Source organism: Coccomyxa subellipsoidea (genome assembly GCF_000258705.1).
Source record: "Coccomyxa subellipsoidea C-169, whole genome shotgun sequence".
Lineage (NCBI taxonomy): Eukaryota > Viridiplantae > Chlorophyta > Trebouxiophyceae > Coccomyxaceae > Coccomyxa > Coccomyxa subellipsoidea.
In genome coordinates this window covers 1,349,297-1,887,223 of record NW_005178034.1, presented here as the reverse complement: position 1 = coordinate 1,887,223, position 537,927 = coordinate 1,349,297, and the positions used below count along the sequence as shown (strand labels likewise).

General features: G+C 52.7%; 101 protein-coding genes across 101 annotated transcripts in view; 50 read left to right on the top strand and 51 right to left on the bottom strand.

Annotated features, from left to right (window-relative positions):
- Positions 1-555, bottom strand: part of COCSUDRAFT_8481 (hypothetical protein) — a gene marked incomplete at both ends in the record, with an annotated part of 1,474 nt that extends 919 nt beyond the window's left edge. The window contains 2 exons of the mRNA XM_005647398.1: positions 1-96; positions 422-555. The exon at positions 1-96 is cut by the window's left edge and continues 25 nt beyond it. Of these exons, the coding sequence (XP_005647455.1) occupies positions 1-96; positions 422-555 (230 nt within the window). The remainder of the gene's footprint in view (positions 97-421) is intronic.
- Positions 556-7,124: 6,569 nt separating this feature from the next.
- Positions 7,125-11,861, top strand: COCSUDRAFT_16265 (ATP-dependent metallopeptidase Hfl; the record flags this gene model as incomplete). Its single annotated transcript, XM_005647397.1, has 9 exons — positions 7,125-7,292; positions 7,592-7,818; positions 8,178-8,361; positions 8,740-8,904; positions 9,283-9,506; positions 9,848-9,983; positions 10,450-10,557; positions 11,122-11,316; positions 11,664-11,861. The coding sequence occupies 9 exons, from the start codon at positions 7,125-7,127 to the stop codon at positions 11,859-11,861; spliced, it is 1,605 nt and encodes a 534-aa protein (XP_005647454.1).
- Positions 11,862-12,832: 971 nt separating this feature from the next.
- Positions 12,833-18,366, bottom strand: COCSUDRAFT_42482 (putative glutamate dehydrogenase; the record flags this gene model as incomplete). Its single annotated transcript, XM_005647396.1, has 12 exons — positions 12,833-12,928; positions 13,305-13,487; positions 13,820-13,983; positions 14,453-14,654; positions 15,133-15,232; positions 15,488-15,605; positions 15,834-15,900; positions 16,240-16,370; positions 16,902-17,025; positions 17,621-17,677; positions 17,843-17,908; positions 18,328-18,366. The coding sequence occupies 12 exons, from the start codon at positions 18,364-18,366 to the stop codon at positions 12,833-12,835; spliced, it is 1,347 nt and encodes a 448-aa protein (XP_005647453.1).
- Positions 18,367-18,769: 403 nt separating this feature from the next.
- COCSUDRAFT_64028 (hypothetical protein) lies at positions 18,770-21,719 on the top strand (the record flags this gene model as incomplete). The annotated part of the gene is made up of 9 exons (XM_005647395.1): positions 18,770-18,907; positions 19,263-19,450; positions 19,583-19,690; positions 19,883-19,934; positions 20,190-20,242; positions 20,376-20,406; positions 20,621-20,761; positions 21,182-21,304; positions 21,516-21,719. The coding sequence occupies 9 exons, from the start codon at positions 18,770-18,772 to the stop codon at positions 21,717-21,719; spliced, it is 1,038 nt and encodes a 345-aa protein (XP_005647452.1).
- A 964-nt stretch (positions 21,720-22,683) lies between these two features.
- On the top strand, positions 22,684-25,263 carry COCSUDRAFT_64027 (hypothetical protein; the record flags this gene model as incomplete). The annotated part of the gene is made up of 8 exons (XM_005647394.1): positions 22,684-22,765; positions 22,902-22,952; positions 23,177-23,245; positions 23,524-23,568; positions 23,828-23,989; positions 24,298-24,420; positions 24,637-24,729; positions 25,118-25,263. The coding sequence occupies 8 exons, from the start codon at positions 22,684-22,686 to the stop codon at positions 25,261-25,263; spliced, it is 771 nt and encodes a 256-aa protein (XP_005647451.1).
- Positions 25,264-27,134: 1,871 nt separating this feature from the next.
- COCSUDRAFT_66447 (hypothetical protein) lies at positions 27,135-32,922 on the top strand (the record flags this gene model as incomplete). Its single annotated transcript, XM_005647393.1, has 13 exons — positions 27,135-27,176; positions 27,416-27,487; positions 27,669-27,751; positions 27,901-28,060; positions 28,190-28,312; positions 28,623-28,796; positions 29,345-29,465; positions 29,719-29,930; positions 30,308-30,481; positions 30,907-30,999; positions 31,332-31,448; positions 31,757-31,882; positions 32,374-32,922. 13 exons carry the CDS (start codon positions 27,135-27,137, stop codon positions 32,536-32,538), a joined length of 1,662 nt encoding a protein of 553 aa, XP_005647450.1. The 3' UTR covers positions 32,539-32,922.
- Positions 32,923-34,992: 2,070 nt separating this feature from the next.
- On the bottom strand, positions 34,993-37,326 carry COCSUDRAFT_64025 (hypothetical protein; the record flags this gene model as incomplete). Its single annotated transcript, XM_005647392.1, has 5 exons — positions 34,993-35,087; positions 35,290-35,445; positions 35,533-35,697; positions 36,099-36,245; positions 37,245-37,326. 5 exons carry the CDS (start codon positions 37,324-37,326, stop codon positions 34,993-34,995), a joined length of 645 nt encoding a protein of 214 aa, XP_005647449.1.
- Positions 37,327-41,581: 4,255 nt separating this feature from the next.
- On the bottom strand, positions 41,582-42,742 carry COCSUDRAFT_64024 (hypothetical protein; the record flags this gene model as incomplete). Its single annotated transcript, XM_005647391.1, has 3 exons — positions 41,582-41,694; positions 42,018-42,197; positions 42,676-42,742. The coding sequence occupies 3 exons, from the start codon at positions 42,740-42,742 to the stop codon at positions 41,582-41,584; spliced, it is 360 nt and encodes a 119-aa protein (XP_005647448.1).
- A 768-nt stretch (positions 42,743-43,510) lies between these two features.
- Positions 43,511-53,452, bottom strand: COCSUDRAFT_16391 (hypothetical protein; the record flags this gene model as incomplete). Its single annotated transcript, XM_005647390.1, has 20 exons — positions 43,511-43,684; positions 43,982-44,071; positions 44,438-44,563; positions 44,994-45,136; positions 45,392-45,541; positions 46,750-47,008; positions 47,263-47,490; positions 47,724-47,843; positions 48,093-48,183; positions 48,560-48,792; positions 49,178-49,330; positions 49,692-49,748; positions 49,806-49,988; positions 50,354-50,488; positions 50,802-50,974; positions 51,396-51,608; positions 51,893-52,085; positions 52,471-52,641; positions 53,160-53,249; positions 53,345-53,452. 20 exons carry the CDS (start codon positions 53,450-53,452, stop codon positions 43,511-43,513), a joined length of 3,090 nt encoding a protein of 1,029 aa, XP_005647447.1.
- A 1,098-nt stretch (positions 53,453-54,550) lies between these two features.
- COCSUDRAFT_16364 (hypothetical protein) lies at positions 54,551-55,600 on the top strand (the record flags this gene model as incomplete). Its single annotated transcript, XM_005647389.1, has 4 exons — positions 54,551-54,629; positions 54,736-54,785; positions 54,924-54,991; positions 55,372-55,600. Coding segments are annotated over 4 exons (426 nt in total), but the record flags the coding sequence as incomplete, so codon positions are not given.
- Positions 55,601-56,876: 1,276 nt separating this feature from the next.
- Positions 56,877-63,441, bottom strand: COCSUDRAFT_36901 (chaperonin 60B2; the record flags this gene model as incomplete). The annotated part of the gene is made up of 12 exons (XM_005647388.1): positions 56,877-57,014; positions 57,542-57,727; positions 58,203-58,307; positions 58,623-58,694; positions 58,998-59,204; positions 59,595-59,711; positions 60,448-60,630; positions 61,683-61,844; positions 62,141-62,263; positions 62,526-62,642; positions 62,907-63,032; positions 63,337-63,441. 12 exons carry the CDS (start codon positions 63,439-63,441, stop codon positions 56,877-56,879), a joined length of 1,641 nt encoding a protein of 546 aa, XP_005647445.1.
- Positions 63,442-65,632: 2,191 nt separating this feature from the next.
- Positions 65,633-66,617, top strand: COCSUDRAFT_33422 (hypothetical protein). Its single transcript, XM_005647387.1, has one exon. It carries the CDS (start codon positions 65,655-65,657, stop codon positions 66,468-66,470), a length of 816 nt encoding a protein of 271 aa, XP_005647444.1. The 5' UTR covers positions 65,633-65,654; the 3' UTR covers positions 66,471-66,617.
- A 112-nt stretch (positions 66,618-66,729) lies between these two features.
- Positions 66,730-71,787, bottom strand: COCSUDRAFT_66445 (hypothetical protein; the record flags this gene model as incomplete). The annotated part of the gene is made up of 9 exons (XM_005647386.1): positions 66,730-66,850; positions 67,234-67,495; positions 67,809-68,016; positions 68,316-68,978; positions 69,242-69,558; positions 69,857-70,774; positions 71,030-71,219; positions 71,384-71,469; positions 71,733-71,787. The coding sequence occupies 9 exons, from the start codon at positions 71,785-71,787 to the stop codon at positions 66,730-66,732; spliced, it is 2,820 nt and encodes a 939-aa protein (XP_005647443.1).
- Positions 71,788-73,144: 1,357 nt separating this feature from the next.
- COCSUDRAFT_66444 (spermidine synthase) lies at positions 73,145-77,059 on the top strand. Its single transcript, XM_005647385.1, has 9 exons — positions 73,145-73,581; positions 73,744-73,872; positions 74,263-74,369; positions 74,686-74,771; positions 75,194-75,291; positions 75,632-75,688; positions 75,916-76,031; positions 76,326-76,442; positions 76,750-77,059. Exons 1-9 carry the CDS (start codon positions 73,420-73,422, stop codon positions 76,832-76,834), a joined length of 957 nt encoding a protein of 318 aa, XP_005647442.1. The 5' UTR covers positions 73,145-73,419; the 3' UTR covers positions 76,835-77,059.
- COCSUDRAFT_47731 (Pkinase-domain-containing protein) lies at positions 77,055-82,940 on the bottom strand. Its single transcript, XM_005647384.1, has 12 exons — positions 82,695-82,940; positions 82,512-82,571; positions 82,233-82,360; positions 81,789-81,906; positions 81,547-81,608; positions 81,298-81,375; positions 80,691-80,835; positions 80,209-80,418; positions 79,478-79,687; positions 78,889-79,095; positions 78,279-78,368; positions 77,055-77,822 (listed from the first exon to the last, which is right to left on the bottom strand). Exons 1-12 carry the CDS (start codon positions 82,758-82,760, stop codon positions 77,655-77,657), a joined length of 1,542 nt encoding a protein of 513 aa, XP_005647441.1. The 5' UTR covers positions 82,761-82,940; the 3' UTR covers positions 77,055-77,654.
- A 332-nt stretch (positions 82,941-83,272) lies between these two features.
- Positions 83,273-84,655, top strand: COCSUDRAFT_8671 (single-stranded RNA 5; the record flags this gene model as incomplete). Its single annotated transcript, XM_005647383.1, has 4 exons — positions 83,273-83,396; positions 83,606-83,726; positions 84,050-84,173; positions 84,524-84,655. Coding segments are annotated over 4 exons (501 nt in total), but the record flags the coding sequence as incomplete, so codon positions are not given.
- A 9,853-nt stretch (positions 84,656-94,508) lies between these two features.
- On the top strand, positions 94,509-99,619 carry COCSUDRAFT_29458 (citrate synthase; the record flags this gene model as incomplete). Its single annotated transcript, XM_005647382.1, has 11 exons — positions 94,509-94,707; positions 94,794-94,909; positions 95,073-95,158; positions 95,274-95,394; positions 95,732-95,996; positions 96,392-96,499; positions 96,856-97,011; positions 97,741-97,891; positions 98,294-98,469; positions 98,894-99,039; positions 99,491-99,619. The coding sequence occupies exons 1-11, from the start codon at positions 94,629-94,631 to the stop codon at positions 99,617-99,619; spliced, it is 1,533 nt and encodes a 510-aa protein (XP_005647439.1). The 5' UTR covers positions 94,509-94,628.
- Positions 99,620-100,214: 595 nt separating this feature from the next.
- COCSUDRAFT_53690 (hypothetical protein) lies at positions 100,215-103,164 on the bottom strand. The gene is made up of 8 exons (XM_005647381.1): positions 102,903-103,164; positions 102,689-102,789; positions 102,470-102,552; positions 102,211-102,310; positions 101,363-101,512; positions 101,000-101,086; positions 100,753-100,821; positions 100,215-100,540 (listed from the first exon to the last, which is right to left on the bottom strand). The coding sequence occupies exons 1-8, from the start codon at positions 102,958-102,960 to the stop codon at positions 100,454-100,456; spliced, it is 735 nt and encodes a 244-aa protein (XP_005647438.1). The 5' UTR covers positions 102,961-103,164; the 3' UTR covers positions 100,215-100,453.
- Positions 103,165-103,961: 797 nt separating this feature from the next.
- Positions 103,962-104,704, top strand: COCSUDRAFT_33418 (hypothetical protein). Its single transcript, XM_005647380.1, has one exon. It carries the CDS (start codon positions 104,253-104,255, stop codon positions 104,415-104,417), a length of 165 nt encoding a protein of 54 aa, XP_005647437.1. The 5' UTR covers positions 103,962-104,252; the 3' UTR covers positions 104,418-104,704.
- Positions 104,705-110,780: 6,076 nt separating this feature from the next.
- Positions 110,781-113,809, bottom strand: COCSUDRAFT_66439 (L domain-like protein; the record flags this gene model as incomplete). Its single annotated transcript, XM_005647379.1, has 9 exons — positions 110,781-110,800; positions 111,024-111,284; positions 111,434-111,577; positions 111,850-111,965; positions 112,239-112,335; positions 112,462-112,530; positions 112,807-113,050; positions 113,357-113,508; positions 113,761-113,809. Coding segments are annotated over 9 exons (1,152 nt in total), but the record flags the coding sequence as incomplete, so codon positions are not given.
- Positions 113,810-115,876: 2,067 nt separating this feature from the next.
- COCSUDRAFT_64014 (kinase-like protein) lies at positions 115,877-125,380 on the bottom strand (the record flags this gene model as incomplete). The annotated part of the gene is made up of 14 exons (XM_005647378.1): positions 115,877-116,105; positions 116,985-117,087; positions 117,736-117,899; positions 118,471-118,631; positions 119,327-119,542; positions 120,324-120,473; positions 120,773-120,853; positions 121,427-121,537; positions 121,937-122,013; positions 122,343-122,535; positions 123,575-123,712; positions 124,184-124,314; positions 124,582-124,842; positions 125,257-125,380. The coding sequence occupies 14 exons, from the start codon at positions 125,378-125,380 to the stop codon at positions 115,877-115,879; spliced, it is 2,139 nt and encodes a 712-aa protein (XP_005647435.1).
- Positions 125,381-126,132: 752 nt separating this feature from the next.
- COCSUDRAFT_64013 (hypothetical protein) lies at positions 126,133-126,896 on the bottom strand (the record flags this gene model as incomplete). The annotated part of the gene is made up of 3 exons (XM_005647377.1): positions 126,133-126,233; positions 126,499-126,567; positions 126,776-126,896. 3 exons carry the CDS (start codon positions 126,894-126,896, stop codon positions 126,133-126,135), a joined length of 291 nt encoding a protein of 96 aa, XP_005647434.1.
- A 3,671-nt stretch (positions 126,897-130,567) lies between these two features.
- Positions 130,568-143,150, bottom strand: COCSUDRAFT_64012 (hypothetical protein; the record flags this gene model as incomplete). Its single annotated transcript, XM_005647376.1, has 21 exons — positions 130,568-130,835; positions 131,147-131,249; positions 131,589-131,752; positions 132,507-132,667; positions 133,256-133,471; positions 134,155-134,433; positions 134,843-135,109; positions 135,429-135,508; positions 135,713-135,833; positions 136,130-136,244; positions 136,493-136,580; positions 136,793-136,884; positions 137,160-137,311; positions 137,716-137,864; positions 138,332-138,583; positions 139,009-139,155; positions 139,460-139,575; positions 139,856-139,952; positions 140,090-140,158; positions 141,999-142,202; positions 143,060-143,150. 21 exons carry the CDS (start codon positions 143,148-143,150, stop codon positions 130,568-130,570), a joined length of 3,231 nt encoding a protein of 1,076 aa, XP_005647433.1.
- A 1,999-nt stretch (positions 143,151-145,149) lies between these two features.
- COCSUDRAFT_42471 (RmlC-like cupin) lies at positions 145,150-148,178 on the top strand (the record flags this gene model as incomplete). The annotated part of the gene is made up of 5 exons (XM_005647375.1): positions 145,150-145,198; positions 145,836-146,101; positions 146,701-146,865; positions 147,337-147,534; positions 148,044-148,178. The coding sequence occupies 5 exons, from the start codon at positions 145,150-145,152 to the stop codon at positions 148,176-148,178; spliced, it is 813 nt and encodes a 270-aa protein (XP_005647432.1).
- Positions 148,179-149,247: 1,069 nt separating this feature from the next.
- COCSUDRAFT_16012 (WD40 repeat-like protein) lies at positions 149,248-151,564 on the bottom strand (the record flags this gene model as incomplete). Its single annotated transcript, XM_005647374.1, has 6 exons — positions 149,248-149,600; positions 149,839-149,989; positions 150,325-150,393; positions 150,719-150,932; positions 151,152-151,354; positions 151,520-151,564. The coding sequence occupies 6 exons, from the start codon at positions 151,562-151,564 to the stop codon at positions 149,248-149,250; spliced, it is 1,035 nt and encodes a 344-aa protein (XP_005647431.1).
- A 1,959-nt stretch (positions 151,565-153,523) lies between these two features.
- COCSUDRAFT_66438 (hypothetical protein) lies at positions 153,524-155,478 on the bottom strand. Its single transcript, XM_005647373.1, has 6 exons — positions 155,278-155,478; positions 155,048-155,174; positions 154,665-154,834; positions 154,347-154,432; positions 153,919-153,998; positions 153,524-153,670 (listed from the first exon to the last, which is right to left on the bottom strand). The coding sequence occupies exons 1-6, from the start codon at positions 155,399-155,401 to the stop codon at positions 153,589-153,591; spliced, it is 669 nt and encodes a 222-aa protein (XP_005647430.1). The 5' UTR covers positions 155,402-155,478; the 3' UTR covers positions 153,524-153,588.
- Positions 155,479-155,612: 134 nt separating this feature from the next.
- COCSUDRAFT_66437 (hypothetical protein) lies at positions 155,613-168,719 on the bottom strand (the record flags this gene model as incomplete). Its single annotated transcript, XM_005647372.1, has 24 exons — positions 155,613-157,057; positions 157,410-157,512; positions 157,815-157,978; positions 158,325-158,485; positions 158,915-159,130; positions 159,534-159,724; positions 160,048-160,216; positions 160,518-160,699; positions 161,039-161,215; positions 161,553-161,715; positions 162,041-162,070; positions 162,365-162,584; positions 162,941-163,092; positions 163,465-163,613; positions 163,944-164,049; positions 164,350-164,489; positions 165,006-165,149; positions 165,526-165,644; positions 166,149-166,245; positions 166,553-166,621; positions 167,051-167,294; positions 167,710-167,858; positions 168,201-168,398; positions 168,692-168,719. The coding sequence occupies 24 exons, from the start codon at positions 168,717-168,719 to the stop codon at positions 156,412-156,414; spliced, it is 4,017 nt and encodes a 1,338-aa protein (XP_005647429.1). The 3' UTR covers positions 155,613-156,411.
- Positions 168,720-169,710: 991 nt separating this feature from the next.
- On the top strand, positions 169,711-170,420 carry COCSUDRAFT_64007 (hypothetical protein; the record flags this gene model as incomplete). Its single annotated transcript, XM_005647371.1, has 2 exons — positions 169,711-170,317; positions 170,407-170,420. The coding sequence occupies 2 exons, from the start codon at positions 169,711-169,713 to the stop codon at positions 170,418-170,420; spliced, it is 621 nt and encodes a 206-aa protein (XP_005647428.1).
- A 1,385-nt stretch (positions 170,421-171,805) lies between these two features.
- On the bottom strand, positions 171,806-175,903 carry COCSUDRAFT_64006 (heme peroxidase; the record flags this gene model as incomplete). Its single annotated transcript, XM_005647370.1, has 9 exons — positions 171,806-171,981; positions 172,594-172,714; positions 173,130-173,204; positions 173,365-173,454; positions 173,752-173,825; positions 174,179-174,301; positions 174,711-174,855; positions 175,081-175,231; positions 175,785-175,903. The coding sequence occupies 9 exons, from the start codon at positions 175,901-175,903 to the stop codon at positions 171,806-171,808; spliced, it is 1,074 nt and encodes a 357-aa protein (XP_005647427.1).
- Positions 175,904-179,010: 3,107 nt separating this feature from the next.
- On the top strand, positions 179,011-184,048 carry COCSUDRAFT_16178 (protein disulfide isomerase; the record flags this gene model as incomplete). Its single annotated transcript, XM_005647369.1, has 11 exons — positions 179,011-179,256; positions 179,628-179,699; positions 179,917-180,042; positions 180,383-180,535; positions 180,862-180,992; positions 181,349-181,418; positions 181,790-181,894; positions 182,245-182,376; positions 182,858-183,037; positions 183,371-183,457; positions 183,860-184,048. 11 exons carry the CDS (start codon positions 179,011-179,013, stop codon positions 184,046-184,048), a joined length of 1,491 nt encoding a protein of 496 aa, XP_005647426.1.
- A 1,744-nt stretch (positions 184,049-185,792) lies between these two features.
- Positions 185,793-189,430, top strand: COCSUDRAFT_42466 (Clavaminate synthase-like protein; the record flags this gene model as incomplete). The annotated part of the gene is made up of 8 exons (XM_005647368.1): positions 185,793-185,829; positions 186,028-186,125; positions 186,342-186,438; positions 187,011-187,137; positions 187,510-187,652; positions 188,060-188,201; positions 188,541-188,664; positions 189,266-189,430. 8 exons carry the CDS (start codon positions 185,793-185,795, stop codon positions 189,428-189,430), a joined length of 933 nt encoding a protein of 310 aa, XP_005647425.1.
- Positions 189,431-190,934: 1,504 nt separating this feature from the next.
- On the bottom strand, positions 190,935-197,843 carry COCSUDRAFT_1634 (hypothetical protein; the record flags this gene model as incomplete). Its single annotated transcript, XM_005647367.1, has 8 exons — positions 190,935-191,123; positions 191,313-191,390; positions 192,264-192,431; positions 192,748-192,888; positions 193,309-193,425; positions 194,106-194,318; positions 197,088-197,279; positions 197,652-197,843. Coding segments are annotated over 8 exons (1,290 nt in total), but the record flags the coding sequence as incomplete, so codon positions are not given.
- A 1,656-nt stretch (positions 197,844-199,499) lies between these two features.
- On the top strand, positions 199,500-201,863 carry COCSUDRAFT_42464 (hypothetical protein; the record flags this gene model as incomplete). Its single annotated transcript, XM_005647366.1, has 6 exons — positions 199,500-199,628; positions 199,944-200,098; positions 200,379-200,479; positions 200,714-200,830; positions 201,315-201,472; positions 201,780-201,863. 6 exons carry the CDS (start codon positions 199,500-199,502, stop codon positions 201,861-201,863), a joined length of 744 nt encoding a protein of 247 aa, XP_005647423.1.
- Positions 201,864-203,017: 1,154 nt separating this feature from the next.
- COCSUDRAFT_64001 (hypothetical protein) lies at positions 203,018-212,632 on the top strand (the record flags this gene model as incomplete). The annotated part of the gene is made up of 18 exons (XM_005647365.1): positions 203,018-203,477; positions 203,770-203,895; positions 204,210-204,372; positions 204,654-204,858; positions 205,103-205,152; positions 205,279-205,386; positions 205,792-205,974; positions 206,386-206,623; positions 206,957-207,136; positions 207,742-207,936; positions 208,299-208,475; positions 209,053-209,214; positions 209,558-209,755; positions 210,203-210,289; positions 210,758-210,832; positions 211,028-211,212; positions 211,658-211,867; positions 212,161-212,632. 18 exons carry the CDS (start codon positions 203,018-203,020, stop codon positions 212,630-212,632), a joined length of 3,474 nt encoding a protein of 1,157 aa, XP_005647422.1.
- A 1,597-nt stretch (positions 212,633-214,229) lies between these two features.
- COCSUDRAFT_64000 (RmlC-like cupin) lies at positions 214,230-217,202 on the top strand (the record flags this gene model as incomplete). Its single annotated transcript, XM_005647364.1, has 7 exons — positions 214,230-214,301; positions 214,434-214,648; positions 214,998-215,143; positions 215,503-215,768; positions 215,927-216,178; positions 216,537-216,734; positions 217,107-217,202. The coding sequence occupies 7 exons, from the start codon at positions 214,230-214,232 to the stop codon at positions 217,200-217,202; spliced, it is 1,245 nt and encodes a 414-aa protein (XP_005647421.1).
- Positions 217,203-218,451: 1,249 nt separating this feature from the next.
- Positions 218,452-222,085, top strand: COCSUDRAFT_63999 (putative hydrolase; the record flags this gene model as incomplete). Its single annotated transcript, XM_005647363.1, has 8 exons — positions 218,452-218,592; positions 218,750-218,966; positions 219,226-219,390; positions 219,682-219,806; positions 220,198-220,303; positions 220,628-220,693; positions 221,267-221,460; positions 221,906-222,085. 8 exons carry the CDS (start codon positions 218,452-218,454, stop codon positions 222,083-222,085), a joined length of 1,194 nt encoding a protein of 397 aa, XP_005647420.1.
- A 1,213-nt stretch (positions 222,086-223,298) lies between these two features.
- On the top strand, positions 223,299-227,071 carry COCSUDRAFT_66435 (epocide hydrolase domain-containing protein). Its single transcript, XM_005647362.1, has 7 exons — positions 223,299-223,615; positions 223,773-223,989; positions 224,259-224,423; positions 224,672-224,902; positions 225,227-225,292; positions 225,523-225,719; positions 226,297-227,071. The coding sequence occupies exons 1-7, from the start codon at positions 223,475-223,477 to the stop codon at positions 226,474-226,476; spliced, it is 1,197 nt and encodes a 398-aa protein (XP_005647419.1). The 5' UTR covers positions 223,299-223,474; the 3' UTR covers positions 226,477-227,071.
- A 626-nt stretch (positions 227,072-227,697) lies between these two features.
- Positions 227,698-230,638, bottom strand: COCSUDRAFT_66434 (hypothetical protein; the record flags this gene model as incomplete). The annotated part of the gene is made up of 6 exons (XM_005647361.1): positions 230,577-230,638; positions 230,076-230,449; positions 229,713-229,874; positions 229,224-229,306; positions 228,632-228,794; positions 227,698-227,931 (listed from the first exon to the last, which is right to left on the bottom strand). Exons 3-6 carry the CDS (start codon positions 229,830-229,832, stop codon positions 227,698-227,700), a joined length of 600 nt encoding a protein of 199 aa, XP_005647418.1. The 5' UTR covers positions 229,833-229,874; positions 230,076-230,449; positions 230,577-230,638.
- Positions 230,639-232,665: 2,027 nt separating this feature from the next.
- COCSUDRAFT_66433 (hypothetical protein) lies at positions 232,666-235,926 on the bottom strand. The gene is made up of 9 exons (XM_005647360.1): positions 235,573-235,926; positions 235,317-235,407; positions 235,092-235,199; positions 234,939-235,004; positions 234,704-234,814; positions 234,218-234,430; positions 233,848-233,977; positions 233,466-233,693; positions 232,666-233,256 (listed from the first exon to the last, which is right to left on the bottom strand). Exons 1-8 carry the CDS (start codon positions 235,896-235,898, stop codon positions 233,467-233,469), a joined length of 1,272 nt encoding a protein of 423 aa, XP_005647417.1. The 5' UTR covers positions 235,899-235,926; the 3' UTR covers positions 232,666-233,256; position 233,466.
- Positions 235,927-236,675: 749 nt separating this feature from the next.
- Positions 236,676-238,215, bottom strand: COCSUDRAFT_66432 (Rhodanese-like protein). Its single transcript, XM_005647359.1, has 4 exons — positions 237,876-238,215; positions 237,506-237,715; positions 237,139-237,223; positions 236,676-236,969 (listed from the first exon to the last, which is right to left on the bottom strand). The coding sequence occupies exons 1-4, from the start codon at positions 237,926-237,928 to the stop codon at positions 236,925-236,927; spliced, it is 393 nt and encodes a 130-aa protein (XP_005647416.1). The 5' UTR covers positions 237,929-238,215; the 3' UTR covers positions 236,676-236,924.
- Positions 238,216-239,021: 806 nt separating this feature from the next.
- COCSUDRAFT_47722 (hypothetical protein) lies at positions 239,022-241,931 on the top strand (the record flags this gene model as incomplete). The annotated part of the gene is made up of 6 exons (XM_005647358.1): positions 239,022-239,166; positions 239,654-239,706; positions 239,886-240,261; positions 240,554-240,794; positions 241,085-241,291; positions 241,666-241,931. The coding sequence occupies exons 2-6, from the start codon at positions 239,684-239,686 to the stop codon at positions 241,929-241,931; spliced, it is 1,113 nt and encodes a 370-aa protein (XP_005647415.1). The 5' UTR covers positions 239,022-239,166; positions 239,654-239,683.
- A 370-nt stretch (positions 241,932-242,301) lies between these two features.
- COCSUDRAFT_33412 (hypothetical protein) lies at positions 242,302-243,414 on the bottom strand. The gene has a single exon (XM_005647357.1). It carries the CDS (start codon positions 242,791-242,793, stop codon positions 242,620-242,622), a length of 174 nt encoding a protein of 57 aa, XP_005647414.1. The 5' UTR covers positions 242,794-243,414; the 3' UTR covers positions 242,302-242,619.
- A 544-nt stretch (positions 243,415-243,958) lies between these two features.
- COCSUDRAFT_42456 (argininosuccinate lyase) lies at positions 243,959-248,861 on the top strand (the record flags this gene model as incomplete). The annotated part of the gene is made up of 11 exons (XM_005647356.1): positions 243,959-243,961; positions 244,210-244,359; positions 244,540-244,626; positions 244,882-245,022; positions 245,312-245,449; positions 245,771-245,888; positions 246,313-246,549; positions 246,988-247,130; positions 247,544-247,703; positions 248,173-248,309; positions 248,745-248,861. 11 exons carry the CDS (start codon positions 243,959-243,961, stop codon positions 248,859-248,861), a joined length of 1,431 nt encoding a protein of 476 aa, XP_005647413.1.
- A 1,347-nt stretch (positions 248,862-250,208) lies between these two features.
- COCSUDRAFT_63991 (hypothetical protein) lies at positions 250,209-254,923 on the bottom strand (the record flags this gene model as incomplete). The annotated part of the gene is made up of 11 exons (XM_005647355.1): positions 250,209-250,231; positions 250,555-250,761; positions 251,113-251,401; positions 251,694-252,004; positions 252,445-252,693; positions 253,106-253,201; positions 253,899-253,934; positions 254,202-254,253; positions 254,410-254,594; positions 254,711-254,802; positions 254,913-254,923. The coding sequence occupies 11 exons, from the start codon at positions 254,921-254,923 to the stop codon at positions 250,209-250,211; spliced, it is 1,551 nt and encodes a 516-aa protein (XP_005647412.1).
- A 1,946-nt stretch (positions 254,924-256,869) lies between these two features.
- COCSUDRAFT_63990 (pre-mRNA-splicing factor) lies at positions 256,870-261,058 on the top strand (the record flags this gene model as incomplete). The annotated part of the gene is made up of 10 exons (XM_005647354.1): positions 256,870-256,974; positions 257,180-257,278; positions 257,497-257,669; positions 257,817-257,937; positions 258,184-258,450; positions 258,887-259,099; positions 259,579-259,734; positions 260,058-260,168; positions 260,571-260,690; positions 260,942-261,058. The coding sequence occupies 10 exons, from the start codon at positions 256,870-256,872 to the stop codon at positions 261,056-261,058; spliced, it is 1,482 nt and encodes a 493-aa protein (XP_005647411.1).
- An 806-nt stretch (positions 261,059-261,864) lies between these two features.
- On the bottom strand, positions 261,865-267,408 carry COCSUDRAFT_16047 (flagellar outer dynein arm intermediate chain 2; the record flags this gene model as incomplete). Its single annotated transcript, XM_005647353.1, has 12 exons — positions 261,865-262,095; positions 262,693-262,839; positions 263,043-263,136; positions 263,592-263,760; positions 264,097-264,185; positions 264,534-264,740; positions 265,151-265,314; positions 265,753-265,905; positions 266,333-266,560; positions 266,866-266,979; positions 267,093-267,197; positions 267,331-267,408. Coding segments are annotated over 12 exons (1,779 nt in total), but the record flags the coding sequence as incomplete, so codon positions are not given.
- Positions 267,409-267,890: 482 nt separating this feature from the next.
- On the top strand, positions 267,891-276,830 carry COCSUDRAFT_63988 (hypothetical protein; the record flags this gene model as incomplete). Its single annotated transcript, XM_005647352.1, has 19 exons — positions 267,891-267,938; positions 268,203-268,257; positions 268,652-268,770; positions 269,016-269,183; positions 269,379-269,554; positions 269,880-270,038; positions 270,519-270,732; positions 270,994-271,138; positions 271,313-271,981; positions 272,113-272,265; positions 272,482-272,565; positions 272,746-272,944; positions 273,274-273,376; positions 274,208-274,363; positions 274,674-274,802; positions 275,233-275,438; positions 275,850-276,005; positions 276,284-276,481; positions 276,707-276,830. The coding sequence occupies 19 exons, from the start codon at positions 267,891-267,893 to the stop codon at positions 276,828-276,830; spliced, it is 3,261 nt and encodes a 1,086-aa protein (XP_005647409.1).
- Positions 276,831-277,559: 729 nt separating this feature from the next.
- COCSUDRAFT_47721 (elongation factor EF-3) lies at positions 277,560-285,586 on the bottom strand. The gene is made up of 16 exons (XM_005647351.1): positions 285,358-285,586; positions 284,697-284,833; positions 284,376-284,546; positions 283,911-284,165; positions 283,390-283,653; positions 282,978-283,160; positions 282,587-282,745; positions 282,109-282,360; positions 281,653-281,920; positions 281,195-281,400; positions 280,849-281,009; positions 280,390-280,603; positions 279,851-280,107; positions 279,359-279,528; positions 278,937-279,101; positions 277,560-278,730 (listed from the first exon to the last, which is right to left on the bottom strand). Exons 1-16 carry the CDS (start codon positions 285,392-285,394, stop codon positions 278,471-278,473), a joined length of 3,159 nt encoding a protein of 1,052 aa, XP_005647408.1. The 5' UTR covers positions 285,395-285,586; the 3' UTR covers positions 277,560-278,470.
- Positions 285,587-285,939: 353 nt separating this feature from the next.
- Positions 285,940-293,904, top strand: COCSUDRAFT_16360 (prokaryotic type I DNA topoisomerase; the record flags this gene model as incomplete). Its single annotated transcript, XM_005647350.1, has 18 exons — positions 285,940-286,026; positions 286,129-286,326; positions 286,478-286,576; positions 286,989-287,090; positions 287,573-287,683; positions 288,191-288,325; positions 288,682-288,838; positions 289,334-289,575; positions 289,970-290,212; positions 290,541-290,615; positions 290,725-290,829; positions 291,054-291,167; positions 291,514-291,688; positions 291,981-292,090; positions 292,371-292,514; positions 292,840-292,990; positions 293,210-293,325; positions 293,668-293,904. 18 exons carry the CDS (start codon positions 285,940-285,942, stop codon positions 293,902-293,904), a joined length of 2,601 nt encoding a protein of 866 aa, XP_005647407.1.
- A 2,300-nt stretch (positions 293,905-296,204) lies between these two features.
- COCSUDRAFT_16096 (ABC1-domain-containing protein) lies at positions 296,205-300,876 on the top strand (the record flags this gene model as incomplete). The annotated part of the gene is made up of 11 exons (XM_005647349.1): positions 296,205-296,475; positions 296,611-296,759; positions 297,075-297,251; positions 297,553-297,597; positions 297,988-298,125; positions 298,388-298,477; positions 298,862-299,032; positions 299,429-299,461; positions 299,729-299,809; positions 300,212-300,348; positions 300,681-300,876. 11 exons carry the CDS (start codon positions 296,205-296,207, stop codon positions 300,874-300,876), a joined length of 1,488 nt encoding a protein of 495 aa, XP_005647406.1.
- Positions 300,877-302,703: 1,827 nt separating this feature from the next.
- On the bottom strand, positions 302,704-310,936 carry COCSUDRAFT_42448 (hypothetical protein; the record flags this gene model as incomplete). Its single annotated transcript, XM_005647348.1, has 19 exons — positions 302,704-302,870; positions 303,366-303,525; positions 303,909-304,046; positions 304,342-304,447; positions 304,684-304,798; positions 305,018-305,058; positions 305,373-305,490; positions 306,059-306,278; positions 306,669-306,815; positions 307,296-307,380; positions 307,617-307,701; positions 308,203-308,365; positions 308,789-308,842; positions 309,272-309,373; positions 309,616-309,731; positions 310,013-310,091; positions 310,292-310,342; positions 310,566-310,639; positions 310,879-310,936. 19 exons carry the CDS (start codon positions 310,934-310,936, stop codon positions 302,704-302,706), a joined length of 2,079 nt encoding a protein of 692 aa, XP_005647405.1.
- A 2,112-nt stretch (positions 310,937-313,048) lies between these two features.
- Positions 313,049-314,678, bottom strand: COCSUDRAFT_53682 (hypothetical protein). Its single transcript, XM_005647347.1, has 5 exons — positions 314,574-314,678; positions 314,403-314,463; positions 314,129-314,287; positions 313,620-313,904; positions 313,049-313,213 (listed from the first exon to the last, which is right to left on the bottom strand). The coding sequence occupies exons 1-5, from the start codon at positions 314,625-314,627 to the stop codon at positions 313,155-313,157; spliced, it is 618 nt and encodes a 205-aa protein (XP_005647404.1). The 5' UTR covers positions 314,628-314,678; the 3' UTR covers positions 313,049-313,154.
- COCSUDRAFT_42447 (hypothetical protein) lies at positions 314,647-318,771 on the top strand (the record flags this gene model as incomplete). The annotated part of the gene is made up of 7 exons (XM_005647346.1): positions 314,647-314,730; positions 314,920-314,964; positions 316,223-316,288; positions 316,545-316,688; positions 317,239-317,493; positions 317,935-318,168; positions 318,733-318,771. The coding sequence occupies 7 exons, from the start codon at positions 314,647-314,649 to the stop codon at positions 318,769-318,771; spliced, it is 867 nt and encodes a 288-aa protein (XP_005647403.1).
- A 1,756-nt stretch (positions 318,772-320,527) lies between these two features.
- COCSUDRAFT_16037 (hypothetical protein) lies at positions 320,528-323,134 on the bottom strand (the record flags this gene model as incomplete). Its single annotated transcript, XM_005647345.1, has 5 exons — positions 320,528-320,821; positions 321,136-321,376; positions 322,403-322,538; positions 322,564-322,690; positions 322,997-323,134. 5 exons carry the CDS (start codon positions 323,132-323,134, stop codon positions 320,528-320,530), a joined length of 936 nt encoding a protein of 311 aa, XP_005647402.1.
- A 12,064-nt stretch (positions 323,135-335,198) lies between these two features.
- Positions 335,199-341,074, top strand: COCSUDRAFT_24081 (MFS general substrate transporter). Its single transcript, XM_005647344.1, has 13 exons — positions 335,199-335,823; positions 335,967-336,048; positions 336,208-336,318; positions 336,596-336,727; positions 336,957-337,098; positions 337,309-337,492; positions 337,830-337,852; positions 338,107-338,329; positions 339,007-339,153; positions 339,429-339,521; positions 339,974-340,094; positions 340,394-340,467; positions 340,788-341,074. The coding sequence occupies exons 1-13, from the start codon at positions 335,524-335,526 to the stop codon at positions 340,920-340,922; spliced, it is 1,767 nt and encodes a 588-aa protein (XP_005647401.1). The 5' UTR covers positions 335,199-335,523; the 3' UTR covers positions 340,923-341,074.
- Positions 341,075-341,906: 832 nt separating this feature from the next.
- Positions 341,907-343,518, top strand: COCSUDRAFT_29443 (hypothetical protein; the record flags this gene model as incomplete). Its single annotated transcript, XM_005647343.1, has 4 exons — positions 341,907-342,231; positions 342,353-342,589; positions 342,762-342,895; positions 343,053-343,518. The coding sequence occupies 4 exons, from the start codon at positions 341,907-341,909 to the stop codon at positions 343,191-343,193; spliced, it is 837 nt and encodes a 278-aa protein (XP_005647400.1). The 3' UTR covers positions 343,194-343,518.
- Positions 343,519-345,640: 2,122 nt separating this feature from the next.
- On the top strand, positions 345,641-353,152 carry COCSUDRAFT_36882 (protease IV with duplicated peptidase family U7 domain-containing protein; the record flags this gene model as incomplete). The annotated part of the gene is made up of 14 exons (XM_005647342.1): positions 345,641-345,679; positions 348,653-348,799; positions 348,988-349,154; positions 349,308-349,459; positions 349,665-349,742; positions 349,937-350,061; positions 350,263-350,403; positions 350,691-350,803; positions 351,178-351,278; positions 351,527-351,625; positions 351,776-351,835; positions 351,944-352,031; positions 352,234-352,384; positions 352,943-353,152. The coding sequence occupies 14 exons, from the start codon at positions 345,641-345,643 to the stop codon at positions 353,150-353,152; spliced, it is 1,671 nt and encodes a 556-aa protein (XP_005647399.1).
- A 3,921-nt stretch (positions 353,153-357,073) lies between these two features.
- On the top strand, positions 357,074-358,395 carry COCSUDRAFT_53679 (hypothetical protein). Its single transcript, XM_005647341.1, has 3 exons — positions 357,074-357,151; positions 357,596-357,709; positions 357,930-358,395. The coding sequence occupies exons 2-3, from the start codon at positions 357,623-357,625 to the stop codon at positions 358,047-358,049; spliced, it is 207 nt and encodes a 68-aa protein (XP_005647398.1). The 5' UTR covers positions 357,074-357,151; positions 357,596-357,622; the 3' UTR covers positions 358,050-358,395.
- Positions 358,396-359,244: 849 nt separating this feature from the next.
- On the bottom strand, positions 359,245-360,384 carry COCSUDRAFT_42441 (hypothetical protein; the record flags this gene model as incomplete). Its single annotated transcript, XM_005647340.1, has 4 exons — positions 359,245-359,427; positions 359,681-359,833; positions 360,080-360,163; positions 360,319-360,384. 4 exons carry the CDS (start codon positions 360,382-360,384, stop codon positions 359,245-359,247), a joined length of 486 nt encoding a protein of 161 aa, XP_005647397.1.
- Positions 360,385-361,135: 751 nt separating this feature from the next.
- Positions 361,136-363,520, top strand: COCSUDRAFT_66423 (hypothetical protein; the record flags this gene model as incomplete). Its single annotated transcript, XM_005647339.1, has 6 exons — positions 361,136-361,364; positions 361,465-361,586; positions 361,815-362,013; positions 362,310-362,508; positions 362,805-362,988; positions 363,359-363,520. Exons 1-6 carry the CDS (start codon positions 361,172-361,174, stop codon positions 363,518-363,520), a joined length of 1,059 nt encoding a protein of 352 aa, XP_005647396.1. The 5' UTR covers positions 361,136-361,171.
- A 116-nt stretch (positions 363,521-363,636) lies between these two features.
- COCSUDRAFT_63974 (hypothetical protein) lies at positions 363,637-364,714 on the top strand (the record flags this gene model as incomplete). Its single annotated transcript, XM_005647338.1, has 3 exons — positions 363,637-363,645; positions 363,709-363,850; positions 364,245-364,714. 3 exons carry the CDS (start codon positions 363,637-363,639, stop codon positions 364,712-364,714), a joined length of 621 nt encoding a protein of 206 aa, XP_005647395.1.
- Positions 364,715-365,648: 934 nt separating this feature from the next.
- COCSUDRAFT_33407 (hypothetical protein) lies at positions 365,649-366,496 on the bottom strand. Its single transcript, XM_005647337.1, has one exon. The coding sequence runs from the start codon at positions 366,277-366,279 to the stop codon at positions 366,091-366,093; it is 189 nt and encodes a 62-aa protein (XP_005647394.1). The 5' UTR covers positions 366,280-366,496; the 3' UTR covers positions 365,649-366,090.
- A 573-nt stretch (positions 366,497-367,069) lies between these two features.
- Positions 367,070-373,247, bottom strand: COCSUDRAFT_29437 (cytochrome P450, C-22 desaturase; the record flags this gene model as incomplete). The annotated part of the gene is made up of 11 exons (XM_005647336.1): positions 372,944-373,247; positions 372,581-372,738; positions 372,071-372,195; positions 371,339-371,660; positions 370,951-371,053; positions 370,564-370,683; positions 369,873-370,094; positions 369,418-369,555; positions 368,787-368,876; positions 367,977-368,146; positions 367,070-367,196 (listed from the first exon to the last, which is right to left on the bottom strand). The coding sequence occupies exons 1-11, from the start codon at positions 372,983-372,985 to the stop codon at positions 367,070-367,072; spliced, it is 1,617 nt and encodes a 538-aa protein (XP_005647393.1). The 5' UTR covers positions 372,986-373,247.
- Positions 373,248-373,467: 220 nt separating this feature from the next.
- Positions 373,468-373,990, top strand: COCSUDRAFT_16114 (hypothetical protein; the record flags this gene model as incomplete). Its single annotated transcript, XM_005647335.1, has 2 exons — positions 373,468-373,695; positions 373,823-373,990. The coding sequence occupies 2 exons, from the start codon at positions 373,468-373,470 to the stop codon at positions 373,988-373,990; spliced, it is 396 nt and encodes a 131-aa protein (XP_005647392.1).
- Positions 373,991-374,003: 13 nt separating this feature from the next.
- COCSUDRAFT_33406 (DUF143-domain-containing protein) lies at positions 374,004-375,606 on the bottom strand. Its single transcript, XM_005647334.1, has 6 exons — positions 375,464-375,606; positions 375,308-375,361; positions 375,057-375,209; positions 374,873-374,929; positions 374,660-374,766; positions 374,004-374,365 (listed from the first exon to the last, which is right to left on the bottom strand). The coding sequence occupies exons 1-6, from the start codon at positions 375,473-375,475 to the stop codon at positions 374,197-374,199; spliced, it is 552 nt and encodes a 183-aa protein (XP_005647391.1). The 5' UTR covers positions 375,476-375,606; the 3' UTR covers positions 374,004-374,196.
- Positions 375,607-375,753: 147 nt separating this feature from the next.
- Positions 375,754-377,684, top strand: COCSUDRAFT_24068 (hypothetical protein; the record flags this gene model as incomplete). Its single annotated transcript, XM_005647333.1, has 5 exons — positions 375,754-376,113; positions 376,206-376,408; positions 376,635-376,784; positions 377,084-377,191; positions 377,458-377,684. Coding segments are annotated over exons 1-5 (810 nt in total), but the record flags the coding sequence as incomplete, so codon positions are not given.
- Positions 377,685-380,525: 2,841 nt separating this feature from the next.
- Positions 380,526-383,077, top strand: COCSUDRAFT_33405 (hypothetical protein). The gene is made up of 8 exons (XM_005647332.1): positions 380,526-380,902; positions 380,985-381,026; positions 381,135-381,201; positions 381,322-381,418; positions 381,574-381,671; positions 381,882-381,959; positions 382,212-382,325; positions 382,610-383,077. Exons 3-8 carry the CDS (start codon positions 381,193-381,195, stop codon positions 382,784-382,786), a joined length of 573 nt encoding a protein of 190 aa, XP_005647389.1. The 5' UTR covers positions 380,526-380,902; positions 380,985-381,026; positions 381,135-381,192; the 3' UTR covers positions 382,787-383,077.
- Positions 383,078-383,249: 172 nt separating this feature from the next.
- Positions 383,250-388,537, bottom strand: COCSUDRAFT_63969 (ARM repeat-containing protein; the record flags this gene model as incomplete). The annotated part of the gene is made up of 10 exons (XM_005647331.1): positions 383,250-383,357; positions 383,806-383,996; positions 384,432-384,630; positions 385,029-385,229; positions 385,630-385,815; positions 386,251-386,370; positions 386,732-386,923; positions 387,625-387,906; positions 388,174-388,311; positions 388,472-388,537. 10 exons carry the CDS (start codon positions 388,535-388,537, stop codon positions 383,250-383,252), a joined length of 1,683 nt encoding a protein of 560 aa, XP_005647388.1.
- Positions 388,538-390,262: 1,725 nt separating this feature from the next.
- On the top strand, positions 390,263-391,788 carry COCSUDRAFT_36877 (hypothetical protein; the record flags this gene model as incomplete). The annotated part of the gene is made up of 4 exons (XM_005647330.1): positions 390,263-390,439; positions 390,947-391,073; positions 391,290-391,477; positions 391,669-391,788. 4 exons carry the CDS (start codon positions 390,263-390,265, stop codon positions 391,786-391,788), a joined length of 612 nt encoding a protein of 203 aa, XP_005647387.1.
- A 623-nt stretch (positions 391,789-392,411) lies between these two features.
- On the bottom strand, positions 392,412-397,034 carry COCSUDRAFT_63967 (hypothetical protein; the record flags this gene model as incomplete). Its single annotated transcript, XM_005647329.1, has 9 exons — positions 392,412-392,598; positions 392,913-393,055; positions 393,562-393,686; positions 394,351-394,558; positions 394,800-394,859; positions 395,099-395,262; positions 395,639-395,783; positions 396,725-396,841; positions 396,975-397,034. 9 exons carry the CDS (start codon positions 397,032-397,034, stop codon positions 392,412-392,414), a joined length of 1,209 nt encoding a protein of 402 aa, XP_005647386.1.
- Positions 397,035-399,785: 2,751 nt separating this feature from the next.
- On the top strand, positions 399,786-400,136 carry COCSUDRAFT_63966 (hypothetical protein; the record flags this gene model as incomplete). Its single annotated transcript, XM_005647328.1, has 2 exons — positions 399,786-399,938; positions 400,125-400,136. 2 exons carry the CDS (start codon positions 399,786-399,788, stop codon positions 400,134-400,136), a joined length of 165 nt encoding a protein of 54 aa, XP_005647385.1.
- Positions 400,137-405,547: 5,411 nt separating this feature from the next.
- Positions 405,548-405,805, bottom strand: COCSUDRAFT_9750 (hypothetical protein; the record flags this gene model as incomplete). The annotated part of the gene is made up of 1 exon (XM_005647327.1): positions 405,548-405,805. A coding segment is annotated over one exon (258 nt), but the record flags the coding sequence as incomplete, so codon positions are not given.
- Positions 405,806-407,901: 2,096 nt separating this feature from the next.
- On the bottom strand, positions 407,902-410,773 carry COCSUDRAFT_83710 (hypothetical protein; the record flags this gene model as incomplete). The annotated part of the gene is made up of 6 exons (XM_005647425.1): positions 407,902-407,916; positions 408,205-408,403; positions 408,650-408,753; positions 409,696-409,891; positions 410,356-410,484; positions 410,760-410,773. 6 exons carry the CDS (start codon positions 410,771-410,773, stop codon positions 407,902-407,904), a joined length of 657 nt encoding a protein of 218 aa, XP_005647482.1.
- Positions 410,774-411,295: 522 nt separating this feature from the next.
- On the bottom strand, positions 411,296-414,756 carry COCSUDRAFT_83709 (hypothetical protein; the record flags this gene model as incomplete). The annotated part of the gene is made up of 9 exons (XM_005647424.1): positions 411,296-411,307; positions 411,504-411,693; positions 411,994-412,100; positions 412,505-412,595; positions 412,873-413,083; positions 413,441-413,644; positions 414,066-414,184; positions 414,447-414,513; positions 414,750-414,756. 9 exons carry the CDS (start codon positions 414,754-414,756, stop codon positions 411,296-411,298), a joined length of 1,008 nt encoding a protein of 335 aa, XP_005647481.1.
- An 814-nt stretch (positions 414,757-415,570) lies between these two features.
- On the bottom strand, positions 415,571-416,222 carry COCSUDRAFT_9280 (TPR-like protein; the record flags this gene model as incomplete). The annotated part of the gene is made up of 3 exons (XM_005647326.1): positions 415,571-415,673; positions 415,890-416,055; positions 416,156-416,222. Coding segments are annotated over 3 exons (336 nt in total), but the record flags the coding sequence as incomplete, so codon positions are not given.
- A 2,762-nt stretch (positions 416,223-418,984) lies between these two features.
- COCSUDRAFT_63964 (hypothetical protein) lies at positions 418,985-426,450 on the top strand (the record flags this gene model as incomplete). Its single annotated transcript, XM_005647325.1, has 10 exons — positions 418,985-419,028; positions 419,198-419,438; positions 419,774-419,986; positions 420,258-420,676; positions 422,951-423,057; positions 423,292-423,527; positions 424,021-424,106; positions 424,242-424,476; positions 425,193-425,408; positions 425,983-426,450. 10 exons carry the CDS (start codon positions 418,985-418,987, stop codon positions 426,448-426,450), a joined length of 2,265 nt encoding a protein of 754 aa, XP_005647382.1.
- Positions 426,451-429,950: 3,500 nt separating this feature from the next.
- COCSUDRAFT_53676 (hypothetical protein) lies at positions 429,951-431,443 on the bottom strand. Its single transcript, XM_005647324.1, has 3 exons — positions 431,127-431,443; positions 430,806-430,993; positions 429,951-430,642 (listed from the first exon to the last, which is right to left on the bottom strand). The coding sequence occupies exons 1-3, from the start codon at positions 431,238-431,240 to the stop codon at positions 430,132-430,134; spliced, it is 813 nt and encodes a 270-aa protein (XP_005647381.1). The 5' UTR covers positions 431,241-431,443; the 3' UTR covers positions 429,951-430,131.
- A 6,225-nt stretch (positions 431,444-437,668) lies between these two features.
- COCSUDRAFT_47713 (galactose oxidase) lies at positions 437,669-442,888 on the bottom strand (the record flags this gene model as incomplete). Its single annotated transcript, XM_005647323.1, has 11 exons — positions 437,669-438,030; positions 438,126-438,237; positions 438,317-438,408; positions 439,672-439,750; positions 439,980-440,092; positions 440,238-440,375; positions 440,937-441,152; positions 441,668-441,793; positions 442,032-442,144; positions 442,260-442,426; positions 442,598-442,888. 11 exons carry the CDS (start codon positions 442,886-442,888, stop codon positions 437,888-437,890), a joined length of 1,590 nt encoding a protein of 529 aa, XP_005647380.1. The 3' UTR covers positions 437,669-437,887.
- A 2,884-nt stretch (positions 442,889-445,772) lies between these two features.
- On the top strand, positions 445,773-448,524 carry COCSUDRAFT_16078 (MFS general substrate transporter; the record flags this gene model as incomplete). The annotated part of the gene is made up of 11 exons (XM_005647322.1): positions 445,773-445,937; positions 446,028-446,151; positions 446,260-446,385; positions 446,487-446,627; positions 446,732-446,795; positions 446,884-447,037; positions 447,194-447,311; positions 447,542-447,669; positions 447,795-447,875; positions 447,978-448,057; positions 448,302-448,524. 11 exons carry the CDS (start codon positions 445,773-445,775, stop codon positions 448,522-448,524), a joined length of 1,404 nt encoding a protein of 467 aa, XP_005647379.1.
- A 1,397-nt stretch (positions 448,525-449,921) lies between these two features.
- COCSUDRAFT_63960 (hypothetical protein) lies at positions 449,922-453,826 on the bottom strand (the record flags this gene model as incomplete). Its single annotated transcript, XM_005647321.1, has 9 exons — positions 449,922-450,004; positions 450,596-450,776; positions 451,196-451,351; positions 451,595-451,779; positions 452,153-452,371; positions 452,721-452,922; positions 453,244-453,347; positions 453,435-453,597; positions 453,710-453,826. The coding sequence occupies 9 exons, from the start codon at positions 453,824-453,826 to the stop codon at positions 449,922-449,924; spliced, it is 1,410 nt and encodes a 469-aa protein (XP_005647378.1).
- Positions 453,827-454,533: 707 nt separating this feature from the next.
- On the top strand, positions 454,534-455,906 carry COCSUDRAFT_24064 (histone-fold-containing protein). The gene is made up of 6 exons (XM_005647320.1): positions 454,534-454,586; positions 454,675-454,783; positions 454,905-455,005; positions 455,103-455,177; positions 455,290-455,365; positions 455,503-455,906. Exons 1-6 carry the CDS (start codon positions 454,560-454,562, stop codon positions 455,565-455,567), a joined length of 453 nt encoding a protein of 150 aa, XP_005647377.1. The 5' UTR covers positions 454,534-454,559; the 3' UTR covers positions 455,568-455,906.
- A 291-nt stretch (positions 455,907-456,197) lies between these two features.
- Positions 456,198-457,350, top strand: COCSUDRAFT_33402 (hypothetical protein). Its single transcript, XM_005647319.1, has one exon. It carries the CDS (start codon positions 456,535-456,537, stop codon positions 456,691-456,693), a length of 159 nt encoding a protein of 52 aa, XP_005647376.1. The 5' UTR covers positions 456,198-456,534; the 3' UTR covers positions 456,694-457,350.
- Positions 457,351-458,476: 1,126 nt separating this feature from the next.
- On the bottom strand, positions 458,477-460,393 carry COCSUDRAFT_47712 (hypothetical protein; the record flags this gene model as incomplete). The annotated part of the gene is made up of 4 exons (XM_005647318.1): positions 460,122-460,393; positions 459,955-460,019; positions 459,559-459,743; positions 458,477-459,429 (listed from the first exon to the last, which is right to left on the bottom strand). Coding segments are annotated over exons 3-4 (1,092 nt in total), but the record flags the coding sequence as incomplete, so codon positions are not given.
- A 683-nt stretch (positions 460,394-461,076) lies between these two features.
- Positions 461,077-462,616, top strand: COCSUDRAFT_42427 (hypothetical protein; the record flags this gene model as incomplete). The annotated part of the gene is made up of 5 exons (XM_005647317.1): positions 461,077-461,252; positions 461,386-461,557; positions 461,687-461,830; positions 461,942-462,139; positions 462,428-462,616. 5 exons carry the CDS (start codon positions 461,077-461,079, stop codon positions 462,614-462,616), a joined length of 879 nt encoding a protein of 292 aa, XP_005647374.1.
- Positions 462,617-464,458: 1,842 nt separating this feature from the next.
- COCSUDRAFT_47711 (hypothetical protein) lies at positions 464,459-468,030 on the bottom strand (the record flags this gene model as incomplete). Its single annotated transcript, XM_005647316.1, has 10 exons — positions 464,459-464,752; positions 465,017-465,211; positions 465,461-465,613; positions 465,931-466,059; positions 466,243-466,360; positions 466,547-466,715; positions 467,089-467,204; positions 467,377-467,542; positions 467,680-467,842; positions 467,953-468,030. The coding sequence occupies 10 exons, from the start codon at positions 468,028-468,030 to the stop codon at positions 464,585-464,587; spliced, it is 1,455 nt and encodes a 484-aa protein (XP_005647373.1). The 3' UTR covers positions 464,459-464,584.
- A 552-nt stretch (positions 468,031-468,582) lies between these two features.
- On the top strand, positions 468,583-469,419 carry COCSUDRAFT_42425 (hypothetical protein; the record flags this gene model as incomplete). The annotated part of the gene is made up of 1 exon (XM_005647315.1): positions 468,583-469,419. The coding sequence occupies one exon, from the start codon at positions 468,583-468,585 to the stop codon at positions 469,417-469,419; it is 837 nt and encodes a 278-aa protein (XP_005647372.1).
- Positions 469,420-469,716: 297 nt separating this feature from the next.
- On the bottom strand, positions 469,717-470,468 carry COCSUDRAFT_33401 (hypothetical protein). Its single transcript, XM_005647314.1, has one exon. It carries the CDS (start codon positions 470,428-470,430, stop codon positions 470,239-470,241), a length of 192 nt encoding a protein of 63 aa, XP_005647371.1. The 5' UTR covers positions 470,431-470,468; the 3' UTR covers positions 469,717-470,238.
- A 2,937-nt stretch (positions 470,469-473,405) lies between these two features.
- COCSUDRAFT_36872 (Mur ligase) lies at positions 473,406-477,568 on the bottom strand (the record flags this gene model as incomplete). The annotated part of the gene is made up of 9 exons (XM_005647313.1): positions 473,406-473,552; positions 473,685-473,826; positions 473,992-474,185; positions 474,487-474,720; positions 474,963-475,219; positions 475,401-475,555; positions 475,711-475,875; positions 476,116-476,281; positions 477,394-477,568. 9 exons carry the CDS (start codon positions 477,566-477,568, stop codon positions 473,406-473,408), a joined length of 1,635 nt encoding a protein of 544 aa, XP_005647370.1.
- Positions 477,569-482,420: 4,852 nt separating this feature from the next.
- Positions 482,421-484,148, bottom strand: COCSUDRAFT_36871 (TPR protein; the record flags this gene model as incomplete). The annotated part of the gene is made up of 5 exons (XM_005647312.1): positions 482,421-482,536; positions 482,629-482,731; positions 482,822-483,055; positions 483,212-483,286; positions 484,071-484,148. 5 exons carry the CDS (start codon positions 484,146-484,148, stop codon positions 482,421-482,423), a joined length of 606 nt encoding a protein of 201 aa, XP_005647369.1.
- Positions 484,149-484,288: 140 nt separating this feature from the next.
- Positions 484,289-484,787, top strand: COCSUDRAFT_16088 (hypothetical protein; the record flags this gene model as incomplete). Its single annotated transcript, XM_005647311.1, has 2 exons — positions 484,289-484,347; positions 484,454-484,787. Coding segments are annotated over 2 exons (393 nt in total), but the record flags the coding sequence as incomplete, so codon positions are not given.
- A 5,008-nt stretch (positions 484,788-489,795) lies between these two features.
- COCSUDRAFT_63953 (hypothetical protein) lies at positions 489,796-491,825 on the top strand (the record flags this gene model as incomplete). The annotated part of the gene is made up of 5 exons (XM_005647310.1): positions 489,796-489,945; positions 490,079-490,328; positions 490,533-490,735; positions 491,343-491,454; positions 491,554-491,825. 5 exons carry the CDS (start codon positions 489,796-489,798, stop codon positions 491,823-491,825), a joined length of 987 nt encoding a protein of 328 aa, XP_005647367.1.
- Positions 491,826-492,148: 323 nt separating this feature from the next.
- COCSUDRAFT_53673 (Flavokinase-domain-containing protein) lies at positions 492,149-494,427 on the bottom strand (the record flags this gene model as incomplete). The annotated part of the gene is made up of 8 exons (XM_005647309.1): positions 492,149-492,531; positions 492,690-492,858; positions 492,998-493,197; positions 493,359-493,402; positions 493,511-493,686; positions 493,775-493,931; positions 494,043-494,232; positions 494,373-494,427. 8 exons carry the CDS (start codon positions 494,425-494,427, stop codon positions 492,359-492,361), a joined length of 1,164 nt encoding a protein of 387 aa, XP_005647366.1. The 3' UTR covers positions 492,149-492,358.
- A 2,018-nt stretch (positions 494,428-496,445) lies between these two features.
- Positions 496,446-499,484, bottom strand: COCSUDRAFT_16368 (hypothetical protein; the record flags this gene model as incomplete). The annotated part of the gene is made up of 7 exons (XM_005647308.1): positions 496,446-496,629; positions 496,822-497,045; positions 497,167-497,199; positions 498,572-498,691; positions 498,802-498,886; positions 499,128-499,213; positions 499,368-499,484. Coding segments are annotated over 7 exons (849 nt in total), but the record flags the coding sequence as incomplete, so codon positions are not given.
- A 3,660-nt stretch (positions 499,485-503,144) lies between these two features.
- COCSUDRAFT_53671 (ATP-dependent hsl protease ATP-binding subunit hslU) lies at positions 503,145-506,346 on the top strand (the record flags this gene model as incomplete). Its single annotated transcript, XM_005647307.1, has 12 exons — positions 503,145-503,315; positions 503,557-503,691; positions 503,781-503,852; positions 503,943-504,017; positions 504,145-504,249; positions 504,351-504,554; positions 504,672-504,791; positions 504,886-505,017; positions 505,221-505,314; positions 505,462-505,663; positions 505,800-506,031; positions 506,230-506,346. The coding sequence occupies exons 1-12, from the start codon at positions 503,268-503,270 to the stop codon at positions 506,344-506,346; spliced, it is 1,536 nt and encodes a 511-aa protein (XP_005647364.1). The 5' UTR covers positions 503,145-503,267.
- A 135-nt stretch (positions 506,347-506,481) lies between these two features.
- On the bottom strand, positions 506,482-508,000 carry COCSUDRAFT_53670 (enhancer of zeste 2). Its single transcript, XM_005647306.1, has 4 exons — positions 507,797-508,000; positions 507,514-507,650; positions 507,213-507,394; positions 506,482-507,070 (listed from the first exon to the last, which is right to left on the bottom strand). Exons 1-4 carry the CDS (start codon positions 507,984-507,986, stop codon positions 506,911-506,913), a joined length of 669 nt encoding a protein of 222 aa, XP_005647363.1. The 5' UTR covers positions 507,987-508,000; the 3' UTR covers positions 506,482-506,910.
- A 3,139-nt stretch (positions 508,001-511,139) lies between these two features.
- Positions 511,140-512,317, top strand: COCSUDRAFT_24052 (60S ribosomal protein L39). Its single transcript, XM_005647305.1, has 3 exons — positions 511,140-511,162; positions 511,689-511,792; positions 511,946-512,317. Exons 1-3 carry the CDS (start codon positions 511,160-511,162, stop codon positions 511,992-511,994), a joined length of 156 nt encoding a protein of 51 aa, XP_005647362.1. The 5' UTR covers positions 511,140-511,159; the 3' UTR covers positions 511,995-512,317.
- A 2,261-nt stretch (positions 512,318-514,578) lies between these two features.
- Positions 514,579-515,983, top strand: COCSUDRAFT_29418 (ribosomal protein S16). Its single transcript, XM_005647304.1, has 4 exons — positions 514,579-514,704; positions 514,934-515,034; positions 515,154-515,202; positions 515,322-515,983. Exons 1-4 carry the CDS (start codon positions 514,624-514,626, stop codon positions 515,454-515,456), a joined length of 366 nt encoding a protein of 121 aa, XP_005647361.1. The 5' UTR covers positions 514,579-514,623; the 3' UTR covers positions 515,457-515,983.
- Positions 515,984-516,499: 516 nt separating this feature from the next.
- On the top strand, positions 516,500-523,554 carry COCSUDRAFT_66409 (WLM-domain-containing protein; the record flags this gene model as incomplete). The annotated part of the gene is made up of 14 exons (XM_005647303.1): positions 516,500-516,742; positions 516,890-517,000; positions 517,155-517,340; positions 517,464-517,601; positions 517,721-517,810; positions 519,001-519,398; positions 520,285-520,420; positions 520,762-520,936; positions 521,314-521,438; positions 521,609-521,671; positions 521,776-522,010; positions 522,269-522,406; positions 522,663-522,787; positions 522,919-523,554. Exons 1-14 carry the CDS (start codon positions 516,662-516,664, stop codon positions 523,552-523,554), a joined length of 2,637 nt encoding a protein of 878 aa, XP_005647360.1. The 5' UTR covers positions 516,500-516,661.
- Positions 523,555-523,866: 312 nt separating this feature from the next.
- Positions 523,867-524,863, bottom strand: COCSUDRAFT_63947 (hypothetical protein; the record flags this gene model as incomplete). The annotated part of the gene is made up of 2 exons (XM_005647302.1): positions 523,867-524,035; positions 524,784-524,863. The coding sequence occupies 2 exons, from the start codon at positions 524,861-524,863 to the stop codon at positions 523,867-523,869; spliced, it is 249 nt and encodes an 82-aa protein (XP_005647359.1).
- A 536-nt stretch (positions 524,864-525,399) lies between these two features.
- Positions 525,400-526,230, top strand: COCSUDRAFT_63946 (hypothetical protein; the record flags this gene model as incomplete). Its single annotated transcript, XM_005647301.1, has 1 exon — positions 525,400-526,230. One exon carries the CDS (start codon positions 525,400-525,402, stop codon positions 526,228-526,230), a length of 831 nt encoding a protein of 276 aa, XP_005647358.1.
- A 5,158-nt stretch (positions 526,231-531,388) lies between these two features.
- On the bottom strand, positions 531,389-533,505 carry COCSUDRAFT_63944 (hypothetical protein; the record flags this gene model as incomplete). The annotated part of the gene is made up of 2 exons (XM_005647300.1): positions 531,389-531,604; positions 533,275-533,505. 2 exons carry the CDS (start codon positions 533,503-533,505, stop codon positions 531,389-531,391), a joined length of 447 nt encoding a protein of 148 aa, XP_005647357.1.
- Between the last annotated feature and the right edge of the window lie 4,422 nt (positions 533,506-537,927).

Sequence of the window (537,927 nt, the reverse complement as noted above, 5' to 3'; positions counted from 1 at the left end):
GCATACTCGCGGTACAGCTTTGCATAATAGCGCTTTGCCAAACGCAGCGCCCAGCGATCCTCTGCAGCCGCGTCCTCCTCCGCACTCCTGATGAACCTGTGCATATTAATCTAAGCAGTGAGCGACACTGTCTGAGACAAGTAACACATACTTGACATGCAGGGCTGGCGCATGCATGACCAATCCCATGGCCCCCACTTTAACAATGGAGAGAGATGTCATAAAAAAGGAATCATGCACGGGGGTTTGATTCAAAGAAAATCTCTTTGATGCCCAAGAGTGCAAATGATGCTACACATTAAGGACGGGCACCAACATCAAGTTGGCAGCAAACATTAAGAGCATCAAGCACCAAATATAAAAACGTGCCTGCAGCAAATTCAGTTGATTCAGCCTGATCTCATGAAGGACTGCCACGCACCTGTATTGTTCACGAAGGATGTCGTAGTCGGTTTTCAGGGTGGGCTGCTGAGCGGGGGCCGGCAGCTTCCCGCCATAGAAGTTGACATACTCGGCCATAAGCCGCTTGTGCCTGTCATATGCCGTCAGCCCCAGGAACTGCCGCCTGTGCTGCGCAGTAGCCCCTGCTGCGGCTGCTGCATCACTGCCCTGCTGCATGGCTGTGAATTGTCACCCTGCAGACTTCTGCTGATTCCCAGTTTACACTCAAGTGGGCTTCCAAGAACACATTTGCTGTCTGACAGCAGCACCCTCTAGTTGTGGGATCCTCCTCAATATCGTGCCAAAGTCACCAGCTGCTGGCTGACGGGCTGATCTAGCCACTGCCTGGATGGTGTCAAAAATATCCTAGCATCCAAATATGGGAAGCAGTGCTGAGAAGGGCATCCCCTCACTCCTGATCAAGATACCTGCACAAGGAGGGGATTGTGAGCGTGCTTGCAGGTGAAAGTACGTGGATATCTGTAATCTGTAATGGAGGAGAATTATGGACGTCGTTCAGATGAGAATGGTCGTACTTTGCTAGGTCTTCTCTCAATCGTGGTGCTGTGACAAACTTCTTGAGAGGCGGTTCCTCAAACTCCTTCACTTGTAGATTTTCGACAGAATAAGTCTTTTTGCAATCCTGACCTGCGAGACAGCAGGAAGACTGCACAAAAAGCAACATGTGTCGTGCTTGCCTTGTACCAACGATGGAGACAATGGAATGCTTTACTTTCGTCCCTTTACGTACCTGCGAAGTGCTTAGCGAGCAACAAATGATGGAGATCTCTCCACTGCTTCGAATACTTTTCTTGCAATTTATCTTCGTCCACCTCAACCATGTGGACAGCCCTGCCAGATTTTCAGATGTGGCTGGAGGTTGCAAGTGAAAGTACTCGCGCTACAGGAGATCAGGATTGCCTTAAATTGTAGACAAACATTTGTTTTACTAACGCCTGATTTTGATCTGAGCTGCACGACACAGCACGACATGCATGCTTGATGGCCTGTCTTGGCACCCTTGAAACAACAATAAATTTGACTGCAGAAGGGCTTATTTGCCCAAAGTTTTCGTCTTATATTATTCTAGTACATGTCAAAGAAATTTTACTTATGATCGCACTGGAACACTACCGGCTGGGTGCAGCAAGCAGATCACTTGTCAGATCTTTTCGATCCACTGGTCTGTGTTCGTCTCCAGCATCAAATATAGACAAGGGGATCGAATCCATCGACATTGGTGTGTCTCCAATATCCAAAGGTATACTTTGGATGCAAATTTACACGCTCTTGTTTCCGCTCTTCGAGGAAATCAATGCCATCTTAGACACAATCTAAAATACATTGAGGAGCTTCATCGAGAGATTCACAGTCCTAAAAATTATTGATGATAATTGGGCACGTCACGCCACATATCACGTTCAAAATCATGCTTCCTTCGCAGGGGAAAGTGTGACATCTCATTCCACTGTTGCAAAAAGGGAGTATGGGTTCATGGAGAGCGCAGAAATGTTATTCTCCCAGCGAGACAAACCTCGCCTGGTTGGCAGGTGCATTGATCTGAAGATCTGCCTGCTCCCTTTCTGAAATACCATTTTCAGGCCTCTTGCTATAGGTGGCATTCGTTCTGCACTGCAGGTGGGACTGGCATGCCTGGCAACTGTTCGTGTCTTTGCTACCGCCCTTTGGTGAGTCAGCATACCGCTTAACCAAAGAGTACTGCCATCCCGTCACATTTATTGCGGATAAGGAACCCACCTGTTCATGCCGAGTACTGCAGTTGCTGCTGTATCGCCTCAGAATGCAAAATCGACAGCCGTCATCTTTGGAAGATGTGTTGTGCAGCTGTGTACTGCTTGGCGATGTACGCAAGGAGAGAAATGCGACAAATGGAGAGTGAGAAACAGGCTGAGGTGAGTGCAGATCTCAACCCACCAGGGGGACAATCGGGCCTGCAGTTGGTGCAAGGGCTTGTCTGCAACACTCTTTCTATTTGAAACCAATGTGAGGAACCCATGCAAGGATTGCCCCTGCAGAAAGAAGCAGTGTGGGAGGCAGAAATGGCAGAGGAAGAGCAAAGACATGCACCAGTGCAGCAGGAACAAGAACAGGTGCACTGGCATTTCCGGCTTGTTGATGCAGAACAAGCGCATTTTTTCTGTGCACGCGCTCACAGCAAGTACATACCCCGTGGTATGGCAATCACGCATTTCCTGTGTTGTGTTTGTGTTTGTATTCCTGTTCTTTGCATTTTCCATGTGCCAGAATACTGAAGTTTGATCGCTTGCAGATGCGATCTCGGCTAGAAGCGCTCGAGGAGCTTGTGAGGAATCTGCAGTCACAAATGGAACGCCCCACGACAGTCAGCCAGCCAGCCCCCTCTGACTTGGCGCCAGGTACTGTGCTGACCATATTAAGTGCTGCTTGAGTGACCATTGCTTGAGCGATTGTGCAAACCTTCAGAAATCTGGCTGGGTACCTGTTGCATAATGGCAACAGAGGGCACCTTGCAGTATCAGCCAAGGTGACAGCAAGGTCAATGGGTGCTTATGCATGGTGCAGATCCCGGAAAAGGACCTGGCAATGCGGCTGCCTTGGCTTCTTGTACGAGACCGCCTTCTCCAAGCCAGCCCACCTGGATTAGATGGCTCAGCCCGCAACGGTGCCAGCCACAGCAGCTGGACAAGGAATCTAGCAGCGCAGAGACATCTCACGAGAAGATCCCAACCACCAGCAGATCTGACGCCCCAAATGTGCACGGCGGCAGGGGAAGCTACCAGTTCAATGGTGTAAATACCGCATCGAGTGATCAAAGCACTCAGGCAGGGCCGGCTGCAGTCAGGGCTAGTGCAGCGTCAGCTGCTGCTGATGCAGATACAGCAATGCGTGCAAGGCAGCAGGAAGCAGCTGCCTTGCAGTCGTCAGAGGTAGAGAATGGGGCGCCGGCGGCTGACAGCCAGGGCGGGCGTGGCTGGTGGCTGCCCAATCTGGCGGCATGGCTGTGGCCGGGTGGTCCCGCACAGACAGACCCTGCCCAGAGCAGAGGCTCTGATGACAAACCTGCTGGCAGGCAGGGGGGTCCTGCTGGCGAGGTTGGAAGAGCAGGGAGTGCAGAGGGAAAAGGCATCAATGGAGCGCTCTCAAAGGGGTTTGAGAGAGCTCCAGAGGCTCGCAGGGAGCAGTCACAGACACCAACAGATCGGCGCCTATCTGAGAGTGAGATCCGAATCTTCTTGCTTGTTGATGTGCTGTGGTGATGCAGGCATAGGTGGCAGAGCTTGACTGACTTCTTCCTTGCTCATGCACATGGGGAATGAAGTGGACCACATGCGTGCATGGCTACTGTTTATCAGCTGTGGTGTGCATGTCTGGTGCAGATCAAACACGTGATGCAGCAGCGTACAAGGAGTGGAAGGAGCGCAGGAATAATGCAAAACAGACTTCATCAGCTTCTGTGGATCCTTGAGTGCTTTGTTTCGGCGCTTTCGACAGCGCTGCATTGCCCTATCTGTCCGACAGTACTCAGTAGCTGCAAGAAAATTCATTTATGCCCTGCCAAATAATGGCATTTTTTTTTGTTTGGATTCGTCTGTCCTCTGTAAGCGCTGGCTGGCCTGAGGACACTATGGATGGAAAGTTGGCAGGCATGCATGCACGCATGCATTCAGGCACACACATCAATGTCTTCCTGGCACTGCATTGTGCGGTCTTGGTGGAGATACGGCTTTTAAAGCCCATTGGCACCGAAAGATTTGCGGTGGCCAGTCAGTGCATGACATGCATTTGTAACCGGTTACAATCGGCCAATTGTGGCGAAAAGCGAATAAGCAGAAATGTGAGGGTGCACTGGAGGACAGACAGCTGATACCTGACTATCGATTCTCTTGCGTTTAGTTGTCGACTCATGAAGGATGACGTCGTGGGCTCGATTTATGTTTTGTTCGTGAGCTGTCTGGCCGCACAATTAAATACCTAGAGGCAGGGCAAAATATTACATTACATCACCGCCTTATCTTGGGGCAAGAAGCTTCCCTTGGAACATTCTTGCAGAGGGTCATCAGGGCAGCCACAAACAGGAAGTTGAGGTCTGGATCTCCGCCATATTTCCATGCACATTAAAGTGTTACATTTTATATACCGCCCTCCATGCACACACGCCCGTCAACCGCATCAACGGCTATTCGCATGCACGGCAAATTCATCTCTATGCTTCCCACCGCTTCTGTTGGTACTACCAATTCTTGCAAATACAACCAATTCTTGCATGCATGCTTAAGCTCTGCAGATGCAAACCCGCGGACGCCGAAACGTTTGACCTTAGAATGCGTCTGCATGCTGATTAGGTGCAATCATAACGCTGCCACATTATTTTCCTTGCAATGTCCAAGTCAGTCACAATCAATGGCTTGCATAATGCTGAGCATTGCCAGTCCAGGGCAGTGCTGCAGGGAAGCGGCTACCCGGCCTGGCCCGGCGGGTAGCACGCGCCCAGCTGCAGCTGTAGCCAGAATGTCGAGGATCAATATGCCGTTCATATGTGGCTACATGGTGTTGGTATCAAAATAATACCTCTGTTTGTCCTTGGTAGTATTACTGATGCCCTTAGTATGAAGTTACTAACCAACTGCTGGAACGCCTGTCCCAGAAACGAGACCACCATCCAGATTTGCACACACTCGTAAAGTCCTGTCGCGTCTATGCTTGATCGAAAGGTTCGGAGCTGAACAATGAACAACTCAGTCCGTTGTCAAGCACGTCCAGGACTATGTCATACTCTTCACCAGCACCCATCTGCTTTGACCCGTCGATTATTTAGCACTACAGTAAATTGTCAGCTAAACTGGCCGATAAGAATCGTTTCACAAAGGACAGCTTCGCCTTTTGCGAGTTGTTCATGCCGCCTGGATACTGCATCTGCCTCACAGCTGCAAAGCAGAAGCCTTCGTGGACAATCAGCGGCTGTGAGGTTGTCGTACTCTCTGCAGAGCAATGGTCACAGAAGGACGGTGCAGGTGCAGCCTGCCAGTCACAGCGAGGAATCTAGTACTGAGGAGCAACCTGGGGATCTTGCTGAACAGTCCAGCACAACGGCCTCCTCAGTCAGATCAGAAGCAGTGATAGATGAGGAATCGACAGAACTGGCAATCGAAGCCGACAGGTCCCCCTCACAGATCACAGACACAGAGACAGCTGGGGAGCCCTCTAGCAGCACGTCAGAGCAGAGCACAGGGACCGAGTATGCGATGCATCGGCAGCCTGTGGTGTCGCCTGTCGTCGATGAATACTGCCAGATCATGGTCAACACGGTGTCTTGGACCGGCGAGCTGCTGATGGAGTTCTTGCGGATGCCCATGCTGCCACGAAGCAACCGCCTCATGGACCTGCGGCTGGCTGCACACATGGACCCCAGCAATGCTGAGAAGTGAGCCATTCCACCACCGAACTGTCCTGCTTCCTCCTTGCAAACATCAAACTGTTCCCAGGATGCACAGGATCAGGTCTTGAAGGCGGTTTTTGGCGGATTTGCCATTGGTGACCAGCAAGATACTTGCTGCCTCAGACATCGCGCTCATGATGTGACAGACATGCGCAGTGCTTCACGTTGCTCTCCATGGCGCTTTCATGCCGCATGCACGGCGAGCAGTTGTCTCAGAGAAACGATATAAGCTCAGGGAGTGATGGATCTGTCATGTTGGCGCAGGTTCACAGGGCTGGTGACAGCGCTGAACAGGGCGGGCATGCATGGAGAGGTTGTGCAGCTGGTGGACGAGAAGCGTTTCTCTCTGAACAGCGGGGCTGCTGCCGAGTACCTGCGCGCTCTCGTGGAGACCAAACGCCTCTCCAAGCTGGCCGAGGGCGGCGCCATCGAGTGCGGATCTGTACTTTCTCATTTCTCACGTGTCTTTGCCCGGCATGTCTCATATATTGAGTCAGCAGGCGCTGCGGCACACAGGACGGCCACCTTTAGAAGATGAGCCTTCTCAGGTGTAGGCCAAGCATTTTTTTGGGTGCAGGTCAAGCAGCGCGCGATGGAATCATCAGTATCCAAATGAGAGCCTTTAGTCTCCGTTACTGGCATTTTTTGCATCGTGATAGCTTGGTGCATGTTAAGGTTTTCATGCATGCACCAAGCTGAGATGGGTCTATTTTGTGTGCAGGTCCGGGGAGGACCATCGCAGCCTGCCGGACGTGCTGAGGGACCTGCAGTCGCAGCTGGCAGGGCAGGAGCCGGCGCAGGTGCCCGGCCAGTCGCTGGCGCGACCTCTACACGTCGTGCTGCAGGTGCAACTCTTCACATCCTTCCCCATTTCTCTCACCTTCTGCCTGTCTTGGGAGGCCATGTTTTGGGTGGCCAGAGGTGGCTCACAATTCATGGAGGTGGGTGTGAATCTAAATTAGTATCAAATTTGTCTTCTCCTGTGTCAGTCTCCAGCCGCTGTCATTGTCATGTCTCGGAGCGCTTGCTGTCAGCTCTGCGCGCTTTCTGTCAAGGGCGCAGCGAGCATGAGGGCTCATATCCAGGTCTGGAGGGTGGAAGGGTTCTTAAGCATTTGAAATGGCAGGAAGAAGGACAAGTTAATAAAGGACTTTGTGCCAGCTTCATGATTGGAGCTTTGTTGCTCATGCAGGCGGAGAGGCGGCCTGGCGCGCTAGTGGGAAATGTGTTGGGAGGCGTGCTGCGCATGGTGACTTACGGCGTCTTCTTCTCGGTGCTCGTGCTGCTTGGATCAGCGGTGCTGCGCCGCGCAGCCGCAACTGGCGCGGGGGGTAACGGCCTCGGGATTGCCGCTACTCCTTCGCTGCCTGGCAGCAACGGCGCGTCAAACTATGCTCCCAAAGAGTACAACAAGGTGATCCCCACTGCAAAAAATTTCTCTCTTTGTTTTCTTATCATATCTGAGTGCGTGCTTGCTGAGGTGCAGCAATGTCAGCAGGGTTGCTGCAATCCTGCAGTCCTGCAGGTTTTGCCCCTCTCATGCTCACGCAGGAAGCGCCTTGACAGTGCTGATTGCTGCTGTGTCATGCCACACCATGCCTGGTCGTAGCAAGCCGGAGCTCCTGCCCCGCATGCATATATATATGAATACAAAGTGCATACCTGCACTTGTACATATCAGTCACATCATGAAGTGCGCTGTGCTGGCTGCAGGATTCGGTGCCGGAGAAGAGCCAGAAGACGTTTGCAGACGTGAAGGGCTGCGCAGAGGCCAAGGCGGAGCTGGAGGAGATTGTGGCTTTTCTCAAGGACCCCTCCAAGTTCACGCGCCTGGGCGGAAAGCTGCCCAAGGGCGTCCTGCTGACTGGACCCCCCGGCACCGGCAAGACGCTGCTCGCCAAGGCCGTCGCCGGGGAGGCAGGCGTTCCCTTCTTCTTCAGGTGCTTACCAGCCGTTGATTTTGATGTTGAAATGAAACACCAATGCTGTGCCAGAAGTAGTGGCTTGTGCCACTCCTGCTGTTGGTTAGAGGCAATGCATATCCTCTTGCTGCCACCTTGCACCCGTGCCGGGGCGCTGTTCCGGTACTGCAAAAGTAGACTTGCAATCTGTTATTTTCGACCCCGCTTGTTGAAGTGGAGCACTAATACGATGATCATGTGTCTGAGAGAGATTGAGGGGATAATTTTCTAGCCTCCGTGGCGGCATGAGGATCCAGCATGATATAGAAAACGCGGTCGATCATGGGTATTGCTTTTTTTAATGTGCAGCTCTGAATGCACAAGTTTCTCATGCGCAGGGCGGGGAGCGAGTTTGAGGAGATGTTTGTGGGAGTGGGGTCGCGGCGAGTGCGAGCGCTGTTTGCGGCTGCTAAGAAGAAAGCGCCGTGCATCGTGTTCATCGACGAGATCGATGCCGTGGGCGCCTCCCGCAAGCTGTGGGAGAACCACACGCGCAAGACCCTCAACCAGCTCCTGGTCGAGGTGAATTGCCCTGGCCATTTCAACAATGTTTGGCATTCTGCATGAGTTGGGGCAGCGCATTTATGGCATTCAGAGCCAAGCATGCAGAGCATGGAGGGTCACAGTTGTGGCGGTCAGTATATAAGATGCAGTGCTGTGCAGAGAATAGATAGCGCGAGGTGCACAGCAATCAACTTTGGGTGGAAATGAAAGCTCTGGTGGATGTAAATCATCGGACGCGCATGTGATGCCGGCTGAGGCGGTAAAATGCATAACGCATTTAAATTCTCTTGCAGGAGGAGATGTTGTTCATATGTGTGGCCTTACAGCTATCCTTTCATTCTGTTTTGCCGCGGAATGAAATCCTCTTTGACGGAAGGGTGCTGTGCTGGTGCGCAGATGGACGGGTTTGAGGCGAACGAGGGCATCATAGTGATGGCGGCCACCAACATGCAGGAGAGCCTGGACGCGGCGCTCACTCGGCCCGGCCGCTTCGACCGCCACGTCGCCGTTCCGCTGCCCGACGTGCGCGGCCGCCTCGAGATCCTCGACTACTACCTCCAGGTGAGCAGCGGTTTGAGGAAGTGACTCCACTAACCAATGTGACCATCTGTGGGAGCCGTACAACGAGAGAAGGCAAGAAGCTGACTTTTTGCCTGCATGCAAGAAGGTTGCGGACACTGCTCTGCAAAAGTTGTGCTTTCAGTGAGTGCCGCTGCCACCGCCAAAAAAGCCAGAAGACAATCCACATTTAATTGATCCAGACAGCAGGATCCAATGTAGGACAGCTAGGAGAAAGAGAATTTGTGAAATCAAATTCTTTAGTAGCTGGGAGAGAAGTAAGCGAATGCAACCTTTTTATGACAAGAGCCTTGCACTTTTTTGAGCAACAGTGAGTCAGGGTGTCATTGCCATCAATATTTTCATGTTCACTCTGCGCAGGACAAACCGCTGTCGGAGGACGTGGATTCAGCGTCACTGGCGCGCAGGACGGCCGGCTTCAGCGGAGCTGAGCTGGCAAACCTAGTTAACGAGGCGGCGCTGGCGGCCGGCAAGGGCGGCCATGCACGCATCACGTCATCCATGCTTGACGAGGCGCAGGACAAGATCCTCATGGGCTCCGAGCGCAGGCAAGCCGCTGGCTACATTGCCAGTCACCCTTCACAGTCCTTTGCCAGGGGTCCGGCATATGCGAGAGTACCTGCACTTTTGTGCGGTATATCTCCTTGTGATATCGCAGGGCAGGGGGCAGAGCTGCCGGTCACAGATCAGAAATGGTGAAAAACAATTCCTTTGCTTAGTGCGCAGGTAATGCATGTATGAGAATTTAATGCAGCCACATTGCTGTTGGGGATCCTCCAAGTACATTCAGGGGCCTGGATGTTCAGGAAGGGCCGAGGACATTGAATTTGATTCCCAAAACTGAGGTTGTCTGATGGTGGAGGAGGTAAGGCACTCATCCAAAAGGCTGGACTTTAGTATACACTGCATGCAGGTCAATGGTGAGGACGGCGGAGTCACTGCGGCGGACGGCGTACCACGAGAGCGGCCATGCACTGGTGGCCATCCACACGGCGGGCGCTCACCCCATCCACAAGGCCACAATCGTGCCACGCGGCCACGCCCTTGGCATGGTTTCCCAGGTGGGTGGCCGCACCTTATTCTGCAGCTGTCGTGGCCTCACATTGGCGCTGATGATGTGATTGCACCACCACAGATGTGTTGCAAAGAGGTCTTGCTTTGCTTTCTTGTGTGACCTTGCAAAGGCGGCATGCCATGAGCAGGACAGCAGGCAGCAAGGGTACGGACGTCCCTGTTTTGATTATTTCGGCAATAAGATTGGGGTTATTATAGGATAAAGCGTCCAAAAGGACTTTTTAGCTCTACATAGAGTCATGACGATCCTCGCACCCCCATGTGATGCAATCTTTTTGTGGGGTCGAATATCACATGGTTGTGACAGAGAGCAAAATTATAACCTGCTTGAACGCAAAGCGAGTTGGTAGTGCATGTCTTTAGATTGCCGGACTCTCCTCTAACACCCCGACACAGGTATTATCCTGCAGTCTACTACATTTTGCAATTAATTGGGTTGTCGGTGCGCGGCAGACGCCGGAGAAGGATGAGTACAGCCGGACGCGGCAGCAGATGAGCGCGCACATCGATGTCTGCATGGGCGGCCGCGTCGCAGAGGAAATCATCTTTGGCGCTGACCAGGTGCGGCCACCGACTCTTGGCTGTCACGCAGATTTCTCCTCTCTGCTGACTGTTGGATGGTAGCACTCTTCTCTCTGCTGCCTGATTGATGGCGGCGTGCTTTCTAGTCGCTCTGAAGGCTCAACTGGTGGGCTTGTCCAAATCTGTCTGGGTGGCATTGCTTGAGGCACGGTGTTAAAGCCCAGAAGGCCTGGGAGGACTGTCACTGGGGCGTCCCTTTGCACCAGATAGGGTTCCTAGTCAGGCCTGGGCTGTGCGCTGCGAGAGCTTCGAGTCACAGCCCTTTCTTGCCAGCATCACCTCTGTGTTTTCCGGCTGTGTCTCAGTGCCGAGCCCTTTAGACGGGCAGGTCTGACAGGATTGTGTGGGCAAGCCTGCCAGCGGGCCAGCACGTGACCCCCTTAGGATTTGAATTCGAATTTCTACTTGAGGCTGGGTCTAGGGGCAGAGCCCTCGAGTTGTGACAAGTGCAGGACTGACAAGACTGCGTGGGCAAAGCCCGCCAACAGGCCAGCGCCTGATCCCCTTCAAGTTTGAAATTGCATTTGAATTTTGCGAGCGCAGGTTACGTCGGGGGCGCGCAGCGATTTCCAGCAGGCGACGCGAGAGGCGAGGCACATGGTGACGGAGTGCGGCATGAGCGACGAGATCGGCCCCGTCTTCGTGGAGAATACCGAGTCCCCCGACATGCGCCGCCGCATCGACGGGGAGGTCTCGCGCATCCTCCGCGAAGCCTACAACCGCGTCACCGCCCTCCTGGTAAACCCCTTCGCCTTGCTTCATTCACCTCTTGAGCCATCTAACAAGGGCGTGCTGAATTTGGCACATTCTCCAGCACTTCTTCCTATCTGGTTGCTCCTATTGGTGCCTCCTGCTCTTTTGACCACCCCCCGCTCTCTTGTACAGATTATCTTTCCTGAAAAAAACTTGTCATTGTTCTCCTGATAGAAAGAAAGATGTGGACTCACTGGCCATTCCAACATGAACGTGTCTTCCTAGAATTCTACCTGCATATAAAGATATTGCCTTTAATGTATGCGGCCTTTCATGGAAGGGAAGGAAGGTTGTAGTGTATCTGCTCACCTGCTTGTAGTGCCTGTGTGCAGACAGAGAAGGAGGAGCTGCTGCACCGTTTGGCAAAGGTGCTGCTAGAGCATGAGACGCTGACGCAGGCAGACATCCACGAGGTCATAGCCGGCACATTCAAGCGCGAACCTCTCCTGCGGCCCGTGGACCCAGAAGCAGAGGCTCTGCTGGGGGAGCAGGCGGCGCAGCCTCTTGCAGAGCATAGCAGCAAGAATTGAATGCATGCCTTGATACCACCGGCCTGCAATTGCCTTGGGGCCGTCAATTGTCATCATTCTTTTGCGGGGCATCTGAGCATAACCCCAGCATGGTGCTAGCTTCCTTTTTGTTACATCATACAATTTTGGTCGCCCCTGTCCAACATTATTAAAAAATCCAAGTTTATTTGTCGCTGTGCGTGGTGAATTTGGGCCCAATGTTGTCTGTGATTCCAGTATTATGTTTGCAAGTGTGGGTGGTAGTTGTCAGCCTTGACAATTATGGTGCATTCGTTAGAGGTGTGCTTGGGAACAGTTTCATCAACATGCTAGTCTGCCTCAATGAGGACCTAAGGGAAGGGTAAGCATGTGATATATGGAAAAATCTTAGCATCATTCCTATTCTGTACTTACATAAGAATATCCGGCATGGGAGGGGGTTCATGGCTCTTGTAACATGGAGTACTTAGCAAATCTCCGGCCCAATGTCTTTCAATGGCATGTCGTTCATTCAATGTGCTTTTAGCTCGCATGCTGTTACAATGCTCGCCAGTGGCAAAATCATGTTGTAAAGCAAAATTATCCAAGCATCAATCTCAGGCCTCATTGCGTGCACCAAGAGCTTGAAAATAGAACCTTCCTGCTGTGGTCTTTCATATCAACTCTCTCCAAAAGAATGTCTCTCATGTATAATCTCATCTTGACTTCATATTTGCGAAAAGAAATGCTCAATAAAAAAGGGCGGCAGGAGATTTCAGGCGACCCAAATGCTCCAACAACATGGCACACACGGTCCCCTGCATGGGGTGATCGGACCGCTGACTAGGAATCTGCCATCAGCATGTGATGCTACCAATCAATCTCTCTTTGTTCAACTCCAATTTGCAGTGTTTGTGTGTGTGTGTCAGGGACGGCTGTGCAGCCAGTCGGCTGGGTGCATGCGCTGTGAATTCTTGCGCTGCGGCTGACTGGACGTCCGGTCATCTGCGCGCTCAGAAAACGCCGTGCGCCAGCATGGCGTCTGCCACCTTGAGGAAGCCGGCAATATTTGCGCCTGCCTGCAGGTGGGTGCTGTACTCCTTGGCAGCCTGCAACCAGAAGCACACTCCATTCTCAAACTCTGGACTGACATGCGTGATCTTTAAAAATTTGGGTTAAGATATGTCTTGAGTTATTGTGATCTTCACAACACGAAAGTAGCAGATGCAACAGCCGCCATAGCGCGCCTGACAGCCACTAGGAAGGCAGTACCGCAATCAGTTGAAGTACAGCCGTCTGCAGAGATTATCCCAAATCAGCGACACCAGCGAAGGCCACACACGCACGGGCAGAAAAGCACAGAGCAGCAAGGAGCGCCCAAAAGCCGCTTTCTTGCCACCAAAAAAGCCAGATTGCCAGGGTACTTCAGCCCTCTATTTACACGAGGCCGTATATTGAGTCTTGTAGTTGGGAGGCCCGGAGCACCGATTTGGAGGCGTCGAAGATGGCCTTCATGATGCCCTTGAGCTTGTCGTCGACCTCTTCGCGGCTCCAGGACAGACGCGCGCTGTTCTGCGCCATCTCCAGCCCCGACACTGCCACGCCGCCCGCGTTGGCCGCCTTGGCCGGGCCAAACTCGATCCCGTTCTTGTGGTAGAGCGCAATGGCCTGGATATTTGCACACAATGGAAGCTCAGCAGGCACAACCTTGATTTTTCCTAACAAATGTAGTATGTGTGCATATATTGTTTATCCACAGCTGCAGGGTTGCTCCCACGCAGGTAATGGCAAAGAGCCACGTCATCGGGCAAACACTTATTCAATCTCAACTTTGCTCATCATATGTCTTCTTCCCATTAAGTGTCCTTCGGGGAATCGTGTCCTCTTCAGTCTTGCCAGGAACAGCGGTCCTTTGCGAGGAAGACAGCGCTGACAAGGACCCTACACCTGCAATCCCATGCTACCACACCCAAAATAACCCACAAAGAAAGGGGCTGCACCTCTGAGGTGGAGGGCATGTTGGCGCCCTCAGCCACCAGCTTGACGCCTGCCTTGACCAGCAGATCAGCATCCGCCTTCTCAACCTCGTTCTGAGTCGCGCACGGCAGCGCGATGTCAAACTTGGTCGGGACCTCCCACGGCCTCTTGCCCGCCACAAACTTACCTGCGAACACGGGATGCGCGGCTGTTGAGAGGCCACGCTCATGACAGCGAACCATGTTGCAGCGGCTTTGTAAGTGCATAATTGCTGTGACTACGACTGCATATGCATGTGGGAAGCCACCAATGAACAGCGGGAGGAAATAATGGAGTCAAAAAGCCACAAAATCTGGATTCACAGGGCAGGAAGATTTGTTTCTGTCCAGGTCTTGGCCAGACCACCAAGACCTTGACGATACATGTCTCGCTGCTGTGTGAAGCATAGCACAGATACACAATCCATTCTGTCCGCTCATTGATCAGCCTGACCACACATTTTCAATAGCACAATCCTACAGAGTCATGAGCACAGCACATAAAATGCAACGAGCCTGAATAGTAAATCCTTGATTCCGTGAATCCTTGATTTTCCCTTTTCTTAAGGGTTTTGGTGATTAGGATTAAGATCTCTAAACCTTGGGAAGTATGCGCACCGGACTTGAAGTCGGAGAGGCGGCCGCGCTTGATGACTTTGTGGTCATTGACAGCTTCTAGCAGCTCCTTGGTGAGCCCATCCTCAAAGTAAACATAGCCGGTTGAGTCGGACACCGTCAGCACAGTTGCGCCCAGCTCCAGAAGCTTCTCTACTGTATAAATCGCCACGTTTCCGGAACCTGACACCGCCACACGCTTGCCCTGCGCGTGCGCACGCATGCATGCATGCATGCATGTCAGAGTGCTGCAGACGTACGGATGATTACACAAGCAAAGTACCAGATGTGTGCTGTTGGCATGCAGACAAGTAGCTTAAACTGCGCACATAGGGATGCATGCCAATGCTGCAGAAACATGGACGACAAAGGAAGCCTGCTGTAGGATGAAAGGGCCAACTCCCCATTAAGGTGCAATAAATAAGAGGAGGTTGGAATTGAATGATATTCATATTTTGATCACTTGTCAATTTGACGGAGATCATGAGCATGGAGCCCCATCTGCCAGCGAAGCATTCTCCCTGCGTCCACGGACTGCTTGGCAGGGAGAACGCTATGCGTGCACAGGTGCCTCCATCTCCAGGCTGGTTGCCGCTCGGGCCTATTTGCCACTGGATGCAAGACAAGCAAACATGCTTGCTTGACAGTCATGGTGATGTGTCTGCTTGATGATAGGTGCTTACCTGGAGGCTGTCGCTCTTGTCCTCCAGCATATTCTGCACAAAGTACACCAGGCCGTAGCCGGTGGCCTCTGGCCTGATCAGGCTGCCTCCAAATGACAGCCTGCACAGACAGAGACACCCTACCCATCAACACAAGGACGATACAGTTGGAACCGCATGAACAGCACACAGAAGAGCCAAGTTCAGCATCCTCCATTGAACAACCTTCACAAAACTTGCACACGTGCAGGTCTCTGCTGTCTCAACGATGTTCGATGGTCTGTAACTCGCACTGCTCTGTCCCTCAGGCTGTTGCGGCCCCACAAACTTACATTCCTTGAAGAGAAAAAGCACACAAAAAAACGTAGTGACCCACCCCTTGCCGGTGAGGATGCCGACAAACTCGTTGCGGATGCGTTTGTACTGCCCAAACATAAAGCCCACCTCGCGGCCGCCCACGCCGATGTCACCCGCCGGCACATCGGTGTCAGCACCTGCCAAAACAGGCACAATCCACATCAGCTTCTCTTCGTATTCCCTCTTCAGATGCCTCTCACGCAACATGCAATCGAGGCAGGTTTGGAAAACGCACAGATTTGTATGTGCTGAAATGGACAGCAGGGGAGTTTCAGATTGCAGCGCATGGCAGCATGGTGGGCGGTGGTAAGCACCACTCAGATTCCCAGTGGTGGGTTAAATCCCTCAAGGCAAGGGACGCGTACCTATGTGGCGCTGCAGCTCGGTCATGAAGGCCTGGCAGAAGCGCATCACCTCCCCGTCTGACTTGCCCTGCACGTGGATGACTCACATCAGCCCCTGCTGTGATGTCAGATTGGAAAACCACATCGCTGCTGTCCGTGCCAGGCGGTGGCTGTAGCTGTGGCTCTCTTGGCTGAAACAGGGTGTCGCTTTCCCTCTGTCCAAGCACCCAGCTGGTCACCCCTTGTGTCAGCCTTCTGCCAAGCTTTTAGGGTTAAAAGGAAACAGTACGATTCACTCCTCTGTTCGTTACTTGTCTCGGTTTCCAACGCAGCGATTCTGTGACGCTGTTGCTACACAGCCCCAGATGATGGTCAGGCTCAATTTAACGTGCCATGACCACCGATACTGGAAGCTGTACAGGTGCACCTTGGGGTCGAAGTCGCAGCCGCCCTTGCCGCCGCCCATGGGGAGTGTGGTGAGGGAGTTCTTGAAGATCTGCTCAAAGCCCAGGAACTTGATCACCGACAGCGTCACGGTCGGGTGGAAGCGCAGGCCGCCTGCATGCGCACATAGGCAACCTCAACACTCCGAAGAGCAGAGGCATCTCCAAGCCCTCATCCGTGGAGGCCACAGTATCAAGCAGCAAGCACACCAGTGCAACAGGCTTCCGCTGTCATGTGCTGCTCCTATGGACTACTCATCAAATCAATCATTCGGCAGAAGCTGCAAGAATCCGCCTTTCACTTAGCGAAGCAGGGTAAGTCTTGCAGTGCTCTGGCCATCAGCTCTCCTGGGACTCTGATCTGGAGACACATGATTTATCAAAGTGGGTCCTTGACTGGGCCCTTGATGACTCAGGAATGAAACCAAGCCAGCCTTAGAGGGAGGTTTCAAAGCATGGACCTTGACAATGTGCAAAGCAACAGAAGAAAAGACACAGGAGGAGGACTGGGGTCAGAGCGGCGCGCGCACCCTTGTAGCCAGCCACTGTTCACGGATTTTGAAAAAGCAAGAAGATGTAGAGGGTGAAGCCATAGAGCAAAGGAGGAGCGCAGAAGCGGGGGCTGGGGGTCGAGCGGTGCGCTTACCCTTGTAGGGCCCGATGGCGGTGGAGAACTGGATGCGGTAGCCGCGGTTGACGTGCTGCTTACCAGCGTCATCCACCCAGGCCACGCGGAACTGGATCATGCGCTCCGGCTCCACCAGACGCGCCTGATCAGGCCGCACACAGAGGGTTAACAACACATCTACAAGCCTGAGTCTTGCAGCCTGCTCTCTGCGCTCTGTACCCTCACAGCGGCATGCTTCTGACTGCGCATGCGCACCTCGCCTCGCCACCTCTGCACAGGGATGACTAATCTGTGGTGTGCTTGTGTGATTGTGTCGTGCAGCAGTGATGAAGCTTAAATTTGCGTGACATCCTTGACACTGGTATTTTTGCCTGTCCTGTCACATTGCTACGCTGCAGGGAGTGAGGGGACGCCGCTCTCCTATCATATCCTTCCTCGTCATATGCATGACATTGAATACTGGAGCACAGTGAAATTGTGGTCCCGGGCATGCGGACTAAGGGCGGCACGCCAAAAGACATGTCTCAGATGATGGAGATAGCTGGAGGCTGTCTTTGCCAGGTTTACAAGCTCCGTTGGCGGGCCTTGGGTGGCTGAATTTCACAGCAGCACCTCTGCACGAGGCTAGCCACAGGCAAATTCAACCTCTGTGGCAATCCAAGGTTGGCCTTGGACGACAAGCTCCTGTAAACCAAAGTAATGTTGTGGAGTAGGGGTGTCAGAGACTTGTCGCGCACCATGACGGGAATCAGCTCCGGCCTCTTGTCGAAGACGGGCTCGAGGGTCTCGAACACCTGAAACAGACCAGGACAAGGACTGAGTCCAAGAGTCCTGACAAGTGTTGACAGATTTGAGGTCAAAGTCGCTCTCGGATGCCTTGGTGCTACATATATGTCACTACAAGACAAAACGCAGGTCCAGGTATAGAGCAGCATTAGAACAAGAAAGTGCTGACGCACCTCCTCAACAGCCTGCAGGAACTCGGGCTGAGCAGGATCGCGAGCCTTCACGCATTCGAACAGCTCCTGCACAGACGTAGGAGATGATGGTTTTAGCTTCTGCTCAAGATGTGACAGGATAACATCTAAAAAAGCTTGTGAATCTTTGACGAAGGCAAGTCGGCTGCCTGCATCTGCACACGGTGCGCCTGAAAGGCCCTTATTTCCCGTAACAAGAGGAAATCGATCCAGTACCGTTACGAAGCTCTCTAAAGAACGCAAAAGGTTAATTACTTTCCTGCTGTGTCCAACAGAACACCATCGTTATTGGACCAACAACTTGTTGACCTAGTTTTCACATCCCCAATAATACAAAACGGTCTAGATCCCTAGAAGTTGTACTGAATTTGGCGCTCCTATGATCTTTCTCCCTGACAACTCTCATTGGTACAGAGAAGAAAGGCCAGCTTTCTTATGCGGCTGATCTGCTCTGTTCTAGGGCATACCCCGACAGCCGGGTTCTGGAAGCTGGCCGTGACCGTCATCTTTATCGAGGGTCGTATGCGGCTGTGGATGTCCTCCTTTGCGATTTGCAGCGGTGTTCTGTCTCGGAAAGGTGACCGAAAGTTGATATTTGCATCCCATGTGAACCCATGTGCGGGACACAATCGAAAGGTACGGGAAAATTTACGGAAATATTGACCAAGTGCAAGATCCGTAAAATGCTTTCGGTGTTTCCGACATCGAGCTGATTGTTGACTTCTCTTCTTCTTGACCACTTAATCTTAGTGCAGTAACTCGCTGTATGTTTAAATGGATTAACTGGTGAAACACTGCATTCATCGCAACCGCACAGTGGCCTGGTCTGCACTGACCTACTGAGAGTGCCGAACTTTCCTTTCAAGCTGTCAAGACGTTTACCTGAATATAAGTCGTATCGTGGATTAAATGGATAGTGGAACAGCAGAGGACCCGGGTCCGAACAAGGCTGCAGACTCCCACCATGCAGATGATCCGTTGAAAGGGCTGTCGCATCTCGCTGACGGATTGGAACCCGGGTCCTTCCAAGTAGATGACTATGAAGAGGTATGTTTTCCGTTTAATATGTACTGTACAATTGCAGAACAGAAGTGACAATGATGATCACGCATTTGCAGATCGACAAAGATTTAAATTCTCACAAGCCTGACTTTGGTCCATCCAAATGTGATGCAATATGTATGAACCTTCTGTCGAGACTTTGATGTATGAGAACTGGCTTTGAGGAAGTTGCATGTTTCTTCTTTCTTATTAGAAAGAGGTGACTGCTGGGGAAGCTGCTTGGAAGCTCCTGTAACCTGTTACTTTCTACGGGGAGCAAAGCTGGAAAGTGCCTGTTTGAAGCTTGCCAGTATATTGTGGTTGAATTGCATGTCCCTAAGATGTGCTGCTGCATGCGCAGCTGGAGTTTGGAGATGGCATGGACTTCCTGGACACTGGGGAGCTGCGGACGCAGCTGTCACAGAAGCTGACTGCCAACACGGCAGCAGCGCGCAAACGCTACGCCAAGATGCGCGCGCGAATGAACACGCCGCACCAGATCCTCGCTCGCGACAAGGCTGCTTTTGTCCTCGGCACCCTTGGAGCCATGTGCGCGCACCTGCTGTCCTGCCTGCCTCATTTGCTTGCACATGGCGACTGCACGGTCTAACTGCAACCTCACGTTTGCAGTTATGGAGGACCAGTCTGTAACATTTTGCATGGGAAGATTGTGTGCTGCAGGCTATCAGCCTTCTGGCTGGGAAAAAGCCCGGGCACCTTCAAGCAGCTTTACACCATTGCTGCCTTTGTTCTCTTTGCAGTCCGCTTTCTCATCTACCGGTCCAAGGGGTGCGCCATCTCCTCAATACCTCTTCTTTGCACGTTTAGACGTCATTGTTGCATGTGCAAAGGACTTTGGTCTTCTTTGCCACAAGGGGTGACTGGGCAATTTTTTTGGCAAAATTGCTGACAGCTGTTCATTTGCTGGAGATGTCTGTCGGCAAAATATGGCTTATCAGAAGCCTGGCCTGCTGCCTGCAGGTGGCATTACTACTTGCTGGACTACTGCTATGTCGTGCATGCGACACTCTTGGTGAGTCGTCGATATTGCTCTGCTGCACTACTGTCTGTGTGAAAATCCGTTGTGACACCGGATTAATATCCAGGGGACTTAGGAGGCACTCGGTTGTTTGCAGGTGCACCTCTGGGTGTTTCCACACAGTGCCTTCCTCCACAAGGTGAGATTGGCACGCCCGTGACCTGACACATTCACACACAATGCAGGCCATGTAGTTGTGTACTGAAGAAGAGAAGAAGACAATGTCTGAGCAGTTTGGCGTCGTTGCAGATCACCTTTGCCTATGCATCTGGCCCACTCGCCTGGTCAATCCTGGCATTCAAGTGAGGCATCAAAGGCCCCATTGAATGTTATGCAGCCTCATGGTTCAGTGCCTGCGTACTTCATTGTGCGAATTCCCCAACTACATGAGAGAGGGCTGACAGTGTTGCATGCTGACAATGTCCCAATGTGCAGGAACTCCTTGGTGTTCCACTCGCTTGACAAGGTGTGGCTTCCTTAATGCTTCCTCAGTGCAAGTGGACCCTGTCTTTATAGCTTGAGCACTCTTTACCTCGAGATTCTTAGCTTTGAGACATGCATGTGTGGGACTTGGGAGCGCTGGCTCCTATCTGCTTTGCTGCATATATGATGCAAGAATGATGCAAATTAAGTGAGCATTTTGCAACATTATTAACAGGCATGCGCGTGCATGTGCGCAGATCACGTCGCTGTTCCTGCACTGGTTCCCGGCGTGCGTGGCCTGGACGGAACGGTGGCACCCGGACTCGGAAATGCGCGTGGCCGAACGCAAGTCGCCGGAGGCCGCGCGCGACTGGAACACTGCCACGCTGACGCAACTGGTGCTTCTGCCCTGCGTCCCTTACCTCCTCTGGGCCGTGCTGTACTACACCAAGGCACGCAGCACATGTCTAATTTGTCATGCATGATGCTGACCTGCTACCTTTGTGTACTAATGTCGTCTAGAGCAACGCATGCCTGCAAGTTCTTATACCTGCTCTGCATTTGCAATTTTTCAGATGGCTGAAAGGGATGGCTGGGGTTGACTGAGTGACAAGGGGGTGGCTGCCCGGGCTTCTGTATCTTTTGTGGGGTCAAGAACAGGCTTTGCTGCTGGTGTGACAGCAGGCTCTGGGCCATGCTGCTGTAGAAAAAACCTCATGAGGGGTCTTGGGGGGTGATGAGGATCCATGATGAGGTTGACTTATGCAGATAAGGGTGGATCCACCAGGCCGAGGGGCACAGAGTGGTGCTGCGCGCAGGTGTTCATCGTGTCGTCGAACAAGATCCAGGAGCGTAACTACGAGACGCTGTACAAGTGGATCACACGCCAGAAGGGCAACATCATTACTCGCATCGTGCTCAGCGTGCCGGCACCCTGGCAGGTGCGCCCCAGCATTCCATACGTTGCAATTTGGATTAAGATCTTGATAATCTGCACCTTGTAGAGGGACATATACTGAATTGTTTCTGTGTCGACTGCTCTGCAGCAGCTTCTGCTGAATTGCAAGGATGCGCTGGTCTCCATATCTGCAAGCTCAGAGTGCTCGATCTGCTGCTGCTTGTTTGACATCTTTTCTGTGTTCTCTTATGCAGCCGCTGGCGTACATGTGCGTGCACATCACCCTGACCACGATGACATTCGCGCTGTGCAAGCTGTGGTGGAGCAGCTACGAGGCGCACACAGCCTTCCTGCTTTTCATCCTGGCGGTGTCAGCCTGGAACGGGGCCTCCTACTACTTTGACTACTTCTCCAAGCACTACTTTGCTGGCCTGGGGGCACGCAGCAAATCAGAATGACAGCTGCGATTGGACACCAGCATGATCAGCCAGCCGCCTTGCTGAGACTAAGGACTTAGTGTAACATATCAGCAGCTGGCCCTTAGTGTGTGAGGACTGGCCAAGAGCTACCTTCATGTTGCATGGTGAGGCGCCGCTTTGTATGCTGGCTTGCAGAGACTTTGACGGTGCAGTGTATTAGCAGCTGTCCTTCAACGTGGGAGCCACAGCTGGCTGAAAGATGCTTGGATGAGGGCTGATTTGGGCCTGCATGCAGCGGCATGACTGCAAATCCAAGGGCATGCATGTCTCTAGAGAACCCGGGCATGCATGTCTGCATGCATGCTTGTTTCGAACATGCAGACGTCCAGGACAAGTAAGAAAGCTGAATGCTTCTTTCATTGCTTTGATTAGGAAATTGATTTCGAGGCTGGCGTGAGGGGTTGCGGCAGCAAGTATAAACTGTCTATCAGCTGTTGCTGTGCATGCATGCTCCGGAGTGTAGTTACTTGCAGACTCTGCAGTCTAGCAGACACGTGTCTGGCCATAGAGCACAGCCATCGAGCATGGTGGCAGGTCCTGCAGTAGAGTTCACAGAATGATTGCTGTAAAAGCAGGTCTTGCCAGTTCCAAGCTCAATCCAAGTGTAAAACGGTGCGCAGTACCGACAACAGGCTGCATGCATGCATGCAGAACCCTTCTTGAGCAGGAGCAAAGGCCCGCGCCTCACTATGCACCTTTAGAAACCTCTGTTGATGAGATTAATGCGAAGTCATGCATTTCAGAGTGACCCAGACTCATGCATGTCAATTAGTCAATGCATTTGGGCCAGGCCTGACTCAGCTGCCAGGTGGTTCCCAGCACCATGCGCTGTCGGCTGGGACACAACGAGAGGGAGGACACTTCTGAGCGCATATTCTCTTGTCTGTCTCAAAACCAGCACCACCACATCCTTGTACTGCTTTCCTGACGGCAGAGCGGTGGGATGTGCGAGAACGGTTTCTGCATATACAGCTTCATTGTGCTGTTTGCAGCCGCGGCGCTGTACCAAAACCAGAAAGACAGCTGTATTGTCCCTCTCTTGACCTCCTTTACTCAGTGCTGCTCTGTTTGGGCATCTGGCAATCAGGATTGGGGCCTATTCACTCTTGCAGGTCCACGACCCGACACACCCACTGACAAGGCGCCTTCTGTCCTGTGCAGGGAGTCTTTTCAGCTTCGAAGTGCCCAAGATCCTGCCAACCACCACAAACGGTGAGCCTGATCGTGTAGATCTCGAACTTCCAGGTCTCTGGCCACGACCTGACGTTTTGCCGACCACCGACCTGCTGGACGAGCACTGCTTCTAGGAATTCGGCACCAACGGACCTGCAGCAGCTGTGCATGCATATGCATACTGTGCTGATCAAGTGAAGGATGGCTCTGTCAGCCGCTATTTGCAGCATTCTGAGCTCTGCCTGGTTTTCCAACTTATGCAGGCACCCAGCAGCAGACTGATATCTTCCTCTATGATGGCCAGAATCTGGCACTGGCTGTGGAAACTCTGGGTGAGTGCTGTGCTGCATCAGTGCTTATCCCATATGTGATGGAAGTGAGGCAAGAAGGCTTTAGCATCCTCACTGTCATTTCTATGCTGCTTGGTCCACTAACAAGTATCTTGCTATGTGGCAGAGCTGAGTCTCTACACCAGACTGAAGGTCACTGAGAGTAAGTGCCTTATGGTCCTTCTGGCAAAGCAGACACACATTGCTTCCATTCCCTCTCATGTTACTGATGTAGCTGCTGAGCTGTGCTGACAGTTTGCATGCCTCATGCACATGCACAGATGGTACGGAGCTACCGGGCCTCTTCAAGCTGGCCAATGTTCCCGGTGAGTTGCACTTCCTCTCTGCTTTTTATGAATTAGCCCTTTGTAGTTGGCATGGATTGTGCATGGGAAGGAAGACCCGTTCCTGCAGATTCGATGCCTGGCCCTGCATGTCTGTTGTTGCTTTGGAGAGCAAGGCAAAGTGATCTGCATCATCAAGCAGACATTGTTCCCCTGAGCCCAAGCATTTTGCCTGCTCTGTTGGAGATTACTGATGTCGCTCTGGTGCACAAGGCTGAGGTCATTCTGCTCTGGTGGATAGGGCAGCCAGGGCAGAGGCACCTGGTGCCTATGGACGAGGATGCTTCCAACACAAACATCACTTCCCCAAACCTGCAGGCCTCAAACTTGAGCGGACCGCTCCAGCCAACAGAGGGCAATACCCAGTCGGTGCCTGATACCCTGGGCCTGCTCGGCGCTCGAGGTGCCTCCTCATGCCCTCCTCCACAACTTGCGCAGAGAGTGTCTCTTGCTTGCAGCGCTTCCTGCCAGTCATTCTCACCAGGTGGCTGTTGGCTGCGGTGCAATCTGCAATCCTGTCATGCATCCTGACATGCATGTCCGCACAGTATAACCTCTGGGAGCTTAAGCCTCTATCATGCATGCCCTCAAGCTGTCCTGAGGAGCCATGGAATATTGAAGATATCTTCAAACTTGTCATTGTGCCCCTTTGGAGGTATCCAGTTGAGACACAGCGGCAAGGATTGTAGAAGGGTATATTGTGCAATGCAGGCAAAGCCGAACACATCTGGGAAGTGTCTATGGGCCACTACAGCAGCCAGAACGTGTCAGAGGCTGCAGTGACTCAATTGGCCACCCGGGTCTACAAAGAGCACGCTGATGAGTTTTCTGATGGTGCGCATCTCCCTTGTATACATGAGCAAGCACTGCAATGCACTTAAGCGCGTAGGATGCCTCTTGATACATTTGTGGCGGCAGGAATGAGGTTGGTACGCACTGCAGAAAAGTGATGATGCTTTGGCATGCCCAAAGAATCAGCCATATTCCCCTCTGACGACCATGCACAGGCTTGCCAGGCATTCAGGCTGACTCGTTGTCTCTTGCTTGCAGGGATCTCAAACTTCGCTGAGGAGTGCGCCAAAACATTGTCTCACAATGTGACCAAAGCTGCTGAGCTCTTCTGGGGGTGGAAGGTCGCAATAGGTACTGAAGTTGACATGCTGGTCCACCGCTGCTGCCGGTCCCGCTGGACCCTTTTCAGTGCGCTCCTTGCTAGCTGTGAATCTCGCAAACCATGCCCAGCGTCTGACTTTTGAATGCCTGCAACATTATGCCCGGTGTAGGGCATAAAACAAACACAGCACAAGTTGTCTGGTTCAGCAATAAATGTTGCAAGGCGTCTGCTGTGCCAGCAATCTGCAGATTGAGTGGAATGGAATGAAGGCAAACAGCATCAAGTCATTGCATGCATTGTTGCTCTGCCAGCAGTCTGCAGGTTGAGCAGATTGGAATGAGATGCCAACAGCATCATGTGATTGCATGCATTGCTGCTCTGACGCTCTCTGATTATGGAATCTGTGTGCATGCACAGGAATTGGCGAGCTAGCTCTGAAACTCCCTGTGAACCAGCAGCAGCAGCACCTGTCCCTCTTGCTGACATCCATCTGCAGCGGCGCGGTGGGGAATTGCGTTATCTTGCCCACCCGGCCGCCAGGCGTCTCCCTCACACCCACCTAGCTTTGTTGAACTTCCTCAAGTCTTACCTCAATCAGCTGGGGAAAAACAGTATCTTGAGATCAGTCAATATCCAAGCCAGTGCCATGGAGTCAATTTCAGAGAGTTTTTTGCCGGCTGAGACTTATGTCGTAGACATCAGGCTTTTATTGCAGTAGGGTAAGAACTTGTGTAGCGGCTCACAAATGACACTGCAACTTAGGACAGGACAGGTTGATGGGTCCTGCTGATGTGCAATAGTTCCAAATCTTTACAAGTTAGGATTTGTGGCTTCAGGAGCGTGTGGCGTGATCCTGCCAGATCCCGTGACACGGGCAGGTGGCTATGTAAGAGCTTTTCCAAGCATATTTTGCTACATCATAGTCTGCCACATCCAGGTTGGATCACCGAGCTCCCGGTTGCACATTTTATGGTCGGAGACTTTTTGCGGAGTTATGTCCAGGTGCCAACCTCGAACGGTAGGGAGCTCGATGCCCAAAATCACGAAGGCCTGCACGAGAGCAAACCCACATAGCACAACAAGAGCATCCAGGTATCGCTGCAAACTGCTGCCATCACTGTCTAGCACATGATCCATGCAGTCATCAGCCGGGCCTGTAGCTACTTTCTATAAAAAAAACAGCGTACCTTGGGGTTGCAAACGCTGCCAAAAGGAGCGTAGCACCTGGGCGCATCCAAGAGACTGAGCCTGATGTCAGTGGTGTAGTCATCAGTACTGATATCATCGATTGCGCAGTAAGTTGCTATGGGGCGGCCAACATCTGTATCCTGCGCCAGCATGACATCTTGGCAAATGGACTGGTCCTTTTCCCTGTTGAAAAGTGCATATGAAGGGATCAGGTCCTTACAAAACCACCATTCCAGCAATTACCTCAACTGGCCAATCATATGTCATTGAAGCATCATATGCCGATGGCCATACGCAACAGCCATAGATCAAGTGACCGAGCCCGTTTCTTCTTTCTACAGCCAGGCAAGTCCCATTTTGTGCGTAATCATCATAGGCTTGTGGTCCCCAAGGATGCACGATTTTCCTCCTTCTTTCCTCAGAAGTCATTGTGCGGACAGTCACAATTCCCAGGTCAACAAACGAGGAGCCCAAATCTTTTAGGTTTCTCCCTTGATTAAATGACTGCAGTTGTTGGACACACATAGTGATTCACTGCTTCTTTTTTTTGATGGGCTAGACGGCACGAATTGTGACCTCTTAGAACGCACCCCAAGGTCAGCTGCACTTGATCAATATGGCAGGCCGCACACAGGCTGGATATCGCACCTGTCCCTCAAGATCCATGGCATAGCTTGTAATCATGGTCAAGAATGTAATGAAGATCTCCTTCTTCATACCGTCTCAGAATTCTGAACCCAATAAATTGCAATTTATCGCACGTACCGTGCTTCTTGACCAAAAGCCAGCTAAGCGATTTTCACCAGCGTTGTTCCACCATCGTAAGAGCAGACCATAATTCGCTATGAGAGCGAAGTGATCGGCCTCATATTGTCCGGGTTCTCTTGGTCTCGTTCGTTGCTTTGGGGCTGCGAGATTGGGGTTAGCTTATGGTGAGTCACCCAAATGGAGCCCTCAGCTTCCCACAGTGCCTGCTCTGCTTCTTGCGCTTCACATAGCTGGAACTCCATTTAACACAGATTGATTGAACTCTACATTCTGTCCGAGAGTGTGAAGACGTTTGGGCTCCAAGGAGCTGAACTTATTCAGGCTCTCTTGAGCTCGATGGATTGTTGACAAGCGTATGCGGTGCACTATGCTTTGTTTGGCCGCAGAAGCATGCTACTAGTGAAGTGATTTTTGCAAGTACAGTCACACATTTCACCAAACAGGACATAGCTTACTGTGGCCAGACATGGCCAAACCTATGCAGGATCCACTCAGTTCTCTGGCATTCGCTGACGAAGAGGTGATATGGCCTACAGCCTTTTTATTTACGTTGTGGACCTCGTTTCTGCTCTTTGATGGCCGAATACTGCGTATTTACGATGTTGCAATTTTGAGCATCATCTTCTGTCGTTGCTGGGACGCATGATTAATGAAAATGTCTTCACTGCAATGCAACAATGAGTATGGTATCACTGATAACCAATGATCACGGATGTGCAACATAGATCTTTGCACGAATTGTGAGTTGCCGGTTTGCAGGATGACCTCGAAGAGGAGGTGCCCATTCACGATGAGCCTTCCCTCCCAGAAGAGGCTTTGTTGGCCGGCTCGGTAAGTACTGTGGGATATTCTCACTTGCGAGCTCCTTGAAATCATCGGACGTGTTCTAACCCTAAATAAAATTTTAGCAGGGGCATCCAGACTGGACCTGTCTTGGATCCTTGGAAGCTTCATGTCGATTCCTTGCTGGAAGAAGTCAGACTGCTGTAAATGTGTCTCTGGTATGCTACAGGCACCCTTGAGGGATGAAGAGCAGGGAAACAGCTCATACACAGACACCTATGCCACAAGAGCGCAGCAGGATGATACAACAAGGTGCACATGACCTGCACACTGCTCAACCCTTATCATCTCCTGGTTCTTGCACCTTATACCGATCTCTTTCCTATTCCACCGCTGCGGAGTGCATGACTTGCAATTTGCTTCAAGAAGTTTTCACTGATCCTTCTTTCTTGGTTTTGCAGGGTCGATACTCTTGCGAGCTATGGGCAGCTGGTGGGTCCGCCCTCATATGATGACTCGGTCCTCTTTGAACGCAACGACCCCAATGAGGAGCCAGGCGGTGCAAGCAGCGCCAGCAGCCGCCCGCCCCTGAAGATATCCGTCACTGACCCTGTGAAGAAGGTGTGGCGCTCGCCATGTCTTGTCCTACCTTTTTGAGTCACTGCAGCTCGTGTTTCTCACACGCAGGCCTGCCACACCAAGCGTGCAGGCCATATGAGAAGATCTTTGGGGAATCACACTGCATTGCAGGTGGAGCAGGGCTTTCTGGGCGTGCAGGGAGGCCATGTGACATACCGTGTCAGCACATCCACCTCTCTGCCCACCTTCTCCCGCCCCGAAGTCACCGTCAGGCGGCGCTTCAGAGACTTTGTGGTGAGTCCACCTCTGTGCCTTGCGTGCAAGATGCGATATACCCCCGTACATCACATGTGCATCCTGAACAGACTTCCTACCTCTGTGCGTTAGAAGAGGCCTTAGATGCATGCGTGTGCCGTTATGCACTTGCATTTCAGTATTTTATGCAGGTCATTCGCGTCGTACGTGGGATGTTCACTGAAATGTCTCTACTTCTGCATGCGCTGCTTGATGCAAGGAAGGATACATGCCAGCATCAGTGAATGATGCAGACAGCAAACGCCCTATAGCAAGGTGGCTGACACATTTGCCTGCTGCGCCAAACCAGGCGCTGGCGGATCTGCTGAAGGTGACTCATCGCGGATATTTCATCCCCCCGCGGCCGGAGAAGAACCCGGTGGAGGGTCAGCGCGCGCAGCAGGACTTTGTGGAGCAGCGCCGCGCAGCGCTGCAGCACTACCTGGAGCAGCTGGCCGCACACCCCGCCCTCTCCCGCTCTGAGGTGCGCCAATTAGAGGCCAAAAGCTTGCTGCAAGGCCGAGTGTGTCTGGCTGATGACGTATCATCCCATCATTTCCTGCTCAAGATTTGCGCAGGAAAGGGCACATAGCAGATTACAGGGTGTGTTTATTAGCCACTTCGACTGGGTTGACATAAATACCCTAGGCACAGCCATTTGTTGCACGATAGAAGTGTTGGCTTTGCTCAATGCCTATCAAGTTGACTATTGGAGCGGTGACTCGCTTGCGGTATGGAGTAGTCGTTTTTAGCGACTGCATGTTGTCTGGGTGCTTCTTGCTGTTTCCATTTTTAGCTGACATGCCTTACAGCTGTGCACGAGTGGTGATTTATAACTAATCTGACTCGCCATGTTGCTCTTCTTGGTGAGATGCGGTGCAGTAATTTGTGCTGACTGTGATGCATGTCAGAGTGAGCAGCAACATGGCATCACAGAGGACGCTGTGCATTGCCGGTCTGCACTTTTATTGGCATCCATTGCATCAGAAATCTAAGAATGCTGGCGTAGAGACCGTATGTATTGCATCACAGGAGCTGAAGGCCTTTCTGGAGATTGAGGGGGCACTGGCGGACAGCTATCAGTGGCGCCAGTTGCACCCCATGCAGGGGTCAGTCCTGGAGGGCATCGCCCGCCTGCCTAAGCAGCTCCTGGGTGCGCCCCTCTTCATATTCCCCTTGCCTTTTCTTCATAATCTTTCCTGGCAGCCTCATTTGCTGCAGCAGTCCCTCATACTCGTCATGTCGCTGCCACACCCGTCATACATTCCTGCGTGGGGGCCCATTGTTGCATTTTGTTTCTAGTTTGTATCTACCTTTCTGGTAGATGCAAGTCCTCGCTGGCTACCATCGAACTCTTTTGCATGGGGATGTACTTTTTGCTTTGAAATTCAGTCAATATGCCACAGGCCAGGAGGGCACGATAGCGGCCCCCGCGGAGGCAGCGCAGTCGACGAAGAACACGAGCGATCTGCTGCGCCGGTGGAAGGAGTACGCAACAAGCTTCAAGGACAATCTCAAGAGCGAGCCGGCCCCCATGAGCGAGGCAGAGGTCAGCCTGCGCAACGAGAAGATCAAGATTGACGACTTCCAAGACAAGGTCATGGCCGCCAGTCGCAAGGTGCGGCCGCTCTTTACTTCACATGCTCTTACATGCACAATTTTGATTGCCCATGCAGTGCTATGTGTTGTGTTTCTCTTCTGCTGGCGGTGTCCGACTCAACAGCGTTCCCAGGGGTCCAGGCATACTCCTGCAATACGTGAACCTTTCGCTTTCTAGCAACCTCAATTATGCATCATAGATATCCATGATTAGGAGGTACTGAAGACACGTTATGACCTGCACAGCTGCTAGAGACTGGCCCGCAACGCCTGTGTTCCGTTCTCAGACTGGTCTGCAAACCACCGAGCTGCTTCCATGCACCACACCCTTTTGTTAGAATCAATGCGAGCCTTGAGAACAAACTGTTGAGCTGATGTGTTGTGCCCGGGGACCAGGCTGAAAAGATGGTGAAGGAATTTGAGGAGATGGGCAATGCGCTGGGCGACCTGGGCCTGGCCTTCATAAAAATTGCAAAGTATGAGGATGAGGAGGGCGCGCGCACCGGCCCCTACACCGACTCCTCATCCGCTTCCAAGGCCATCTCAGCAGACACCCGCCGCATCGGCATGGTGCGCCACGCCTGCTTGCAATGACCATCTATCAAGACAAACACAGCGGGCTTCACAATTGTTTGTGCACTTGCTTGCAAAGTGCTGCTCTGTTTTCGTATTTGCAAGTTCCTGTTTCCTCAAGAGTCCTTCCAAAGCCTAAACAGTAAATGAAGGCTTTCATCTCAGCCGACGCCCGCTCCATTGGAGCACTGTGCGCGCCACCCCTGCTCGGACTTGATTGCTGATAAAGTTAGAAGCAATCTGAGGCTGATCTTTCTGGCATGTGCCAGCATGTGCACCCACATGCATGCACTTGCACATGGTACACGAAAAATTTGGCTTGCCGCATGGATGCAAGGCTGCGTGTATGCAAGCGAGTTTCTCTGCTGTATGGTTTCACTGACACATCTAGTATGGCTTATTTTCTGCATGGTGTTGTGCAGTCGTCGGTGCGGCTGAGCCGGCTGACTCGGCAGGCGACGGCCAGCTTTGCAACAGAGCTCAGCCCGATCCACGACCACCTTGCACTCACCCCGGTGCGCGCTGAATGCTGGCCTCTCCTTGTAACCCAATAAAAAGACATGCAGACATCTGCATGTGGCTATAAGTTTATCAGCGGTTCTTGAACCTGACACTGCCGTTTTGCACAATGGCTTCGTTGCATTGCGTTGCAAAGGGCAGCATTGGTTCTCTAATGGCCAGGCAATCTGGCGCTTGTGGGAAGGTGAAAGAGCTGCTTCTTTCAGGAGTTTCTGTCGTGTTTTGAAAAGGAAATATGCAATATATCGGTCAGGGGAATAGAGGAGACCTTGTGCTGACAGCGCAAGTTTTTTTCTGCCACCTGAATCACGGTGCTGTGCTGTCACAGGCAGTGGGGAAGGCGCTGCGTGAGCGCGAGCAGGCGCTACTGACACTGCATGCGCTGGAGGCAGAGCTGCGCCGCAAGCGCCGCGGCATCGGCTCCCTCGAGCAGGAAGGCTCCCAGGTGCGCTGACGCTCCCGGCACATGCCAGCAGCATGCCGCCAGAGCTTGCTGTATTTTGCATCTTTTCCGCCCTTTAGCTATTTGATCCTCAGGTGTCTGATGGGAGGGCGTAAGAAGCAGTGGCACACAGCAAGTACTTGATCTGCAGTATATGTCCTTCTGCATCCCCATTCCTTAGGTTATGCCAAGGTCCCAATGAGGGGACTTGGGAAGATCTTGTCACCAGCTCACTGTTCAGGCCCTGAGTCATGCGACCGAGAGTCGGGCAGTGGGTGATCTATTACACCAGTGGTGACTCACCCGCGCAGGTATTTGGCGGCGACAAGGGGAAGACACGGCGTGTGGCGAATCTGCAGAGTGACGTGGCCGCGCTGGAGGCGGCGATAGAGGCAGCGGGCGCCGAGTACAACCGCGTCCTCGAACGCAACCTCAAGGTGCGCAGTGCTTACCCACTTTCTTCTCAAACATCATCTTCGACACAATTGAGTTGAAGCATTGAGGGAAGAAGTAAGAGTAGGTCCTGTGCCTGTGGCGTGGGATAAGTGCAAACTGCAGTCCAAGCAGGGATGCAGGGGAGGATTGTATTAGAGGAGGATTCCTGAAGAGGGGGCTGCAGCTGGTGTGACGGGTTTGAACCTAGCTGATACTCAGCATACAGTGCAGGAAATGGAATATCAGATAGTGTGCGTTGCTGCGCATGTGTTTTCGAGGGTCTCTTTTGCAGATTTGCACTTCAGCAGCCCTTTAGCAAGCTGCTGCCGTGCAGCTGATGTGGGAACCTGGGACCGAACGCAGAATCCTGCGGGAAGGAAATGCCAGGCAGTCTGATCGCTGCCCACACAACGCAGACTCAGGATTGAGGGAATCCTTTTGCATGACACATGCAGCACTGCTTCAAACTGGATTTGTTGTGCTGTGTGCGCAGGAGATGCAGCGGTGGGCAGCCGACCGGGGCCGCGACTTCACGACGATGCTGAATCAGTTTGCCGGCATGGAAGTGGCCTTCCACGAGCGCTGCAGAGACGTCTGGCTCGAGGTGGCCGAGCAGTTTGAAGAGGGGGCCGGTTCCCCCGGTACAGCGCAGCACTGAGCCGCACTGGTTCTCTGAAAATGGTCTCATCGTGTGTCTTGGCCTTGGATCATACCTCAGTCGCAGCTGACCCCAAGGGCTGGTGAGGGTGATTGAGGAGAACAGCAAAGTCTGCTGTCCTGTGCTCTGCATTGTCACGATTTGATATGAGAAAGTGTGGTCTGCATATTATTGCTCCTGGCAGAGGAGGCCTTGATGCTGACAAGGTGTGAGGATGCTTCAGATGTTCAGGGCTCATATGTAGGAGCAAAACAAGACCAACTTGAGAAATGGCCTGTTTGGCTGAGGCGCTCTGTTGGGAATGAACCATAGCTGCTGAAAGAGGTGGTAAGAAAACCGGCGTGTATGCTTGCTTGAAAGGAACCCGGTTAATCAAATCAAGACAGGCATCTGGCTTGAAAGGTGGTGTCAATTCATCTACTTCTTAATCGTCCTGTTCTTGTGCGTTGACATTGTTGATATCAGCTGTGACGTCGGTAAACTTGTAAATGTAGCTGATCATTCCTGACGGGAAGTCCCCAATTTTTTGGAGAATGCGCCGAATTGCCTAGCGCTGGGGTGTGCATTGTGGATTGGCTTGAAATCTGGATTAGAAGAATTTGTTCAACGCATCTGCTGCATAGCTATCCGTCTCTCAAAGAGCACTAACATTTCTCACATTCAAAGCACAGCGTGCGACCAATCTGTGCTCTCTTTGGGACTGCTTTTGCACTGAGTATCAAGGCGCGGTGCTCACATTGGCGGCATCAGATCACGATCCGATACAATTCCTCAAGCTGGCGGGCGTACTCAACCTCAAATGAATCCTTTGCATGCTGCGATTTTATTGCTCTGCTCACTTCATGTGCCGAATTGATTGTCACTTCAACTATGTGATCTCCTGCACTTATGGGATTGTCCTGTTTGTTGAGACTGGTCTTCCACCGCGTAGACACAGTGCCATCCTGCAGCAATGAATGCGCTCTTGATATTGATCAGAATTTAGCAATGCCATGAGCGCAGATGATACTCTCAGGTCAACTAGAAGAGTGGCCAAATGGGACCAAAGAGACATATTAAATCATTTACACTGAAAGGTGATCGGGGTAACTTACCGGCGGGTTGCATGGACTACCGAGCTTGGCCTCAGTAAGCAGTGCGACCTTCACTAGAGTCATGCTGATTGGTGTGTTGTTCTTCCAGATGTAGCGGCACAGTGTGTCAAAGACAACTGGTCTTATTTTATGCTTTTCCTGGGAACGTACAGGCTCAAATCAGAAACATACAACAGTTAGGCGGCACACTTTGAGAGCTTCCATATGGCCAGAATCGGGGCATCAGGATGCAGAGGTTACCTCATAATCAGCAAACCTTGATCCAGCAAGGATTTTTTTTGGACGGTAACAGCAGAGCATGATTTGGCTTGTCACGTTTGTGCCCGTCAAGTCACTCCCAGAAGATATGTTCATTGGCTGGTATGCTGGAATAGCCGTGTGGTTCCAACCGGACTGCTGGACGGCCTGCAGGCAATTATTTAGAAGGCATTGGCTTGCTTTTGGCCATCTCCTTTAGATATTCGCAAGCTGATCGTTTGCAGGTCTTCACAGAACATTCTGGCGGCAAATAGAGATGTTCAAAGTTCGGAGGACACTCATGCCTTTTATCTCGCACCTCAGAGGCTACTCCGTTTAGGTAAATGACCAAAATACAATACTGGAAGCTCAGCAGAGTTCTGTAAGGCGGACAACGATTCTCTCTCGTTCGTGGGGTGCACCACTTGTTGGCTGTGCACATGGGCTTACCCATCTCTGCTTTATCAATCAGGAACTTGAACAATCAAACCCAAATTATTAGCCTTGATCTCAAAACGGAAGTGCCACTCCTGGTATCAGCACGAAGGAGCCATTCCTGGTATAAACACGAAGGAGGCAGGGGGGGTAACCTAGGAGAACTCCCCCTGATGGAGGTATATTTCCCCTGAAGGCTTGGTCCGTGACGTCATGTCACGTGGGTCACATGCACTAGTCCTGGCCCGGTGACTCACTGATTGAGACCAACATCATTTTAAACCATTTTGTCAATGTTCTTGACATCAACATGCACCGCTTTGACAGCTTTGTTGAGGTGCAAGTGCGTGTGAATACATTGATGCACGTGCAACTGAAGTAATCAGAGACTTTACATTGAAGATTGCTATCTGCAGACATTCATTAATGGCTTACGTGCCCACTGGTATCGAGCACACATATGAATGCATCTTTTGACTGGAGAAACCCCTGCACAACATATCTCCTGCACTCAGAGATGCTTACTTCCTGACCCAAAAAATTTCCCAGTCCCATTCTCTGTACAAGCATTGCCGCATGCGAACAATATACACGGTGCTCTGCGCATAAGGCAAGCTCAGATAGAACAGAGCTGCAGCCACCATCTGCTGCTAAGAGGTGCTTTGAAGAGTAATAAAGTGCCTGACACTCAGTACGCTGACCCACGCTGGCAGCTTCCAGGACAGAAACTCAGAGCAATGCGGTACATCGGCTTGGCCTGGCTGCCCCCCAGTTTCCGCAGCTCTGCGACGAAAGACACCGCACCGTTCAGCCATGCAAGACACGTCTGCGCTCATGCAGGTGTGTGCTGCCTGGCTTACTTATTTAGACTCTCACGTAGCTCACGGAAAGGACTTCTTAGGCGGCACCAAAAGCAAATATCATGGCCATAAGGGCAGTGCAGGGGATTCACAAAAAAATTTGCTGGTCGGATTGTGAGGCTTACCGCTGCACAGGATGCGGCCAGGGGAATTCTTGATCCACAGAACGAATCCGAGCACTTTAACAGCCCCTGCTGCCGGATCGCTGCTTTCGTGGATCTCATTGTACAAAGAGAAAGCCCAGCTCTCAGCAGCGCGCTGAGATGTCAAGCACCAGATCCCTGTACACATAGCAGCTCAGAGATTAACTGCAAGGAAGCAACAATAAATGTGGTACAACAAACAGGAACACAAAGTTAGGTTCTCACCATCTGTTGCTGAAGTGATCTGTGCACGCAGTGCCAGCGCGACCTGGGCGAACTCAGACTTCATGAAATTATCCTCCAAGTCTTCTGTCCCGCCATACTTGCGCAGGGGAAAGATGAAAGGCAGGTACTCCGAGATGCCGTCCCCGGCATTATCAGTGGGGGATTCTGCACACATCAGAGGCTTCCCTTGGAATTTATATTGCCACATGGCGCGTCATGTCTGGGAAAAGAAAGCTGCAGCATTGTGAAGGGCCTTCACTGAAGGCCAAGCGACCCTGCTGCTTATATAAAGACAGGAGACTCGCTTCCAGCACGGAGGGTTTCTTGCTCGAGGGAAGCAGCACCTTTCTTCGGCTTCAGGTCCCGGCCAGGTCTTGTGGATGGTCCTGCAGAATACCAGGGAAATAGTCAGTGGCTGCCAGGCGGTTTGTGCGTTGTAGTGGTTCATACAACATGAACCATTCTTCAGCCCTGCAGCATTCCTTGCTGGCTTCAAATCAGATGCACACAGTTGTTTGATGGTGAAGATGCTGCAGACAAGGTTGGTGGGGGTTGCTCACGACTACCTGCATCAATGGAGCAGCCGCAGCCGTTGCTGGGCACATACCGCCAGAAGCCGCTGCTGCCCCCACATCCATCCACCAAAAACGCGGGGCTGAGAATATCTGAGCCCTCATCAGAGTCTGCGTTCTCTTTGTTCTCCTCAAGAGTACCTGCAATGGCATCAGAAGCTAGGACATCCGCATTAAAAGGTATTTGCCAGCACGTCAGCAACAGGATGGCCTCTTAATCGCCTCTGAGTGCCTCAAGGTACACAGGAAGGTATTGATAAATGTGTTTCTTTTCAAGAGTTGCATATGATGCATGTCATCCCGCACCTTTCAGAGCAGGACCTTCATTAATTGCACAGGTAGGGTCGTTCTGCAGAAAGCTGTATGCCTGGCGCAAGTCTATAGGGTGGAAGGTGTTCTCGCACATGCCTGCATTGCATGCCACAGAAACTGCATTCATCATGCATGGTCTCAATGCAGCAGCTTTGGTCCATGCATGAGTTGCCAGCTGGTCTCTCCCAAGACAGCAGAAATATTGAACTGAGGTGCTGGCCTGCTGGACACAGCAATAAAATTCCCCCTGCATAAGGAGACACTGCACAGCAGCTGTGCCTGCTGATCAAGCTTCAGCTTACACTGGCCATATCCTGTGCATCAATTGAGTGCTGCAAAGCACTTTTGCCACATCAACAGTAGCTCAGCATCTGAGAATCTGGCAAGCCATTCCTGGGAATCACCTGGTGCAGAGCTGTCCTTCAGGTGCAATCCTTCAGGATCTGTCAGAGTTCCCACCTGCAAACCGCAGATGCACAGCTTCAAAACAGGCATATCGTTCGGCTCAACGATCCTTGCTCGAAAGATCTGAGGAAGCTATTGCACTGCACAGTGCACTTGATTGCAGGTGTTGATTTGAGTCAACAGGTGGGAAGGGAGCTCGACGAAGGTGGCGTCCGTCCACTCGTAAGCTTTACGCCTACATAGATCCTTCTTGATCCCAGCATCACCTGAGTGTGTGGAGCTGTGCCTGTCGGTGCGGTTTCTAAAGCGCCTGCATGTGATGAATACGAAGTCGGCTTTGACTTCTAAAGAAAATGAGCGACTCTTGCCATCAGCACTGAAACCAAGCGCCTGCAGTTGATCCCGTTCCATCCTTTGCCTTACCTGCAGCGAGTCCATTCTGTGAGAAGACAAGCACGGCCAGCACGACGGCGCCGGCGCAGGTGGAGCGCTTGAACTCGCCCATCGGCCCGGACGCTCTGCTATCACCTTTGCAGAAAGGGACGAGAAGATTCAATAAAGAGCAGCTTTGCCGTTCATTGGAGAGGTGCTTAGATCTTTTCTGCAGAAGCAGTGTGTCTTGCCGCTCGAAGATCTTCCAGATGGCATGCAGGACAGGTGTCGATCCTGAATCACCCTTGCCCGAGTGAACCTACCCTGCGATTTGCCCTGACCTTTTCGAATGGCATTCACATTGCAAGAAAAGCCAGGAGAGCTTGAGGATGGTGCATGGCTTGATTATTTGACTGCCCATGTGACAACATAAACACCAGTATACTGTCTGACATCTGCACAGGAATGGCGCTCAAATCCACGCAACACAGTGCAGATGTTTGGCGCGCCGCAATTACTGGCAGATAGATCTTGCAGCAACTGTGGGGTGAGCACTCTCACTTTGCAACCCCAAGAGATTTCTGATCAGTTGGATCTATATCTGTTTATTATAGAGCCTCCTGCTCTAATGAAAGGGCTTACAGTGGATACTAATAACCCCTCCCTGTCTGCTAGTGCCATTGCAGCATCCGCCCGTCTCGACAAATGCGATGCAAAGGAATCAGAAGAGGATGCTCCCTGCAACAAACACGCAGCACAGATGTGCAGGAACCTGAGTGCGCAGCACTGCGGACTGACTTGGTCTAAAATTTTATTGATTTCAAATGGGGATGCGAATCTAAATGGGCATTGCATGCATGTGCACGCACTGCTCGGTGGATAATAAAATGCCAGGATGCAATGTGCTATCAAGCTGCAAGTGGCAGGTGTGCACAGATACCATGCATGCAATTGCCTCTATGCTGTGCTGCCGCCATATCGATTAGCTGCACAGGGCAGCATAAAACCGCAACCCTCACCATGAGTATATCAGGAACACAATCCCTATTAAGGAATCCCTGCATGGCCCTTTCAAGGCACTTTGCACTTGAATTCAATTCATAGGAATTTCCTAGTAGGAACACAGTTTCTGCAAGGTGCTCTGGGGCGGTAGATAATCTTTTTCTGAAGGCACATATTGAGCAAGGCAGGGCTGGAATGTCCAGCAGGCCTATGTGCACCTTCTCATACTGCTCTTACTCACCCTGCTGGATATTGTGTTTATGGTCTGCAGCCCTGATGATACTGCTAGAAATGTCTGTCATTGTACTTATGGCCAGTCAAAACTCCTCACAGCCATGCCGCAAACAAGGCTCTTTGCCCTGTCCTATGTGACACTCCTGCTGGAACTTCCAACAGAGACCGTACTACAAAGAATCCCCTACATTCAAGATATTTTGAAGCGTTGCCCAAAGGTTAAGGAATGCATGCTTTGATAGTCATGGCAAGGGTTGACTTGCATGGGTTCTTATGCTTCAAAGACCACTGCGCCACTGGCATGCAATTGTTCCTGCTTGTGCAGAATCAATCCTCTCTTGTTCGAATCAGATGGTAAGAAACGTCCCCGTTGAATTCTTTCACCCTCGTGAACCAACCAGGAAAATATCCTTGATCCTGCAACAGGCAGGAAAATGTCACACGTGTCTTACTCAACTCAGGCCAGGAAGTACAGTCTGCAATAGCCCACAAACGGTAAGTGACAGGAAAATGTCGCAATTGTGTCATGGCAAATATCAAGGTAGTGAGCTGCTTGCCTTTGGGTAACACAGACTTCCGTTTCCCGCCTCGAAAAAGGGTGCACCCTTGAGGACAGCGATGCTGATTGGTCTGTTACCTTGCCACGCGTACTCGCATGTTGTCACAAAGGTGACTGGACCGGCAGCCAGCTGTTCCTGGCAGGAGATACAAATCTACTTAGCCTGATTCCAGCCCAGGCTGGCGGGGGGCTATTATATTGTTGAGCATCATGCCCACAGTTGACTGGGTCTTGCCCGGATATGGCAAGTCCATCAAGGGGTAGGATTATGGCAGCCTTGCTGGCGCAAGACGAGCCTTGCCTCTTGGCAGGAAAGGCGTGTAAACAAATACCCGTAGTGACATCATGCCAAGACAGGAGAGGCTGGTTGGGACTTATTGAGAGATTCTGCAACGCAAATAGGCTGGAGAAAGCATGTAGGAAGAATACCCAAGACATGCGACAAAGTGCAGGTTTGGCTTGCAAGGGAATGTCTGCTTGGTGGCAAGCATGAGAGTAGTGCGATTGCTTACCGCAAAACCAGGAATTATTGTTCCAGCAGGGATGAGGTGGAGGAAGTCTCTTGGGATCCAGCAACAGCTGTGGAATGTTGTATATCTCCTTTCACTGGGGATATCCAGTGGCAGATGCTGTATATCTGCGATATTGCCCAGGGACGTCTGGACAACCTTCAGCGCACAAGCTCAAATCATAGCACTTTTGACGATCAATACGGAAGTCCCTGAATGGAATTCGATCAGATGATCTATTCGCTACAGTCCGTGGAAATAGGAATACTGCCAGAATCGCACCGCACAAAGACAGGCGGTCAAGGTGATAATAGTTCTTGAAGGGCTGTATCGACCAGGCCTTCCCATGGCAAGTAGTTGTACGGAAACCGCAAATGCGAAGTGGCACCTTCTGAGGTGAACTTGCCGAATAAGCTAAAAGAGATTTTGGAGTAGTGCACGGTGATGTTACGCTCGTCCGCCTTTTTTAACAATTTGAACGCATGCTCCACATGGCAGTGCGCAGTGCAAAAGATGCACAGTGAGACTTTGCTCAAGCTTGCGCAGTATTAGAGGCATCATCTCAGATATTACCAACTTAAGATCACCAAGCGAAGGTCGTGTCATGCTCTGCACGTGTCCGTGAGTACATGATAGCATCGTTCGTCACACGTGTGCAACCTACAAAATTGCTCGATTGGCCGCATCACCGTTTTTGTATGAGGAGTCGCACCAGCAGCCTTCTTCCTTTCGCACCTTTTGATCAGGGGGCTCCCACGATCGTTGGTCTTATTGCTGAAGTGTTTCTTCCAGAAAAACTTGCACTTCCTGACACGGCGTCGTCAACACTGGCAGTGATCTCTTGACATTTTCATACTTTCGAGTCTCTTTTGCAAGCCTCAAGGATTGTGTTATTGGTGTCAGAGCACGGCTCAGGATGAGCATTCCTTCTGTTCTGCTCGCCATCATTAAATTCAACCGCCAGGCTCAGGTAAGGAAATTTGGGAAGCGAGATGACAGGCACCGCTCCTTCCTTTTGTTGGAAGGATCACTAAAATAGCCACCCTTTTGGTGCAGGCCGCATCTTGGATCTCCACAACCGGTCTGCCAGCATGTGACAAGAGCATCGCTGTTTGCCCCAAGCAATGCTGGCGGCCTCATGCACTCGTGCAAGCACTTGAATACCGGGAAGGGCTCTACGCAAGATTGGCCCCCGCTGGCGGGGGGCAGTACAAATACTGAGCACCGTGCCCATGGTTGTTTGGGTCTTGCTTGGATCTGGCGAGTCCATCAAGTGGTAGGTGATGTGGCATCCTTTACATGCAGCTTGTCTGCAGACGCACCTTGCCTCTGACAAGCAAAGCGTGTGACAACAATAATAATACTCAGATGTTGATGTATGTGCGCTTGCATGCCGGCAAGCTCTGGCAGCGGCATTGTACAGCTGTGCGGAGGACATTACTTTAGCAATTTGGGAGACTCTTTGTTCCTGGTGATTGGCAGGGCACACTGTCAAAATGAATCAAGACTTGCAATTACATCCAGCAAGTGACCCCTTGACCAAGGCCTGGCCCTAGGTGGTCTTCTGTTTGTGAGTCCCCCAGGGCCAGAGTGTCATTTGTACAGGTAAGACCCAAAGCTACCATCAAAGTATATCAAATATGCACACAGCAAGCAGCTATTTTGTTCACAATAAATTGGAACCAGACACTTTGTCCTATTCGCCAAAAAATCAGCACTGTTGCTCTTCTCGCGTATTCTACACTTCACAATTCGTTCATGTGCTGAGTTTCTGCTGTGTTCATGCGGAAGCCAAACAAAGCATGCGTCCGTCAGCACAGTAGGCTACTTTCTCCTAAATCTTCTCTGCAGATCATCTGCCGAATCAAAAGACTCTAAGATTGCGACGGGAGGGCACAGTGAGGATTTTTACGCAACAAATATGCTACCGTTGTGAAGTCAACTCAAGGCCTATTGCCAGATTTCTGGCACCGGCGCTGTCAGTGAAGCCGGGATGACTCCAAGAGCTGCCCCAAAGGAATGTGATGAAATTGTCGCCTCCTGTCAGCAGATTAGGTGCAGCTGCATGCAGCCGCCTAAGCCGTTTACTGGCGCCTGTACACCTGAATGCAGGTCTCTTTCTGGCCATTGGCCTCTGTGATAGACTCAACTTTAAGGACACCCTCCTGTGGGCAGCTGTAAGTCTCCATAATACTCCCTGCATGCAGCATTGCCAAAACGTGAGATGCTGTAAACCATAGCACAGACTGGCCCCTAAGGAGGCCACCCTATCCCCCCCGACAGCATACACCCCTTTTGTGACTGCCATGATCGACTGCATGGATCCATCAGCTGTGTGACGAGCAAATGCAGGAGAGCGCTGAGTTGCAAGCCCCATACGAAGAAGACGCATATCTATTGTCGCAGATGCGTGAAAAAAGACGTCACTGGCTTGCCGGAGTACTGGGACTCGGCTCTGCCTTCTGAAATTGTTGATGTGGGCTCAAAGCCAAGGGAGATGCCAGGCAGGTGATTGGGCACCTGAGAAAGGGGGGTCCAGCTTGATCTGCACTTGGACACCCTCCGGCACGGTGCGCAGCACTGCATGCTGCTTCCCAGACTTCTTGTCCCGCCGGCTCATGGAAACGGTCTTGTCCAGTCGGAACTCCTCTGTGTGCTTGTAGAAGGGCACCTTGTCCACGGAGAACTGGACTCGCATCCCTGCAGAGCAGCAGAAGGGCAACCACCGTGAAAAAAACAACAACAATATGAGATACAGAGCAGGGGCCTATCGCACAGCACTGCGCAAGTGGATGGGGGATCAAGTCAACTTCTTTTTCGAGCTTGCAGGCAGACCCCGCCATGCAACATTGATCCATGTCTTTGGAATCCTAAACCAACCCTAAGGTAAGAACATGAAGCTGCGCGGGCGTGCGTGCAGTCAAAATGTACAGATCAGCTAGGCTCAACTGGATCGATCTGACTGGCACAGGAAGACTGGCTGTGACATAAAAACATTATGAGGCCGTCGTAAATATGGTGAAGTCATATTTTACTTCTGCAGAGAGGAGGCTTGTCATACCTTCATCGTTTTGTTGTATTTGTAGACCATTTATGAGCTTCTGAGCAAGATTCTTCTGCACGCCTTGCAGCTGGAGCAGATCCAGCTGTCTTGCGTAGCAATCCATCTGACTCGCACCCTTGTCTTTTCGCCAGTTGCCCGAGAAGTCGCTTCGGACGCCAGCGGCACACTGTGCCGCACCCATCTGCGCTACGAACGGAATATTTGGACCCGATGCTAGACCTGGCAGAAGCAGATAAGCAGTATTTGCTTGCGAGCAGAATAACGATCAATTAAATGCTCGGTCACTTGTCTCGGTGCACCGAATTGCATTCTCATATATTTCATCTCGACAGTCCTAGGTAAGGGCACGTAGCCGGTGATGTAGGGGTTACGAAGGAGGAAGCTGCTCGAAGCTGTGATCTCATGCCCCGCTCCTCAAACACAAACAAAAACTATCCGGGCGTAGTATTGGGATTGAATTTTCACCAGAGGTAGGTTCTGAGCGCTCGCAACTTCGTGGATGTCCAAAGAAACTTCAGCGGGTTGTCTGCCACGTTTCAAATTGGGCGCTAAGCACACCTTCATGCCAACTTGTCTTCTGTTATACTAGCTTTGGCAGTCAAATACAGCATACATATGCAATTCAAGACCCTTTTCTTCAATTGGACAGGCCCGTTTAGTTTCCTAAGAGGTCACTAAGTGGGGCTTGTCCAAGACCACGAGAGGGCCTTCATTGACATGCTCCCACCTGGAGAGCTTTCAAAGCCAATCTGCAGGGTGGCAATTTGCAGCCTAATTGTTCAATGCAGGCAATTTCACTTCACATTTATATATGCTCATGTGGGGGCCCTGCAACTTTGTGGCTTTCCAACTTCAGCTGCACAACTTTTTCCCCCAACTCTCAAGCCAGAAGCAGTGTGCAAGCGCCCAGAGCCCACTGCACCAAGACTCTCAAGCAGGCGAGAGAGGCTCATCCCCCCTTCTTCTTGCTCTTGCGCGCCTCTGTCTTGATCTTCGATAGGCCGGGCATGGCCAGCTTCACATTGCCCACCATTGCATTGATCACCTCCATCTCGGGGATGGCTTTCAAAAGCTCCCTCTCCCGCCCGCTGATGTCAGCAGCCCGACTCAGCAGCTCAATTGCCTGCGCACATGTTACACTAAGTCCCCATCCCAAGCACACGTATTGGATCAGTTCTGAAGCCCAGTCTCAAACGTACTGTGCAACATGAGCAGTGCTATGCGCTGCCCTCCCAGCCGCCTAGCAACATTGCCTCTCGGCAAAGGTAAAATACAGGACTGCAAGACAGATGGCCCCCAGCGGGCGCTCCATGAAAGCCCATCCCTCGTGGATCACAGTCACGCCACAAGACTGAAACACAGCAGCCAGACATACCCACGAGAGGACTGCAGCTTTGAGTGTGCAAAGGACACGTCTCACCTGGCGTCCAGCGCGCCCCTTGCGCTGTGTCCCAGGAGTCAGCTTCACCTTGAGCTTGTAGCTCTGGATCGCGCTGTAGGGGGCGCACATCTGCGCAGCAGCAAGTCAACACAATCCATTCAAACTGGACCTAGCGCCGACAGCCTGCCAGCAGTGACACCAGGCAGATGCTTTCGCCGCTCAGTGCTTTTTACCTTTGCTGCATGTGCTGGCACAGCTGACTGTGTATTTGAAAAGCATTGGTCTTGAGGTAGGATGTGATGGCCCCTCCCAAAGTCTCTCACACAAGCATCTGTCTTGGGATGCCGGGGGAAACAGGATGCATTAATGCCTATGGTTGCTTTCCAAGAATGGGATATAAATCAAGGATGATTTTCACTGGTTGGTGCTTGCTGCATCGCCCTCCACAAAATTGAGAGGAGATCTTGTGCAATCTGCACACAATTCACTGCGCACCGGGATTGCATAGAGGAGGACGTCGTCTGGGCGCGGCTGTCCTGTGAGGCTGTCCAGCTCCTGCAGCTTGTCCTTGTCCTCCTCAGGCACAAGCTCCACATTCTCCTCTGCCAAGATCGCCGCTATCTCCTTTGCCTCCGCGCTGTCGTGGCCCTGTGAGACCACATTACTGGTTCACTGCTTGCAGGAACAATCAAGGAAAGGATTAGCTGAGTGCAATAATAAAAGACATGCCACTTGGCTGACATGGGTGACCCTGGCTTTTCTATCAGTCCAGGCAGGCCAGTGCAGGTTCAATATTATGAATAAGAAGTGTGCCCTTTATGTGTACCGTAATCCAGTGCAGACAGGAAGCCTGCACATGCTAGGTATTCAATGACATTGTGATCCTCTTTCGATCGCACGGAGACTGTACCTTCAGCTGTTCCTGCAGCTCCTCTTCGCCGTCCACCTCGTCCTCAGAGCTGCTGCCGGTATCGCTGCCGGCGGCAGCTTCCGCGGCAGCTGCCGCGGCAGCTTCCTCCTGGCTTCTGCGATGCGCCTCCTCAGCCGCCACGCGCGGACCGAGGCGCGCGCCGGCCGCGGCCAGCTCACCGGCTGTGGGCAGCCGGTCTGCAACTGCGTTCCCGTCGCCTGTTGCACCCGCCTTCTTTCGAGCCTTCCTCGCTTCCCTCTTCTCCTTCTTGTCCTTTTTCTCCCCTGCGTTGTGCAGCAAAAGGTCATGGAAGTCTGTATTCCTTCTATTGCCCTCAGCTGCTAAGACATGCCATACCACTTCGCTGTAAGCTGCATGTACGCCTCCTTGACACAGTGTCGCGCGAGCTCTCATACGTCGCTCGAGCAATTTCTTCAATTACATGGTGTTCAAGCCAGTTCTGATGCAGCCAAACTCAATGCTCCTGTGAAATCGTGCTCTGCACCCATCTCCACATTCCGCAAAAGAAACCTGTTCACAAGCAGGAAAGCGCCCACCTGCAGGTGCCAGAAATTGCAGCGCAAGCTGCCGGTCTTCATCATCCTGGTGTGCGTACTTCTCCTTTGCCTTCTTCGCCTTCCCTCGCTTTCCCCGCGCCAGTGCCGCTGCCGCTGTGGCCGCCGCAGCCTCTGCCGCAGCCTGCAACAGGCAACATGCACAATGATTCAATCACTGAGGAGCAACGTCGCACTAAATTGCGTAGTCATCAACTTACTGGGAGGAAGCACATTAGCTGTCCTGACCACGCTCAGTACAGAGCAGCAAACATGCCAGGAGCCATGTCCAGCACAGCTCAACTCGTATGTCATCAGAACAATCTTCTTTCTTGCTCGCATGTCATCTAGTGGCTACGACGGTAGGTTCAAAGCAGATCAACCTTTGCTGCATGTGCTTAGTTAGGCTCCGTTCATTTCAAACACCAAATTGAAAGAATCCCACCTGTGCCTTCGCTGCGCGGCGTTCCCTTTCGGCTGCCAGCGCACTCGCAAGCGGGTCTGCTTCTGGCTCTGTCCCGAGTGCCTCCTTTGGCTCTGCAGTCTCCCCAGACACCGCCCCGCCCTGTCACACACAAACTTTGCATCATGAGCAGAAGAGCGGGACAGTAGCAGAGCAGAGTCCGGTCTGATCAGTGACAGAGCCGGACATGAAGAGCCAAACATCTCAACCCCTAGGTGATTCCAGCGCCATGCATCACATTGCCCTGATTTCCCAGCCGCTCATAAAAAACGCCATGGAGCATGTTGCCCCAATGTGTAACAATACACATTTGCCCACCGTCCCAGCTATAAACAGGGTGCATACCACTGATGGACAACTTACCCATTCTGCCTGCCATATCAGCATAGTCGGATCTAAAACGGTAGAAGCAGGGGATTGTCCAGCCATTCATTGTGCCAGAGCGGCAAGGCAAGTGTGGCTGGTGTGGCTACCTTCTTCAGCAGCTTCCGTTCCTTTGCAGATAGGTGCCGCCTTCCAGCAGCAGTCGCTCCGCCTGCCGTGGCATCTGCACTGCCCACGTCTCCATCCTCGTCGCCACCATCCTCTGCAGATGCACAAAGCTACCATCATATACAAGTCCAGTCATCCCAGCAAGAAACTTCACCCTCTTTCAACAAAATTGCATGCGTTGAAAAGACAATCTGTCAGCATACACCGGCAGCACATTTCATGAGATGCAGAATGGATGGAATATGCAGTCTCTGTGTGCGGACAGATAATTCGTATGAAGAGTCATGCAGAGTGCCCTGACATGATCAAGAAGTGAGTGCTGCAACAAGCATTATTTCGAGAAAACAAGCCTCACCTGCATGCCCTGGGGCACTGGAGAGCCCGTAACGGTCCAGCGGCCCCGCTGCGCTGCCCTGGCTGCCCCGGCCCGTCAGCACGGACCCCACCTGGCTGCCTCGGCCCGTAAGAGCTGTACTGCCGGTCTGACTGCCGGAGGTACGCCGCGCCCGTAGGGGGTCGGCCGCAGAGTCAAGGAACGCCTCCAACTGACTGGTGCTCTCCCGGTTGCCGGCCGCCGCCTCATCCTCGGCCGCATCGTCCCTGGAGCCAGTCATGTCCAGATAAGTCCAGATGCCTTCACATGCTGACTCAAACACGAGGACTCTAGAACTGTGGACTGTACTGAACTCTTGTTAAAAGAGCAGCTGCGAGGCTGACACAGTTGAAGCACTGCACTTTCTTATTTTACTGCTGCATTGAACATGATAGAGATGCATGAACTGTTGAAACATGACAGACATGGGGCATTGGGTTGAAATGCACAGCTGAGATTGCTTCATGTCGCCTGTCAAGCGCACACATCTCTTCCATCGACACTGTGTGTTTGTCAAGGGCACCGGACATGCCTGGCCTGCTCAGAGGGTGTGCCCTCGCTGTCATCCCCCTGAGCGTCGTCCCCAATGTCCTCCACTCCATTCTCAACATCCTCAGCGTTTCCTGAAGCACTTCCTTCGCCATTCGCGGCAGCGGATACTGCTGCAGAAGCGGCCTGATCTGGCGACAGGCTGTCATCGTCCTCTGCTGACTTGGGCGCCCGCTCGCCAAGATGGCCAGCGATGCATGACTCATCCTGCCACAGCAGTCAATCCACAAGCTCAGCTTTCATTGGTGCTGATGATGAGAGCGCATATTGTCTCCTCAGCACACAGCACATCAACGCGCCAGAGCTCTGTCCTCTTGCAGACCTGGCTTCGGTATAATCTACGCAGGCAAAAGCAAAAGCAAGCATACACAGAGTGCTGACCGGCTTGCAGATTGATCAAGAGGAAAGAGATGCAAAGACAGCAGCAAGGGCATGCGTACCAGCTTGAAGAGGAAGGTGAGGCCCATGATGAGCGGGTGGGGCGGAAGGAAATTCTTGCGGCCGCGGATCATGAACGACCCTGTCGGCAGGTACTCCCCGCTAGGCGCCGACTTTGAAACCTGGCCACACAATCATCAATTTCTCAGCACCCTCCATTGGCATCCATTTTGTCATTTCTGTCATCAAGGCAGCGGCAGGACCGTAATTTCGGACATGAGAGAAATGGGGGGCATGAGCATCTGCAGAGAATATGAAGCAAGGGTAAATCTGGGTGAAGGTGATTCTCATCAGTGACAAGAAAGGGATAAAAGACACGAGGCAAATGTAGCTTCGCAAGATTAGTAATGGTGAAGGGGAGAAGGGAGTACCTGGTGCGCATGCACCCACCAGGCGCTGGTGACAATCTTGGCATCCCATGCCTGGCTTCGGCACACACAGGCAGTGCCGGCCTGGGAGACGCTGTTTGGCGGCACTGCGCGCACATGACACCGGCCTCAGCCGTCAAGAAACTACATCTGTCATGACTGATGCGTTCTACCTTGATTGGAGTGACTGGAATGAGTCCTCAGCAACCAAGAATGCATCTGCTGCCAGAAGGGTGAGACGCTCACTCGATCAGTGAAGACACACTCAAGTCACACCGATCAATTCATGTGGAGCACACAAATTTGCATGCAGGCTGATGACTTGCAATGGTAGATCCCAAAGAACTTGACGAGTCGCCAGTGGAGATTTGGACTAGCAATGCTCAAAGAGCAACAGACTCCTGAGGAAACCTGAAATGTATGTCAGCATGCTAGGCACAGTGGCTGCAGTAATAAATTGATATGGTGACAGGGCCATGCCTGGGCGGCTGGGGTTGTGGTTGCGAACGACGGTGGTGGAAGCTCCGTGAAGCTCCGCATGCACGTACAAGTCATCCTTGCGCAGATAGCGCTTCACCAGCAGCTCGTTCTGCTGCGCGTCGCGGCCGCTCACCACCAAGTAGTTTTCACTGGTCACGAACCAATTGAATTTTTCAAACCATGCCGGCTTCCGCAGCTGCTGCACGGCCGCCACCGCCTTCACCTGCGCATGCATGCGCCACTTTCTGGGTCAACCACTCGGTTAATCGCGCGTCTGCGTGGCCAGACTGCACTCTCATCCCCTATAACCTCTATGCAGGACATGAAGGAGTGCATTTGAGCACAAAATTTACTGTATGTCTGCATGGCCGAGCCACCCACTGTCAGCTGCATGGAGGCCCTAAATTAGTGCACTCGAGCACAAAATACACTGCACATCCGCATGGCCACACTCCATCTCAGATATTTCTCTGCTGCATGGAGGCCCCAATTTTAAACTATATCTTAATGAGAAGATGCCATGAAAAACCACAGCAGCCTTTCCTGTATCATCGTGGAGTGTGCCGCAGAGGCATTCGAGGGGGGAAATAGTACGATGGCCAGCTCACCTTGCTGAGCTGGACCTGGACCTTCTTGTCAGCTTCAACGAGCGCTCTCTTGTTGGCATCCAGCGTCTTGGCCTGCTTGGCGGAGCGCGCCTTGCGGTCCGAGTGCCAAGCGCGCGCATTTTGCTGTGCGTTCAGGTCCAGGTCGACCTCGACCTGTGTACCACAAATATATGGTATTATCATGACTGAAGCCTCTCCTAAAACAAGCAAGATGGGAAAGACGCATAGACAGTCTGCATCCCTGCCACAGAAGAATGTTATTCTGACAAGACCTCGATTAACTCAAACCTAAAGGTGGCCCACATATCACCAAGTCCCCTGTATGGGGACAGGGGCATGAGGAAAATCGCATCTACCTCTCTATCTCTAATTGGCCACTGATGATTACTCGCGCTGACAAAGTGTCAGAACCTTATGGTAAAAGCAGCATCATATCTGCGCAGGCATTTGTCAAAACGCTGCAGGCCTGCTCGCACAAAGAACACATGCACTGGTTCAGTGACCAAAAACTCACCAAGGCAGTGGGGACATCAGTGCCAGTCTCGTCATTGCTCTCGGCGTTGCTGTCCAGCTCAGCGTCGTCCAGGTGAGCGTTGCGGTCTGCGGCGGCGATCCAGTCCGGGAGCACAAGTGTGACGGCGTTCCTGTCAAGGTGCAGCGCATGCACCAGGCCTGCCACCTGATTCCCTGCGGCCGCCTCGTCCCTGATCAGCCGCTCCAGCTCTGCCCAGCTCAGGCCTTGGGCCAGTGCCACGCGCACTGCATTGATGGCCTGATCGACCGCCTCCGCATTGGCCTCTATCAGTTGAGCCTGCAGACAGGCAGCGCTCCACTCAACATCAAGGAAGATGTATCTTTATGCATTTTTGCACGCTTCTGCATACAAGCATGCACCTTCTGCTTTCTGCAGGGTAGTGCATGAGCATCACAGCATTGGAGGGATGCCATGTATGCATTTGGACTTCTTTGCCTTTCATGCAATGCTCTGCAATTGTAATGGAGAAAATACGTCTGCATGCACTGGCAGCCGCGCCATGCATGCATGCTCCTTCGAATTTTGTACCATTGTGGACTAGAAAGCATGTCAGCATTCAAGGATCATGTTCCAGCTTCACATCCTGGTAAAAGAGACAGGAATGTTGGAATGCAGCTCTGCAATCGACGCATCTTCCCCACCTTGGCTTCAGCCTCCTTGGCCTCTCGGTCCAGCGCCTCTGCTCGGCCTGTCTGGTCGATGCGGATCCGGTCCAATTTGGACAGCGCTGCCTGCTCCGCCTGAAGCCTCGCCTGCTCCGCCTTCTGCCCCTCCACCTGATCAGGACATTACTGAGAGTCATTGAAAAAATCTCCATTGAAATTATTGCCGTTGAGACTTTATTACTTGTGCAGGAGCTTCTGCAGGCTTCAAGTCCCATGAAATACTATGCAACACATGCCTGGACATCACCAAGACACGGCAAAGCACATGTGGCTAAGCACCAGCAACTGAACAGCCTGAGGAGAGCCTGATACTTTTGTATCATGCAATTCATATCATGATGTCATGTCATACGACATGCATGATGAACGACATGATATGAGCAGACATCGAGCGTAAAAATGAATCTGACGTGTTGTGGTACACTGACATTGTCAAGCAGAGGGGTGCAGGCCTTGCCTTGGCATAAAACTCGTCGAGCGCAGCATTGTAGGTGGGAAACCTGAGAACCTCCTGCCCGGAGTTCTGCTGCAGGATGAGGGGGTCAAAGGAGTCATAGACCAGGCAGTCTCCTGAAGCGGATGCCGCCTCGCTGCCATCTGTGGCCAGCGATGCATTTGCATCCCTGACATGTTTGGCCGGTGCCTGTTTCCCTCCTGCAGAGCAGGCCAGGCAAGTAATGCCAAGTATCACTTAACTGCAAGTCATGTGCGCATGCATGCATCACTTAACACCTCCATACAAACCAGAAGGCTTTGCCCGTCCATGGAGTGAAGATGGCAAACGTGACAGAATCATGCAGATGCCTGAGTGGTGCTGAAGAGCATGTGTCTGAAAATGAACGAAGCATGTCTTGGGAAGAGATGGATGCTGCCACTTCACGCTGATGCAACCCCTGCCAGGGCTTTAGATAAGGTTATGTCCAGCCGCAATGCAGCTTGCCAGAGGCCCAGGAATTGCCATACAACGACCAGAAGATTTCCTAACATGCGCCAGCTGTCCCCTGCATGCAATGCGCACCTGCCGGCCGCTTGAGGGAGATGAAGCCCTCCGGCGCTGCAGTCTCGCATGCGTCCAGCCAGGCCTCCCAATGGCGCACTCCCCCGAGCAGCGCCGTGCGCTCTTCCTCGCACAGCGGATCTGCCTTGGGCTTGCGCGTGGGCCGTAGCCCTGCCAGCAGTGTGCAGTGCTCGGAGAGCGCAGGTCCGTAGGGCACCACTGATGCCAGAGCCCCTGCAGGGTATTAAGAACAGGGTTCTGAGGGCGTGGACTGGCCAGCAGAGAGCTGAGGAGTGTTAGGCATTTTCACCAGCACCGACCAATCTGATCATGGCAAAGCTGGGTAGTTCTAAGCAGGAAGAAACATGGTTTTGCGCAAGAACGCTACCATGTCAACAGAAATTCCTGAGCACCACAGCAGTCTCTAACAACTTGCACGTTAAGCACATGTCAAGCCGGTCATAAAGTGGGAACAAGGAGCAAGCTTGTGATGCAGCCATGCAAGGTCAGTTGTGTACCTCGCAGCGTCTGCTTGTCATCCGCTGATGCCAGTGCGGCGTCCAGCTGGGCCTGAGTCAGCGCCGAGCGCAGGCGGATGGCATGCACCGGGTATGCATGCCGCGCCATTATCGCAAGTCCCTTGTCGTCATCCCGATGGGATCGCAGCAGCGTCAGGATGGAATAGTTCGCATCCGCCAAAATGACATTGCCCTGCAGCCATTGCCACGTCCTTTGCCTCTACGTCAATTTTTTAATGCCATGCCATGTAGAATAGTGAGGGGATGTCCCAAGTAGTGCTTGCATGCATGCTACATTCCACCTCTCACTTCTCTGGTATGGAAGCTGACGCAAGACTCCAAAAGGAGACTTGAATGGCAAGCTCGCCTATACAGATGAATGCAGCACACCCCATGTTCTTTCCACCTGTCTTGCTGTGGTTGAATCCCTCCCAGCAGCTCGAATCCTAGCAGCGATCATACCAAGGCATCTCTGGGACCTCTGCTTTGTGTAACGTCGGTTGAGCCTCTTCCCAGGTATCCTTAGCAGCAGAATGTTACCCTCTTCTGCAGAGTGCGGGGGAGTTGAGAGGCCAAACCTGTGCATAGAGCTCGAGGATGAGGTGGTAGCAGGCCTCGCCAGTGCCAAAGGAGAAATCCACGACTCGGTCCACGCCGAGCTGGCGAACATCGTCCAGTCGCCGAGTGCGCAGGTGCTTGCGCAGTTTCAGCGTGAAATTGGACGGCGTGTCCGCCTTGTCCTTCAAGTACTTGCAGACAGCAGCCAAACTATTTTTACACGTTGTTCCTGCCAACACACAAGGTACGACCTGCAGACAAGCTGCAATCAAAGGCTGCCACAAATATACCCCTCGTTGGTCTCGCAAGATCCAAGCAAGACCCAATCAAGCGTGGGCACAGTGCTCAGTATTCTTACCGCCCCTGCCGGCCGGGGCCAGCAGTGAAACCACTGTCAGGAATTGCACAGAGGAGACATGCACATGTATCACAATGGAACAGAGACAGTGCAGAGTCTGCCATGACTGTTGGATTTCAAGGATTCAGGCTCAATCCAAGAATTGCTATGTAGCGTGGATCAGGCAGCGCTGCTGCTCTTTTATGCATGCACTTGTTGCAGTGCGGGCTTAATTAAGACATTGTCGCCGATGATCCGACAGGTGGGTAATCTGGATGCAGTCATTGTTGCAATCTCAGCAGATGCATTGACTTAGTTTTGTAAATCTCAAGCGTGCGGGTTGCAGTCAGACAGCTTTAAAGGGGAGAACACCCGCGTTGTGTGGAAACGGACGCCGCTTTCGAGCACGAGCAAGGCTTTCTCTCCTTCTTCGCCGCTTTTGGAGAGTTTGATAATGTACGTCTGAATTGCAGGCACAGAGGCTTTAGTCACAACTGCGAGGAGAAGAGTGGAAGACGTTACAGCACGACATGCATGCAGCAGGGGCAATGTCCTACCTTGGCGTTGGCATCATAGACATTAGCCACGCGCATTCCAAGGACACTATGCCGTAGACAGGCCACTTCCCCAACGACATCAGCTGTGCTCATTCGCTGCTTCACCATCTTTCAGAGGAATACCTGCATTTCCAATTCAGAATACGTTGTCGCCGGATTCGTTGATTGTGATCAGAAACATAGAAAAGTATTCGGTGACACTCATCAGAAGATACAGCCAGACTCTCTCTAGAGAAGACGGCATGCACCTGCACTGCCAGACTTTTCGATGACCTGCAGGGAAAGTTCATGCATCACCTGTGAATATCCTCCAACGATGTCAAAGTACTGATGCGTGTATTGTCGATCGCCTTCGTCGATGAGTCCAATATTCTCTGCGATGGTTTGGTGATCTGAGACCACCAAAAATCTCGGATATTCAGGGACTGCAATGATGCCAATGTAATTAAGCATGAATCATCTGAAGAATGTCCCAACAATGAACATTTGGGCTGTTCTGGAGCAGGCGTCCTCAATTTGTGCGTCTCTTGAGCTCAGTCATCGGTTGGTGATCGTCCACCGTGGACTCTTGATCGCGCGTCCCAGATAAGGCAAGGCCACAATGATGCAAAAGTAAATTGGATAGCTCATAAAGAAGGACAAGTTCTTCGACATAAGATTTTCCATCTTGCGAAACATGAGGACTTTGCTGCCACGCAGCGGTTCGTGCTTGCACAATTGTAAAATAGCGCCACTTAAAGTCTCAACACACGTCTCATCCTTACTGACACCAAAAGTGCATAATATTTGCCTGAGAAATAGGAGACGACACACATTATTCCAGCCCTGCAGATCGGCTGCAGAAAGTGATACAGATGTGCAATCTGAAGGTGGAAACACGAGCACCCACCCTTGACATTTGTGATCCTACGTCTGCCATTTTGTGCTTTCTGAGGTCCTATTGCACTGCACTTCAGACTTCAGGACCAGGAAGTTTGGCATCTGGGTAGAGGCTCGCTAGTTTTGCTGATCTGCTTCCTGTTGTGACTGCAGGGAATATCCAAGAGGTAGCTGTGAGCCAGGAAGAGGTGAAGGAGGCCAACAAAAAGGTGGACAAGGAGGTAATTGCGAGAGGCATATCAATCACACTGATTACTGCCTGGCTTTGGGTCTCACTACATGAAGGAACTGCTGGACGTTTTACTGACCACTTCGTGTGCTGTTTAGATTTCGAAATTCGCTACAAAAGCAGCAACAACGTTTGCCCCAAGGGCGTCAGGTGCATCGAAGAATCCGGCATTTAAAGGTGCGGCATTCCTCACTTGTCCTGAATGGATGCTATACAGATCAGCATGGGCTAGCACGCACTTGTGAGGGTCAGCCCACAGGCTAATTTGCGATGCACTGCGCAGGGAGCCTTTTGTACACTGTTTTTGAAGTCCAAGCGTGGCTCTTCCTGGTGGTGAGAATCTCCTTCCTGCTTCTGCAAAAGGGAAAAGATGCCTCTGTGGAGTGCATTGCTTGCCAATTTGTTCTTCTTTTTGGTCAGATGGCGGTGAACATATGATTTCTGCAGCTAACAGCTTTGTGATCATGTCAGATCGGTGGCCTGCTGTCTTTCAACATCATTTTTCCGTCAGATGAACCGAATATCGCGCGACTGTTGGGGTAAGATCCATCCAGAAGTGTCCATGCTGATCAGTCACGTGCCGTGAGCCAGACACAAACCAGCCCAGTTGAATTTCCAGCCACTTGAACTCTGCTGGTCGTTCTTGTGCTTGATGGGAATTGCGCTGGGTATATCGTTGGCCCCGGCTGGCAGGGGGCGGTATAAATACTGAGGACCGTGCCCATGGTCGATTGGATCTTGCTTGGATCTGGCTAGTCCATCAAGGGGTATTTGGTGGCAGCATTTACCTGCAGCTTGTCTTACCACGTTGCCTTACGGCAAGAAATGCGCATAGTAATAACAATAAAATTGTTGGTGGTATGTGCCAATGCAGTGAGGTCTTGCAGTGCTGAAATTATCTGGCGTGCTGGGTCCACAGGATGTGGAGCATCTGGATGTTTACCATACCTGCCTTGCGAGCGCGGGATTGTTCAGCTGCCGAGAAAGAGGCGCTAAACTACTTGTTTCTGCTCGTGCCAATTCTGAATGTATCGCTGCCCTTCTTGTGGAAGTCCTTTCCTTTTATATACTCTGCAGATGTTGTTGCCCTTGCTGCCCTTTACACGTGGAAAGTGGGCTTACCCTTTGGGGACAAAGAGACATCCTGACTACAAGAGTTGCTTCTTCTTGACGCCTGGGCGCTCTTGTAAGATATTTGTGCCAGGAATATTTCAGTGTCCGAATCATTGCCACAGGCGCATGTCGTGCTCAGCTTTTGAACTCTTCAACAAGTTTGTAATGCATGCATATACCTTGTCTCCAGTAGCGGTTTTTCACATCACTAGCCTTCTGATCACTTCTGCAGTCTGGATACCTCAACCATCCTACAAACCTCAAGGCTCCATCCGGATATTAGTGTACTCGCGCTCTTATGGCGATATATTCTGCAGTGCATCCTTTTTGGGTTTTCCCTCAATTGATCTGGCCACGGCGACTTGCGTAAGTTCAAAAGGCATGCACTTCGCGTACAGATACCAGAAAGGCACAGAAAGAACAAAGGCACAGGATATTCCTTGGTGGGTCTCATAATTCTCCCTCTCTAGACAACTGAATGAGATAGGTCTGAATCTTTGCGATCTTTATTGTGCTTTGGTTTGCATCTCGGCGGCGCATAGGACTCGTTCGTGGCTTCGATAAGGGTGATTACATCAGTCTCGATCACGTTTTGACAATGGGCTAATTTTGTTCTAACTGGACAGGATAGGACTCACAAGCGCCATGGCAAATTGTGGCTGTAGATGTTCCATTGGATGGGGTCGGGTGAACGATTATAAAGCAGTGTACATGCCCTGATGTCAGGGCAGATGTTTTCAGCGCTGAAGTGCGTGTGCACCCATGGACTGTGAGTCATGAAGCCTGCACCAGCGAGTCTTTTGAAGGTGTTCAACAAGGGAATTGACATCAATGTTTGTCCATTGAATATTACATCAAGATTGCGATTTTTTTTCTTGCCATTTATGATCAATATCTATTATCAGCATTGCAAAGCACCGGTACCACAGATCCTAGAAAACCCCAAAGCTCATGATGAGGCTACAGACACCCACCAAATCACAAAAAATCTGATCGATTAGCATATGTTCAAAGACATGCATTTTCAGGTTCCCCGTCGACCGGCCATGAGCCAGCACTCCTTGCAGGAGCAAAACAAACCCACATGCTCATGCCAAGCCAAATACCTTCCTTTCTGGCCCAGCTGAGAGGTTTCCCTGTTGCATAGCTCCGCAGCAGTACTGCATGAAGGCCTTTCCAACAAGATGGCCGGTCCCAAGTCCCTGCCAGACTAACAGCAACAGGGCCCTTGAGCGCGGCCTGACTCCTAGGCCGGCTCAGCAGCGGTGAGTCGCCGCGAAGTCACTGCTTAGCATGGATTGAGTCAGCTGTTTAGTAACCGCCCATGGCGTCCATGCCGGCACCGGCCTGTGCGGCCCCCTCCGGCTGGGGGATCTCTGTGATGATGACATCTGATGTCAGGAACACCTTGGCAACTGAGGCAGCGTTGAGCATGGCCACACGCAGCACCTGCAGCATAGACCACCTCGTCAGAAGACCACCCCAGGACGTTTGTCTGCCAGGAAAAGAAGTCAGTGACAGCTGAAGAGTCAGGAGCTGATGCAGACTGCTCAGAACAGCGGAGGCCTTTTGAGCAGCACAATAATATTGCAACCATTTGGGGTGGAAAGTCAGCACCCGGCACAGCTCAGGACTCTCCGTATGACACTGCAAGATTGCTGCTAGAGTTATTCTTCTACACACCGCACAAGCAAGGAATCTACAGGTGGGCACATCTTGCAGAAGAGCCTATCATGCACTGAAGTCAGATTCCCAGGAATATCACTGCCAGCAACTCTCAGGCTCTTGTCTGCAGCAGGCAAAGCCTTGTGCCATGTCTCACAGTCAACAAAACACCAGCCTTGTCAGTGTCCTGCCCACCAAAAGATCTCCAGCAACTAGTCTTCTGATTCAAGCGTAGAGACACTGTACATCAGCAGGGTCCCGCCCCTTTGGCAAGCTACAAATCAGGGAACAACTGCAGGAAGGCAGCTGACCTTGGTGGGGTCGATGATGCCGGCGGCCATGAGGTCCTCGTAGACGTCTGTGGCTGCGTTGTAGCCCACGTTGGCGTCCAGGTTCTCCAGCACCTTCTGCTGCACCACGCTTCCGTTGACTCCCGCGTTGTTCGCGATCAGCCGCAGCGGGTAGCTCAGCGCCCGCCGCACGATCTCCGCACCCACCTGCGCGCGTCATGTGCTACATATCAGCATCAGGGCCTCTAAGAATGCTACGGTTTGTTAATTAACTCATAGCAGCTGCCGGGCACGTAGCAGTGCCGGCCTCACAGGACTGAGCACCATGCAATGTCTAGGTGACATGCCGGCACAAGTCAGCAGCTGCCGGGCATATGCGTCAGCTGGCTTTCCTAATTTTGCACCCTGAGATGTCTGGGCGTGATGCTAGGCCCTTGCTGAAGCTCCATGACGCAGTGTCAGTAAGGTTAACAATTGCATGATGAAGATCCTATCCCAGAGAAGAGACGCTCTGCCCAATCTCCGCTGTGCACAAAAGCACTGCTTTCTGCAATCGCTTATAGCAAAAACGGAGCGAGCTACTCCTCCTCTGAGCACAGGATCAGGTTTTCAGGAGCACCCTTCCCGTGCTCAACACCAGAGCTGGCATGCCAGAAATTGTAGGAGGGGCGTTGCGCCGCACCTTCTGCTCGTCGTTTTCTAGGGTCTCCTTGACCTCGTCCACCTTCCGCGCCAGCTTCAGGAACGTGCAGCCGCCGCCAATCACGATGCCCTCCTCCACTGCAGCCTGCGGATACACCGCAACAAAATTTCAAGCCTCAAACCCCCTTCCAGCACTACTTATGCACTCGGCCCACCTAAACCCCGATGATTGCACCGCTAAGGGTCTGATGTGCTGTTAATACCCAAGGTCGAACTTGAACCGATAATCACAGAGCAGTATACAATACCCGCTCAAAGCAGTGCATCAAGGTACATTTCTCAGGAAAAGTCACTCTTAGGGTTTAGGGTTCAGGTTTACTACTGCACTTCAGGGAAAGAAATGCATGCGTTCCTCATGGTGGGTAAAGTCATACTGTGAATCAGAAGAAAATGTGGGCACCTTGGTTGCGTTGAGGGCGTCCTCCACGCGCAGCTTCTTCTCCTTCAGCTCTGTCTCCGTCTGGGCTCCAACCTGTTAGCAGCACACATTCAGCCTCAGCGACTGTTTTACAAGGAGATACCAGCTTGGAAAGTCCATATATTTGATACCCGACATGTGCCCATATTGAGTGAGCTGGCCGTCAATCCACTGCAATACACATGCCGTGGCACGGACTTAGCTCGCACAAAACCCGACCCATCAGGCAAAGCAAGCAGCAAATTGAAGAATTGCCAATATGCACGGGGCTCAAGACTGGCTCTGTAACTTCAAGCTCTCAATCAGGCCTGGTGAATAATCAGCGCACAGCGTATGCATAGTAAGGCGGCGGCTTGCCTGGATGACGGCAACGCCCCCGGAGAGGCGCGCGACGCGCTCATTCAGCTTCTCCCGCTCGTAGTCCTGCTCGGTCTCGGCAATCATGTTCTTGATCTGCCTCACACGCGCTGCCACCGACGCCTCCGCGCGGCCGTCGCCCACGATCGTCGTGGATTCCTTGCTCACCGTCACCTTGGCGGCAATTCCCAACACCTCCTCGCCCACCTGACACATATCTCACACGACTAATCATCAGCCAACCGGTCCTAATTCGCGTATGCAACATACCTAGGAATGTCTTGAGAGCCTTATGGACGTGCTGCATGGAGACCACTGCAGTGCTTTTAAGGTAACCAGGAATTTATGTGAACCCAGTGAAGCTTCAAAGAACTTGCCAGTCATGAAAACCCCTCACAGATGCAGGGAGCCTCACACAACTTCTAGCAGACCTCTTAAATACCCAGCAACTCTGCTGATGTTTTGAATTCCCATATCTGCTATCCCTGCTCCCATTTGAGGCAGAGTTCAGGAATGAAAAATTTGAGACAATGCAAGCTTAGAGAACCCTGAAACCTATACAAGGCGCCCCCCAATTACAATGACCACTTGTCGCACCTTGTCAAGAGAGAGGCCCAGCTCCTCCTTGACCACCTGTGCGCCTGTCATAATGGCGATATCTTCCAGGTAGCTGCTCTTGCGCTCACCGAAGCCCGGTGCCTTCACAGCGATAACCTGCAAGGAGCACAAATCTTGCCTCAAACACCTTCAATCGAAGCGGCTGTGATGTGCTTTGCAGCTGCCACAGAGCCATGCATGCTTTTTGCAGCACAGCGTGACGAAAAATACACCACCAAAATTGGGCTCCATTGAACTTTTCGCCTTTGTACAGAAACCAGAAAACTAGCTTCTGTGCCTGATATCTTGCTTCTATAGTCACTGGTGCAGTCTTCAAGATGCTCAGCTTCGATACCAGAATCGCCTCATGTCGCACAAAGACTCTGCTGCATTCTGAACATGTAAGAGTACACTTTACAGTGTGGCTGCAAAATTTTTCACAGCCCCGCAATGTTTCCAGCATGCGCACAAGGAATAATCCAACCATCCTCAGCACCAAACAACTGCTGCCGCGCCTGCTGAGTGACTTTTCAGCTCTCTTTGCACAGCTCAAAGCTCCCAGTCGCTTCTTTTGGAGGGCGTGAGAGTACACCCTGAGGCATCCTAACAGAAGCTACAGTCCAGTAGCTACAAGGGTCCGTACTCAACGCCCCAACAACAGCGTCCCCGCATCTCAATTATTTTAAACTTGGGCACGTGTAGCCACTCCTTCTGGTGTTTTGATTGCAGCTATAGTGAGCGGAAGCATTCCAGCTTTACTGCCACAACGCAGGTTTTGCGCCATTTTTAAGATTGCCCACACTAGTGTGTATGCCAGGTTCAATCCTGTAGGGAACATTGAATCAGGCCGCACCTTCAGGGTACCCCGGAGCTTGTTGACGACCATGGTGGCGAGCGCCTCCTGCTCGATGTCCTCGGCCATGATGAGGAGAGAGAAGCCGCCGCGCACGGCCGCCTCAAGGATGCCCACGATGTCGCGCGCCGTGCTGATCTTCTTGTCAACCAGCAGCAGCCGGCAGTTCTCGAACTCACCCACCTGTGTGCGTGCAAAAAGACTCTGTCAAACCCCTGATAATGGGAACGGTCCTAGCCTGATGGCAGGAATGTGATGCCATTGTGTGTCGAACCCCTGAAAAGGGAAGAAACTAGTCCTAGTCTGATGGCGGCAATATGATCTGACTGTGTGATCTTCAGGATGCTTGGTGGGACATCCCAACTTTTGAGCAAGATCACAAAGTGGGTCTCAGCTGATCTTAAGAAAATTCCCACTCCAGTAAGCACGCATCTCCCTGAAGACACCTCAGCACAGCACTTTCCAGCAAGCCTTAAGCTCTCTGCATGCGCGCCTCAGCCTCATTGTAGGGTTCTCTATCAGATGCCCCTGATTCCAAAAGATCTCAGAGGGATTCTGATCATCGACTCCTCAGAGGCCAACAGATGCAGAGCCTTCATAAGGTTGAAGTGGAAATAACCCCAGGATGCAGGCCAGCTGAGGGGGGTAAGACACCAGCCCGAGGCTGCAATTGCATAGCATATTATTGTGCGCAGCCTACAACTGAAAGCACCCATGGCAGAGCTTTGACCACGATCTAGAAGCCAGCCCCAACGCCTTCAATATTAACAGTGCACATGCCTACAGCATCTTCCTACTGCAACCAGAAGGGCCCCAAATGTACAGGTCCCAAGTCAGGCGGCTACTCTTTGCCTCCACCACCAGCCACATGACTGCATAGATAGCGAAGACAAATGGCAGAAGACAGACTTGGGACCTGTCAGGCAGATGCGGCGCTGTGCAAGCAAGGGGCAGTTTGGCTTCGAAGGAAACTGCCCACACTGAGGCAGGCCCATGGTGTAGACTAGGTACTTTCTTCGGACACTTTGCAGTCAATCACCAGAAACGCCATTGAGCCTGCTCCAAAGCATGCTCATGTGCTTGCATCCATTGGGGCTGCGCTAGATGTGCGATGGATCAGGGGAAGGGTGACAATATGGCGAACACAGCGTCCCGCTGCCAGACTTGGGACCTGTGAGGAAGAGACGGCGCTGTGCATGCAAGGGGAAATGCAGGGTAAGGCAAGGGAGGCGCACCATGCGCTCGGGGTCAGTGACAAAGTAGGGGGAGATGTAGCCGCGCTCGAACTGCATGCCCTCCACCACGTACAGGTGATCCTCCGCCGTGCGGCTCTCCTCCATCGTCACCACGCCCTGACGCCCCACGCGGCCCATTGCGTCGCTGATCAGCTGCCCAATCTGCGAGTAAACACATGCACGGTTTTCCACAGTCACCAGCCCCTGATCAAAGTCCAAAAGATTGAAGTCGTGTACGCCAGGTGCAACTAATAGCAGCAGTTTTCAGTCTGACTCTCACCACCGCTGTGAGCATGCTGGCAGGATTGAGGTCATGAATGAAGGCTTCACAGAAGGTTTACAGAACCTCCTCTGCTTGCCAAGAAGCCGCGTTTGCCACAAAAGATCCAGCAAGCGCGCATCAAGAGCACACGATGAACGCGTCATCGCCAGATATCCAGGAGCACAGTGGAGCGCACCACTTCATTGCCGCCGGCGGACACGGTGGCAACGTTGGCGAGGTCCTCGTCGCGAACCTCAACGCTCAGCTTCTGCAGCTCCTCCACCAGCGCCGTCACCGTCTTCTCAATGCCCCTCGTCAGCTGCGTGTGTGGCACGCCATGTCAGCACCGGCATACTATAATTTGATCTAAAGGAGGCGAGCGCCTCGACTGCTGCTGGGCGTCAGGTGACCGTCACCACGATGAAATCAAACACGGACACGGGTGTATCGATGGAGTCAAATTGTAGTACACACATGCACAGACACCAAGCACAGGAGGCCATCAGGAGAGAACTACATGGGGCCCAGCATGAGGCCGAGGTGCCTGCGCATCGCTATGCAGAGATCAGGGAAGTTCACACCTGGATGGGGTTGGTGCCTGCTGCCACAATCTTCATGCCCTCGGCAATGATGGCTGCGCTGAGGATAGTGGCTGTGGTGGTGCCGTCTCCGGCTGTGTCGTTGGTCTTTGAGGCCGCCTGCGCAACACACCCAAAGCCATTTGAACATATCTGTCCGCATTCTAGGACACTAAATTGTCAATTCCACCAGAATTTCCTATCAATTGGCCGCATTGCCTCTTCTCTCTCACACTCCCTTCTTGTCACCTATTCTCCACAAATTCTATTCCCAGGGTTGGGATGCAGAATGTGTCTATCAAACAACACTTGCAACAGGCGGCCTGGTACTGGACCCGAGCTGAGCGGACAATTTTTAATGTTAAAAAAGGGTCCTGTGCTTACCTGGCGCACGAGCTTGGCACCAATGTTCTCCACAGGGTCTTCAAGCTCCACCTCCTTGGCCACTGTCACACCATCGTTCACAATGCGCGGGGAGCCGTACTTGCTCTCCAGCACAACATTCCGGCCCTGCTCGCACCAAAACAACATCCTCAGCCGCTGCTAAAAATGATATGCCTTATTGCATGCTGAGTCAGGAGGTGCTGACATGACCCACAGCTCTGAGCCGCCCGAAGTGTGCCTTCATGTCACCTACATTCTATATGAAAGCCTCCGACAGAGTTTGACTTCAACTATTTTCTGCACCGTCCAGCTTTCACGTGTGCCCTTTTTTATGACTTTGGTAGGTTGTGGGGTACTTGCAATGGGGAGCCTAGCACTGACATCTGGCATGAACACTGACAGCAAAATGAAGGGGGGCGGAGAGGTGCACCTTGGGTCCCAGGGTGACTCCAACCACGCTGCTGAGCTTGTCAACACCAGCCTGCAGCTTTTTCAGGGCCTCCATGTTTCTGTTGAAGTGCAGCTCCTTTGCCATGGCATGGGTGACGACCGCCCCTCCACGACTGCAACAGCCATGCCAGTGGATCTGAATGGGTTTGCACATAGGAATGGCCCCGAACACAGTTGTTTTAGATACTTTGAAGTGAAGGACCCAACAGGATTAGATCAATGCAGTACTGATGACCTTCGGCATCGTCAGGGTCACCATCTGTCCAGGATGCACAACTATACATTCACCTCTCAATAGAAGCAGGTAGCAATCACTGATCGTGCTGCAGCAAGAAGAGATATCATACCTCAGACGGGATGCACATGGTCGCCTCAGCTGAGCAGCAAAAGGGTGCGCTGCAAGGAAGGTCAGATGTTAGGAACGTTCTAGAATGGCTAGAATGTTCTATTCAACACCGCCGCAAGTCTTGTTGCAAACAGCTGGGATGCTATTATAAACAATGATACTACGAAGATTGACGAGCATAGCAGTACTCAGAAGCGCTTCACTTCTGTGAGAATGTTGAGAGCCCTAGTAAACACACCTCTGCTGTTCAGCATGCTGTTCCGGCCCATTCCTGTGTACTGAGGCATGCTGGATGAACACTGTCCAGACCTGCTTGACAAAAGGAAAAGATTTGACTTCAGCACTTCGCAGCGACAATGCAGCTTGCAATTCACGAAAAATACAGCCGCCGAGACACCAAGTATTTAGAAATAATCCTATTTACGGGCGATCGAAGCCAAACACAGTTGCTTCTCACCTCGAGATAATTGCAGGACTGTTCATTTTGCCCCACTCGTCTCCACAGTCTCAGCTGTCACAAACTTTGCTTCTCTGTCCGAGATCGAAGCAACAAGATGGAGGATAAGGTTTTGTCAACCCTTCAACCGTGGTAGGGCTAGGGGTCGTTGCACTGCACAAAACACTTGCAACTTGCATCGTCCAAGACGATCATCGAGCACGGGATCAAGACACTGTAGATGCAAGCGTCCTCCGCCCCAGTCAATATGATAACTATTTGCAAAGTGTCGGGAGAATGGCGCATCAGAATCGCTGTAGCATCTGACATCCTTCCGGGGCTGATGTCCCCCAGCCATGCTCAGTGCTAGGGGTCCAAAGGCAGCACGATCTCCAACTGTATCACTTTTATTTCTTTTGATACTCATTGGGCTTAGCCATCAACAGGATGTCCATGGTAATCTGCATCTGGGACTCAAAAGTTTGCTCCCCGCATGGGCGGCGAGCTAAAGGCGCAGAGCTGGAATGACATCTGCCAGGCTCTCGTCACGGAGTAAACCGCGTCTGGGTCCGGACATGCGCATGGCAAAGCGATTGAATTGCAGAGCTGTGTTGCTGCCGTACTGTGCCATGCTTGGCACATGCTACCTAAAATACACGGATACATATGTCCAGCTGAGTTTAAGGATCCCCAGTGGCCCATAAGTCACGGCTTGCTACTTCTCTGCCACTTCTGGCTCTGGCCAGTAAGGCCTCTCAGCCCGTACTTGACAGATGTGGTGGGCGTGTCAGATTCTTTGTACACAGCATTTCAACGGCGGATCTACACTTGCTATGGCAGTCTTTGTCATCGGTATCATCAAATAGAGTGCTTGAATTACTTTGCGCACTCCCTCTTATTGCCAAGCGCATATTTTGGCCCGCCATTGGCATACACCGCTGCCCCAGTCAAATGATGGCGGCGTTGCCTGCAGATCCATGCTTTCATTTGCTTACATTTTCCTGGCGTGTACTACTATCGCTGTCCTGTTCTCCTGTTCTCTGAGGAGGACCTAACAATGATGCTGCAAGAATTGCTTTGCTTGGGCTTGCTATAGGACCATACAAAGGTGCTACCCCTGACTGCTGATACTATTGTTGTTTGCTAGAACACCAGAAGTGCGCAATTGAAACTGCAATGAAAATATTGATGCCACGAGCACTTCTGCGCCAGTGGTGTACACCATATAGACGGCTGCCTCAGATAAGACAAGCCAGCATGATGACCAACGCGAGCTAAATCTAGTATTATAGTTAAATCATTTAACTTAAATGTCTTGGAAACGATGGGAGGACATATACATGTGTTTCTTCTGCACAAGTGTCATGCTTGCATATCCATTCTCGTGTTGATGCTTGGGCATCAGCAAGCGCTCAGAGAGGAGATCTCTCTTTAAGAAGGAGGCTGGTGTAATCCTTGGAATCACTCCTCAATGACACAGTCCAGCGCGTGATGCGCTGCAACAGTTACAAGGACCATGAGCACAGCAACAAAGATACCCTGGCAGGCAACACCAGCAACAACAAGGCACGCCTCACAATGTTCCTGTCAACGCACACAAACACTCCTCACAAACACTGAGTGTCAAAAGCAAGAGCACTGTAATTTTCACTTGCAAAGGCCTGTCAGGGACAACCAATTTACACACAGTCAAGATGAGAGAGGCTGTCATTCACCACAAGTCTCCATGGAAACATGTCAAGCAGCAGAAACTCACTGCATTTGTCCTAATGTACACCAGGCATCTTGCAGCCCTGCACTTGGGAGCAAGATGGTTGTCAAGAGGGTTCCAATTGGTGCACATTGCACGTCCTTAAACGTTCTATTATGCTGCTTTCAGGTCATTCTCATTCCATGCCTCGAATGCAAGAGGGGGGCACCTGCGTCCATTAACCGTTGGGACAAACAGCAGGCACCCACCACGATGAATGAAACAATTCGCCGAGCTCTGCACACGTACTGCCGCCCTCGTAAGAGGAGCTTCAAGCACTGCCAAAAGCATTTTGCATTGCAGGAAAAGGCCCGCAATAAAAAGTGTTCCCTCCCTCGTGATGCCCAGAGCATCCTGAAAATTTCACCCAAATCTGCTATGCTGCAGCCACCACCACTGTTTCTCCACACCGATCCTAATATAGCAAGCTTACTAATTGTCTCCCTCCATCGACAGCGGTCAGTCAGACAGCTAAGAAAAACGCCAAGACACATCAAGCAGATTCTGACACCCAAGCATACTATTCCCCTTATCCTTGGGGCAAGATTACACCAAAAGCAAACTTCCACGACACTCTCCTAGCAGTGCTCAATGGCATATTTATCTGCCACATAAGAAATCTAGAGAAAACCTAATATGTTGCAGCCTCGCCTCAACACAAGCTCATTTGTAACACAGCTGCTCTCAACACCGGCCCTCGTTCGTTGCAGGAGCATGGTGGCTCCTGGCAGTGTCAAGTGTTGCAGATGCATGCATCGGCCCTGTCTTATACTTGGTCAGGCAAGCGGCCAGATCAGGCGGCTGCCTCATAGGGCACTGATTGGCCCTGTCCGATATTTGTTCATGCAGATGCTTCATCAGGCTTAGCCCAGGCAGCCAGGGCCTCGGCAGTGCATGCCTCCAGCGCCTGTCGCGCCAGAAGATCGTCCCAAGTGTTCTGCAGGTTGCGCTGCGTGCGCTGCCTGTGAGCACACAAAGACATGCAGTCAGCGCCTAAATGTCCCTAGTCCTGACCACTTGACCACACAGAGAAAATCACCATATTCTTTGCTGGAGAACAACGCAGCCCTTGCAACTACAGTACAACGAACATGTCTTCCCTGTATAGATTGCCCCATGTTGCAAGGCTGGTATTCTGCCTTCAGATAGGGAGCACCCAGCTGCACAATGGCAGCATCTACTGCGGCAGCCATCAATGTCCCACTCAGAGGGCTGTTGACCCTTGGAGCCATCCACGTGCGCATCACAGCACACGCCAACATTGTGGAGGTGGAGAAGCTGCCCAGATCACCCAACATGGAGAGTACAAAAGACTAAGAATGTAGAGGGAGGTGATAAAACCGACCTGGCCAGGTGGGGGTTGACGCCAAGGCCGCAGGAGGAGGCGGCAGAGCCGGAGCGGCTGATGGCCGCCGAGCGCCAGGCTGGCGTGTTACGGGCCGCCGCATACGGGGCCCGTAATCCCGCGCAGCCCCCGCGGAATCCGGCTGCGGCGGCCCCTGTGTAGCGGCTGCGGCCGTAGCATGCCGTCAGCGCCTTGCCCAGCCGGGAGCCCTGGAATGGCGCTGCATTCTGCGCCGCTGCAAGTGCCTCTGGCCTCCACACGCCTGCATATCAGTGTGGGCCATGAAATCTTCGTTGGCAAGCCCAAGTGATAGGAGATATACACACTGACAGAGATAAGAGGCCCAGGCAAGGCGTGAAGAGGAGATATGGCACATGGCTTGCTGAAGGTACAGGACCCCTTGAGGTAAGGGACGCAGACAATCTTTGCGCCTTGGGACACAGAGAAAATGTTGCGGCCCGTCCACAAGACGTGACGCACACCGTATTCTCCTTGCTGTAATCAGAGAGACTTTATGGAGCAGTCATGCATTGAGAAATCTAGCAGATCCATTTTGGGGTAGAGCATGCTCCCACCTGGCTCATCGGTAGCACAGTTGGAGGACAGCTCAAGGCGGCGTCCCTCGAGGCCGTGGCGGCCCTTAAAGGCGGCGCAGACCTGCGCAGCCGCATCCGCCACCTGTGCGCGCGCCGGTGACGGCAGCGCAGCCGCAAACGCCAGGTGGCGCGCTGGCGCAGGGGTCGCTGCTGCAGACGGGGCCTCCATGTCACAACACTGCTCCGCCTGCGGAAAGCATGCAAAGGAAACACATCACGAACCGAAGTGCAGCTGCTAACACGACAATCTTTGTGCATGGGTGTCATGACAAGGAGGTGCCACATACCCAAAGATGCACCGTCACTCTGACTGTCGACACAATCTTGGCAGATAGCCGCACATTCCTGTGATAATCCCCTTTGGCCCAGATTGAGACCAGAATTTGCACTCATTCAGCAGTTGAGTAAATGGGAAGCTGATTCTCTCCTCCTAAACAACAGCAAGTTTCTGGGGATTTTTTTGCTGTGCTGAGAAAGATGCCTCACCTGCTCGTCAGGGCGCTGTAAGTCAAGGCAGAGCGGGTGCAGCTTCTTCCACAGCGGCAGCCGCCACTTGACGGCCGGCGTCAGCGAGGGCGTGCACAGCACCGGCGTTGCTGCAGGGCTGACACCCGCATCCAGCGCAGGAAACTCCACCGAACTGCCGCGCAGCATCTGCCGGGCCGGCGTCATGAACGCGTCAGCGCTCGCACCGCCGGCTGTGGCGGCCGGAGAGCCCGGCGGCGTGGCCAACTCGGCCGACAGCTCCAGCTCGACTTTTATCGCTGTCGCCTCATTTGTCGCGCCGATATCCATGATCTGCGCATGACTTGGCTGCTCGTTACATGCATCCAGTACCGGCGTGTCTTGTGCTTGCGCAGGAGGCGGCACGGCGTTGGCTGAGTGGCGGGCCGGCGTTGGGCAGGGAGACTGCTGCTGTTGGTAGTCCATGACGTCCATTTGCTCCTGCTGCCTCCGCTGCTGCTGCTTTAAAGGGCAGGCGGCGGGACGGGGAGAGGGTGTTTCAGGGGCTGACAGCTGTTTGTCCTGGGCGGCGAGCACTGCGCAGGCGGCCAGCAGCGCGGATGCGCGCGCCCGAGCTGGCGTCTGCGGCTGCCACGCGAAAGGGTCCGACGCGTCCGTGTTGTGCTTGAACTCCTCCACCACCGCCTGCCACACATTGTACTTATCAGGCCAAAATTTCGAAATTAACGACAAAATGTGTGTGGGCCCATTGCTGTCCCAACAACCATGTTGAGAAATCAAGATGGCACCGACTGGCTCAGAATAGGTCGCTCTTCAGCTGTTGAACAGCTACTGCCTCATTTCTGGCCGCAGAATTCAATGCCGTCACTTTTGCTTGCAAACAAACCGCTGTAAGGACTGCATACAGACAATGGTAACAAGCAAGGCAGACAGAAAGGGAGGCGCACCGAGCGCAGGCGCCGTCCGAGGCCGCCAGAGGGGGAGCTGAGGTGGCTGCTGGCCCAGCGCAGGTTGCGCGACGGCGTGCGGCTGACGCTGCGCACACCCCTATTGGCGCCAGCAGCCCGGCCCTTCCTGGGGGCGTGGGCGGAGGGCGTTCCCTCCCCCTTCACCAGAGGGTCCAGGGTGGCTGAATCGGGGCTGTCGCGAAGAACCTGCAGCGCCGGCAGCCGCTGCTTGGGCGATGGGCCCGGCTTCCTCCGCTGCTTCGGCTGCTTGGGCGCCGCCGGCTGCACGGCGCGCGCGGGCTGCTGGGGGCCTGTGCCTGTGCCAACATCCATTGACATAGCATCAGCATCATGCCAAAATGCAGGCCTGCAACAACAGATTGTAACATTGGAAAGGCCCCAGTCTGAACTGGCGTGTCCCACGTGACCAGGGCATCCTGCCTGGTAGGATCTCAGATGGTCTGAAATCCTTGACCGCCTGGAGGGTTGGACTCGCGCAGGCAGCTGCAGTGCAGAGTCAGGCAAGAACAAGAAACAAGCAAGACGAATTCCAACACACACGACCCTTGAAATGTACCAGTTGCCAAAAGAATACGACTTGAAACAGATCCTCACCCTGCCGCGCAAACTCCTCCTCCTCGCGCTTCACCTCCCCCAGCTTCAGCCTGACATCGCCCGCCAGATCAGGGTCAACCACTTCGCTCCCCTGCAGCGACCGCGGCGAGCCCGCCACCGGCGACGGCGTCCGCACCGGGCTGGCCGCAGAATCCGCGCCGCCTGCAGCCGCTGCCGCCGCCGCGTTGCCGCACGCCAATACCTTCTGATCCTCCACGGCCTCCCGCGCGGCGCTGTCCTGGGCCGCGGCCTCGGCAGAGGCGAGCGTCGGCGTAACCGCTGGGGTCGCGGTTTTCGAGGCGGCCCCGCCGCGCCGGGGAGTGTCAGGGAAAAGATCCGACTCCACGAGCGCAGCCAGGCAGCTGCGGCTGCGCGCCACCGCTTCCATCTGCTGGCTGCTGTTGACCGTCAGCTTCTGTGGTGATGCGCAGGATGGCGCGCGGCGCAGCGGCTTCTTGTGCGCAGCAGCCGGCTCGCCGCTCGTGCCGAAGCGCTCCCGGCGCTTGCGCGCCATCTCGGCAATCGTGCGTGCGTCCAGCTGGCCGGCTGCGTTCTCCTCATGTGGGGCACCTGCGCCTGTCGGCCTCTGGTGCTCACTCTCGCCGGCGCCCTCGCTGCCGGCTTCGTGCTTGGGTTTCTCCATTTCCATGTCCCCCTGCCCGGCGTGCTGCCCGCTGCCGCCGCTGATGCTGTTGTGCTCCGAGTCGGCCGAGTCGCCGCGGCGCTGGCCGGCAGCCGCGGCCGCCACATCGCCGGCTGTGAGGGACCCCTCAAGGGACCCCCGCACTGAGCCCCCCAGATCGAGCAGCTGCTGCGTCGTACGCGAGGCCTTGGAATTCTCCGACGACGTCGCCGTTCGAAACTCTGTCGCCTCCACCCGCGCCCTTTTCCGCGGCGTTCCCACTGATTTTCCATTCGCTGCAGTAGCACAGGCCAATTTTCAACTCCCATTTGCGTTTGCATGCCGAGCTTAGCTCTCAATTGCTGCAGATCTCACAACATCAGGCTGGACAAAGAGCGTGTTCACGGGTGTCACACATGTGTTTGTCGATGCTCTGAATCCTCCTCATTGTCCAGTCTGCCTCAACAGATCTGCCTCAACAGAACTTCCAAGGCACTGAGCCTGGCTGTCCGACATCAAAGACAACGAGCAGTGTGAGGCTCCTGGCGCACCCTTGGCATTGCTACCAGCCAGCAGTCCAGGCCGCTGCCGCGGGCGACACCATTTGCCCGGCTTGCTGTCGCCGGCCGCACGCTGCTGCTGCTGCTGCTGTTGTTGCTTTCCGCTGCCGCGCGCTCGCGCGCCACCGGCCGAGCTCTCGTCATCGCTGCTGCTCTCATCTGAGCTCCCGCCATCTTCCTCCTGCCAACCACCCAGCATTATACTAAGCAAGAGCCTTCCAACACACTGCTTGCGAGCTCCTGTGGAACTACACAATCTGCAGGTGCAGGTCCCCAATTCGCCATTTTGAAACCTGCAAATGCATCCATCCCGAGGCAAGTGTAGAGCCAGTGGCAGATCCGCACCTGCACAGCTGTGTGCTTGGCAGCCACAGCCGCCCTCCTGCTCTCCTCCAGCGCCATCGCCAGCATCTGCCGCTCGGTCATCCCAGCTGCAGCACAGAAACATTCCGCTCAATCTCTGCAAACCAAGACACGCCCGGGCCCGCGCACAGCATCGGCCTTGCGCACAGCCAGTGAACCATGCCAAGATACAACAATGCAGCAGGCGCCTTGTCCAACTGCCACAGAACGAAAAGCGCTTCAGTGTACAGCAACAAGGGCCTTCACATAGCTCAAGGGCACAAGCCCTGTCAATTTGTGACTAGACGGCCACAAGCAAGTCCAGGATGAGTAAGGGTTGCTAAGTACGCACATGGCACCAGCGCGGCCCCTGCCCCGCTTCTCTTGGAGCTCAGAGTCCGCTCCATCCCAGCTGTTTCTGTCTTGGCGCTTGCCTGCTCTTACTGGCAGCCCAAGCCCATAGCCACCTCTGCCATGTAACTATATCTGCGAAAACATGGACAAACGTAAGATAAGGAGAGAGTACACAGATAATCAAAGAGGACAGCATTCTTTTTCTGATTAGCGAGTGCCAAACGGCACGCCCAGCCCTTGCTTTGGGAACCCCTTGCCACACGACCTTGCAATTTCATGGTGAACGTGAATACGACTCACCAATTCACATCAAATTTTGCTTGCTTGCTTCTAGACGGCCTCAGAATATTTTCGAAGGAAGGCACGTTCCTGGGATACAAGGAGAGGGCCTGCTGCAAGAGCCTGGAAAAGGCACAAGCAAATCCAGATGGGATGCCTCGACCCAACAACACAGTGCTGGGGTTCCTGAGCATATCTGACAAAAGTCAGACGAGGCATAGTCGTAACTCTGCCAGGCCAAAGGATGCCAAGCGTCGCGCTATTGTGTAGGCCCGCGCTGAAGTACCAACCCAGTCACACAGAGTGTCTACAGCACAACAGGATCTCACGGCCAAACAATGAGGGGCAGACCCAACGGAGAAAGCCATCGAAAAGTCCGTGCAAGCCACCGAAGCTGCGCCCACCTAGGGCTTTCCCGGGCGTGTGCTAAGCTTCCTGCCTGCTGAAGGGCCAGAAAAGCTGATATGGCAACCCATCGCACCCCTCAGCAGCAGCGCACAAAAGATGAGCCGTGCTAGAGCCCAACATCCTCATTTTGTGCCTGGTTCGGCTCCCAGCCTGTGCGGCGTTCCGGCTCCGGAGCACAGATTCTGACGATCAAATTGCCCCGGAACCACCCGGCGCCGCTACTATACACCTCACTCTACAATCCTGACCAACGATCGGTGCCATCGCTGAGCACGCCGGGATCGGCACCAAAAAGTGCTCTTCCACAGCGCGAAACAGCGGGACAGTACAGGTTGAACCCAGGCCCCAGGCTGCTAATCCCGAGCAGGGCGTGCGCTGACCTTTCGAGGAGCTCCTCACAAGAGCTCGGCCTCAGACCCCGCGTCCCCGGGCCTGCTCAGGCGTAGCATTCCAAGCCGCCAAGAACCCCAACTGCGGCTTCCCGCCACGCTCCGCTGCTCCCCCGGCTGCGCTCTCCAGGTTATTTCAGGTCTCCATCGAGATCGGCTGAGTTTCTGCTACGAGGTCGTGGGCTGGTGTGTGCTAGCTTTTCGTGATTTCCTGAAAGCGACCTGATCCGAGGCGGCGCCTTCCCACGTGGAATCTTATTCTTCATCTAAAGGATACGCTTTTTGCAGTGAATGGAGCAGAGAACATTCGCATGAAAGCTTGCAGAAGCATCGAATCTGAGTTTTTTTTCCTGCACAGTAGCGACATATTTCCATTGAAAGAGCATTTCTGTGAGTCACAGCAGGCTGGCAGCTGCTAGGTTTTTACAAGTGCCAACTGCATTGCAGCAAAGAGGCGGGCATTGTTTGAGAAGGCCAGCGACACAGTGCCCATTTAGGCCCTTTCGTAATATAGCATTCCGCTGCTGCGACAGGGGAGCAGGTCCAGTTATCAGACAAGCCTCTTGTGCCAGGTCGGTCGGCGGCAGGGCTAGTAAAGATAAGACAAGTATGGCAGGCCACGATGAAGCCAAGGCGAAGCCTGGAACGGCCGCAGAGGGCATGGGAGTGGCCAAGGCCGGCTGGTTCACAGAGCTGAGCACCATGTGGCCTGGCCAAGGCCTGTCACTCAAGGTGGAGGACATCTTGTTCCAGGGGAGGTCCAAGTTCCAGGTGCTACATCGGAACCACGCCCTTTCCTGCCTAGAAACTAAATTAGGGTTGCATAATGCACGGTAAAAATGTGCATTGATGTTCAGAGAGGCATGTACTCTCTGCACTGCAAGTGGTAAGCATGAGGCATGGCCTGTTGTCTGAGCTATTATTGTGCTGCAGGACGTCTGTGTGTTCCAGTCTCCTTCCTTTGGGAAGGTGCTGCTGCTGGATGGAGTCATACAATGCACAGAGCGCGACGAGTTCTCCTACCAGGAGATGATCACCCACCTGCCGCTCTGCGCTCTGGAGGTGTGACCTGCACGATGGCTTTGATGCCTCTAATAACCCTGTGCATAGCTTGAGCTTGGGTGACCAGCGTAGCGCATAGAACGGCGGTCTGGACAGAAGTTGATTGATCAGCCGCTTGCCGGATTGGGTCAGCATGCGCAGTCTGTTCAATGGCGCGCTATGGATTCGACGCATGGATGTGCCATACAATATCCGGCCGTCTCCTGCAAGCCTGTTACATGCGTGCATGCCAAAGGCTCTCCCATGCACTTCACTATGATCATTCTGGGATTTGAAGGCGGTGTCTGCCGTGCGACCAAGCTGCACGCTGCCTAGCGGGAACATATGTTCCTAGTTTCAGAGAAGCCGTAAACAAGGATCTCATGCTCAATGTGCATTTTCCCTGCCCAGGCGGAGCCGAAAAAGGTGCTGGTGGTGGGCGGCGGCGATGGCGGCGTGCTGCGCGAAGTCGCGCGTCACCCCTACGTGCAGGAGATCACCCTGGCAGAGATCGACGAGTGAGCGACGGTTCCTGCCCCCAATCTACATCGCAGCAGCACTGTCTGTGTCACTCGCTGAGAGACCGCTAGGCCTTGACACATGTTGTAGCTGCCTTGCGCTGCCTACAGAAACCAATGCATGATATATAGCATTACTTGTGTCACGCATGGCGGCAATACAGGCCATTAAACTGAGCTGTACACAGTGATATACCATCCGGCGGCTGTTAGCAATGCAGGAATTCTGCCCATGCAGGATGACAATGCAAATGCACCTCTCTCCTGGCACAGCAAGACTACGAGAAGAAGTTTGACAGGGAGTTGATGCGCGCAGGATGGTGCCGGAGACGTCAAAAAAGTGGTTCCCCGAGATGGCGCTCGGCTTTGACGACCCCCGCGTCTCCGTCCACATCACCGATGGTGAGACCTCGTGCCGTAACATTTACACGTCTCAATTCATATCACTTACTGCCGCATGCACTACATTCAATGGGAAGGGTGAAAAGGGCCAAGGTGTTGTCCCGGTAGAGATGGGGGCCCGTTGAGATGTGCCGATGAGCATGTTCATGTGTGCCTTGTGCCACATGGCCACCAAAGCCCCTACTGCTCAACCCTCTGATGCGGCATGCCTTTAATCGGTGCTCATGTCCTGCATCTCAGCGCCAAAGTAGGAAGCTTCCGGCAAGCGCAGTACATTGCGCCATGCTTGCCAACCTGCAGGCCGGATATGCTCCCCGTTGCTGGCTCTCAATCTGCCGACATACAGCAATTGGGGTCTTGAATGCTCAAACCTCTAAGAACCATTGGAGAGTCCTCTAATTGAACGCTTTTGGTGCATGCAGGCATCAAGTGGGTGCAGGAGGCTGAGCCGGAGACATATGACGCCATCATCGTTGACTCATCCGATCCGGTCGGCCCCGCCGAGGTCCTCTTCCAGAAGGTGCGCGCCCAATTGCTGCATTAAAACTCACATGGGTTTTCCAAATGCGTGCTCCATAGCAGGGGTATGCAGAATGCGTGGGCGCTGTGTTGTGCATTTTAAGAATATGTTGCAGGCACTTGGATCTGTGAAAGGATTTTGGCCAAATCGTGCATGCACGTGGGCATTACATGTGCTAAGATACTTTTGCCGGATTCAGCACCCATCGTGTGCATTGCCATTGTAATACCGAATGCTCAGTTCGGCAAATTATGTCCTGTCCTCTGTTGTGGGTGGGGTGATAATGAGAGACAAGCTGAGAACGTTTTGATAATGGAAAAGTTGTTGTGGTGTTGCGCAGCCCTTCTTTGAGGCCATGCACCGCGCTCTGAAGCCCGGCGGAGCCATCTGCACACAGGTGAGGCAATTCTTCCCTTCATAGCGGCTTTCAGCTCCTTGGCGGTCATTCGTACTGCCGCTACGTTTGGAAAAGGACCTTCACCATACTCTCACCCATGGCTGACTGCTTCCTCTTTCTTTCATATGATGCCCTGGCTCACCGGCCTTGATATTGCCAAATTGCACTAGGCAGGCAGCGCGATTTGCACCAGTTAAAAGATGACAAGTATCCGAATTTGTGTGCAGGGAGAGAGCCTGTGGCTGCACCTGGACATCATAAAGGAGCTGGCTGCCATGTGCCACGAGGTGTTTGTGGGCGGCAGCGTGCAGTATGCCTACACCACCATCCCCACCTACCCAAGGTCAGCACACTGTAATCATCCTGTCACTCCACTTTCAAGTCTTTCGGTGATGGCAGGCCACAAGCTCTGTAATGGTCTACGACGCCTACAGGAACGAGAGCGATTCCTTAATCACCATTGCACTATATGTTTATTGCCAGCATTGGATACTGTTGCCTTTGGTGTGACGATAGAGCTACAAGGGTGATCCGAACAGCTGAAGAGATGCTGCATTGAGGCGTGTTTGCAAAACAGTGAAATGCTGTGAGCAATCGCATATGCTTGAATGCTGAGATTGCTTGTTTGTGTTCGCAGTGGGCAGATCGGGTTCATGATTTGCGCGAAGGCCACCAGCTCAGGAACGCCCCTCGATCTGAGCCAGCCCAGGAGACCGCCACCTGTCGCCCCCAAGGCTGACTACCCGCCCCTCAGGTGCGTGCCTGCGTGCATGCCTGCAATGGGAGCCTGATTATGTAATTGAGCTTTCCTGAGTTAGATACTTTGGTCGGTCAGCTGTTATTTACTCAGCAGGCTTTGTGGTGGGCAGGACAAGTATACAATTAAGCTATTGTCTCATGATGTCGGATGTCCTTCTGAAGCTAACGCTCTCTTGGTCCCTGAAAGCTATGAAGACAGCAGTTTTCCTTGCCCTGCACATGCACTGTATCTAGTCTTGCAGCAGGACGATGAAGCATAGAATAAGCTGCGCATTTGAATGTGTGCTTTCTTTTGCTGACAGGTACTACAGCGGGGAGATGCACCGGGCTGCTTTTGTGCTGCCCAAGTTTGCTCGTGACGCCCTCACAAACAGCCTCACACTCTAGTGCTGCACAGCTCTCTAGACATCACAATTGCATATTAGAGGATTGCCAGAGTGGCTTGTGGGCCAAGTTCTGGCGATCGGACAGATTGCTGTGGATTGTTGAAATGCTTCTCAATCTGAATTATTCATGTGAAAAGCTTAAGAGGTGTTCCTCCAATTGGTAATCCCGTCTTTTCACATCGCCTGCATCTGCTCGACAGTATTTGTAAAGATCTGGAGATGGACTAAACAAACAAATGACATACTTGGTACTGAATACCTCCTCCTTGAAGCATCTCACAAAGAGGTTTCCGTAGAAAACACACAAGAATGGCAACGAGGAGCTTTGCAACTACTGGAAAGTTTTTCCGAAAGTCACTCCCAAAAAAGTTCCAATCCCGCATGAGCAGTTTCTGGTGCCACATGGCCCTGAGAACCTTAGGGTGCACTTTGCCTCTCAGGGGAGACTGGTTTGATAAGCAATGCAGTGCTGCCTGGTACAAGGCTGCATTTACTCCTACATGAAACCAACCGCCACATCTTGCTGAGCTGCTGTGGCATGCATGCTATCAGCACACATCACTCATGGCTCCATCGGAGCTCTGCAAAGGAGACAGTGCCTGAGGGCAAGGCAGCCAGTTAGATAACATGGCGTGAACACCCCGTTCGCCCCGACACTTACAAAGGCACAATATGGTCCCGTTAATAACAATCTTTTCTTCACAGCACCACTATCCCTTCACAGGAAGGTCCTATCCTAGACAGTGCAGCCACGTTGGGGAAAACTGACAAGGAGACCTCTTGGGGATCCTAAGGGATTTCTTTAAGCTCCTCCTGTGTTTTCACAGGATGGCGCCTTTGCGGTAGTTGGTAGCGGTGCGCTTGATTTGGCTGGACTGCATGTTGCGCATCATCTCGCAGAACTCCTCGTAGTCGATGTCTCCGTCCTGGTTCTTGTCCACGTCCTTCAGCACCTCCTCCACATTCTGGTCCAGGTTCCCCGGCAGCTTCTGCATGGATCACATGACAAGTCTGTGAGTAACTTGGTTACTCGTCAATTTCTATATTATTGGGTATGAGCTGCACCTGGTCTAAACTTCCTGGCAGCTTCTGCATTTCACATGATTCCCCTGTAGTCAATTGGTTCAACATCATTCCTATGGAATTGAGCATGAGCTGCATGTGATCCGGATTCCCAAACAGCTTCTGCATGATTCACATGACAACACTGTAAGTGACTGACGATCTGAACGCTGAGAATAAAGTGCATGTGATCCTGGCTTCCCTGCAGCTTCCTGCATACAGCATGGCAGTGATATTATTGCATCAGCATGCACACAGGATGCACCCCACAAGTAGACGTCAGACAGTAAGAAAACTCCGCCTGCCTGGCCTTGCAGCTGCAACGCTCAAGCGAGCAAGAATCGGTAGCCCGCAAAGTATCACTGAGAAGGCAAGGAGCGGACCTTGAGGGCCTCGGTGAGCTCCTCTTTGGAGATGGTGCCAGAATTGTCAGTGTCAAAGTGCTTGAACGCGCGGTACATGTTCTCCTCAAGCTGCACCCACACGTTACAATGTGAGCAGGGATTTAACGCCATTGTCACATGTGACCACACGACAGCTCAGCAGCCAGCATGGTGTCTGCTCAAGTAAATCCATTTTTGGCATACCTCATGCTCTGAATGGTATCTGGAAGTGCGTCGTTTGCAAGGCAGATAAGGTTGCGCCAGCTCACTTTCTCTCCACAGTATACTGTAACATGATGCCAGCAACCGAAGGTACACAAGCAACCAGGGGGCCTAAAGGATTAAAGCTGAGGTAGGATAGAGGTGAGAGAGAACAAGCGCGCCTGCAGCTGGCTCATGATGGCGGCGGCGGCGAGGAACTCAATGTACTCGCAGCACTAATCAAGCACGACTGATAGACTTGAGCGGGGGTTTTCGAAGGTGAAACAGGGTCTGAGGGTTAAGGTGATAACTTGGGGACTTTAGGAGCCGCGCCTGTAGCTGGCTCATGCTGATGGTGGCTTACACTTGCTTGGACCAAAATGATCCTCGACATCCCTGGAGAAAATACATGCAACAGGACAGAACGCGCCTGCAGCTGGCTCATGTTGATGGTGGCTGCGAGGAATTCGTCGTAGTCGATGCTCCCGTTGGCGTCAAAGTCCATGGACGCCACGAGCGCCTGCAGCTCGTTCTGAGTCACCGCGCTCCCCTGCTGCTTCAGCCCCTCCTTCAGCTCCTCCATTGTCACCGTCCCACTCTTGTCCGTGTCCAGCGCCTGCGCGTATCATAGCAGCTAAAACCTTCACACCCCTGTTTTTCTGTGCGACAAGATACGAGCCGCACTGCTTTCTTCCGGCCTGTAGATAGTTGCATGCTGTGGGGTTGGAGTCAATGTTGCATTCAATGCCAACATCTCCTGGCCGAGTTCCCTCGACTCTACTGAACCTTTGCGCAATGCCCCGGCCTGTTCACATGATGCCCCTCCCTCAAACAAATCGCAATCCAAACGTGATGCAGCATCTTGAGTGCTGCATATGGCCGCATGTGTGACAAGGCCAATTCTCCGTTTAGAACAAAGAAATTTGGGGGCCCTGGGGGTGCTAAAGTTTGGTCCAGCATTTACTGACCCTTGCCAGCCCCACACGTGCCAGCCCTACCTGGAACATGGAGCGCAATCCGGCGATCTCTTCTGGGGACATGCCACCCGCGATGACCTTGAGGGCCTCCTTCTTGAGCTTATTCATGTTGAGGAATCCGCGCATGCGCTGCAGGATCACGTTGTCCAGCGGCTTGTCGCTTGCCGTCCCGTTCTCCTTCATCCAGCTATGGCCCAAAATTTGCTCTGCAGTCGCGCGCTTCTTCGGGTCCTGCACCCGCAAATTATTGATATTACCTCGCGCTAAATAAAGAAAGTTTAATTCCCAACCAACTGCCTTGGTTCGTCGCTGCGCGGTCCTTGAAGTGCTGCAGTCGCATGCGAGCCCCTGTCAGTGCCAAATGAGGAATGCGACACAATAATAACACTGCTCTGGTCGGCACTGATGAATTGCAGCAGCAGCATCTGAAACCCAACCTATCAAATTTAGTTGAAATCAACCCCTTTGGACCACCGGGTCTGCCGCTCAGCACAGGGTTCCATATCAAACTACATCTCCCTGTAAGATGCACAGAGAGAGCCCTGCCGTAAGCGTTTATGTGAGTGCTGCAGCAGCCACTCACAGGCATGCCAATCATGACATGAAAATGCCAGATGACACTTCTGGGGGTGCTGCAGCAGCAGAAGAAACCTCTTCTGGTGGCAATTCAGGCGCACAGATCGTTGAAGTGTAAAACCCGACAGGCAGGAAAGTACATAAGCACTTGGCAAAAGCAGGAATAGATCTCGCACCTGCTGCAACATGGCACGCACGGCAGACTTGGCCTCACTGGAGATGTGGGGCCAGGGGTCGGTGGCGAAATCGATGTACCCCTTGGCGACGGCGTCAAAGATCTGCTGCTCGGTCTCGCCCCAGAACGGCGGCACGCCACTCAACAGGATGTACAGCATCACTCCGCAGCTCCAGATGTCCGCCTCCTTGCTGTACTTGCGCTTGAGCACCTGTGGGGACACTTGGCTTTCAAAACATCCTGCGACGGGGATTGCGCCTGATTTTGCATATATCGGCATGGCAGAGGTTCTGCATTGGGGATAACTTGTTTTAATTATGTCTATGTGGGGCATGTATTGAGACAGGCTGATGGAATTGCAGCATGCACCGGCTTAGCGGGTGGGGATACATCGAAATCACTGCCAAATCCCATGCATGGTCAAGGGGAATTGGCTTGCTTTCGAAGGAACGCTTCCCTCCGAGGCTCAAGAGTTGCTCACACCTCCGGTGCCACATAGTAGGCACTGCCGACAACATCGTTGAAGAGCTGCCCAGGCCGGTAGAAGACTGACAGGCCAAAGTCAGTGGCCTTCAGCGGCGAGTTGTCCTCCTTGGTGTACAGCAGGAAGTTCTCGGGCTTCAAATCCCTGCAGCACAGCAGTTCACATACTCAGCATTGCTGCATGAACATAGACAAGGCACTGAGCTCCGTAGATGTCTTATGCTAATCGGGGCTCGTCCCGGCTGGCAGGGGGCGGTACAAACACTGAGCACTGTGCCCACGATAAAAATGGGTCTTGCCTGGACCCGTTTTGCGAGTCCATCAAGTGGCAGCACTTTGGCAGCAATTAATTGCAGCTTGTCTGCAGACGCACCTTGCCTCTTGGCAGTAAAAGCATGTCTCTGATGATAAGAATAACAATGAACAAGACTCTAATATTGCATGCATGCATGCATTAATGTGAGCGGGGCATACTTGCATGCTTAGGCAGGTGTTGAGCAGTACAGCTGACATCCAAAAGGATGCAGCCGTCAATGTTGTGGAGCATGGGAATTTGCATGCATGCATGCATACATTTTTAGCAGGGGTTCACGGGAGCATAGCTGACCTGTGGATGACTCCCAGCGAGTGGCAATGCGCCACAACGCTCACAATGGTGCGTATCAAGTTCGCTGCATCCTTCTCCCTGCATGCATATATTTTTTGACGTTTGAAACTAATTGCGCAACAATTGGCATGCCCTACAGATGTGCTAGCAACTTGCCCGCCTTTGAAAAGCCAAAAATGTGACATGCGTTCCATTTACTGCCATTGACAGAAAGAATGCAACTCAAGAGTATGTTGCTGTGTATCTCACGTATAGTGTCCTCTGGCGACAATCCTGTCAAAGAGCTCTCCTCCAGAGCAGAGCTCCATGACCTGTGTGCACACCACATGCGCCAATCAGTGCACAAAAAACATTTGTGGTGTTTCTGTTGGAACATTAAGTAACCCAGTTGTTCATATCAGAATGAAGCAGAGGATGGTGGCAATGCAGGACACCCTGAACACAAAGTCCAAGGAGACGATGGTGATTTGTGGAAAGCAGCAGGTGCTCACCAGGTGAATGCTCTGTTTGTCCTCGTAAGCCCCGATCAGCGTGACAATGTTGTCATTCCCCTTGAGGTGATGCATGATCTGCACCTCCCTCCTCACATCATCCACATCCTCTCGTGTCCTGCACAGCATCCCCCCTTCAACTTCATTTCATTGTTATCATTATACGCCATTCTTGCCAAAAGGCAAGGTACGTCCTGCAAATAAGCTGCAATTTAAGGCTGCCCACAGTCCACCCCCTGTTGGCCTCGCCAGATCCAAGCAAGACCCAATCAACCGAAGGCGTGGTGCTTTGTATTGCTTCAATTTGCCCTTCCGTATACGTCTATTTGAAGGCAACAGGAGGCAGGCACTTGTTTCGCGATCCAGATGCAGATTGAGTGTTGCTGTTCGACCTTGCACTGTTTAAAAGATACAGGACCGAATGAGAGTGGGAGGGCAGCTCACAAGAGTTTACGTTTGGCAATGGACTTGCAGGCCAAGTCTTTGCCAGTGCTCTTTTCAGTAGCGAGCCTCGTCGTGCCAAACTGACCCCTTCCAAGGACCTTTCCGAGGGTGTAGAAATTTGTGACATCCTGTGTTAGCAGACAGTCTCAGGCAATAGTGGCTCCTGCCATCAGAGGAAGAAATGGATCCGTTGGCACGACAAATTGTGGCGAGGGACACCACGAATGACACAAAAGGTTCGTTTCTGAACGCATCGTCCAATCAAGTATTAGAAGCTACCTCGGTGCCTTTTCCAAGGACATTTTGAGTCAAGCGATCCCTGCTGTTGGCCGGTCCACCCTGGCCAAAAAGATGATCTTATGAGAGGTGACCACATGTAATAAGTAACTGAACACCCATCCAACGTGCGTCTGCAACTTGACCTCTTATTGAGCAGATCGAATTGCTGGCATGGGCTCACACCTTTGCTTCATGCTTGGATTTGGGCTTTTCTTCCTTTTTGCCGAATTTGGGCAGGCAGTTGCCCATTCTGGATGCCCTTGACACCCTTCAATCGCTGATCACAACCCTAGTGGTTGACAACAACGGGAGATCAGTTGTTCATTCTGGTAGAGCCTTTTATCCGCGTGCAGGGTTGGGCGCTTGTTTCACAGGCTCAGTACTGAAGACAATCACGCGGATCAATATACCAGAGAGTGTTTAGAAACAAGGGAGGGAGATGAATCGATCTTCCAAGACAGCATCTGCTCAGCTCCCAGCCCTAGCCACATGTGAAAAACCCTATTATGCAGCGCCCCAAAGATACGGGTCGTCGACGTTGTTTCACGATGCATGTCCAAGAATGCTCGTTGCGCCAATTTCATCGTGCAACCAAGTTGGTGTGCCCATGCCAACATCCACCAAAATGCTCGCGGAAAAATGGATAATATCAAGACCTGGCAGAGCAGGTTCCGGGGTCTCGGACAGAATAACTGCACAGATCAGGATCTACATAACAGCACTGCGATAGGATCTCGGCTTTCCTCTTCGATCTAATAAATATGGGAGTTCCTGGACTTTTTGGATGGCTCAGGAAGAAGTACCCCCTCATCGTGAGACCTGCTTCTGCTGGAGCTGAGGAAATCCAGGGCGATGGGGACAGCTTTTGCGACAACTTATACATAGGTGTGTCGTCAAACTCAATTAAAATCAGTCCAAGTGGTTTTTGTACAGTATATGAGGCGTCTTGACGCTTAAAAGGGAGGATGCATTGTTTTTTGGTGTTTCAGGAAGATGTGCACGACCATACGTGAACATTGACTGCTGATCCAATGCAGGCTGACACGTGCATTTGCATAGACGAATTGAAGTGATACAATTGGCATGATGCGCAGATATGAATCACGTGATCCATGCCTGCACACACCCGAGCTGGCGGTGCACCCCCTACCTGAGCGAGGAGGAGATGTTCCTCGACATGCAAATATACCTCGACCACCTCTTCAATACTGCCAGGTTTGGCCCAGTCCTGCAGCCTGGATCTTGACGCCTGGCATAGTTTCTCACACTTTGTCACTAGCAAAGCACCTGCAGAACATACAAGGTGACCCAGCCACAAAGAGCGCATGCTACTTCAGAAGAGCAGATTGACCCAGGATTGTGCTGTCTAGTATCCAGCCAGTCATCTCTGTCTGGTCATGGACTTGGACGTGGTCTAGCAGCTAATAGAAAACGGCTCCTGAGAAGGGCGTGAAGGTAAGGCCCCTTGCGCTCCCGACCAGGTATAACTTTACTCTCCTGGAAGCCCATTCTGAACCATATGATGATTGTGTGCGCAGGCCAAGGCGGCTGTTCATGGTGGCAATGGATGGAGTTGCGCCTCAGGCGAAGATGAACCAGCAGCGCACGCGCCGCTTCTTCAGCGCCTACCGAGAGGAGCTCTCCAAGGAGCTGGAAATTGAGGTCTGCCCTGACAGAGCTCTGCCATCGCATGCTTCAATGAGGCATCCATGAGTGCTTCAATCTCGCTGATCAGGCATTCATACGGTGTTCGTTGCGCATTGCGCCTGTGCACCAATCTTTCTGAGGAACAACCAGTGGTAACAATCGCTGCCCCACGAGCGCCGAGGAAACGTCCCAGCAATCCAGCCTGCATAAAAGTTTTGCCTCTCGTGTCTTAGGGAGCACGCATGCGTTTCTGGTGATCGTCGTTCCGGGCCACGCAGGAATGCATGCGGAGCGCTCTCCATTTTGAGAGTTGGTCATTCCCTGTGCAGGTACGGAGGGAGATGGGGGCTGTGCTGGGCCCGGAGGCGCGTATTCCGGAGCTGCCGAGTTTTGACGGCAACGTGATAACGCCCAGCACGGCGTTCATGGCGCGGCTGGCCGGCATGCTGCGCGCGTTCTTCGCGGCCAAACTTGGCGCAGACCCCTGCTGGGCACGCTGCGCTCTGCTGCTCTCCGACTCCAGCGAGCCAGGCGAGGGCGAGCACAAGGCAAGCACTTTTGAGCGTACACCAGGAGCATGTTCTAGGCAGACCAGAAGTCTAGATCCAAGACAGATCCTAAGGGTCCTTAGGATGTCAAAGCCTGCCTGCTTGCTCTGGAATTGGTTTTTTGCAATCTTCGAGCAAGCCTGCCGGTGTGGTCCAATTTGTGGTCTGTCGGTCAGTCAGTAGGAAGGGCTACACATTAAATTTCTCCAGCTTGCAATGAATTACATCATGGAGTTTTCAAAGCGGGTGTTATTGAGTCTGAAAGCATGTTGTCTGATGACTGACTGTAAAATGTTAAAGTAGCGGTTGGCGTTCTGAAGTGACGGTTCCCATTGTCTGCGCGCAGATCATGCGTTTGATACGGCACCTGCGCACGCTGCCTGGCCACGACCCCAACACCCGTCATGTCATCTATGGCCAGGTCTGCCCCTCCTGCAGTGACTTCTGATTCGTGTGGCATCTCTTCACCTCGTTTATCTTCCTCCGCATACAGCATGGTTAGAGATTCCCCCGTGATGCTGCTCTATGCCAGTCTAAAATTCTTTCTCAGAAGGTCTCATGCCAAGATGAATCTTTCAGGGCAGCAAACTAGCATGGGTATGGAGCGCTTGTTCGTTTTTTTTTTGGAATTTGGTCATGGCCCCGGCTGGCGGTGTAAATATTGAGCACCGTGCCCACGGCTGATTGGTTCTTGCTTGGATCTGGCGAGTCCTGCCTCTTGTAAGTGCAGCTTGTCTGCAGTCGCACCTTGCCTCTGGCAGGAAAAGCGTATATTTATAAGGATACTGATAGTGTGATGTAAGCGCAGGACGCTGACCTCATCCTGCTGGCGCTGCTGACGCACGAGCCCCACTTTGCCATTCTGAGGGAGGCCCACAGGGACGCCGCGGGAGACAATGCAGACCTCAAAGACATGCTGGTAATTATTTTGCCTGTTTCTAGATGTCCCTTGCACCACTCTTTCCAGGGGGTACTATATTTATATGTGAGATACACTACCCCTACCTTCTCTGCTCCGCGTCGTCATGGCCCAATAATTTTTCGTTGTTGGAATTTTTCGCCGTTGGGTCTTTTTTCCTGATTAGAATTGCTAGCACCCTTGCGGGGCGCGACAGATTTGCATGCAAATACCCTGTCAAGCTTCCCTCTGATGTTGGGGGTGTCTGAAGCTATCAATTTATGTCATTCTTGTACAGGTGCAGCAGCAACCGCTGGAGTTTCTGGACATTTCAGTGCTGCGCCAATTTCTGCGCCACGAGTTTGCAGAGCTGCTGGCTCCAAAATCCGTGTCTCTTGATGTGGAGAGACCAATGCCACTGAGTCCCAAGGGCGAGGAGGCCTGCTCCACAAGTGGACGCAGTGTGTCAGCGGCTGACTCAGCGCCAGCCGCCCGCGATTTCGAGTGGCTGCTGGAAGACTTTGTGCAGCTCACCTTCTTGGTGAGTTTTGCATAACTGTCCAAAAAAGAGGTGTTCTTTTGGGTTTCAGACATTGGCTTTTCTACTGCCAGAAGCTGGGGAATGCTTCATGGCATTTTGCATGCACATGCCAAACCTGTTTGCATGCAGGCCCTGAGCCTGCATTACCTCATGCTGCATCCCTGCATTCATGCCATCTATCACCTCAAGCAACCTTCACAAATTTACAAAGGAGCTTCCATTTTATCCTCCTGCACTGCCACTGGTCGAGCCAGAAGGGGTAGCGAGGATATTTGGCAACCTTTTCTTTCAGCTTGTCTGCTCGCACCATGCCTCCAGGCAGGAACAGCATGTAGTAGAATCTATATACATATATACTTAACACTAAAATAATCCTAAATCCAAATGCCTAAGTTCAGATTCAAATTCAAATGCAGGCAGGCAACGATTTCCTGCCAAACGTTCCCTCCCTGGACATCTACGACTTTCCCAAGAGCGCGCTGGACACTCTTCTTGAGTCCTACAAAGCAGTGCTCCCCAGCAGCGGCTACCTCACAAAAGGCTCCAGAGTTGTCCCTTCCAGTTTGCGGGCCCTGCTCAACAAACTTGCTCTGGACGAACAGCCCGCAATCAGTCGCAGACAGGTGGGTTTTCAGGCTGCACCACTACCAGCAAACGGCACCCGCTTCAGTCAAGTAAAAGCAATAACAACAACGACAACTCTGATGCGGCGGGTGCTCTGAGACATTCGAGATCATACCATGCAAGCCTGCCTTCGTAAAGGGTTCAGCCATGCTGGTGTGACGATAGGGGTCATCCCACGCATGGCTCTACATAAAGAAGGGGAGCAATGCCAACGCTCATGCCGAGCCCTTCATGCTCTGAAGGTGTTGATATAAATGCAATCTGCCGCTTTTAGAATAGGAGGATTGGATGTTGAAGGACAGTGTGGCTGCATCATTCCTGTCAAGTCCATTCGCTTCAGCCAGACTTTTGGCAAAAGGTGCAGCATGTTTTTATGGGTGGGGCAAATCAGATGATGGAAGAGGGCCATGGTCGTGCTTTTCTTTCTCAGCTTGCACAGTCATGTATTCTGCAACATCTGATTCGTCCGGGTCTCCCAGACTCCTCATTTTGCCACTGTAGAATCTGTGTTCATCATGTCATGCAGGGGGTTGTGAGGTGCAAGCACATGCCGGATGGTCAATACACAGTATGTTTATTCCGTGCAGAGGTCTGAGTGTGGAAGGTGGTCTGGAGTGCAGGAGCAAGCGATGAGGCAGCAGAAGCGGCAGATGCAGAGGGAGGCTGCTGCAAATGGCGCAGACAATTCGGGGGGCGGCGGTTTCACAGGGCCGGACCAGTCGGGGCAGTGGGTGAGCATGGGAGAGCTGCGACCAGGGGAGAGCCTGGAAGAGGCCCTCAGCGGCTTGTCTTCAGGTGCGCAAAACGCCTGTTACAATGAGTGGCCACTGCATGCCACAACAGCACCGCATATCGACGCGCCTGCGAGGCAACTGGTTACTAGCAGAGCACAAGGTGATGCCAGGAAAGAGCCAGGAAGTGGCCATCAGCAGGCCTGTCTGCAGGTGCGCACAGGTTGTCCCATAATAGGTGTCAGTGACTTGCTGGGTGCTCTTTCTCAGCAAATCTGGGTTTGCACATTTCAGGTTGTTGTGCCTGCCTGTTGTGCACCGTATCTGGACATTGCATGGTGGAGCTCTTTGGCTCACTGTGAACTGCAGGTCCATGTGCACTCGAATGTTTATTTTCTGCTGCTCTTGCTTGCGGTTGTGCACTGGCACTTATTTTGTCCTTTAAGCCGAGGGGCTCAGCTTTGAAACATCCAGATATGGCACATGGGCAGCAATCCTGTGATTGTCGTTTGCTGATTCTGACACCTAGCTCAGCTTCTGCACTCAAAATGCAAGACACGTCACTTTCTTCGTGCGTTTGTGGTAGAATTTGGTGCGCCCTGCAGAGAATGGGGTGACAAAGGAGCAGCAGCAGCAGGAATGGCTGCGAGGGGCCAGCCCTGAGCAGCTGCGGCAGGAGCTCGCAAGCCGCGTCTCCAAAAGGCTGGACGACAGGTGTGCCATGTGACTTGTGCGCGTGTTCTTGCGTCTGTTGTCTTGCTTTGCATGTCACAAAATGGTGCTGGATGACTCGCTGTGTCAGCTTTTGCAACTCAGCATGCAATTCGTGTGCCACAAGCACAGCTGCATGCGGAGTTGTAACCTCAGCAGCGCTGCACAGCGCTTTGTTTCAGCATGCCATCTGCGACATGCATGGGGATGTCCTCATCCTTTTTGACATCCATCTGATGGCAACGTCCCTAAGTTTTATGTTCGATCCTGGAGTATGTGCATGCTTGTTCGGTCTCAGGCGTAGAACCTCCGAGGCAGTTGGTATTTGAAGGGTCACCGTTTCAGTCTTTTAACGCATGTTGCAGGCTGAAGGGGCCAGCGCTGGCAGAGCCAATCACTTACAGGGGCAGCATGAGCGACTTCAGGGCGCGCCATTATCAGCAACGTTTCAATGCAGAACCTGGTACTTTCCATTAAATTGTCAGCACCATGCCGTTTGCTTGTCTCTTTGACATTGTCAAAGCACTCTTGAGAGCAAGACCGCCTGCAGAACACATTGAGACTGATCATTTTTAGCAATCTGGAGGTTAAAGCAGCATCTTTTCTGTGAAAATCTCTGTGATACCGTGATCTTTTGAATGGCTGATTCCGCCTTTTGCAGAAGGGTCTTTTGCTCTATGAAAGACTGCTTCTACATGTGCCAAACTGGTTCCAACCCCCAACAAAGCCAATTCAATTGACTCGATTATTCTCAAGATCGCCCAAAGCGGAGTGCTGCCTGCAGGGGAGGGCGTTGAGAAGATGGCGCGGAAGGTGAGTCAGGCATACATACAGACGCTGGCCTGGTCCCTGGCCTACTACTGCCACGGCACACTGCCTGTGGTGCGGCAGGGATTTACAGGGGCAGAGATCTGCGCCACCAGCGGCAGCCACTTCCCCTGCGGCGCCCCTTGGGACTGGTGAGTCATGCCCCCACGGAATTGCACCCAAAACATGCAGTATCCAATCCCTTCTGCATCTCATCTTTGTGGTGAATGTCCCAATAGCAGGCCGCTATGCACAAACTCTACTGCAGTGTGCAGCTTCAAAATCAAAGTATGTGGGATCACTGAGCGAAGGAGAGTTTCGACTTCTTCGCGTCATGAGTTCTTATCTTGCCTGCGCATCTTCTCTCGTGGCTGTGCATTGCAATGCTAAGAAATGGTGCAGAACAACTTACTCTTTTGCAGAGTAATATTCCATGCAGACTCTTAGATTTGCCCATGCAGGTTCTACCCGTACCATTATGCTCCGCTGATGTCAGATCTGGCGAAGCACACAGGGGCGCTCGGCAAGATCAAATCGCCGGCTTCAATTCAGCCGGAGCCGCAGGAACCTGGCGGAAGCTGGGCTCCCCAGTACGGCCCTGTGCGGCCCCTCGTCCAGCTCATGGCTGTGCTGCCACCCCAGAGGTACTCACATACACATTTTCTACCTGCCCAAATACAAAAGCAAGTCTTTAGGTATGCAAGTGCTGCAAAATGGCATGTGCAGTCCTTAACACATGTCTGACTGGATGAAACAGATTTTTGGAATAGCTGATCAACTCCCTGTTGTTGTACATCATGTCCTGGCAGAAGGGGTAGATTTCTCAAGCTACTGCTGGCGCAGCCGGCAGCCTAATGCTATTTTGTTGCAAATGAAGTGACACTTCTACTGTAAAGCTTGCAGAGCAACTGAACAGGCCAGGAAGATTCCTTCAAACCAATCGCCTGCTGTGCTGCTGCAGCGCGGGCTGCCTCCCCTACAAGCTGGCGCGGCTGCTGCAAGAAGCGCGGCATGCGCACGCCACGGGCTGCGACGGCTTTGCGGCGGCTCTGGCCGACATGTTTCCGCCTGATTTGGCGCCGCTCATCGACATGGCCGGCAAACGCTGGGCGCACACGGTGCGCAGCGTTGCCTACTGTATTTTTTAAGGGATTTACATTTTATATTTTTGCACCATATTCAGGATTTATGATTACATAATCCGGGGAAAAAAACATATTTCTTCAACCTGCTTCTCTGCCGGGCACATTCAGGCAAGCTCAGCTCTTGCGCAAACCTCGAGTAATGCTCTATCGCATTGAGATTCACTGCTCTCGTTTGATGGCAAGCAGTGCATGGAAGTGGGGGCCTATCTGCAGCATTTCTTCTATCCTTTTGAGGGTGCAGTCTCATCAGAAGCTGGACCCCAGATGCCTGCTTTTTTGGCTCGAAACGAGGTTGTTACAGGATGAAAGTTTACATTAAGGTATTTTTGTATGGCAGGCTGTGGTGAAGCTGCCATTTGCGGACGTCAAGCGGCTGGCGGCGGCTGCGCAGCAGGACTCGCAGGACGAACGGGAACTGGCTCCAGAAGAGGAAGTGCGTATCACTTGCACGAGCTTTTCTCCGCTCTTAACACCATGAGATCTAGCAATCGTGTTAACTGGCAATACAAGGCTTCGCCCATTCACCGAACTCAGTTGTTTCCCATCCAGAGCAGAAACGATTTGCATTTGGTGGGAGGAGCACTGAATTGGCGAATGGGCAAGACCTGCGCTTGCCTGTGTTCCCGGCACCGCTCCATGCTGCATTTCAATGCAAAACTGCGCAGAAGCGCCCCTCAAGCAAAGGATACTGATTTAACCTTCTGCGAGTGCATATCCCCCCAAGCAGTGCTCCTCTTGATTTTTTGGTTTAGTCAATTGCAACTCATTCACGTTAAATCACTTGTGACACGTTTTGGCTGTGCAGGCGCGGAACGAGTTTGGGCTTTCAGTGCTGCTGCTGAGCGGCTTCCACCCGCTGGCCGACAGATTGCGCGCGTCTGCGGAGGGAACACCGTTGCAGAACCAAGGCATGGATGACCGCAGCGATCAGAGTGACACAGAGGCGGTGGCCACCCTTCTGACCCTGGCAGTGCAACCCGAGGCGCGTGGGCATCAAAAGGTCCTTATATAGAACTGGGGTATTTAGCATGACCTGGCAGGTTTGGACAGGAACAATGGATTGCAGACATTAGGCAATTCTTTTAGTTCTTGTTTTCATTACACTTTTTTCCTGCCAGAGGCAAGGTGCGTCTGCAGACAAGCTGCATATCGAAGCTGCCATTTGACAATATTGAGGGAAAATTCGGTAGGTAGGAAGTCCAAAGATTCTAATCGATTGGCATTTCGGCAACTGGAAGATTTTCAGAATGGTTGCTCTCTCACTTGGAGAGTTGCATCCTGAACACGGGTAGTCTGGAAGGTGGCAATTGCCTCAGTGTCTCTTGAATTCACCTCAAGGGGTTGGCAATCACCACATAGTAGACATCCACAATCAACTTCTTTTGTGGTGACGCAGATAGAAATGTTTGTTTATCGGTTCTTCTGTCATGCAGGATCCGCTTGAAATGCAAAATGCGGAGATTCTGGAGCTTGCGCTTGATTTGGCCGGGGTGGCCACGCCGCCCTTCTCACCCCACTTGCTACCAGGTGAGGCATTCGTTTTCCTTCGACTGCGCCCCTGCTTACATTGCAGAAAAGAAGCGAGCGCATTTCTCGCCATTCAACCACATATTCCAAACCTTCAAAAGGGTCTTCAGCGATTGCAAGACACACTCGCTTGCGTCTTGCATACATGCATCATCATGCATTTTTATGCGGCAGTTCCAGTATAACGCTATACTGGTATATACTATAGACCATTATAGTCTGATGGTATACTTCCGCTTGAGGGCAGTTTTCACCATTGCAGAACCTTGCAACCGTCCTGCTCTATCTTTCGGTGCGAGCTGCAATGCCACCATTGGTGATGGGATTGGTTGGACGCATGCGCAGGAGCTACAGAGGGCGAGGGGAGTGTGACAAAGCGGGTGTGGGTGGACATGCAGAGTGCGCATAGGGACAAACTCAAGGCGTCCACGCTCAATGGCAACGGCAGAGGCCGAGGCCGCCGTTCTGGCAGGTGGCATTCACTCTCGCTTTGTACTCCTACAGAAAGGACATAGACAACAGCACGTTGTACCAAAGCATCAATGCCCACACCCCTGCTACTGCAAATGTCTATGGATCTCCAATGCTGCATACAGGCAAACCTGCTGGCAGATGACTAAAGCCTTACTGTGTGACTGCAACATTGACTGCATGATTGAAAGCATGACTGAGGCTTGACCAATGTCGCCAGGGCAAACGGCCGTGCAAGCTTTAGGCCGCGGCTGTCAGCACAGCCGCCGCCGCCACCGCCACCGCGCACAGCACCCAGCAGCTTCTCACACCTTCCGGCCGCGCCAACGCGCAGCAGCGTCACCCTTGCTGCTGCATCAGCAGCCGACAGAGCCGTGCGAGCCCCTCCTCCAGGGCTGCACCAGACCGGCAACCTCAGCGCATCTCTAAATGGCCTGCGCGCCGTCTCCTCCGCGTTCCCTCCAGCGCAGAGCAGCACCCCGAGCGTTTCAGCAGCGGGCCGGCCGGCACCGCGGATGCTGGATGCTGGTGTAAATGAGTTGTACCCCGGCACGCCGGCGCCGTCGTTGCGAGAGAGTGTTGGATGGGCGGAGCAGGATGCGTTATTCTCTGGGAAGCGGTCGCAGAGCAGCGCTTCGCCTCTGCCGAGCTGGCTGCAGAATAGTGACGCAGCGGCTGCAGGGGTGTCTGGGAGCTCAGCAAGTGTTTCGGCCTCTGTGGAGAGGAGAGCGGGGGGACTGGAGCGGCCCGCGCCAGCTCAGCAGCCTGACTCATTCGCTGACATCATGAGCTTCCTGCTGCCGCCAGCCGCTGCAGCGGATGGCAGAGACCAGAAGAATGTCAGCATGTGCAGTACCTCAGTCACGGCCGTATCAGCTTCAGGAGATGACAACTTAGGAGCAGCTGCGGTGAAGCAGTCGGTTCCTGCAGGCATGAGTCTGACTTGCAGCAATGGCAACCATAATGCTTCAAAGCCAGCTGATGCTACAGCGGGTGCTCTGGCGCATCTGCTGATCAGTCCTGAGCCTTCAGCTCCTTTTGGACTGCTAGGAGCAGACTGCAGAAAGGAGGCCCCCCGGGTGCTTCTGCCTGTGGTGGGCCCCAAGAGGCAGGCATACAATCCCATGCAAGCCAGGCGGCCTAGCTAGGCTCTCCTCAGGGTTGTCTTTCAGTCACTGTCAACTTAGTGTAGCTGTGTTCATTTTCGTGCTGCATGAACTTCCACTCAGTCCCGCGGCACTATCGTGACCTGATTTGCAGCGCTGGTCTCTATAGGTCCCTACTCAGCAAACTCTGTGTTGCAAGTGCTCTACCACCACTCGTATAACTCATTCTGCGAAATCCATAAATGCGCAAGCGCGAGACACGTGTTTTCATAGCGCAGGTTAGAAAAGGACAATTTAGATGGACAATATTTCAATGGTCCTATTTCTTGTTACAAGGAAGCATTGCGCCGTGTGCCGGCACAGCTGCAGGCTATAATTGCAACTGTGCTGACGCTATAGCCTGTGTAGAGGCCGCAGCGCAATGCTTCAATCAATCTATTCTTTCAGTATTGTACTGTATGCCGCAATTGTGGATGCTATTGGTTATTTGATCTAGCATCATTGTGTTGTATCCATTTGCATGTGCCGCAAAGCCACAGTACACTATTGTAGAGCTCTCGAGGGTGACATGGATCGAGCTAACATGGAGGCCCCGCAGACTCTGCGGAAGTGGCTGCAGATGCCCTGCGTGTATGTCCTATGGCCTTTGGCCATTTTTGCCGACCTGTAAATAATACTTGGTGCTTACCTCGACCTGACAGCCAAGAGGTAGATGAAACGATATCTACGCCACACTCAGTGGAGGCTCCCACGTTCGATCCCCAGGAAAAACACTGGGACATTTTCCGGATCTATTTTCGGGTACATTCGGCGATGCGGCCGCTCCTGAGATACCCGCATCGTCGCTGTCGAAATTCGTCCCGAAGATTCAAGCGGTTTGCTAGGGATGGCCCCTCAGCATTCGTGTAAGAAGGGGGTCACCCTATCACTGACCGGGTGGCACCCGGTCTACACGGTGTAGACCTGGAGTTGACAAGGCTAGCGCTAGCGCTGCTTGCCTGTGCATATCGGCCCTGGCTTCCGGCTGCAGACGGACCTGTGTATGTCCTATGGCCCTCTGGCTTCTGGGCTCGCCACTCATAAAGATTACCGTATTACGATTCTTTAAATTCCAAGGGTGCAGGTCGTCTTGGACAGGCCGAGACGTCTTGATTACTCAGCGGTTATCAAAGCGCAACGTGTGCAGGCACCGTCAGCACACCATCCTTCACATGTTGTAGGCAAGCTTTCTTCCAGGATACAATCGTTGCAGTATATGCGATTGCACTCACGATCTTATTGAGACACTCAGTTCGTTCTTTCGATCACTCACAGGCAGTGCATTCCGAAACGCTGCGACTGTCTGACCTAGTAGCAGTCAAATGAGCCAGGCCACTACACAAGGGAGATTGGCTGCCCTGCAGCGCCATCTTGGAGCCATCCAATTTTCAGAGGATTCAGGTCAGTCGACAGATCAACAGCAGTTCTTGGTTGGGGCGCCTCAACATGTTGTACTGGGGATTGAGACAAAACGCGTGTGTTCTTAGGTGTGGAAATTGCGACCACTAAGGCTGTCAGCAAGGAGCAGAGGCCCGCACCTGGTGGAGGACCTGGATCTCTGACCATAATCGACAATAGAACCGGCAAGAAGTACGATATAAAGGTGAGAGTACCGCTTAGACATGTGACTTCTTCTACTTGTCTCCCTTGGATCTATGTAATAAGTAAGAAGGGGTGCTGTTATAAAGTCATTCATAAACGCTTATATTTGCCTGGAAAAGGAACAGGATGAGCTCATGTAACCTGCATCTTGCTGTGTTTTCCAGATCGATGAGTTTGGCACCATCCCTGCCAACAGCTTAAAAAAGATCAAGGCTGGCGGAGACGGTGTCGGCCTGCGCACATACGATCCGTGCGCACCATTTTTCCCTCCCACATCGACATACAATTGCCTCAGTGCACACGGCAATCACTTTTCTGCAATATTGCTGGGTCGTTGTTCACTGGAGGCTCTGGCGTGTTTGCAGGGGCTATGTGAACACTTCAGCCGTGAAGTCTGCCATCTCCTTCATTGACGGCGACAAAGGCATCTTGCGGTATCGGGGTTACCCCATCGAGCAGCTGGCAGACAAGTCCCACTTCACAGAGGTGAGCACATCAGACGACCTTCATGCTCTTGACTGGATCACAAGATTGGATCCCTTGAGTGTTGCCATGTTGCACCTGTGCAAAGTCAGGTGCAAACGTAAGGGTGAAGTTGGTCCAGCAGTCCGTACCTACAGTACGTATCCCTGCCCTGATCTCACCGCACATAGACGTGGAAGGATGTGACAAGGGGGCGTCCGCTCACACCCTCTATCGCAGCTCATGCAGCAAGGGGCATGCATGCTGATCTCATCCTATCAAAGGGGGGATCCAATACGATTACGGCACTCCCGTCACACCTTGTACCCCTGATCTACAAAACATCTGTGCCGCGTCTCAGGTGGCGTATTTGCTGGTCTACGGCGAGCTCCCAGACGCGCGCGAGCTGGCGCGCTGGGACGAGGCGCTGATGCGGCACAGCGCGGTCCCCGACGCGGTCGAGCGCGCCGTAGCGGCCCTGCCGCACGACGCGCACTTCATGGGCATTGTGCTGACGGCGCTCAACGCGCTGAGCACGGTGCACCCGGAGCAGAACCCCGCGCTGGCCGGCCAGAACATCTATCTCTCCAAGGAGATCCAGGACAAGCAGATCGTGCGCCTCATCGGTGCGTGCTGATGCTTGGCTGTCCAGGAGGACTCCTGGGGTTTTCCTAGCCATCATGGGCGCTGCAAAGTGTCTAATGCATGCCCACATGAAGCTTCCCTTGGGTTTTGTAGCAGCGCCAACAGTTGCAGAGCAATCAGGTCTTGGCAGGAAATTTGGTGCCTGCAGAAGGTGAAAGCATCAGAGTCCTTGCTGTCTCTCGTGGCGCCTTCTCAATTCCACTCAGGCCCCAATCGCCTTGCCGGCTTGAAGAAGTGAATTTTGAAAAGGCGACACGCTGGATGGCATGAACCCTGGTGCTGGCCAGCAATTGTCCTGCAAACTGCCGAGGCATCACTTCATGCATTATTTCCACTCCCCTGCACTTCTTGACCCGGCGCTGAACAATTCGCGCAGGCAAGATGCCGGCGATTGCGGCGCTGGCGTACCACCGGGCGAGCGGCCGCAACGTGAGCGCGCCCAACCAGCGCCTCAGCTATGCCGAGAACTTCCTCTACATGCTTGGTGTGCCATTCAATTTGCCAGATCACCTGATGGAGTCCCCATGATGCCATTGTTCAAGCGTGTGCATGTATTACATTGGGACGGCTTGGCCATTGTCGGTCATGCAGGTGCTCTGATCAGGGGCATAACTGCAAACTCACATATTCAAAAGATTGGACACTATTACTTGTGCAGGAGCTGTGGTCGTGCTTGATTGTAAAATTCACTGCATTAGTGCATTGCTGCACCCCATGCTGGCATACTGCGGACATGCCATTTCCATGCAGGACTGGCTTGAACAGCCCTTCTGGTATGGTTTTTTAATTGCAAGATGACTCAAACTTGACTGAACCAAGAGGTTCTGTATATGCGCGCAGATGCGGCTAGCAAGCCCGGGTACAAGCCGAACCCGCGGCTAGCCCGCGCGCTGGATATTATGTTCACGCTGCACGCTGAGCACGAAATGAACTGCTCCACTGCCGCGGCGCGCCACCTCGCCTCCTCCGGCGTCGACGTCTACACCGCCATCGCCGGTGCGCGTTCCCTCCCTCCCTTATGGCATGTACCCCAATTAGTTTTTCCTCTCATCATCAGATTCATCAGTGCTGTTTGTTTTTTCCTCATTATCCAGTATTGCGGAGAACTGACACAATCCGTTAGTAATCGACGAGTAAATCGACAAGGTAGACAAGGAGATCTGTGCAGATTGTGCTGGGGTACACTGCAGTTCCCTGCTTTGGCATACTGTAGTGCTCAACCTAAACTGCGCACCCTGGAAAAAGTGATTTATTAAAGAGCTTCCCGCAGGGCTATTTTCTTGATCAAAAACTTTGTTATGTGCATTAAGTACGTCCGCCAAAGATGCGCCTGCTCAAGAGCTTTCCAAATCCGCCTTCAGATCTTAAATAGGTTAAGTATTTGAGGAGTTAGGGTTTTATTTTCGACCCTTTTTCCAATTTTTACAACTATTTTCCGCGCAGTTTAGGTTGAGCACTACAGTATACCCACTGCTTTGCATGCCTTGGCTGCCAATCATTGGGCTTGGCTGCCTTCCTTTTGGCGGCAGCTGAGCAGTCATCAGGTAGTTGAGGTTGCAGGTTGCAGGCACCACGGCTGACAATGGTTCAGCAGGAAGGCGCAGTGATGAATTCAAGTCGAAGTATTCCTGGGAGCCCACTGCAATGCTGCAACAACGTGCACTCAACGCCATCCCATGATCCCACTTAAACCTTCATATTTCTTATTGAGTGACTGGTGCGCAGGCGCGGTGGGGGCGCTGTATGGGCCGCTGCACGGGGGCGCGAATGAGGCGGTGCTGCGAATGCTGGAGCGCATCGGCAGCGTGGACCGCATCGACGCATTCCTCGAGGGCGTCAAGGCCAAGAAGGAGAAGATGTTCGGCTTCGGCCACAGGTGCGCTGGCTTCTTTTTACAATTGTTGCCTCCTGCATGTTATTGTAGAGGGGACTGAAGGGCAGCTCACGGACTTTTGTCCATGGATCGACTGTGTCGTAAACTGTGTCGTTTGCAAGGAGAGCAAAATCTGCGTCGGTAAAGTAGCTGGCCAGTTCCAAAGCAAGAGGACTTTCATCAGCGCATTTGCCCGCACACATGCAGTGCATGCCAATGCGCATTTGGATGTCCTCTTGCCCGGCAACACTTTCTTCTGAGGTCTTTTACAATCGACAGCTACAGCCTCTCTGCTGGGCACCCTTCTCTGATTACCATGCGCCGCTCAGCTGCAAGACTACCGCATGCTAAAGTTACGGACATTGATGGCAGCCAGGCATTGACAGGTCCCCCGCTCGCTCGCAGGGTGTACAAGAACTTTGACCCGCGCGCGAAGATAATTCGCGAGGTGGCGGAGGAGGTGTTTGAGATCCAGGGGCGCGACCCGTTGATCGACGTGGCCGTGGAACTTGAGAAGCGTGCGCGATCCGACGACTACTTTGTCTCGCGCAACCTCTACCCCAACGTCGACTTCTACTCCGGTGCGCAGATGTTTCCTACCCTCCTTTAATACTGGGGTTCAAGGGTTGTGAGGATGGGAGGAAACCCTACCAAGCTCAAGCCATGGACGTGGCCCCAGAACATTCTGCTGCAGGCATTGGAATTGCCCTTGCTCGCATGCGTTGGCATGTTTGCTGCTGAATTGAGGCTGGATCTCAAGACAAGCTGCAAGCTCAGCAAGGAGAGACGGTTTCAAGAATGCAAAAGCCTGTGCTCTTGCAAGGCTGGTCCCTTCTGTACATGTCTGACTTCACAGACAGCACAACAGAGGGCTCATGTGCGTGGCTGGTGTGGCTGCGCAGGCCTGGTGTGAAACATTTTTTTTGTCTCCGTCCAGGTTGCATTCTATCCGTGCATGACGGGTGTTCCTGAGTGCGCTGATCAGATTTCAATGTGGCTGTGCAGGGCTGGTGTACCGCGCGATGGGGTTCCCTCCGCAGTTCTTCACGGTCCTATTTGCGCTGCCGCGCGTGACGGGCTACCTGGCACACTGGCGCGAGCAGCTCACCGACCCCGACGTCAAAATCGCGCGACCCCAGCAGAACTACACGGTGCGTCTCCTCACCTTTTGTTCAATTGCTGGAGATAAGTGTGAGTATATGAAGGGGTTCCGAGCAGTCTAGATCCACTCCGAGCACTTTAGATTGCCAAAAATTTTGCGCGTCTCTATGGTGGCGTTTTTGGAATCCGCACCACACGCTGATTCACATCTTTAGTGCTGGTGGCTCCTGTGTGTCGTGCACTGGTTGAGGCCATGTCTTGTGCGGCAGAGACAGCCCAATTGGCTGGTACGGGATATCAGGATCTTTGATTGCAATTGTCAGGCTGCAGACCTTTGTGGGCCGCGCAGATGTGGCTGCAGGCGCTCTGCGTGTATGCCTTGTGGCCTTTGACTTTGGGTTTGCCGACCTGTAACATAATTTAAGTAATGTCACTGGTCGCTGTCCAGTGTCACACTCAAGTAAGAGTGACACTGAGTGACTAAGTTTTGTGTGTTGGCAGGGGGTGTGGCTGCGGGACTATGCGCCGATGCCGCAGCGGCAGCCGCTGACGGAGCTTAAGGAGACGCTCGGCGCTGTGCCGCCCTCCAACGCATACCGCCGCCGCGTGGCCGGCGTCAACTGGGCCTAGACCCTCTGCCCCGTCTGGATCCTAGGCACTGTCCTGTTGTCTAGATCGTTGCGCGAGCATTGGCGTCAGCTCGGCTGGGCAAAGATTCTTTGTCACGTCTCCTTTACCACACCATGTATTGGCAGGAGTGTGGGTCATGTACCAGCCCTTTGTACTGCCAGCAGTGCTGTTCCCATTTCACCGATAGACCAGCAGGCCAGAATGCACTGCGCCTCGTGTGGCGATGCTTGCTCTGGACTGCAGCGCATAACTTTGGAGTCTCCTTGCCAGAAGGCACCCCAATTTTGGCGTCACACAGGGGTTGCTAAATAAGAAGGGCGTGTATTATCTGACGATTCAGGAGTAGACTTTTGTATAGGTTGTCAGGTGTGCATTATTAGGCTTAGGAACTGTCTATTGATTAGGGACTAGTGTGTATCTGGTTTGTCAGATTTAGGATTTTGATGGTCAGAGCTCCAGATGGACACACTATTGGCTTTTGCTGCATAGAGAAGGTGTGCATGCATCGAGGTCTTGTAACACAGATTCTACATTGATAAAGTGCCTTGCTTTGATGCAAAGCCCCTGTATTGGCCATGGGCTTTGCAGAATAATGTGCGTTGCTCTATCTACACTTTGCAACAGAATCCCTTCATTATTCTAACCGTCCTTGCACCACTCACGTGAACATCCAGCCTATTTGTGATCACCATGAGTCTTCAAAATTGCATCAGGAATTGAACGCTATCTGAACACTGCATTGCACAAGACAGAAAAATACATGTTCACTTGGCAATTTTCCAGCACACACCAGACACATACAAATGCAGAAGTATCAACTCGCATTCTGATGAGTCATTCTGCCGTCAGCCCTTCTCCCCTGGTGACAGCGGCCATGAGCAGCTCTGCACCTTCCAGCTTGCGCTTGCCCCCCGGACGCACCTGATGTCAACAGCACACGCAAAGTTCAGAAGCGTTAAAAAGCATGTTGTGTCCTAAAACTTGCAGACGCACTAGTGTGCTTCTCCATTGGCTTGAAGCCTCCTCCACCTCCTGAAAGGATATGAGCGCATGCCCTTTCTTCTTCTCGGTGCATTCCTCCAGCACTTTTTGGACCAAAGAACAGAGAAGCCAATCTACTTGAAAGAGCTCACCTTTGGTTTGGGCGGAGGGCCGGCAGCTGCTGCATGGATCTCCTGCGCGAGGGCTTTCCTTCTGGGCCCCTGCACATATTAGTAGCAGAGTCACACGCTGGTTTGGCTGTGCTCTTTATGTTCTCTGGCAAGCGTCCATTGACCAGCAATTGTGAATAGCTGTGTGTTTCAGACGATATTTGTAAGACCACTTGCATCAACCAGATCTTTGGCAGCTGTAAGCAGAGTGGAAGGATTGTGATTGCACCTTGGGATCCAGCGTGCCTGAGTCTAGCCTGCTGGCATTGTGCTGGCAGATGTAGTCCACGATACTGTTCAGCTGCTCAATGTCATGCTGCACACAAAGCGCACAGGTGACCGCGATGTAAAGTGTTGCACAAGCGCGCCAGCATGCAGCTTCCAGCACACAGCACCTCTCAGAACAGAAGTGACAAAAAACTGAACAGCTGGCCGCATCGTCTATATGGCATGCTGTTAGCCCTTGTCATGGGAGAGTCAAGCGCGTGCAGGCAGAACTGAAACGTCGGTGATTCCATGCGTCCAAGAGCTGTGTCTGTTCTGTGACTGGAGTGACGCAAGCAAGGCTGAGGGTGACTGGCCGCTGACTCACCCCCAGCTTCTCGTACTGGGCGCCCAGGGGCGTTCCTGCCGCAGCCTGGCTCTGTCTGCGCAGCAGTTCCCTCTCCTCTGTCTCCATTTCTGGCAGCGCCTTTGTCGCCAGCATGATCGGCAGCGTCCGTGCATTCGCCGCATTCACCGCCTGCACACAGGATTGCACAATGCATCGACATGTGATCAATGTGTGCATGAAGGTTGCAAGGCAAGTCCCTTCAACAAATATCTGAGTGTTCTCAATATTTGTTGCCTTAGCTCCCCATTGAGGCTCATGGCAACGTGTCAGCAAAAGTGGCGCTTCTGCTTCCAAGACCTGTGCAAGTCCCCCATTGCATGGGGGGACCTCCTACGACGGGCAACAATGCAATTATAGGAGTGCATGAGACTGCCCACAGAGGGGCGATCATTCAGAACGGCACGCAATTTCACTATGGTCCCTTGCGCTGCCTATTAGATGCAATTCCACCCTCACGGAAGCCCTTCTGAGTCACCATCCTCTCACACACATTGTAGAGCGCATTCGCATGGGATCAGTGTGCGCACGAGAGGTGCAGGCGCATTCATAATTCATCTGTAGCATAAATTCATGTGACTTCTTAAAGTCTCGCCGCCAGAGCTGTCCAGTGAACCTCAGGCATGTTTGTCACACACGGTGCGCATGTGCAGCCCTGTACGTTACTGCAAATGGCGCATGCAAGAAAGCTCAAGCGCTGTGTCAACTGGGAAAGATTCAAGCTCTTCCTGTCCTGTGAATCTGGTGGCGTTACTGCGGCACTTTCTGCCCCGTGGGTCCATGCAACCCCACCAGACGACAGGTTATAAGAATGCAGTGCTGCTGCTTACCTTGGGGTGCACCGCGTAGAACTTGAGCAGTGGGCGCAGCTCCTCAGACAGCCGGTGCAGCTGCATGTTGATCACTCCAAACTTGTCCAGCGTCTCAGTCCTGCCACAACCGCAGATGACAGAATCAGGATGGGAGGTGCAGGGGTGTCAGGGCGTTGCAGCAGGATGCACTCAGATATTGTTGATCATCAAGCACTCCTGGGAAGGTTAGTGAATTGAAAATTGTTCGACAAACTGAATTGATGAGGAAAGGCTGCACCATTGGACTCGGTCAGCATAGAGCTCCAAGGCTGTGCTGACTTGTTCCAAGGAGCGCTTGAGTTCTTCTGCTCGAGCTCTCACCTACACACAGCATCATACGTCCGACACCATTACTGGAAGTGTACGCGCAGGTCCAATTGGGATGTTTGATTCGAAGACAGTCCTCTTGCAGGAAGCAACTTTGCCAAGGTACAAAGACACTTTTTGGACCGCTCACCGCCCCCAGATTCATTTGACCGGAACCGCTCCCTGCCAAGAGGCGCTTAAAGGAGTTTGTTGCATCATTGATTTGTGCGGCTCCTGAAGTTGAGGTGCCACCTGCACGATGCCAATGAAAGTGTAGCCTTGATCCAGGACCGAGTAGAGCCTAGCAAAGATACCAGTATGATATGTGTAACAGTCTGACATCATCTGTAGTGCCATTTACTCACCTGAGGCGCTCCTGACAGCTGCAGACTGGGCGGTTGAACCCATCCCAACGCCAGACATCACCTTCTTTAAACCGATTCAGCGGCCCTCTTTAAAGGTCTGTGATGCTGCTGAGAGCTCAGATCGCCGATATCATGATCAATTCGTCCTCTTTTGCAATAGGGGCGCAAGCTTGTCCTTCACTAGAAGTACTAATCTTGTGTCGACTCCAGAATACAGCTCCATCCCGCAAATGGCCCTTCAAGAGGAGAGGATGTGATGAATATGAGGTGTTGTGCCATGCTTTGTAAGTCCTTTTCTTTCCCGACCTCGCGACAGGCAGCTAAGAATCTGTAAAATTGCAGCGGTGCAGGATATGTTGTAGAGAATCTCAATGTTTACCATGGATCGTTCATACCAGGCTGAAAATGCCCGTTCTCGTCCGCTCCCGGAAGCAAAGCTGCCTTGGGCGTCACCAGTAGTGGGTTGGGTGACCACCTGCGAACCCGACGTGACGATCTGTACTTTTGCCACTCTTCCATTTCCTTTGACTTCTTCGGTTCGTCCCTCTCTCCCTCTCTACACTCACTCACACTCATCTCGCCTAGCAGGCATGAGCAGAGGATGCCCAAGCTTTGGAAACAGCAAGGTCCCCGGTTCAAATCTCCTGCGGACCTGCACTTTTTTCATTTCTATTTGGATCCTTCTTGGAGCGTTATGTTGACATCCTGATGTCAACATCAACACAAGGCTACTTTGCATAGTCTGCCGTGTCTGGGTTTGCGCTTCCTTGCGCTCTGTTCAATCCATTGCCTTTGCCCTGCAGCTGGCTCCCCGGGAGCTTCTCTGCCACCCTCCGTGCACATGCATCAAGATCTCCGAGAGTTATCACACGCACACGGGTAGGTCGCCACATCGCTGGCGATTTGCATGCATCGCAAACCGTTCACCTTCGATTTAAGTATCATCCCACTGATCAAGTGATTGCATGGACATATGAATTTTGCACACTGATCACCAATTAGTGTGTGATTGCCGACTTGTCTGCGAGTAGCACTGGCAGTGCTTCCACCTGCTGAAATGAATATCCATCCCGAGAGTTACATACATGTCACAACCTTCAACTGGAATATTCAATGAGACAGCCTTCATAAATAACGTGCCTTGTTCTCCCCGATCTGGAGGAGCGTGCTCAAGCGCCTCAAAATCAACCGAGCATGAGCTCGAGCATGATGCATCTTTGGACCAAACAAGCCAAAAACCTTGCACACCCTAAAAAAGAACCCTGGCCATTTTGATCACCATCATTTACCTACCTGTTGCAACCAAGCACTCAGCACATTATTGTCCAACAGCCTGTGAATTTATGTGACATGACAGCTGATGACCTGCAAGTGGAGCTCTATATTTGGCCTGAGCAAAGCTCGTACCGTTCCAACTACAAGGAAGAGACAGACCACCTAATGTGTTTCAGTCTCAACTACCGGGTATCAATAGATCATCCACGCCACAGCATGGGGCCCAATGTGAGGCAGTGAAGAAAACTGAAAGGAATTCAACTCCTGATACTCCAAGAGAATACTAGCAGGACAAGGAAGCTTGCAGACTTTGCAACGCCCGCAGTCCTTCAATAGCACGCAGCTGCAAACTGGCGTGAGCTCGTATGCAATCAATCCGATATTAACATTTCACTGGTGCAGCATCCATCCGATTGAAAGGCACCCGTCTGGTTCATCCTCTGCATGGTATGCACCACGCACCTCGCCATGTTGCACTGCTGAATCTGTAAGCAGGTAACAATAAAAATCCTCTTTCTCTGCAGCTGAACATAAATCACCACATTAGAGCTCTTGTTACTTCTCCTGCGCTGCGCACAGGCAACCGCCCCTCCTGTGCAGGGCATGACGCTCGCACATCCTTTCCACCAGAGGTAGCTGACATCAATCTCTCCTGTGACATGTTGTGCTACCTTGCTATAGGCACCCATGTGCCATGAAAATCAAAATATATCCGGTTCTCATCAGAGTTCAGCGCCAGCTGCAAGGAATTTCCTGGCCATGTCATCGGGCGTCTGCCCAGTTCCGGCCAGCTGGCGTCTCCGGAGGAAGCTGTCCTGAAGTTGCCGCGCCGCTGCAAGTTGCTGCCGTCACCCGAGCGCATCTGGCTGAGGCTGGAGCCTGCATCAGAGGCCGGTGCCAGCAAAAGGCGACTCCCGCGCCGATTTCGGCATGGGGGGTTTCTGATCCTCCGAGGAAGCTCTGGTGAAGTTACCACGACGCGGCGTGCTGCTCTCGCCGGAGCGCGTTTGGCCGAGGCTGCCGGCACCCAGGTGGCGGCCGATGATGTCAGCGCAGTCGGCCGCGCTCGGCCGCGTCTCCGGCTGCGCGGTGCACCGTAACACCAGGTCTGCAATCTCCTGCGGCGCCTCTTCCGGCACCCTGCGTATTCGAATTTAAAAATTCAGGCACTTCTTCCGTGTTTCCTCTTCTGGCGAAGGATGTGGAGTGCCCAGCTAGCATGCATGCAATGTCACAGGTGCAAGAAGGGTGTGCCTTGTGGCACACACCATTGGCACAAGAGAATAATGCTACAGAGCGCAAGAAGGGACTCTTGCTAGATGTGTCCGTGAATCATGCTCGAGCGATTTGTTGCTGAATGCATATGTGATTGTGCCTTTGAAAATTGGCAGAACATCAGAAAAGCCATGGCTCTGGTATGGATGATCTGCATACCTGATCTCTCTGAGGTTGCCCCTCCATGCTGGGCGCTCCAGCGTTATGATCTCCCACAGCACAACGCCGAAGCTGAAGATATCCGCTTTGTTCGTCACTTTCCCTGCAAACACATCAAAAACTAAAATCGTGCTGCAAATCCAGTCTTGTGCATCAGTTAGATGGCTGCCTGCTGGAGCGTCACAAGCATATCTGTCCCCATATGTTGAGTTGCGCTGTTGAGAGATCCACCTCTGATGGAAACACACACCGCATAGGACACAAATTATCTGGTCCAGGTGCTTTCTCTGGAAATTCCTCTACATCTCCATGTGATGCAGCAAAGGCACTACTTGCATCTTCTTGCTGCTATTCCAGGCGTCCCACGGCATGTGAGCGCATGTGACCGCACCTGCCATGATGACTTCAGGAGCCACCCACGCCCATGTGCCGGCAACAGTCATGGAGCTCAGATGGGAGTGCCCCTGTAGCTGCGCTGACAGCCCCACATCCGCGATTTTGGCCGTGCCGTCCGCAGCTATCAGCACATTGCTCGACTTCAGGTCCAAGTGAATGACCCTGCAGCACAGCACCATGCCCACATATTGGAAACATTGCTTTTTGCAGGATTTTTCGCAATTGTCCATGAGCATCGAAAGGCGAAGTCAACTAAAATGGCATAAACCATCAGCAAAGGCAGGTCTTCCAGAAGGAAGCAATTGCAATGACTTGAAGGCCTCCCTATCACCAGAGAGTCAGGTTTTTCGCTCCAACTCACAATGTTTTGGTGATAAGGAGGCTTCCACACCCTTGCAATTGCACCCCTCATGAGCAACAAAGCTGACCGTTGCAGTGGAGTACCAATCGTGCAGATGTCCAACGCACCTGAGCTCATGCAGGAAATGCAGGCCGAGGGCGATTTCGTGCGCCACTTTTCTGCCGCGGTTTTTCCACTGGAACACCGGCCGCCCGTTGCGACCAACGCGCGGCAGCGCATCCCACAGATTCCCGTTGTCCATGTAATCCATCGCCAGGATCGTGTTGCCCTACGATCACCACCAGACACAATCAAGCTCCATCAAACGACTGTCCAACCAGAGATCAGTAAGCTGACTTCCCAAGAATCCACACTATGGTCCGATGCATATTTAGGAGCATTGGTACAAGCCCTATTTTATGAAGATGAAAGTTCACTGCATTTCTACTGCTTCAGGCCAGTTCTCAGAGGTACATTATGGGCAGGTACTTACCGGCAGCAGGCTGGCGCCGACAAAGGGGATGATGTAGCGGCTGCCTCTGCATGCGCGCAGGATGCTCATCTCCTTCAAGAAGGCCCGCTGTTGGTCAGGCGACTGGTCCTTCAGCCGCTTGATTGCCACTGGCGCCAGTCTGTATGTCCCCTTCACCACCACCCCAAATGCTCCATGGCCCAACTCGACCTCATTTCCCTCCTCGTCCAACTCTACCTGCAACAGGGCATTAAATTTTTTTAAATTTCGAATCTAAAGTTTTTAAAAAATTTGCATGAAATTAGGAGCCAGAGTACGGACACGTGCATGCAAGCGTTTGCACTCGCTCTTCAGTAACAAGCGGTTGGGAAACGCCACATGGCAAATGTAACGTGTCAAAAACCTCTGCCAGGCTATTGTACCAAAAAGATCTCTGGCGTGGTCTAACATAATACACAACTGGCAAGCTGCACAACCAGCTGCCACTGAACATGCCTGATGGGTGTTTCCTGCATGTACAGCATGGTCCAGTGCAAGCAAGGAGAGAACTGGTGTGACGGTCACTGTGGACTGCTGACTGGGATGCACCACGAAGTGAGCGGCAGGGGTCTCCCAGGTTTGGATCCCAACCTGTGTTAGTGAACACCATCATAGCCTAGTAACCTATTTTATTAGAGATGGGAAAGAGATATGCTCACGTCCAGTGCATCCAGGTCGAGCTCCCAGTCCTTGAGCCCTGCCATGGAGAAGAGCGTGAGTTCCTCCTCGGAGGACCGGGAGGCCCCTGATGAGTCAGCGCCATGGCTGCTGCCGCGCATGCTGGCGGTGGTGGGGTGGGTCAGGGGGATTGAGCCGCTGGAAGGGGCGTGCTTGAAAGGCACGAAGCTGTGCGGCGCTTGCGGCGGGATCATGGAGTCTGAGTCGTGCTGCGGCGGCTCCTCAATGTCCATCATCGCCACCGCCTGCACAGTGGATTTTCCCTCCTTCCAGCTGTAACTTTTGTGATTACTCATGCAACTCTTGCGGCAACATTTCTGCGATGGGAACTTGATACATACATGCTTGCCTCACGGCCTTGGGCATTTAAACAGGACACAGTAATCTGGGAAACAGGAAAAGGGAAAATTGCTTTTGTCTGCAATGCAATATCTTTATTTTTGCAGGCAAAGAACTGTGCTGATGACTGAGTCATACAAGCCTCTGTCAATGAGCATATCTGAAAGGAGCAGCCATGTGATCCCTACCTTGCCGTTCTTGCTGTAGTGCTTGTGCATCGGGAGCAAATGCAGGGGCTGCATGTTGTCCTTTGAACTACTCCGTCGCCGGCGCGCAATAAAGATCCATGCGAGGGCCGCCACAACTGCCAGCAGTGCGCACACTCCAACCACAATCCCCACGATGGCCCCGGTGCCAACAGAAGCGCCCGCTGACCTGGCAGATGACGTGGCAAGATTTGCTGATGTGGCAGCGCCCCCCGAGCATGTCTTGGGACCGTAGTTGTCCACCTGCGCGTACATCAAAGAGAGGGCCGCTTTACACAAAAACGCGGCGATGGAACACTCCTTCTGCTCCTGGCAAGACGGTGGACCTTGCCTGACAAGAAGAACAAGCTTGTTTGCGTGAAAGGCGATATCAATACCGATAGGTATGTTGCACACCTTCAAAAATACGTATGATAAGAGTACATCAACCTCAAGATCACGATACAGCAAGCATCAACGCCACATGAGCAGCCTGGCCAGCAGCCACAATGGCTGGAGGTATGCAGCTCACAATAAAGACGTCAAGAATGGAGCAGAGCAAAAAGGGAGGCACCTGACTAATGTCTGGGCCGCCCAGCCATTCCGTGACCGTGATGCCAGGAGGAATGCTGCCGCACATGCCAAGGTTGCCTGTGCATGCAAGCAGACGGAGATTCACAGACAGCACAAACGTCTTAACCGAGGGGCCTTGCATCAGCGCATCGAGACAGGCTGAACTCATCGATTGGCAATACGTGCATGGACTGAAGAATGCACACAGGGTTGTTAACACTGGCCTATCTATAAAAAGAAGGACAAGTAGAGTAGTCCGCATGGAGGCACTTGCTCGAGCAACTTTTGGTCTCTACTCTTCATTCATTTGTGAGTCTGCTGTTGTTTTGAGATTCCTAGCCCCTTGCAGCTCGAATAAGAGCTGGCAGGCCAACGATGATGTCCCGCATTACTCCAGTGATCCTCTAGATTGGGCGGACTGAAGATAATATTTGGGCAGCGTACCGGGCTGCAGGACGATGGATTTGAGGGCAGGGAATCTGGGCTTCCCGTTTGCATTGATGCCCCAGGAAGCGGGGATGCTGCCGGAGAGCAGATTGAAGGTGAGCGAGATGTTGTGCAGCGAATTCATGCCGCCGTTTGTGCCCCAAGACGATGGCAGAGTGCCCTGGAATAAGTTATGGTCCAGGTGTAGCCCCTGCAGGAATGGCCACGCGTGCACGCCACCTGTCGTATTCATCCTGCAGAGCAACATTGAAGGGAGTTCCCGATTCTGCGGCCAGCGTTGGCAAAGTAAACAGCGGCAGGTGCTTCTCTTGGACTTGAACGCATGCACATGGGTTTGAATGGCCAGAACAGATGCTGCATATGTCTCAGGAGCGCAACATTGTATTACCTTCTTAAGGGCACATGCTCTTCCTGTCTTTTATGGTTGCTTAGTGAAATGCTGAAGAAGGAAACAACTCTCAAGTGGCAACGGGTTGCTATGCTAAAAGCAAGAAATGCATGGCAGGAGCGTGGTGATCAGGCTCATTAGGAATGTGATGGGACGCACTGTTCAGGCAGGGTACCATTGAGTCCATTGCCAATGAGTGACAGCGACCCGAGCGCCTGCATGCTCTGCAGAGCCTGAGGCAGGGTACCTGCAGGGTCAAAATAACAGCTGACTATCCACTGTTTGCACAAGTAAAACCTTGAGGACTATAGCTGACAAGTGGTGCTGAAAGGCAGGGGCTCCACAACAGACTGACGGGTCTCACAAGCAAAGCACCTGCGTGTTGTTCACCAAAAGAACTTGACATAGGTATAGTGCAGAAATCACAAAATGCGAGGGACATCACTGCAGGGGTGTCGGAAAAACCTGAATCAATGCCATGCATAGTAGGAAGCGCACCTGATAGCTGGTTATTGCTCAATTCCATGACGCTGAGTATGGCCAGATTCTTCACCCAAGAGACGGCCAGTGGCCCAGTCAGGTTGCATCTCCTGTCACATACCCCAAGAACTGTCAGGGTGGCGACAATTGCTCACAGCAAAGCTAAATCAACCATGAACAAAGCAAACGGAAATATACAGTGCCTTTTGCAGGGTGTGGAATCTAGCACATCAAATGACTCGTGCTCGTGCACCAGAGTGTTGTTCATGAGCAGGGATGACGCACCCGAGGCTGATGACCTCCAGCTTGCGGAAGCTGCCGCTGGAGGACCCCCACGTCTGGGGGAGGGGTCCCGTAATGCGCCAATTCAAATCAGCCGCAAACAGCCGCAGCGCAGGGAATGATCCGGATGCCGCCCATGTCTCTGGCAGCGTTCCCTGCAGCCCCATTATTCCCCTCCACTTTACTTCCCTCAAAGGGACATATAAACTACAAAGGTTTTTCCAAGCCTGAGACTTGCTCTTGCCCCTGGCAGGAACCGCCTTTTCTGGGCCCTCGTTGCAGTGTCCAGGTCAAATGTCTTTCAGTAAAAAATGGCCTACTGGAAGGGTTTCATTGAAGAAGTTCTTCTTGGCATGGTTGCTGTCCAATATCATGTACTTGCGCATTGGACTATGAAGTGGGGAGACGAGCAGGGACTTGCCTGGATGTTATTGCTGACCAGCTTGAGCTCCTCCAGCGAGGGGAAGCTGATGTTGGTGGGGAGATAGCCCGTCATGTAATTATTAGTCAGGTCCAGCTTGGTTAGACGTGTGAGAACCGCTGCCGCCTCCAACACGCTTGAAACATTCCCTGACACAGCCCCAGCAGACACATACTAATCCTCCGCACTCAGAACATCTTCTCTTCAGGTGTGACACACCACTGATCGGCAAAATAGGTAGCAGGTCACATCGGTAATTGCACTCATGTACAAGATGAGTCCATGCAATTTTTTAGCATTTGAAAGGCTGCCTGATGGCGCCCAAGTAAATGAACGGGCGCCAGAGCCTGCATGACTAAGCAGGTGACTCACCGGCGAGCTGATGGGGCACGGAGGCATGTGCGAAGGAGGTGTTGTCAAAAGGCGCAGTGAGGGGCACGAGAGCAGGCGACTTGCGTTCTGGAATGCTGAGATCAATCGTGCGGACGTAGCCGTCGGGCCAGCATGTGACGCCCTGCCAGCTGAAGCACATGGGCAGGCCAGGATCCCAGCGAGCCGTCCGCCGCCTGACGGCTGTGTCAAAATTGTCAAACGCCGCCTTGAACTTCAACAGTGCCGCCATGTCACCGGGATCTGCACAGGCAGCAAAATGTCAGGCCTGTGCTGAACTTGAGCAATAGAGGTCATCAATAATGTGCTCCCCTTTAACAGCGCAGAGGATGCCAGAATCTTCATGTGAAGTTTGGGCACATATCGGTGGTTGAAAGGAAGGCGGGGCTCACTTGAGGCAGCGGTGTTGGGTGCTGGGGAGTTCGGCGGTGGTGCCGGGCAGACAGGGGCGATGCCTTTGCCTTCCACGCAACTGCCGCGCAGCTCCCCGCAAGTAAACACATGCACTGGTGGCATTGTCCCGCAGAAACGGTTGTCTGCGCACGTAAGCTATCATGTTAGAGGTGTTTGCCCCTCTGCCCACTTCATCATGGCAGCTCCATCAGGGCACTACCTTACCTTAATTTATACATGTGGCCATGATCCTCGAAATGCCGAACTCAGATTGCTGCATGTTTTCATATCAAACTCAAGATCATGGCAAGCCTTATCGCTGTCTAGCCAGGCCGCTGGCCAGAGTAGAAGCAAATTGAAAGACACAGAAAGACTCTGTCATGCACTGTTTGAGACTTAGGCGAGCACTCCGCACCTTCGGTAATCAAGACAGATTGCGGTGAGCCCCATCCCTTGGGCACTGCGCCGGTAAAGTTGTTGTTCGCCACGTCCATTAATAACAGCGATGGCATTGTGCCTGGTGTCTCCCACCTGACATGCATGCAATTTATCAGGCTTTTCTAATTCTGTAATAGTACTATAAAAGAGAGGTACCTGGCCTGATGTGTACACATAATTAAGGCTTTCCCAACTCTAAAAAGGCACTATAAACGAGAGGTTCCAGGAAGGGCAGGGCCTAAATCTCCAACTAAATTGGACATGAAGAGCGACAAGACACCGGGCAGCGTAAAAAGGTGTGGGCAGGAAGTAGCATGCATGTGAGGCAGCAGTGATGGCCAGTTTAGGACTGGACAAAAAACTCACGTGGTAGGGAGGGTGCCTGTCAAAGAATTACTGAAGACTTGCAGCGCTGTCAAGGCCTCAAATGTGCCATTTGAACCCCACGAAGCAGGAATTGTACCTGCAACCGCCAACAGAATGACTCACTTGAGACCGAGGCAGGACTCTTACCCATAGCCCTGTGCATGCAGAAAGCAAGTCTTACGTAATGAGCACTGATGACATCTTGAAGCTTGAACAGACTTACCAGCCAGGACATTCCTGTCAAAATTGATTGATGTCAAGTTCAATGCGCTCCACTCTGGCGGCAGTGTGCCTGCAAAATAAATGCACCACCCAATTCACCCAAGAAAGGTCACCAACACACTCCAGGCACCTGAAAGGATGTCGGTTCAGCATATACACAGCGGCTCACCGAACACTCTTATATGGGTGCTAAAGCTGTGCGGAGCAAAATCATAGCCCCTATCTAAAGTATTGAGGATTTGCTGTGAGGGTTTTGTGGGGGGAAGCTGTGGGGCCGCACTAGTGATTGTGGGTACTGTAATTAATTTATTTTTAGGAGTGATTTCTAGGGTCTAGAGGGCCGCACCCGTAATGGCATTACTGGACACCTTGATCCGCTTGAGGGCGGGCAGGCCACGGGCCCACTGAGCAGGCAGGCTGCCCGTAATTTCACAGTTGTTTATATTGAGGGTGTTCAGCGCTTGCATGCTGCTGCCATCTCCACCCCAGTTGGCCGGCAGAGTTCCCCGGAGGTCATTATTGAACGCCACATTCATTGATGTCAGCTTGGGAAATGTGAGGAAATTCCCCCAGCTTGCAGGGAGCGAACCCTGCACCACCAGTACCTAGTCAGCACGAGTGATGCACATTGATCTCCAATGGCATGTGAAACTTAAGACCACGACACAAGATATTGTCAAGGCTGGTGAGTATAAATTTTAAAGGCCCAACCAACATGGCACACACATGGCTATATAGCCACCAGAGGCAAGCTCAGGGCAAGCGATTCTCTCCAGCAAACAAAGTTCTTTCCAAAACCATAGCCTCTTCTCTTTTCTTCTGGTTGATGGATCCCTTCGAGGGTCTGACTCTCATGGACAATGTGTGCAGAGCATGCACGGGGCCGAGAGAATTACCTTGATGTGGTTGTTGGACAGGTCGAGCTCCAGTAGTTCGGGCATGGCAAAAGTGTTGTTCGGCAGCATGCCATTAAAAGTCTGATTTGCCAGGTACAAGACCTTCAGGTTGGGGATCAAGGATGCTCCATACATGATGTCCCCAATGTTGCCTGCGCAGAGAGTGCCCTTTTCAGCCATACATTGAACCTTTGCAATGCAGCACATGAGTTTGATCACTACTGAAGAATGTCACAGCATAGACCTAGCCTTTGTGTCTCTCTCTCTCTCTCTGCTGGTGGTGGTAGTCTAGCTGCAGTGTCTGAAGCAACAGGTGTATCCAACCGAGGTAGCAATTCTGAAAGGTCCTCTGCAGCTGTGACATCAAAGATACGCACAAAAGCTGCATCTTGCCTCTGCCTCACCTTCGAGTAGGGATGCATTGTTGGGGAATTTGATGCTGACGACTTGCATAGCAGAATTGCAGCCAACTCCGTCCCAGGTGCAGATGTCATCAGCGCCTACTGGTTCACTGTCCCAGCCCTTGCAGGGCACTGTCTGCTGATACCAGGCGAAATTTGGAATGGCATTCCGAAGGAATAAAAGTCCTTGTTGATCTGGCGAATATCCTGCGCGGAGCAGCCCGGATGCTTCTGTACAAGGTGGGGAACCCACAGATGCAAACAGCCTTCATCTGAATAACACACTTAACGAGACAGGCACTGGTAGAAGGTAGACATTCCAATACATGCTTGAAATACAAAACTATTCTCGGTAGTATGAAACATCATGACCGAGGTATCTTGGCATTGCTGGGAACAGGATGAGGCACCTTTAACATTACTGAGGGGCTGGCCATAACAGATTGAAGATGTCCAGAAGAAAAGGACTGCTAGGAGTGGCACCGAGATGCCCCCTCTATCGCGAATCGAGATTAGCATTCCTGAGACCTTGTTGCTCAAAAGAGATCATCTTCTAGGCACCCTTTGCAGCCTGTAGGCTGACTGCATCATCCCTGCGCACACCAGGCGTTTCATCAGAAGATACTCAGACTGAGAAGTCTCAAAATTTCCTCTTGTGGCCACAGAGCAGCACGCCAGACCTGCAAACGAACACATCCTTCCAAAGGTGAAGCCAAGTTTCACGAAGCCCAGGAACGGCGTTCGGTATTGAACACTAAAGATGTTGAAGTTGACAATCTTCACATCTAGCTAGTTAAAGAGGAACTTTTGCAATGGTATTTCGTACTTTTCGATTCTTTGCACTTGCGGAGAACTAGCACCGCAGTCAAGTGCCGTACAAGCTTCCGTGGCCTCCCACGTCTCCGATCATCGAGGCACGCACCGAGAAAAGGTTGCCAATACAAAACTGGTTGAATTTTCTGGCGCTGTGCAATCCCTGCTGAACGCCAATTGTGCCTCTCGATAGCCTCTCGATAGGTTGCGGGCTGCTGATGAGCTTGTTATCTTCAGCCCTCAACACGGAAGGTTCCGTACGCCGTTCCGATCAGCTATCCTGCTTTCAGCTCTCACTCCAGTAAAATAGCGGAGCAGTGGTCTGCTGAGGGCAACTCACAGCCTGGCCTCGAGTGCGCATTACGCATGATCTGAGATTTTCTGAGCCTTACTAAAGGTTTAGGGGACTTACCCTATCTATATCTCTTGCCATGCAGCAGACCCGCGCTCCACCCCGCCTGCTCAGATCATGTCTAGTAATCGTAACCACATGAAGTGCAGAACTGAGGGCAATGGAATTTAAACGTCAGGTCAGTCTGAATCTGAGCAGGCGTAGAAAGTGCCGGCGTGCAGATGATTTCACAAGGTCCTGAAAAAAAAATTTAAACCGCCTGAAGGAAGTGCTAGAAGAACATTGTTGAAGGCGTGATTCTGAAGCACCATGTGCACGGATGCAATCTGGCACACATCATGGTTCAGCCATCTCAGAACGGATGAGAACCCACACATGTAAATCTGTACACGGCTGTGCTTACACTCTCTCCATGCACAGACACTAGTGTGGAGCAGACGCTCGACATATCTGCAAAAGCACCTCACCGGCTGCTTTGACATAGACTTTTCATAGAATGCTGGCATCACGGATAACCCAGTGCCGGTGTGCCCTCCGGTTCTTATGGGAGCTGCTTGCGCAGCTCGCCTTAGACTCAAGATGTACATTCACATACAAGCAGCAGGACAACAATCAACGCCAGCCTACCTGCATTCGGTAAGTCATTCCCGGTGCGCTGTCATGTGATCTGCTTATAGGCGGGGGGGCACCCTATGCCATATCATGTCTGCTCCGGTTGCAGCTAGCTGACAAGGTCTGACCTCATTTGTTTGGTGTGCTTGTGGACGCACTCAAAAAGCATTCCAATGGCAATTGCCAGTCAGGATAGGAAAAGGCATGCTGCGGCAGGCCTTCTCTTACCACATGCAACAGCTCTGATCTTGGCATGCCTCTTCCTGGGCCTCAGTATTTTGGATGGGAAATTTTGACCGTTTTTGAAGATAATTATATATTTCTTCCAGTACGAATTTATATTCAGGGTGAGTCAGGAGCAGTGCTCCCGCTGTAGGCACCACTGTCAGTGGCGGCTTTTGTAGTGCCGCTGGGATGACTCCGAGGCTCGTAGCTGTCGCCTGATCTGGCGTCCCTTATTAAGTGCTCCTTGATGATGTCAGCGCAGTTGGCCGCGCTCGGCCTCTCCTCCGGCCGCGCCGTACACCGGAAAACCAGATCCGCAATCTCCTGCGGCGCCTCTTCTGGCACCCTGCGCATTCAAATTCTAATTTATGGAGTTACATTTTTTTGACTGCTTTTCTCTAAGATTGGCTCCGAGCCAGAGTCTGCCAATACGGTATCTGTACACTCAGGAGCGTTTGTACAGTACGCTCTGCAAGCACTGCTTGAGCAAGGCCATGCTTAATCTGAAAGAGCGGCTGACGCATACAGGTGAATCTCAGTCTGCCAATAGCCACCCTCAACTGGCGCCCAAAGGGTTTAACACAATCACAAGCAGAACTCATAGAAGACAAGGAAATTTTTTTCATTGTGTGCTGTTCTTGTCATGAGGTAAGGTGCATGTGCAAATAGCTGCAGGTGAAGGCTGCCACAGATCCTGGCCCTTACTGGACTCGCAGGATCCAAGCCCGATCCCAGGGCGCGGTGTTCAATGCACCCGCCCGCCAGTCGGTGCTAGAATCAATACCAAACGAATTTTGATTTTGGCGCCATCTCGTATCTCAGGTCTCAGCTGAGATATGACTTATTTTCTGCTTTGATTGTGCTGAATAGCCAGTACAAGGGGGCGCATGCCCATGTGTTCTTGCTGCAAGCGCTGTTATAAGGAGGTGACAAGCTAAAAGATCTGGTGTCGGGAGTGCGAAGTGATTCTGTAAACTGCCACTTTTGCCAAGATCGCCAAAGATGAAGCTGGGTGACAAGGTTGGTTTAAACGGGCTCCCTGGCTCGTGAATAATTGAGCGACAGACCTTTTCAGAGACCATATAATAGCCTCGGTGTCTTCCAGCTTTTTGAAGGATGCTTCAGCTGCATACACTGTTTGGATGCTCGTTACATGACGTGTGGTGGTAAAGAAAGCCACAAAGTACAGTATGCTTGTGGCTAGCAGAGGTCTCGAGTCACCCACCTGATTTCTCTGAGGTTGCCCCGCCACATGGGCCGTTCCAGAGTAATTATTTCCCACAGCACCACCCCAAAGCTGAACATGTCGGCCTTGTTTGTGATCTTGCCTGCGATTGCAACAGTCACACATACACTCATATCTAGTCCGAAACCTTGGCAATGAAGTGCTTGTGCAAGGCTCTATGCCCGCCCAACCAAAAGGCAGGCTGACTTGTGACATCCATACAACAACTGAACTAGTGTTTTGACATCCCAGGGGAATTTCCCATGGCATTGGGCTCATGCTTCTGGGTTTGCTGTCTGCTCAGAACACTCATCTACATTGACTGCCCGTTTTGCCAGTTTCTACAAGGCATGCCCAGTTTTTTGACTGGGCAGGCCATAAATTCGTGGCATTGCGCAGACAAAGGGCTATCTGGGAACACCTAGCATATCGGTTGAAAGCTCTGCCAGGTTCCTGCCGGACAAGCACTGCCTTCCGCATGTCGTGATCATGCTAACATCAAGATGCAGCAGCAAAGAATTGATTACATACGTTAATGCCCAGATACCCTATTGCTACTAGGGCTGTGGGCCTTACGGTTGACGGTCATTACGGTCTGACGTCACGACGGTGTAATTTACGGTGTTCTCTGAGCATCCCGAGGGGGTGCTCCCAGTAGGGCTCACAGGGAACTGCCAGCAGCAGGGCCTGAATAGGCACTGGTAGCACCGCTGCATAGTAACATCAGTAACATGCTGTGTTTCAGTCGCACCTCTCAGAATGACCTCGGGTGCCAGCCACGCCCATGTGCCTGCCACTGGCATGGATGAGATGTGGGAGTGGTCCATCTGCGCTGACAGCCCCACATCGCTTATTTTGGCCGTGCCGTCAGCCGCCAGAAGCACGTTGCTGCTCTTCAAATCCAGGTGAACTACCCTGCAAAGCATAGAAAAAGCATGTCACTGTTCATGACTCATGATTTGATGACTAGGTGCCTGTCTAGGTCCTGCTCTAGGCAGACCCTGCAGACAAGTACACACCCATGCTGGACTCGGTGCTCTTGACTCATGAAAGTCAGATATTGCCTTTTACGTGATTTTCAACCTTCCAAGGCTAGGTGCATTCCAGCGGCACTTCTATAGATGGATTGCTTTTCCTTGCATTTTTCCACCCTGCAGGCGGACACCGGTGCTTAATAATTATATCTGCCTTGGCAGACATACACTTGTGTATCGGCATAGGACATCTTACTTGCTGTTACTGCCGGGAAGCAAGGGCATCTGCAAAAAAGCTTCAGGTGAAGCCTGCCAAACACTGTACCCCTTGATTGGCTTGCTAGATTCAAGCAGGCTAATGGTTGTTTGGGTATATCTGTAGCCTTCACCTGGTTCTTGGATGCCCACATAGTGGGGTGCACGCTAAACAGATTGCACAGAGACTATCAGAAACTTGCTAATCGCGTAGCAAGAGCAATGAGGAGCGCCCAACAAGGATCAAGAAAACACACTTGAGCTCGTGCAGGAAGTGCAGGCCGAGGGCGATTTCGTGCGCCACTCTTTTGCCCCGGTTGTGCCACTGAAAAATTGGCTGCCCGTTACGGCCAACGCGCGGCAGAGCAGCCCACAGATTTCCATTGTCCATGTAATCCATTGCCAGAATCGTGTTGCCCTGCACAAGATCAAATGTAGTATTTCAAAACTCTTAGATTCCTCGCCCACATAATTCTGAGATCCCTTCTATCTCTGTCATATCTGAGGTCTGAAAAAATCACCCATGCAGTTTGTCCATGAGGGCAGCATTCAGAGGACTCACGAGGCCCTCATGCGAGCACACAAATATGCATGTCAGGCAGCTTTTTTTTCATCATCGCTGTTTCAGCCACGAGAGGCAAGGTGCACCTGCAGGTCAAGGCTGCCAGAAGTCCCACTTGCAGGACAAGCCAGACCCAGCCAAGACCAGGCATTGCACTCAATACATATACCCGCTTCCCCCCAATCGGGAGCACGCAAAGAAAGAGCAAGGCTGCTTCTTCAGCCAGCTCCGATGTCCTGTATCTGTCTTCCCCAAGCATGAGAGGGATTGGCCCCGGCTGGCGGGGGGCGATATAAATACTGAGCACCGTGCCCACGGTTGATTGGGTCTTGCCTGGATCTGGCGAGTCCAACAAGGGGTAGGATTATGGCGGCCTTCAACTGCAGCTTGTCTGCAGGAGGCACTTTGCCTCTTTGCAGGAAACTGTATAATAATAATAAAAATAAAGCATGAGAGGGAGAGTGAGTACATTGTTCCAGCCACAGGGCTGCTATCATGTCCCACAGCTTCCCAAGTTTTAAACAGCACACTGCACAAGAGGAGAAGCTCACCGGCAACAGGCTGGCGCCGACAAAGGGAATGATGTAGCGGCTGCCTCTGCATGCGCGCAGGATGGCCATCTCGTTGAGGAATGCCCTCTGCTGGCCCGGTGACTGGTCCTTCAGCCGCTTGATTGCCACTGGCGCCATTCTGTACGTCCCTTTTACCACAACCCCAAAAGCCCCATGACCCAATTCCACCTCCTTGCCTTGCTCGTCCATTTCCACCTGCAAAGAACAAGTCACATGCATATCTTACCAGAAAGGTCAGTCACATGCAGAGAGACATATGATGCGGAGAAAGTACTCAAGAGTTGTTTGATTCTGCACCACCTTGTTTGGGCCAGAACAGTACTGGGATTGCCAAATTTTGGACGGAATGCAGACTCATGAGAACTTTGTGATGTACAAATGGGCAATGACAGACTGCTCACATGACCAATAAGCCTCCGGTAGCCCCCAACAGATCTCTTCAATGTAACAATAATGATATGATGATAAGCCCCTTGCTGAGCGCTATCACTTGCTGCCATGGTTGAACGGATGACATGACAGGATGATGTTACCGCCTACAATGACTGTGTTGCAACAGCCCTGCTCTATTCTTGGACAGCAGCCGAGTCAACAGAAGGTGAGAAAAACATTACCAACGTGCGACTCAGCAACGACTCAGCAAAGGATTGGGCAAAGTGCTTCAGGGCTAGGGGCACAGTGTCAGAATAGCCCCAAGAAAAGGTTGACATTTGGCAAAATAGCGTCAGGGCAATGCCCAAAGCCACATGGCTGTGACTCAGGAGGACCCCTGATTTTTCAGGCAATTTGAACCGATCACATCCCTGGTGACAAACCTTGGGAACCTCAGGGATGCCCCGAGAATTCAGCTACAACCGCGGCAGCGGGCAGGGGCAAAGCCCTCGCCTGCCCTTGCCCTGCATACAAGCTGGCCAGAGATTTTTAGGACCCCTGTCAAAATGTGCATGCGAGCTAATCAGCAAAAGTATTAGCACACCTCCAGTGCATCCAGATCAAGCTCCCAGTCCTTATGTCCCGCCATGGAAACCAGCTCGAGCTCCCCAGAAGACTGGGAGGCCCCCCATGAGTCACCCCCACTGTTCGAGGCCGGTGTGGTGAAGCTGATCAAGCTGACACTGGAAGGGGCCTGCAATGCAGTGTTTTTAAACATATAAAAAATAATCAAGGGGGGTTTTCGGGCCTTTGGTGATAACTGGATATCCGTTGGAAGCCACCAGTTGGCTTCCTGAAAACTCTTCAGAGGTGCAACAGATAATTCTTTGCCACTTTCAGAATTGTCCCATCCCAGCAATAAGTTTCTTGAAGAGCACAGATTTATCTACTGGCTTCAGATGAGATATCCAGTATTTCTCAAAAAGACACATCGGCTTTCTGTCAGAGGTTCTTTATTGGTAGGAGATAAGCACTGGCCTGCTTGAAGGGCACGTAGCTACGCGGCGGCTGCGGAGGAATAATGGAGTCCGAATCATGCTCCGGGCATTCCTCCAAATTAAGCAGCGCCGCCGCCTGCACCGTCATCGCTCTCAGCTTCAACCAGGTTCTAGCTTCCGGGAAGCTTCCATTTGAATCGCACAAGAATTACATGCGTGGTTCCTTCACATGCTGAGCTCAACACAGATTGGGACAACAGTGGAGGAAAGAGCACATGATGGGGTCCGCTGATTGATTAAGCATGCCCATAATTTCGGTAGATACTGCCAGCCTATTCAGAGCAGCGCATTGAGGATTGAAGAAGATGAGTCACAGGCTCAATTGATGACCCTGCATTGTGCATGGTGATTCCTGCAGATTGCTGCAAGTGATTCCGGATTTTGGTTTTAGGGGTCAGGGGTTAGGGTTAGACAACCCTAAACCCTGAAAGATAAATAGTAAGAATAATTGTTTTGCTTACCTTAGCGCCCTGAGAGTGCCTACTGTGCCTGCGCAGATATAAATAAGAATAATTGTTTTGCTTACCTTAGCGCCCTGAGAGTGCCTACTGTGCCTGCGCAGAAGCTGATGCCGCAGCCTTTCTTTTGATCTTTGCCGCCTCTTCATAATCCACAGTATGCCCCCCACTGCTGCCAGTGCAGCGCACACCCCAACCACAATTCCAACAATGACCCCTGTGCCGACGCCTGAGCTGGCGGCTGAGCTGGCTGCTGACGTGGCAGGGTTCCCCGGGCATATTTTTGGTCCGTAGTTGTCCACCTGTGCAGCGTGCATCGCATTCTTTTACTACATGTCATCTTCGGCCACGCTTTGACACTGCAGCATGCCTTTGGCTTTCATGAGAGGCTTCAGGCCTTGGCGCAGCAGTAGATTCTAAGCAGGGAGATGAGCTGTGTGCATAGAGCTTAGTATATATACTGAACTCCGCAAGTTTCTACGCCAGAGGTAAGGTGCATGCATAGAGTGCATGCATAGACAGGCTGCAGATAAAGGCGGCGAAAGTCCCATCCTGGATGGACTTGCCAGAATCAATAATACCCATTCGAACCGTGGCCACGGGGCTCCGTATTACACAGTTCCCGCCAGCCAGGGCCAGAGCTGTGCAGCTGGGTGAAAAGCTAAAAGAGGGACCATAAAGCATTTCAGAAAGAAAGGCACCTGGCTGATGTTTGGGCCGCCCAGCCATTGGTCCACGGTGATTCCAGGAGGAATGCTGCCGCACATGCCAGGGTTGCCTGCGCCACATCAGCCGCTGTCAGGGGGCAATGCGGCTCACTTGGCTTTTGGCTCACTTGAAAGTACCCATTCAGTCATATCCCGGCTACAGCAAATATCATGCAAATTGTCAGCAGTGCAAGATTTGCAAGCTCAAGCTCCCACAAAAGCCTGGGGTACGGTATTTCTGCAGTTTTCATGTCCTTCTCTCAAGAGTACATTCTTGCAGGTACCCCATTGCCCGAGCCAGGCATGTTTTTAAGCATCCCTGGTATGCATGCAGTATATTGAAGCACCAGCCTACAGCCCTTCAGGTCCAGACAGGTCGAATGTTAAACGAATAGCCTACCCGGCTGTAGAACGAGGCTCTCAAGTGCGGAAAATCCACGCCTCCCGCTCGTGTCATTACCCCAGGCAGGGGGGATGCTGCCGGTGAGCTTGTTGAAGGTGAGTGAAATGTTGTGCAGTGAAGCCATGCCGCCATTGGTGCCCCAAGAGGGCGGTAGAGAGCCCTGGATAAGATTGTGGTCCAAATGCAGGCCCTGCAAAAAAGGCCATGCTCGCATGCCGCCACTCGCATTCATCCTGCAGCACAGCGTTGTCACATGGGCGTGGGAAAACAATACCAAGATGGACCATGTGATGAGTGCCGGAATTGTGACTCCTACCACGAGCCTCAATAACAAAAGAACTAGAAGAATACACTTTGCTTCTCATGCCCTTCAGACATGACAAGAACCTGATCATTAGGCTGTTGACTCAAAGGTTCGGCCACTGATTCTTCTGCATGGAATGGCAGGACGCAAGCGAGTCCCTGGCAGGCAGCAACTTTAAATGTCATGTGGTCTAGACGGGACGCACTGTTCGGGCAGGGTACCGTTAAGTCCGTTGCCGATGAGGGACAGAAAACCCAACGCCTGCATGCTCTGCAGAGCCTGAGGCAGGCTACCTGCAGCAGGTGACACAGCAGCCGATGAGGCGGTATTATCATACTCCTGACATGGACCTTGATGACCGTGGCAGGCATCAGAATTTACCAGAATTACAGTAGTTATTATAAATTAAACATACAGCAGAATGTCTAGCAGCTTTCACCAGTTGCATGCAGACCATATGATATTTAGGCAATTCATCAGACAGTCACAAAGGTGCCCTGCAAGACAGCCACCATTCCAGAGCGGGCTTGAAGCGGAGGGGCTTGAAACATTTGACTTTGGTTGCAGGGTACAAAGGTGAAGGTCACCTGACAGCTGATTGAAGCTCAGTTCCAATACGCTCAGAATTGGCAGATTTTTCACCCACGAAATTGCCAGAGAGCCCGTGATGTTGCATCTCCTGTGGCATGCTACCAGGATGGCATCAATGGACTTGACTGTAATTCGCAGATTGCTTTGTTATCAAAAATACTTTTCCTGTGTGTGTGAAGACGAGCAATTTTCCAGTCGAGAATCAGAGACTAGGTACCTGCACTAACTGTCACTTGAAGGACAGCCAGCACTTCACGAAAAGAGTTTCCATCTCAAGATGTTTTGCCTTAAACACAGTGCTCATGAGGGGAATGACTCACCCCAGGCTCAACACCTCCAGCTTCCGGAAGCTGCCGGTAGAGGACCCCCACGTCTGGGGGAGGGGACCCGTCACGCGCCAGTTTAGGTCCAATGCCAGCAGCCGCAGGGAAGGGAATGATCCTGGTGCCGCCCATGTCTCCGGCAGCGTTCCCTGCATGCATGATAATTTTTGTCTTTTTACTTGAACGTCCCTAGATTCTAGGGGTCTTTCAGAACACTGCAGGTTACCTGTGCCCTTGCGGCATGCAACACTTCTGCTGAGGCCTCGTGGATGGTGGCTCAGATGTAGATCACCAACTTTACACATTCACGGCTTCAACAAAGCAATTTGTCCTAGGCTTTCTGCGGCTTCGCCGTCCCTTCTGTCTAATTCACCTGTGAGATGTGTAGGCAATCTACAGCATCTATGCTGGTGACAGAAACCATTATATCTGTGCTGAAACCCAAGCGCAACAGTGCCAACCAGACCACATGTACATGCGTTTGCTGTATCATAGAGACTTGGGACAGAGATTACGCCTCCCTCAAACGCCTGCAGCCCTGTCATACTTTCGACACTGAAGAGAAGATTGGAGTACAGCAGAATTGCGCAATTTACTCCCACCAGTATGTTGTTGCTGACCAGCTTGAGCTCCTCCAGCCAAGGGAAGCTGATGTTGGCGGGAAAGTAGCCTTGGAGATTCTGATTTGTCAGGTCCAGCTTTGTGAGCCGGGCCAGACCAGCCGCAGACTCCAAGACTTGTGAAACATTCCCTGGAGCATCCACATATAAGCTTTTGCAAAGACATAGCTGCAGCAAGCAGAAGCATCGTCACCTGAGCTTCAGATGATGATCATCCTTGGAAGAAACCAAACCTGCAGTTGATTTCACAAGTGCGAGCCCCAGGCACACGCTGTGCAAAGCTGCCGCATTTGGGTTAATTGACAAAGAGGCACAGACGCAACGGTCACGGCAAATTCATGCATGTTACTCACCGTGCATGACTAATCAGGTTACTCATCATGCGCCAGATTACTCACCGCTCAGCTGATGGGGCACCGAGGCGTGCGCAAAAGAGGTGTTGTCACCACCGACGGTGAGTGGTATAACATCAGGCGGTGCGCGTTCGGGGATGCTCAGGTCGATTGTGCGAACGTAGCCGTCGGGCCAGCATGTGACGCCCTGCCAGCTGGAGCACATGGGCAGGCCAGGATCCCACAGGGCCGTCCGCCTTCTGATAGACGTGTCAAAATTCGCAAAGGCCGCCTTGACGCGCAGGAGAGCTGCCATGTCGCTGGTGTCTGCACATGGAAATAATGAATTCTCACAAGGTTTGCAGTAACGTAGCTATGGTCTTCAGACTTGCACATGATGTTATGCGTATGGTCATCAAGAGCAAGACACACTCCCTGTTATTAATTTTACAGGTCGACAAACCCAAAGCCAGAGGCCATAGGGCATACACGCAGGGCGTCTGCAGCCACATCTGCGGGGCCTTCATTAGTCTGCAACCTCTCACTCACTCACCATATACATGCATGCACTCCCTGCCCCGGATGAGTACCCCTCTATATCCCTGTTCTCTCTCCCTGTTCAATCTTTACTGAAATTCTGCCTCCCGGCAAGAGCACAAAACACCACTTAACTCCAGCATTTATGTGCACTGCAGGCATATTAATCGGGTTTTGATTGAAGTGCTGGAATGCTTAGCTTACTGGAGGCACTGGTGTTGGGTGCTGGCGTGTCAGGCGGCGGTGCAGGGCAGACAGGGGCGATGCCTTTGCCTTCCACGCAGCTGCCGCGCAGCTCCCCGCAAGTAAACACATGCACTGGTGGCATCGTCCCGCAGAAACGATTGTCTGCATGGCGCATGGGAGCATATCATGGGGTAACTTTACTCAAAGTGGACATCTTTCCGTGCAGCTTTGACAAGCAACATCTTTATTATGGACCACCTCAACGCCTTCATGCCAGGATCCAGAGGTCCACCCATGTGCAAACAAACTTTCCTCCGATGCATAGCAAGGACAAATATTGAGCACCGTGCCCACGGTTGATTGGGTCTTGCTTGGATCTGGCGAGTCCAACAAGTGGTAGGATTGTGGCAGCCTTTAACTGCAGCTTGTCTTGAGGACGCACCTTGCCTGTTGGCAGGAAATGCATGTAATATTATTTATAATAATAACAATAATAATAGCAAGGAATCCAGCAGACTTGACATCACCACAAGCACAGGTTGCTTCGAAGGAATATCGGCACCCCAAACCTTCAGTGATGAAGACAGATTCGGGTGAACCCCAGCCTCTGGGCACTGCACCGCTCAAGTTGTTATTGGCAACATCCATGGTCGCCAGTGCGTGCATGGTGCCTGGTCTCTCCCACCTGACATGCACATAAATTGATGGTCTTTCTTCCTGCTTTGTAACGTGAGAATCGTGCTAAGCAGTTTCTGGTTTCCAGCGCCACAGAAGGGGCACACAACCTGATCACGGAAAGCCTCGTTGGTTGCAGATGAGCTCATAGAATCTGAGCCTACTGCATGCTTATAGGGCGCTGCAGGCAGCACTGGTGAACAAGGGCAAAGAAGGGACTCACGAGGCTGGCAGGATGCCAGAGAGGGAGTTGCTGTACAGGTGCAGGGCTGCCAGGGATTTGAATGTGCCATTTGATCCCCACTCCTCTGGAATGCTGCCTGCAGCGCCAGCACTTCTACTGAGCCACATTTACTTATTATAATTATTATTATTATGATTACACGCCTTTCCAATCCATGAGGATCAGGTGCGTCGCAGCAGCGTTTCTATGACAGCCTTCGAACCATCTCTTCCCATTTACTTCTGATGTGGAAAATGACCTTGCCGAGGCAGGGCCCATAAAGGTGCGTAACCCTGCATATCAGTGGCAGCGTTGGAACGCACAAATGACGATGTGACTCTTGGAACAGCAGGGTCTTGCACCTGCCAACTCATTCCTGTCAAGGTTGATGGCTGTCAAATTCAGAGCGCTCCACTCTGGCGGTAAAATGCCTGCATAGCAAAGACACTGTCGGTCACCCACCCTGATGACACATCTACAATCACAGGTCGCATGCATGCTTCACACTGTCAGTCATTTTGCACTCACATGCCACAGGAGGATACTAAGGAGAACAGTTGCATTTCTACGTCCCCCTGAAATGTCTGGGACCAAGGGTGTTGGGATAGTGAAGGGTTTCAGGGAATGAATTTATTGTACCAGTGAGGCCATTGCTGGAAGCATTGATGCGCTGCAGGGAGGGCAGGGCACGAGCCCACTGGGCAGGCAGGCTGCCCGCCAGGTAGCAACTGTTCAAATCCAGATTACTAAGCGCCTGCATGCTGCTGCCATCCTCGCCCCAATCCTCTGGTAGAGTCCCTTGAAGGTCAGGGTTGAACGCCACGTTAAGCTTTGCCAGCTGTGGAAAGGTTAGCACGTTGCCCCAATTGGAAGGCAATGACCCCTGCAGCACTAAACAATAGTCAAGCGCCTGTGTGCGTACACCAGTCAAGATGTTGATGTCAGTGTTTATTATTATCATTGCATGCTTTCTGCCTGAAGGCTAGATACGTCCTGCAGACAAGCTGCAGATGAAGGCTGCCACAATCCTACCCCCTCTTGGACTCGCCAGAACCAAGCAAGACCCAATGAACCATGGGCACGGTCATTTATACCGACCCCTGACAGGCGCTTTCTTTGGCTTTTTAACCATCAATGAGCGCAGATTTATGGCCTTTGAGAGGCTATTGGCTGTCCACTTGGAAGTGAAAGATTGGTTTTCAAACAATAACTCAGAACCGCGCACAAGCCACATTATGCCCATTTTGAGCTGAAATGTCCCCCCAAACAAATTTGGGCCCAAATTTTCTTCAAAATCCTGATTCTGCCACTTTTGTGGCGTCAGAGAGTTCAATTACAATACTCTTCAATAAAGCCACAATGGCTTTCAGCCAAAGTTCCTAGAAAATCACGGGTTGGCGGTTGCCTAGCCTTGAAGAACTGCCTGTCCGTTCACACTCCTGGAGTTTCGGATTGTTAAGAAGCCAGTCAGTCACTCAACCCGTCACATTCGAGAGATACAAAGGGCAAGAGAGGAATTGGAAAATGGAGGCATTGAGAGAGATGGTCCCGGGCTAGCAGGCGCACATCTTTGAGAAGACATCAATATTCATCCCTTCCAGGAAACTTCACAGCGACAAGCAATGAAGTGGAGGTCTTGCAAAGGCCGAGGGCGTGCCTTGATGTGGTTGTTGGACAGATCCATTTCTTCCAAGACAGGCATGGCAAACAGGTTTGCCGGCAGCATGCCATTGAAGCTCTGATTCGCCAGAGACAAAACCTTCAGATTTGGGATCAAAGATGCCCCATACAAGACGTCCCCAATGTTGCCTGCACACACCAGTATCTTCATCAGCCCTCTAGCCGAATTCCCTGATTCAGATAATTAGTAATCATGACAAGCTTATCCTGCCAAGAGGCAAGGTGCGCCTGCAGACAAGCTGCAGGTGAAGGGCACCACACGTTCTGACCCTTGTTGGACTGGCCAGATCCATGCAAAACCCGACCAAAAGTGGGCTCGGTGCTCAGTATTTATACCGTCCCCCGCTAGCCAAAACACAAGGCAAAAAGATTGTTGTAAACCAGACTTGCAAGACGTGTGTTACAAAGCTGTGTCACCTTCAAGCAGGGATGCATTGTTGGGAAATTTGATGCTGATGACTTGCAGGGCTGTATTGCAGCCCACGCCATCCCAGCTGCAGATGCTGTCAGCATTCACCGGCTGACTACTCCAGCCCTCACATGGCAGTGTCTGCTGGTACCAGGCAAAGTTTGGGATGGCATTTCGAAGGTACAAAAGCCCCTGTTGGTCTGGGCTGTATCCTGCACACATGCTGGTGCCAGCAACATCAGTGCATGCATGCTGACGGCGGCAAGCATCTAGCATCTGCTTGGATTTAAGTTGAATCAGGCAGAACACTATCCAAGAGAATATTCTGCTGGGAGCATGAAGGCTCACCTACGACATTGGTCAGTGGCTGTCCAACGCAATACGAAAGCCTCCAGCTCAAGAAGGCCGCTAGTGCTGGGACCAGCGGATGCACCAACATCCCACGTCTCTTTCGAAAAAATAACAGCATGCCTGATCTCAAGGGTCGCCTTGCTTGAAGCTTGGCAGCCTTGGCTGTCTACAGTCCGATATGGTTTCCCCTGCGACCAGCAGGCACGTTTGCACAATAGATGCAGAAACACAAGAAAATAATCTCCTACGTTGAACGGGAGAACTGGACGACACCAGCCAGCAATCTACCGTTTGGAGGAAACCTAAAGGTTCAAGCCCAGGTTCACTCCTCGGCTTCCTCGCTGATCCTCATTCACGACTGCCCATATTCTGGCTGTTCGAGTCCTGCACTCGCAAAGAACCAGAACAGTCATTCTCAGGTTACGTAGTAAGTCAATTCACTTTCTCTTCCCCTCCTCCGAGGCTGGTGCCGACACTTGTTTGAGTCTCGACCGAACTCGAACTCCGAACTCGGTGGAGATCGGCGACCCTGTTCCAGATCGACAGTAGCAGGTCCGTCTACGTGGTTGGCCTTTCGGCGTGCGTCTTTCCTCGACTTCCGACTTAGCTAGCATACACGTGCGGATAGCTGCATTTGGTCCAAGGTATCCGGTACATCCCACACCTGACTAACCTGCTCTGAATTGACTCCTTTTGTACAATTCTTGTTGAAGCCAAATATGACAGTGACTAGAATTTTCCAGACCATGTACAGTGCTCGAAACACTTAATGCCATGCCGTACTGCATTCAAGTATGTACAGGCAACAGGGACAACATGCAAAGTCATAGTTATAGTCATAGTCATAGTCATAGTCATGCAGAAGTCACCATGCATGCACACACTCTTCATTCCATTACCCTCTGATCAGCCCAACCTATTGGCAATTTCCAAGATATTGCCTCCCACCCTACATTTTGTACCATTCTTCCTGATCGCCTGAAAACAAACATCTGTACAAGTGCTGCAACGCTCCACTCTTACTTTGGAGCTGCGCCCTTTTTGTTGCATGGCACAGCACATTCCCACTTCCCCCGTATCCGAACACCATTATTCTTCCCTCGCATGCTAGCAAGCTGGTGATGCTCTGCCCACTAAAAAGCTCTGCTGCTCTCAAAAAAAATGCAAAGCGACTCCAACAAAGAGAACACAGGCTTGCTGCTGTTGACCTCTCATTCAGCCAATGTCAACATTCGGGAGTGCTGCAGCATCAAGCATGCCCGGCAGCAGCGGCAGCCCGGATGCACCCAAAGTAAAGAAAGACATTTGTTCAACTTGCACAACAGCCAAACCTCTGACATGAGACCCACTACTGCCTTCTCAGGGACTTCTGCAGAAGGGTGGCCGCTCATCACAAACCACCTAAGCAACTCCCAAATTGCCTGACCAGTAAATCTTTTCTGTTCCCTAGAGATGCTCTGAAGGGTCTCTGGTCGCACTCGAATGCCCTCAGGGCAACCCCGAGATTAACCTCTGAATGCTCAGCTGTTTTGCTCCTTCCCTGGAGCATTCCTGGAGGTCCTTTCATGGATGGCCATTCCTCTTTGTACCTTGATCAGGGCGAGACAGCAGCAGAGAAAGCACACATCAGACCTCTACAGGGAAGCTTGGCAAGAAATGAATTGAGAGATTACTGCAACGCACCCTACCCTGAGGGCTGGAAATGAGTGTAGTAGTAAACCTCTACACAAGCGAATGCTGCTGAAACACACCTGGCCTTTAAAGTCCTGCTCTTTCACCAACTTCCCATCGATCAGGGCAAGCCAGCAACAAGGAAACCACACATCAAACCTCTACAACACGAGTGCTGCTGAAGTGAGTCTTCCGGGCCTCAACAGTCCTGCTTTTAAACCAAAATATCCACTGATCAGGCAAGCCAGCAGCAAGGAAACCACACATTTCTGCCATTAGCCCTTGCCTCAACAGTCCTGCTTTTAACCTACTCCCATTGATCAGGGCGAGCCAGGAGCGGTGCTCCCATTGGGGGGTCCCTGAGCACTGCTCCCACTGGGGGGACCAGGAGCACTGCTGCCACTGGCAGGGTGGCTGGCACTGCTGCCTGTCCGCCTCGGCTGGGAGCTGTCACCCGATGACCTGGCGTCCACTAGTAAGTGCCCCTTGATGACATCAGCGCAGTTGGCCGCGCTCGGCCGCTCCTCCGGCTGCCCCGTGCACCGGAACACAAGGTGCGCTATCTCCTGCGGCGCCTCTTCTGGCACCCTGCAAAGAATCAAAAACAAACCCAATTTTAGATTTCCAATTCAATTTCAAAATATATGGAGCGGGAATATGGGCTGATGCACGTGATTGATGGTCTGGCTCTCAGGGCCGATTGGATTTCTTGACTTTTTGCATGATATCAATACATAACCCCTCAAATGGCAAACTCAGATGGAAAGTCTTCTGCATGCTGCTCTCACTTCATGCCCATGTTGGTCATGATGGCTGACATGCAGCATTCGCACATCTTCTGGGCCTGGAGTCCAAAAGAGATGCATGCATGGGTGACACCCCCGTGACAACAAACCCACCTGATTTCTCTGAGGTTGCCCTGCCACACGGGCCGCTCCAGAGTGATGATCTCCCACAGCACAACTCCAAAGCTGAACATGTCCGCCTTGTTTGTCACCTTGCCTGCGAGCCCATCGACCCTCATCTTTCATATACAGTGGTGCTCCACCATGCACAACGATTGGTGCCCTCGCGAAAAACGATAATGCTTATCCGCCCATTTTAATTTCCACTGTCGAACTCAAAAGGTGACATCCTTGACAATAGTGCCAGTCATGGCAGTGCTGCATCAAGGGTACACACAATACAGAATTGATCCGTGCATTGTGCTTCTTATATGTTGTTCTCTGCGGCCAACAGAGGCAATGCTCGGAACGCCCAAGGCTGCCTAGGATGCTGTTCATTGGAGTTCTCTTCAGCAGATTTAAAAATTTAGAGATGTAAAATTATAAAAACTCCTACCTCCAAGGATGACCTCAGGCGCGAGCCACGCCCATGTGCCCGCCACTGGCATGGATGAAATGTGGGAATGGTCCATCTGCGCTGACAGACCTACATCGCTGATCTTGGCCGTGCCGTCAGCCGCCAGCAGCACGTTGCTGCTCTTCAAATCCAGGTGAACCACCCTGCAGACAAGCACACACCCATGCTTGACCTGGTCTCTTGCACAAGTGTTTTTTTTTCAGCAGATTATTTGCGCTGCGAAATTTCACACGCTGAGGGGTCACCCTTGGGACTGGGATATTTTAAAATACACCCATGGGACGGGGCTCTGATCCGCCTAGAACCTTTCCGTCATCGACTGCCAAGATCGCTAAGCAGGTCTGGATTTTATGCATCTCTAAGATCGCCCAGGGACGTTGGGGACTGCCGACTGGGCAACCCACAACTCCTAATCGAGGCCCTGTCGAACCTTTTGGGTTACAGTCGGCGAACTTAGGAGCCCCCAACTCTCAAATTTCTCTGAGCAGTGTGTACTGTGCTCTGCCATGGCTCAGATTCACTTTGAACCTTCCGGAATCCTCGGGTCTGCCTCTGTCTAATCCACTCGCGTACATGCAAAAGACATGAGCTGCACAGGTCTTGTCTCGTCACATGCTTGCATAATAGAACCGAACATCCACCCAGATTGCCCTTTAGATTGTTGTGTGACAAGAGCCAGCGCCTGATAATGTGCAGACTTCCAGGGCGTGCTTAGGTACTGAACATAGGATTGAGCAATGCAACATTCTTACCAAATGTCTACGGTGTGTAATAAGAGACTTGCCCCCTAGAACTTAGTGCATGGAGACCAGAGGAAAACCAGCAGCCATCTTCATGAAATGTTGTGTTTGGCGCGTTGTTCACCGCGGCCTGGTGAGAAGGGTGCAGAAAACTTACTTGAGCTCGTGCAGGAAATGCAGTCCAAGGGCGATCTCATGTGCAACCCGTTTGCCGCGGTTGTACCACTGGAAAATGGGCTGCCCGCTGCGCCCAATTCTGGGCAGCGCCTCCCACAGATTCCCATTCTCCATGAAGTCCATCGCCAGGATCGTGTTGCCCTGCGCAGGGTCAACATCCTTTTGCTTTCACCCTTTACTCACCCTCGCCCAATCCATTGTAGGGATATCTGTATTGTACTATATATCTGGGGGTAATATATAGAGGCCCCAGGGGGGCGGTATAAATACTGAGCACCGTGCCCACGGTTGATCGGGTCTTGCTTGGATCTGGCGAGTCCAACAAGGGGTAGGATTGTAGCAGCCTTTAAACTGCAGCTTGTCTGCAGAACGTACCTTGCCTTTTGGCAGGAAAAGCATGCAATAATAAAAATAATAATATATAGAGTGCCCTGTTCAAGGATCCACAGCCCTGACAAGACTTTCAGCACTGCTCAGCATCCAATTTGATGCCCTTTATTTTCCAAACTTTTCAAAGTACAGGGTTGCAGCCTGTGGGCGAGAATTGGACCGGCCTGGCCGTGAGCATGCTAGCTGCCTGGCAACTTGCTCGAAATGAAACTGCATTTGGGCAACACAGCTATATACAGCAACAAGAACTTCCGGCCATTTTGGTGCGTCAGCAACAGCAGGACAGCGAGACACTGTCCAATCTGCTAGATCCCATGGATCAGCACGAGGACAATTTACCGGCAGCAGGCTGGCGCCCACAAGAGGAATGATGTAGCGGCTGCCCCGGCATGCGCGCAGGATGCTCATCTCGTTGAGGAAGGCTTGTTGCTGCCCCAACGACTGGTCCTTGAGTCTCTTGATTGCCACCGGCGCCATTCTGTACGTCCCCTTCACCACCACCCCAAAGGCCCCCCTCCCAAGCTCCACCTCCCTGCCCTCCTCGTCTAGCTCCACCTGGCACCAAATCATTACTGATGGATCAGTAAACGTCTCTTAATTACTAATAGGTCAGTAACAAAACTCGTTGAGAATGGATACAATAATGTGCTGGGATTCTGAATGCACCAGTGCTGTATGTAACGATGCTTCTCAATTGCATTGTTTCCATTGTCAGGTCAGAGCCTCTGCGGTCACATGAAGCACTTAACACGCACAAGTGACTCCATGTAAAGACCTGACAAAACTTTGTGAGTCTGCTAATGTCTCTGGGGTTCCAGTCAGCATGCAAGACTAATTGACTGGTGGATCAACTGAGCAAACACCCCCACATCACCATGGTCCAGAGCAGAAGCGCGACCAAAGGCTCTAGATGTGCGCAAGTCACGATGAGTTCAGAGGACGGCAAAATCAGAACAGACTCTGGTGGCAGTAAGGTTGCATCTAAGCGGGAGCGGAAGGGACCCTGATTGTGGTTTTCAATGTATCCTTCCACACTCAGCAACCCTGATCAATAATGGCTGCATGCGAGTCTTCAAAGTATCCTTCCACACCCAGCAATCCTCATTAATATACGCTGCATGCGAGTCTTCAAAGTATCCTTCCACACCCAGCAATCCTCATTAATATACGCTGCATGCGAGTCTTCAAAGTATCCTTCCACACTCAGCAAGCCTGATCAGTAATGGCTGCATGCGTACCTTGAGCGCGTCCAGATCGAGCTCCCAGTCCTTCAGCCCGACCAGGGACTGCATGGCCAGATTGCCACCAGACGACCTCGTGCCAGGTGTTGACACGCCCTGGGCGCTGCTGAGTCGCCCGCTCGATTCACTTCCCCCTGAGCCGGTCAGGGGGACTGAGGCTATGCTGGAAGGGGCTTTCATGAAAGGGACGTAGCTGTGCCGTGGGTCGTCCGGAGGAGGTAACATGGAGTCTGAGTCGTGCAGCGCTGGCTCATGCACAGCCATCATCGCAGCTGCCTGCAAACCATTTCAATAGTTATTTTTTAGGGTTTAGGGTTTATTTTTATTTAGGGGTTTTAAGGGTAAATTCAGGTACACCCTACATAAAATACATAAAAATATAAAAATGAGCTTCCAGCACCATGCCAAATGGTGGGGGGACGGCCTGAAACGTCCTACAGCTTTTATGCATAGCACTGTCTCACTAGACACCTCTTGCTTTGATTGTGGCCACAAGTACCGTAAGGAAGGCTTTCATGTAGAGCTTTGAAAGCAAAAGTGACTCTGACTTCTGCACAATTCATCAGTAGACATCTCCTGCCTGACTACTGGACACATATCCTCTGAGACGCCCAATTTGAAGCCTCAGGGGCTAAATGACACCTGGCCAGATCTCAGGCAGCATTGTAATGTGTAGATCACTCACCTTGGCACCCAGGGAATAGTCCTTGTGCGAGCTTACGAGCGGTGTGCTGGAGGTCTTGCGCAGCCGCCGGCGCCGGTCAATGAGAAACCACGCCAGGGCCGCAGCGGTCACTGCAATTCCAGCGCAGACGCCAACCACGATTCCCACGATGACTCCGGTGCCAATGGAGGAGCCACCGGAAGCTGCTGAGGTGGCGACAGCTGGCGCGGGCGCATGGGCGGATGTGGCGTTGTCTCCCGGGCAAGAGGCTGGCCCGTAATTGTCCACCTGTACACAGAACCGCTTTTAAAGGTCGAAAGTTTCCTACTTGGCCCCAGCTGGCAATATAAATGCTGAGCACCGTGCACACGGTGGGTTGGGTCTCACTTGGATCTGGCGAGTCCGACAAGGAGTAGGATATGTGGCAATTTTTCCCTACAGCTTGTCTGCAGACGGGAACAGCATGTAACAACAACAATAATAGCAATGTTCTGGAATGTTGGGCGATCCAGTATGGGTCTGAAAAATACTAGGATGGAACAAATCTAGGCTGGAAAACCAAAAAAAGGTTATGTCCGTGACAGAGCCAGAATGGGGGATGAGTCACCTGGGTGATGTCATAGCCGCCATCATGGCCCATTTGTACAGGGACACCAGACGGTATGGGTCCGCACAGCCCAGGGTTGCCTGCTCGGACACAAACACCAATTCAGGTACAAACCTTTCTTTGAGATACCACAACTTCATACTAGGTGCATGCTGCTTGAACTGGTGTTTTACGCCTCTGTCCTTGGTACTCAAAAGGCGCGCAGCGTGCACAGCGCAAGCACCCTTCCAAAGATAAAGCAAGTTGTGCGATGGTTTTCCACTGCAGACAGCGCGGCGGCGCACCAGGTTGCAGCACGAGCGCTTGGAGGTTGGCAAAATGAGGTTTTCCATTTGCGTCAGCGGCCCATGCGGCGGGGATGCTGCCAGAGAGGTTGTTGTATGTCAGCGACATGTTGCGCAGCCCCTGTGCAGTGCTGTGAATTTGTTAGCAAGTGTTCTTTGTGGGCGTAGCTCACATTGGTCTTAATCTTCATCACATCAAGGCTGACGAGTGATGTTCCTCGCCAACTGAGGCGTAGATAATAAAAGTTACAAGCCAGTGCCCTGCCCTACTTAGGCTTTCCGGTTTGCCTCGAGGCTACTGCCATTGTCCCTTGCACTGCTGTGTGCTTATCCTTTGACTTGTGATGTTGCCATACAGCCATCTGAACAACTGATGTGTGAGGTGTTGTGGAAGGCAAAATGATAATTTCACCATACCTGCATGGAGCTGTTGGCGCCCCAGGAGGCAGGCAGCGAGCCCTGCAGGAAGTTGTGGTCGGCGTGCAGCTCCTGCAGGAAGGGCCACGCCCTCTCCCCGCCCTGTGGCGGCTGCCTGCGTATACAGAACAGATCCTTCATTTCTCAGTTTACTGCATAAGTGTGATATGGACGTCCCAGCAAAGCAGTGCATGCTGGGCGCTTACTGGGTGACAGGTCGCTGCAACATCTGAGTCCAACTGCAAAACAGGAGTCCTTTCAAACCTAAGTATATATTCGGGCTCAGGGAGCTTAGCAAGGCAGAGCATGCCCCTCTTCTTAGGTCGAGAGCATGCAGGGCTGACCAATGGAAAAGGAACGCACTGTTCTGGCAGCGTGCCATTCAGGTTGTTGCCCACAAGGATGAGTGAGCCCAGCGCTTCCATCCACAGCCACTCCCCCGGCAGCCCGCCTGCAGCGCATGAGGGAATTCCGATCACCCCACACGGACAGCCCAAGGTTTTGCTGAGGCAAAATCAATGCCTAGAGTTTAAAGCATGTTTCACATGTGCTGCTTGCCGGATCATCGACGAGCGGTTTCATGCAAGGTTCAGGTGACCAGAAAAGTCAATGACTCATTCGTCAGAGGAGAGCTATGCAGACCAAGAGACAGATGGGGCCCACCTGCGAGTTGGCTGTAACTCAGGTCCACAATGCTCAGGATGGGCAGATTGTCCTTCCAGGTCACCGGCAACATTCCTGTGAAGTTGCACTTTCTGCATGACACACAGCAACATCATTCCTATAGAGAACCCACTGCACCATACGTCCACTCTGAACTGGTTTCTGGCTTGGCTTGGACCTCTTTGCCTAAAAAGAGCATACAGACACCCAGCAAACTGAGCCCCTTGCAATGCCACTTGGCGTGTGCCATTCACCTTGTTACATCAGCGTGGTGTCAGGACCAGTGATTTTGAGGACAGTGTCATCGCCAGCTCTTGCCTCTGGCAGGCATTATAGTACCAATATGATGAAAGCCAGGGTGACTCACCCCAGAGTCAGCACCTCCAGCTTGCGCATGCTGCCGCTGGAGTTCCCCCAGTTTTCAGGCAGGGGTCCCCCCAGGCGCCAATTCAGGTCCAGCGCCAGCAGCCGCAGCGCAGGGAACGCCCCCTCATTCCCCCACGATTCCGGTAGAGACCCCTGCAATCACATCATTTACCTTTAATTAACTTCATCTTGATGAGCCGATGAGCACTTGCACATTAGGCATATTCTTTGGCAATCACAGGACAGGCAAGTACGAGCCCATGATGATATATATCCAAAGGTATAGTTTCACAAGGTGTCGGATTATGGCAGCCTTCAACTGCAGTTTGTCTGCAGGACGCACCTTGCCTCTTGGCAGGAAAAGCGTGTGATAATAATAATAATAATAGTTTGGTAGCAATAAGTGCGTGATGGCAGTAAGGTGAGCAAAAGAGAACAGCGTTTCCTGCTCCTCCCAATGCAAATGCTGAAGCGCTTGCAATGAGTTTAAGGCTGTATTGAGTGAGAACGGGGCAGTGTCTGTGATCACATCATGATGAAAGGAGATTGTGACTCACATGGATGTCATTGTTGATCAGGGTGAGTTCCTCCAGCCAGGGGAAGCTCATGTTGGCGGGGAGATACCCTGTCAGGAACTGGTTTGTAAAGTCCAGCTTTGTCAGTCTCGGGAGGTCTGAGGCAGCCAACAGCACAACTCCAATGTTTCCTGCAGCCAAAGATTCTAAATATAGGGTTTAACATAAAAATAAAAAGATAAAAAAACCCTTAAAAATATATATATAAAATAAGATTAACACCTCCAAGCAAGATACCCGGACATTTCCCTGATGGTCAAAGTAATGGCAGCAGAATGCGGATATCAAAACTCTATGCTTTGCTACATGCGGCGCCCTGTGATTGAAGACAAGCAGCAACTATCCTATACCTATCTCTGCGATTTTCCTCGGATGCCCTGCAGCAGAGGAACCTAGCAGGAACGAAGCAGGTGTTGACCAACATGAAACAAGGAATAGCAAAGTGGGTCAGAAAAGATAAGACAGCAGCTGATGGACCCATCAGAGCAACAGAAGATGCTGATCCAGATGAAGAAATAGAGACAGTGGACTCTGTGAGGTATGCCAGTGTACAAACAGGGGCATTGAAATTTTAAAGGGTCTTTCATGAAAGTCTTACCGGCTAGCTGGTGGTTCACAGAGCCATGCGCGCTCGAGGTATTGTCAGCAGCCGGAACTGGCAGGGGCGGGGTGAGCGCAGGAATACTGAGGGTGATACTGCGAACGTAGACGTCTGGCCAGCATGTCACCCCCCGCCAGCTGGCGCACATGGGCAGGCCAGGATCCCACATCCCATCTCCTGACCTCACCGCCTCGTCGAAGTTTGAGAAGGCCGCCTTGAGCTTCAGCATCAGCGCCATGTCACTGGCGCCTGTGTGGCAAAGTTTGTATGTTAGTGATCGGGAGCCTGCAGCTGAATTAACTCAACACGGGATGAGTCCAAACACAGTGAGAATTGACAGATTGAGAGCTCTTTCTTAAATTCTATGGCTTTTGATGCATGGGTTCTTAGTTGGTGAGTTCCTGCAAATAAAGATTAGGACAGAAAAAAATCTATAACAGGGCATGCTTGTCCAAAAAGCCATCGAGACAGATGCAACAAGTTTTGCAAAATTCAAGCTTGAAGTGTGGGTGCCGTAGCCTCAAGTTTGCATTTCTGGCATCACCGTCCTTGCAGTCGTCTCTGAGGAATTCTGGGCAAGCACGCCTTGTCAGACCATTCCAAAAGCTTTGAACTCCCTAGTTTCTTCCATGCTTGTAGCAGGAGTAACCCAAGAGTCAGGATGAGACACTTACTGGGCGCAGAAGTGTTTGCTGCATGTTGGATCACCGGTGCCGGCGCAGGGCAGGTTGGAGATACACCCTGGCCTCGGATGCAGCTGTCCTGCAGCAGCCCGCAGCTGAGCACCTCGTAGGGGGGCATCGGGCCGCAGAAGCGGTTGCCTGCGCCGAATGATACAATGAAATGTGTCATTAAACTTGAACGGTGGTGTTTTTTCTGAGTCTTTCCAGCCATCGTAAATGTTGTTGTGAAGTAATGGGGCAGCTGCAAGCATGCTCGAACAGTGAAGCCACTGAGCACCTAACCAGCCACAAGCCTCAGTTTTCTGCTACCACCTGAATTTGCAGATTGGGGACTGTGACATGAAAGGATCTGTGTAAATTCAATGCGCGACAGGTGCCCAATCCGGTCATAATAGACGGGAGCGCCCATGCATGTCAGATCAAGCCTTAGTAAGCCTCGCACCTTGTGTGATGAGCACGGATTGGGGCCCGCCCCAGCCAGTGGGCAGGGTGCCGCTTAGATTATTATTTGCAACGTCCATGACCTCCAGAGAGGGCATCGTGTACGGTGTATTCCATCTGTCATGCACCATATATTCTGGGTCATCCTCTATTTTTGCAGCTGTGGACTCCCAGACAAACTTACAAAAGACTCCCCCCCAGCAGTGTACATTTTTTCCCACTCTGGCTAGCAATCGGCACCCATGACTTTTACACGCGGCAGAGAGAAGCTTCAACGTGACAATACAAGGGAGAGCTGCATGGAGATATGAGAGTGGGAGGGTTAGGGCTGCTGCTGATCAGGAAGCCTTGAAATGGGTTACACGTGAAATAAAGCAGAGGAGAGGAGGGAACACACGCGGCTGGCAGGTTGCCAGAGAGGGAGTTGCTGTACAGGTGCAGACCTCTCAAGAAGTTGAACGAGGAACTCGAGCCCCACGCCGCAGGAATGGTGCCTGCAGATGTTCAACCAGAGATCATCAGGTTTGCTGTTGCTGGCCGGTTTAGGGGTGACTTTCAGATGCCAACACAGCTCGGCTTGAGTTGCATGTGTGCATGCTCTCAGGCTTTGTTCTTTGTGGGGATCTCGTACCCCCCAGCTGATTTTGATCAAGGTTGATGACAGTCATGTTCAGGCTGCTCCACTCAGGCGGCAGATTCCCTGCAATCGCAAATGTGATCAACGATGCTCGATGCTTTGCCACACCCTCTGCAATCTGGCCACGGCTTGCTGCTGGGCATGCACTGAATGAGTCAGCGGTGTGTGCAGCGCAGGACAAGTTCTTCACGCAGCTCAAAAACCGCACAGACGGCTTCAAAGTCATTGCAGAAGTTTTCGGGCGAGAAACCTTCAACAAAACCAACAGTTCTGCGGCAGGATAGTCCCTGCATTAGTGATCTGCTAGAGCTGTTGTCTAGATCAAGGGAGGGCCTGTTCTGTTGACGCTTCTTTTCAAAATGAAATATTTTGCATGCAGTAGGGAAGTAGTCACCTGTGAGCGTATTACTGGAGACATTTATGTTCTGCAGGGCGGGCAGGCTCTTTGCCCACTGACCAGGCAGGCTTCCCATGAGATAGCAATTGTTGATCTCCAACCTGCACCTCTCAACACTTTAGCGCATGAGGCACCTCTGCAAGAAGCATCCAATTTGAAAGATATAAAGGCATGCCATGAATGCCTTACATCCCCTGCCAGGGGCTAAAGCTGAGACACTCAGGGCCATATACAGTTTTGCAGCTTACGCCAAGGAAATTGAAAAACTGCTTGGGAAGGAAAAATTAACAATGTTTGTAGAAGTTCTTGCCTGCGTAGGAGCTGCATGCTGGTGCCATCGCTGCCCCAGTCTGCAGGCAGCGTTCCCTCCAGCCGAGGATTGAATGCCAGGTTCAGGATGCGCAGCTTGGGAAACGCCTCAGAGCTGCCCCAATATGCCGGCACTGAACCCTGCAGCCCCAAATTTTTTCAGCACCATGGCTTGTACTGCTGATAGACGCCCTCATGCGCACAAGAGCAGGCATGCACGAGAGCAGGCACTTTTTGAAACAATTTTGCAGCATAAAAAGTAAGGTGCCAAGGAGGCATCAAAATTCTTTTCTTCTGATAAAAAGCTCGTCTGCAGAAGAGCAGGCACCCTCAAAAACAACTTTGCGGCAGACAGAATCTGGTTGCAAAGCTGGCATGGAAGCTGACTTTGTTTTGTTCGGCAGCCCTTCTTCTGTAGGAGAGCAGGCGCTCCAAAGGCAAGTCAACGGCAAGTGAAAGGAAGCGTTGTCTTGCCTCAATGTGATTGTTGGACAGGTCCATCTCTTCCAGTGCAGCCATGGCCATGTTCGAGGCCGGCAGGGACCCAGAAAATGACTGATTGGCAAGGAATAGCTGCTGCAGGTTCGGAACCAGCGATGCCCCATACAGGACATCCGCAATGTTGCCTGCACAGAAAATTCCATCGCCCATCAGATAAGAATATGTCACTGCATGCCAGGACTTTCTGGATGCAGGGCAAAGCATGCACCAAACAACATGCAGTGCCAAGAGCAGCGCCATCCGGATGCATGGTGAAGCATGCACCAAAAAACAATGTAGTGCTTTGACTTTGCCTCTGAAGCCGACAGGATCACACAGCAATCGACAAAGAAAACGAGAACCTGCCAAGACCGCTGCAGCTGGCTCTACTATGGTCTCTTTTTGTGGCAGTCATGCATATGTGACGTGCACAAATCCTAGATTTCTATGCACTGGAAAAGTATGCGGCAAGAACAAGACCAGGTCTGGGTGCAGGATTTCATCATATCAAATCACAGGTATCCCCTGGGATTGGCTCATGCTTCTGGGTGAGGTTATGGTCCGCCCAGAATTTCTGCCACATTGACTGCCGACTTTCCTGAGGTAAATCAGAAATCCCTGGGATTGTCCAGAGTCATTGAAAAGTGCTGCCTGGGCAGCCCAGGATTTCTGGTGAGGCACTGTCAACCCCTGTCTGGGCAGCGAGAATCTTCCCACCTGTCAGCAGAGAGGCGTTGCTGGGAAAAACGATGCTGGTGACTTGCAGGGCTGCATTGCAGCCCACGCCATTCCACTGGCAGATGGCTGCCGGCTCCTCAGGATCTGTGCTCCAGCCAAAGCAGGGCACGCGCAGCTGAAACTGCCCAAAATTGGGCACCGCCCTCTTGATAAAGAGCAGCCCATTCTGATCCGCGCTGTACCCTGCCAGAGGACAATTGTTATTAGATAGTATTTCACAATAGAGACCTTCTGCTCCCACCTGAGGCTCATTGGTATTGTAGGCAGTCTGTCACTGCCCATCTATATATCACAAACTTCTCATGTGTCTGCATTCCCTCCAAAATATTTTCAATGTAGCCTTCACTGAATGCTGGCAGCACCTTTTGCACTTCACCGAGGCCAGCAACCTTTGAGACCTTGCTGCTCGCAGGCACTGTCTTCCTGTGTTCTGTAATGTATGGTCCTTAGCGCAAGGCAACAGCACTGTTTGCAGCATTAAGCACACTTCATTTAATTTGCAGAACTTGCCGCAGACAATAAGTGACAGGTGTGGGCACGTCTGTTGATGGCATAGGAGGTCTTTTAAGGTTCAGTCTTGTGGAAAATTCGATGAAGGTGAGCAGCAGCTAGGAGCAAAGTACTGAGAGGAGGGTGTGGGGTGTACCTTTGGCGTCTGTCAGGGGCTGGCAGCAGGAGAAGGGGCATTGGTAGCAAAGAATGGCAACGATCAAGGCTGCAAAGATCCCATTACGCCCAAAACGTCGTCTATTCGACACTGAGTGCCTCACGGGCCCTCCTTGCATCAGTAGGGCCGACACAGGATGCCAGGCACCTAATCCACCCCTGCGATTGGAGGAACAGTCCATAGGTGATGACATCAGGTATTTTTTCGAGCAAGAACATATCAAAAGCTTGACTCACTTCGTCCTTCTGCCGCGCACCAGGCAGAGGGCTCTTCTGGCAACAGAGACATGTGCGCATGGTGAAGAAAATTCTTGGCAAATTACACATGTGCTCTTTGTTCTTCTGCCAAGAAGGCGAGAGTCGGTGACACTCACCGGTGACGCCAGTTGCTATCCAAGGGCCAACCACACTCTTGGAGGCGACGAAGTGGTTGGTTTCAGGGTACCTGGCTAGCTGCTCAATCATCGGGAATGCCTGGCTTGACCTCCAAACTTTTCCCCCTTCTTCACGTAAAAGCTTTGCTTGTCGAGCCAAAGACGGCCGGCTTACGTGTCCTCGTAGGAATACCTTACTCAGGCCCGTGGAGCTGCGATGGGCCGGCAGAGTTGCTCATCAGCACGATGCAAAGAAGACCTAACTGTAGTGGGACTGTGTAGAGAAAGCTGCGAGGACGCAAAGAGCATCCCAAGCATCCTCGCTTCGGATTCGACAGCGCATGACGCATGCGTCTCGAAACGGTGGTCCAGTTTTGGCTTGGCAAGGAACGGCGTGAAACTGGCCCCAATAGGCCATGAAAGGTCTCTCAGCTCCCAAACTAACTTTGAGATGCTGCCCACCGTGTTAGGGCTCATCATGCCCAATACTGCCTTGCGCTTTCCTTTTTGGAAATTCTGCCAATGATTTATCATTGCATATTTCATCATTGGAGGCCATGCCAACACTGCCTCATTACGCATGCATTGCACAAGAAGCCTGGGGTTTGCCTGACTCCAGGCTCCTAGTGCAAATGCCCTGAGCTGTTCAGGCCCTCTGAGATCATAACATTGACTATATTCATCCACCACACCACACCACACCGCGCCACAACCTCAGGTACTACCCACCGGTAGCACGTGAGAAATGGGTCCTATGTACCGCCCCGGCATACATGTCCTAAGCGAGCTCTGTGGGCAACTTCACACCGCCACCGCGGCAAACCGCGACACATGCTGCTAAACTCTTGATCAAAGCCAACATGAGGCATGCCACATGTGTGTACACGCAGATGTCATATCGCTGGGGACCTGCATGCTTCCATGCATTTGATTTCCAATGCGCAGCCACCGATACTGGAGATGCCCTTTGGCCTTTCAGCCCACTCGAAAGCTTTCTACGAAGCATAAGAATGTGCTCATGATGGGCATGGAACGCCCCATTTGAGGTTTCAATTGACATCGGAGCACCTGCCGATCACCTGAGTCAGGGATGAGAATTCAATCGGCCTTGATCGAAATTGCAGATTATAGCCTCCAGAATTTGGCTTAAGAGTTCAATGTTGACAGAATTTGATGTCTCAGAACATAATTTGTCTGCCCCGGATCACCCTGCGAAGATCGGGATGCCGTACGTTCTGATGCGATCTGACTCCCTTCAAGAATCTAATGTTGTGAAATTGAATCTTTCTATTATTTATGATTATGATTTTTTTTGGAATGAACGAATCCTATTATATATTTTTTAGTACCGGTTCGAGCGAGCACCCCGTGTTGTCTGCAGGACATGAACCAAGATTCCTCTGACGATCTTTACGGAACGGAGATATGCAATCCACTAAATTAAATGTGGCTTTACTCGTCGTTTTTGGCCTTTGGTACCCAGCCTCATCAATTTTGCAGGTAAGCAAAGTGTGCATGGCACCAGCATTGGCAGGGACTGCAGCAATTCAGGGCCTTGCTGCTGTGAACTAACAATTCGCCTTCAGGTACTTCTTACAGTGCAAAGGCCGTTGCAGGAAGGAGGGAGCAGGCAACCCAGTTTGATCCAGCGCTGGTCAAAAGTCAACGCAACAGCATATCCTGGGGGCACCTACAAATACAGCAGCATAGAAAATTTCCCAGGTTCCCCAGGGATCTCAGCCGCTCTGATCACCCTTTACCCAGGAGGTGTCCGCGAACTGCACTGGCACAATGTCACCGAGTGGGCAATCATCCTGAATGGCACATGCAGGTGCGTAAGTTCATATCGGATCATCCGAGACAAAGAGTGAAGCATACACGAGACCATTCTGAGCTGCTGCATGTATCACAATCGTCCTCTTTAAGCCAGCCACCTATCTAGTACGGGCTGCAAGCATATCTAAGACACGTGCATCAGCAGAGCAACACCGAAATTGGTGTCGGCCTTGGTAGTGTGCCCTCACCTCTTCCTTAAGAGTCTGTCAGTGGAGTCACTTTCAATTTGATATTGGCTTCACAGGGCAACGGTGATGGAGAGCGGCAAAGAGCGGCCGGCGGAGACGTGGGATTTTGGGGCGGGTGATGTCTGGTACTTCAGGCCCAACGAAGGCCATATGGTCCAGGGCCTACAGCCGGGCTGCACCTATCTGGCAGGCGCGCACACAGCCCCAAAAGACAGCCAGATTGAATGCACTGCAGCTTGCTGGGGCAGCATGAACACACTGCTGGAGTAGGACCATGCTTCTGACTCAGAAGTACTAAGTCCATCTGGATTGGCCTTCTTTGATCTCGTTTGGCCAAGAGATATGCCACATTGGAAAAGCCCCTGCAGGAATTTGATCGCAGCAGGGTGTCAGCATGCAGAAGCAACTGACGGCCCTGTGCTCACTTCCTCGCAAGCATCGAGGATACAATGGTGGTATGGGATCTGAAGAGCCGGATTGGCAGCACCCTTTATGCGAGCTGATTGGGCGGGGCTCCTTGAGAGTTCTGTACCAAGCTGGTGGCAACGCGGAGGAGGTCCTTCGATCGATCTGATACTGCCGCTGCACAGATGGCCTCGGCACCATACTCACTGTGGATTTGGTCCTGCCTGGATCTGGCGGGTCGAACAAGGGGAAGATTTTGACAGCCTCTGCATGCAGCTTGTCTGCATATATGCACCTTGGCTTTGGCAGGATAAGCCCTTTTTGATAAGAAAAAATGTTGCATGCAGGCTACGATGACGGCTCGTTTGAGGACAGGGAGTCGCTCAGCCTGAGCGCGTGGCTGTCGACGGCGCCGGCCGCAGTAGTCGCGCAGGGCCTTGGGGTGACTAAGGGTGACATAACCCGGCACCTGGCGCGCGACACCTTCACGTTCCTGCCGCTCGGGCCGGCGCCGGATTTGTCGCTGGAGGAGTTCCGCGCGCAAGTCGGTCGGCCGCCGCAGCAGCCGGTGGCACTGACTCACCGCTTCCAGCTAGCGCAGGTCATCCCGGAGGTGAGGCCTGATTTGGCCCGGCCGCGCATGCAATTTAGGAGCCTGATCTGGCTCGGCTGTGCATGCATACTTGCAGCATGATCTGGCACTGCTGCGCATGAAATTTGAACCCTGCTCTGCTTAGCTGTGCCAAAACTCAAAAAGCCTCCTGTGGCTCAGCTGCACAGTCACAGTAGCGGCCTTATCAGGCATGTCTGTGCAAGCAAGCTAGCGGCCTGATCCGGCCGGGGCTGCGCACAAAATTCAGCGCCCTGCCCGGCCTCGCCTGCGCAAGCCAGTGCAGGAGACTAATCTCACTTTGTATCACATGTTAAGGAGGGAGATGGCCTCCAGATGCAACCTGATGAGGCTTGCTGCAGCTTGGTGTGTCCTGGGTTTGGCACAGTCAGTCAGGGGCGTGGGCTTTAAGGATTGCGATGCATGTGAAATGCGGTTGTCATAAATTCGCTTGTTGGCGGGCGAACAGAGCGGCGTTGACAGAGCATACTGCCCTGTGAGCCTTGCCACCGCGTCTGACATGCATAACCCTTGTGAGCTCTGCGGTGAATCCAGTCCAATTATCAAAATCACTGCAGCATGGTTGCCTGATGCATGCGCAGGTGAACACGGCTGGCGGCTTCATAAGCATTGCGCAGGTGACCAATTTTCCGGTGTCGACTGAGATGAGCGGGGCTCTGGTGAGGTTCGCCCCCGGAGCCCTGCGCCAGCTGCACTGGCACCCGGGCCACGCCGAGTGGCAGTACGTAATCAACGGCTCACTCACGGTGCGTTAGCAAATTTGAAAAATTTGCTGAAAAACCATTTACTGTGGTAATCAACTTAAACCCCGCAGGAAATAAAAAATGTGAAGTTGAGGGGTTGAATGTCTTTGAATCGGTTCAAACGAGGCAGCCCTTTCTCCTTCTTCTGGCCCTGGCTCTGCCTTGATGTCTGCATGCTTCCTTTCCCTAGTTGACCGAGGGCATGATAGTCCACACGGAGCATTGTGAGGGAATAATTGTCCTACTTGGGCCTCCCTGGAAACCAAGGAAGTATGGCCGTGGAGTCCATTTGCAGCGCTGCCTGCTGAATATGAATTAGGACGGGCGCAAGTGCCAGCAAGTGCAAGAGCCAAATCAGGGAGGAGAAGCTGCCTCGCTACGTCTACTGCAGTTCTGAACTACCGCTCCAGCAAGCGTGATGCATTTTGCGGTCTTGGAGGGTAGCAAAAAAGAGACGTGCATGCATGCGCGCAGGCGGGGGTGTTTATGAAGCCGGGGGAATACGAGGATGGTTTCCTGGGGCCAGGGGACGCGGGTTATGCGCCAAAAGGGTCTGCGCACTGGTTGCTCAATGCATCCAATGACACGGACGCTTACGTGGTCCTCATATTTGACGATGGCACCTTCACAAACATCGATCTGCCTTGGTTCATCGGCAACGTGGATCCAGAGGTAAGGGCTCTTCTCTGCAGTTATGAATGGACCCAGTGGTTAGTAACTAATGACTCACCTGCTATAGCGGACTCTATAACTACAGATTCCATGCAGCCCAATGCAAGCATGCACATTCTTTCTTGGATTCCTTTGGATCCTAAGTCCACAGAAGTCCTCTAGGTGGGGCAAGCTATCATATGACATTCAAGGCAGGGATGCCTGAAGACATTCCTGGCTTGGTCTGTCTTTTGTGATTTTAAAAGAACCTGAGTTTGAAATTTGGCCCAAAAGGGAAAGCGGTTGCTATTTTGCTCTTGTCAACGTTCTGTCTGTGCTAGCTAGTTGGCCGCTGTCCAACATAATCCTCTGTATCCAGAATATACCTCCTATCTTACACCGAGTAACGCTTGGAGTATATGTGCAGCCTTCTTCGTCCCCCGTGCCTATGTGAGATCAGTATGCGATGGTGTGAGGGGTGCAGGAAATCATGCCGATCTGCTTTTGAGGGGTTTTCTTCTGCTGTGCAGATTACCGCGGCCAGTCTGAACACGAGCGTGGCGTTTGCCAAGGCCATCAACTATGCAGTGCCCACCATGGTTCCAGCTGGGAGCTGCGACCCTGGAAATAACGGCGTCCGACCAAGGAACACAAACCGAGATTAATGGTTAAAGGTTTATCCCCTTGTCTTTTCAAGGGAGCAGCCTGGTGTGTGCCAGTTTTGAGAGGAGCCACGCCTAGTGATGGTGGGAAAACGGTTGTGTTAGGGGCTTGACAATAGACAGTGATAGAAACATTGACTATCTCGGTTGGAATATGCATTAAAAGTGGACACATTACGAGAAACGGATCCAGATGTTCACATACGGTACTTCCCACATCCAAGAAATGCATGTCTTCTGAAATACTCCATTCCATATGTGCCGCCCCAACGGACATGGCAAATTAGCTATAGCAAAAGCTTGGCAAAAACCACGGATCACTGATCTGGCAAAATTTACACACCTTTGGCTACATCATTATCAATTGTTGCTCAGTTGGCTCTGTTACAGAAGGCCAGCAAAGAATGTTGCATCCTTATGGCTCTGTTTCTTGGTGACGCCACCGCCCTTGTCACCCTTCCTCCGCTTCTTCTTCTGTGGTTTTTGCTTTGCAGAGTCTGAATCGCTGTCCTCTGCGTCTTGGTCGCCATCCTGCACAGCCTGCAAATAACACATGCGCTCTTACTAAGGGCAAAAGAGAGCAGTGGTGCATTTGTATATGGAAGCACAAGAAGCAATCTCACGGTCTTGAGAGGATGTGCCCTGACAAGGTCGCTCCTTTCTGTGGCGCCTTCCATGCACGTGTCACCTTGCAGAAAAGGTTCATGATATTCCAGTATATTGCTCACTTGACCACAAGGGACATGGAAAGCCATGTGTATGCTTTCCACTAACAGTGCCTCCGTTCCTTTTTCCAACAGAACGTTTGTGCAAGCCACAATTTCCTTGAAGCCTCTCAGGAAGCAAAGTGCACCGGCATGTGCTATGGAAGATTTGATGTTGAAATGCACAAGTCATGTCCAGAGCTACATGGCATGGTAACAGGATATCAGTGGACCCTTCAACCAAACCCGACATGTGAGGCTGAAATCAAGCGCCAATCAGGTGCCGGGCTTGCCGACACCGAAACTGCCGCTTCTTCTTGCCTCTGAATGACGCTCTATTCAGGGGGTTTGGAGTTCAAACTTTTATTCTATTCAGGGTTCAGGGTTTCAAGGCACGTACTCACTTTGCCACACAAAAAATAAACCATCAAGATCCACGTGCAGCAGCGCACCGTGTCTGCAGCCTCATCTTCCCCGTCATCTTCCTCGTGCAAAGCTGAGAGATCCCACAAGCGCAGCACGGCATCATGGCTGGTGCTGGCGAGGCGGCTGCGGCCGGGTGATAGCGCCAATGACTCAACGGGGTAGTCACCGTGCTCGCCAACAACGCCCAGCATGCGGTTGGGCAGAATGGAGATCAGACGGATCAGGCCGTCGTGCGAGCCAGTGATCACTGTGTCCTCGTCGAACGCTACAACTGCGTCTACGGAGTTTGGGTGACCTGCAGGCAAGGATGCAATTTCAGAACGAACGCAAGGAGAGTTCCATGCAAAATGCTTGCCAGATATCGAGCCGGAATGCACAAAACTGCGCACGCAAGCAAGAGTGCATGTATCTCCTATTTGGGAAGTCTTATGTGGTTTCTTTGCCTTGCTACACTCAAAGCACTGCACCATGATGGCTTGTATACCAGGTGAGGATATGTTGCCGCTGATGGTCAGAAAAAAGAAGTCTCACACCTGGGAAACGGTCGGAGCAGTCGTTGAAGTAGCCCCAGCTGAAGAGGCTGAGCACGCCCATCTGGCTCCCAGTCACCACCTTATTGCCGCTCTTAACCACCGCCACCGCCAGCAGCTCATCGTCCGCGTCGTCCTCAGATCGCGCGCGCAGCTGCGCCAAATCAGGCGCGTCAGTCTTGCGCCAAATCAGGTAATCGAGGTCGCGCCAGATCAGGCTGGTTTTTGCATGCCACGCTAGGGCATCTAGTCACGCTAAATAACAGGCATCAAGTTGTGCCAAGCAGGTGCATCAGACCGTGCCAAACCAGGATATTATGGTGAGCAGGGTTCAATATGTCAAGCCAATCTGGGCGTAAAGTGCAATGGCATCCAAGGCCCCAGAGGGTGGTATTAGATCAGGGATCTGGCAAAGTCGGCTGCTGGATTTAGTGCACTGCTGGCATATGCTGACCCAGCGTTAGACACTCAGGGCGTTGCGACTTGCACCTTTCGTGTCCGCAGGTCTGTGATGCTGATTGTGGCGTCCGCGCTCGTGGCAACCAGGCAGTTGTCTCGCTCCTGTTCACACAACGCCATTTAGAAATCTCTCTATTTCACAATTAGTGCCACCAACTGCTGTACAAACAAATGATGGCGTGCCCTGAGACCAGATGAAATATTCCAAAGGGGATCAGTAGGAAAACAAACCATCAGTGCCGGGTGAAGATTCCAGCTAGACGTGCAAGCAAGGATACCAAAGTGGCAGTAATTGATCCGGCTCGGTCCTATGACTGAACCCAACATTGCTGTCCCCCACTGGAAAACAGTTGCGCTCAGGCTCTGCAGGAAGCACATATTGATGCAGGTGTAGGGGATACTTATAAGGGCCAGAGACGCTGACCTGATACGCAAAATCGGATATAAAGTCAGTGTGCTCGGAGAACTCAGCCACGGCGGCGCTCTGGCGGCCGTCCCACAGCTTCACACAGCCGTCATCGTCCCCCGAAGCCACCAAGCCACTGGCGAGCGGGTGAATGCAGTTTATCGGCGCTTCGTGCGCGTCTGTCTGCCAGCGCGTTACCTTCCCTGACCCCAGGTCTATTGCCTTCATGTTCCTGTACGCAAAATTCTTGACTTTCCTAACTCTGGCAGAGGCAGATGTCTGCTACTGCTCCGCTGGCATCTCCACTGCTCCGGCATAGAGGCTGAGAGCCTGCTACTTTGCAGAGTGGCGAGCATGGCATTGCAGAGGACATTTTGCGGTGGCAGCTTGTGCAATGTTGTTTGCAGGTAAAGCACGGAAAAGGGTGATGCAGGGTCAGGGGGGGGCCTACTTGTCTGCAGAAGCAGTGAGGAGCCTGGCGCCATCTGCAGTGAAGCGCACAGCTCTGCAGGACTCTTTGTGTGCTTTCTTCGACACCACCTCCTCGGCAGTGGACGTGCTGGGCTCTCCAGCCGAGGTCATTCTGAAAGCTTGCACTCGGCCATCGATCAAGCCCACAGCTGCCAGCATCTCTGTAGGATGGAAGCAGCAGTCCTGCAGTACAAGGCGTCCAAATTATGGATCACGACTAATGACATGCACTTCGTGCTAATATCATTTCGTTGGAAACATTTTTCTGTAGCATATGATCTTCCACGTGCAACTACCCCCCGCATCAACTGAAAGTTGTTTGTCTCGGTCCATGGAAGTGCTCCTTACCATCGGCTGCTCAAGCAGCTCGACATCGATGGAGCTGTTCTGCATCGATACAGGGGATCGAATTGCCGTGCGCAATTCACTTAGTTCTTCAGCAGCCCGTGTTCTCTCTGCGTTGCCCTTTTGTGATCTGCAAAACAGATCTCTTATCAAAACGTGCACAGGTCCGCACCCAGATGGGATGATCTGCCGATTAATGATTGTGCAGAATGAGGGGCAGATCTCGAGGGCCCTCCGAGTCTCGAATCTTCAAGTAGTGCTTGGGCTCTTGCTACTTTGGACTTCCGACGGAACAGTCAGCATCAGTCAGCACCTCTTGCATGGCACCTTGCATCTGGCGAGCTTTAAAGTTCTAAAGACCTTCAGCTTACAACTTTCTCCACTCTCATATGCCATGCGCATTCAGAGTTTCACAGCTGCTCTGAAATTCCACGGCTGTCCCGGAGGTGGGCCTAAAACATTCAGGGGCTTTGAATTCGCCCCGGACAGTTAAGGGCCTCAATTCGAGGCCTGCCCGGCCTGAAATCCCGGGGCGGCCCCATGCTGCCTCTCAATTATCCCTGGGCTGGAAATAAATTCATTTCCTCCGATTCGAATGTGTGGTCGTCAGAGCTGCGGCCGCCCTTGAAGATATCAGGTAACACCATTATGATATCATTACTAATGACTCATTAGCCAAGGGCACGTGATCACGTGCCCATCATGATGGAGAATGTGAAGCATGCACACAACAAGGTCCAGTTCGCACAACTTGAAATTTGAGATTTAAGATATCGTGAGGCACTTTTAACGGAAGCTTCCGTCCCCACCTTAAGGCTTGTGAAAGTCAAAAAATCCCGGGGCTGCCCGGAATTCATGGGCTGCCGACCCCGGGGACAGTCCCAGACCTGGGCAAGCTCAATTCGAAAAATCTCGGGGGCGTCCCCAATATCTTGCCCGGTACCCGGGACTACATGGTCGATCCCCCCGGGGAACCGACTGGGTTGTCAAACCCTGTGCGCAATGCGCACATGCGCATCTGTGAGAGGGCTACTTTCAGATGCACCTTCACTGAAACTTCAGCACTTCATACAGATTCGCAGCATCAGAAACCCTAGTTTCAATTTCCTGGCCTCAGGCCAACAGTAGGCTTCTGTTAGCAGCCAATCCGGACACCACATAAAAACTCAGAGTCACTCTTGAAATCAGCAAATTGCAATGAACTGAAATAGGTACACCACATACCCAACCCTTACTGTACATGGACACACACCCACAGAGAAAACCCAACATGCGTGCTGTGTTCTTTGATAACAGATCAGAAGGGTCTTGCATGCTTCACCAATGTCTATAGTCCCATCTGTACTCAAGCTTTGGAGCCACTCAAGAGTAGAGCAAAGAGCAACTGGTCTTGAGCCGAGCTGGCTCAAAAGAATGATGTCATCAAAATGCTTTTCATGCAAATCTGCTGCAGCAACCAGGTTCCGGAGAGTGATGGCTGAGTGACAAACAAAAGCCCATCATTGATCAAAGACCGGGGAACCTAGTTTTATAAGGGCATAACACAATTCCTAGGTGGCACGGCCGTCATGCACACTGGAAAGCTTTGAAGAACCTAGAAGCCACACCAAGCATCATATCTTGATATAATAGCAGCCAATTCGGTAGGTTGTTCGGTCAATGCGTGCTTTTAATGCGGCAGAAAACACTGGGCAGCATGTTCCCCAGCAGCAGCTATTGTACATGTGCATTCATGGCTCGCTTTGGGGCCTGCCCTGATTTTCAGCTCTGTAAGGACTTTCCCTTCATACTCAGGAAGGAGTAACCACCAAAGCCGTGAAGGAGCAATAATGGTGCGCCATGAAGAGGCGTGCCCGTCCCTCTGGGCCCCAAAACTGTGCGTAAACACAGATGAGCATTTTTGTTCCACGCATGTGGAACTGTGGCAGAGGATAATACTTTGATAGGACGTCACACCAGCTAGCTGGCTTACTGCTAACTTGAAAGCTCTGCCCGACGGAGTTCCCTGACTGCGCTCAATTCAAATTTGAATGCGACAGTTGATGTTTGACCGCGGCAGAAGTATGGCGCATTCACAGGCGCTGGCGGCTTCTGGCAAATAGAGCGAGGCCGATGGAGGCCGCAGCAAGGGCTGTGCCTGCCAGAAGGATGTCCCTGTTCACACCACACCCAACAGCTCAGATCCAGGGTGGACACCCCGCCAAAAACTCTGAACTTCTCTCATTGACAGAGAAGCACAGACAAGCATCCCAAGTTCTCTCACCAAGGGCGTGTTATATGAGGTATTGCAAGCAACGAGCAACACATGATCCTGTACACACCAATATAGGTGGCCTACAGCTCGTTAAGATTGTGTGTTGGCAAACGGTTACAAGAAGGTACAAAGAGGAGACATCACTTGCCTGCGCGTGAGGCTGTTGTAATAAGCAGACAGCTGTGATTGCACCCCTCTGGACGCATCCTGGGGTGTATGCTCGGGCTCCTGAACCAAGAAAACGGCATCAACGGGCATCAATAGGGCACCAATAGGCATCAATGGCAATGGCAATAGGGCATCAATAGGCATCTATGTCCTATTGCACATCCCAGGCTCTCTCCACAGGCCATTCCACAACCTTTCCTAAAGCTTTCACTGTAGCTTTCAGGCTTAGTTACTCAACCCAGAACTTTGGAGAGGCACGCCATTGAATTGGTGCCTGTTAAGACAATCACATGCTGCATAAAGGAAATTGTGGCCTATGGCATGCCACGGCGTGGGGGCATATCATCCTAGCAAGGTGGACATCTTCCCTTTAAAAATTCAAGGGGGATTTGAGTTGGGAGGGCTCACGGATGAGGGCAGGGCGTTGGCCAGAAGGGGCCCAGCCACATACTCCTCCAGCTGATGCCTCAGAGCCTCCTGCTCCACCACAACACCTGCACCATGCACAAGAAGTCAATTCACTCCAAAGCACTTTCAGAGCCTCTAGGACCATAAAAATTACTTGTCAGCAAGTAAGGGTGTCACCGCCTGCCTCAAGTTCCAGCTGTTTGATAGGTCTTGCCTCTGACCCTCGTTGCAGATGCAATGATTCAGAGCACATGGAAAGATAGGCTTGAGCGGGGGCTGTTAGGGGGAGAAAAGGGTGCAAGGAATGGCTGCCCACACCTGCCCAGCTGCTGCCCTTTGCCTTGCCTGTATCGGGCACATATTTATCTACCAGCAGCCCCATGTAGCGCATGTTAGTTGGGCTGTCTGCCTCTCGCGCGTGCACAAACATCTTCCCCGAAGCAGGCTGCAGCGAGCAATGCAGTGCGAATGTGCTGGCATACCCCGGCCTGCAGGTGCATACGTAGACTTTTATGAGGGTTTTGCACGCATCAGCCTGACCATGCTGACCCTTAGCTCCTCTTTTGGTGATGCACCTGGCAACTCCCCGTGTGGGCATCGACTCCCTCGATCAAATTTCCTTGGTGATCTCTAACACGCGGTGTGGTGTTTAAACACTTGATGCAATAACAACGATCCGCTTTGCTTGAGGCCAGTTTTACCTTCTGTATTCGAAGACCCACTCATTGGTGAACTTGCCATGCCAGTCTGAAGCAGGGCTGTAGACTGATGTCCCCCCAGCAAAAGTCTTATCGGCCTCAACACGAAACCCATGCTCCACCATCAAGCCTGCAGCAATCCATGCTCAGATTGGCTCTGAATTCCTGGCTGTGGCCATTCTGCAGAGGCTGCCTGCTTCTGCAGCGACTCAATTGTTGAAAGAACATCTTACAATGTAATGCTAGGGCAAGTATGCTTCCTCCATCGTCCGTTTGCACGAAACGCGGTTCCCGAACAGCGCTCTGAAAGTGCTTTTCCATTGTAGGGCTTGTTTCCGAGCTTCCCACAGAGCTCATTCCGATGCATTTCACCTGATCATGCCTATTCTGAAATTACTTGTGTCGGAACACAGTGTCATCGTTCAGTGGTGCTGAGTCAAACATGTGCTCGAGCTTCATGGGGCCATCTGATGGACCGCTCGCTGAACCTGAAAGCTTGGCGCCCCCTGCTTTCTACAACCCTAGCTTCCAGCCTGCTTCCATTTCGAATTGAGAACAAGGCTGTTCTAATAATAAATGTTGCCAATACATTTCCGCACGCCCGAACATTTCTGCGGCTTATATAGTGTGCATGCCTGAGGTATGTACTGCTCTTTGATCAATCGGCCAACACCGCAGTCAAGTGTCCAACGTTCAACGTTCAAGCGTAGTTCTCACACTTCGAAGAAGTCTTTCTTCATGCCGTTGAATGATCCGTCTCTATACACTGTTACAGGTGCCCAAGATGCCTTAGGTAATTACTGATTTAGTTCTGCCCTGAGCACCCATGACTGAGTCTGCAAACCAATCTGCGCAAATCAGCGCAGATCATTACCCATGACGGCCAGTGCTTTTATACCCACTCTGGCACAAGATAAATCCAAAGCTGCATTCAACTGCAAAGTTCTGTCTGGGGCAATTTCAAAATGCTCGTCAAGCCTGACTTCAGATCAGATCAGTGCAAACACACCAGTCAAATTTTCCCAGCACTATCCGGGACAGAAAGTCACACCATGGGAACTGAAAGAAAGGTGCAAAGTAAATGCTTATCAATGCTAGGGCGAGCCCCTGAAAATCACGGGGCATCTTTCAGAAATGCGCAATTCTCAGATCTGCGCATCTCGTTCAATCCCTTCTCACGCAGGACGCCATTGTGTAAGATAATCGCCGCTTCAACTTGCGTGCAAAATTTTGATGCTTCCGTCATCTTTTGGGGTTCCTGGATGTGTCGGTGAAGCAGACCAGCTTTGCTTCTGCTGCTCAGTGCTGCAATGCTTCAGGTTTCAGAACGGATCCCCATCAAAATCGGCAAAGAGCAGTACGCCTGCTCAGCTCTCGAAAGGGGACTTTGGCGGAAACACCCGCTGGGATTCTCGCCTGCCCCCATCTGACACCACCCCGGGCTGCCAAGAACTCTCAGCCGGCTGCCCGGGCTTTGCAGCACTCTCGGACTGACTCCCCAGTATCTTCCTAGCACCGCTCTTCCCCTGCTGCGACTCATTCCCTGCCGGCTGCGCACGCCCTCCTTCCTGCTGGCCACTCGTCTCAGAAACCCCCACCGGCTGCCCAGGGTCCCCTCGTTGTTGCATGGGACCCCCAGACGGCTGCGTCGGGTCCCCCTTCTGCTGTTCGGGGTCCCCTAGCAATTCACCGGGATGCACCAGTGGTAGCTCGGAGTCCCCCGCTGGCTGGGGGGCAAACCCCAATGGCTGCGCGGGATCCCCCATCGGATGTCGGAGTTCCCCCACCGGCACTCCTGGGTCCCCCCGCTGCTGCTCCGCCTGCACAGCGGCGGCGGCGGCCGCTGGCCGCAGCCGGCCGGAGCCAGTGGACCGGCGCTTGACGCTGGCGTCGCCGTCCAGAGTGTAGTGTCCAATGATTTTCGCGCATTCCTGCGCCTCCGGCCGTGTCTCGGCGTCACCCGTGCACCGGAGCACCAGGTCCGCTATCTCCTGCGGTGCTTCTTCTGGCACACTGCGCAAAAGACGAGCAAAGAATCAAGGGGAGCATACAGTAAAAAGGAACCGTCCCTTCAAAGATTGGATATTCCGCACAATGAGAATCGGGCAGGAACAGGGTGTGCAGGAACTCCGAGAGGAAAGCTTTTGGACTCAGTGATGATGTAGACTTGGCCTTCCTTGGCTAGTTGAATTTCTTTCTGCTGAGTAAGGACACACGTGTTTGAAAGTCTCTCGGCTCAAGCAAAAACGTTTTGTTTCTGATTTTTTTTCCTGACAGGTGCATGGGACCATTTGAGGCAGCATCGACGATCACAGCGTGCAGGATGTGGCTGTCAGTATAGACAGAGCATGTCATCTGGTCACACCTGATGTCCCTGAGATTTCCCCTCCATGCCGGGCGCTCAGTAGTGATGATTTCCCACAGCACAATGCCAAAGCTGTATATGTCGGCCTTGTGTGTCACCCTGCCTGTGAAGCGCAGGGCAATCAGCTGTCAGTCGAAGTAAATTATGCATTCTAAATCATCAAGCGGACACAATCGCTGCTAGAAAATAGCAGCATAGCTACAGTTCAAGCAGTACCTTGTTATTTGTCTGAACTTGAGCAACCTTCCTCTGCAGAGCAGATTTGCAGAGACAACAAAATGAAGGACAACTACAACTTTGAAGAACAAAGAAGGATGCAGGAATGAAGTTCATTATCTTTGACTTCCAGCAAGTTTACAATTGAGTGCTTCTAGATTCTTCAAAATTACAAGACTGAACCCTCACCTCCCATCAGGACTTCTGGTGCCACCCACGCCCATGTGCCGGCAGGTGCCGTTCTGCTGAGGTATTGATTACTCATCAGCGCCGCCAAACCAACATCGCTGATCTTGGCTGTGCCGTCCGCGGCTATTAGCACGTTGCAGGACTTCAGGTCCAGATGCACCACCCTGCAATGATGCACCATCCTTCCTCACATCACTTGCATGGGGATGTGAACATCACACCTTCCAGGACACAGATTCTGCTTTTCAAGCTGGCATACCAAAGCATGGAGGCCAACAAAATACTTTTATTACAGTACTTTTGGCGGAAGCGCACGTTGTGCTTTCTCTTGGTCTTAGAAGTAAGCAGAGCAAAAGTGAGCTTCTCCACATGCATTTCTTGAAAGTGCGATTTTGCAGCAACCGAAGCTGCATCATCATCAAGTGGCTCCCACAGAACACAAGAGAAGTGTGATTCATGCAGACATTCGAGATGACAGTGAGCAGATTTCTCGCACACGAATAGGCTCACCTGAGGTCGTGCAAGAAGTGCAGTCCGAGGGCAATGTCATGCGCGACTCGCCGGCCGCGCGCGTTCCACTGGAACACCGGCCGCCCATTGCGCCCCAGTCGCGTCAGCGCCTCCCACAGGTTCCCATTCTCCATGAAGTCCATCGCCAGAATAGTGTCCCCCTGCGCAATTCCCGACGTCATGAAGTGTAGATGTCATATTCGTTTTGGTGCTTTGACTGCAGTATATGCATGCACAGCAGCACAATTCGGCCGAAGCTTCTTCAATTTCCAGACGTCGGACACCCAATTTGCAGCTTTGGGCCTGCAATACGCGGCGACTGCCTCGAACAGACGAAAACCACTTTGATGCATGTTCCGCGCTGAATTTCGAGCACGTTGTATGCTCGGCGGCATATGTCAAGGCATGAAGACACCACACTTCTGCTGCCGAGAGCCACACCTTCTGTGGCGCATGGCACTCATGCTATTGTCAGACAAAGAGGCCCCATGAAAGCATGCAGACTCCAGATGTCCGCAGCAGAGGCTGCAGGCCTGTTTTGTTTATAGATAATCGTGTTGTGAAGAAAATTAAGAACATTAAAGACTCACCGGCAGCAGGCTGGCGCCGACAAAGGGAACGATGTAGCGGCTGCCCCGGCACGCGCGCAGAATTGCCATCTCTTTAAGGAAGTCCTCCTGCTGCTCTGGGGATTGATCCTTCATCCTCTTGATGGCCACAGGCGCCATTCTGTAAGTCCCCTTTACCACCACCCCAAATGCCCCCCGCCCTAATACCACTTCCTCGCCATCCTCGTCAACCTCCACCTGTGCATGCATTCAATCTTGATTTCAATATGGGTCATTCTACAGTTTCATAGCCACACTAACCATACACGGAAATGCATCACCCCATCCTGTCGGACTTCTTGGATCCTGGAAATACAGAGAAAAAAGCAGGCATAGCCTGCACTACTATCCTCTTTTTGTGGGGCAGGAAAGAATTTCAACAAGTCAATTTCATGTGGCCTCCCAATCCAGGGGTTGCTCACATGAATCCCCATCCTGTACTCGACCCCATTTGTCTCTTGCAAGGTATTTTTACTGAATTGGACACCAAGCAATGCTTTATCATTCACCTCTGCCAAGATCATGACAGCAGGTATCTCTTAATGACTCGAGTCATCTTGCGCTACTCTGGTATCTCATAATCCCTTGTGCAGCCACGCACCTGGAGCGCGTCCAAGTTTAGCTCCCAGTCGCGCAGGGGCATTATGTGCGGCAGGGAAGTTCTGGCCAGCGCTTCTTGCGCAATGCCCTCGCTGCCCAAGCTGCCCGTTGTTGCGCCCAGGCTGCTCGGCTCTGCCAGCTGGCTGCCCGCCCGCGGGCTCCATCCAGTGGCGCTCCCTCCTCCTGTGTTCCCTGGATACAATCATAATTTCCGATTCCAGCCTTTCTAGAGAGCTTTGTTTGACCTAGAATGAATAGCGCACTTGATTCATATCAGGATCTGCAGATGTTGCACCTCAGGGTTGGCCTATACCCTTCTACACAAGAGCATCTGTCTTTGCATGCCAGTTTTGATGGCAACCCACAGGATATAAGGCTTATCTAGCTTCCAGGGTCCAAAGATGCTGGTACAAAAGTGTTTGACAATCAAAAAAATTGTGAAAATGTGTAAGCAGGTGTATTTCCAAATAGGTGTGGCATGCTACGGGATGAATCTACATGCAAAAGTGACTAACCTGAGTGCTTTCCCACGATGAGGCCGCTGCCGGAGTGAGATTTCTTTGGGAGCCTGATTAGGGCGGTATAGGGAATGTAGCTGGCCGGAGGCCCCCCGCTGCTCGGGGGAATAATGCTGTCGGAGTCATGCATCTCCCCGTGCATGCCCCCGTGCTCACAACACGACACCTGCGGTCACAATAGAAATTGCATCGGCAGCAGCCGCCAGGAGCTAAGTTGCGGTTTTTGGCCTGTTGTCAAGTTTACACTGTGCACTGCATGCTACCTGTCACCAATTGTGTAAGACGCTGTAAGGGCGCATCAATGCATGCATGCTTGCATGCCTCAACACAGACAATGCTCCTTTAGAGCATCCCTGCAGGAGGCTGCCGTGCTTGGAGACAACACAGGCAAGCATTTCTCCCTCTCAAGACCCGCAAGGAAAATATTACCTGCTGTCGTTGGTATTTCCAAAAAACTGCATGCGCACCTTTCCGCAGGAGTCCACTATCTTCGTCAGCTGCTGTTGGCGCAGCTTATTGCGGCGCCGCAGCAGCAGGAACGCCGCGAGAAGGACGACGGCCGCCAGCGCGCAGCCGCCGGTTACTACTCCGGCTATTAATCCGTTCCATCCCTTAAGGTTGCTGCTGTGTGCCGTGGATGCAGCACCGACTGATCCACGCAAATCGACTCTCAGTGGCAGACTCGGGAGATGCAAGCAAGCTAGGCATCAGTCTGCTTTCAGAGTGTCAGTCCACTTCCAGAGAGCCCGAAGGGAGCTGCCTTGCGTAAAGATCCTAGCACAAAGACATGTTGTACAGAAGCCTCTTCAACCTGTATTTGCTCTGTGCTCTGCTCAAGTTGATGAAATTATCTTGCCAGTGGAAGAAAGGCAGCTCTCAGGTGAGGAAGCAGCCATTATTTTCAAACAAGCACCTGACACGCAGTCTATCAAGGTTTGCACACTAATTTTGGATTGAGAAAATCAAGCATCGTAAAGAGGGAATTCACCACCGTCCGCGGGGGCCGGTGCGGCAGCGGCCGGCTCTAGAGCGGCCGGCGTCGGCGCGGGTGCCGAGAGCGGCGCTCCAGAGCAGCTGTAAGGCAGGCTGAATACCTGCTGCCCACCGCTGTCATTCGTGAACACTGGCAGGCCCTGAGGGATTGGGCCGCACAGGTTCGGGTTCCCTGGTTCAAGCATAACGCCCAAATTTAGAAACATACGAAGCTTTCAAATGCCACAGCAGGTTTCTGTTGCAGGTCAGACTTACAGCCGCGCACTATGCAGTACTGCGGTACCCCGCATCAAAGATCAACAAGATTTCCCCGTGTCAAACCAAAATCCAATTGACGCCAGCAGAGACAAAGCTTTGCACAGGCAACCTGCACCCAGACAAAGCTCTCTTGATAGCGCAACAGCCGGCAAACGCATCTAAAAAGCCTAGCTAGTGAGCTTGTCTGAGAAAGAATCACACCGCCTAGTACACTTTACTGCTTGACATGCTGTGCGAGGGCAGGGGATGACCTGGCAGAAGAGTGAGACGCTTCAGATTTGGAAAACGGGGGGTCCCGTCCCCTGACGCCCCCCAAGAGGGGGGGATGCTCCCTGTCAGATTGTTGCGATCCAGGATGATGTCAGAGACAGCTGGCATCGACCCGTCCGCGCCCCAGGAGGCTGGCAGCGTTCCCTGCAAGCAATGCATTGGATGATCAAAGCTTGGTACCATTACATAAACCCGGCAGGCTTTCCTCAGGACCGGCTATGGTTCGTGCTCGTTATACCCAGAACCGGCCTGACAGCTACTATCAGGCACACACAAAGCCGACAGTATTTGAGTTTTCAGAGTTTCCAGGGTTCAACATTTTAGCTGCCATAAACCCTCAGCCCTGAAAATTAATAATGGCAGTGCCAGCCAATTTTGGCTCTGCCAGTGCCTCAGACTGGCAAGTGTGAAAGGGGTTGTCAGGCCTGCCTGCAATAAATTTGCGTCGAGATTCATCTCTTGCAGGTACGGCCACGACTGCGCGCCGCCATTGCCCCACCTGCGCACAACACAACACCCTTGTCAAGCGAAACGGAATTCCCTTACTAATGTATGACTACGAGCCTCCATTACCCTATTTGAGCACATTGTGACCCCCTCTCCAAAGGAATACGTGCAGACCCTGACTCACATACCCATGTGCCCTTGCACAGGCAGCCTACCTAGGTATCATGTATGCTGACACTTCCTTAGCTTTTTGGCCAAAGCTACACAGCATGCTTTTCACCCCCTGCTGTTCTTCAGGCCCCATCATGTCTTGTGGGAACACTCTCCCAGAGATACAAGATAAGACCTGACAGGGAGATATCATGCGGCACAGGAAATGAGCGCACTGGTCTGGCAGGGTGCCGGTGATGTTATTCCCCTCCACATGGAAGTTTGTGATGGCGTTCATGGACTGCCACTCTACGGGCAGGCTGCCTGAGAGTGTGTTGAAGCCCAAGTATGCCACGCTGAGCAGCGGCAGCTGATTGGCCCAGGACGGCGGTACGGGGCCAGTCAGGTTTGCAAACCTGCAGCATTTAGATTTTAAAATTCAAATTCGAATTTTCTGAACGGCATTCCACCATCACTGTCATCATGCCCTGTTCCTGCCACAGGCACAACATGAAGACCGCATAAGCGGCCGATAGCAAATGTCTCCCCGTGCGCCAGTCGGCAACTTGGACTCACAACACATCGAGCACAGGTTGCCCCAAGCAAAATCATGACAGTCAGTCAGGGAGCCAAGGCAGAAACAGAATGCTTGTTCGCCACAGATGAACATGCATCCTTTAAATATGCATGTGCGTCAATGCATGTACAATACATCCATCAACAACCGCAGGTCAGGATTTGATCATGTACTGTTTTGCAGAGGGTGACTCACCCTAGCGTCAGCACTTCCAGCTTAGTCATGCTGCTGGAGTTTCTGCCCCAAGCAGCCGGCAGAGATCCCCCAAGGCGCCAGTTCTTGTCGAGTGCCAGCAGACGCAGCGCAGGGAACGCCCCATTGTCCGCCCACTCACTCGGCAGCGTCCCCTGCCAGCCAGAAGAACTTTATGAGTCACCTGCCGTGATGTCAGCGATGATTATTTTTTCCGTTTCATTTCATTTTTTTAATTGTTTATATTTAAGGTTTATGTCAAATTCTCAGATTCTTTCCATGCATGATATATGAGAGGCAGCCAAACCCAGCCATGAGAGCCTGTATGAGAGCACAGATGCAATCCAAAGGCACTAGTTGCTTTCGCAGCATGAGTCTGAAACGGGACTGTTTCTAACGGCTTCTTCCCTGGCACAGGCAAGGTGCGTCAGAGGCAAGGTGCATCTGCGGCCAATGGTTATATACACTGCTGAAAAGAGAAGGTGAAGGCAAGAAGAGAAATGGAGTCAAGAGGGGACAATCCCCACCTGAAGGTCATTATATGTGAGTCGCAGCTCTGTCAGTCGAGGGAAGCTGATGTTGGCGGGCAGAGTGCCAATCAGCCACTGGTTAGTCACGTCCAGAGACTGCAGCGCTGGCAGGCCTGACACCAGAGTCAGAAACTCTGCAATCAATCCTGCGGCAACCAAAAAATCATTAACAGAGGCATCATGCATAAACACACAGGACACAAGCGCAGACATAAGCATGACCATTGCTTGACAGGATTTGGCAGTCGTCCCTGAAATGGGCCTGAAGCAATGCTTGATTGAAATCTGGATGACATGCGCATGATTAGAAGGACAAGGTGAGAGTAATGCCCAGGTTGTATGCAACTTTTGTGTTACTATCTGTGTTGTGTGAGTTTCTTTGTTGTCTGCAGCGGTAATATCAATGCCAACAGTCTTGCTTTTACCAAAGCTAAGATGAGTCACACATGACAATGGAAAGACTCGGGGTGACTCACCCCTGATCTCGCCGTCCACACCGAGCGTCACACTGGCTGGAACGCCGGGCTGTGGCAGCTGCACCGGTGGCCCGTAAACGGGAATGCTCAGATTTAGCGCCCGTACCTGTCGCAAGGATATCAGCTGTCAGTAATCATGTGTGCGCCAAAGTGAAGGTCCTCAAGAAGATCACATTTCAATTTTCAGCCACACTGGCCATTAGGCTGGCATGCTCTGTCCAACTGCAATCTCAAGTCTCACAGAGGGTTTGAAACAGAATTCAACCTTCTCAGAATTGGCGGCAGTTGTTAAGCTTAACAAAGCTAAGTAACCAAATGCTGGAATTTGTGTTTTTTGTTTTTTTTTTTTAATTTCTCAATTTGAAACTCAAAATTTTGAACACATTACTGAAAAATTCTCCCGTACCTGGCCATCTCGGCCGCACTGAACTCCTAGCCAACTGCAGAAAGGCTGTCCATCGTCCCACAAAGAATCACTGCGGCCCCGTGGATTGCCCCTGAGTATGACTCCCTGCAGCCTTGTCAGAACTGCATAGTCGTTGGCACCTGTGCGTGCAAGAAAGAGAATCAGCACCCAGCTACATTGTGTCCACACGATTTGGTCCCATGCTGCCATACAAAGCTTTCATGGGAACCTTCTAAGCATCAGACAGTGTCAGGATGCGGGCAGCTTGCCAATGCTCGAACACCCCTCCAGCCTGAGGGACGTGCACAAATGCTGCCTTGCAGAGCACTCACTAGCATCGCAGGCTGCATAACAACATGACTGGCGCACGTCCAAGGAATTTGTAATAGGAGATGACCTTTGCCTGATGGCAAACTCATCCCCGCATTTGGGGGGGCGCTACAGATTCTGAACAATGTGCTCTCAAGGTTGATTGGGACTTGCTTGGAATTTGCAAGTCAAGCAGCCGGCAGACTTTAGATTTATCTTCAAAGAATTTTCCCGCCACATGCAGCATGTCTGCACACGCACTTTGCATCTGGCAGGAAGAGCGTGCAATAACAATATTGATAATAATGATAATAACCATGACCATAATAACGTGGGGGGTGACTCACTGCCGGTTTGAGGAGCTGGCAGCTGAGCTGGCGGGGCAGCTGGGCACTGCGGAGGGAACGCCCCTGTTGTGCTGCAGCCGAGTCTGAACTGCTGGCAAATGAAGACTTGGTACTTTGTGGGCGTTGGTCCACAGAACAGGTTGCCTGCAAACCCACGCAAACCAACTCTGAACTATTGCATCTATCTGCAAAGTAGACCGCGAGGCAGCCCTTTCTCCCTTACAGGTTTTCGCATTGCCTTATACTGTATGTCCTTGCCCAGTGTCTTGAGTTGACTTTGACAAGTGCCAGTATGCAAGCTTGAGGTCCCTGCAAAATTACCGGGCAATGCCAGCTTGCCAGAACACCTCACAGGTGCCAAGGGATTGCATGTGTCATGTCCTTAAGAGCAGAATTGAGGGCTCCAGAATACTTTAGCATGCAGGCTTGGACCTTCAAAGTTTCTTTTAACATTCATACCACTGACAAGCGCAAGGCTGAGAGTTTGAAAAGTAGTAATTGGTATCATGGTTGCGTTCACCTGAGGTGACAAAGAGGGACTGCCCTGGAATGCCCCATCCGGACGGCACAGTCCCTGAGAGGTTGTTCCTAGATACATCAATGACCTGAAGGGCAGGCATAGCACCTTCCACTGACCACCTGCACATCAACTATTGTTGTTTCTATCCGGAAAGTCTACCCCGCACACCGCCTTGAGACCACTGCAGAATTGAAGCTGGGTAAAAGCTTGCATGCGGCCCCGGCTGGCGGGGGGCGGTATAAATACTGAGCACCGTGCCCACGGTTGATTGGGTCTTGCTTGGATCTGGCGAGTCCATCAAGGGGTAGGATTTTGGCAGCCTTTTCTGCAGCTTGTCTGCACACGCACCTTGCTTCTGGCAGGAAAAGCGTGTAATACTAATAAAATAATGAATCTTGCATGCTGGATCATAAGTACATGATTGAACTGTGGCATGTTAATTGGGTGCAGATAAAGGTTCTTCCCTTGTCCTGTCTGTCAGTACCAATACAAGTATATAATGCCCATTTGCTCGAGCCAGGCAGACATCCCTGCCATGCATGCTTTTATAGGGTGCCCCAACAACGCGTCATCTTATCACAATTGACTGAAGGACTACGTATAAATGCTTCAAAGGGGCATACGCTGCAGGAAGGGTGCCCGACAGAAAGTTACTGTAGAGCGACAGTGCTGTGAGCGCGCCAAAGGACCCATTGGCACCCCATGTGCCGGGAATGCTACCTGCGCCACCCAATTTCAATTTAGATTTGGAGTGAAAATTGCTGGGTGATGACTTTCTAGAGAGCCCATTCGCTCCCATCGCGCGGGTGCCAACCCTGATCATGAGTCAGTGCATGTCCTATCCAATTCACCGGCAAGTTTTGGGCCCAAGCACAAAGACAGAACAGGGGAAACGGTCACAGTACATACATCCCAGCAAAGCAGGTCTCATTGAGGGATAATTACAGCCGGATTTTTCATCAGCCCAGCTCTGATTACAGCTTGGAATTTTTTTAATTAACCGATTTAAGTGGATGTAAGGGCAGACCTTGTATGAGGTTGCGGTCCAGTTTGAGATTTGTTAGGTTCATGGCGCTCCACTCCGGTGGCAGCGTGCCTGCCCCACACCACAGGGCCATGTTATTGTAATATTAAAAGGCTGACACCCCTTTGAAAGGTTGCACCAAACACTTTTGCACATTCCCCTCTCGCAATTCTGGCATGATAGCTTCATGACAACCTATTGGCATTTTCCATTACACCCTGTTGTGAAGTTCCAGTTTTTAAATTGAAATTCATGCCCAAAAGAAGGAAAGGCCATACAACAAAGCTGCCTCGTGAAGCAGCCAGCCCTAAATGGTGGACATCACATAATATTATAAGGAGCTGGGCAGGGGATGTCGATCCGTGAGCGAAATCCAAACAAGGAGACGATAGCAGACGGGGAAGCTTTGTCAGAGCTTCACGAGATGGTCATCCCTGCAGAGGCACATCTTGCTCCCGGAAATGATTACCAAATTCCCGTTTGAAATTTCCAGAACCCCACCCGAGATCAGGTTGTTGGAGATATTGAGGTTGGTGATGGCGGGCAGGTTCTGGGCCCATTGGGCAGGCAGGCTGCCCTTAACGCTGCCCGTGCTGACCTTGAAGAGCTGGAGAGCTGTCAGGCTGCTATTATCGCTGCCCCACGCAGCAGGCAGCGTCCCTCCAAGATCTTGATTCTGCCCCAATTCCAGCTCCTGCAGCTGAGGGAACGCCCCATCCATGCCCCAGGCCGCGGGCAACTCCCCCTGTGCAAGCCCAGACCACAAGTGTTAGTCATTTGCATGCACTTTTGGGCCAGTACAGTATTAGGATTGCCAATTTTTTGACGGAATGCAGACACATCAGAAAATGGGCAGTGAAGATGGGCAGTGACAGACTGCCTACAAGACCAATGAGACTCAGGTTGCTCCCAACAGGTCTCTCAAATGTATTTATATCAATTTCGGCGTGCAGGCTATACTTCTGACAACCTCAGCCTATACCCTCAGTAGAGAGCGCTACAAAGAGGGGAATGCTTAGTGCCAATGATGCCATGCATGCAATGCTTGATATGTCATGTAGAGGGGTTCATGTGTATTCCTAACTGCAGACTATGAAGACGCAATCGTCTGTAAAAGACTATGTGTTCAAGTTGTAAGCAGAGAGACGGGGTGTACCCACCTGGATGTAATTGTCGGTCAAGCTGAGGTACTGCAGGTTTGGCATGGTGAGGCCAGGGGGCAGAGTCCCTGTGAAGGCGTTGCCTGACAGGTCCAGTGACACCAGGTTCGGCACCAGCGATGCTCCATATAGCACATCGCTGATTTGGCCTGCATGCATGCAGATTCCACGTTGAGAGCAGCCACGCGTGCTATCTCTGCACCCAAGGCATACGCGCCCTGGCGCCCAAAAAATTCTCATCGTATGAAACCGGCATTCAATGTTTTTACATCTTCTGCTGTAACTTTAATTCTAATGTCCGCAGTTTGGGTGGGATGGGGCGGGTGCTGTAAATTGCAGTCCCTGCTAACAAATAAATATGCCAATGAATCTTTGCCAAAGTGTGCCAAGGACTGTGATATGCAAGAGACTAAGAGGCCACCATTGAAAACAGCAATTAGGCACGTGAAACTTTGAAGTGTCTTTGCCAGGGGCTGAGCATGCATGCGCACCTATGAGCACCGAGGTGGTCGATAAGAAATTGAGGCCGGTGACACTGCCGTTGCTGTTGCATGTGACACCTGACCAGGTGCAAATATTGGCCCCCGGGCGATCGGCCCATCCAGAAATGGATGAGCGCCGCTGGTAGATGTCGAAATTGGGGATGGAGCGCCGAATGTACAGTAGTCCTGACAAATCCGCTGAGTAACCTGCAGGCAGCAATGCATGCAATGGCCTCCGGGTGAAGGTGCAAGTGCATGCGTGCCGTGTACTGCTGCTCGTCACAACTCCTCTGTGTTGCTTGAGACTCACAAATAATAATTCGAGGCGAGCAGCTTGCTGTGCTTTGGCCATGCCAAGGGTGACCTGTCTTTCTAAAGATCCTGTATGGCAGGATTGGAAACCCATGAGGCACACCTGGAATGGTAGTGATGAGCTGGCCTCTAGACACACTAATTTGGGCGATGCAGATCCAGATATGCGTCAGCACCACCAGAGGCACCAGCCTCCCTTTCAGTAAGGGAAAGCATGGCCTCAACATCCTCCCCACGCCAGCCCTCTGCGAGACAAAGACACGGCCTTGACGTCGTCCTGACCCAATTATAGCCAGAATGGTTCATGTCAACTGTTTTTTGGAGCAGACACCTCGCTTCAAGACCAGGAATGCAGTTTCAAGGATGGTGCGTCTCAGATCACGCTCAACTTGCAAACTATCCCCATTGTCAACTGCCTCGACCTCACTCAAATTTACCTTATTATGAATATCTCTGGATATGCAACCTGTTTGATCCGCACATCGGTACCAAAGGACCCCAAATGAGCACTTGCCCTGGAAGCTGGAAGGCCAAACTCCGATATATGCAACCTTAATTTGCGATGCCACTTGATGGTATCTTCGAGATCTCCCTAGCACTTTATTTACCAAGGGTCCCCACAAAAGTCCAACCGCCCTTTGCGTGACAGCTTTCCAGAACAACGATGCATATGTCAAAGCTGCTCTCCGCCGAAATTCGAGACATACCCTCCGTTCAGAACACAATTTTCTCTGCTTTAGTAGTTTTAGCGGCAAAGAAGTCTGGCTCGGAGAGGACTCGCAAAATCAACAGGTTGTCCACCTTGGATCTGCCCGTGCGATCACTCACCGGTTACTTGCATGATGGTTCCAATTTAAGCCATTGCCTATATAGGGAGGGGCTTCGGGCAGCTGCCGCAGCAGTCCAAGGAGAGCCCGAGTTCGAAAGAGTCCAAAATTGTCGCCGACATATGTCACTTTTCTGTCCAGCAGAGACATATTGTTAAGTTCTGTCGAAATTAGGTCGTTGTTCTTGTTCCTGACAATTGCCCTTCAGCACAAGAACACTTGTATTTTCTCAGTGTCAGTCTTTCATTGTCAGTCACATCAGGTGGTCTGAACACAGCAGAACTTTCAGAGCTCCAGCACCTTGCAGGTTTTGATGCCTGCGAGATGCAGCAAATGCAGGCTTGAAAAGCACATTTTTATCGCAGGTTGTCCCAAAGCAGATGCGCACATCGGTCTACGCACTGGACAAGGCGATCAACGTGGCCCTGTATGCTGTGTCCGGTAAGCTGGCCGCTCTGCTGGCGACGCGCGGATTCGGGTTTACGGACCCGCCGCGGGATGCGCCGTTACGTGCGGACCCGGCAGGGAACGCCGCCGCAGCCAGGGCGCTGCAGGGCGCTCTGCTGTGCCTGCTGGTGTTTCCCCGCGATGCGATGACCCTTGGCCTGAACGCTCTGTATTTAACGCTGCCCCGGGACCGCGCGGCGGCCGCCGGGATTGAGGGGGGAGAGGAATGCCAGGGGTGCAAGGGTGATGCATCAGACGAGGAGTGCGGCTACGTGGAAATCGCCCGGAAGCTGGCGCCTTTGAATTTCGAAGCCAGCACGCCATTCGAAGGCCGGGATCACTTCGTTGTCACCCCTTACAGGACTTCCTGCAGAGCATCTGGCCTCTCACGGCTGTCACAAAATGACAGCAGTGTCCTACGGCAAGCTCTCAGCCGGCCCTCGCATGACGGGGGCTACATGGAAGCTGGGATTTTACCGCCGGAAGCTGCAGTGCAGCTGCCGGAGCAGATGACAGATGGCAGGCCTCTGTTCGAAGGAGGTCCTCACAGATTGAGCTCTTGTGGCATTAGCCAAATTTCAGCGGTTTCTGCCCTTCCATCGAGGCCCAGCAGCAACTCTCTCATGCAGAGAGCGCTCAGTAAGCCCTGTGAGGTTCTGGTGACGTCACTCAGCAATTAATTTGACAGTTAAACAAATCATAAACCAGGACAATCAGCAGCATCGGTGGCGTCTGTAGGCCTTTTAGAAATTTCAGAGGCACGTGGGAGATTCTTATCCAGGGATATATCATTCACTTGCACAAAGAATACATGTGGTAGTCAGATGCGGTGAGTAGGGTACCAGGGGCATTGACCTGTAATTTTTCTGTTGTTGTACTGGCATTCCTCCGCCTGTTTTCTTTTCAGTCACGTTCTCTTAGCTGGCGTCGCTGTCTTGTGTGGCAAGTTGTGATGCAAACATGACTTCTTCCACATGTGCATTTGAGACTGGAATATTCCCAGTCCATAGAAATCTTTCGCTGATCTAGAATTTGAAAGGAGGTGGAGTGCATGAAGCAGCTGTTATGCCCAGACACTTTTCACCCCTCAACTGCTTTCTGATACCTTGTTTGATTATCAGTGAATTCCGCCATCAATTCCGCCATAAGCATGCCTTCTACTGATGTGATGTTACCCGGTTTTGATTTACAGGAGTTTTTGCAGCATTAGGTACAGGTAAGTTGATCGAAAAAACTCAGGAGTTTACAAGCAAAGTTTAGTAGCATCTGCCAATCTGCAATGGCAGGGGCTGCTGCTCTTGATCACGTTGAAGTCATACTGTGATTTCACAATTCCTACACGCTCAATCTTTTGGAAGGCAAATTCCTGACAGGCAATATTTGCAGAAAGAAAGCAAATAATGCGTTGAATCAGGGCATGCATATGTAACGATCACATCCACCTCCTGGGGATTCCTTTCTGAAAGCAAATGATGTTCAGTCTGGGAGCTCATTTGGGAAGCCATCCTCATTCAAATATGCATACAGCATCAATACCAACGCACCAACCAGCTCAGATTTGTCTGCTAGGAATGCATGGTGGCAACATCCGCTAAGAATCAAGTAACTTCAATCTATTAGACCTATGGGCACAGAAACGGCGGCAAAATAACACAGGAACACAGCAGGCTCCTTGAAAGCTGGCTTCATCACATCTGGGATGTTACTCTGTCTCAACATACCATCAATCCTGCAGCCTTCCTCCCTTCAAATCATTCATTTGTTGCGCAATAGTACAGAAAAATCATGCCTTCTGAAAACCATGCAAGGGCCTCTTGCTAGCTTGTGCTCAGCTACCTGCCAATATCGCAAGATAAAAGTGTCTCCCGGGTCTTGCATGTGCCCTGACTATACTGCCCTGCCCTTGTGTCACAATCCAAGCATGCAACACCACGCATGCTGGCGTAATGCGCTTTTTTCCCTCCAATGAAAGCAAGGAAGCCTCGGGCAAATCTTGCAGGTGCCCTGTAATGATCTTGGAGAGGGTTTTTACCCAGCTGCTGCTGGGGCTTGGAAGTTGGCTGAGACGGCCAGCCTGGAGCCCTGTCCCCCAGATTGCCCGGGGACTCTGGGAAGCTGGATGGCTCCACTGAAATTGGCGCCAGTTCCTGCAAAGCCGTTGCCGGGCACTGGCGTCATAGGAGCCACTCTGCCAATCGGCCCGCCTGTGAATCAGCAGCAGTAGGAAATTCAGCTGGACTCCATAAAGGACAAAAGCAGAATCTGAGTTGGAGATGGCAATGGTACAGGCAACTGGGCTCAGGATATGGGCGGGCAAAGGCAGGGAAATGAAAGGTGACGATCAGCAAAAAAGAGATAGCTGGACTACAAAATTCCGGTGCAAGAATGGATTCTTGCACTGGAAGTTTCGTAGTCCCAGCTGCCTGTCTTCAATCTGGTGACCGCCTTTAGTAAGATCATCATCTCGTGCAACAGCTAAGACCGTGAATGTCTATGCCCCGCCCCCTACTTAAAATGTACCCAATGCAGGCTGGCAGATGCATGCTCGTTGCTGCCAATCTTCTGATGTCACTCGTGGTTATACAATCCGCGGGCAAGCCAATGCACAGGTGACGTCTCTCACAACTTGGCTCGTTACAAAGAGCCCTGGTAAGCACAGTCATCACCAGGGCAGTAGGATGCCCATGTCAGCAACCTTCTTAGTTATGCATGGATCCCGGATCGCAAGAGCCCCCACTTGCAGTGTACCGGGATATGACCCCTCCATGCAATCCCTGCTGTCAGAAGTGGTGACATCTGCTTTGAAATGTGCTGACCTGGCAGGAACCCGTCATGGACATTGAAGTTTGCAGGTCCGGTGTCGACGCCGATGAGGGACATCTCCTGGTAGAAGGTGGTCCAGTCCTTGAAGAATGCCTCCTTGTCATTCATGTACAGCTGCAGCAGACGCACACTACATTCAACTCGCGTAGATAATTCTGCAAGGTAGTTATGCTACATGCAAGCTTGCAGGCTGCAGTAAGACTGGCAACAGCCACCATGAGGGTGGCACGGGTCGCGCAGCATGCAAAGCATTTGCGCTGCAGATGATGCCGGTGTTTCTTTTTACGGCTCAAAAAGGGCAGAATGTGGCTTGTGCGGCTGTGATCCATTGAATCAAAGCCAATTTGTGGCTTTAAAAGGGACATCCAAAAGCCTATCATAGGCCACAAATTTGACTCCTTTGACTCTTTATAGCCACCTTGGCTTTCAGAAGCCACAAAAAGAAATACTAACAACTTGTTGCCAGTTTCATGACATAAGTCAGGAGACAGAGGGCCGCAGTATTTGTGCGTGCCTTGACCAAGTTTACTGAAGTTGCATTGGCGGGAGTGACGAGAGAACGATCGCTGAAGAGGTAGCCTGCCCGCCCTGTGAATGTGTACAGCTGCAGCACAGCAATCAAAGGATTCTCATCTCCAGAGAGAGTAGACCCGGCACACCGGCAGCAGCATTGGAGTATGACTAGCTTGCAACACGTACAGTCCTTGGGTGCGACCTTTCCCCGAAGCATGCAAATCTGTAGCCCTGCGCATACCTCGAGGCACCTGCTGCACATGTGCTACTATTATTACTATTATTATTACTATTATTATTACTATTATTATTATTACTATTATTATTATTATTATTGTTGACTTTTTTATTATTTTCAAAAAAAAAATCCAAAATTCCCTACCAAAGGCAAGGTGTGTCTGCGGACAAGCTGCATGTCAAGGCTGCATCATCCTACCCCTTGATGGACTCGCCAGATCAAAGCAAGACACAATCAATTGAGGGCACAGTGCTCAGTGTTTACACCGCCCCCCGTTAGCCGGGGCCTATATGTCATCCAAGTGGACTCAATCAGCAGGCACAGATCCTTGGGCAGACATGGCATGGCATTTCTTGGTGCAGGCTCAGGCTGTGGTATACTGAACACGGCGGAGGCTCACCTCTTTGTAGTAATGGCCGTCAAAGAGGTTGGGCTGTGCTGTCATTGGACCAGGAGCGCCGATGCACACCGGACCTCCACATGTGTGCCCATCACGGCTGTTAGTAATCCCAGATTTAATTGCGTGATTTGATTAGAATACCAAGTGTGCCATGTTTGCTTGTGGCATTACTGAAAATGGCTCAGTCCCGAGAAAAAGTTACTTCAGAGCAGCAGCTTAATTGCCTCATACAGACGGTCTGGTTGCTGCAGCTTGAAAAGACATGCACAGGGCTGCTGCCCAGGGGACTCTGAACTTACTGATAAATGTTCTGACTGCTAACTGTTAGTTTAAAATCCCCTGCTGCTGTCAGGTACAGGGGATTTCTTTCAGCATGGAAACTGTATTTTTTTAGACCCGCATGTAACAGCAGAGCAGGGAATCTCACCTGCTCCTCCAAAGCCGGTGCCAGAGGCTGTGTCATGAGGGACTGTGGACCGGACATTGCCCAAATCGTGGGCGCCATTCAGGACAACTGCCGCCTTCAGAGGATCAGACAACCCACGAGCACCTGCAGATTGTCACATTCAAAGTCATCTCATCGCTCCTGAAAACTTGCAGCTCGCAGGCAGCAGCGCGGCTGTCGACAAGCACCATGCCTTCACATGATGCCGGTTAGCTGGTGCATGAAGCAAAATGGCTTTCTTGAACTGTGCATGCATGACGCAAGCGCACGCTCACGACATCGTCACATGCACAACCTCCACAGGACACGCAATTCTACAGTGACAGGGCATATAGAAAGAGACTCTGCAGGCGACACGCAGATGGACTATAAAATTTGCACCCAACAATTTTCATGGGCATGTGCCTGGTGATACTCAGGATACCCTCACGTGAGCATACTTGGAATGAAGGCCTATCCTTGACCCTTTTTCTTTGAGAGCTCTTTTGGAAAGAGGGAGGAATGAAGGCTTCACCCCAGAAGTTTGCGAGCTCGTCCAAAGTGAAGCATTCGTCCGGGAGCACAGTGGAATTGTCAAAGCAGTTGTTGCAGTCACGCCTGCCCGGCAGCAGGGGGACTGCCGGGCCCCCAGCCATCTCCACTGCCACGCCCCCCACCCACTGCAAGCACTCACATTGCTTAATTGTCAGTTTGATTGCTGTGTGAGCACATCCCCGGTCATTACACATTCCCTGACAGGGGTTGAGGTTTGGGAGAATTCTGACAGGAGTGCATGTCAGCACCACACCGCAATCGGACAAATCCTTACAGCCTAAGTAAAGGCATGTCATCTCATACTCAAGGATGGCAGCTTGTGCTGTGTTAATTGGTGAGTGCTGTTTTACCTGGATAGCGTCTGCAAAGGTGAGGTTGGGGCAACCCTGGGCACGCATCTCTGGCACAAACACCTTCATGTAGGCGTGGCATATAGCTACGCCCAGGTTGTCTGGATAGCTGAAGGGATCATCCAGCTCCTGCATCAGTGATCCATTTGCCCTGCATGCATGCAGCAGCAAGACAAAAGTTCAGTCAGTATTATTGTGGAATGTCTTCCAGGCTCTTTTAAGGGCTATGTGCGTCGAGCAGCACCTGGGTTATTGCCTGGATTATTCAAGCCGTGCATGGTACTATTGTTGTCACACCCTGTTCCTGCCAGAGGCAAGGTGCGTCTGCGAGCAAGCTGCCTGTAACTGCTGCCAAAGTCCCACCGGGTACCCCTTGTTGGACTCTCCAGATCCAAGCAAGACCCAATCAATCATGGGCCCGGTGCTCAGTATTTACCCCGGCCCCGGCCAGTATGGTGCATGGCACAGGCAAACAATGTGTCTTCCCACAGCCAGCCTGAACTGCTAGCCTAAGCTACACACGTCATAAGGGTGCAGCTGCCAGCCACTTTCAACGGCAAAGGATGATTATTGATGCTACAGCTCGTAACACTCTGCCTCATCCAGTGTGCAAGGTTTGAAGCAGCCTTTAAGCAAGGTTTTCGAGCACTGGTGCACACGGACGGTGCTTCAGGTTGAAGAGACAGCAATTTTTTGGGCCCCACCCGCCAGCATCGTTTCCGACATCCCTCTCTGCTGCATCGTGAAAGGCAGCTCGCAGGCAATTCGGCAGTGTGTCCGCATAGTTCAGCGTCTGGGATGCAGCCCGGCGAACTAGCTGCATGCAGTCCTGAGCTTTCTGCATGCAGGCAAGAAACGAATAGTTTCCTGTCCTTTTGACTTCGTTTGACTGCGGTGCTATACAGATCATACGCCAGGAGTGATCTCGGAAAAAGGAATCTCGCAGAGTCATATTTGCAGAGAGCCGTAGATGCCAATGGGGTCAAGAGGTAGGAGTCCTGGTGGTGCCGGCTGGATAGCGACATGTGCAGGTTGCCCCCATGCAAGCTGAATACAAACTAATGCTACGAGAAGCTGCGCATGAAACGTTTCCGACCAGTAGGACGCCATTTCCTATCCTGACCCGTCGGACGCTACGTTTCTCGTTGCAAGCAACACAGATGGTGCACAGCACACTGCAATGCGTTTCCAGGCTTACCGATGGAATCTCTCCTGCAGATTTTTCTCGGTCCAAATCATGGCTCCAGCTCACCGAATCTGGAAGCTGAGGGAAGCCACATGGCATGCACGTACGACATTTGCACGGTTCACTCTTCATGATGGAATTCTTCCTTACCACAGCCATACTCAGCTCCCTTTCATACTCGCTCCATAACATTACAAAGGGCTCCAAGTCATCCGCACCATATGGCATGCCTCTATGCTGCTCCAACCTTTTAGAGGCATCCTAGGTGGCAATCTCCCAACCCAGAATGGCTTGCTGGAGCTTTGCACCCCTGTGACCTGGCACACACCAACACTGAAGCTGTATCTTTTTATTGCAAGTGCAAGTGTAGCAGGCAGCTTCTGGGCTTGACTAAACACTCCCTGCCAATATCATTTACCCACACATCCTGTCCCGCAAACTAAAATCTGCAACTGTGGCTAGCCAGCTGTGATGCCGGGGCATGGCCCTCTCCTGTCCTGAGTACGGCTCACTCTAAAATTTTCTTGTACAATATAGTACATTTGCTGCATGTGTGTGTCTGTTGTTTCAAGAGAGAGCCTTATGCAAGAAACTGTCCCTTCAATCTATAGGAAAAGTCTCTGCAGCTGCAGACCTAGCCACCAGACAGGGAAATTTGATAGGACACTAGCTCGAAGATGGCAGCTGCCGCCTAGCCCCCAATGGCACAACCCTTCCTTATCTCTCCACAGCTCTCCTGGCATCGAGTCGATGCCAGGAGAGCTGCCGCCTAGCCCTCAATTGTCCGCTCTGATTCGGTGACTCAAGCCTCCCCTCTTTTGACCTACAGCTCTCCTGACGTCGATTGACATGCATATTGCAAGATAGCACAATGACTCTTCCCGGCAACTGCAGTCCTAGCCAGAAATGGCCAGCCTGGATCCCTGTCCAGCAGGGAGGTACTGGGAAGCTGGATGGCTCCAGTGGAATTGGCGCCAGTTCCTGCAAAGCCATTGCCTGGCACTGGCATCATGGGAGGCACTCTGCTGATTGGCCCACCTGTCACAGCAGCAGCAGGGAACATGTAGGCACTGGGAGAGCAGGTGACAGACCTTTAAAATATATACCCACATGACCAGGACGGAAGCATACAAGGAAGTCAGTACTAAGCGCCAAAGTGGCCTTGCAGACAGGGGTATGCTTGCAGGGTTGGATGCTTGCCTTGACTACATTTGTTGAGGCGTTTGAGGGAGTGACCACGGTCTCGGTTGCTGAAGAGGTAGCCTGCGCGCCCTGTGCTCGTGTACAGCTGCAACACAGCCCATGGTATTCTCGCCATCTATGGCTACACAAGCCCGGCCCCTGAAAAGGGCTATGCAATTGGACATATTCCTGCAGTTTCTTCGGATCAAGATCGGCCGCACTGTGCATCTCTGTGCTGAGACTGCAGTGTGGGCTGCAGATTCATGCACATGACAACATGCTGGGATCGTGATGACTCACGTCCTTGTAGTAATGGCTGTCAAATAAGTTGGGCTCGGCAGTCATTGGCCCAGGAGCGCCAATACAGACAGGACCTGCAAATCTGACCTGACGAAGCAAAATTTGAAGATTAGTTTAGACCTGTGTGTCTAATGCCGAAAATTTGGCAATTCAGCCTCTGAATTCAGCTATAGATTCTTTGCTCCCATGCACATGCAGGTGTAGTGGTCCCTGTTGAAATGTTGACTACAGGTCACAGATCAGAACAGCACAGTTCATGGGCAACTCCCTTGAGCTGTAGGATTTGTACCTGCTCCGCCAAAGCCGGTGCCAGAGGCTGTGTCGTGAGGACCATAGTTGAGTGTCCGGGATGCCTCCCGGCGAACTAGCTGCATGCGATCTTGTGCATTCTGCACGCAACGTAAGCTAAACAAATTAGAAAGGCAAGGAATTCTTAGGTTGTTCATATCGCACCACAATTCCCTGGCGTCTTCTGCTTGATGGAATGACTATTTTCTCCTTCAGGTACCTGTAGATGCCGAAGGAAACCAGTGAAGCAAGTCCCGGAGGCGGCCTCTGTATGACGACCTTGGCAGGTAGGCCGCTCGCGCTTGCAATAAAGTCGATTGCCGCAATGACCAGCACATGGAAAATTGCCATCTCTGAACAGACAATCCTTTGACGGAAAGCTCGAAAACAGCTTTGGTGCGGAGCATCCACAGTCTTGTACTTTCCGCTTTTGGCCGTATCTCATCCTTTTCACCTGAGTTATCGTCAATACATATCGAGAAGCATGGGTACCGGTCAGTATTTGCTGTCGAATTTGGAAGTTGAGGAAGCCATATTCTAGTATTGAATTGCAAGAAATTTCAGCCATTAAGATTCAAAATAATCGCACAATGAAGTAGCTACTATAGGGATCTCTTCCATCATGCTGTAAAAGCCAACTTCTTGGTTGTGCATTGATACGTTGAGAGCCAATCGACCTATAATCTGAACACATTCGAATTTGTTTATTTTATAATATCCCTCAACATATCACGGGTTGGGGGTTGTGGAAAACCCTTCCGGTCTCAAGCCAATCAGAGCACGACTTGCACGACCGCGGGCACTTCACTTGCAGTTGCACTGACGAGCAGCGCATATCCCGATTCAACAACTCAGATAAGACCTGTGCAATCTCAGGAACAATAACGTATATTTTTAGGGAGATCACAGACGTACGGGCGTGAAGGGACCGACTTAGACGCCGCCAGCTGTCTGGACATTCGGGGCGTCTTATGATGAAGTGGGCTGTGCTTGGATTGTTGTGTCTAAGCTTAGTGATCGCGGGCACCCAAGCAGAGGAGGCTGAAGTTGTCCTCACTGTGAACGGCGAGGACGAGTTCAACAAGGCGGTGAAGGACAGCGAGTTCTTGCTCGCCGAGTTCTATGCGCCCTGGTGTGGCCACTGCAAGAGTCTGGCCCCCGAATATGAGAAGGCGGCTCAGTCTCTGAAGGAAAGCGGCAGCAAGATCGTGCTGGCGAAGGTATGGTATAGTGTCTCACACCGGTTTTGGTAGATGCATATCTTTTGGGCATCCAAAGGCGCCTTATGTAATTAAGCTGCAAAACATGGTTGCCGGGCGTTTTGCGATCCGTGTATATTATAATGTTGATTTCATGGTGCTGACTGCCGGCTTGGTGTCTAAGTCTGGTGTTTTATTGCTTCCCACCAAAACAGTGGTGATCACAAGAGACGAGGCAACAAAAATTGCCTTCTTGATGTGAGGCCTGCAAAAATCTAGACCATATTGTAAGACCCATTAGAAAAATTGCAGGGATCGATACTCTTGCAACGTTGTTCGGAGCTCTTCGATCACACCAACATCCTGAGGTTGTCCCACCTATTTCTGTGCAGATCGATGCCACATTGGATGAGAACAAGGTGATGAGCACCAAGTTTGGCGTCCAAGGCTTCCCTACCCTGAAGGTATGCCGTCTCCTTTGCACCCGTCTCTTCACTGCCTGTCTTCAGGATAGCCTGCCTGATTTGGGTCTACTTTGCAGCAAGCATCTTTCCTTTACAATAGTGCAGGACGTAATTTTACAATTAGCTAATCCGCATTTGAATGGTAAAAGGAGATGCGTCATTGCGCATGCATCTACTGCCAGGCAGTCGTTGACTGGTGTCTGCCGCTGATCTGCAGATCTTCAGGAATGGCAACCTGGACAAGCCAAGCGATTATGCTGGCCCGCGCGATGCGGCAGGCATTGTGTCATACCTGGAGAAGGTGTCTGGGCCCCCCAGCAAGGAGCTGAAGACAAAGGAGGAGGTGTGTCTTTGTGGACATGCCCCTCTTGTGACCAGCACAAACATTTGTCCCTTCACTTCACTGATCGCTGCGTTTGTCTGCGGATATATGCAGCCTAATTTGCATCCTCGCATGCTTGCTCTCCATTCTGCAAACTCATCACACGCCGAAACGGTGTTGCATGAGTGCTTACTGTGGATTTGGTCCATGGCATTCTCTGAAGGCAATGGAACTAGCTCTGACACCCTTACGGATGGGGCTCATGCAGCAGTATTCTCTGATCAGGCGCTAGTGTGCGTCAGCAGCCACGCGAACCCTTGCAAGTTATCAAGGGTATGACGTTGTCCCGTGTGGCATCCAGGTGGCGGAGTTCAAGGAGGCGCACGACCCGGCGGTGCTGGGCGTGTTCAGCGGCGCGGACGCAGCGGAGTTTAAGGCATTCGAGGGAGCGGCCGACGGCCTGCGCTCTGACTTTGACTTTGCGCACACCTTCGACGCCTCCCTTGTGGACGAGGTGTGCTTTCACCTCCTTGGCTCTGAGAGGCTCTGATCGCTCACCTAATTGCTGCCATACAAGCATGCTTTCTGTGATGGCATGTCAAAGCATGTCCCATGTTCTGGATCGACAGCCCAGGAGCCCTCAGCACTGAAGAAGCCTGACTAAGCTTACTTTGGATGTTGAAACAAGCAGCTCCATAATTCACGAGAACTGAGGCAGTGACGCAGGTGTCACGTGCATGCTTGTGGGACGGGTGAAGACACGTGCACCGCAGCATGCAGAGCGTCAGTGCATACGGCATGTCATCCATTGAATGTGGTGCTTGTTGTGTCCAGGCCAAGGAGGCGCCGGCGGTTGTGGTGGTGAAGTCGTACGACGAGCCAGTGGTGGTGTTTGAGGGCAAGTTTGGCGACGCTGAGATCTCTGGCTTTGTGGAGGCGGCCACCACCCCCAAGCTGGTGGAGATGGACCAGTGAGTTCCCAACTCCCTAGCGCCACCCAATACAGCATGTTGAACGGGCAGCACTGTATCTGAGGAGTGTTTCGCATTGTTAGGCGTCCTTGATGAAGTTTGCTTGCGACATCAAGATGCCGGCAGAGTGCATTTGCTACCAGGGGTTGACTTGATCACATCTGAGCGCCCCCAAATATACATTATGGCACACTCACATCTGCTCAGGCCACTTCCCTGTAACACTGTCACTTCAATTGGATATGTTGAATTGCACATCATCTGTACAGGATGGCAAGCTAATGCAGTGATCTTCACACTGTTCGATCTTCTGTGCACTTCTGCTGTGAATCTTCATTGCTGCGGTTGACGTGCAGGTCTCCCAAGAACAAGAAGGCGCTCAGCCGGATCTTTGCCGACCAGGCCAAGCCCAAGATCCTGGCGCTCGTGTCCAAGGTGCGTACCTTGAGACACTCTCCTGCTTCCAGCCACCCTCACCCAGCCAAAGATTTCCTTTGAGCCTCCTACATGAGCTGTGCTGGCGTCACACGTGCCATACATCTTCATACGGATGCACTTTTGTGCGTGTTATCACAGTGATATGTGGGTGCGTTTGGCACGCATGGGTGCTGCCTGCATGTGTCAGCATGCATGTCAGGACCATCGTGCGAGGATTGTACCCATCCATGAGATCTCTCGAGCACATCAAGCACGCTGCTGGCGCCTTCTGACTGCATGCATTTCAAAACTGTCATTCCATGCGGCTGCGGCTTCGACAGCAGTAGCAGTGATGGTGACGGGGTGCTTGTGCAATGCAGGATGCCAAGAACGAGAAGAAGTTCAGGGACATCCTGACGCACGTCAGCTCAAAGAGGGCTGACCGCTTCAACACCCTCTGGACCGACCCCTCCGCCAACCCCCAGGTGTGAAGCCCTGCAGGGTCAAAAATTTAAAAAAAGTTTGCCACCCTTTTCACTTTTTAGAAGGCACACCCTGGGCCTACAGTATCTCTCTTTTCTTGTCCGGGAGAGGCAAGGGGCAGCAAATGCAAAATGCAAAGCTCTGGGTTCAACAATGACACATGCACGTCACTGTTTTTGAGTGAAACACTCGAAATGATGAACAAACTAGGAGGATGGCGCATAGGAGGGGTCAGATTGAGCCATGCATATCACTGCATAAGCAAATCCCAACCAAAGGGGTTATAGTTTGGAATATATCATCAATCCTTTGGCTGAACTCGCCAGCATCTGATGGAATGGTGCGTGTCCAGGTGGCCAAGTACTTTGGGCTGGAGGACAGCGAGCTGCCGGCGATCGCGATCCACGACGCGCAGAACGACGGCAAGTTCTTCCTCAAGAACGCCAAGCCGGGCGCTGTCAACAAGTGGCTCGATGACTGGGAGGTGCGCCCCTCTTCAGCTCTCTCTCTCTGATGGTTGCACAGGTCTGAAAACCTCGCTACAGGCGTTGCCTCTTCATATTCGAATCTGGGCCCAAGGGATTTTGTTGTAATCTTCATTGTGGCAACTTCCCCAGGGCCAGGATTGGGATATGAAGGGACAGTAATTATCCTTGCGGCGGATGCAAAGGCAAAAGTGATTGGTACCCTATGATAGCAGCCGTGTAGTTTTGTCTGTACTTCACAAGAGCATACCAATGAAGGCGCACAGACAGACATCAGTAGCTCAGGCTGGTCAGCAAAAGCAGAACCCCAAGCTCTGGCTAGCCATCACCTTGAAGCATTTGAATGTACATTGTCCTCTCCTGCTCATGCATCCCTATGCATGTTCGTGATAAATTGCCTCACTCAGAGTCTTTAGAGTTTAGGGGGATGCACATGCGCTGACACATGCGCTGAAGTGTGCAAGGGTGCGTAACGTGCAGGCGGGCAAGATTGAGAAGTTCATCAAGAGCGAGGAGGCACCTAAGGACAACAGCGGTCCGGTCAAGGTCGTGACCGCCAACACATTCGATGAGATTGTGCTTGGAGGCAAGGATGTGCTGATTGAATTCTACGCTCCCTGGTGCGGTCACTGCAAGTCCCTGGCGCCCATCTACGAGGAGGTGAGATTTCTTGCCAGAACCTCTGTTTGCCACAACGGCTGGTGCCTCACTTTGCCTACAAACAGCTGGGCCCATGTACTGCACGTCCATTGCCTTTGCTTATTGCCTGCATGCTCTCTGGAGCCAAAGTTGTTTGGTTGGTGTTGCCTGTTGGTGTCATGATTACAGGAGTTGTTAGGAGCAGTGCATGTTAGTCAGGTGTTGGCAAGCTAGGGATGACTGGGATGGATTTTGGGGGCATCGGTAGAGGATGTTTTGTGGCTGTGTCTTCATGATGAAGGTGCTTATGAGCGGCTTACTTGTTTTTGACAGCAGTTTTTTGCGTGTATGCAGCTGGGAACCAAGTTTGCGGACAACGAGAGTGTGACCATTGCCAAGATGGACGCCACCGCTAACGACGTGCCCAGCAACAAGTTTGAGGTACGCGTAACACCTTCCTAATGTTCTTGTTCTTTAAAGCTGTTCAATCATGCATGTTTGGAATACTTTGGATCACTGCTGTGAGTCCGGCTGAGTGCTAGAGACGAAGAATTGGGTCTGGGTCACTGTGACATGTCAGTATGTTTGCATGCAATAGCAGCTATCACCTGGCTGTGCGAGGTACAGTTGCATGGCAGGACGTAGGTAATTAACGTTGTGTTCAGTATACTCCTTTGCATGGCAACTCATGCGTGTGAACAGCGGGTACTGAAGACAGATAATAGTCTCTAGGCACCCCCTGGTGTGAACAGGGGGTTCTATATCTAGTCAGGTTGGAAATAGTAACCCCCTGGTGTGAAGCTGAGAAGGGTGAATGAGACGCATGTTTTTGCATCTGCGCAGGTCAAGGGATTCCCCACAATCGCGTTTGTGGCCGGTCCGACCGGCGAGATCACGGTCTACGAGGGAGACCGTTCCCTCCCAGACCTCTCCACCTTTGTCACCATGAAGCTCAAGGACAGCAAGGCAGCCGGAGAGAAGCTGACGGAAGCCGGCACCGCCGGGGAGGAAGTCTCCAAGGATGAGCTCTGAGCCTCTATAGGCCGGAGCTTGTGCAAGAGTCTGTGCGCTGTGTCATGAGGGAGTCTTTCCTGGTTGGAGGGCGTTCCATGCATGAGACGAGTGGCGGTCCGGTCATCATTGCCGGCACGCAGAGGAGAGCGGTGTGTGAAGGAGGCTCTGGAAACAAGCAGGGATCCCAACAGCATGACGCAGCATATGTCTCTAGTCCGAAGGGTGCTTCCCTTGAATGCAAATTCAAATGTGGCGTCTGCGCATGTCTGAACATCTTCCTTGGGCGCTGCTAGGGGGACCGTAATTTGCTGCAACCTCCAGAAAGGCCTTGGGGACCTGAATCAGGCATCACTTCCTGGCTGGTTTGGTGGGCTGACATAGCTGGAATCAGTTCCTGCTCCATGGCTCAACAGATGACAACCTGCCACTCTCGGGTCGTTGCTTTTGAAATTGCCTGCTGGCTGTGGCATAGTCCGCGGCGTGATGAAACTTATAATAAGCTGTGGCAGAAAGTAACCGCTCGCACTGATTGTGGGCTGGCGAACACGCTTGGTTTTGTACTCTGTTGTCAGCCTGCTGTTGCTTAAGCTTGTGGTGCAGCAAAGCTGGCTTCTGCATGTCATACTGCGATGCCATCCCCATGCATCACTGAAGGTAACATGCATTTGTGACTTCTATGGTTCCAGACACGAATGTGCATGACTCTGGCAATACACATGCCATCATCCCAGAGTGCATGCATGCGCATTCTTTCTGATCCATTGGAGGTCACATGTGGCACGATGACGTGTCAACACGTCTCTCTGAGCGACTCGAGCTCGTTATATGAAGTATACACAAAGTCCAGCAAGTTTGTCTTCACACCACTGATCAATCATCAAATTTTGCCGTTCATGCATATGCCTGTGTCAGGACTCTGTGGGCTGCGCTGTGTGTCAGATGATCGTTGATGACCTGCTGGGAAATTGGCGTGGCATAAGAACATTTCAGAATTCCACGCTAGCTGTAGTGCTGCCACCGTATGGGTGTGCATGCCCCAAAACACCTTTCAGACAGGAAGGGGATTCATGCTGACGGCTGTGCTGACGAGGCTCCGCCACATCAGCTCGTTGTCATTTCAGCCCCCAAATATAGAACTCTTTACTGGATTGGCATCACAGGACCCAAGTTTCAGCTCATCTAGGAATGCCTATCCTGTCTATAATAAGCAGCAAAAGATGTTTTACCGGTGTAGACCCTGTTGCGGCACAGAAAACAGTGATGAGAACAGAGGTCTTCTTTGCCCGTCACGGTGAAGTGCATTTAAAGGGATCGATCTGATATACACGAAGTCCCAAAAAATATCCATGGACGCAGCGAATCTTTCCTGGGCATCCGCACCATTGACCAGAATCCAAGCGGCACAAGGAAGAAAGGACATTGAAGGGACGACGCAACTCCAGGTCAATAGCCTAAAAAAGTGCTATGCAGCTAGCGCATGACCCTTTTAAAGTATTTATATGTATTGTTTGCTTAGTGACGCTTATCGTCAACAGTTCTTAAGTATACAAGATATTTAAGACTGAAGTTTGACTCATACCTAGGGTAGCATATTCTACTCGTCCTCGTCTATTCACTACTGGAAATGCACTAAATCGCGAAATCACTATTTTTATCACAATACATTTGCTTTGCATCACCGACACTCTCCTGAAATGGGTGGGCTGGTGGGTAGGTCCCAGTAGTTGATCTAGCCGAGCCTGATGAGGTGGCTGCCAGCAAGATGCGTGCGGCCTGCGAAGACTACGGCTTCTTGTATGGTATGTGAGCATTCCAAACTGTCTCAGAGTCATAGCCTGTCACCATGCTGCATGAAAGGGGGTATCTATCATTAAGCCCCTAGTCCATCACCATCAAGATGTAGCGCTGTAGCTGACTTCATTTGGCATGAGCTTGTGCTCTACTTGAATCAGTCGTTTCACAGGAGCCTTGACACATGGTGATGTTGTGGCATACAGTGGCCAACCATGGGGTGAGCCAGGAACTGGTGGATGAGCAGTTCCAGGCCAGCAAGCAGTTCTTCGCGCAGACCCTGGAAGCCAAACTCAAACTCAAGGTGCATATCCTTTCCTGCCCACATTCCTTTTCACATGGTTCCCACAAGTCTTCCTTGTACTGGTGGGTGAACCATCTCTTAGCTGGTCATGGAAGAATTAGCAGCTGCACGCTGCGATCCTCATCTTGGGTCGGGGCCCGGTTTGCCGGGAATGCGAGGCATCTGAGCCAGTAATGATGTTTCCCGCATGCTGCATGTGTGCGCATGTGCGCGCAGGCGGACCGGGGCAACCGAGGCTACTTCCCCTTTGGCACGGGCAGCGCCAAGAATCCCTTCTCCCAGGAAGACCGCAAGGAAGCCTTCAACGCATACGGTGCGTGCTCTCAGGGCCTCAAGATACTAGTGGGTCACTGCGCATGCAATGGCTTCATAGCATGCATAGTAAGCGCAAGGCAATCTCTATTCTGTCGTTTGAATTCCTCCTGACAGGGCACATGCATTGTTGACTGCAAAACAGTCGTCGCCAGAGCAGGCATGCCATGATGCTCCAGAGATATGCGGGTATTTGGGAAAGAGGAAATTTTGATCTGGCAACTCTTCCCAGTCTGTCAACAAGTCAGCGCCAGACAGCTGCAAGCCTTTGAGCGGCTGCACTATCTTGGGCTGACGTGTTGGATGATTCAGGATAAGTCGAGAAAAGTCTCAAAGCCGTTGCCTTCCTCAGTCTATCAGCTAGCTAGTGATCAAGCCTAATGGCTTCAGCAGGACCTCATAAGGACGTCGCAAACGGCAGTGTTTGGGCTGAGACTGCTGGGCTGGGCTGGGCTGGGCTGGGCCAACAGCGTTTAGTCCACATGCAAGCTAACCATCAGGCCTCATGACTACCACAAGAAAGCTTATCAGCAAGGCAAAATGCAAATGACAGTGTGTGCGCTGGCGTTGCAGGCTTTGAGACCGAGGATGAGGATGAGCCTTTCCACGGGCGCAACAAGTGGCCAGACGAGGTCGACCTGCCGGGCTTCAGGTGCACCATGGATCGCTACTACGGCAACATGCACTCAGTTGCGCAGCGGTGAGTCATTGGCCCCACGAGCTGGATAAGCATTGATCTCAGATTTGCTACTGCCTCTAGCCGCCCAGAGGGAGGACTTATAGCAGTGTAGCCAACATCAGAGAAGCTCACTTGGGTCTGTGCAGTTGAAGGAAGACAAAGACCAGTCTAGCTATTTGCAGAGAACTTGGGCTTGGAGTGGGCTGCTCTGATGTGGACACTGTGCTGCTCCTGCACTGGAGGTCAACAGTTGTATCTTCATAAAAGCACTCCGTGTATTCGCGTAATAGCAAGCATCAGAGCATGCATGCTTCTGGCGCGAGCACATCGCCATTTTATGCGAGGAGCACAACTTCAAGATGTGCTCATGAAATTGTTATTCAAATTACGCAGGGTGCTACGGCTGCTGGCATTGGCGCTCAACCTGCCGGCCGGCTATTTTGACGAGCGCTTCAGCCGCCCGGTGGCCAACATCCGCGCAGTGCACTACATCGCAGGCCAGCCCTCCAATGCAGAGCAGGGCATCTTTGGCGTCGGTGCGATCCTTGCACTGCCCAATAAAGAATAGGTCGGGGAGATAAGGTAATTGACATAGCGCATGCATGCGTTCTGGGTGCACTCGTGAGAGGTGTTCTGTGGTCTGCATTGGCTATTCCCTGTTAAAGATATCGCAAGGGACTGCATATGAAGCAGGCAGGATGCATTCCTTTTTTTGTTATTGGCGGGAGACTATGTATGATATATTGCTTGAGAAGGAATTCTTTTACCATAAGTCAGTGCAGCGGCCGCTCCATCTTTTGCCTCCACACAGGATGGGTTTTACAAGGCACATCTGCCAGAGGTGATCTACTTTTTAAATGGCAGCGGAAGGGATCAAGAGTGTCAAATTGCCTGCCGTTCTACCAGCTAGTTCCCTGACAAAGAGGTTCGCACCGCCGCGCAGGGCCGCACACGGACTGGGGAGCGCTGACGATTCTGGCGACTGACAACGAGCGCGGCCTGCAGATCTGCCTCGGCAGCACCTGGATCGATGTCGACCCGCGGCCCGGCATGTTCGTGGTCAACCTGGGAGACATGGTGGACAGGTGCGTTCGAATTCGAATCTGCATTTTTGATTATTTTTTTAACCTTGAAAAGCTCGTTCTCATAGGATTCCTGGGCTCTTGGTACTTCCTTCCTCAAAGAGGATGCGTGCCACCTTCTTTTCAAGAAACGCTCTATACTGCTATATGCTATCTGACTAACTTCCTCTCTGCACCCATGCATGAAGGACGACCATGCATGCATCAGTGCTTGGCTGACCTAAAGTAGGGGTGTCCTGTGGGCCAGTACAGGTGAACACTCTGTATTAATCTTGGAAAAGACTGTGTGCTGGGATATTTTGGGGGGATAATTTTGATTTTGATTTTGATTTTGTGCGCCAGGTGGACAAATGGGCGTTTCAGGTCGACGCTGCACCGCGTTGTCAACACATCCGAGCGCTTCTCGACCCCCTTCTTCCTGGCTGCCAACTGGGATGCTGAGCTGGCAGTCCTGCCCAGCTGTCAGGTGGGGTTCCTACCGGCCATGCTCAAGAGTGTGCAGTATACAAGTCTGTACAGGAAGCATCGATGGCAGACACAAATGTGCACCATCAGCTCTGGCCTCAGCTTCTATGTGACTGAGGCCAGAGGCTCTGCTTCTATGTAGCTGAGGCCACAGGCTCAGCTTCTATGTAGCCGAGGCCAGAGCCTGTGCTTCTGGACACTCATTGGATGCAAGTGTGACATTTTCGATGGGGACTGTACCCCTTCGCCGTAAAGAACAAAGGTTTGCAGTGCCAATATTGCTGGTTGTTCTGGCGGAGCACACAGTCATCGATTGCATTAAAGAATTCGTCCGCTCTGATTTCTAACCTTGATATGTCCTCACAAATGGGCACCCCCCCCTGCTCTTAATTTGTCTTGACTTCAGTAATTGCATCCAGAACACAAGGTTCCTGAGATGGCTGTTGCTGTGGACTGCACCTACATTATCCTCTTGTTCTCCTCTCATCCGTTCTATCTTCAGGCTAGAGCTGACCTGGTCAGTTAATTAATCTCTAATTTTGGCCGATCGATGAGTGGGTTATTTTAGATGGCTGCTGACTCAGCGTGCACATGGCTGAAAGGTGGCAGGGCAGCCTGTTCAGGCGGCGCCGGCCATGACCTGCGGCGCATGGCTCACGATGCGGCGTACTGCCGAGTACGAGAAAAAACGGCGCCTGGTCGAGGACGAGTCAGCACTGACTCAGCAGCTGCCGGCTCTTACCAGCCCCCAGATTTGGGCCCAGTGAATCTATGCGCCCAGGGTGCCATGCCAAAGGGAGAGGCTGTCCATCATATTACCCATCTCCTGCCGGTGAACTGTTGCTGGGATCTGTGACGAAGGAAAGGAGCAAAGGGATGCCCACTGCTTTGTTGTCATCCTGCAACCTGATGCAGTTGTGGCCTGCCAACTGGTACCTTCTATGAGGCAGATAGATCGCCCGGCCAAGTGAGGGTCGTTAAAAACCCGCAGGCTTACCATTGTGGCACACACAGGATGCCAGAAATTGATGCGACTTGTGGTAGTGGAAACGAGTGTGTGGCGCTTTGAACAGCTGCACTGAAGACCAGCATGTGCTGTGAGAGTATCTGAGACAACAGCAGGCACTGAGCACAGCCCCCTTTGCTGCAAAGATTGTGGCCTTTTTTACACTGCCTCGTTACAGTGTTCTGTGGGATCTGAGAGAGACCCAAGGGTGTCCATGCTCATCAAGTGGCACACGGATGTTGATATTGATCCCATTGAAGGCGTGGCCAGTGCTATGCATACTAATTGAAGTGTGTGCTTTGCCCGCATTTAGTATAGAACGCAAGAATGCACTTTTTGTTTTTTCCATCTGGAAGTCTTGTCATTTATTGACATTTTCACCGTTGCTGCATTTGTTTGATTGTTGAGCTGAGTATTGTCAGCTCGCTGTGTGGGCACCTTATGTTGGTGCCTGTAGAATATGTGAGAATTCGGCGCGCTTGTACAGGCTTTATCATCAGTGCTGTGATACTTGATGGGCTTAAATCTGCTGTGCATTGGTTTCCGTGCTTGGTTTCCTGTCTGGTATGTAGCGAGACACGTGTGCAAAACGTGTGCATGTCCTTACGTAGAAAAGTTGCATGTGTTGCGCTGAACGTTGAAGAATTGTGTGTAGGCGTGCAAAAAAGTGCAGCTTTGGCATGTTACAGTGCGAGGACATGTCATGACTTCAATATATTAAATTCGCATATTTATAACCGCAATAAGCACATGGTCAGCATCCTGTCAGAGCATAGTTAGCTGTGCAGTCAAAGAAAGTTGGCATAACCTGTTAGGGCTCCATATGAGGACGCTGCATCACTCGTTCCTTCTCTCAGAGCCTGATCACCTCATCATCAATATTATTAATGGGGATCACCGGGAATACCTTAATGCACACTGCAATGGGAGATCAAGGGTGTGGAGCAAAGATGCTTATGCCTGTAGCCTCTCCCACATGCTAAAACCAGCAAGAAGGACATGGGGCCACTCAAAAATGGGCACAAGTCCCGCTACGTCCGCACATCAAACCCAGGGAAGGAGCTACGTCTATCAAACGCGGCCTTTGCATTGGCACCCTCAGCCGCCGCTTCCTGCGTCGTCACTGCGCCATTGACGGCTGCCGGCAGCGCGCCGGCGGCTGACGCCGCTCCAGCCGCGCCGGCTGCGCTGGGCGGCCCCGTGGCCGGCCCGGCAGCCGCAGCGGCCGGCGCCGAGGCGGCGGGGGGCGGCGGCGGCGCGGCGCGGAGCCAGCCGGCGGCTGCGAGGAGGTCGTAGACCCGGAGGGCGCGGCTGGGCTCAAGGCGAAACATGGTGCGCGCCTCTGAGCGCGGCAGGTGCTGGCCGTCGCGGCGCGCGGCCTCGCGCAGCATCGCGGCCTTGACTGACAAGTACTGCCCCGGCAGCATGCGCACGCTCGCACACAGCTCCCTCTCCTGCGCACACAGTGTCGCGCACCCTGTCAGCACCTGCGTGCTATCTCGTGTGTACCTACCTACACTGTCCCTGCCTGAAGGCACTGTTCATCTCTGAAATCTGGCTTCATCTAGCACCTTTTCTGTAGGCGCACTATCTGCAGCAGCCTTCCTCCAGGAAACTTGGTAGTGGAGTCAGTGATATAGTACCTTGGCTGAGAGGGCGTCCAGGCCAGGTAGGGCTGTGATGTCGAGGGCAACGCCGCGTCGCGCACGCCAGGCCGCAAGCTGACTCGCCACCGTCACGCCGGATGTGCCCGTCGTGTACCGCCCCCGGCCGCCGATTGAGCCGGCCGCCTGCTCGCTCGCCTGCAGCAGCATTAATATACGCGTTCAGCTCTCAAATACCACAGGGCAGGCTTGTCAGAACAACTACTACTGCCTGCTCAGATACTTGCAATCCCCCACTCCCACCAAACGATCCTTTTCAACCCTTCCAGCAAATTTTGGAATTTTTAAATTGCAGAAGAATGAAAAGGTTTTGTTTGGCAGGAGCCCTGTTTGGGTAACAAAAAGCCTTTCAGTTGTTCAGCAAGCGCCAGCCTGCAAAATTGGGACCTCAATGTAAGCACCGGAGCCCAGCAGCATCCGCAGCAAGTTTGTCCAAAAAGCCATCTGACTGCGTCGTGCAAGGACGCCCGGACCTGCACCAGCCTGCGACATGGAGGTACCTGACATGAAAGGCAGAGGCGACAAGACAGGCCTGACTCAGTGTAGACACATTGGCACCCATAGGTTCCTGCAGCAGGGCGACACGCGCCCTGAGAGGCAATGTAATGCGTACAGCAAGGCCTAAAAAGGGTCCGGCCTCTTACGTGGCGGCAGCCGTCAAGGAAAGCAGGGATGCATAGATAGGCCTGACAAGGCCTAGCATGCATTGGACCCTGCAGCAAGCAGGGGCGAACCCGGCAAGGCGCCAAATTGTTGCGCAGATTCAAGGCAGAGGGTGCCCTACTTACCGTTGGGCTCTGCAGCAACGAGACATGGGCCGTGCACGGCAGAATTTGACACTTCTTCAATTTCATCTTATTGTGACAGGCCTGGGGTTTAGGGTTAGGCCAAACCCTAAATCCTTATAAAGGGCATTAAAAAGGGGCCAACCTGCGCTAGGATGGCGGCGTCGTCGGCGTCGGACCGCAGCGGGTGGCGCGCGTGCAGGCGGTCCCCCCGCGCCCCCCTCTCCTCCAGAGCGCGGCGCTTCCGGTCGGCCTCGTACACTTCCGCCTCCGTGAACGTTCGGACGCCCGCTCGCCGCATCTCCTTCAGCTCCTGGGGGCACGACACCGGACCATCTCCATTTATGCAGTCAAACATCAATGGTAACCGCCTACAGCTAAAGACCCGAGCTTGGAGGCTTGCTCGAGAGACTTGCTGTGGGGGCCATGGAGATCTCTTCTCATGCCGTCCCCTTTGCAGGCAAAAGCCCTGGCATCCCACTGAGAATCATGGAGACGAGCTTGGAGGCTTGCTTGAAACAGAATGCGCATCAAAGCGGGAGTCCACAGAATCTCACATCCACTGCAAGCTCTCAGGCAGCCATGCAAGGTCAAGATATATGGAATCAATGAAGTGGTGGTCTGCGCACCAGCAGGCGTGCGCGCAGGCGGGCTTCGAGCAGCAGGCCTTCAACGAAGACCTCGTGGTCCGGCTGCGGCTGGTACCGCGCCAGAGGCCGCAGCCGCGCGTGGAACTCCCTCTCGTACGCCGTCCGCCGCCGCTCCGCTCCCTGATCACACACAGAGCATCTGTCACTTTCTTGACTCTTTGACATTGTCTGAAACCCGCCGATGCACATCATAGAATGTGCATTGATTCCATAAAATGTACGTTGATAGATTTGCTGACTGCAGTGCGCACTCAGCCAAGCCAACAATTTCGAGGAAGTGAACATGGCGGCGGTGCATTGAGTCTGCATCACAAGCTTGCAAGTTGCAATACGTCATCGCCTCCAAATGCACGTCCTCAGAATCGCCGGCTAGGCCAGCACTGTGCACTGCGAGGGCTGCTGTCGCATCCGCAACCCGCCACCAGAGATTCCAAACACAGCCAGACACAGAAAGTGCTTTTCCAAAGTTGTAAAGATGCCTACAAACTCTGTAGAGAGCTCCGCGCAGAGATGCATAATTTGGTTACAAAGGGCCCCCACCTGCATACGCTTGACGTTGAGGAGTCCCCGGTCGCGGATGAACGCGCGCCGTTCCTCGCGGCCGCTCAGCCGCGCGTTGTACACCTCCACCAGCCGAACCTTCTCAGCGCGCTCCTCCTGCGACACCGAGATATATGCTGTTAGTAACACTGCACCAATCAATCCGCGCTTGAGGATTCTATCTACTTCGCAGGCAAGTACTTCAACAGGAGTGCCTTGTTTGATAAGATGTAGAGCTTCCTTCTTTGTTATGGCCTCTGCTCTGATCTGCGGAGTGGTCTGTGCGTAAACAAAAGATGTGGTGCTTCCCTCAAATGTGCTGGACAGCAAATTTTGTGAGATACTACTATCTCTCTGAAGTGTGGGTCTGCGAGCTCAAAGAGGCCACCTTTGGCGTGCCACTGGAAGCTAGCACCCCCCACAAAGCATTGCTAAATAGAATCTTGATTCTGCATTCCCACAGTGATCTCACACTGGGCTATCTCTGACTTATATAATATCTTGCCAAGCTGGCCGACTAGATTCCCCTGGCGGACCTTGACTCAGCATGCGATGATAATCAAATGAGGAGATGACACGTTACAGCATCAAGGGCTAATAGCAGCAGGTGGCACCTAATCTGACAGGATGACAAGAAACCAAAGAAAGTGGAGAATAGCCCAGAGTAGGATCACTTGAACCAGGCAATTTTCCCCCGTATCAAATCAACTTCCAGACGTGCAATTCATGCTGGAGTGACAGGCTTGATGCATATAATAAATGCAACTTATGCATGAGTGACCAATTAGGGGCCGCACCGGACTGTCTTCTTCTTGGAACTCCAGCTCGGCTATGAGCAGTTCTGCGTCCTGGTCAAACTCGGGATCAAACTCGTGCCGCTTGGCGTTATAGCCCGTCAGCTCGCTCTGGTTGGGGCCCACCTGCGCAAACAGCATGAGAGGGAATTCATTGGGAGGGCCGTTGGCTCTTCCTCGTTGACTGGCACTGCGGTAAACATGTTGCATTGGACTCTGTGAGGGGCAGAGTCTGTTTGCTTGCCATGCCCATTCGGGGCTTGAGAAATGACACGAGTGTGAAGGTGGAGACATTGCATTTGTGCAGAGCAAGGATGTTTCCTGCACAGGCCAAGTCCACCCTTTGATCATCAAAATGTTTAAAAGCTGCCCAAAACTGCCGTCAAGCGGTAACACGGGTGTAGGGACTTGCTCATCGCCTTACAGCTTGCCTCACAAGTCCGGAGCAATTTTGAGTACCCGACGCCAGAAAGGAAAGACTTGACCTCTGCAGGGCACTATCAGCCTGGCTGTGCAAGAAGGCCACCACAAGCCAGCACTTCAGATGACCAATCGCAGTGCAGCGCTCATTTGATGCACTTCAATGACAATGCTCCCAAAATAGCGCTTTTTTGCATCGCCACGAAATTTGTCTCGCCACAAAAAAAACCCCAGGACAACAAATTGACTTGAGCATTGCAGGCTGGCTATGACTGTAAACTTCACAAGCCACCCACCTGGACCTTGGCTCGTTTAGAGGCAGGACCGGCTTGACAATTACAGGTACTTGTAAAAAATTTGAAACAGAGGCTACCCACCTGGACCTTGGCTCGCGTAGAGGAAGGGCCGGCTTGCTGCTGCGGCTCGGATGCTGCCAGCGCTGCGGCCGCCTCTCGCAGCGTGACACCTGGCATGCCACGCGTGCCCACCTGCTCCATACATTGCACTTTTCAAGACTGTATTTATTCTTGGATACGCAGAATTCAAAATGCAGAACTAAGCAACGGGAAGGTGTGATTAGAAGTTAATCTGTAGGGCCCTCTCCATCCTATAGCAGCTGCGAGGTCTACCCAGAATTTTCTAGGGTTCAGGCTCCGGTAAACTCGATATTTAAAGGCAAATTAGTGAACACGCCTGCTCCTCTGCAGGGCGGTCCCTTTCACCCTCTTCAGCGTGTTCCGCCCCTTGCTGCGCTGCGATTTCGCTCCCTTCCTGCGCCGCTTCCACGGCTGGCGACGGAGATCCCTCCTCCGCCGCTGCAGCTGTGGCACATTCGACACTCAGGAATCACTTTTCATGGAGGAATTTTCCGGTCGAGCTTTTGTGTCTGTCTTCTTCCGTGAGGGACAAGTACTGGTCGGAACAACGGCCAGCATAAGAGCTTGTCCTGGGGATGCAGCACAGCACGCAAGCACTCGCTTGAGATTTATTTGGCAGAGAAGCTGCAAGCTGCATGGCTTGTAAGCAAGGGTGGGCGTGTAATTAAACTGTGTGCCTGTCTAGTAATATGACTCTCTCGGGTATGTTGATGAGTAAGCAGACGCTCACCATGCCTGACCTTCTTGGCTGGCCTGCCGCCGCCTGTGGGATGGGCTTCCTCCATGTCCACATCTGCAGCGCCTACCAAACAGCCACAACCTTTTGTCATCTGATCTTTTCCTTAGAACTTGTAAGCTCCCCTGTCAAACTCAGCAATAGCCAAAAAGAGGAAGATTGGGGAGTCTTAGCTCTGGTGTTTGTTTTGGCCGCCTGCTGTCGAAGGAGTTTAATGGGTTGAATGGGTTGAGGAATGAGACATGGCAAGGGGGAGGGAGAGGAGTCACCTGCTGCATTGCTGTCCCCCAAGGCATGTGCAGACCCGTTAACATTTGGGGCTCTGGATGCACCCTCGCCCATGCCACCATGATCCTCTTCCTTCACCTGCATCACACACCATTCAGACCTCGAACATTCCCAGCACAGGGAAAAACCCAGGGACACAGCCCTTAATGCACGCCAGTATATTTGACAAAAAAAATCAACCTTCAACCTTTATGTGGTGAACAGCATGACTTTGTGAAGGAGGTCATCCTATACACATATCAGAAAACACCTGTTCTTGGCACCGGCACACCACCCCAATCCATTGCAAACTTCATCCAGCACTCCAGGCAAAGGGTCTGAACCAATTCTCTCATGGCATCCACAACTGGACCCAAGAGCGCACCTCGGTCTTGACGGCCGGCTGCGTGCCAGCGTCGTCTGCGTGCTCGTCCGCGGCCGCGGCGGTGGCGACCCCCGAAGCGACGCCGGACTCGAGCGCGGAGCCGACCGGAGCAGCGCCGGGCGCCTCGTCAGCATAGGCCATGTGCGCCAGCGCCAGCGCGTCCGTCTGCCGCGCCCGCTGCCGGTCCTTGCCCACCTGCGCGCGCATGATGCGGCTCCTGGATGTTGTGATATCTCCAATGGATATACTGGGCTCAAACTTAAATCCATGCCCTCGGCGGTGCATGAAACACTCCATGTAACTTTTAGGGGTCTTCCTATCTCCAAGGTCACCAGGGTCATCTTTCATCGGATTTAGCTTGCCGAGAGCTTTCCAAATCTGGTCTCAAAATCAAAAGGGTTATGTTTGGGAGATGAGGTCTTATTCATCCACGCTTTGCAGCCACAAATAATTAATTAGTGGGGTTTTACTTTGTGCACTCATAAATCAGGGTCACACATCATGATTCAAGAGCTGATAGCTGCTCAAGTCCATGCTGAGATTTTGCACGCATGGGTGAGAGGGCAGTGGCAGCACAATGAGCAGATGTGTCTGAGTTCTGCCTGGAGTTGACGACACCAAATCAATGTCCTATCGAGCCTGCAGAGTTTCTTTGAGGACGCTCCAAGGAGATCAAAGTAAATCATGACATCCACATACTAAGCCAGCTGCACATGTTTTGAGATGCAGGCAAAGCAGATACCTGGCAACTTTCCTATACTGAAACTCATCAGGGGCCTGGATATTCAAAAGTATCGCACCTGCAGCTGGTTGACGTTGGCCATGCTGGCCAGGGGAGTTGGCTCGGGGAAGGCGGGGGAGTTAATATATACAGAGGTGTAGTGCTGCTGGCAGTCCGCCGCCCCCTTGGTGCCCACATGCTCCGCCACTGCCGCCCAGTTGCCCAACCCAAACATGTCCACCCCCTCCAGTATCAGCAGCTCCTCATCCGCCTGCACAAATGCATTGTAGCATTTGAAAGGTGCGGGTGTGGGTGCAGCTGCAAGCAAGGGTGCACCGGCAGCATATGCAGCAATCCTGTGGGCTCATCTGTCTACATACTTTTCAGCCTCAGGACCCCCTGATGATGAACACTGATCATCACTGGGTTGAGAAGAAGCTGGAAGCATGTAGGCAGATAAATATTGGGGGACAAATGCTGCGACCCAAGTAGCCATGCCCGAGCGGAACTCAAGAGAAATTATTCACCAGCGCTTTCTTGCATGCTGATCAACAAGATTGTTCTGGAGCTTTTGTAAATAAATCTTCATGGCACACATGCTAACATCTGCAAGCATGGATGAAGGGAAGGTTAGGTGGCGCACCCCCCAGTCTGGGTGGAACAGGGGAAATGACAGGTTGTCGACGACTCGGTAGGCGTGGTCATTCCTGTGGGGGTGTATCTGGACACCCACGCTGAAGCACTCCAGACACAGGTCAAAGTCGGAGCACACAGCGCACTTTATGCGCACAGTGTTGCTGATGTCCTTCTGGCAGTTGTTGCAGTGGTACAACGCCCTGCATGCATGCACACACACACTTGCATGCTGGGGTTGACCCTTTACTCTGCTGTAACGGTGTGGGCCCCGGTTGGCGGGTGGCGGTACAACTACTGAGCATCATGCCCACGGTCGATTGGGTCTTGCTTGGATTTGGCGAGTCCAACAAGGGGTGGGAATTTGGAAGCCTTTACATGCAGCTTGACTGCAGACGCACCTTGCCTTTGGCAGGAAAAGCGTGTAATGATAAGAGCCTTGCACTTATGTAAGAGTCTGGCCTAAGGGCCAGTGGTGGCCTCCTCTGTTGCAGCGGTGTACAGAAACATATAGCAGGCACGATCACAAGATACATGCATGCGTGCACAGATGGCAGCTAAGTAAAATCTGTGAGCCTCTGCAGCAAAGACTGGGTCGGCGTGCAAGTCTTTGTGTGAATGCATGCATTTTGTGGTGCGCAGGGCGGACCTCTTGCTCTGGTCAGTGGCCTGCAGGGGCCCGCCCTGAAAGCTCTTCCTCCGCTTGCTTGTCCTGCAAAAAGTGTAAATGCTCGAATTTTCCCAAACATTTTGGTTTTGACCCTGTCAGAGACTCTGTACAATGCCGGGCAAGTCCACAAAGAAGTAGCTCAGCAACCGATGGTTCCACTCTTTCGAAGCATATATCTCATCCCAAAGCCTCGTCGACAAGAACATCATCATCGTGATAAGCACCTTGAAGATGTTTGGACGCTGCGGTCTCCATTGTTACCCATCCTTCACTGGTCGATGCTCCCCTCCTCAAGATGCAAACCTTTCTTTTGCTGCTTCCACCACATCCGCCAACCGAATGTGGTGATAGATAATTTTCGGTGCCGAGATATAAATTATCTCTGAAATTATAGAGGCTTTGGGAGTCCTGGGGTCACATCTCCTAATATTGATGATTTGGTGCACAAGGTCAAAGCACCAGGCCTGAACCTAGGATCTTGCATGTGTCTCTTCGCTTTCCATAGAATCATCGACACACTTCAACATCACAACAATGGGCTTGCCCTTTATGATTTGCTCTGCCTCAACCGAAGTGCCAGATCAGGCAACATCGACCATGCAGCTTCGCAACCTTGGGTCAAAGGCAATGAAGGTTTCTTTGCGCGAAACGCAACCCATCTGGGTCCCGGAATGCATAGAATCTCTAACCAAATTACATCTATCGTACTCTTGGTACAAGCACATTGCAGCTTTGCTGACATCAACAGATTCCTTGCAGAGTGTGACCGTGTCTGATCGATAATTGTTGAGAGATATGCTGCCCGTGAGCCCACCAGAAAAATTATAAAAAATTTATTTTGTGTCAAACGGCGCAAAGGATCCTGTAAACGCAGTTCAACACTAATGCAGCGACCGGCATGTTCACAGATGGTTGGAAGGAGACTGTGCCGATTGTTGCAAGCGATGGCGTTGATGTCGTTGATTAGTACAGCAAAATCGGTGAAGCTGGGCAAGTATAATCCCTGCAATGAACCCGGCCTCGCAACGAGGGCAAGTCTTTCTGCCTCCTTATTCAACAGTCTTCAAGCGCTAACATCTTACTGCTGCCACGAATATGGTATATTCGTCCAGCGAAAATTTTGGGACTCGCATTTTATGCAGCAAGAGAGTAAATGCGCAGGGAAGAGGATTCTACGTGGGGATAGCCATGTGGCCGGGTGGAAAAGTAGAAGACTGGGAGCCAGCGTACAACGCAGACACAGGAATTCACGGTCTGAACCCCTGCAACGCGACCAACAACTACAACAACACTGGCCTGAGCGATGCTGCATACCTGGTGATCCCTCTCTGACCCTCATTTTCCAGGAATCCACCGTCCAGGCATGCAGTGTTTGCCCAGCGCAAATACATTCTGCACATCGTTGCGCTTCAATAGCGGGTGATGCTTTGTTGCTTTATAAAGCACGCCCTTGGCGTTATAAGCCCGAGCACCGTGCCCACGCTTGATTGGTTCGTGCTTGGATCTGGCGAGTCCATCAAGGGGTAGGATAGGCGTCAACTTGTCTGCAGACGCTCCTTGCCTCCTGGCAGGATTAGCATCTAACAGTAACATGATGAAGCAGCTTTTATCAAAGCTGCAGTGTTTGCACAGGCTGAGAAGGGAGTGGTGGTGGCAGCCTTTGAGCTGAAGGTGGATCTGCTGATGGCCATGCGCATCAATGGGTCGGACATTGACCGCCTGTTCGCCACCATCAGTAATGCTTCCAGCTCCACTCAGCATGAGGTCATCAGCACCGTCATCTTCAGGTGCAGCGCTGACATCATACCCAGCCATCCTGCCCAGCAGATTCCATCTTTGTTCTTTGATAAGGTTTTGGTATGTTTTATGAATAAGGATGTGGCGCTAAATTGCGCCCGAGCACCAAGACAACATTAGGTATTAGCAAGGCTGGGATCACACAGAAACATCATTGGGGTCTTGAATTGAATCTAGCTCAGGACTGGGTAGTAACCCCACGGAGGGCTACTGGCATGCAAGTCTGTGGCCAGCGCTGCTCGATCTAGCAAAATTGCTTTGGATCTGCAGGGCAGGATTCAGGTCAGAGGCGGTGTACATCAGGAGCGAGGATGCCTACCTGTCGCGTGGCACCGGCCGGGTAAAGAGCCTGGCACTCTCGGCCTCTTTTGGTGACCTCCTTTCACTGCCTGCTCCTATGGTCCGCACAGCATTACAAGCGTTCTCATGGTAGTGGTACCAGGTTGATTTCACTTGCTGTAGCATTGATCCCGGGCTCTGGAAAGGCTCTTGCAGCTCGCCTGCACTGCGCTGAAGCAGAGCGACATACTTGCACCATCTGCTTGTGTCACACCAGAAACTCAAAGCAATAGGCTGCTAAAAGATTTTGTAATTTTGTGGTGCAGACAAGGGCCAGTTGACGTATCTGCTGTGGGATGACGTAACCTGCAACTCATGCGGTGGCCTCACCTCCAAGCAGTGCGTCACTACCGCCACATCCCAGCCTCAGCACTCCTGCGCCGGTTAGCACTTCTCCCAAGACCTGACGTTATTCTTCACCCACTTTTGCTTAGGGCTTAGGGAATATGGATTTAGGGTTTAGGGTTTAGGGAAGGGGCCTTTACAGCAATTATTTTTCACGGGGAATGCAATGGTGGATTTAGGGTTTAGGGTCAATGAAGGGTGGATCATTCAATAAGACACAAAGTGGGTGAACTTTGATGTAAGACCCAACCTCTGCCATGCATAATGGTTCCTTGTGCAAGCTCTCGACATTGCAGGCATCAAGAAACCTCAAGTATCAGCAAACCCCTAATAAGAAGCCCCTTGAATTCCTCATTGGAGAGGCAAGCAACAAAGCATCTGGGAGTTCCCAGCCTTGCTAAGTGTCTTACGATTGCTTGAAAGCGGAGTTCTCAAAAAGCAGTGCCTGGTAGCAAGAAATTTTTCTCTCTCTTCAAGTATCAAACAGGATGACTGAATATGAGCATTGTGTGGCAAATGCAGCCACAGACGAGGAGTGTGTGACGGACGACTGCTCTCTCTCCATCTATATGGGCTTCACGGGTGAAGACCGGCATGGAGTTGCCTTTCAGACCGGCTCCCAAATTCATCGCATCAACCAATACGCGGTCTCCTCGCTCTACAATAGCTTCCTGCAGCAGGTCTGCTGCCCCAAGCTTCTGGAATCACACGCTCTCTCTCTCTCTCTCTTGCCCTGGACAGATGGTCTGTAATTTCCCCAATTTGTACCAGACTGCCCCAAAATTTGCAGGTGTATCTCTTGCAAAATATTGATCTCCTCGAAGGTGCCGGCAGGCATTGAACAGCCCAATCTGAACCATGCCTGTCCTTAAGCAGCAGAGATACAATTCTAATGCATGGAGGAGAGCAGGCCGCACATTCCCCGTCAACAAGTCTGGATCACAGACCTAGTGCTGCATGAGACATCATGGGTGCATGCTTGCGCAGGTTTCGAATGTGCTGGACAATGCGCAGCGCGGGTTTGTGGGAGAAACTCCCATCGCCGACACCGGCAGCGGGGATGCTGCATGACAGGCACTGCCTAGTGGGCACTGGCAGTACATTGGTGTGTAATTGTATGCTGGACGTGCATGCAGTTTTAGTCCATGTGATGTGCTTGTCTGCTCCCAGATTGTTATTATTAAAACACATTTTCCAGTCCTGAAGGACTACGTATGTCAAGCAACACCTGAACATCTGCTGCCATACTGATGGAAAACCTTGCATTGGATGGTTCTGTTGAGATGATGACACTGTACAGTAGATACACTGGCAGTAGATCCATACCTGACCTTGCATCGGTGATTGCATGAAATTACATGCGCAGCTATGTGACCTGGCTATCTCACATGACATCACCGCATGCATATGCCGGTGGCAGTATGATTCATGATTAATTTATATGGCATGATGCCTCACCCTTTCTGTCACGAACAACCCCAGCACACATCTTCACGCACTAGGTTAGTGATGGAATTCACCTTCTGTACAAGCTGCCTTGCCTGCGATTGCAACATGCAAGTGCGCCCGACTGCATTCCCCTAAATCTGAGGCATGCATGTGGGTGATTGGAGCACCTCCAGTCGAGTCGACACGGTCTCCGCAGACGTTCCCTCCCAATTAAGGCTCCAAGAGAAATTTATGTTTTAGAATTATCTTGAACATTCTTGTGGATATTTACAGCCTGGTGTACTTCAAGTTGATCAGTTAGCATAACACAGTCGAAAAGGGGGTTCACCGACTCCTGCCAAAAGACCCCGTTCGGACCTCGGCAGCTGTCGCCTCTGCTTTTATGGAATTATAGGTACTGGTCCGCAGATCTTGAGCTGATATGGCCCTGAAACTATTGCTTACAGACTTTTTATCGTTCGAGTGCAAATTTGCTGAGATGATGCAAGTTATTGTACAGCTTCATGGCCCTTGCTAATGTACTACTGACTAAAGTGGGAGTTACTTAAATCGAGAGGTTTTACGGAAATCCGATGGAAAATGGCTTTCACTAAATGCCCGGGAGTCACCTTAATCTGTACCTTGTCACAACAATCTCTCTTGGACGTGCAGGTGGGCTTGGCATTGACTTTCTGGGGCGGCTCGTGGGGCAACAGATGAGACTCAAGCGCAGGAGGGGCCTCGAGCTCTAGTTTTGATGGGCGCGCCAGCATGCTGTCCAGCGTGACTGGGCAGGAATGCCAGCACCAACAGGTGCAGCCTCAGCAGAGCAGATGCCCAGCTCGCCTGTGCAGGCGCAGCCCACAGAGGCGAAGGATGCAGCTTCAGAGGAGCACCAGTCGAGCAGGCAAGCTCTGGAGCATGCACAGGAATCTCGGATAGAAGGAGCAGCCTCAGAGGATTACCCACAGAGCGGACAAGCTCCGGAGCATGCGCAGGGGACTCAGGCGGAAGGTGCAGCCTCAGAAGAACACCAGCAGAGCACCCATGATCAGGATGCGCAGGCGACAGAGGCAGAAGGTGCAGCCTCAGAGGAGCATCATTCGAGCAGGCCAGCTCTGGAGAAGGCGCAGGCGACAGCAGAAGGTGGAGCAGTGGAGCATCTCAAGCAGCGCAGCAGCGACATTCCCCTGCGCCAGCGCTACAAGAAAATCCAGATGGAGAGGGAACAGCGCGCAGCACGCATCCAGGCATCAAGTCAGAGCCTCACCTTCTCTGCTTTTGCATTTGTCTCCTTCATGCTGCCGCACTGCTGATGCCTGCGGCCTGCACTGTCAGATGCTATCTGGTCTGCAAAGTGTAACTTATCTCTTAAAGCACCAGTGCATCTTTCGCACACCCTCCCGTCACATCATGCCGCTGCAGTCATATCAGTGGGACTCATAGCAGGCAGCTTCTCCTCCAGATGCAGCCTCTGCCTTTGTCTGATCGCCAGGCAGCCTGTCCAGTATTTTGTTCTAATTTAGGTGTGTTCCTCATGCTGGTGCAGGCTCGTCCGTGGGCAGCGCAGAGCCGGGGGCGGCCAGCACGGTGGTGGCGCGCATGCACTACATGACAGCGGCCGAGATGAAGTGGACGATGTCATTTCTGCACACCGCTGAGGTGGCAGCCGCAGGTGAGGTTGCCTGCCCACATCGTTTTGAAACCATCCCATGCTTTCGTGCATTTTGCTCCACTCGTCCTCAAATTTTCCATCCGCAGTACCGGATCAGCCTTCTGTAAACTGTGGCATATTTGTAGCTGCTTGCAAAATGAAAAGCAAAACTACTGTTCTTGGATTTACTCATCGATTCAAGGGCAAGTGAAGCGTGGCCTGCGGTCTTGTGAAAGGCTGAGCATGCTTGACCCTTGAAGGGTACTGCTCTTTTGGTCTCATAGCATATATATTACATGGGTCTCCACGTGAAGTCCTTGCACACATGCATGCAGTGTTTCTTGCGCTGATTCTGGTGGCCAAGCTGCGCGGGAAGGACCAGTGGCTCGCGACGCAGCGCAACCTGAGCATTGCTGATGCAGCAGTCTTTTTGTTCCTCTTCCTGTTGCTCTTCGGGCTTTTCGCTGCCTTTGCTGCGCACGTCCAATGGGCCTCAAGGTGCTCACCGCAACCAGGACGTCCTATCACCTAGGAATATGCCTGCATGCAAGGAGGATGGCTCCTGCAGCGTAGCATGGTATTGAGCCAATCAGGGACTTTGCTGTACTGTTTGTGGAACCTTGTTACACTCATCCTCAGAGAGCAGCACTGCAGTGTCTCATCTCTGGGCAGGGAAACGTTATTCTGAAGCACCTCATGTTGTGAGTCAGCGGCGCATAATCACCTGCGTGGGAGCGCGATGAGCACGCAATTGCATGCTCAGGCCACACGTTGCGCAGGCACGGCCGAGCATGGCCGCAGCGGCAGCGCCGGTCTGCGGCGATCCTGACGGTGGAGGCGCTGACTCAGATCGCCAATCTAGGCTTTGTGGTGGCGGCTGATGTGTATCTGCTGGCGCGGCCGTGCAATGTGCGCTCTGAAGTCACCTTCGGCCTCGCCTTCGGCAACTGGACCTGCTGGAACACCCTCTTCCTAATTTTGACGGTGCGTGCTGTGCTGGTGCCCCAATTGAGAGTGTAGTACTTGCACTGGGGCCTTTATTAATACAAGTGGTCCTTTGCGCTGATCTCTTGACTACCCAAGCGTGTCCTTTTCACTGAAATCCCAAGACAAGCATGTCTTATGCATGCTGCAAATGACTGCAGACTTTGAAAGACCATATTGGAATCTTTCAAAGCCTGCGCCTCTTCAATCCTATCCTGAGAATGCGTGTGCTTTGTCAGTGCAGGTGCGGGCACACAACCTGAACATGTGGCAGGACAGCGATGGAGCACCCAGGTAAGTGATGCCTGAACAACATCAAGCATATCAGCGGGCCCCCTGGCAACCAGAGCATTTGAATGGTAGGAGGATTAAGCATATTGTGTCTAATTGATCAGCAAGGGTTGATGTTGTGATGTGCAGGGGTGACCGCGCCGATGCTGTTCTCCTCGACGCCCCCTGGAGCGTTCATGCGCCAAAGCTCATCCTGTGGGCTTCAGTGGAGGTCATGAAAGCTGTGCAACTTTTACGGTAAGCAGCCCCAACCATTGACTTCCTTGTATCGATTTCCTCCTATCTTCCTGTGCCAAGGAGCTTGCACCTTGCAGCCAAGTGCCCGAGTTCACGAAGGACAAAAATATGACTGGGGGCGTACATTTTGTAAGACAGCTTGTTGATCAGCCTCCTTTAGGGTGTCGTCCAATGTGTGTGCTTTTGCGTTGGAGCTTGACAAGTGCTCTGATTGTCGAATGGTTCTTCAGAGAGAGTCCCCTGGACACTCATAACACCCACAATGTCTCTGCGTATCTCAGCATTTGTGAGAGTGCAAGATGTGCAGCAAGAGGCTGCAAGTCCAGCATGCTCAAGAATATCCCATCTCAAGTCTTCTGGTAGACAACAGCTATACTTTGCAGCAAGTGTTCCTCCGTGCTGCAGCATGTTGCATGACGGTGGTATCATGAGCGCGCCGTCCTGTAACAAGGCGTTCAGCGGGTGCCGCCACAATGCCACCTATGTTGCGCTGGCTGGCGCCATCTTTGCAGTCTTCTTCGCGTACTTCGGACTGTTCTTCTTCTACCTCGGCCGCGCCTTCCGCCAGCTGCGCGCGCACAACTACAGGTGCCAGCAGCCATTTGAAGACTGAGAATTCATTGGAAGACAACTGTTTTCAAAAGGAATTGCCACCATTCTAAGTTTATAAGTCCCAAACGTGGGTTCATGACGAGCTCATGCTCCTGCGACGGGTGGACCTGCGTCAGGCTCTGTGCTCTGGACTTTCAAGGACCCCACCTTGATTTCAGAGCAGAGGGCCTGAGGATGCGGCGCTTGTTGTAGGAGCCTCGGCTCAAGCGAGATAGGCTCTTTCTGTCCGTTTCAGGGAATTTTTGCGCACGTGACAGGCTCAATGCAGGCGGAGAGCTGTCTCTTTCACAGGATGCAGGGTGTTAATAGGCCTGTCCGGTGTGCAGAAGTTACAGGTCTGGTATCTGTGTGCCATGCATGTGAAGGGTGGATAAATCACCTGCGCAGGGATTTCCGAGTGACCAACCAGACGGCGCGCCTAATGTTGCGCACTCGGGTGACAAGCATTTTCATTTTCGCGGCCGGCTTTGTCATTTATTATTTTGTGAGAATGGAATCCTGCACTGCGTGGACGGCCTCCGCTTCTGGCTATATGCCGCTGCACTTAGTAATGACCACCAAGATAGGCGTGCTGCTGTACATGCACACGCCCTCCAATGCGCGCGGCAAGGACCATGTGCTGCGGGTGAGGCCCAAAGTGTTTGGTGCACGTGCCCTGCTTGCTCTATGCGGTGAGAAAGCTTTCGTGAGTCGCCACGAAGGCCACCAGGGATACCCCATGCTCCAGGTCAATGTGCTGTGCATGATTGGTGCCTACACAGGTCTTTAGACGTGTGTTTGACTTCCCTGGTTGTGAACACCTATCAATCAACGCATCTGTTTGGCCGGAAGGTGTTCTGTAACTGGCTATCGTTGCCTGACAAGTGCTCGGTGGCCTGAGCGGACGCAGCCACCTGAATACCATTCTTTTCTTACTTAGTCCCACGGAGACAATTTACAACCTACATTTTCTGTCCAGGTCTGGCTGGAGCAGTTTTCGTGGACGGAAGCGGCCAAGCCAGGGAAGATGGAGCAGCGGCGGCAGCAGCTTCCGGCTGACAGCGCTGCAGGGAATGCCATGCATCGCGAGCCCATGTTCTGCTTCGAGACGGCCATCAAGCTCTACTATTTCTCCCACATCATCTATTACTACGAGAAGGTGTGTGCCTTCTTGAGTATGTTGCAAATAGATGATTAGTCCGCCCATTCTAGAGGAGCGCCAGATGAAATCCGTCCCACACTTGTCGAGGCCTGCCCTAATGTACATCGAGCTGCAGATGCAGGGACTGGGGAGTTCAAAACAGCAAATGCACACATAGATAAAGAATAGTGACTAGGAATTGTTCAGCCAAGCGCCTACGAGGGGACGACTTTAGTTCAGATCATCAACCAGAAAGTAGAAGCAGGCTGCATGTGGTGCAGGATCCCACCGTATGCATTACCAAACCCCCCAGAGAAGCAATGAATGACAAGACAGGCGCGAAATGCATTTTTTGCACTTCACTGTATGCACTTTGACGCCGGTCTTGTTGCATAATGCTTTTCTGGGCTGTTGCCACTGTGATATGCTTAAGAGTGGCAAATACGCACAATTTGCCCTGAGCCTGGCGAGCTTTCTTGACACATCTGGGGTCTACAGCATGAGACGACTCCATTGCTTCCATGGACCACTCCTGGTTGTACTGCGCTGCGTCCTTTCAGTATCATGGCAAACATCCCGAATCAAAAATAAATCTAAATCTAAATACGCTGCTTGCCATGCAGCTGGACGGCGTGCTGCCGGAGTGTGCGGCATGTGCCAACAACCCGGTGGAGCATGTAGGCATGAACAGGGAACGCCTTTCGCAGACGATCGACCACCTGCGGCCCCGCCTTAGTCATCTCAATGACATCAGCGGCCCGGTGCCACCGCCTGATCGTGCGCTGGAGCCCCCGCCCTTCGCCACCCACCTGTCCGGGGTTCGCGACCTTCATCCCTCATTGGGCACGCCTGAGACATTCGTGCTAGGACAGATCCATGATGGGCACTGGCCATATCTCTTTGGGCGTCTCAAGTGTCTTGCTTAATGGGCGTGGTCTGCTCTGTATCACATCTCATGCAAATCTGGCCTGGACCTTGTTCATCTGCCACATGCTGTTGCGCAGAAAACCGGCAGATAGACAAATTTAGACTGGATCTGTGTGCGATGTTCTCTTCTGCCATTTTCTCAATTTCTCTCTGGTGCTGACGCTTCATTTACATAGAGCAGTGCACCAAGTTGCACTTCTGCTCGTATCCCAATCTTGTAGCCCTTATATTGATAAAATGCATGATGTCGCAGGGGGTGAGTAATCGCACAGTGTGCCCAGAGTGCTGCACCGAGAAAGACCCGGCAACAACCCCTGGCGGGGCGGCGGCAGCTGCCGCGAAGCTGGACTCGCTGGATTTTGCGCTCGGATTGTACAAGCTCGAGGACCTGGAGATGATGTGGGAGAGAAGATGGGACACTGTGGCGCTGGTCGGCTGGGGGCCTGGTCGCATCGTTGTGGTCTTTCGCGGCACTACCACACTCAAGAATGTCTTTGCCGACCTGCAGGCATGTCAACCGTGCATACTGTGCCAGGGTCTACCTAGTAAAGAGCAGTTTCTCTTCATGCGCAGTGTTGATTCAACACTTGTGAAGCTCATTTTGGAGGTGGAAACATCAGCTGATTAAGGCAGCATTTGAAGCTTTCGATTATCTTCTCTAGCCCACTAGTGTACCACTAGAGCATGATCATGAGAGGGCTGCTTGTCATGGTTGTCACGGCAAATGTCAATCTCTCCCTGGCAAAGAGAGGGGCTAGGGATAAATGTAGAGTGCCGCAACAGCCATGTCCAGTCGTGTCTGGCAGAGTCTTGAAGGGTTTCCAAAGCTTTGGTCCAAGTATATTTGTCTGAAAGCGCAATGCGCTGGGCTGGCGTGGCACGACGATTGTCATTTCCTCCTGGCAGTTGCTGTAAGATCATAAGGAATGCCAGGAACCACGTGGGATATTCAAAAGTATAAGCATACATACTCACCGTCTGAGAATGTGCTGCGCTGTGCTGTGCAGGCGTGGCAGCGCGCGTACCCGCCCGGGCGCAGCGGCCGGCTGCTGGGCCGCCTGGCAGTGCACAACGGCTTTCTGAAGTCCTACATGGCCAACAGCTTCAGCGAGCGCATCGTCAGCAAAGTGGTGGACGTCGTGCGATCCCACAACTGGCCCAGCACTCAGGTTAGCAAGTAGCGCTGCAACCCTGCGGCATGTGGAACGCGTGGTCTCTGCCTTCTTCATTAGTATCGTTGTTGGCAGTCAGCGAGTCAGAGCAGCAAAATTGCATGCTCACCCGTCCTCGCTGCAACATAGAATGCTGAAAAGGTGATTGTCTGGCTCAACATCTCAGCCAAAAGCCTTGCGCATGAGCAGCATTACAGACAGAGCTCACAACAGGCAGATTGCCACAGCAACTGGCACAGTAATCAGTCACCACCTTGTGTTACATAGGGAAGGTTTGGCGATCACCTGAACAGGCATCACTCCAGGAGGTCACATCAAACCACTGCCATCTTCTATGCAGGTGTTTGTCACCGGGCACTCCCTGGGCGGCGCACTGGCGAATTTGGCGGCGTATGACATCGAGAAGGGTCTAAAATTGGTGGACAGAAAGACGACGGTGTCGTGCTACACATTTGGCGCCCCCCGCGTGGGCAACTATGCCTTCGCGCACGAGTACACCGCCAATGTACCAGATACCTGGAGCATCATCAATGACCAGGTGGGCTGAACTGACTTGATTTTTAAATAACAAAATTCTCAAATTCAAAAAAGAAACAAATAAAATTTTAAAGGAGTCATCCGATGCGTGGGCAACGTGCCCCGGCCTATTGCATTTAGGTCGCCCTTGTTGTTGCATAGAGTCTCAGGTAGCTAGCTCGGAAGACATCTTTGGGATTTGTCCAACCCCGCGCAACGCATGGTCTTTCGTTTCTAATATGCTATGCTGCAAGCTGCCAGCCTTTTCTAAGGTGCTTCGCATTACAACCTGCAGGTTACTTTATTGCAGGAAGCATCCACAGCTTGACTAAAACGAGTGAAGTATGAACCCTTCCGGGGTAGAGCCCTGGCAGTGTCTCAATCTGATGGATAAATAAGGCCGCGAGCATGTATCCCAATGATGGTGACATGTGCAAGGAGAGTGAAATTGCTGCATGCATGCATGCAGGATGCGGTGGCGCGCAACGCGAAATTCTGGCTGCTGTACAAGCGGCCGGGGCAGCGAGTGCTGATCAATGATCGAGGTGACATGCTCGTGCGGCCGTCCTTCGCAGAGCTGTCCATGCAGCAGTCGCCCTTCCTCACCTCCCTCTCCCAGGCACGCTACTCACCCTTTCTAACTTCAACAATCTCTGACTTGATGAAATGAACAAGGCGTCCGGCGTTGCATCAGTCTGTGCATGAGCATTGTCTATGCAGGATAGGTATGTGGATAGGTTGCATGGGTTGCATGTACCTTACGGGCAGATCTTCCCTGAAACTCTGTGCCGCTGAGCAATATGCTATAATAGAAGGGCAGTCCCTGTGCAGTTGGTCTCTCTTCCTAGCCTGCCTCACCCAGGAGCGCTGTCCCTTATCCACTTGCACCTTGCGCATGCGGCAGAAAATCTCAGCAGCACATGTTAGAGCCAGCTGCTCAAAATTATTCAATGTGGAGTAATAACCTGTCAGAGAGCATAGGATAGCCAAATGGCTGCTAATTTCTGAATTCTGTGCCTTGCAGCACTACTTGTTGTCCTACCGCGACTCGCTGGCTGCCGTCTGCTCTGCGCAGATGAACCGCAAGAAACGCGTTCAGGTCAGTCTCTCACCGCAAACTCCCCCCGTCTTGTCATCTTAAGCATCTCTTGACCGGCCAAAAATATATTCACATACCCAGACGGACTCACCATCAGTTCCTGCATGCTTACAGACTTATTGCCATGTCTAATTTGGGAAAGAATGCCTTGTAATAGACAAGTAGAGGGTTTTATCATTGTTCATGCGGATGCAGGGTGGCCTGGCGGGGGTGATGGTGTTATTGGAGGGAGATGAATTCGTGCGGGGAATATTGGAGCCTGCCGGGCTGACGCTGGCGGACGTGCGCAACCGCAACCTCATCTCTGGCAAGTCCCCTCTGCAGGAATGCCCCTGGACGGCCTCGCGCCAGCTGTCACGCCATTGCTCCTCAGCCGTCAGGTGCGCCTGTTTTGGCTGACAGACCTGTTTGTACGCCTCTTTTGTGCAAGGGCTTTCAGGCACAGTTTGAAGCAACACTCTGTCATTATGGGAGGGCAGATTCCTCCTTTGCATGGACCTCTCGCAGGTGAAGCGCGTGTCGGCCCAAAAGATCTTCAACGCCTCACCAAGAAGATATCATTCAAATCCTCGTTCATCTTGTAGCAGGCAATCAAGTACAGTTTGATTATTCCAGGCTATGATTCCTTCCAGCCGGGCATAATCAACAGCAGTGCTGAAGTGCTCTCTTTGCAGAGACTGATGTGGGTGGCTGACGCAACTTGCCTCCGATTCCTTCATGCAACGACAGAATCAGCTTTAAGTTCTAGTGATAGTGCGATGGTTAAGCCGCTCTTTTGGCTAGTGTTCCTTACTTGTAAGTTTCTGAGCGCTGTGTGCGCCGCAGGCCCATGAGCACTGTTGCAGAGCAGCCGGTGTCTCCCTTCCACGAGGTGGAGCTATCACCTGGGCTGAAGCTAGCGCGGTCGAGCGCCGCCCCGGCCGAGCCGGCCGAGGAAGAGCGCGCGGATCAGCCGCAGCCGTCGATGCGGCGGCAGCACACCAAGCACACCAGCAACGACTTCTGGTGGACCGCGCTGCCCAAGAGGGTCAGCAGGTGAGTTGCAGATCCCGACACATAAAGTCCTTGTTGATGGAGTGAACCTGATCAGAGTGTGCCAGATCATTATGTCTTGACCACCTCTACGTGGGCGTCTTGCTCCGCACCATGCAGAGCGCTTGCTTGCTTTGCTCTGTCCAAGTCATGCGAAGCCTCAAGGATATTGGCCGAGTCTGCGTGGTGCGTTGGCACTTTGCTCAGGCCTGGGTTTCAATATACTCAATGTAGTAATTTAAAAAATCAAGCAGAAGCCGTTGCAGATTTGCTTATTACTATTCTGCTCCCTGCAGCCGTCCGTTAGGCCCGCAGATGACGGCCTCTCTGGCCGGCCTGCCGCCGCGGCCGGCCCCGCCAAAGCAGAGCGCGGTGTCAAGACAAGTGCAGAGACTCTCGAGAGCCTTCTCTGGCTTTGCATTCCTGCACGGCGCGGACTCGAGCCATTCTGATAGGCACCATTCCCTCGGTGCAACAGCCAGCGTTCTCGCAGGTTTAGCAGAACTGCTGCGAGGCAAAACACCGACGCCGTTAATCGCCGCAGCCGCGGCCCCGGCACAGGAGGAGGAGGTACACGCCGCAGACGTGCAGTCAGCGGCGCCGCTCCGGGGGGTCCGGTTTGTCGGTGGCGAGCGGGGGTTCCCTGGGGGGTCTGAAGGTGGGTTTAAGCCGTTGTCGCATGAGGAGCTGGCTGCCAAATTGGGCAACATGGAAGCCGGCCTGCACGTGGCTGCTCCGCGCGCGAAAGAGCAGATAGCAGGGATTTGACTGGCCACACCTCATCTTGCTGGTCAGTTGTATAAGTAGCTGGAAACATATTTTTGAACCTGCAACAACTTAGGAACTGAGAACTCTTCCATTTGCAGATAAACATTATGTAACACAGTCGATATTGTGGTACTACCATCTATTAGAGATGTGCGGCACGGGTCCAGTGTGTAGCTCGCATGGTCATCGAACAATCACGCCCGCCGCAAGAAAGCGAGTTCACCGCTGATTAGATTGGTTCTAAATTCGCCATGAAGTTGATGCAGACTGTTTCAGCATGGAGTCCCAGCAGAGTATAATGACAGAGGTAGCCATTCAGGCTCTGCCGTTCAGCGATCATTCTATGAATATGTATCTATACATTAATGCAATATCGAAGAGTTCAGCAGTACTACTAGTGCCCTGTACCATTGTGACTTGCCTTTTGAGTGCCTGATCAGTCAGGTGGCTCAAATGCCCAAATCTAATTCGAACAAGCATTTGGTTATAATTTTGAGGCTTCCAATCATCAACTTCTGACGCTTTTGCTTGCTGCTTTCGTCCAGCACACTCTGTAGGAATCGGCTGTGCGTTGGTGCTGCATGCCACGTACTGTGTTGATCTGATAATATGACTCTTATGAATGTGAGGCCCCAGGGGGATTAAGGAAAGCCCAGTGGTGCGGCAGCCCAAAGGACGAGGCTGGTTTTGTAAACTCTCAGTTGAGTCAGCTTGCAAGTGTATTCATATAACGTATGGCCGGCTTTTACTGCCACTGTGGTTCAGTAGTAATGGTCTGACCACAGCCCAGTTGGCAAAGGCAGGTAATTACGTCACAAGGTGTAAATAATTGTTATCTGCCATTCTGATAGTGCTTCAATTAGAAATATGACTTTCCCAAACATAATTCGGGCTGTGAATGACCCATGCGCCTTGAAGCCCCGTTGGACGTTGACCGAGCAGTAGATGTAACGCATCCTTTGCAAATGAGCACAGCATTGCGTTTCCGATCAAACCGCCGGTTCCTGCACAGGTTTACGGCAGATGATTCAAGTACGTTACAATGTTTTCGGCATGCAGGCGTTGCAGTAAAGTTGCGTGTGCCCAAGGTGAGACCACATCTAAGGTTACGAGAGAGCTTGGAGCGCAGGCTTAAAGGAATGGGTACCGAGCTGCGCAAGTATTTTTCGAACGTCGACCTCGATTTGCCTTTCACGGGCAGGTTAGTCACCCCATCTCAATAATAACAGATCAGCAGCTGCCGCGGCATTCGACGCCAGCCTTCGTAAAATCTTGCTCCCGCCCTTCCTTGGCACTATAAAATCCTGATGAGCGACGAAAATGTCACACATATCTGAAAACCATCCCAAAGGCTGAGGAAACGAGCGCCGTCGTCTGCATACCGGAATCCTAAAACGCGGACCTAGGACCTGATACTCGCGGTAAGCAATCAGAAGGGTGTGTGCAACACGCCTGTTGTTGTCGCATTCTCAAACAGCCATCTTTGAGGACTGCAATGATTAGTTTGTATTGCTGGTACTGTGACAAGGTTTCACCGGTCACCTCAGGATGTGCAGTGGGGTGTTGGCAGGTAGAGGGTTGGTCGATCCCAATCAAAATGGCTTCACCGCAAATCAGATTCATCCTAATATGCGCACTGGTCATTGCGTCGAGCGCAGCAGCCCAGCAGGTACGCCAAACCGGACTGTGCGGATCTCCCCATAAGTTAATCCGAGACAGCACTTAACGCATTTATGGAAAAACTCAAGAATAAAATTTGAGAATGCACAATTGGAAAAAGGATTTTTTTCACTTGATCCAGGAAAAGTCAACCGCGACGAGGTACTTTTCCCAGAAGTTTTCCGCTGTCGCCGGCGAGACGTACCCTGGGGGCACCTACAAGTTCAGCAACGTCGCAAACTTCCCCGGGTCGTCAGCAATCTCGGCTTCCCTGATTACCCTCGTGCCAGGTGGACTGAGAGAGCTGCACTGGCACAACGCCAGCGAGTGGGCGTACGTCCTCAACGGCACCTGCAGGTGGGAAACTTTATTTGCACCCTCCTTCACAGTGGACCTCTGTAGGTTGTCTTTCCAGCATATTGGATGCACGAGTTACCCCCAAAATCAGTGCAAGTCAGGAGGCCGCTCCTGCAAAGCTCCATCCTGTAAAAGACATCATGCCGGCCATGCTGGATGTGAGTGTTCCAAAAGGACTAAGGATCTGCATGCATTATCTGGAAGTCTGCGGCGCACACAGATGTCAACAGCAGGAATGTGATGCAAGCAGCACACTTCAGTGAAGGGAATTCTCTACGGGGATTCTTGCAGTATTACTGCGTACTTGAATCTGAATGTGCGCTGACGGCGTTACTGCTGTGCTGTGCAGGGCCACTGTGATGGAGAGCACGATGCCCGGCGCCCAGCGGCCGACAGAGACATGGGACTATGGCGCCGGGGATATTTGGTATTTCCGCCCCAATGAGGCCCACATGGTGCAGGGCCTCGCTCCCACCGGCTGCACCTACCTGGCAGGTGAGTGATCTCCAGATCCCTTGCACTGCAGACACATCTCATGGGCAGATTTCTGCTGTTTGAATCGCTTGTGCTGGCATTGCTGACTCAAAAGTGGATGCTGCAGACACCAGACACAATGTACTGATGCATGCCAAACCGCAGATGTGTACAGTCCAGGGCCTTAACCAGAACCTTCTGATTTGAATGGAGCAGAAGACATCATGGAGGCTAAATCCCGGTAGCCTTTGTCAAAGAATAATAGGCTTCATCACTGGAGGCCTCAGTTTTGCCAGCTCCTGCATCTTGAGACTCAGCTGCAGAGAACAGAAGCAATGCAATGAGCCCGTGAACTGACATGCTGGTGGATTCGCGCGCAGGTTACAACGACGGCGCTTTCGACGACAAAAAAGCCCTGAGCATGAGTGCGTGGGCTTCAACGCTCCCACCCGAGATCTTGGCAGAGAGTCTCGGCGTGAACACATCAGACATCAATGACGGGATATCCGCGAACACATTCACCTTCCTGCCCCTGGGGCCCGTTCCGGATATCTCCCTCGATGACTTCCGGAACACCATCGCTCGGCCGCCGGCGCTGGCCGTCAAGCAGACTCACCGCTTCCAGGTGTCGGAATCCATACCCCTGGTGAGCCCCTTTTTCTCATTTTCACATTCCCTTTATGCCATAATAATTGCCCAAGTGGCAGTGTTTCTGCTGCTCAGACTCCCGAAATGCGAAAGACCAGTGCCACGCATGCATATACACTACTCCTGGAAGGTGTATGGGGTGTAGCGAAAGCACAGATGGTAGCGCCGAGCGCTGACCGTGCGCTGCCAGCTGGCAATGAGTCATTGACAGTCAACGTGACCAACTCCGGCCTGTTCTGGCAGATCGACGCCGCCGGCGGCTGGGTGCGAGAGGCGTCAACCGAGCTGTTTCCCATCGCCAGTGACATGAGCGGCGCCGTCATCAGATTTGCTCCGGGGGGACTGAGGCAGATCCACTGGCATCCCAGCCTCAGCGAGTGGCAATTTGTCATCAACGGCACTCTGCGGGTGAGGCATCCATGCATGTATCTGGTATGAAATAACCTGCAGCTTTGCAGCTGGGCATGCGATGCCCTGCGTTGTCCTTGCAGATATTGCCTGGATCAGTGTAGGCAAAATAACGCTGTCCACCAACCTTCGCAGCAGTGCAATGGTCCTTCCTTCTGTGTGTTTTGACATTCCGGGCAGCTGCAGAAAGAGAGCACTCGGGCCAGGAACGGTGATGCAGTGTGCTGTGTGCTATCACCTGCACCATCTCAAAAGCCAGAGATCTGAAACAGAAAAGGTCTAGCAACAATGACAGTTTATCAGGCGATCAAGCTGAGAGCAAGTGGCAGCTCTTGAGACCCAGAATTGCTGCGCGCAGGTGGGTGTATTCTTGGAGCCAGGGGTGTTTGAGGAGGCTGTACTGGGCGCGGGCGATGTTGGCTATGCGCCGAAGGGGTCCGGTCACTGGCTGCAGAATCCGTCGGAGACAGAGGATGCGTACTGCATTCTCATCTTTGACGACGGCCCCTTCACCAGCATCGAGCTGCCCTGGGTCCTTGGCAACGTCCCCTACCAGGTAACTATTTGTCTCTCCTGTTTCTTCAGGTTTGTTCTGTCTCAGAATGTGGCAGACTCAGTGGGAGGGAGATCAGCATCAGCGATGAGCTGCCAAAGCCCCTTTGGTCAGCAAAGTCTACAGGAAACATCATCAAGCTTGGCCAAATTGTGAGGCATGCCCAGTAGCAATTTTTTTCAAGGTATTCCGGCAAGCTTAGCAGTGCAAGGCATGTCTGTGGGCATGATCAGACAATTCTTGGGCTGCAGGCTGCTTGCACAGCATGCTTTTTGGTATGCCAGTGCAAGGTCGTCCGTGCTAAGAGATGCTATGTTGTCAAATACGCTAGCCATCTGATGAGTATTTTGACGTTACTGGTGTTTTCATGTGCAGGTGTCTGCCACCACGTTGAACAGCACACTGGCATTTGCACAGTCCATCAGCTACAGCCAGCCCTCCATGGCTGGACAGAACATCAACAGCTCCTAATTCTAGGATCCCAGTACATAGACAGTGTAAATTCCAGCTAAGGAGCACCAATGCAGCAGCAGCCACCTACTTACCAGTACTTACCAGTACTGACAGCAGCAGCCATTGTAAAAGCGCTGCATTTTTGGCACGCAGGACCCTTCATGATGGAGCACCCTGAGCTTTTTTTTAAGAAATGAATGTGTTGAAATAGTAGTTGAGACTGAGAACTTGAGAACTCTGAGGCTTGCGCAAAGTGCCTCGGCGTAGATCAGAAGTGCTGCACATGACATTCATGGGAACGGTTTTTATGCTGTAGTACTGTCCCAGAATCTCGAGTGTGGTCTTTTTAGGCCAGCTGCCTCTGCCGGCATGCCAGGCTGCCATGGCAAGCATTGCATCACTGTAGCGATGAATATTGATTTGAGATATTGGACTGCTGACATCAAGTTGCTCTACAGAGCAAGCGCCAAAAGTATGGGGGAAGGGCTGCCTCGCAGTGGAAGTAGTTATTGTCACTGCCTGCCTACATCCAAAATGTTGAGCTAGCAGTTGTGAAGGCTGCTTGAATGCGCCTGCGTGCGGCCAGACTATTGCATGCATCAATAATATTACATTAATGTAGACAGGCGTGACTACCTAGGTTCAAGCTATACAATGTAATCATTATGTGATACCGATTGGTATAAATATCCTCTACTTGCAGTTGCTCTTGAATTTCGCTTACGCAATTGGCATCCATGCGTATGCAATGCAGCGCGCAGAAGGGTGCCGCGATTGCTGTTCACTGTGGCACATGATCATGGTGAAAGGCTAAACCATGCGCGGTGCATGCGCATCGGCGGTGATGCGGCGAATGATGCATGTGCATGGAGTGAAGCCGTTCATGTGCTTAAGATTTTGATGCATACGCCAGACAGTTGACTGAATAACATTTCCAGCAGGTTACTAACTGTCCTGATGCAGTTCGTATGTCAATGCTGGTGCCTGCTTAGGCAGTTTCCTCCCAGTGCGTGAACCGGTTCGTCATGATGCCGAGATTATCTGTGCTTGGTGGTGCAATATATCAATGTGAAACAAACACAACAGTGAATCAATTGCTTTAGTTGTTTTACGTGGGGGATAATTCGACAGCATCATATCACTGGATTGTGCTTCAATTGTATGTTAGCTAAGAATATTCATTAACCAGATAAAGCCACTGTGATCCATTCAGAAACTGAAGAAAGCATTCTCCTAGATTCATAATCCTTTGTACGATCACAACAGTATGGACCACCCCAAAAGGCTCACTGTTGCAATTCCAGACGCACAGATCGCTGACCTGAAGTCCAGGTTGAGTCAGACTCGCTGGCCTGATCAACTTGAAGGTGTGGGATGGGAGTACGGATCCGAGCTCAGCTACGTGAAGGTGATCAAGTGCTACATACCATGTTGCTTGAGAGACTGCACCTCGGAGCGTCCCGCATGTGCATCCCCATCGTTTGCACACGCAGCATTATGTTGTGGCAAGCACCTTCCAGGTATCCCTCCGCTAATATAACAGTAGAAACGGGATGCAAATGTAGGAACTCGCGGAGTATTGGCAGAACACCTTTGACTGGAAGAAGGCTGAGGCATCCCTGAACTCCTTTGCCAACTACGAGATGCGGGTGAATGGGATCGAGCTGCACTTCATCCACGAGCGCTCGACAGACGCAGACGCAATTCCCATCCTGCTGTCGCATGGCTGGCCTGGGAGCGTCTTTGAATTCCACAAGATTATCAGGAAGCTCACCACGCCAGGTGAGCCTCCTAGCGCCCTCCATTGGAGATAAATACATTACCCCAATCCTCCTGTACCGCCCTTGAGAGTGCACTCGATTGGATTTCTAGAAAAGCAGTCCTGGACTTAATGGAGCGGTTTGGTGCCTCAGCAAGACAGACTATTGCCACATGACAGGGCAATCTTCACAATCTTACACGTGCTGCTGCTACCAGATTGATTACCTTGACAACTACTACTAGTACAGCGATTACTAGTTACAATGGTTGCTTTGTGCAGGTGCAAATGGGGGCAAGAAACAGGCCTTCCATGTGGTGGCTCCCTCGCTGCCGGGCTATGGCTTCTCATCGGCACCGACAAAGCCCGGCTTTGGAGTGAACCAGATCGCGGCCACCTTCGATGAGCTCATGGTCAAGCTTGGGTACAGCAGCTATGTCGCACAAGGTGCGCACATGCCACAAGATAATTGCCATTCTCAAGGCTGTCGTCAGTCACTGGGGCTGAAAATTTTGTGTTATACAAATACTTGTAGCTTGTGACCTTGCATGCATATACATGCAAGGTCTCAGGGGCTCAGATGGATAACAGGGAATCTCTGCTTTTGGCGCTATCACTGGTGAGGAGGAGTTGGGCGCATCAGGGGTGGATTACTCAGGGTTTGTGAGCGCGTGAGGAGGCTATTTTGAGGGTCAGTGAGTGCATGAAGGGGTTTACTGATGGTGAGTCAGCGCGCAGGTGGCGACTGGGGCAGCGCCATAACCACGGTGCTGGGCGCGCTGCACTCGGAACACTGCAAGGCCATCCACATCAACCTCTTAATTGCGTCCCCCAGCCTATTAAACCCCTGGCACCTGGCCCAGGTGCTGACAACTCTCTTGAAGGAGGGCTCCATTCCAGTATTCTTACTATTATTATTATTATTACACGCTTCTCCTGCCAGAAGCAGGGTGCGTGTGCAGAAGGCTGTAAAATTTTCTGCCTGTCGGACTTCCCTATTTCTATGTCAGGACAGTTGGAGCCTGAGATCCCTATGAACCATAAATATTGCCCGACGCTGGCAAAGACAAGCCGGGGTGTACCTCCTTGGGTTGACGCTCTGAGGTACTCTCATCATTGCTTCTTCTGGAGTTGGCAGCAGAGGAAGACAAATCTGGCAGAATTTGGTGAAGTCAATGGTGGAAGGGTGAAGTCCAATAGGGAAAGGGTAATTTTTATGAAAATTTTGGCTGAGTGGGCTTTTGGTGCACCCAGATTGCCAATGCGAGCCTGCCCATCGCCAACTGGTTCCCGCTCTTCATCAGCTTCCAGGAGATGGCCTGGCTCAGAGCCTCAAAAGACTTCAGGGACAAGGAGACGGGTGCGCATCCCTTTGACTCTGTCTGTCTGTGTTGACTGCTTGAGCTGGCATGCATAGCCCTGCTTGACCCCGTCTGGACTTGCTCCAATCGGACTGACTACAATTGGAGGGCCATTCTGTTGTGCTTCTGGAAATGAGGTTGTTCCCAGACGACATGGAGCTGGCTGTCAGGGTTTTCCTGACCTGGATGATAGCCGTGGCCTGTATTGTGGGCTATAGTTGCGCCTGGTACTACCTTTTATTCAATGTTTGCCAGACTTGGGAAGGGGATGTGCGCCAAAATTCCTTAAGCATGGGTGAGTTATGCACGTGCTTGCTGTGCAGGGTACTCCAAGATCCAGGGCACCAAGCCTCAGACGCTCGGCTACGCACTGAACGACTCCGCAGTCGGTGAGCATCCGACCTTCTTTGTACTTCAGTGGCTATTAGGGGTAGGCGTTTGGGTGTCTAGCCATTACTGACTCACATCTGAAAATGACAACGCGCAGCACACAAGGCCACAGACGGGCCTGCTCACTTCTTGCAACAAGCCCAAATGCATGAAACCACTTGCTTAGTGTAGAAAATCTTGGCTTGCAGCAGCAGTATGTGCCATGTACAGAGCCAGGCTTGCACACACTGTAGTAATCATTTCTAAAATCCGCAATAAACAATTGTCTTGGGCCAGAAAGGGTGGATAAATAAGATCCTATCTCCCAAAATGCAACCTTTGATAATTAATTTTGAGACCAGATTCGAAAAGCTTTTGAGAAGCCCAATCCAATGGAGCATGACCCTGGTATTTTTGAAGTCAGAAAGGTCGCTAAAAGTTGCTTTGATATATTCTACGCACCGCCGAGGGTGCGGGTTTTAGAATGACTACTACAGTACCTGTGAGCATGCTGTCATGGGTCACACCAGCTGGAGGTCATCTGGTTACTAAAAGACCAGAGAATTATATTTGTGGCGGCACTTGCTGCGCAGGGCTGATGGCGTGGATTGTGGAGAAGTTCCGCACATGGAGCGACTGCGGCGGCGACGTGGAAAGCCGGTTTACTAAGGATGAGCTGCTGACTAACGTGAGCCTGTACTGGTTCAACCAGAACATCACCTCCAGCACTCGCCTGTACTACGAGACCATGGGCCCCTTTGCGACAAAGACCTTCCACCGAGGTCCTGTCAAGGCGCGCACCCAGTTGATCTTACTTCTCACAGGGCTCTTTTTCCTAGCTCTTCGCATAAGCTGTCTGCCTTTCTCGTTGAGTAAGGATGATACTAGACGGCTTGACTTTTTTGTGTGTGTTTGTCTGTGTTTGTCCGGTGCACTTGTCACCGGGTCCCGAGATATTTGCCAGCCTTAGGTGCCTGTTTTGGAGCTTTGTATGGATTCGGCATTGCTTGTGTGGCGTTCTGCATGCATGCTTCTCAAGCAGTGACAAGGGGTGATTGATCCAAGAGCGTGCAAAAACCCCATAGCAGGCCTTTTCAAATGCAAGTGCAGCTATTGCAGCAGCAAGGCAGAGTGTGCAGTTGCTGGATGCAGCATGCACTTCGTCTAGCATATGGTACATCACATGACTGCAGTTCAAAGGCACATGACTTTATGTCTGGCAATGCCTGCAGGTACCCACGGCTGTGGCGAACTTCCCCAAGGAGCTCTTCTGCTCGCCCAAGGCCTGGGCAGCCTCACAGTACAACCTGAAGCAGTGGTCCAAGTTCCCCTCGGGCGGCCACTTTGCAGCGCTGGAAGAGCCTGATTTGCTGGCAGAGGACATCCAGAAATTCTTTGCCGAGTATCATTGATTTGTTTTGTGTGCTTTGAAGGCTCCTGAAGCAAGGGGCTGTGCTGTGCTGTACATGTGTCGGTGTCATGGTCTCCTCGGTTCCAGGATAATGTGATGCCGCTCTGCTCTGTCAAACGTTTGTAGCAAAGACATAGAGAAATTGGCTTCCAGATCACAGTTTGCTTCATTCCTACTGCATAGCATCAGCAGCATCAGTGTTAGAAATGAGCTTTGTGGATTACACTGGTTTCAGGCCAAAGCATGTGATCACGATTAGGGAAATAACAGATCATTCATGAGACTGATAATTGTTGCACACGGCATGTTTGTAATATATCTTTCTGTCAACTTTGAATTCCAATGTCACACTCTTTTCTAGAAGATCTGCATTTGCTTGAATGTTTTTAGTTTCTAAAATTTTGAGTCTTTCTAGCTATCAGCAAGCTTGGCCAAACTGTGAGGCATGCTCAGTGGCATAATAAATTTAGATTCTCTGATAGTATCGCAGTGTAATGCATGATTGTGTACTTCTCAGACTGCGAGCTGCGTGTGCTCCATGTACCTGTCTCCCTTGTGCCAGTCCAAGATTACCGGTGTGACATGCAAATTTAGAAAACGCGTTAATGATCGCAAAAAAAATCTGAATCCACTCAGTCCTTCCCTGTGCAGGTGTCCACCACCATGTTCAATAAAAGCGTGGCATTCACACAGTCCATCAGCTACAGCGAGCCATCCATGGCTGCACCCGTGGCCGGGGGGACCCGTCAGTGATCATGAAGGATGTTGAATGAGCCTGACTTTTGTGTGAATCAGCAGTGTAGGCGAGTATGACTGCTTAACTCAGTAATGATCAGATCATGTGATGTTGCAAAGTCATCAAAGAATATGTTCTATAGCGAGTAATGCCGGAATGCACTATAGCCTCGGAGGCTGTAGCTACAACAAGCGCATAATAACTAGATAGCTAAAAAGCATGGCGCTCATGGGGTCCGCATCCCTTAGCAGCATGCAGAAAGTGCTTCAATTGCTATGAGAATAGACCGTTTACTCAACATGTGTTGGTGCCAGCACGTCACCAACTGTCCTGACGAAGTTCAAATCCCAATGCTGGTGCCTGCTTACGGCAGGTGCCTCACAGGGCGCGTCCGTTATGAGACGTGCCGCGATGAATCCAAGAATATCTAGGGAGGTGCAACATTCTAATTTGAAATTTCAGACCAGTGAACTAATTGCTTTGAATCTTCTCAGAAGCGTAGGGTACAATTCAACAGCATAGCAGTCCTGCGTTGTGCTTCAGTTGCATGTTAGCCGGGAATCTTCAACAGCCAGATAAAGCCACTGTGATCCATTGAGAACTGTAGAAGGGCTTATTCTTGGGTCTCTAGATCTTTGCAAAGAACATACAAGCATGGCCCACCCCAAAAAACTCACTATTGCGATTCCAGATGCACAGATCGCTGACCTGAAGTCCAGGTTGAGTCAGACTCGCTGGCCTGATCAACTTGAAGGTGTGGGATGGGAGTACGGATCGGAGCTCAGTTACGTGAAGGTGATCAATTGCTACATATCATGTTGCTTGAGAGACTGCACCTCGGAGCGTCCCGCATGTGCATCCCCATCGTTTGCACACGCAGTATTATGTTGTGGCAAGCACCTTCCAAGTATCCCTCCGCTAATTTGAGAGTAAAAATGGGATGCAAATGCAGGAACTCGCAGATTACTGGCAGAACACCTTTGACTGGAAGAAGGCTGAGGCATCCTTGAACTCCTTTGCCAACTACGAGATGCGGGTGAATGGGATCGAGCTGCACTTCATCCACGAGCGCTCGTCAGATCCCGACGCCATCCCCATCCTGCTGTCGCATGGCTGGCCAGGCAGCGTTTTCGAGTTCTACAAGATCATCAGGAAGCTCACCACGCCAGGTATACCTCCCCATTCAAATTCCCGCAAAATGCCCTGCGTGCCTCACCCCAATCCTCTCAAGGCGCTTGTCAGATTGCACCTCATTGGCTCTCCAAGTAAAGCTGGACCCCAAGGACCTATCCATAGCAGCTGAGGGGTAGCATCAGTAGCTTCGGCAGTTTAGCATCACATGCAGGCTTGGAAATGAGGCACTTTGAGTGCCGTTGCATCCATTCCCTGCTATGCGCTGTCACATTTATCAAGGTGCACCGATTGCATGGCTTTGCAGGTGCAAACGGGGGCAAGAAGCAGGCCTTCCATGTGGTGGCGCCCTCGCTGCCGGGCTACGGCTTCTCATCGGCCCCGACAAAGCCCGGGTTTGGACTGAACCAGATCGCGGCCACCTTCGACGAGCTCATGGTCAAGCTGGGCTACACCAGCTACGTCGCTCAAGGTGCGCATGCCACAAAAACCGTCTGTTCTGTCGTCACAGACGGCGACCAGACTCTCTCTGCAGCCAATCTTCTGGCACATGAGGACATGCTTGCAAAGCCATGCAAGGTCTAAGAGGCACAGATGACACGGAACCTCAATGCTTTGCCATCAATATCAGTGATGGGGGTGGATGTGGGCATTAGGGGTGGATTACTCAGGGTTAGTGAGCGCCTGAGGGTGGATTGCTGAGGGTGAGTCAGCGCGCAGGTGGCGACTGGGGCAGCGCCATAACCACGGTGCTGGGCGCGCTGCACTCGGAACACTGCAAGGCCATCCACATCAACGGCTGCTTCGCGCCCCCAAGCCTATTAAACCCCTGGCACCTGGCCCAGATTGCCAATGCGAGCCTGCCGATCGCCAACCGGTTCCCCGTTTTCATCAGCTTCCAGGAGATGGCCTGGATCAAAACCTATCAAGAGTTCGTGGCCAAGGAGAGCGGTGTGTACACAGGCCCCCATCTTGCCCCATCCCGTGCTACGGAGTAGGGGTAGCGAGGTGGAGGCAACCACCTGCAAAATCACATTTTAACAACCGTAGCTGAGTCAGACAAGTCATTCTGACTCTTTCAAACCCAGAGGCACTGTTATTGAGGGTGGTGCAAGCCTTGTCTGCACCGACTACCGGCTTGATGAATGTGTAGAATGTCAACCTGCTTTTGGCGGATTGAGCTGCAGACAACCAAGACCTGCATTGCTTGGGTTCACCTGTGCTGGTACCCGCCAGAAATGCGAGGCAATTGCGATGGATGAGGTTACTGCGCAGGGTACTCCAGCATCCAGAGTACCAAGCCTCAGACGCTCGGCTACGCACTGAATGACTCTCCAGTCGGTGAGCATGTCACCTCTCTTGCGCTTCATTCGCTGTAAGCACGTGGCTGCACGTGTTCCACATTCCATGATCAAATTTGGACAAGCCACAGAAGGTCCAGAGGAACACTGTCGTCTGCTTGCAAGAGGCCAAAGGATAGGAACATCGATTGCAATACTGGGCAAGTGGGTTTGCTTAAGTCTGCAGTAGCAGGATTGGTGTCCTTTGTTACATAACTGCCATCCAAGCAGGGCTGATGGCGTGGATTGTGGAGAAGTTCCGCACATGGAGCGACTGCGGCGGCGACGTGGAAAGCCGCTTTACTAAGGATGAGCTGCTGACTAATGTGAGCCTGTACTGGTTCAACCAGAACATCACCTCCAGCACTCGCCTGTACTACGAGGCCATGGGACCCTTCGCGAAGATCTCCCCCCGAGGCCCTGTCAAGGCGCGTACTGATTTCGTCTCTTTTCCTTGTCATTGGGCTCTTGTGTGCCGGGCTTTGCTCTGTTATTCACCTGATGCTCCTGGTCACCGGGCGCTACATCCTGTATGTGAGCCTGCGGCACCTGTTGGGGACCTTAGTACAGGATAGACATGCTTGGGTCGATGTCTGCATGCTCTTTTGAGCAGCAGCGATCGGGGTGATTCAGCGATGAGTCTGTGCAAGGGCCCTTGATTAGGTAGGCATGCTGGCAGACTTGAGGGGAGCAGATGCTGCCCTGCAGTTTATACAGTGCAGCAGCTGGGAGCAGCGTGCACAGTTGTCCAGTATTCGAAGACATGCTGGGCTGTTCTTCATTTCTTGGCGAAGGGCTTAATCTCTTGCAATACCATGCATGCATCTTTGGGCCAGACCAGTATTAGGATTGCCAAAAACTTCGACGGAATGCAGACACTTAAGAAGTTTGTGATGTGTAGGTGGGCAGTGACAGACTGTCTACAAGACCAATGAGCCTCAGGTGGCTCCCACAAGGTCCTTAAAATGCAACAAATAATAATAATTATATAAAAATACCCTGCAGGTGCCCTCGGCTGTGGCAAACTTCCCCAAGGAGCTGTTCTCCTCGCCCAAGGCCTGGGCGGCCTCCAGTTACAACCTGAAGCAGTGGTCATACTTCCCCTCGGGCGGCCACTTCGCAGCGTTGGAGGAGCCTGATTTGCTGGCAGAGGACGTCCAGAAGTTCTTTGCCGAGTACCACTGACCTGTCTTATGTGATTGAGGGTACCGTACACACTTTTCCTGCCAAGAGGCAAGGTGCGTCCTGCGGACAAGCTGCAGTCTAAAGGCTGCACAAACCCTACCCCTTGAAGGACTCGCCAGACCCAAGCAAGACCCGATCAAGCTGTGGGCAAGAGACTGTGCTGTGCTGTAAATGGGGTTGGTCTCAGGTCTGTTTTGTTTCGAGGATATTTCAGATGCAATTCTGCTGTTCGAGACATTTGCAGAGATTTTGTAGAGACATTGGCTTCCATATCCTAATTTGCTCCTTTCCTGATGCAACCATTGCAACACATACGCAGCATCAGTGTCGACATGCAATTTACATATAGTGTGTCATGGGTGCATTACTTGGGGCACTACACGTGGCCCGCATGGTGTGGGCATTCCATGAATTGATGCAGTGAACAGCATAGTATGAAGAATCTAGGGCCTCTTCTTGCCTGCAACGCAGGGTTTGACAGCTCCCCAGGGCCCCCAAAGGGATTGGCCAACCTGCTCCAGGGCTAGGGGCAAGGTTTCAGGGCAGCCCCAGGATAAATTCAGATTTGGCCAGATGTAATCAGGGCAATGCTCTGAAACCACGTGGCTGTGACTCAGGGGCGACCCTGACTTTTCAGGCAATATGAACCACTTGAAGGCCAGATTCAAGGGAAAAACCTGCTTCTCACTGTTGGAAAATCTGGTGGACCTCTGCCCCGAAGTTTCAGCTTCTATTACGGCGGCAGGTAGTGGCGAAGCACCGCCCTTGTTCTACTTCAAGGACCCTGTCAAACCCTGCTGCAGCGTGCATCCCAAGACACATTCACAGGCTAACACGTTCGCAGCATGATGGCAACTGTAGCATTCGACCGTTTTGGCAGTGAGGCGGCCTCGCGAGCTCGTGAGAGCTCATATGACTCATTGACTGATCATTGGATGATCAGTGTGATGATGCTCAACGAGCATTCAAAACTGACGTGCAGCTGGAGCGAGTATCGACCAGGAAGGCAGTCCTACGCATGCCAGCACCGTGCTTGGGATATTCAATATTATGGATTTCAGCGTTCCAGGTTTGCCCACATTTGGTTCCCAATGCGACCCATTTATCTGTCCCATTACTTTCACACAGAGCCGAACAGCAGATGATCTCAGGCAGCACCCAAGACCCACACAGCACGCACGGCTGTTGAAGCACACAGCGGGCACAGCGGCAGCCGCTGGCTCAGCGCTTGACCCACTGGAAAGCCTTGCGGGCCTTGGCGCGGCCGGGCTTCTTGCGCTCCACGACGCGGCTGTCGCGCGTCAGGAACCCGGCGGCTTTCAGCGGCGGCCGCAGCTCCGGGTCCCACTTCTGCAGCGCGCAGCTGATGCCGTGGCGCAGTGCCTGGGCCTGGCCAGTCACGCCGCCGCCTTTCACGGTTGCCATCACGTTGAAGCCGCCCAGCAGGCCCGTCACCTGCGCGCACATGCCGCATGCGTAAACAAGTGATCGCAGGGGTGTGTCGGGTCCGCCCCGCGGATCCACCCCACCAGCACCAGCGCCAGCCGCCAGGCCGCCAGCGGTCCTGTAGAGTGACACGTAGGCTGACCTAGTGGAAGGGCGAGGTATCTGGGCGCTGGTGAACAACTGACAACACAAAAATCGCGGATTAAGCGAAAGCATAGCAGCACTTCAAGATGTAGCATCCGGTCGATACCAGGCACGTCAAGCAACTTTCATAGCTACGCTTGGAGACTAAGCTGAATCTGCATGAGATGAGAAATTTGCACCGAGCATAGACCATTTCCAGCTCACCCCTCCGCCACATCAGATCAGCCATAAAATTGCACACCTCTCCATCAATACAAGCCAGCCTATCCCAATCCGGTGCCACAGTGTGTTTGCAGTTCTCTGGACCCTCAGGCCACAGATGACCTCTAGAGTGGAGCAATCTATCACATAACATGCAAGGCAGGGATGCTCAATGACAGTCCTGGCTCAGTGTATGGCGCCAGTAGGACCCATTTGAGTTCTAACTGGAACAATACAGAAACTTATCCCTGTCTTAGGGTGAAAACACACTTGTCCCCACACTCTCACCTCGTAAACTGAGAGTATCGAGTACTCAAAACGCGCGCTCGATTGGACATGAGATGGCGAGGGATTTTCTGCGCACCTCGAATGGTGCGAGGACGTCGGCGCGGCGCTCGAGTTGGGGGAAGTGCATGTCCAGGGGGCGGCGGTTTATGGAGAGGCTGCCGGGGCCCGGCCAGATCCAGACGCGCGCCACGCTCGTCTTGCGCATCCCCGTCGCGTACGCGCGGCCCAAGTGATCCACGCTGCGCACACCATGCACAGAGTCCAGTCAGTCCGGTAATTTCATGCGTTGCCCCGCTGTCGCTTTTGGTGGTAGAAGCACAGTGCCCATGGTTGCTTGGGTCTTGCTTGGACCTGGCGAGTTCATCACGGGGTAGAATGCGTGGCAGCCTTTGCCTGCCGCTTGTCTGCAAACGTACCTCACCTCCTGACGTGCAATGCAATGGAAAAAACCCATTTCATGACTGGACAGTGTGCCTTTATCCTTTTATCAAACCCACGTGGACAGCGCTCATAGTCCTTCACGCCAGATACCGCAGAAGAGGTTGTCATTGCACTCCAATAGGCACAGCGAGGCAGCCCCTCCTCCCTCCTCTGCCTCTGGCAGTCAATCCCATGCATGCATGCTCTTCTGGCTGCATTTAAGAAAGGAATTTGACTTTCAACCGCACCTGCGCACGCGCCGCGACGCATATTCCTGCTGCAGGGCCTCCTCCATCCGTCGCCGCTCCTCACGCCGCTCCTCCCGTGAGTCCTGTGCGCGCAGAAAAAGATGTTTTCTCTTCCCACTCCCGGGACTAAATTCAAACGCCCCTGTCTTGATGCCGACATGCTTGCCAGTCACACTGTGTCTTCAATTTCTGCCAAATGTCTAGTGCATCCCCGCCTTCATGCCTTCCTGGTAGGTCAAGTGGCCCCTGCGGATCCAGTGAATTATGCATGCATTCTACTCTGGCCCCTTGAGGATTGCAATTATGAAGGGGCAGCACCATGACACGGAACCAGCAGGGAATCTATGGGCCCGCAAATAAACAGGAAAACCCCCACAAAGGCATGGTGAACTGTTTGACACGTGCACCTCGTCTGATATTGTGTCAACGCAGAGCAATAAGGGTTTTTCGGCGATGACATGGGCACCCTTTAGAGGTGAGTGGACTTGCCCGCTGGATGAGCTCGTCTAGGGGTGGCACTCCTGATATTTTGGGCAGGCGATGCTCCAGCATGGACAAAACTCCTGCAAAGTTACCCTCCTCCATCATGTCCCCCCAGTTGTCCAGCATCTCGTCGTAGTCGTCTATGGACTCGATCTTCCCGCCGAAGTCCTGCATGCAAACCATATGGCATCGTTCGCGCTTTCAAGGACCCAACATACACACCCTACAGCTGACTGGCATGCACTGCCTGCAAAATGGGTAACATGCATGCTATCTGCTATCAACTAGTATAAACGCATGCGCACAACAGGGCAGCAAAGGATTACAAATGCTTGCATGCAATTGTAGTAATGCTGCACAGGGCCGCACCTCCAATCCTTCTGAGGGATCAAGCTCTGCAAAGGGCTCCCAAGACCGAGATGCTCTCAGCTCAGGATTTAGCGGCTCTCCAGTGGGGTCGCCCCTCAGGATTTCCAGATCCAGCCCTGGGCTTTCTGGCGCTGACTGCTCTTCAGAGTCGGCCTCATTTGCCGTCCCCACTAGCCGAGCCTCTGGCTCTTCTGGCTGCTGCTGGTGCCCTGGCGTATCATCGTCTGAGCTATCAGAGCCACTGCCTGTGGTGGCCAGAGATCTGCATTGTCCTAGCAGGCTCCGGCTGTCCCTGACATGAAGGTGGCAGATGTGCTGAGGACTGCCCTCCTGGGAAGCCCTGCCTTTGCCAAGAAGCTGAACTAGGAAGGAACCTGTAAAGACAAAGGCGTTCTTCAGACCTCTGGGACGGGCTTGGGAATTGTAGATGGGCATCAAGAACTGTTCTAGATCCACCTTCCAAGAGCCAAATCCAAATCGTTCGCAGTATTCAATTGTCACCTGCTAGCGAAACAAAATTGTGCCTATCGGAAATATGATTTGACAAGTCTGCCGAGACGACGAGGCAGGGGAGACGTTGGGATGGCAGCAACTCTGTCAGCGCCGCCCTGGTATGAATATAGCACAATACACTTGCTGCTCGCCGCATCCAGTGGCCCGTTAATAATTATTCTATTTAAGCTGTCTTAAATCAGGGGGAAATATTTGCGCTGCAAACAGAGCAGTGGGTTGGAGAGTATGCAATGCCTCAAGGTCGGCCGATAGAAATCTAGGTCAGGAGACTTATATACGCTAATGGTGAAGTACGAAGCACTGACTCCGTCTGCTGGTAAGATAACACATCTACCTAAACTTGAGAATTGATCAGGTAGAGGTGGAGTTGCGTTCTAGGACGTAGTAAAGCTGACGTGGCAGCTGCATGCATGAATCTTGTTGCGCACAAGGATTTATGGCAAGCTCTTAGAAGGCAACGGATTTTAGCCTTTTACACATTTGTGACAACCAGAAGGACCTGGGCGTTTTAACGTCAGCACCGGTGCATCTGACCAGTAGCTGTGACGCTCCGCGTCAGACCTGCAGCTTGCAGCTGCGTGCGCATGTAGATGCTCAATTGCAATCTCGACATTGGCTAGAGACACGATTTGATTGTCCTGACTCAGAACATAAATGCTCAATGGCTGCATGTTGATGTTTTATGCAGATATGTGCTCTCCCGCAAGCTGATGGTCATGCCAGAAGCTATCATGATATATATATACGCTCTGCTTTGAATGTAGTGCATACGCTCAATGTAGCAATACGCTCGGCTGCCGCATCTGTGTCCTGCCACCAGCAACTCCCAATACTCACTGTTTTTTTCTGTAAATAGTATATCTTCCTTCACCTGGCATCCGCTGCGCTCCTGATCTGCTGTCTGGTCTCCAAATGAACCTGCTTGCCACCAACATTCTGCCAAGCAACCCTGCATGTCCTCCGCCAAACATGAGATGCCCCAAGAAGAGACACAGGTCAGTACTGTGGCAGCAGTGCACTGCGTTTCGGGTGCTCAGCAGGACAGCTTATGCAAAGGAGGTAAGAAAAAGGGGAAAAGAAAGGGGTTACGCGGAGAGGGACGGATCGAACGTCTGACCCGCAAGGGTCCGATTGGTTTGAAGCCAACCCCCAGCACCAGCTGAGCTCACCTCCGCCTCGGGGGTGGGCACAACAAGTGCACGCACCACGGCAACATGCTGAGATACATGCGCGCCACCCACCCCCCATGCATCATGCAGAAACAGGGAGTGCAAGCAGGAATATCCAACCGGTACATGAGGGACACACGGAGTCCCTATTCCAATTATGGGACCTAGGGCGGACCCGGGCCAGAGAAAGCCAAACAACTGTGAAACACAGGCAAAACTGGGGATGCTGGAAACATCTGCCAGAACAGTCAAGCAGCAGCTAAGAGACACTGCTGCCAGTGCTACAAGGCACTGCGGACATTGGAGACAGTGATGCCAGATTAGGCATTCATGACTGCCGCAACAGTTTCTGCAAGATTTTGTGAACATAGATCATGAAAGCATCTTGAAGAGCTCACCTGATTGAGCAGCACACCTCAAGTCTCACCTGGCATTGGCAGAGCAAGAGTCAGCAGCTGTGTTACCAGCAAGATCAATCTGAGGGTATGTGGCAGGAGAAGAGCAACAACTGCCCCCTGCAAAGCAGGACAAAACAATCATGGCGCATACCTTGTGATGTAGACAATGTCCCACTGCAAGATCCTTGAAGATCTCCAGAGCCACCTGCTGCAAATGAGATCTTCAACCGAGGCATCATCGTTCTCGGAGCTTTTCATTCCCTCACGCACTGTGCAGCCCTCTACAATCCTGCTCAGACCACACTCTCAAAAAAACAAAAGCCGGTCATAGACTTCACCTGATCACTGATGCTCTGTACTCCCCTTCTGACAGCCTGCCTGAACCCAGACCCTCCCCATAAGCCTGCTTACAGACCCCCCTTCCTTGCATAGGCATGCATGCCTGTGCTCCTGACCATAATGCAAATGCCTATGGAATGTGATCAAGACCAGGCTATTGTAGCTAAGCTTCTACCATCTTCGTGCTTTTTACATTGAAACACAAGCACACACAGCTGCAGGAAATCTGATGTACACACAAGGACAAGAGGACACAGTTGCACACATCCAAGTCTATTTGCATCCTGCCGTATCTTGCTCCCCCCAATACTGCAGCCTGTTACTCTGCCCAATCCACATATATATGCACAACAAAACAACTCTACATGTCACTATCACACGCACAAGGTGTCCATAACATATATGAGCGCTATGCATCTGTTGCGTTTGTCTTAAGCTCTATGATGCTGCTGATTTTACTTTCTTGCTGGGTTCTTCTGGGCAGAGTGGCCCGTCTTGACACAGCAGGGCCCTTGAAAGGCATCTCCAAACTGAGCCTACAGCTTGACGCCACGCTCTCTCTCTCCTTGGTCATAGCAGCCTAGCCGAAGCCTAGCCCCTTCTTGACAGCCCTCTCTCCTGCCTCAACTTCAGCCTAGCCCCATCCTCTGAGAGCTAACAGCACAGCACGCCAGCCCCCGCAACCACTGAAGAAGCACAGCGAGCAGGGGGCATGGCAGGCTTGCCAACTCTGCTAAAGAGACGAGAGACATAGCCTACCGCCTGCAAACCGATGCAAACCCCCAACACATCTCAGCCTACCTGCAACCTTAAGTTCCCGATCACACGCTCTTAGTCATCAACCTATCCAACGACTCTCCCTGACAGTTCCACTGCATGCATCACTTCCTCACAGCAAGGCAAACACTGAATTGGCCCACAGCCGGACCACGCAGAATAGAGCTGCCAAGGGAGAGGGAGGGAGGGCACACCTCAGTACGGCCGGTACCGGCCGGCTTCGTAGCCGCCACCCGCGCCGCCACTGCCACCGTAACCGCCCCCGTAGCCGCCGGCCGCGGCAGCTGCCGGGAAGCCCATGCCCATGCCCCCGTTGAAGCCACCCATCCCCCCCATGCCCCCCATTCCTCCGTAGCCCCCCATTGCCCCGTAGCCACCCGCCGGGAAGTTGCCGTAACCCCCCATGCCCATGCCACCCATGCCTGCATCTCACACAAGTCCATCAGCTCCACAGCTCCGCAACCCATCTCTCAACAGTAGAACTGACCCAAGCTTGCAGTCCGGATTGAAAATAAGGATTTAAAGGGTGGGATTGCACAGGGGAGTTCATGCTAAGAACAGTGCACAGGGGCTTACCCATGGCAGTGGGGCCGGCGCCATATGCACCCGGTCCCTCGAACTCGCCGCCAGTGCCGCCGCGGCCGCCGTAGCCGCCGCCCATGCCCATGTTCATGCCGCCAGTCTTGAGGTGCGCTGGCTTGGGGATCTGCGCCAACTCCAAAGTCGCGTCAGCAGCTGAATGAAACAGTGCGAGAGATATTCCGAATCATGCATCAGCAACGGAGACTATCAGGTCGATGTAATGCCGCGCAAGCATGCAGCCCCAGTGAGGCTGAGTGGCAGTCGTAAAACAACGGTTCATGTTTGGCGGGAGCTTCAGGTTGTGACAACTGCTCCAAGAATACTTGCACTCAAAATCTGCGAAGAGGAGACACATGCTGCGCACTTGACACCGGTTGCACGCCTGGCGCCAGCCGAAGTTCTTGTTGGCGCAGTTCTGGTCGGGGCAGATCCAGTCAGCCTCCTTGCCGCCCCTGACTGGGCCTCCGGCACCGCCAACATAGCCGCCGCCGCCGCCGCCGGCCCCGGCCCCCATGCCGCCGCCAGCACCGGGTCCCCCGCCCATCTCCTCCTTCTTCACTGCTCGCTTGATCTCCACCTAAAACATATGAAGCAACACTGTCAAGTGTTTTCAATCGCTGCTGCATGAGCATGAGAAGAGAAGAACCTGCAGCCATGAGCAAGGTAAGGGGGATTTGAGCTAGGCCAGCTCACAGCGCAACACGCAGGTCTCTTTGCCAGATGGTAACCACACTCAGCAGATCAACCCCCGCTGGGCCCAGCCAGAAGTCAGGTCAGGTGCAAGCAGGAGAAACAGCAGGTCTCACGCGAAACTCTTACAAGCTGTTTAGGACAGCAGGGTTGTGCACACCTGCTTGCCATTCAAGAAGTGCTGCATGACCAAGCACTTCTCCACGGACATCTCGTCCTTGAAGGTGACAAAGCCAAAGCCTCTTGAGCCGCCGTCTGGTTTCCGCAGCACCTGCACATCACATGTAACATATAATTCATATTTTGGGGCTTGACAACAATTGCTGTGCCTGTGACACTGCACTGTCAGACACTAGATGAAGTACAGCATCAAGGAAGACGAAGGAGATGCTTACCACTGAGTCTTCAATCTCTCCAAATCCAAGGAAGTAATCCCTGAACTCCTCGTCTGAAATCTCGCCCTGCGGCATGATTGAGTGTTCAGAGTGACTGAGTACAAGCATACAGTCTACATCAGGAAGGTTAACATCAAATGTGACCCCACGTACCGTGCCGCCCACAAACATTTTCCTTGTCAGCATGGGGCTGTTGCCAGAGTTTTTAGGCACAGCAGCCTTGGCCTCAACTTTCTTTCCGTCGATGACGTGTTCCCGTTGCTGCAAGCGACAAAACAGCAGATCAGGAACCAGCGCTTCCCTTTAAGCCGAAGACTTTCTCATATCCAAATTTAAGAACAGGTGGATCCCATAATAAACTCCAAAATATGGAGCTACCTCGAGGAATTGCTGCGCGTTTTGAGGATCTTTGAAAGTCACAAACCCAAACCCACGCCCCTCCATCAGCACGTAGTCAGACACTTCCCCCCTGTAACAGACATACGTGAAATGAACAATTATATGTAGCCGAATAGCGTTCCACCCTCAAACGGAGACAGCCTTCCCAGGGTTTATACCATCAAAAAGCACAACAGGCATCCATTGTACAATATTGAACCGGCTTCAACCGAAATTGCTCACGAAGTAAACTCACCACTGTCCACAATATTCCAGCAGGGCTTCCTTGCTCGTTGCATTGTCCAGGCCGCCCAGGAAAAGCTTGCCCTCCACAAATTCCTGATCCATCCTTGGTCTTGGGCCGCCCCCCATGCCGCCTCCCATGCCGTTGGCACCAGCTGGCCTGGGGGCAAAGCCTCCTCCTCCACGACCCCCCATCCTGCCTGAGTAGCCACCGCCACCGCCCTGGAAGCCATCGTTCATGCCACCATACCCCTGACCACCCTGGAACCCTCCATAGCCTCCTCCGTAGCCCTGCATGCCACCCTGCATGGCATTATAGCCGTATGAATTGCCGTACATCTTGATCTGGCTTGCGATTCTTTCGTTGCTCTGGAGTTTTGGAGAAGCTTGCTCAAAGATGCTTGGTTGCTGATGCAACTTCAGGGTTGCCAGATTTGGACATGTTCTTGGCTTTGGGCCCTTTAAACCCAAGCCAAGAAGTGATCGATGTTTCATATCAGGGTGACATCTGCCAGTGTGCTGTGTCATCAGCCATCAGGAAATGTGCTCTTGCCGCGGCCAAAATTGCCAAGGCTTAGATGGCCCAGCTGCGCCGCAATGACCGCCGGCCCGGCCCGGCCGCGGCGGCGCCGGCGGTCACAGAGCAGAGCACGTGCTGCAGCGGCGCAGCCAGTACTGATGGCCTTGGCTGCGGCATCTCAGAAGGTTATTCTTCAGACCAAAGTCTGTGATTTCCAAGTGGTCCTATCTATCGCCGGTGTTGTACGCCGTCTGCAGCTGGCCGGAGTGGCGCAGTGCGCGCGCATCATGATGATGCGCACAACGCGGAAAGCATGACTCATGCTTTATCACATCGGATGCACTATTATAAGACAGGATTCCAGCTGCCAATGGCAGCCTGCCATGGTCGTTTGTATTAGCCGCATTAATGCAATATTGCAATTCTTTTGCACACAGCAGTAGGAAGCCCAGGCCCGCTGTGATGGCTAGAGCATGCGCAGGGACGATGCATCGTCATGTTTAATTTTCATTGAACATTAATGCAGGAGCGCTGCTGATCTCGAGAACATGGCAAGGTACATGCACAGTGCATGCAACATGCAAGAGCCCGGCCATGCAGAACCCCAGCTCACAGTTGACATATATTTGGAGCACACGTCCATACAAGAATTCAGACTTATGCTGGATGCTCAACTGCTCCCATGTCTCTGATCACCTCAGCCAGCCACTCTGTAGCCCTTGCTGCCCTTCAATATTTGCAGCTCATTGGCATGCAGTCCAATAATATTATTGTGCTCACAGATGTTCTCAATCATTCTATGTGCAATTCTGCCCTGAAGGACATCTTCTCTCTGTGTACGACGCTCACAGTACAAGGTTGTCAAACAGGTCAGGGTCCCCCGCGTAGTCCTGCAAGAACCAAGCAAGCACATGGTCAACACACCACATCATCATGCCAGTCCCTTCAGTGTTTTAAGCTTGGCGGTTTTCACAACACATCTCGTCTGCCGCGCATTGCAGCAACGTCAACAGAGCAGCCCAACTTAGTTGAGCAACTCTGGGGCTGTGGTGTCCTCACCCTCTTGAACTTTCTCATGCCACCGTAGAGGACCTGCACCTTGGGTACATCTTGCGTAGCCAGTGCATCCAGGCGGGAGGCTAGCCTGCCAAAACACACAGCAATGGTGGCTTCAATGCTGGATTAACAGGGCTCAATCCTGACATGTTCTGGACATTCTCATGGCCACACCGTGAGCATTAGCTGCTCATGCTCTTAGCCCATGATCGGTCGGTGCTCACCCGATAAGAAGGCTCCCCCTTTGCCTTCTGCCGAGCTACATTCTTTGGAATCCCAAGGTGGTTGTTCCCACGACAGTGACAATTACAGAAGACGATTCACAAAGGTCCTGTGAAGTGCAGAGCGGAGGAGCCTTAAGTGGCGGTACCTTTTGGCGCAGAAGGGCCCTCGCTGCTGGGACATGAAGCAGGTGACCACCACCTGTCTGTATCGCAGGAGCCCATGCTTTTGGATCACCGCATCCACATTCTCATCATCGTAAAACTCCTCGGACCATATGTTCAGGCAGCCCCTGATGTGGCCCCCTTGAAAGTCCTCGTCTCGCACATCCAGCACGCAGGTCTCTGTGCTGTCCTCCCTATCACCAGTAAGATCAATACCTAAGGCCATATTATGAGGGGTGAACCTGCGTTTCATGGGTTCCAGCACACCTGGAATTCCTGTGCTGGAGGAGTACTATGAAAATAGCTGAACTTCAATGCAGGATGGTGGGCAATTACGGGATCTTGGGGTTTTACCCTCTCAAAAGCTGCACGAGCTGTTCACCTTCGATGTAAGTAGGGGCGGGCATGCCCTCACGCCTTGGGATCGTACTATTTGAAGGGTGATCAGAGACAGTAGCTAGTAAGATCACCAAATTACATCAGTCTATCTATGCAATGGCGGATCGGCAGACGCCTGTTCCTCCATATCGTGCTTCCGGAACCCCTCCCTTTAGCTGTCCAAGGAAGAAGGACAGATCGCAGATTAGAATCGCTAAATTTGCTGACCCTTGGGACAGCGCGGACCAAATAGCAGCAGACTTCGATACAAGCACTCCTCCGCGATCCGCGAAGAGGAAACTGTATCGGATTTCCCTCGCTGGAAAAGAATGAATCACGCGTTCACGCTTTTTGGGCTGGAACCTGTCAGGGTTCACCCTCTTCTTGCACATGCGTATCCCCTCTCAGAATTCAACGAGGCGTGACTTGCATGATACAACGCAGAGGTGCAGGGTACCATTGCCTGCAAGGCACCCTCTCCAGCCTGGTGACACCAACAGCATACACTTGCCAGAACCCAATAATTGCATGCCGCTTGCAGTGATCATAATTGACGGACCTAGGTCACTTCTGATTGATGCAGCTAGCTATAGCTTGGCCCCCAACTTGGAATCTCTTGCCGCAAGAGATTCCAAGACACGCATGATGCGGCATGCGTGTCTTGCCAAGAAGGCAAGGTACGTCCTGCAGACAGGCTGGCTGCAGTCAAAGGCTGCCAAAACTCTGCCCGATGTTGGGCTCGCTAGATCTAAGTAGGTCCCTAATCTACCGTGGGCATGGTGCTCAGTATTTCCACCGCCCCAGGCTCTGCCTGCCTGAGGCCAGCCTGCCAAAGAGTCTTGCTGGCCCATGAATTTTGAAATCTCATGATGCTGATCCTGGGGTCAGCACCAGCACAGACAGTGCATTCTGTGATGGTAGGACACTGGGGAGAACACTCACCCCAGTCTTAAGCCAGTCAAATACTCAGTCCCACTCCTGATTCACCTGGGCCTCTTCTGCTGGCCGCGCAAGAAAATTTGTACCGCCATCTCCCTTCCTGAAATATATTATTAAATTAACTCCCCTTGCAATCACAGACTTCGTCGAGCTCCTTTCCTCAGCGAAGTCACCAGTAAGAGGCGCATTTGCAGGCCCAGGAGCGATCAGACTGTCGGAGCGCCTTCGGTGGGAGCAGAACCGGACGCGACGGCACAGCCCGGACGGCCTGTGTTGGGGAGCTCGAAACACTAGGCTGAGCGCTGCCTGGCACGAAAGCGACGCAGACGTGAGTGAACTGCTCTCTGTGCAGCCTCTGGTGCAGAATTAAGTCTTTAGGCACTGGATTGGGGTCGAGTGGGGCGCATCGTGGCCGGTGCCGCACGTTCGTGGGGTTCAAACGGGCCTCCAGACGGTGTGATTGGGTGACCGATCCTCAGCCTGTCAGCCCGGTGCCCGTCGTGGCTCGCAGAGCAAGTTTTCGCAGCCTTGAATCTAGAGCGGGGCGCTCGCACGGCATCCCGTGGCTTGTGCCCCGCTGTGTTGGGTTCCCCCGGCCCTTGTGCGATTCTGGTGGGTGTTACTCGGCGGCAGCCTCGCATCGCCGTGAAGGGACGAGAGGGCCGGTTTTGGCAGGGATTACGCGCCTTTGTGAATTGGTAGGCTCGAAAGGCAAGGTCCGTGGGGATTGCGAGCGACAGCGACCGATAGTCAAGCGTGGTTGTGCCTTCCTCTCAGCCCTCAAGGTCCTGATCCTGGGTCTGACTGTTGCGCAGGGGCTGGCGTCCGTTATAGTCAGCCTTCCTATGGCTGCAACCGTTGAGACCAGGTGCGGAGACGCGCCTGCGCCGGGCTTCCTCCTGCTGTACCAAGATAAAACGTCGTGCTGACGTTGCAGCTCAAAAAGGGCATATGTGTATCATGCTTGTGACAGTACTTGCTGGGCGATCAGCTGGTCCCTTTGTTGATTTCCTGGCTTCTCGGACATCACCGTGATTTCGCTGGCAGGGTGGAGTCTGGGCCCCTGGCTGGAGTGAGGAGGGCATCCTTTGGTCAGTGCGGGATGGACTTTGCAACGGCCACAATGAGCAGCGCAGCCTTCCGCAGGCTGTCCAACGCCGCAGATAAGGAGACGCGCGCCAGGCTCTCAGCGCAGTTTGAGATCTGCCCCATCACGGCGCTGCCAGTGAAGCGGCTGTCCCAGGAGCTGGCAGCCGTGCTGAAAAAGAGGGATAGCTGGTCGGCCTCCGTTAGCCCCCTGCCCCCCACCATGCAGCGGCAGATCCTCCCGACGGTGGATCGCAGCCTGGGAGACTCTGCCTCCTGCTCCCCAAAGTGCGAGGCCGCGGCCAGCCCCGTCAGCACACCCACATCCGCCCTCAAGGTAACGTTCGCTCCCTGAAAGGAGACTGGTCCCAAGCTCTTTTTATTGCCCATGTTCTTAATGGTGTGAGCTCGGAACATGGTTTAGTGCCATAGGTGTGATGGAATCCGAGTTGGGCTCAGGCGCGTGTCGCTAGTAGCCAGCTTATACACCCGCAGCAGGGAAAGCATATGGGCGGTAGCTGACTGGGAATGGCCAGTGGATCCGCTGGTTGATAGTGTCAATGCAAGTGTACAGTGTCACGCATAGCTAGTACTAAAGCACTGACGCCGCTGTTGCACTGTGTCAGCAGGAGGCTGGCACGCTGGATGCATTCCAGCAGCAGAGCCGGCACCAGCCCTGGTACAGCCTGCTGAGCTGCCGGCTGCTGTCGTTCATCGGCGGCGGGGGGCCGAATGCGCACGGCGGAGAGGAGTACACAAGCGGCGGCGCCAGGGCAGTGGTGTCCAGCCACCGCCTCAGCTTTGACCACCGGCTGAGCCACGATCACCGCCTCAGCCAGGAGCGGCGCGCATCGGAATCCTCCATGCGCTGTAAGCCTCTCTGATCTGCCCCAGAACTCCCATGTCCCCAGACCCACTTAACTATTGCAGCTTCTGTACCATGATGTGCCCTTTAAAAAAGGGCCTGCCGGGCACAGTAGTCAACCTGAAGAAAATTTGAGTAGTGTATGCTGAGCTGCTCAGAATTACTGATATAACGTAGGACACTTGGCGTTGGCTTTGCGCTACTGCGGGGATCTCTGCAGTCATGTCAGGAGGGCAGGCTTGCACAATCATGTTGCTAGTGTCGTGGACTAACATGTCTTTTTTTGGTTGTGCAGCGCTGTCGATGGACAGTGGCGGCTCGGAATTCTGCTTTTCCCGGGAGAGCATCGGCGGCCCACGCATCGCGGCCGGCCGCCGGAGAGCGCACGAGTTCAGCCGCGAGGATGCGTATGCGCGCGACACCTCCTTCTACGCTCAGATGGCCTGCGAAGTTGCCCCCGCCACCCGCCTCTCGGGCATCTCCATCACACGCGGTGCCTCAGGTGCGTCTCCCCAGCTTCAAGGATTGGCAGCTGCTTACCAATACCTGATCAGAGCAGAGCCAAACATCAGACTTGGATCAGCCCTCTTTTATAATGGCACGCTGCTCTTTGCTCAAGAGTGGCGGTGCTGCTGTGACAAGGAAGCGCCGCCGTGACAAAGAACCAATTTCGGGGCTGCTGTTCTTCGAGGGGCATTAGGTGCTGTGTCATCTAAAGTTACTGGATTGCGTACCAGTGAGCACCTGTTCCAATGGTGTTGATGTGTGCCCTGCAATTCTGGAGTTTGATCACGTAGGTCATGTGGAGTTAAGACCTTAATATGCACTGCAATCCACTCTGGAACCTCAAGTGACGCGTTTCGCGCTGTGTTGCAGGGGACGTGGACGAGGCAGAGGAGGAGGCAATGGACAAGGCGGTTTTTAGGAGGAGGCGCGATGCGTACGCCGAGGCCTGGCGCCGCAGCGCCAGCAAGGACACCTCCATGGAGGGCCCCGCGCGTGCAGCCGCCGCCGCAGCCGTCGCGCTGCCGTTCCCGGCTGCAGCCGGCCGGCCGGCCATGCCGCGCATCGAGTCCACCGACTTTGCCAACGATGAGCTCATGCGCCGCAACGAGATCTTCTGCGGCCGCCTCTTGAGCTGAGCGATCACAGCCTGCCCGCACCTGGCTCCAGTGGATGCCTGCACGGCAGCCGCCGCGTTGTTCATGTTGCTGCTGCCGCTGCAGCACCTGGGAGCTGGGCTGTGTGCTCTAGTCTGCAACAAGATGTGGTCATGATCTAGATGGCAGGAGGAGGTCTTGAGTACGAAACGAGCGAGATGAGAAGAGGAAGTAGGCGCACTGCAATTTGGTTCTGACACTGGCAGCCACCAGGAGTACTGGCAGGGACAATTTGTTAATAGCCTCATAGAGGTCCATCACAGCTGGGGGAAATTCCCCAAGGGGCTGCTGCAGGGACGCAGCGGACAGCGCATTGCGATGTAGAGCAAAATCTTTCCGGGAGCGGAGGGCAGGCTCAGTCCTGCCCTCTCCGCGCCCTAAGCTTTGAAATTGTATATTAATTTGGTGCCTCAGGCCGCTGGCACAGAATTCCCAGACTGAGATGGGCGCGACAGACATGCAAACCAGAGGGTTGTCCTGGAAAGTACTGTCACATGATTTATTCACAGAGGGCAGATCCAGCTTGGCCCCTCAAACGGTGCCTATGGATGTCCGGGCGAATGGGGGATTCCCGATTTTTTGGCAATTTTGATGATAGAATGCCCTGTTCATTACGGAGAGAGATTTGTCATTTACACACGGACATGCAGGAGCAAGAGGTCAATGCATGTCAAAGGCGCATCTGAACCTGGGATAAGAAATAAGGGTTCCTTAAGTATGCTTCCCGGCAGTGTATCTTGAGATCATTAATCATGCTCATCATTCTTTGGGGACGACAATTGATGGCCCCGCCATGCGGCACCCAGAAAGAAGTGGCCTTGTCTGGAAAATCGCTGAACAACATTGTCTCCCGGTTTCATGCAAGGGTCGACCAGGGCCCCTGGCAGCAATTTTGGCTTGGCAGCAATGATTGATGGTTCAGGCAGTAGATGCATGCACAGCATGCTCTGCCGTCGTGAAGGCTTGTGCTACCTGTGCAAATCAAATGTGGCTGGTGATGTCGAATGTCGAGCAATTGGCTTAATATCACACCTCCCTTAGGGCTGCAAGTCCATGAGTCCTTAAAGTCTTCTAGCTGCAACAAGACAAGATCACCATGGAGTGATCTCCTGCATGGAAGACAGGATGAAATTTGTCCATTGTGATTTGTACCTCCCTCTGCACGAGGGGACAAGATTTGTTTGGCAGGGTAGGATATGACTGGGATGCTGGCCGAGGGCTCTTTGATCTTAAGGATCTGGAGTTTTCTTAGAGCTAATAGTATGCAGAGTGCGCTGTGCCACGCTCGTACCGAACTTGCTTAGCTGTTTCATTGTGGCTGATTTGTGACCACTCTGTCTAGCAGTGGCTCTATCGCCATGTTTCTAGTGGGCTGCCGGCTGGGCTTGAAACTCCTCAATTTTCTCATATGCAGGCTTCAAGTTTGAGAGCCTCGTTCCTTGTAAACAATTTCTTTACCCGATATCTGCGCCCCTGCGCAGGCATGCCCCGGGCCATGCTGGGCCCTTGCATTCGCTAAGCAAGGCTTGCCATTCTATAAGAATGCTTGTGCATTCTGATAATTGCTCTCGAAAAATTTTTCTGCTCTGAGCGGAGAGGCCCAAAAATTTGGCTCTGCAGCGGTCACGTGGAGTTTTCCTCTCATAACCCCATAACCACGTGATTCAGCACGACAAGAACAGCTAGGGGCAGGACTTCGACAGATTTCGTAGTCGTGGATTGAGATTGAAAAGGGACAAAGAATTTTAAGATGTTGGTTCTCTCTCTTCCTTGTGGACATCAGCTGGGGTTGCGGTCGGAAGCAGCTGATCTTCGGGGTAGCACACATCCGCTGAACGCCGGCAGGCTAACGCAGGTGCAGATCATTGGTCGGCTGGGGCCTGTGAAGGGATAATAATATATGATTCACAGATGTGGCAATTGTACACACGTTCTGGTACTTATCTTGAGTGTGTGATGTGCTGCAGCTCCCCCCTGCTGGGCCCACATTCGCTAGGTGCCCACCCTGTATGGTAAGCTACTCGATCTCTACTTGAATGCGCGTCCTCAGAAACCCCTCCCTGCGTCGACTGTATTTCGCGAGTTGCTTTGCAGCCCTCTTCTTGTGCTTGCTGGTTTAGGTCATCAGCTGAGTGAGCTCCTGTGTGAGGACGCTACGAAGCTCTGAAGTCGTGGAAGCTTTCGTAGTACTGCACTGTGTACTGCAAGGTTGACATTGCTTCGGAGCATGCAGTGACAGGCAAGCCGGTGACTTGTGCAGGCATCAGCACAGGCAGTGCAGGAGGCAGCCATCACTGGGGAGAAGAAGAAGCTGTGGGGTGGGCGCTTCACTGGCGCCACAGACCCCCTGATGGAGAAGTTCAACGAGTCTTTGCCCTTTGACAAGCGCATGTGGAGGGAGGACATCAGGGTGAGTCTCTTCCAATGATGGCTATTTCAGACATGGATTTCACAAGGGTAACAAACGGTGAGGCAGGCATGCATGCACGTATCACGAGGCGCTACGATGCATGCGGAGGCATTGATGCATTGGCCAGGGTGGGAGATTTCTGAAAGGTGTGATGTGAATAGGTCTGTGCATGGGCTGCAGGGGAGTCAGGCATATGCCAAGGCGCTGGCCAGGGCAGGAGTGCTGACAGCAGAGGAGGCTGAGCAGATCGTGGAGGGGCTTGGGAAGGTGCGCATATCTGCACATGCAGCAATTTGATGCTCGTATCATTGACTGCCTCACGTGGATTGGCAGAGTGCTGGCCGGGTTGTTCATTGCATGCAATGTACTATCCTGCAGATGGCCTTGTGGTGGAAAGCCTTTGAAGCCTTCATATGAGGAACCTATTCACCCCCCGTTCAGCCGAAACCAGTACTGTCATCAAAAATGGGTGTTGTCAAAATTACCAATCGCAGGCAGTGTCCTAATGCGCATCTATTGCAGGTGGAGCTCGAGTGGGAGGCTGGCACGTTCAAGATTGTGTCAGGGGACGAGGACATCCACACGGCCAACGAGCGCCGCCTGACGGAGCTCATCGGCTCGGTCGGCGGCAAGCTGCACACCGGCCGCTCGCGCAATGACCAGGTCCGCCGCTGATCTCCCTGCATGCCCCCTGCACGCTCACCTCAGTGTGGGGTTGGGCAGAGTCTCAACATGTTGCTGCATTGCCGAAGGCTTTGCATGAAGAGTCAATGCTCCTCTCTTGCGAATTGGGCAAGGGACAGAGCATTATTGGCATGATTGGCTCTGTGTTACTTGTGCCGCAAGGCATACATTGAGGGCTAAAGTTAGCGGCTGCCCTTGATTCCACTGCCATGGTCGACTGGGGAGCGGATCCGTGAAAGTAGTGACTAATGCATGACTCGTCTGACAGGTGGCGACGGACACGCGGCTGTGGCTGTACGGGGCGCTGCAGGACACGCGCGGGTACCTGGCCGACCTCATAAAGACCGCCATCGACCGCGCTGAGCTGGACGTCGACGTCATCATGCCGGGCTTCACGCACCTGCAGGTGCGCTCCAGGCACATGCGCGCACCTGTCACTCTGCCCCACCCCCTGCCCTGCTTGCACAAGTACTACTTTTGCAGACCCCATGGAATGTAGGGACACATGAAGCATCATCTGTGCAACAACACCACAAGCTCGCTCTTTCGTGAGGCAACTGCAGGAAGTTTTGGGAGACTCACTGATTCAGTGGTGTCTTGCTCTGACGGCTGCTGCCGCAGCTATTCGTGTGGTTTGCTCAACCGTTTGGCAGAGATCTCGGCTTTAACTTCAAAACGTTCATTTTGTGAATGCTGCTGAGACTTTGTCCCCTGGTGTCTGCTGCAGCCGGCGCAGGCGGTGAGGTGGAGCCACTGGCTGCTGGGCCACGCAGCTGCCTGGCAGCGCGATGACATGCGCCTGCGAGACCTTATGCCCCGCGTCGCCACCCTCCCCCTCGGCTCCGGTGCGGGACTCCTCCTGTACTGTCATACCTCCCTTGGCTTTGACTCGCATTGTCTGTCCTCATGGGCTGGTGGGCGTACCTCCTTGCACCTGAAAGAAGGCATTTTGCAGCCTTTTGGCCATTGCTAGGGGTCTGGCACATGCGGGTTGACGGTAAGCATCGCTGCTCGGCATGGGAGACTGCACAAGCATTGTTCTGCGCTCCACCAGAAGCTTTATATTGGTATTTCTGGTCTGCTGAAAGGCTGCCTTGTGCTTTTCTTTCTGCTCGGCGTATTCTCCCGGTCTGCTGAAAGGTGGCCTTGTGACCTCTGTGCTTGTCTCCTGCTTTTCCTCTGTTCCAAGGGTAGCCTCTTCCTGCTGCGATGAGGTCATTGCTGATGTGGCATTTCAACATGCTGACATGGCACCCGGCGATTGATCAGGCGCGCTGGCGGGGAACCCATTCGGCGTGGACCGGCAGTTCATCGCGCGCGAGCTGGGCTTCATTGGCGGAGTCTGCCCCAACTCCATGGACGCCGTCTCAGACCGTGACTACGTGCTGGATACGCTCTACTTTGTCGCCGTGCACATGGCGCACCTGTCGCGCTGGGCCGAAGATCTCATCATCTACTCCTCGGGCCTCTTCAAATTCGTGCAGTGCTCCGACGCCTATGCCACCGGTGAGAGACCACGCGGCTGTGTATCACTTTTTTCTGCTCGCGGAGTGCTTAAGTGCCTGCTTGCAGTTGTCCTGTTTCCTTCATGCATGTTTCATGGGCAGACATGCTTGTTTGGGGGCACATTAGCAGTACTATATCGAATCCTGACAACTGTCCCTCAGCAACAATTCGCTGGATTCTGCACGGCGCTTCCCGGGTACTATGTGGGTCACGCATGGTCGGTGGGGTGGGTGAGAGCAAATTGGTGTGTCACCACAGTCAGTGCGAGTGCTGCTGTGTTTGACAGCGCCTCATGGATCAGGAATAGTGGCTGCCTTTCTTTCAGACAAGCACTGGGCTTACAAGTGCTTTGTGACAGTTCAGTAGATGGGACACGTCAACCCGCCATGTATCAAAAAAGGAAGTGGGCTGAGCATTGGCATGCGCACGCATGTGCAGGCAGCAGCCTGATGCCTCAGAAGAAGAACCCGGACGCGCTGGAGCTGATCCGCGGCAAGGCCGGCCGCTGCCAGGGCAACCTGGCGGGCCTGCTGGCAGTCATGAAGGGCGCGCCCACCACCTACAACAAAGATTTCCAGGAGGTGGGGCCTGCCTCCTTATAATCGAAGAGTTCTCTCTCGGATGATCCCTGCATGCATATTTAGGGTTTAAAGTTTATATATATTTAGGGTCTAAACCCTAAAAACATGTCTTGCCTGTCTGGGTGTAAGATTTGTGTCCGGGGGTAAACTAATGAAATGGTCTATGCTGAGTGCGGAGCCTTTGGGCTGGAGTGGTCTCGCATGTCAGGCCTTAGGGCATGTTGCTTTGCTGTCATTCTTTAGTCACCCATGTGGGCGGAGCAGTGCAAATTTGCATGCAGCATGCTGCTGCAATGCTGTAGTTCACCTGTGAGGCCACAAGGCGATGCATGGATTGTAGACAGCACAACACAAGAGTTGGTGATGTGGCAGTCATCACACACTGACATGGCACATGGCATGACGTGGCGCAGGCCTGGCAGCTGATGTTTGACAGCGTGGACACGGCGAACGACTGCATACGGATCGCTACGGGAGTGTTGTCGACAATCCGCATCAACCCCGACCGCATGCTGGCCGGCCTCTCCCCAGACATGCTCGCCACCGATCTTGCTGAATACCTCGTGCGCAAGGGTGCGCGCTATTATCTCCCCTATATATCCCCTCAATCACAACAAAACAAGGGCAATACTGAGATCATCAATTGTCTCTTGTTTTGTCAGTGTCTCGCTGCTGTGTCAGAACAGTCAGCAGGTGCCAGCAGGTGCCAGCGCTCTATCTACTGAGCTACACTTCACACAGAGTTGCTTATGTCTCTTATTACTCTTCAGAGACACATATTCTCTTCCAAGACACTTACTCTATCTGCTGCAGCCGGCCCTGTGCTCCCTGCCTCCCGAGCTGTTCCAAACCTCTACATACCCCAGGAGCCTCTTTGCTGGCTTTGTTCGTAGTAGGCATGGATGTGTGCCATCTCTGGAGTCTCTTCTTGACTCTTGATCGCTCTGAGCTGCCACAGGCTGATAGCAGGAGGAGAGTCCACTCCAGGAGGGGAAGAGACAAATGGCTTCAGGGACTGATTGGACTTTTGCTGTCTGCACAGGTGTTCCCTTCCGGGAGACCCACCACATCAGCGGCGCTGCAGTGAAGATGGCCGAGGACAGGGGCACCACACTCTTTGATCTCACCGTGGCCGACCTCAAAACCATCCACCCGCTCTTTGAGGACGACGTTCTTGAGGTGCGCTTGGGCCACACATTATATTGAGAAGGCTAGTGAGTGGCTAGGGAGGTACTAGATGTGACAGCAGAGCAGGCAGGATGCAAATTCGAGGCGAGGCCCCTTTGCGCCCCATCGAGCTCGATCAGATGTGGGCACCTGCATCGAGTGCTTTGAATTGAGTGTTTGCAGCTTGTGTCTATTTGTGCTCAACCCCTGTGCTGCTTCTGATGTGTGCAGACCCTCATATTTGGCCATCTATCACTCCTCTGTCAAGAAATCTTATGCAGTACCACTGTACCTCCTGCAGCGCTCTTGAGGCTGGCAAAACCTGGAAGTCTTCACAACCCTGCAATTTGTGCGAATCAAATTCTTGGGGGTACCAGCAATCTTGTGGCAGAACCAGACTTCAGGGAATGGCATGAGACATCTGAGGAATCCGTGGTGCATGCACAGGTGTGGGATTACAACAGATCGGCCGAGATGCGCGACACGGAGGGAGGCGCATCAAAGCGCAGCGTTCTGGAGCAGGCCCAGAAACTGAAGCGCTACCTGGGAGCCGAGGGGCTCTGAGAAGGATCTGCAGCAAATCATAGTATCGGCGGACTTGACCTAGACTTAAGTGGGCAAGTAGGGGCGCCTGGTTTGCACGGTTGGATCCTAGGTATAAAATCTGCATCGATGCTGCGGCATGCGGAGCAGCAGAACAGGGGGGCATCCAGGGCTTGAAGGCATGTGCCGACAGGCTCCCGCGATCACGGCTCGTGAGGCAAGACATAAGGGATGAGGACATGCACACCTCGTAGCAAGCGCAGGCTGACTCATTGAGTGTAAGCTGGCCATGAAAACGAAAGCAATGTGGTGGTGTTAACACTGAGGTCAGGATTCATTCATTGCCACACCGTCAGCAGGATAGTGATACGTCAGACACTCGGCCGACTGCGGTGCCGTTGTACTGCCGGTAACCAGATTGTAGTATTGTGCTCTGGAGGTAGATAACATTGTGGCTTGCAGAGTAAGCATGCGACTTGTCGATATCTGCTTGCTGGAAGGCACACAGGGAGATAAAAAAAACTCTGCGCTCTTTGGCTTGCCCTAAATCCCAGGGCAAGCACAATATGGCAAAGCCAGCTGTAGCGCAAAATTTCCCATCGTGTACCAGGGGGTGATTACATCTCTCATGTACAACTGCATAGTGATACAGTAAACCAAGCCCGCATGCGGCCATTACTGGGCAGTCCATTATAACCCATCACTCAGTGTAGTAATAATTAGCCTGAAAATTTTGCGCGCCTGTGAGTGCATCCATTATCATGATGTCAGCCCCACAGCGCAGTAGCTACTTTAGCAAACACAGCAAAATTTCTCAGAATATATAAATATTTGCCTAATATTAAGTATCAAGTACCAGATAAAGTACCAGAGCGGCAAAGCATGCTTGCTTTGCCGCTCTCATTTGAATTATGCATATGCACAATTTAAATGATTATTTGAAAACAAGAACCCAGGGTCACACAAGATCCAATGACAATCCTTAAGCCGCCTCATGTTGAGCCATCTTCTTATTCCCATGCACCTTTAAGCTTCAAATATGTACACCCAAAATCTTACCAATCATATGCTGAAAGGGCTGAACTGCAGTATCGGTAAATGAAATTGCACCATTTAGGCCTTCGATAATTCAAGTAATTAGTCCCTACTAGCCTAGGCCTCTCGAGCACTCCTGAAATAAAATGTGCAGGGTTGACACTGTGGGTGCAGACCAATGATCCGGTTGCGAGCGCACCTGCCACAAAAGTCTGCTGAATTCTGTGCAACCATTGCATGCAAGTTTGGTCAAGGCAGCCATGCAAAGACTTCCATCCATGCACCCCGTTCAGGCACAGTGGCTCAGGTTCTGATCTCACCGAAACAAAACAATTACCAGTGACCCCCGACTCCTCCTGAACCATTCCATGAATCTTTCTTTGAAAGGCAGCCACCAAAAAGGTATTATTCAGGGCCGCCCCGCGCTGTTGATTTATGCACTCTGCGCATTGAGGGCACGGAAGGAACCGGTGGCACAGCGCAGCAGTTGGGCAGCGCATGTGCTTATCAGCACTACTGGCCCAGATGACCTGAAGTCGCCCGTGCTACTCTGCCGCCATTTAGATGGTTGCGGTGCCACCACAAGAAGTGCGCGTGCAGGTGTAAGCATTAATGCCAATATTGGTGCCGACGCCGGTGCACAGCACGGTTGAAGCAGAACTTGGACAGTTTAGCACACTGGCGGTGATGAAACCGGGCTCTCCGTTGATATCGCAAGTAATGCCTTGGGGGCAAAATATGAGCAGATCATTTGAGGGGTCAGTTGGGGGGGCGATTATGATGAGAAAGGTCTGCCCAATGTTTGTATTTGTCTGTGGCGCGGGTGCCGGCAGATTGACGGTCCCTGCCCCGCTCCCAGCAAAGAAGGCATAAAAAATGGCAGTCCCTGCAACACAACAAGAGCGTATGCTCAAGCAGGGGGCGTTCCAGGGACCTTAAACATGCATATTCAGGCATATTGGCAAGAGAGCATGAATGCAGCCAGCCAGATGTTGTCTTCTCCGGTGACAGAATTATGGGCCTTCAAGCACATAGTCAGGGACAAAAGTACTGTTTTCTGCAGTATGACAAGAGAAAGTGCATGCCCGCATATCGAGAACTTCAGGGCTTGCATGCGAGCCTCCGATCTTGAAGACAGACACTTTTTGCACGGCGGCAAGAGAACAAAAGGTGCTTAGCATACGTTGTTCAACACAGTGTGTCTCTGAGCTCCTCCCATGCTGGAAGAGACACCCACCTGGGGGAGGGCTTATCTGGCCCCCATTAACAGGGAATTGATAGATGAGCGGCACAGTCGAGAGGCCGACAGTCGCTTGGATGATCCCGGCTGTGAGCGTGCCGGCAACTGTGAGCGCGCAGCCGGCCACGGGGGAGGCTGTCCCGACGGCGACTTGGCTGTTGGCGAGCAGGCCGAGATAGGTCGAGCCGGCAACTAGCAGCGCCGGGCTGTTGACATTCTGGCTCGCGATAATCACGGAGCCGTCGGGGTTGACAGTCATGGGCGATGTGTTGCTGCCAAGCGTGACCTGTACAATTTTCTGGACTTCAGCCAATAGATGACCTCCGAGGCAGGGGTACTTGTTACTGCATGTCTGCACAGAACATTACCCGACACAGAGAGAGCTAATACCGTAAATTATACGGCACAGAGAAGGTGCAGTGGGGTAAAAACCACAATTTGCGGCATGCATCACCTGGCGCATAGACAGCTGACGATTTAAATGCACAGAGGATGTGCAAAGGTTGGGACTCGCAATTTACTGCATGCATCACCTGACACAGAGCAAGCTGATGTTCTATACTGCAGAGAGAACATACTCTGCCGATTGCATTCAGCGCGTAGGCGCCGCCACCGCCGCCCACAACCGTCAGAAAGGCGCCGTTCACGTCCAAGTTGGAGGTGCCAAAAGCGATGCGGCTTGAGGGGTTGGAGCTGATGATGTTGCCAAAGTTTGCTGTCCCTTGGAACTGCGATGTCCCTTGGAAGTTTGCTGTCCCTTGGAACTGCGAGGTTGTTGCAACGGTCAAGGTGTTCTCCAAGATGGTGTTGCCTTTCACGTCGAGGTTATTCAAGACGGTGAAGTCCCCGGGAGCAGTCATGCCCCCGGTGCCTGGGGTGCCTGGGGTGCCTGCGCCCCGCAGCGAATTTTCGTGTATCGTCTCCCGTCACTCTTCCTCTTCACTCTTATTTTCAATCATCTTCGACACTTCATTGCCCCCCAGCCCTAAATTATAATAAATCTTAATGCAGGCTCTCCCCAGTATGGTTATTCCATTCCCTTTAAAATACTCTTTACTTTAACGACCCCTTCCCTGCACTATTCAGGGGGTACTACAGACTCTAAGGGGAGTCTTTAGTACCCCTTGCACTATAGAACCATGTTCAAAAACCCCCAGGTTAAAGGGGGGGAAACATAAGCCCATGTGTGTGTCTCAGTGCATCTATGCTCCTGTGCATGTCATCCGCAATTGGCAGCTGCCAGAGGCTTACAAATTTATCCAGCCGCAAAACTTTCTGGATTAATCTCGTCTCAAGGAAACTAGGCAGGGTGTTAAATGTGAGAGCTACCCATGGCGCCGGTGTTGCCTGTGTTGCCGTCTTTCCCAGTAGCGCCGGCGTTGCCATCTTTGCCGGTTGCGCCTGTGTTGCCGTCTCTGCCGGTTGCACCAGTCACACCGTCGCCGGTAGCGCCAGTGTTGCCATCTTTACCGGTTGCGCCTGTGTTGCCGTCCCTGCCAATTGCACCAGTCACACCATCCTTGCCGGTAGCGCCGGTGTTGCCGTCATTCCCGGTAGCGCCGTTTGCGCCGGTGCCGCCTGCATGCCATGCAACGCATAGTTTCAGCCAGGCACTAAAGAGCTCATGCCTGCATGGCGTCCATGATCAAACGTTGTTTTTCTCGGACGCTTGTCCTGCCAGGGGCAAGATGCGTGTGCAGACAAGCTTGCACGAAAGGCTGCCCAAAACCCTGCCCCTTGCTAGACACGTCAAAAACCAAGCAAGACAAACGTCACCGTGGGCACGGTGCTCAGAATTTGCAGCGCCCCCCGCGAGCCGGGGCCATGATTAAAACTGCTTAAGTAACGGCTCAAGCCATCAATGCGTGCAATGTCAAGCACTTCAAGCGCTGGGTTTGATGAGCCCTTTTAGTGTGGGGGGCGGCCCTTGATCAATGATGTGCGAAGCCAGCACACCTGAAAAATCTGCATTTAGGAAAGAGTTCATCACCTGCGGGGCCTGTGGCTCCATCTGAGCCAGTGTCACCATTGTCACCCTTATCACCCTTGGCACCAGTTGCGCCGGTGAAGCCCTGGCCGTCAGCACCTGCAGTTGAGTCAGCCACTCAGTCAAGTTACATCGCTTCCAGCCAAGTTAGGGCTGATCCGATGCTGGACTCTGAGTCAGCGCCCAGCATGACATCCAAACCCTCTAAGATAGCTTATTGAAAGTAAAATATGTGCGTCAAAATTGTAAGAGTTGGAGAAAATTTGAGATTTGGCGACACAACAAGATCATCCTGCCAAATAGCTTGCCGCATGCTAGAAAAGGGAAGCATATGTATGTTCCTGATGAATTGCAGATGGCGGCACTTGAATACCCGATGGTCAAGTGGACAACCTGTGAGAGGCAAGTGCCAGAGTGGGGTTTCCGGCTGTCATTAGCGCATTTGAAGAAGGGTTAAAAACGAACAGCAGGAACCAAAATGATTGTCCCCCGAAAGCTATGATAATTGGGGACTTGGTGGGCCCTGTCAAGGAGCGTGCTCAACTAAGGGGCCTGAATTTCATGATTGTGCCCATTACCTTGTGATGCCGACGAATTGCGTCCTTGCAATATGGCCTGCCCAAATCAAAAATAAAGAAGAAACCAGGTACCAGGGAGCACAAGGAAAAGAGCACATTCACATGCACTGCGGCAGAAAACAGAGACTCAGGCATGTCGTCAAATGCGATATAGTCTCCATTTGCAGCCATTTCCAGTCGTCTGCAGCACAGCTGTGGGGAAACAAAGGCTGACATACCTGTTGAGCCCGGCTGTCCGGGTCCACCACTGGCGCCTGACCAACACAGCACCACAGATCAGCAGACCACGCCAAGGGGAAGTGCATGTCTTGTGCAACCCTGTGGAAACCCCTCATCACAGGAGTCAACAGCACCTGGAAGATAGGTCGTATTTCACATGGCTGTAACTATTCCATTGCTTAATCACAGCCCCCCAAAGCAGGGACGGCAGGTTCTCAAGTAAAATGTTGAGGCTTCTTATAGTTTTCGGAAGTTATAGGAGATTGGAGGAGCAGTGCTGGACAGTCAGGATCATTGCAGACCTGCATCTCCCATGCCGGTAGGTCCTTGAGGGCCGGTGGCACCAGTAGGGCCCTGTAGCATGGCACATGGTGTGGGTGCGAGTTTTGAACCTGAGTTCCAACTGTGACAGGCAGGTGCACAACATTGTTGCAAGTCAAGGGCTCGTAGAAATTACGCGAGAAGTATTTTATGATTTGCTGAAGTATTCCTGGCCGTCGTAAAGCTCACCGGCTGATTTGCAGACAGCTGCAACTTGAGGGCATCTATCTGGGCTTGCTGTACTGCGCTGGCCTTCTTCAGCTCCTGCTTTGAAGCAGGTAGCACAGTGTCCGATATCAGAACGGTTTCATTCTGCAGCTGATTGATGGCGAGCCCTGCAAGTCTGGTGAAGTCCGGGCCCCTTGCTTGGAAGCCTGTCAAGCACGGTTACGTGTGTCACAACGGCCCAACACCACTGCGCCATTGGCATCCATAAACTAAGCATTAACGAAAAATTTTATTATTCCTGAAGCTACACAGGGTGGCCCACCTTTATCCTGCGCGATGACCTTTTCCGCAAGACCCGGAAAGAGAATCCACCACTGCGTCAGTGCAAAGAGCACTGAGCGCACAGACACCGGCCTGCGGGACGAAACTCTGCGCAAAAGTATATCGCATATGTATTATTTGTTGTATCTCGTAAGAATGCAGAAGAGAAGTGTCTGTGTGCTGAATAGGACGCAACAGCCTACCTGTGAAACATAGGAAGGGTGTCTTCAGGGACACCAAAGACGCCCCCTTTCTTCGCGCAGAAAGCCACAGTGAGCAAGAGAGAGTTATCGTCTCTCGCCAGATTCTAGGGATGTCCCCAACCGGCGGTTGGCAACCGCTATGACACCGACGCTGTCACTTGACGATTTGTGCTTGAAATAAGCGCCGTCGAACTTCGCGCATACCCAAATCTTGCATTTGATTTCTGTAGTCATAATGTGTCCGAGGTGGACTCTTGACGAGCCATAATTATTATTATTATTACAGGTCGGCAAATCCAAAGCCAGAGGCCATAGGGCATACACGCAGGGCGTCTGCAGCCACATCTGCGGGGCCTTCATTAGTCTGCAGCCTATCACTCACTCACCATATACACTGTATGGCATGCATGCACTCACCGCCCCGGATGAGTACTTCTTGTGCAGGCCGTGCTTCACACTGACGCCGGCGTTTCGTATACAGACAGCGACGCCATTCTTTTGATGCAAAATTGTAAAATGACCCCAGGGCCGCAGCAGCAAACCTGCAGGGGACTGTATATTCTTCACAAGCATGGTGGTGATTCACAGTTTCATGTTATTTTTGATGTCCTCGGAAATCCTCAAGTTGGGATCCAGCGAGTTTTAAATGGTGACATCAGCAGAATATCATAATCTAATTTGAGCGACAGGTCGGTATCAGGGTAAATAAATCAATTGTTTTAGAGTCCCCTAGGGGGCCTGTCGGTACTCCTTCAGGAGGATACAACGAGGCTACATATTGCAGGGGTTTTGCCATAGGCATTCCTTCCGCCAGCTGGCAAGCTCTTGAAGCTGCAGTGAAGGTTGACGAGGACAGGGGCACCACGCTAGTCGCCCCGTCAGCGTCGCCACATCACCGGCGGCCCGAACTGCAAGTCCACAGGTGGACCCACTGTTCGCTTATACCCCTTCCCGGTCCGGACCAGAGTGCATGCTCAGTCAAGGTGCGCTCACCCTCCACATGCACTATATGCTTGGAATTGAGGCTTTGAGAATCTACTTGCACGAGAAGCGTTGGGAGTCTCATATGCATGCAGGATCCCAGGCTCTGCAGAGCTGGGCTCTGCACAGCTGTCAGTTTGAATTCTGCTGTGAGATGTGCCCGCACAACGTTGCCGGCATATGCCTAGACCAGCTGGCTGTAGGGGTAGCCTGTGGTCTGGGCAGAACACCACTAGCATCATTGATGAGTCATCAATGCTGACGTATATGCAGATCGAGTGAATGCACAGTGAGCGGGTCCCCGGTACACCGGTGGTCCATGAGGAATACAGCAGAGCAGCTGCAGGGCATGGAGCCGAGCAAGACGCTTGCATGGGCGGGTTGTCAAGCATGTCGCATGCGCAGTGCAGCCACAGATTGGGAATACAAAACCGCTCGGGCTGCATTTGAAATCAAGTTTGGTACCGACATTGGGCCTCCCTCTGTGTCGCGCATAAATGGTGCTGGAGGAGCTTAGAGTGGGAGGGCGCGGAAGGGATTGTTCAACTGATCATTGGATTGTGCTTGTTCAGGCACCAGCAAGCTTGAGGATGCAACAATACCACATGTGTGCACTAGCTGCATGCAGGAGAGAGTGTGATCCAGATTTCATGGAATGCGTGCTGATGCTGACAGTCAAGCGGTGGCCTCCACAGAAGAAACAACCGTACATTTTTGCCTGCCAGCAAGAGATGAGAATGAAATGCACATTTTTGGAGGAATGCAATATTTGGCATTGCCACCTTTAATGTCATGTCACCCCTTGTGGTCCAGTCATCCCTTGGCTCAAGCTACCTTCCAAGGAGGTCTGGCATAATACAAAAGAACTTTCTTCTACTTGAAGCCATTCTATTGTTGGGAAGCATTCACGCGGTATCTGTTGCTTTTAAGGTTCACATCCTTTTGTCCCAAAATATAAACATCTACTAGGCTCAAGATGGCCACACTTGCAGAGTCGTTTCTTGCAGATCTTGACGATCTCTCAGATGCTAGTGCGGACGAAAGGGAAGATGCAGAGCCGGAAAACAACGAGAATGTGGAGGTAAGCAACAGAACACTTGAAACAATCAACAGCAGCTGCAGGATCTCTCTGACCGAGAAGCTCGCCCATGCCCCTTCACGCCTTGCTCACGGTTGCATGAAACTGTGTTGCATGATGGCATGCCGAAAAATGCCACTTTGCGGAGACGCCCTCAATGAGATAGGTTGCGATGGCTGAAGCAGAACAATTCACTTTGCCTACGCAGATGGACGAGGAAAATGACGACATCGAGGCGTTAAATTATGACGATCTCGAAGCTGTGGCCCGCCTGCAATCTGGCGATCGGTACAACACGATCATGCAGGTACGCTTTTGCATTGAGAAATAGTACTCACCTAATGCTTCACTTGTAGCCCTTGTGCCTAGCACTACGCAAAGATAACACATCTTAGCAGGATGAATTATTTTGCAACCATTCCCTGAAAAGTGAGAGCTGCTGCAGGCAGGTGTGCTGGCCTCCAGCAACGTTACTGTATGTAAGCTTGTGGCTGCTGACTAAGACTTAACTTGCTGCTGGTGCAGCAAGTGAGGAGTGCGTTGGAAAAAGGAGGAGAGATGGATGAGTCGGACGCAGTATGGACAGGGCCTTCAGAAGAGGGGCCAACCTACAGACTTTTGGTGGACTGCAACCAGCTTGCAGTGGACATTGACAACGAAATAGCCGTTGTGCACAACTTCATGCGAGATAAGTACAGGTCTGCTGCCTCCTGAGATGCGAAGCTTGATTTTGAACAGATCTCCCAGTTCTGGGTTCTTTTGGGTGTCCTTCAGAGCTGCTGTGCAGGGATGTATGAAGTGGCATCAGTCCATGCATAATTAGGAGTTACTCTGAATGTGCGCAGGTCAAAGTTCCCAGAGCTGGAAAGCCTGGTGCATCACCCGATGGACTATGCGCGCGTTGTGAAGAAGATTGGCAATGAGATGGACATGACCCTCATCGACCTGGAAGACATCCTGCCGCAGGTGAGCAGTCCTCCCTGCACATTTTCACATGACCTTCGCTGCAGCACTGACACTGATGCTGGCTCCATAAAACTGATGCAACAAGTAACACTCTTTTTTAGGGGCAGAACATCCTGTTAAAGGACAATCCGCCGTCTCCCCAGAGCAATTGGGAAAAGCGCATGTTTGCCTGTTGTTAAACATGTGAACTCCCAACTCGATGTTGGTGACATCAGCGGGGGTTCATGTGCACGCACATGCTTGCAGGCGACGGTCATGGTGGTGTCCGTAACGGCGTCCACGACGTCCGGGAAGCAGCTGTCGGAGGAAAATTTGAACCGCATGCTGGGCGCGGCTGACATGGCGCTCCAGCTGGACGCTGACAAGGCGGACATCCTGCGCCTGGTGCAGCTCAAGATGCACCACATTGCGCCCAACCTGTCGGCCGCCGTCGGTACGGAGATCGCTGCCAAGCTCATGGGCGTGGCCGGCGGTCTCACCTCCCTCTCCAAGATGCCCGCCTGTAACGTGCAGGTGCGCCCTAACACGGCCTCATCTTGCTTATGCCACATCTTTGCACCATGACAAGACCACTGCGCCTTGGGGAAAAAGGCTCCGCAGAGTTGCCTGCTGCGGCTCAACAAGCTGCCAGCGAGGAGATTTGCTTCCTCGAGTTCAAGGCAGTTGAATGCCTGATGCAGAATAGGGGACTTGAAGCACCCTGCTGGTTGCAAGCTCAATCTAAACAGCTGTGATCCTGTCGTCGGGCGCAGATGACTGCCACCGCACAGGAGTTCTCCAATCGTCATCCTCCCGCTGAGTTTGTGTGCTGTGCATTGATAAGAAAGGCCCATGCTGTTGGGGTAGACCGCCATCGTGCACATCCTCACGTCGATGCCCGGCCCCTGGCCGTTTATGGGTTTGTGGACTTTGGTATGGCACATCTTAAGAGGTGTTCCCGCACATACAGGTGCTGGGCGCGAAGAGGAAGCACCTGTCGGGCTTCAGCTCGGCCACGCAGGCGCTGCATCAGGGATTTGTGTACGGCTGCGAGGTGATCCAGAACACACCCCCCGCGCTGCGAGGCAAGGCTGCGCGCATGGTCGGTGCGAAATGCACGCTGCTCGCGCGCATCGACGCCTACGGCCAGGACCCCACCGGCTCCGCTGGCGCCGCCATGAAGGTGCGAATCTTTAGCTTTGTGTTTCGTGGGTTTATCAGCGCCCACACACTCATGCAGACGCAAACTTCAGGCGTCACTTGATTGCATGCTGTCTGATTGTGGAGGAAAACTCCAGACAACTGGCCCACAGGAAGCTGGTGTCAGCCGCTGGAATGCCAAGTGACTCTGCTATGTGTCAGCGACTTCTTTAGGGTTGCATTTTGTTCAATTGCCCTGCATCGGCTGTGTTGAGGTTGGCCCAGCAGGAGGGAGTAATGGCGGGTTGTCTGAACAAAAGTGAGCATAGAGGATAGAAGTCTGCATGTGCAAGCGGGGTGAGGATAACAAGCGGGGATTGTCGATTCATCTTCGCTACACTCCAAGAAAGCAAGGCCTGCTTCCCTTCTTAGCTCTATTTCCTTCAATCCAGAATCAGAAGGGCTTCGAAAGCTCCGATGTGAGGTGATGGGATTTTCACATCATGGCTGGTTGGCGCGCAGGAGGAGATGCAGAAGAAGGTGGCTAAATGGCAGGAGCCGCCACAGGCAAAGCAGACGCGTGTGCTGCCCGTGCCCGACATGGAACCCAAGAAGCGCCGCGGCGGCCGTCGCGCGCGCAAGTACAAGGAGCGCTACGGCCTCACCGATGTCAGAAAGGTCCGTAAGATTGCTTTCCACCCCTCCCTGAGAATAAAACGGGCCTCTGCACAGCACATGCTGCCCTGAATTTTGAACTTGGGTGCCAAGACTTTTATTGCCGCGCTGGCATGTGGTATGCTTGTGTTCAGCAGAGCCAGTTCAGCCCGGTGCAAAGCGCATTTCAGCAATGCTTTCTGTTCCTTTCTCCTCTCTTGAGGCGTGTGATGACACTTGTGGAAGGTCATTTAGCTGGCTTGCTACTTACAAATGCACACAAGCACCCTCTTACTTCACCAGAGACTGCATAAGTGATAATTGGTAAGTTGATGACATATGCGCAGGCAGCCAACCGGGTGAACTTCAACCAGCCTGAGGAGGAGTTTCTGGATGGAGATGATGTGGTGGGCCTGGGAGTGCTGGGCAAGGAGGGCTCCGGCCAGCTCAGGGCGCAGGTAACACTCAAAAGTGCCCTTATGCTGTCAGCCAACCATCTGCAGCTCGCCTGCGCGAGAACTTTCCTCCTCGTGTCCTGTCAAAGTTGTAATGGCCTTCCATGGGCTATGGCGCTCAAAGCAGCCCATACTGCAATGCTGGGCTTCTGGAAGAACAACAAAAAGAACAGCTGAGAGTGCAGCGCATTCTACACTCTCAGGCAGCTCCTGGTTTTTCGAGTGCTATGCGCTGCTTGTCACAAGTTCTGGATTTGTGAAGAACTCTAAGCAGTAGCTGCTACCTTCTCAGCACACCCATCAGAATTGTAACTGTCAGCCCATTTCGAACTTGACACTCAGCCATGCACCATTTGCCTGTCGCATCCCATGCATGCGGCTCACGGTTTGGTGTGTTGGCCGCAGGCGCGGACGCAGAAGCAGAAGCTGTCGGCCAAGGTGGCCAAGAAGTACGCCAAGAAGCTCGGCGGCAGCGGCGGGGCCACCAACGGCCTCTCATCCACTGTCGCTTTCACGCCCCTCCAGGTCACCACCCCACCTCATATTCCCCTTTTTCACATCTTGACAATGCGGTCAGCCACAAGCTGGTCTATGTTTCTGTTGTGCACAGCGATCAGCCCAGCAATAGGCTATGGTGCAACCACATGGGTATTGGTATCAGGCTTGATGAATTCCGCTGCTTGAGAAAGCTGTCCAGCCGGTTGTTGCAGAAGTTGCATGGTTCCAGCAGAAGCACAAAAAGGTTACAGTACTAAAGATTTTTGTCTCTGGTGCAGGGAATGGAGTTGGTGAACCCAGTGCAAGCCAAGGACGATGATCTGAGGAGCGGCACAGAGTCCTACTTCTCAGAATACTCGGGATTCAGGTCAATCAAGAAGGTTCCCGGCTTGTGACCAGTGTCGCTGCCATGTGTTTTCCTCTGTAAATTGTTTCTGTGATCAACCACCCCTTGCTGACGTGGTGCGAGTCTTATGCAAGTGAATCTAGAGCTGTGAGACATCCTTCGAATGCATGTGAGGAATGTTGGTTGAGATTTGTGCCCGAATGTCAGATATGTCCTTTCCTGTGTAGTGCGCTGAAGGAGATGTTGGTGCAATATCATAGAGTGCTGAGCTAAGGTTGTTAAGGGCCTTCTTATGTGCCCCAATAAGGAGTGCTAATGCGTTGCTGCATTTTATGTGTAACCATTTATTGCCCTCCGTTCTGTAAAGAATATGGAAAACACCACAATGCTGACTGTTACACTGAACAGCACACATGTGGACGCATATGCAATACTGGTACTGCTGCCCAAATCACGCTAGAAGGAGGCCTCATCTGTCCATGCTGGGAAAGGGCGTAAATTCCCCAGCTGGCCATTTACTGAAACATGGTGCGTCAACTTTGGGCAGCCCTGGAAATTATCCTGCTTACATGATTTACGTCGCAGTTGCAAAGTGCAGCACCCAGCATTTTTGCAGCTCCACCTTTTTTCACTTGACGCTCTCAAAGAACTCCCTCTCCAGCTGCACCAAAGCAAAACACACCCTTTGAGCTGGGTCAGACAGGTGGGCCAAGCAATAAAATAATCTTTTGATTGTGTTAGCTCAGTCGTCTGCCCTGACTGCAGAGTGGTCGTGCAAGTCCATGTGGAGCTTGCATGCATGATTACGGATGTAGCGCACAAGCCGTGCTGATGTCACAGCCGCAGAACTGACTGTCAGCGATTGTAAAGCAAGACAGCAATATTGGGACGCCCCATCATTACCTGCAGGATATCCTCATCGTCGCCGGCCGCGGCTGCGTCGTTGGCATCGGCATCGGCCGGGGCCGCAGCGGCGGCGGCGGCGGCAGCCGGCTCTTGCGCGACGGCATCTTTGCGCGCGCGGATCTTGGCCTCCTTCTGGGCCTTCTCCAGGTTCTTCTCGCGCGCCGTCTCGCGCTCCAGCATCTGCGCACAGCCACATTAATGTCACGTGTTTTCAAGTTCTTGCAGAAATAGGATCCGCAAGCGTCCAGCACATGTGATTTGTGTTTATGCCAATTTGCACGGTCTTCTGCACTTCCTCCACCAGTGCGACAACATTTGAAGTGAGTCAAGATCCTCGGCACAACAACATTGCTGGTGCTGAGTATGTTATCGTCTGGCAATTTAAGGAGATCTGCAAACTCCCTTCCCCAAATTTGGTCCCTGTGCCGGGTTCTGGTGTAAGCGCCATTCTCCATTACGCACCCTCGGCGTGCTGCCTTTTTCAGTACTATACGTTCACAAGGGGTAGGCCTATCAAGTCCTGGAATGAATATGTTAGGAAAGACTTGGATAGTCTTGGGCTGGCCCTGACATGGTGGAAAAGGTGCCAAGATAGGCCGAGCTGGAAGGCTGTCATAGAATCGCTGCTGCGACGCACCTAAGCCAACTGTGGCTTGGATAGGCGTGTAATAATAAATAATAATAATAATAATACGTTCACGCTGCGCAATGCGTGAGGAGGATGCAACAAAGCATGTGATGTGGGTGACAGGTCACTGTCTCCAGAATATCAGTCACCGCGAGGGTGGCAGTCTTCTCGCTGGGCTGAAGATCAATGAGAGAGGCGCTAAGCTGCAGCACAGCAGTTGTGCCGTCCGCGCAGCCGACCGCCACAAGGCCGCCTCCCTCATGCACGCGTAGTGACGTCAGCGCGCAGTCCGCCACCTGTCACGATGACATCAGCGCCCCGTCAGCCGCCACCTCAGCTTTGTTGCATTTTTTCTCATCCTGCCATGCACTGACTCCCACCGTGGCGCACAATTTCAGAGGTGAGCTTTCAGGAACTTCTTTAGGCTAGTCATGCACCCGCTGACATCCTGCTGCTATTGGGAGAAAACTTAATCATGGTGATAGAAGGTTCTATTGACCTGGGTAGAGAGGGCTGGAGCAGTCTGGCTGTTGAGGTAGTAGTCCCATGCGTCCAGAACGCCATCCTCCCTCGCACTGAAGAACACACTCGGCCTGCAAACACACAGCTAGTCAGCAGTCTACCTCTGCACCGTATCCAAGACAGTGGCACCAAGCCTACACTGTCAGGGAAGGAGCGGAAATGACATCCGCATGCAAATGAAACCAACTGCATCTGGCTGAATGAGCAACATGGTGCTACTACTGCATGCATGCTCATGCGCCATCATTGCACCAACACAGTCAAAACAATAGATGTCCACTGGTCCTGAAGATATGGCTGCAGACGCCTGCCTGGTTACCCTATGGCTTTCTGAGTTCGGTTCGCTGTCCTATAATCATGGTTATAATTGTTATTACAGGCTTGTTAACCTTCCAAGGCTAGGTGCGTTCCAGCAGCACTTCTTTGGTTTCCTTCAAAGCTCCATGTCCTTGCATGTTCTCCACCAGTCGTAACTGAGACTGGTATCATCTAAAGCTCTATAATAGTGTCATGCAGGGGACAGCACCGGGTGGGGGACCAGCGGACGGCGGTGAGGTGAGCGGTGTGGTAAGCGGTAGTAATCAGTGGCGTGCGCAGATCCTCATTCCACACGCGCGCGGTCCAGTCACCGCAGCTGGCAAACATCTTGGGGTAGAACGGGCTGCGTGCCAGACCGTATACGGGCCCATGGTGGCCTGCATTTACGGGGTCGCTGGGGTCAAAATCAAGCATTAGAGAACAAATTAAATACGTTGTAGTACAGAGATCTATTTTGCACAGGGCGGAGTGCATGCTAGCATCTTGGCGCAGGTATATGTGAGCCATCCTGTGCGTTTCGTCATTGCAGGATGCGCGGGGGAATGCTTGTCTGGCAATACACATAGGACCCCTGATCAGCGTTAGTTTAGAGGAAGACATATGCACGCATTTCAATTGCAGCAAAGAAGTATCCTCAAGAGTGGTCAGCCATGGTGGTTTTTATGCTAGGTCTCCAAGGCCTTGTGGTGCATGACTGACTAACGGTGGTGCACCTGAGTATGATGCGCCGACGCGGTCTGCCGGGGTCTTGGCCTTGCGGTTGCACAGCAGCACGTTGCCCGGCTCCGTGCCCACCAGGAATCTGCCCACAGAAAACGTCATTCTCGAACTGTAAAACCCGGTGTAAGAACCCCAAAATGTGTCTCCGCCATCCCCAAGGAAAGTGGGAGGGCCTCGGGGGAAGAAACAAGAGTCTCCAGAGACAAATGCGTTGCAGTACTGGCAGGAGCAGGGAAGCTTGTCTCACAGTGGTCAATCATGGTGGATGTGCTAGGTTGCCTGTCCATAAGAAGCACGAGCAGAATCCTTCTGTGGTGTGCAAGCTCCCCAAGCTGTCTGCATTAGGCCTTGCCATGCAATTTCTTGCTATTAGTCCAGTCCCAGGCCAACCTCGTCTTCACCTAGCGAAGGCGGAGGGAACGCGGCGCACTTGGTGGGTCCGGCGGCTGGGCTGTAGTCGAGGCAGACGGCGCCGGAGAGGGCTCCGGAGGCAACGCCGCGTTCTGCCAGGGGCAGCTCTTCGCGCGGCTCCCCCAGCCGGCGGCTGTCCCACCAGAGCACGCGGCCGTCGCTGGAACAGCTCATCGCCTCCGTCCCCGTCTTGCTCTGCAGCCACGCGAAATCGTACACCGGGTCCCTGCGCGCACAATTTCCTGCCGGTCTTTACAATTTAAGATACCAAAGAATGGTTGCACAGTTGTCATCCGGTGTACAGAGACTTAAGTGAGCTAAGGAGCACTTGAGATCAACTCTGCAGGCAGGCATGCGGCCTTCAGCCATGCAAAATGACATATCGGGCCCCTGCGCGTTGCAAAAGGTCATCTTCTCAATCTACACCTGAATTTTATTTTTGGACCCTGGTTCTGCAAGGAGCCAGTGCCAAGGATCTCTGGTGTTCAGCAGTTTTAGGCGACCAGGTGAAGCGAGGTGCATATAAGGGTCAGCGCTGCACTGACGGATGGAGACATGCTGGCTGCATGGATGGCTGAGAACCTGCATTCGGTGATTGCACTGCAGCAGCTCTCTCTGGTGGCAAGGATACGTTACGATATTCTGCTGGTCTGGAGATGCACTTGCATGGAGAAAGGGCAATCAGAGGGGAAGGAGCCATGCCTGTGGCTCTTCTCGATGGGTGTTGCATCGACGGGCGTGCTGCCCTGGCGAGTATCAAAGACAACAAACTGCCCGTTGTATTGCCCTGCTCCCAGCACCTGCACGCGCATGCGAGTATCATCACCCATGTGCTGCAGTGAATCAAGTAAAATGCCCTGAAGACACCAGCACCATGTGATCAGGGCATAACATGATCCGGTTTCGACAAGTAGTATACAGCACCCAAGGCCTAATGATAGGAGTGAAGGGCCGCAAAGGAATCAGCACCGGCAAAGGGCTGCCAGAAAACCCAAAAAGTAATGGTTTGCATGCCAGCTCAGATATAAAGGGGCGGCATGTACATAATATCGTGTCTTTAAAAAATTAAGTGACTGAGTGCCCCTTAGACCGAACCAGGCCTGTCTTCGCACACCTGATGTAATGCATGTAATACGATGCACAACACAGAGGTCAGACTGGCCTTAGGGTACAGTGGATCACGTGCTGGTTTCTTGAAGGCTAGCTTCTCAGGGGAAGTAAATAGAATCTTGCCCCACCTTGGAGTCCTTGAGGTTGAAGTTGAGGCAGACGAGCGGGCTGGCAGGAGACAGTACTGCCTCTGGCTGCGCCGGATTGCCCAGATCCCACACATAGCTGTCCGACGGCGCTCCCTCCGCCTGAAACTGCAGCACCGAGTATGCCACCGCCACCTGTCACAGTAGTAACTCAGTAAGTAAGCACGATGAGTCTCTGGGTTGAGACGAGACATGCTGCCTCAACCTGCAGCGCTCTGCCCTGTAGACTATCTGTTCTGTGCTATCTCTATGCTCGTGTAGGAGATCTTCGATTCACAGCAGACGCGACTCCTGGCAAATTGCCTGCAGCAAAGCATGCATGCAGCGTGCCAGGAGTGCTGCACATTTTTCATTGTCAGACAACTAAGTTGCACTATCAGACACCGATTAAAAGGAGCAGTTTTCCTGAGCCTGCCTGTCTGCAAATTCGCAATTGAAGCAAGGCATCATCAACAGGCGACCACGTCCACTGATGCAGGTGATCCTAAATCAATTGGTGTTCATAAGAGTCCCAGGAGACTTCCATGAGAACTATACTTAGAGGGCAGGAAAGGGGTGTGACCTTTCTGGAGCCGTCAGGGTGCCAGGACAGGTACTGGGCCCCCTGGCGGGAGGAGGAGGGGTCCAGAAGCTGAGTCAGCGTGTGCGCGGCAGCTGCCTCGGTGCTGTACTTGGCATCCCCCTCCCAGTACTGCTCGTAGATGTCTATCGCATTGTTCTCCTTCACCACTTCCTCCGCTCCCGCGCACAGCGCCACCACTGCCCGGATGTAGTGCTCATCTTTCTCCACCTGCCAAGAAACACATAATTCTCAATCCGTTGCTTTCATGTGTGACCCGTCCCTCGGGGGTAGGTACATTAAGCAACATCTGGGCATCTAATTTCCATTAACTCCTTGCAGGTCCTCTGCGCAATGCTGATAATTATGTACCTTTTGTTGGCCATTTGAGTCTTCCTGGAAGTGTGCTGGAGAGAGCAGAGTGTCGATGGGCCATAGCTTGTGTTGCTCACAGCATTTGTTGTTTTGGACAAAGTTAGGGTTAGTCTCCCTGTCATTTGGATGCTGTGACTTTCAGAAGCAAGATTGCAGCACACCTTTTTCCGATACCTGATGACCTGCTCGATCTCTGTGCAGTCTATCTCCTTGGGCCAGCCCCCCTCTGTGTGCAAGATCCCTCTGTTTACAAGAACCACAGGATCCGTATTCACCTGCAGGCATACCATTCGTCAATAGATATTTCAGTTTCAGTTGATTTGTGTAAGCTACAGCAGAGAATCAGGCACTCAGGCTCAAAGTTTTGGCTAGAATGTGTGCTGTGTACCTCGTGCTCTGACATCTGTTGTCCCACTTGTATCGAGGTAGATATTGTCTTCCTGACCACGAAATTCTTTGCATGCTCTTCGTTGGGTCTGATATCCGCCAGCATCTGATCACATTCGTTGGGTAACAGTCAGAACAAGGCACTTAAACTGCACTGGAACCTTGGAGAAGCGGAACAAATCTTCATGGTCACGATCTCTGATCGGGAGGTTAAGAATGTAGAGTAGAATGAATTGAACCTCTGCTCCCTCATCGTTGAAGCGAGGATGCCGCCCAAAGTCCTTCCTCTGCTTGACATACTGATGGCTGATCTGCAGCAAAGACGACGCATATTTTACCAATACGCGTGTTGCACAAGATTGCAGGGAAAAATTGTTGTAAGATAGCTTTGAGAAAAGACATCAGGTACAGAACATACCTCCATGATTTCACCACCTAGCCGTTGCAGGGATCTACGATGGCGAGGCGACGGATCGTGCACCTCATGCTATATGTTCCCGACAATACGAATCTGTAATGACCATGACATGTTAAACCAGTACGTGCACTCTTTGTATGCCTTTGCCACACTCAAGCGCTCGCAGCATCCGTAACGTTCCCAAATCGCGGGATTATCGCCCCAAATCCCTTGCATGACAAGGGTCGGTGAAGTAGCCTCTAAAAATTGCCCGCACAATTTCTCCTCCTTCGAGGCAATTCGTGCATGTTGAGACCTTGACAAAGCAGCTCTTTAGCATGATGAACCACACACCCATTCTTTTCGAACATCTCAGGTCGCTGCAGCGCCTCTGAAGCCTCTATGCCATCGAAATTGCCATCATACACTGGCCCTGTTGAAGAGCAGCAGGTGAGGCCCCCTTGCCACGCCTGCCACCCTCCCTGCATTTCTTAACACGACAAACTCCGCCCGAGTTGATCAAAGATCCCTCGCTGCTCGTGCCATTGTGTGTCCTATTGGGCGTTGTGAGCCTGCAAAGCAGCTGCCAGACCCCTGCCAGCGCTTGGGGCCGCAAATTCCTTTTTAAAGGCGGTACATCTTGTCATACGCCCTTCCTTCCCGAGCCTCCACCGCAGCTGCAAGTCTGATGGCGCTGCTCTGCTTTCTGCGCAGGCCGCAACCGGCCGCGCCGCGCTCCAAAGCCTGCGCGAATACCTAGCTGATAGAGGTGAACTCACATTCCACATGCACTTGCAATACCTCTCCCAATGTCTCTGCTGCAACCAATTCAACAAGTGTCCGCGCATATTCTCCCGGGCACCGCCCCTATGGCACCAGCGGCGGCAGCGGCGGCGGCGGCCGAATTGCACAACTTGGCTTTCTGCCTTTCTGCACTCCTTTCTGCACTGATTCTACTCTTTTAGGTTGTTATGACCTTGCTGATGCAATGCATATACCGCTGATGGACATCCAGCATAAGTTGTCAAGCAGCAGATGGTGCTAGATGGTCTGCACCATATAAGCACCTGCAGGGACCACCTCCTTCCTGTGTCCTGCCTTGTCACCTTAAAGGCATTCTGCACAAACGCGAATGGAAATTGGAAGGAATCTGGCGCATGCAGGCGCAGCACTGCCGGAGGGATTCGAGGCATCTGTGCACCTGCGCAAGGAGGGCTCACCGGGGGCGGTCGACATCTACTACTTTGACCACCTGCACACCCGCTACCGCTCCAAGCTACAGGTGCAGCCCTCAGCTCTCCCCTTGTCATACTGCGGAAGGTTCCAGAAGCAACATATAAGCCTGGCAACACCCAAACCTTGCCCGAGTGCAGGATGTCTCCATGGGACATTTTAATCTTGCTGTTCTTTGCCAGTATTGATATCTTCATTATCATGGTCTGTGCAGCACATCTTCCTGCCAACATTTGAATGAATTAGAAGTCTGCAGTCACAGCCAAGAGATTAAGGGATGCATTGGTTGATCAGGTTGCGCGGGCGCTCGGCGTGGCAGATTCGAGAGACAGGGACGAGGGAGCGAGTCTCCCGAGCAGCCCACGAGTCATGGGAGTGAGCCCCTCGAGCCCGGCAGCGGCCGACGCGGCAGGCCAGCAGCTGGCCGCACACCACCTGCAGCTGCCGGCACATGCTGATCAGGTGCCTGTCAATGACCGCCGAACGCTGTCAGCCTCCATGGATTGACAGTACCTAAGCTCTGCCGACGGTTTTTGAGCCGGCAGCTTTGCATGCACGAATCAGATGCCGCGGGTGTGTCCATGTGCCTTTGATACAGCGCGGTATAAACAAGACGGCCTGATTTTTGGCAAGAGAGTGAAAACACTTGGGTCGCAGGGAGGAGATTTTGTGGGCAGTGAGGAGGAGGTAAAGGTGATGGAAGCGCTGAGTAAGTACCTCGCCAAACTAGGCGGCCAGCTGGAGCCCGGCTGGCGCTGCCAGGTCAGGAAGCGCGCCGGGCCGGGGAACCGAGTCGACACCTACTTCAACTCCCCCAACGGCGAAAAGTTCAGGTCAGCGGTCTTGCCTGCTCAGACATGCAAGCCCTTTGCCGCCTGTTGCGCGCTGTTGTTCTGCTGAATCTGCCGCCTCTTGGGTAACTTCTGTGCCCTCAAACTGTTGCAGGCCCATGATTTAAAGGGCATGCATGGTTCTCATGCTTTCCTATAGGCAATGAGTACGTAGCACAGACCACAACTGCTGCTAATGGGACACGATTGCAGCAATCAAATTTATGTGTAATGCTCTGAACCAGCGGATAACGAAGACTGCCCCCCATCCCAGCCAGTACAAGGTTTTTGAGAAGTGAAATTTAACAGCATTCCGGTGCGGGAGCAGGTCGAAGACTGACGTGGCGCGTCACTTGGGCTTGGCCGTCCCGGCGGCGCGTCGGCCGGCCGGGGGCGCGGCGTCGCCCGGAGTTGATGTAAACATGGCGGAGGAGGACGTGGCCGCCATGCTCATGGCCCTGCCCCATGGCAAACCCATCACCGCCCGGTGCGCTCCCCTTCCACACCCCTTGTGATTCTGTGGATGTGAGGTTCCAGATGAGCTCAGGTTGAGCAAATCTGTTCAAAAACAATGCAGACCAGGTCTTTACTGTGGTGTCTGAAGTGCCATCCCTGTTCCAATCACCGTCTGTGGCCATCAAACCGGCAGGCACGAGCATGTGGTACGATTACTTGTTCCACCGCCGTGTGGGATGATATGTTTATTTTGCAAGGCGCTGGTGATTGTGCCGCAGCTGCAGTCTTGCCCCAGTGCAATTCAGATTGTGACCTCCCCAAATCTCTTACAGGGCAGGGCTAGGTAACCCGCCTAGTGCTGAGGGTGTGCGATCATATACTGGCTCTTTACCTGCATAACGGCAATATATAATTAGCGCCATGCGCATAAGCAAAGCTGCAGAAGACACATGTATGAAACTTATCTCTAAGTAGTATATTTTACTTGTATAAAAATAATGTGCGTGTGCAGGGAGGCGGCGCGCGCGCGGAAGGTCTCGGGCGCGGTTGCCGGGGAGTGGGCCGGCCGCGCAAAAGGGCCGGGGACGCCAGACAACGCCGCTGGCCGCAGCGGCAACGGGCTGCACTCCATCGCGGCGGCGCTCGAGGAGGCATCGCCCTTCCAGGTCAAGCAGGAGGGGGCTGCATACGCGGATGACGAGCAGATGTTTGACAGCGATGATGAGGTGACTGCCCTAAGCACGCTGGAAGCAATGTCACCTGCAAGAAAACAGGACTGTGCGCACTCTGTATATTCTTGTTGTCTCTTGCAGAAGCTGGAGCAATGACCAAGAGAAGATTGAGTCATTGACTTTCTACCTTCAACGTGTTCACCCCAGCAGATGCTGCACAGCACAGCACTGAATGTGTCATGTACCACACGAGACTTTGCCAATACATACTTTTGCCTGTGTGGCAACTTCTAACAATTCCTGTCTTATGCGCAGGACACAGACACGCGTGCAGATGAGAAGGCGGAGCTGGCGGCGCGGCAGATGCGGCGGCTGCGGGCGGCCGCACATGCGCAGGGCCTCACGCTTGCGCCTGGCTGGCGCGTGGACGTCAGCATCCGCAAGAATGGCACCAGCAGAGGTGCGATTGCCCCCTTCGAGACTCGTTGTAAATCTAATCTTAATTTTATTTGTAAGCACGCAGGATTAAGAGTCGTCCGTGTTGCGCTGCAGTTGAAGCTACTCTCCACTCGCTCATTTCGTTTGAAATGCATATCTTGTGCTTTGATCTGAACGGTAAGCGCATGCTGCGCAGGCTCCACGGATTACTACTACCGGCTCCAGGGCGGCGGCACCTTCCGATCGATAACTGCCGCCATGAAGCACCTGCTAGCCGCAGAGCATGGTGCAGCGCCCGCGGTCGCCACCGATGCGCCGATGCTGAGTCCGGCATCGGAGCCGGCCGCCGACCCGGCTTCGCCGCAGCTGCCGCAGCAGGAACGTCCCCCCAGCCCGGCCAGCGCTGCCCGGGCAGCTCCGGGCAGCCCGGCCGACAACGGCGGCCCGGCCGGGCCGAGCGCAAAGCCGAAGCCAAAGAAGTTTGGCAGCCTCACGGCGCTGTCTCATCCCGGCCGCAGCGGCGCCGCCGTTGCGCGGCCAACGTCCCCCAGCGATAGCGTGGCCAAGGGCAAAAACCCCGCTCCTGAGGAACCCTCTTCTGCGGCGCGGCCGACCACCAAGGCCGCGCTGGCTGCGCTCGGGCGGGACGCGACAGCCTCAGGGCACGCGCCCGAAAAGCAAGAAGCTGCGGAGGCCGATCGAGCAGGCTTGGAAGCGGGGGCTGCTGACGCTGCTGCTGAGAGCAACATGCCGGGCCCCAGTGGAATGGGATCGGTTGACGAGGCTGGTGCGGCTGTGGAAGGGAACGCCAGCGAACCTGATCAAGCCGGCCACAATGAGTCTAATGCGCGCATGAGGCAGCGAAGTGAGTGCCGCAGCAAGATGCTCCCTTGCGCTGCCTCAGCAACACTTGGGGTGGTCTCACCTCATCACAGTCACTAAAACAAGAGAATGAACACAAAGGGCTTGCTGAAGGCTTACTTTCATTATGCACAGAGCCGAACAGGAATGCGATGGCGCCGAAAGACGAGCCTGCTGAGAAAACCGGCCCGGCGCCGGCCGCGCGCAAACGGCGCACCGTCAACCGCGGCCGCGTGGATTACGCAACTGTGGCGGCCATGGCCGATCTGCAGTATGCCATCAGCAATGGTGCTCTCTGCCTCTCACTCTTCTTTGTCCACAGTACCTTTTTGAAAGGTACCCCTTGGATTACATGTTGACACAACACCTCTGCATGTCAACTACTCGGCCGTCGGGGCATCGATTCGCGCAAGCATTGGCTGACTATGTCCCACAAGGGCTGAGGTGGCATCAGGCTGAAGTAGGGGTAGTAAGGGGCTGATGATTGAGCATGCATGCGTGCAGAGGATCGAAGGGCCACTCTGAGGAAGCGCAACGCGGCCAAGTCAGGCACACCTGAGGCAACCGCCACAAACCCACCGAGCACAGGTGTGTACTCTTCTTTCTGGGAGTATACCGGTGCTATCTTACAATTAAGGAATAATACAGGATGTTGTGTGCCCTTGGACGCAGTATTGTGCTAATGAGGCTGCAGCTTATGCCCGAATATGAAATGCTCCTGCAGATCTTTGATGGTGCCATCAATCCAAATCCTGTCATGCGGGTCAGGTGTGGACAAGGACGCGGCACAGAGCACAGCAGAGGGGAGCGAGCCGGCAAAGGGCCGCAGCCAGGGGGCGTCGGGGGCGGCGGGCAAGGGTGAGGAAGGCGAGCAGAAGCCCAAGAAGGCAGAGAGGAAGCGTGAGCGAGTGGTCACGCCCTACACCAAACTGGTCAATCGAGTCCGCGGCCTCATCTCACGCATAAGGTGATTCAATTTAGCTCTTAGATTTCCCGCTCATTCGCCATGCATTCATGCCGTCTGCGACATGCTGGGCACATAGCATTGTATCCTGTGGTGCGTCTGCAGCATCTCCTTACAGCAGTAAACACAGACTGCAGATGCTGAAGACAAGCTTGAGGATTTGGTGCTGGATCGGCAACTTCACTGTCTGCTGCACATTCTTGTCTGCGCACAGGTCTGCCCTGCAGTTTCATCTCGCGAGCTGTAAGGAATTGGCCATGCTTGTCAGACAGGACAGTCAGATCACGGTGCATATCTTGGATCTGGGGCTCAGATCTACTGGTGTGCTGCAGGGTGGAGGAGGCATATCTGGATGCGTATGAGGGGGAGGGATGGCGTGGCGCCAATCGGGAGAAGCTGCGGCCCACGGCCGAACTGGAGCAGGCGAGGCTGCAGGTTTGTGCAATTATCCATTGCCACGCTGAACTGTGCAGACATCACACAACCAACGAGGTCTGCGTGGCTCCAGTGATCCGCGTCCTGTGCTGCGACATAATGCTAGAATGTTGCCGTACTGGGCATGGCACGAGGGCCGCCACGCAGAGCTTCTGGCTTGGCTCGATACTTGCGCATCACTCCAAGTTACTTTCCTGACAGGGAGCACCATGTGTTCAGTGCCTGTCCTTGACGATCAGCAGCACTGTCGTTTTCTGGTTTCTGCCATTCACACTCAGCAAGGTAGCATACGCACTTGACGCATGCCAGTCAACCCTCTGAAGCCCAAACCATGCAACATGTCCTAAGCTTCAGGAGGTTGGACTGGTATGCGTCAGGAGTGTATCTGCTGCCGTAGCCATACCGCTTTATGGCTTCAGCACCGGCTCCTTACGGCGGTCCAGAAAGAGAGGGCGTACAGGCTCCCTGTTTCTCCTTGGAAGATGGAGTGTCTCCTAGAGTCTCATGCTCCCGTGTCTGGCAGTATCTGTCCCGAGGTCTGCATGAGCCCAGCTCATTTGCATCCCAGCTCCTTAGGGGCGGTGTTTCCACAGGGGAAGCAAGGGGCGTCTGATACTGAAGTGAGGCTTCACGGAGTTGGATCCCGTTCGTGTTGCACACAATGGAACTGCACCACTTGCAGAGCATCGCTTTGCATGCGGTGCAAGGCATTGCTTGCATCACCAACTGGATTGGCCCCGTTCGACTCGCATGTGTCAGGCCTACCGCCAGCGTTCATTCTGAGCCAGGATCAAATTCATCATGCTTTGCTTGATCTTTGCGCGCGCGCAGATTGAGAAGTGCAAGCTGGGGATGCGGGAGGCGGTGAAGGAGTGCGAGGAGAGCGGCGGAGACCGCGCCATCCCGCCCGAGCACATCGACGAGGACGGCGAAATCGACGAGGCCCACATCTTCTGCGGCCACTGCCACGACCCTGAATCCTATGAGGTGCGTTCTGCATTCTTTTTGTAGAGAATTTTTGCCCGCGGGATGATCTAACCCCCATAGTTCTTGGTTCTTTGCTTCCAGAAGGAACCAAGGTCAATGGTGGGAGGTCTGGCCCAGTGCAGCGCTTCACCGTACTTTGCCTCTCGTGCCTCTCGTGAAGCAGCCTTGACGAGACCCTTGTAGGTGATCACACCGTAACAGGGCAGGGTAGCGGCGCAGATCAAGGTCTGTACCATGGCAAACGTGTGCTATGCGTAATCTCAATCGCCTGAAATCTTGCTGAGCATGTGACGCCTTTGCTGTGCTGCAGGACAACGACATAATCCTGTGCGATGGCAACTGCCACCGCGCGTACCATGAGAAGTGCCTGGTCCCCCCGCTCGACTCCTCCACGCTGCCAGAGGACGAGGGCTGGCTCTGCCCCGCCTGCGACGCCAAGGTGGGCTCCTTTGATCAACACCCCCGGATCAAGATGAACGGTACAAGTATTGTATTATGGCATGCAGGGCAGTGCATTCACAGCAGGTCTTGTGGGCACCATTCTACAATTCTGCGACACCAAATTGTGCTCCGCGATTGCTTTAGCTTGCATCAGGAAGCGCCTTTTTCAGGAGACCCGTCCAGCGGCTTGCTTGGGAACGACAGTGCAGGGGCATCAGTTGTCAAGACTCTCCCTTAGCCCAATGGCTCAGTTGTGTCCTGTTTGTGGACATCCTCACTGCTCCACAGTTGCTGCTTGGCCTTCAGAAAGTGGTGGATCAGTTTCTTTCCAAAGCAATGTGCCCCACCTCCACATAGCAATTTGCTCTGGCTTCATCGATGCAAACACACAGCAAAGCAGTAGCAAATGTTGACTCTGCTGCGCGCAGGCGGACATCCTGACAATGATCAACGAGGAGTACGGGTTCGAGTACGAGCAGGAGACCCCCTGGCACGCCGTCTTTGCCGAGGCCCCGATGTCGCCGCGCGCCGCGGCTGACGGCGCAGCCGCCGCCCCCGTCACATTCAAGACGCTCGCGGATTTCCTCGCGCACGCCGACCTGCCGGACTCCGACGCGGACGACTCCAGCTTCAAGTGCGCGAGAGTGACTCGTCCCTTTGGCTTGCTCCTTTGATTGAAATAATGGCCTGGCAACAGGCCCGTCAGCCCGGAGGGTGTCCTGCTGGCGCAATCTCGACCTCCTCAAGTATTGCCTGCAGAGCCGTCTGATACTGCACAGGGGCTTTTGTCATTTCAGCAGCAGGTCGGCTTCGCAGGCTGTGCTTGAGGAAGGTCTGATCAATGCTGCCTACAATGTTGAATGCAGCTCAAGAAGTTGGGAAAGATTGCTGGACTCTCTCGGTGCCATTCAGCTGTCGAGTGGTGCTGTGCACACACTTGGCTGACAAGCAATACTGCCTTATGGCTATTTTTCCACCTATACTGCAGTAAATCAGTTGCGCTCACGAAATCCAATGCGCTGAAGTGACCAGCTGCGGTGTGCAGGGACGAGAGCGGATCTGATGGCGAGGAAGGAGAAGAGGCACATGGCGGCGGCAGCGGCAGCGATGGGGAATCTGAGTCGGGCAGCGAGGCAGACAGCGTTGACAGCGAGGCGTCTGAGGGCAGCTCCGTCGAAAGCATGGCCTCTGAAGAGCGCAAGTGCGTCCTCCTCCCATCTCCTTCCTTCACAAGCCATCTCCGAGACCTTCTATACAAAAGTACTCAAACGTTGGATACTGTCACATTTCTGTCCTTCTCGTGGTCTTATCAGTCTGTGAGGAGTGCTGTCAAGACACGCGCAGGGTCCCATCAGTGCACTGCCAATAAAAATTCTGATTCGAGTCAAAATGGCACTACAAGGAAAATGGCTGCGATCAAGGCAGCGACGTGGCTAGGCTGAGATGGCTGACGCATGCTGTGTTTCACTCCACGCGCAGGGGGCTCCAGGCAGAGGAGGCAGCAGCAGGGGAGGGCAGGCCACAACGCAAGCTGCGGTCGGCCGGCAAACGTGCGCGGGGGAACGCTGACGAGGTTGCTGATGTGGACGCTGACATGGGCGCTGATGTGGACGATGATGACGAGGAGGAAAGTCTGGTGCTGTCTGGCAAGCGCGCGCGCACCACTGTCGACTACAGGTGACCTGGCGATATATTTAAGACAAATAAGGATTTATAGCACCCGTCATGTCTGTAGGCTGTTTTGTCGGCCACCTGTGCAAGTTCTGGTATGGGACTGCAGTCCAAAATGGGTGGTACTGCATCTTTGATCTGAAGCACTCGGTTGGAAAGGCATGCAGCGATCCCATGATAGACAACATGCTGTCCTGCAGAAGTGAGGGGTGGAATGTCTGTGGTGTGCAGGAAGCTGAACATGGAGATGTTTGGCGACTTTGAGAGCTACGAGGGAGAGACACTCAGCGACGAGGACTTCACTCCTCGCGAGGCCGAAGCAGAAGCAGCTGCAGCCTCTCCTGCCTCTCCCTAGCATTCCACTCAGCCTTCTACTCCAGCCCCTTTGCTATGGTGGCGCTTTGAAATACATTGCAGTGCCTTGTAGCAAGAGTACACAGTCAGTGTGCGTACCTTTAGAAGTGTCTTATTTGTATTTTATGGAAAGACCCAGTGACGGTCCATCATCTGCGCTGCATTGGCAACAGCAGGCCGAGAGTATGCCTGATGTTTAGAGGGTGTAGGCATATCTTGTATGGTGCAAGGAAGTGTGGTGAAGGTTTGAGAGATCTGGAATGTAGGAGGATTGTGAATTGCTTGTCAGGACTAGGCTTGTGACTGCTGTAAACTTTGGATGTGTGCACAGACGTCGCTGACATGCACAGTGAAGAGTGAGCAAGTGTAAATACATCTCTGTGGACTTCTGTGTGCCTTGTAAACATCACATTTGGGGGATTGAGTGCTTAGCACTGTCCATGGCATTGCAACATCATTCCATTTTCTCTAATATCTTCATTTGGTGCTGCTGAGCATGCGCATGCTCAGATATACAGTGCATGTGCATTGCCTGTTTTTTTTACCATCACCAGTGATTCACCACTCAGCTCTGAAGGGTGCAGGTCAGCACGTGCAAACGTCTTGGTGCTTAAGATACTCAAAATTGTGGCATAGGATTTCAAGATGCGCTTTCAAGGATCAATTGATTTTTTGCACAGGGAAGGCATGCTTTCTAATGTCTGGAGCAAGCTTGGGAACTGAAGCATGATGATGACTGAAATGTGATTACAGAATGGTGAGGCACCTTGTGTGGTACAGGCATGCACGTTGGCAACACTGCACTCGCCTAAGACAATCCTGAGGTCCTACTCTCCAGTGATCTAGTGCGTTTGGAAGGCGGCTTCTCCAGCGGGTGCCGGCTGAAGCATGAATGAATTCTAGTCAATGACAACCAGAACTACCTGAAGGCAAGCCCCCATGCATGCATGCAGGGCTGCTCTCACATCTAACAAATTGCAGCACGCTGCTAGCCAGCGTGCACAAAGAATTGGAGCACTTTGTGCAATAAGATTAATCAATGGTAGCTCTACCTGGCAACCTAGATGCAGCCAACTCTGCAAAGCGTTTGGGAGCCTACTCGAGGCACGGGGCCAGGAGCAAAACAGACTCTTTATGCTATATTGCTTAGCAAGACGTTATGCAAGGGATGAAATGACAGACTGAACACAACTTTTGTCTTGCACCCCCGGTGAGTCAAGGGGTTGGGGTGAACCGAGCGGCAGCGCATAAACACGTGCGCGCACAGCATACGACCGTCGGGAAATCTAAAAGTCATCCGACGATCGCCAACCCTTGCGTCGGAAAATCCTCGGAGCAAGGGCATCTTGGTGGATTGGCGGCAGACGTCAGGAAAGCTAAAAGACATCTGACGGCTGCCTGCCTCCCGCACAGGTCTTGCAAACGGGGCCGAAGCCTATCACAGCAACAGCACCCAGAGTCCTGGCAGGAGCAATTGCAACCCCTTACTCTTGTCTTGTCTTTAATTCTCCGAACAAATCCCAACCCAGCAAAGAAATCAACCAGTGCTGCGGTGCCAGCGAGTTCATGGCATACATTGACACGAGCAAACGGTCCTGATCAGGCGAGCTGACGTGGCATGGATGCCAGGTCAGCGCCAGCTCACTCCTCGTCCTCGGAGTCGGAAACCTCCTCTCCGCGCGCGCGGCGGGCGTCACGCAGCTTCTTGGCCTTCTTCTTCTCCTTGTTGTTCAGCGTCTTCTTCTGCTGCTTGATCTTGACAATGTTGCCAAAGGCGTCAACGGTCTCCTCCTCAGGCTTCCACTCCAGCTTGACATTGGCTGCCGCCGGGTTCTGGCCCGTCACGTGCAGTCGGCCGGCCTCCATCGTCCACTTCTCCGGGCACAGCGCGCTTGTGAACTCTGCGGGGCAGGCATGTATGGCAGATCAGTACGCTGACTCACAGCTGGATAGATTGCACACCGTCTAGCATTCAAAGGCAAGCAGAGGCAATGCCAGTGCAGCTGTAAATTACAGGGGCACAGAGCCAGGGAGCCAAATAAGTGCATTACGCACGATTGTAAAAGGTTGCAAAAATGGCGGGAAAATATTGAGGGCAGGCGCTCACCAGAGTGGTGGGAAATCATAACGACACCGCCGCCGTATGTCTTGATGGCGGCGGCGAGGGCGCCGAGGGACTCGCGGTCCAGGTAGTTGGTGGGCTCATCCAGCACCAGCATGTGGGGGGAGTTCCACATGGCAGCAGCCAGCACCACCTTGACCTTCTGACCACCTGTGACAGCACCAGAGGAAAACCCATCAGCACAATCCTTTTGCGTTCAGCAACAGCATGATTCAATCTGTTGAACAAGATTGAAGAAGGAATGGAGAACACTTCTGGGCTGACTTGGTCTGCTGCGAGGGCCAGCAGTGCAGAGCGTTGTGAAGGCACCATCGATGCATATCAGCAGAGCCTGTCTGAAAAGGATCAAGGCTGCCTGACAAGGACCAGGTAGGGATGCACTCAAAGGAGAGGAGGCGGGGCCGCACCGGAGAGGCCGCGGATGTGGGAGTGGGTGCCGAACTCGGGGTCGATGCCCAGGTCCTGCAGGTGCTGCTGCACCTGGGCGGTTGTCAGCGGGCGAGTGTGCATGCCCAGGCGGGCAGCCTCCTTCACGTCCAGCTCGTTCACCAACTTCTCAAAGCCCATGTCCACCAGCCTGCACGCAGCCATGCATTACATCAGGACACTCCGTCGTCTCGCTTCACAAGCAGATTGACAGGCCTGCAACAGGACAGGACTGAAGCACCAGCATTCACATCACAATCAACCCCACCACTGCTGAACAATCAGAGCTACATAAGCATCAGCAAGAGCAGCAACATCATTGCTGTTGAGCAGCCCAAGCTTCTGCCGCCTGCGCCTGAATTGCCAGCAACGGCGCAGTGGATCATGGATGCTCTTGAAAATTTGCATATTGAGTCAAGATGCAGAGAAACTTTGAAGACAGCAGAGATATTGGGAGGAAGGCGGGCGCGCACTTGTCGCGGACGATGTAGGTGTTCTGGTCGGGGGTGCAGTTCTTCCACTGGACCTCGTACTCGTAGCTCTTCTTCATCTTGCGACGTGAGACCAGCTTGTCCAGCACGCGCTTGGTGCCGTCCTCCATCTTGTGCTGGGCGGCCATCTTCTCGGCCTCCTCCGCGCTGATCTGGCGGGTCACCTTGGTCAGGTTCTCGCGATCCTCGCCGATCGCGTAACGCCAGCGGATGTACTCGTTGGGAGTCTTCTCCAGGTGCTGGAGGCAATAATATTACCAGTCAGCCCACCATAACACGAAAAGCACAGCACTTCAACCTTTTCATTCTATCTGGGCTCAGCACCCATATGTAGCTGGGTAGGGCTTTCAACCAAAAAAGAAAGCACATCATCATTGCAACTTCCTCGGAAAGCAAGATGGCTACCAATGCTGAAGGGTTCGCGGAGACAAAGGAGCAACGGTCCGGCTATTCAAGCATGCATGAAGACAGGAACATGTCGTGAATGGGATTGAGGGGCAGAAGTGGACGCGAATAAACACCTGCTCAATGTGGTGGAAGGCGTGCTGCGCGACGTAGGCGATGCGCATGTTGGGGTGCTTCCAGACGGACCCGCCAGTGGGCTCCAGCTCGCCGGTCAGCACCTTGATCATGGTGGATTTGCCGGCACCGTTGGGGCCCAGCACTGCCACGCGGCTGTTGAGCGTGCAGAACAGGCTGATGTCCTCCAGAGTGTTCTTCTCGGCGGTGGGGTACCTGCAGCAGCGTCAGCGGAATGTTCAGCACGATGCGCCGCTCAGCATGCTTCAAAAATGTAATACATCAGCCCTCTGCCATGATTGGAAAACACACCACAAGCAAGATGTGGCTGCAGGCTCAGGCTACTGGTCAAGAGGAATGCGAAGCAACAAGGTTCCAGTCATTCGATTCGCTACTGGTCCAGATCACAGACAAGCAACAAAGGCTGCACAAAAAGAGAGGAATACGAGAGGGAGGCTCACTTGTAGGCGACGTTGTGCATCTTGAGGATAGGTCGGTCCTTGGTCTTGACGCCCTCCAGGAAGCCAGGCTCGGGCAGCACGAAGGAGAGGCCCTGGGTGGAGGCCAGCTCGTAGTAGGAGCGCGCCTCGGGCTTCTTCTTCACAAACTCGCTCAGGTTGCCCTGCACAGCACGCCACAGTTCCCACGTCAGCACCAATGCATCTTGCTCAGATCAAGCACACAACATGCTGGCAGACACTTTGAAGCGCTTGCAAGGATCTTGACATGCACAAAACACATCATTTGCGCATGCAAAAATACGATTGAAGGCAGATAAAAGCAGATAGAAAGAAAGGCTAAGAGCACCTTGTAGATCTTGAGCTTGCGGTTCTCGTAGTGGATGATGGACTGGCAGACGTTGTCCAGGAAGCCGGAGTCGTGAGACACGATGACGGAGGTCACGTCGGTGAGGGTGGTCAGGTAGTTGACCAGCCACGCCACGTTCTTGACATCCAAGTGATTGGTCGGCTCATCCAGGAGCATGATCTCGGCACGCTGCAGCATGGCGCGGGCTGCGACAGGCAGAAAAGAATCTCAGCTTCATTGCTCTCTGGCTCATTTGGTTGACTACAATCAGACAGAGAAGACAAGCAAGACATCAGCAAGGCACCCCAGACAATGAAAACACACACCCAATCACCCACAAATATATCAGAGCTGGACACTGCTGAGGCATCAGCAGCGACAATGCACTTGTATGGATGGCCTGAGTAGCATACAAGGAATGCTGCTGCAAGAACAGGGCTGCTGCAAGGACGACTCACCCAGAGCGAGCTTCATCTTCCAGCCACCGGAGAGGGAGGCGACGGGGGAGTTCTGCATGTTCTCGGTGAAGCCCACGGAGCCGAGGGTCTCCGTCACCTGGGGCAGAGTGACCTCGCCCTTGAGCACGGGGTCGGCAAACACATAGTCCACGACGGAGATGTCGGACAGCTCAGCGTCGATGTCGTGCTCCACGTAGACCGTGCGCAGCTCCTCCTTGGGCGGGAAGCCGTCCACCTGGCCGTTGGCGATCGCGCGCATCAGCGTCGACTGCGTAGCAGCACACACAGCCATGTCAGCACACCGTCAGCAACATATGTACCAGAAGTGAAGGCAGGAAGCAAAGCAGAAGTAAGGACAGGGCTGCAGAGCCAGAAGAAAAGCCACAGCATTATCAATGGTAGTCTTTTAAAAGGGGCAAGATGAGCTGCAAAGAAGGGAAAGGAGGAGATGCACACCTTGCCGGCACCGTTGGGGCCGCAAAGACCGTAGCGGCGGCCCTTCTTGAGGCGGAGGCGGGTGTTGTTGAGCAGGATCTTGGCACCATATGCGAGCGAGAACTCGCAGTCGCACAGGTCAACTCCTTCTTCCTCCTCAACCTCGTCGTGGGCCTTGTCCTGGGTGACCATGTAGGACTTGTCCAGGAACTCGGCGCACACCTTCTCGACGGCGGCTGCTTCCATGAACTCGGACAGGTAAGGCACCACACACTGCGACACAGATCATCATTTGTCAGCCTCTATTATTCAATTTCGGAACTTCACATTCAAAGTTCGATTAGCCCCACATGCCAGGCCTGCAATCTACTTCCATAGACCCATGAACAGCTTTGGTCACAGAACTGACATGCTGGATATGCAGCCACCTGAGATCAGCTGTTCAAGCAAGAGTGGCACAGCAAGGTTAAGTTTGTGGAAAGTAGGATGATTGGCACACCTTCTGCCAGTCCTCGATCTCGAAGTTCTTGACCCAGATGAGGGTGGAGCAGAGCGCTGCCACGTACTCGAGGGTGGTCGATGCGATGGCAGAGGGCACCTCGGCCATGGCAGCATTGCTGTGCTTCGCCTCCAGGTCCTTCAGCACCGGCAGCACCACCTGCGCGCAGAATTCCATGCAACTTAGTCACTAAAACTATCATTTATTGATTTCTGTTTTCTGCAATGCTTAGAAAAAGCTAAGTGACCTCTGTCAAAACATGCGCTACAATACCTCTCAATGTGCAACAGCACACCTATGGCAACCCACCAAATTTGCTTGCGCTCCAAGGCAGTACATGAAGAGAGGGCCACTAGTCAGCATGCAGAAAGGGCAAGGCGTGAGAGTGCACCTTGAAATCGTGGGCCTCGGCGGGAGCGGTGGCGGCGGGGTCCTGCACGAGGCTGAGCAGGGTGTCGCGGGCCTTGGAGGCCACGGTGCGGCACTCCGGGTCGGGTACCTCCTGGCTCACCTTCTCCAGGCCGGGCAGCAGACGCGGCAGAAACACAGCAGCATCGTTCGGGTTGTCCACCAGCTGCAGTGCAACAAAAAAACAAGTCAGCTTCCAGCAATTTTTTGGTTGCATACACTCCATCAAACTCAATGCATGCTGTCTGCGCAGTCTCACGAAAGAACAGTGCATCTGCTTCGTGAATAGGGCGACGAGTCAGCATGGCTGACTATCACTGGTGAGGCAAATTTAAACAGCCAGAACCAGTATGTTGTGGGATGCAAACTCACAGGAGGGTGGCAGAAAGGAGCACCTTGGCCATGTTGTCGATGATGAGCGCGGCCTTGCGCTTGACGGCGGTGGCACGCTCCTTGAGGCCGCGGATGAGCAGCGGGGTCATGATGGACAGCGCAGGGGCCTCCACAGCCTGCACGAAGGTGGTCGCGCCCAGCTTGTGGACGCAGTCGGGCACCTCGGTCGGCCGCGCGATGCAGGAAACCATGACGGGGATGAAGGGCTCGATGTCGCGGTTGCCCACCACCGCGCACACCTCCTTCATCGCCTTGGTCGCGGCGGTCTGCAAGACAACAATCTCATTTGTCAGCCACTTCCTTGCATGCAACATTTGTGCGGACAGGTCGAGACAAATATGCACCAGGCTCAGGCAACACCCAGCTTGCTTGCATAGACCAATCCAGACACACAAGGACTCAATCATAGGTTTGGTCTGCACACGCTCAGGGAGTACAGTGTAAGCTCAAAGGGTAAGAAACCACCAGCATGCCCACACAGAAGGGCACAACAAGAGCTGACGACACAGCCAAACCCGCGCACCTTGACTTGGGGCTTGGCGTCTCCCATGACGGCAGAGACGGCGGGGATAATGTCAGGCAGGCACTTGGAGACCTGGCTGGGGCAGCGCTTGGTCAGCTCGCCCAGGCAGGCCAGGGCAGCGTTCTTGGTCTGCCAGTTCTTCTTGGTGTCGAGCGCGGCCAGCAGCTCTGGCAGCACCACCTTGATCGCCTGCTCATTCAGCAGGGATGTGAAGGCCTTGCGCGTCGCGCTGGCGGCCTCACGCACCGGCGTCACCTGCATGCCAAAACTTCCTTGTCAGCACTCAGCACTCCCTTGATCAACCTCTTCTGTGCCCACCCACTGCACGGGTCAAATTCAACACCAACCAAGAGGCAGTAAGCAAAGACTACATGCTGCTGATCGACAAAATTGCACGCTGCAGCAGTGACTACAAGTCAGCTGATGGATGTGGGACTGTCAAGCGAGGGGGGTGAATGACCACACCTTGTCGGAGCACTTCTCAAGGATGGTGGCCAGGACAAGGGCCACGAAGGGCTCGACTGGGGTGCCGATCTCCTTGATGAGGGCGGTGTAGGTCTCGAAGGCTCCCTGGCGGGCCAGAGGGTCTGTGGTGCTGTTGGCTGCCTCTGCCAGGCGGTCCACAAGTCCACCAGCCTGTGATGTGTAACAACCACATGTCAAAAAAGGCGCACAGAAGCTCAGGAACACCTTGCAATACACTTGAGATAATTGACAGACACTCAGGAGCAGTGGACACCAAAGTTCAAGGGATTGGCAGCGCTTAGAAGTGCAGATGCAGCACACCTTCAGGCCAGCTACACCCCCTTTTTTGACAAGGGCGACCACTTCTGAGATGGCGGCTGTGCGCTCAGCATCCTCTGCTGAGATGGACAGCCTCTTCATGAGAGCCAGGACGGTCTTGGTCTCCTCGGTACTGACAACTGCAAGGACAACAAGGAGGGAATATTCAGTTGTCACGTTTTTGCTGCGCTTCGACGTCCAGTCTGTGTATAATCAGGTGCACCATGGTACAAAGAATTTATTCAAAGTACCACAAAGATGCTGGGACGCTAAAACACCCCAAGCAGGCCGCCAAGCAGTCACGGTGTCAGGCAGCTTACAGCCTCACGAATCTGCCCAAAGGAAAACCGATACCCTCAAGTACAAAGCCGGCATGCACCGTGGGTATCAACAAACAAACACTGGGCAGGGGCTGAAAGCACAGGCAGGGTCCACGAAGCACTCGGTCCTTACGCCGTGCAATGTCGGCCGAAGTGTGACATAAAGCTCGCCGCCATAAGTGCCAAACAATGATCACAAAGAGCAGTAACAGGATGCTTCCGCGATCGGCAATTGATGGCCGGGGCTGAGAGGAGCCTTCCCACCGCCAACGCCACTCACTGATATACGGCCCAGCTACCGCAACAACTCCTTCTCAACTTGAACACAGGAAACGGGCACACACCTGAAGCCGGGACAGCGACCTCTGTAGTTGCGACCATGATGCGATTTGTGCCGTTTGAACACTCGAAGTAGCTGGACGTCCCTGAGCCGCCTTCGAAAATTGTTTCAGTAAGCGCGTGGAAGTGACCGCGTTAACTGTCTCTGGGTGCACAAAGTCTTCCCCGGGCTCGGATGCTTGCACTGAAATAGCAGTGCCAACAACCGTCCTACAAATTTCTGCCCGAAGGTGCTTGGTGCGTTGGAAAATTGTCTGAGCCGGGCGCCCAATTGTCAGGTTCAGCGCTTCTTCTAGTTTTATTAATTACCCCCGCGCCGTCGCCGGCGGCGTTGTCTTAAAGTTTGCCTGGCTCTCCAGGGAAGTTCCCAATTCCAGCTCATCATGTGCACTTTCTGCATCAACAGGATATACCTCGTCAGCAACTGCACCCCCTTTTGCATGCAATTCTAATGCTCTTCCCTGAAATGTGAAGATAAAACAGGGCGATGGTGAACCGATCTGTGGTGATCAGTTTCTCTGAAGTTCGCAATGTACACCCATTTTATGAACATTGATACCTGCGTATGACAGTCGATTATTTGAGATATGTCGGGGCTTGTTCCTATAGTCCTGCTCGTTGCAGAGAAGCCATCATTGGCTCTCTCGATTGCAACTTTCCTATCCCAAAGCCAGGTGATCAATGTCAGCTCCCAGCACCATTAGTAGAAATTTACCTAGAGATCAATTTGACAGAAAGTCAAATTGCCTGACAAATACGCCAACTCTCTACCCCAGGCACGATACAGGAAGAGCTATCTGGACGTGCACGAATGGGACGGCAAGTTCCAGGGCCGTGCAGCCCACTTCAGGATGACATCAGTCATCGGCCATGTCCTATCCATTGACTTCCCGCCCAAGTACCAGAACTGGGAGACCACAGACCCCGCCTCCCTCTTCGATGCCCCCACTGTCAAGACTGAGGCCACGCCCAAGGTGCTCACCTTTTTTCTCCCCCTTCCACACCATGCGCGACACCATGCGCGGAAGCATGCATGTCATTGGCACAGTCCTGCATGCCTTGCATGCACTGTGCAGACTATTTTATCCTCAAGCCTGCATAACATTAGGTGCTGCGTGGGAGCAGGCGCATGTGTGCAAGCACCTGCAGCAGGAAGCGCGGGGGTGCTCCTACCTCGTGCTGTGGTTGGACTGCGACAGGGAGGGCGAAAACATCTGCTTCGAGGTGGGCTTCTCACAGTTATCAGGGCCATCACCCTTGCATCTTGTTCGCTAAGGCTCTCTGCAATCCTGATCAATTCGCCTGGTCTGTCAGCCCGTGGAAGCACCAAAACTTGTCTTTCCCTACCAGACCACATCAGCCGGTTTAATTGACCAAGCACTATTAGCAGCGTGCTTTCCAAGGTTACTGCCAGCTCTCATGTGGTTTCGCTTGTCCGGTATAATTTAAGGCTGGGGCCTAGAGGCGGGAGAGAAGACACCTGCAGCCGTCAGACGATCCCAGCACGTCCAAGTCAGTTACCCCCCAGCCAGGGGTCACTATAGATACATTTAGATGTGTTACCTCCTGGAGCTGCCAGGTGGTTGTGCGGGGGATTATAGGTGATGAGGTAATTCCTTTGTCTGGGGGGATGCAGGTGATGGACAACACTCTGAAGTGGATGGTGAGGGTGCCGGGACAGCAGGTGTTCCGCGCGCGCTTCTCTGCCATCAGCGCCCCTGAGATACTGGCCGCCATGGTGCGCAGCCGGCCTGCCTTATGCAAATTAGTCATTGTTTCAGGAGAGTGTTAAAAGAGCCACACAGCTGCAAGACAACTCTTGGAGACGGTGTCTGTCAAAGGAAGCTTGGCGGTTGCTCGGAAGCAGTGAACAAGTCGCGCGACCTGCCCGGCTCATGCACGAGTAGCGGGCTCATGAGAGTGTTTCAGTAGGCACAACCTTGCAGGACAGCTCACAGAATTTAAATCAGTTAGAGGAGGCTTGACGGCTGCTTGAAAGCAATATAAAATTTGCGCCAGCTGCCCGGCTTATGCATGCTCTGCCGTCTCACGAGAGTGTCGTTGGAGGCACACATGCGCAAAGACGCAGCTCACGGAGCTGAGGCTTGTCAGGGGCTGCCCCGGAAGCTTGGCGATTTGCATGAAAGCACTGAATAGGTCAGAACGGGATCAGAAAGAGACAAAGATGGGTGTGCCAATTGGCCTGTGCCGCGCATGCAGGAGAGGCTGGGGGAGCCCAACAGGGCGGAGGCAGAGGCGGTGGATGCGCGGCAGGAGCTGGACCTGAAAGTCGGCGTTGCCTTCACCCGCTTCCAGACCCGCTACTTCCAGGTGAGCGCCTGACTGCCACCAGCTTCCCCTGGCTTGGCATTTCAATAAAGTGTTTCTCAACATTGCCAGCTTTGCAACAGCGCCCCATGTGGGCAGATCAACTGCTCATCATCAGGCAGGGATGGCATTGAAGCTGTTCCCAGATTTTTGTGTGTGCTCTGTTTCAAGTTTGTGTCAGCCTTGTAGCATCCTTGCATGCACCCGCCTGGTGTCATTGCCCAAGAAATGCAGAGACTGCCCTTTTACGTAAGGTGGAGACACACCACACAGTCCTTGAAGTTCTACGCAGTCCCAGGTTCACCGGATGATGCTTTTGCACATCATATTTGTGGACCTTGCATGTGTGGATGATTCCGCTGGAACCTTGGGCAGCCGCATGCCTAACCTTACACCCATGATTACTCCATAATGCTCATGCACCCATATAATGGGTGGACCTGACACTCTGTGAAGTCAGGGGAGTGCCTGGTTATCTCCTTTTATGAAAGGCCAAACATCTGTGTGCAGGGCAAGTATGGAAACCTGGACGCATCGGTGATCAGCTACGGGCCGTGCCAGACGCCGACGCTGTTCTTCTGCGTGCAGCGCCACCAGCTCATAACTGCCTTTCAGCCGGAGGACTACTGGACCATCCGGCCCAACGTGTCCAAGGCCGGCCAGAGGCAAGCACCCCATCCTCTTTCAGCCCTTAAAAGCGCACTACTCTCCTCCTGCAACTGCCCTTCAAGGCACAGCGTCCGGAGGGTGTTGGGCTGTGATACCCCATATGGGCAGGGGCTGTACATGCCAGGGCAATGCAGCCCCAAGGCTGCTCTGCCGAGCGAGCCGCACGCATCTCTTAGCCCAGCTCATTTCATCGTTATTCAGGATATTGACTGAGTGCGGAGAATCTGGAAGTGAGGCTTTGTCACGATGAGTAAAACTTGCTGTTGCACTGTCTGCCTGGCTGCATGCACCAGACATTGTCAAAGGTTTTCTAAATATTCCTGTTGAGGCAGTGTGGCGTCTGTGTGTTCAGAATAGATGTGGAGTGGTCCCGCGGTCGCCTATTTGACCGGGACGTGGCGCTGCTGTTTCAGCGTATTGTTACAGAGGCGCGTGCTCTGCGCTGCGTGGAAGTCTCTGCCAAAGAGGAGCGGCGGCAGCGGCCCAACGGTAGAGCCTTGCCACCTGCTGACCCTGTTTCAACTTACACAACGTTTCTGGGGAGCTTTCAAGGTGTCTATGGGTTGCGCTGTAGTGCTACCTCTGCTTATGATGACAGCTGGGTTAGAGTGGTCATGTCTTTGGCATATTGTGCCTTTTGGGAGTGTCTTTGGTCGGAAATTGGTACACGAAGAGACTGGGTGCAGCGCTTTTGACCGCACCTTTGGATATCCCCTACCAGCCGAGCATGAAGACCCATGGCAGCACATTACTGTGAGGAGCTGGGGAGAGAACAGATGGCAACTTCCTATCGTTCTTGTATCAGTGGCCACTCACCTGCACCCAGAGATGAAGAGTCTCTTTCACTCGCAAGCCGGCCTTAACGCATTGGAGCTGCACGTCTCAGCATCTTCACCAACAATCATGCATCCAAATCTTTCGAGGCAGAAAGGAGCATGGCAGACGCAGTGCGCTGGATTCACACCCCTTTTGGTGCGGCCGCAGGGCTGAACACGGTTGAGCTGATGAAGACAGCCTCCAGCGCGATGGGCATGTCCCCGCAGCAGGCCATGCGCTGTGCAGAGGGCCTGTACACCAGCGGCTACATCTCCTACCCGCGCACAGAGAGCACCGCGTACCCGCCCGGCTTTGATTTCCACGAGGTGCTGGTAGAGATGCGGCGGCACCCCATCTGGGGGGAGTACGCCGCCGGCCTCATGGGCCACGGCGCCTTCGCTCCTCCCAAGGTGCGCCAATCGCATGAAGATCACCCTGGCAATGGTGCTCGTGGGGACCTTTTGAGTCCAAAATGTGAAGGGAGTTTGATATTTGAAACCGCTGCACAGCAGAAGGACCTTCCCCTCACGCCGATCAGGTGATGCTCAACTTGAGGAGTTGCCCAGCCTTTTGAGCAGAAGTAAATTTGCAGCACTGCAGTGCTCTGCCGCCTGAAGGGCAAGACATGCCGTACCAGGCTCGTTGAACACGCTTAAACATGCTTGACACAGGCGCAAGTGTATCCTGCATAGCCCAGCCCTGCATCAATGCCTGGGGATGAGCGACTTGTCCAACCAGCCACACAAGCTGTTCACTGCCTACGATGAACGATAGCATGATCCACAATCCGGATCTGGCACACAGGGGGGCCACGACGCGGGGGACCACCCCCCGATAACGCCGATAGCCTCGGCTACGGAGGCGGAGCTGGGCGGCGGCGACGACTGGCGCCTCTACGACTACATTGCACGCCACTTCCTCGGCTCGCTCTCCCCGGACTGCGTTCTCCGGCGCACCACCGCCGCCTTCGCCGCCGGCAACGAGCGGTTCAGCGCCACCGGTGTCGCCCCCGTGCGTGCTGGCTTCACTGCTGTAATGCCCTGGAAGGTGTGAGCTCTCTTGCAGAGCCTTGGCGCGGCCTTACTGGAGGTTGAATCTACAGAGTCTGCCTTTTATAATGATGTTCATCAGTCCTCAAAAGGGGGGTGGGCTGATGCCATGGCAGAGCTGCTGTACTTGGCCGTTGCAGTGGGGTCCGGCAAGCTTAGCCCTTCTGGAGTCGCCCCTTGTCAGCTGCTCACCATTATTTAACGTTTTCAGCTGAATGTGGAGCATGTGAATCTACACTGAATTGTAAATTGCGACCAAAATTTGCTAAGTGCTACAGCGCTGTGCATGCAGCAAGCAAATTTATATGATCTTACTATCTGTGCAGGCTGTGCAAGGGGAGCCTCTGCCGCCGCTGCATGAGGGCGAAATCCTGCCAATCACTGAAGTGGAGCTGAAGCAGGTAAGACCCCAATCACTAATCAATTCACTGCCAAAATCACAACTGTGAGAGCTTGGTTGCATTCATGTCATGCATTCGTGCAGCTGAAGCACGTGCATGCATGCTGCAGGGCAAGACATCGCCCCCAGACTACCTGACCGAGAGCGAGCTAATCGGGCTCATGGAGAAACATGGCATCGGCACCGACGCCTCCATATCCGTCCACATTGCCAAAGTATGCTTCACACGCATTGGCCCTTCTCCATTCCTCTGTTGCTCGCCAGCAAAACTCCTGCTTGCATCAAATCTACTCTGTGGTCCCCTCCTCTCTGGGAGGAATGAGGCGCACATGCACTTGCCTGGCATCCGTATTGCTTTCTGGTTCCTAACTCCTCAATTTCTGGTTGGAATATTGAAAGTAATTGAATTTTGGAATCCAAAAAAATGTCGCTGATGCAGGTGTGCGAACGCTACGTCAGCATCCAGTCAGGGCGGCGACTCATGCCCACAGAGCTGGGGGTGACCCTTGTGCGCGGCTACCAACTCATCGACCCAGACCTCTGCCTTCCCCTGGTGCGAGGGCAAACCCTGAAATTCTTATCCAGATTCAAATTCGACATGATGAAGCACGGCATGTATCAAATTTGGTGACCACGGCTCATGATCTAAGTGTAGCCTGGGCAAGTTGTTTTCTGCCGTTATGTGACCAGAGGCACCTTCTCTACATTAGTCATTCACCAGAGGCATGGGATGTCTGTTGTCAAATGCGAAGACAGATATGCACAGCCTTGGTGAATTCTATCAGTGCTGACTCTTTCTTGGACGATATGCAGGTGAGGTGTTGTGTTGTACTGTAATGTAAGTTCTCTTTGATGATATGCAGGTACAGTATCTTGAAAGTCATTTGGATCATCTGCAGGTGAGGTCCCATGTGGAGAAGCAGATCGATCTGATAGCGCAGGGCCTCGCAGGGAGGGAGGCAGTGGTGGCGCACACGTTGGACCAATTTTCGCGCAAGTTCCGCTACTTTGTCGGGAAGATTGAGCGCATGGACGCCCTCTTCGAGGCCTCCTTCTCGCCGCTGGCCTCCTCTGGTGAGGCACCTCTGCCGCATGTTTATCCACCTCCCTCGGGAAAGGAAGAAGATATTGACTGCCCATGAGGTGGATTATGTGCACCCATTGATGTGCTGGTTTGTGACGCAATGTACTCAATTCTGCTGCAGCGCACCCAATGTCATTACCACCTTCTTGCAGATGAAAATATCACGGAGACTATCTGACACATGTTGGGCATGGAGCTGAAGGACTCTTTCCTGGAAATTCTGGCGAACCCCTCTGTAGCAGCAGCAGACGCTAAAAAGGAAGCGTGCAATTTTGACTGCAGGCAAGCCGCTGAGCAAGTGCGGCAAGTGCGCGCGCTACATGAAGCTCATCTCCGTGCGGCCCTCCAGGATGTACTGCCCCACCTGCGAGGAAGTCCTCAACCTACCCCAGGTCAGCCCTTTGATCCGCCTCACTTCTTTAATCCCAGGCGCATGCTACCTCCTCCATGCATCTCTCCGTGGTCTCCTCTCGTTTTCTCCTCTTGTAGTCCTTGGGAGCCTTTCCCACCCACCCCTTCTACCAGTAGAATGCATTGTGCCTTGGCTTTGTGTAGTGATGAGAAAGTTGCAGAGTCGTGCCCTTTTTTCTTCCTCTTCTGTACGTGACAGTGCTCTCAAAAACGGTCGGAGGGAGGGTTTGTGATGACAGGGTGAATGTCTGGGGTTGGCAGGGGGGATCGGTGAAGCTGTACAAGGGGTTGGCGTGCCCGCTGGACAACTATGAGATTGTGCTCTTCTCGCTGACTGGACCGGACGCCAAGACCTACCCGCTGTGCCCGTTCTGCTACAACAATCCGCCCGCCGGAGCCATGCAGGTAAAAACGCTCCTCTGCATAGTCTGGGACCCTGCATTTGCCGAGCCTGCCCATCTTCCTCTCTTGTATCTCTCAGATTACTTGTCCAACAGTTGACTCTAAATCAACTAACATGCCTTCAACGGTTTTGAGTCCTTTGCGTCCTTGGTCTTTGCATGCTGCAGGAGGCTGCATGTGCCAGGCTTGGGATGTTGCCATGGTGTCACATTTTCGCGGGCAATGCGTTTTATGTAAGATAGGCATGCGTGTGTCAGGGAGGAGTGTAGAGCTGTGCTTCAAAGTGATGAGCAGGTCTAGAGCCCCAATGTTCTAAAATGAGGGCGAGAATGACGGCTCAAGCATGCGTCGCCAGGTCGCGGGCCCGGGCGCGGGCGCGAAGCCGGGCATGCCTTGCACACTGTGCCCCCACATGGGCTGCCAGCACAGCTTCCTGCGCAAGGGCGTTACCCCCTGCCCAGAGTGTGACACTGGCACAGGTTTCTCTCCCTACCCTTTCTTTGCCTTGCTTGCTTTCATGCACATTCAGACCGAGCCAATTTGGTTCTATATCGCTTGTCTTGCATGTACGTGTGATCAGATGTCTCTCCAGCTCCACCAGCAACCAGATGCCTAGCTGTGGTTGCTAAGTCAGCCTGCTCGTCACTCTTCAGCGCCACTCTTCCAGGTCACATGATTGCTCACTGTGGTTTGTACAGTGGTGCTGGACCCTGTCTCCGGCCCCAAGTGGCGCCTGGACTGCAACCTCTGCAGCTTCATGATCTACCTGCCCGAGACGCTGCACGCCGTCAAGCTGTCCAAGGAGCGCTGTCAGGTGCGCTCTCTGCACATTAGTTTAGCTGCCCATTTTCAAGGCAGAGCAGGTAGCTGAAACTGGTGCCAAAGTTGGCACGTGGTTGGGGTGTGTCACTTGGTCTAAGACCTTGGGCCCTGCGGCTAAAGTCCTGCCTTGCAAGATTCAAAGCTATCTTTGAAGATTACTTTCCAGAGGTGTCAAGGAGCTAGCCTGTGCTGGTGCCAAAGGCAATAACTAGAGATCTGGAGGAATGAGATCTGGGTTGAAACGTCATGGTCCACTGGCACTATTTTCAAGCTTCTGTTCAATGCTATTGTCGCGCCAAAGCATGAGGTTGCAGGGGATCTGGGTGTTGTGCAGGAATGCGAGTCGGTGCTGCTGAAGCTTGACTTCAAGAAGGGGGCGTCCCCTCTTCCCAATGGGGAGACAGAGACGACAGCATGCGTGGTGTGCAACGAGAAGATAGCGGCGCTGTGCACAGCCAAGCATGGGCGCAGCTACGCTAAACGGCGTGGCGGCGGCCGGCGCGGCCGGGGCCGGGGGCGCGGCCGCGGCCGCCGCACCGGCGACCCGCTCATGAGCTTCCGGGACTTCTAGATCTGATCGATCAGATCAGTTCTGAATATTCCGGGTCTTTGCATGGTGTCTGAATTTCGCAGGCTGCTTGTGTTCCAGCTTTGCCTAAGTGAGAATGGGCGTGACTGTCACTGCGAATGTCACGGCATGAATGATGATTGAACTTACATATGAATGGGTTGCAAGCCTCAAGAAACATCAAATAAGGAATCGCGCTTTCCATTTGTTCGTACGCGTAGTGTTTTGTGTATTGAATGTGGAGTGTTAAGGGCTGAAATTGAAAGGATTTACAGTGCATGCATGCAGACTGACTGAGTCAGGCAGTCTGCACATGCGCGTGGACCACAACAAAGGCCTGATCCAATGTATGACTCTGAAAAACATTATGGGCAACATGAAGCCTGCACGCTGTGCATGATGCAGCGATTGCAATGTAGTACACTATTGTACACGTATACGTATCCATTAGCTAACGAAGGTGCGGCCATGTGACTGCTCTTGTTTACATCGATAGCCTTATCTACCCACATGAAATTTCGCCATGCTGCAAAGATGCATGCATTCCTCAATCCAAACGGAGCCTTCACTCAATTTACTACCCCGTCCAGCTGATTTGACACATCAGGTGTCATGTATGTTCTGTTAGGGGCATGACAAACACGAATCTCATTGGCATCTCAAGAGAAGATTGATGCATCATGGGCTATAAAGGCATGTCTCCAGTTGGAACAGGCACGGCCTTCCTCACGTATGGCTGCATTCGTCTGTGTTTCATATTGGACCATGGGCTTTTTCTCAGCTGCCCTTTTGAGGGCATCAATTATTGTTCCCATGCACTTCTTCTTCATGCGGTTGTAATAACAGCCCAGCCTAACCATCTGCATGAGAAAAGTGTCGGGCTCTGCCAATTCAATCTCCACTGTTTTGGCCTCGATATGAATCTGCTCCAGCAATGTGTATCGCGGGACGAACAAATTGACGCTGCCCTGGCCATGAGAGTATATCGTCAGGTGCTTCACAGCCTGAAAATTGGGGACTTGCGGCCCAGGCCCAGACAGGCGGCCGACACTGAGGTTCCCCTTGCCCTTATCGATCCACAGGTCCAGCCTCTGAAGCGGACTCCCATGCGAGGCCAAGTACCAGAGCAAGGCTTGGAATTTGTCCGATACCTCATGACGGCATTTGGCACTCAGAAATTCCAGTTGCACCTCATGAGTTAACCATGGCAACTGCTCCAAAGCTTCGGCAGGAGCACTGATGCTTAATCTAACCTCAGGGGCCATTAACAGCACGTGCGGAACAATTGACTCCAAGTGAAGCTCCTTAAGGCACAACAGGCTACTCAGATCCAAGATATCTGGTTGGCTCAGCGAAATGCCGCCATTGCTAGATGATCCCAGGGTGATAATCTCCAGCTGCACTGAGCTGCAAATTGATTGCAGCAATGTGTCTGGGAAAGGGTTGGCACTCAAGCACAGCCTCTTCAGATTCTGCAGTGGTGGCAACGACTGTAAGGTACATCCATACGGTGACAAGCTTTGGGTACCACTCCAGGCTTCCCTCAAGCAGTGCTGCACGTACTCTTCAATTTGCTGCTTAGCTGCTTTGTCGGAATTCCCACGATGCTCACTTGACAGGAGGATGCTGAATGACAAGTTTTTGAGAGCACGGGCTCTGACGGCGCTCTCTGCCCTGGTGGTCAGAGCATCGTGCAACCAATTTTCCTGCATCGCCTGTGCCAACAATCGCGATCCTAAGTTTCAAGGCACAAAGCAGAGCAGCTCCTTTATAGTCAATAACTTTGGTAGACGTAGATTAAAGAGGTCTTACAGTGCTCCTGAACCCCAGATTAATATATCGTGCTTCTCCCCAGTGTTTGGCAGCCCACGTCAAGGTAGCGTCCCCAATTCTGTCAAGCCTGATAGGCAAATAAATGTGTTCTGGCTCTATTTCGTTCAGAACACGACAGACACTACCACAGGTCTTCACCCACTGTCTTGCAGTGAAGTGCGTCGCGATTTTTTGCCACAACTCGACTGGAAGTGAAACACCGCGGGTAATTGGTTCTCTGTCCATGCCTGCAAACATGAACAGCAACAAGGTCTGCCCTCTGTGTCTGTCAGGTAAGTTCAAGGCCTACACGGAGGGAGAATGCCAATTGCACGGTGCTGGTGCCACTGGACCGTGCCAGCCTTCGTTAAGGTATTCAAATGGAGCGTTGCCACGTCCACACCAGTAACCTTACTCAACCCACATGGCCTCAAGCCTTAAGTCCAATGTTTGCTGGAAATTTCGCAGAAATCGTGCAAACTACATCAGGCATGTCCCTCAAAAAGGTGTTGACAGGGCGTGTCTGCCATACATTGCTCTCCTCGACTGTTCGCACTCCTTTCGCTGCTTTTTGTACCGCCAGCCAGGCCCCAATTACACCTCGATATTCATTGGCCACTAAATTAGCAGTCGCGATCCCGACAGCGTTACTCGGATCTTGGATCCTCTTTTCCGAGGACCCCGGCACCAGAGTTGTAATCGCTCTTCAGCTGCCCTTTAGACTCGCTCGCGACATCGCATGTGCAGCAACTATTGCAGCTGGTGGGACACACTAAGCCAACTTTGATAAATCTTAAACAATCTATCATTAAGTTTATCAAAAGTTTGATTGCAATCGCAGGAATGTGCTAAAGATCTGAATGATTATTCCAACGTCTCTTTTTGCTTCGGCTGCAGATTATAAGTGGTCTTTGAGAGGGCTGGTCGGGGACAAGTACGAGGAAGCTCAACACAAAGTTCATGAGCGCTCTGCAGAAAGGCTGCAGCGCCTCTGCTTTGCTAATGGGGGTATCTACATCAAGCTTGGCCAGCACATCGCCCAGCTGGTGGGCACTCGCTGCAACCTGCGGGTTTGCAGAGGATTTTATGCTGATTAACCCACTGGTCTCCAATTGAGCTCGTCAGCACTAGGCAGCTTTACAATACACCACGGATTGGTGGTCAGAAAACCAGCCGGGGTCATCTTGGTATTCCAGATCAGAGCCCAAGCTTGCAACAAACCTGTCACTTCTGCCAGTGTCGACTTCACTGCAAAGCAGAATGTCCCCCAAATTTGATCCAATGATCCAGGATGTGGCCATTGGAGGGAGGCACAATGCCCTGACATGCACAGTATAAAATTTGCTGTGGCTGCCACCCAGGACCACTTATTGCCAGAGGAGTATGTGCTCACCATGCGGAGAACGATGCTGGACCAGTGCCCTGTGTCAACCTACAAGGAGGTGGCCAGGATTGTGAAGGAGGACTTGGGAAGCACCCCAGAGGAGCTCTTCGCCAGCTTTGAGCACACACCCATCGCCTCAGCCTCACTCGCGCAGGTGACAGCACCCTCCCCTTGTGAGGACACCTGCCCTTGAATTCCTATGTTGATTCTTCAGCCTAGCATTGCCTCATGGCAATAGGGCAGCCCTTGACAAACATCAGCGAATGAACCTAAGGGGCAAGATTGCAGCCCTTGTATTAGAGCAGCGAAGGAACTCAAGGGCAAGGTTGCAGCCCTTGGAGGTAGATCAGGGAAGGACTTGAGGGTGATTTTTGCGGGGCTTGAAATGTTCCATACAAAAGGAATTCAAGGGCATAATTGCAAAGGGATATCGAAAGTGAATGTGTGATGTGCAGGTGCATAGGGCCACAGCTCATGACGGGCGCCAGCTGGCTGTGAAGGTGGGCATGCTCTCCCTCCCATGTCACATCAGTGTATAGAATCGCAGACAGGATAAAAGCTGTGCCTGGTGAAGCATGGTGCATGTGAAGTGCTGGAGCACACTCTCTGATGCCCTACACCTTGTAGGCTACAAGGTCCCTGCGGCTTATCAGCCCCGCTTATTTGACTTGCATTGGAGTCTGGACATTATTATGGATGCTGCCCAGGTGCCTGCTACTTTATCACACAGTGATAAGGTGGCAAACTTGGGTGGCATCCGGAGATCTTCACGCTTCAAAGCAGGTTCTCTGGTGGGCAAGATGGAAATTATGGACGACCCGATGCGACCCATGACTGGTTTGTTATCCTCCAAAAACCTCAGCGAATGTGGTGTGGGATTGATTGCGCAGGTGCAGCATGCGGGCTTGAGGGACAGTTGCACAGCAGACACGCTGACTGTGGAGTTTCTAGTAAACTCGGTGCATTTCCTGTTCCCCAAGTTTGACTACAGCTGGCTGGTGGAGGAGATCAAAGACAGCCTGCCCAAGGTGCGCTATTCTAGCATTAAGCCTCTTCTCAGCCTGAATCTGTGCTTGTACACCCTTTGCAACGCCCGTAGAGTGGAGGCTCTCTCCAAATGTGCTTCCCTTTACCCAGCACTGAAGCTGTCGGATGCATGCAGAGTTGATTCAGAGTACATGCAAGGTTCGCTGCAATCCTGAGGTCAGGTAGGATTAGATAGGGCAGTGTTTATAATTACCGTAATCCGATAGATTTGATCTAATAAGAATTATCACGGTGCGCATGCAGGAGCTGGATTTCAGCATCGAGGCGGCCAATGCAGAACGGTGTAGGAAGAACTTCAGCTCCCGGCAGACACATGTCAGGGGCCGAGTTGCGGTGCGCATGCTACCTTCTTTTGCTGCTCTGTTCTGTTTGTTTTTTTGATGTAGCTGCTCAGCAAGAACCTTTTCAAGGAGCCTGCATACTTGTCAGCTCAGCACCACACAGTTGGGCATCCTATAAATTAGGAGGCTCAAATCAATTTACAGCATTGGAATCTGTTGCAATCCCTTCTGTGTCACGGATCAGCAAGGATACATATCAGATCAGGCACAGATTGGTACCGGATGACTTTTTTGGGTCTGACATCCATTCATGTGGGTTGATCTGTGATATTCTGGGCGGAAGCTTCTTCAGCACCCAGCGCACCTCTCACCCCACAAAAACTCTTCCTCCCTCCAAAGTATAAGAGAGGTGAAGGAGAATCCCACTGGTGTACAGGTGCCGGAGATATCGCACCCGCTGTCCACAAAGCGGGTGCTAACGATGGAATTCGTGACGGGCGCCAATGTGTGCGACAAGCAAGCGCTGGCGCGAATGGGGTTGAAACCCAAGGATGTTGCCCGGCTCGTGTCTGAGACCTTCAACGAGATGATCTTCATCTTCGGCGATGTGAGCCTCCCGCCCTTTAATCCTTAGATTTACAAGAGATTGTCCTGCAAATTGTCAACCAACCAAGCAAAGTTCAGAAGCCCAGACAGGCACGCAGAAGAGCTCACTGCTCACAAAAGAGTCCTCTAGAGTCACCGATCAGAAGCACAGTATTCTTTCTGAGGGGCCGCACTGACAGCAGAGCTCGCACAGCATCTTCCAATATACAAATCTCTAGCCTTTTGTAGCTACAGAACAAGACTGCCTTCTGCCAACTTTGAGGATTCTGGGGCGTGCAGGCTTGACAATCTAGTGCCAGCGGCAGCTAGACGCCCTGCAACCTATTGGCTATGTGGGAGTGGATTTGTGTAATCAAGGGATAGCGGAATTTTGAATATATGTGATGGTGATGCGCAGGTGCACTGCGATCCGCATGCTGCCAACATGCTGGTGATATACTTGCCGTCAGCCCTATGACCTTCATCGGAAATTGTTCTGCACATACCACGTTGGAGTGCTACTTGCATTGAGGTAGTTGGGTTGCAAAGACACGATACAATCTGTCTTGTCTTGAGCACAGATCAGCTCAAGACAAGAGCTGTTGATTCTTGATTTCAGTCTGAACACATGTTGGAGCACATTACCTGGCTGTCAATGCTTGGTACAAGCAAATGGACTGTGCCATGGCTGATGCAGTAACAATGAGTTCCTCTGCAGATCCGGGAGAAGAATGGGAAGCCCGAGCTGGTGTTGCTAGACCACGGCCTCTACAAGCGCATCACCGATGAATTCAGGCGCGTTCCCTCCAGCTTTCTCATATCACCTTGTGCACAGCCCTATGCTCACTTGGGAACTTCGCGATAAGTGCACGTTCACATTGCACAAAGTTCCTCGGCCTCTGCTCAAGTGGAGGAGGAATTGAGGGGCCTCCATGCTCAGCATCAGTCTTGGTTTTCTCTTCTTGTGCAGATGAGCTGACGCCATTTGTCAGTGTCTTTGAGGCTTCTTCTGCACAGGGTGCTGCTGCACTCACTGGCAGGGAGGCTGTCAAGAGTCTGAACCAAGTATGATTACCTCAATAGAGTACCCCTTTCACAGCAATACTATCCTACACCTTTTTTAAGAGCCATGTGTGTTGGACATCTGTTTCATGTACATGTACTGCAAGACATCTAATATTGCTGTGTGTCCAGGCGGGAGTATGCTGGGCTGTGGCGGGCGCTGGTGTTTGGGGACGAGGCGGGGATCAAGCAGCATGCAGCCGCCATGAATGCTGCCGACTCGTATGCATTCTTCGCCTGCATGCTCACCATGCGCCCCTGGGAAGAAGTCACCAGGTGAGACGGGATTCTGAAAGATTTAAAGAATTCATAGGGACTGCCAATTCCGGCCACAATCAGGCAATCATGTTGCAGGTGAGGACAATTGCAAACATAGTTAAAACTTGGCAAGAGCGGACATTTTGTAGATGTTTTGCTTGTTTGTCCCTTCCCTTTGTTCGCTTCAGCTCCAACAGCTGCATGGCCTGTCGTGACATAGTGCACGAGCTTACATTTCTGCTCTCTACCTGGTATATAATGCTGTGTGTTTTGGTGACCTGCTGTTGATGGATATTCTCCAGATGTGACATCACCTGTGGAGTAATGATGTCATCGCTATGATGTGGCAGGGCGTCGGCGGACCACCTGTACCTGCCCACGTCGGCGGAGGGCCGGAAGAAGATCCAGGGGTACGCGTCGCAGTTTGCCAGGGAGATAAGCGACATGCTGCGGCGCATCCCCCGCCCGCTGCTGCTGCTGCTCAAGACGAACGACTGCCTGCGCACGGTGGACACCTGCCTCGGCCAGGTGCTCAAAATTCTCTGACTTCTCTCTGATTGGCTGCGCCTATGCTGTTTGTTTCACCGCGCAATGTTGTACTCTACCTCGAGGTGTGCTGCATGGTGTGCTAAAAGATTACATGCTCAGATCAATCGTGCAACAGAACACCCTTCAAACAGAAGGTGATGCAAGCTTCTGCCCTCAACTTCGCTGCACAAACGAAAACACTTGCATGGCAGGGTTGCTCTGAATCCAGGTTTTGCGAGATATGCTCAAAATGTACGTGCTTTCTGTCCGCAAGGGTAAGGTGTACAACTGAAACCCCTGGACAATGTAGGTACTGTTTGGTTTCAATTTTGGCATGCCTCAGGCACTCAGGGCAATCAACGGAGCATTGTGTTGCGTGTGTCCTTGTGTTTTTGTTATTAGAGAGTTCTGAAGGGAGTTCTGAAGGGAGTTCTGAAGGGAGTTCTGAAAGTGGCATGCTTTGCGTTACACCCAATGATACTGTTCACAAGATGAGGGTATGCTGCTCGATTGCCTTCGTTTGTTCCTGTGTGGGAATGTTTAGTTAGATGTGTCTTGTCTGCGTCGCAGCCGGTGAACACGTTCACGATGACGGCGCGCGAGTGCACGAGGGCGCTGAACGAGGCGCGCATGCGCGAGCGGCCGGGGCTGCGAACGCGCGTGGCCTGCCTCGCTGACACGCTCGGCGTTGAGGCGCGCATCGCCGCGCTGGCGCTGATGTCATGGTGGGCCACCGCGCGCCCAAATTGGCTCCGGCTGCGGCTTTGGCAGCGCACCGCGCAGCCGCCGGTGATCGTGGCGGCGGTGTGATGTCAGCGGACGGGCAATCAGAACGGCACACAATGTGACAATTGGGGTCCATAAGCCTGCCATTTAGATAGATTGTCATCGTCACGAAAGGAGATTCGCAGTAAATGTCTTCTGACAGCAGGGTGACGTCAGCAGGGCGGTGTCAGCAGGCAGCAGGGAAAGCCATTCCTGGGGTGGAAAGCCGGGTAATCGGCCAATTGCAGCTCTCTGGACCTGAGTTATCAGATGACCTCTAGGTAGTGCACCCTTTTACAGTATGCATACTATGGAATGTGCAAAGGATAAGCCTGCCTCTGGCGAAGCCTCATTGCCGATGTGATTCTTGAGTTGTTGGGGTTCTTGTCTATGAAAGAAGGGCGTAAAAGGAATTTTTGGGTGCTGTCACTCAGCTGTGCATCTGATGCTGGAGCACGTTTAGATCTTTGATGTTTTTGTTGCGGTAATAGTGTGCACATGCACATTAGGACGGCAGCTGCGTGACAATTGATTTGCCCCAGCAAAATGACTCTTACATCAGACACTTCAGCAGGTACAAGGCAAAGCTGCGGCAGACAATTGTCTGCTCAACTATCTAGAATGAATGTTCCAAAACTTCAAAGCGATATTTCATAATAATAAAAACCACTTCCAATGATCTTCTGCAGAACTACAGCTGTAACTTATCTCTACTTCTTGCTGCTAAGCTCAACACTGAATGAAATGGGTACCGCACACTAAAGAATGAAATCTGACTTAGTAGTGCCCCTCATATGAACAGAGTGAAGAGAAACTCACTGTCATATCAAATCTACCAAAAAATGTAAAAAATCTGCTTGCCGTCTCATCAACAACCCCTGATTGAAAAGGATCCCACTTCAAGCATCGAGAATTTGCATGCATGCCCACTCCTGTTCACTTCCTGTCCACTTTCGGAGGTATGTACTTTGTTTGTGTACTTGGCTGGCTTTGCCAGGGTCTGACTTCCCAATCCCCACTCATGCTGATCCATCAGGGGCTAAAATTTCAGAGAACAGATGATGACTAATGTGTTCACTTTTAGCCCACAGTCTGGATTGTGTCGATGTTCTCAGACACGTTGTCGGTGACTGCTTGGACCTCGTCCACGACGGCGTTGACAACCTCCGCCTTGAAGGGAGCGCGAATAGGGGCCTTTCTGGTCGAGGCCTTGAGGGGTCCAAGGTAGCCCACGTACCCGGCCCTCCCTGCGGCAAAACATCATCTGCTGGCTCAGACCAAAAGCGCCACCAGCAGAAAACGCATAAAGAGGCAGGACATGGCTGTCATGATGACTGCTTTCATAAGGGAATGCCTACAAAGCATCTGCTGCCACAGACAAAGAAGGGCCTCTCTTGTCATTGGCCTTGCTATCGGCTGATCAGAGACGCATCAAAGGCAGAGGTGGCATGCCATGATGACTAAATCTTGCAAGGGGGTGCCTTGTAAGCATGGGAAGGCTTGACTCGGGTGTGACTTGAGGGATGAGCTGCAATAACAAGAATTTTAATTCCTCTGCGGTGCTTGCAGTCTTCAGAACAGTGCCACCTCATGCTCTTCTTGCCAAGAGGCAGGGTGCGTCTGTATAAGGCTACACTTCAAGGTTGCCAAAGCCCCGCCCCTTAATGAAATCTCCAGATCATAAAGCTGCCCAGTTATGAATATGTAATGCCTCAGATATGTTTACTAAGGCAGTGACTCACCGGTGCTGGCGTTGTCGGTGATGCGAGCGCTGTCTGACTCCTCGTACGGGTGCTGCACTACGGACACAAAGTACGCGCAGCCGTTGATGTTCTCGTACCAGTACGGAGAGGTGGTCTCAGACCCGTAGGGAGTCGTCTGCAGCCGCTTCAGACTCTTGTCCTGCGCACAGCAGCAGCCAAAAGTCAAACCTGCTGTTTGGCGTCACCTATATTACTGGAGAACATGCAAGCTCCTTGCATGCATGCATCGGCAGTGCAAATCACTCGTGAAAAGCTTTGGAAGTGCATCCCAATTGTGGGGAGCAGAAAAATATGTGCATGGCATCAAGCATATATTTTGACAAAGGGGCAACTGGATCATCTAGGATTGGATATAGGTTGCTGCAGCGCAACTAGCCATGAGGGCTGGAACAAGCGTTTTATGGTATCACCCCAACATGAAGCATTTGCGTCATTATTTTTCCTCCCTCAAGGCGAATTCAAGTGGCACAGTTTCGTTGTGGACATGCAGTTATAAAATCGCATGCGCAGCAGGGAACTTACGGCAAAGTCATAGAGCCAGATGACGTCGTTCTGGTGGGTGCCGGTGTCCTCGCCAATGATGAGCTTGTTGTATCCGCGCATCATGGACAGGTTGTCGGGGGATGAAATAGACTTCTTGTCGCAGGCATTCAGGTTGTCCTGCACCAGCGAAACTTTCGAAACTCAATCAACTCTGTAGACTGAGGAGGCCTCCACTACTTGACACCTGTGCCTGTTGTTAAACAGTCCAATACAACAGACGGAAAGGCGATAACAACCCAAATAGTCCTTACACTGTGACATACGTCAGTGACCTTGTCAGGCAAGTTTTCAGATTCAGGGTCGGCAGCAACAGTAGACTTGCTAAACTCCGCTAATGCACTCAAAACTCCATATATGGTGCAATGACTGCTAGTATAGTATAAAGTTCTGACACAGGACCAGGGCTACTCACAGTGTTAGTGGCGGTGTTTCCACAGATGAGCGCAGACATCTTCTGTGCCACGTACGTCTGGTTGACGTCCAGAGTGTACACACAGCCACACCGGTTGTAAGGCAGCCTGCATAACTCACCCCAATTTCTATGCAAGGACCCTCTTCTATTATAACTTTAGGCTTCTGTAGCACTTTTGAACAATCCATGCTGTCTTGCATGCATGCACTGCAACTAGAGACATGCTTGGCAGTTGCCATGCGTCCTTGAAGCAGGTGACTTGTGGCTTGGACACTGCGAGTGGTCACAGGCAGATAAGAAGCCAATCAGACACATCAGGTAGTGCGCATGAGTAAGGCCTACTTGATGGAGTTCTTGCCGCCGCGGTCAAAGGTGGGGTTGGCATTTCCACCAACGCGATTGTCTTCCATTCCATTCTCGACACGAGAGATTGCGATGTAGATCTGCCCAAACTCGCCTGCACCACAGCAAATGCTAAGCATCTTTGTTGCTTTCAGAACTGCAATGAATCTCCACATGCGCACCTCCAAACAGTCATGCCTCACAGTCGGAGCAGGCCCATGGCAACCGACAGGAATCATGAAACTGCCATGAGTTGCGCCTTCACTCATGAAGTATGCTGTCATCACGGCCCTTTACAACTCTGCACGTGAAGCCTTGCATATCATTTGCTCACCGTTGTTGGGGGAGAAAGTGATGCCCTCGTACTTGGAGAACCTGCATGCAGTCAATCCTTTCAAGTCCAAGCTGCTTGCCCATATTTTGCACTGGAGTCTACAAGCAGATATTGGGGGTATAGGCATTTGCAAAATTATTATCCATAAAATAGACCCCTACTGCACAGCAGCGCCATACACAGCATTAAGATGCCCGGTGTAGTCAAATGCTCATATAATGAGGACAAAAACTGCTGTACTGTTTGTCCACAATCCACATTTTGATTTGGCGCTCGCTCTGCCTTGATGACTGCATGCCTCCTACTTCTAACGCCAGAATATGTTTGTCGGGGGCCATAAGACATGAGTGCGCACTCGGTGGTTGCTCCCTTGATTGCAGCGTAGCGCCGGGTCTCAAAGCGTGAGGCGTTGATCTCCTGCCCAGGCTTCACCTTGAGGCACTCCGGGGTGATGGCATTGTTGAGGAAGATTGCTGCGCACCACAGCACACAAGCATAAGCCTCTTGTCTTTATTATTATTATTGTTACACGCTTTTCCTGCCAGAAGCAAGGTGCGTCTGCAGACAAGCTGCAGTAAAGGCTGCCAAAATCCTACCCCTTGATGGACCCGACAGATCCAAGCAAGACCCAATCAACCGTGGGCACGGTGCTCAGTATATATATATACCGCCCGTATACCGGCCCCCGCCAGCCGGGGCTAAAAACATATGGCATGCTCCTAAAAAAAAGCAGCATATGTACAGCTGTGTGCTCTGCGTGGCTGCGTGCTGAGACTGTCACTAGGCAAGCTCAGGCGACTGTGCGAAATATAGTTAGCCAAATGAGATGGCAAACATGACCCTCCTGAGGACAGAGCAAGTGCAAATGAAGGGAAAAAGGCTGTAAACCACAGGCGACTCCTAAAGATATAGAATGTTACCAACGACTGAGCAATTGGGCTTGGCATGCATCAATCAAACACCGAGGAGCTTGGTGGGAAGGTCTTCAGGAGAGAAAACATATGCTGGTTCAAGGAGGAGGGAGCATGCCTGTGTTGATACGTGTGAAGCCAGCAGGGCACGAATTAGTCGTGGCATCGTAGACCGCTGTCTCGAACATGTCGGTGAACAGAATGGTGTTGGCCAGAGGAATGAGGTCCTTTTCGCATGCAAAGCCCAGGTCGATCCAGCTCAGGTCAAAGGTGCCGCCGTTCTCAGAGGTCAGCTGTGTTACGGCTGCTGCGTAGAGGGTTCCACAGCTCAGGTCACCGGGCTTGGCAGCCTACACAGACAGCGCATGAAGCAAAAGTCAGTTTGTCACTTGTGATTGCAAGTGAAGACACTGTAGCACAGATGAGGCTGCAAGATGCTTGCGAGACACATGTACACCTGAGGCATACAGCTTCATCAGATCTACACTAATTTCTGACATGCTGCAAATACAGACACTTTATATCTGCGTTGCAAACCCTGCTGCTGCTCTGGGTTTTTCAAACTGTAAAGACCAATTAACGAGCTTTGAGATGCTCAACGTGTAAGCGCCCAGAGCAAAAGAAAGCAAGGGGACTTGCACAGAATTGAAACATGGTAACACAACGGCCAGCGAGACCGTGAAGCAACACTGCACAAGGTTTCATACCCCTAGAGAAGGGTCACAAAAGGGTGGGCGGACCTTGAACATGGTCATCATGGTGTTGTCGCCGTCATCGCCGCCGTAGACCGTGACGTTGTCGGGCAGGACATAGGGCAGCTCCCACGCCATCCGACCCAAGGCGTAATGCTTCTTCACACTGTTGGTACCGTTCGCGTACGCAGTCATCTGCGCAGCATCACGGCAGAGCTCAGTTGGAACAACAGCCCTGGCGGCTCGATGCATGTGAGACTCCTCCTGTGCTAGGCAGCGGAATTGCTGCAGGCTAGACGCGTGGCTTTCGAAGGGGTGTGTTTGAGAGGCTTGGTGCAATTGACGTGTGCAGTAATTTGCACTGCTTTGTGGCAGTGCTTAGCATAGAGAACACTCCAGCCTTTCCTGTGGCACGGGATCGGCATCCTGGCTGGGCAGGTCCTGGTGCTAGTATGCGAAGATGATGGGACTTGAGACTGCGACGCTGCATCTACTTCCGCACAAGCTGTGAAAGCAAATGCTGCAGGCTGAGGCGTCCATTAGATATGGCTGTTGTCTGCTGCTGAAAGCAAAGAGTATGCCTGTGCAATTGCATGCAGGGATGGATGGGAAATATGTTTCTGCATTTGGGAAATACTGCAGCTGTTGAGTTGGGCTGAGGATGGGAGGAATCACCTCTGTGGCGTAGCCGTACTTGTAAGGCTTGAAGAGAGTCTTGATGTCTGCCAGGGTGGTAGTGTTGGGGTACTTGCCAAAGTACCTGCATGCATGCACGCCTCTTAGTCGTGCTGACGCAGCGACTGAGTACCAAATCCCTCCAAAGCACACATTATCGATATGTCGTGCTTCCAGGACTGATTTCCCTCCGACTCTGTAGACCCAGCTCATTGCACAGACATGTCCGGTAGCAGGGGAAGCACGGGTCAAATGTGTGTAAATAAAATAAATATGTGTGCATTCGAATAACTGAGACTGCAGAGGCGAATAAGGGCTCACTTCATCTGGGAGGTGAGCAGCAGGTTCTGGTAACTGTCCAGCCCGCCCCTCAGCTCAGCGATGGTGTTTCGGGTGAATGCCAGACCTGCACCACAGCCACCACATCTTTGATTTTGAAAGATCATTTGTTCCACCATAAAGACACTAAACCCCGGCTGGCGGGGGGCGGTACAAATACTGAGCACCGTGCCCACGGTTGATTAGATCTTGCTTGAATCTGGCGAGTCCAACAAGGGGTAGGATGTTGGCAGCCTTTACATGCAGCTTGTCTGCAGACGCACCTTGCCTTCGGCAGGAGAAGCATGTAACTACAATAATAAAAATAATAAAGACGGTAAATCATTTGCCCAGGACATGGTTGCTTGCATAATATCAGGCTCTTACAGCAGTCACTGTGCCACATCTCCATGCTCGGGTGACAGACAACGCAACAAAAGCAGGCTATGGACTAGCCTCCTTTCTGCAGCACCTCATTCTACCATTTGGCTATGTGCACCAAAACTGCCAAATACTTTGTTTCTAAAGCCTTCAGGGACCTTATCAACAAGGCCGGGATGAATGATTTAAGTGCAGCAGCGGGGCTCACCGTTTGGCTCGTACTCTTCAGAGCCTAAGTGGGTGTTCCAGGGGGAGACAGACCCAGCACAGGGCGTCCACAGGCCACCCCAGTCGGAGAAATTGGTGGGGACAGAACTGATCACGCTCAGCTTGCACGTCTCCTTGTCCTGCTTCAGCTCCAGGAAGTACGCCTGCATAGCGCTGGCATTCTTGTTTAGTCATTGCATGTGAGATTTGCAATGGAGAAAGTGCCAGAACAGGACAGGAAAGGCTGGAGGGGAGTCATTGAGAGGTTGCTGCAACGCACCTAGCCCTTTGGGCTGAAACAAGTTTGTATAATAATAATAATTTTTTATTAAAGAGTTGCATGGATGCATGGACTCATCTTGAAGCTTCTGATGGATTCTGCTGGTGTTAGTATTTTTTCTGTGACTCTCTTTCGAGCAAACAATGTAGCTCAGGATCTCAACATTGATGGCAGGTACTGAGTAGAAGTATGGTGTGACTAATCTCTTTGTCAGGGCTGCATTGCAGTAATCATGGTTGAAATATCCGCACTGATCAATTTGCCGCCGAGAATTTTCAGAAAAGCGTGGAAGAGAACCACTGCACACCTGAAAGGGGCCGAAAGACTCGAAGTGAACGAAGGAGAAGAGCCTGTCGCCAACCTATACTCCACAGAAAGGCTCTCAATTGGTAGGTCATGATACAATTTGTGGCAACCTCAGTTCTGACATGTTGTGGCCTTGCAGCGAACACGCCGTCTGACCCATAAAATAGACTTGGGTGGGGATTGTTTATTATTATTATTAGACGCTATTCCTGCCAAAAGGGCAAGGTGCGTCCTGCAGACAAGCTGCAGTTAAAGGCTGCCACAACCCTACCCCTTGTTGGACTCGCCAGATCCAATAGACCCAATCAACCGTGGGCACGGTGCTCAGTATTTGTACCGGCCTCCGCCAGCCGGGTGGGGATTGGGCAGAGGTTAAAGCCGTTTATCTGCAGCATGACAAGCTGACCACCAGAAAGAAATGACATAACCCCCAATAGGACACACAGCGTGCGAACTCCGTTCCTTTTCAGAAATTGGGGCTTACCGGCAGAAGAGATGTGAAGTCTGGGCTCTGGCTGAAGGAGTAGGCGCCGACAATTGAGCCATCGTTCAACCTCTGAATGGCAGGTCTGCCGTCCGCAGCAGTCTGCCCAGGAATATAGACATTAACTCACAAAATCTTATTGGAGTCAAGATTTGCATGGCAATGAAGTCTGAGGGAATTCTGAAAGTTCAAAGATCATCGGTGCATAGGACATCTGCATGGAGATGCACAGGAGATGCAGAGGAATGACGCATGCAGCAGAATCCGTAAGAGAAGTGGATGCAAAGTCTGAATTCCTCTTCTTGTTTTGATATGAGATTCAGAATTTGTGGCAGATCTGTCACCTCATAGACGAGGTCGCCGTTTTGGGCGACGTGCTGGCCAAAAGCATACTTCTCATCCGGGTTGGCCTTATCGCCCGTCCTGAGCAGTGTGTTGTAGTTCAGGGGCCACTCCTTGCCTGCAAGGCCAGGGTGCCGCCTTTTCTTTGTGTGAGCAGCCCAGGAGTTTATTTTTGAGGCGAGGAGGCTGTCAGAAGGCAAATGCATCTATGAATAGAGTCAGTCAAAGCATCTTGCAAGAGTGAGCAGCTTTGACATTTGCGTGCTCATCGACAGCCAAGCTGCCAGCAGTGGGCACGCACATGTGATCCTCCTTCTCCCAAAAGCACAGTGTAGCTTGGGCAATTTCTCTGCAGATTCTTTAGATGTCCGATCACAAAATCGGGCCAGAATGACTCACCGTCAAGGATGGCGGTTGGGGCCGTCAGAATTTTGTGCTTCTGATAGTCGAGGCTGGGGAAGCCAACCTCAACAGGCACCTGCATTCCCAGTAGAAGAAGATACTGATTTACTAGTACAGACCAAGCTGCACATCAGGCAGCAGGATGTTGACACATATATGAGGATGTATCCGTCAGTATTGCACCGCCAAAGGCAACACAGCTTCCATTGATCTAACGGGTCTACTGTCATGTGGGAAACAAGCCTGAAGAGCACAGGTAGGAAATATGCGGCAGACCTCAAACGTGGGTGCTGGCTCTGAGCTGGAGTCTCCTGGGATGATCACATCCTGCATGAGCAAACACAACGTTCAAATCAAGTAAGCCATTCCACCTGATGATGTGCTGCATTCCAGTCAGTGGCACCGCACCCATGCTGGAACGAAACGTAAGAGTGCATGTGTTGTGCATAACCGTGCTGATGAGTGAGTAGGACATCCTGTACTGGCAGTATCAGCCAGAAGATATGGTTTAGTGATGCAAATCGCATTTAGAGAAGCCACGACTGCTCACCCTCACTGTGTCAACTGCCCGGCGGGCGGCTCCCGCTGCACCCTCCCTCAGAGCATTGATGGCGTCAAGGGTACCTGTGAAGCAACTTGCAGCCCTCAGCAAATTGAGGCTGCAAAAGATTAAAGTAGACGCTCAAGGTTTCTTGCAAGTGCCAAGCGCTGAATCAGCATCTCCAAATGCATACGTTCGCTCAACTGTTGGTGGGACAAGGGAATATCTGCCAGAAGGAGTCCAGCAGGGTCGAATCTTTTGTAGCGAGGATGAAAGAGCAGAAATATTGTCATTGCATTAAATTATTGAGGAATAGGGGAACCTGAGGCGGCGTGGAGCGCTGCGATGAAGACCAAAACAGTGGCGACAAGACGCACCATCTTGTTATGTAAACCTGGTAGACAGGGTTGGGTCGCTTCTCCTGCTCATGGCAAAAGCCCAAAAGTTAACCAGAACTGTAACGAATATCATGATGTTATGGATAGCGCTGTAACGAAAGGCTGCTACTGCGTGCAAGCTGAGACTGCCGTAGAGAGGGATGGCTGTGCTGAACCCTTTCTCGGACCTCGACAAATTTTCAGACTTATCACAAATAGCACCCGAAATCACATTAAATTGAATTCACTGCTTGGTGGGATGACATGAGCAACATTCCTTCGCCGATACAGATACCCAGGGTAGCTAACATGTCGGAACGTGGCTGGCAGCTTGAATAAGTTAGAGCGACGCATAATGTGAGCATAAAAAGCGACAGGGAACAGTAAATTGTCGTATCAAATGCTACAGGAAATTTGAGCAGCGTCATACACCCTACTTAATACACCTGGGATAAGGGATGGCACCCACCTGGCCACCAAGGTCACCTCAACGCCTCGCCAAAGAGGAATTCTCGAGAAGCACCGTATTTAAAGCTTTTGTAGTCCCGATTCTACATTCTCACAGCGTTTTTCCGATGCTAAGCGTTCTGTTTGTCATCCCTTCGAAGTACCCGCCGTCGAAGTATATTCCTTGGGAATCTGCAGCAGCACCTCGCACACAACCAACAACCAGTGGGTCGTCCCCAAGGGGAGGAAAGGAGGCAACTACCTCCCGAAGTAATTCTAAAAGAAGATCGTAAGTATGCGCCTCGGTGCTTGCCACAGTATCTGTACAGTGCCTGGATGCAGCGTTCGGGTCTCATGAATTCAATCTTAGTGCAATGGATGCAAGAGCTCTGATTGCGTATATTGGGCACAAAAGAGCCAAAGCATTGAGGAGTCTGGGCCACTTTGTCACGATCAGCTCATCATGTCTCGTGCATTGCATGGCACGTATATGTGCATGCACCCAGCCAACACCTACTTGATGCACACCCAACCTCAGGTTGGCAACTTGATGTCCTATGTTGCAAATGTGCACACACGGGCTTGCAGATCCATTCGAGGACCTAATCTCCTAGCAGTGCTGCATCTGACCTATCAAAGAATGCAATTGCGCAAGCGTGCAAAAAGTGCAGTGCACAGAGCTGCACACAACTTGCTCAGGGCCAGCTTTGTGGACATGGATCGCGTACATGGATACTGGCATCTTGATTGACACCGTGAGTGGACATCAGGGCAATTTCGGAGGTGCAGGATATAGGATGTGACTCGATATAGGGTGATACAAGAGGCAGACTGCACAAACAGAGCATGCTGCCGGTCTTAGTGCTGGACTCATCACATATCTGTTATAGCCTTTCAGAAGACTATTGTTATAAACATCTCATCGGGTCTGATTGACGCATGCAATGGCGGTGCTGCGGGACGCGAGTGCGCCGCTGGTCCGCTGGCTGGCTTTTGGCGGCCGGGGCCCGACGGTGCGGCGGCGATCAATGTCCCGCGTGCGCGCGGTTGCGGCGTCGGCCGGGCGGGCATCGCTCTGCGCGGCGTGGCCGACACTGTGGAGAGCGTTTGGAAGCGCATCATTGAGCTTTCTCACAACCATTGATGGCAAAGTGCACTCTATTTCTTCAAACTGGATTCAGTGTACAGTCTAAGGCTTTTAATAAGCGCATGTACGGTTTTTGGAAGAAAGGGCTTAATAAATCTTTGAAGGCTGCGCAGCTCTATGAAAAGAAGTGATGACGAAAGAGCTCAAGCAGTATATGATGTTGTGAAAGACTCATGTCATCACAAGTGGAAGGTTTCAGCTGAGCTGAAAAGCTAGGCTGCCGCGGTTCGAGCTCTGTGCTGAAAAGCTTGGCTCCCGACGCTTGCTTTACAGAGATGCAAGTTCAATTTCTTAACCCAGGCCTGGAGCCCACTCTCTTTGGGTTTTCTACTCGTTGGGTTCTCCGCGCTGCTCGAACACTGCAAGACCGCTGCAGAAGGACTGGAAATACTTGCTCAATGAAAATGTTACAAGTTCAACTCCGACAGCTTCTTCAGATAGTTCAGAACGATGCTAACAGAGGCCTTCATTGAAGGCAGCTGTGCAGCTGACAATAATGGTCTCCACTTTCTTGTAGTGTACTAGCCTAAAAACAATGGCAACTCCAGTTATGCCTGAGACAGAAAACCCCATCAACACTTGAACATCAACCTGCGACTCTTGGCTAGGACTGTTGTGAATTTTGTATCAAACACTTGGAGCTGCTTTCTTTCGCTGCGCTGCCCTCAAGATCTCCTGTACCTCGCCTGTGGGACACCACAGCCACAGCATTGTCAGCCACACCGCAATGACAGCAGGAAAACTTGAGCAACATTCACACCAAATCAGTACTCTGCAACAAGCTGCAGGCAAGCCCATTGCAGCCTGCACGCAATGTGAGCCAAGCCCAGGACAGTGCGCATGCAGGGCGCGTCATGACTGGACAGACAAAATGGCAGGCCATGGCATATCCCATCTGATAGCACGGCCATACAAGGCAGTGCGAGCGCCAAGAAAGGAGGACGGGCTGCCTTGCAGTTACAATTTAATGCTTGCAAACATAAGAACACCTCCGGCCCTGGCTATTGCCATTTATGAAGCTGGCAGTTCTGACAATTTAGGTGGTGGTTGCCTTGAGATCAGGGCAGTCGTTCTGTCTGCATGTGCACGCACCCGGCCGCAGCTCGCCGTGCTGCATCTTCTCGACCAGGCCGGTGGCTTCCGGACGGCGCAAGAGCCCGCGCACGTTGCGCAGACCAGTGCCGAAGCAGACGCCGCAGACGCGCACGCCGCGGCCAAAGCAGTTGGGGCATTCCACAAACTCGTAAGTGTCCTTCACGCGCTTGCGCGACAGCGCCCGCCACTTGCCGGTGCCGCCACACATGTCGCACGGCGTCACCCCGGCCCCCAAACACTCCTTGCACAGCGGGATGTCATCGGGACCTCCGCCGCCCTCCCCTGCATTGATGCATGCAGCGTATGTTTGCTTTCAATCTCAATTTTGGATTTGATACCATTTATTCCTGTAAAGACCCAGCCCTGAGGGATAGTCTGCGCATCCTGCAGCACTGCTTCAAAGAAGCACTCTTTGGATTGCGCACTGGAACAGATGACGAGGCTTGTAAGCTTTGCTATAGTGTATGCTTCAGGGAAGACTGCTTCAGACTGAGCAAGAGCAGCACCTTCGCTGGCGTCAGCACCAGATATTTGCAGCGCAAGGAGGGCAGCAGGAACCAGGGCTAATGTTTGGCGGCGATTTGCGATTAGCCGGTGATTGCAACGCTGCTCATGCTGCTGCTGCGGCTGAGAGCTGGTTGAGCAAGCCTCCTCACCAGCTTCCGCTGCAAGGACAGCTGCAGGCGTGAGTGATGAGTAAAAGCAGCCTGGTATTGTTCTCCCATACGCAAGTTTCAGAGCAGGATAACAGAGGTGTGCCGATCGCATCCAAAGTCTCACCTTTCTCGGCTCTGGGTGTTCTCCATCGACTGCTGGTACATGTTCTATGCTGAACGCGGCACTGCGTGCAAAGGACGGTGATTTCAGCTGAATTCAAATATTAAAAGTGACGAGCAAAGCACTCAAGCCATAAGAACAGAAATCACATCTGGTAAAGTATCAAGTAAACACCTGGCAGATTTGAGTACATCCCAAGCTTCCAGTAGTTCCAGTGAGTGAGACCATTATTTCCTATCACAACAATATGATGAAAGCAATAAATTTTCAACAACAAGGATGTCAACACAAGAGCTTTTTCTTCATCGTGGCATCCATCGAGGAAGATATGGTGCGTATCGTGGCCCACCCCCTCTGCCTCGCCTCGGGGAATATCACTCCGTAATGTTCTTGGTTTCGATCTTGTGATCACTTCATCTTTCCTGCAATCGTGCGTGAGGATCGTAGAGCGTAAGAAGATTGTCTACAGAAGCTTCACAAGTTGGAGGCATTGGAGGGAGTGGTAACGCGGTTGCCGCAGGAAAGCCTGAGGGCGCGCCTTCGCAGCCCCATCGGAACCGAACCGGTGCGTGAGGCTCGTCATGTGGACATCGACAGGACGTTCAGCACGTTCTGCAGAGAGTTGATAATTGCAATTGGTTCTGGTAAACAGAAGAGTTGGGTCCCAGGACACCAAAGACTCGAGCAAGTTCCCCGCAGTAGCGGCGCCGATATTTTGCCCCAGTGGGATGGTGATCCCGCGAAGAAAGCCTTTATATATGACTGTATTATACATACGTTGATCCGACTGATATAATTCCTGCGGAAATCTGGGAGTGCGGTTGACAGTCCGCACTAGGTCTTTGATGCACGCGCCCACCTTCGTCAGCGGGGCAGGCATTTGAACGACGTTCTTGATCTAATAATCAACGCTCAATGCACCTCAATAGCTGGTTGCAAGATGGTCATTGTATCCAAGATTGTCTCGGATCAACCTGACCACATATTCCTTCAGATGCAAACCTGGGCTTTACTCAAACAAGGAACCAGGTCCGATCATCTGTCAGCAGCTGCCTTAGTCCAAATCAATTTCCTGGAACAACCCGTAGGAACGTTTCCAATGGCAGGAAAGCATCCCCTAGTGGATCTTGTCTGCCTGCCTTTTCGGTTGACGTGGTTGATTGGTGCACATCTAGTCTGTGTCCACGTTTCTGATGACCTTAGCTCGTATCAAACGTGCTCAACGGTGTACGATTTCTTTGAGAAAGCTGATATGACCCTGATCCTTCTTCTTGCGACAGTACAAGCAAGCTGTGGGGCTCTTTGAGGCCAGGAGAGGAGCAGCAGCAGGAAGGGCAGCAGCCACATGATACCATCATCGTGCTTTGTCCCAGGCGATGCAGGCTCTCCAAGCACTGAGGCATCTGAGGCCCATGCGCACTCTGTGCTGGCCCGCTCCCCACCTCCTCACCACTTCTTAGAGGTGCAGCTGCCTGCTCAGCTTCCTCCTGTGACTATGCGATCTTGTCAGGCCTGCGCACTGTTTAACTTAGTGCTCCTGGGCTGAGAAATGGCTGCTTTGTCAATGCACTATGTTTACACCGCCAGGCAGCCCTTTCTCCCTTCTTGGCGCTCGCACTGCCTCGTAGGTCTTGCAAATTGTCTCGGGCCCTGATGCAACCTATTTGTCACCCTTTGCAGAGTGTGGCAAGAAGGGGGAACACTTTTTGGCTGAAGGGAATTTTGCACATAAGTCCCAAGTTGCTGTGTAGCAGTCAGCTGATCCCCCATAATGTCCCTGAAGGGTCCTCAACCGAGGAGTCCAAGATGTATTATCTGCGCAGGTGAACCAGTACCTGAGCGATGACTTCCTCGGCAGCATGGAGACTCTGCCAGACCTTGGGCTACAGGTTACACTCCCGCCACCTGTGGCTACTCAGGTGCAGTCTCATTGTCACCCTGCTTCAGCAACTTGATTCCAATATTACATTGCTACTGTATTAGATGTTCTTCCTGCCAGAGGCAGGGTACATATGCAGACATGCTGCGTGTAAAAAGGTTCCTATTGATGGCATCTGCGCAAGAGAAGGGATATCCTCCTTGGTGCTATAATTAAACATCAGCTCCCAATCTTATCAAGCGTTTGAGTATGTTTGTGCCTTTCAGGAGCCCGGGCGGTGCTCGGCAGGGAAGCTGCTTGACACGCAACAGACAAGCAGCACTGCCAGCTGGCAGGATGAGACTGACCGGCCGCGGCTGCCCTCTCCTCTCAACCTGGACTTCCCAGACTTCTCAGACATTCTCGGCTTGGTGCGCACACCCCTAGGCAACACCCCTGCTCAGATCCCATTTTCCCCCTCATTCTTTCTCTGCACCACTTGTGTGGCCCAATGCCCTCAACCCAGACCTTCACCCAACTGAGCGCTGCAATGTGCTCACCTCCGTTGGTATGTTGAATTGACATCGTCAAGGTTTAGTTCTTCCAGCAATGGGTGATCGGAGTTGGGTGCGATTGATTTAGGAGCTGCATGGGCCCGAGCCAGCAAGGCCATCGTTCAGCTATGCTGCGCCAAAAGAGGACGCTGTGTCAACCAGCCCCCCGCCCATGTCACAGCGCGAAGCACATGGGTCCAGAAACACCCTGGTGCGCATTTCAATGATATCGTGCAATGGTCTGCTTCACGCCGGAATCAGAGTAAGTAAATCTGAGTGCAGACCAGTGCATATATCTGCAGCCTGGGAGGTGCCGGCTCGCTCTAAAGACAGCCTTGAGGCTTTGGCAGGCTTGTAACCACGATATGGGCATTTGAACTTCAAATCGCAGAGGGCAGTTCGTAATTGAATTCGAATTGCGATGCAGGAGAGCGCGGGCGACAGCGCAGCCACGCGCTACAATGCGCGAGATCACTCGCCACAGGGAACTCGCTATTATGAGTCACGCGAGGCCGCGCATTACTCACCCCTGCTCGCTCACCCCGTCACACCTGTCGTGGCGGCGCGGAGTCCGGAAATGACTCACTCGCCGATGGTTGCCGAGCGGCCGGCGTACGATGCGCGGCACAGCCAGACGGACTTTGCCACCATCTACGCCTTCCTAGGGAGCCTCTTTGACCCGGTGCGCAATTTTTCCAAGGGAACGACTGTTCAGAGGGGGACATTATACATGGGAATCAGCCGCTTTCATTGCCCTCTCAAGCACCACTGGGACTGATCGTGAACCTGCGTGTATGCACTTGGCTCCTGCAAGCTCCACATTTGGCTCATGGCTCAAGGGAATGCAGCATGCGCTCCTTTCTGCCAGATAGAGTTCCTGGCTCTGCATGCAAGGCTGAAGCAGGAGTCACTGCATGTGCTCTGCAGCTTGTACATGTGATTACCACCTGTGCACTGAGGCCATCACTATCAGCACAATAGCAGCAGCTGTATTTGTCTGCAGCTTGTCTGCGGACTCATCTGGCCTCTTGGGGATCATGTTATAATAGGCACATGTTACAGCTTACATGTTACACAACACTACTTTCACATGTAACATTGAAAGTGTGTCTGGCACGTGCAGGTGTGCGCGCAGATCAACCACTGGGACGTGCTGGCTCAGATGGCGCCGGTCGACCGTGAGACTGCGTGCCTGCTCATGCACAACTTGGCCGCCAATCTTGGCGACTCGGCCGCGGTGGCCGCCCACCCGCATTCTGCCGGGGAGGTGAATCCCCCGGCGCCCCCGCTGCGGGGGGCGGACCACCCGGTCTATGGGTTCCCCCCTGCCACACATGTGCCACCTGGCAGCCGACATGTGCGCGCTGCTTACGGGCACATGTGAGCAGTTGGCAAGGCCGGCTGAAGGCTCCTGGAATTGAAGTCTTATGCAAGGCATCTGGGTTTCAATAAGGCACCTGCTTGCTGCCCAAGTGAGTTGAATCAGCAGCAGTGAGAGAGGACCTATAATGCAGAAAGGGTCTTAGTTGTGGTTGCAGATTTAGGGAATTTTTGCTGTTTTCTCTGGCAGATACTCACAGGCATGAGTGTCTAAGTGTACAAGATCAACAAGTCATTAAGTACTGTGAAGTACGGTCATGATGATGCTGCTGTACATAGCAGGATGGGATGTCCCGCCCTTTGGCCTTCCAAAGCATTCTGGTTGAAGCCAGAAGAAGGCATGGTGAAGCTCAATAGCCTCTCCCATTGTTGTGCCCGCCTGTGTAGTGGTCACCAGCAGAGTTTTGTGTTCCAGGTGCTGTAGGGAAAGAGAAGATAAGGTACCTGCAAAGCAGGTGCAGTATTAGTCGTGCAAGGCAGCAAAATGGCGCCATGTTGTTTGTCAGGCATTTGATATTATGGGATTTAGATTCATTTGCAGGTATGTACTATTGTGGCTCTTGACCTTGAGAACGTGTAGGATACCAGGAGGTGTTGTGTTTGGTATCGTCTATGGGCCTTAGTAAACAGGCGCCCTTCAATTCTTTTGCGGTGCGGTGAGGAGTGTTCACGCGGAGTACATCATGGAGAGCAAGGCATACTGTTTAGTAAGGACTTTGCTGAAAAGGCACCCTGAATTCTTTAATGTGCTGAGATCTCAGTGTCACTGTCATTCGGAGTAAAGATTGGGGAATAATGTATCATGAAAGGCATGTGTATGTGGTCTCTGCCCCTTCCTTGATTAGATGGTCTGGCCTTTCTGGCTCTAGATGCCTAATTGAGGAAATGTGTCTGCCAGCAATGGGTACATGAGAAATATGCATGGCGGCGGCAATAAGGATTAGAATGCATGATCTCAGATGGAGTTTCGCTTGCTTTGTGGCAGCAGCAGTCTTTCTTCCATCAGCAGCCTTTATTGCAGGATCGTTGACGTTGTGACTGTCGAGTGAATTTCTCCGTTGCGCAAACTTGACGATGCAACACAGTACAAGCAAACTCAGTTTGAGTCCTGCTCCGTTCGTGTGAGAACTTAAGCCGTTTGCTTTTGAATTAGGCTGATCGGTTAATCTCACAATGTTGTGCATGCAGCAACTTTGCTGATAACTTTGATGGTCTTGTCAAGACAGCGTGGTCTTGTCAAGACAGCTTAGTCTTGACGGTATAGTCTTGACGAATGTTCCTATAAGCAAGCAGGCACGTGAACATTCAACTCAAAGCACTATAGATAGCAACGCAAGACAACACTGTTTCGAGCTTGATGAGTGCATGATGGCAGGTAGAATTGCCCTTGAACAAAGGGGTGGATGTTGGCCCAATGGCCTTGTAATGTCTTAAGAACTGTCATTCAATTGAAACAAGGTGGCACATCCTGTTGAGTATAACAAATGTTGATGATTGGACCTGAGAAATGAGAGGGGTGTGCGCTTACTCACTTGTGATTGAAGTCTATGTGCAAGCCTAGGTTGGTCTTGTCTACAATGTTTTGAGGTGGCGCTGATCAGGCCCTGACATCAGCTCATGACTTGTCAAGGGTTTCGACTGTAAAAGAATATCTTGTCCGATCTCATGCAATCTAAGATTGCATGTTGTGCTAAGGATACACGGCTTTGCTAGCCTGGGGCATCTCATGGGTATGATGGTGATGCATGTACTGTACATGATCATTATTTCATCCGGATTGCAAATTGCTGCAGCGAAGTTGATGCTTGCTGATCTTCTTTTCAGTGGGTCTCAGGTTTCAAGAGAAAGTGAAAGGGCATGAAACAATTGTGTGCATGCAGATCAGGTGTTCAGATGTTGTGATGATATAAATGTCTTGAGGGTGCGTGCCGGCTCGATGCCTAGGCCCATTGTTGAGCACGCTAGCATCCGTCCAGCAGATGTAGAAAGCTGGATTTCTCTTGATTCATAATTGTTTTTATAATCAAACTATACTGGTGACCAGATTCAATACGAAGCCTTCAACAGCAGCATGCGCGCACCCCTAAGGTATGCTCATTTAATATTTATATGCACGCTGCAGGCCTGTTCAATACTTCCTACACAGCTTTGACACAAGACACCATTCTAATCTCCATACATGCCCACAGCACATGCAGTCAACCTCACAACACGCTGCAGATGCCTCCACCTCATCTGAGGAAGGAAGGGAATTTGAAGGAAGGAGACTAAACATCAACTCCAGCCGCCCATGGCTGATTGGATGAACTGAAATGGTAAAACAATCCAAGTCTAAGTCATCCCTGCGGGGCACCCTGCGGCAGACGCACGGCCCAGCCGCGCTCGCAGCACAGCCGCCAGAGCGCGGCCAGCACCGGCACGCTCGCCACCGTTGCCGGGCTGCCGATCACCGCCAGTTTCACCTTCGGCCGCGTCAGCGCAACGTTGATCCTGCGCCAGTCGGCCAGCAGCTTCCCGGCGCTGCGCTCTGCGTTGCTGCGCACCAGAGACACGATCACTGCGTCCTTGTCACGGCCCTGGCACTTGTCCACCGTCAGCGTCTCCAGGCCGGCCCAGCCGCGCGCCGCCGCCTGCCGCTGCATCAGCGCCACCTGCGCGCAAATGTCAGCCCGGCGTTAGTCATCACTGCAGCGCTGCCGTGCGCCAGAATCTCGGTAGCTGACGCATTCTTAACGCCTGTAATTGATATTCTGCTGTCAGCAGGCTGACGCTGGCAAAGCTTGCAGCTCCCAAGGCAGTCACAAGAATGCTTTAATCCGATGATGGCATGTCAATGCTGCAGCATCAATTAGCAGATTCCAGAAATGCTCACACGAGACAGACAAGAGAAGGTTGCAAGAAGTTTCGAGTGCTGCGATATCCCTTAGGGCAGGCCACAGCAGACTCCTGAAAAGAAGCAGCGGTGCCGCGCCTGCGAGCGGTAGGGGGAGATGACGCCGATGGAGTCAAGGGGAATGCCGGAGTCGGCCAGGGCTTCCACGATGCGCTCCACGACGGCGGCCTCGGTGGCGTTGCATGTGTTGTCGGCCGCGCGCGTCTCGGGCCCAGGAACGCCGTCGGTGTCCAGCCACAACACCCGCCGCGCAGGGTCCAGCACCTGTTTGACAGATAACATTGCCCTTAAACTAGGGAGATTTGCTGAAACTGCCTGTAGGACAGGGAGGAGGTGCCAGTCACGGCCATGCCCCTTATCAGGGAGGATGCTGCAACATTTGTTGTGCAAAAAAATTAGGCACCGTGCAGGGGGAGGATCAAGGCAGCATCTGCCCCAGTGTAAAGGCGCCTGGGCAACATGCGAAGCTGGATAAATGTGAAGCATTTGTGGTCGACACTTTAGCCCTGAGAGTATGGTTAGTTGCTGGAAGATTGCTTGTATGGAAAGGAGGAAGGAACCCAGCAGGGGCATCAATGCAGGCAGCAATTGCTCTAGCGCAACGCGCAATCATAATGAACTCCGACAGGTGTATTTGCTTTTATTGGGTCATCCAGGCAGTGCCTGGAAAATAATGCAGGGAGCTTTGGCTGACCTGCTGGAGCCATTGGGGGAGCTGGGTGGGAGGCAGCTGATGGGGCAGCTGCAGGGAAGCTTCCGCGACGGCAGAGGATCCGCAGCGCAGCTCGCCGTTGTAGACGAGCGCGTTGGCCACCGACATGATGTCAGCGGCCATGCGGTACTGCGACCGCAGCGTTATCAGCGCCTGTGATCAATTACATACTTCAGTCACAGGAATTGTCTCGTTGATATTATGGCGTAGGGACGCTGCAGGGATGCACTGTGGCTGCACAGCTCCTGCGCATGTCTCAATAAGGCGCCTAGGGGCGTAATGCATCTGCAGCTGAGCGTGTGCAGCAAGCTTAATCCTGCCCCTCTGCCTCTAAGCATAGAGTAACTGATAGTCTCTTCTGCTTTCCCTTTGCCCAGTTGCGGCATGTCTTTCACCAGGCAGCATGCGAAGAGGAAAATACTGTGTGGCAATAGCATGTGGCATGTGACAGCTTCCACACTGTAGCTGTGCTCCTGTTGCCAGACGCAAATGCATGGTAGCCTAGGGGCAGTATGCAGCTTGATGAACATAAACTGGGCAGAGCTGCTGCAGAAGCTGGTCAGGCAGCTCATCCGATTAATTCTAGATCAGAGAGAGCGAGTTCACACCTGCGGGTGGGCCTCGCACAGGTGGCGGAAGAGGCTCTGCGCTAAACCGCCGGCGGCCGCGTCGCGGTTCTGCACGAGGGGCGGCAGCTGGTAGTGGTCCCCTACAAGGCAGAAGCTTCGCGCCAGACCCAACGCTCCCAGCACAGCCGGCAGCGTCACCTGCGCGCAACAATTTTGACGGGTCACTTTCGAGAATATACACAAAACGTTGAGGGTTGATTAGTCTTTGAAACATGATGATTGTGTCTTGAGGACGACTTGTCTCAAAGACAAAAGCTGGCAGTGTCTACTGCGCGGATGACTTCTGCCGTTGATTATCATAGTTAAATTTCAGCGAGTTTGACAGCAACATAAGTGCTGAAGGATTGAGCAGAGTCAGAAATCAGCATGCTTCTTTGGCACGAGTTCGTGACAGTCTGCCTGCCCCGAGGGCTTGGCCACGTGTTTATGTCTCAGGAGCAGATTTGTTGATTGAGAGTGTCTGGGCAGCAAGAGTGTTGTGTAATTATGCAATGGCGATGTTCCATTCGTAATTTTTGTTGTATCGAATGAGCAGAAAATGTGGCACAAGGCGACAGGGCGGGGCGCTGACCTGCCCAGCCTCGTCCATGATGCACACGTCGAAGGTCTTGCCGACCAGGAGCGGGTGGCCCACGCTCAGGCAGGTGCAGCCCACCTGCGAGCAAGGGGACAAAGCTTCTAACAGGAACTGATGGCATCGCGTTTGCATGGGCACGATTGCCTGTTTACATGTCTTGAGAGCAATAGCTCCAGGTCTATGCGAACGAGCTCTTGGTCAGCTGAGTCAGCACATGCGTTCTGATCAAGCCATTCAGTGCACAAACCTGAAGTACCAATAAGGTGTTTCTGTAGCAGGGCAAAATCTGGTATCCGGAAGCAGGCAGACGCAGCTGGCAGCTATGAACCACTCGCCTAATTATGAAACAGCAGCGCCTCCAAAAAATAAAATACACCAGCAGAAAGCGCACCACTTAGGCACGGGTCGGGGGCCACCTTCCATGCATACAGGTCTTCCAGCAGTGGCGCAATCAGGACACCACAAGTCCTCAAGAACTCAAATTGTAGGAGCCAAGATGTAGGAGCCGGGATGTAGACTTCAAGTGGCAAGTAAGACTGTAGGAATACTCACCACTCGGGCGCCGGCTGCGGCGGCTGCGAGGCCGGCGACGCTGGTGTCGGGGAAGTGAACGCCGCCCGGCAGATGCCCCTGCAGCGCCGGGTGCACCGTGGCCGGCCGGCCCAGCCGCAACAGAGGCACGCCCGCCTCCGCCAGCTTGGCAAGAACATTGTCCACCGCGCTGCAATAAGTCAAATGCATTTCACCCGGGATTTGTGAACACCATCAACATGCAGATGCAACCCAACAGACTGCGATGCAGCCATTCAAAGCTTCACTATTTTGGTTAAACATTTCCAAAAGGCGTCACGATATATGCTAAGTATTGCAAGCCACTGTCTGCTGCAATCATAGAGGCAGTCAGTACTTGGCCAAGTGCAATCACGTATGCCAACACTAAAAACTTGATCAGATAGGCAGGTCAGAAGAGAGTCTCCACTCTCCTTTCAAAGAGCAGAAGAACGTGACAATTTGAGAGCGGCATCAGCGGCGTTTAGAAATGTGGAGAATGGTGTTTGCTCACCTGTTGGTGTACGCGGTGATAAGGACTGAGGATCCGCGTGCGACCAGGCGCTTGACTGCCGCCACAATGGTGCTGGTTTTGCCAGTGCCGGGCATGCCCAGGATCAGCGTGTAGTCCTGCGCTGCAACCACCCTGCGCACAGGCAACACATGCACTTCATAGACTTCTTTGCAGGGCTGCTCTGCACTGAACGCCGGCGCAGAAGACCACACTCTGTTGGCCGGTGCCTTTTGGGGCATTTTGGTGTGTAATATACTGTGAAAACAGCATCGCCAACAGGATCACATGGCGCATGTATCTTGAGTTTAGAAGATCTTGCATGGGTGGGCTGATAAGAAGTCGGGTCACCAGTACAAAACGGCAATCTTTTAAATGCCCAATGGAAACAGCAAATCCAAGGGCACACAGCAGGAAGCAGCTGCCCTGCTACACACAAGCTGGCCCATAGAACTGCATGCACGATCTCTGATCAAACAAAGAAATCATTACACAGGCCAGAACAAGACAGGACGCTGACCTGTCCACGGCCCTGCGCTGATCGTCATTCAGGTTGTCGCCCAAATCCCCGTCGGCCGGGGCCGGCAGCGCGGCGGCGGCGCCGTCGGCCGCGCGCCCGGTGACCGGCGGCTCGAGGTCCACTATGAGCTGGCGCAGCCGCCGTATGCGCGCGGTCTTGCCGCTGAACAGACCTGCGCATATTGCCACAGGCTGTATGTGAAACGCAAGAATTCAGTCTAGAAGCGCGCCTTGAAGTGACTGCACGCAGTCCTTCCGAACTGAATCCTGAAGGTGTGGAAATGTAATAACCGCACATCAAACTCGTAAGGTGCTAATCACTGATTCATACGTACAAAAAATAGCAGCATGTCAAAATTCGAAAGGAAACCACACTTCAGAGCTAAGCTGTTTACTATTGTGACGTGTCCTGTGTCGATCCTGGAGCTTCTGCCTGGAAGATTGCTCTTGGAAGATCTGGCCATGCTTTCGAATTCATGCCAGCACCATTCTTGACATATGTCCATCATGAGCAAAACGCCAAGCAGCAGGTACAGAATGCAAATAGAACACATCACGATGAATAATCACTTGTAAGACATGCCCTGGTCTTTGCTTTGAATGACACGTCATCTCCAGCGAGGATGACAGCGATGCCCGCACCCATGAGGTTCCGCCGCAGCCGCACAAAGACAGACGCCACCTCATCCTTATCCAGCCGCCAGCTGGGATGCGCAGGCGTTCCCTCCAGCCCATCCCATTGCCTGTTTTGTCCCGGTGCCCCATCTGCGCCGGCGTCCCTTCGCAGGTGATCGGCAAATGCAACCGGCAGCGGCTTGTCGGTGGACAGCGTCGCTGAGTCACCGCTGAGCTGGACGATGACGCCGCGCGCAACCGCCACATGCTGACCTGTTCACCCAAAATATGGTGCAGCTCTACTGTCACTGTTTTTGTTTGAGTTTTTCTATGCTATAGACGCCCTGTTGAGCACCTTTCAACAACCACAGAGGAACAACATTGCAGCAAGACAAGCCGAAAAATTCATGGTGCTTCTGCCGGCCTCTGTCTGTACCTCGAACAGAGTTCAACTCTATTTGGGGATGCTTCATTTCTCTTATATCGACTGCATAATCTTTTGCAGCATGCACAAATTGGCAGTGCTCAAGGAAGAGATGGCCAAACCTTCAACGCCGATGATGACCATGTCTCCCTCGTTGAAACAGGAGTCCTCCAGTCTGGCGGCCGATGTGGCGGCTGACGTGGCGGCGCCGACCGCTGATGTGGCGCGGCGAAAGTCCAGCAGCCAGGCCCCCCGGTCGCGGGGGTCCTCCGGCAGCCGCTGCCGCTGCGCCGTCAGCTGCAGCCCCGCCACGCACCGCCCCAGTACCTCCCTCTCCTCCCCTGCCACCAAGGGCTGAAGCATTAATATGAGGGTCACTATTGAGGGTTTAGGAGTTATACCAAATGCAGAACCAACCAATGGGAGGGCGTACACCATCACTCTCCGGCCTTCTCCGATATGAACAGTGGAACTTCTGCGGCACTTTCAATATAAATGGACATCAGTCTGGAGCAGCATTCAAATAGCCAGTGGGCCGCCAGAGGCAGGGATCGATGAGGTGACAAAGAGGATGGGAAACACTCTTTCCAGTATGTGGGACCAAGCTGACCAGCCCGAAATCTGCATGCTGTAATGGCGCGCTAGTGGACATCATTGCAGACTCACCACCCCACAAAGGTCCACACGTGGGCAACATGAGCACCCACAATATCTCTCCCATTATATCATGAGGATATTAATAGAATCAGCAACGGCATGATAGGGTGCGCACCGGGCATTGCCCAGATCTCGGAGCGCTTGGCGCTGACGTCACCTTCCTCCAGGTCCACTAGTCTGAGCCACTGCGCCAGGAACGCCGCGTGAGACGCTGACATGTGCCCCGTCAGCTCCACGAAAGTCGGCCCCATGCCCGCTGACTCAGCGTTGCCGCCCTCAACCGCCTGCAACAGTGCGTGATGGATCACAATTTACATTCAAGCTTGGGACCTTGCAATACAGTCAGACCTTCAATTAATCAAACTCTGAATTAGCAGCATCTTGGCATTTTCTTGGGACCACCCTCGGGATTATAGAAAGAATTGACTGTGCGAGGACAGTCCGTGATGGAGAGAGGAGGGATCAGCAGGAGTAGGGGCCAAGGCCATATAATTGTGCAAATTACATCCCCCATGGTTAACTACATGCTAGGTGTTGTCACTCCCTGGCAATGCAAGTCCTAGCAAACCCTCATACCCCGGAAGCTTGGAGAGGGCATTCTACCGAGCTACCTACGGCCATGTTTCGCCTGCAAGCAGAAGCTAAGCTTACGTGGAAGCAGAGGCAAAGAAAGGAGGAAGCGTTCAACTTGCCTTGTGCAGGAGCGCGCAGTTCTGGCGTTGGAAGCAGCCAGAACAGGCGCGCTCGTCCCTTATCACCGGCGGCAGCGACCGCGCGCGGCCCAGCCGAGCCGCCAGCACGTTGCGCTGCTGCATCAACCCCGCTATCTGCAAAATCATCCGCCTATATTGAGCCATTTCTCTTTCAGGCTTGACGCCTCTTCAATGACAGGGAAAGCTGGAGGGGATTTTTCGAGAGGCTGCTGCAACGCACTCTGCCCTGTGGGCTGGAACAAGCATGTAAACTAATCATAAAAACCTCTTCAAGCACCCTCCAACCTTGATCAAGTCTTAACATCCTCCAAACATCAAACCTAAGTCTAGTTCAAAGAAATCTCGTGCCAGACCTACGCATGCCAGCGCCTATTATCACGCTGCATTTGGTGCAAGCGTAACAGCTATCCAAGCGACAGGCCACCTAAAGAAGCCCATCTCTGGGGAATTACTGCACCTCAGCGTGGCAATGCTTCCGGCTCAAGACACTACTGTGGACCAAGCCACCTCATACTAATGCTGAAAACTGCGCGCAGGATGAAAAATGGGGGTAGCATCGCCCGGGGGTGCAAGAAATGGGCGGACCTCGTAGGGGGAGCGCATGACAAGCTCTGGGCTGGCCTGGTTGAGATACCAGAGCAGGCCGGCCTCTATGGGCTCCCCATAGCGCTCCTCCATCAGCAGCTGGTACAGCGTCACCTGCACGCATGCACACCCAGAACGCCCAGCCAGTCAAAAGAACGCACGGAACTTGTTCAGCGCATGAAATAAATCAACGGGAAAAAAAATCGTTTCACCGTGTCTTATCCTTCATTGCTACTTTATGTGCTCTCAGCACAGGACAGAGCGACCTTTTACCGAAGACCACTGGGCACGATGCATACCAGTGACGAGCACCGACCCTACACTGATAAGGATATCCAGAACTTCAGAAGGAATCCGTGAGGAGCTAGGTGCTGTGAAGGGTTCTGGCTGTCCCACAGCCACAGCATGCATGCATGCATCTATCAAGAGCGCTTGTAGCACATCACTTGCACAGAAGAGTTGCTTGACCGATGTATCCGTGAGCATGCACTTCTAGAAGGAGAAGCACCAACACACCCTGCAGATGCCCAGACTGCCTCACGAATATATGGCACATAGGCATGCGATTGCGGATCATCATCCATTTGCAATTGTGATAAGTCCCAGTCTGTTTCATGACCACTTTCCAGCACTGCAGATCAGAAATGAGAGTAGACACTTCTTGGCGATGCGTTTGAGGGGTGCACCTGCGCCCGATGGCTCTGGTGGGGTTTGCCGGTTTTGAATTCGAGCGGTGCCACGGAATCCTCTGTTGGCGCCGGCGGCCGGCCGCCGGGAACGCCGTCGTGCAGCCGCCGCAGCCGCAGCGCCACGGAGGCGTCGATCATTCCTTTCAGGCCGTAGCGCGGCGCCTGCGCCAGCACGTTCAGCAGAAGGAGGTCTGTATCATTTTTGTTTTGGGTTTTTGTTACCGGTTTACGTACTAGGGTAACCTAAATCCTTGACCATTCAGGAGGCCTGAGAAAAATGGAAAGTAGGCTAGCACTTTTTTTGCGGGACTGTCAGCTTAGGGGGTCTTTTGCTCCTCTCCAAATTGACACGTGACACCACTCAGGTATGCTCAGGTATGTAGAAGAGTGATCTTTTGGGCTTGGAGTTTGTTGGAAGGAGCACATCAGCCCATTGAGCCAACAGTATGGGCTGATGTGAGCCTCCGTTACTAATTTTGGCGTTTATAATTCTGCAACTTTAGCATGTGTCTCTTTGAGTGCAACATTTTGAATAATGAGACACACCCCAATTTAGGCATTTGAGCAGCATGGAGAACCAAACGAGTGGAAAAATAAAAAAGAGACAGAAAAAATAGTGCCCTACAAAAGTGTCGGGAGCCAAGCTTGACAGCAACAGAGCTCAAACCGCGGGAGCCAAGCTTTTAAACAACTGAGCCCAAACCTTCCACTTATGCTCAATGCTGTACTTCACATATTTATATACTGCTTGAGCTCACTGATCAATAATTCTTATTCAGAGAGAGAGGTACCTTTAAGAATTTATGGATGAGTTTCTTCCAACTACCTGACATACACCCTCTACCAACCCTGAGATCGAACCCTGAATTCGGTGATTAAGAGGAATGGGGAGCGGTTTGCCATCTGCGAGAAAACTCAGTGATGCGCACCCAGACGCTCTCCTCGATGTCGGCCACGCCGCTCAGCGCGATGGCCGCGCGGCCGGCGCCGCAGCCGCGCGCCCGGGGGACCTCGATGGCCGCCGCGTCGTCCGGCGCCGGCCGCCGGAAGCGCTGCAACCAGCCCAGCATCGGCGCGACCGCGTCCCGTAGCACTGCCATCGCCTGCCGTGTCATAGCAGGTGTGTCACTGACTTGCATTCTTAGCGTGAACCATTCTGTGGAGACGCAAAGTATGCCAGCAGGCTTGAAGACTGATGCAGGTGTCATGCAGTTGCTTATAACGCAAAAACCAGTCTTGTTCAGTGTTTGTGAAGATAATTGTAGGCCAGCAGACAAGAGCATGTTTCCACCACCTGGACGCAAGCAGCCCGTACAAGCCAATATGTCTGGGAATTTATGCCGCGGCTCAAGCTGCTGTCATGTGGCACAGTGGCAGGTGTAATCAGGATTGAAATTTCTGAGCGATTCCTGAAATTTCCTCTCCTGAAAATCTAATGAAATCTCCTGATCGATGCACGAAGAACATATGCATGGAGCTCATATGTTCTTCGTGCATATGAGATAGGCAGATAGATCTGCACTGCCTATCTCAGATAGGCAGTGAAGAGTCAAGTAGCTATACAATTGCGCAAAGAGCAGTTCTATACTGAGTAGGCAAGTGTGGTTAGCGCTCCGCTGGAACACACGATATGCATGCAAGCATGGGCACCAGAGGCGTACCTTGGCCTCGTCAAGTCCAACTTCCAGCAGCTTCTCGCCGTTGCGCCGCAGTATTGCCGCAGCCGCCGCCTCCAGGCCCGCACGCGTGGCACACTCCTCCACCAGCGCGATCTACACAGCCATGAATAAATTTCCAGTTGCGGTAATTATATCTCCTTAAAGGTTGCTTCCCTGAAAAGCTTGGTGATGCAGAGGCCAGGGGCAGTGTAACGGGTGGAGACAAAGATGCCCAGTCCCTTGAAATGAATTTATTGCATCTTTCAACAACCAGGCACCATATATTGCCAAAGTAGCAGACCTTTCACGAAGCACAGAATAGACGGCATTGTCCCTTGGAGGGTTTTATGTAAATGCCATGTTTGGCGGCAAAATTCTGATAGATAAAACCACAAGGGGGGATTGTGGCAGGCAGAAAAGTGGGGATCAGGAGTTGTGCTGACCTGGAAGAGCTCGTGCAGCAGCGTTCCCTCCACGGCCTTGGCCCCAGAGTCGCCACCGAGGCGCTCTTCGAGGACGGCCTGGCGCGAGCACCGGAAGCTGCCGGCCACGCGCGTCCCCGAAAGCAGCACGTCCGGCTGCACCACCAGCAACCCTGCACATGACATGATCACCATTTAAATCGAATTTAAAATCAAACGCGACAGCCTGGGCTCTCCTAGGGGTGCATGCAACATGCTGCGTCAGTGGCAGCCCTGCTCATGAGCATACATGCATAATGCCATAGCCAGATTGAATGCAAGTTCTGATTTCTTCAAACTTTGTATAGGCTCTACTGGGCGCTCTGGGCCTGGGAATGCCAGGCTGAGGCACCAGCGGCCCTGCATGCCTGCGGAGATTTAAAATTGTAACTTACATTTAATGAAAAGTCGGGTGCGGCAGGCCCGGCTCAAAGGCTCTCACGAAGGGGGCAAAGGTGAACGATATGACTGCTTGCTATGCTGCATGCGTGGTCCTTTATACATGCCGCCATGCTGTGTCATTTTCACGCGGGTAAAAATCATGCATAACGGTGAAAATTTGCTGGTTGCACGCGCACCTGTTGCGTGGTCGCACATGGCGTGGGCCTGGCCCTGCACCACGTCGACATGTGCCAGCACATGCACGATGTCGCCCTGGTACACTGGCGTGCTAATCCACCCATCGCGCAGGTGCACCTGAATACACCCTCAGTCATATATCTTGCACCTCTAAATACGACTAAAACCCTCAATCCACAAACAAAAGATATGAATGCCTGTGTCTCCTCCGGAGGCCCTGAAGGACAGTCTGAGCAGCAAGGTGCCAGAAACACTGCTGATGATAGACAGAACAAATTATGGGCATGTGAGAAATGTAACACTTCTGCACACTGCGAGGCTCTTGCAAAAGCATGCCACAAAAGGCATACACATGACTGTGCAAACAAAATACTCCATGATGCATGTGAAAATTGGGGGATCTTTGCTCACCGCCAGCTCGCTGCCGGTGCGTTCGTCGAGAACACGGAGCACTTTCTCCGAGTGCGACTCGTGCACCTCTAACACAATATATCGCACAGGTGGCTCCGCGGCAGCGCCTAGCGCCACGCCTTGCACCTGCGAAGAAGATGCCTACCTTGGGAGCCAGGATCCATTTCTTGCAAGTGTTGCAGTGCCAGCACTAATAATGGCAATTTTGCATACAAGGCACTTCTGCTGTCTTGGCTTCTGCCAACCCCACTGTGACAGCACATGCATGACAGATGCGGCGCATCTAGAGCTTAGCAGCAAACACAATACACTTCCTACAGTAAAGTACAGTACAGTACAGTACAGTACAGTACAGTACAGTACAGTACAGTACAGTACAGTACAGTACAGTGGCCTCAGGAGCATTATTGGATGCACCGACCTGCTGTGCGAGGCTCGGCTGCGCTCGCACAGGCGCGTAGGCGGCCGGCCCGGCCGGGGCGGCTGCGCCGCGGCCGCTTGGCCCGGCGGCCGGCGGCTGCTGCAGCGCCAGGTTTGGCTCCTGCACCGCCGGCCGCAGCGCGGCGGCCGACTCCATGAGCTGCGCCAGGTCACCGTCCCAGTCATCCTCCCCGTCGTCGCCTGCCCACAGATCCGGCAGCGACTGATCTGGCGCTCTGCCCTCCGCTGGCTGCTGACTCTGCCCTGCTTCAACCCCCTGCTTTCCTGCTAGTAGTATATCGTTCTCCTTTCCTCGCATGCTGCCTCGGTTCTCCTGCGCTGCCGAGTCCGCCCCCGCAACACCCTCCTGAACGCTCACAGCACTCCTCTCTTTCCCGCTGTCCCTGCACATTGCTTGGGCACTGGCCGCGCTCTGTGTCGATGCATCCCGGGCTGCTGCACAGGTCTCTTGCCGGCTGGCCGGCCCCGGGGCGGCAGCAGGGCGGCTGCGGATGTCGGCCATGTCGGGGAGGGGCACTGACGGCTGTCGGCCGCTGCCGAGGCTCCTGGCTGTGGCCAGGTCCTGGCTGGCGCGTTCGATCTCCTGGCTTGTGCGCTCGAAGGAGGTGGAGAGGCTCTGCTGCAGGCCGGCTTCCTCCGCGCTGTCCTCCTTGTGGCTCTGCACCACCACCTCCACCTGCGCACAGACTCCCTTGCTCCCTCAGCCGCATGTTCTAACCCTGATCCAGTGGGAAAATCATCACGGTAACAGACATAAGCTATCTGGGCGTTATGACTGTACTCTGCTGCTGCCTCATGAAATTCGGCTTGCTTGATAGTCCACCCCATGCAGCAGGAGCTGACACTGGTACTCAAACAAGCAGGGTGGGTTGCTCCTGTACAGGGCTGTCATCTGCGTTCTGACATGATGTTTTGCGCACAGGACGGTTTCAGGGCAGATCCATGGAGCTGCACCTGTTCGAGGATGTCCAGCAGGGCGCGCCTCTTGCGCGAGGCCTGGCGCTTGCGCGTGCTCGGCCCGGCCGCCTTCTCATCGCTGCTGCCACGCTGCGAGCAACGTCATACCAGCCCAGTCATACCCCTTGTCCTTTCCTTAAGGCATGCTGCCCCAATCACCGCATTTTTGGTCAATAACAATCGACTTCGCTGTTAAATCAGCAGTGCAAGGCGGATGGGCGGTGCAGGCTAAGGCACACTGCTGTCACCACCATTGATCTGGCTTGGCGCTTTTTGTTGTCAGCTACCAAATAGTGGGAGGAGAAAGCAGAACTGCGCACAAATGGTGAGCCCGTGTTGCAAGGAACGAGGATACAAAACAACAAGAGAAGGAACCGTACATGCAGGCCGGAGGCGGCGTGGGCGGCGGAGGCGCGCTGTTGCACGGACCCGGGGGAGGCCGCAAGGTGGCCGCCGCAGGGCGCGAACTTGCGCTTGACGGCGCTGCCGGAGCGGATCTGCTCGCTGGGCGTCTTGGACGTCGACTTGCGCGACGGCGTTGCGCTGCCCGCGCTGCGCCCGGCGGGCGCCGGCGCCACGCTGTCCCGGGGCGTTCCTGCCGTGCCCCTCCTTGCAGCCTCCGGCCTGCTGCGACCAGGCAGCCTCTGACTCACCGCTTGTGCTAGTAAGATAAGCTGCATGTATTCACTGAGTGCATGCACCTAGCCACTGGGTTCCTCAAGCGCGCCCCCCCTCGCAGCCTCCTCCCTGAAATGCCCAACTGATCCCCTGACTTGCAAAAACCACATCCATGCGGTGGTGGTGCCTGCAGCCTCCTACTAATTCTCAAAGATGAGATCACACAGCCGCAAAATGAAAGCTTTCAGTGTCTCAGTCCCCAGCAGCATGCGCCCAGCATGCCACTTGTTTCAAACCTTAAACAGTGGGCACCTCCGTAACTCCACGGTCAGATCGCGCTAAATTTCTGTGCCCAGGCTCGTTTCTCCAACGCAAATGCGGGGTACCTGAAAGACAGCAGGTCGGCAGATGGCGTCCCATGCCGTCTACCCGGTGTGCCAGTGATCACCCCGACAGCGGTGGATGGCGCGTGCGGCCGCTGCACAGCCGAAATCAGGCGCCGCCGTATCAGGTCCAAGTCTGACTGAGGCGCACTGGCGGCCGCGCTGTGCACGCTGTGCTGCGGCCCGCTGGCATCCTCCTGCCAGGGTGAGTCGCGGTAGACAACCCGCTGGTCCTCTGACTCATCGTCCTCTGCCACCTGGCGACCAGTGATCACATAACCCCAATCAGATGCCTCCCAAACCCGCAGCTTTAATTGTGAGGACAAGTTTCGTCTGGGTAGCAGAGCAATGTGCAAGAGACTTTCAGAGATCCACTGCATCCTGCAGGCTCCTGGCTTCCTGGCACCAACTTGTCAGTACTCTGATATCTGAAGAGTGACTTCAGACTCTTGAGAGCAGTGTGGTGTTAATCTGAGGCGGAGTGGTAAGGGGCGAGCACCTCGATATGGGCAAGCTTTGCATAGGGTGGCGACCTAGCAGGGCTTGTTAGCTGCTTCTGGTTGACAAAGGGAGATGGGCTCCTGCTCTGCTGCTTCTGTGAAGAGATCTGGGCGTGAGTATGTGTTGAATCTGCGATACAAAACGAAGGTCAAGGGCTGGGGTGTGACTTGCACCAAGACCACCGCACACCTGCCATCTCACGGGAAAACACATTGTTATTACCTTTGTCGTCGTTATCAAGCTGTGATAGGTCAATTATATGTGCTTGCTGAGGCTGCTGAGGTTTCTGTACGCAGGGCACATCACCCCACGTCAGTCCTCCCCACATCAGCCAGTACACAGCTGAAGCATATGACTGTTGCCCAAATGGGAGACACAATCACACGTACCTTGACGATCTTCCGATCAAAAAACTTTTTAATATTATGTATATTTGGAGGCTTCTTCGCCAAAGCTGCTTTCTGTATCCCAGCAATAGCCTGCCTGGTCAGTTGCAAATCTTGACGATTCTACAAGAAAACCATTTTTAAAGGATTCTGAAGCATGCCCACCTTTCCCATCGCCTCTCAGATGCTGCATCCACTGTTACTTTGTGCTTCACCTAGTTTTACAAAGCAAAGTGCAGTCTCTTCACAAGGTTTTTTGCAGCACCTCGTTGGTATGCAGTACGGCTCGGTAATGGTCGGCATATAACGCAATGAGCAACTTGTCAGGACTCCTGAGGGCTTGTCATCAGAGGAGTGCATGAGGCTTGTTCAGGATGCCTGCCCATGAAATGCCCATGCTTTGGCTGTGCAGTCGAGGTTTTGAAAGACGACAGGTGTCGTTGCCAGATCTGGCTCTCCGCATCGGGAACGCCATCTGAGTGATTGTCCGACACTTGCCTGACGAAGCAAAAGTCCCACAACTATCCTGCATGTGTACCCATTAATATTCCTGTAATCATAGCGTAGAGTTATGATGAAGTGAGGCAGAAATTTCTATGCATTGCAGAACGCAACTGATGCACTATTGTGCCATGCTCGCATGGCCTGTGGATGTACTCCCGCTTTCAATCATGCAGATCACTTGCGGCTCGGGAATGAGCTGACATTGATATTTGACTGTGTGCTGCTCTTTTTGCGTGCCAGCCTTTGCTGCTGCATTTGGAGTCTGGGCTTCCAACAGTTGGAAGTGCACGCAACAGATGTGACTGTAGATCTGTTATGTGATCAGAAGAATCGCATTCTATTATCCTGAATTCGTCAAATATGAATAATACACTTCAGCGTCATCGGGATACGACCCTCAGTGTATCCCCGATCGAGGAAGCAGATATAGAGCGAGGACCATCTGGTGAGACAGATGCCCTTCTTCTCAAAGGCTCCATGGATGGGGCGGACAGCCATGATGCGTCCATGGAGAGCTCCAGGCATCTGGACGGAGATGACAGTGATAAGGCTCGACAAAGGCTTGTCACCACGATCCTCATCAACCTCTCTGCCATCATGGAACGCACGGACGAGCAGCTGCTTCCAGCAGTCTACCGTTTTGTGGGAGCAAGCTTTCAGGTGGTCCAGATTTCTAATGAGAGACAGAAATTGCAGGGGCACGTACCTACGACTCAGCACTGCTGCCTGACTTCCTCACTCCTGACCTTGTTGCACACCTTGGGTTACAGCGGTATTCATGATGTCTCTATGGTCTGAAACAGGCGTCGCCGAGTCAGCTTGGGTACTTGACCCTCTCCAGAGCCGTGGTGCAAGCTATCGTCTCCCCAGTGGGAGGCTTCCTAGGTGAGCACATGTATCTCATATTTTGCTTGAGCCACAGGTCCATCAGCGTGTTGTGGAGATACGCTCAGATAGCCTTGAAGATTACAAGTTGAAAAACGATGTGGCATTACTGGTACAGCTTACACACATTTTAGTGATTGTTCGACTTCTCTGCTGAAGGGCACTATTACAACCGGATCTGGGTCATCACCTTTGGCTGCTTGCTCTGGGGCATCATGACTGGAGCCTTTGCCAGCTGCCACACCGTCGCGCAGGGCTACATATTCTGGGGTGAGTGGCCCCTACCCTTCTGATTTTCCAATCGAAAGGTCATGGCACATGCTTTCTCTGAGCTCTTGCAAAACTTACCCATATCAAATCCTTGGCGTGTTCAAAAGAACATGTCGAAGAAGTGATCGAGGTTTCTCTTGCAAGACAAGCCCAGTCCTCACAACCTTTATGAGGGTGACAGTGACTGCAGAGCTGTGCCTCATGGGAGATGGGAATCTTCGTGGAAAATGGTGCTTAATGGTAAATGGGAAATTTCAGGCTCGTGTTCACCTTGTAGGGATCAATGGCATCGGGCTGTCGATGGTGATTCCCAGCGGGCAGAGCATGGTGGCGGATTACTATCCCGAGGAGCGCAGAGGGGCTGCATTCGGCGCCCTCTACCTCACTGGCGCAATTGGAGCCATGCTGGGTGCTCTCTCATCTCCCTTTCTAATTTACTCAACTCCCTCTCTCTCCATTACTTGTGTTCTTCTCTCTGATCAGCCACAAACTCGCGCAGAATTCTGCAGGATATTTGCCCCCTGGTAATGAAAACCCGACTGTCCGTCGGTGCTGTTTCAAAGGTCACCTTGCTTGCTGAAGAGTGGTCACGTGTATTGGGGTGTAGCCGTGATATTAGCATGCATGCATGCGCGCAGGTGCGCTGTACGCGACCAATATAGGCGCGCTGCATCCGCTGGGCATCGAGGGCTGGCGCTTTGCCTTCCTCTCTGTCGGCCTGCTCAGCGCCACAATAGGCGCGCACCCACCCCTACTCCTTCCCCACCTGCTATTTAAAATGTGCCAGACTCCAGCTCTTGGGCACTCAGGAACTCCTGATTGAAAATTACTGCGAAACCTTTCTTACAACTGTCATCCCAGACTGGTGTGTCGTATGTTGCGCACTTGCTGTGTTGTAACAATCCAATATTTCTTGGTGAGAACACATGTAGAGCACTTTGCCTTGCATGTCCTTGCGTATGTGTGGTTACAACTTGCATGAGTGATTAGTGTCTGCCTCGCTGGCGCAGGAATTCTGACGTTCCTGTTTGGGCACGATCCGCGCTTTGAGGACGACAGCGCGATAGCGGTTGCGGATGAGGACGCGGAGGCGGAGCAGCCCAGCTTCTGGGGCCTTCTGGAGGAGCTGGGCATCGTCTGCACGATTCCCACCTTCCTCATCATCGTGTTCCAGGTCATTATCAACCATCTGTGAGGAACATTTGTTACAGTGATCCTTGTGCTCTAGTCTGCGCCGGTGCTGTGTTTTCTGGCATTCCTCTCTGTGTACTGCATTGCACCATGTCTTCCAGGTAAATATATATTAAATGCTGCATTCAGCGTTGTGTTGTGAGCTGTGTTAGATTGCGGGATTCTCTTACTGTAGGCCTCCCTCTGAACACATGATAACGAAGCAGACAACCTCTGCAAGCACATCTGGACAGCGGTCTGTATGGAAGCATCTGTCAGCCGGGTGATAGTGCTCAGCTCTGCAGCTGTTGTGGTGCCTAACACTGCTCTCTGTGCTGCAGGGCATCGTGGGCTCGGCACCCTGGTGAGTTTGACCCGGCCCTCACTTCATCCCTGGAATCTTCTCCTGCTAAGCGCTGCCTTGCAGCCTTGTGTAGAGCTTTGTTATGTAAAAAGGCCGACTGGCTGAGAGATGTGTTGCCTGACCTGCCTGCGAGGCTGTATGCGCATGGCAGCCCTCAAAGTGCTCAGGAATGCAGATTGCAAGGGAGCTCTGCCTTGCAGGAAGGCAGACAGTGATTGACATATAACTCATGACTATATTTTGTGTGGTCTCAGGAACGCCATCGTATTCCTGACGCTGTACCTGCAGCTGCTGGGAATGGGGGATGCAGCGTCCAGCTCTCTGATGGCGCTGTTCCTGGGGGGGTCCGCTCTGGGGGGCCTGCTGGGGGGACTCCTGGGGGACTGGGCCGAGCGCATCTCGCCCTACCACGGCCGCATCATCGTCTGCCAGCTCAGCGTCTTTGCAGGAGTTCCCTTCTCCTTTGTCCTGTTCAAGGTGCGATCTTGCAGCCTGACATCTACTTCTGCATGCACCGTAAATGCTCAGTCCGTGCCCGGGAACTTATAATCAGCTACAGTGGCCTCACTGCACCCCATGAGGTCAATTTTCATCACGATGCTAGCTAGGAAGTATATACTCACAGGGCCTCGGACGTCTTTGAGTCTTCGTGGTTGTGCCACATTGGTTGTGCCATATGAATTGAGCTGACAGTACGCATGTTTTCATGCGGCAATCCTGCAGCTCACAATGATTATGCATGCTCCACATGTATCTCACAAGTCTGCTGGCATGCCTTCAATCCTTGGACATATATTCATGCTGGTGCCCATGCATGCATGCCCATGCACTGGATGAGGTTCCCAGAACCTTGCCAAACGCAGGTCCTCACCAGTCCACCTTACATAAAAGGACTTTGCAGTAGAAAGGGCAGGCTCAAAGACAAAAACATTGGCCCCGGCTGGGGGGGTGCGGTATAAATACTGAGCACCGTGCCCACGGTTGATGGGGTCTTGCTTGGATCTTGCGAGTCCATCAAGGGGTAGGATTTTGGCAGCCTTTACTGCAGCTTGTCTGCAGACGCACCTTGCTTCTGGCAGAAAGAGCGTGTAATAATAAATAACAACAATAATAATAAAGACAAAGTTGAGGCTGAGGTGGATGCGCGCATGCAGTACCTGCCGATGGATGGATCCGATCCGCTGGTGGTGGCCGTTTACGCGGTCCTGCTGTTCTTTATGGGCCTCTGCATTGCCGCAGCAGCACCAGCATGCAATAACCCCGTCTTTGCCGAGATCGTGCCGCCGGAACTGCGCAACATGGTACGGCCTCCTCCTTAAATCCAGCAGAAAATTGATTTGCACCATCCCAGTACAGCAGGGCTAGATTTGTACTTAATTGCATCAAGATAGCAGCCTTGGACGCAGTTCCATGCCCCGGAACATGTTATGTGGTAAAGTGGTCAACCAAGGAAATGCCACCTCAACTGAGAGGTATCTCCTGCCATGGTTCATTACATTAAGGTCATCACACTCTGTTCTCTATTCTGAGTTTTACAAAAGGGGGGCTGTATAGGAATCTGTGGCTTGGTGCGCAGATCTATGCCTTTGACCGATCGTTCGAGGGCGCAATTGCAGCGTGCGGTGCACCCCTGGTGGGCATCCTGGCAGAGCGGGTCTTTGGCTTCAAGGTAGGGCCACACCCATCCTATGTCAACATTTGCACTGAGTCCGTCCCTGAAGCTCACAAGCCACCAAGCCGTTCACATACTGAAATTTTAAATGCACAACCTCTGCAAGCATTACCTCCAAACAATTGCTGCAAGTCTGACTGGCGCTGAAGAAGCTTGTTAACTGACTAGCATGCCAGCATGTCCTTGGAGCCTTGGGTTTAGCAGACTTGAATATGCCAGTGGTGCGCACATTCTGTTCTTCAAAGCAGGGCATCTCATTGTATCAGCCGGGTGGCAAATGTACAAGCTCCCAGTCATGGATACTTGCGGTCTGACAAGTATACTGGCGTGCGCAAGAAAGCTGTCAACCCTCGCCATTGCTTCTGAAGCGCGCATGCCCACATCTTGGAAGACTGCACGCATAGCAGTAGCAATATGACAAACAAGTAATTGTTGTGTGTTTGGTGCAGGGTGCGGCGGAGATAGATCCGGGTGACGTGGATCAGAACCTGAGCAAAGCTCGTGCGCTGGGCAATGCGCTGCTCTGCTGCATGGCCGTCCCATGGGCCCTCTGCGTTATCATCTACACAGGCACGACCACTGACACCTGGTCCCGCACTTTTGCTGATACGCCAATGCTCTGCTTGAGCAATGCTGCTTCAGTAATACTCTGCTCGAGCGCTGCTGCAGCAATCAATTTCGTCCTTGACTCTTCTGGTTTCTGCTGCTTGGGTGTGGAACCAGCAACCTATCAGATCTTCATGACCATATCTCCTTGGCTGTGCTGTGTCAAAAGCTTCCATTGATGCACAGATGACCTTTCCGATGCCGCACCATCAAGTACAGTCTGTGAGAAGCTGCTCCTTATCAAAAGGCTGTGCCCTGCACAGGTCTGCACTACACATATCCGCGCGACAAGCGCCGCGCTCTGTTCCTGGCGCAGATGGAGCCCGTCAATGAAGATGTGCGCCTTGACTTTCCACCATACTTGTGATTTGAAGTGTGCTTGAAAATAATGTAGATCTGGTGGTCATAACGGAAATTGATCCCACTTTTAACTGCAGTGACAGTCACCAGCCGGATGCCTCGCATCGGAGAGTCATGCTGATGTGTGCATGCATGCATGCACAGACCCTCCCTCCCTCTCCTGATCATTGCAGCACATGACAATTTCAAGGTTTGATCACTTTAATTGTTCCTTTTGGGGGGTTGGAGCCAACACGGCGTTCCCCTACACTTGACATGCACACATACACTGAGCTATGCTTCTGTCGGTGACTGCAGCTGGTGAGGGCTGCCACGATGGACCTGGGCTACCTGGACTTGGGCTATGTGCTGCTTCCGCGCACTCGCTCAAAGGCCCGGCCGCCCAAGCGAACGGCCTCCTGCCCCGAGCTCTGCCTCCTGCACTCCCTTTAGGAGGACTGCAAATCTAGGAGGACCGCAAAAGTAACCTCCAGAATTGTTGTTGTTGTTTTTTGTCTGGAGGATGGCCCTCTGAGCAGCCCAGTGTTGTGTGCATCTGCAGATTTTGAGTTTCTGCCTGTCTCTTTTGTACTTGCACCCGGCATGCGGCCGCGTCGCAGTATGAGACCTTAGAAACCGCCTCTGCGAGGATGTGCGGATGTGACTGCTTGCTGTGAGATCGGACTTTGCGCAACAGCGGCATTTGCACACTTGCATCCAAATTCCAAATGCTGAGTCTTTAGGGCAAGCAAGGTCCTTGGAGGGGCTCGCGGGGATCTGTGCAATAGTCAATGCAGGCTGGTGAGCGGGGTGCACTTCTTTTGCTGACGGCCTGCCTTACGAGGCGAATGTACACAGTACTGTCTCACTGTTGTGCACGTAGAGCCGGACTGCTAATTTTCACAAAAAGTGCTGTATGTTGCTTTGTATCTTTCTCCCGAATTCATTTTTGCCCGGTTCATCTACTGTGGGCATGGGGGATGCTATCGAAGCTTGAGCAAGCCTCATACATGCTCTGCTTGCCTTGCAGCGGCTGCTGTTTGAAGAGTGCATGTTTACAGTGACTTCAAGTCATTCAAGTTGTCATTCAAAATGAGTGTAGGCATGCACATGCGCATGCCTGCCAAATTTGCCGGGCATTCTTTTATGACAAGAACACGAAAATAACATGTTCACCTTGATCAGGCACAGTTTGCACTCCCTATCCAGGAGAGATGTCACTATCTCTATAATTTTGAGCTGCTCGTATTGAGCACTGCCCAGTGTTGGGCAGCTGAAGGCGGTGATCCAATGGGCGCAGTGCCACGTCAGGCTTTGATTTCACCTGCTTGGAGAGACTTTCCTCATGATTGCAAATTGCATTGCAGATTTCTTCGATCATTGATACCTTCTGTTAACAAGCGAAATATGCAGTGTCATAAAACCTGCGGAGTCCAGATGCAGACTGGTGTGACTGCTCGAGGTGCTTTTGGTCTGCACCGTCCACAGCTACTGAGCAGGGTAGCTAGGCCTGAGCTGTCACAACGAAAACACGTTGCGAATTGTAAAACCTACAGTAGATGTGCAAAGTCAAGCAGGATCTGTGCCAGCAGCGAGAATTCACGACAAGACGCTGTCCTGACAGCGAGCACATCAAGCGTCGCTCTGTGGCTTCTTAGTGCACTCCCAGCGCTTGCCGAGGATACAGTGGACTTTTCGAAGGGAGGATTTGCTAAGGAGAGCTACTATGTGACGCTAGGACTTTTCCTCATATCATTGCCTGGTGAGCACTTTCGATCTGCTCAAAGCCTCTGAGTTTGTAGACATCTGCGACTGTCCCGGTGCCTGTTCAATGAGTGGCGTGAGTTGAAGCAGCGCAATACTAAAGAATCTCGCAATTGCAGGGCTCTGGTCTCAGATCAAGAGAGCGCCGAAGGCAAAGAAAGTGAGGAAAACTTTTGAAGTGCCCGGCCCTGGCAACCCAGATGCCATGCCCTTGGATCAGAGAGCGCGCCAGGTCTTCCAGTATTTCAAGAAGTACAACTATGATATAGCCCAAACAGGGGACGTCATCAAGTTCTCAGGGACTTACCAGGCCAGCCGTGGCCAAGCTGCCGCTCTCATCTTCTATGTCTTCTGTGGTGAGTCCAGCCTCTATAAGGATGGTCCTTGACTGCAAGACCCATATGAGTGTCACGTCAAGGCTCTGATCTACTACAAGCTTCAGCCAACTATGCAGACTGCTGAGTGTAGCTCTATATGTTCACCGGGAATCAATTTGGGAGATGGCTCATGGAATTGTTTGGGGTGCAGGACTGGCAAGCACAGCCTTGGTACTCAGCATAGCAGCTCCATTCGGAGGCAGCAACTGGTATTACCTGACGCTGCTCAGTCCGCTCTCAGGCTTGTACTACTGGCAGCGAGGCACAAGGGTCGAAGAAGTCCAGGTGCGTAAAACACTTCAGGCTTTCTGATGCTGCCTTTAAAACGAGTCAGCTTAGCAGGTCACAGTCACTCTGGTTATATACGTCTGTATCTGTGCAATTCTGACAAGCAGTGCTACTCCCAAATATAGTCTTCATAGATTTTCTGTGGGTGGTACAGGTGAAGATGGTAACAGCTGATGATGATTCAGTCACAGACATTCTCTGTGAAGGGCCAGAAGAGGAGATGATGAGGTTGAGCAAAGAGCTTGGGCTCAATGAGAAGGGTAAGGAGCTTGTCAAGGGACTTTTGGAGAGGTGAAAAAGAGAGCCGGCAAAATGCCTTGTGTTCAATGTTTGTCCGGCAGCACAGGGACACTGTCTGTGACATTTTGACAGAGAGAATTCTTGCAGTACCAAAGTGGATTCTTGCAGCACCATTGATTGCAGTCACATTGTGATTCTGAGTTTAGATGCCGCGCTGTGTGTAACCAGATTTGAGAATACAGAAATTTTTTACTAGATACGTATTTGAAATTGGTAATTTCCCTGATCAGGACAAGAAGAAAGGCAACTATCAAGCACACCAGTGGCCCTCTGATCCAGGATGATGCTGACATCGTGATTTTAGGACTTGATGGATTTTGATCGCCTATTGCCAATATAATTGGGCAAACACTGGTGTACCTGGAAGGAAGGAAGGAAGGAAGATTACATCACTCCAGCCGCCTAGGGCTGATTGGATGAACTGGCAGCATCCAAATAATCAAAACAATCCATCACAAAATGTGCAACACCAACAATGTCCAACTGCCACATGAATTGCTGCATCGTCACAATGGCTGCACCAAACAGCCCAGGATATCTGTCCCGAACAGATTGCAAGGCAGGGCACTCAAACACAAGGTGGCGCTCATCCCCAATAACCTGCTGGGCACAACGCATGCACAAACGCTGGGGCCGGGGAATCCTTGCCCAGCGGCCCGAGACATTGGGCAGACTATGACAACCCATCCTGAACTTCAACAGTATACGCAAGCAACGGGCACTCAAAGGCTGCTGTAAGAGCTGGCAAGGGTGGCGCACACAAGCTGGCCTAGCAAACCATCTGTGATATGTACACAAGGTGGCATTGCTGGACGGGCAGGTCCTAGGGCAAATGTCAATGTCATCCCAAACCTGCAGTGCTTGCGCATCTAGCAGCTGCATCACAGCATCAACTTCCACAGGAACAAGGGTGTCAAACCGAATAACAAACTCATACCCAATCCGGCGCAAGCCCCGCATGAAGGCCCAAGCCCAATTCGTAACATTACGGGTTATGGCATCCCAACAATCAGCAAGGGCCACTTGCCTGTGAAAATTATTTGCAGGCAAGGCAGCCAAATTGTTCCAGAACTTGATAATGCGCCGCCACCACACACAATCAAGGGTCTGCTGATTCAACTCCTTAAGCAAGATGGCACCATGCACAGAGGTGGGGACGCCAGCAATGTCTCTCAGAATTTTCAGGTGAGAGGAGGCCAAGGCAGCCCGGCCCCGCCGGCTGTCGCCACCAGGAAGGCTGCGCAGGCCCCACACCTCACAACCGTAGGAGGCAGTCGGCGGCACACATGCATCATATAGGCGCAACAACAGGCCAGCTGACATGCTGCAATGCAACTTCCCATATTGCTGCCTGAGCTGTGCCCACGCACCCCACATGTTCCTGTGAAGCTTGCCAAAGGTGAGGTTAATGCCTTGGGCACCGTCAAAAAGGGCACCCAGGTACTCAAACTGCTGAACCCAATGTAAAGGCGCACCACCACAAAGCCATTGAAAAGGTCCTGGCAAACTTGAAGAGAACACCACAATCTTTGTTTTGTCAACACTGATGACCATTCCCGTTTGTTCACAAAACTCAGCAGCTGCATCAATCAAGCGTTGCAAATGAGCAGGTGTGGTGGCGAGCAAAGCAAAGTCATCGGCATAGCCTAGATCTGGTACACAACTGCCAGGACGCAACTGCGGGCCAACCCCAGGGCACCTCTGCAGCAAGTGCCTGTGCAGGCCATCTGCAAACAAGCCAAACAGCGTTGGGCTAAGGGGGCAACCCTGCTTCAATCCTGTCTCAGAGGGCAAACTAGGACCCTTCCTGCTCCCAATCTTAATGGCAACCGTAGAATTGGCATACAAAGACTGAATGGCAGAGAGCAGGCGGCCATCAATGCCCAGGCGACGCAGACTCTCCCAGAGCAACACCCGATTCACTCTGTCATAAGCACCCTTCAGATCAAGAAAGCAACAATACAAGGGCTGCTTAGCATGGTTTTGCCGGTCGATAAAATGCTGCAAGGTGAATAGCTGGTGGGCCGTAGACAGTTTTGGCCTAAAGCCAGCCTGTGTGGCTGCACGCAATCCAGCCCCCTCTGTGTACTTCAGAATACGAGAATTCAATATGCCAGCATACAAGCGCATGATGGGCTCAGTAACGGCAATGGGTCTATAATTGAGCATGTCAAGCTTGCTGCCTTTCTTGTGCACAGGGGTGATCAGGCTACCATTCACAGAGGGTGGCACTTGCCCAGCCACAAATGCAGAGTTCAGCACAGCCACCAAAGCAGGCGCCAGGACATTTTCCAGAGGAGGCATGCCTGGCGCCCGCTCATCTTTTGCATACCGAAACAGCTCAGCTGGTAAACCTTGCACTCCGGTGGCACGACCATTGTGTAAACTTTTGAGCCCAGCAAGCACCTCCCCAAGAGAGATGGGTGCATTGAGAGCATCAACATGGGCAACAGGAGCACTGGGCTGGACAGGGAAAGACAAGTGGGGCAGCTCAGCAATGAGTGGCAACTGCAAGTTTGCAACCCGCTTGAGATAGCCAGCCCACAATTGCACTGGCTTGAGCTGCTCAGGTATATCAGACTGCTGAGACTTGAGCCGCTTCCAGAAGGCTCGGGGGTCACTGTGCAAATCATCAAGCAGGCGGCGCAGTTGCGCGAGCCGGTGAGCGCGCCGTTTGTGGCGGACGGTGTTGTGGTAGGCACGCTCCAGCGCGCGCACTTCGGCTGGATCGCCCCCGCACCGCGCGCGGGCGCGGACGTCCCGTTTAAGCTGGCGGCACTCCGAATCGAAGAAGGGCGCGTCGGCACGCGCCTTGCGCTGATGGCGCCCGGTGCGGGCCGGCATGCTGTTCGCGGCTGCGGCCTCCCGGATCCCCGCCTCCAGGGTCTGAAAGGCTGCATCAAGTTCCCCAGCCACAGCATGGCCTGTGCAGGCGTCAAGACTTGCACTGGCAACATTGCGCAAAGCAGCAGCATACGCATTCCTAGCACTGGGCTGCCATTTCACTCGTGACAATGGCGCCCCAATACATGGTAAGGGAACACTGGCAGCCACATTCACTTGCAACGTCATCTCAATAGGATGATGATCAGAGTCTTTTCTACCAGTGTTCACAACAAGATGAGAAATCAAGGGGAGCGCATCAGCGGAAACGAGAACATGATCAGGTCTAGTTGCCTGAGTATGGGTTCTGGCCTTAAAGGTAGGCACTGCTTCAAGGTCTCCTAGCACTCTGCCAGAGCATATGAGCATGTCAGTTTCCTTGCAAAAATCTAACAGGCGCAGCCCATGAGCATTGACACCTTCATCAGTGCAGCCTCGAGTATTGCTGTCATCAGCGTCAGGCAAATTTGACACACGAGCATTGAAGTCTCCTGCCAGGATCACATTGCCCTGAGCACGAGCGGCAACAACTTCTGCACATAAGCCCGTAAATCGACTGGTCAGGTCCACAGTCTGCAATTGCCGGGAACCCGCTGGAGGCACATAGCTGGAGCCAATCAGCAGCGGTGTAGAGTCCCCCTCAAACTGCACTTTCACCCATAAGGCACTGTCAGTGTCTGACACCCAGTCTTGTGCGTGGTAATCACGGTGCTTCCGAACCGCAACAACAATGCCTTCACCCGCCTTGCCCTCTTCACTAGCAGCCGTGAAAGTCACAGAGTGGTGAGGCAAGATCGAGTCATCCCAGGTCAAGCAACGGGCCTCAGTCAGAAGTACAATATCGAACTGGTCAAGATAGGCTGCCGTGTCCCACAAGGATATTTTGCTAGCATGTAAGCCATTGACATTCCAGGACAATATACGCAGCGATAGGCGGCTGGAGACTTCCTAGCGGCGCACTGCTTCGGCGTAGGAGTCGGCGCGGCCGGGGGAGGAAGGCGCGGCCTGAGAGGGCCCGGCAGTGGCAGCACCCGGGGCGGCAGCGGCGCCCGGCGCGGCAGCCGGGGGAGGCCCAGGCACAGGCATGTGCTCACGCACGCGGTCGCCCTCCCGGACGAAGAGGCGCTCCTCGCGCCAGAAGGGCTGCTTGCCGGCTGTCTTCAGGGCGACATAGTGTGGGCGCATGCTGACGCGGATGCGCTGCTGCTGCGGGGTGAGGTCGGGATCCAGGAAAATCTGGCGCTGGCGCAGGGCTTTGCTGTGCTTGAGGGCAGCGTGCTTGGCTGCCACGCCGCTGAAGCTGATGAGCACGGGGCGCGGCTTGGTGCGCGTGGCGCTGGGGGCACCGAGGCGGCGAGCTTCGCTGACAACAGCAGGGGGCCCGCTGTTGCTGTCAAACAGCGCTGCCACGCGGGCTGAGACATTCTCTGTGTTGTCCTCTGCCAGACCATGGCAGATCAGGTTGGCACTCCTGGCTTGGCGGGCCTGAGACTCCACCACAGACTCCAGATGGTGCACTTTGTTCACCACTGCTTCATCGTTGGAGGCGGCTCTGGTCTGCGTGTCCTTGGCCAGCTCAGCGCGCAGGAGAGGCAGCAGCTCTGCCTTCAGCTCAGCCACCACCTCATCCTTCAGCTCGGTTTTCAGCTCTGCCTTGAGCTCTGCCTTCAGCTGAGGGAAGAGGGCCCCAAATTTCTCGTCCAGCTTACTGTCAAGCTTGCTTTCCAGGCCGTGGATCATAGACTCGACCTTTGCAAGAAGGAGATCGTGGAGGGGCGGCTCCATCTCCTCATCTGACTGCCCTGGGCTGCCCTGCGCTGGGCGCTTCGACTGACTTCTGGTTCCCTGACTCATCGCAGCAAGATCGCAGATCAAGAAGATCCTGGTGTTGATTGGCCAGCTGTCCTGCATGCATGCAGTGACATCATCAGTGCGCGTTGTGGCGCCACGCAATTAAAGTAGAAGGACAGCCAGGCGCGCGCTTCTCAGAACCCGAAAAAGAAAATTGAAAGAGCTTCTATTCTTTATATTATCCTTTAAGAGCCTGTCTATTGACGTTAGCTGTTTACGAGCCTTTGAAATATGGTAGTCCTTCACATCTGCACTCTTCATGTGCATCAGCACACGGTGTCTACACTGTCGCGACCTCTTCCACTGAGTTGTCGTCAGAACACATTGCTACAGCAATCGGGAGGTGCGCATCGAGCTCTTTCTGGCTACAGAGGATTTCGTTCTGCCCGTTGATCTTGGTGATCTGCCTGAACAGAGGAAATTGCATCGATCCCACTACAGTCATTTTAAAACCTCCAATCCACAACTAACTGTATTCGGTCATCCAGGTGTCCGAAGGAGCTATCGACAAAGTCGCAGGACAGACCATCTGAGATGCCGAGCAGAAGCTGACACAACTGTGGTGAACGAGACGGGAAAGACGGAATCAACGCCTTCAAATACGAGTGATGGGAAGGTGAATGTTGGATCTGGGTGTTGTTTTCGCTCTGAAAGTCTCGGTCATGGCATCTGCCTTGGTTATAAAAGGAGTGCCCTGCAACAGAAAGAAACTCTTTGCAGGCGTCTGACAATGGAGCAGAACCTCTACCCAGCGGAGATCTGGTGTTCACTCCTCTGACAGGCTTTCAGAAGTTTGTGACATCCACAAAACTGGCACGCGCCCTCCCTTGGAGGAGATTCAAGAAAGGGTCAGTTCTGGTCATTGAGGTGAGCTCCTGCAGCAATTACCCCTGCAAGAAGTGATGTATCTGCACCACAAAATGCGTCTGCTTATGCTCTAGCAGATCCAGGTATTTTCCCAAGGCTGCCCTTGTCATGCAACTTGTAAGGTTGCATGACTGCTTCTTGAGTATACCGTTGCGTGCAATGTGTTGAAGAGGAGCTGTGGGGTGCAGCTCGGGGGCGGGATCACAGAGAAGAGGCAGGGGCGATTTGCGGGCGCAAACTCAATGCCGCAGATCACAGGGGCACTGAAGAAAGCGGCGTATGACCCCCGTGTGAGCGGGGTTCTCTTTAAGATCTCCCCACTGTCCGCTGGATGGGCAAAGCTGCAGGAGATCAGGTGTGCACCAACCAATCACTGCCTCCCTTATTGTCCTTCTGCCCTGATCACTTCACCCATATTTTCAGCATCATGGTACTGATGACCCTACCTCTGTTATGGAACATCGTGTGGTGAGCGTAGGAGTTCTAATACGTTCACTGACTGTGCCAGGCAATACATTGACTTCTTCCGGCAGAGCGGCAAGTACAGCATAGCATACATGGCGGCTGGTGGAGAGAAGGAGTTCTATGTGGCCAGCGCATGCCAGGAGGTGTATGTGCCACCTTCAGGCTCCCTCAGCCTTCGCGGCCTGGCTGTCTCAGGTGCCACTTCTTCTGCCATGGAAACTTGATACCCTTTATCGCCATCGTTGCTTTGTCCTGTGCCAGGCTTGTTTCTTCCTTGGATGACCAGGATTGGCCGACAGCTTGCTTGTATGTTGCTTTCGGATTTGCATGCACTGCTCTGCTGGAATTGTGTGCGCCTCTGTGCATTTCACCAGGATTTTCACTGATGCATGCTGTGCAGGCACTTTCCTGAGGACTGCCCTAGAGAAGGTTGGTGTGGACCCCAACATCATCCGGATTGGGAAGTACAAGAGCGCAGGCAAGCCATCAATTTTCCCTTTTGCAATTTCGAAATCCACAAGGCAAACTTATATGTTGCAGAACCTCCTTTTTTGCTGGGCCCCCAAGTGCGCGCAAGTCATCTAAGGACATCCCCTTTAGCATGTCGATTGCATGCTTGTCAATCATGAATGGTATGTATCATGCATGCAAAGCTCATTGTGCTGTATTCAGGCGACCAGCTGCTGAGGAAGGACATGTCAGAGGCGCAGCGTGAGCAGCTGACTGCCATTCTGGAAGATATCTACGAGGGCTTCACTCAGGGCATCGCCCAAAGCCGCGGCAAAACCACACAAGAGGTCTGCATTTCTTGCATTCCCATGCTTTTTCAAGCATCTCCATAGCACGTCATTACTTGCACTTGTTCTGCAAAACCACATACCCTGCTCGAGCCACGCATGAAATTGAGATGCAGTCCATGCAACTGCGCGGCACCCTTGCGAAGCTGTTATATACTTTTGTTTTTACGTATTTCAGTTTCTTTCACTCTTGCAAACCAGGCAGAGGAGATGCTGGATGAGGGCATCTTTAAGATGGAGCGCTACGTGGAGTCTGGCTGGCTCACAGGATTGAAGTACGAGGACGAAATCCTTGCAGACCTTGAGAAGCGCACAGAGAGCAAACCCAACAAGCTCAAAGCAGTGAGCGCCCTACCACTCTGCACTCTTCATTACTTGACTTGCATCTGTCACAACACATCAAGTACCCCATCTCATGAGGCTGATAGGCAGCTGCTGTCATCATTATGGATTGTTGCCAGGATTTTGGTGTTCTAATGTGTTGTTGGCTACATATTAGAGGGAATGAAATGCTGACATGATAGCAGAGCAAGCGCCAACAGCAAGGAGGAAGGGCTGCCTTGACAATGCAGAAACACACAAGCTACAACATATGTGAAGGTCTTTACTTGTTGCCGATGTGTGTGCAGGTGGGCTTGAAGAAATATTCGTCAGTCTCTCCCACGGCGTTTGGAATGGTAGGCCGCAAGCGCATTGCTGTCATCAGAGCGGCCGGCGCCATTGTTGGCGGCAGCGGCGGCCGGTGAGTGCTTCCCACTGCTGCACCACTCGCGCATAAAAGTGATGCGGTTCATCCTCCGTTAGGTGCCATTCATTGCGCACGCATGCAAAGTTCTTTCACCATGCATGCAACAGGACGCATTGCTTTGAGGTGTGCACAGCAATGCGTCGTGCTTCACAAAATGCACAGATGCCAATTTTTGCGCACGACCGCAAACTTATCTTCATCATGCATGCAATGGGATGGGGTGTGCACAGCAAGCCATGCCAGTGCACTGTGTCTGACTGGAATGCGCATGACTGGTCATTACAGATTGTCAGGGACTGGAATACACAAGGACTGGTCATTGCAAGTATGTGAGGGGCGGGCTCAAGGTGCCTACCTGTCATATGCAGGACGAGTGGCAACATCACATCCGAAGACTTGATAGCACAGATTCGCCTGGTAGCGGAAAATAAGGCCTTTGTTGGGCTTGTCCTCAGAGTTGACTCTCCAGGTCAGACCCTACCACCACATTCTTGTTGAGATGTGTCACTACGTCTGTTGCAGCTGGCTGACTGTTTTGCAGCACGACTTTGACAACACTGCTTGCAACTCGCCGGGTGCTACAAATTCCTTCGTTTATCCTGAATTGTGCAGTGTGTCGAGACTTGAGCTTTTTCTTACCAAAACTTGGATTATGTGACAATTGTGTGACTCTTTTATTTTTGCAGCATTGAAAAATAAAATTGTCTTGTTCTGCAGGCGGTGATGCGCTGGCATCGGACCTGATCTGGCGTGAGCTGAGGGTTCTAGCAGAGAAGAAGCCAGTCATAGCTTCCATGGGGGACGTGGCAGCTTCAGGTCTGGCATACAATTGCAGTATAACCTCAAATTCCATGTGGCCTGGCATCGCTTAAGATTGCAGTGTTGCCAGAGCCCCATGCTTGCTCTTCCCTGCTGCAGTGAAAATGAGGTATCTGTTGCTGAAGAGGTGTCTGTGCTTGTTTTCAGGCGGCTACTACCTCTCAATGGCGGCGAGAAAAGTGGTTGCCGAGCAGCTGACCATCACAGGTGTAACGCCTGCTCAGGCAGCCTTTGCAATTGATGCATCCAGCTGTCCAGTTCTTCCTCGTGAACAAGTAGAATGGGTCTCTAAGGAGAGGTTTTTGTCATGATCAGGGTCAATTGGGGTCATCACTGGCAAGTTCAGCCTGGAGGGACTGTACAACAAGGTCGGCTATGCCAAGGAGGTCATTTCCAAGGGCAGGTAGGGAGCCCGCTGCACAAATCCCAGAAACTGACGGCCATGTATTTAATGTAGTTAAACATTCAAGATCAGAAGGTAGGAAGATTCAGCCCACCTTATCGGCAAGGAGGCCTGATTTGGAAATGTAGGAGCTTGATTGAGTAAAGAGTCATATTATCATTGGTGAGGAGCATGGTGTGTCGAAGAGCGAGTGGTTGTCCAGGTATGCAGAGCTACTGGCTGACAACCGGGGCTTCTCGGAGGAGGAGGACAAGTACTTTGCAGAGCAGGCGCAGTATGCGTACGAGAGCTTCAGGAACAAGGCAGCGCTCAGCCGTGGCCTGCCCATAGAGACGATGCAGGAGGTTGCGCAGGTGTGTTCCCCGTGAATCATGCCTCCCTTTGATCATTCTGGAGCTTGTCGGGTGTACATTCAGAGCTTTTCAGCATATTTCTGTGGATGGTTGGACTGGGCCAATGCAGCAGTCTGTGCAAAGCAGCAGCCTTGCAGAAGCAGCATCCTCCTTGATTGGTGCTGCTGTTGGGGCATTTGTAGGCAGCATGAGGAACAGCAATAAGTCTTGTCCCCTGTGTAGTAAGCAACCGAGGATGCACCAGGCGACCGCAGACACCAGGGCCATGCACCAATGGCATTGTCTTCTCGAGCTACCTAAATTCAATCTTTTGTCCTCTCTAAGTTGAGCAGTTCAATCTGTTTGCCAGGGCGGGTGCCGTTTGTTCACTGTCAGATTAGCAATGGAACCTGATAGCCAGGGGCAAGTGTCCTTTGCTCACCGTGAAACGAGCGGTTCAATCTGATCGCCAGGGGCGGGTATCATTGGTCCACTATGGCGGGTCAGACTAATGCAAGGGGCGGGCATCTTTTTTGTATTGGTGAGATGGATGCATTAAGCTCTAAGCTATTCCCCCAGGGACGGGTGTGGAGCGGCAAGCGCGCATTGGAGGTGGGTCTGGTGGACGCGTTGGGAGGCCTATCTCGAGCGGTAGCCATTGCAAAGCGCGAGTTGGCCATCCCGGACGGCGAGGCCGTTGCTCTGGTGGAGCTGTCACGCGAGCAGCCCTCCCCGCTTTCGCTACTCTCCGGCGGCGGCGCCTCGGCAGCCGGCCTCCTACAGGTATGAGGCTCTGCCTGTAGCTGTTGTGTGTGCAATTTGTGAAAGTGTGCGTGTTGATTACATGACGGTGATCGATGCGCTGAGGTCTATATTCATGAGGTCTATATTCATGAGGTCTATATTCATGAATCAAGTACCAGCAAGCAACCCATCAGTAAGCATGCAATATCTGAATAGGCCTCGACAGAAGCTGTAAATTGTGGCAATCTTTGACTTGGGCCCCAAATCCAGGATTAGGACTTCCATCTAATCTTTGAGGTTGGGTCCACTCATTGGAAACCAAGCTCTCTTGAAGGGTAGCTTAGGATGCATCTGCTTGGCAAGCTTCACTTTTGCATGGCAGATGCTGCCTTGCCTTGCAGGTAGCTCTTGGCATCGCCTTGAAAGATGAACGCAAAGATGCACCCAAGGTGCACCCTGCAGAGCTCACAACACTGTCTGTGATTATCTGCAGTGTGTCAGCCAGCTGGCATCCGGGGTGCCACTTCCGCAAGTAGTGTCGCAGCTGCTCACTATGGCGGACATCGTCGATGGGAGCCTGGGCATGAATGGACGGCCGATGGCGGTCATGCCTGACATCAAGGTGAGTAATCATTATCATGGTATCTGACAAGTGAAAGCCGGTTGTATGTCTTTGCTGCAGCAAGTGCGCATCTAAAGCTTCTGATAGGGCGGTGTATGTCGAACATTTAGCAATGGGGGCATGACTCCTGCACAGGGTCAGTGACTGTTTAAGATATATCTCGGCAATGAAGGAAATTTTTGGAGCTGCATCTTACAGAATGTGGTTTATGTTTCTGGGCAGGTTGAGGGCGCGAGCACATTCTTGTGACAGCTTAGAGGGCATTCTTCTGCGACATCACGGCTGTGAACGTAAAAATTTGTATGTTGGTTTCTGACCCGGATTGCACGCAGTATTTCTGGGCCCACATAGCACTCTTCATTGCCAGTGGCCACACTGTGGCGGCTCTCTTTCTGCTCTTGTATACATTACGTACCCATTATACAGATGTTTCGAGAAATTACATTCTTGTAATTGTAATGTACTGCTTATGACAATTTTGCGCAACTGAGTGAATTGCGCAAGCCTGCCAATGCAATGCAATGCCCGGCCCGGGGGCCTGCAAATCGCAGTTTGGATTTGCATGCAATGATTAGATCATGTTCAGTGTGATCTCCCGCTTCTGCACAGCTCACTGATTGTCACCTGGGACAATTGGCATTGCTCCTGACCTGAAATGACCAATGATGCTGAGAAATATATTTTCTTTGCCTGCAAGATGGTGGCAGTTGAAGCACGTGCACGCACATGCTGGTCCAAGAGACCCAGTCTGCTCTCCCAGATGGGAGTTTCCGATGCAGATTTCTGCAACAAAATATAACAGATGGCCATGTCACTGTTTATCGTTGTGTCACGCACTCTCTTTGTGGTTCCTTTCCTTCTTCTGATCGGCACATGCAGTCGTGATGACGCTTTTATTGGATACGAAGAAAAGACTAGCAGTTGCGCAGACTTAAAGCCAGACTGCGATAAATGGGCCAAGAACAATCAATGCCTAGAGAATGCATACTTCATGCGAGAAAACTGTGCAAAGGTGACTTTGGTTTTCTGGCAGGTTATTTATGCCGTTGCTTGCATCTTGATGTGTCGATCTTAATTTGTACATCATTGTCACGTATGCAGTCTTGCGGAGCAACTCCAGACTGCACGCCTGCTGAGCCCAAACCTTGGGCTGGCCGGGCAACCGCAGATGGCACAAGTGAGATCACCTGCTTTCAAACACTCCCTAACTTTCAACATGATCTGAGCCTTCCAATGAATGTGTGGAAAGTGAGAAACTCCCCTGCCAAGCACCTTTTCTTGACTGGACCTCCTGTGGAGCAGGGCTTTTCTCTACAATGTACCCGGGTGCTTATCATGCCTCAGAGCATCACTGGCGGAGAGACGTGGCAATGGGGGAATATTTCCTTGAAGGCATGCAATCCCGAACTTCTTGTCTTGCTGTTCCTGAGCCAAGATCATTCAAGCATAGCAAGCAATAGGCCTCCTTTCTATGTGCAGGGCAGCGGATGAGAGGAGCTCCCTGGCTTCATCTGAGCTCCCTGGGAATCGGGACATACCTGGGAGACACAGATTTGCAAACAGATGAGCTGGTGGGTTTGGTTCTTTTTTCTTCTTCCCATTCCTCACTTTGAGGCAAGCTCATAAACTACCTAGAATGTACTGATGAGATCTGCGTGCTGCTTCCAGGTGACAACATCCATCATAGCAAGGTGCAGACAATTCTCATTCCTTTTCTCCTTGTTTCATTGCTACGCCACAATCCAGCAGGATCTGATCTTATCACATGAAAGACCACAAGGCAGGGCTGAAGGAGTTTCCGTTGATTCTGATCTTGGCTGGATGTGTGCACAGTGTGAATCGCGGGTGGAACTGCATAGACACCGCCTCAAACTACCGCAACAGCCGGGCAGAGAGGTCCGTCGGTGCAGCCCTGAACGCTCTCTTCAGCGGCAACGTTGGCATCACTCGTGACATGCTCCTCGTCAGGTGAGCATCCCATCTCCATGCATGCATTCCAGAATCCTTCTGCGCATTCTCTTCAACAACCAGGGCAAGAGGTACCGAGATCCTGGTTTTCAGAGCAGAGTTTCTGCGTGAAAGCTTGAAAGTGACGTGCAAAGGCAGTTTGCTAACGCATACCGGTATTAAGGAGTCCTTGCCAAGACTGGCAGGATCTGAGGTTGTGTTTTGTTCTTGCTGGTGCAGCACAAAGGCGGGGTACATTGCAGATGACATTGCCGACAACCTCATGATCAAGGGCGCCAGGAGTGGGGGCATAGCCCGGGATGACATCATGGGAGGCAGCTGCATCCACCCCAACTGCCTAGATGCCAGCCTCAAGCGCAGCCTGTCCGCCCTGAACTTGGAAACGGTACGAGATCCCTGCATGACTCCTGCTCTCCATCATGTCACCTTCTGTTCGCCGTCTGATGATGCACAAAAAGTTCTCTAGTAGCTTGGTATGTGAATAAATGTATAATTTTAAACGCTTTGTCATCGAGCCCTACTTACTGCATAGTTAGCAAGTGGCGCTCGGACAGGTGATCTCACTGCTGACTGAAAGGGGGATGTTGTAGGTGGACATTTTGTACCTGCACAACGCAGCGGAGTCCCAGATGGATGGGCCGGGGGATCAGGCCTTCCTCAAGAAGCTGAAGGAGGCGTTTGTATGGCTGGAAAAAGCCAGGAAGGAGGGGAAAATTGCCGCTTATGGAATGGTGAGCTATTCCCCTTCCTCCAACACACCAACCACGTCTCCAGGCTAAGAGGTTTTAGTGAACTGAGGAACGCATGGATGGCACCTTATCTGTCTTGCGAGCCCTGCGCATTTGCAGAATGAAGCAGACTGGATGAGTTGTGGTTAAATTTGGTGAGACAAGTGTTGGCAATGTGTGCAGGCAACATGGGACTGCTTCAGGAAGGCGCCTGAGAGTGGGGGCTTGCAGCTGCAGGACATAGTCAAGCTGGCAGAGTCAGTCGGCGGCAGGAATCATGGATTCAGGCAAGAAGTTCCTACAGCCCCACCAACATAGATTGTCCTGTAAATCCAGCCAGCAAGATGCCAACCTCACCTTTTCACATTGGCGCTATCGTGTGCTTTTATGAGCTGGAATCCAAACATATATGAAGGGCTGGTCCAACAGCTGCAAGAAGCTCTCAGACTTTCCTCTTTGCTCAGCCCCCACAGAGAGTTGATTGTTCCCTTTTTGATTTCAAATCAATGCCAATGCTGACTCACACTTGTTACTGCGCGCAGGTATGTGCAGCTGCCGATCAATGCGCGGCTGCGGGAGGCGTGGGAGCAGCGGTGGCAGGCGGTGGAGGTTGAGGGGACCGCACAGAACAAGACCTTCATGGAGGCGGCTGCGCGGCTGGGGGTCGGTGTTTTTGCGAGCGCACCGTTGCAGGAAGGGCAGTTGCTGCAGGACTCCCAGCTGCGGGTGAGGGCCGAGCCTGCCTGGTGCCACCTCAGATAATTTTTTTTTGAGATTATTGCATATTGTTCCTGATAGGAGGGAAAGTTCTGTAGACCAGCTGTAGGTAAGTGCTGCCACAACCCTTGATGGCCTGGCCAGATCCAGTACAGGAAAAGGAAAAGGAACGCCAAAGAATTGTGTGCTTTTCTCGCACACGTGGAAGTTGTATAATGACTCTGATGTGGTGCTTTGATTAGTAATGGCATTTGACATCACAGTCATCTAGAGTGAAGACCGGCGGGATACTTTTCGTCAGCGTTCCAGTATGCTTTAGCATGCGGTGCAATGTGCCAATACTTTTGCAAAGGATGAAGAGCAGGGAAGGGACTGCACACTAATCCAGTGCAAAACGACCGCGTGGAGCTCTTAGTCTCAAATTGGAGATGAGCAAGGGGGTTTTGTTTGCAGGCCAAAATTGACGGTGTGGAGGAGCTTATGGTGCTGGGCAACCTTGGCACCAAGCTGCTGCAGATCAGCCGGAGTACCCCCTACCTCACGACTGCATTGATCGGGCACAAATTGGTGCGCGCCTGTTGTTCAGAGAGTAACAAGCAAACGGCTGCCAGGCTTTTAACCATGAGTGGATGCATACATAAAAGCCAGTGCGAGCCCCAAAGTAGGGAGGGCGGGCCGCCTTGCTGTGAGCGTTTGCATGCTGCGTGTCGTTTGCAGAATCAGGCATAAAGAGGAATTGATCAAAGAGGGAAAAGTACAAGCGCTGATGCATTGGCATGGTCTGCAGGCAAAGCACGCGGACGCGAATGTGAGGCTGATTGCTGTGGATCCTCTGACCACAGACAAGTTCCAGGAGATCATGGCACACATCAGTGACAGCACCCAGCAAACAAGTGCACAGCGCTGATGCATGCAAGAGCACTTTATATTCTTAGGCAAGATGCTATCTAACGTCGTCATAATAAAATCCACGATTGACACCAGATCTGATTTGGGGGGAAAGTTGATGAACCATACTGACCTGCGTGTACAGCGGCAGCTGTAATAGATGACATTTCAGATCTTTTGCTGCCCTGCTCCTGATGCATTTTCTGCTGAGTCATGCATGCACATAGTAGCAGATGTCTACAGCTTGAAATGACTCTTTAGTGCTGCTGGATAAAGTGACTGCTTGACGAGGAGAGTCCTTTAAAAGGATGTGCATTCCGGATCCACCATTGTAATCTAGAGACTTTGTAACATATCTGAACACCACTTTGTGACAAACTGATTGACACTTAACGTGATCTGACAAGATAATCATCCCTGCACAGCATAGATGGGCTACACGCATGGTCAGGAAATCTCACACGCAAACACTTGCGCGTTAACTGCCAAAATGTCTACACGTGCTGTACACGTGCGTGTAGGCTTGGGTCACGTGCCCGATTACGTAATCACTCAGAAACCGTCAAAAATAGCTCAAAACCCGCCAAATTCATAGTAGAAGGATCACCAAACCTTTCAACATGCTGTGGGAAGTCTTACAATGCTATAGGGCCATTTACAGTGTGCATGAATGCTTCTTTTAGATGAGGAAGAATTATAGAGGGTATCCTCCTCGGCTCCACCCCGTCTAGTCAAGAGCCATTGGTGGGGAAAATCTATAATTCTTAATACCCAAGCATGCTTGAATGAGCTCTCCAGGCTTGGGAACGCCTACCATGACATCTTACCCATGTTTGGTGCCCTAGAAGTGCTCCAAACCCCCATAAATAGGAGTTTGCGTGTGGAATGCGTGTATTAGGCCAGGAAATTCCTACGCTAGAGTACAGTGCGTGTACGTGTAGCGTGTACTTACACTAGAGTAGCGTGTAGCCCATCTATGAATTCTTTGATGCAGAATATTCCAATTAACTCATCCTTTTGCACTTGTCAGCTGACGGATGCTCCCTGTGCTTCAAGGCCCCCATGTGGTGCAGAAAGGGAGCTTGAAAAAGAGACTTCAACACATTGATCTTCTCAGACCAAGAAAGAAACATCCAGACTGGATAAGACAACTACTCCGCTCATACATGGCAGGGCTCTTGCATCACAGAGAAACACTGGCCGCTGGGGCCGTCTCACGACGCCACGGGCAGCCCATTGACCTGCCCATTGCATGCACTCTGGGGTTGATCCAGGGGCGGCTGCGTGCCAGGTGGCATCTGAGCTGGCAGCGACCACCCCTGCTGCTGCAGCCAGGTCAGCAGCGCTTCTCGCATCCACTCGTGCCGGCACTTGGCGCATGCCTCCTCCACAGAACACTACCGCACACACATACACAACACTGAGCCACCCGCTTGCATTACCAGAGTGTCAGCACCCGATAGCATATAAGAATCCGTCCAAGCTTGCTTGTTGGGTGGCATGCCAGCAACCCACAGCATGCTCACCAATCTCAATGGCTCCATCATTTTCACTAACATGCACAGAAGCTCTACAAGGCAATGCGTACAACTGCACTGCACCTGTGACGCCATATTCCTTCTTTCACAAGATGATTGCAAGGCAGCGCACCCAGTGCCGCTGCCGCTGTTCCTGCTCTGGCCATGTGCGAAGCTCCTCTGCGACATGCATGACAAACATGTGCACGACGCACGCCACCTGCGTGCCTGCGCTGTGCTGCCTGTCTGGCTTGCCCACATACCGGAACCTGCCCAGCATCGGGACCTGCGTATGCATGCCCATCATCACATGTCTGCAGCGGAACAGACGTCACTCGTGCATTCCTGAGAAGCACATTTATGCCCCATCTGATGATGAAACTTCCATCTTGCAACTTCTACATGTTGGGAAATGGATTTAGACAAGGTGAAGAATCCGATTGGCGATCAGCAGGAGAAATGTACGGGAAGAGCTATGCATGCAAACATGCAAGGCGTCCCCAAAGTATGTGCAGAAGTCTGAGCAGCACACCTCCAATCTGCCGCGGACTCCAGCTTCCTCAATTGTCTCCCGAGCTGCTGCTGCCTCAACATCCTCATCCGTTTCCCAGCCTCCCTGCACCGATGTTTGGGCCGATCACGCCTCTCATCCAGGGTACACCAGACTGGCACTCAAAGCAGCTCCATTACTCCAGGTTAAGTAACAGTGACATCAGGGAAAAGCTCTAGAGAAAAAGTAGAGCTTCCAAAGGCAGATGCTGGACGACAGACCTTGGGGAAGACGAGGCCCTTGCTGCTTCCCCTGCTGCTCACCAACAGCACTTCCACCCCTGCCATCCCGTCTTTGGCGGAAGTGATACGGATGGGTATGCACCTGCAAGGGATCCACACAAATCTGGGTTGTCATCAGACCAAAGAGTTGTTCACAAGGACATGACAGCCACAGGACAAAGATCAATGTCCATCAAGTCTAACAAAACCCGTAATTATTATTATGCTTGAATTGATCGCTAGTAAAACAGCTTTGTAAGACAAACTGCTAGCTTCCAGGGCATTGAAAAGGAATGAAAGCTTACCCAGCAAGCAGTCGCTCCCCATCAGCGCTGTATCGCTGAAGATCTCGACCCACTCTGGCCTTTTCTGGGGCAGGCAAGGGTTCACTGGCCAGCATGAGGCTCAATGAGCAAGAAGCCCCCTTTACATAAGTTCACAAAGCCTCATTGTCTTCTTCCCAGGGATGGGCTGGCGGCACGCACCGCCCGGATGCTTAGTGAGTGCCACAAAATTGTGTGATACTATTTTGACTCTACAGGTCCTTGTCCCCGTGCCCTATCAAGTCCCTGGGTCCCCCTGGATTCTATACCTGCTCCCTGAAGACTTGCCTTTAACACGAATGCCCGATTATTGAGCGACTCCAGAACACACAGAAAGTGTACACAGGGATGTAGGAACTTGCTTTTGGGATGGATCTGGCGTCCGCAAGGGAACTTCGAGGTGTCTGCATGAAGGTCCAGCCAACGCCAAAATTGGACCTCTGGGAGCCGTTCTGTTCAAGCATTGATCGCGGGTGTGTCTGCAAACCTGGCCTGGCAAGAGGCCATCTTGGAAGACATAGTTGGCGACTATGAGGCAATCAATGCCAGGCAAAGTGTGTTTTATCTTGAAGCAGCCATTTCGAACTCAAAACCCTCTGGCCTTGTCTTGCTTGGGCTTGCTCATCTGTATCCTCGTAGTCCGCGCAGCAGACGATGACGTTGTCATTCCAATGGATGTGAAATCGCTTTCAGAGAGCCTCTCCCCATTTTCGAATCAGACAGGTGCGAAAGCTATACCCCTTGATGTCGTCACCTTCTCTTACAGTTTTAGCCCAACTTCGTTGGGTGTCATTACTTGTGTAAGGTGCTTTTGTGCATGCAGACGTCGGCATATCCACAGAAATGACACTCTGTGAGTGCGAAAAAGCTGGGGGAGCTCCAAACGGCCTGTCCTGTGACAAGGAAGGCTGGTTCATCTCCAGCTTTGAGCGTGAAGGATCTTGGGTGCGATCTCTTGTCAATCTCACCTTAATCACTGCATACACAACTCCAATTCCCATCCAGGAATCCAACCGGACTTTTGTCCCTTTGCAACTCTGCTATCCGTAGTGGAGCTGCAGGTTGTTCCTGCCGCTACTATTCCAGATATGGCTTGCGTAACCCATTTGAGAAGTGCTGATACCACTATGTCCACTCCATCTGGCTAAGCAAGGGTGTCTGCAATGTCTGCAGCTGAGTGGCGGAGGTCTGGTGCCGCTGTCCCATGCAATCTGCTGCCGACCGTGCCTGCCCTCAGAGCTGCCCAAGACGGCGGCCCCCATCGCCCCTGACGCCAATGCCGTCGCGGTCATGTCCATCGGCTGCCACGCGTCTTCTGGCAGCGGCCCCTGGGCGCTCAAGTGCGAGGAGCAGGGCAGCAGCATTGTCACAGGTGCCCTTCAAGGCCCCTCCTGTAAATTTGTACTCATACTGCGCAGGAGCCAACCTCTGTCTGCCTTACCTGTCATGCATGCATGCCTGGAGCTGCATGCATGCTTCCGACCCAACCTGCTCTGGTTTTACAAGGGCACACCTGCCACACAGGTGAGTTTGACATTTTATTGCTGCAAGCGCACCCTCTTTCGAGGGCGGCTCGCAACATGTCAGTTTGCCAAGAAACGCTGGCAACTTGCGATATCCATTGTTACAGATCAAGCTGAAATATATGCCGTATGCGGTGTGCTGCAGGGTGGGAGCAGGCGGTGTTGGTGTCGAGCAGCATCGACGCGTACTATCCGATGGGGGGCGCGGCGTGCTGCACCCCCTCGCTGCTGCTGGAGACGGGGGACGCGTGGGAGTTTGAGCGCTGCGACTGCGTGGCCTCCAATGACATCAACTGCGGCGGGCTCTCCACGCACCGCCTCCTCTTCGGCTTCGACCACTGGCGGTGCGGCCTCCTATCTTTTTCTCAGTCTCCTTTGTTTGCTGGTGGCGCTGCTATCAGGACATAAAATAGAAAAGGGAAAAGACGAGGTGAGAAAGAAGGTAAAATGCATAGCAGAGGCAGATGGCTCTGGAGCGCTGCAAAGGTACTTTGGAAGCACGAGAAGGGTGCCTATGCCTCCAGTGCTTCTATCTCTTTGCATGGCTCCACTGCAGCGCACAGCTAGGTCCATGCAATGTGAGGATGCGGACACAATTCACCATGTCTGGTGAGGTGTTAATGTATCATGTGAGGCGCAGGATAACGCGGACGGGGGACTTTGTGCCGATAGGGCCGGCGCAGTGCTGCAAGATGTGCCTGTCAGATACTGTGCACCCGATGGACTTGTGCGACGACCTCAACTTCTGCTCCGGCCACGGCATCTGCACGCTCGGCTCCTGCCAGTGCCGCCCCGGCTGGGCCGGCCCCGACTGCGGCATCCCTGTGCGCGCCCCCTACACCCTCTCTCGATGCTGTTTGTTCCCTGGAGACTCCGACAACAGGGGTGGACATTATCTAATACGTTGATTATTACCCCCGGCGGTTATATCTTTGCACCCTGGACCGAAGGCAAAAATAGGCATGCACGAAGACAAGTCGGAGGACAAGGGGATGCCAACATCATCATGCTAACGCTGCAAGATAAGCCCGTTATCTGCACTCCATCGGGATTTTGTTATGCCCGAGGGGTGCCTGGTTTTCACATGCAAAAAGCGCCTTATATGGCATGCAGTAGAACTCCTGGGAAGAGGCATGCAGCAGATGTTGGCAGAGCGCCTGGATTGCTGAAGGGTGGGGTGGTTGTATATTGTAGGGAGGCGGCATGAATCATGGCCTGCCGCAGTGGCTGGTGTCAGTCATCATCATGAGCAGCTGCGCCGCGCTCTCGCTCCTCATGCTGGCCATCAACCGCCTCATCCGCTTCTTCCAGATGCGCTCCGCAGGCGCGCTTCGCTCACTTCAAAAAATAATTTAAAAAGACGCACAACCTCGGGACTTGAACCCGTGACCTCTTGTACCCCTGCATCTTGCTGTGTGCTGCTCTCCTTGGGACCACCAATTGGCACAGCAGAGTGCCCTGCTGGATCGGTGATGGCAGAAGTGAGTCCCCCTAGGGTAGAGCTGCAAGGGGGGTGTTGAGAAAGTAAATGGGGGGTCGCAGAGAACGAGGGGAGCGAAAACGGGGAGCAGCTGCGGGAGCCGCTGGTGCTGCAGATCGACGGCGATGACGACGGCAGCGTGGGCTCCGAGGACACAACCGACTGCGAAGACAGCGGCGACGAGCGCGCCAGCCAAATGGCCGCAGGTGCTGCACCTCTTCTTTGTGATAGTCAGTCGCACTGGATATTGGCTGCTTGGGGTCTTGGATGCTACAGGGTCCTTTTCAAGTGGGCACGACTACCAATATTCCGCAGAGTAATTCAGCAGCTGGCATTTTGAGGCATAGCATTGTTTTTGCGGGCAGTGTTGGGTGCTTACCAAGCTCAAGAAGACAAGAAGCTGAGCACTAGCTCGCCCAATGAGTTTCCAGGGCATCATTTACACAAAGGCACTGCCTGACATACCGAATGTCAGCAGGCCGGATGCCCAGGACCTCCAAAGAAAGGGAGGGCTGCCTGGTGGTCACTTAGGATAAAAAAGACTGACAATTCACAAGGCCATCCCATATCGCAATTGTCATACGTCTTTGCTGCCTGCAGAGTTGGAAGCTGATGAGAACGAGGGAGCGCCAGCGGTGGCAGCGGCGCTGGAGGCAGGGGTGCTGGATGAGGGTTTCGGGGGGCTCACACAGTTGGAGGACCGTCAGCACCTGCCGGCACCTGCCGCAGACGGGAACGCCCCTGGAGCCGAGCGCGCCGGCGCCGCGGTGCAGCCGTCGCTCGCAGACAGCGGCGAGGGTGCGTTGCCGGGGGAGCAAGGGACCGAGGAGCCTGCGCCGGCGGCTGATGGGATGGTGGATGTGGTGGAGAAGGAGGGGCTGCCCGGCAGGCGAAAAGCCGGGCAGCTGGGCGTGCCCGGCCGGGAGTGCAACGTGTGCATGATCCGCAACGTCCAGGTGGCGCTGATCCCCTGCGGCCACGCATGCATGTGCCGCCGCTGCAGCCGTCGCCTCTCCCGCTGCCCCGTCTGCCGCAAGGAAATCCTGCGCCGCCAGCGCCTGTACATCTAGCCATTTCCCCCGGCATCAACCCCTGGCTCGCATGGAGTTTGTTTTGGCACGCTCCCAGTAAGGCTCTTAGTTAGCGTGCATGGGGTTTCCCGCTTGCAGTCCTGCATTGGCGCGCTCTCAGTAATCGCTTAAAAGCTTGCATGGGGTTCCCTGCTTGCAGTGCTGTGTGGCACTCTCCTAGCAAGGCTCTTGACAAGCTTGCATGAAGTTCATCTTTGCAGTCCCGTTTTTGACGCTCGTAGCAAGGCTCTTGACAAGCTTAGTGCTGGGGTTGGGCTTCTTTGCCGTATATGCGTGAGGATGTTCTTTGCACCCAGTGCCGCCCATTCGGGGCTGGTGATCTGGTGATTTAAAATCCCCCTTTTAGGCAAATCTGATTCTGGAATGGGCTTTCTACGTACGAGGTGGCCTTGTAACATTTGTAATGTTCTGTAAAATATGGTAGGATAAGGTGCAGGGAGTCCTGTCTCTGCTGGGCTTGCAACAATCCACGTGTAGCATTTTGTAAGGCGTGGCACATATCAATGTATTGGGATGGATCATCAAATGTCCCCTGAGGTGCCCATTTGGCAGGATGGAATAATCTAGGTCTCAAGGATTTTTTGGCCACCATGTGCTGGTCCAGTGTTTTATGGTAAGTAGGCAAGTCCTCAAAATTTCTGTGTGTCAATTAACAATAGATTTTGGAAAGTGTGCGCAAAACATGTCCCAGCACTTTTCTTGGAACTCCATCGCACTGCAATTTCTGATAGCTTGAATCTGGACTCGCTGAAGTTGACATCAAGAAGGCACTGGATTTCACACTTCGTGTGAGCTAGCTGTGAATGTGATTTGAGTTGTTTGGAGTTTAGGGCAGGGATGCACATTGCAGTAGTTGATCCTCATGACTGCATGCATGCCAATAGGATGTCTATTCAATCTGTAACACCTTATTAAGCTGACAATCACACTACCTTGCACCTGCTTCTTTAGACTACAAAGAAGTGGTTTTTGGCATAGGTGCTGGTCTGCAAGTTTGAACTGTCAACCCCAAACACGCTGTGTGCAGGCTCCAACTGGCATGCTAGTCAGTACTGGGTCGCATGCATGCAAAGGTCCTGCCAAGCTACGCTACCAAAGATATCGATTGGCAACATCACATGTCTTTGACTTCAGGACCATGCTCGACCTCGACTAGATATATAGACAAAAAGGCATGGCACAAACCCACTCAACGTCTGCTACAGTCATGCATGCTCACATGGTCTCATCGGCTATGTATACATGGACGGCACTTTGTTGCCCAAAACCATGAGCACGACATACTCTTCGCATAAGGAAGCCAGTCTTGCCAACAAGTTCACTTTGTCCTGATGGGAACGTCATCTAAATCTACACTAGAACATTGGGGACAACCACTTAACAAAACTAAATAACAATTTTTTTAAACTCCTGAGACAGCAGTTTTTGCTCATCAACGTCAAGATCCACCCCACGTAGAAAGAATATGCGCAATAAATTATGGTTTGTGCACCAATGTGTGCTTTGACACCTCTGCAATGCCCCAAAGAGGGCTGTGCAGGCATGACTGTCCATAATCATCGCCACATCATGCCACCACCTGATAAAGGAATATCTCAGAATTGTACCTGCTCCCTGGACGTCCAGATGATCTCGCATTGCTGTCACAATAAGCCAGCATGTGGCCGACCACTCGAATATCAAAATCACTGATTATGTGTCTCAATTCTGCTACGTGCAAGGCTGCCAAAAGGCGCCAGGCCTTAAAAATAACCACTTGCCATAACAGCAGCTCTTAGGTAATTCAGTCAGCTGTCCGAGACCTTCAAGAAGGGGGCGTGCAGTGTCCCCGTCATACGAACAGCTGTTATCAGCCTGTGGCCAGTTCTCACCGTGCAAAAATAGGTGGAAGCTGAAAAGTACTGTGTCTTTGCTCAGCGTCTTTCTTTTAATAAAATGCAGGAGGGCAGCACGCCCAAAGCACCAGAACAAGCCTGATCCTTGCCAGCATAGAACATGCCGATATATATATGTGCTTCAAGCAGCAGTCCAGGGAAGTACCATGCTTGGCGCGAGCCAGATATTAGAGGCGCAATCTACTGAACAGGCTAATCATCTGTCCTCACGCGTGCTGGTTCCCACTCTCAAGTGATATCAGTACCAGTCTGCTTCATCTGCCGATGCAGGGCCTCTGCCTCCAGTGTGAATTTGCCAACTCCTCTTCTGCCCCATACTGTCATTTTCAGAGGCTGCCATGACCCCTTTCCAGGACAGCCAGCTGAGAGAGTGCACGCTTCAGTATTGCTGCATGTCTTCTAAAGTATCTGCTGTGGAGCAGGCCCAAAAATGGCCCATTCAAGCGCTCAGTGCCCCTCTAGGGTGCAGGGTTATGAGGGAGTCATGGGGGTAGATGGTGGGTAGGTAGAGCCAGTTGCTGGCGTCATCCGCCGATGCCTCAGTCCTGCGCCTCGTCCAGTCGCAGCTGCAGCAGCCACGCAAGCACCCACATCTTAGGAATGGCCTTGACGGTGCTATGACATTTTTTGACTCCCAAATGAATTGTCTGCAGTAGAGGTCACTCGTCGCGAGTCCCGCAGCCACGTATGAGACTATGAATGTGCAACGCCTGGTCCATCTCTACAGGACGGATGCCATCGTAAGCGTAAGCCATGGCTGAAAATTGCCCGCTCTCAACAACAGGAGAAGGGCTACACATTCACAGCCTGGTATACAACTGGCGTTCCGCAGCGCACCTGGCGTTGAGATGCTGGGAACCCATAAAAATAAAGAATTCAACATTGGAAGAATAGCCCATGAAGAGCAAGGCCAGGCTGTTTGACTGCTACACTGTGTCACAGCTAAACTAGGTATTGCACTGTGAGGAGTATGATATCTATCCTGGTGGTATCAGGTGTTTGACTGCTGGGGTGTGTCACACATCAAATTATATAATCACAGTATGCATTGATCTGGCAAGTCCAGCAAGGTGCAGGAATTGTGGCACCGCTACCTTCACATGCAGCTTGTCTGCAGACGCACCTTGCCTCTGGCAGAGGAAACTTTGTGCTGATGGTAGTTGCGTTGTGCAACATTGCATGTAAATTGTTGATACACTCCTGGAGACCAAACCAGGTATGCCAGCCGCATTGTTGCTTGCATGTCTGCCTGGGCAGCTTTTTTTGGCACTGGAGGTACCTTTTCTTCTCATCCTGCTTTTAGTCACGTGCTCTACACCAATATCACTCATTTGAATGGGGCGCACCTGGTGGCCAGTATTGCCAGGTAGACGATGAGGTGGTTGGAGGCGTACTCGCGGCCCACGCAGTAGTGCGGCCCACACCCAAACGTCAGAAAGTTCTTGGCGCACGTCATGTCCTCCTTGCGCTCGGGTCCAAAGCGGTCCGGGTCAAACGCGTGCGCGTCCGTGAAGCCCTGCGCAGCAACCCACGCTTTGAATTTGAATTTGAATTTGAATTTGAAGTTGAAGTTGAAGTTGAAGTTGAAGTTGCATTGGAATTTGCAGACACAGTGTGACGAGACGCTGGCAGGGACTCGGCTGACTGAACTGGACCATTCATGCCATTCTTCTAGTAACGAGACCGAGACATGTGAGTTTTCTTGCATCGCAGCCTTTTCCTTCTGAGTCCTCAATTTCACTCACTCACTTTCCAGCAGGGACTTCATAGAGAGTGCAGAAGGAAGGCTCTTTAGCTGGACGAACAGAGAATGAGTTTCCTCACACAGGAGATGACCAAAAGGAATTACGGCACAAGGCCCTCAACCCTTGCTGACTGGCAACTTCCTGCTTCACTTTCCTGCTTCAAAATGCGACTCAGGTACCACAAATCTCAAAAAAGTGCCCGCGACACGCCGCATCTTGCTTCAGGATGCAGCACGCCAAACTTCCTTCAGATAGATCAGCAGCAACTGCGCACAATCGCAAACTTGCACATTGTCGCTTCAGGGATCCACTGCTCCAGCAGAGCTGCGGGTCTTATGTGCTGTCTTCCACAGCACAATGAGCAAGCCCTCATCAGTCCCTTGAAACTTCACAAGAAGCTGCAAGATATACCTGCATGGAGGCAGCAATGAGGGATGGCATGAGCAGCGCCCCCTTGGGAGCGGTGTAGTCCTCAGTCAGAGGGAACTCCGCCTGAGTGATCTGCGCAGGCAGCACAAAACACCCTTAACTCTACACAAAGCCTCAATCTTCCTACAAGCACAGGTCACTCAGCATGCCAATCGGGTGTCTCCGCACAACCACATGGTATGATGGTGCCGTTGTGGTCATATTTCAGGCTGGCATGGAAGAGCACCTAGTGCACTATGGATTCATGTGCATTGCCACCCATGGGGACAGCCTCAGCCGCAATCTATGGCATGCACAGGGCGGGACCACGCCAGAGTAGTGGCCTTCACTAAATGTATAAGGAGTCGGGGGATACCAATCACATTAGCGGTAATGCTGTAGAAGTATGACAATGCACGCTGTTCCTGCCAGGGGCAAGGTGCGTCTGTAGACGGCCTTCGTAACGGCTGCCACACATTCTGCCCGTGGTGATGGACTCGTCAGGTCCACGCAAGACCCAGTCAACCGTGGGCACGAAGCTCAGTACTACACCGCCCACCATCCGGGGCCACACATGAGTATGAGTATGCTATGATCAGCCTTGTTAGTGTCATAAAGTAGTAAGATGAGTCACCTGGGGCACCATGGGGGCGGGCGGCCGGTAGCGCAGCACCTCTTTCACGACCTGGCGCGAGTATGTCATCTGATTCAGCACATCGCCCGTAATCGTGGCACTCGCCTCTGGCCTCAGCCGCGCCTGCTCCTCCCTCACCTGCCACAAACAGGCGGCTGTGTCAGATACAGACCCCCTATAGAAGGGGCTGCATTGCGCAGCGCACTGCCCAGGACTGTGCGCAAGCGTGTTCAGCTTCCAATGACATGGGAGCTTTGATTGGCAACAACAGGCAGCAAGAGGGGCAAAGATCTGGAGATTGGTGCTTTGATAGGCTTTGCAGATGTGCACAGGGCGTTCCATGTGCAGGAATTGCCATTTGCATCTCCAGCGCTAAAGGAATAGCCTGCTCCCATGCCGAATTTGGCTAGTTTGGCGCAGAATAATGACATAAGCCAAAAACAGCATGCGCGCACCTTTTGGAGGACGTCTGGGCGCTGGGCGAGGATGGCAGTGAGCCAGACGAGCGAGGCGGTGGACGCGTCCTGGCTGGCAAACAGAAAGTCCATGATAGTGTCCGCCATTGCCTCATCGCTAGTGTGTCCGGGGGGCGCCTCTCCGGCCGCCTCGGACTCTGCAATCTCCTCCAGGCAGCGCAGCGCCCAGAAGTCCATCAGGCACCGCGGCTCCACTCCAGCCTGCATCACAACCCCCAGCTTATAAGTGCGCCCAATGTATGCTGGTTCTCAGAGGTGCCTGTACAAACTTCTGTTGGATCCCTTAAAGGATGCCTTGCTGGTCCTGTCAAGCCCAACTCAGGAGCTCTGCAGTGCGAGCATGTAGAAATTGCTAAAGGTGCCACTGGACACTTTGCGCACAGCGTTGGAGGCCATCCCAGCAATGCCTGCTCCCATTTATTTTTTGCATTTGATAGAGATGAGCGAAAAAATGTAATTTGGAGTCAATAGCTCATGCCAGGAGTGCACACAATCTAAAATCGCACACAACCAAACCTTGCAATGCAAAAACGTGGAGGGGGTGACACTTCATTGCTAATCTTACATGCAGAATGCCGATGACCTGCCGAACAAATGTACAGTGCACGTGCATGCTTGGCTTTTCCACAACCGAGGGCCTACGAGTGAAAGTGCTGAGTGGATGCTGCACCTGCAGTGCGGCCTTGCTGCGTGCGGCTGCCTTTCGCAGGACGCCCAGGATGAACAGCCGCCCCTGCTTGCCCTTCCACACCTGAGTGCCTGGCAGGCACAGCGGAAACGCCAGGAACCCCTGCAGAATTTCGAATCCAGATTCAAAAATTTTCACTTTAATTTTCAAGTTACTCACCAAATTGCCAACAGCAGCTGCAATGGACAAAGAGGCTGTCTGATGAACCCACAAGCTATGGATGTGAAATTCTCTTCTGATCGTGCCCAGGTGAAGAAAAGCTGAGTGTTTTGGTTGCATTGCTGGTGCAGCAAGCTTTCAGGCACACAAGCAGATGAGTCTTTGAGAGTGTTCCCAAGTTCAGAGCAGGCTGGGAGAAGAGACAGGCACCTGAGTCATGTCCATGAAAGCTGCGCTGAATTTCTCCCTCTCCGCGCCGTCGTCCAAGTACGGCCCGGCAAACACGTGCTGCGACGTCGCCGCGTTCATGTCCCTGCGCAGATTCCATAATCTTACCAATCTGCGCAGCTCCTTCCTTGTGCACTCTACTGTCCAGGCTCCTGCTGAATCTGGCACTCGCCGGAGGTCCTGAGCCTATGTGACCTATCACATACTGCTTGAGCTGGACCAGAAAGCTCGTCTGCATGGGCGGTCGAATCTAAGGGAGGCATTCCAACAATGCCAGGGCACAGACCTGCAGAACACCAAACGTGCACAAGAGCAGCAATCCAGCATGCAGTCACAAGCTTCAAGAGGGACGTTGGAGGCAGCACCCCACCTGATGAAGTGGCGGATCTCGATCTCCCGGCCCTGCGCGGCCGCGAGCCAGTCGGCGATATGGGCACGCACCACGCCGTCTTGCAGCTCCACATAAGTCCCAAGCGCCTTGCGCGTGAAGAGCGCGAGGAAAGATTTGCGGATGGCCTTGTGCGCGGGGCCATGCATGAAGGCCAGATTGTTGGGGCCCAGGATGGCCTTGGCCGAGGGGTGCACGGCCATTAGTAAGGATGACTCGTCGTTGACCGACAGCATGCGCCGCGACACGTCCACGTCCGTGCTGAACACCATCAGCTTGCCCAGGATGGAGTTGTACGACAGCCCTGCGCGCGAGTATTGGCCGGCCTGTCAATCGGTGAAAGAGAAGAGGTTATTCCCCACTGCGCCATGCGCATGCCTTGGAAGGATTGCAAAAATGAAATGGCACTGGCAACACTTTCTGCTACTCAGTGCCTGCACATTCAGCAGTGCTTTCATTGCAAACTAGAGTGGTCTGCACGTAAGTGCTTCCTTGAAGAATTTCTAGTCGCTAATCCAAGTTATCTTTGACTTCGCTCTTGTTTCAAGCTCCCCAGAACCACACTCTGCTGCTCAATTTGATTTTGCGCAGGGCGCATCTCTTTGGCCCCATATTCTCAGGTGCTATCCTAGTCGGGCTAACTAATTAAAGTCAGGTGATGATGGGCTGCCACAGAAATGTGTGGGAGCCGGGGCAGCAGTTGAGGGCGCGCACCAGGGAAGGCGGCCTTGCGCTGGTCCTCCCAGAACTTGTAGGGGTCCAGCACCATTTGTACGACGCCCCCCACCAGCGGCACTGCGTATGACGGCCCCGGCAGCATCTTGCCAGACCTCCGCCTCCTGCACTCATTATTATTATTACAAGGTCGGCGAATCCAAAGCCAGAGGCCATAGGGCATACACGCAGAGCGTCTGCATCCACTTCCGCGGGGCCTACAAAAATCTGCAGCCTATCAATCATGTCATCACTCAACATGTGCATGCACTCAACTTAAGCTCCTCAGCACATGCCCGAGACACCGGGCAAGCCCCTGCAAGATCTGGTGAAGTCCTGCACAGAGCAAAATTAAGCAGGCAACAATGCATCACTGAGACATGCGCCAAGTGTGTGTCCGGAGACCTTGCTCAGGTTGCATCAGCACAGGGCAGGATTCAGTGAAAACAATACAAGCTGCTGGTGTGACATTTGAGGCGTGCGCAGTGCTCGGATCTACATGTGCAGCACCTTTTGGCAAGAAAATATGCTTGCTCCCATGTGAGAAAGAGCACTACGAGCGCCATTGCGAGCTTCCAGTAGCTGATGGATGGAGAGCCCAAATCGCGTAATGGTGGCTTGCCCGAAACCATTACCGTGTCATTCGTGGTAGTCCATTGCATCAGTTCCTACATGCCAGTGTGATCGCATTAGAAGTGCTTTTACGTCATAGCGGTACTCACAGTACTGTAGCTTATTCATCCTGCCGGCGGATCCGAAACGCGGAACTCCAAACTCAACAGGGCATACGAGTGCCAGTCAGATAGACAATCAACTTATAATAGTATGCATTGGATAGAAAGATCGTATACTTAAGCCATGGAGGGCCCGTACCAGTCCTGCGGTACCAAGAAGAAGCTCGCTTGCGTTCAACATAGCGGCGAAAACACGCTGCCTTGGCTCACGATCTTGTGTTGACAAACCTTAAAGTGGATCCTCAACCCTCGACCCGGCGCAGATCGTCACTCTCACGTCCCTTGGTCTCCACCGACACGTCGTTGACTTTTTCAGCTAAAAAGTCGTCTTTTTTCCGGGACAAGAATGGTCAACGCATCTATAGAATCGACAAATATGACCTGAACCAGACCAACAAGGGAGGACTCAAGCTCTGACGTCCCCTTGAGCAGGAGTTGATGGCAAGTGCCTGCCGTGAATCGAATGGCATAAGGCCCAGGATTAGACCCCCCAGGTCACTTTGAAACTATTATCACCCTTCTAGGTTTTCGCAAGACAGACTCTCTTTCTTAAGTTTACAACTGCATCTCAAAGCAGCATTGACGACAGCCTCTCTCATAGTGTGAGTTTGTTTTCATCGGTGACAGCACTGATCAGTTGCGAGGAGCTTTGTATTTTACACAATGGCCGAAACACCTGGAGAGAGGAAAGCCAGATTGAAAGCTCTCAGAGATGCAGCTGCATCAGCAGACGCCACAGAGCCATCCACTTCAGCAGCACAAGGAGATGAGCCAGTTTTGAAATTCAGGAATTACGCAGTAAAAGACAACAGGATAGAGCACCAGACAATCGAGGCAGCACAGGCACCAGAGTACCAGGAGCCCGTCCCAGAGCCGAGCATTGTTCAGGAAGTACAAGGAGAGGTAAATCTACTTGCTCTTTGGAAGGAGCCACACGAGTTTTGCATGCTCTTCACTTTGTTGGTATGATGTGCTTGTCTTCCTACAGTTGGATCCAACTGGGGTTTCTGCCTTGCAGGGCGATGTCCTGTTAAATGTAGTGCCAAAGAAGGCCAACTGGGATCTGAGGCGAGACGTGGAAAAGAAGCTGGCAAAGCTGGAACGGCGGACGCAGCGAGCCTTGGTGCAGTTGATGCAAGAACAGCAACGGGAGCAACTGGCCCAAGATGGAGGACATGCAGATTAGGCATCTGGCATCTCCATAATTTTTTTATCAGTGTTAGTGTTGTTTCTGTTCTCAAATTCTAGAGGATGCCCATCCACAAAACAAATGCAGACTACAGTCATGCGTTGGCCTGGTCATGCAAAAAGACGATTGCCTTCAAGATCTTGATTCTAGAAGTTCCTGCATTCCCACAGGGTTGTCCAAACATCATCCATTGTGAAACAGATCTAGCGCAGCTGGCTTGCCCAGTCAGGGCTTGAACGCTGCTCTGAAATGAATGGCAGTGAAACTTCCTCGGCTGCGCCGTAAAAGCTTTCAAGATCATAGTACTCGCGCTGGTCCGGAGTAAAAATGTGCACGACCACATCCCCAAAGTCCAGCACCTCCCAAGCACTCCTGTACACAAGCCACACCACATCACATGCTGCACGCCAGAAAATCTACATTGCTAATTCCGCATGCGGCAGCCCAAGCTGGACTTATTGCTTTGTTCTGCACATGATCTGTCAGCCACAAATTGCCTGCACAGAATGCCCTTGATGCAGACAGCACTACGCTTCGGCGCTGTCTTACTCAAGCTAGCTTCCCTATTAACTGGTGTCTGATGCGGAGTAGAGGTGAGGACTAACACTGACATCAGAAAGCAACGAGGTGTCCAGCGCTAAGCTTTTTTATCAGGCAAGCACGCACCTTCCACGTGACACAAAGCTCGACTCTCTATCCAGCTCCTTGGCTCTGCGTTCCATCCTGGCAATGACGGCCTGCAGCTGCGGCCTGGAATTCACAGTCACAAGCACCTGCACGATAGACACCTCATTTCAGGCATAAGAGCATGCAGACAGGCATGTGCCATCTTCAAAATTCATTCAGAAGACGCAAAAGCCCCAAAGGTGAGGAGCTTACAAGATAGGATGTCCAGTAGACCAAGGGGGCCACGTGAAGCACTGAAATCTCTTCTCCCTGCAAAGTGACAGCTGTGATTTAGCGACTGCTCTTAAGAGGATCCATGCTTTCAATGCAGGTGGCACGGATCTCTAATACGTGCCAAGGGAGCAATGTCATGATGATAGTCTTAGCTGCGAGCTACCTTCACATCATTTGCTATCTTTGCGAGCTCAACAGCCAGATCTTCTCCATCAGTGCCGCTTGTGGAGGCATTGCTTTTTGCTTGCTCATCCACCTCTGCGCTGTTCTGTTCCCTCTGCTGAAGCACCGCGCTCTCCAAGGCTTGGGCGTTCCCCTGGAGCAGGGAGGGGCATCGTAAATACAAGGTGGAGGCCTGGAACCTCAAACATGTTGTAAGCATTCGGTGTCACGTTTTCTGTGTTGGGTTATTACCACTGACGGTTGTGCAACCCGAGCCAGAACTTTCGGTCTTCCAGAGCTGCAAGCCTGCGCATTGTCAAGAAATTCCATGTCAGACCGCGCGACCAAACTTCCTTCAATTGCAATTGATCAATTTAATGTAAACAAAAGTAAGTCTCTGTGCCATACCTTGCGAGGCATGAATGCCGAGGGAAGAATACGAACACTGCGGCTAGGTGTTGAAACCAGCTCGCTGTGCGTGCACTGCAAAGAAGAGGTCTGCATGATGATAGCTGCTTAAATCTATTATTAAAGGTCTTCTGGCACAAGCTTCTTTGCTAAATTTCTTCTCGAAAGTTGCTGTGATGGGCGGACAAGACGATCATGTGCCACGCTGGCGGTGATGTGGCAGTGACGTGAGCAGGTGGTGGGAAGCAGGCTTCCCTGTGCGTTGCTCTCCTTGCATCTGAAGAGTGTCCAATTGAGACATTGATTATGCTTCCCAACGCCGGATTTGGTTGATTTACACCAAATGGTTTGACATCGTGATCTCTACTGAGACCATCGTTTCTGCTAATATCCCAAATGCTCTGTCCTGTCTGTACCCGAGGAAATTATGATCATTGTAAGGACGCGATGGTGATATTCTGAGGCGCTTGCTTGCATTGGTGTGTCCAACGCTACAAACAAGCGCCGCTTGAGTGGATGCAAACACATGGCCTTCAGACAAGTATGCTTGGGAGGCCCACCTGGCATCATAGGATGTATGCTGATCACCAGCTGTATCCTATTCGTATGTCGGTCTGCTACCATCCTCCAGACGGTGGAGACATTCACAGGTGATTGTCTCCACTTGATCCCACGACTTTCTACAAGATGAACACAGGTGAAGCACGGTCGACCCACATTAAATGCGACACCTTTGATGCAGACACTCTGCCGAGCTATTCGTCTGAGGTCACGGACCCACAGTACGTAGTGGCCCTGGATGTGGGCCGAGGGGGGAGCGAGAGACCGGCGCCCGGATGGGCCCGAGTGCTGGCGATGAAGGACAAGCATGGCCGCAAGTTCAGCTGCCGCATCCCCGAGGTCGACTCCACTGATGGGGATGACACGGGCAACGCAGACAGCTTGGTGAGAGAACCATGCACCTTGAGTGCCGGTCTTGGGATCCACGATGTAAAACACACAGTACAATCACAAGCTACAATTTTGTTCTAAATTGCAGAGCATATGCAATCTCGAATTAAGGGTTTTGGTGACAAAAGTGGTGACGAAGAAGCAAAATGAGCACCTCAGCAAAGGAATTTAGGCCCACACACTGGCCTGCACTGCTCTTCAGTGACAATATCTGTCCCAGGCGATTGCGGGAGGGGCGGCTGTGCAGAAGAGTCCTTCGGAGTTGCTGTCGGCGCTGGACACGCTGTGCCTGTACCGCATAGACGATTGGTGGACGTACGAGCTGTGCTACAAAAGACACGTGCGTCAGTTCCACAAAGAAATTGACAAGGTGCGCGCCTTGTATTGAAACCTGGCCTTCCCAAAGAAAGAAAGCAGCACCAGCTCTGTCCGCGCTTTTGGCTTGATGTATCTGGACGCATGCCTTTAACCTCTTGCAGTGTTCCATGCGGTGATAGATGAAGACTGATGAACTCATTCCTTCTGCCCATACTCTTTTAAGTGTCGACCAGATGAGATGGGATCACATTCAAGCAAATTCCATGGCGGCATTGAGTCTGGTCTTTCTGCTGTTGGCACCACGTCATTAAGAGGTACTCTTAAATCATTGGGATTTCCCTTTGCTATCAGGTGGTGGCAGAGTACACCTTGGGGGAGTACAGTGAGGAGGATTCAGACATGGATGAGGTGCATGAGGATAGCTCAGTCGCCGGCGTGAGCTCAAAGTACATCAAACAGGTGGGCAAATAGCTCCATTCCTTGACTTTCAGACCGGCTGCGAATGCATGCGCATGATTTAGCAGACACTATCTTGCTTGTAGCAATCCTCTGTGCATACTGCGCGCTTATGCCTCCTTAAGCGGGTCAATGGCAGCAACCTTGACGGGTAACCCAAAATCTTGAAGAGCAAGTCAGGAATGCCAGCTTTATGTGGGGCAGATGTTTGGTGGTGCACGAAAGGGTAGTGCATCAATTACTTTACGTTATTTTTTTGTGCTGAACAGGTGTACAAGGGCGGGGAGCCGTGCGACATCACGGGGGAGCCGCGCGAGACGGAGGTGCGCTTCGTGTGCAGCGAGGCCAGCAAGGAAGGCATCACCGGCATGCGCGAGACGGCCACCTGCCAGTACCGGCTCACCTTCTCCACCCCTAAACTCTGCACCCACCCGGCCTTCCGCGCCCCTCAGGCCCCCGTGCACCACGTGCTCTGCACGCTGGCCGCTGACTCAGCGGCGGCCGCCGCTGCCGCGGCTGTCGCGGCGCAGGGGGACGGCGACGGCGGGGCTGCCGTCGAGGGGGAGGCGGATCCCCCACCCAGTGGTGAGGAGGATCCGGCGGTGGCGGCGGAGGGGGGGTCCTCCCCCGAAAGCTCGATGGCGGACCTGCAGCAGGCCATAAAGGACGTCGGCGAGGGACTGGGGGTCAACACGTCGTTGCTGGAGAGCGCCCTGATCAACACGGATGGCGGGGTGGCGGATCAGGTTGCTGCCGGCCAGAAGGCGGCTGCCGCGGCGCAGAGCGCGGCCGAGGCAGCCTCGGAGCCTGTTAACGCTGAGGAGCCAAAGATCACAGCAGAGAAGGGGAACAGAGAGTCTGTGGTGGGGCCCCCGGCGCCACCGGAGAGGGATCCAGACGAGGAAGTGTTCTACTATGATGATGATGGGGAAGGGGAAGAGGAGGAGGATGACTTGGACTTCTCCAGGTCCGGCATGCATGCCGAGCTTTAGAGCTTTAAGCAAGAAAGGATTCTGTGAGCTTCTGCAAAATCCTGCCACTTTGGGATGCTCATGAGTCACACTGTGGCACAGGATGGTTCTCCTGAGATGAGTGCATATATGGTGGAGTCTGGTGTAGCATTTTGCCGGGCAAGGGAGAACGGCGTTGAGAGAACCCCGATAGTGCTTCCGTACAGCATGGTGTGGCAGCATGTCAGTGAGCTGACAGGTCAAGTCCCCTGTGCAACAGTCTCATGGTGACCCATATGCATGCACGCACATGCCTGAGTTTCATATTGGCCTATTGATAGGTAGAGGCAGTGGCACTAGTAAAGCACCAGGTGTTCACATCACCCGGAATCCGAGGGCAATCGCAAAAAGGTTGACCCGCACCCGTAGATCTGATTCAGTACAATCACACCTCAGTCCTGGTCACATGCAGCACATGAGCTCCACGTGCTCCATCATCTCTAAGAAATACTTTTGCTCGGGCAAGGGAGAACGGCGTTAAGATAACCCCGATAGTGCTTCCGTACTTGTTGAATACTTGTATGTGCTGAGGTCAAGAATGCTGCTCAATAAGGAGTTTTCAGCTTTGCTTTGAACTTCAGGGCATTGACAGCCCATCCCGCTGCCATATTCCCGCGACGGCTCGGTGCGATTTCTACAAAAGACATGTACTGGAAAATCGTAAAAAATATCGTGAATGATTCCTGTGACGTTTGCATGCGTTTGCAGGCCAGGGAACGAATACGTGCTTCTCGCTCAGATCAGGCAGATGCAGAAGCAGGATGACAACCAGCTGTACAGGTGTGCTAGGAACAAGACAAAAAGATAGATTTGATGCATGCTCCCTTCTTTGGACCTCTCTACCCCTAACTAGAGCAAGGCTAGCCACATAGTGCTGAATGTGCTTTCATGTCTTGATGCAGCATCAGCAGCATCACAGAGGATTCCACTGCCCAAGAAGCCTTCCCTGACAGTCACTCACCCGGAGCTTGCCTGCCAGTGGCACCCCACCAAGAACGGCGAGAAGTGGCCTGAAGATTTCACTGCAGGAAGCAATGCCAAGGTCTGGTGGCTGTGCCCAACGCCCTGCTCGTCATGCGGCAAAGCACATGAGTGGGAGGCAAGAATATCACACCGCGCAAAGGCAGGCAACCCGACCGGCTGTCCCTTCTGCTGTGGGCAAGGCATTTGCACCTGCAGCTCATTGGCAACCACAAAGCCTGACTTGATGGCGCATTGGGATTATGCAGCCAATGAAAGCCTGGACCCTGAGCAGATTGGCGTCAGCTCCCATAAGAAGGTGTCCTGGATGTGCCCCCAGCATGGCCCCTGGCTGGCAAGAGTATATAATAGAGTTGCTGGTACTGGCTGTCCAAAGTGCCGGCAGGTAAATTGTGCCAAAAACCGTTCAAGGCGGGGCCTGCTGAAGGATGAGCACCCGGAGTTGGTTGCGCAGCTGCACCTCACCAAGAATGAGCACCTGGATCTCGACAAGCTCACCAGCGGCAGTGGAAAGAAGGCGGTGTGGGTGTGCCATGACCGCAAGAACGCTCCTCCTGGATGCACCCATGCCCATGAATGGAGTGCTCGAATTGGTGACCGCACTGGCAATGCAAAGCGGGAGGGAGCTGGCTGCCCCTTTTGCTATGGGCGTGTGGTGTGCCCGTGCAACTCCATTGCTGTGAAGGCGCCGGAGGTTGCTGCGCAGTGGCATCCCACGCGCAACGGTGACAAGCGACCAGATCAACATGGTGCTTACAGTCATGACATCGTGTGGTGGCAGCATGTCAGTGAGCTGACAGGTCAAGTGCATGATTGGCAAGCTGCAACAAACGATCGTGTTGGGAGTTGGAACGTGAACAACCGCCTGAGCTGCCGTCAGTGCAGAAGGGAGGAGCACCAGAAGCTGATCACGAGATAGTCTTGAAATCCGCGGATCAGATACTGACATACTATACGAGTATTGCCTATGTGAGATAAACATTTTTTGTGCCAATGCCATGTTGAAAGCAGGCAAGCATGTGACTGTGGCCCTATAGGGCCCTACCCAAGCAAGAATGCAGCTCGGAGACACTTCCTTTAAAGTGCTAAGTGTCCTTATTAGGGACTCAGGCTGTTGCGTGCCTGCTGGCACTTGCAAATTCCAGGAAGAGCGCTCATGCACACGGTTGTAGAGCAGACTAAAAGTTCATAAGTTGTTGACAGTATGCGCACGTCAATGTCAAATTCACAAGCATGCAGCAACATGCAGGCCACCAAGTATCCGTCTAACTAGGCAACCGAACGCCAGCTCAGGAGGACACAGATCTTTACTCCACGTTTCTTGAGATTCACAAACTCCATGCAGAGACGTGCTAAGGTAAAGTTACTTCAAGTGCGTTTGAGTTGACATGTATTGTGGCGTCGCTTCACCACCTAGTGTTGGGAGCACGAAAGCACATCACTGCCCTCTCTCAACAACAAGGACGCAGTCTGTGAGCATTGAACCGTTTCAGTGCCATACATCTAGCAGATCTCTTAATGCGCGACTAAATCCACGCGAATGCGGGATGCAGTCTTTTAGTACAGGGTTGCTAGGAAACAGATGTCCTAGGAGATGCAGCTTCAGGAGGCAAGGGACAATCAGGACGTTCGCCAGTTCCCAGATCAAGACAATTCCTATTTTTCCACTCAACACTGTTGCATTTCCAGCTGCCGCATTTCCTCTTCATATCTTCGAAGCGAGGTGAGCTTGCCCCTGCACATGCCCACGTGGATGCTTGCTTTTTACATCGTTCCTCCCTTGAAGATTGCCCATGGGGTTACAGGTACCGTGTCCTCTTCAATACACTGCTTAAAGGAGCGGATGGGTGAGCTCCACGCCCTTGACTTCTTTGAAAGGCTCTCAGTTGTTTCATCTGACAGAGAAGTGTGAGAACTCCACTTGACGTCTGATACTGAATCTTCGTGGCTTGCAGACTTGAGGAGGGCTTGATTCAAGATGACAGTCCCTATGCCGGAACAAGGCGCTTTGGAATGTGCTGGGTAAGCTTTTCCCGCACCACTGCATAACATGCCAATCTACTACACTTCTCCTGCTGCACAGAGATTGTCAAGCTTTTTTCAACTTGTGTCCTCATATTGAGTGTGTGTTGATGCCTGCAGTCGGACTCCAAGGGCGCCATAGCAGCGATAGGGACCACACTACTGATTGAGAGCCACATGCGCATGGATGACGGCAGGTTAGGCATCGAGAACAAAGGTACGCTGATGATCATTTCATCTTGCCGAGCATCTTGTGTGTGAAACAGAACATCTGCAGATGCATGCTTTGGCAAGCAGTCGGTAAAGATTGCCAGACCCCTCTCCACTGCTGAGTTGAGGCTCTCAGGAGGAAGAGACTGTGCGGCCATGCAGGGATAGAGCGGTTCAAGGTGCTGCGCATCTGTGAGGAGCGGCCAGTGCTGATCTGCGAAGTGGAGGTGCTAGATGAAGATGATGACTCTCTCCCAGAGGTAAACACAATCAGACCCTTTGGCTGTTTAATCAAGCTACAGATGCTGACTGACATCCCTTGTCATTGACAAGTTGTCAAGGCAGCACTGACGCTTGACATGACTTGGGGGTGTCTCAGGCAAGAGCAAAATTGGACAAATGGGGTAGAGGCGAGGCATGCAAGCATCCCTGACCACTCTGCATTAGTAACTGCATGGCATGTTGTGCAGGTTCAGGCGGAGGCCGATGAAGTGAGGGAGCTCTTCCGGACACTCATACGGCTGCACGTCAGAAAGGGGACCATCAAGGTATTAATTTTCCCACTTGATTGAGCTCAAGCAATTCTTAGCATGGTTGCATACTTTGTTCTGCAGGCTTCAGCCCTCTACAACACTTCGTCGAATGTTGTGCTTGTTCAGTCCTCTGTGGGATCACTGTCTTGCCAGTAGGACCAGTCTCCTGTGTGGGACCATTCGCCTGCCAGAATCGATGTAGGATTGAGGGTAAATCAGGAATCTTTTGTGACAAGTAAGAGCAGCTGGCTGGCATTGTCTGCATAGGTTGGTGATGAGCAGTATGAGCCAGAGGAGCTGAAGGACTTGGGACCCAGAGACCTGTCCTACTGGATTGCCTCAAACTTCAGAGAAATGCCTCAGCACCAGCAGATCCTCCTGCAGGCAAATCCCAGCACTGCATTACACTTATTACACAGCAGCCACTGCATTACTCTTAATACACAGCTGCATGTGTATGTATAGGAATAAAAGTGACTGTCCTGCCTTTGGCCTTATTGAGTTTAGACCCAGAGGCTGTGGCACAAACAACTGTCAAGACAGCAGCATTCAGAGCGCTGTCTTCTGGCGCAGATTACAGGTTGAGATACGTAATGCAGAAATTTCAGGGAAACGGTCATTCATTCTTGATATGTACCGCTCTAATGTGTGCAATGGACCTGCTGCAGGAGAACAGCACGCTGCAGAGGCTCAAGGATGAGAAGGGAGTGCTGGAGGGGAGTGTGAATTACTTGAGGGCTAGGCTGGCAGTGGAGAGCGCATTCACAACAGACTCAAGCAGTGAAGAGTCTGCTGGCAGCGAAGATTCTCCCGAAGGGCCGGAAGTGACACCTGAGCAGTGATTACAGAGATGAGTGCATGGAAATGAAACTGATATCACTGTACATCAAGAGGCATATGTGATGCCCAATTAGGCAGGTACCGCAGGCGCAGTACCTACTGAGCTTAGTATGCACCTGCCCCCAATCCATGTGGACAAGAAATTCAGTCTCTTGGCAAGTATCCTTAAGCAGTTTGCCATATGTAGGCTGCCAGTGCAGGGTACATCTACGGGTGTGTGTGTGCCTGTCTTCCAACACCGAGGGTACACCATGTTTATCCATTGTGGAAAGGATAAAAATCTAGAGTATTGCTAACTGCAGTTGGTGCTACAGACATTCACCGCAAACCAATGATGATATCAAAAGTGCTGACAGTGCATGCACATGCACCAGTCCAAATCCCCTGCTATGGCAAGACACCATACAAAGATTGGTGAAATTGTCACAGGAGGCTTCTTTCCATGGGGTTCAACGACCTTCCAGACTACTCTGTGAACATGTCATGCGCAACAAAGTTGTCCAGCGCTGTCTTCAGCCGCTCCCTCAGGTCGATGCCCAGATCCTCAGACTGCTGCGACAGGTTTGCAAGCACCTGTCATAATCAGCACACTCCAGTCAGAAGAAATAACAAATTTGCATCTTTCTTTTCGTTTCTACAGAGGCAGCAAAAGTGACGCGCTGTGGCAGTCACTGTTCACAATCAGCCATTCCATATTCTGTTCAAACTGGCACTCCCGGCATTGAGGAAAAGCAGCAAGCTCGACCTCTCAGACCTTGCACTCTGCAAAGTGCACAGACAGCAGAGAGATATCCGTAAACAAGCTCCAAAATGCCAGGTGCTTGCACGAGGGGACTGCAACTTGGGTCTCAGATGCAGAGGGCCAGCTTGACTGTGCCAATAGAATTGCATTATGCAGGCAAAAGTTGCTCCCACACAATGCGCACAGACAGCAAAAAGAGCGCTCGTAGACCGAATAAGAACCGAAAAATAAATGGAGTGCGCGCGCAAGACTTGAACGCAGGTCTCAGCGGCAGCGCACCGCGGACACGCCGGCCTCGCGCAGGGCGGCGACGCGCTTGGCCGCTCCCGGCCGCGCGTCGTCGGCGCTGGTCAGATTGATGACGGCCCACACTGCGGCCAGGCGCACCTCCTCGCCGCCTTCCGCCAGCAGCCGCCCCAAGTGTGGGCCCAAGCCAGCCGCCATCATGCCGTCGCGCGAATTCTCCTCCCCTGCATGGCAGAGCACGAATTGATGGGCGTACGATTCTCTTGCGAGGCTCCATCATCAAATGATAGTGGAGGCATTGTCAAACATGCAGGCCTTCTCCTGCCTCTGCGCGTGGCGGTAGGTCTCTCGAGGTGCCTACACTTGGGCACATCCTAGCTGCTGGTGTTGTATAAGGTATTAACTTTCCATCTCTACGTGTCTCCCCTTGCATGCCTTGCGCTCCAATGCAAGATGTGTGGTCCAAGCCTTCCTCTGTAACATCTTATGAGCACATCACACACACTTGCAGAGCTTTCATGCGTGGCCAAGCCGCCACCACGCTAGGGGATCTGACACCACCGCCGGGGGATCCCGCCTCTTACCACCGGGGGGACCCAAGTCCCCCGCAAAAGTGGAATTTGAGTAATGGGAAACAGGTAGCGGCAGGGGGGTCGCACCGGCCCCGGCAATGTTGCAGAGGGTGTAGAGAGCCTGAACGCGGTGGGAGACTGGGTGTGAGGCGGCAGGGTCCGAGCGCGCAATCAGCAGGCCAGACAGCTCGCCGCCGCTCCAGTTGAGCAACATATCCACCAGCTTGGCTGCGTCTCTGTCCGGCAGATTGGCGCACTGGTTGCGCAGCATGTTGAGCGCTCGCTCCTACAGCAGTCGGCAGAATAGGCTCACTTCTTGCTCCACTTTTGGAAGCAAAATTGGATAAAAATCCGAAGCAAGGTCTCCACAGGGCAGTGGCAGTTTTGTGCATATTTGACAGTGAGAAGCTGGAAGGCCTGTTCCATGCGAATTAAGCACCCCTGGCAGTCCCTTCTGTACGTTGCGCGGTCAGTAGCCTTATTCATGGGAGCAACAGGCTGGACATCACTGCAGGAAGGAATGGGAGCTAGTCCTTTCCATATAGGTGACAAAGGCCGGTTTGACGGCATTCCTTCACTTTGTGACCCATGCCTGCGCAATGTGCATGATTGAAATTCGCTGCCAAAGAACACAACAAGATGGCAGACAGAATCTCAAAAGTGCCCAGAGTAGCAGCAGCCCACCTGCACCTCGGTCTGCATGTCATTGGTGAGGTCAACGACGGCGCGCCAGCTCAGCGCGTTGCAGACAGCAGCGCGCACTTCGGCCGGGGCGGTGTAGACCAGATTCTGGAGCGCCCACACCGCGTTCAGGCGCAGCTCCGCGTCCGGGCTGGCCGCCAGGGCCGCCAGCGCCGGAATGCAGCCGGCCGACAGCACCGCTTGCTGCGCGCCAGCCACACAACATACTGTCAGACCCTGCAGTCCAACCAGTGAGGAGGCAGCAGCTATGTAAAAACATAGTAAAGTTCACCCCGTACAAATTTCCGGCATGAACATCCAGAGTCGAAGTTGCTACTGCCATGCAAGATGATTATGTATGCTTTGCCTGGACAATGCAACCAGCAGCGCTGTATATTGTCCAAGTCTCCCTCCTAAATTTGCCTTGATAGCCGCAACCCATGAGGTTGATGTCCTGCCGCATCAATTTGTAAGACACCCCTTTTGGGGGTCTATGACCGCAGCCATCATAGTCATGGGTTGGGTATAATTTGAGAGCCCTTCATTGACGAACTGGGAAATGAACTGCGTCATCAAATCTGCTCTTCTACATGCATGCGCGCACCTTCACGGGGGAGAAATCAAGGACGAGGTTGCAGAGGGTGGCGGACGCGATGATGCGCACGTCGCGGTCGGCATCGTTCAAATTTCGAAAAAGCGGCGCCGCCACGTCATGCTCCACCAGCGATGCCCGCAGGGACTTGGCACTTCGCGACATTGCGCGCACGCAGCCGCACGCCGCCAGTCGCACCTATTTTGGCACGTGCATGCTGTCAGATCAGGCCGTGCCAGATCAGGCATGCAAGCATTCAGGCAGCGAGAATTCAACAATTGGGTTGTGCCACAGCTGGCGAGCTGTAACTATCAGACGAGGTTCCACCAAGACAGGCCACGTACTTATTAGTAGTTAGGCCAGTGCCGGATCAGGCTGCGCCAATTCAGGCTGTGCCAGGAGAGGCCGTGAACAGAGCACGTCGCATGCATGTACCAGTACGGCTGTGCCAAAGATGTTTAATGCCATTTATGCACCCTTGGATGCTCATACACGCACTCAGTGTTGCAGCATTACTACACACCCAGGTGTACTGTTGAATGCTCACACACTTTCTGAGGGTCCGTGCTCCTTTTGCTTCTGGTGTGGTTTTGATAAATCGGTGGTGTTTCAGTGACAGGGAAAATGTGGCACCTGTGGGGATGTGTCATCGAGCGCCCGCACTATGGCGCCCATGGCTTCTGCGTCGATGAGCTGGCGCCTGCTGGCCTCCCGGTCAGCACACAGTGTGCTCAGCGCTCGCAGCGTTCCTTCCTGCGCCATAGCAAGCACACAGCATGCAGCATCCCACGAAGAATGAATCTGTCCAGTGCTGTCTTACATCTACTTCTTAAACTTGGTGTTCCATTTCAGCTTGTCCTTGCCTGAAGTCTGCTTTTGTCTTGCCAGGCTCGCATCTAGATGCAGTTCTTATATCGCTTTCACGTCCCTCAGCTTTCCTGCAACGCTGCATCGCCCATGTGCAACTCCCCTGCCCAGCTGTTTCCCTTGCGGGGACTCACGGATGGCGGCATCCCAAATCTGCTGCGTCGCTATTGACCTGCCCTGCCGTCTCCCCTGCAGGGCCGCATAATCTCAAGGAAAATCTCACAGTATACTCTGGGGCCCCCGGCACCTTGAGGCGCTGGCTGCAGTCGTCGCAGCGCAGGAAGCTGGCGAGTTTGGAGACGGCGTCGGCGTCGGCCGCGGCTGCCTGCAGCTGGGGGTTGTCGGCCAGCAGGCGGCTGAGCACATGCGGCACCTCCTCCCACACCTCAACCTCACCCAGCAGCTTCGCCAGTACAGGCAGCACCGCCCGCCTCACTTCCTGCCAGCCCAGTAACACTCTAGCATTGTCAATCATTTCTGTGCTTGCTTTTGGACACGCTGTTCCTGCAAAGAAGGCAATGAGCTTCTGCAGATCAGGTGCAGGTCAAGGCTGCCACACATGCTGCCGCCCCGTGACGCTCCAGATTATTCTGACATCACTGTCATGCTTAGTGTACCATTTCTATTCCTGTTATAAATACTCTTACTGTTGCTGCATGGTGTTCCTGCCAGAGGGCAAGGTGCATCTGCAGGGAGGCTGCAGGACAAAGCTATCCTACACCTCCCTAAAATTGGCTGATGTCATCAAACCCATTGATTAGTTTGAAAGATTGCCCACCCATTCATCATCCCATCCAAAGATTCTTCCCCTCTCCATGGGTAGTCCACACCATAATTGTCTCATCACCCCATACAAAAATTGTATCCCTAGTTCAGCATGCCAGACTCTCAGCACCCACATCACATCACCGGCTCTTCATGCTTGATACAATGCGCTTGCCAGGCGATAATCCTGGTGCTGGTGATATTTTTCCAATCAGTATCACAAGGATCAGGAATGCCAGGCCACCCAGGCGAGCGCTTTGATGAGGGATAACGGCTCGATAGTTCAATAACAGGGAAGCCGGCTTTCAAGGTGTTCCTGAGCAGAAATTCCTCTATGTTTCCTAATTCCTTCATAGAGTTTTGAGGGACAATCACCTCTTCGGACTGGGAGGGCGCCGAGCTGGTGGAGGGCAGGGCGGGGGCAAGGTTGGTGAGGCAGCAGGCGGCCAGGAAGCGCACGCGCGCGGACGGCGATTTGAGCAGCGGCAGCAGCTGTGATGTCACGTGCGCTGAGTCAGCGACGCGGCGGCTGATGTCATCGCTGCCTGATGTCAGCGTCGCCAGCGCGTCTACCGCCGCCTCTTTTCGCGGCAACTCCCCCGTTGCCATCAGCCGTAGTAACCCCTCCAGTCCCCCCGCCTCCGCCACCATCATTTTCTGGAACCCCCGCGCAGCCAACGTCAGCTGCCGGACTTAGACCTGGAGTCCATGCATGGACGAAAGTTCCCTGGGGACTCGGCCCACCCAGGATTGACTTGCAGTGCCCACGATTTTGACTTTCCTGGCATGTGGCCTCAAAATGCGGATCTAAGAGTTGGGAATATCAATCGAGGCAGCTAATGCCAGCAATCATGCCTCCTTGACTGCCTCATCCCTGAGATGGGAGCAAGGAAAGCTCTGTCAGAAGATGGAGTAGCTGCACACCTGCTCTGGGGAATCGCAGCAGCGAGCCAAGACCCGCGCTGCCACTTCAGCCACGCTGCGGTTGTCTGATGAGAGGAGCACCACCAAGCGCTGCAAGGCGTCTGCTGTCAGGCGGTGAGCCTTGGGAGCCTCAGGAGACTGCATCAAAGCAACAGAAATTATTCAGTTGTTCTGATGTGGCCTTGCACTCGTCTATGGTTACCCCTTGACCAGCAGTACCTGGTACTCAGTACATGAATCACCGAGCGCGAAATTCAGGTCATGCGAACAGCATCAAATTGCAGAGAATGTTTGTCACCCGGTAGACCATCTTCAGAGCCCTTACGCCAGCCTCTACCACACAGTCATCCAGGCTGGAGAGCATCTGAATGAGCTGTAACACACCCCCACTTTCCATCACAGCCTTCAGTCCATCGTCTAAGCCGTAAGCAAAACTGCCTACTGTTGCCGCACATTGGATGCGCACTGAAAGCTCTGCGTTTGATGAAGCTAGTAGTTCAACAACTCTGGGAACAGCTCCCAGCTTTATGTAGGACAGCTTTCTCGACTTATTACCGATGATCTGATTCTTAACATCTCTGATGGCATGCAATCGCGCATCGGCATCCGCTGCCCCGAGTTTCGCAACCAAATCTGCCTGAGAAGCCACCATCAGTCACTCATCAATCCTTCCTCTTCTCAGAAATGTCGGGGAGAGGTGATCTCTTCCGTTTTTTATATCATTCTAGGTCTCTAACAGACTTTCCAAGACGTCTTTGGCGAACATTGGCCACCATATGATTGCCCTCATGCTCCAAATTGCAGCTAGCCTAGTCTGGCTGTCCCCTTGCTTAGGATGGCAGTTTTATCTTAGTGCCCAAGTCACATTGGCAGTTGATCATTGCCTTTCAAACGAACCCATATATTTACTTTGCATCTATAAAGTCTTAAGGGCATTCTTCTGGAAACACATGTTTCTCGAGAGCGGCAGTGTTGATGCGCATCATGATGCATGCAGATGCATCGATATCATGATTTGGTGATCCTGATGCAAGCCTGGGGCGCAGTGCATCATCTTGAACAACGTGGTCAGTGCTGCAGAAGCAAAAGCCTCCTCAGACCTTCACTGTCTTGCATGGCAACACGGCGCATGCACACAGTCACTGCTACGGTACCAGCTGGGGAAGCAGTTTGCAGAAGCATGTGACCACTGGTCACTGACCAGCATGCTCCAGTGCAGTCATCTTAAGTCCTTTCTTGACACAGGGACTGCTGCCAAGTGGAAAGGTAGCTTCAACAAGACCACGGTGTCTCGGCTGCCTGGTGTGAATGAAGGGGGAATAAGATTAGGATGATGGCCGGCGGTGCACCTGTAGGTGTTTAAGACGCTGTTGTGGGATCGCCAACAGCGATATCTTCCCAATGCGCACAGCGCTTAGGGGTCCAGCCTTTGGCCTAATCAAGCACTTTCCACGTAACCCAGCTGATTCGTCCGGTATAGTATCCCCACGAGAAGGATTGTTCTGCTTCAAAACTTTCGCACAGATCATTCAAAAGTATCCAAGGACATTGTAGTCCATTAAGATACCTTTCCTCGAGAAATTGCCGCAGCCTTCTGGGACACTTGCGTGAGCAACCTCTCTCAAGTATCGTCAAAATGGCCTTAAAGAGGTGGGACACTACTCCTGAATATACACGTTTAAGGTGAATAAGCAATCAGGTTAGTTCGTACAGCGAATACTCTAGAAGGTGCACTGGGGAGAACAGACAGATGTGTTGTGGGAGAGCATTGTGCACTGTGACCCAAGCAAGGCGTCACAAGGCCTTGTACTCTATAGCACGAGTCTGCTGCCCTTTGAAAGGGTTTTCTATCCACAAACTCACAAACTTTGCCATGGGATGTCTTGTAGCAGCACATGTCGGTGAAAGGACAGTGGGTCAAAGAGGCGCGAACGAAAGGACCTTGATACGTCATTCCGGATTCACAAGTTGGAGCCCCGGCAATCATACCCAAATCATGAAAGGTCAAAGTTATGTGTCTTCATGGAGTTTAACGGCGAAAAACCTTTCTTGTGTGTGCCGTAGGTGCTTGTTCGTGCTTGTGACCGTGATGCTGGTGGGATGGGGCGCAGCCGAGACCATCGACCTGCCGGTGGCAACGTCGGGCTTCGGCATGTGGACCGACATCGTGGCCTCAGCGATGAGCTATGGTGGCAAATCCCAGGAGGAGAGCTTGGAAGCTCTGAAGAGCTTCCAAGACCTGGCAACACGCCATCTGCACAAGCAAGTAAGTCTGGACGAGAGACATCATTGAGAATCGGTGTCGCTGACAAAATTAAAACTTCGACTGTAATGTAGATGCTGCAAAGAGTCAGCTTGCCAATTGTGTTCATAAGGAGATACTGATAGAATGGCCAAGTAAACATCTGATGTAACGAAGTTTTTGGCTTATGAGCTAATTAGCAAGTGAGAGCATAAAGCGTCGATGGTTTGGTTCTGCTAGGCGACCAGGTCTCTGTAGCTCTGGACGTGTTTGACCGGATCATATTGGTCTGCACATTGCAGAATCCCCCGGTCTGACCAGCGCAGCTTAGCGCTGGTCCCCCCGGCCTGGCCGCTGGGACCTCCCCTTCAGCCCTGACCAAGGAATTACACACTTTGGATTGTATAATACCCCTAAGGGTAATGGGCTATAGATCACTGACTAGGCAGATGCCGGCACGCGTGAGCAAAACTTGTTACCTCTGAGCATTGGGATCCCAGGCAATGACAATCATGTGGTGCTTTCTTGCAGGGCCAGCTGTTCACGGATGCCAGCCACGGCAACTTCACGTCGCTCATTGAGAAATTTCTCAAGCCGAAAATGCAGATTGACGCACCTGTGTTCTTTGACAACTCTCCAAGAGTTGGAAAATCTTCCGGTAAGTGGCCATCATCCTCAAGGGAGGTCTCTGCAATGAATCATTGCCAATGATGACCCCAGGATCATTTGTGCATGTTGATACTGGGAGACGCTGATCATAAGTGGGATGGTCACATTGATGCCTTGACAAAGATGCCAGCATCTTGTCAGTTTTTTTATAAGTGAGTCCTCGGTTATGTATGTGCAGCCAAGTTCTTGGACCTCAGCTGAAAAGGAATGAAGTACGAGCCTTGCGCGGTGGTCATCAACCCCACGGCTGTGGCAATAGGCGCGACCGGCATCAACATCTCGCCTCAGGGCATCTCAGTGGCGCCAACAGGCGTCAACGTCAACCCCTTTGGGTTGAGTATTTCACCCTCCGTCATCGTCGTTGCGCCCTTCGATACCACCATCGCTGGCCAGGTGGGTGCTCTGTCCACTTGCCAGCACTTTTGTTCTTGTTCCCTTGCTAGGTGTTTGCCTTTGAAGTGTAGCGTGCAATGTTTGTTTGTGGTGTGGTCTACATGCTTGTAATGCTTCACTGAATTTGTGCAGAATACATCCAGCAACTCTCCTGATGGGCGGCATGCTGACATGTAGAGTACGCATGGCAGGGGCTCAATATTGCGCCCGCGCTAATCGCCATCGCGCCCGTGAAGACAGTCTACAACCCGGTCGGGCCGCTCAACATTGGCGGCTCAGTGGTGACAAAAGAGCTGCCTGCGCTGCCATGAGCGCAGCACCATGCATATAATGGTGGTGCCAGTCATGCAGCAGCTTGACCTGATACAACACCTGCCTCATTCTATGACGTGACGAGCTTTGATTGTTAGCTTAGCAAGACGATGCACAATGACTTGAGCGCCGGAGAATGACGCTGACCACAATGTGCCGCTCGATTTCTCGTAACGATGCGTCTTGACTGCTTTTACACCACTGGTCTTATTGATGGATGAATTGGTTTCATGCTGATGTACAATCTCTGGAGCCACATCTTAGCTGCTGCCTGTTTGGACAATGTATAGAAATATGAAAAGTACTTTGGATGTCAGTCAGAGCACATTTGAACCATCTGATATGGGGAGCAAGTTCAAACCAGCCTTTAATCATGTCAATACTTGTAATATCCCGCAAAGCCTACGCTGTTCTCGAGGAAGATAATGATCTGACATCTCATTATCATGGTGCCAAGCTATCCCAGCAGCTTTTGTTTTCCTGTAAAAGTTGACATCAGCTGACATCGGCTAGCAGCCTAGCAGCACCATTTCTCCGTGTGCATTTGTTGCTCTGCTGTGTACTTTGCAGAATGTGCCTTTAAAAAATTAATAAAGGGCATGCCTCTGGAATGTCAAAGACCTCATGGCTGGTTAGCTGGCAGATGGGGGTTCAGATCCCCAATGGGGCGCGTGTCGTCAATGAGGTATAGCGCCATGAGCAGATCGTGCCACTGGCCGATCTTGGTCTTGATGTGGCAAGGCCAGTGGTCGTTCCTCATGTCCCGGATGATGCCTTCAGCCTCCAGGGGAATCGAGTTCAAATTGAACCTGCACGGGAACTTTCCTGTGTTAGCAAGGCGTTGTGCGAGCCAAAGACTTTACGGAGAGGATTCTTTACCGGTGTGGCAAAGTGTGCAGCTCTGTAATTGCCAAAAACCCACTGTCCCATGCAGTCCTCCCAGCAACCACCCGCTTTCTGAGGCTTGCTGCCAGAAGCAGAACTCGCAAGATTTGGCATCATGCACTCAGTTGCACAGCACAGCGGTTTTCCATGCGCGCTAAGCTTGAGTGCATCGCAGCGTGGATATGATTGTGACTGACACGTGGAAAATACATCTGCCAAAGTGGTGGGAATCGCTCACTCGAATCCGCCGTGCACATAGCCGAGCTCGCGGTTTCGCAGGGACGGAATCAGGACACCGGCCGCGGTTGCGCCTGCCCAGAACACCAGCTGAGGCCAGCGCCACGGCAGCAGGAACTGGCGGCGAAATCCGGTGCGCGGCGCCTGCAATCGCACCAAAGATTATCATTAGACTTCTGCCGGCCAACAATGGGCTGATTGGGCGGCTGAAGAGTGATATTTCCAGCTATTTGCATGGCCAGCCGACTTCGGCAGACAAGCTGCAGTCCAAGAGAAGCACTAATCTGTCTTCCAATCGAAAGGATGAGGACCTGAGCAAGATTAATCTAGAGGCGGGGATGTTGCTCGGTCACTATACGCTTAGAACTAACACACAGAAAAAGGAGATCTAGATGCAAAGCAGTGCTGGCATGCCAGCTCTGGTGGAGGCCAGCTCATGACAGTGGGCCATGCAAGCACTGTGCAGAGTGGAGATGGACCGCGCTGGCTGAAAGGCGCATGTGGATTATTATTCTTATTATTACACGCTTTTCCTGCCGGAAGCAAGGTGCGTCTGCAGACAAGCTGCAGTAAAGGCTGCAAAATCCTACCCCTTGATGGACTCGCCAGATCCAAGCAAGGCGCATGTGGATTGCTGAAGGACAATTCACCTTGGGGACGATGTCAGGTACGTTGACGACGCGCAGCATCTTCACATACTTGACGCTGTTGAGGTCGGCAGGAGGGTTGTCCGGGCTGTAGTCTCCATCAAAGGTTGCTGCGTACGCCGCATTGCCTGCGTGACTTGTCATGCCTCAGGCAATATGCATGAGTCACGGTGATAGTCCTTGGCCTGTGGGCGGTTGCCACCTGTCCTGCCTCGTGAGCAAAGCGCCATGTGGCGCAGTGCAGACATGATTAGAATTGCGCATAAGACACCTGGTAATTGTCTTCTGTCAGGCTGCAGCAAGACACTCTCTGAATACCCTCTTAGAGACGGGCCAGGTCACTGTTTGTGATTTAGTTATAGTTTGACATAGTTTGCATGTCTGCCTTGCAGGACTCGGAGGCCCGGACGGCAGATTGTACTGCTGCTCCTCTGTCTGCTGCACACGCTCCAGACAGGCTAGTATTCATTTATGGATGACACAGGAAGGCAGAACAAAGGTCTAGCTAGCCTATTAGAGTCTATCAAGATTCCCCTGGCTGCAGCTCCAAAACCAACCCGTAGCGCCTCAAAGGGGAAGGCACTCACGGGGATGTGGCGCAGAACTTCATTCGGCCATTGCCCATCAGACACCCGGAAATTGCCTTTATCCTGCAGCGCTACTTCACTCTGTTTCCAGGTGGCCTACATAATCTAAAATCTTCTGCGCTTATAAAACCCCTGCGAGGCAGTAGCCCGGGAGTTGACTTAAATTGATCTAGAGTCCCCTGAGTAGCCCTGAAAAGGGGCGCACCTACGCGCGGAGCCTCGAAGGTGAAGGCAGTCACAGGGATGAGGGCGCCCCCCGGTTTGTCCTCCACTCGGTTGATGCGCGACCAGGCGATGTCAAACGCGCACAGGGACGCCAGAGCGCCGCCGAGGGAGTGGCCCGTAGTAGTAATGGAGCCGATCTCGTCCCCGTACTGAGTCAGCAGCTTGCTCAGCGCCACGTGCACCTGACCCTGAACAGACAACACAAATCCGCCATTAAAGCACCAAAGATGCAGATGGAACAGCTGTTTCCTGTGTTTGCTGTATTGGCGCCTCCGGCAAAGTGTGCCACGTTCTGTTCCGAGATGCATGTCTTCCCTTACGTGCTAAGCATGTTCTTCAGGATAGCGCCGTTACTAATCGTGCGATAGTTGTCGCAGCATGACTGTTTCTACAGGAGGCAGCAGGAGAGAGGCAAATTGAGAACAGCACCTGGATGGAGAGGGTGTTTCCTGGTGTGGAAGCAAAGCGCCTGTACATGGTCTCAAACCCCTGCGCGGCACAAAAGATATTCAAATTTTCTGCCCCCTCAACTTCCTCAAAAGATGCTGGGACCCTGCAGCAGCAGCATGGAAGCTCCATGATGAACAGTGTGATGGAGCTATATCCCATGCACCTCCGCAGAAATTTCCGGGGTACACTTCTCGTGCTCTCACTACAGATGCGTGCATGCACGATTTGCAATTGTTCGACTGCAAAATGCAAACATGCAGTTGCGCTTCATGCCTCACCTTGGCCACCTTGACATTGTGCCGTCCAGTCTGCAGGTCGCTCCAGGGCTGCATCTCCCACACAAAGTCGGACGCCCACTCTGTCTTGGCCTGTGTGCCTCTGAAGACCACTGCAATGTCCCGCTTCCTCTTCTCCCCCAGAGGCTTGGAAATGGCCACGTAGCCTGCATGCAAACCCTGCATTCACCCTTGAAGCAAAGACCTCAGGGGGTTAGTAAAGACTACTCTCTGTACCACCCCCTGCTAACCTTGTGGGCACGCTTTTTGTATTTGTATATCTTTATTCTCTGGATCCTAAGGTCTCAAGCTACGAACACAGAATTGAGGTGTCCAAATTTCTGCTCTAATAAGGCGCATAGATGGGAGTGCAGCGCATGAATGAAGGGCGCAAAGGTGAAAAAAATGCATGGAACGCAATGGTAGAGTTCAAGCTGCAGCTTGTTGGCAGACACACCATGTCTCTGACAAGATTAGCGTGTTGAATTAAATTTACTCTAAAATATTACTCAAATATCCATTAGGAGCAGAGGGCAGGCGCACCAATCCAGTTGGTGGTCTGTCTGCCGCGGCTGAAGAAGCCAAACTCGCCAGGGTAGAAGCCAGAGGTGGCAGTCAGGTAGTAAGCCTTGTCAGCGTCCATCGAGTAGTCATACACTGCTGAGGTGTTGGGGTCAATCCACTCCAGCTGCACAGCATGCAAACCAGGCTCAACAGTCTTTAAAAAATTCAAGAATGTCTTTGTTTCCACATGTGCTTTCTGGCAAGAGGCAAGGTGCAGCTGCAGAAAAGCTGCTTGTAAAGCTGCAACATACTCTACCCCATAATGGAACTCCCAAAGTCCATCAGGATCAGTCACCATTCGCATCTGCTCAATATAATAGCCACTGCCATATAATTGGCATGAAGTGCGATCCAAGGCCAATATATGTTGCTCGCAGGGTGTGAGCCTCCCACCCTGATGTGCCTTGTCTGAGAAACTGCTGCAGCAGCAAACCATGGGCTGTGCATTATTACCGTCAAACTCAGGGTCTGATGCATCGAGGCACTCCTAGCAAGATTCCCAGAATTTTTCCAAACCAACTTGAAGTTGTATTGGCCATCGTCCGAGTCCAAATCAAAATCAAAATTGTGTCGTACATGGGCAGGACCTCACCAGATGTCAATAGTTCTCACCTGTCTGTCTGCCAGAAGGTTTGCTGGATTTGGGTGCAGAGGCAGTCCATCCCCTGTTCCACCGGTCACGTGCTCATCTCAAAGGCATCATCAATGTTGTACAAGGGCAGAAAGGTCAAGCATGCCACTTGGGCCCTGCATGCATGGCCTGAAGCAATGCAGCGCTTCAAGCCAAGTGGGCATAATTGTTTTTCAATCCACACCATAGGAAATGGGCAGTCCAGGACTCACCAAAGCGTATGAAATTGTCGTAAGTCACCTGACACAATTCCCCATACCTGCAGATCAGTGCAAAATGTCATATTGGGTGCCTAGGTCACAATGGGTGAAACCAGATAACACTTCTCAGAACACAGCTTGCACTTCACACACATGACCTTGCTTGCTCTGGACATGCGCCGGCACTATCAAAAGCAAGGCCTCTGCCAAAGGATGAGGCACACACTTGACCACCTCCCTCATGAGGTCTTCAACCATGATGCCACTGGGATGCCTGTCCACTGTTGCCGGGTCGGTGTCTGGAGGATGCATGCCCGTCCAGGCAGGGCCATACTGTGCATTAGTCCCACCCTGCAAATAGCTCACCACTTCTCTCAGCAGTGCATTCTCAGCGCATGCAACCTGTGCAGGTTGCACAATTGCCCGTTGTGTGTTTCAATTTGAAATCGAATTTGAATTCATGTGCAGTATGGAGGCTACGCACCTTTACAGCAGGGCGTGGGAGGAGAGATGTGGGCTCTGGCACTTGATCAGGTGCAGGCATGGTGGCAATGTCAACCACCGCCTGCTGATAGACAAGAAGAGGAGTATGTTAGGCATATCTTTGAGTCGCAAATTTATTCTTCAGCGATTGAGGCATTTTATGGGCCCAGTCTGCCTATTGTTGCACGTGGATGCTCACTTGCTTATAAGCTACAGATCTGTACACTTACATCGTAAGAGATTTGAGGCTCATGGCAATAAATCATCCATGAGTTGAGCAATGGAGCAACAATGGCTTTGTTCATTCGCAAAGCAGGTGACGTACATGCGGTTGTGCCATCAAGGGTTCCATCCGGTAGTCTTGGGGCGATGTACCGGCACAAGTAGAGGGGGGACGGCCGGTTTAAAACACGATTATCAGCCTGGTGCATGACACATAAGTTTGTTGTAAGATCCTGCACGTCTGACGGTAGAGAAGCATGCCGAAACCTTATCCGCAGACCACTTCACTCGAAGGAGTGCTCTACTGAGCAGGGCATGCATTGAAGGTCCTATAATATGCTGAACTCAATATCCCACTTTAAGAATGGGTTTTTATTGGCAGGAACACGGCTGCTCTTTACGGACCTGTCGTACCACTGATCCCGACTCAGGGACACCTCCGTGTCTTTCCGACCACAAATGGTCAAAGCAACACAAAGATTCAGAATGATCAAACCAAATAGTACAATCAATTCTTGTCTACTTGAAAGAAATATACCTAGTAAAGCCTTCTGTTCTACGAGACAGCACGCGAAGAGCTTCGGACTTTTACCTGCTAGCACATTGCCTGCTTATAATGATAAGAAACGGTTCACTGTGGATCAACAGTCGTCCTTATCGTGGGCAGGATCCAGGGAGGGTGGAGGTTTGGGCCAGGGTGACATGAGAAACAAACGGGATCTGAGATCTACCTGCCTTCCCGAAGTGTCTAATGAGGCAACTCCAGCGCAGACTTCTCTGCATATACTTTGTGCTTTCTTAGACAGGATTGCAGTAATATTGATTTCAACCATTGCATACCACATCCCCCGGTGCGGTAGGAGAGACTTTCTGCGGCGGAAGAGAAAGCCTGTTCACATGATCGTGACGCAGTGGTGTACACATTTCAGCACTGATCGCTGGTGTCACTGAGGCTGCTGGGTCAGTTTGATTCAAATCAAAGGGGTTAATGGAGACTTGCGACACTTCCTAATCTCGTGTGGCAGTGAGATCCAGGGTTTGACAGCCCCCCAGGGCCCCCCAAGGGATTGGCCCACCTGCTCCACTGGAGGCCCACCTCCTCCTGGCAGGGTTGGGGGCAAGGTTTCAGGGCAACCCCGGGATAAACTCAGATTTGGCCAAATGGCATCAGGGCAACGCCCCGAAACCACGTGGGTGTGACTCAGGGGCTCCCCTGACTATTCAGGCAATATGAACCACTGGTGGCACTTGGAGGCGAGATTGAAGGGAAAACCTGCTCCTCCCTGTTGAAAACCCTGGGGAACCTCAGGGACGCCCCGAAGTTTCAGCTACTATTATAGCAGCCCCCTTGCCCTATTTAGGGGCTGGCCTGACATTTCCTAGGACCCCTGTTAAACCCTGGTACGATCTACCATTTCATGGAGGTCACTGGGGGTTATTGGGGATGAGCGCCACCTTGTGTTTGAGTGCCCTGCCTTGCAATCTGTTCGGGACAGATATCCTGGGCTGTTTGGTGCAGCCATTGTGACGATGCAGCAATTCATGTGGCAGTTGGACATTGTTGGTGTTGCACATTTTGTGATGGATTGTTTTGATTATTTGGATGCTGCCAGTTCATCCAATCAGCCCTAGGCGGCTGGAGAGTGATGTAATCTTCCTTCCTTCCTTCACTTGTGCCCGTCACGTGACATAGGTCTGAACATTTTGTGTCTCGCCATGCTTCAAGCAGTTAGTTACAAGGTTTCACAGCTACGTTTCCGCCAAGCTTGACAATCGCAGGTGTCGCTTGCCACGCCCGGTCAATACCTCCAATGGCATACGAGTGCATCACTGCATGCCAAACAGGTCTCGCGAGCTCAGATCATCCATAGCTTGCAAGCATCCACAGCTTCAATTGAACACCTCTTGACACGTGCAGATTACACCTCATTGGACACATGTGATCATCACCCACTGCATCACATTGTGATGCAGTGGGTGGAAAGCGGATGAGAGGGGGTGGACACGTGGGTGACACGCGTGTCGGACGTGTAATTGCTGACACGATCGCGATGGACACGCTGGCTGGGAGGTGATGACGAACTGGGTGTGCGTGTCCGACGTGTAATTTTTGACACGTTGGACACGGTGGTGACAAACTGGGTGTGTCAAGGGTGTACAATGACGTCTGAAAGCTTTGCTACGCGTGTTTGTGGGTGTGAAATCGGTGTAGCGGCATCCTTTAATTACTTAAAGATGCAAATGAGCAGAAAGGGGTTGCGCGCGGTTGCAGCTGATATACAAGATATACAAGACCCCGGAAGTTCCTTGGCCACCATGGCAATCATTTTCACAAAGAGTCTCCCGCACAGTACACAAGGTATCACATTGCGCAAGGCACCCTAGATGTGACAAGCCAATCACAAAGCAAGCTAGTTGTCATGCATGGGCTGGCCATCCCAATTACAACCTCATCAGGCCCGCAGACCATGGTCGATCTTAAGCACACCGCGGCAGAATAGTGCCATTCGCAGTGCCCGGCCGGCAGATTCCGCTGCAGCAAACCTGGCCATTAGTACTTGAGTTTGAAGCACAGGAGCCGCCACCGGGGATGCAGGTTCCAGAGGATGTCGGGACGGGTGTTAGCGTTGTGACAAGTGCGGCGCTTGTCTGCGGCTGGGTTGCACTTGTTGTGGCAGCAGCGGCTGACGATGACGGCGTTGGTGGGGTGGTTGGGGGATTGGTGGAGGGAGCTGGAGTGGATGTAGGCAGGGGTAGCGCGGTTGTGCTTAGGGTTGCAGGGGTGCTTGGCGGCGGGGTTGAGGGTGCAGGGGTGGATGTCTCAAGCGCAGCTGCTGGAGTTGTCCATTCTGGTGAAGGTGTTGTGGTCACCTGAGCACAATAGCAAGTTTTCCTTCACTGTCCTGACTTAATGTTTGTTTGCAAGCAGACCAAGCCGTAAACAACAGTTTGTGTCAAAGTGTGAGCACAGGACAATGGACATATGGGTCCAACAGAGTCTACAAAAACGATTGGAAAAGATTTATTGCATATTGATACCACCTATGCCACCTTCACATATTGAGTGCCCTGATGGGAATACTGCACTTCACCTGCTGCTCCTGTACAGTCTATCTGATGAACTCGCTATCAGATATCTTAATAACATTGTGACGAGGACTGACGTACCTGTTTCAGTTTCTTGTGTTGCAGCTCCAACAAAGCTTCCTTCAACTTGTCCGCCAGACCCTGCGCCTCGTATTGTTATCTTCCAAATTCTTTGCCTCATCACTGTCCTAGGTATTACTTTGATGTTTATATGAGCAGCATGGTACTGCAACTCTACGGTAGGACTTCTTCTGGCAAATGAAGACTGAATTTGAATTTCTACATCTGTACATCAGACGTCGTCCACGGCCCACCTGGAGAGAATGGTCAAAAGTGAAAGCATTTCCTGGGTTTGGAAGTGGAAGAACTTCTGCAGAGGTCGCAGAAGCGCAGTGCACAAAAGATGTGCACAGAAGCAGTGTCACCGCAATAGTGGCCAGCAGAGCATGCATTGCGTTAGAAGCTTGAGCTACATGTTATACTTCTGCTGCCGCTTCCCGATGTTGCTCTGATTTGTGTTCACGCACCGTGAAGTCTGTCAGGGTGAAATGACTTCACTAGTAGTGAATCACTACTCAGCTGTGCATCTCATTTTCAAGCTGACAATGATGACGTGGCGCTTAGTCACTTTCTGTAGTTCCCATTCCAATTGAATGTCTTTGGCTTTGCAACTTGCAAATTGCAAGTTCTTATTGAAGGTACTGTGCAAATTTTTGCGGCAACTGGCATGCTCATCAGTGTTGAGAAGACAAAAGTTCTAGTGTTCTCCCAGGTGTGGCCTGGCCCTTTCTGAATGGGTGTGCAATGGGCAGCCTCTTGAGTGGGTGGCGCAATTTCACTATCTGGGACTCGTTTTTCAGGCCCAGCAAGGCATCAATGCTACCTTCTGTCTCTTGGAAAGTCTAGCACACCCCTGATCCTCAAGATGCTTGAAGCTCACAAGGGAGAGAGACTCAAAGTGCAAACAACACAACTTGCTTGAAGCTGATCGAGCGCAAATACTGCTAGCATGCAAGTCATTGCAAACAGGTACTAAGCACCTGACACACTAAAGATGGCAGGATACAAACAAACATACAAGTACACAGCCAAGCTAGGATTTTGGTCCAACTTGCAGCTGATATACAAAGGTACATCCACCCTGCAAGGCTTACTGTACAGGTAGTTTCTGTTCCAACACTTGCCTAGACACTCTCAGCCTGCCTCGAAGGACAGCAAAATGCCCTAGACAAACGAGAACAGAGTGGGGAAAACACTGGCTTCTGAAAAGAAACGAATGGGCTGCTTCTGTACACGCCAAGATCTGGCAATAAAATGCTATGCAACGCTTGAATCGCCGGTGCTGCCTTGCCCTAAGATAATTACTGGACAGCCAGCCAGAAGAAGCACCTCACTCCAGGTGCTCACTCCAGCGTGGTGCAGACACCGAGAACTGCTTGGATGGCTTGAATTCCGTTCGGGCTTTCTTGGTACAAACATGCGTTTGGCACGGTGCAAGATACTCCTATTTTTGCAAGATGACACAACCCCTGCCCCAAAACTCTCTTGTCGATTCATGAACTGCTCACAGGGACTGCTCCATCTTGCCTTGAACCTTTGACCTTTGACATTCACTTCCAGATGCTGCTAGATCCGTTAAAAAAGGAGAAGGGCTCGGCCGCGGGTTGCGCAGCAGAGTTGCAGCGGCCGAGGGGCGCCGGGGCAAACACTTCCGGGGGCGTCGAGCCGTTGAGAGGCGGTGGAATCGCCGCGAGACCCGCGCCCATGCCGCACAGCAGCGAGCTGAGCTCCGCGCCTAGACTGGCGGCGCCCGCCATGTTGTGGCCTGCCCTGGGGGGTGAGCCGAACGCGCTGAAGGGCTCGGCGGGAGGGATCCCCGCGGGCGGCTGCGCGCGATGACTACCGATGACGGCGCCGCACTGAACGTCCAGCAGCGTTCCCATCAGGCCCTTGGGAGCGGCCGGCGCGGTGGCGGCCGGCTGGCCTGGGAGCACGTTCAGGCCCTTGAGGCTCTCAAAGGTGCTCAGCAGCCGCCCCGTCATCGCAGCCTTCTCCTGTCGCACCGCCTCCTCCACCGCCTGAAACAAAGGCTTTTCAAAAAGAAATGAGCTCATCCATTAGATTTTGCCTGTCTGAACCCTGTCTTGACAGTCGGAGGACACAAGCTAATTGCAGGTGGGGGACACTGTAGCAATTTAAGGAGATGCAGGCAGGAACAGGATGCCCTCCTCTGTTTCATGGACATGCTACACATGACATCTGCATGCAGAGATGATCGGATGTCGGAAAGCTGCACATACTTACAGCACACCTACACACACATACACACACACACTGAATACCTTCATATATAAGAATAACCAGCGGGCTGCGGCGCACCAGCGACTCATGGTGCGCGGCCTTCTGCAACAGCCGGGCCACTTCCTGCTGCCGAGCGGCCTCGCTGCACGCCAGCGCCGTCTGCAGCCTCTCCACCTCCGCAGCCAGCAGCAGGCACTCGCGCCGCGCCACCGCCGCATCCGCGCGCGCGGCCGCCAGCTCATTGGCCGCCGTCGGCTGCGGCGCCACGTCCAGGGCCGGCAGCGACGTCGAGCGGCCGGCCGCGCCGCACGCCGTTGGAGTCCGCGACTGCGGCTTGGCGCAGGGCGGATCTCTCTGGTGGCTGGGCTGGCTGGTGGTACACTGCTCCCCTGTCGCACTCCCTGCTGCATTGCTTGGCTTGGGCGACGTGCCGGCCACCTTCCCCGCCCAGGTGTCCGCCCTCTGCTGGGGAGATGCCACCTGGGGACTGACTGTCTGCTTGCCGGTTGGCCCAGCAGTGGAGGCCGGGCCGCCCCTGCTGCTGCCTGCATGCGTGGCAGCGCCCGCATTGTGCTTGGCCAGCAGACTCGCTGCGCGCGGTGGGGCCGGCTTTGGCGGGGTCGCCGCCGCGGGCCGTGCCGGTGCTGCGGCGGCTTGCGACGAGGCGCCGCTCTGCTGCTGCTGCTGATGCTGCTGCTGCTGCTGGGAGGGTACATGGTGTTGCTGCGCTGTGTGATGATGGTGCAAGGGGCCGGAGGCGCTGGCCATGGACTGCTCGGACTCTACGGAGCATGTGGAGTCGGAGAGGGACGTGGCGGAAGGACAGCGTTTGTACGGCGCCGGCCGCTGCTGCGGGGGAGTCGCTGTGCCGGTCAGCTGCTGCTGGGATGACGGCTGCGGCTGTTGCGTCGACGGCTGCGCCGCCAGGACCGTGCCCTTCCCGTGGAGCTTGCGTGCCGATTTGCCAACCACCTGCAACATGCAAATATGTCTATTATTATCTTGGTACTCCAAAGCCCTGGGCAGTGCAATTTGTGCAGAAAATATCTTGAAAGTAGTTCTTAGTGCTTCACACATGCATTGCCTCGCAATGCACGGCCCTCCCACCCCAGTAGCGTCCAGCTGAACGTTGCAATATGACTAAATTCCAGCACCACCAAACATGAATATACGCTATACTTGAAGTGCTGGACAGCAGATGGGCAAAGGAGATCGCCGCACCTTCCAGTCCTCCTCATCTTCGCTCGTGCTTGCTCGGGCATCCTTGTGCAGGCCCAGGGCCTCAAGTGAAATACACGCGGCCGCAGTTGTTACTGTCCCCCTGTCATCCTCCGCCGCTGTGCTGTCCGACTCTGCCTCTGACTGCGGCTCCTCTGGCCGCCCACTGAGACCTGCCTTCTGTGCCTCTTCCTTGGAGGCAGGCAGCTCTTTTGACTCCTCTTGGGGGGCAGTGGGTTCTGCGCTGGGCGGCGGCTGTGCGGCCGGTGTGGTGGCGCCGTCCTTCTTGCCCTTTTTGCCCTTCTTGCCACCCTTGCGCTTGGCCTTGGAGGCTGCCGCCTGCTGCGCCTTGCTGGAGGACTCCTCGTCCAGGCTGGCCAGCAGCGCCGCCTGCAGCTGCTCGGCAGCCGCCTCCAGCACCTTCATCCTGCGCAGCCATGTCATCCAATCTCACACACGCCCAATTGATAAAACACCTAATTGGCACCGACATGTCATGCGCCACTGGCAGCCCCCAAGATACTTCATTCAATGTTGACGTTGCAATCCTTGTGTCCTCTTCATTTTCAAAGAGGCCACATCTCCCATGAAACTTATCAACATCGATGACTCCTCTGAAGGAGGATGGAAGAGATGCGTTGTGTCCGACATACAGATGCACGTGAAACACCCGGTGAGAGCATTTACAGGAGGGCTAAAAAAGCGCTGACCTGTCTTCCAGGATGGTGCGGACTGGAGACTCTGGGGGCGCATAGTCCAGGATGCCCTTGCCCCGCCGGTCGCGCGCTGCCAGCGAGGCCCCGGCATCCAGCAACGCCTTGAGCGCCCCGACTGCGCCGCTGCCCGCTGCAAACATCAGCGCTGTCCGCCCCAGGGCATCCTGCGATTTCACAACGCACAGCTGTGAGTCACGCCGCACAGCTCTGAGACATTCCATCACAACTCTCAAGGCTCCAACACCTGGGAGTGGAGCGCTGCTTGACACTGTTGAGATGAACGTTTATGTGTACGCAGGAGGAGGTTTCCTAGCTGCAGATGTGACCCTGATCACTGGGTCTTGCATGGCCTCCATCCCAGTGAAGCGAAGCAGGAATTTCACGATGCACTCCTCCAACACAGACAAAGTGATCACAGCAGATGGTGGTTTGCGCCCTCTGCTACAATCTGCTTCATCCAAACAACTTCGGTGCAGACAAATGCTGCAGAAAAGACAGTGTTGTATTACCTGGAGTTCGACAGTGGCGCCGTTCTTCAGCAGCACCTGGAGAGCATTTACACTGTCCACAGCCGCCGCCAGCATCAGTGCCTGAACAGATCCAGCAAACACAATCGTGAAAATCTCTGAGGGAAAAAAGTGTATCTGCTTTCGTATCCTCGATCTTGGGACAGCACGTTGGACAAGAAGCTAGTGACATAGCAGTGTAGCAGCCTCAAGTGAGGGGTACAAATGTTAGACAGAATTGAGAACATCATCAATGCCATGGAAACGCACCGAGCTTCCATTGGGCGCCCAGGTGTCTGGCACTGCACCAGCCTCCAGCAGGGCGGAGATGGACTCGACTGCCTCAGCTGAATTTATCCCAGCGCACGCCAGTAGCATCGCGTTCAAGACCTGCCAAGCCAATTAGCATATTAGCCTTCGTTATGTAACAAGAGAGTACCTGGCACACCTTGCAACATGCATGATTTATGAAGTGACAACGCCATCCTCCAGGAGACTGGTGAGAAAACGAAAGCAACAGGGCGCACCTCTCCTCGGTCGTTTGCTACTGACACATCTATAGCCGTCTGCCCCGCGTTGTTGGCGATGAGGCAGGTTTCAGGTGCGGCTTTTGTGAGGTTGAAGGCACACATAGGGAAGCCATTGATAGCTGCTAGGTGCAGCGCTGTGTCCCCCAAGCAGTCCTTTGCATCTGTTTCGATGTCTGGGCGGCCCAACAGGACGTCTAGGCAGTGTTCGAACCCGTAGCTCGCAGTATGATGCAGGCAAGCCCGCCCTGCACCCATCATACAGTCAGGTCAAGCCCAATCAGACGTGTCAAACACCAGATGTCCACACTGCGTATACGCCTCTCCTGCAAGTTTTGACTGCTTTTCAAACTGCTACGTCCTCAACAGATTTAAAATTGAGGTCACTGAGCAGCATTCTCAAGCAGCTTCTGGTAGGTGACATCCATCCTAGTCTGCCCCTACCATAACCATAGATAGCAGAACCATCAGTGTTTCTAGAGAACTAATGATATCTTGAAATGTAATTCACTGTCCACCTTTGGCGTAAGGGACCCCGAGATATTCTGTTGTCTCTATAGGGCTTCCAATAAATAGATACAAACGCTCACTGGGTTGGAGGGTGAGGTACACTTGGGCGGTGCATTGAAGAGCCCCAAGTACATGCACATGTCTGATTCCAAGCGTGCCGTCACTGACTCCTAGCCCGTGGAGAGAAGCCGCCACTGTCTTGCAACGCGCGCACTCTTTGGTCAAGGTGCGACTCTCACCCTTTTCGTCCCGACGGTTCAGTGCTCCGGGCTCCTTGTTCAGGCATGCCTCCAACTCCTTGTCAAGACCCAGTTTTGAAGCGCCAAAGGCTGCAAGCTCCAAGCTGCCCGTTGGCAATCCCACCATCAGGGCTCTACTGATATGGAAACAACTCCCCCTTCCACCTACATGAACGCCGCACACGATGCACCTTCTATGCCGGCCAATACAGCTCTCCTCAGGACAAAGGACGCCCAGCCCAGGCCACTTTGTTTAGAAGCAACAAACCCCAGTCAGCTGAGCTGTCGGTCTTCGATGTTAACACCCCTTTACTAGGGTCGATGCCGTATTGGGTTTGGCATGCAGCCAATGGGAAATGTTGTGCAACATGCATCATAGCTCGCTTTCATGGCACCTAAAATAGGCTGATTCAGCCTGATTGTAGCTCCAATCCTGCGATGATGCCATTCACATCTGCAACCACTGTGCTAGCCGGCGTGCGCCCTTTTTCTGCGGCTTTTAAATTTTCATTTGATGTCACAAGGTGTACACATGTGCCACAGTGGATGAGCAGATCCGGATGCAGATATCTGCATCGATGGCCCTTTGATGCAGACTGCGGTGAGATCATAGCACTGACAGACGAACTCTCGACCCTGTCACATCCTTGTAAGTTCCAGCTCATTTTGCAGGCACTCTACATCTATCCAGAACGGCACCATCCAAGAAGTGATGCTGATCAAGAACTGCGGACAACAGCATGCAGCTCCGTTTCACAGTCGACAGATGGAACTGTTTGGGTCAAGATTAGCATAATGAGAGTCCTTCACAGTGACTTCAATATGAGGCTGCCCTTTGGGCATACTATGCCCTCAGCTTATAACAAGGCCAGTCAACTCATGAAACGAGTGCAGAAGGCGGCTGCCTGCTCAGCATCCAAGCCCAGATCGTGGGGCCGGCTGCCGATCTGAACTGCGGCCAGCGCTGTGGCCCTGTATTCCAGGGGATTCTGCACTGCCGCCCTTGAGATCTTCTCGTTCACCTTACCCACCTCATCAAAGGTTGCCTTCCACCAAGGGTCCTGCGCTCCAGACAATCTGTCATTCTCTGCAGAATAAATACTTCCTCTCCCACCTTTCATTATCACATGTGTTCCAGTCCTGAAGGAAAGGGTTCGCCTAGCAACAACTGCATATTTAAAACCCATGGATTATCCCCAGAAAACAAATCAATTTAAGGAACTTCCCCTCCTGAATCAAATGATTTCACACTGGCCAGAGAGAGCCTCATTCAGGTTCTCATATAGTGCAGCAGTAATCCAAGAATCTGTGTGATGACAAGTGTGTTTGACAGGGGTTTTAGAACTCTGAAAAGTACTGGGAGCTGCTTACCCACAAGGGTGACGCACTCTCAATTCCTCTCGCTGTGACAGCGTTTGCGGCAGGCTGATCCCTCTGCAAGGCAAAGGAGATGCCATAGGTGTCGTGCTTTGCCACCACTGTGAACCGCTGCCCGGGCACGAGAGGTACTTCTGCCACCCACTGCACCGCCTGCTGCCATGTGGGTCCCTGAAAACACGCACATTTTGGTTTGTCAGTCTTTGTCCCTCTTGTCTTTGTCAATCAGGTCTTCCAATTCTGGACGAAGAATGGGTGAGTGCTGCACCCAACTTAACAAGTACTCGAAAAGACAAACGCAAAATCTTTAAGAAAACTACTTTCTCCAGAGCCTGGCCAGGTGGACGCAAGCAGTAGAATGTGCGTTCAAAAGTTTCCTCTAAACTGCCATGAATTTCACATTTAAAAAGGGGCAGAAGTGCGTGCATGATTGGTACGATCATCAATAATGCGCGCTCTTCCTGCCAAGAAGACAAGGTGCGTCATGAAAATGCAGAGCTAGAATTTGCATTTCAAAAAGAAAAGCACCTTGTCTGTGTAGGGGCTGGTGTGCAGTTCGGTCTCCTCGTCCAGCTGCAGGGTGAACCAGAAGGCGACGGCGTTGCATGTGCCTCCGGTGTGCGCTGTCATGTGCAGGGCCACCTCAGCCGCCTGCATGTTGGCTTCTGCCTCATGGAAGTCGAATGCAAACACCTCTGTCACACAACCAAGAGCCTTCCACTGCGACCTGCGCAGATGCCCCAGACCGGGTCAATTTAGGACAAGCCCTCAACCAATTTTGCTTTCGTGGCGTGCAACCCCCTCTTGCGGCAACACCCTAGTCAATGTTCAGTCATTGCATTGCATGATCATATAGGCATGATCGAATGTCATCAAGACTGCAACACCAACAGCGAGCTCTTCATCGTCATGCCCTTTTTTCGGTAAAAAGCTGTTTTCTTGCCTGATGTGGGCCAGATCCAGGCCCTCATACTCGGGGCGCCATCTCCACTGGTTAGCCTGTGCCATGTCAAAGCCCAGCACGCGCTCTGTGCGCATCTGTATTGGCTGGCAGTACACCGTGGCTGCCATCGGCACCTGCACACCAACAAAAATCACAAGCGTATCTACCGCCCCAAAGCAAGTTATTCCCTGATTGGCGCTCGCATGTCTTGCATGTCTTTCACCCTCTCAAATTTTTCTCATCTTTCTCATGCGACTCCTTAGATAACAGCAATGAAGGTTGATGCAGGCGTGGGCAACTGCGCATATGCCAGGTCATTTTGTTGGTCATAATTGGATGTGTTACGCTGCCAAAATATTGTTGCTGCGCCCTTTCTGCACCAGCAAGTTTTTAAAACAATTTCACTGATTGGGCGTCCGAGCGACCAGTCATTTGTGCATGACCAAGGTCTGTCAAACATCTCAGTATCTTGAAGTGAGGCCTGATGCTAGTACAAAATCTGCACTGCGCTTAATGGTGAGGCATTCACGCAGGTTGTGTGACAAATACAAGCTTGCAGAGTTCACAACAAGAACAAAGTAGAGGACAACTTGCCAGGGTGCAGTCAGGGGTGAGCAAGCGCGCATGGGCCCAGGAGAGCAGGTGCAGCACGCCCTCTCCTAGCAGCCCCGAGTCAAAAACCTGCAGCCATAGAGCTCTACTGCTCTCAACCACCTCTACAAGCATGACATTTTATATAAATTTTATTTGCTTTATTTATTTATTTACTTATATTATTTTTTATAAAAAATTGTGTTGCACAGGAGCGCTTGCTGTTAAGACAAGAATGAGCACATTTCGTGGTCAGCAGGCTTGCCAGCTTACAAGTCACCGCCCTATCACCCTGGGTACTTTTGAGACTATGAGACCGATATTTTGGCAACTCAATGAGGCTACATAAAGTAGCTCAGGACGCAAGTGATTACAGTAGATGAATTAAGTGTCTCAATAGTGGCTTGTAATAATAATAATAATAATAACAACAACAACAATAGTAATAATAATAATAATAGTGGCTTGTGCGGGCATGTGCCGACCTCAAAGACGCACACGTTGGCCTTCTGCTCCAAGTCAGGCGGCGTGCCATCCGGTTTAGCAGCCGCATCGATGCGGCGCACGTCCTCGTTGATCATCAGGCACTTGGCTCCGTAGCCGTTCATGACCACTGCCTCCGCTGCCACGTCGCACATGTGCTGCCCGATCTCCGCCCCTATGACTCTGTCCGCGCCAGCCCTAAATGCATGCATGCACACCCGTCAGAATCGAGCAATCTGTCACTCTGCAAGATAGACAATATGTGAGATGCAAGTCTTCCTTGTCAGTTTTGCTCACACTTCAATCATTTAAGGAAGGTTTTTACGTTCGCAGATATTGTCATTCAAGGGTCAAATAACTGGCAGCCTCGGTGAACGCCCACAGCGTGCGCATGCACCTGGCCTCATCTCCAGCATGTTATTATTAGTATTATTACACGCTATTTCTTCCAAGAGGCAAGGTGCGTCCTGCAGACAAGCTGCAGTTAAAGGCTGCCACAATCCCACCCCTTGTTGGACTCGCCAGATCCAAGCAAGACCCAATCAACTGTGGGCACGGTGCTCAGTATTTGTACCGCCCCCCGCCAGCCGGGGCCAGCATCTCCAGCATGTAAAAGAAGGAAAACGATTGCATGCTATTCAGATTAGAGTAAAATGCATCACCTGTCGGCCATGAGTGAGAGGATGCCGGATCCAGCGCCGATGTCGAGCACATTCACTTTTTTGGCCCCGAGCCCGCGCTTGATCTCAATCGCCCGCGTGATGGCCCTCTCATACGCTTCATTCCTCATCCTGCACAACAGTGGCCACAAGATTGTGACAATGCCACAGACGTGTGCAGCGTGTGAATATTACATGGTGCAGACTTGTAGGGATCTGCTATGCAGCTCTTAAGTCGTCAAGTGCACATATTATTATGGCGCGATGCATCTTGGCAGACTATGCCAGCCAGCTATGAAAAGATCCTCATCGAAAGACTGACAAGAGAAGAGTTAAATTTCTTATGATCACGAATATGCACGCAGATTGAGAGCTGCATTGGTTGCATGAAGAAAGAGATGACTCACCCGTCCAGGACCATGTCAAAGTGCCAGCGGGGCACCCAAGCATGGCGAGGCCGTTTTGCTCCGCCCTCTGCCGCAAAATGCAGCTGCCCTGTGTCCTGCCGCACTCGCACGGGCACCTTTGATCCCTGCCACAACATATAAAACTCACTCAGGCTGTACTATTACGCCATTGTGATGCTCTCTCGGACAAAGAAATGCACCGAGGGATGCAGGCTCCCTCCAATTTCTGCAATAATCACGTGTCATGGCTGCCAAGATGAGTACTTTGCCAAAATAGCACTTGCAGAGAAGGGGTTCATAATATGGCAACAGGTCAGGAAGAGCCGTTCAACAAACAAGTGTGTTTTATGGGTGAGAACGCTGCAATACTCAAGGGGGAGACTGGAGTGGCACCTTTGTAACGGGCGTCTCGTCAAGGTACTGCACGCACTGCTGCCAGGATGTGCACGCCTTTGCAGACGCGCCCTCCTCGCTCCATGTGCTGATCAGACTGTCTCCGTGCGTTGTCACCTGCAAACCACATCACGCAATATCACTCAGCCTGAAGCCTACACACGTTGCAAAGTGCAAAGTGTTGGGCATGACAGAATCTGCATGCCCCGTGTCATGCAGCTTATTCTCAGTGGGTGCCACCTTCCTGGGCCATCTGTGCAGTTACCCCAGGGTCTCATTCCTTGCTTTGCCTGCCTAGAAGAAAAGAAAATGGAGCATGCAGGTGGCATGCCTCACAGGCGAGCATCCCACCTTGAACCAGAAGACAACAGCGTTCCACCGGCCGCTGCAGGTTGCTGGGACTTTGAGCGTACGGTCAGACTCCCACAGGATGTCAGGCAGGGCATCATCTCCCAAGCAGCCTCCTGAGAGCGAGTCAACGCGCCTCTGAACGTCCAAGTCAATCGCTGTGAAAGCACTGGACAGCTGTTTGTGCGGCACCCTGCAAAAGTGCAAACCTTTGAAATCATGTAGTCAAATTGGACTTGCCATTGTTTTCCTATATTTGAAACTATTCTTTTATGCGCTTTTTGGTAAATGTGCACTACTGGCAGCTCTCTACTTGCATTCTCAAAACCCTTGTTCAACGCCGGATGCCTATCATGGCGCTCACCAAGAGTTGCAAGTATTTGATTCAGAAGTGCTCATGACCAGGGGGTACTATAGACTACAGGGGTAGTCTTTAGTCCCCTGTCATTACGTGTGAGAAGGGGGGAATTGGGAATTTAATTCCTGGTCGGACCTGCTGAGGTCAATCTTCTCGTGGCCATTCCAGCGGTAGCGGTTGAGGCCCGACAGGTCAAAGCCTGACACATCACTGATTCGCATCTCCACCAACATGGCCCTCACCTGCGCACAGCACGCCAGGAATAGTGATGCAGCTGTACACAAGGATGACTTGATCCAAGCTTCACACTGCATGAGCAGCAAGTCAGGATGCTGTGAGCAGCAATTGGGCAAAACTCTGATTCAGGATTGGACAGTCACTGGGGGGTTTCTTTTTTAACGTAGGCCCCGGCTGGCGGGGGGCGGCACAAATACTGAGCACTGTGCCCACGGCTGATTGGATCTAATCGGTCTTGCTTGGATCTGGCGAGTCCAACAAGGGGTAGGGTTGTGGGCAGCCACTAACTGCAGCTTGTCTGCAGGACGTACCTTGCCTTTTGGCAGGAAAGGCGTGTAATGACAAAAATAGTAATGGTAGTTTGTGTTGCAATTTCTCAGCAGGTAGATGGCAGAACAGTTCTGCTCACCCTCAGGAATGTGGGAGTCACTCGCGCGCCCCTTTTCAGCAGGTGGATGCTGGCATAGTCCAGTGCAATCAGCAACCCCATGCCCAGCACGCTGCAGCAAAACAGCATCGTCCAAAGTCAGCTAATAAAATATCTTGCATTGGTCAGGATCTGCCTTAGCAGAATTATATGGAGTCTGCAGGCCTTTCCAATGCAAAGCTGGTCTTTCTCGGCTCTTTCTTGACTCTTAAAGGAATCTCAGAGCCATCATAACGTGCTCCAAGAATGCATGCCATTGCACCCGGAAACTCAAAGTTGGATGAGCCTGGTCGGTAAAGAGCAAATAGCCTGGAAATTCTCCATGCAGCAGTGGAAGGGTTGCAGTACACCTGTGGTCTAGCAGGTCAGTGACAAGCACATCTGCGCGCTCTGGCAGCAGGACGGCTGCATCTTTGATCTTAGCCGCCGCAGCCGCAGCCGCCCCAGCTGCAGCGGGGGGACCCGGTGCACTGGCACTGTCTGCACCTGCTGCATCCCGGCTGGAATGATGCTTCATCTCCTCGTCCAGAGCTTGTTGCACATCTGGAGGGAGCTCCTCGCCTGAAATATATCAGCAACCACATGCTGCTGACCCATAAATGATTATTAGATTTCTCGCGCACACATAGCGAAGGCCCGCTAAGTCACCGCATGGACTAGAAATAACACTGCTTGACTCCATGCCTGTGACTCGCAAGTACCTCCAGGCAGACTTTCCGCGTGACTAGTGTCTTCGTAAACAGCATTCCATCCTCATGCAGCTGACAACATTGAGCATAGGGAATGTCACCCTGTGAATTCAGGTGTTGCTTGACGTACCTAGTCCTTGAAGGATGGAAAAGTAGCTATTACTGATAACGACAGTGTCCCCCCTGTAAAGGTAACTTTTCCATGATATTGTAGACCTGCCGAGCACACCTTGCACGCCGATGCAGCGCAGCGGGCAGTCCACAATGCGCACATTGGCGGCTCCCGGCGCGTCTAAATTGGCGTCCAGCGCCTGCCGGGCCATTCTGTAGAGCATGCGGCTGCGCTCAACGGCTGTCACCCGGCCGGCACCAGCGCGAGCCGCCATCAGTGCGAGGAGGCCGCTGCCAGCTCCCAGCACTAGAATGTGCGCGCCTGTAGAGCAGAAGATAATCCATTGCGTGACATTTGATAGCAGAAGATTGTGATTGTGTTCCTTCGGCAGGGAAAATACTGGCTTCAGTGAAGCCAAGCTGAAGCGTGAGATGAAACCTCCTGCCAGCGCCCAGCAACAGTGTGTGAGTGCTAGAGCATCACTGACAAGCTCAGTCATCATGCTTGCATCAGCAAAGTGGCGATGGTTTGAGTGGCGATGGTTGGAGTGGCGAGGAAGCCAGTGATAACGGGACGCTGCTGCTCACGAAGCAGTCCAATATAATGTAGGCCATGCTTATATTGCCCAGGTATTGGATCTTTGTCGCAGCGTAAAGGTACTGCCTTCTGGGCACTGGCATGCTTCTTTTCCTCGCAGTCAAATCTGTCCTCAGAAATTCAAACACAAGGCGCCTGCCCGCACCTGGCTGCTCGATCAGGGCTGCAGCAATGGCGGCTTCATAGGCGGCCAGCCGGCGCTCATCAGCAAGCAGCGGCAGCGCTGCCTTTGGATTTGCTAGGTCCGCCAGAGCACTAACATACCTGCAGACCGCCGCAGCGCAATAGGGACGGTGCTGAGTATTCCCCATCATTTCTTCACATCTTGACTCCACTTGGGCATGCTTTGCTACCAAAACAATGTGGGGATAATACCACAATGCTGTATGTTACAGTGGTGGCAGACTGCACTTCTGATTCAGATACGCACTGCCTTGCACAGTCTTGTGTGTGCTTATTCTTTTTTCATTATTTTTATGTTATTTATTCAGTTCAAGGGGCTGCAATTATGGAAAGGCATGCGCACCCCATGAGCATGCGCGCCCTGGGATCCGCCATGAATCGCGCCTTGTCCAGTCGCTTCAGCTTGCTGCCTGGGAAGAGGGTCGGGCGCCTGCACAGCAGTCATCATGCAAAACGATACATTTCATCCTGTTATTAATTTGTCTCTCTTATCTGCAACTACGGGCGCTTTGCACTTTACGAGCAGAATATGGTGTATCAAGCAGAAGGTCAGTTCTGTGCCTCTAGGCCATGCAAGCGACGCACAAATATGCCACAACAGGCAGGCAGGCCGCTTGAAGCAAGACAGGTGCCAGCATAAATAGACTTTCCATATACAACCAGAAATCCCCAATATCTTTTACATTCCACGTGACTGTGCAACGAGGGCCATCACAGCAGGCTCCGGTCTTGAGCAAGCAGATGACCTCTATCTGCAGCCACCTATCACAGCATGCAAAGCAGGAATGCATGTGGATTGAGGGACTTGCCATTCATAGTCTTCCATGTCCCAGTCTGGAGCGGTCATGCTCTGCTTGAATTGCCGCTCCATTCCCTCCTGCAGCTCGCGCCGCCTGACCTGCAACAGCAGCTGCCCTGCTCACACCACAAGCTGCCCAACACAACCCGCATGACGCAGTATTACTTTCTTGACCCTTCACCCCTCAATGGCAGCATTGAGAAATGCATTGCTGCCTTGAAAAGACGCATTGACTTCCACCTGTAGGGTGGGCAGGCCATCCCTATAATTCTTCCATGCACAGTAGAGGAGACATTGTAAGGCAGCCAAAAGGGAGCCACCATGCTGGCACAGCAAGAGCTTAGCACAAGGACTATTGTGACAGGCTGTTCCTGCAAGAGCCAAGGTGCGTCTGCAGACGAGCTGCAGGTAAAGGCTGCCGCACATCCTACCCCTTGATGGACTCCCCAGATCCAAGCAAGACCCAATCAACCGCGGGCACGGTGCTCAGCTTTTTACCTCAGTCCTCCGCCAGCTGGGGTCAGCGCAAAGATGTAAAGTTCAAAATTTGGAATTGAGATTAAAGATCGCACCGCTCGGAGCTTCAGGACGAGGTTGCGGCGATGCGCGCCCAGCTGAGCCTTGAGACAGGCGTCTTCGTACAATTTGTGCGCCTCCGCTGTGGCCTTTCTGGCAGCCAATTCCTTGTTGCTGGGGTCCAAGGAAAGCCCTCTGGCAAAAGCAGCGGCAGCTGGGCCATACTGATACATAGCCAGGCATGTCATGCCTAACCTGCAACACAGATCCATCACAATTCTAGATGACACTACTGGTTTAGAGACCCATTCCAAACAAACCAGAGCACCTGTTTTGACGAATACTGAGGCCTGCGTTGCTTGGAGGCTGGCTATTGGCTCTGTGAGTGTGACTGAGCAGTGTGATTTCTGGGCCTGAGAATCAAGTTGACAAGTTGAGGAGTTCAGCTGGGAGGATGGACAAAGGGGATACCTGAAGAAGCCCTTTGGCCAGTCCGGCTTCAAGCTCGTGGCCTTCACAGCGTCGTTCCGGGCTTCTTGCTTCGCAGCCAACATCAAATAGGCTGCTGAGCGATTCGCAAACAGCGATGCGTCTTTCGGTGCTCCAGCGATGGCTTGGCTGTACAGTTTTATAGCCTCTGCAACAATGCATTGACGAATCCTTGGTAAAGGATTTATACATTAAGCCACATAGCTTGTACAACCAGCAAATTAAAATACCGGTTGTTATAGGCTCACCCTGGTATCGCTTGTCCCGGAATGCCTGGTTGCCAGCGGTTTTGGACTGATCGACAACGAATTGCAACAGCTCGGTCGGAGTCTCGTGCAAGGAAGCCCCATGGAACCTTTCTATGTCTTTCAATTGAGTCTCACTGGCCACTGTGGGGTCCGTTATATCGACCGTCATTCCGTCAGTTGATCAAAGGTTGATCAAGCGTGCCCAAACAACTCATGCTCTAAGTGCACACATGCCCTTCACCGTCCTCTTCAGATGCAAATAATAATCAATTTGAGTGCTGTATCATGACATTCTTTCCCTACGCAGAGAGGGAATATCGCAAAGGACAAACTTATTAGGGCTAATAGGGTTTGTAACGCCTGCTCTGTGTTCTATTAACACCTGCTTTGAAGATTGGAGAGGGAGTTTTAGACGCCTCAACAAGATTTTTTATGTCACACCAGCGAGCGCGCCACAATTCTACTGCCAGCAAGGGTCAATCTCGCGCAGATCTGCCGAGATCAGCCCAGGCTCCCTGCACACTTAGGTGCTTTTGTAGCAGACTGGCAGTTCATACTGTGCCTTTATCAAGCGTGCTTACTACTTCGCCGCAATTCTTCTTGGTGAAGGGGTTCCAAACCGATTAAATCGGGCGGTTAATTGAGGCCCAGAACGGTCCCCCAAGCTTTTGTAGGGGTCGCTTGCTGACTCCATTCGTGAGTTTCAGAATTTCATAGTCCTTTGTGGCTCCACGTAGTATATCTAAGGCCGAGCATTTGATCACTGGGGGACTATCTGACGTGTGGCAGCATGAGTGAAGAGCAAGAATTGGTGTCCATGTTGGACCTAGCTTACGGAGATCCCCTTTGGCAACTTGAGACTGAAACCGATTCGAGAGCAAGTGGGTAATGCTGAAGCCCAATAACAAATATATCGTTATCCACTCTTCGATTGATTGATGCCATCGTCCGCCATTGTAGCAAAATTTACGGCACTGCTTTTTTCACAAAGTGCTAACCATAACATGGTGATCAGGCACTAGAATGGGCCCGCGCAAGAGCATCTTCAGCCTACTGCCCCTGGATGTGACAAGGAAAATATTCCGTCATCTGGATCATCAGGACCTTTGCAACGCAACCAGCACCTGCAAGGAACTCTGGAAGTGTGCTTCCGCTACTGACAGACTCGAGGCCTTTCTGCGTGACGAGTCCCACGCTTTGTCCCTGGAAAACTTCATAAGGAGGCACTCCGTCAACCATGGCATGAGGGTAATTCGCTCATATACAATTGCTCTCCTATCTCTCTAAGCTGGACAAAGCTGAGCCCACGACCCATGCAATGATTACTCTTGCTGCTGCTCCTTCTATCAGCAGATTGAGAGGACAAGTTCTGTATGCAGGTCAAGCACTTGCGCATGACCCTCAAACCATCAGGTGAGGAATCCAGCGCAGCCCAAACTTGATGACACTGGCAAGGAGCGCCAGTCCTTGGCGCACATGCAAGTAATTTGTTTGTCAGCCGGCGGGACACACCGTACTGCTACATGCATGGCAATGTTCCAAAGTGAGCATGACATGGGTCATAATGGTTGCAGATGAACCGCTCGGTACACCAGAAGAAAAATGCGCGCCAAGAAATCCCAAACTGATTGGGTCCGTCAGTTTGGCTCTGGTCCCCTGTATGTTCACCCTTACCACGCTGAAGCTGGAGAACATCTACTGCCCCGATCTACTGCCAGAAACGCTCAGACGTGGAAAGAGAGTGTGCAACATACTGGTGAGTAGCACACAACCCATTTTCATGAGCCAGTCCTCACAAAAGCAACATAATTTTTTGATAGTCTGCCAAGTCAGTTGCAGACACTGTATTCTAGATTGCTCTGAGTGCAGTGAGGTATTTTGTGTGCCTCCTTACAGGTTGCCATCATGGCCTGCCAAGAGCTGAGGCATCTTCACATTTGCATTGAAGTGTGGGAAACTCCAAGCATTATGTACGACAGTTTAATCACCATCATACAGGACAACATGCCCAAGCTCACCATTTTGCAATGGAAGGCAGCAGGGAGCGATATTTGCCCAGGGCCACTGTTCTTCAGGTGATTTGTCCCTTCAATAAATTTTTGACAGACTTTTTGAGTCCAAGGGGTACTTAAGACTCCTTTGCATTCTGTACTTGTCAGCATCCCTGCAAAGCCATTCCAGAAGGTGCTTGAACGAAGGCATAGTTGCCCTATGTATTTGCAGCGAGGACTTCTTGGCTGATCTAGTAGCCGGCCCACCAAATGGCCTTCAGCTGCTGCAGACCGACAACTACACCTCTACCTTGATAGAAAATCACGAAAGACCTTCAGGTGTGGCACTCTGTTCACCTCTTGCCCGCTTTTGGGGAAACTGTGGCCTTGTGCAAAGAAGTGGCTGCCCAAGTCATGTACAAGAATGAGAAGAAAAATATGATGCGCCAGGGATCTCTAAAGAGTTAGCTGGGCAGTCCATGCGGTGCTTGGCGCTGCACAACAATGATATGGAGTTTAATCAAGACTTGGGGCAACTTCTAGCTGGGTACCCAAATCTGGAGGAACTCTATTTGGCGCCTTTCCAAACATCCGATCAGGACAAGCCATTTGTCTTCAGTGAGCTCTTGCAGCCCTGCCTACAAAGCCTTCGCTTGCTCGCTCTCACCCTCTTCAACCCCACCGGATTTGTTTCCCCAATGAGGTCCCAAGGCTTCTTTTTGCTCAAAGAAGCAGCGCTGAACTGCAGGACAATTTGATGGAGTTTCATTCTGCCCTTCATGCATGCCACATGCTGAAGGCCAGATGTGGTTTCACAACCTCGCAGGATGCAGGCGGCATGTTGGAATTGCCAAACTTGGAGATCCTGGCGATTGATGACCTGTACGCAAACTTGCCACCTCTTGGCATAAGGTACTTATAGCGATGCCCTATCCCTCCACCTCTTATTTTGTCGCTGAATGAGCTGCAAAGTGCACTTGGGTCAAGAGCAACTCCTGTTAGAGCACATACCAACAAGCAGGAAAATTGAGAACTGCCGCTGCATGCACAGGTGCCCTCAGCTCAAAACATTGGCCTTCAACTGCAGCGGGAGCTATGATTGGGTGCAGCAGTTTGCGCAGCTGCCCTTGTCATCCACCCTGGTGAACGTGCAGCTGATGATCCAGGGTACAACCTACCACCCTGAGTCGGACCACATTCCTGAGTTCTGGCAAGTGCTGGGTGCTGCTCGCAACTTGTCCACGCTCAAACTCGTCTTCTCAGCGTTCCAGCAGGAGGGCGTCCACAATCAGGTGCGATCTCAGCAGAACAAATGTGCCTCTGCACTCTTTCATGTCGCTTGTTGCACAGATTAATAGGCTCCTTGCATGGTAATCTTTGCCCTAAATGATTTCATATGCAAGACCCGTCACTGGGTGGTGAATAATCATTCTGCAATGCAAGTTACTTAGATCCTCTTTGCACATATATAATAACAAAGACTGGCCTGTCATTGTGCAAAAAAATCATGCCAGACTCAAAGGCCCTTACCTAAGCCAACATGATGGCTCTTAGCTATCTTAGGAAGGGCACAAATGCATGCTGTGTTCCGGATCAGATGTAGAAGCCGGTGTGTGCTGACGCGTAGGTGGAGGCATTTCTCAGGAACGCTTCGTTTCAAAATTTCAGATGGCCAAACCTCCAGGAGCTGGGCCTCTATTTGGCCCCCTGCAAGTACACCAGCATGCAGCCGCATTTCATGCAATCTGACATCTGCAAACCGGATTTGCTGGACACCGGACATGTTTGGTCATCGATACAAATCCTCAAGCAGTACGGCTTCTTCCCGGCGCTGTCTCAGGTTACCTTCAAGGAATGCCTTCGATTGAAAAGAAAATCAGCTCATTATTACCTGTACCTTTCGTGGTCTCCTTCTTACCAGACCGGCTTCCTCAAGCAAGTAGCTGCAGTCTCCTTGGATCCCAGAGTGCCTCAGTTCAAGCAAGTAGCTGTCTCCTCAAACACATGCCATGGAGGCTAAAAAGAAGCATGCGGAACACAGTTCTCTTGTTCGTTTTCTGCCTGTAAAAAAAAGCTACAAGCTGATGCTCGGCTGCGCTGTTCTCTCGCAGGTGAATTTGTATCCGGTGCTGTGGGAGCCCTTCACCGGCGAGGGGGAGGTGGCGCCCGAAACTGGGACACTGATGGTCGATTCGCTGAATCTCATTGGCGTCCGGGTGACTGCGCTCGAGGCGCCGGGGCATGAGATCGGGGACTGCGGCTGGCGCTGCATGGGTGCCCCCGGGCCGGAGGCCGAAGCCGTCGGCTGCGCGCTGCGCTGCCTGGACATGACTCAGGCGGATCCTGATCAAGGCGGCTCTGATGGTGAAGATGGTGAAGGGGGTGATGATGCAGGCGAGGGGAATGAAGAGGGTCCGGGGGTTGATGATGCGGTGGAGGAGGGGGGGCAGGGGAATGATGAGGGTGAGGGGGGTCATGATGCGGTTGACGAGGGCGGTGAGGGGATTGCAGAGGGTGATGTTGGGGCCTAGTGAGTCAGCAAGGCTGGCTGCACAGGTTGCCGCCGGAAAAGCAGTTTTGTGCTAGAGCTGTCCTCGACTTCCAGTAGGAGATACACCTTGTCTCACAGTCTTGTGAAGCATAAGAGCGGGCTGACAAATCATGTCCACAGTCAACAGCCAGATGGACTCTTCAAGACGATCTACCTTTTGAAGTGTGCATGACTGGGGCTCCTATGTGTAGCGACTGCGCTTGCACAACTCCGGTGCAACCGCTGCGGCATGCTTCATGAAAGTGATCACTGAAATTCATCTGCCTTCTTACCTAATCTTATAAGCCATGCAACCAAGCCTCTCATCAACTGCAATTGTGTGTAGGAAGAGACGCAGACCAGTCAAGCAGGGATAATCAGCCAGTCTGCCAAGACGCCGAGTGCGGCATGGCTGTTGCCATGCCAGTCCTACTTGCAGTCACTGCAACTTCGGTGGTTGCATGCATAAAGAGGTGTCTAATGCTCTTGTACACATCATCCGTAAGGTCGTGTTCCCAATTCCTCGTTTTGATCTCATGCATCCTGGCAGTTTCAGATTTGGCAGCTCCCAGGCAGCTCCCAACTTTTGCTAAGGCCCCCACATTTCTGTAGGGGCCCGTCATCTCATTCGTGAGTCAGGAAAGCAATCGTCGAAAACATTACGGATGAAAAAGTTTTCGATTACTGGCCCGAAACATTGAAGTTGTGATGTTGTTGCTACGATAAGGTGGGCGCTAGTGTTGCTTCCAAGGCATATTCGGAACAAACAGGTCAAGCGCTTTTCCTTTCATCGGGTCGATTGTGCATTCCTGCGAGTGTGATTGCACATGCTTAGGACCTCAGATGAAAGTGAGGGTTGAGTTCGTGACTGCACACCGGCGATTTCTATTGCGCAGTCCTGTTCTACTGCTCTTCCTGATTGATGCGTGCGTTGTTTAGGTGCAACAATGGACTCACCTCGTGGAACATTTGAAGATTTATCCGTTGATATGACAAATAAGATTTTCCGACAACTGGGAGGGGCGGATCTCTGTAGTGCTGCCAGCACCTGCAAGGATTTCTGGAAGTACGCATCTGCTGTTGAGACAGTGGAAACCGTTCTTCATGGGGAACAGCACGCTTTTTCCCTGGCCAAATTCATGCTTGCCCACACCAACGATGGCATGAAGGTGACCAACTTTTACTGCCCGAAGATCACATCCTGTACTTCTTCACAAGTGAACGTGATCCTAGTGCTGCTATACATCATGCTGAGCAGACGTATCACTGCAGGTGAAACGCCTGGCATTGTGCCTGCATATACCAGGTGATCTTCTGCACCTCCCGAATATTGTGCAAGGACGCCTTTATTAGAGCCGATATGTGCCTGCCAGCAGTCTAATTTATGCCTAAACAATTTCGAAGCGAGCCGTATCTGTTGCAAACATTGCAGATGAAGCATCCCCAGCGCCACTAAAGCTGCTCTGCTCCATCAGCCTGGCAGTCAGTAGTTGTTATCGCACACTGACTACGCTGAAGCTGGAGAATATCTACTTCCCTGACTTACTGCCTGGCGCTCTGAAGAGCCGAGAAGAGATCACACCCATCCTGGTGAGTCATCAACTTCAAGACTTCCATCTGAAGAGCTCGAACCTGTGATATTGATATGGTTATCTTGACTTTTGGCAAGTTGACCAAACTTATCAGACACCTTGTAAAGGTCTCATATTAATCCTGTGACAATTAAGTTCCTTGTGTTGGTGTTCAAATCACACCGGTTGGGCTCCACACTTTGTTTACTCCTGCCGCTTAGTCACTGGTGGAGGTGCAGTCCAGTCAGCAGTCCTGTCTGACCGTTACACAAAAGCCTTGGACTAAAATTATCCTGTGGATGTCTTCTTTCCAGACCATGACAGTATGCTGCGAGCAGCTGAGGCATCTCCACTTCAAGGTCCAAGTTGTACAGGAGCAGCACTGCGAAGTCTGCGACAAGGTTGTTGACCTCGTGATTGATTCGATGCCCAGTTTGGCCATACTGCAATGGAAGGAGATTGGCAGAAATGTCGCACCGGGCCCCCTCTTTTTCAGGTGATCAAAACATCCCTTGCCTTGACCTTTACCTTGCATGCTCTTCTTGGAATTCTGTGGCTTGTATCAGCACTCTTAAATTGCTCGATCCAGCACTGGCCGACCTCTTCAAGTATCAAGCGTCCCAATCTCTCAATAGTCACTCGGTGCCAGATGAAATAAAGCTTTGTTATCTCTGCTCTAAAATGTTGATTTTGTGGCATGCAGTGATGAGTTTCTGGCAGAGATTGCCGCGAGCCCATCAGCCGGTCTACAGCTTTTGCAGCTCGATGATTACGATTTCTACCCTCCCTCTGAGCCCCCCAAGACCCCAGGTGGGACTTTCTGCTTGGGTGTCTGTTGCCTCACACTTGTGAACCCAAATAACTTTTGCAATTTCTGTTACAACCCATCTGTGCTTCTCCTTTTTTGGTCTGCTCCTTGAAGATGCTGCCTATTTAAGTGCATGTGGACATCCCTGTTCCCAGTCTGGCCGTCTGTCAGCATTGTGACAGCTTTGATGAAGGTGATTAATTTACTGACCTGAGGCAAAGCCCATGTGCTGTCAGGGATCCTGGCAGCTGGGAAGTCTCTGCGCATCCTGGCGCTGCATAATTTCTCAAGGCACTTTGATGGGGAGCTGGTGTCCGTGCTTGCTGGGTGCCCACATCTGGAGGAGCTGTACCTGGCGCCCTTCAGAGTTCCTGCTGAGAAGCCCATGAATTTTGTCCAGATGTGGCCCTGCCTCGAGAACCTTCGCATCCTGGTTCTGGACCTCATCAGCCCCAGTGGCTTTGTCTCCCCGGTGAGCACCTTTCCCTCACACCCCCCAAGAGCTGTTGAAACCTCTTGCGCAGCCTGCGAAACTTCTCGAGCAGGTTGGGCTATCTGTTGAGCGGCCGATGTAGCCGGTGCAGAAGCAGTTGAGGCTTGGCTAAGTGTAGGATTGCCTAAGGCAAAAGGGTTGAGGAAGAAGCGGTAGACCTTACCTGCTTCACAGCTTATCTCCCCTTTATAGTCACTCTGCATGGTAAATATGCCCAACCCTGCAGAGGTGCTCGCCAATGTGCGTGCACGTTTTGTAGCCTGCCCAAATCCAAATCCAAATGTAGATACTGTTGCTGGGCAGATCGCAGCACCAGCGAACTCACTATAGCGATGAAAACTGAAATAATAAAGTTCGCTTGTCACACATTTATGAACATGTCCACGTCACTGCTGGTGAATACATATTATGCACAGTGGGAGAGGGAATTAGCGGAGGGGCTTCAGTCAACATGTGAGATGCTTTCTTGCAGGATGCAATGAGCATGTTGGAGCTGCCAAATTTGGAGATTTTGGGAGTTGAGGACCTGTCAGCAACCATGGTACCACTCGGCTTGAGGTATATTACAAATATATACCCTTTTGCTGGACCTGCAGTGCCCAATTTTACATGCACATGGAGACAGAGTCATCTGGACAATGAGTCAATGTGGCACAAAAGGCAAAAGGGGCTGACTGTGGGCTACATGCACAGGTGCCCTCAGCTGAAAACCTTGGTGATGAACGGCAATGGGGGCCACATGTGGGGACAGCAGTTTGCGCAGCTGCCCATGTCGGCCTTGCTGGCCAATGTGCAGATAAAGATCCAGGCTGGAATGCCGGAAATGGAGCAGGCAACGAAATTCTGGCAGGGCCTGAAAGCTGCTCAGGGGCTGACCACCCTCAAGATCATCTTCTCAGCGTTCCAGACAGAACACATCCACGGAACGGTGACACCTCTGCCCCAAAGTTCACATTCTGCGCCCTTTGTTTCAGCAGGCTTCATATCCCTAATATTTTCCTGCCGGAACCAAGGTGCGTCTGCAGACAAATTGCATGTAAAGGCTACCGTAATCCTACCCTTTGATGGACTCACCAGATCCAAGCTAGACCCCAATCAACCATGGGCACGGTGCTCAGTATTTACACCGGCCCCCGCCAGCCGTAGCCAGCCGGGTTTCAAATGTGCAAGGCTTTTGCCAGTCTTGCCAGGCCTTCCCGGAGCTTGTGGCTACCTCTCTTGCAGCTAATCATTATGCTGAAGGCGTTTGACTTGTCATTGCACGCATCCTGACATCTCGAGGGACAGGCCTTCAATGCGTGTGGTGAACACCACTTTGGCTGAGCAAATTTTGCCATCATGTTTCCTGGCCTTCTTTGGCCACCAATAATCTGCTGAGCAGCGCTTTTGTTTGCAACTTAACGATGCAGTTGGCATACTACATCCCTTGTGTCAGCTGTCCCGGCAAGATTACATGGCATGCGCCAAACCTTGGCTTCTAATCCGGAAGGTATTGCGGGCCTTTAAAAGGAAGCTGCCATCTAAAAGGCAGCACCCAACAAGAAGGCTGGAAACAGCCAGGGATCTTTATTTGCACATTGGCCAGTGAGATCAGATGCGCGTGCCCACCCAAATTATGCCAACGCACGCCAATCTTCCTTGCAGGTGGAGCTATTTCTGATCAAGGCTGACGAGGCGAACTCCGCATGGCCAAAGCTGCAGGAAATTGGCCTCTACCTGACCTCCTGCAACTGCTGCAGCCGCTGGCCGCACTTTCAGCTGACAGCAGAATCCGAGTCGGAGGCGATTGACTTGAGATCCCAGATCTGGAGGCCCCTCAAAATCTTCAAGCAGAACCAGACCTTCCCACAGCTGTCCCAGGTGAGCTGCTGCCAAAAAAAATGCAAAATGTGAAAATGAAATTTTATAAAAAAAGAAGTGAATTATTCCGGTGCTCCTTGAGCCTCTCAGAACTTGCAGAACATGCGATCTGTGCAGTATTAAATTTACACACACTTATTAAGCCTTCCAAGGCTAGGTGCGCTTCAGTAGCACCTCTATAAATATCTTCCCAAATTCCCTGTCCTATTAATCTGTGCATGCGGCGGCAAGTTCCCGGATGAGCATATCCCCAGCAATTCCTGGGTCCAGAAATACTTACAGACAGTTGTCCAAAACTCTGCGCATGGCATCCTTCACACGATGTGTATTCCTCAGGACACTAAGGCCACAGATGACCTATAGGTGGGGCAATCTAACACATGACACTCAGGGCAGGGATGTCTGGAGACAGTGCAGAGCAGTGTCATTGGGCATGCATGCAACAGTCACAGTGGACTGCTGACTGGACTGCACCTGTACCAGTGACTAAGCGGCAGGAGTAAAGCCCTCTGTGGAGCCCACCAGTGTTATTTCAACACCATCATAATCTAATATGCCTTCCATTATACTGCAGGTGTGGCTGTACCCGGTGCAAGACATCCCGGCCGGCGTCAACGCTGCGGCCGAAGCCGCAGAGCCGACGCCGAACATCGTACACATGTACGTCGGAAGCCTGGATGAGAGACTTCTGGGGGCTGAAGAGGCTGGCGTGCGGGTGACTGCACTTGAGGCGCCGGGGCATGAGATTGATGACTCACGCTGGCGCTGCATGGGTGCTCCCGGGCCGGAGGCAGAGGCGATCGAGCGGGTGCTGCGCTCCCTCGACTTCACTCTGTCGGCGGAATACCAGGAGAATTACGAGACCGGGCATGCCGGCGGCGGCGGCGAGGGTGAGGATGGCGATGGTGAGGGGGATGATGGGGAGGGCGAGGGAGAGGATGGCGATGGAGAGGGAGAGGATGGCGATGGAGAGGGGGTGATTAATGAGCAGGGCGAGGGGAATGTTGAGGGTGAGGGAGAGGGTAATGCTGGGGCTGAGTGATGTGTTGAGGTTGGGTGTGAAGAAGGCATGAGCCTGAAACTGTAAGGGCTGACCAGGCCAAAAGGGCTGGTGCATGCTTGCACGCAATGTGTTGAAAAATCACTTTGCCGTGCCTATGCCTGCTGGCGAATTCCTGTATGTAACTTTGTGGCCTGGGTACCGCGCTGCACTTGGTACAATGTTTCGTTGATGCTCATTTTGGACAGTGTTGAATCAACACTGTTGATGCACAGGAATTGGCAGCGTCGGTGCATAATCGTGTTGGTGTCAGCATTGCCGGTACTAGAGGCCTGAAGGACACTGTTGAGGCAGATGATTGGAAGATCTGCTCTGTGGCCAGGACCTATGATTGAGCCGGGTAGCAATGTACCACAACTTTCTCTGTATGCAGATCCCAGGCAAGGGGTGGGAACAGCGTTTCTGCCAATATCATAAGCAGAGTGCAGCCTGTTCTTTGTAGCAAAGTGCTCAGGACATGACTTTCTCGATTGCCCATTGCAGAGTCATCCATGAAAAAGATCTGTCTGCCCTTGGCTTGCAAGAATGTGTGTAGACCGGGCTTGGAAGCAGCTGTAAACACCTAGAGGCACAGAGTTGCCCTTGGGTGTGAAGACCGCTTTACAGGGGCATTCGAAATGTGTACTTTGTATCATCAACCAAGGAGGCCAGCCTAAATCTGTGCAATGAATACAAGATGGCCTTGTCTGAACCTCCCAACTTCCTTCGGCTGGGTACCTGCGTTTGCTGGCGGCGTTACTTGTCTCCTACAGCACTCGTTACCTTTACAAGTCTTTGTTGCTTCTCAAATCATCTCCTTAACATATTGTTCTTCTTCATCTCAAGTCCCCATCCTCCTGCATCACTCTTTTGGAGTGTCCCTGAACGTTATGCGAAGGACGGAACACCGCGCCGACGGTGAGAGTTTCAGTGATAGTGATAGCGAGAGCAGTTCGGGGAGTGAGTACTCAGACAGTGCATCACACAGCAGTGAAACAGCATCTAATCCTCCGGAGGGAGGCTGTCCCGAGATCGAAAGCCCCAGAAACCACAAGCGTAACGAGGATGTCAGCAGAGCGTCTGCCGAGCATCTTATTCCCATCGTCAGCCCACAAACTAACAGCGAATATAACAGGAATGCGATTGCGGATGCTGCCTTGCAGAAGCTTCAGTCACTGCGGGAAAGGAGGAGATCATCAATATTGGGCCTGAAGGATGCGAACAATGGGCCCTCAGGCTCCGAGTCAGGTATCAATACTGCAAATCCAGCTGAGACCCAGAGCAATGGTGCCACACTGTGGCCCCAAATACCCTCCAGCAGATCGGATCGCAGCGCAGCTGCTGTTGCAAATTCAGCTGAAAGTCATTCCATCCCAACAGAAGTGGCACCAAACCATCCACTGGTGGACAGCATCGCTCTTCCCAGCACATCAGCTTGGATTGTGGAACAAAACGGGAATAGCCACAATGGGCAGCGCAGCGCATCAGGCATAAAGATGTCACAAGATTTAACCGCAGATGCAGCTGCAAAGCAATGCAGCAACCAGCAGACCAGTTCTGATAAACCAAGCATGTCACCAGCGGTATGCTCTTCCAATGTAGGGCACGTGCACTTGTGCTTGGATCAAAAAGATATCTACTCCAGATGGGATGCTAACTGAAGCAGTCTGGGAAGCCTGTATGCGACAAAAGGCAGTCACAAACCGCGGTGTTGTAAAACCAAGCTTATGTGGGCAGGAGCCTTGTCAGCAGGAGCAAGCACAGCGACAGCCGGGCATCTTGGCTCGCCTGGAGCTTGAGAGCATGCTCAGCCGCATCGAGCATCACTTTCAGGCATGCCACTCCCAAGCCAATTCTGGCATGGCCAAGCAGACACAGCCTTCCTAGATCCAATGCAAAGATTAGTACATCTGGACCCTGAGATCTAGATGCAAATTGTTGGCGCAATCTGGCCCAAATTGAGATGCTCTTCAGGTCCTCAGACTCCTGTGTGCTGTCAAGCAGGAAGAGAAGGCTGCAAGAGTGGAGGCTGAGGCGAGACTGGCTTCTGCTCGGCAAGCACACAAGCAGGTGTTAGCCCCAGAGCGGCAGCAGTTTAATGGCAGTGCTGTCCCTCTCTTGCAGAACGGCCCACAGAATGTGACAGATTTGTGCCAGAGTGTGGAGGCGGATCTGCTGCTGGCCAGGGCGGGCTTGGAGCAGCTGTGCCTGGCCGTCAAAGGTAGATCAATCCATGTGGAGTAGATTTTGCAGAGCTCGCACACCACAAATGCAATGATTTGAGCGCCATGGATATGCATGTTTGAGATCTCTCATGCTGATGGCGCAGTCTTCCAAGATGTGGGCATGCGCGCTTCAGAAGCAATGGCGAGGGTTGACACCTTTCTTGAGCAGCGATACAGCGCATTAGAAGGTGCATCTCTTCCTCAACCTCTAGTCTTCACGTGCCACACTTGTAATGCGGCCCAGAGCAACACAATTGAGCCATATGCATGTCTTAAGAAGCATTTATGGGGATGCTGACTGACCTGAATCTGCTTTCTGGTGACAGGGGTGTCACAGAGGGGCATCCAACAAGAGCCCGAGCCCAAAGCACATGTGCATCAGCCGAATGGTGCGGCAGCCGCTGGCTTGGAGAGTCGGGTCATGCTTGACAGAGCTAGCGGATTGCCGAGTGCCCATCACAGTAATGATTCCCGACCGGAGATGACCTGTGAGGCTCTTTTCACCTACCCTGCAATGTCATGCCACACAATGCGCTGCCGTGAGCTAAGCATCAAGCTTAACACATCAGCAGTGACTGGGCCCGAGGTGTAAACTCCCCATGTATATCTGCAAGAAAGGGAATTTGTGCCGCATAGGGCAGGGTAGAGCAGCCAAGCAGCCGGCGCCAAACAGCAGGTCAGAAGGCAGTGCTCCCCTGCAGCCCACACGCAGGCCGGGCGGCAACTCTGCTGCAGCCAGCCTTGACACAAGGCCCTTCCAGCGACAACGTGTGGACACGCGCCAGGCGACAAAGCAGCAGGTGCGGGGATCAATATGCATGTGAGCTTGAAGTGAGCCAACATTGCACATAATATGCATGAAATGTGCATTTAATTTCGCACAGATTTATGCGCTCAGTGAAAGTCTGCATGAGCGCTAAAATGTATGATTCACAGTGATTCCGAGTATGGCTCTCAGGACTTGCACAAAAGGAAGGCTTGGCAAGAAAAAATGACAGAGGTATGTGGTTTGCAGGCGCAAAGCATGCCTCAGCATGGGGTGCAGCCAGCAGCCAGCTATCAGGCGCCAAAACAGACGGATGATGTGGTCATTACAGAATCACCTCAGAGCATTTACAGCGGACCCATGTCCCCTGAAACGGCACTGTCACCCACATCTTTGCCCAAGTTGGTGCCCACACAGAACAGCCGCATTGCCAAGGCTCGACAGTGGTCGCATGCAAAACTGTCCAACATGAGTAGCTTGCCTCCCCAATGGGCCAGATAGTCCCTGCTTTAATCACTGCGCTATTACAAAGATCTTCTTGTACCTATCTGATTCTTGGCTCATAGGTAGCTGCTTTGTCTCAGACAATTCAATAAGGTTGATTTAAGAAGTTCACGCTCATGCTTTCAATCTGCGATGTAACACACTGATAATGAAGAAAAAGGTAGAAGACACCGGGCTTGCATGCTGTCATCACGACTGTTTTCTATTGTGGCGCTCAATGGCTGCAATGCCTGCAGCCCTGGCGGGTGGCAAGTCAGCTGGCTGTTGTGTCCTCTCAAGTGCTGTGGATTGCATGTTATGGGCACTGAAGAACAGCGCCAGGATGCCCCCACATACAGCCAAAACCATCAAAAGAAGCAACAAAGGCTGGGCTTTGCTCATAATCGCCTTCCATCTGTCAGGCCTGGGCTTCGCTTTTGCCTTGCATGTCTCCAACAAGTCAGGCACGCTGCCGTCAAAGCACTTCTTTCCTGACCCGCTGCCCGACACTCTCAGGCCGGCTTTCCTGCACAGGTCTGCGCCGTCGGCTGCAAGCTCTCTCAACTGGCTGCAGACCAGCGAGTTGTCGCTGCAAGGCATGAGCTCCTTCGAGAGGGAGTGGTACTCAAAGAAATCATCGCGGCAGAGCTCATGCCATGCGTCACATGTCTCTTCGCACACTCCCCCTTTCAGTCCCACGCCAACCTCTGGATCGCACAGCCTGCATTGCAAAACAGCTTCGACCTTGATCCTGGACATGATCAATTCAAACTCTTTATCTGGATTTGGATCTGTGCAGCCCTTGAGGATCAACAACTAAGACGTTGGCAAAATTACACAAGCTTTAGCAATTCTGTTCCAATTACAAGTGCCCCTGCACATACCTGCAGGCCAGCTTTGCCGTCATCTCCTTGCATCCCTCGGACAAAGAGCCGGCGTCCAGACTTGATTGGGTTTTAAGCCCAAATGCTTGGGCGTGCCTTCTTTCGCAGCAGGTGCAGTTGCTGTACTGCTGGCAGAAGGGAAGACGCACTGAAGAGGGAAATTTGCCCTCCTGGACTTTCAAGGGCCCCTACAAAGCGGCAAGATCGTTGAATACCGCTCGGTATTGACATCAAGCTTGTGTCTCGAGATGCTTCTTACTGACCGCTTGCCACTGTGAAGACCTCTGCACACTAGTTCTATAGGGCAGCGTTCATGCGTACTTGTGATTTGCAGTGCAATCTGTCATTTTTCTCCGCGCTTATACGGCTGCTGGTGCAAATTAAAGTCAGAATTGCAATTTTTTGTAGGCATCCTGGAGTGCAAGATCCTGTCATCTCCTTCTTAGAAGAGGATCAGATCGGCATTCTAACAGCACAAGCCACTAGAAAGTAATGCCAATACAACCTATTTTGTGGATTGCTTTCACAAAAGACTATGATTTGATTTCATAAGTGATGGCAACCAGATAGCATGAAGGAGCAGAGAGCCAGTTTCCAGCACCATGTCTCGAACTAATACAAATTAACAACGATCGGTCTTACAACAAATATAAGAGTTATGTCCTGTGCAGTCTTCAATGAAGTGATCACTGCTCTGACGATGAATAATCTGCTCCAAGGTTTGACAAGGTTGACTAAGCAGTCCAAGGGGACAGTAAAATCTCCCTCAAACAAGCATTCAACTTCTTCCGCACTTCGATTGCGCGAACAAAAATAAGTAGCACAACGAACGTTGCGTATCGAGTTGTTTGAAATATCTAAGGTGTCTGTATGGCACTTTCATCTTTGACACAGCTAGATGATGTGTACAACAACGTCTTACTAGAACACTATCGTATTGATCATAAAATTCTGTCACTGAGAATTTTGAAGATTTGAGTTCAAGGGATCTTCCAGAGTTGAGCTATCCAGGTAGATTATTGTTGCATAAGGCCGGGAGCCAGTTGCATCAGCTTCTCTTGTTTCAAGGTAGTCCATCATGATCGAGCAAGGAGTGGTGAAAGACTTGATCGATCAGCTCCTGACTGGAGACAAAGAGCAGCAGGCCTCTGCTGCAACTCACATCAGGTACATTGTCATTCTCTTGTGTGAGCCTCACAGTACTGTAGATATCTGCATCGAGATTGATTAAACCCGCTACAACTTGCATAATTTGCAATGATCATGGTACAGGGATCTATGTGCCGAAAAGGAAGTGTACCGGCCTGCCTTTGCGAGCGCTATCACCCCTCTTCTGGGCCTTCTTGACAGTGCAGTCCCCCCAAGCCCAGCCACGCTCGCCCTTACACAGACCGCCACCCAAGCACTGGGTTTGCTCTCTGAATGCGACACCAACAGAGACTCCATCAGGTGCAGAGGCTCAATCGTTGCATGCATGTGGACATGACAACAGCAGTGTCCCATTGCATGCAGGCAGAGACATGCATGAAAACCATTCTGTATCTCTTGTGCCATGTGTCTCACCTGATCTCAACATAGTTGTTGTACGTTGTCCAATATCAGGACTCAAATACGTTCAATTTGCAGGGCGGCTGGCGGGATTGAGAACCTGGTGAGCTTGCTAAAGGCCCTGAATGCGGCCACAGCATCAGACGCAGCGCGCAGCCTGCGGTCCGTCCTGCTGTCAGTGCTGCTGGCGCTGGCGGTGGATGAGCCCAACAGAGTGGTGGCCTACTCCGCTGGCGTCGTGCCAGTCCTCGTGCAGCTCCTGGGCACCAAGGGCGATCCGGTGGGTGCACACCTTCATGACAAGGCTCTACGGAATTGAAATTGGCACAAATGCTGTAGAAAGAAATTGATTCAGTGCACCTCAGCACAGATTATGGTGACTTTCTCTTGGCCCTAGATGACTGCATGCGTCACATTGGTCCTGGGTAAGCTTGCCATGATCCGTGTTCGGTCAATCTTCTGGCATGTTGCCACAGAGGATACTGTCTGTCTCGGAGGCATGAGGGGCATGAGGAGGATAAGGGGAATGCACCTGAAAAGCGGTGCCTCATGTACGTGATAAACTGCTGTTTGGATATTTTCGTCGGTGGACCACCACTTCGTGATCGGCTTGTTATCGAAACGCCGAATGGGGCCGAAGGCTCTAGTTGGATTCACGGGCCGGCCCTTGTTGGCCGGGTTGCATTGCAATGCATGGCCTTCAAACCCGTCCGGCAGAGCAATGAACCATTCATCGAAACGACAGATTGTTCGATGAAACGACAAAACATGTGCTGCAGGCAACGGTGGAGCAGGCGGCGAAGCTGATAGGGCGGCTGGCGTACAACCGCACGATAAAGGACTCGGTGCGCGATGCGCACGGCATCACAGCGCTGCTCAAGCTGCTGCAGCCGGGGCAGGGGTCCAAGCTGGAGCCGCGGCTGGCCGAGACCGTGGCTGTGTCCCTCACCGTGCTCGCCGTCAACAACGAGCTCAACCAGGACGCAATCAGGTCAGTGCAGTGCCTGCATGTCACTGGGGTGCTTGATCAGGATGCGGGAAGGTATTGCACCAAAAGCTTGGAGACGGGGGTGCAGCGCTTCTGGGCTGCAGCGAGTGGGGTACAAACGGTCAATGCTCACACATGCAGAAGCCTGTTGCACGGGTCCTGCACAGAGATAGTGCCCAAATGTCTTATAAAGCAATGCATGCACATCACCGGCTGCTTGTAGGGAATTTTTAGCGCCTAGTCCATGCCATGACAGGACACTGCGCACTGGACGGCAGATGTTCTGTTGTTTTTAGGAACTCCTGCCGCACGTCCAAGGGTATGATCTGAATGCTTGAGAACCCTGTACAGGGATGGGTATGGGATTGCGCCCATTGTGAAGATGCTGGAGGGGCCTAAGGAGGCGCCGGTGACATCGGCTGCTGCGGATTTGGTGCGCGCAGTGGCGCTAAATAACGACGCCAACAAGATTGCCGTGCGCGAGGCATGGGCTTTGCCGCAGCTCGTCAAACTGCTGGGACCCGAGGTATGAGTCTCCATCAATTTGCCTTTGTCTAACGAATCCTGTGCAATCCCAGCACAACGCCTGCATCATCACTCGGCATTTTCTTGCACACTGCAACACCTCTCTGTCTCAAAACTTTGCGCAGACGTGCGGAGAGCACAGTGAGACCAGGCTGCAGGATATGACACGAAAGCCACATTTGTTGGCCACTGTCTTGCACCATATGCATGTGCACTGTTTGGCGCTGTGTCTTTGTCAATGAGTGTTTGGGTCTGACCAGGTGGACCCAGTCCTGGTGGGCAAGGCGGTGGATTGCCTCAGGATACTGACGACGGGCAATGAGGCCAACAAGGCAGCCCTCTTCAGCACCCCCCCCGCCATGTCTTCCCTCGTGCGCCTCATGGACAGCCAGCAGCCCTCGGTGCGTGCCATCTCCTTTGCTCACAGCACATAGAAGCTTTTAAAAGTCAGCAATGCCTTCCATGCACAATGAGCATGCTTGCTATTCGTGAGTGTGCTAATTATAGGCACACTCTCGAATGTGCTAAGTTTTGTGGACACAAAAAGCATATAAATCGCACCTCTCCAGGGTGTGCATTTGCCAGGCAATGGGATGCCGGGCCTGTCCTTATCACACAGAACGCGGTCTGTTGCAGTGCATCAAGTCGGGGCCCTGGTCCAAACATGACCCAGGGGGTGAATGACATGTGGCAGGTGATCGTAGAGAGGGCAGCGGCGGTGGTGGGCAACTTGTCGAGCACCCAGGACTTCTTTCCAGCCATCCGCGAGGCCGGCACCACGCAGCGGCTGGTGGATCTACTTGAAGCCGGGCCGCAGTCGCGCGTGACAGAGATCGCCGCCAAAACGCTGTCCAATTTGGCGGTGCACGAGTCCAACCAGACGGCCATTCGGCTCTCTGGCGGCATCCCCCCGCTCATGCGGCTGCTCACGCTCAAACCCACCGACCAGGTGCGGCGATTGTGGGTGACCTGTGGCTATTCACCAAAGGAGAGATGCCGTCTCTTGTTGCAAGCCGGAAGATGAATGCTGCAGATATTTAATGCAGGAAAAGCTTATGTGGAGGTGGCCATGTTGCATTCAGCACCCATCCAATCTGCAATGGGTAGGCAATATTCACTAGTGGCCATTCGTCTGTGTAAGACTTCCATCTTTGTTCTGTGGCTCTGTAGGCTTGTATCATTTCCACTTGGGCTCCTCTTGAGATCAACAGTTCTGGTCAAGAAACTTGCACTGAATTGTGAGCCTCACTCAGGAATATTTTCCCTGTTCTCGGCAGGTGCTGTCAGCGGCGGAGGGTGCGCTGCGGCGGCTGAACGTGTCGGGCGCGGAGCGCAATGCGATCCTAGACACGTTGCGGTACGTGGACGGCCTGGAGGCGCAGCGATCGGCCGCGGCCGACGCCGATGCACGCGGCCGGCACGCGGCCGCCGCTGAGGCCGCTGAAAGACAGAAGAGCGCGCCCGCCAGCACCTCAGAAAAGACCGAGTCCAAGCCCTTCACCAGGTGCCGCACCACAGTATTGTTAGTCCGCCCCTGAGCACCTGAGGAAATGGGCCCAATCGTATTATGGCCTGTCGAATGTAAATCGAGCTGCAAAATCTGGGCTGGGAAAAGCAAAATCACAGATGAAAAACGATTAGAGACTACTAGATGTTCAAGCAAGTGCCTACGCGCGGACCACTCTAGTTCTCCTGCTGCTGCTCTGTTGTCCCTTGCTGACCGTCAAATTCAACAAGATGGCCGTCAGTTCAATGGCATGTGGTGGTTTCTCTGTGTCCGGATACTGTCTTTGGGCGCAGTAGTCAATTTCTTGTGGCTGTAATCGCCATGCAATCCCCAGCTTTCCACATCCCGCAGATGCTAGGGGGTTTGATTCAATGCTCCTCTGCATGGGAGCATCGGAAGTGCGTTTGTCTGACGGTCCTGAGAGATTGTGTGATGCCGCTGCTGAGATCTGCAATTTGCTCTGCAGGTACACAGTGGAGGAGACAGTGGAGCTTCTGAGCAGCATTGGATTCCGGGACACAGACTGCATAACGGCGCACGGGCTGAATGGCGGCGATATCCTGGACCTCACGGATCAGGAGATGCGCGACGAGCTCAGACTGTCCCACCTGCAAGTGCGCAGCCCATCCTGCTGATAGCGTATTGTGTTTTGCTTGGAAGTGCTTTTGCATGGGGAAGTGCATACAGCATGGAAAGCTCATGTTCACAGAGGACGAAGTGATTTCATTCTATTCACAGAGACAATTGGCGGTATTTGCTTCAAATCTGGTCTAGCTGCTAATTTCTTCACATAAGGGATGACTGATATGTGATTCTTGGGATGCAGGCAAAAAAGCTCCGGAATGTGCAAGCGGCGTTCAAGCTGTTCAACAGCATGATGCGGAGGCCTGGCAAAGGGGATGTCACATTCCTGGAGCTGCAGGTAAGCCAGCACGCCACTCGTTCTTCATTACCCTGATTCCATTTTCTTGAATGTAGAAGCTCGGCACATCATGATGAGAGTAGACATGGACATGCCGGCATGGCTGTGACTCCAATTGAACGGTCGAAGCTCCCTCAATTTACACCTGGACTACCTTCAAAAGTGATGCCGAAGGCTCTGCCATACTGAGCCAAAGCTCCTACTGGGCAAAGACGTGTTTTAAGGCACAAAAGAAACATGAGATGGTGACGGCAGCTCTGACGCTTGCGCTGGTGTGCAGGATTGGCTGATGCGGAATGGCAGAAGCGAGGCAGACGTGGCATGCATCCGCGATGGGCTCAAAGATGCGCTCGGGAAGGGGACGCTGGCTGTGCTCAGCTTCAGGTACCTCCTCAACTTCCTGTTTTGGCCTGTGCTTTGACTCTGCGAAAGTGTGATACACATGTAACAGCAGCCATTAAAGCATGGGAATCTCACAAGAAGGTACCATCAGCTGAACAGATCTGAATGCATTTTGAATGATAGCAGCGCCTGGAGAGCTGTATTAGAGGTTAAATCCATATTATCGTAATGAAGACATGATGGGGAGTCTGAGCGCCAGTGTAAGGTGAAAGTGCTGCCTTGCTGCGTGAGATATTGTACGGCACCGTATGTGGGATGATGTCATTTCTTGACATGTGCCGTCTGTGTGCGTCACAGGGACTTTGCGCGGACGTTCTCGTGGATTGCCAGCACGCTGCAGATGATGGCGGCGCAGGAGGAGGGAACGCCTGCAGACATCACGCGGCTGGCAAGCGTGGGCAGCATGCGCAGCGAACCCTCAGGTAGCAGAAGCAGCACTTCATGTGCCAATCGCCCATTCTCACTCTTGCAAAATTGTTTGGCTCTGAAGGGGCCCATGAGGCTGACAACTCTCTTCAGTGCTCTGCAATGTCATTCGCTGCCAATGTGCACTATATGCAGTCAGTATAAAATGTGATCAGTAGAGCTCTTGGGCCGGGAGATGTTTGTTTGTCCGATGTACCCTGTTCACATTGCAGTGCAGCCTTCCTCCCTGCTTTGGCGGTCGCACCAAATTTCATGTATGCATTCTGCTGATTTAGAAGTTTCCCAAGAAGCTCCTGTTACTTTAAATGTTGCCGGTACTTCCCATTGGTATTAAGCGGTCGAAGTGATACGTCGTGTGTTTTCCTGTCTTTCTCAGGTCTCAAGGAGGAGCGGCCGCTGCCGACAGACAATGGCACCAATAGTGATGGACCTCATAATGAAGCCAACAGTGATGCCTCTGTGTCCAAGGAGACCTGAAAATAATTTTACTCGTTGCATGCATGCAGTTGTGCAGTTAGTCCCGATCCAGATGATCCAATCTTTCTGATGTTGCCATCAACAGTTGACTTCATGCTGCTGCTATGGTTGAACGCGCACTGGATCAGGCTTCTTCACAAGTTCCATGTGGATGGATTGAACTGCCCGTGACGATGATCCACAGAATTGTCAAAGATGCCATTGAATTAATTTTCAGTACTCATGAGAAACTGTAAGCCATCTTTGCCTATAAAAAAGGAAAGCACAATGTTGGTAATATACACACTCTATGCACCTGGTGGTGTCTGCCTTGGGTCTCCATGCAGCAAAAACAACGATCTCTTCATCCGTGTCGCTGCTGGCATCTGCACTGGGCTTGGCAAACGCTCTGCTGCTTTTACTACCCAGCCATAGATCACGCTGGTTTTGCCTGCGCACAGCGGCAAACCTGGGTCTCAATTTGTCTTGCATGCACTGTCCTTTAGAGACGTGACCTTAAGCGCACGGAAAGCAGCATGGACTCACCATGCTTCCAGCCATATGGAGAGCCCTTTGGGACATGGTGGTATTGTTCATCGGCCTCCCACTCTGCTGAGTAGTGGTATTCCTTGTTGCCTGAGAACCTCACCCATCCCACCTGCTGGGCCCAAGTGGCATCAGCACTCCTTGATGAAACAATTGATTGCGTGATTGCTGTACAATGTGCTGGATCTTACCACGGTTGCCGCACTGGAACCAGCTTCCACACTGTCACCAAGGGATGCCACACCATCCTCACCTCCCGAGGCCAAAAGCCAAATGTCGTGATCTGCAGCACAACAATTTTGTTATTGATTTTTCGCAGTTATCAGAAGTCACACTTTCCTAGACTACGTCCGAGTATGGCGTACAGCATCGCTTCTTTCAGCAGCGGAACCATCAGTCATGGGAACCGTCAAATCTTACCGAAGAATTCACTTGGCAGGGGGTACTGCCTGAGCTCGATACTTTTCGCGTCACAAAGGATCTTGTCGCACCAATAGCTTTTGCATTCAAGTCCAATCTGCTGATGAGGATCTGGCATGGCCATGCTCTTTGCAAATTGGGCTTCTGGTGAATACCTCACACTGTTTTCTGAGATAAACTTTTATAAATTGGTCAGGGTTGTTCTTCTCGAAACGCTTTCTCTTGTTTTCAATCCACATTATGAATTCAAACTCGACAAACCATAAGCCATGGATGAGTCATCCCCAACTTGCAGGCCCTCATCTGGAATTGATCTGCCCTGATAAACGCAACTCCATCTCATCACTAAAAAATCCTACTGATACCTTCATTTTTCATAGCACCGCATAATACCTATAGATTTGCACTGGATGCTGAAAGACGGATGAAGTCAAGTTGCAGGCCAGGAATATCCCCGACTCTGAGGTCCTGTGCTCTGAAATGGCTGTAACGGCCCATGGACTCAGCATCAAGTGCAGCCTTGCCCCAAAGGAAAGGCGCGGCTTCCAGGGCTCCAAAATCTGCTGCTGCCTTTGCCACTGCCAGTGGCCTCAACTGTTGGTATTCGTTCAGCAGAGGACCCACATCCTTCATCCGCAGAGCCTGCGCATCCAGGAAAATTTATGCGTTGCTGGTCCTGGACAAATCAGCAGATGTTTTATCATGACACTAATTACCTGAACCGCAGAAGAGACAGCTGATTTCCAAGCATCTGAGAGCATGCAAAGGGTTGTAAGTCTCACCGCAGGGGAGACCTGTTGCCAGGAGCTCACTGGGACCAGACTCTGTGTTTCAAGCATTCCAGGAGCATGATTGCTGCTGATTTGAGAGACGGCTGCAGCGCTCGAGTCACGCGGAAGCCCCAAGCTGCTCCTCAGACGAACAAAGCCATCTGCATCCTGGGTACCTGCCGGCGCAACCTTTGGGGTCAAGCGACAAAGGCGGACCCTCGTCAGTCCACCCTCACCATCTACCATCGAATGCAGATTTCCCGCTGATAATCTGATGGAGCTTCCTCACCTTTTCACTCGGCAGAGTATTCTCAATGGATACACATGGCAAGCACTGCAGAAAAAACGGAACTCACCTTCCCACCATGTGGCTGAGGGCCGGGAGCCGCTTGCCTGTGCGCTGGAATTAACTCTGGCGGCGGTGGCACTGGCAATCTACAGCAGCATCAAACACAAATTTTACAAATAGGTCACCAGACTGCAAGGTCTTCTCCTGCGTCATACCCTCTGTATAGCATGACATGGCAAGAAGAAAATTCGCCAGACATGCATGCGCTCTCTATTCAGCATGACATGGCAAGACGACGAATGGCCGGAAACATGCACACGCTCTTGATGAATGCTCTCAGCATTGGTCTGAAGAGACCTCAGGATGCTTGCTTACCTCGGCAGCTTGGGCAGCCTCCACTGAGTCAGCATCGTGCATGCTGCTGCTGCGTGCCACATTATCAAAATTGCCATCCAGTGACACAGCGCTCAGCGGTGTCCCAGTGCCGCCTGCATCGCCAACAGCAATTCCTTTCACCAGGATTCATGATGACCAAGTGGGCGTGCAGAAAAGGCCTTGATGGTACCAAGTTCACATGAAGTGTACCGGCACCATGTGCAACTGAATACTTGAGAAAAGACAAGGGTTCAATACCTGGAAAGCCACTCAGCTGGGCGAAAGGAGCAACGGCTGAGGCATTGGATGCCTCGGCAGCCAGTGCTCCGGGAATACCGGACGCTCGCTCGGGCTCCAGCCACCAGGCATCCCCAAATATCTGCTTGCCATTGCCGCCTGCACCCCATCACATAATCTCAGGAATGCCTGCGAGCAGCCTTAGACGTTCAGGCTGCAAGCTCGCACTGGTGGAGATCAGGCAAGACAACGTAATCGTTTACATCTTAAGATATATGGTTCGCTATGTGTTGCTAATTAGCTATTTATGGAAGATATCCCTACTGCTATCAACCATTACAGCAATCCATGTGTTGCACGGCTTCATATTTCACCCAAGACATGTTCAAGATTCCTCTGGCAGGGCATGAGATTTGACAGGACAGAGAAAGCGTCTGCGGGCATTCCCACAATGTGGGTCCTTGATCGGTCCCCTCCATCTGATGCTCACAGAGGAGTGAAAGAAAGAAGGGAGCAGGGGGATCATCGAACACCTAGAGATACACAGCACAGGAGAATGCCAGAAGGAAGCAGGACGATGGAGAACAAGTCAAGACAGTCACACTTTCATGAAGGAACGGGGAGAAATCACTGTTGAAGAGCTAGCAATGCACAGCACAGGAGAATGCTAGAAGGGAGCAGAAGTGACAGTGAATCTATTTCAAAGAAGCAGGATTTTACCGCCGAAGAGCAGGAGGCGGCCGCCGGAGAGGGCGGCAAGGGTGTGGAATTCGCGCGGGGTGGGGGCCTCCCCCGCGACGGGGGGCGCGCGCCATTGGAGCGCTCCGGCCTCGCAGTCCACCAGCGCCACGTCATTGTGGAAGGTGTCGGTGCGCGTCCGGAACCAGCCTAGCTCCGCCGTGCGCCCGCCCATCACCACCAGCCAGTTGCTCACGCCTGCGCAGGGCCACAGTAACAATGATATGAACTACTAGTCATACCTGATGCTGACTTATGATTACATGCAGAGACATGTTGGGAGCCACCTGACAACACCAGAGAGTTGCTCGCGCCTGCCCAGGGCCGCAGTAACAATTAAGGCATGTCCATCATCGTGGGCAATGTGCTGCATTGGGGAAAAAATATATGAATGAAAAAATAAAGCCTGGGACATTGATGTAAGTGATAGCTGGATAGAGATTCGGGTTCTAAATGGTGAGAGCCCTGCCATCTCAAGTGTGTCTGCACTGCCTGATAGTGGCCAGATACTGTGGTGGCCTGCCAAGGGGGAACAATGCACTACAGCCCCCCGTAAGCGATAGCTAAGCTTGGTTTATGCACGGTGAGTAGATTAAAAGCAGTTTCCTCTTCTGCAAAGTATTTCTGCACGGTGAAAGGCATGAAGACGGGCGCGGCAAGATTTGTAGCAGCAGATCATTGGGAGAATGTGCAGGGGTGAATGTGTTCTTCACCTGCGACGGCGGCGCCCTTGCGCGGCGCAGGACTGGGGCCGGGCAGCTCCAGCGGGATCCAGGCAGTTGCACCCTCCTCAGGGTCAGTAGTGGCCCCTCTCAGCGTCCACAGGTCCGCCACCAGCCCTATGTATGGCCACTCATCCCCCAGTCATGATCTATAAATAGATTTCTTAGTCTCAGAGGATAATGTCCAGGTATTACAGCTTGTCCTTGACAGACGAAGCGCAGCACCTAGCATGTGTGACTAACACTGCATCATTGCGAAAGGGTGTGACTTCGTGACATTGACCCTGAACACAAAGGCAGAAGGCGCTGCTTAGAGTGCAGATTGACAGAGTGCAATGAAGGGAGAGGGAGGCACCTGTGTTGGTCTCGCCGCCAAACAAAAACACCCGGTTGTCCATGCGAGCCAGGGAGTGCGCATAGCGTGCTTTTGGGCGGCTGCGCTCAATCTTCAGCTCTGTCCAGGATGACCTGCATGCATCAGTGCCCTTCTGGTGAATACTCTTCTTCCTACTTGGAAATAAGTGGTTGGCCATGGCTGCACAAGGGTGATCTGCTCTGTACAGGGGTGAGGCAGAAGTCTCACGTGATGGTGTCAAAGATCCAGGTGTCGTCCAGGCGCTTCTCTGAGGCGTCCAGGCCTCCAAACAGCAGGAGCTTGCCCCCAGGGAGGTCTACCATCGAGGCAAAGTCTCTGGGCGAGGGCCTGACCGCATTCTGCAGCAGCTCCACTGGTGCCCACTCCCATGTGTCCTGCCCAAGGAGTCCTCTTCAACGTAGGAACCGAAAAGTTTGCAATACTAGAGACAAGGTCTACCCTCAAGAGTTTGCGCTCCCATAGAAACGGTGCAGTCCGCAGAAATGAATCAGGTGGCCTTGGGGAGGCACCAAAAGTCACACTAAAGTACTCCTTACGTTCCTCACCGTGTCCAAGGTCCAGAGATCGTTGAACTTTTGGAGACCCCGCATCGCCTTGACCCAGACGTGCCCACCAAAGATGTAAACCTTTCTGCCGAGGGCTGCTCCACAGTGGAATGCTCTGGACGGAGGTCTTATGGTATTTGGGACTTCTGGGTGGAACCAGGCTGCGCTAGTGGCCTGTAGCACGGTCAGATCGTCCATTGCATACTTCTCTTCGCTCAGACCACCATGCACAATCATGAACTCTTCGCCCCAAGACTCTCGAGCGTCTACCACAGTTGTTACATGACCCATTCTGGCTGATGGGGGGCTCTGAAAAGCAGTGGCAGAGCACTGTAACCACCGCATCGCAACAGCTGAAGTGCAACTCAAGCTTGTGACTGTTTAATAACAGTCCTCGTTTTTGGAAGACAAAGACTTCGTGTCTTTGCTTGCACTGTACCAGACCATAAGCCCGTCTGATTAAATTTTTGGAAGAGTGCATTGTCATGTTCATGTGCTTGTGACATCATGCATATGATGAGTCACTGTATGAAAGCAGGGGTTCAGGAAGGTGGAGTTGATGTTTCTGTTACCCACAATTATTAAGACAGGCTGCAACACCATACTGTAATAGCTAGACACCAATCCTCCATGAAACTGCAAGACAAAATCTGGGTCTATATCACCAGGCTCCCGTCCGGCCATAAAAGCCAGCTGCAGCGCTGCTAGTGAACGTTCGGATCTGTCCACTAGAAGCTAGCTTCTGGATACATATCACACATGTCCTATGAGATTTCTGTCACATGTGCTCTGCAAACAAATGGCTGTATCCACTAAATCTGCAACCCATCATGTATGTATACACCGCTTGAATCTGCATGGTCTTTACTGTGCACGGGCATGCAAGATACAGCTCACTCAATAGCTTTTACAGCGCAGCTGGCATGCCGTGCCAGCTTGGCCAATCCTGAGTGACTTGTGGACCAAATTTGGGCTGCACGCGCCTTTGCCAACTTGGAAGGTGCCCCTCATTTATGGTGCAATACTTGACTGCAACTAAGACCTTCACTGGCAATGCACTGCGGCAGTGCCTCAGTGCATCGCAGCAATTTGGTCATGGACCTGCTGTCCATCGGTGATGTTAATTACTTGGGGGCCATTGTAAAGCACATTGTACTAGGCCGAGATCCAGGGCTACAAGAAGAAAGAAGAGCATGCCCGGAAACCACAGACCTGCAAGCATTTCATAAAACATGCTTCTGTCAATGCATTGTCATATGATTTTGACACAGCTTATCTGTTGTTGAAACATCTTCAAATTTTTCCAGACTCGCTTTTGCCAAACCACGCCACGCAAACAATTTTATGCTGTGGTGATCCTCACTGCCGGTCAGGCTGAGTCAGTCTTAGAAACTTTCAAGGGCGTACTACTAACACACAATAATATAACATTGTCAATACTGCATTGAAGCATGAACAGTGATCTAGCACAGAGTTTGGCCTTCTGCATGCACTCACCAGAAGCAGCCGCCTTTGGTATGATGCCAATAGCTGCAGGTCTGTCAGCATCATCAGATGGCATGCGGAGACGAGCTCGAGCCTGCAAACCTTAAATAATGGGCTTGTGCAAGACAAGAGCCTCTCAGAGGTTGCTTGCAACACCAACGGAATGAATTGATGAGATGTCATGCTCAGCTCAGGCTGACTAAGTGGGTCAAAGCATTTTGTCAGAGCCTGGTAACTCATCACTTACCTCCATTACTTTTCTCCTGGCCGCTTTATGTTCAACGTTGGATTTCTTGATATCGGCCAAAGGCAACCTGGTGCCGTCTGGCATCTGCCAGTATTGCTCACTCTGTGCCATTTAATCTGCATACTTCAGAGCAACGTATTGCTGGGTAGACGCACCGATGTAACTGATGTGGGAGAGTGTGCATGCAATGATAGCTGGAGCTTACCATCATCATGATATCATGTCTACAGCGGTATAGCTGTTGCGGGGGGAATGGGGCTTAGGCAGGGGTGACACCCTCCGAGCATCCACCTGCAGGTCACAACAGGCCATCTGTGAAGCTTGCAAAGAGTGCCATGCACATGCCACTGGCAATTCCTTCACAGTTGGACTTTTGTTGTGCGTTTGGGTGCGGCACCCTGCCTAGCACACAGAGCACATCTTGGGACAGCTTGTGAATAGGTGAGGACTGCATGCTCTGTCTGGCCTCTCCTCTCAGGTGCAGCTGCTGAAGAGCAGCAAGCAGCCATCTGGTCTGGCACAAGGTGAAAATAACTTTCCAAAGGGAACATGGCTGTAAAGGCACGTGATAGTGTTCTATTCAGTCGCTGACGCACCCCAGAGCGGGTTGCGCCACCACAAGTTTCTGCTGTCAGTCGGTAGATCAGTGGTCTCATGGGCACTTTCATCAAACCAGTATCCGAGGGGTTGACAGAAGTAGAAACACGAGCCAGCCCCCATGCTAGCAACCCAGCACGAAACTCAGAAGATCGAGGATTCGTCACACACAGAAGGCACGCAAGTAGAAACGATCAAGGATGGATTTTTTGATTGGCTTTGCGCACAGCTTCATTGATCGGAACTGGTGGCGATTTGATGTAGCTATATTACATGAGATCTGCTCTAAGCATTGATGAAATGAGCTGATACCTGTGCGTCTCGAAAGTGCAGGCGAGAGCAAGAAGAGTGCGAAAAGGCTCTAGAACAGTAAATGATCTCCTTGGGAAGTTTCAACACTTACCATAAATTATGGACGGCAATGATCACTGCCTCTTCATGCAAAAATGAGCAGATGACGTTGGCTCTGGGCAGATGACATCGGCTCTGGGTGCGACAGCTACGGCTACCATTTAGGGCTCTGCTACACAGCTACGGCGGGACGAGACCGTAAATTCAAGCTCTCCACCCTGGCATGATGACTCATTTCGGTGCCTTGAAAATGCGAACAGCCTTTGGCTCGAGCCCACAGCGCATCGCGATCTAGAGACAAAACCCTTCTCTTCTGCAGATCAGAAGTTTCAAGGGTGCCAAGAATGGGTTGTGCAACGTCTTGTATCTCCCAAATGACGTAGGCTTGGAATGTTGGTGCTGTGATGTTTCGGCATTGCTGCACGCTGCCTGTTTTCCGCCATGAATATTGAATCTGCATCTGCCTCATTAAAAGGAAGCCTGAAGATGCGAAAAATGGATAGCGATGCGGAAGAGGCGGTCAGGTTCATATCTCCACCACCTCCTTCAGCAGGAGCACAGGGCGAGCCAACCGTCGATGAGAAGGACTTCAAATCACAGAGAATTCGGACAGTAGCTCTCATAAATCTTGCTGGAATGATGGAGCGTATGGATGAGCAGGTTCGGGCGTAGTGACACGCCTTTTTCACTGAAGAATCCGGTAGTTTTCAATGGATGTAGGATCTGCTGACCTCTCTCTCTGCATTGCAGATACTTCCCGCGCTTTATAACGCTCTGGGCAAAGCGTTTGACGCCTCACCAACGGAATTAGGCTATTTGACTCTGTCAAGGGCCCTGGTGCAGGCATGTGCCTCGCCTCTTGGGGGAGTAGCAGGTGTGGTCACACATCTTCATGAGCACGATGCAGTTTTCTTGCTAAGTTGCTACCATGTAAGTGCTTTGTCCAGGAGCACAGGGACCCTTTGCACTGTGATACGTGCAGGTCACTACATGAACAGAATAAAGGTGACGGCATATGGATGCCTGCTCTGGGGTTGCATGACAGCCGGCTTTGGCCTGTGTTCCTCGGTGCCGCAAGGCATCTTCTTCTGGGGGATGAACGGCATCGGTGAGCAGATCCGCAGCATTCTCCTCATTTGCAGAGCTAGTCATGAAGCTGCCCTGTTTTCCAGGATGCCGATCTACTTAACGGCGAGGTGCTGTTTGCAGGGCTAGCACTGGTGATTCCCAGCGGCCAGAGTCTGGTGGCAGACTACTATCCTGCCGCCTCCCGTGGCAGCGCATTTGGAGCCCTGTACCTCACAAGCGCACTCGGGGGAATGGGAGGGTCATTCTTCGCGACAAACTTGGGTAAGATCCACTGTGCGCCTAGATTGGTGTAGGCAGCTGGAGCGCAGACCTTAAAACAACATAAGCAACTCTGCTCTGCTTCATGTGCCTTATATGCTGCGCAGGGGAGCTGGAGATTGGTGGCATTCCAGGATGGCGTCTGACATTCTTTATCGTTGCAGCTGTGAGGTGCGTGTGCGCTGCATGCATGTGCAGTAGAAATTACTTTTTACTAATGAAGAGTATGACTCGAACTTTTTGATTTTGGGTGCTGCAGTCTCTTCATAGGCGTTTGCAACCTGTTGATTGGGAAGGACCCGGTGTTCGACAGCCCTGCAAAGAAGAGCACCAAGGTCGTCACCATGCAGAAGCTGATGGAGCAGATCTGGAAGATGATGAGCATCCCCACCTTTGCTCTCATCATCGTGCAGGTGACTCACTACAAATGTCCCATAATGCCTCCTTGCATGCACAATGTGCCTCTTTACACGCGTCAGGCACAGTCCATGATACATCATGTAGCTCCAGACACCTCTCAATTGCAGTGGTGCCTTCAGAGTCCTGAGAATCTGCTGAATGTGGCACAGGGTATTGTGGGAAGCATTCCCTGGACTGCACTGGTGTTCTTCACGCTGTACCTGCAGCTGCTGGGCATGACTGACTTTGCGGCCAGCGTGCTAATGTCCTTGTTCCTGGGATCGACAGGTCCGCATATACTTTGCTTCAGAGCTTCTGTCTTATCTGCATGTCCTGCGAATCCTGGTCACCAGAAGCTAGTGCTTGTCTTCTCCAGGTGCCATCATGACAGATCATGCGTTGCATGGAATGAGGCACTCAATCCTGCAACATCCTGAAAAGATATAAGTTCTCACAGGCAATCTGGGCAACATATAATTCATTGAACATTTACAGATGGGAATAATGTGTGCGTGCAGCTGTGGGTGGGCTGCTTGGGGGCTATGTGGGCGATTTTGCTGCCCAGAGGTGGCCCCATCACGGCCGCATCTGGGCATGCCAGTTCAGTGTCGCCATTGGCATACCATTCTCGTTGCTCATTTTGAAGGTGCTTCTGTCTTCCCAGCTCAACCTCGTACCGACCTCCAAGTGTGCAAGAGAAGAAAAGGATTGCTTCCTTTTGCAGGGAGTAGTATTTTGAGTGGTTGTTGATTTGGAGGACTGGTGTTGCAGGGTCTCCCAGAGAATGGCGCCTCCCACACCGCCTATCTGTACGGTGTTGTACTTGTCATTTTTGGTTGCTTGAAAAGCTGGGTGAGTGCCCCAGCCGTACCCTTTGCACTGCATGTGCTTCTCGCCTCTGCTCCTGCCTTGCAATGATAGTGGTCATAGCTGAAGCTTGTGCACCCCATGCAGGCCGGGCCATGCTGCAACAACCCCATTTTTGCCGAGATCGTGCCGGCTCACATGCGCAACATGGTTTACGCTTTTGACAGGTGCGCGGCGGCTTTCTGAACAATCCATGCTGTCCTACCACCCCTTCCCATTTTGCGTGCAAGCTGCCTTTGATCTGCACCTGCAGTAACGTGTCGTTCCTCATAGTGCTCCCATTCGAGAGTCCTGGCAAACCAGCTGTGGCGCAAGGTGGTCTTGCAGAGGACTGCTTTGTTGACAACCTGCATAAGAAGCCGAAGAAAAGAATAAGGGGCGGGTGGATTGGGAATTTTTACTGGGGTCCAGGTGTTTTGAAGGGGCGCTGGCTGCATGCGCCGCGCCGCTAGTGGGAAAATTGGCGGAGAGGATGTTTGGCTTCTCCGGTGCTGCCACGCGGTCTGGTGATGTTAACAAGGATCTGGAGAGGGCGAGGGCTTTAGGCAGTTCCCTGCTCGTTTTCCTCATCGTGCCTTGGACGCTCTGCCTCATCTTCTACTCAGGTGCAGGCTCACACTATCCGTGCCAATAAGGGGATTTCTTTAGATGCATTGTGGAAGAGCTATGGCAGATATTTGTAAACGTCAATCGTGTGGCCCGGGAAAGGGTCAGACTGCCTCCAATCGTGCCAATGATCGACGCATTCTGATGCAAGCTGTATGGGATGTCAAATTTGTTGTGTGCAGCAAAGGTGCAAGGCTGTTGATTAATAAAGTGCAGACTTAATGCTTTTTTGACACCTGGTCTCGTGTGTTGCCGGGCACATAATCGACAGCAGCTGAAGACGGCTCACGTAAATTGAATAAGGAGCCTTCATGGGAAAAAAGAGTTTTCGACTCCAAATGCACCAGGATTGCAGGTGCAAGTGATGAACATGGGTTGGGTTGCATGCGCAGGGCTGCACTTCACATATTCACGGGACAAGAGGTTTGCAGCACGCGAGGAGGCAATGCTAGCGCAGGAGACAGCGGATGCAGCTGCCAGCGAGCATGGCAGGGCATCCTCTTCCAGAGCATCTGTGGACCAGAACAGATCTGCGTCCCAGGACGCCACAGAAGAGAGCCACTTGCTCAACGGCAGCAACGGCAAGAGCAGACACCAGCGATGACCGGCTGCCTTGCCGACTTGAGCTCGATCTTAGTAATGGTTGTTTTTGTTTTTCAGTTGTGTGCAGCAGGACATTACACTCGCTATTTTAGATGTAGTGAGTGTGGTCTGCTGCTGGTACCGTATTTACTTGCAGGCATGAACAGAAGCAAAAATTTGTCTGCATGCACATTCATGTCTGCCTTCTTGAAGGGCATGACAGCAGCTCGAAGTCAGACAAAGGATGAAGTGCTGCTGACTAACAAAGATCGACTCAAGGTGAATTGCTCATGTTTGATTCCATGTGAAAGCTAGACTTGAAGGAATGGTGTTGATATTTGTTATTTAGTGGGCCCAGCCAAGTTTGTGCTGCCTTTGCTGCATTGGTCGGAGTCTCATAAGCGTATAAGATGAACGGGCTGAAACTGGATTCAGTGCCAATGTGGGAACTGCAGACAGCACAAGCTGACACCCCAATGATGCAATCACAATAGGTCAGGAGACGCATTGAGAGCTCGGTTTCCAAACAACAATAACAGAGGTCACAAGAGAGGTCATTGACTTACAAAACCAAAGGGGCACTCTCGTCTGACTCTGGTGAATCACGCACACATGCATTCGGCTCAGTGTCCTGAGCCATGCAGAAAAAATGACACTATGAACATGCAGCAAATGATTAATTGTCAGATCAGGAAGTCCTCCAATAAATCTGCGTGCCTTATGGCAACAACCCTGGCTTCAGATGAAGCTGTCGCCCTTATTCAAAACCCAGTCTTGTTGGGCACGTGACATACAAAGGCCTATCTATCATCAGGGTGAGTGTATCTGCGCAAAATATTAACCCTACTTCTGCTTCGCCCTCCAGTCATCAATCCATTTCCGCACCTCTGCCTTTCTCTGGGCGAGCGCCTCTGGTGTGTTCTCATCTGTACCACATCAACAAAGCACTTCAGCTTCAGCACATGAATCTGCCGTCTTTGGCTGCACTGCGCAGATTTCAATGTTCTAAATGCCAGGCAGATTTGGGCAGCAGTTGTCCTGCAACGTCTGCATGGCTCCCTGGGAGAGATCCTATCCTTAATATTTACAGTCTTTAGATATATCCCCTAGAAGGGTCATACGAGTCATCAACCCTAAGTCCACCATTGCATTCCAGCTGGAGCTGACCGGCGTTTGTCTGCTGTGCTAGAGATTGGCCTTGCGCAGATTTCACACTCCCTGCCTACTTCTTGTACAATCCTGCTCTGAATGTGGATACACTTCTAAAGACCGGGCCAGGTAAATTCATCTGTCATCTGCTTTTTTGCGTGCATTTCTGCTTGACAGGTTCCTCTGGCACTGACGGTGGGCTTTCCACTGACCCTGCTTTTGTGAGCGTTAGTCAGCTTCACACGTTTGTGGGCATTCCCCAAATTGAAAAATTGTAAAAAAGCCCCCTCCCGGCACCCTACATCCATATCCCCTAACCTGAAGCTGCGCCAAATGAACTTAAGGAGCTGGGAGATATGGTTGCTGACCTGGCGCTGAGCTGGCGGCTGTGGTGGGCGCAGCGGCCGGTGCGGCCGGTGCGGCCTCCTCTCCGTCCTTCTTCGAGGTGGCCACTGCGGCTCCTGCGAGGCCCGCCACCGCGAGAGCCAGAATGCCGTAGGTTGCAGGCGAGGGCGCTGCGGGCGCCGCTGCCACCGCCGCTGCCGGGTTCTGCATAGAACAGGACACTTGCCAATTCAAGGTGGGAGTTTCTACTGGGGCAGTCACCTCCTAAAAGGTAACGGAGGTGTGCAAAGGCCCCCTCAGGCTGGATGGAAATCAGCCGTACAGTGTGGGCTATTCACTGGAGCTGGCAGGCAACTTGAATTGAATTGTCTTTTGTCCTGTAAACTACTCAAAGAGCGAAACGACGCTTTTGTGGGCAGATTGCCCTCTCTCCTCATGAGTACTGTTACCTGGTGTTTCTAATTGTTCAACTGGTATACTTTAAGTTTGCGTTCGCACTCACGAGATTGCAGGCTTGATGGCCGCATGAGTACCATTGCCAAATCCAGCGCTGTATGTTTGGCAACTGCATCCTTTTTGAAATGGCAGGGGATAACAAGTGTGTCGAGCAAGTCAGGGAGTACCACTACGGAGGGTGCCTTGGCCTGGGTTGATGCCGGGGGTGGGGGGCGCAGGGTGGGGCCGGAGGGGGTGCTCGGCTTAGGGAAGGTTGGTGGCGGCGTGGATGGCGTCTGCGGCTTCTTCACGGCGTCCGGGATCAGATCCGGCCCAGAAGGCACCTGGCCACATCAAATCAGTCACCTCTGCGAAACATGATGTTGACTTCCTCAAGTGAATCATGTAAGATGACATTTGTATGACAGGGTGTCACAATATGGCTGTAATATGAGCAACGCTGCTGGTACAAAGCTGCTGGTCAAGGCAACCTCAACAGAGCTCACGCTTGATCATTGTCCCTAGGTGCTTCTATGATGTTTCTGAGCCAAACGGAGTAGAGGTAGCTCTGTGAGCCATTTTCCCACCTTGGGCTTTTCAGCTGTAACTGGAGGCGGCGGTGGGGTAGTGGGCAGGCTAGGCGGCTTGACCTTGTCAGCCACCTTGGGGGCCTCTTTCAAAACGGCCTGTACAGTCTCCTGTGCGCGCTTCACCGGCCGGGGCGCCAATTCCTTCGGTGCCGCCACGGCCGGCTTGGGTGCCGGCTTGGGTGCTGCAGCACACATAGAAATCAAATTCCTGTCTGCGTGCTCAAGATGCGGGTCACTTTGTTGCTGTACCTCACTTGCAAACTACAACTCCTCTGGATGAGGTGCTCTTTCCGGCCAGTGAGCAGATAGCTGTTGGCATGTTCTGAGAACACCGAGGGCTGTGGCCCCAGGGAGCGATTCTTCACAATTAGTTACAATATATTTTCATCACCATGTGTGCCCATAATCGAAGGGTAATATTGCAAGGGCCTGGAGGCTCACATCCCAGGACAAGGCTGCCAGCAACCGTCTACTAAATACATTACCCAAATACGAATAAATTGACATTGTGCGCCCACAATCAAAGGGGAAAACTGCAGGGTCTGGGGGACTTACATCCCAGGACGAGCGCGCCAGCCACCACCACGGCGAGGCCGAAAATGCCAGCGGCGCCGATGGTGCTGCTGGTGTCCTCATTGAGGAGCTCCTTGACAGAGCCTGCCCCCTGCTGCACCTTGCGCGTCGCCTGCTTGGTCGCCTGCCGGGTCGCCTTCTGGGCGGTCTGCTTCGCCTTCTGCGCTGGTGCCGCGGCCTTGTTGGCAAGCTTGGTTGTGCCTGGCAGGTCAAAGCAACCCACTTTGTGTCAGTCTAGCCCAGACTTACATCTTTCTTATGTAGAGCGATGTGGCATCACTGGGGAGGAACTATTTGGCAGACTCTGCGACTCTGCTCACTGATCATTTCGAGGCCCTAAAAAACTCCCACAAGCTCAGTGCTTGTTAACCCCTTCAACATGAACATGCCAACCTCCAGCACAATCCATTGAACGGTTTGTCTTGCCTGGACTGCACACTTATTGGGGGAGGAAAACAGGATCCCCTGGAAGAGCCCTTTCTGTTACAAGAGCCCCTTATATTTTGTGCTGCCCCACGATGTATTGCGGCAGCGAGTGCAGGAAACCCACCTGAGGCAGGACCCACTTTGCGGGTGCCGAAGAGGCCGCCGGACGGCTTTGCGGCCGCCTGCGCCTTGGACGCCGCCTTCTTCACCTGCTTGACTGGCGCAGGCGTTCGGAGCACCTTGGTGCCCGCGGATGCCACCTTGCGCGCGGCCTGCTTCGCCGGCGCCGGTGCCGCGCTGATCCGCTGCGTGCCCAGTGCAGGTTTCTGCAGCACACACACACCCCTCATCGATTGCGGTGCAAGATTGCATTGCATTGACACCAAAGAGGAGGACAGATGTAACGAGCAACACCACTGTTCCTATCACTGTTGCCCCCAGTGCATCAGCCTTTCATGAGTCTGGCCAAGAGCTCAGTCATTCATCAGGCCTTCTTGTAGCTTGAGGATGTGCATGATCTGTTTCCTGCTGCCAAATTCAGTGCTTATGATAGCAACGAGCTGTAGGGATGAGTACAGCCAGATGCGCACGCAATTACTGCACTTGCAGGTCAGGCAGAGCAAAGGGATGCGAGCAGATGCCCCCACCTTGCCAGCTGCCGGCGCCTTGGACTTGCCACTGTTGCTGGCTGTGACTGCCCCAATCAGGCCCAGCAGCCCAAGCCCGCCCAAGACCTCCGCGCTGGGTCCGCCTGTCAGAGAGAAAATAGCATGAGCTGCTTTGTCATGACATGCTTGTAACAGGATTGTAATTTAGGACAGTGGCACCGAAGGAGCACCTGAGCCTGCAGCGACAGCCGGCTTCGCAAGGGCGGCCTTCTGTGGCGAGCTCGTGAGGGGGGCAACAATGCCCTTCTGCACTGTCTTCTGGACAGCTTCCGGCTTGAAGGACTTCAGGAGTGATGTTGACCCGCCACGGCCCTTGACAATCTCCTGCAACTCCTGTGGCGCACCATAGGAATATAACACCCCCTTCATTCAAGTGCTTGCTGGGCAGTTGGAAGTGCAGATCTGCTGATATTATGTGGAATGACCAACAGCTCTCCAAGCTCACCTCGTACGCATCCCTCTTAGCTGGTGCAGCAGCTGTCTTGGCCTCAGCCTGAGCTGCAAAGCCTAGGGATAAGAGAGCGACCAGCAATGTACGACGATCTGCCGTAGAGCTCTCCATGCTGCACCTGCATGTGCTTGCTGCCCTGACAGCTCCCCTTTTCTGTTTTGATGGCGCTGGCAGGAAAGGCCTCAACTGCGTTCGTCCTTGCAACAAGCTCTGCATCTCTGCTGATAATGTCCCGGAGGTTACGACTTTACGACGTGTACCGTAATGGGGTTTGCACCTGTGGCATCACACCACTCCTTTCTCAACCCAGGGACTTGATGACTAGATGCCGTTTCATAAAAAAGACGCTGTTCAAGCAGCGCGCTCAATTTTATCGTGATTTGAGCAGAGATGGCGCACGTTTATCCGTCTCAAATTGTTTTATCTATCAATGCACTCCACACGAGCGCAGCGCGTGCCCGAACGATGTGGGCTACGATCAGGCGAGGGGGACCGGTCTGCCGGACCAACGAGCCGCTTCTCCCTTTCTTTCGCTTCTTGAAGCAAAAGGGGCACAGTAATTGGTTATTTCACTCACAGACTCGTCGGACAACTCCTCCTCCAATGGCTCCCAGAAGAAGATTAGGCCGAGATTTTCTGGGTGCAATCTAGGGTAGGGTTTTCCTCGTCACATCAACGACCCTAATTTTTGGGAATTTAAGGGCAGGAGGTTTCCCGCGCCACGAGATGAGCTCCGAAACCTCGTCTTGGCGTTGGAGGATGTGTGGTTGATTGTCGTCCTTGCGAGAGGTCGTGCTTTAATAAGTGCCATGACTGACGACGAAGGGCACTGACATACGCTGGCATGGCGAGGACGAAGCAGCGGCGTCCAGTGAGTTGTTAATTCTGGCAAATTGGGAGTCTGGCAAACGTTACTCTATGGTGCCTGCGTGCAAGACGGCCTGTCTGTGCAATTTCAGGAGACCGGGAGACGTTCAGTGGCTAGAGTAACTCCAAATAAGAATCGAGGGGGAAGCAAAGGAGTGCGCTCTCCAGGAGGAAGAGGAGCTGCAGCAGGCACTGTGACTAGTAAGCTCTGCCTCTGGGGTCAAGACAGCGCGTCAGTGAGATTTGAAAATCTTTGTGGTGTTGACCAAGTGCCTTTGACGACACCCCTGCATATCAAATGTCAATAATCCATCCTTTGCAGGGACGCACAGATTTCGACCAGGCACCGTTGCTTTGAGGGAAATCAGAAAATATCAAAGGAGTACAGAGCTTCTCATCAGGAAGCTACCGTTTGCACGCCTGGTGGGTGTGCCTCACCACTTGCTCAGTTGCATGTGCCAAGGCCTGAAGGACATAGAGCTGAACAGGCTGTCTGACAAGGCGCGGTTCAAATTTGCAGTGCCGCGAGATCACAAACATTTTCGCTCCGGAGCCCTTCAGGTGGACAGCAGAGGCTTTGCTTGCCATGCAAGAGGTATGGAAGCTGGGGAGATGACCTTAACCTTTGATCACATTCCTTCATACGCCAATCAATTTTCAGGTATGTTGAATGCTGTTGGGCAAGAAGCTGTCTGTCTTGTGCACAGGCCACAGAGGACTTCATGGTGCACCTGCTAGAAGACTGCAATTTGTGTGCCATCCACGCAAAGCGCGTGACCATCAGTGAGTCCCTGGCCGAGATTGTCACTGCCACAATGCTGCATGATCTTGCTGTGCTTTTCCCACATATCTTGGTTATTGATCTTTCCATTGAAACCCACGCACGCCAATTTTACTGAAATGTTTTCTGGTGTGTACAGTGCCGAAAGATTTGCAGCTGGCGCGGCGCATTCGAGGACCCTTGGCAGGTGTATCATCCTACTGACTCAGCAGGGAGCCCCATGGCTGGCGCGGAGAGACTGCAAATGCCATTTGTATGGCCCAAACTGCAGCGTTGCCGGACAGCTTTTCTGATCATGACGGTTTCTTTGATGATACATGACCAGTCTTTCTGGTGTACAACAATGATCACTGGCACACTTTCCTTGTGGGGCCAACGATGCTGGCAGCGTTTTAGGTGGGCTCATTGCTGTGTTCCTGCAATCTACAAAATGCAGAGGATGCCAGCAAGCCTAAGCAAGAACCGATGACAACAGCATGGCAGAGGAATGAGAAATTCAGTCGGCAAATTTGTGATAATGAGAATGTAATGGGACAGGCAATCAGCACCTGTGCCAGGATCAGCTTGCATATTTTGTTGGATCAGAACAAGTGAGAGCGCAGACAAGGATGCAGAGCATGATGCTTTCGATTATAAATCTGAATGGGCTTGTACAGGCAGTTTAGACCTTTGATGCGAATAGCAAGCTCCAAGGCAGGTGGGGGTGACATAAATGACAATGACTTTTGATTGTCGACTTGACAGAACAGCATGTGCTCTTATAACGTTGCATGCATGTTTGCAGAGCGAGTTGCTGAAAGTTGACTGGGAAGGTTGTGACCTTCTGCAGAAATCACTGTGACAGACTTTTAGACTCATTTCACGATCACCATCAGACCTCTACAAGTTAGCTGAGGAGCAGATATCTACATATCTACACACACAATCTCTCATCCGACATGCCAGGCAACACCGAGGCAGAACACAAACCAGAATCAGCACCCTCTGTGTGGAGAGTCTTGTGGCCTGTCAGGAGCCATGCAAGGCAACATAACTAGCATCCACATTTGTCTCTGACTACAAAATAAAAGGGGTTGATTGTTCTACAGCTACACATGTGTTCCATCTGTTCTGACTTTTCACGTGCAGTTTTTTAAAACAGCTTGATGTTGCACACACAAGAGATACGCGCATGATGTACAGAAGGACAAATTTATGTTCTTTTGCATCCCAATTTCAATGCGACATCTCCACGTTGCACACGCACAACATTGCTGGATCCAAGAAAACGTTGCTGGATCCAAGAAAAACCTTATTCACACTTCTTCACCGTCTTAGTCATCTTGCATAATATCAAAATCAAGAAGGATAGTTGTCCTGCCAGAGCACATCATCTCCCTTGCACTCTACATATCCAGGGTAGCAAAGAGGCCTGCAAAGACCATTCTTGCCCAAAGACAGGCCAGAGCTCAAGGAAAAGCACTTCAATGCAATGACTCACGAAAGCAGGGCTTGATATGTCCACAGAAGATCCAAAGAAAGCAGGCTGGCAACAAACCAGGAGAGCAGACCGTATAAAATTTGCAGATGTGTCTCAATCGTGTCGCATCACACTCTTGACACGCATTTTGACACCAAGAATGAAGCAGAGCAAAAGAGACGCGCTCAAAGCGCAAAGAACAGGCCTATGAAGGATGTACACCTTGTGCTGCTGTGACGGTATGCAGCAGGCTGAAATTGTACAGGCACAGCTGTACAGGCAACACCGTCACTGCTGAGTCCCGCAAATGGCGGGTGCCACTACATGCAGAGCACCTCAGATTGCAAGAGCAGTACAAAAAATTTCGTTCCTTATTTTTACAGCAGCGGTCTGCTTAGAAAGAGGCTGTAGATTGGCAAAGAAGCCACTAGTGGTCCCTGAATGCTTTCAGCTGCCCACTCAGCTACTGTCCTCATGAGCTTTTACGACCCTTGGCCAAAGCTTCTAGTGGTCGCCTCGAGGGAAGCTACGAGGAAGCTGCGTCAGGCTGGGAAGTGTAGCCCACTCAGTTGGCCAGAAAGGTGCCCAGGTCCAGGGAAGCCAGGTTGCTGAAGCTGGGCCGCCCGCCCATTCTGCCCGGTAGGCAGGTGGCCGTTGACGCTCCAATTGCTGCCGGTGGCGGCCCCATGCTTGAAGCTGGCGGCTGCTGGCTTGCGGCTATGGCCGCTCCTCTCGCCCTCTGCGATTAGCAACATCCGTGAGCTGATAACCCACATTGAAATGCATGACTTTGCCTGCTGTCATGTGCATGGAATGCATGAGGCAGCGCAGCAAAGAGCTGAACAGCTCATGAGGAAACATGTCCTCCATTGGGACCAGAGACGCTTGTACAGGAGTACTCTTGCCATACAATACTGTGCAACTTAGCATTTTGACTAGTAGGAAAACAGCCCTTAGAACTGCTTTCCTTCGTTTGAAACAGCGCAGAAGGGTGTTTGTGGGAGTACCTGCCACACTTGGCGGAGGCCCATGAGCTCCTTGTGGAGGGTGGCATTGGTGATGCAGGTGAGCTGCCAGCGCTCACGGATCTCCTTGAGCTGCATGGCCAGCTGCGAGCAGCCTGTCTGCGACTGCATCACCCTGGCCGACAGCATCTGCTTCTCCTGATCCAACTTTGCCACCTGCACACGGTCAAAAGCTCAAACAAATTTACCTTGATGATGACTTCACTGCATGAATGTGAGCAGAGCATAGCCTCTTTCCATGCATGGAAGCATGTGAGCACGGCTGGCCCTCTGCAAAGGGCTAAAGAAGGTGGATTGCTAGAACTGACTTTGCATCCTTGGTGCCCAGAATATTGCAGCAAAGGGGATGGGAGCCTGACCTGCGCTGAGATCCTGTGCAGCTCTTCCTCCCGTTTCTGCCGCACACGCCTGGCAGATGCGCGGTTGTTGATGCGCCTGCAAACAAGCATCATTTGAAAGTCAGCCTCGATTAAACATGCCTGGTGTGATGACAGCTGCAAGGAGACACCTCCCAGCTTTGCCATCCATGCAAGATGTCCAAGGCTCCTGGCCAATCATTCACCCACATTCTCTTTCCTTACAGACTTGAGTGTTTCAAGGAAACAATCAATACGGTGACAGGGCACCACCTGCGGATCTTGCGGCGCTGGTCGAGGGTGAGGCCGGGCGCTTCGGGGTCCTGCTCGCACAGCAGCGTCTTGGAGCGCGGCCGCTTCGGCGCGACGCCCCCGCGGCGCGCGCCCCCGCCGCCGGAGTCCGCCCCGCCGGACATGGCGCTGAGGAATTGGCTCGCGTCTGCGCTCTGCAGGCTGCTGCCGCGCGAGCGCAGGCCCAAGCGGCGGCTGCTGTTGTCCTCCTCCTCGCTGAACGCACCCAGGTCCTCGTCCTCGTTGTAGGACAGCTCCTGGCTGTCGGTGTCGGACAGGTCGTCGGTGAAGTCGGAGTAGCGAGGCGGGTTGCGCCGCGCGCCCTGCCGCAGGCCCCGCGTGGCAACGCCGCTCGGCTGCTGCGGCGCATACGCGGCGGCTGCCGGGGGCGGCTCTGGGGCCTTCTGCGACTCTGCGGACGGCATCGTCTCCATATCCACGGCCAAGGCCTTAGAGCCCCGGTTCGCCGGCCCCGGCGAAGCGGCCGACGTTGGCGCGACCTTCAGCACAATGTTGCGCGCAGCCGTCCGGCCATTGGGCTGGTTGAATAGCGCTGTGCGGCAGATGGCGTTCCCTGTCGCCGAGTTCAGGCTGGCCAGCGCGCCGGCGCGGCCGCCGAGGCCATTGCCCGCGAACTGCGCGCTCTCCAGGCTGCCCAGGTCCAGGCGGTGCTCCGGCAGGGCCTGCTCTGGGAGGGGCATGCCACTGGTCACGGTGTTGTGCATGGACAGCGGCTGCAGGAACTGCTGGCGCTGCGCGGGGTTGTAGCTCTGAGAGCCCAGGCTGGCGAATGCCTCGCCCCTGCGGCCGTCCAAGCCCTGCATGCCGGCCCAGGCCATGCCCTCGCTTCGCTGCTGGCCACCGACATGTGCATGGGAACGCATGGGATTGTCAGGCAGCGTGGGTGGGGTCATGTGCCCGTTTTCCAGCTGCACCTGTGGCACCATCGCTGTGTCACAGGGCATCCCCATGGAGAACAGCTTGCACCAATTCTGTACGGGTGCAAAATTGTAGGCCCCTTCAAAAAATCAAGATCGGGTAGCAGCAGAGGGAGTGGTGCATGCCTGGCGCATCAGTGCTTGCTGGTGCGCGGTCGCTCCGGAATGGAAGGCATTGATGGCATCCAAGTGAGAATTCAACCGGGGATCGGCGCGGTAGATGTCGGGCTCGGGTGAAGTCTCGCTGGAGGTATCCCTCGCGGACATTCGCAGGGAAGCGGACCGCTGCTGCTTTCTTTTGTGGGGACAGCCTGCACATGAAAATAGAAAGCTGTCAGCATCACCTCCTGGATGCGTCACACAAGCTCTAGGCTTCGAGGAGGAAGCAGGGCTTGCACCCGGACGTCTCGAGACTGTTTAGCTTGATGGTCCCGCCCCCACGCAATACTCAAAGACGTACTCCGCACAGTGGGGCCTTATGCAGTGTTACGCATCGTTTTGGGCATGCATGATCCATGTTACCTTCCTTCTGTGCGTTACGCGCCGCTTACTCGGCTTCCCATGTCACCGACTCGGATGCCGGGCGTCTGTCAGGCAGCGGCTCAGCTTTCAACGCTTGCAGTACCCCATTAACTATTCCAAAAAGCAGTTCTGAACGTTCACGAGCTAGTTTAGGTGTAAAAACATGCCTGTAAAATCACGAGCCGACAAATCCCTTCCCAGCTTCATCACGCACCCCGACAGAAGGCAGCAGATCTTCGTCCAGCAACCTTCAGCGGGCAATCGATCCTTTGCAATCACTCTACTATCTATGTGCAGCACAGGTATGGCGCACGATTGGCCGCAGCCCTCAAGCGACAACGACGGTGATTAAAAGCAAGGTGTCAACGCAGGAACCGGCCGGTGGGGCGTGTCCACTAGCTTGTTTGATATCTTCGCTTTAAGGTGACCTCTGACAGCTATCGTGCCAGCAGACAATCAAGATCAGGCGGGATTCTGGCCTTGATATCCCTCAATGTGTACTGTCCCTTCAAAAGCTTCCAGTACACTGCCAGGTCAGCACCCCTCGACAGCCATGAACCGAGGCAATCTGATGATCAGGACACCTAAACGATCGGTCGTCATGCAAGGATGTAACAACGTTTTCAGGGTCAGTGTCTTTGCTCCATTACCAGCTTTAAGGCTGCCTGTTGCAGATCCTGAATAAAGACATACATCAGGCTCCATTGGATCAAAGCCCTCTGCGCCTCTCAAGCCTGTCAGAATATGGCTGTCTCGACTGACGAGGTGCGATGCATATGTATTATTGTGGACTTTCCTTGCTTGATGAGCAGTGTTGACCTGTCCCTGCTGACTCCTTCATCAACCTTGCTGCAGGACCTGTCCCTGCCAGCTCTTTTCCAGAAATCTTGGGACGCTCACGACAACAGCGATTCCCTCACAGATGATCAAATAGAGGTACGGTAACCCGAAGGTCGTCCAATCTTTTGTTCTGACCCACTGAGAGGCAGATCACCGTTTGGTCTGAGTCACCGTGTTGATTGCGCATTGAACCTTGGGATGTTTTTAAAGCGATGAAAGGATCGCTGAGCAACCCGTGGGCATCCACAGGAAGCCGTGCGATGGCTGCAGTCCTGCAGTAGAATGGTGGCAGCCCTCGGCCTGTTCTCCTCCAACGAGCAGGCCGAGGACATCGCGACAGCTGACCTCAAGTACCTCCTGGTGCCGTACCTGTGGGGGGACCTGCTGTCACGCAGCAGGACGCAAGACCTCAGCAAGCGCGTGCAGCTCCTCAGCAATGCCTCTGAGCTCCTGCGAGGGTGGGCACTGAGCCTGCAGCCAATCTTCCTCACACATCATGGGATGAGCCACCCAGGATACTGAGCAAGCAGCTCTTCAAAACGTGGTTGACATCCTGCATAGCAATTGCCAATGTAAATTGTGGCGTTGCAGGTTTTTGGAGCAGTGCAGCGAGTATGGGCTGCTGGGGCCCGACGAGAAGTCTGCGCTAATGGAAGCTCAGGGCCAGGGCTCTATTGATCCCGGAACTCGGCGCACCCAAAAGATCGCGCGGATCAGGCTGGAGAAGGCTGCTCGGGCAAAGCTGGATGCGCTCAGGATGCAGGTGCATTGATACCCATCAGGCATCACCCCTGCATGTGCCCTGTGTGGACATCAACATCGTTTGGATGGCAGTCGGCAGTCGGCAATACAACCCATTGCATACCTTCAGTTTGCTGCAACTCTTGTGCAGGATCTGCGAAGGAAGAGAGTGAGCGAGCTGGAGGCAGAGGAGGCGCAAGACAGCGTTGATGAGGACATGGAGAGGGACGTTTGGTCGACACAAATACAGCTGCGCACCATGAAGGCAGCAAATCTACTGGGGTCTCTGAAGCAGGTGGGCATATTGGCACACCCCTGGCCCCTTACATGCCACTCTTTGAAATGCACACAAAGTGACTTCGCGCATTTGTTGGAACCGGCAAGAAGATTCTGGTCTGCCAAGCAGGAGATCGAGCTGCTGAGTCATGCAGCGAGTCTGCCGGAGGACTTGCGCGAGCGGCCGGCTCAGCCGCCGCCTGCAGCGCTGATGCAGGAGCTGCACACGGCAGCCGCGGCGCTCAGCATCAAGTCAGACGCACAGCAGATGCGCACAAACGTGTTCCGGCCCAGCCACATCCTGCCAACCGTCACCCTGGCGCAACAGGTGAGCCAGGCTGACTCAGCACTGTCATATATCTGTTGCATGCATCACGGAAAAGGGAAATTGCACGGCTGTTCAGCGCAGCATAGAGCGACACTAGACGCCCTGTTAAGCAGTGCATGTATGCATGAGGTTCGTGCCACTCAAGTCTCACCGTCGTGCTCAGGACTCTTTTGCAAGCTAGATTTGCAGTGCACGGCTGCAGTTAAGTCTCACTGCGTGCAAGCAAGCGCAAGTGGTTGTGCATGGACCTAAACGATGCCCTTCATGAAAGAGGAAAATCTTGTGCAGGCAGAGCGCGAGATTGCGAGTGCGCAGAGGGCGGCGGAGGCGCGGACGCGAGCAGAGGCCGCGCGAGCCAATGCGAAAGCAGAGGACAAGGATGGAGAGGCGGAGACGCTGCGGCAGCGCGCATGGGACGATTGGAAGGATGACAACCCTCGCGGCGCCGGCAACTCAAAACTGCTCCCAACGGCGTGACAGCTGCCATGACTTATCATGACATGCTCCTTGAAAATGCCTGGACATTGTTGAACGGGTAGTGGACTTGCATGATGCTTAAGTCATGAGAGCAATGATTGAAGCTGCCTGGCTGTCCCACCAGGATATATGTGTGGCAGTGTCTGCTGCATATGCGTGGCTCATCCTACAGCTCTGGCCCCTAGACGTGGGTGCCATTGCCCCTCTCGACAAGCATGGGGGTTGAAGGTGTTGAGTTGTATCAATCTCCTGGCATGTAGTCTTGGCATGCATGCTGCTCGCAGGTGAGCAATTCGTCAGTGTTGTGTTTAAGCAGATCAGACTTAAGACCAATATAGCAGGCTGCCCTCAGAACACCTTGTACCTCATCAAGCTTTTGCCATGTTTTACAAGTGAGAAGGCAGCCTCTCGCAATGCTGCTCACTCTGCAGGAAGGTAGTATGCATCGTCATATGCACCATAGTACTCATCGTCTGGGTCAAGAGTAGACGAGTTGAAGTAGTGATCATAGTACTCGTGTTCTTGTACCAGATCATCTGCATCATGCTGCTTGAGATGTTCAGTCGTATCTAAGTCCTTCAGGGCGCTGAATGGCCCCGCATCTAGTTGCTCACCCTCGCCGCCATCTCCCAACCCACTTCCACATTGGCCCTCAATATCTGCATCAGCAGACTCCGCTCCCCCATCTTCACCTCTGCTGGGTTCAGGCTCCCTGACTGACCCCATAGCCATATCATCCCCCTGCATGCAATCCCTTATGTTCAAAAGACCCCTCCTTAGGTGAAGCCGCATGCAGGTCATGCTGTGCCAGCAGTGTCTTGGGTCCAGCTGTACAAGCAGCTTACCCCTGCAGCTTCTTGAGATCGATCATCTTCATCATCGTACACTGACCTGACGCTCCTCCCAACCTTTACAACAACCACGTCATCCAACCGCTGGCCTGCTGTGCCACCTATCTGCCTCCCCTGCCCCTCCTCTGGTGAGCCCCAGCTGCCACTCTGCGCTCTGCCAAGCAAGGTCTGGCTGGCCTCCATGTACTGCTCCATGATGCCCCCACTGGCACTCTTTACTGCCTGCACAGGGCAGCGCGCTAATGATTGAATGTTGCTGTGCAAAGATCAAGACCAAGCATTAGTGATGTGGCGCACCTTGGCAGCTGCAGGCCTAGCAGGAAGTCCTTGTGTGTGTTCTGCTGAGGCTGGCTTCTCTGGGACACCTGGAATAATTTTGGAAAGATTGTCGCGGTTGTGGTGATTTGAGCACAAGAATATGATTTGAAGGAACGCGGAACCCAGTGCACAGGCCATATGGCTTTTATTGGTGAGGATCTACCTTTGGAGAAACAGTCTGGCCCCAACAAGCTGCTGCACTCCAATTCCAGAGGTATTCCACATTGAGACGATGAAAATTCTCTCTGCTGTTTGATCAAGCGAAGTCTAGGGAAGGGGATGTACTGATGCAAGTAGAGATCCCTTGGTTTGTTTCCACTTACAGTGTTGGAAATTGCCAGCACTACAAGGACACTCATGGCACCCACATACCACAAATGCACTGATTTAGCCATGCCATCATTTCATTGTCGCTTCTCTTGGCGATATTTCCGAGCAGATTGGTTGACACGAGCGAAGATGCGTGCATCAGTGCCCAGATCAACACCGAAAGGATAGGTGCTTCGTCTCTTTGGGACGACGCTAATTATACAATTCTCTATTTTGTGATGTATTCCCTTCTAGAAACGAGTGTAGAGATGATGCTCCAAGGCAAGTGATGGGGTTCTCCATGTGTTGCCTGGCTTCCGACAGATGAGAAGCTGCACAGTCCCTTCCTGAGAGGAAGTTTCTTCATGACGTTGTGGTTACACTTGCTCTCTATCATTGGCACATAACAGAACCACAGAATATGACTATGTTATTCCCTTGTCAAAGCACTGTCAAACAACTGCTAGCTACTGTCAAATTTGACCGTCTACTAGACGGCCTGCTCTAAGGCTTTATTCACGGCAATCTCCATGTCCTGCGCCTCGAGGCCCTTCTCTGGATTGGCCTCGATGCGCGCCAGCATCTCCGTCATCATGATCATTAGCTCCCGCGGTGTGGACAGCTTGGCCAGGTAGCTGCTGAAATCCTCCACCTTGACCTGCACGCCGTTGCTCAAGGGTGAGAAGATGAGTGACACTCTTCGAATCAACCCTCCACAAAGAATATTTAATGTAGAATGCTCAGCACACACTGAACCCATGGAAAACTCGTTCAATGTATGCTTGCAAGGTGCAGAAGTGGAGCTCAGACCAATCTGCAAGGAAGGTCAGCAAAATTGCAACATGTCAAAGATCACTGTGAAGTAAAAGTTTGCACACAATCGTGCAATGCCAGCAGCACGGCTGAGTGCAGGGCGGCGCACCTGCTTGAAGAGGTCGTTGAAGGAGGTGGGAATGGCGTCGGAGGCGTCCCCGGTCCAGGCGCCGTCGTGGGAGGGTGCGGCGAGGCGGCTGCCGGCCGCTCGCTGGGCCGCCACAAATCGGCGCTCGGCCAGTTCCTCCAGCTGGTGCCGGCTCCACGTCAGGTCCCTCACGAAGTGCCGGTCAAAGCGCGCCTCCTGCGCCAAGCATGCAGCCACGCTCAGCATTTCTGTAGCTATCTCACCCCACATCAGATCAATGCAATGCTGTGCCATTTAGTGTGACTTTGCAGCAGCATAAGGAACGAGGAAGCTATCTGACTTGAGACGTTCAACCTGCTGGACCGTATGATCCTTGTTGGGACATGAAGCAGTGAGAGAGGCCACTGTGTCTGCACCGGCGGATATAATATTTGAATTGCTGCCTAGCAGGAGTGGCAAGCTCACCTTGAGGGTCTTGTCTGTGTTGAGGTCGAGGGCGAGGCGGGAGTCTGGGAAGAAGAAGTGCAGGCGCCCAAAGTTGAGCAGGTCGTTGCGGCAGACCTCCTTGGCAAACGCCTTGATGGCGCCCGGGTAGGACACCGGGTCTAGCAGGCTCACCTGCACCAGAGCGACAGTTCACAATCTCACAGTTCAACGAACCAGTGGGCTTAGAAGCAGCCATCCCACGTAACATGCTCACTAGTTTAGCCCAAATGCACCGAAAGTGTTTCACTGCTGAAAACATGCACCGAAGCGACGGCTCTAGTCACAGGTGACAATACTATAAGAATCAAAACTTTACCAGGTCATGCGGCTTCGCCTGGTGTAGTCTGCACAGTTGTTCAGAAGCTCTGCTCATGTTTTCAGCAGGAAAAACTGTAGGGTTGCGAGCATTGTGTTGAGGGCTGTAGTGGTGGTAGGGGAGGGCTGCTCACCTCGTCAAAGCAGTCTCCGAAAACGGCGAGGGACTCATAGCCGAGCAGGCGCACCAGGGCGGAGAGGTTGTCCAGCTTCTGGTGGGCGCTGATGCCAATGCACAGGCTCCTGATGGTGCTCACTCGATCCTGCGCACAGCATGTCTCAGATGAAGCCTGCGCGGCTGACATTGCGCTGAACTTTTCCTGACTCTTCTGTTTGCCCTCTGTGACCGATGGCAGCAGGCCAACTTTTTATATCGATGGGCTTCATTGTGACCATGAGCACGTTAAGATTGCAGACAGCTTCAGCTAGAAGGTAGAGTGCCACACCTGGGGGCTGAAGAGGCGGTCCAGCAAGGCGGCCATGAGAGGGGGCGGCTGCTGCTTAGCGACCCGGATGGAGCGCATGAGATTCTGTGCTCTTTCCAATCCCCTTGTTGTGGAATTCCTGCAGCACACAGCGATGAAACTTTGGCGCAAACCTTAACGGTGAGCATGACAGGTGGCCTTGCAACCTGCTGTGCTGTGCGAATACCAAGCACACCAAGTACCACTGAATGAGGCCTGAAGATCATTTCACGGGCATGCAAATATCGGGTGTATTAAGGAAGAACGCGACTGGGGTGGCACACACCGCCACATGTAGGAGACAGCTGCGGCGCTTGCAATGCTGACGGCAGCCAGAGTGACGCGCGGGTGGTTGGTGATGCTGGGCGCTGCGCGGCCCAAGTCGTCCCACAGGCGCGCAAAGGGGCTGCTCAAGGCATCTGCCACCCCGGGGTCCCTTGCTGCTGCAATGGCCCCTGCTCATGACAAGCAGGGAAGGTTTGAGACTAGAGTAGTCCGCAAAAAGGCAATGCTTGAAAACTTTTCAGTCTCTACTCTTCATCCTGCTGTGAATTTGCTAATATTTCCAGCTCCCCAGCACCTGATTTGCCTCAATTTGCATTTGGGCAGTCCATACAGTGCTTGGCCAACGGTGTCCCACTTTTCTCTTGTGCTCCTCCAGATCGGGCAGACTAAAAGGAAGCTGAAAATCGAGGTGGTCCCTCTAAAACAAACTGTGGCCAGTCATCTTGCCTATGGCTCCACCAACATTGTGATTTACACATACCTCCCTAAGACCGCACCGTGACTCAGAGGGAGCAACAGGCACATCTAGGAGGAGGAACAAACCTGCTGCAACTGTGCCAACAACTGTGACCCCGATTGCTGTCTCGATGGCACTGTAGCGGGGCCTCAAAAGCTCTCGTCTGAGGTACGCAAGGCTTGCGGCGTCTGTCTTGGCATATCTGCATGGCACCCGACAAACCTTCACCACTGCATGCAATTGTTCTGACTTTGCAGGGGAACTATATCAAGAGCACAACGACCTAAATTGGAATAGCATTGAGATATGAGCTGGTTGACAACAACACATTGCTAGATGTTGGTACCATCTTGGGCTTTAAGAAAAGAGCGTACAGGTGAGCCAGGAGGAGGAACTGCTTGGATGCTCTAGCATCTAGCTTCACCAGGTCAAGCATCTCACGGCCCTCTGCTGACTTGGGATCTGTCATCTTGTCCACAAGCACGGTGGCAGCATATGCCAGTATGCAGTCCACCATATCTGCAGAGGTCCACAGCTCACCTGCCACATGCAACACGCCTTGACATGAGCATATTGAAAACAAACAGCAGGCTCTCTTTGTGGGATACAACATAATAATCCAATTGCACAGTGCTTGATAGAAGCAGCGAGTGACTCAGTAAGAGAATTCCGCTCACCGAACTGTGACTCCCAGTTGTCATCTGTGCAGCGTGTGGCTTCTTGGAAATTGCGCAGGCATGCTGTCATATGTCCAGGCCGACACAAGTCCACCATGAAGTGCCCTCTGGACTTGTTTGTGGCGCGAGCACGTTCATTGTAGTCATCATAGGCATGTTGCATCTGCATGACACCACCACACGAGACTGCATCCCAAATCGTATGCAGCGCCTTCAAACAACAACAGAAAGAATGCATAAGAAGGATCACAGACTACAAGATCTAGTACTCACCTGCAAACGGATGGTTGTCTTCCCAGAGCCCCGCCTTCCAAAGATGACATAGGTGGTCTCTGCAGGACATAAGAACATGCGTTGTGAATCCACACAGAAATTAACAGACCACAGTCGTGTTTGGTATACTAGCGAAGCATGCCCGCTCAAGCAAGTGCATCATCAGTAGAAGTCCAAAAATGTACCTGAAGGTACAAATCCCTGTAGATCACTGTGGACATATAGAGAAGTAGTATCAAGTGATGTCTTCTCGGCTGTCCGATCCGTGAAAGGATTGCGACTAAGCCCAAACTGCTTGAGAAGATCAGTAGCTGGCATCGTAAGAGCCCGATCGAAGGTGTTTACAACTGGCAACTATCTCATGCCCCTCTGAACTTATCAGATGATACTAAGGATACGCTAAAAGCTTGTCTAATGCAGGCATAGTACCTTTCTGCAGGTTCCCATTATTGCAAACTGGGACGTCGTGAACCTGTTCGAGGATCCACAGGAACGCCATCCTCGACTGGTCTGCCCTCCAACCTTTGCATGCTCCATTCCATCTTGATCTGCGATCTTGCGATGAGTCAGGGAACCAGAAGTCAGTCGAAGCGCCCAGCGCAGGGCAGCCCAGGGCAGTCAGATGAGGAGATGGAGCCGCCCCTCCACGATCTCCTTCTTGCAAAGGTCGAGTCTATGATCCACGGCCTGGAAAGCAAGCTTGACAGTAAGCTGGACGAGAAATTTGGGGCCCTCTTCCCTCAGCTGAAGGCAGAGCTCAAGGCAGAGCTGAAAACCGAGCTGAAGGATGAGGTGGTGGCTGAGCTGAAGGCAGAGCTGCTGCCTCTCCTGCGCGCTGAGCTGGCCAAGGACACGCAGACCAGAGCCGCCTCCAACGATGAAGCAGTGGTGAACAAAGTGCACCATCTGGAGTCTGTGGTGGAGTCTCAGGCCCGCCAAGCCAGGAGTGCCAACCTGATCTGCCATGGTCTGGCAGAGGACAACACAGAGAATGTCTCAGCCCGCGTGGCAGCGCTGTTTGACAGCAACAGCGGGCCCCCTGCTGTTGTCAGCGAAGCTCGCCGCCTCGGTGCCCCCAGCGCCACGCGCACCAAGCCGCGCCCCGTGCTCATCAGCTTCAGCGGCGTGGCAGCCAAGCACGCTGCCCTCAAGCACAGCAAAGCCCTGCGCCAGCGCCAGATTTTCCTGGATCCCGACCTCACCCCGCAGCAGCAGCGCATCCGCGTCAGCATGCGCCCACACTATGTCGCCCTGAAGACAGCCGGCAAGCAGCCCTTCTGGCGCGAGGAGCGCCTCTTCGTCCGGGAGGGCGACCGCGTGCGTGAGCACATGCCTGTGCCTGGGCCTCCCCCGGCTGCCGCGCCGGGCGCCGCTGCCGCCCCGGGTGCTGCCACTGCCGGGCCCTCTCAGGCCGCGCCTTCCTCCCCCGGCCGCGCCGACTCCTACGCCGAAGCAGTGCGCCGCTAGGAAGTCTCCAGCCGCCTATCGCTGCGTATATTGTCCTGGAATGTCAATGGCTTACATGCTAGCAAAATATCCTTGTGGGACACGGCAGCCTATCTTGACCAGTTCGATATTGTACTTCTGACTGAGGCCCGTTGCTTGACCTGGGATGACTCGATCTTGCCTCACCACTCTGTGACTTTCACGGCTGCTAGTGAAGAGGGCAAGGCGGGTGAAGGCATTGTTGTTGCGGTTCGGAAGCACCGTGATTACCACGCACAAGACTGGGTGTCAGACACTGACAGTGCCTTATGGGTGAAAGTGCAGTTTGAGGGGGACTCTACACCGCTGCTGATTGGCTCCAGCTATGTGCCTCCAGCGGGTTCCCGGCAATTGCAGACTGTGGACCTGACCAGTCGATTTACGGGCTTATGTGCAGAAGTTGTTGCCGCTCGTGCTCAGGGCAATGTGATCCTGGCAGGAGACTTCAATGCTCGTGTGTCAAATTTGCCTGACGCTGATGACAGCAATACTTGAGGCTGCACTGATGAAGGTGTCAATGCTCATGGGCTGCGCCTGTTAGATTTTTGCAAGGAAACTGACATGCTCATATGCTCTGGCAGAGTGCTAGGAGACCTTGAAGCAGTGCCTACCTTTAAGGCCAGAACCCATACTCAGGCAACTAGACCTGATCATGTTCTCGTTTCCGCTGATGCGCTCCCCTTGATTTCTCATCTTGTTGTGAACACTGGTAGAAAAGACTCTGATCATCATCCTATTGAGATGACGTTGCAAGTGAATGTGGCTGCCAGTGTTCCCTTACCATGTATTGGGGCGCCATTGTCACGAGTGAAATGGCAGCCCAGTGCTAGGAATGCGTATGCTGCTGCTTTGCGCAATGTTGCCAGTGCAAGTCTTGACGCCTGCACAGGCCATGCTGTGGCTGGGGAACTTGATGCAGCCTTTCAGACCCTGGAGGCGGGGATCCGGGAGGCCGCAGCCGCGAACAGCATGCCGGCCCGCACCGGGCGCCATCAGCGCAAGGCGCGTGCCGACGCGCCCTTCTTCGATTCGGAGTGCCGCCAGCTTAAACGGGACGTCCGCGCCCGCGCGCGGTGCGGGGGCGATCCAGCCGAAGTGCGCGCGCTGGAGCGTGCCTACCACAACACCGTCCGCCACAAACGGCGCGCTCACCGGCTCGCGCAACTGCGCCGCCTGCTTGATGATTTGCACAGTGACCCCCGAGCCTTCTGGAAGCGGCTCAAGTCTCAGCAGTCTGATATACCTGAGCAGCTCAAGCCAGTGCAATTGTGGGCTGGCTATCTCAAGCGGGTTGCAAACTTGCAGTTGCCACTCATTGCTGAGCTGCCCCACTTGTCTTTCCCTGTCCAGCCCAGTGCTCCTGTTGCCCATGTTGATGCTCTCAATGCACCCATCTCTCTTGGGGAGGTGCTTGCTGGGCTCAAAAGTTTACACAATGGTCGTGCCACCGGAGTGCAAGGTTTACCAGCTGAGCTGTTTCGGTATGCAAAAGATGAGCGGGCGCCAGGCATGCCTCCTCTGGAAAATGTCCTGGCGCCTGCTTTGGTGGCTGTGCTGAACTCTGCATTTGTGGCTGGGCAAGTGCCACCCTCTGTGAATGGTAGCCTGATCACCCCTGTGCACAAGAAAGGCAGCAAGCTTGACATGCTCAATTATAGACCCATTGCCGTTACTGAGCCCATCATGCGCTTGTATGCTGGCATATTGAATTCTCGTATTCTGAAGTACACAGAGGGGGCTGGATTGCGTGCAGCCACACAGGCTGGCTTTAGGCCAAAACTGTCTACGGCCCACCAGCTATTCACCTTGCAGCATTTTATCGACCGGCAAAACCATGCTAAGCAGCCCTTGTATTGTTGCTTTCTTGATCTGAAGGGTGCTTATGACAGAGTGAATCGGGTGTTGCTCTGGGAGAGTCTGCGTCGCCTGGGCATTGATGGCCGCCTGCTCTCTGCCATTCAGTCTTTGTATGCCAATTCTACGGTTGCCATTAAGATTGGGAGCAGGAAGGGTCCTAGTTTGCCCTCTGAGACAGGATTGAAGCAGGGTTGCCCCCTTAGCCCAACGCTGTTTGGCTTGTTTGCAGATGGCCTGCACAGGCACTTGCTGCAGAGGTGCCCTGGGGTTGGCCCGCAGTTGCGTCCTGGCAGTTGTGTACCAGATCTAGGCTATGCCGATGACTTTGCTTTGCTCGCCACCACACCTGCTCATTTGCAACGCTTGATTGATGCAGCTGCTGAGTTTTGTGAACAAACGGGAATGGTCATCAGTGTTGACAAAACAAAGATTGTGGTGTTCTCTTCAAGTTTGCCAGGACCTTTTCAATGGCTTTGTGGTGGTGCGCCTTTACATTGGGTTCAGCAGTTTCAGTACCTGGGTGCCCTTTTTGACGGTGCCCAAGGCATTAACCTCACCTTTGGCAAGCTTCACAGGAACATGTGGGGTGCGTGGGCACAGCTCAGGCAGCAATATGGGAAGTTGCATTGCAGCATGTCAGCTGGCCTGTTGTTGCGCCTATATGATGCATGTGTGCCGCCGACTGCCTCCTACGGTTGTGAGGTGTGGGGCCTGCGCAGCCTTCCTGGTGGCGACAGCCGGCGGGGCCGGGCTGCCTTGGCCTCCTCTCACCTGAAAATTCTGAGAGACATTGCTGGCGTCCCCACCTCTGTGCATGGTGCCATCTTGCTTAAGGAGTTGAATCAGCAGACCCTTGATTGTGTGTGGTGGCGGCGCATTATCAAGTTCTGGAACAATTTGGCTGCCTTGCCTGCAAATAATTTTCACAGGCAAGTGGCCCTTGCTGATTGTTGGGATGCCATAACCCGTAATGTTACGAATTGGGCTTGGGCCTTCATGCGGGGCTTGCGCCGGATTGGGTATGAGTTTGTTATTCGGTTTGACACCCTTGTTCCTGTGGAAGTTGATGCTGTGATGCAGCTGCTAGATGCGCAAGCACTGCAGGTTTGGGATGACATTGACATTTGCCCTAGGACCTGCCCGTCCAGCAATGCCACCTTGTGTACATATCACAGATGGTTTGCTAGGCCAGCTTGTGTGCGCCACCCTTGCCAGCTCTTACAGCAGCCTTTGAGTGCCCGTTGCTTGCGTATACTGTTGAAGTTCAGGATGGGTTGTCATAGTCTGCCCAATGTCTCGGGCCGCTGGGCAAGGATTCCCCGGCCCCAGCGTTTGTGCATGCGTTGTGCCCAGCAGGTTATTGGGGATGAGCGCCACCTTGTGTTTGAGTGCCCTGCCTTGCAATCTGTTCGGGACAGATATCCTGGGCTGTTTGGTGCAGCCATTGTGACGATGCAGCAATTCATGTGGCAGTTGGACATTGTTGGTGTTGCACATTTTGTGATGGATTGTTTTGATTATTTGGATGCTGCCAGTTCATCCAATCAGCCCTAGGCGGCTGGAGTGATGTAATCTTCCTTCCTTCCTTCCTGAAGCTAGAGTGATGTGCAATGAAACAACAGAGGTCAAGGTGTGACAGCCAATTGTCTCCCCAGACCTTCTGATCTCTAGACCTGCAACAGCACGGGTATCAAGTAATGCTAGCCAAGCCTGAAATCATTTCGAAATGCATGTGAAGCGCTCGGCGACGTCTATGGGCTGTTGATGTCAACACCACATTTGACAAGCCACTGGCACCTAGGCTGGGTGAATGCGAAGAACTGTCATATGTGCAGACTGGGTTACAGGTAGCAATGCCAGCCTCATCAGGCAACCGGACTGGAGCATGTAATGTTGTCATGCAGATGCTCAACTCCGTCACACCTTCGCAGAAAATTGCAGGTGTATTGTCTACATCTCTAAAAGGTCTAGATGTCTATAGTCGACTGGGTCAAGACTACAAAATCGCAAGACACAGCACCATCGGACGGCAGCTTGCTACCGCCAACAGGCCATGTGATGTCTAGTAGGCTTGCATTTCTCAGGCCACCAGGGGCTGCGCTATGCATGCATCACACAAGCAGCTTGTTGAAAATGCGGCCCTCGCGCTCGCCAACATCCATCCACGGCAGCTCTGCATGGTCAAAGCCGCTGATCTGCCACAGCTTGGCCACCTTGGCCAGAGCGTTGCGAGCCTCCACACGGTCATCGAACCAACCCTGCATAACAAGAGATCCTCTGAATATACATGTTATGTGAAGGCACAAACCCATGCAAATTAAACAGGGACATTTCCTGCAGCAGATGGTGATTGACAGCTGTGTGTAGAGGAGGTGTGGCACAGGGCGCACCCGCAAGTTCTCGCCATCGATGCCCCACTCCACAAAGTCCTTGTGGCCTCTGCCGGCAATGACAACGCAGTCATCCGTTTGTGCTGATCCGATTGCCCACCGGATCGCCGTCCACCTGTCCTCCACCACATATCTCCGGTACCTGTGTGGAAGACATCTCAAGTGTTGATCCACAGTTTATACACCCATATTGGTGACTGCTTCACCTAGCAGGGCTGCTTTGCCTTAGAGTCTGAACACATGGGACCTAGTCAAGGTGCAAGCGTGAGGCCCAGAGGCACTTAAAGGCACAGAGAAGGTGGCGCACTCGTAGCAGTTGTGCCAGAAAAATTCGAGGGCGTTGTAGTCCACTCGGCCGGGGTCCTGCAGGAAGCCAGGCTGGTAGGGGACGGAGGCGTTCCGCTTGAGGATGCTGTCCGGGTAGCCGGCCACCATGTCTGCAATGATCTCGTTCGGCGCCTCCCCCCGCGGGCTGTCATTTGTCATGATGACCAAGTCAGCCTGCTCCACAGTGCACCAATTACTCCTCAGGCAAGCATGCACCGCACCGCCTGCCTGCCACGTCATGGCTTTTGCAAGATCTACTCGTGAGCCAAGCATGCACTGCATCCCTCCCGGCCAAATCATAGGTTTCTGCAAAATTTGCGGGAGCGACGTTGCTGACAAGGAAGATAATTACTTGGCCAAAGGCTGCATTTGATCTTGACGCCTGGTGAGGGCCAGCAAAACTGGTGTGGAAAAGCGTAAATCTAGAGGCGTAAGAATTGTTGTACAGAGCTGTGGAAACAGGTTGTGTGCGCACCTTGTAGTGGGCAATCTCGCCCATAAAGGGGCGCTTGCCCTGGTCCTGTTCACCCGGGCAGCCCAGGACGAGGATGAGGCGCTTGGGGTGGCACTCGCGCAGGCCGTCCATCAGACGCGACAGCGCCGCCGGCGTGTCTGCCGCATCCACCACACACCCGAATGGCTGGTCCTCATCGATCACCTCGCAGCGGCCCGGCACAATCTCTGTCGCCTCAATCCCCTGCACAATCGTCTGCGCAAAGTGCCAATGCAGAGTCAGCGCATGTTACATGGAAGAGCTCTCAGCATGGGAAATTCTCACCACTGCGTTGGAGGGACGTGAATTCAGAAGCAAAGGATGGTGAAGCTGGAAGATCCTCTTCATGAGAAGGCACCTCGGCACAAAAAGACACTTGGCATGATTACAATGGAAGAGGCCTCCATTGTAAGAGAGGTCAAGCAGGCTGGGAAGCTGTGCACAGAAAAGCTGCACACCTTCAGTGGGATGGGATCGCCGTCCACGGTGACGGCCAGGCCGACAGCGACTGCAGCGAGGATGTTGTACACGTTGTGGCGGCCGATGAGGGGCGTGATGATGAGCAGCGGCCCCACCGGCGTCTGCACCTTGATCTCCGTCTCCCACATGCTGAAGCGCATCTTCTCCGGCCACACATCCGCACTCTTGTTGTACATCGCATACGTCACCACCGGCACTTGCGCGGCAAATGCACGGATGTCGTCCGCGTAAGGGTCTGCATGCATGCAAAATGACTCATGCTGCTGAAGGTGACCGGTTCATCCACGCTGTCGAGCTTCCCAGGCCTTCGCAGCTCATGCAGAGTTCCAACAGCCTCTAGCGTCTCATTTAATAGCACTCCAAAAGCAAATTTAGAAACTTAGAAGCATGCTCAGGGATCACAGCATTTGGCGCACCATCGAGATTGATGATGGCGCGCTGCGTGGTTGGGTCAGTCAGCCGCCTGAAGATGGCGCCCTGAGCTTCCAACAGCTCCTCAAAGTCTCCATCCTCCGCCGCGTCCGTGGCCAGGTTGGTGAACACTGCTATGTTCAGGTCCACATGGTCCATCCTGCTCACAAACAAAAGTGCTCGTTTAGTTTGATAAAACCCATCAGGAGACGCTCATACACGTACTAGGAGAATTTTCCTCAGGCTGAGGGGACTAATGTCTTTCAAGACTAAGTCGTCGATGAATGTGAGGGCAGCTCATGCTACGTGTCTCACCTGCCCTGGTCCAGCCCCTCAGGATTGCACTCGACAACCGCCACATCTGCTCCCCTGTCGGCCATGCCAGCCAGTAGCTTCTGCACCTCCAGGCCGTCTGGTGCCTCGTTGGGGGCCTCGTACTTGCCCTGGTAGGGAGTCAGATGGAAGGCAGCGCTGCAATCCCTGCAAGAGGACAGACACCATCTCACTGAGGCCCAGGTTCAATCGCCCTTCAACTTTCAACTAGACCGAGCCAGGCCTATCTTCACATACCTGATGATTACCATGTCATTTTATGCCCCACAGAGGTCAGGCTGGCCTTAGGGTCCAGTGGATTACACAATTTACTGCAAGACCACGAAGTCAAGCAATGTGAGTCCATCTAAAAATGTACCTCTCAAAGGGGTCACTTTTCAGGCGCACCTGTCCAGAGTAGGGTCAGCCTCATCTGGCGCCCAGAGGTCTCCCTCAGTGTCGAGCTTGTCAGCATAGAGCGCGTTCTCTATGCTGCCCACCATGCCCGTCAGCTTTCCCCACTCCTCAAAAATCCCACGTATGAGCCAGGAGGTTGTTGTCTTCCCAGACGAGCCTGCTCATGAAGAACCACCTCAGTAATCATGCACGCAAATGTGCATGCCAGACAAGTCACGCCGTTGCCACGCACTTGGGAAACATCTCTGTTGCATCGCACAGCTCCTTCTGGGAATCATGGCAGGAGAGGTACGCATCAGGGGCGGTAGGAAAGAGAGGTGCCAACAGCAGCCAGACCTGTGACTCCCACTACGGCCATCTTCTGTGATGGGTCATTGTAGAAAGCTGCTGCCATGCGGTGCATGCCGTCCCGGGGGTTTGCAATCTGCACAACAGGGGTATTGCCCCTCTTCCCAAGGGTCTTCGGCCCCAGGATGACCACTGCACCGTTCTCAATTGCCTGTCGCACATGAGAAACCTTTCAAGGGAGAAGCCATCACAATTGCAGTCCATAATTCAACAGCACATGCATGCAAACGTGGTAAGTCATACAAGTCGGCAGGATCAAACAAGCATACGGGTGGAAGCTACCGACCTCATCTACGAGGTCATCGCAATTTTCCTCCAAGCAAACGTACAGATCGCCAGGCACAATCTGAAGTAATGCCATTTTGATTAGCAAAGAAGCCAGGACAACTTTAATGTAAGGATTAATAGTAGGAAAAAAAAGTAAATTGAACAACACAGCGGGCATTCTCCAAGCACCAATGAGCTGTGTGTCACCTTCTGGGCGTCGGTGTGCATGCCAGACACTCTGACCTGGTTGGCAGAATTTTCAATCATGCCATACCCAGCCATCTCAAGCAAGTCCCCGAGTGCATACCTGCAGGCACAGTAATGTCATGCTGAATCCAACCAGTAATGATAAACCTGCAGGAGTCTGGCATGGATTTTCGTAGTCAGCGCCGTTCAACAGGTCAATGCCAGAGAGGTGCTCACTCTCGCAGTGGGGGCTCTGGATAAGATGGCCCTGGAAGCTCTTCGATGTCTTCATCTCCTTCCTGCTCCTCACCGTCTTCAGCGTCCAAGAAATCCCCCAGGCCTGCTCACACAACCGCTATGATCAGCATCTCTGCTTCAGACTGCATGAAGAATTGGGAAGCTCAATTTGGCACAATCAGGAAGCTCAAGTTCCCACGAGGTGCAGCATTCAGCAGTGGGGCCGCCCACCCTCAAACGTGGAAGGCAAAGCGGCCTCGCTGCTGTCAATGATCTTGTCCAGGTCCAGGCCTCCCACTAAGCCGGGCACAACTGCTTCTGTGTCCTCTGAATCCTCGTCATCCTCGTCCACATCACCATCCAGGATGATGCCTGCTGCCCTCTTCTTTCGCGGCTGCGCGGGCATCACAGCTTCAGACCTCAGCAGACACCCTCAATCCTTCATCTCTCCATCTGGCACGGTATTAAGGGACACGCTGTTGCCCATCGACTGTTTGCAAAGAGCTGTCAGATTGCAGCAAGTGGTGAGTCTGTTGTGGGGTGCAGCGTACCCTTCCCTCGTCCTCTTCTTCGTCTGCAATCATGTCCAGCCCGTCGCTGGCGTCATCGTCTAGGATGTGCCTTGCGCCAGCCCTCAGAGGCCGGATAATGTCCTCATCGTCATCAGCACCTGCTAGAAGGCTGTCCTCTTCGAACCCTGCCAAGACAGGAAAATATATATTTTCCACGCGCTAGCACCACCGTCAGGCTTGAGGTGTGTGGCATGTTTTATAAAGAGCGGTTGGTGCTGGACACTGTGGAAAGAAGGTCTGCACCTGTGTCCAGATCCTCATCTACAGCATCCAGGAAGCCATCGCCAGCTCCCTCAGGATCGGCAATATCGTCATCCTCTGCATCGCTGCTGAAAACGTATGCCCTTGAACCGGCTTCTGAGACAATTCTTTGCCTTGTCCAGCTGCAATGGCCTGCTCTGTGGAATTTCAGATCGTTCTTTATTGAGGCGTGCTTCCGCTGGACTTTTGCACGTAACGACGCCTTTCTAGAGTAAATTGAAAATCTAGAGAGCGTGTTTGTCAAATACAAGGTGCCTTTGCAACGGTGATGCAGAGGACACCTCGCTTGGACTATAGCTGTCAGCATTCTAACACTATAATTATACTTGAAACAAACATAATTAGAGGTCCAAGCTGAAGCTTTCAAAAATAACTCCTTTAGTGTATTCCAGTGTATACTTAGTAGATTAACGCTTCCTGAACTTCAATTTTTAGCTTGATAAGCAGAAAGCGGCTGTCGGCCTAAATTGGCCCGTGGCCCTCGTCATGCATGCTAGAGAACATGCAGCTACAGGCAGCTGCTGGCATGGAGTCTCCAGCAAAGTTGGCTGTTACATGTGCTCACTTCTCGACTCAAACTCTTGCAGAAACGTCTGTCATTGATGAATTTTGCGATGGCAGCCATGCACTGCATGGCATGCCAGTGGACATGCAGACCGTCTACTAGACCGTCTAGTAAATGTAATTAGACATTATAATGACTGTCACAACGGCAGTGCGCATGCACATGGCATGCCAGTGTTGCGGTGTAAACCATTGCGCGAACCATAGCTAGCAAAAGAGACGATCATAGGAAGTTTTTACAAGTGTCTAGCCCCACTTTTAGGTCCTGATCATACCATCTTGATCACGTGATCACGTGGTGCACCATGCCAGCGCTGATATATATGTTACAGGTTTTGTCAATTTAAAGGAGCAAACAGGAGGCCCTTCTTCCTGGTGTGGAACAGGGTTACAAATAGTAACATCAAGGAGACTCCAACTGAGGGCCATGTTGCAGCGTGCCAAAACCACTGCAAGGCGCAGACATGGACTTTGATTAGATGTAAGCCTGCTGTTCTCTGAGAACATGAGTCATGAAAGAGCATGATGGAGGCACGTATAAATTTGGATGTTTTCAAGGTTAGCCGTGCAGACAAAGCAAGTATCAGCAGTGTGCCAGTGACGTACCAGAGGGGTGGTTGCCACATTGAAGTACAGGTTCTGTCCGAACAGACCAGCTGTCATGGAAACCCAGGCGATGCACATAGTAATGATGCTGACCAGCTGAGGGCACACAGGGGGATCACTAGACCAAGAAGAGTATGTAAGGGCGGCATATGAGAAGCAGCATATGATCATTTGTACCACTCAAGGACAGGAAAATCTGAGGTCACATGTGCATCATTCCAGTAATAAGATAGAGGAGATGTCTACCAGGTTGAACTCCACGATGTTGTTTCTGCGGTGATCAAGGTCCAGAGTGATCAGGGACTCTGTGGCCTCAATCCGCTCCTTCAATACCTTCACCCGACTCAAGAGAGCATCCACCTGCCACCACATGCCGATATGCCTCAACTCTCAGCCAACACTGCTTGGGAAATTCCAATTTGAAGGGAATGAAAAGGGAATGATGTTTAAATGGAACCTGCAAAGCTTCTTGCCACGGTCTTCCCAACGAAAGCAGCACATCTGAAATCAGAGCAGCGTTCAGATGTTTTTGCAGCCCATTAAAGTAAGATTCTAAACATCCTGCCTGCATGAAATAGGTGTCCAGCAGATCTTCAAGGGCCTCAACGTCGGCCATCGGCAGCAGCAGCCGCTTGGCCAGTTCTCTGGTCCACATCACTGTCTGGATCTCGTCTGCATTGCCCAGATCTGCAGCGCTGTCCAGGTCACCCATCTGCTCGACAGTCATTCTTCTCTGCGTGCTTTGCCGGAACAGGGTACTTCCTGCGTGGCTGTTCAAGCTCTGCATGCACACAGTGCTTTGTCATACTGCGCAGATCTGATATTGCAGCCTGCCAATGAACTCACATGCTGCATCTGAGAAAAGATTAGAGAAAGTGTATGCATTCAAGAGAGGGTGCTCGCTGCCAGATGCAGGTAACAAAAGCGGGAGGTGTCTCACCAGCATGGTGCTGAGAGTGCGTGTGCGCAGATTCTGCGCAAGTACCGCAGCTTTGAGGCTGTTCAGGCGCAGAGTGCTGGGTGATACCCCTCCTGCACACAATGATGTCAATACAATATCGTCAGGTGATCTGGCATCCGGGTGCATGTGCATGGGTAATCCTTGTGGAGTAAAGAGTATGGATAACTTACCTGTGTCACCAATTGCTTCACTTCCAGGTGTGGGTGGTCGGATCCCCCTCTGGCCTGCAGCATGCAGATTAGCTGAACACCCAGACGCAAGCAATGGCTGGGATTCATCTGGTCCCCTAGAGCCCGCGCCTGCCGTGCTTTCATAAGGTACCATATTCTCAGCCGTGTCTGCCTGGCAGTCCGCCTGCGGCACCCCGGGACTGGCATTTTCGCTTGCTCTGATAGCATCCTGCTCCGCCTCATGTGCTTCTGGGAAGGGCTCCAAAGCTGTTGCTGCTTCTTCTGCCAAGGCTGAAGTCATCTGCACCCAAGGCAAACAAGCTTCATTGGATGTTCAGAAAAATCGCTTTTGAGAAGAAAAAAAATCTGTACATCCCTAGCTGGATCTTTGGCAGCAGCGGCAGAGTATAATGATGGAGTTTTGCAAAGTATCAAAGCATACATGCTGGAACTCTGCTCTTGCGGCTTCATCTCTTCGGCCCAGGTACATGTCTGCCATTTCAGTGGGGTTGTCAAGGATAGATTCAATCTCCTGCAAAATGCATTGTCACTGCCGTTGAAGCCCGCAATTCACTATCAATTTTGTAATTTCAACACGCAGCTTCAAATTGAGGATGGTACCAGGGATAGGTATTTAACACACTTGCATGAGTTTGAAGACTCTGCCCGACAAGCGGTTGACGGTGCTCTTGTAGTTCCTCATGTTCTCTAGCTCTTTCCGTGACACCTGCACACACAATCCCTTTTCAAGTACAAAGGACTACCGGCTGAGCAATAACTCGATGTGCCTATATTCTCACCCTGTGCTGCTGCCTCCATCCAGTCAACCAAGCATAGAAGCCTTTCTAGGATGTGACTCACTCTGGCAGCCAAGCGCTCCAAGCAGGGAATAGCAAGGCTCTCTATCTCAGTCGCCTCTGTGTCAAGCTCCTTGTCGTAAGCTGCCAGTGCTGACTCCAGAGCCAGCAACTCATAAGGTAGGCTGTAATCTATGTTGAGCTGCTTCCGCTCATCCTTTGTCGTGTCGTCCCTGAACATGTGAACCTCATGTAGCAAAGTAGAGTGGTTTGGAAGTCTCCAATTGATATGCTAGGATAACTTCATGCAATGCACTCGCACCATGGTGTTTTGGCCTGGCGAAGCCGCATGACCAGGTCCTTCACAAAAGGAGCTTCAGGAGACGCATGCATTCCAGGCAAGACTAGACTGTGAGGTGCACTCAAGATGATGCATTGGTCCTTGCTTATTATCAACCGCAGGCGTTCCAGGTTGACCACAAGCGCCTTCTCCCTGACGAAAATGGCCGCTGAAGGGTTGCTGCTCGCAACCTGGGCCAGCAGTCTTGAAAGTCTTCAAGTTCGCAGGAACTGGTGTACTAAGTAACCTGAGAAGAGGTGGGAGGTTCATGAGCTGGTGATCCAACAAGTGCACTCTTACCAAAGATTCTCCAAGGCGAAGATCTCTGAGAGGAATGGCCAGAGTCGATACAAGAGTGTGCTTGTCCGCCTGTTTTGTGGCAGATTGAGTCAGCAGCGGAGTTAACCACGAAAATTTTGAGATCCCACAAATACTGAAAATCAAGTATCTTGGTGGTTTTTAAAAATGCAGTACACCCGCACCGCGACAAAGCTGAGTTCGCCTGCAGCGTCAACCCTGAGCCACTTCCTTCGAGTCGCCATCGTGAACCGACCTCTCTCTGTCCCGACATTGCCGTGAGACGGAACCATACCACTGTAATGTACAGATATGGAGTTTACCAATTGAATATTAAAAGCACTGCGCCATTGTTCTCGTGATAATAGAACACATGTGCGACGCCCCAGGTGCGGTTACTCCGTAACGCAGCTGCCAGCCTTTCTCTACCCACGACCCAGCCTCGCACAATTACATCTTTCGTAGAATTTGGGATCTACATTATTCGAGCTGATGCTTATAAAGCAACCAGGGTTAATCAATGCAGACAAATATACTAATGTTACAACTGACATCGGCCAGTGTCCAGCACCCAGCTTTTGGCAGTGCACATGTGGTGTTTCATCAAGCTGTGACATTCGAGCATGCGCAGTATCATAGTATCACATCTAGATCATCAGGCCTAGACATGCATTGCGTCTTTGCAAAAGCTCATTGACTGAAGTTGATGGAATAGGATCCAGTGTTGGGGTCCTTCTCGGCCTTGAAGTTGTCCAGCGACAGCCCGACCTTGCCCAACAATGTGTTTCCCAGGTCTTTCAGCTTGCCTGCACGCCCACAGCAAAAGCACAAATTCAACAACACGCGGTAATCAAAGCAGAAATGGCAAAGTACTACAGGAAGCATCGACGACCCTCACCTAGCATTTCGTCCTTCATCTTTTCTTGCCTTTCCTTCACAACAGGTGTCAGCCGCAGCACTGTGTTCTTGGCAAGCGTGTTGTCAGGATCCAGCTCTATCACCTGTCACACAGCACAGCAGTGATCAAATTCTAATATGGGAAAAGCTTTCAGATCACCGCATTTTCAGGGCCAGAAATGTCAAGGACTCACTTTCTGGCTATCTGCAAGGGAATGCTCCATGTCATCCAGCTCTTCATAAGCAGCACTGCGCCGCATGAGGGCTTTCACATAGTCAGGATCCAGCTCCAGAGCAGCTGTGCTATCCTGAACTGCGTCCTCAAATTGCCTGCATTTCAAGTGGCACGCGGCCAGATTTGCATAGTACACAGCACGCTGTTTTGTGCTTGCTTCTGGCGCTTTCTGCAGGGCTTCCTCATACTTGGCCTGCATCAGTGCAGAGTTGTTTGCTGCATATGTGTGATTATGTGGCGCTGAGAGTTTCCGATCGCAGGCAAAACCTGTGCGGCACAGGCACCTTGCCTGCGCAGTGATCTCTATGAAGGAGACTGTGAAAATGCATTGCCCTGGGAGGTCACTTACGACGGCACCGTCAATGTCATTAATTGCATAGAGCTCGTTGCCCTCCTTTTTCAACAGCTCTGCTTCTTTCAATCTCTGCACATGCACAACACGAGAGATCTGAAGAAGTGCCAGAAAGCAATGTTTCAAGGTCCTGCAAGCATGATTGAGAGATGCTCGTGTTAGATTTTGGGGATACCACTGCTATCACCTTTTCATCGTCCTCGTTCAACGCTGTCGAATTTGAGTGCTTTGCAGCCTCATCATCCTTGCAAAAAGTACCTGTGACCTCCGTCACTTGCGACTCTGTGACCTTGTCATCCTGTAGGGATAATAAAGTGATTAAGGAGAGCTATATAAAGAACATTTTCGATGTCTCAGCCCCTTTAAGCATGGGTACCATCAATGCACATATTAACGAAGTGAATAACTCATAATGGAAAGCTTGGCATCATAACTCTTCCAAGGAAGTATGAATGGTAATGAGATGATCGACCTTTGCATTTGAAGGGTTGACTGCAGTAGTATTCTCATCGTTGCTTCCACCAGCAGAAGACGTCGAATTTGAGGACATACTCCTATATTAACCAGATGCCCTGAAGCTACAGAGAATTTTTTGGAGCAATCAATGTTTAGCTGAACCCCACTGCATGGAGTCTATGGACAAGAACAGCACCGTTTCGTAAAAACTTCCAGTGCAGGTTCGTCTGCAACGGCGTTGTTGACCACGCATGGCTTCCCAAGAATTTCACTTTCTCAAAGCTTGAACACCTTTGAATATCCTTCGCTTTGCATATTTTCGAGCTCTTTTGACGCTTGGCACTCTTAGCCAACATCTGCAATAGCTTCAGAAAAATCTCTGGGCTGTTGACATTTGCACCTGCCACTGATGAGTGCTCATTGAAGGGATCAAATGGCTGTCATATTTCCTGTAGCTGCCCAGGTACATTAGATTCATCGCTGCATGATAAACGAGATCTGCACGTGACTTGCTGCTTGTGAGGAATATCAACTGTCTGCCAACGGAATGCAGGAAAGTTTCGTCACGTACGCGCGATCGTCCTAGAAAAAGCTTGATCACGTCATGTGTACTTGTAGGTGGGGCTGCAGCTTCTTTTGCAGCCAGCTGCTTCGTCTGTGGTTGCAAATATTGGCTGGTAGGCTTTTCTGTCTCCCTTGACAGATAAAAAAACCCTCAGCTACCAATCTCTTCCTTGGGCGACATTCTGTTTCCTTCACTGAACGTATATTACTGCTATGCAGTCAGGTAGCGGGTGTCGTATATCCTGCTTATGCCACCTGCAAGGCGCTTGACCAACCAGTATCAACGGAGAAATCACACTGGCTTTGCTACTGGCTTGCATTTGGAGGCGTCACAGCAGTTGAGAGCCTCATGACACAGCGCTTTCCAGGCTACTACCACCTCAAGTTTCTTATACTACTCTGGCTTCAATCGAGGCGGTATCAGGGTGCAAGGCGATTGTATACAGAATTTGTGAGGCCTCTGATCAGGAAAGCAGAGCCGAAGATTGATGCGGTGCTCATGCAAATTAACACATTGAAGGTATGTGGCAATGCTTGCACAGCAGAGCAGTAAGGCTATACCTGCCTGAAAAACGCTAGTAGTTTGGCTTGCCGTCGTACCTCTACTGGCTCTCCCTATTTCCTTGCTCATTATTGCATGCGATGTGCTACGCTTTAATCCGTAGGTTCTAGATGACATAATTCTAGATTAAATGCCTGTCGATAGTGCAATCAGCGTGGGCTTCTGTCGCAGGAGAGGTCTGATGTGAAGGCACTTGCAGATAATCTCCACCAGCTTTTGGCAAGCATTCCTGTACTGGAATGGTTTGTCAGGCCTCCAGCAGATGACAGCTCTCTGGAATTGTGGTTGCGCAACCTCCTCAGATGATGGCTGGACTGTGCCTGTCCAAACTGCAGTGAGCTGTTAGATCTTGTCCTCTCTGGGATATTCCCCAGAGAGGACAACTTCCTCCTTGTACAGTGTTTATAAATCTGTATCACTGGCTACAATCCTGAGGTCTTGCAATAGTGCTGCGCCGTAGGGTGGGGATGCAATATGGGGTTCTTGTACAATATCAACTTGAAGGAAACCGGCCACATGCAAGTTTGTGACACCCTGTGCATGATTTTGCTTCCGGTCTTGACTTTTCCGTTCTTGCTACTATCAAGGACTTGTGTATAAGAACGTGGAGAGCCATGTAGTGTGCTCACAGTAATGCCAACATTGATGCTGGCTGTCGACGAATTCACTCGCAATAGTGCTTCCTGTAACTTAGATAGAATTGCTTTGCGCAATATTGGTAGTAGGAAAATGCAATCTCGAGATAATTCGAGAGCAAGGCTTGGACGGGTGAGTTACTAACCGTGATTACATGATCAGTCTAGTGGACCAATGATTGCTTGTTTTGGTGTACACTTCTGTGTTCAAATACTGTTTACCCTTGAGGATCACAACAGTGCACTTGGCTGAGGCAAGAATAATTGTGCAAACAGCCACAAGTAATTTTGACTCACAAAAGAATGAGTGGCAGACTCTGAGCAGAGATCTTCAGACTGACATGTCATTCAGGATATCTGTCCGACGCTGGCCGCATTGAAATTTGTGCAATTGCCATCCTTATCCTGGCGCATCACCGCTACTAGCCTAGGCGTAGCACAGGTGCAATACCACTCTGACAACTTCAAGAGCTGCCAACTGTGCCTCTGGCAGGGTTCCAAGTGAGCATTACTAATTGTCGCTCAGTCTTCATCACTCTCTTCTGCTGGGCTGTCTTCTGCTGGTGCCCCTTCGGCTGAACTGGGTTTTCGGTACTCATATCTGAAGATGTATCCATTGCCAAGGATGGCAAGTAAATGGCGGCAATCCTCAGACAGCCCACAGGCTCGCACAGGGGCAGAGATCTGTCCAAGAACATGCGCCGTCAGGCAGACTTGAAATTAGCCTGAGATGAGCCCAGATAAAATCTCAAAGAGGCATTGCATGGAGGTCCATTTGAGTGAAATTCTCACCTTGATGGGGGACACTAGGGCGACTTGTTTGCCAGTGCTTGTGTCATATACTCGGACGTCGCCGGCACTGTTCCCAGCACAGATGAAGTCACCACGTGATGTTGTCCCAAACCTGCAGACCTCCTTGAACCCTCCCTTTGAAGTGCATGACGGCACCTGCATTGGGATACCAACTCCTTGGATTGCAGGCTTGGGACCTGCCGGATGTGCAGCAGCGCTCGGCAATGCAGTGAGTGCTTTGGCAATTGACCCATATGTACCAGGTGACCTTACCTTCCAGGAAGCAACCTGGTGTTTGGCTGCCAGATCCCACACAATCATGCGCCCATCGCCAGACTTGGTGGCGAGGCGATTGCCGGGAAGAACACGCATGCAGTCGATGGCTTCAAAGTGCTTTGCTTCGCCCCCAATGTCCAGTACCTGCAGAATTTCTGACTTCTGAGCTCACACTTCATTGTCCTGCATGATTAGCCTGAAAGTCGAGCATTGTGACTGCATCTGTGACATCCTCTGAAGTCTCAAATTGTGCAGAATACCTGGCGCATGGAATCCTGCGACCCTGTCTTCTGCTTCTTTGCAGCCATCTTTGCAGGACTCTCCACGGATTTGGCATCGCCTTGTTTTGGCAATTGCCAGGTGTGCAAGACACCCTTCCGCCCTCCAGTCACTAAGCAGTTCCATTCTGGAATGAAAGCCTGCATGGCGGACGCACGCTGATTAAAGTGCAATTGAGTGCCGGGGCATGGGTGTATTTCATGGACCTCGTTACTCGTTTGGCATGCCAAGGAAATGCTGCAGGGCTTCTACATACCATTGCAGTGGCATCTGCAGAAAACGATGCCAGGCAAGTCTCAGACAGCACATCCCACACACGGACGTTGCCATCTCTGCTGAGGGATGCAAGCAGGCCAGGTCTAGCTGAACAGCTTGCCAAGTCTATTACTGCTGTGGTGTGACCTGTGTCGCACAGACAGCTTCACATTTGTGCTGCATATTAAACTCCTGTTTTATTGCATTTGATGGTCAGCAAACCTGGGCATATCGGCCATTCAACAGTTGCAAACCTTTCAAGAGAAAGAGAACTTGAGCATCCACAATGCTGATCACAGAGATGTCACCACAGTTGCCTGCCACAGCCTGCACACAGGAGACCATTCCTTGACTTTGCCCCTTACCGCAGGCGGACAGAGTAATGAGGAATGCCATTCGTTTGGTACTGAGAAGCATGCAACTTGCCAGATATGCGTCGCCATGTGGGTAATCTGAAGAAGCCCGAGCATTCAGCCATGCGCAGGCATGCAGCTCCTGTATTGCAGAGAAGTCCTCAATTAGGGAAGAATGACTTAATTTGGCTATCAAGCAGTGTCAAAAGTAAGACGCAGTGCCATGCTTACCCCGCCTTTGGTGTGCTCAGTCTGCACGTTTACAAAGTTGAGGACTACAGCAATGTAGTCACCCATGTGCAAATCATCATACACAGTTGCCTGATTCCCGCCAACTGTGGCAAATAAGTTGCTGCACTGTCTGTCTTCCAAATTAAATGACAGATCGTTGGCAGGCGAGCAGTGACTTTCCTGCCAACCACACCACCCACATCTCAGCAGCTTGATGACTGGTCCCAGTGGAAAACTCTGACATTATAACAAGATGCTTTTATTGTCGCTGCTACATTGGAAGCGATGCGCTGGGTAAATTGCCACATTGCATCCATGTTTGAGAACTGACCCGAGAATACCGGCATCATCCAACAATCGCATCTGCATTGCATAGTTCAAAGGGAGGGACTCCTGCTGTTTCGTGGAGTTTCTATTTCATCAGATCGGCAACCAACCTTCACGACAGTCTTTAGCTTCAAGTGCTGAAGAGCACGTAGTTGGTAAGCATCTTCCCCAAGCGGCTCTGCTTCACGCTTCCTTTCTCGGTATGCATGGGCAACTTCAGCATTCATCTACTGCCACCCTGCTTTCTTTTGATCAAATCTTAACCTACTTGAAGACCTTGAAGAAAATTTCGAAATATGTGTGATATATCTTACGCGGATTTTACACTTCCCAAAGCTTTGCCTATATATGAGGCTCAAGACGAGTGATCAAAACGCTACTCCAGTTCGTGAAGGTAACCATCAATACAATCGCCGTCGCCAAGTACAATCTTATCGACAGAACTATCTGAAAGAGGATTTGGTATTTCAAGCAGAGCGTGCCACTCAGTGGAACTGTGATCCTTGTTGTAAATCACATGCATTCCCAGTTCAGTAGTTGCAACATGTTCAGGGGCGTTCCCTACGCTCTCCGATAACGGTCTTCTTCGATCTGAGATCTGACGATGAATTGCTCGATTGAGCACATTGATTCACTTTTAGTAAGGTCGTAAAGTACTTGGAAGGTGAACATTGCTTCCTGAAAGACTTTGGTAGTTTCGGAGTGGAGGATCCTGAGGCGAATGTCCAGCCTCGTTCGGGTCTGACAATAGCTGTGGCGTCGCGATCAAGATTTGTGCAGCCTCCAGACTGATATAGATGTAGTAACAAAGTGCTGATCATAGAAGTGGTATTGGGGCAGCACCTGGCGCAGCGGTTTCAGGTGGGATTGGTTGCTTTGTCAACCTGCAGTTTTTAACGATCAATTATTGCCCCTGCTTCAAATACGCTGAGGCATGTAATGGTTTACGTAACATGCCAAGTGTTGTCTAGGGATCAGACGTTACAACTGTTAACTGGGAACAGCTGACTGCAGATCTGTGAGGACGTCTGCTTTCGGCCGATTAAAGAAGTGATCCAATCTCCCTGGCTTTTTAAGACTGGATTATAATCGGGCAAGCCGGCGCGAACATCCAAGACCTCATCACCAAGATTCAAGGCGCATGCATGGACGGCAGGCCAGACGCAGTAAATGTGGCTGGGCGGTGTTGACAGTGTGGCAGAGCTTTCCATAAATCAGAGGCTGTGCGATGGCTCTCAATGGGCTCCCTTCCATACTTACCGGCAGACCAGCCTCAGCCGGGCAGCTCAGTGATGAAGGCATGGCTGCTGCGCAAATTGGCACCAATGATCTAAGTAGACATGAAACTGGTGACACAAGCATCGCAGCCATGGATGTCGACAAATGCAATGCATTTGCACTGGGAGAGGAAGCTCACAGGAGGATTGATCGTATTGGAGAAGGCTTCTGCAGCCCAGGGCACCAATTGCCAACAGCTCTGGAATCTGGTCAGTCATTACGGCAGTGCACTTGTGCAGCGGCTGCAAACTCTGCGTCGGTCAGGCCGGAAGGCATTTGGGAAAGGGAGAATCGTCTGGCAGCCGGGTTCTGCGCCCCTCAGCAGGCAAGTTGCTTGACATTGGGTCATTGGAAGCATGAAGCAGTGCGACATCATGACATTGTGACAAAAAAACATTTGTCAAAGAATGTTCTGGTGCGAGCAAGCGGCAAGCTAAATACTGACAACTATGTGGTGTGCGCATTCAGGAATGCCTGACATTTGCAGTGCTGCAGAATGTCGGGCAATGTCACGAACATGATAGATTCTCGGAGACAGAACTAGGCAGGCGCACTAGCAACCTGGAAGCGCAAATGGGGCGTCTGATTGCAGAGGCGGGCAGCCTTGAGGATGAGAACGCTTGGCTGAACGCTCAGCTCAAAGAAACCCAGTCTGACAAGTGGTACCTGGAGATTGCCAAAAGCGGCCTGGAAGATCGAGTTGCCCACCTGGCGGCTGCTCTTGTGCAGGCATGATCTCAGCTCGCAAAAATCCAGACATGCCTCTTGCATATTTTGTCAGAATCTGTGCATGTGGGTGAGCGAGTTGCTTGTGGGATTGACAATATATCAATTGACAATCTGTTTCACTGTGCAGGTGGAGGGCATGTCTGAGCAGCTGGACCTGAGATGTGCAGAGCAAAAGCAGTCTCTGAAGGCCCTGCATGCGAGGCTGGATGCCGCCGAGGCAGAAGTGCGTCGCAGCGCGCAGCTGCAGAGGGCGCGGCTCATGTATCTGAACTTGGAACTCGAGCTGTGCCGTGACCGCAGAGCGAGGCAGGCCCTTGAAAGGGTTGTTGAAGTCCTCAGCGATCCTGACGATGCACTCCTTGCGGCATCCTCATCAGGTGTGGCCCTGATCTTCATTGCTTTGTTGCCTTCACTGCACAAAAGGCTTCAAGAGCCTGAACTGTGTCACGTCCGCTGTGTGTGATGCCCATGTGCGCTCACACAATGCCTGTAAGTTGAAAATGGCAGGATCAACCTCGATTGAAGGACATCGAACAATGCTGGGTGATACCTTCCTGAAGGGCCAGACATTGCTGTCACAGGCGGGCAGGAGGCATTGAGGGAGAGCCTGCTGCATCGGTCCCGCTCCTCTGCAGTAGGGACAGCAGCTGGGTGCTGGCCTGTGGGGTTTGGCAGCAAGAAAGGCATGAGCCGCAACAGCAGCAGCAGCAAAGATCAGGCAGTGTCTGCATCGGCCCCTGCCTCTCTCAATCCGCCATCCCCGTTGACTCGTCCCCCATTGGAGGTGCAGATGCATGCCTCACCCCTTGTCAACCCGTAGTGTGCTTGTCGACACGCGTGAGCCTCTGCAGTCCAGGACACAAGTTTAAGGCACTGTGTTCATCATTGCATCTTCTGCGCATCCAATTTGCCTTATCCAAAATGTGGAACTGGGCTCTGGGCTAATTTGTAAATGCATGGGGTGCTTGTCAGGGTTCTCAAGCTTGCACAGCAGCGGAGCTCTTGGGTATAGCAGATTTGAGGAAGACCACCAGTTTTGGGCCAAACACCCCGGGCAGAACAGAGGACTCTGCCAGGGACTCATGGGGCGCCCAGCCTGCTACAACACATGTTGCTGCACTTTCCTCTCAGCCCAGAGGGCCTGCATATAGTGCTCCTGTGAACGACAGTCGTTCAAGCCCGGACCAGGCAATACTGCGGGCAGACTCGGCGCAGGAAGTTCCTGTGAAGAGGAGGGCAACTGGCCGATTTCCCTCATGGTCACGTGGAGAGCAGGTGATGAGTGCTGCTGAGGATTCTGATGGTACATGCCTTTCCATGGGCTGTCCAAGTTCAGCTTCGCCTGCCTTCAACCTGGTATGTAACTTGTCAAAGCCTGTTGCCATGTGCAGGTCACAAAAATGGAGCAGAGCAATGAGGACTTGCAGGATAGACTCATCCAGAACTCAGCCTTTGCCGGCAGCAATACACCCCCTGCACATGCATTGTCCCCAAGGTCTTCAGGTGACTCTCAATTTCGTCTTTATTATTTTGACAGGTTTTGTCAGCCCTTCCTTCACATGTGCGCACAAGCTTGCACCTGATGCATGCATGTCTGCGTAGGCCAGTATGGCAGCGAAGACATGTCATGGGCGGCTGAGGGTGCATCCAGCGAAGATGACGGTCCTCAGATCTCACCTCACACGGCTTTGGGCATGGCTGCAACTCCCTCAGGCCGCCTAGCATTTGCTCATTCTGTCATGCCCATGATCAGCAACATTGGCCGGCAGCTAGCTGCACAGTACTCGGTTGTATTCGACAGCGGTAGGGTGAGAGCGCCACAGCTGGAGGCTGCTGAATTGGACTGTGAAGATCCAGATGGCAACTTAGACTAGCATAACACTCCCATGTAAGCAGGGTGCATGCTGAACATTTCTGTCTTGTTGTCTGCAGTGACATGTAGAAGGTGAGCAGAGCTGCTGTTTTGGCAGATCTGGATCCCTGGAGTGTGTCGAGAGTGGTGTGTGTATATACTAAGTGCCGTGTTTCATGCGGACTCAAACTGCCATCATTTGCGATTGTGACTGCAAGGTTATGCAAAAATTTTGGATGATAAGCAAAGCTGGTTGTACTCATTACATTAAACAGGTGAATTTGCAACCTGTTGATATGCACACTTGCGGTAGATTGTTTCATGACTTGATCAGAAGGGCCTCTATGACTGCAGATTACATCGACTGCAGAGTACTGTGTAGCAGCAGTACACTGTGTAAGCACTGAATGCTACGCTTTGAAAACTGAATGCTACGCTTTGAAAAGCAACAATAATCATGTGGCGCATGTGTACACGTGACTTGACTGCATCCTGAAAAACTTGCAATATTTTGGTTGAATAGTGCAGTATCTGGCGAAGACTTTGATCAAATTCTCAAACAACAGGCTGCAAAAAGGGATCTGTAGTCAGGCACGCCATCTGCTCTTGTTCTAAAGCTTCTCGCGTCACGTCTGCATCTTTGTGAATGCGAGCTATGAGGGCCTCCAAAGACTCAAAGTTTGCTTCAGGCCGAATATAGCCTGTCACGAGAACTCTCAATTCCTCTCCTGTAGCAACAATGCATCTGTCGGTTCAGCAAGATATATATTTAAAGCCTGATCCAAGCAACAGCTGAAGCATTCTTCAGACCACAAAAATATAAAAGGACAGAGGAATAGGCGGTGCACATAGGCGTCTCCGACAGAACGTGCAAAGCAGTGCTCACCATAGAAGTCTTTGTCAAAGTCATGAAGCAGCCAAGGCTCTGCTGTCTTCTGCTTGTTCTTGTAGAAGGGATTCCAGCCAATACTCATGGCGGTCTTGTAGACTGTGGCAGAGTTGCCGATGCTAGCCCAGCCGCAGTAGACACCTGATACTGCCTCTGAAAGAGCGCCCTGCACGTCACCAATCAAAACTGTGAAAGGCAGGGCGGCTGCACTTAAGAATGCAGCACTCCTGGAAATAGTATTCCAGATCATCATTACATACACACAAACAAACAAGGTGGCAGCCTCTGGGATCAAAATGGCGGACCTGAAGTGACTCGCTGTCCAGATTGGCAGTGGGAATGCCAAGCTCGCGAGAGCCGCGCCCAAAGCCCTTCACAACGGTGCCTTTGATGAGCCAAGGCGGCTGTATGGGGACCACCTCGCCGCAAATGAAGTCATCAAAGGGTGGAAGCCCGTAAGTCTCTGGCCGGAAATCAAAGAGCGACGGAAGGATGGCGATACAGCCTGAAAGCACAGAACAGCCGCACAATTCAAAACAGTGGAAAGCTCCATCTTCCTCCATCAATTGACCATCCTGTGCATATGCGTGCAAGTGTTCAGCGCCATTTATACCTTTCCAAGGCATAAAATGCATCAATCACAAGCACATGTGAGGGCGGGGGCACCTGATGTGCAGCCGGGGTCAGGCTTGGGGTATGCGTCCAGGTCCCTGCAAATTGGAGTCCCAAGCATTGAAGAAATACGATGTAATTTCAGAGGAGCATGCAACACAACATATAGGTCCATGCATGTCAACTCAGAGTAAGATCTAGTGCACCTGATGCTGGGCACAACCACCACGCGCATGCCGGCCGCGCTGGACGCCTGCACGCCGCTGGGAGCGTCCTCGATCACCAGGCACTGCTCCGGGGCCACGCCCATCTTCTGCGCCGTGGCTCGGAAGCAGTCCGGCGCCGGCTTGCCGTGCTCCACCTCATCACCGCACTTTGTGGTCTGCGCAGGTCAAGTTTCCAACAGCTCTCTCAGGAACATGAGCAGTGGTAATCTTCATTGCATGTACCAGTCTGTTGACGAGATCTACCTGGAAGACAGCAGTGAGAGCCTGTGCTGCCTTCCCCGACATTTTTCTTTCGTACGTTGCGCGCGGTGTACTGGTTGCCAGAGCAAGGGGTATTCCATGGCTGTGCAGGTGCCACAGCAGCCTTGCGGCTCCCGGCATCAGCCGAGCATCTTGCCACCTGCACCAGCACAATCTAGCCTTGCATTTGGCATGGAAAAATGGAAGTCTGCTGGAAAGGGTTTGGAAAGGAAAGGGTCCTGTCTCTGCAGTAGAGCGCTCGAATCTCTACCTTGTCTTCAGAAACGGCTCGCTCTCGTCAAACAATTGTTGAGCGGTGATGTTCTGCATGTCCAGCAGATCTATAGTGGCCTGCCAAGCGTCAATGGGTTTGCGCCCAATTGCAGCTTTCTGGACTGCTGCAGTAAGCTTTTGGCCATGCTTCTCCAAGACTGAACGAGCTACTTCCAATACCAAGCTTTCTGTGCAAACCAGGATGACGGAGTGGGTCAGTGTACTAGGCAGCTAGCTGATTAACCTTGGATGCGATAGGGGTGGAAGCAGCGCTTCAGGGATGAAAGCATGCTCGAAAGATGCCGCATCACAAACAAAAGGGAGGCACCTGTGTCGAGGAGTGTACCGTCCAAGTCCAAAATAACCGCTTTCACAGTGTCCATCTCACTGGATCACAACCCTCCAGATTTTGACTGATCACCAACCTCTTGCTTGGCCAGTTACGTACGATCGTCAATGTCGAAATTCTGGACGTCTGCGGTCGACTTAGTCACATCACTACCTATTCTGCAAGCAAAAGCTTTGCTGCAAACACAGGTATTACCTGATGCTCAGGCTGATCAAGAAAGACGTCTGCCTAAGCTGTCATATCAGGGGAGTTTAAAGAGTATATTTTTGCGAAAGCACCGCTCTGAAGTGCCATTTCTTCCTACTCGAGTTGGAGGAACGCTTCTCTCCGCACGTGCACCCATGTGCCTAAAGTTGCTGGGGCAACTTGGTGTCTGTGTGTAGAAGGGAGCCATTTCCCAGGATTAAGTTGTTGACATCGCATATTCCACGTGCATGTGCAAAACACTATTGATCCGGCAGATCACACCATGGGCATGGCATCATGATGCTAGACAAATGGCCCTGCAGGCCTGGGCCAACATGGCCATGCATGTGGTGTTGACACCACAATTAATTTTGCAAACAATATTGCAATGCACTGTGCATCTCCAAGTCGCCGAGGTGGGCTCCAATCAAAGTATGAGCACAGTGCTCAATGATCATCATCATGCTCAGTGTTGGTTGCTGTACCTATGGTGATTTGCACCCAAAAGCTCCCTCTCCAATGCGCTGCAGACGAGCCGGGCATGCTTGACGCTTGCACATGTGATCATTGAAATGAAGCCATTTCCCGGGCCAACAATGAAATGAAATGTTACATGGTTCACAACATGATGTAACAGTGACTCACTTGCATTGAAGCAACCAATTCCAACCAGTGCAGACAGCTGTGGCAGCATGCAACATTAAAACCAGCATCCAGCTTGGAGGAGAAATACAGAGATACACCTCAAAACACCTCGAGATCTGCCTAACTCCTAGATCATGCCATCCTGATCAATGATTCCCACAACAGACGAGGATACAGCCATGCAGGATGACCTCCAAGCTAGTATCAAATCCTACAGCCACAGGCAACTTATTGCAATCGTGCAAACTGACCAAGCATGCGTTCTCACTGCAAAGTGCAGACGGCCGGGTGTGCTCCTGCACACAAGAATATTAGGCGAAAAGAAACCAGGAAAGGCCAATCTTACTTCCCTGCAATGTGCGGGCAACAGAGCCCCTCAAAGTGAGTGCTCTGTGTTCAGCGAGGGGCCTTAAGACCTCTCAGCCATCCTAAGTCAACCCCTGTCTTGATTTTGACCCGCAGCATAAGGCACACCTACACCCTCACATTGCAAGGCATGTTACAGGAGCATCCGTTTTTGAACATCAATGTACAGGAAAGGCCCAAGATGGGCAAGCGCCTGACCTCAAGTTTGCTACCTAAGATGGGCCGCTTCCAGAAGGCGGCACATTGTGCCCAAGAGACAAGCACTCATTGAACACAGAATTTCTCTTCAGACAGTGCTGGTCTACAGCAAGTCTATCTAACCGCTCTATATACAAAACAACCTGGTTTTATATGGGTGCGTTTGGCTGTCTTGTACGAAGTACAGGCCATCTCCTCCCCCGACTAAGGGGAACTCGTGCATGGAATACAGCAGGAGGATTCCTAGTACTTTTAGCAGCTCTGCCAGATCTTCGTGGCCACCTTGCTGATCAGCGCCTGAACCATTCTCTTGTCCAAATCCTCGCAAACAGATTATTATACATGCCAGCAGATAGAGTACAGCTGGAGAGGGCAATCTCACAATAGCAACATCTCACCCCAGGGCGCACTTGCCCTCCCATCTCTCAAAATAAGTACAGGTGATATCGTACACTTCCAATTCTCGATTTCTCTGCCACCAACTTGACTTCGCCCCACATCCACCAGCACTGGCAGGGGACGGGCTCTTCTATACCTGGCCATGACTGGATTTGCTCATTGGAGCCTCCCTGATCAAGGCGTTTGCAATCTCCACCTATATCACACACTTCTTCAACAAGTGCCTGTCTACTGATACATGCCCTGTTGAGGATACACTTATTGGTCGGAGCGGAAGCGGCTCTCGTTGGTGGCCTCCGGAAGACTGCCGTAGCCCATGTCGATGTACTCCTGGCGCAGCTTGCGGAATGCGATCTGGGGCAGATCTGCTTTGACGCTGATCTCGCGTGCCAGCATGTCTGGTCGCAGCTGCTCCACCATGGCCTTGTCCTCTGACAGGATCCTGCATTCACATGACTTGCATGACTCCTAAGGACCTTCTCAGAAAGCAGCATAAATAGTAAGCATAGTCGACAAGGGCTGCTGCTGAATGGACTGCACAGCAGAATATGCGGATGGTGATTTGTATAGCAGAAGCATGCATTGCATTCAAATTTAGCAGGTGCATACATGGAGAATAAGATGGCAGGCGCACCTGATCATGGCCTGGCGCGCAAATCTGTCCCAGGCGTCCATGTTGAAGATGCCCAGCTTGTCGAGGGAGAGTTTCCGGATGAGGGCGAAGCGGTTGATGGTGCGATTCTCGTTGATGGGCACCGTGTTGACAAAGGTGGTGAAGGACAGGCCGTTGCCCAAAGTGAAAGCGATCACACTCGTGCTCGGCAGCAGCGCTTGCGCAGTCACGTGCACCTCAGGGACCTGTGCCATGCCAAAAATAATCATAAAACAAGTGAAAATATCCGCAGCACTACGGCCCAGTGGTGCAAGTACAAGGGCATCTGAGTACACATGGCATTGAAAAGCAGAGAGGGCGGGTAACTACCTTCGAGAACTCCCACATGGCATTCACGGGCTTATTGTGCAGGCGGAAGTCAGCGTGAACTCCGTAAGCATCAGTGGAACATGTCATGCCCCTGATCTGCGGCTGGCCCTGCAGCAAGGTGCAAGAGCATTATTGGCATGGCTGTTACGTCATAATGCTACCAATTGTGCAGATAAAAGCATCAGAGACAATCAGTGCACAGATGAATTTTGCAACAAGCAGCGGTTGTGGAAAAGGGAAGCAGGCCAAACCTGGTTGCCGAATGTGTCGTTGTGCAGGTAGTGGATATGCGCCATGTCGATGGCATTCTCGAAGACGCTCCAGTGGTTGCATTCAAACTCAATCTCCCCGTACACTGGCTTCCAGGAGGGGTCCTCCAGCTCATCCACAATGGGAATGGGGGGCCGCTCGTCCTTTGGCAGCGACTTGGATCCGTAAAAGAGCCAGATGAAGCCACCCTGCAAACGGAGGCACACCCAAAATCAGTCCACAGCAAACGCTGCATTGCCACTGAATATGCAAGAACATGTGGAGTCTGATTGACGGGATTTGCAGTGTAGTTTGTGGAAAAGCCCAGTTGATTCACCTTCTCCTCAACAGGGTACGAGTCAACCAGGGGCTTGTGCGGCCAGGCCTCACTGGTCTCAGCCGCAGGCACGTCGCGCAGGATGCCCTCTGCATCAAAGGCCCAGCCATGGTAGGGGCAAACCACGCAGTCGTGGCCAGCCACCTCTGCCACCCAGCCCTGGTGGAGCGGGGCTCCTCGGTGGGGGCACACATCGTTGATGCAGCGGATTGTGCCGGTGCCGTCACGGAACAACACCACCTTCTCGCCCAGAATCTCCACGCCCACTGGCTTCTCCTTGACATTCTCTGAGATGCCTGTGACACAGCACAGTGAACATTGGCACAGATGACACGCGCCGCGAGTTCACCAACATGCATGTAAGCTCTTGCAATTCTGTCAAGAGCGGGCCTGGTGCAACTCACCCGCTGCATACCAGAAGTTGCGCAGGTAGGAGCGGCGCCCTGCCAGCTCGCGCATGCGGTGGCCGATCAAACTGATGTCGGTGTCGAGCTGGCCAGGGCGCAGTCCCTTCTTCAGCCGCTGCTCTGCCAGAGAGCCGCCTGTGCTGCTCGGCTCAGCCTCTGGCTCGACCTTTGGAGCAGCGGGGCGCTCCTGCTGCGGTGCTGGGGGCAGACGCTTGGGCACTGTTGGTCTTGGCGGAGCAACGGTCGTGGCTGACCTGCATGGACAAGGAAAGGAAACCTTCTCAGCTCTATCAAGATACAGAACAGAAAGGTGGAGGACAGTCAAGAGGGTTTACGGCTTGACAAGAGCAGTCAGCATGAGTGGGACGCACGGGAACGGCATGGTCATGGTGATGGGGCGCTCTGCCACAGCAGTGGCAGCTGCTGGCCGCAAGCTGTTGGGGCCCTTCAGCAGCAACTGCTTGACGAGCTGCAGGCGCATGGGTAGCATCTTCTTGGGCAGCGTTACGAGCTTCCCCACAGCACGCGCCTGCGCAGGATATCTAAAATTGAGAACTAGTACACGTTACCAGAGCTTCTGAGCATTAGCTGAGCAAGCCGAAACCGGAAGATAGCGTTTCAACAACCCCGGGAACGCACCGCGGCCTCAGCATCGTTGGGATACTTGTTCAAGACGCTGTACACCGCCACTGCCTCGATGATGTAGAACAGCAGCCAACTGCCCCTGCACATCCCACCAACAAGGTCAAAACGCGCGCCAAAAACAACGCTTTCCGCGCGAAATCCAAGGAAGAGCAGTCACACTGCCACAAATGGCACCTGTGCACCCCTCCGACCTCGGTAAAATTGCACGGCGATAACAGATGGGCCAACGGTGGCGTTAACGGCTGATCTGCAGCACACGACACTAACCCAACTTTCCTAGTCCGATGGACTACTCTCTTCGGGGGGTAGAGAAAACGCACAGTGCGACGACGTGATCTCCAAGGAACAACGGTGCGAAACGCTCGGTGACGGAAGGCAGCACGTCTGACACCTGGTGAACGCCCACCTCGCCCATGAGTCCGAAGAACTGCAGCTCACAATCAAGAGCGTCCCCGTCAGAATCTTTCAGAAGCACGCACTGCTTGATCAAGCACCAAAGTAGTGCCGATAGGCCAACAGCAGAGGCCCAGAACCAGCTTCCCATTCAAAGTCAAAACGACGTCACCATCTCCAGCTCGCACCTTCAGTGCTACGTGCGCCGACTCAAAGAGAGCGCCCGCGCTGAGTCCCAGCAGGAAAGAGCGCAGCAGAGGCTCAAAGAAAGGTGTGGGATCGTCCTGAGCCTGCACCCCGCGCAAGCCTTTCAGTCCTTGTCACTGTACAAGATTCCCTCAAAAACTCTGTGACAAGGTCGGTCCTCGAATCGGTACCTTGCTCTCCCGCTTGACAGCTCGAACGGTGGCTCCATTAGTTTGTTTCTGAGCGCTGACAGCAGGTGTGCCCCGGCGCCGGGCCAGGCGTGCACAGCTGTCCCAGGTGCGCCCAATCTGCAACCTGCCACGAGTATTGAGGCAAAACCTTGGCATTGCTGCTCCTGCCAGCTGCCGCTGCACAGGGCGGTGGAGCATGCCTCGCTGCGAACATACAGCCATCATTGTTGTCAGCAACTGTACATTTGGAGCTCAGGAAGTTTTGTTGTGAGGAAAGGCCATTGTTTGTGCTTTCTCACCAGGCTGAGTCAGTGGCCAGTCAGCCTTCACATGGCACGAGCCACATGGGCTGACTAAATATATCGTAACGATAGAAAGCCAAACCAGGCTCTCCTCGTGAAAGGACACGCCCTGAAGCCAAGCCAACATGCGTGAAAGTTTACTCTCCTTCGCGATACCGAACAAGTCCTTGCAGTCGCACAGTGAGTGCAAGCATGGCAGTGCCCCATTGCCCAAGCGCTGTCGCTGCCGTTGAGGATGCCTGCTTCAGTGGCAGGGCTTCCTTTCTTCCCAGGGCTGGTGCCCTACCCAGCAGAGCAAGCTTTGGGGGTCTACCTGCCCGAAAGCGGCTTGCGCAGCGCTGCATAAGCCGGGCAATGCCCCGCTGCGAGCACGGAGAGACAGCTGTTAGCAAGAGGCTCCCTGACATGGAGACAGCTGCAAGGCTCAGGCTTCACTCCCTCATCAATCGCGTCCAAGGGTGAGTCATGGTGGCTCTGCGATCCGACGGATGCAGGATCCGGTGCAACCGTGCCCTTGCCAGGCCCCGGGAAACCTCGAGGCTTGGGGAAGAATATCTCGAGGGTTGTTCGTACAGATCTGCAAAGTGCTCTGCTTGCGCGGACAGCATGCGCGCCACGGCCGTATCGCTAGTTTGTATTCAGAATTCTGCTCGGAGTTCCAGCAGCTTGTCGGTGCTGGACGTGGGCGCTGCGGGGTTTGGCGCTGACATGTTTGGGTGAACGTGGCCAGGGACGGAGAGCAAGAGATGTTGGAGGACATCCTATTGTCAGAGCCACCAGAGTCCAAGCTGTTACTGGCACTACTGTCTGGCAGTGTCATCTGTGGGGGAGCTTTGTTTGTGTGCTGGCTATCTGGGAGCAGCCCCACAGGTGTGGTTATACTTCCATCGTTATGCATGGAAATTCAACTTTGTGTATTCATTCATTTTGGGAAAATTGTGCTTCAACTCGACCTGCTCTCAACAAGAATTGCTCTTATCGAAATGTGTCTTTTCGGCGGGTCTCAGGTGGAGCGCACCTCTCACTGGAGAGCGGCCAAGCAGCAGGACTGGGCTTGTTGGCAAGCCTGCCCCTGGCGGCCTTGAAGGCAGGCACATGGTCGGAGGCTGCACGGCGCTCCTTTCCCGCCCTGCAGGACATGCAGGAGAGGGAGGCTGATGTTCTCAAACCGCTGCTGGAGAGGATGTCTGGCCTACAGGTGTGGGCTTTGTGAATACCCAGTCATGAACAGTGTGCGATTGGCCTGCAGGGGCTAGTCTGACTGCATGAACATGACGCAGATTTATGGCTCCTGGTGTGAAGCCGCTAATGTGACTTGCAGGTTGCAATTGTGATGATGGCGGAGGCGCTGCCTACTCTGTTGATGCTGCTGCCAGCTGCTCAGGGAGCCCTGACACTGTCGCTTGGCACATACGCTGAGTACCTGCGTGACGCCGGCGTCAATGTCCCATACAATCTGCCGGCGGCGCTGGCCCTGATCACCACAGCCAGCCTTGCAGCTCTTGCGCGCTACCTGGAGCACGGCATCTCTGGCGAAGAGTACGAGGTGCGCACCTGTGCGGTCTCCCGTAGTCGGAAGTTTATTTTCCTGTGGACACAGCACCACCACTAGTGAGTACCTTCTTAAAACCCAAGCTCAGGAAGCCAAGCACATGCACAACCTGCAACTGTTGGGCTCGTGAGCTTCTTGTTTGAGCATTGAATGATGAACACTAAAGTATGCATATGCTTGTGCAGGCTGTTGATGCTGCTGTCAGGAACGCGGACAGGTATTATCGATTGACGGCAGTCAGTACGTCCGGACGCCAGGATGATTCCGAGCGCATGGCTCGAGCTTTCAAGGTCAGGCTCTCTCAGCGCAGCAATCTCCCTGTCTTTGATGTAAAGACTTGTGTTTGAGAATGTCATCCTTACCCCAAGATCGCACCAGCTTTCTGGTTGGAGACGTTTGGCTGGGTGTGCAGGTTGAGGCGGCAAATTGGGTGCACCGACAGCAGATGGCTGGCAATGTTGCCGCATTGATGGCTGCATTTGAGGTCACTTTTTTGGGGATGCTATGGAGGGCAACTGGGGATCTGAGTGCACCTGCAGCAGCATGCTTGATGTTGCATGGAGTGGGGTTTGCATCATTGCATAAGTTTGCCTTCCAGAAAAGGCAGCGTGACTGAGCAGCGCATTTAAGCAGTGCAAATTCTTTCGAGCTGTTCCTCAGTGAGTATTGGGCAAAATTTTTGAACAACCTGGAGAGAGTGTGGACTGGTACGAGAGATCTTGGGAAAGTGATACATGATTGCTTGATGAAGCGCTGAGTCAAGTGAGGTGACATTGGAAATAGCGTCCAGTCGCTGAACGGTTCTTGGAATGGTGAAAGCAACCTTCTGTGAAGGTCTGTGGAGGACTTGAGGAGATGTGCTGTTTCCGCAAGTTTCAGAGAGGATGTAGGTGCTGTATTTTTGCTGATCTTCAGTGTATATTGATTGGTGCAGTGTCGTAAGGCAGACACATTGTGCAGTACCGTGGGGCCATGCAGTATACTGTATTAAGTCCAAAAGGACTTCTCTGCCGGGCTCCTTCACGAGCAAGGACTGGTCAAGACTTCTTCCAAGAATGGCTTGGAAGATGGGATGCCGTTGTTTCTGTCGGTGTGTATTTTGAGGTCTGCTGCTGCAGAGGCAGTCAATTTGACCAGCTCTGTTAATACGCCCTATCAGCCCTGAGTTATCAATGTATATTGCCAGTGTTTCAAAAGTATGTGATGCTCTGTTATCGCTTGTTTAAGCTTGAGAGTCAACACAACGAAATGGTGGCAGGTCTTGTACATGATTTGGCTTATTCATAAAGTGCCACCACTCACATTTCTCCGCAGGATATTGTGTTTCTGCTTAATATTGATCAATATTTCATGACTGCCTGGATGAGCATCTGCCAATTCTTTGAATGCGAGTGGGTCCACCGGGGGTCACCCATGGTACGGTACCATCAACTTGAATGCATTGAATGCATGACATGGCGTTGAGTCAACGGTGTGCGGCATAATTTACTTAAGGGAGCAAAGGGGAAGAAGTATAGCAAGCTGAGTCCAGTTGGAGGTGTGTACTCCTAGGAGTCTCTCCCATGGTGGCATGCAAGACGGTGCTGGAATCAAAAGGCTCCCTAGGTCTGATCTGAAGACACGCCAGCGTGGCAGGCTGACCCCACCAAATAAGCTCTGCGCTTCCGAGACGATCAAGCCCAGTATGATTGCACAGCAAATTCCCTTATAAAACTCGATTTGTCATTATTGAATCGCTTCTGGCCAAGGTCCTGGAAGTGATAGCGTGCCAGACATGCAAGTCATCTAGTGTCTCCTGCATTTTCAGTATACATCCGTTCAATCCTCAGGAGTCCCATGATGCTGCTGAGCCTCTTGAGGACTGCCAGGAGCACATCAGCCTTGGTAATCACCTCTTGTCCTTCAGAAACCTGGAACTTACCAACATTACAAGCGGTCCTAAGGGACAGCAGCTTCTGCTGTGGAGTAATAGATTTGGTCATGCCTAAAGTCTTAAAGGTGTATAAGAACTTACTGTTGTTAGCAAAATTCCTTGACACCGATCAACAGTCCTTATCCACTTTGATAAAATAAACACATGTTCTGCTCCGCAAATTCTAGCCTAAATGCTTTTCGTATCTTTCAGGCGTGTTCACAGCAAGCAACAATTTCCAGAGCCAGCCCTCTGGCCTGCAGCAGATTTTTTCAGACAGAGGGCGCAGTAAATTCTGAGACAGCCCCTGCTCTTCCTTTTGCCTCAGAGCAGCATCTTCTTGATGAGGTATGTAGAATATAGAGCTCGTACATGAGTGGAGTCTGCGAGCTCTCGTGCTGCCTGCTTTTGAGCTGACCTGAGACTGTCACCCCCAGGACGATGAGTTTGATGCAGACCTGACTCCCAAGCAAGTTGTTGACCGCTTGGATCGGTACATAGTTGGGCAGGTGATGCACCACCGCCTTTGCTGCTTGTACTTGCCATGCCACGGCCAAGTTTCCCACAAAACGAACAGCGCTGAAGGGTATTTGATGCAGGCGGATGCCAAGCGAGCTGTTGCAAATGCCTTGCGCAACAGGTGGCGGCGCAGGCAGATTGCCAGCCCCATGAAGGTGCTGCTGTGCTCAGCTCTCTGTCTTCGCCCCTGATTGACTTCAATGAAAGTCCATCAAATCTGTGTCCAAGCTGCTAAATGGTAAATCTATGACAAGGGGTTACTGACTGGTGGGGCTGCTGCAGGAAGAGATCGTCCCCAAGAACATCCTCATGATCGGTCCAACAGGGTGTGGCAAGACCGAGATTGCACGCCGGCTTGCAAAACTGGCTGATGCACCATTTGTCAAGGTTGGGCCCTTTCCAACAAGGATCTCAATGCCCAGATTTTCAAGAAATTCTAATATGTTGCAGTCTGCTTTGCATTGACTTGAACGCTGCTTTCCTCACAGGTCGAGGCCACAAAGTTCACAGAGGTTGGGTTCCATGGGCGCGATGTAGACCAGATTGTCAGGGATTTGGTGGACGCAGCCATCATCTCAACGAGAGCCAAGATGAAAAGGCAGCTGAGGGCAGATATTTCAAGGGCCGTGGAAGACAAGATCCTTGACTGCCTTGTGGGCCCCGTCAGCGAGAACGGGCCCAACACGACAAGGGTAAGGCTCCTTTGATGCTTTGCTGTTGCGCATGCCAAACTTTCATGGAGCATCCACCCATTGTGCAGAGGCTCCTAGGATTGACCAGCACGTCGTCTTGTTGCTTGTGTATTGCAGGAGTCTTTCAGGGCATTGTATCAGGAGGGACAGCTAGATGAGCGCAAAATCACAGTTGACATCCCGGGGTCACGAGTCAGCGTCACAAACATGGATGGACCTGGCGGGCAGGCTTTGCAGGTGACAGCGCCCTTCTCAACTGGGGGTGCTCAATGTGCAGCAGAAAAGTAAGTAGAGGATCGTGGGGCCTTACCATCAATTTTTGCAACAACAGGAGATGCTCAGCCGCCTGGACAGGGTCATTGCTTCGCGGAAGAACAGCGGAGAGAAGCGAGAGATGAAAGTGTCTGAGGCGCGGCCTATCATTGAGGACATGGTGTCTGAGCGGCTCATCAGTGACGATGCTGTGAGTCCTTGGTCCCTCCATGTTGCCTAGATGCTTTCAGCATGTTCAAGCCATTAGTAAGTTGTCCTTATCACGGTTTGTTGTCACAGTACTCATGTGCAGCATCGCCAGCATGTGCAATTTCACAGACTTGTTGTTGAGAAGGTTTGATTGACAGAAGATTGCAGCAGCCAACTGATGGTGATGTGACACCTGCATGACAGGTCCAGCGAGAGGCAATTCAGGCAGTGGAGCAGGATGGCATCGTCTTCATCGATGAGATCGACAAGATTGTGGTCAACCAGGACCTGCGTTACGGTATATTAATGTTTTTCTTAACCTCTCCTGTGTTTGTGTGCTTCTGACTACAGCTAATCCACAGTGTGGCATTGTTGGTTTTGTCTGGACACTGCTATTCTATTCACTTAGATGCATCTTCTGACAGTGCATTACCGTCTGTGACAGGTGCGGATGCCAGCAGTGAGGGTGTGCAGCGTGACCTGTTGCCAATCATAGAGGGCAGCCAGGTCAGCACCAAGTACGGCAACGTCAGCACAGACTACATCCTCTTCATATGCTCTGGCGCCTTCCACCAGTGCAAGCCCAGCGACATGTTGGCAGAGCTGCAGGGCCGCCTGCCCATCCGCGTCGAGCTCAAGGGCCTCACGTGCGCAGCTCCCTGCAACTGCCCTGACTGCCGTCTCGCTTCATGACCCCACCATGTATCAATTGTGTTTCTGAGCGGTGTGCAAGAAACCAGAGATTGATGAAGCTACAGGACTGATAAGTTTGGGCTGGTGCAGGGCAAATGATTTCTTCAGGATTTTGACGGAGCCAGAGCACAACATGATCAAGCAGCAGCAGGCCCTGATTGCCACAGAGGGCGTGGAGCTCATCTTCACTGATGCAGCCATCAGGCAAATCTCCAAGGTTGCAGAGGAGGTCAACACTCTTGTGGACAACATTGGCGCCCGCCGCCTCCACACCATCCTCGAGCGCATCTTGGAAGACATCTCCTTCTCTGCACCTGAGCAGGTGACGCGCATCCCTGCATCCATGCTGGGCAACAACGCGCCCAAATGGAGCATTTGTATCTGTACCCGTCTCTGAGGAGCGTACGCGTGCGCATGACTGTGAGTGTTGATCCCAAATGCTAGCTGCGCTTCGGATTGCTGTCCTGTGAACAGATCATGCAAATACTGCGGAACAAGCTGAGTATCGGTTCTGTTGCAGGCAAAGGATGCGATTGATCGAGGGGAGAGGTACACCTACACGGTGACAGAGCAGCATATCTCTGATGCGCTTGGAGATTTGCTCAAGAAAAAGGACCTTTCAAAGTATATCCTGTAGGGTTGGCTGTATCAACATGCGGCCAGCGCGCCGGTTCCCTTGTACAAATTGCTGATGTAAACTATCTGGTGCATATCAAGGGCTTTTTATTATTGACTAAATGTGCCTATGATCCCACCTTCCCAGACTCCAGCTGTGACTTACCATTTTACAACGATGTAGAAATCAGGGCAGATCTTCAGAAATGCAGACAATGTGGCTTTGCCACGCCAGCGGCCGTATCCCCGTCGGAGGTGAATATGTCACACTACAGCTGCATAAGCTAATAAGTATAATACATTACATAAAGCAACAGACTCGGTCATCAGAAACTTCGGAGCCAGCCTATTGAGAGGTTTACTCAAGGCCACCATGTGAGAGGTGTCTCACAGACCGATGAAGCTTTGCTCTCTATTTCGCATCCACCATGGCCGGTATTTGAACAGTCCAGCTTCTGGGGCTTGCGTGATTAAGGAATTAAGTATAAAAAGATATATGTGAACACCGCAATGTTTAAGCAGTGAGGGTGTCCACAGAAACCACCAAGAGATCATTGCCTTCAACCGAATTTGCATCCTGACCCTGTCACTTGGTCAGTAGCAAAGCCCAGATTGGGGCTTGGTCCTTCGAGTAGCAGTAGTCATAGAACAGTTCTGTGCCTGGTTCGATGTCCTTGCATGCAAAGATGCCCACACGGTGATCCCCATCCACCATCAGGATCTTGGCAGCGCAGTTTGGGTCAATGCTGCATGCAACAGAGGTATCAATGTGAGGACAGCATCGGCTGTAGCAACAGCAACACAGTTTTCTTGCCAAAAACTGCCATCAGGGATCGTCCTAGGCAGCTCCAAGGCAAAATTGACGGTGAGGAAGATTGGTTGAAGTACCTGTGATTTGCAAATCGAAGCTTGTTGCCCTGGCGGCGTGCATCGATGACCCATGCCTCGTTCAGGTTGAAGAGGTAGGAGTTGTCATCCCTGTCATACGCCTTGCCGCGCCGATCAGCTTCCGTCTGCGTGACTAGTTCTCCCGTGTACTCCCCCACCAGCTCCCCTTTGTTGGCACCCTCCTGCTTGACACAACATTGCCTTCAGCCAAGTGAATCATGCTCTGGACATCGCCTTTCAAGCAGTCTGATCATGGACAACTTCGTGGGAGCTTGCAGCAAGTTTTAGCAGCGGGGCGTACCAGGAGGAAGCTGCCCCAGCCCGCGATGGCAGACTTGCCCATACACACCCGTTTGTGCTGGCGGAAGCGCAGGCGCATGTTGTTGCAGGTGCAGCCGATTGTGCAGCCCGTGCATACGTCCGGATCGCACTCATGCCCTGCGGTGCAGACAGCCGAAAGACGTGAGGCCACTCGCTTGTTGCACTTCCTTACCAGACTTCTTATAGTTGGCTGGGGAAACAGTTTGCCAGTGTAATGCCAGCTCAGCTCATGACAGGAATTGGTGAGTGTCACGCACTCCCACCAGCTGCATAGCAAGGGCAGGCTTTGGTGGTGCATCCAGACTTGCACTCGCAGCCCACGAAGCGGATGGAGCAGGTGGGGCCACACGCGCAGAACTTCTCGCAGAAATTCTTACTCTTTGCGCAGGAGCACTCAGCATTGCAGGGGCCCGTGCAGGTGCATGGGGTGTACAGGGGCCAAGGCTTGGTCATGTCGTGCTTTGCACGCTTGTTGACCACCTGCGGTCACCGCACCAGCTCCTCTTAGCTTTTGTGTGGTGAGATGGACCCTCCAGCAAGCCTGCACACTTGTTTCCACCCCAAACCAGTCTCTTTTGAGTGGTGAGGCTATCACAGGAATGTCAGTGGCTTGATCAAAACAAAACGCAATGACCAGGAACAACCGAAAATCACCTGGGAGGCGTTCTTGCGGCGCTGCGGGGCAGCTGGCTTGCGCTTGGAGCCCACTCTCCTGGCGGGGCCCAGGGGCGGGCTGCTGGGGGCGGCTGCAGCAGACGGCGGCAGGTCCTTCATGATGGCGTGCACATCCGAGCACTTCCGTGTGCCCACGAGCCGCGCAGTGCGGCAGACATCCCCCCTGTATAGGTTCCTGCCGTACTGTACTGCGTCCAGCTGCACGGCAAGCATTCAATTGCCCTCACACCCTGTCATTAATTGAAGATGCAAAATATATTGCAAAGTCAATAAGAGCATGTGAAGTTCAGCGTTTGTTTTAGGCCCACAGGCAGGAACACACCCAGGCACATGGTCTGTACCATACCTCGAAAGCAGTCCAGTCGGTGCCAGGGCCGGAGTAGCTTACGACTTCCCCAGGCTCCCCGCCATTCTTGGCTGCATGCACAGTACCTTCCAGTCCACCTGCAAAATCATCTGTGTTTCAGTGTCACCTGCATCCTTCCACAAGACGCTTGCCAGCAATTCCAAGAATACTTCAGGGGAGCAGTCATAATGCATAAATGAGCCTCACCGCTGCCACTCAATGCAGCCGTGCCCAGTACAAGGTCCAAAGGCACAGGAGTTCTGTTCTGCCTCACTCGTGCCGGTGTGTCTAGGAGCATGTCTCGAGGCGAGCCGCTTCCCTGACCGGCGCTTGCCACAGAGCTGGACTCCTGCAGATTTCCACCTGCACAGACCAGGACATACTTGCTCACAGCCATGGAGATCTGACCAGCCTGTAGATCATGCCTGGATGCTTGTCTCTGCGCTGCTTGTTTCTAGCTTTCTTGTTATTTAACCAGTACAAGTGACCGGTCTGCAGAAGGAATCACGTCCAGGACTGGGCGTGTCTTCGCATTGAATCTGCACAGCCAGGCAGGGCGACCAGCACAGAACACTTACCCTCAGCATGCTGCGGTCCTGTTGGTTGCTGGTGTTGGCTGCCCAAGGGAGCATGCGGATTGTGTAAAGATGACTCGCCGGCTGCAAATGGCTGGCTGGGAGCAGAGTGCACAAGCCGCCAGCAGTCCGGCCCGCATACCATCTCTGCTGTGGTCTTCAAAGCAGGCAAGCGGTGGTGTGGGCTGCATCAGGCGCACACAAGAAAGCAGATTAGAAAGCGCACCAAATTATGTCACAACAGCATTCTAAGATAAATACGGGTGGAGAAGTCTCACCGCACGTGTTGCCCGCTGATGTGCGTGTGGCAACTGTAGGTGCGGCAACGACGACAGAAGTTCTTGGCACATTTCTCCACGCCGTCCTTCACGGATGACACCGTCTGGGCTTGCGCCAGTTTCTCTTTCGGATCCGCTAGGAGGGCACTTAGCCGAGCTTCCACGGCAGCTGAATGCACACAACAGTGCTTTCGGTCTGCAAGATGCAAGTCAACAATTCAATGTGATAAGAGGTCATGCAGCGCGACGGAGGAACTCACAGGTGCTTGCATCGAGCCGATCTGCAAGGGCCTCCACCACGTCTGAAGTGATCCCCCTTTCTGTTGCAAGCTGGCGCATCACCCACTCCTCACTCTCCCTGTGCGCACCCTCCAGATTCCCCTCCCCCCTCCTGTCTTCGTCCTCACTGTCGCTTGCAGGTATGGTCTCGCCTGCACAATCAGCCAATTTCCCCTCAGGCTATGGAATGCACAGAACGAATGCCCTGCATGCCTTGCGCAAGACTACCTGCAACAACTTCGCCATGCGCACCCACCTGTGGCATCTGTGTAGAAGATGCGACCGCCAACCTCAGTTGCAAGCTCATTTGACATCAGGTACGACCATGACTTGTACGGTGGGACTCTCTCCTGGTATGGGATCTTGATGGCAGGGGCGGGAAGGGTGCCCTGCAAAGAGGTGTGCACCTTGATCTTCTGATCGTGTCCCTTGCCCTGCAGGACATGCGTGTCATCAAAGGACAGGTTTCACAGGTTTGCGAGCCAACAAATATTGGTGCAAGTCTGGCAGGGCATACCTTGCCATGTTTTGTATTGTTTGAAGGCTCCGTATTAGCAGCATCCTCATTGGCCGCACGCAGCACAGCTGTGCTCTGTATCCGACGCTGTGGCCAGGTGACAGCAATCTGCCTCTCGGCCAGGACCTGAGACGTGCGCGCCTGCACCAATAAGGGACAGTATGGCTTGTGAGCACATCATAGCCGAATAAAACATCTTCCATGATGCAGCTGTTGAGGCCGGTTTTGCTGCGCACGTCTTGGATACCTTGTTCTCGTCAAGCTCCCTCTGTGCCGTGATTTGTTGCATTTCCGCGTAAGCTTTATGCAACTGTCCTATCCGTTTCAGCAGAATTTTCTTCTCTTTATCAGGCCCTCCTGTGATATGACACACTGCTGCTGCAAGGTTGTTGAAAAAGCTCCCTGCCTTCTAGGACTGTGGGACAAGATTTTAAATAAATAAAAAAGACACAGCAGGATATATTGAGTTTTACTGATCCATTTACGAAATCCCTCAAACCTTCTGACAGTCCTGAAGCCCCTCTGCTCCCCCGTATTGTGTGATCGCCTTCCACGCCTCTCGTTGCCTGAGCCTCATCCGGCATGTCGCCGACAGGGAGACTATCGTCATCCATGTACTGCGCGTCTGCTACCTTCTGATCTACTGGCAATGAGAGAGAATGATCCCGCATCACCGATGCCCATCTAGGACCAAGCTTTTATTTCCACAGGGTCCGGCATCCCCAACCCTGCAATACAACGACTGGCTAAACCTGAAGATTGATGCTGCAAGTGCATCCGAACTCACACATTCTTCTGACGCCATCCATGCCAGGGCCACCTTTCACGTGGGCGCACCTGGCCAGAAAGGTGACCTGGCAGCTGGCTGCAGGTGCCAAATTTGGAAGCGGCCTCGGGCAAAAGGCTGCAGGCTTCAGGCAGGAGTCAGAGTGGCGGCCAAGCTCTGATCTGCAGCCATGGTGAGCAGCCCTGCTTCCTGGAACGTATCAACAGTGTTACAGAGATTACAGGAATTTCTGACGGCCTATGGTGCTCCTTTGAGCAGTTTTGCTCCAACTTGTCCGATCCTTGGGAGGGTGGATTAGACCCTTAGTATTGGTTCAGAGGTTGTCGGTGGTGTCCTCTGCCATTGATGGGTCATTCAAAGTCGCCTAATTGTTTGATTCTAGCGTTCATCCTGCCCCGCAGCCTTGGGATTCTGTTGCCAGGTTCTGAGATGTATACAGCAGGGTGTTGGGCTACGGCCACAAATTTTTTGAGATGACTGCTTTTTGATTATGATTACAGGCTGTACATCGTTGTAATAACGAATATTGTTTGTCGGAACCATGATGAGAATGGCTTCTGCAGTGTGATAGTTAGCAGAATCGTTCTGGGAGCTGTTCCTTCCCAGTTGGTTATGAGAATGATGCTCGAAGTTGGCAGAAGTCATTGCGAAATTCCATCGTTAGGGGCCTCTGTTTAACAACTGTTTGATGCATGCAGCCGTCCCAGAAGACTTTCCTCATCAAGCGCAAGCTGGCCAAGAAGGCAAAGCAGAACCGCCCCATCCCCCAGTGGATTCGTTTCCGGACAGACAACAAGATCAGGTGTGTGCCTTTCCTGTCTGGTTACGGCATCCCTGGAGCAGCGGCGTGTTTCGGTGACAGCAAACAGGGATATCATAGTAGTGCTTGTGAAAGGGTCTTCGAGTCTTCTCTTTGCACTCGAGACTCAGATCGCATTGTGTTGTTGTCCAACAGATACAATGCAAAGAGGAGGCATTGGCGCCGTACCAAGCTTGGATTCTGAGCTTCAGCCAGCAATGCTGCAGCATGTGGACGCTTCATGGTGATCATCACGATGGCAGTGTCAAGTAGTCACGCAAGATCAACAGCAAGTATGCGACACAGTCGTGGCTACGAAGAGGCGCAGTGTACAAGTTGCAGGCCCTTCAGTACCTTGATGAAATCAATACCCTTTTGTTGAGGAGATCAATACAAGCACCAATTTTCTTGGGAGTCCTTCCAGCTGAGCCTCACCTGAGATTGTCACCTTTGGAAGCTTGCAAGACACTACTTTTGTATTGGCAGATCGAACTGTGGCAACAGCAAGCATGTAATAGCAAGGCTGGTAATAATATGACACAATACTGTCCGCAATTAGTGATTTTGTCCAGCTGGAAGTGCATTCCTGTATCTCCTGCAGTATTTCAGGAATTCCAAAAACATTCTCATAGTCTGCAAGTTGTGATGACCTCGAAGTCTCCAGGTCTTGCACCTTCAAACAACTATCCCATGTCAGCCTGAGGGGACTCTGCCAGAGTGTGGTAGGTATACCGTATAGGCAGTGACTGCATCTGCCCCCGGCTCTATGGAGAGTCTTCCACCCAAGTCTGCCTTAAATGGCCCAAAGACGCTTAAATTTGCCGTGCTGCAAGGCTTCGAGTCTTTCTGATACAGTCTGCAGACTTCCTGTCACCTTCAGATACCGGTACATGCTGAAGCACATCTTGTCATCGATGATATAGATATCTGTGGATCAATACAAGTGATCAAGAGAACTTTGAACAGAATCCTTCCACAATTGAAGACACATGTGCTTGGTTATCTATAGACGGCGACTTGAAATGCATTTCTTTTGACGTCATAGTAACAACTTCATCTCTGCTCAGCAGATTAATCTTTACGTTCTGCTCCTGCATGGTGCGTCTGCACGCAATGTCAGGTTGCAGCAGTTTTTTGTGCGCCGTAATTAATTTGAGCTAGTGATTTCACTGGCAAATTGCTAAATTGCATTTCAGTTTGATATTGAAATTCTCATGTTGTTCAAGCAAGCAGTTCCACATGTCTTCTGCAGGGCCTGCTCCTCAACAAGAATCTACACCTACTACTTGAATACAATAGTACTCTTGAAGCTAGTGAACATTTAAATAGACACGGTGAATCTGGCGGACTTGCATAACTTTGCGGCAGGTTGGACACTTCTTCTGTGCTTTCACTGCTGCGCGGAGGCACTTGTCGCAGAAGACATGCCTGCATGCGACCTTGAAGTCAGTAGTGAGAAGCACGCAGAATGTCTGAGCAAATCAAGCGCTCTGCTGTACATACTTTATTGCTTGGAATGTGCAGGAGACGTGGTATGGCACTCACCCGCAGGGTCCGCAGGACATCTGCATCATTGATTCCAAGCAGACTGCACACTGCGGATCAGCTGACGGAGCCTCCTCCCTGGCGTTGGGCGCTGGGGGAGCCGGGGGCTGCTCAATCAATAGAGAAACTCGCCTGCGCTTTCTGCTGTTCTGCGGAGGAGGTGATGCTGCCACCAGCATCACATCGTCATCAACAGGACTGGATGATGTGAGGTCGATGACAGGTCCATCACTTCCACCATTGCCCTGAACCAGCAACAGCAAGGGAAGCGTTGGACTTGTGAACGACCGTTAAGACCCCATCAGAAAGCGCTCAGCCAAGTGTAAACTACCTCACTCAGGACTCACCGTAGGGCCGCTCCTTCTGCTGGCGTCAGGATCCCTCCAGTTCACCCGTGCTTGAGGGCGCCGATTCCCTGGGACCAGCACAGCCAGTGTCAGCATGGTGACTCACATCAACAAGACATACAGTAGTGTGGGCATGCACGCACTGTTGCTCAGGCTGATGAAGTAGTGAGCCCTGCAAAGGAAACAGTGTGCATCACCTGCAGTCCTCTGCGCTCTGGCATTTGCTGCGGGCTTCTGCCAGTGTGCATGTGCTGGCCGGCCAGAGGGTCCCGCCTGGCGATAGTAAAACAAACATTTGGTGTGCTTTGTTTCGAAATGAAGGGTATCTTGGGTGTGCTGCAGCCAAGTGCTTTCCGCACTAATCAACCAGTGAGTCACGCCGTAACATTGAGCCATCTTTTATGAACGTAATAAGAAAAAGCATGAAAGAACGCGTGAATGGGACAGTCACATTTTGGGAAGGCTTCCAGGACTTATGGAACAGGCTCAGGAGCGCTTGTTTTCAAGCAGGACTCAACGCTTCAAAGCAGGAATGCGTGCCTGTTCCTCGTCGTCGCTGTCAAGCAGTGTTACAGCTGGATAAAGATGCGTAGGCGACGTGACGCTCATGGGGACATAAGAAGAATGAACAGTATCGGTGCACCTCACGTCTCACAAAAAAAGGTGCACGCAAGAACAAAATATCCTGCTCTAATTCGTGATGATGGTCCAAGACTTGTCACGGGACACTCTGCAGATCGAGAATCATCCCTGTCAAGGACACAAATGTACGATTGATGTGTTGCACGCATAATTTACCAACGCCGCTTCCGATCGGGTGCTTACGCAATCCTTAGTCTTCTTTCCTGCAGATAGCATTTGGTGGTGGCTCAGGAACAGCTTGGACATTTGGGTTTTGTGAAACGTGGCGGAGACTTTTGCACGATCGTAGAAAGAATCATAATGATTTCCACCAGTCTGGCGCCATCTACTAGTGGGCTCAGCTCCGTTGCGAATTTGGCCAGCACTCAGAGTTTGAGACCGGTGAGATATGATAAAATTGTCTCCACAACACCTGAACTCCGTTGAAGCTGGGTCTTTTACAAGCTATTTGCGGATTGGATCGTGCTGTGGTGCCACCATAGCATGTCCCTGGCTGTCACCGTTTGTTGCAAAATTATACGTGAGGGAGAGGTCATGCTTTGTTATTTGACCGTAGTTTTGTCCCCTGTGAGTGAATGCACTGGTGTTTGAGTTGAAAGTATGCTCACAGGTCGCTCAAAGGGCCTGCTTGCGGCAGTCCACACTACAGATCGAGAATAAGGTTGCCATACGGTTTCAGAGGTTTGGAAGGAAGAAGAAACCCTTCTACAGGTCAGTTTTTCTGTGTGTCTGTATGTATTTCGAAATTTGCCGATGGCGACCTGCCTGTCGATAACTTCCTGCCTGTCCACACCTTGACGTGTGCTGACAGCTCTGCTTGGGTACCACAGACTGGTGGCAATTGACTCGAGGTCCAGAAGAGATGGCAGGCCTCTTGAGGTAACCACAGTGACCTATATTCGATCATCTGATCACATCAGTGCCCAACGTCCATCACTCAGGGTGGCAACAACCCTCACTTGCACCTCACTGACCGGTTGTTCTTGCTGTCCCACCAGAGACTGGGCCACTACGACCCTCTGAAGAAGGAGACAAATTTGGATGCTCCTGCCATCAAGAAGTGGCTGGAGGTTGGTGCAGTGCCTTCAGACACCGTGAGCAACCTGTTGAAGAAGGCAATGGTGATCGAGTAAGATCACATGCCGTGATTGCCATGAGCGCTAGTCTCTGGACCTTGTGAGAAAGCGTTCTGCTTACCAACTTCTTCGGTTCGGGATTGAACGTCATGCCAGCGCAGTACAACTATGCCAGGACACAACTGGTCCTGTAAAGTGACAGAACTTCAATATTTTGTGCTGCATGAAGCGCCTTGATGTTCTCATTATTTGACAGCCGGTGTGGCATTGTCAACTTTAAAAATAGAGTGCACAATACAATTCGATGGTACTTCCACTTGGCATATTTCTGACGGAGTTGATGAACCTCCCAGTGTGCAACATGGGGCCACTCTGAATGTGGCCAGAGCTTTGTGGTAGTGATGTGGCTGTTCAGCAGCTGCTGCTGAAAGCAACGTTGGATACTTACTCTCAGGATGGCGGTCTCTTGTAGAGCTGCAACAGGGTGTCTGCAGAGCCGCCGCAATGCTCGGAGCACTGTATGTAGACTGATCAGTCATGACAAGGATCTGGCTTCTCCTATTGTAACGAAGTGGACAAGGACCTTTGCAAACGATCAATTGCCTTTCTCATGGTTTTGTTACGCGTCCAATTGGACGATGCAAGTTTCTTAGCTCATCAAATGAGCTTATTTCCAGGCCAACCGTCTTTTCCTTTCGAATTAGGTCAATCATATCCCATACCTTGTTCAAGAATATGACATTCCATGAGGTTGCATAGATAGAAATGTTCAGTGACTTCACACACCATTATGCCACATGCAGTGCGGCAAAGCGGGGTAAAGGGAATCCGCGTGCTACAACTGGCTTTCCCACTGGCAGTGGCATGATCATGCCACTGGGGTAGCAATTGCTAGCACATTCGGATTGAATACTTCAACACCCAACAAGCAGAGCAATGACAAGATCAACGTAGTAAATGAGCCCCCTTGGATCAGAATGGTCATGACGAAAGTATTAAGATCTTCATATCCCCCTTGTAGGGCATGATGAAGTTGAACGAAGCTGCCCCTTCCCCCTCTGAGACCAGGATGCACGAAGCATGCGTTGGAAACTTACAAACAAATTCTGAAATTTACTTATTTACTTGCTTGTTCATACTAGCTTGAATCTTAAATCTGAATGAATAATCTGCTGCGCTACCGGTCACAGAAGGACATCAGCCATGCAAAACTTGTCGTGCCTACTTGTGAGATGGCACTATCGTAGTACATTTGCTTGCTAATGATGCCTGTCCATCCATCATTAGATCCGTACAGGGTGTGCGACATACGATGCGACATTTCTCAGAAAGACAGCTCCAAGGTAATAGCATTGCTTTTCACTCTCGATCTGAGACTCTTTTCGTGCTATCCTTGATGGGTATTGTCCAAAGGGTAACAATAGTGAAATAATCATGCACATGTGTTTCATATTGAGGAACTTATCAGCTTTGGTACTGGATCTCTTCAGGCCAAGGAACTGCTAGAGAGAGTGGCAAAACAGGTACAGCCTGTGATGCGCAAGCACTCTTGGAGCGTGCCACTCCTCTCAGAACTTTATTCTTGTAATAGCAGGGTCTGGGTACGTCGAATACTCTTGCAAACCAGTTGCAAATAAGCCCTAAACTTCAATAGCCATGCATTTCATGTCTGCTGTGCCCGTGTGAACAATGCAGTGTTTGACAGAGAGGCAAGCTTCTGCTTTATGCATGATGTTTGAAGGCACACTGTCACAGGGACTCAACATTGGGGGTGGCGGTGGGACAACCAAGGAAATCAAGCTGCGGCTGCGAGAAAGTGGCAGCAGCGCGTCTTTCCTGTCCTACGATTTCATCCTCGGCACGATGCTGCATGAGCTCGTCCACAACGTGCATGGTCCTCACAATGCCACTTTCTATGCACTGCTGGATAAGATCAATGATGTGAGTAGCAGCACACCTATTCTAGATTCCCTGGACATTTGATGCTGATACACTGCAGTCCACCCTGTTAGCGGAAGGCTTGTGTTGGAGGCACCATGTGTCACTTCTGGAACTGATGCACAGGAGCTGGATGAATTTATCGCAAAGGGGATTACTGGGACAGGGGAAGGGTTTGATGCGCCATCGATGGGTCGGTTGGGCGCAGGAGGGTTTGGTGGCCACAATCCCAGCCCTGCTCTATTGCGCAATAAGATGCTGCAGGTGGGTGGCAGACCGACATTACGAAGTCTTGTCCTGCAGGTTGCAAAAAAAAATTCTCACCCGATACTCTTGCATGGTTGCACACTCTAAATTTAGCATGCGCTGGTGTTGGTGTCCAGGCCGCTGAGGCACGCGCGCGGACTGGGAACCTGATGCAGAAAGGGCCCCACCGCTTGGGAGGGATCAGCCAGAATTTGACACCACAACAGGTGTGTGTATGAGAAACACAATTGGCATATTGCTGTGATGCATTTGTGCGGCAAGAATGTTTTATACCTCCACAGATTGCACAGTTTGCTTCAATATCTTCCATTGACGCAAAAGGATGCAACAGCAGCCTGCCCACTCCTGACCGGATATGGCATGAATGCAGGCGGCAGCCCAGGCAGCCGAAAGGAGAGCACAGGATGACGTTGGATGTGCATGCGGGCATCGTTCTGGTACAGACTTCAGCAATGAAGACATCACAGCAATCGAGAATGGTCAGCCTGCCGCCAGCGGAGCATCACATGCAGCTGTAGAAGAAAGTCGTGCCAGTACCACCTGGAATAAGCAAGGCATTCAAAACACAGCAAAGGCAAGCAGTGCCTCAGGGTCAGCACATTCCCACAACTCCCAACTGGATTGCTCTGCGAGGGGCAGCCCTAGTTTCCAGAGATCCCTGAAGGAGTCCAAGGAAGATGTAGTGGACCTCACAGTTGATTCTGATGATGACTGAATCGAGCAAGGCCTGAACATCACATTTGACAGTCAGCGTGCCCTGCAGTGTTTCTGATGTGTTTCTGAGATTGCACTTGATTCGCTCCAATCATTGAAGTATACGCAATTTATAGATTTTTGTCAATCATTTGTTTGGAACTTTCTCGCCATCAGGAGGGGAAATCAAGGTTTTTGGGGAAGCACATTTCAATTTGGCTTTTTGAGTTGTGCTGAGTCGGTGGTCCTGCACCGCCCGCTTTGCTTTTTAGGAGGACTCTGATTTGGGAGGGCACATAGGAGGACCAGATGCCCCCCACAGATTCTGATTGGAGTACTTTCCACAGGATGCTGAACGGGCAGGTCAGTCAATATTGAATTTTCTAGAGGCGATATATCCAAATCTGTGCCCCCAATTCTCTCTGTACATCTATGATTATTTACCTCCCTTGTACCGTTTCCTATGACGCAATTGTTTTGATCAGCTGTCATCAGGTACTGACACTATCAGCTGAGGACCCAAAACAAACTTTACGTATGCGTAATCAAAGCCCCTGGGCTCACCTATTTGGAAGCTGCATGGCCGGTAAGCACGGCTGATGGCTAACTCCCCCGGACCAAGCGCATGCAAGTCTGAGTTCTCACTGCATCTCGTACGACTTCTTCTGGGCCGACATGGATCCGGTCCGGACCACACAGACAGGAGGCCTTAGGCAGCGCCAGCGCTCAGTCCAGCGCTGCCGCAATCGCTGCTACAGGGCCGCATCATGTTCTGTACAAGGAAAATGCCGTCACAGGGGAGACCGCGCCGCCTAGCAGCACAGACCTGCTGCTGGCAGATGACACCAGGGTGTGGGAGCCGCTCAGGCCTATCTGGCAGCGCCTCCGCTTAGCTACCATCTGCCAGCTCTGGGCCGCCTACCAGCGCGGCCATCATCAGCCGGACGCCCACACATCGCCCGGGCAGCTCGCAGTCCGCATCTTGTCGTCCTGCATTAAGGCTCTCCTAGCCGACTGGCGAATTGCCACCGCCTACATCCAGCTGCGCAAGCTTACAGAAGACCACCCTGCCCAGGGCTTTAGGCTATCAATAGTTTTCCAGTGATCCTCCGATGTTTCTGTCTCACCGGCAGCCCCAACAATCCCCTTGGCCTGTCATCCGTGGCCTTCTGCCTTAGTGTCTGTCCTCCTCACCATTCACAGTAGTTCATTGAAGGCTATCTGAAGGGTTTAGGGTTTCCAACCCCAGTATCCACCCTTGAACCTGAGCGGGTGTCTAGGACCTTGGACATGATGCCTCCTGCCTATCCCCGCCTCCAATGTGGTGGGTGTGTGTATCTGGTCGAGTTCTCGCCAGCCTACCTGTTTTTCGCCTCATTTGCGGCTTCATATCTCCCATATGCCACCGTTTGCTTGTGCCCCACCTTGCTGGCAGATTGAGGCATAGTTTAGGGTCACATTGCCAGCCCCGAGCGGCACCTAGTGGTAATGGGTCCGAACGCGATCCTGTTCCATCCCTGTCGGCCAACCGTATAAACGTGCCTTTCATGTCTGTTCCACCACTGGTTGCCCGCACATCCATAATTGCCTGCCAGTGATTGATGATTGCCTGCTTTGCTGTGACCCCTGCCTCCAGCTGCAAGCCCTAGGCTTGCCCCGTGGGTCCTCCAACGTCACCTCAGCGGTGTTGCGTTGCCGGCGGGCTGGAGTGCGCCTCTGGGGATGAGGTTACCCTCTGGTGCTTGGGACATGTCCATCGCTAGGAGCCTTTCTGTTGCCTTTCTGTGGTATGCCTTCATGCTTGCGCTTCTCTTAAGTATCGCATTATCCTCCTGCGGGAGTGCTCTGCGTGCCCCAACTCTGACAGGTTTCCCCAAATATCCTATTGCATGCGTGCTGGGAAGCGTGCGACTGGCACCTGTGTAATAGCGGGGGCTTCCCCTTTTTAAAAAAAAAAAAAAAAAAAGCTGTCAGCGGACGTGCTCAGCGACTGGCTCAGGGGACGCGACCCCACACTCAGCCGGGAACAGTTCATAGCGCGCTGGCGCCACCGCGGAGTCCTCTGCACAATGGACGCCCTGCCGGACGCTCAGCCAGTCGTCCGCTGGAGCGCACAGTACCCAGTGCCGCTGCCCGCTTGATGCTCTCCTCCACCACACATCGTACCCGGCCTGCCTTGGCCTTGAAGAGGTGGCCTGCCTTGGCCTTAACCAGGTGGCCTGCCTTGGCCTAAAACAGGCACTCTGTATGACCATGCTCTCCTGGCCTTTTGCCATGACACCCGCTCGTTCTTCTCCTACTTTGGTCACCACCACAGTTTTTTGGCAGATTCACTGGACATCTGGGCGCTAAGAGCCCCTTGGGTTGTATCAGGCACGGATGACCGCTTTCACTCCTGCAGTTCCACCCCGGGTCAGCCCGGCCTGTCACCTTGTATGTTTTCCTTAGTTCCCTGGGGTCACAGATTGCCGCGACGGAGCTCCTTGCGCCTTCACCATTTGCCAGCGCGGAATGGGGCCTGAAGCATGCGGCCCCCAGTACCGAGTACCACCGGTCGAAGGACCCGCCGAGCTCAGCTCTGCACGGTCCCTGGGGTGCACCCTCGACCCGCGAGACACTGGCCTCACCCCCCAGTGTTGGTGGCCTCGCCCCCCACCAACTGTGCTCGGGCTGCTCACACCATGAGTATTTTTTTTTTTTTTTTTTAAAAGGGGAAGCCCCCGCTATTACACATGTGCCAGTCGCACGCTTCCCAGCACGCATGCAATAGGATATTTGGGGAAACCTGTCAGAGTTGGGGCACGCAGAGCACTCCCGCAGGAGGATAATGCGATACTTAAGAGAAGCGCAAGCATGAAGGCATACCACAGAAAGGCAACAGAAAGGCTCCTAGCGATGGACATGTCCCAAGCACCAGAGGGTTACCTCATCCCCAGAGGCGCACTCCAGCCCGCCGGCAACGCAACACCGCTGAGGTGACGTTGGAGGACCCACGGGGCAAGCCTAGGGCTTGCAGCTGGAGGCAGGGGTCACAGCAAAGCAGTGACAGCAAAGCAGATGAGTATTCCTCGGCCGGGCGGCTCAGTCGTGGGCCCCGCTACCAGTGGAGATCAAGACCGGAGCGCCGAAGCGCCGTCGCTAGTACGCGGAAGCCCATATCACCATGCCCAGGGCTCTCGAATGTCACTTCTTGTTGTTCCACCTTCGCATGCTTCACTTGAGCCTCACCAGGCCTTAAAGTATAAGAAGAAACGAGCGGGTGTCATGGCAAATGGCCAGGAGAGCATGGTCATACAGAGTGCCTGTTTCAGGCCAAGGCAGGCCACCTGTTTAAGGCCAAGGCAGGCCACCTGTTTAAGGTCAAGGCAGGCCGGGTACGATGTGTGGTGGAGGAGAGCATCAAGCGGGCAGCGGCACTGGGTGCTGTGCGCTTTAGCGGATGACTGGCTGTGCGTTTGGAAGGGCGTCCACTGTGCAGAGGACTCCGCGGTGGCACCAGCGCGCTGTGAACTCTTCCCGGCTCAGTGTGGGGTTGCGTCCCCGGAGCCAGTCGCTGAGCACGCCCGCTGACAGCCGGATGTTGGCGGTGGCAAGTTGCCAGTCGGCCAGGAGAGCCTTCCTGCAGGAAGATGCGGGCTGCGAGCTGCCCGGGCGATGTGTGGGCGTCCGGCTGATGACGGCCGAACTGGTAGGCGGCCCAGAGCTGGCAGATGGTAGCTAAGCAGAAGCGCTGCCAGATAGGCCTGAGCGGCTCCCACACCCTGGTGTCATCTGCCAGCAGCAGGTCTGTGCTGCGAGGCGGCGCGGTCTCCCCTGTGATGGCTGCCCATGTCGCTGCATGCCAGTCCCACATTCCTGCTGCCAAGGTGCAAGTGATGAAGACGTGGGTGAGTGTGGCGGGCTGACTCTCGCAGCCGATATGCGGGCAGCTGTGTCCTGCTGGATCTGCGCGGCGGATGTGCTGTGAGAAGGCGCCGACGAAGAGCTTGCCGTGAAGCAGTCGTCAGGCCGTGATGCGCTGCCGCCGGTCGAGATGGGAAGTGTGAATGACCCTCCACACATGCGCCCAAGGTGCGGCCTGCCCGGCAGCGGGCGCGGCGGCGTCCACTGTGTCTGAAGGTGGGCCTTGGGACTGTGCTGGCTCGACTGCAGGCTCCAGTGCAGGGCGCCTGTGCTGCTGGCTGTATGGTTGTGTCCTGCAGCTGTGCGCGACCAGACCCGGCGCTCTACCGGATCAGGACACTCCAGCCACAAGGCCGCTGCTGGCTGGGACTGGATGAGCTGTCTCCATGACGCTGGCAGAGCGGCGAGAAGAGTCGGCAGGCGATCGCTGATGCTGTGTTGGTGCTCCTTGCCGCTCAACAGGTCGCGGGGTGGCTGATCCTGACGAGGCCCTCCCAGGCAAGAGGCTGCCCGTCGGCGGCTGTGAGCTGCCTGTTGAAGAAGAGCGGCTTGCTGAGGACCGCGTCGTGGCTGAGCTCGTCTGGCTGGTGATGCGGCGATGAGGCTGCAGCTTCTGGATGTCACTGTTGATCCTGCTGCTGCTGTCACAGCAGACCCATCAGCACCTTGGGCTCATGTGTGGCAAGTGGTGCACGCTTCCCATCTGGACCGGCGGCAGCGCGTGACAGCGTGGAGGCTGCTGCATGGCCAGCTCTTCGTCGGCGGCTTCGCGCGTCACGTCCACCGCGCCGATCCCGCCGGTCACGTTTGCCCGCATCCGAGCTGTGCAGGTCAGCTGGCCACACTCACCCATGTCTTCATCATCTGCCCTCTCGCCGCCGGGGTGTGGGACTGGTTCGCAGCGACATGGGCCGCGGTGACCGGAGACGACGCGCCACCGCGCAGCGCCGACCTTCTTCTCGCCGATGACACCAGGATCTGGGGACCGCCGCGGCAGCTCAGGCAGCTCTGGGATCGCCTGCGGCTCGCTACAATCTGTCAGCTGTGGGCAGCATATCAGCGCGGCCGCCACCAGCCAGATGCGGCGGCGATCACCCCCGGAGCGGTTGCGGCTCGCATCCTGTCTTCCTGCAAGAAGGCCCTGCTTGCCGATTGGCGGCTCGCGACCGTCAACGTCCGGCAGACAGCAGGTGTGCTCAGCGACTGGCTTCGCGGACGCGACCCGATGATCACCAGGGAGCAGTTTGCGGCGCGATGGTGCCACCGCGCGGTCCTCTGCGCGCTGGAGGAGCTGCCGGGCGCGCAACCAGTCATCCACTGGAGTGCCCAGCATCCCGTGCCGCTTCCAGCGTGACGCTTCCGATCCACCATTCACTGTACCCAGCCGGCCACGGCTCTAACTTGGCTATCTGTATGACCATGCTCTCATTTGGCCTTCTGCCATGACACCCGCTCGTGTCGATTCTTGTGTTGAACTCACACCCTCTCTTAGGGGGGCCTTTGCGATAGGTGCTCTGGGCACATGGGCGCTAAGAGCCTTCGTCATACCATAGTCAGGCACGGATGACTAACCTTTCACCAGTCCCGATCCCACCCCGGCAAAGCCCGGCCTGTCGTTCCTTGTCTGAGACCCCTTTTGCCTTAGAGCCCTGGGACCACAGATTGCCTACCAGAAGCTTTGCGCCTCTCCTACCTCTAACCTTTGCCAGCGCGGAATGGGGCTCCGAGTCACGTGCTTCCACTGGTCGAGGGACCTGTCGAGCTCGGCCCAACACGGCCCCGGGGGTGCCTCCTTCACCCCTGGGGCACTGGCCTCGCCACCCAGTGCCGGTGGCCTCGCCCACCACCGGACGTGTTTGCGCGGCTCACCCCTTGGGTATCCCTCGGCCAGACGGATCCATCGTGCGCCCCGCTACCTGTGGAGTACCGTGCCGGAGAGCCAGAGCGTTGGCGCAAGCTTACAGAAGACCACCCTGCCCAGGGCTTTAGGCTATCAATAGTTTTCCAGTGATCCTCCGATGTTTCTGTCTCACCAGCAGCCCCAACAATCCCCTTGGCCTGTCATCCGTGGCCTTCTGCCTTAGTGTCTGTCCTCCTCACCATTCACAGTAGTTCATTGAAGGCTATCTGAAGGGTTTAGGGTTTCCAACCCCAGTATCCACCCTTGAACCTGAGCGGGTGTCTAGGACCTTGGACATGATGCCTCCTGCCTATCCCCGCCTCCAATGTGGTGGGTGTGTGTATCTGGTCGAGTTCTCGCCAGCCTACCTGTTTTTCGCCTCATTTGCGGCTTCATATCTCCCATATGCCACCGTTTGCTTGTGCCCCACCTTGCTGGCAGATTGAGGCATAGTTTAGGGTCACATTGCCAGCCCCGAGCGGCACCTAGTGGTAATGGGTCCGAACGCGATCCTGTTCCATCCCTGTCGGCCAACCGTATAAACGTGCCTTTCATGTCTGTTCCACCACTGGTTGCCCGCACATCCATAATTGCCTGCCAGTGATTGATGATTGCCTGCTTTGCTGTGACCCCTGCCTCCAGCTGCAAGCCCTAGGCTTGCCCCGTGGGTCCTCCAACGTCACCTCAGCGGTGTTGCGTTGCCGGCGGGCTGGAGTGCGCCTCTGGGGATGAGGTAACCCTCTGGTGCTTGGGACATGTCCATCGCTAGGAGCCTTTCTGTTGCCTTTCTGTGGTATGCCTTCATGCTTGCGCTTCTCTTAAGTATCGCATTATCCTCCTGCGGGAGTGCTCTGCGTGCCCCAACTCTGACAGGTTTCCCCAAATATCCTATTGCATGCGTGCTGGGAAGCGTGCGACTGGCACCTGTGTAATAGCGGGGGCTTCCCCTTTTAAAAAAAAAAAAAAAAAAAAAATTGCCTGCCAGTGATTGATGATTGCCTGCTTTGCTGTGACCCCTGCCTCCAGCTGCAAGCCCTAGGCTTGCCCCGTGGGTCCTCCAACGTCACCTCAGCGGTGTTGCGTTGCCGGCGGGCTGGAGTGCGCCTCTGGGGATGAGGTTACCCTCTGGTGCTTGGGACATGTCCATCGCTAGGAGCCTTTCTGTTGCCTTTCTGTGGTATGCCTTCATGCTTGCGCTTCTCTTCAGTATCGCATTATCCTCCTGCGGGAGTGCTCTGCGTGCCCCAACTCTGACAGGTTTCCCCAAATATCCTATTGCATGCGTGCTGGGCGATCTGGATGGCTGCGCCGCAACCCCGTCCGGTTCCGCTGCGGGACCGCGGCGGGCCTGCGGGCGCGCCAGCGGGCCCTTCACCAGTGCCACAGGGAGCAGATGTCACTGTTGATCCTGCTGCTGCTGTCACAGCAGACCCATCAGCACCTTGGGCTCATGTGTGGCAAGTGGTGCACGCTTCCCATCTGGACCGGCGGCAGCGCGTGACAGCGTGGAGGCTGCTGCATGGCCAGCTCTTCGTCGGCGGCTTCGCGCGTCACGTCCACCGCGCCGATCCCGCCGGTCACGTTTGCCCGCATCCGAGCTGTGCAGGTCAGCTGGCCACACTCACCCATGTCTTCATCATCTGCCCTCTCGCCGCCGGGGTGTGGGACTGGTTCGCAGCGACATGGGCCGCGGTGACCGGAGACGACGCGCCACCGCGCAGCGCCGACCTTCTTCTCGCCGATGACACCAGGATCTGGGGACCGCCGCGGCAGCTCAGGCAGCTCTGGGATCGCCTGCGGCTCGCTACAATCTGTCAGCTGTGGGCAGCATATCAGCGCGGCCGCCACCAGCCAGATGCGGCGGCGATCACCCCCGGAGCGGTTGCGGCTCGCATCCTGTCTTCCTGCAAGAAGGCCCTGCTTGCCGATTGGCGGCTCGCGACCGTCAACGTCCGGCAGACAGCAGGTGTGCTCAGCGACTGGCTTCGCGGACGCGACCCGATGATCACCAGGGAGCAGTTTGCGGCGCGATGGTGCCACCGCGCGGTCCTCTGCGCGCTGGAGGAGCTGCCGGGCGCGCAACCAGTCATCCACTGGAGTGCCCAGCATCCCGTGCCGCTTCCAGCGTGACGCTTCCGATCCACCATTCACTGTACCCAGCCGGCCACGGCTCTAACTTGGCTATCTGTATGACCATGCTCTCATTTGGCCTTCTGCCATGACACCCGCTCGTGTCGATTCTTGTGTTGAACTCACACCCTCTCTTAGGGGGGCCTTTGCGATAGGTGCTCTGGGCACATGGGCGCTAAGAGCCTTCGTCATACCATAGTCAGGCACGGATGACTAACCTTTCACCAGTCCCGATCCCACCCCGGCAAAGCCCGGCCTGTCGTTCCTTGTCTGAGACCCCTTTTGCCTTAGAGCCCTGGGACCACAGATTGCCTACCAGAAGCTTTGCGCCTCTCCTACCTCTAACCTTTGCCAGCGCGGAATGGGGCTCCGAGTCACGTGCTTCCACTGGTCGAGGGACCTGTCGAGCTCGGCCCAACACGGCCCCGGGGGTGCCTCCTTCACCCCTGGGGCACTGGCCTCGCCACCCAGTGCCGGTGGCCTCGCCCACCACCGGACGTGTTTGCGCGGCTCACCCCTTGGGTATCCCTCGGCCAGACGGATCCATCGTGCGCCCCGCTACCTGTGGAGTACCGTGCCGGAGAGCCAGAGCGTTGGCGCAAGCTTACAGAAGACCACCCTGCCCAGGGCTTTAGGCTATCAATAGTTTTCCAGTGATCCTCCGATGTTTCTGTCTCACCGGCAGCCCCAACAATCCCCTTGGCCTGTCATCCGTGGCCTTCTGCCTTAGTGTCTGTCCTCCTCACCATTCACAGTAGTTCATTGAAGGCTATCTGAAGGGTTTAGGGTTTCCAACCCCAGTATCCACCCTTGAACCTGAGCGGGTGTCTAGGACCTTGGACATGATGCCTCCTGCCTATCCCCGCCTCCAATGTGGTGGGTGTGTGTATCTGGTCGAGTTCTCGCCAGCCTACCTGTTTTTCGCCTCATTTGCGGCTTCATATCTCCCATATGCCACCGTTTGCTTGTGCCCCACCTTGCTGGCAGATTGAGGCATAGTTTAGGGTCACATTGCCAGCCCCGAGCGGCACCTAGTGGTAATGGGTCCGAACGCGATCCTGTTCCATCCCTGTCGGCCAACCGTATAAACGTGCCTTTCATGTCTGTTCCACCACTGGTTGCCCGCACATCCATAATTGCCTGCCAGTGATTGATGATTGCCTGCTTTGCTGTGACCCCTGCCTCCAGCTGCAAGCCCTAGGCTTGCCCCGTGGGTCCTCCAACGTCACCTCAGCGGTGTTGCGTTGCCGGCGGGCTGGAGTGCGCCTCTGGGGATGAGGTAACCCTCTGGTGCTTGGGACATGTCCATCGCTAGGAGCCTTTCTGTTGCCTTTCTGTGGTATGCCTTCATGCTTGCGCTTCTCTTAAGTATCGCATTATCCTCCTGCGGGAGTGCTCTGCGTGCCCCAACTCTGACAGGTTTCCCCAAATATCCTATTGCATGCGTGCTGGGAAGCGTGCGACTGGCACCTGTGTAATAGCGGGGGCTTCCCCTTTTAAAAAAAAAAAAAAAAAAAAAAAATAATTGCCTGCCAGTGATTGATGATTGCCTGCTTTGCTGTGACCCCTGCCTCCAGCTGCAAGCCCTAGGCTTGCCCCGTGGGTCCTCCAACGTCACCTCAGCGGTGTTGCGTTGCCGGCGGGCTGGAGTGCGCCTCTGGGGATGAGGTAACCCTCTGGTGCTTGGGACATGTCCATCGCTAGGAGCCTTTCTGTTGCCTTTCTGTGGTATGCCTTCATGCTTGCGCTTCTCTTAAGTATCGCATTATCCTCCTGCGGGAGTGCTCTGCGTGCCCCAACTCTGACAGGTTTCCCCAAATATCCTATTGCATGCGTGCTGGGAAGCGTGCGACTGGCACCTGTGTAATAGCGGGGGCTTCCCCTTTTAAAAAAAAAAAAAAAAAAAGATCAGCTACCTGGAGGCCACACACCAGCCAGGCGTGCAGGTCTTCCTGGACTTCGAGAAGGCCTTCGATCGCCTTGACAGGGCCTGGATTGAGCGGTGCATGGCTGCGGTGGGCTTCGGGCCCGGTGTGCAGCGGTGGGTGCACATTCTGCACTCCGGCACGACCGCGCGAGTGGCCTTCAACGGCTGGCACACCGATGCCTTCCCGGTGGCCGCCGGCGTCTTCCAGGGAAGCCCCCTCTCGCCGCTGCTGTTTGTGCTTGCCGCGCAGCCGATGGCCGCGCATGCCAGGATGCTTGCAGGCCAGCTAGCTTTCCAGCCCATCAGACTGCCTTCAGGGGAGCCAGCACCAGTCATGCACCAGCATGCGGACGACACCAGCGTGCACGCGCGGACTCCCCGGGATGCTCAGATCGTGCTGGGGGCCAGCGTGGGCCTCCACTGCGCAGCCACAGGAGCCAGGCTGCAGCGCAGCAAGAGCCAGGCCCTAGGGCTTGGCAGCCTCAGCCATCTCGCCGGGCCCGATCCAGTCACAGGAGTCACCTTCGCGGCTTCGAGCGACGGCGTCAAGCACCTGGGCATTCCCTTGTCCACCCAGCCAGCTGCAGCTGCCACAGCCCTATACACAGCCATCATTGAGAAGGTGGAGGCCCGCATCGCCCGCTGGTCCGGCTTCAGACTCAGCCTGCTGGGCCGAGCGTACGTCGCAAAACAGGTGCTGGCCTCCATGGTCACCTACCATGCCACCTTCATACCGGTGCCACAAGACTTGCTACAGAGGCTTTGCAGAGCCATCCACACTTTCGTCGCGGCGAACCGGCCGGTGACCCCTGGCGCAGCGGCGGCGCTGTTCCCAGGCAAGGACGTCTGCTTCCGCGCGGCCGCACACGGCGGCATCGCGCTGGTGGACATCAGGGCCCAGATCCTGGCTCTCCAGGCCAAGGTGGTGGGCAGGCTGTTGGAGCCGGAGCAGCTGGCCTGGAAGGCCTACTTCGACCACTGGCTGTACAGGAGCACAGCCTGGCTGGCAGCGCAGGAACCCGGCACGGTGTCAGCGCGGCGGCAGCACATCTGGCAGCTGGGAAGATTCCTGCTCTTCTCCACCTTTGCAGCGAAGCATGTGGAGGCCCCGCAGCGCGTCCGCCAGTACCTGCATGCCTACCAGCAGCTGCGGCCCCATCACCTGCGGAAGCCGGAAGCGATCGGCTACGACGCAGTCATGGGTGAGCCACTGTTCTTCAACAGGCAGCTCACAGATGCAGACAAGCAGCCCTTTGCCTGGGAGGACTGGGCCAGGCTTGGCCTGGTCAGGATCAGCCACCTGCGCGATGTCGTGCGCGGCCCGGAGCATCCGGTTCGGATGGTGCGAGAGCGCGTGCCCATCCTTCTGGCTGCCTTGCCAGCAGCCTGGAGAGCGCTCATCCAGGTGCAGCCACCGGCCGCTATGTGGTGCGCATCGCCGGACCCGTCGGACCGCCGCGTCTGGTCTCGCACAGCCGAAGGTAGCACCTACCTTCTCAGCCACACAGTAAGCAGCACAGGAGCCCTTGTGCCAGTGGACGGAGGCGTTGCAGCCATGCACGCCTTCCTTCCTCCGGCCGCGCAGCCTGCATTGGTTCAGCACTGGGACATCACCAGGCCCTGGCATCCACGCAGCGGCACACGTCAGCAGCGCCAGCATGCGGAGCAGCTGCACCCAGAGCAGCACCTGCAGGTGGAGCAGCAGCCAGGGGAGCAGTTGGAGTGGGAGCAGCAGCTGCCGGAGCCACCGCCACCACCGCCGCCCACACTATACTTCTTTGGCCTCTGGGGATCCCAGGTACAGGACCCTCAGGCTTGGGGGCTCGGCACGCGGCCGGCACATGAGTTTGTGGTGAGGGAGGCCACCGCGCGGCGACAGGTGCTTCACAGGATCAGCAAGGGGGAGGCCAGCCCGGCGGGCCCGCTGCGACCAGCCATCTGGGCTGATACCACAGATGATCAGCGCAGCGGCCTTCGGGCGCTCGAGGCGCGATGGGAGGCCAGGGCTGCAGCTGCTGGTACTGCGTCGCAGGTCTTAGGCAAGAGGCCTCGAGGGCAGCCTGATCCCTCCTCCTGGGCGATCTGGATGGCTGCGCCGCAGCCACGTCCGGTTCCGCTGCGGGACCGCGGCGGGCCTGCACGCGCGCCAGCGGGCCCTTCACCAGTGCCACAGGGAGCAGATGTCACTGTTGATCCTGCTGCTGCTGTCACAGCAGACCCATCAGCACCTTGGGCTCATGTGTGGCAAGTGGTGCACGCTTCCCATCTGGACCGGCGGCAGCGCGTGACAGCGTGGAGGCTGCTGCATGGCCAGCTCTTCGTCGGCGGCTTCGCGCGTCACGTCCACCGCGCCGATCCCGCCGGTCACGTTTGCCCGCATCCGAGCTGTGCAGGTCAGCTGGCCACACTCACCCATGTCTTCATCATCTGCCCTCTCGCCGCCGGGGTGTGGGACTGGTTCGCAGCGACATGGGCCGCGGTGACCGGAGACGACGCGCCACCGCGCAGCGCCGACCTTCTTCTCGCCGATGACACCAGGATCTGGGGACCGCCGCGGCAGCTCAGGCAGCTCTGGGATCGCCTGCGGCTCGCTACGATCTGTCAGCTGTGGGCAGCATATCAGCGCGGCCGCCACCAGCCAGATGCGGCGGCGATCACCCCCGGAGCGGTTGCGGCTCGCATCCTGTCTTCCTGCAAGAAGGCCCTGCTTGCCGATTGGCGGCTCGCGACCGTCAACGTCCGGCAGACAGCAGGTGTGCTCAGCGACTGGCTTCGCGGACGCGACCCGATGATCACCAGGGAGCAGTTCGCGGCACGATGGTGCCACCGCGCGGTCCTCTGCGCGCTTGAGGAGCTGCCGGGCGCGCAACCTGTCATCCACTGGAGTGCCCAGCATCCCGTGCCGCTTCCAGCGTGACGATTCCGATCCACCATTCACTGTACCCAGCCGGCCAAGGCTCTAACTTGGCTATCTGTATGACCATGCTCTCATTTGGCCTTCTGCCATGACACCCGCTCGTGTCGATTCTTGTGTTGAACTCACACCCTCTCTTAGGGGGGCCTTTGCGATAGGTGCTCTGGGCACCTGGGCGCTAAGAGCCTTCGTCATACCATAGTCAGGCACGGATGACTCACCTTTCACCAGTCCCGATTCCCACCCCGGCAAAGCCCGGCCTGTCGTTCCTTGTCTGAGACCCCTTTTTGCCTTAGAGCCCTGGGACCACAGATTGCCTACCAGACGCTTTGCGCCTCTCCTACCTCTAACCTTTGCCAGCGCGGAATGGGGCTCTGAGTCACGTGCTTCCACTGGTCGAGGGACCTGTCGAGCTCGGCCCAACACGGCCCCGGGGGTGCCTCCTTCACCCCTGGGGCACTGGCCTCGCCACCCAGTGCCGGTGGCCTCGCCCACCACCGGACGTGTTTGCGCGGCTCACCCCTTGGGTATCCCTCGGCCAGACGGATCCATCGTGCGCCCCGCTACCTGTGGAGTACCGTGCCGGAGAGCCGGAGCGTTGGCGCGAGCTTACAGAAGACCACCCTGCCCAGGGCTTTAGGCTATCAATAGTTTTCCAATGATCCTCCGATGTTTCTGTCTCACCAGCAGCCCCAACAATCCCCTTGGCCTGTCATCCGTGGCCTTTTGCCTTAGTGTCTGTCCTCCTCACCATTCACAGTAGTTCATTGAAGGCTATCTGAAGGGTTTAGGGTTTCCAAGCCCAGCATCCACCTTTGAACCTGAGCGGGTGTCTAGGACCTTGGACATGATGCCTCCTGCCTATCCCCGCCTCCGATGTGGTTGGGTGTGTGTATCTGGTCGAGTTCTCGCCAGCCTACCTGTTTTTCGCCTCATTTCCGGCTTCAAATCTCCCATATGCCACCGTTTGCTTGTGCCCCACCTTGCTGGCAGATTGAGGCATAGTTTAGGGTCCCCTTGCTAGCCCCGAGCGGCCCCTAGTGGTAATGGGTCCGAACGCGATCCTGTTCTATCCCTGTCGGCCGACCGTGTTAACGTGCCTTTCATGTCTGTTCCACCACTGGTTGCCCGCACATCCATAATTGCCTGCCAGTGATTGATGATTGCCTGCTTTGCTGTGACCCCTGCCTCCAGCTGCAAGAGCCCTAGACCTGCCCCGTGGGTCCTCCAACGTCACCTCAGCGGTGTTGCGTTGCCAGCGGGCTGGAGTGCGCCTCTGGGGATGAGGTTACCCTCTGGTGCTTGGGACATGTCCATCGCTAGGAGCCTTTCTGTTGCCTTTCTGTGGTATGCCTTCATGCTTGCGCTTCTCTTAGGTATCGCATTATCCTCCTGCGGGAGTGCTCTGCGTGCCCCAACTCTGACAGGTTTCCCCAAATATCCTTTTGCATGCGTGCTGGGAAGCGTGCCCGTATAAACGTGCCTTTCATGTCTGTTCCACCACTGGTTGCCCGCACATCCATAATTGCCTGCCAGTGATTGATGATTGCCTGCTTTGCTGTGACCCCTGCCTCCAGCTGCAAGCCCTAGGCTTGCCCCGTGGGTCCTCCAACGTCACCTCAGCGGTGTTGCGTTGCCGGCGGGCTGGAGTGCGCCTCTGGGGATGAGGTAACCCTCTGGTGCTTGGGACATGTCCATCGCTAGGAGCCTTTCTGTTGCCTTTCTGTGGTATGCCTTCATGCTTGCGCTTCTCTTAAGTATCGCATTATCCTCCTGCGGGAGTGCTCTGCGTGCCCCAACTCTGACAGGTTTCCCCAAATATCCTATTGCATGCGTGCTGGGAAGCGTGCGACTGGCACCTGTGTAATAGCGGGGGCTTCCCCTTTTAAAAAAAAAAAAAAAAAAAAAAACACACCCACCACATTGGAGGCGGGGATAGGCAGGAGGCATCATGTCCAAGGTCCTAGACACCCGCTCAGGTTCAAGGGTGGATACTGGGGTTGGAAACCCTAAACCCTTCAGATAGCCTTCAATGAACTACTGTGAATGGTGAGGAGGACAGACACTAAGGCAGAAGGCCACGGATGACAGGCCAAGGGGATTGTTGGGGCTGCCGGTGAGACAGAAACATCGGAGGATCACTGGAAAACTATTGATAGCCTAAAGCCCTGGGCAGGGTGGTCTTCTGTAAGCTTGCGCCAACGCTCTGGCTCTCCGGCACGGTACTCCACAGGTAGCGGGGCGCACGATGGATCCGTCTGGCCGAGGGATACCCAAGGGGTGAGCCGCGCAAACACGTCCGGTGGTGGGCGAGGCCACCGGCACTGGGTGGCGAGGCCAGTGCCCCAGGGGTGAAGGAGGCACCCCCGGGGCCGTGTTGGGCCGAGCTCGACAGGTCCCTCGACCAGTGGAAGCACGTGACTCGGAGCCCCATTCCGCGCTGGCAAAGGTTAGAGGTAGGAGAGGCGCAAAGCTTCTGGTAGGCAATCTGTGGTCCCAGGGCTCTAAGGCAAAAGGGGTCTCAGACAAGGAACGACAGGCCGGGCTTTGCCGGGGTGGGATCGGGACTGGTGAAAGGTTAGTCATCCGTGCCTGACTATGGTATGACGAAGGCTCTTAGCGCCCATGTGCCCAGAGCACCTATCGCAAAGGCCCCCCTAAGAGAGGGTGTGAGTTCAACACAAGAATCGACACGAGCGGGTGTCATGGCAGAAGGCCAAATGAGAGCATGGTCATACAGATAGCCAAGTTAGATCCTGCGTGACGATGTGTTTAAGGATAATTGAAGGACTACCATACATCGATTTCACACGATTTCTCCACCGATACACCAGCATCTTCAAGTTTCTCACTTGCATTGTGTAGAGAATGTTCACAGCTTTCGATCGATACCCCACTTGCCTACTTTTGTGCGTATTTACTCATTTCGACCACGACACAGTTGCCATCCCGCGAGCTCACACGTCCGGATAGCCTCCAATGTAGCTTATTTTCAGCCACTACCATCATCGACAATATATATACATATTTTACGCGAATGCTACCCGTCTCCACTGGACCAGAGGGTTCAGGGGCAGGAGGGAAGTGTCACAAGGGAGGAAGAGTGCGGGGAGGAAATAGGGGCAGGGGAAGAGGCCACACGAGCCTCTTTTGTAGGCTTCCCGAGGGGTTTTCAAGGCCTTTAGTAGGGAGCTGCCACAGCTCTTGAACAAGGCCCCAAGACCTCCTCGGCGGACGGTGGACGCCCTAAAGAGCTAATCAGCAGGAGCAATCAGCACAGGGGAGCACAAGGTAGTAGAGAGGAGCACAGCAGCAGCAGCAGCAGTTGCCCAGCAACTTGGGTCCCCCACCTGGCCAGCCTGATCAGCACGATGCAGACTGTCAAGTCATGGCAGTTGGAGCCTCAGAGAGCCCTGGATGCCCATGCGTTGAGCACTCCCCGGCCAAGGCTTCTCCGGCCGCGGCCAGACCGGTGGGGGGACAGCGAGCCACTCCTACTGGCTGCCTTGGGCCAGCTTGAGCTGCAGGAGGAGGTTCCTTATGGCAGCCCGGAGCGCATGCAGCTGGAGCTAAAGGTCACCAGAGGAGTAATCGCTCACTTCGCGCCGCATGTCGGGGGAGTCAAGCAGCGAGGATCGCCCGGCGCAGCTGACAGCTGCGTGGAGCTCTGGTTTGACACGGTCCCGGCAGCAGCTGCGGCGCGGCATGCGGCAGCGGAGGACCAGCTTGTCCGGCTGCGTGCAGTGCCGGGCAGCGGAGACGTAGCGGTGCCGGTGCAACTCACTGCTGGGCGGTTCCACTGCCAGCACACCTGCATCATCATCCACGGGCTGCCGTACGAGTACTGCAGAAAGGGTCTCACTCAGACCCTTCTGGACTGTGCTGGCTGCCCCAGGGACACATACGTTGTTCGCGGCGAATTCCTCGGCGACCTGCCAGGACCGTTGGCAGTGGGCACCCATGGCGTCGGCAACGGGAATGCGTGCCTTGCATACATCCAGACGCCGGATGAGGACCGGCACTTGGGCCGCTTACCAAAGCGGTTCTTCATCGACGGTGACACCCGGATCAATATCACGCGGCCGGGGCAGCTGCGGCAGCCCAGCCAGCCATCCTCCTTCCAGTCTCAGCGCTTAGCTCCGGAGCCGTCGCGCCGCTCAGGGCCTCGACCGATCCGTCAGCGGCAGCGCGCTGCGCAGGCCCACACGCGCACCGCAGCCGCGGCGCAGCGGACACAGCCAGCACCCAGTGCCCAGTTGCAGCAGCTGGAGGCCCGCGTACAAGCCAGCCGCGCGCCCGGTGGCGACCGCTCTGGCCTGGGTGCGTCTGGCTCCATCAGTGTAGCGCGATTAGGCCCGCGTTTTCGCCCCGCTGGAGACACGCAGCCGCTTACTCCGATGGACTGCACCCCTCCGCGAGGTGCACAGGTCTTCCCTGCTGCTAGACAGGCACTGACAGACATGGAGGAAGACACGCCGCCGCCGCCACCGCCGCCGGTACCGATGGAGTGGGAGACACAGGCATACTCGGTGCCGCAGCGAGAGTTGCGACGCAGGATATCGCGCGTGCGCGATAAAGGTGCAGCCACCCCCATGGATTGGGATCTGCCTCACACCGAGGATCCACCCGAGACGGCTCACCGTCGCCCTCCGCACCTGGACCTCAGCGGCGTCCCGGTTGAGCGTATTGAGGAGTGCCTGGAGTGGCTGGCAGGGCATACACACTTCTCCCCCGCAGACAGCGCGGCAGCGATTCGCCGGCTGCACAGCGATGCACCACTCGCGCTCGTGTCGGGAGGGGATGCACCAGCAGATAGGGAGCTGCGGCACCAGCTCCTCTGCGATGCTCTGCGTCGCATCCATGGAGCAGACAGCTTGCCGGACGACTCGTACGGCTTGCCGGCTCTGACACCGGAGGACCTAGCGCAGCCGGCAGAGGTCCCAGCAGCACCCATTGCACGTCAGCAGGGGAGACCCACCGTCCCGCCGGGCTTTGAGTCGCGAGCAGCCGCAGCGCGCGCAGCGCAGCGTGCGGCGCAGGTCGCACTAGCGGGGCTGCCGGCTCCGTGGCGCTCAGCGCGTACGCGGCATCAGCCTACAGAGTGGTGGCTACAGCAGCAGGGGCAACAGCAGGAGCGGCAGCGGGTAGAGCACAGGATTTCCAGGAGCATTCGCAGTGGGGGCCCGCCGGCACGGCGGCCCTCGCAGCCATGACTCGCTCCCGATCGCCCTCACTGCGCCTTCTCAGCCTCAACGTCAACGGCCTCAGGGACAGAGACAAGAGGCGCTGCCTCTTCAACCTTCTGGAGCGCGACAGGTGGGACATCATCCTCCTTCAGGAGACCCACCACAGCTCTACAGAGGAGGGGACAGCATGGGCGCAGGAGGGGCCTGCCGGGCTTCGCTGCAATTGGAGCGGGCCCGCATTTTGGTGCCACTTCACCTCCTAGTCACGCGGCGTAGCGGTCTTACTAAGACCCACAGCCTCCACAGCAGCCATCACGGTGCGTCACTGCAGCACCACCGGACGCACCCTACTAGTGGACTTCACTTATTGTGGCCAGCCCTACACGGTAGCTTCCGTGTACGCGCCTGCGGCCGCAGCGGAGCGACAGCAGTATTATACACAGGAGCTGCTGCCCAGCCTTCCAGCAGCACGTTGCCTTCTGGTGGGAGGGGACTTCAACTGCATTGCAGGCCAGCAGGACATGGCCGCCGGGCAGCCCGGTCAGCGGACGCATGGATATTGGACCGGCCTGCGGCTCGTGGAGACTGAGCATCAGCTCTACGATGTCTGGCGTGACCTCAACCCCAGCAGTCGTGCCTTCACCCACGTTGCCACCACAGGTCAGTCAGCTGCCCGGCTCGACCGCTGGCTGGTCTCGGAGACGCTGCGGGCGCGGGTCAGCCGGGAGCCGCGAGCGATCGGGCAGGTTCTTGGTTATCCAGGAGACCACCTGGGGGTCAGCCTGAGCCTTACAGCTCCAGCCAGCACACTGTATGGCTCTGCAGCCTGGAGGCTGCCCCTTCATCTTCTGGACGATCAGCCGTTCTGCGATCGCGTTACGGCAGCGATTCCGGAGTATCTTGCCGCACACCCGCTCGGAGAGGGCGTCACGCAGGGCAGCAGGTGGGTGGAGTTGAAGTGGCAGGTCAAAGATATGGCCATGCAGCGTTCCTGGGCTCTCGCAGCGGAGCGCCGGGCCTCTCAGCGGGCTCTGGAGTCTGACAGCCGCGCAGCGCTCGCGGCGTCACCCGGTGGCCCGCACCAGACACCCTTCTGGCATGGCAGAATGCCACCAGCTTCTGCAGCGGCCTCAATGTGGAGGCAGCTAAGGGGGCAGCACTCCAGGCTGGGATCGTATGGCAGTTCTACGGTGAGCAGTCCACCTTCTGGTTCCAGCAGCTGGCCCGGGAGCGGCAGGGCCGCACAGAGTTGATGGCCCTCAGGACAGGTCCAGCCCCTGACAGCCCACGGGTTGTCCTGGATCACCCAGCCGGCAGAGATCGGGGCGGCGCGGTGCTGCGGGAGTACTACAGTGGCGACGAAGCGGCAGGCCTCTTCGCGGCGCAGCCGGTGTCGCTGGCAGCCCAGGATGAGCTGCTGCAGGCAGTGGACAAGCGTTTGTCCCTCAGGCAGCTGCAGCGGCAGAAGGAGAGCGCGGTGATGGCAGCGTGTCGGTCGCAGAGCTGGAGACTGCCCTCCGGAGCCTGCCGCGCGGCAAGGCACCGGGCTTGGATGGCCTGCCATATGAGTTCTACCTGCGCTTCTGGCCTGTGGTAGGGCTGGAGCTGGCAGGGATGCTGCAGGAAGCTTTCGGCGGCGGCCCGGCGCTGCCGCCACCGCTGACGCAGGG

What these genes read in the sequence shown, in the direction of transcription:
- COCSUDRAFT_33401 (XM_005647314.1), bottom strand. Translation starts at nt 470,430, where the DNA reads ATGGCGCCCGGTGCGGGCCGGCATGCTGTTCGCGGCTGCGGCCTCCCG.
- COCSUDRAFT_33402 (XM_005647319.1), top strand. Translation starts at nt 456,535, where the DNA reads ATGATGTACAGAAGGACAAATTTATGTTCTTTTGCATCCCAATTTCAA.
- COCSUDRAFT_24081 (XM_005647344.1), top strand. Translation starts at nt 335,524, where the DNA reads ATGAATAATACACTTCAGCGTCATCGGGATACGACCCTCAGTGTATCC. An exon ending in CCCAGTGGGAGGCTTCCTAG is followed by an intron (nt 336,049 to 336,207) that starts GTGAGCACATGT and finishes TCTCTGCTGAAG; the next exon opens with GGCACTATTACAACCGGATC. An exon ending in CTGCGTTATCATCTACACAG is followed by an intron (nt 340,095 to 340,393) that starts GCACGACCACTG and finishes TGCCCTGCACAG; the next exon opens with GTCTGCACTACACATATCCG.
- COCSUDRAFT_33406 (XM_005647334.1), bottom strand. An exon ending in TCTACTGGACATCCTATCTT is followed by an intron (nt 374,767 to 374,872) that starts GTAAGCTCCTCA and finishes TCTATCGTGCAG; the next exon opens with GTGCTTGTGACTGTGAATTC. An exon ending in AGCTTTGTGTCACGTGGAAG is followed by an intron (nt 374,366 to 374,659) that starts GTGCGTGCTTGC and finishes GCTTGTGTACAG; the next exon opens with GAGTGCTTGGGAGGTGCTGG.
- COCSUDRAFT_66435 (XM_005647362.1), top strand. Translation starts at nt 223,475, where the DNA reads ATGGCCCACCCCAAAAAACTCACTATTGCGATTCCAGATGCACAGATC. An exon ending in GTTCGTGGCCAAGGAGAGCG is followed by an intron (nt 224,903 to 225,226) that starts GTGTGTACACAG and finishes GTTACTGCGCAG; the next exon opens with GGTACTCCAGCATCCAGAGT. An exon ending in ACTGAATGACTCTCCAGTCG is followed by an intron (nt 225,293 to 225,522) that starts GTGAGCATGTCA and finishes CCATCCAAGCAG; the next exon opens with GGCTGATGGCGTGGATTGTG.
- COCSUDRAFT_24064 (XM_005647320.1), top strand. Translation starts at nt 454,560, where the DNA reads ATGGCGAGGACGAAGCAGCGGCGTCCA. An exon ending in TGCAGCAGGCACTGTGACTA is followed by an intron (nt 454,784 to 454,904) that starts GTAAGCTCTGCC and finishes CATCCTTTGCAG; the next exon opens with GGACGCACAGATTTCGACCA. An exon ending in CTTTGCTTGCCATGCAAGAG is followed by an intron (nt 455,178 to 455,289) that starts GTATGGAAGCTG and finishes TCTTGTGCACAG; the next exon opens with GCCACAGAGGACTTCATGGT.
- COCSUDRAFT_53676 (XM_005647324.1), bottom strand. Translation starts at nt 431,240, where the DNA reads ATGACAGGATCTTGCACTCCAGGATGCCTACAAAAAATTGCAATTCTG. An exon ending in GATTGCACTGCAAATCACAA is followed by an intron (nt 430,994 to 431,126) that starts GTACGCATGAAC and finishes GCCGCTTTGTAG; the next exon opens with GGGCCCTTGAAAGTCCAGGA. An exon ending in ACGGCAAAGCTGGCCTGCAG is followed by an intron (nt 430,643 to 430,805) that starts GTATGTGCAGGG and finishes TTTGCAATGCAG; the next exon opens with GCTGTGCGATCCAGAGGTTG.
- COCSUDRAFT_66444 (XM_005647385.1), top strand. Translation starts at nt 73,420, where the DNA reads ATGGCAGGCCACGATGAAGCCAAGGCGAAGCCTGGAACGGCCGCAGAG. An exon ending in CTCCGTCCACATCACCGATG is followed by an intron (nt 74,772 to 75,193) that starts GTGAGACCTCGT and finishes TGGTGCATGCAG; the next exon opens with GCATCAAGTGGGTGCAGGAG. An exon ending in GCTGACTACCCGCCCCTCAG is followed by an intron (nt 76,443 to 76,749) that starts GTGCGTGCCTGC and finishes TTTTGCTGACAG; the next exon opens with GTACTACAGCGGGGAGATGC.
- COCSUDRAFT_33407 (XM_005647337.1), bottom strand. Translation starts at nt 366,279, where the DNA reads ATGCCTGCACAGCCCTCTTTGGGGCATTGCAGAGGTGTCAAAGCACAC.
- COCSUDRAFT_24052 (XM_005647305.1), top strand. An exon ending in CGGACAGACAACAAGATCAG is followed by an intron (nt 511,793 to 511,945) that starts GTGTGTGCCTTT and finishes GTTGTCCAACAG; the next exon opens with ATACAATGCAAAGAGGAGGC.
- COCSUDRAFT_47721 (XM_005647351.1), bottom strand. Translation starts at nt 285,394, where the DNA reads ATGGTCGCAACTACAGAGGTCGCTGTCCCGGCTTCAG. An exon ending in GGTCGCTGTCCCGGCTTCAG is followed by an intron (nt 284,834 to 285,357) that starts GTGTGTGCCCGT and finishes TTGTCCTTGCAG; the next exon opens with TTGTCAGTACCGAGGAGACC. An exon ending in ACGCCAAGCCCCAAGTCAAG is followed by an intron (nt 283,654 to 283,910) that starts GTGCGCGGGTTT and finishes GTTGTCTTGCAG; the next exon opens with ACCGCCGCGACCAAGGCGAT.
- COCSUDRAFT_33412 (XM_005647357.1), bottom strand. Translation starts at nt 242,793, where the DNA reads ATGTTGTTCAGCGATTTTCCAGACAAGGCCACTTCTTTCTGGGTGCCG.
- COCSUDRAFT_53670 (XM_005647306.1), bottom strand. Translation starts at nt 507,986, where the DNA reads ATGACCAAGCCTTGGCCCCTGTACACCCCATGCACCTGCACGGGCCCC. An exon ending in CTGCCCTTGCTATGCAGCTG is followed by an intron (nt 507,651 to 507,796) that starts GTGGGAGTGCGT and finishes TCTGCACCGCAG; the next exon opens with GGCATGAGTGCGATCCGGAC. An exon ending in CTTCGATTTGCAAATCACAG is followed by an intron (nt 507,071 to 507,212) that starts GTACTTCAACCA and finishes TGTTGCATGCAG; the next exon opens with CATTGACCCAAACTGCGCTG.
- COCSUDRAFT_53679 (XM_005647341.1), top strand. Translation starts at nt 357,623, where the DNA reads ATGGTGCTGGGCAACCTTGGCACCAAGCTGCTGCAGATCAGCCGGAGT. An exon ending in CATTGATCGGGCACAAATTG is followed by an intron (nt 357,710 to 357,929) that starts GTGCGCGCCTGT and finishes CATGGTCTGCAG; the next exon opens with GCAAAGCACGCGGACGCGAA.
- COCSUDRAFT_66438 (XM_005647373.1), bottom strand. Translation starts at nt 155,401, where the DNA reads ATGAGCTCTGTGGGAAGCTCGGAAACAAGCCCTACAATGGAAAAGCAC. An exon ending in ACTTGCCCTAGCATTACATT is followed by an intron (nt 155,175 to 155,277) that starts GTAAGATGTTCT and finishes GGATTGCTGCAG; the next exon opens with GCTTGATGGTGGAGCATGGG. An exon ending in TACAACAGCCTCACGCGCAG is followed by an intron (nt 153,671 to 153,918) that starts GCAAGTGATGTC and finishes TGGTGTGAACAG; the next exon opens with GGACATCCTTCTGGCAGGCA.
- COCSUDRAFT_33422 (XM_005647387.1), top strand. Translation starts at nt 65,655, where the DNA reads ATGAGCACAGCAACAAAGATACCCTGGCAGGCAACACCAGCAACAACA.
- COCSUDRAFT_29418 (XM_005647304.1), top strand. Translation starts at nt 514,624, where the DNA reads ATGATTTCCACCAGTCTGGCGCCATCTACTAGTGGGCTCAGCTCCGTT. An exon ending in GCACTCAGAGTTTGAGACCG is followed by an intron (nt 514,705 to 514,933) that starts GTGAGATATGAT and finishes GTATGCTCACAG; the next exon opens with GTCGCTCAAAGGGCCTGCTT. An exon ending in AAGAAGAAACCCTTCTACAG is followed by an intron (nt 515,035 to 515,153) that starts GTCAGTTTTTCT and finishes TGGGTACCACAG; the next exon opens with ACTGGTGGCAATTGACTCGA.
- COCSUDRAFT_33405 (XM_005647332.1), top strand. An exon ending in ATGATGACTCTCTCCCAGAG is followed by an intron (nt 381,672 to 381,881) that starts GTAAACACAATC and finishes CATGTTGTGCAG; the next exon opens with GTTCAGGCGGAGGCCGATGA. An exon ending in TCAGAAAGGGGACCATCAAG is followed by an intron (nt 381,960 to 382,211) that starts GTATTAATTTTC and finishes TTGTCTGCATAG; the next exon opens with GTTGGTGATGAGCAGTATGA.
- COCSUDRAFT_66433 (XM_005647360.1), bottom strand. Translation starts at nt 235,898, where the DNA reads ATGTACGGCAATTCATACGGCTATAATGCCATGCAGGGTGGCATGCAG. An exon ending in CTGGAATATTGTGGACAGTG is followed by an intron (nt 235,408 to 235,572) that starts GTGAGTTTACTT and finishes TGTCTGTTACAG; the next exon opens with GGGGGAAGTGTCTGACTACG. An exon ending in AAATGTTTGTGGGCGGCACG is followed by an intron (nt 235,005 to 235,091) that starts GTACGTGGGGTC and finishes ATCATGCCGCAG; the next exon opens with GGCGAGATTTCAGACGAGGA.
- COCSUDRAFT_53690 (XM_005647381.1), bottom strand. Translation starts at nt 102,960, where the DNA reads ATGTCTGGCGTTGGGATGGGTTCAACCGCCCAGTCTGCAGCTGTCAGG. An exon ending in CCCAGTACGAGAAGCTGGGG is followed by an intron (nt 101,087 to 101,362) that starts GTGAGTCAGCGG and finishes CTTTGTGTGCAG; the next exon opens with CATGACATTGAGCAGCTGAA. An exon ending in CAGGCACGCTGGATCCCAAG is followed by an intron (nt 100,822 to 100,999) that starts GTGCAATCACAA and finishes TAATATGTGCAG; the next exon opens with GGGCCCAGAAGGAAAGCCCT.
- COCSUDRAFT_53682 (XM_005647347.1), bottom strand. Translation starts at nt 314,627, where the DNA reads ATGGTCTCACTCACTGGAACTACTGGAAGCTTGGGATGTACTCAAATC. An exon ending in TGGTGCTGACGCCAGCGAAG is followed by an intron (nt 313,905 to 314,128) that starts GTGCTGCTCTTG and finishes GCATCAATGCAG; the next exon opens with GGGAGGGCGGCGGAGGTCCC. An exon ending in GCACGGCGAGCTGCGGCCGG is followed by an intron (nt 313,214 to 313,619) that starts GTGCGTGCACAT and finishes GGTGTCCCACAG; the next exon opens with GCGAGGTACAGGAGATCTTG.
- COCSUDRAFT_47731 (XM_005647384.1), bottom strand. Translation starts at nt 82,760, where the DNA reads ATGGGCAACTGCCTGCCCAAATTCGGCAAAAAGGAAGAAAAGCCCAAA. An exon ending in ATTGCCAAACGTAAACTCTT is followed by an intron (nt 81,907 to 82,232) that starts GTGAGCTGCCCT and finishes GATGCTGTGCAG; the next exon opens with GACACGAGAGGATGTGGATG. An exon ending in GATTGCGCTCCATGTTCCAG is followed by an intron (nt 79,096 to 79,477) that starts GTAGGGCTGGCA and finishes TGATACGCGCAG; the next exon opens with GCGCTGGACACGGACAAGAG.
- COCSUDRAFT_33418 (XM_005647380.1), top strand. Translation starts at nt 104,253, where the DNA reads ATGACAGCTGATGACCTGCAAGTGGAGCTCTATATTTGGCCTGAGCAA.
- COCSUDRAFT_66432 (XM_005647359.1), bottom strand. Translation starts at nt 237,928, where the DNA reads ATGCCCGCCCCTACTTACATCGAAGGTGAACAGCTCGTGCAGCTTTTG. An exon ending in CTCGTGCAGCTTTTGAGAGG is followed by an intron (nt 237,716 to 237,875) that starts GTAAAACCCCAA and finishes TACTGGTGATAG; the next exon opens with GGAGGACAGCACAGAGACCT. An exon ending in GGGCCCTTCTGCGCCAAAAG is followed by an intron (nt 237,224 to 237,505) that starts GTACCGCCACTT and finishes GTGTTTTGGCAG; the next exon opens with GCTAGCCTCCCGCCTGGATG.